Source organism: Gavia stellata, chromosome 1 (genome assembly GCF_030936135.1).
Source record: "Gavia stellata isolate bGavSte3 chromosome 1, bGavSte3.hap2, whole genome shotgun sequence".
Taxonomy (NCBI): Eukaryota; Metazoa; Chordata; class Aves; order Gaviiformes; family Gaviidae; genus Gavia; species Gavia stellata.
This window is the reverse complement of record NC_082594.1, coordinates 114,179,423-114,756,138: the sequence shown is the minus strand read 5'-3', so window position 1 is coordinate 114,756,138 and position 576,716 is coordinate 114,179,423.

Here is a 576,716-nt window from a genome sequence, read left to right as displayed (position 1 = left end):
GGTAATATTATCCAGACTATGCTCGTCTGACAGAAAATTATAAAGTGTTAACAAGTGCTACATTGAGATAAAAATGTACTTGGTCAGCTCTGTTACTGGTAAAATATTATTCCAATCTAATAGATTTTTGTTAACATGGTATGAGGTAGAGCTATATTAGAGTAATATAGCAGGCTATCGTTCAAGTTTTTCGGTTTAACAGCCATTCTTGAGTTAGAAAGGAAAAATAGCTGAGTATATATTCATTTTCAATGAAAGCAAAGTTATCAGATAACAAATGACCCATTAGTTTGCTCATAATTCTGTCAGAGTTATTACAGTCTTTAGGTTCTGAATGACTGTAATTTACTATAATTGGTTTGCAGGACAAGAGATAAATTTGACTTGCTCAATTGCAGATTCACTAAAATAATTTTGAACATTAAAATGATTTTAGAACATAAAGGTCATGACAAAAATCTAACAAAACAAAGAATGTTAATAGAGGAAATGTTACAGTTTGATTTTTAAAAGCAGATTGATTACTGAAAATTACCAGTCTGCCTCAAAGTTTAGTCCCAATGTTGTATAGTTTTTGTCTTGTACTTAAGTCTTCCCAGAACCAATCTTTACACTGATGTTTAAAAGGAAAAGGTGGCTGAGAAAAGATATACTTCAGATAGTTCTACACACACTGCATGGATACGAGGATCTGCTGAATGTTTAACCTTCCTCTCAAATACTTCCTTTTAGACACTAAAATAATAATACAATACAGGAAATTGAGAAAGTTGAAGTTTGCATGGAAACTTTTAAGTTATTTCTGTCTGGTTAGGCTGCAACATTTATCCAAGTTTCTAACAGTTCAGAAGCCTTCCAAACCTTGAAATTGGAATTGATTTGTTTTTATTGTTTGTTGGTCCTAATGCAAACTATGAAATTGAAAGAGATATGACAATGACTGTGGTGCAGAGATTAAGAAGTGCTTTAGAAACCTTTACCTTAAATTTAATCTTAGCACTTTAAAAGAAAACCTAGTAACTACACTGATCTTTTAAAGTGCAAAATGTGATAACATCTTTGCTGCCTTGACCTCCCTTCTGTTTACTTGCTATTCAAAAAGGAAAAGCAGTGTAGTCTCAATGTTTACCTTTCTTTCAGAATCACAAAGCACTTCAGTTCCAATTTTTGTGCTCTCATTGCTCCTAAGATAACACAAATCAAACTGCTATCGTGCATTTAAGTATAGTAGCCTTTTTCTTAGGTGAAATACCAATAGTTCTGGACTTGACTGGTTATTAGATGTTTTCTCCTGCGTAGTGCTCTCAACAACATATCCTGGTCTCAGAAACCTTTGGCAAAGAAAGGCAAATGTACTGAGTGGCAAGCTCAGTCTTTCACAGGTGGCACAACAAAAAGGTTAAAACTAAGTTTCAGGTCAAAAATTACATTCTTTCCATGGATAGTTACAGTCTGTTACTGTGATCAAGTCAAAACCTAAAGATCCAATCTTACCATTGCATTAGGATTTGGTTCACAGGGGATAAGGTTTAGAATAGAATCCACAGTAATATCTTGAATGGGGTATCTGGAAGGAAAAGGAATGGCAAATATATTTTTATAATGGATGATATCAGCTGGAGCCAAAAGGCCTTGGCAAGTCTTAAATTTCTTTTCCCCTACTCACACTCTAAAGCTGAACCAGCCAAAGATGCATCTTCAATGAAAGTTTGTTCTTCCAGTACCTGAGCACTTTCAAAATAAAAAGAACAAGGCACAAATTATTTCTGCGGAAGAAATAACTAAATAGACTATGACCCTTCAGCCTGGAAAAGACATGACAAGTCAAGGGAGAACTTCACATGATTTTGAGTTTAACATAAAGAATGAATAATAAACTTGCTTTCTTCCCATAAAGAGCTAGGGTGTGTAAAAATCAGTACACCTTTAAATGAGGAGTCCTTTGACAGCTATAAAATGCAAAGCATTTTTTCTCTGGGAGAGCTTTGTAGAAAAATTAAAATAAAAATCAGAACCTACAATACATGTGTCACGGAGGAAACTGACATACAGCCCTTTCTATCTCCCCAGGAACTGCACCAGAGACTGTTGCGTTAATGAGGATGCAGATGTTTGAAAACTCCAGATGGAAGTGCTTGTGTGGGCACAGGACTGCTGATGCCCTGTGCCACCAACTTCACAGGCACCACAGGTGATCTGCACGTACATTATGTCATTATTTCGCCCAGAGCTTCTAGTTACCTGAACTTAGCTGGACTAACTGTGCTAAAAAAAGCTAAAATGCAAGAAATCCTTGAGAAGTTCTTCTCATACAGACACAGACAAATTTTTCAGCAAAGGCACAGAACGTCTGAGGACAGCCATATTTGCTGTGCACATATTCAACAGAGCATGTAAACATACTACGGTTTAGGGGGAAAAAAAAAACGAAACAGGGAAATCCTAGGCAAAACCACACCTCCTTCCCTAGAATCCACTCCATTCAGCATAACACCACGGTCCCTCCCTTTACTCCCTTCATTTTCCCCAAACTTTTCATGAAGATCAGGTTAACACTAAGTCTGTTGAAATTCCTTAGTTAGTACACAACAGTATTAGCACTTGGAAATAATGCAAATGATTCAGCAGGCAACTTGAAAAAGACAGAAATCATTAATGATAAAGAAGTAGTCTTTAAAAAAGGTGAAAGGTTAGCTTTGATTTTCACACTCTGACATATCAGGTTATAAGTGCTCTATAGCTAATTGGAAGAAAACTGAACAGGAACTGGTTAACAACTCAGCTAAAGGTCATCCTCAAGAATTCCAAAACCCTTAATAACTGAGCAATTAGAGTTCATGCAAATATTTTAAAATTCACATTCCTTTTTATTTCTCTTGTTATTAATCTGCTATTGTCTACCTGGTAATAAAATCTTTCAAGAAAATTGATTTTTTTCAGAGGCTGAATTTCTAGAAGAACATGAGTGCAGTAAGAGGGAGGAAAGAATGCAAGACAATGATCAAGAACATGGGGCTGATGATTCTCAGAAAGAGATCGTGTTTCAGCTCTGTTAAAAACAGTTGAGAATTTTATATAAAGGAAATAATTTAAACAAAAATTTGCAAGCAACATATCCACAATTTTTTCTCCCACAAGGGGGGAGGGGAGGAAGAATTTTAGTTACTTTTGCTCTTAATTGTCTCAAAAATGAAAAAGAATACAGTAACATAAAAAGAACTTACAACATTCTGCTAGTGTTCCCTTTACAATAACGGCATATAAACAAGCCTAATTACCCGTAGTCAAAATTTTACTTTTTAAGCTCAAATTTACAGAAAAAGCTCTTAAAAAGGCTTACACTTATATTTGTTACACATAACATTAAAAACAGAACACTATCATACTGGAAAATCTTCAAAGTTCATACCATAAAATAGATGCACTAGTATTTTTGAATTCTCCTCATCCTTAAATATGTGTTCTTATGCATTACTTATTGAAAAATAGCTATATCTTTCTCTGAATTGAGCACTGATAAAGATGCATTGATGAAGAAGGTGGAAAAACCATGTATCTCAGCACTCTAGAAACACTGATTTATTTTTATAAAAAAATCCATTAGGTAAAGGTATATGTTGTTATACCTATCTTTAAAGATGGGGAAAATAAAACATCACAGGTACTATTAAAGGACATGTTTTCAGTCGCCCATTAAGATTTCTATAACCTCACAACCACCAACTATCCCCCCACATATACGCTCCAGAGTACTTATTTTCTGCATTCATGGCAAACCTCTTTTTGGAATTTTTTTTTTTTTTAAATTATGAATTCTCAACATGTTTGCTGTTGTGTTTGGGTGCAAATGTGCTAGCATTTCTAAGCACGTTTGGTGATAAGAAATGTTGCTAGACAAAATGCTTTTGTGAAGGTGAGTTCAGAGAGCTCTAACAACAACCTGGTTAGTGGCATGATACTTTTCCACACACCGATTAAAAAAATAATTTAAAAAAATAATCACAATGACTGGTTTAAATAGAATGCCACTTCACAAAATGTAAGGTTTACTGTCTACTCTTATTTTTCATTTCTTTTCACACTGGGCTATCAGTCAAGTCACAGCTAAATTCAATTCAGCTAATATCAGATATGGATTATGAGGAAGGGGATTTCCTCCTCATTTAGCATGGGCATTACTTTATGCCAGGGCAACCTGCGTCCTGTAACTGGAAAACCCCAGTGTGACTGGATTCATGTTAAGGAACCCGGGCTCCGAATTGTCAGTGTTTTAGCTCCAGAAGTAGAGCCAAGGAATGGTGCTAGCTAGCCTTTTGGGTTTCTAAACCCAAGATTTTGCCAGAAAAGCACAACTGCTACAAAATGCCAAAGGTATTTTAAGGCTTCTACTTTCAGTACATAAATACAACTGCTTATATCATGCAACTGCTGAGCAGTTCACACCTAAGCCTGCTAACACTGACAAGACTAGTTGTTCTATCATCCGTCTTGCTTTCATGCCCTTGTCTGGTAAACATGCTTATTTCACATCAAAGACTACACGACCATTAAAAAGCCTCGTTATCAAATAAATTACCCAGTGAATAGGGCCTTAACCAGATAGTGATAAAGGTCTAGGATGTGTTTTCCATTTCCTTCCGCTGCATTTATACAGAAAACAACCTCAAGGAGATTGAGACAGACCAGCCTAGAACAACATAGAATCATAGAATGGTTTGGGTTGGAAGGGACCTTAAAGATGATCTAGTTCCAACCCCCCTACCACTAGACAGGGGAACAACCTTCCACTAGACGAGGTTGCTCAAAGCCCCATCCAACCTGGCCTTGAACACTTCCAGGGTTGGGGCATCCACAACTTCTCTGGGCAACCTGTTCCAGTGCCTCATCACCCTCACAATGAAGAATTTCTTCCTAATAGCTAATCTAAATCTACCCTCTTTCAGCTTAAAGCCATTACCCCTTGTCCTATCGCTACATGCCCTTATAAAAAGTCCCTCTCCAGCTTTCTTGTAGGCCCCCTTCAGGTACTGGAATGCTCCTATAAGGCCTCCCCCAGAGCCTTCTCTTCCCCAGGCTGAACAACCCCAACTCTCTCTCAGCCTGTCTACGTAGGAGAGGTGCTCCAGCCCTCTGATCATCTTTGTGGCCCTCCTCTGCACTTGCTCCAACAGGTCCCTGTCTTTCTTATGTTGGAGGCCCCAGAGCTGAATGCAGTACCCCAGGTGGGGTCTCATGAGAGTAGAGGGGGAGAATCACCTCCCTCAACCTGCTGGTCACACTTCTTTTGATGCAGCCCAGGATATGGTTGGCTTTCTGGCCTGCAAGTGCACACTACCGGCTCATGCTGAGCTTCTCGTCAACCAACACCCCCAAGTCCTTCTCCTCTGGGCTGTTCTCAAACCATTCTCCACCCAGCCTGTATTTGTGCTTGGGATTGCCCTGATGCACATGCAGGACGTTGTACTTGGCCTTGTTGAACTTCATGAGGTTTGCATGGGCCCACCTCTCAAGCCTGTCAAGGTCCCTCTGGATGGCATCCCGTCCCTCCAGAGCATTGACCACACCACACAGCTTGGTGTCATTGGCAAACTTGCTGAGGGTGCACTCAATCCCACTGTCCATGTTGCCAACGAAGATGTTAAACAGCACCGGTCCCAATACCGATCTCTGAGGAACGCTACTCATCACTGGTCTCCACTTGGACATAGAGCCACTGACTGGAACACTTTGATTGTGACCATCTAGCCAATTTCTTATCCATGTTAAAAAGGATGGCACCATCAGCCCATTGAACAGTAACCGGGAAATTGCAGACTTTGGAAACAAAGGAGTCTGCTTGAAAAGGATAACGGCATGAAAATCTGTAACAGCAAGAAGAATGGGGGGGGATAGAGAACAATGCAGGCACAGAGCAGCAGCCAACACGCACTTTGGTGCTGCCAGAAGTCACCCAATGGCATCACCGCCTTGTTCAGACCACCCTGAGCAACCTCCCCTGGGACACTGCAGGGAGTCGCACCCAAACAGTGATGGACAGTGGGGCCAGTGAGCAAGGACCAACAAGTACAGCCTCGGGGGTGGTGACCAGGGACCCCCCAGGTGCCATCTCACAGGAGTTTCTCCCCCATGTGAGCGTCAGTGTTGGCAGGGAGCACCATGGGTTCTCATAGCACTGGAGCACCTGATCTCCCACAGGAGAGGGGGTACCAGTAGGGAGTGCACCCCCCAGAGAGGTGCATGTGGGTACAGTCCTCTCCTGGGAAACAGAGGAGGTTTTCCTCCAAATCCATGGGAGAAAAAAAAAAAAAGTAGTAATACAATTCTGGTTTTGAAATCTCTTAAGCCTTCTTCCTTTTTGAAATAGGATATTGATTCTTCACTGTTGCACAGTTTAAGACTGTGATCCCTGGCACAACACAGCACTGTCTGTAGCTAGGAGTTCTAAGAATTTTCTTTCCTTCAGATTTCCAGCAAGCTAACTTAAGTCACCCTTCCTCCTTATTGTGCTGGTATCTGACAATCTACTCCAAGACACCTACCATGCAGGTGACTAGATATTAGTCATTTTTATGAACAATGCTTTGGGGACATATATGAAAAGCTGGTTTAAACAACTTCAGAGTTAGAAGCCATGAGAACAGTAATCTTCAATACTCTAGAATGGCTTAGATTGGAAGACCATCATTTTTCTTCTTCTTCATTTATCTGTTTCATTCACTACATGACTTTCACAATTTCTGCACCAAGTTACAGCGGAAACCCTAGAGACAACAGCTTCATTAACTGTACACCTCTCATTCATTCTCCAAATACCATCCATCCTATGCATTAAATTGAGTAAGAATCCAGTGAAAGACAGTGTATGAATATGTAATTAAAGACAATTATAATACATACTCACAGGGACAATGGGGGGCAAATTAAAATTGAAGCAGCAGCACAGATTCTGGCATTCCTAACTGATGCAAGATTATAACCTACAACAGCTGTGTGAACCAGCAAGAGAGAGAAATGGAGCACACATTTTCTGTTAGTGGATTTCATGGCTACTTGCCAACATCTAATGAAGTCTGAGACTCAGGAATTCTGGATTCCCTTCCAGAATCTTCAAGCAGTTCAAGATCTCTTTTGCACCTGCCTCTCCTAATAAAGCTTATCACTCCCAATTAATCTACTTCGTTCAATTCTGAGTAGTTTGCTCCCTTCTATATTATGTTCCCTATTTCCCACTTCAGCTGGGAATAACATGCCCATTCTTCACCCATATCCAGACAACTCATTGTGCTAAGCTACCCTACTATCACCTAACTTGATTTCAAAAATTAAAGCATATGTTACACAGCTCCACTTCAGTCCAATTGCTTCCTCTGTTGAACACACGGCTCAAATATGGCTGGATCTCTTTACAGCAAACGAATGTGGCATCTTTCACGATTCTTAATACTGTTTAAACATTCAGATCAAGTAAAATGCCAGACCCAAAAACAAGAGGGTGCAGGAAAATAAAACACCGTCTCCTCCCATTATTACCTTTCACAATTCATATCACAATGTCTTATGCAATCAAGAAAAAAAAAGAAGATAAATTCTTACTTTTTTTTTTTTAAAAACTTTACCTGAAAACTTAATGATACGAGAGAGATAAAATTAGGATCTCAGTCCCCAGACAACAGTAAGCATCCTTATTGACGCACATGATCATAGGAGGACTTCTGCTGCATTTAGCGGCAGCTGCTCCTTTCTGCGTAGGATACTTCATTTACCTGTGTTAGTAAGGTTCATAAAATATAGACCAGGCTCCTACTATGATGCCTACTAACAAGTATCTACCAAAAAAAAAAAAAAGAGAGAGAGGAAAGAGATCATGGCTGAGGAATGAATACAGAGAAAGAAACAGCATGTCAGGCAGAGGTTTCAGTGTAATTTCACAGAAGCTGAATGAAGGTGTAATGACTTGAAACAAGTCAAGACTGTTTTAGAGGAGTCACTGGCAAAGGATAGTAGTTACCTGCAGTTGATAGTAGTACTGTGAAGCAGCTTGCTTGTGTTAATGGAGAGCTGCTCACACATCTGAAGAACAGTGAGGGAGAAAGTTTTGATGTGCTGACAAACAGGCAACAGAAGCTGGCTTAGTTTAAAGGAGCAAGAGAAACTTTGACATTTAACAGCAGAGCGTAGGAAAGGCATCCCTCAGGGATTTTAAAAAACAAAAGCAGGTATGTTTAATCTGATACCATGAGCAGAGACCCATCCTGTAAACAGTTTGCAAATTACTATCGTGACAATTCTAATCCCAGTTTATTTTTCAATTCAACCAAAAGCTGAACAAATTTATAGATAGCAGTAAACCTAAATACACACATATGATCTAGAAAAGGGGGACGAACAATAAATTAACATGGTTTTACTGATGATATTAAGTTACTTTGAACAGGAAGTACAATAAGCAACTGTGAAGAATTGCAGATGATCTTAACGAGACTTTGTGACTTGCAATAAAACGGTATATGAAATTCAGTACAAGTCTTGCGATACACATGTCAAAAATCCTACCTTTATTTTTCCAATTATGGAGGCTAAGTTCATTATCACCATTCAGGAGTGAGGCTTTACTGTAATGCTAGATAATGCTTTGAAAATCAAGCCAATACTCTGGATTTTTGCCCAAAGCTAATGAAATGCTAGCAATTATTGGGAAAACAACAGAACAGAGGTCATCATTAGACCACAGTATAAATTCAGTTTGTCTGCATCTTGAATACTGTTGTTAGGTTCTGATTACCTCATCTAAAAGGATAGAGAAAAAAGGGAGAAATTCAAAGAGCAACAGCAATGACAAAATCATGCATCAGCTTACTCAGGCATTTAAAAGCCACAACTACAAAGCCTACGTAGTCACCAGTGGCACAGAGAGAGTGGTTAGGTATCACTGTATGCTCTAATATGTAAGCTAATAGTTATCAAAATGAATTAGTTGAAGACAGGTTTAAAACAAAGGGAAGTGGTTTGCTTGCAATAGGTGATAAATCTGCTATGGTCCTTGCCAAAAGATAAGTGAAAGCTAAAAATTACACTGGAGACTGGGCAAGTTCACAGAATAACAATCCAATAAGGGTAACTAATTATGTAAAACCCCACACCTGGCTCCAGAAGTTCACAAAAAAATATACACAGGGATATTAGGGGCAGTGTCAAATACTTGTGCTACTCTTCACTGCTGGAGAGAGGAGAATGGTATACAGTCCTCTAGCCTGATGCAGTCCAGTCACATGTTCTTATAAACCTGGCCTACAAAGTCTTCTATAGCTTGGTTATTAGGTATCCAAAGCAGGATGGAAAGTTTAAGTTGTATATCAACATCAGCTCCTGCCTCAAGTGAAATGTTGACTGAATTGCCACTTCAAACCCATGCTCCTCTACACTAGCTAGAAATGAAAAAATAAACAATTTTCAACTTTTGTAGTTAGCCAGTGTTTACAAATCATCAAGCACTAACGTTTTTGTGCACCGAACAGCTGCTTTCTTAAAGTCCTTGTCAACAAACAGAACAACTTGTCCTAATCTGGAAAAAAAGAATTTTCAGGTCAAGAAGTTCTGTCTGACTTATCCAAAAGACAAAATAGAATTCTATTTGAACTGTAAGAAAATGGAGTTTGTCAGTTTGCTTACTTTCTCTTTTAGAAGCTTTCTTTTCAAAATGAGTACAGAACTACTCCAAAACGTGATGTTTGTTGAAAGGAAAGCCCAACAAGCCCTAATTTCATGACTACATGTTCTTCCACTTGATTATACCTATCTGTATGGCCTGTGCCAAGTTATCACAGAGAGAACCAAGGATGTTAATCACAAAGAGCTAGGTGGAACCTTATGTCGTATCACTTAGACAACTGACAATGTGCAAAAATTTAAACATATTTTCTTTACACATTTAAGTATAGGTCTAAAGACTTATGTCACCCTGACTACTTCAGAAATATTGTGTAGGTTGTCTGGAAAAAATGGAAGGTATAAGATTTCTATGACAATATAAGATCTCTTTTAAGTCAAAGCTTTATTTAATAATTCCTACTTTCCCATCTTCCAAATAAAGGTATCTCAGCTTAGAATCAGGAGGAAAAAAAAACCACCAAATTTATTGCTTTGATGAATGTTGCGTTGTACAACCTACTTTGTACACAGTCAAAGAAATGTCTTTGTTATTATACTTGCCTTATGTACAGAAGACATGTGAAATACTTTCCTGTCAAGCAATGACTCCTTAGTGGGAAATTCTTTTTCAACCTGTTGAAGTTATCTTGAAGAACAGAATTCTCAGAAAGATCCCTATTGGTAGACAGAAAGTGTGGCCAATTAAAAAAAAAAAAACACCAACAAAAAAAGCCCAGAAAAATCCTACAGCCACTGTGTTGACTATTCACTTTTCCTATACACTTATCACTATTTCAGTTGATTGAAATTGGCCACAAACAGACATTAGCAATATCATTGGATTTTTCTTCTCTAGGTAGATATATTAGAAGGACCATGTTGGTTTGACAAAGTTCTGGAATGAGTTGCTGAAGGAGGACTGCAGGATGAACTGCATCTCTGCCCTTCAGTTCCAGTTGTATTGCCAGGTTACATAAAAATACAGGAAAAAAAAAATTAGAAAATATCCTCTGTTAAAGGTTCCCACTATTATTAGTTCAGTATAATAGAAGAAGAAACTTATGGGCACCTCAAAAACAAGCAGGAGAGATCTGTCATAATTTTTCAGACAAATCTGTTACAGTATATTTCTAATTTAGTAATCATACTTCAGCTGCTGTTGTGGTCACACAGATTCAGAAAAGAGGGGATGCCCAAGAATTGCACATTCTTTAAAGATAAAAACTACTTTCAGTAATTAATGCTTCACTTTATCCATACCACTATTACTTCTCATAGTGAATCAGAAAAAAAAAAAAATTATGTCATACCTTAAAATTTGAAAACCAGAGAAACCAGAAATAGACTGCAATGGTTCATTTCACTCAGAAAAACCTTACTGCATGCTTCTCACATTTTAACCCTGTTACTTGCCTCGATTGCTCTACCTTCTAGTGGCTTTTCTTTGTTGCATAGTCAGCTGAAACAGTCTCTAATTAAGCTAGTTTCTTTCATAGCAAAACATCTGCAATCTTGATGATTATTCCAGATATTTTCTATAGGTATAATACTACAGTAACTTTTTCAGTAGGTATTTTCTAATAATCTCTAATTAATTCAAGGAAGTTTTCCTTTCTGCTTATAATTTCTTGATCTAATTCAATATCTAACATCAAGCAATATGGTTAATTCATGAAGGGTTCCCCACACAGTAGCTCAGTTGTGATCTTTTGAGTATTACCTAATCACAGATGACTTCTTACTTTAAAGTGAAAAAAAGGAAGAGTGTGACCTTGTCCCCACCTTTTTCAACTGAGACAAATGAGTTCATTGCTCCAAGTTTGGCTTTAAGCCTTACACATGCCACCACTTTTGCTGCACAACAATCATCAGAAAATGTTGCATAGGGTTTCTTACATGTAAAGTATCTTAGAATTTTTGCTAACTAGATTTAGACAACATTTAGATTTCTAGTCAATAAAAGAAATATCCCATAAGGGAGGCATTTGAAGCATTATTCACTAAATTATTCAAAACTCTTGGAACTCCCCATCTCCAAATAATAGTAACAAGCCTGATCAGACAGAACATTGTCAGATTGAGAGTCTTCTGTTTTCTTGTGAGTATCCTCTGCCAATTAAGTCTGTAACTATTATCTAAATAGTATAAATAGTCTAAAGTCTGTATAAAAATTTTAAGAACAAATATTTGCTGTGAAAGCTAACCATGCAATTGGACTGATTAATTTTTTTCATCATTTTTAGTTCAGTAAAATAATGCTGCACATACGATTGTGAAGCTGCTCTCCAGCATGCTGTACCCCATCATTGGAGGCTCTGTTATACAGAACTACATGCTCATCATTTCCCTTAGTGTGACTCACTTACATTTCAGATGAAGCAGCAAGTCACCAGCTGCCTCCAAGAATAAATTCTGTCAGTATTCACTGTACTTGCCTTACGTACCAGTGCCAGCACAACTGATCTAATTTTCACTGCAGCACAGATGTACAGATTACACAGAGGATGTTGTTATCTGTACCACTGAGTAAAAGTTCTCAACTAGGCTGAGTATTTCCAGTCACTTTCTAACTACTACTGCAGTGTAACAGTCAACAACACCAATGTGTCCCTGAGCTTGAAGAAGTACAGCCAATAACTATAGCTGAAATACTGTTTGTTACTTATCCTTCAGAATTTCAGCATCCACACTGACTGCTACTGTTAAGTCTTAAGGTTCAGAGTGGTTATACCACTGGTTGAAGTGCTCTGTCGTGGTAGATACCATTCATTACACATTCTTTCACAAGTCTAGATCTCAGCACAGTCCCACTGCTTCAGGAAAATAATCTCTCATTCAGTATAATACTGTCTTTAACAATATTATCTTTGCAGGAAAGTTCCCACCAAAAATTTTATTTTGAAAACTCTTTATAGCTCTAAACTCCTGCCATTTCCTCTACTGATCCCTGTTATTTCAGTTTGCATCATTTCTCTTTTTGCATTTAAGAACTTATTTCCAACAATTAAAGTAGCAACTTGGGCATCTGAACATTGTTCATCTGAAACAGCCAACTTAATTCACCACATCCTGAACCCTTTATTTTTTTCCCCAGCTCACACTACTGCTCCTATCTTGCTCAACCTTTGTCTTTCACACCACTTTTATTACTGTTTCAAAATATTTCTGATAAATTACAGAAGTTAATTTGCATCTTTCCTATTTTTCCTTGCTCATTCCCCTCCCCCTTCCTAATATTTATACTTAGTCCAGTGCTAGTATTGAAAATATATTTGTTTTTATTTTTAAACCATTGATCAAAAACATGTAACTATTCTATGTAAAGACACATGATTAATAGTATTTGCGAGGAATGGTCATACTATAAAGTGCAGGTATGAAAAGTCAATTTGTCCGGATACTGTTGCCAAAAAACCCCCACCCCAACAAAAAAACAAACTGGAATGAAACAAATGTTCCTCTTCCTTTACTTATATTACTGCAACAACATATTCAAGAACTACCAAGATGTATTATTTTTGAAAAGTTCCTTTATATCTTGATGAGCTAGAGAAATTCAGATCCACCTGGGTCACAACTGACAGCAGCATGTGAATATATGCTTTTGAACTGTCTGCCACAGTATTGGTACATCATTCTCCCAAGTTTGGAAGTACAGGAAGATTCGCAACTTTAATTCTTTCCTGAAATGTTTGTGCAGTATTCAGGAGACTGCAATAAAACGACATACTAATCATGTATCATTCAGTTTTCCCACGCATATATTAATATCATTACCTGTCAGTACAGAGGACTGTTTAAAGTTCTGGAATAGATGTGATAATTGGGAAAACTTGTTTGAAGCTCTAATTTTTCTGCTAAAAACCTGATTTGACTTTACTCTCTTCCCTTACTTTTATTCTATCAAAGTGTATTTTTGTATAATTTACTGTAAGATAAACTACCTGAAAGTATACATATCTTGAAATTATATGGCAAATACAGTTGCATCTCAGTAACCCAGATGTCTCGGAATAATGTTGTACAACAACTGTACACAGCTAAAACAACTCAAGAAGTCAAGGAATGCACAGAGAGGGCATACATCCCTTTGCAAGAAACCAACAACTTTACAACATATTAAGCAAAGTAGTCAGAGCAACTGGATCAGTTGGAATAAAAGTGCAAGGTCTGTATAAAACCCTTCCCTTCATCGCTGTGTCCTTGAAGGCAGATTCCTGCTTCCAGTGTGTCAGTTTGGGCAGTTCCCATCTGAGCTGCAGCACCTGAAGCCCTCTCTTGTGCAGGCTCCTCAAACTCAGAAGCAGCTGCCTCTTCGGAAGCTCTACCTCCCCTCACCTTCTGTGGTAAGTGTAACGCAGTACAATCAGTAACTTCCACAGCCATCAAGGGATTCATTAGATGAAATCTGATTAATTTTACATAACGGTAACAAGCTTAGGGCGCAAAACCCCCGACATTTTAAATCTATCGTACCAAAATTTGTTCAAGAAAGAAACACAAGTACACATCCTTTGTTACAGGTTTCAAATATATATTCTTTGGGTGGTTTAAAGAGAAGACAGAAACACTTTGTACTTTCTTATATCGACGTGCCTGTACAATTTACAGAACAACATTTCTCCATCATACAACAAACCTGGGGAAGTTTAAGAGCTAATCAGAACAAAATCACTTTTACACAAGTGTACACAAATCTGTTTCAGTGAGTGTAAACTCCTTTGTGGTTAAATTTGCTGATGTGTTTCCTGAGTGAGCTAAACTGAAACACTCTGGTTTACATTGACTTAAGAGCATCCAAACATAAAAGATGTGAAGTAACACTCCTGTGAAGTAACATTTACTTAAAAATCACACATTGAAATTCAACAGAATTAGCTTTTGTGAGTGAAGAATGACTGAACCTCACCAGCTAACCAGTTTGTGTCTGAACATTTTATCTCCATCATTCTCTTCTCTTCCATCAAATATGGATGTCTGCTGCGCTGAGCTTCAGCTCTCAAGCTGCTGCTATATGCAATAGCACAAGCTATCTTCTGTTATGTTCATGTATTTGCAATAGATCCTAGAATCACTCAATCCCCTCTGCCTCAGCCCACAAATGGAGCATAGAAATTTCAAGATAAATCTCATTAAAAGAGCTGCAAGCTGAAGATGGCCATTCATCTAGCACATCAAAACCAAAATCAGTGTTGCTTTTCTGATACATGCAGGCTACTGGTTACATGGATATGGGTAAAGACTTTAAAATTATTTTTATTGAGGCTCTTCCTGTATTAATTAGGTAGTTTGGATACTTAGACTGTTAAAAAAATTAACAATTTTTTTACAGGGCTAACAATAAATTCTTGGCCCTGTATACATATGGTGGGTTCCCTTTGCCCCATAACAAGAGGTAGTGCAACAGAAGTAGGAAAATAAATCCCTTTCAATTTCAACATGATGTGGGTACTTCTGAAAGCTTCATTTGGGATTCATGTTTCAGGGGGAAACTGCAGATAAACATGCCAGCTGTACAAATGTGATAGTTAAGGATATCCGCTGTTCGTTGCAAAGCTTGAAATGGAATAGTCATGGAAAGGCTCTCACCCCAGCCTTACTTTGGAAGATTGGAGTTAGAAATGTTGTAGTTACACAGGGAAAGCAAACTTCAACCTACAAAGACAGGTGTACCTTCTGTCATGATGTCAGTTCTTGATATGAAGTTTAGCCAGAGGTAACATTTTATAGGTTTATGAACTATATCAGAATGTCAGTCATGCGTTCTCTAAACTAGAAAGTTGCAATCATATATAATTGCTTGTTTTTCCTTAAAGCTTAAGTTTATTTCAGGATTCAAATAACTATTTAAAAAAAAAATAAATCCATTTAACTAAGTGCTAGGACAGCAACTGAAGAAATCAAATCAGATTCTCGGACAGAATTCAGCATCTAAGTTAATCTGGCATTCTACCAGCACAACTAAATTTTTGAACTAATTCAGACAAAAGCAGTATATCAAAGAGCACAAAAAAAAAAAAAGGAGAAACCACCACCTCAGGCCAATGAAATAAACAATCATCTCATCATTTGTATTCTCTTGTAATGGTGTCTTTTAGACCTTTTCTCAAGAATACCCCAAAACTAGAAGCCCTTTCTGCTTAAAAAGACTGTAGCCACTAGCAGGCATGAAAAATTAGTGTCTCTTATCACTTGAACTTTATCACATTTCAGATTGAACCATAAAAGATATTCACTGCTAAATTTAGCATTCTGCTGCTTCTGAAGTCAAAAGATGATTCAAAAACTGCAAGAAGATAAAGGGGGCTAATCTCTCCATATTAAGCTGAATGTGTTTAACAACCCTTTGTATACATGAGGTAACAACATCTTAACATGTATTTGGTAGAAAAGAACTTAATGTTCCGCACTATCCTAGTGTTCCACTTACTGATTATTCCAACAAAACCTTAGCAAGAACCTCTCTGATAAGGAAAAAAATTTTAGAATGTGCTAAATAGATCTACTCACTATTTATACTTCGGGAATGCTGTAAATACTGTTAGCAAGATGGTGTAGATTAACATCAAACACATGGCTTTTAGCAGAGGGTTACATTTCACAGCTCTAACAAGACTCACCAAAGTCACAAGAGAAAAGAAAATTATGTTATTTAATTTTTCTTTAAAATAAAGTTCCTTAAGGAGCTACCTAGGGACTATAAACAGCATCATGAATTGCAAAAGCCTTTAACCTGAATACATTCTTACAGCAGCTGATGCTCCACACTATTTAACATAAAATATTAGACACATTTGGAGTACTTCCCAAACAGCATGGTTCCTTCTCAAATAGCAGCCTACCTGCTTTCATGAAGTTCAAAATTAACAAAGTTCCCATTAATTCAGTAAGGACTGCAGATAACCCAGCAGAGTCTCAGCCGAAAATTTATTTATCAATCTATCCAATCTCAAATTTAGAAAAACTTGAGAAATTCCAATAAGTACATCTCCTCAGTAATGCAAGCTAGTACAAATACATTCCCTCCACACTTCAGTATAAAGGTCTGTCATACTTAACCATCAAGACAGATGCCTCAGCCGTTATACAGAATCGACCCAAAATACACAAAAAGCCCTCCAAAGCTTCTGTGCAAATGTGGTAATAAACCATGACAAATTTTTGCCACAAAACTACTCTTTTAGGACAAAATTAATCAGAATCAAAGGAATGTTTCCAGGATTCCTCTTTAGGAAGGCAGACAGACTTCCCCTCCAAATAAAATACATTTTAACAACCTTTTCTTCAGGAACTAAAATCCACATCTTACTGTACATTTATGCAAAGAACACCCCAAAACCTGAAAACCCTCTCAAGTCTACATTTCTCTCCAAGAGGAGGGCTGACAGAAGAGTGACAAATATATTCTTACTAACTATAGTTCTTACACTTGACCAAAAGATCAAACATACATTTTAAGTCAATTCAGTAATATTTTGGGGAAAAAAAAAAAATTAGTTATTTGAAGAACTTAAAAGGAAAAAATGTATTTGTCTAAAGAAGTCCTCTAACATGGACAATGTTAGTTCTACATTTACAAGTACAAGGCTAGTTCCATAACCCAGCAAGTCTGCTGCTGGCACAAAGGAAAAAAAGTTTTAACATCAGTGAAACCAATGAATGAAGTACAAGACATAAGAAAAGACATATGCATCTGTTTTTGCTCAAGGCTGGAAATGAGACAGAATACATGGAAACCTTTTAGAAGTGCAGTTTACCAAAAGTCTGACCATTTTTTGTTTGCTTTAGTTTTTTTCCCCCACTAGTAATTACTAATAAGTTAACCTGTATTTTCTGCATCACCTAATTAGTAATTTTTACAAAAGCTAATATAAATTGTATGCATGATTAAAATATCTATCCGCACATTGATTTTTCCGCCAAGGTATTAATTATTCTGAAAACACAGTTCACAATGAATTGTAAAATATTAACTTGCATGACTTCTAGTTAAGTAGCTTTTAGACCCAGCCAAAACTAAATGCTTATTTCTCAACTACCTGTGAAAGTTATACAACTGATAGTTTATATTAACTGTATCAGCATAGTTGTATAAGTTACCTGACAAAAATAGCAATGTGTCAAGTATCTTGAAAGATATTGGCTCCATTATTTCAAATGCTCTAGCAAAATTCATTTTTAAACACCCTGAAAATTACAAAAATGTAATACATTTAACATTCCCTAATGACTTAGTAAGCCTTAGAAAGTCAGTGTGTATGTCAGCTCTCGAGAACTGTTCACAAACAAGAGAGACCTTTCACACTAAGGAGCTTGTTTCAAATCCCAGCACTGACAATCTGCCAGAATTGAAAACAGCAGGACAAATAATAATTGGGTATCTGTTTGCATATTAATGACCAATACTCTATCTGCAAAAATGAAACCATGTTATTTCAATCCCAATGGTAGATAAAGATATACTATGTTTAAAGCCTGACAATTTTAGCAGCTGCAGAACAGCGCAAACACTGCAGACACTACTGAGCGCATGCCAAAACGGTGTTCTGACTGGCACTACCGAAGATTACTTCAGAAGCTCATAAAACATTCCTAGATAACAACATATATTTTCTTTCTGCAAATTCAAACTGCTGGTTCTCACCAATACATAACTTTGCCAGTGCCAAGTTAAAGAACTCCTACACATGATCACAGGAAACATCTGCTTTTACCGTTCTAGTCAGAAGTAGTAAAGGAATAAAAGTGAACACACACACACACACACTTGTGTTTACCTTCCACAAAATAGGCCTTCAAGATTTGCATTTCTTCAGAGACTGTGTCCCACATTTGCATAATGTGTGCCAACATTTCAATAACAAGAGTATTCTATGGAGTATACGATATAGTTTTCTCCTAATAGTCAGAAACTTCATCAATAAGCACTACAAACAAACATTAATTTGAAAAGAATTTAAACTTGATCTGTAAATGGGTACTCTTTCATTAAAAACTAGATGTACTAACAATATTAGATCTAAAAAGATAGCACAGAGTTTATTTTATTATGGATTGGGGGTAGAGGTGCTATGTTTATGGCAAGTTTCACTGATGTTTCCAGAGCTGAGAGAGGGATGCCTACCAAGGAATCTCCCTGTTAAGTTAATTACAGAGTAAAACCTAAAGTATAGTAACCATCAGGAAAGTATCTGCTAACTGCTATCACCTCTCTGACCATGAGTAATCTGACAGGAAAAACAATGAAGTTACAGGCCTTCACATGGTATCTGAAGCAACTAATCTACTTAATTTCCTTTCTCTGGCATTGAGGATATAAAGGCTATTACTTAAAGCAAAGTAAATGGTATTTTGCCTTTCCATAATTTTGGATATTATGAATGGTTTTAGAGGAACCGGTGGATGGATATAACTAACAGCATTTTAGCAGGATTTCTTTTTAACTTCGGCAAATTCCTCTTTCATGGATTTTTTTTTTTTTTAAAAAACACTGACTATGACTAAGAGAGCAAAGAGAAAAGGGCTTCCTTTCAGACTGTAGAAACTATTATTCTCATTAGGTTGCAACAGGTGTTCTTTCCCACTTACTTAGAGGGAGTAATGTTAAGATTGAAATAGGCATTTCACCTTTTCAGTGGGAGACGCTCAATCACTTCTTGCTTCTATACCATAAACATATGTTGTCCTGCAATTATTTCAGTTTCGATGACATAAGGAAGTTCAGCCCCGCCTCTCCCCTCCATTCTTCATAATGCAGAGTGGGTAAACAATGCACAATATTATCTAAAGTGTTATTCAGTGCACCAGAAAAGCCTACATTTCACTGGACATGGTACAAATTAATCTGACAATAAAGGGAAGACATTGAGGGTGCAGAAACAGAAGTCTAGTTACTTCGGAATTCCTTCTATCTATGCATAGCCAATGCATGCATCAAATTATTTAGCCACAACCAATATACTATGCATAATTTACAGAAAAATATTAATGAAAGTGAAAAAGTGTAAATGATGTAGGATCAAACTGTAAAAGAATAAGTTACTCAGGATAAGATTATTGCATTCAGTTGTATTTTTCACACATTAACATAAGTAACAGCTATAAAACAAGTATTTGAAAATATTTTCGGTGAAATAGAAGGATCTGGCTATGATAAACTGGATTCAGATTATCTTCCTGTCCCTTGCAACTTCTCCGTCCCTCACTACATGGTAAGCTATTAGGAAAATGTTGTCACTGAAAGAATAGCAAAAATATAAGGACTGATGCAGATGACTAACAAAAGTTCACTGATTCCTTTCACGTGTTTATTAGCAATTCCAAACAGAGCACAGGAATCCTCAGCATTAGCTGTTCTGTTTTTATAATCCTGTAAAAAAAAAAAGTCACCATTTGAAGTCTTTCCAAACGCTCATTTTATAACCAAATAAGTCAAATATCTTAACAAATCTTTCAGCTCTGTATGAAAATTCTTCTCAACAGTATATACAGTAAGTAGAACAAAGACAACAGCTAAGGGTGCAAAGGTTTTTTGTTTGTTATTTTTCCTCTCAAGACAGTAATTTTTTCCTTTTATGAATATTTTCTTTTCCTCTCTGGAAATTAAGCCTATGATCTTAAAGCTAAAGAATCAAAAGCCTCAGATTTTTAAATCAGGCCTTCTTATGAACATCCGCTTAGAAAAAAAAGTTTTATTTGTTTGACATCATTCAAGTTTTCAAGAGAAAATAGTAACATTTGTTTTGCAAGGTGAATGAGTAGAGTTTGGTAACATCATTCTGAGTTTTGGAAATCCAGAAAGTTAAGTTTAAAATTCAGAAAATTGGCCTTAAAGCCTTTGGGAGGTTCAATTAGTGTGGTGACATAGCACAGCAAAGGTACTGTAGTGGTATGACTGTAGGATCAAAGTCAGATTAAGACTTGGCAATTGAAATAAAATGCCTCTTTCAACATAATAAGCCAGGACCATAAATGCAGTTCCTTAAAACTAGGATATTTTAAATGAATTAACATTTTCAGTCACATTATATCGGTGAAAAACAAAGCAAATTCATGCTATAGCAAAAATGTATTTGTAATCTATAGAAGCTGTGACTATTATTGAAAAGCTATTTCTTTTCCAAAAGACAAACTGATAAAAGACAGAAATGGGTATTAATTGTGATATTTACATGACGATGCAGGTGATGCTCTTCAGTAACTGCATTTAGGTGACTAACTCATTTCATGTAGGCCATTGGACAGATGGTCACAACTTTCAATCATGTCCAGCCTCATGGCAGTTCAAACTCGTGACCAAGAGGTAAAAAGCTTTGTATGCCATTAATAAACTCCATGCCATCTGTTCTCTGTAAATGGAGACACTCTAGGACAATTCCCAACATATTTTTTATGATAACATTTATTTCAAATCTTTCCAGAAGCTTACTATTTACCCCGTCAAGTTCCCCCTCATTTGGCAAACCTTAATTTTCCTCATTTGAACTAGCTAAGAACCACGCGAGTCATTTCTATTTAACAAACTTTAGCTGGCATAGCACCCTAAAACTGAATAGCCTTTTGCATGCCTTAGTTAAGTAGTATGTATTACTCAACAGTTTCTTCAGAATTAAAAAAAGCACATCAAAATATATATCTTACATATGTGCACAGAAGGAGTGTTTTGGCTTCACCTATCACACGAATGGAATTCAAAAGCTAAAAATTTGAAGTTGGAAAATTTTGCTGACGTCACAGGCAGGCTACATTTGAACGCACAAATTCTGAAAATGCTTTAGCAGGAAAAATAACTGGAAACAATTATACTGAATATTAACAGCACACATGGATTTCAACTTCCTAGTCATGATGAGTTGACCTTGGCCAGCTGCCAGACACCCACCCAGCTGCTCTCTCACTCCCCTTTCTCATCAGTGTACGAAAGGGAGGAGACGATAAGATGGAAAAGCTTGTGGGTGAAGACAAAGACAGGGAGATCATTTACCAATTACCATCATAGGCAAAACAGGCTTTACTTGGGGAAAATTGATTTAATTTATTGCCAATTAAAATAGAGTTGGGTAGTGGGAAACAAAGACTAAAACACTTTCCGCCCCACTGCACACCTTCACTCTTTCAGTCCTGGCTCCTCTATCTCCTTCCTCCCCAAGCAGCGTGGACAGCAATTTATGGTCAGTCCTCAGCTCCTCCTTCCTCCTCACACTTTTCCCCTGCTCCAGTGTGGGCCCTTCCCACATGCTGCAGTCCTTTGGGATAAATCTGCTCCAGCATGGGCTCTGCACGGGCTAGTGTGTGGATACGTGTTCTGGTATGGTCCTCTCCCAAGGCTGCCAGGGAACACCCGCCTCACCACGGTCTCTCTAAGAGCTGCAGGGGAACCCCTGCTCAGGTGCCTGGATCACCTCTTCCCCCTCCTCTTGTTCTCACCTCAGGGGTCCCAGGGCTGTTTCTCCCACTTTTCCCCCTCATTCCTCTCTCTGACCGTCCAGTGTTTTGCCCTTTCTTACATAGGCTTTCCCTGAGGCGCTGCCATCGTGGCTGAGGGGCTCAGCCATGATTCTGTGGGGTGGGTCCACTGGAGCCGGCTGTGTGCAGCGCGGGGCAGACCCGGCCTCTCCTCAGAGAGGCCGCCCTGCAGCCCCCCGCCAGTGCTGGGGCACCTGCACCCAATACAGCAGTTAAGATCCAGACATCTGATGCTACCAGCTCAATCTGGACTTCATTTTTTTTCTTTGTCTATAAGATTTAAAACTCATCTCAACAAGAATGCAGTTATATTGAAAATGAGATGCTGCTTGTTTCCCTTTTCCTTCTTTTTATTTCTCCACAAGCTTCTGTAGTAGTTAACAATTAGTAGCTTGTTCCATGATGAGGAAAACATTTTTGTGGTGATGCCACCTCTAAACCTGAAGCGCAATAGAGCAAGTATGAGATGGAAAACATTGTCCTATTTATAGGCAAGCATGGCAGCCGGCCTCCACTCCTCCCGCGGGGCAGGGCCCCCCACGCACCCGGCCTGTCAGCTTCAGCTCTCCAAATGACTCAAGGACATAAGCAGGCAAAGGGATTGCAGGGTGGCTCTAACCTGCACAGGCTCCTTTCAACTAAATACTCTAGTAACTGAGGTTTTAACTCCACATAGCCTTTTCCCTTCTCCTGCTGGCAGTGATCTGAAGTCCTGAAAAGCAGGCTGACAGTTCCAAGTGCCGTACTCCACGGATGCTGGCACAAAAGCCAAGGTAGAGCTTTTGGGAACACGCAGCTAAATACTACTCCTAGGTCTGGACAAGCGTTCAAATGAGGCAGGATTCTCACAGAATCACAGAATCAGTACGGTTGGAAAAGACCTGTAAGATCATCGAGTCCAACCTGGGGGGGGGGGGGGGGGGGGGGGAAAAAAAAAAAAACAAAAAAAAAAAAACACCACAACACAACCACAAAACCCACGCCACACAACAACAATAACAAGCCACAACCCACCCAACACCACACAGCACCATGTCCATCAAGCTACATCCCACAATGCCACATCCACACGCTCATTCTCATTCTCATTCCATGCTTGCCTTTTGTGGTTTTCATTTCCTGTCATTCATTGGAAAGTTATTCTTCAATATACCAAAATTCCTGAGAACTAACAAGCCACTTTAAGAACTGGCAGAAGCAAAAAAAAAAAATCAAACCCCAAAACAACGCATCCAGTTGCATGTTGTGCAACGAAGTAAAAAAAAAAAGGGTGAAAAACTCCCCACTGGGAAGCAGCTGAGGGAAGGGACAAAGAGGTTTTCTTGGATTTATGTGTGATTTTATCAAAGAAAGCAAATTACTTCACTATGACCAAAAGCAACTGTCCAATAGCAATCAACAACTTATGTAAAATGTATCTCTGAGGACTGAAATATGCTTTGCCCCTATGCCGTCCAATAATAGTCGCTGAAAAGGCAATGAAACTATAATGCAAGATCTTAAACTTCAATGAATGCACTTGTTCCTCGCTAACCTTGCCAATTCTAAGTTAAAGCCCCTGACATCCTTTGCCTTACTAACTTCTCGGAGATCACTTTTATTGAGAGCACCTGCACGGAACAACAAAGCCAATGCAATCTTGCTTATATGGGAGAGGCGGGGGAGTCAGAAAAAAGGCATTGCCAAGAAGAGCAGAAGCAGTAGAACAGTATGAAGGAACCCCTCCTGCCCAAAAAAAAAAAAACCAACCCACAAACAAAAACCCACCACACTGAACATATTTAGTTGCCTATAAAGAGAACTAGGTATAACAGTTTTCACTGAGTTTCAGACTGAAGCAATATGAAATATAACTGTCTATCACTCAAGTTCTTACATTTTAGGTTAGTTTTGCTTATCAGAAAAGCTAAGACACCAGACAGATAAACATCAACAATTTGTATGTAAAATCCAGACATATTAATTTGTCACTATTTCTACTCCTTTTTTGGAATGGGCAATACAGCTTCTTATAAAAAGCTGTATTTAAATCACTTTTCATAATGTTTTAGGAACAGCACATGTTTTCCAAAATGCTGACAAATACAGAAAAAGATGTGGCCATGATATAGACCAGGAGCTACAGTGCTGTTACACAGTCAGATGACCTATTGTACAGCTGTCTTACTGGACAGAAGGAATGGAGAAGAGCACCAACACTACATCCTCATCCACTACACCAATACATACATCAAGTAACCTTTGTATTGTCACTTGATCTTCCAAGCAGCAGCTACGGAAACTGTGAGCCTACTTGTGATCTTCCCTTATGTTACAGCTTCAAGTATTCACATCTGGAGTTCCAACATAATGATTCCATTTTCTAGTAAGTAGTGTGCACTGCATACTCTTCACAGTAGACACACCCCTCGTTCAGAGTCTGTGACAACCTTTTAGACAAACAAAAAATTTTTTTTTTGTGCCTGCCTCCCTCCCCCCCCAATTTCATTTTGGTTTTAAAGACTTTGCCCCTTTGTTATAGCCACAGCAGATCTTTCTTGTTCTTACCCTCATGGAACTCTTCTACACAGAATCACAGAAGCTACCAACAAGCTAAGAAGAACAACACACCTTATTTCTTGATGTATGTTCAGACCTAGCAACTCTACCAATACAATTTATTCCAGCAGTTTTATCAAGCTATCACCTTTTGGAAAACATCTGGCCACAACTGAGCAAATGGCCACCACACATTATGTTAGCATCTGTGGTAGGTGTTGAACCTAGAACTTGTGGACACATTTGTGAAACTCTGTTCTCCAACTAGGCAACACAGAATAACTTAACCAAAACTCTTGTCTGCTCCTTAGTGCTTCCAAAACTATCTTTGAAACAAAGCCACAGGTCAAATATACAGCACAAAGGCTATATCTTATATTCTTTTAAGCTTATATTCCTTCAGTATACCCACTGAATTACAAGTCTGTTAGAAAACAATCATCAGCAATCTCACTTCCCATCTTCAAAAGGAATCTTCTGCCTCTAAATGTTTTTCAAACCATAGGTTCTATCTAAACTTTTGATCAAGAGTACAGCTGTATTTACTATTTTGCGTACAAATAAAAATCTTCGAATCAACTGCACATGGGAAGGTTCCAGTTAGTAATACAGATGATCAGAAAGCCAGAAAAAAACATGGCGAACACATGAGTCCAGATCAACATTAAAGACTTTTTCAAGTGTAGCTAGGAGTGCAAGAACACCTCTGTGCAATACAACTGGTTGGCAGAAGTGGCAATGCAGAAAATACTGGAAGCCAGAATGTCAACAGTTTATTACAATCAGTTTTAGTGGCAAAACATATACTCTTCACCTGGCAGAAGCTTATTTCCAAGAAGATTGGTAAGTATGTGCATGGAAAAGTATCTTTGCCAGCAAATCTTCAAGTGCAGACAAGCCGCAAGGCTAAATAGGGAAAGAAGTGAAAAAGGTAGGGAGGCTGATGGTTTCAAGCATAGCCAGCCGGAAAAAAAAAAATGGTAGGGAGACTATCTGATAAACTTCTTAAAGTAGTAACACTCACCAAAAGAGGGAGCAATAGACGCAAGTTCAATACTAAAGATGCCTGAATGGGAACCTCATTTTAAATGCTGCATGTATTAGCTGGTCCTAGACTTCTAAATTATGAATTAATTACAATTTGAAGAAGGTTAACTCTGCTAGCAAGCAGAACTTCAGTTTTCTACCTGGCTTTGAGAACATGGACCAGTAGCTACTGTTGCTCTCTTCAGTCTGATGTGTAAACTCACATTTTCCGAGGACTTCATGATAGAAGCATCATATCACTTCAGAAAAGCCTTTTGGTTAAAAAAAAAAAAAAACCAAACACCAAAAAAACCACAACAAAACACCAAACCCACACACAAAAGAAAACCCACACCGCACACTAACAAAGCAACAAAACCACCCACCCCTAAGTTTACATATGTTATCTCTCCATTAGTATATTGTGAAAATGTCCAGATGTTCCAATTCCTTCCATTACCTGGTAAGATACAACACAAAATCCTAGCTGCTATCCCATTTAAAGCTGCTTTCAAATAACTGAACAATTTTTCCATTTGTATAAAGTCTGCAAATTCCAACTCTTAGTCCAGACCGGGTCTTAGTCCGCAGTCAGGCAATACTGTCATCACTCCTAGAGTGAATAGTAAAAGGCAAAGTTTCTCTCAGGACAGCAATGTAGAAGGGCAGAAGGAACACACAGGTTGACTTGAGGAGAGAACACCCCATTATCAATGCATAGTGCAGCATATGCAGCCCCACTTCAGCAGAGATCATCACATCCTTGCATCTACATTGGCTCATTCTTCAGGCTAGTGCTGCACCTGCTGCAGCAGTGTCTTTGTTGATGTATACTGACAAGTCTGATGCCCAAAAAAGTAAATGCTCTTAACAGATTTATAATCTGAACAAACTGATAGACTTGGACAGAAAATAACACCATGATATTCTAGGGAAAAGATGCAAATCTAAGTAAGATTAGTTTTGGACGGTGCCTACATCATAGTCGTAAGGACTGCAATTATATAGCCTAAACGAAGTCACTGAATTTAAAATATGATTACTAACATGTAATGGGTTGTGACATCAGGGAGATAAAACTAGGTGATTTAGTGTTCCCTTCCAGTCTGAAGCTCTCTGCAGCTACACAACTGGTTACCTAAATAGCATGGATGACTAAGGGAACTTGAAATGGGCCAGTTCCATAGAGCTGCAGACAAAACAGCTTGTAGCACACCAAATACCATGGGAGGGATGCCCACTAGGATAAATGAAACTAAAGTTTTCCAGCAATTAATCTTATCTGATTCAGACTTAGTAGATACTAAAGCACATTATACTGGAACACTAAATAATCGTAACTTTCTTCCTGTTGCATATTTGCCAGATCTTCTTCTAGAAGCATCTACTCCACCTCCTCTACCCACTAATTGTGGGAAGAGACAGAAGTTGTCTTTCATCTTACACAGGCAGGATGGGTGATGTCTACATGCAGAGTCTGACAGAGGCTGTCCTTACATTTAGCAATCCAGGTAATTACAACTACCAAATGACCAAGGTTTTTTGTTACTCAGAGACAAGGCTGCATAAAAACTGTTCAGTCACAGCATGAGGGTGCAGGAAACAGAAGAGATGGTCATAACGTCCATTCAAAATCTGTGACATAAAGCATTAGGAAAAAAACCCCACCTTATAGTTACCACGTATGAAATCAAGTTTTTCAAACAGAATTACCAGTAAAATTTAAGTCCAATAATCATCTTTGGAATTTCACATTAACATGTAACCTCAGGTTTTATTTTCTATACTTCTGTTTCCTAACAACTGAAATGATATTTGTATTTCCATTTAAATTGGTCTATGCTTAATTCTGACCTGTTTGAAAAAAAAAAAAGAATTCCCCAGAATTAGAGAGTAAAAGTGTGAAATATTGTCAGCCAGCCAAAACAAAAGACAAATAAACTATGTTTACAAAAATCTTAAATTTTGTTTCATTTTACATGACACAATGAACTTTCAGGCTTTAAAACATGTTAATAAGAAAATTTTTTTGTAGAATAGCTACCTTAACAACACTTGATCTTGCCCTAAAAAGGGTGCTCTCATTAATACTGAGGAACCACACAGAAAAACCACCCTGTATTAGCAAGAGAAATGGTTTCACAACTCACTGGATGCTATGAACTAATGCATTCTAAACTACACTTCACAATCTCAGTCCTCTTCAGACTGTATAAAACTCATGATACGTACTGGACAGAAACCAGACACATCCTGTTTAACATCTTTATCCATAGCCTGGAGGAGGTTAGGAAGTGCATTCTCATCAGGTTTCATTACAACACCAAACGGAGGTGATACCGTTGGTGCAGTCAAGGACATGGCTGCTATTCAGAGAGACCGATAGATGCTGGAGGAATGGGCCAACAGGAGCCTCAGGAAGTTAAACAAGGGCAATTGTCAAATCCCACCCCTGGGACAGACTAATCCCCTGCATCAGCACAGGCTGGGGAATAGCTCTACTGGAAAGGCCCAGGGGCTGTGGGACAAACTGAGACAGCAGCCCTCCCTGGCAGCAGAGATGGCCAGTAGTATCCTTGTCTGGATCAAGGTGTAGATCAAGGAGAAGGACTATTGCCCTCAGCAGTCATTAAATAGCACAAAAAAACCCTGCATTCTTGTATTGGGGGACCAAAATCTACAAGATGTGGAGCAAGTTCAAAAGAGTGCTTGACCAGTGAGGGGAGGCTGAGGGACTACCACTTGCTCTGCCTTGGGAAGAGACAGCTTGGGGGGTGGGGCAAACCAGCAGCCTCCCAGTGCTTATGGGAAGGTCATCAAGGAGGTGGTCCTCAGTAGCACATGGTGGGAGCACAAGAGACAGTGGATGTAAGCTGAAACAAGGGAGGTTCAGACTGGCTATAAGGAGAAACTTCCTCCTCATGAGGGCAAGGAGGCAATGGTGCAGATTGCCCAGAAAGCCTGTGAAATCTCAGTCCTTGGAGGCTTTCAAGACCCTACTGGATCAAGAGCTGAGCAACCTGGTCTGACCTTGCAGCCACTGGTCTGACCTGCTTTGAGAGCAGTAGGATGGATTAGAAACCTCCCAAGGTCCCTTCCAACTGGAATTATCCTAGCCTATGCTGGAATTTTAGAAATGGCATGCACAAAAGATTTTTTCTCAATTGAGCATCATCTGTCCACCAACTTTCAGTTAAGTTGCTTGCAATACCTGTGAAGCAGAACATTTTCAGTATGAGTAAATACAGTAATTTCTTATGTAGGAATATTAAATAAACTGAAATTACTGACTAACTGAAGGAGGTGATGTTCTCTCCAAGTTAGTCTCATTGAAGTGGTGAAAAGGATAGCATTTCCTCATAATGGATTATGAACAAGAATTATTTACTTGTTTCCTTTTTATATTTTCTAAATTTAATTTTTTTTAAGACATCAAAGTATTTACAAATAAATTAAACCAGGCCAATTTTAACTTCAGATTTCCCAAACCTTAAAATCAATTAAAGTATTTTTTGTAATTAAACAGATTACAGTAGAAACATCTGCTTCAACTGGATGTTTTCCAAAGTATTTACAATTCAAATGGGGCTGCATTGTTTAAAAAAAAAAGTAGAAATAATAAAATAAAAAAAACCCCAAACCAGTAATCAGAGGAAAACATGACCAAGTCTCCACTTATGCCTGAGCAAATGAAAAACTAATTTAACTGCAAGAAGGTATTAGCTGTTGAAATAACATCTTCAGTTGAAGTTTGAAGTTCAAAACTGTCAGCTGCCCTTTCCAGAGAAAAATTAAGTATTTGCTCAAAATCTCCAAAAGCAGAAAAAAATAAAGTTATGAGGTGAAATGTAAGCCATTATCATATTTCAAAAGTATTGAGATGGCATAATCCCCTTTCAGATGGACTCCTGTGTCCCCATTACTTTGTAATTTCATATCAACTTAAACACTGGAAGGAACTGAAGGAAGTAACGTCATCTGTCCCTGTATTCCCATATTGCTTATTTCTGCTGCACCACCTACGCTTACTGCTGGCCTCTGGAAAGGATCCAAACACAAAATAACCTAGCAGAATTATTAGTTTTAATCTACAAGTTCCTAAACCCCGTATCACCAAATATACACTTTTTCTGGCCTCATTGAACAATTTTTTGGTGGCTGCTCGGACAAAAAAAAAAAAACCTGCGCTTTGATTAAAAAATCATTATGTTTTCTGAGTGTAGTAAAAAAAATAAGCAGCTTTATAGATAATGTTTTTCAAGATTTCATGTTACATTTGAACTCAGTATATATTTGGATGGCATTTGGTCTTCCAATGAATATGAGAAAACAAGAAACAGACAAATTTTTATGCATTTAAAACTTAAAGCATATATACAAAGTAGTCAATTTTCTCATCGAACATTTGATGCTCAAATATTTCAGTCATCATGCTTATACAGTCTAACAGACCTAAAACTGACCAAGCAAGCAGCAAGTGCGTGTCACCCAGGCTGTCACCATCACCTGGGAGCACCACAACAAGGGCAGGCTCCTTGGGCACGTGAACAGACTGGGCAAAGAGGGTGCGGCACAGCAGCCAGCGCATGGCAGTTTGCACAGGAGGGCGCCGAAAGTCTACCAGCTTGGCCAGGAAGCCGTGGTATCCACTCGGCAGAAGACCAAAGCATCCCTGAGCAATGTATGCAACAGCTCTGATGCAGCTTCCCAGACAGAGCTCTTGTGGGAGCATGCTGCCATGCAGGTATCAAGCTGCAGGTTGTGCCCTGCATTTACACCACTGTTGGATGGCAGTGGTGAGCCCGCCTGTGGGAGGTGTGCTCAGGTAGAGGAGCTCCTCCGCTTAGTGATGGAGCTCAGGGAGGAGGTAAAGCAGGTTGTGGGCCATCAGGGAATGCAAGAGGGAGACAGACGTTTGGAGTCACACACTGCCTCCCATGGTAGAAACCCAGCAGGCAGACAGAGCCCATGCTACAGAGAACTCCCTGTCCTCTCTCCGCCCAGCAAACGTAGTGACTTGGAGGACAGGAGGCAACAGCAAGATGTTCCTGTCCAATGCAACAGGCACTGCAGGCGCATCTGCCCAGTGACTACCTAACCTTCCCCAGTGCCATTCCAAAACAGGTACATTGCTCTGCAAGGGGAACTGGGCAATGGTGAGGATGATAGTTCTCCCAGCTTGGAGGTGTTGTCAAGGTCTAGTCAGACCACCCCCCCACATCAAAACCACCTCAGTAAAAAATTAAAAGACTGGTCATTGGCATAGGCAACTCGCTTCTGAAGGGAGCAGAAGGCCCGATATGTAGACCGGACCTGCTACATAGGGAAGACTGCTGCCTCCCTGGGGCCCAGGTTAACGATGTAAAGAAGCTTCCTTCCCTAGTACAGCCCTCAGATTATTATCCCCTTTTGATCTTTCAGGTAGGCAGTGATGAAGTAGTGAGAAGAAGTCCAAGGGCAATGAAGAGAGATTTCAGGGCCTTGGGACGACTGGTCAAGGGATCGGGAGCACAAGTCGTGTTCTCCTCTATCCCTCCAGTTGTGGGGAATGATGAGGGCGTAAACACAAAGAGCCAGCAGATCAATGCCTGGCTCTGAGCCTGGGGCTACCGGCAGGACTTTGGGTTCTTTGACCATGGCTTGATTTACCAGACACCAGGCCTGCTGGTAACAGATGGGAAAAGCCTATCTCACAGGGGGAAGAGGGTTCTGGGACAAGAGTTAGCAGGGCTCATTGAGAGAGCTTTAAACTAGATTTGAAGGGGGACGGGGAGCTAACTGGACTTGCTAGAGAGGCACCTGGGTGTAGCAGCTCAGCACTTGTGGGGCAGCGTGCTAGTATTTTTGAGAACCAGAAGGCCTACCACCCCTCAAGGGCGAAAATTACGCACATAACTCCCTCCCCGAAACGCTTACACACCAATGCACGCAGCATGGGGAATAAACAGGAAGAATTAAAGATCTGTGTGCGGTCGCAGGACCAAAATCTCATTGCAATTACTGAGACATGGTGGGATAGCTCACGTGACTGGAACGCTGTCATGGATGACTATGTTCTTTTTAGGAAAGATAGGCCAGCAAGGCGAGGTGGTGGAGTTGCTCTTTATGTGAGAGAGCAACTGGAATGTGTCGAGCTGTCCCTGGGGTCGGATGAAGAGCAAGTTGAGAGCTTGGGGCTAAGGATTAAGGAATGGGCTAATATGGGAGAGACTGTTGTGGGTGTTTATTACAGGCCACCTGATCAGGATGGGGAAGCTGATGAGGCCTTCTACAGACAGCTGAGAGTCGCCTCACAGTCACAGGCCTTGGCTGTCATGGGGGACTCCAGTCACCCTGATATCTGCTGGGAAGGCTATACAGCCAGGCATGTACAGTCCAGGAGGTTCCTCCAGTGTATTGATGGTAACTTTTTGACTCAGGTGGTGGAGGAGCCATCAAGGAGAGTTGTACCACTGGACCTAGTACCCTCAAACAAAGAGGGACTGGTGGAGGACATTAAGGTTGGGGGCAGCCTTGGCTGTAGCGATCATGAGAAGAAAGAGTTTAGGATCACGTGCAGTATGCACAAAACAACAAGTAGGATTACAGCCTTGGACTTCAGGAGGGCTAACTTTGACCTTCTCAAGGAACTGCTTGGAGAAATCCCATGGGTTAGGGCTCTAGAGTGTAGGGGGGCTCAAGAGAGCTGGGTGATATTCAAGTCCCACTTCCTCCAAGCTCAGGATCAGTGCATCCCTAAGAGCAAGAAATCAGGCAAGGGAAGCCTGATCATCCTCACAGGCAAGCTTAGGAAGTGTGGGTTAGATGAACGGACAGTGGGGTGGATTGAAAACTGGCTGATCGATAGAGCTCAGAGGGTTGTGATTAGTGGCACAGAGTCTAGTTGGAGGTCTGCAACAAGTGGTGTTCCCCAGGGGTCAGTACTGGGTCCAGTCCTGTTCAATATATTCATCAATGACCTGGATGAAGGGACAGAGCATGCCCTCAGCAAGTTTGCTGGTGACACAAAACTGGGAGGAGTGGCGGACACACCGGAAGGCTGCGCTGACATTCAGGGTGTCCTGGACAAGCTGGAGAGTTGGGCAGAGAGGAACCTGATGGAATTCAACAAAGGCAAGTGTAGGGTACTGCACCTGAGGAGGAATAACCCCATGCATCAGTACAGGTTAGGGGCTGACCTGCTGGAGAGCAGCTCTGTGGAAAGGGACCTGGGAGTCCTGGGGGACAACAGGATGACCATGAGCCAGCAATGTGCCCTGGTGGCCAAGAAAGCCAATGGCATCCTGGGGTGCATCAAGAAGAGTGTGGCAAGCAGGTCGAGAGAGGTTATCCTCCCCTTCTACTCTGCCCTGCTGAGGCTGCATCTGGAGAACTGTGTCCAGTTCTGGGCTCCCCGGTTCAAGAAGGACAGGGAGCTGCTGGAGAGGCCACAGCAAAGGGCTACGAAGATGATTAGGGGACTGGAACATCCTTCTTAGGAGGAAAGGCTGAGGGACTTGGACTTGGGTCATTTTAGTCTGGAGAAGACAAGACTGAGGGGAGGATCTTATTAAAGCTTCTAAATACTTAAGGGGTGGGTGCCAGCAGGATGGGGCCAGTCTTTTTTCAGTGGTGCCCAGTGGCAGGACAAGAGGTAATGGGCACAAACTTGGTCATAGGAAGTTCCATCTAAACATGAAGAGGAACTTCTTTACTTTGAGGGTGGTAGAGCACTAGAACAAGCTGCCCAGAGAGGTTGTGGAGTCTCCTTCTCTGGAGATATTCAAAACTCGCCTGGATGCATTTCTGTGCAATCTGCTCTAGGTGAACCTGCTCTGGTGGGGATTGGACTAAGTGATCTCCAGAGGTCCCTTCCAACCCCTATCATTCTGTGAAATCAAAGAAACTACTGAAACAAATGGCAATGATAGGTTTAAAGACCTCCAGAGAAATATTCAAGCCAAAGGGAAGAACTGTACAGGTAACCATGTAGTTAAACTCAACACAGACAGAGACTCAATTTTCGAAGAGAATAACTTATACCGCAACACTACAATGACAGCCAAGAAACAAATAAATATGAAATAATTTCATATAAGAATTTTTCTTCAAAGCAGGGCTGCCAGATTCTGAACTTAAGCATTAAAAAAACACCCAGCCCTGAACACTGTTCCAAAGTCAAATATGCATCTAAATGAGGCTCAGGAGCAACAAAAGACATATATGTCATAATTACATAGTTACAGTATTAGTACATTTGAAGGTCTAAGATAAATATGATCATTAGGTCTCACTACAGAAATGAAGCAGTCTGTATTACTGCATGCCTCCATGCATATTCTGAATTGTACAAGATTTTACTACACATGTACTGAAATACCCACCATTAAAGAGGGAAGTTTAATAAACTTACAGAAACAGAAGAAAATCATGTATAAAATTATACATATGTAACTATATAAACAACAAATATAACTTCATTGAGCATTGATTGTACATAGAGTTTACTCATTAGCTGAAATAATGACTACCATTGCTTTAAACCTAAAGAGTTGATACAGCAAAAATATTTGGCAATATAATATATTTTCAGAATAGCTATCTCTGATTATTAAAAAAAAAAAAGATGTAGATTTCCTTGAGACAGGATTTCTCTACAGCTGTAAGGAGGAAGAAAAGAGGGTAGATGATAGTAAAAAGGAGTTGATGATATAATAAATTAAGAGAGTTCTTTGTATCTTAGTGCATAATAAAAGAAGTCATTCTTTCATTTTCTACTGAAGTTTTCCAAATCTTCCATTGGCCTTTTATCAGAATGTCAAAATTTAATTTGGGGAATGACTGGTAGCAACACTAGTTTAACTCCACTTCCTGCTGGCAACAGAATCCTTAATGATTGGTACAGATTAACTTTGAGCAGCAGAGACAGCAATGCAAAGAAAAGCTCTAATGACTACATGTGGAAGAAAAACAAATGAAGAAATGTACACTTGCTATTCTGAGCAATCCTTCTAAGTTGTCCAACTTAAAGTTGGACAAAGGCCTAGTGAGAAAGGGATTTGAATTGCAATAGGTAAACCAAGCACTCAAAAGCAGAACTGTTTTTGTGATAGACTAGTTTTTACAAGTAGAAACAGACCTTCCTTAAAGTTGCAATGAGTTTTAATGCTAGTTCACATTTGCTTTAAAATATTTATTTTCAGAATATTTATGTTTATTCTGAGTTTACGATTTACTCATTTCCCCTATTTCAGGCAAAATACTGTCTATCATAACAGAAGTTTTGAAATAAAGTGAACTTCTTGTTTTTTACTGTTATAGTTAATTCTTATGTCAGTTTTGCGACATTCTTCCAAACATTCTTTTTGAAAAGATCAACAATGAGCTAAACACAAAACTAAATTTCTGAAGGCATCTACCTTAAAAAACGGGACTGCTGTAGGGTTATATTAACCTAGACTGATTTATTACCTTTAAGAACAACATAAGGAGCTTGCTCAGTTTATGAGAAAAGATTAAGTTATTTTTAGCTCGCAATCCCACAAACTTAAACCTGGATATTCAGTTAGTAGCATTCTGCTTTATTCACAGTAAAAAGTTCTTGCAGAGAAACTGCTTTTCTGCTGCTGCCTGTGAAACCTCACTCTGCAGCTAGTTCCTTCAAACATAACTCAACAGGCACACCAGTGATGCTCACATTCAACTGGTAACAGACATAAAACACTGTTTACACAGCCAGAGCTTTTAGTTGGCAGGGAGCACAGTACCACAGAAGCAGCCAGAGAAGAATCTTGGTACCAAGATTAAGTAGCAGATTCTTCCTGAAATTAAGTAGACCTAGTTAGGCCTTAGAGAATTCAGGGAAAAGTTTCATCAAGTTAAACATTAAAAATATAGGAAATGGGTAAAAAAAGAACGTCATCTTTCTGTTTATCTATCTTCCATGGCTTTAATTACCTTTAATTCTACATTAATTCAATTACTGATATGCTTGTGCATCTAAGCTGCTTAAAGCAGCACGCTTGCATGTTCTAAGCAGCAGCAACTTTTCCTTTGCACCTGTATGCGCTCTCTAGCATTTTCTAAGCATGCACTGATCATGATGCAGAACCCAAACTTTTTTTTAGTTACTGCAAAGTACAATAAGTTACTCTCTTTTGCTAACTCTGCATTCACAACTTTCACAACAAATTTAAAATAGTCAAGCCCATATTGGATTTTTGTAGGCAGACGTGAGCAAACTATTTGCTCTGATAGTGTGAGCTCTGCCCACTGAACACATAGACAATGTTGAACCCAAAGCTGTAATTCTTGCTGAAAGACAGGATGCATCAGCCTAAACATGCATTGCTTACAGTTGACTTCAAAAACAGAGAGCATATGTCTCATGGCTGCCCATAGTATATCATGTAACTACATTATACAATACAGTATCACGTATAGAACAGAATAATGCAATTTATGTAGTGTTGCTTAAGAAAAAAAATATTTACTTAACAGATACTATCCATTAAAAATACTAGTGCTGAGTTTTAAGCTACTGAAACCCTTGCCAGCATCTTTATAAAGAGGAAAACAGTCCTTGCACTGCCCTGTCAGAGTGTGGCTAGGTAAGACTGGATGTATTATGTAGGCCATATCAGTGCCTCTGCTCACCTGTTCTCAATAATGGACATTATTGAACCTGTTATTCTTACTACTCAGCTAACAAGACTCCTTGAATCACACATTCCTGCTTCTGCTTTTCCCACATCAAGTGGGCATGCCTCACTGATGCCTAGCAGCTCTTCTGTAACTACTGATCTCTTCAGAGGTGTCATGCAAAGCTTTAAAAAGCTAAACCAGAAAGAAAAAAACATTAAATTTACATCTAGAATATAATTGTCTGTCTTCACCAAATTATCAGAAGAGCCTTTTCATTTACGTAACAACCAGAAGCTGCAATAATAGACAATGAAAGGAAGAAAAATGAGAGACCAAAATCAATGAACTCATTGATAGTGCTCCTTGAAAGTATGGGTATATGATACATTTTCAGTTAAATTTCTGAAAAGAATAAGTTAATTTGTAACAATGCTAAAGCTAATAAAAGATCTGCATGCCAGGCTTCCATAGCGAGAATTAGAAGTGTGCTAAGCTTCAGCATCTGCAGCTTTCAGGTGAGAAACTAAGGAAGAGAGACTAATCAGATCACAGGACACAGAATACTATGCTACTGCTGCTTATTTGCAATATGTACCACATCATTACTTTAAAAAAAAAAATAGAGAGGAAAAAACCCCACACCTGGTAACCAGGGTATCTTCCTTGACAACTAGAAGAAACAATCTTTAATACTGGTTCAGTTACTTTAAGTCTTAACCCTTACAGTATAAAATTCACCAACCTCACTATCAGGGAGCAGCAAGAGCAGGGCTACTCCACAAGCAGGGAGCCATGGATGACCCCAGCACAAGTGGTGCCTCCTCAACAGAGTACAGCCCTGAAGCATCTGAGCAGGTTGAGCAGAGCCACAGGATGACAGTAACAGGTCTCACCAACAGGTCCCAGTGAGCAGTAGGCAAAGGAACAAGCCAAGGTCCATCTGGGAACTCCCGCCGACAATTCAGGACTAGCCAGGAGCAGGGCTGAAGACAGACACAAGACAGAATCGGGTGCCTGGCCTGAGCTTAAATAGAGCTCCAGGGCCCACAGGCAGAGGGGGTGGGCTGGGGTCCCAGGTGATGCTGGTCAGGGCATTTAAGGCCGGGTAGTGGCCTTGGGGCCTTAACACTCAGCACATTTTTTTTTTTTATTCCACTCAACACAAATTCAAAGTCAGTTTTCACAACATTTGTTAAAATGGGTACTTTTCTGTCTCAGAGGGTTTAATTCAGTTTGAAATAAAGTGCCATAAAGTGCTTGTTCAGTATTTAACTTGAACAAGCTTTAAGCAGCTGAACTACAAGGCTTAGCACTCAAAAAATACTTTACATACATCTTTCATAGTCTTATATTAACAACATTCCTGGTTTTTACGGCTGTGGTGCTTATTTTCAAAGAGCACTGCATAAAAATAAGGATACTTGTCCAAAAAAAGCTGAAAGGAAGCTCAAAAGAGTTCATCTTTGCAGACAGTATAGAGACAAAAAAAACCAAACAATATGAAAGGTCCAAAAAAAATTAATATAATTTACCAAAGATGATTTCAGAATGTACAAAAAGGTGCTTGGCAGCAGGGTAAACAATAGCAGAAACAAGTCATTCTCCAAAATAGCACAAATGAGAAGAAGGAAGCATCATAAAATTTGGCAGGTTAAAGATAAGAGCTCAGTGAGATAGACTAAAGAACATTTGTGGAATAAGTTATAAAAATTAATAGTAAATCTTTTCCCAAGCACAATGGGAGCAGGAAACATGCCAGGAAGTATGTAGCACCTTCTGAGGAGTAATGTATAGGAGAATGTGCAGAAGGTAAGTCACTAGCTGTCATTAGGGAAGGGAACCTCCCATGCTGACATTCTACTTCATGAGGGACTTGGAGAGCTGGACTCAAACTTTCACAGAGAAGGCTGTAAAACAAACACATAAAGTGAACATTAACAAATGAGCAGGACCAGATGGTTTCCACCCAAGAGCTCTAAATGAACTCAAGGATAAAACAGCTGAACTACTAACTATAGCATGACTTTAAAGGACAAAATATGGCTACATCCAATTCTAAAAGCTTTTTTGAATATTCTATGAAAACTTACAGCTCTGTAAACTTGATGTATTTATTGAGCAAATTCGTAGAAACTATAACTAAGAACAGGTTAGCAGGCTTGAGGATTAAACTTTGACATTCTGCATAAGAATCAATGTGGCTTTTGTAAAGGGGACTGATACCTAACAAAGCTATTGGAGTCTTGTCAAGGTGTCAAAAAGCCATGGACAGGGGTCTACTTTGAAATGCAAAAGGATTTCAACAATACACCTTCCAAAGGTGCTTAAGGAAACAAAGCTGCCACAAGGTACAAGATCCAGCATGAGGAAATACCTGGCTAAGGCATGGGGTAGTAGCACGTGGTCATAGTTTACAGCAGAGAGAAGTCACTGGTGGAACTCTGCCAGGATTGGTACTGAAATCAGAGGTGTTCAGTTAAGTGCTCTAGACAGCAACTAGATAGTCCATTATTAAATTATCTCAAAGAAGAGATGAATAGGAAAGTAACTGAGTTTGCTGATAATACTTAGCCATTGAAGATGATAAAGATAAGATGACTGAACAAGACCAAACACCTAATTAAAGATGGAACATCACCTGTAACACAGGAATTATCTCAATCATAATTTATTGGAAACTGGGATAATATTCCAGGTAAGTTTCACCAAAGATCTTCACTCTGCTCTTAATTTCTTTTGGCATCTTTTTTTGACTACTCTTGTGGGAACAACCAGTCTTACATTCTGTGGAAAAAGCACCTACAGATGATGACTAGGAATTCACATCAGCTGGAGCAGCAAGAATTCCCAAGTGACTAACCATTAAGCTCAGCTGGAAACATACATGCTGTTTTAGCAAACAATGTATTTAAAAAGGGAAAAAGAAAAAGTCTCACATTGGGTGAGGAGGCACCTAATTGCACTGAGACTCTGCTTTTGCAACACATACAAAACTTCAAGTTACTCACATCATTTGGCTATTTACCCAATTCCTTTAGACTCGCTTTAAACCGTATATACTAGCAGAGAGGTCACATTAGAATAATGGACACAACTGTTATAGATAGTATACTTACAAAACTGTTTCTGCTGTACTATTTTGTGACAAGTTCTACACTGTAAAGATGACTGCTTCTGTGTTGCTTGAACTGTCTGTGATAACGTTTTTCTGACCTCTGCATAGTAAGCACATGATGAACTTTCCTTTTTAAAGCCGATTTTTCTTCCTCCATTCGTCACTAAGATTAGGTAATTGCAGCACGCATTTCACTGTGTTATACCTTAAGCCTGTTGGAACAGCCTAAAGCTACTAAATTAGGTAGTGGACTACTTTTTAGGAATCATATTTAGCCAAGAACGTATGAACATTCTGATCAGCACCAGCAATTGGTAACAGACCCTCAAGGCAGCCTTGACCATATTTTTCAGTTTAAAAAAACCCAAAACATAAACCTTTAAGTTGGTTGGGATCTGTCCCTCCAACTCAATATATTCCTTGCAGTGCAATCCTTCGCAGCTGGCATGTTAAACTTGCATTTAAACTTACCTTCCTATCTATGAAGTGGAAACAGCAGTTGTTAAAAAAAAAAAGTTTCCATTGTTTGTTAAGGGAACTGCAGGTGCATATGCCTGATCCCTACATTGGGCAAAATAGCAGGGACCGTAACAGAGACTAGAGTTAGTAGAATGTGTGGATAAATATGATTTATATTGGAGGAGTCAACATGGCTTTTTTGAAGAGAAGCCTGGAAACTTATTGCAGTTCTGTGAGGAACAACAAACACGTGGTTAATGATGTTCCATCTAAGGAATTTACAAAGATTTCCAAAAGGCTTTCAAACAAAGGCAAAATCATTCACTATGGGTTTTGGTTTTATTTTGTTTTAAAAGAAAATCAGGCAATCACCTGAGATAACAAGAAAGGCATAAGCCATAGATTGTAAATCCTTGCAATTCATTTCAAAACATGTAGAAAAGGTCAATCAGGAGCAGTCAACATGGATTTACAAAAAGCAAATCACGCTCGACCAACCTAATTTCCCCCTGTGACAAAATGACTGTCTATGCAGATAAGGGAAGCATAGTGAATGCAATATCCATTGACTTTTGGAAAGCTTTTGACCATCTCACACAGCATTCAGATTTGAAAGCTGAGGAAGCCTTCCAGTTGACGAGTAAGGACACTGAATTACGTGACTCACAAGAGATTCCGCTGGCATTATGAATAAAGCACAGAAGCATGGAAAGTATTCTGTACTGTTTGAACAATGCATTTATTACGTACAACATAAAAACATTCTGAACATTAAATATATACTATAAAGCAGCACAGTGGCTCGATGGCAAAAAGCATACACATGACAGAATGAAAAGCAAATAACTAGATACTAACTTGAGCATTAAAAGGCAGCTCCAGAACAGCAATCTAATTCAGGAACTAGATTAACAGTCATTACTATCTCTCTCTCCGGCCTAAAATCTTTCTTTTCACTTATTAGCATGATCTGCTTAGGGAAGCTACATGAAATGGAGGTAGTTCACTGAACCCCAGTTTGGTGGGGTTTTTTGTTTGTTTGTTTGAAGTGTTTCCTAATTCTCTGGAGTTAAGTAAGAACATGGTTGGTTGGTTCCATCTTGACAACTTTAATGAACCAAGGAAGCATCAGTAAGAATCGCAGATAGCAAGCCAACTACATCAAATAGTAAGCAACCTAATTACCAATCTTTAATAAAGGTTAAAAACAATATATCAGGAGGGCATATTTATCAAAACAAAGTGTTTTGACAGACCTGAAATATGTTTTCTTTTCAGACTTTGTCTCTCGGGCATTTTCCATTTTCATCTGGAATGGAAAAAAATAAAAACACCACCTTCCCCTAGGGCAAAAAAAAAAAGTAAGCTTTGGCTAGGTCTCTAATCAGATTAGTCAGCAATGAAGAAAAAATGCTATATCTGTTGTCTTCCACCCCCTACTTCACCCCTGTCAAAAGGAAGTTAGACAGGAATATACTAGTATTCCCAGAAGAGGAGTTATCTGTACCACTTGCCCAGCAGTCCCTCTGAAGCTCCATTTCAAGCACCTTCATTGATCCCAATTGTCTAGACAAACTGGTGTGCTGGTGTCTGATAGCCAATTCCCCCATGTCAACCTTCTCATCATTGTTTTACTTTGTTTTCATGTAAGTTAATTGTTTACACACAATATTGGCCTTTTCTGGTATTAAGCACAGTTCCTACTTTCATAGCTAAATAGAGTTATTCCAGGCTGTGCCAAGAAGCTACAGTATGCTATTCAGTAAAATTAGAACAAACAGGAAAATTTGTCATCACATAAAATGCAGCACTAATTCATTTTTCATGACTGGAAAAAATGTAATTATAGAGCAATTCTAATATAAAAGACTTTGCTGCATAAACTTAACATGCATTTTGCAAGTTCCAACTAATTAAAAAAATATTTTAAAAGTGAATGGTTTTAGAATGTTGCATGAATTAAGGATGTGACAAGAGTGACAGAATATTCATTCATACTTATTTTTAATCAACCAGCTGGGATACAAAGATATTGTTTATGAGGTTTCTGAATATATCAAGATCAAATGGAATTACATAAAATAAATTACAAAATAAATATAATTCTAAAGCCATTTCAGTAAATTACTAGAAGTCACCAGTATGAACACCTAACAAGACTAGAGTTAAGATTCAGTTAAATTATCTGAACTGAAACATAAATACTGGCAATTAAATACCCTTTGCTGAAAACATAAGAAACAGAACAATAATGAAAATAACCTTCAATCAGCCCTCTGGGTTTAGTTCAGAAGCCCATTGACTGCTTCTTTTACCTAAATGCCTTGGCTAGAGAGGGGATTTTTGTAATCAGCAGTCTAGAAGACTCAATACGGTAAGAAGAGGAAGAATAATTCCCAAATATGGGAATTTCTTCCTCTCAAAGGAATTTCATATGAACTCTTCTTTCTCCCTCATTTAAGCAATTTCAGCTCAACATCTTTCCACTGTGTCCAACCCAGGGTGGAGAGCTATCCTGTACAGAATGCAGGTATGGAACCATGAAGAATTTCACAGAAAATAAATCTCACTTAAAACTGTTCTGTTATTTTTAGGCTGCTAGTACCTATTAAAAAATACGTCTAGAAGCAAATTTATTGAAACTATTATAATCAAATGAGTTAATCATGCAGCAACATAAGCCTGGAACATTCACTTTCGCAGTCAGAAGAAAAGGATTGTACTTAGGGCAGGCTATATGCAGAATTAATTCGTTTTTCACAACACATCCCAGATGTGGACTGAATTTTCAAATGCCATTCAGAACTGCCAATATCATCATTCCTAATTTCTCTTGTCGTTTCTCTCATTGTACTAATTTTACATGGAGTTTGCATTGAACTGAGCCAATTCTTTATTCTATCAGTGATGAGTAATCATACCACTTTCCTTGGCAGGTATTAGCTTTTTCATTAAAAAAAAAAAAAAAAAAATCTGGAGACTGTATAATTTTGAGAAAACTATGAAGACAGGCCAAAAACCTTCAGAAATTATGAAGAACTTCTTAATTTCAAACAAAAGAAAACTGTTAAAACTTGCAAAAGCCATCTTTGATAGAGTCTTTAATAGATATCTTTAATAGATAAACTATGGTAATTCAGAGCAATGATACTCAGCATTTACACTGCAATTATTTAACACTGTGGAGTCCAAGTCAACAGTAAGGGTACAGTTTGCATAGAGCATTCACAAAAAAGAGCAATTTAAGAGCAGAGGATGCAATTTAAACATACTGAGAAGGAAAACAGGCAAGTTGGATGACAGTGAACACTTCCATTTCATTCCACACCTCTCAGAGGTTTAAGCATCTAATTTAAGAATCTAACATTATCAGATAAACAGGTCTGAAAATTTGCTATCACTAGAAATGGAATTGTAAAATGAGGAACCTTCTTGTCTTTCAGAAGACCGTCACGGAAAAAGCAGAAGGGAATAGGGTATTGCTGATCCACTACCATTTAAGTAGGATGCATAGAATCCCAAAAGCACAGTGGTTTGAATAATCACTCAAAAAATGATACAGACTCACTACCCAGCCAGAAGAGTTTTAATCCATCCTGTCTCACTAAGGGAATATTAAGCTTTTTTAGCAAGTGAAATAAGTTATTTTACTTCAGACTCTCCCTATCAGAATTGTAATATCACACAGCAAACACTTTATAACCAGATGGACTACAAAGGGAATTCATGAAGCAGTATTCTCTAAGCCCTCTGGTTAGAGCACTTAGATCTGAGACAGGTGACATCTATCTATCAATCACCCACTGAAGACTTAGGTGGGAGTCAGTTCTCTGATTTAGCATGAAAGAGATGCTGAGATATTCAAGTGGTGGTCCTTTTTCATGTATGATGAGATATTTCTTGGAAGTTTACTTAGTACACACTGATTTTCATTCATATCTAGACTCCTAGACAAGTAACTAAAGATCATCTTTTAGATATCTCACTTTCTACAACAGTATTGTTCTAGGAATCTGGCCTTTAGTTTCTTGCCCAGAAAGAGAAGACAGCAGGCTAAACCAAAAGCATACTCATAATTTCCTGATGGCTTTCATCTGCCAAGAAAGATATTTACCCAACCCAGACAGTCAAGATTTTCTAGAATATCATGTAGTGGGACATCAAAAGATGTTGGCTATAATCTTCCCCTCTACATTAACTTTTTAGAAAAGTAGCCGTAAACAGTGACTTAGCATTCATACACTTTACAAAGAGAAAAGACTGATTATGACAGCAAGCTACTGGTCTCCAAAGCCAAAATACAAGTGTAATGCAGAAAATAATAGAGAAAAAAATGCAGATGCCTTTTTTGCATTATGAAGATATCCAGTGTTACACTTTTAGAACACAGTTGCCCTCTATCAAACTAGATATTCTGTCATTGCACTCCAGTTCTTTTCCCCCTCATGTCAATTCAGCAATAAACTCAAAAAATTGGAGGAGGAAAAATAAACAAAAAAACCCCCACAAACACCAAAACACAGATACTTAAAAGCCACTTTATGTTCTAATCTAACTATCAAGCTGAACTACAAGGTAGCTGTCCAGCTGGGTTCCCCCCCCCTCCTCCTCTCTTCTCTTGGAAAGTGCTTAGTTCTTTCAGCTTCTAAAGTACAGGTCATTAGAAAAGGTGAATGGCCATTAAAGTTACTAAATAAGAAAATTTAGCACTCAATGAAACAAAGCTTTGAACTTATCTTTTTTTGATGGAGATTAGGAATACAGACCATATGGATACTAATACACAAATCTTCAGTTCTTACTTCTCTGTAAGAACAAGAAATATCTTTGTGATCCATTACAGAACATTTGCTTTTTGTAGCTACAGCATATGTTAGTTTCTTTCAGATGATAATGTAAAAAATGTATTATATTCCACTTTGGAGAGACAGATTAGTATCTCATTTTACACAGCTGTAATATGCTGCATTTTCAATACTGACTCTTAAACAGAGCTAGTTATTTTCTAATTGAATTCTGGAAAATGCTAAATACTATCAAAATGTCTCAAAGGTGATTAACCTTTTTTGAAATCAGAAATTTCAGGGCACCCTAACTGGGGACATTAGCTTCCACTGTCTGCAACTTCAGCACAGCCTGCCATCATGTCAGCAATTACGTAACAACTTGGGTGAACGGGCAGGGAACAGCCTTTCTGCGCCCAAGTTTCCATGCCTCCTTTTGCTGGAATAGGGAGCCTGAATGCACCTTGGAGCACAGGCTCCAAGGAGAAATCAGAGAATGCCTCTGCCCAAGAGCACATGAAAGCTCTGAGCTAGAGCCTGATCTATGAAGGCTTCCAGCACTGGCTACGGAACTGGGAGCTTTCTAAGACTGTAGATAACTATGAGCAAACTGCCTTAAAAATCTACAAACTCTTCAGCATATCACCCTTGTCTCATCTGCTGCACAACTGTTATTCATTAAAATACTGATTGCTATTAGCAATGTGAAACAGGCAACAGCATGAAGTTCCATCGGTACTTTCTGATCTCCTACAGGTTTGGCTTTCTGTGTGGTTTTTGTTTGTTTGAGGTTTTTTTAAGTATTGACGTATTTTCTGTAATATTTTTTCAATTATTGTTGGGGATTTTTATCCTAAAAGTAAATGTGGGAAAAATAGTTTTACACCAAATTGGAAAACCAAAACAAAAAACCTTCTAAAATCAACTATTTACAGTTTTTCACATATTTCCTGTGAATTAGAAATAAAGATGCTCACCTGAAACTAGCACCCAATGCCTCTGATGGGACACAGTTACATAGTTTAATATCAATAATTCTTTTCATAGAAGAAAAATCCTGAGATCTTTGCCTTTTCCCCTCACCTCCCAAGCTGAAGACAGGAAACTTTGTTCACTCCTTCTCTGACTGCATGCTCTGCACTAATAGCTTGGCACCTTTTTGGACCAGGACATGGAAGTCTTTCTGTCCTGGGCAGAAACATGGACAGCATGTTATCCATAAAACCTGTCTGCTTTCTAAATAACTCTCCACCATGCTCTATCCAAAAGAGATTAATGAGACAGATTTCCTCTCTGTCTGCTGCTCTGCGTGTTTGTGTTCCATGCTGAAATTATGAAGAGCTTCAGGGCAGGATTAAGAAAAATTGATTAAAACAAACTAGATCTCTATTTTTCTTCATTTCTGCCTCAAAAATATGTTGATACAGTACATTACATTTCATTAGTAAAAGGAACAATCTAGGATGTATTAAATATCCTGATTACTATTATTTTTTCTTTTAATATTTTGTACTCTTAATCTAAGATGAAGAGCAAATATTTTTTTTTCCTAGGAATTCTAATAATAACTACACATTTTCTTAATACGCTTAGTATTGAAAGCATAACGATAAGGGACTGGTAAGGAGTTTTACGTTGGGAAGGCTCAAAAAATTTTACTTTGCTCATTAAATGGTATAAGCATTCAATCTATCAACTGAAAAGATTAAGTAATGAATAAATACTACACACAAAGATAAAAATCCAGAATTTTGAGAAAGCGGGGCGAGAGGGAGGGAAAACTATAGTCATATTTCTAAGTTCGCAGAGCACAGAATTGCAGAGTTCAAGCTGAAGCAATGGCTTATCCTTTCCACAGCAGATTTGTGAGATCAGATATAAATCTGCTTTACTGCTTTCCCCAAGGACTCCCAACACCCAGCAGCAGCCAGAAGGTGCAGTTGGGATTCTTTGCACGTCTCCTTCTGACCACAGGGATTCTCAAGAACTCCAGGCTTCTCAGGTCTTCTGACTTCACCTGCCTCTAAGACAGGTACAATGTGGGAATAGGTATTTACAGCCATTCTTTTCCTAACAAGGTACTTTTTCCCCAAAGATATTTTGGTTTTTATTTAGCAAAGATTACCAAATGGCATTCTCTCTATTCCAGAAATAGCTTTGTCAAGTTTGTCATTTCCAAACAGGTTCCTTACAGCCCAAGAGTGACATTCAGTAAGTCAAGCTGTAGTCTTGAAGCTGATCCACATACTAGTGAGCACTTCAGTAACCAAGTATTATGCATGGGTTTGACTAATTTTATTTACTTCGATGATTGAGTTTGTAATGTCAGAAAAGATTTTAAGTTCTTCTCTGTATAAAAATACACATATACTGTACTTCTTATTTTTATAAACATGTCAGCACTACTCTCATATTTAACATATCCATACTAGTTTATATGGAAGAACATCTGTCCTTTAATTCCCCACCCCCAGCACACTTTCAAATAATTCCAGCTGCACAGCACTCCAATCCTATTTTCTCCAAGCTTGATGTTAATCTTAAGTCCAGGATGATGTTTGTTTTCTATTTCAGGGCTCCAAAATGTAAACAAATTTCTTCCAAAAATGTACTCTTTGATAAAAGAACTAGCCAGAAGAAAAAGTGATGCTAAAAAAAATTTCTATTTCACTTTAACAGTAGACATGTCCAACCATTACAAGCATTCAAAATGTAAAAAAAAAAAAAAAAAAATCCCCAACAAAATTTAGTCCAACAACAGACCTATTTAGATATCCAATATACAAAAGCTATTTGCTACAACATCAGACATATGCAGAAATAATAGCGTTCTTTCCATTTAGTTTCTAAAATGAACAGCCTTGGAGATTAAAACACACACTTGTCAGGATGATCTACCCAATGTGAATGCCAATTTTGCGGAACATAACACTGTATGCACTAAAGATTCTAAAACAGTTTTTCAGGGTCAAGAGAGATTTCAGGACAAAAAGCTACATTTACCTCATCTGAATAAACGATAAAGAATAGAAATCCATTAACACAGCAAGAAGATCCACACTACAACTGTCTTCAGTAGACTTGACTAATCTAGACTCCATTTCTGTAACTGGTTATTCTCCATTTTATTGAAGAAATAAATGGCAGATTAGACAGAACCATGTTTAGATTTGCATTGCAACAGAAAAGAAAAAAAAAAGGTTGGTCAAACTGCAAATGTAATAACAAGGAAGTAAGAAAAACTACCAAGGAATTAAGTTGCTAGGATACAGAGCGCTAATGTGAAATCAGATACAGCAATTAAAGTAAAACTATATTTTCAGGATGTAAAAACAAAACCATTTATTAGTCTGAGTAAGTAATTAAATGGAATATTGAAAACAGAAGTAAATGAAAGCAAGCAGTTCAAAATACTACATAGCTAATTTGGTATTGAAAGCTTGAAAGGTCAATTGATACACCATTACAAAGACAGATATCAATTTGATGGTAGCAAGTACAGCTTAGAGCCTACATTGTCACTTACACCATCAACACGATCTTCTATTTCGGAAAGTTGGCGTTTAAAATTTTCTCCATGTTACTGAGAAGCTAGTGGTAGCACAGAATAGTAAAAGCCAAGTGCTCAAACAAACAATCAAAAAACCCAAATAACAAAACCTGCTTGGCATCTACCTGCAAAATTACTGTAGGACTCTTCCAATAGAGCTGCATGGATAATAACAAAATAGTCCACCAGAAAAGTTCTGTAATAGGAAGAAGTAAATTTAGTCCCTGCTTCTTCAGAGTTTTAATCCCCTTTTCTTTTCTAAACTAAACTCAGCTTAGATCTCTAAATCAGTACTCGGATCTCCCTCCATCTTATTAGGGTATATAAGAGCACCCAAATTCTCCTTCTTTAACATTACCAAACTAATGTTCATTCAGCAATGAAATTGGACACAGCTATATAAGGTATATAATGACTATCAGAACTCTCAGCAAATTGCCAAAGTATCAATACACTCACTACTATTTTACATAATACTTTCTATTTCCAACCTTTTTCACAATCTCAATCTATCATTCTCAGGAAACACCTTAAGACATGATTTCTGTTTTGTCTGGAAAAAAATGAGTATTTTCAAAATGAGGAAGTCCTTAAAAGCAAGTCTTCTTTGTTTCACTTTAGTTTTCCACTTTTATTTTTCTCCACTTGTATCTTGGCCTACACACTGGAAGTGGGCGATCTAACTATTTGGGAAGTGGATCAAAGAAACTGGTTTGTATATAAAACCTCAAGTAAGCCTCTGCAAAGTGTCCCTTTTAGTTAGCTTTTATCTGCTTAAATACCATAGCTGTGTGGAAGAAATTCCTCAAAAGAGTGAAATTAATTAAGTAACAAAAAAAAAAAAAAGAATAAAAGGGAAATGGAAATACTGAATTTGCTTCAACTTGGAGATGAAACTAGCACATCGGCAATGATTTTCCTAGACTCTAGTAGCATCAAGCTTGCCTTTGTATGAATATGCAAATTATTCTTGCCACATTTTCATTGAATCAAGTTTTACAAATTCAGCCACGAATATGAGAAATCAGTGTATCTGCTAGTACGCAACAATAAATCCTTGATATATTTCTTTAGGCACTTGTGATTTCTTCAGGTTGTGGAAATGTTGATTTCTGCATCCCAGGCATCCTAGGTATACAAGTTCCACATTTTCACTAGCTTAACTTAATTTACTTATCTGTATTTTATTTGACCAACTGATAGCAAGTTGAAGCACGTTTTAAGGGTGGTGAGACCTGGAAAATCTTTAAAGTTTCAACTGAAAACCCTCAATATGAAAGCTACGTGTCCAAAAAGATCATCTACAACCACAGTGGCCCAATAACAAAGCTAATAGTATTCATTGTCCATATACCGAATATATAGGTAATATATTGAAGAACTATTACAAGTTTTAACTTCAGACTAGAACTTCCTGTCTTGACTCTTTTAAGTAATTTTTTTGGAAGACTTACTGACATACAGACACACCTTCTCACTCCAGTTTCACTACAATTTTGTCTTTAACGTACAAATGAAGATCCAACTAACAAATTGGTTTTATGCCTTCCCTTACTTCACAAACACTGCAGTTCAAAATGGCTGCATTTAAAAATCAATTCAAAGTATATTCTTATACTCAAAATCTTCTACAGAATAAGTTCAATATGAGAAATTATCCTTCCCTCTATGAAAATGATCTTTTACGAAATCTATGGTCCATTGAAACAATAAACTATCCACACATAATAAAAGCTTGTGAACTTGAGAAAAAAAAATAAAGGGCTTCCTTTACAGTAGGATGTGATGATAGAAATCACTACCTTTCTATCAAAAGCCATGATACGGCAAAGCACTTGAAGCACCTACATTATCACATCCCTCTTCAACAAAGTACATAAAATTGTTACCCCTTCCAGGTAAACCACAACTGTCTAGGAGCTCAGCCACTGCATGTAAAACTCAATTATTAGAATCACAGAATCATTTAGGTTGGAAAAGACCTTTAATATGATGTCCAACTGTAAATACGGTCCAAACCGTATTGGTCTACATTTTCTACAGTTGTTTCACCCAGGCATCAAAACAATACACATTCCTCAATTTATGCAAACATACAACACACACAAATCATTAAACCATTTGCTCTACAGACTAGAAAATTAAAATATTCTACTTGGAAAACTCAGACATTTTCGTAATGAGAACCACAGATGAAAGGGAAGACAATGAAGATATCTGTGGCAGTCATAGTAAGGGGTAGCATACAGGCTACAGAGTGGGCAAATACTGACTACTGTTTGACTACAAACATATAGAGATACACTTTATGTTAGCCTACAACGGCTGGAAAAAGATATTCACACAACTCAAACTCTGGTAGTAGTTTATTCAAAACTACTATGGTACACATTGTGATCTAAGCTTTTTCAGATACGTATGGTTTGTCTTTTTACTTAGCTAGGTATTTCATGACACATACACAATACTTCCATAAAATAGACACAATCAGAAGACCGAGCTCAAGCCTTTTTGGAAAAGGAATAGAGGTACAATTTTTTTATTTTACAAATCCCATTTTAAGGAGTTTTTTTTTTTAAAGAGAAGGCTGGTCTGAAAGTATAGAAAAATTGTTATATTATTATTTTAAATGTATGCCAAGAAGCTACATCACCATCAGCAAATTCTGTAAACTTGGTACTATATTTACTTTTAATGTAACTATTCACATGCTTACAACCTTCCTTTCATCCACCCTTCCCATGTTCTAAATATAGATTGAGAACTGACAGAAATTATTAGGACCTTAAAGCTCCAAATTTTGTGCTACTAGATTTTTGGGAATTAAACAATTTCATTATATACATCTGTCCAAACTTGAGTAGTGGAAGCATGTGATGGCCACCATCCACATGCTTCACCTGCCCCTCTGTTGCAACCTCCCTTGAGGGCCCGATGAAATTCAGGGGTCCTGGGTAGTCAGGGGCAAGTGCGATGCAGCCACCTCAGCTCCCTGGGGAACTGCCCGTAGCCAGAGTGGATAAGACTGAGGATCCTGAAGAGATCTGACACATGCAACCAGTTGCAATCTGGAAAAACCCCAAGTGCCCCAGGGAAGCCCTCAAAAGCAAAGCTTTTTGGCGTTGTTTTTTTTTGTGTTTGAGAACCTTTTGTGAAATATGGTTTCAGATAAACATGAGTGTCGAAAACCAGTTTTATAAGGGCATGTCTATAGAAGGATTAGACAACAGCCAGATGTTTTAAGTGTTCACTGGAAACATCCCACTGTTCTAAGCAAATACTAAGGCAACTCAGAAAATACTTCTTATGTGCACACATCTAGAAAGAGAACAAAGAGAAACATACAGATAAGGGTGTGTCAGAATATTTTTCAATTTAACACTGTCCTGGAAAATGTATGCTAACTGCACCTTTGCAGTAAAACTATAAACATGATTCCAATGGGTGGAAAATCATGACAAGAAAAGAATAAAGAAAAACTTTACGACCAACATTTTTTTAAGTCATCTGGATGCCCCAAATCAGTAGCTGCATTAAAAAATAAAATAAAATCCTGATTTCAAATGTTAATGTGTTTTACCACACCAGTGAACTGACACCTATGAATACAATCTACAAGTATAGAAAATGAAGTGGTCTACTTAGAGGTGCCAAAGCAGACCGAGCATTTAAATTAATTAGCTGTGCAGCTCCTAAAAGCCACAGGCATGCTTGCTGTCCCCCACCACATTACACAGGAAACAGATGCTCTATACAGTTAGGAAAAAACATATTCATTTTTCTACTCCCAAACAGAGAGAGCTGACAAAGAACATACCAGATACAGGTACAGACATGGGCAAACAAGTGATAAAACCAGCTCACTCTTATCTTGCAATTTTAATCACTACAACAGAGTGGGGATAACCACACCTTGAATATTGAATTCCTATTCTCTTTTCTTATAACATGTTCCCCATGCATGATAATTTTGTTAGCAGCGATCAGTAACAGCTCTGTGTTTCTATCATTTCTAGCTCTACCTATTAATATGTAACCACAATATTCTCCCTGTATAATCACATTTACTTTTACAAATATGGAGTATCTTCGTACATAAAACTACCCTGATGTAGCAATTTTACTGTGCAAAAAAATATTGTTCTCAAAAAACAAACAATTTGAGAGTTTTCAAACCAAGTAAACACTCTTCATCAACTTCAACACCAACATTAAAATCGGACTGTTTCATAAATAAAACTCTACAGGCCTTGCACCACAGTCCAATAATATGCTGCCACGTGGAATTCATACCAAATGCAGCAGAAGGAACATTGACACTCGCAATGTCAAAACACCTGTATGCAAGACGCAGCATGGGGAAGAACAGGCATACTGGGGTTTAGAGTTCCAGTGAGCTGCAGCTAAATTTCGGCAAGATAATCTATGCAATTCATTACATCAGTGAGTGATAGCAAAGTTTTCAACTTTATAAAAGTTATGGACCTGCTGAATCCTGATGCCCTGAAACTGAATAAAATACTTTCATTTATTTCTATACAGGATCTTTAAGGCAGTAATGTCTCCAAGTATGCACGTAAATGGCTGATTTAGAGATTTTGACAACAGAACTTGGGAAGTTACTTTTCACTGTTTAAGGTCCAGTACTCTGAAAGAACCAGCTATCAGTGAAATCTGTTACCCCTTCTTTTTCTCAGTAACAAGTCACTCAAATTCCCTACTCCCCAATATCCATTTTATTACAAAAGCATCTACAATGCTGTACACGTCTACTCCTTGCACACAACATCCTCGCTATCCAATAACTGGCTCTGCTTTGAACTGCCATTGAATTGGATAGGCAGCTCTTATAACCCAAACTTGCTAGCTTGTTTATGTCCAACAGCTGGGCCATGAACTTCGAGGCAGCTAAAAGAAGATATAAAACTGGCAAAATAGTTCTGATAAGCCAGGAGGAAGCTGCATTCACAAAAGGATCCAGTAAGCCCTCTTTCCCCTCCCAGATACCCCACTGGTGGATGAGGGAGAAACCAGCCATTTTGGATGGTTTGGCCAAAAGGGGAAAAAAAAAAAAAAAAGAAAAAAGCAGTTTGCTCTGACTTACTTTGACATGTAGAAAAAAATGCCCATGTCTTCTACTGTTATATTTTTCACTTTCACCTGAAAGATCTAAGACATCCAAAAAGCAGGAGGGAGAGGGAAGTGTTAGGTTTGGGTTTTGGGGTGAGTCTTTTTTAAAACTTCTAAATTTGACAAATAATTTCAGACAAACTCTAAGGATGGATAACAAAAGAGTATTCTTAGCTCATGAAAAAGCCAGACATGAAGCTGAGAAAAGAGCTAGACAGAAGTAGAGAACTATTTCCACTCTAAAAATGGAAATTATCCAACTTTCTCATTTTTACTTGCATGCACTCAAGTTATAAATTATTCCTTTTTCTGAACTTAAAAATTGTTTTAAAAGACAGGATAATATGAAAAACACAGTGTTTTCTTACCGACCTGATTTCCAGAGGAAGGAGAAGAAGTCAGCCCCTCCTATGCAAGTTAGACAGCTATGCAGCAAATGCAGCTCTTTATAACGGATGCCCTCTTACCAAGCTGATCACATCCAGCCACTCTTCAGTTCTCTAAACTCACTAAAGAACTGATGGAAAATGGCCATTTTCTCCATTTTCAGCCTGACTACATTCTCTCTTCATTTATTCGTTCTTCTCCCATAGTCAGAAAATGAAAACTCATCTCTGGGCAGTTTGTGGTTGTGAAGAACAACCTTTTCAAAAACACTTTTGAAATATGCAAATTTATCAATGTGGACATGAGGTTATGTAAGAACCGAGCTTAATGAACTTGTGGCCAAGGTAAGGAGAAACAATGACATGGCTTCTTGATTGCACAGATACCTCTGTTGTAAAAACAAGTAAATTAACAGCTTTTTTCTTATGCACTTGAAATCTAGAAATTGAGTTAGAAGCCTCTTTTCCCACTGAGTACAGAGAAAGCCTAGGCAGCCAAGCTAAACTAATGTAAATTACAGCTCAATGTACACAGTTAACATAAGCTAACATAAATCTTACATATCATAGCCAGCATTGAGCCAATTAAAAAAACCAAATAAGTAAACCTCCCCTAAACCCCAACACGTACGAAGATTTAGTTAAGGGCTGATGAAACAAAATTGAACTGAAATATTTTTAGAAAGTGCAGAAATGCTTAAATGGGTAAATATGCTATTTATATTCAACTTTTCTTCTGTTAAGCTGGAGGCATACACTCAGTCCAAGAAGTTCCAAAGCTTGTTAAGGTCAAAAACACTCATTAAGGTCACCTATCACCATGAACAGAATCAAATACCATAAGCAATAACTACACAAATTAAAATAAAAGGTAGTGTCATGAAGGCTACTATCCATGTCAGACTATCAGTCCAATAAAAGAAAAGCCAACATGCCAGCATGCCAAATGGAGCATCTGCCTTTTAAGAAAGTCGTAATAATGTTGGAGTGAAGATCAGGGGTTTTATTTTACTGACTGAATTTGTTAGAGTATCCTGGATTACAGAATTTGAAAGTGAGCTGAGAATTGCTGATGTTTGTTATTGGAATATGTCCTTTAGATTATTACCTTGAAAGCTTGCTGTGACAGGAGTCTTTTGAATGCTTATGGGTGGATACATATTGAATAAACATGAAGACCTCACAAGATTGAAAGAGATAGGAGTAGGAAAGTCAGAGCTTGTTTCCCTTCCTTTTACCATGGTGGACAATCAGGGAAAAAGCAAGAAAAATGCATTTTGATTTTATATTCAAAACAAACAAACAAAATCAGTAATATACCATGATTAAATCAAGACTAAAATGTTAAAAATAATTATTTTATGTTTTTTAGCAAAAGACAGGAGAAAAATACTCATCAATAGCTAGGTGGACTGTATGACTGACTATAACCTAGGAAGAAGGCTATGACTTCAATCAGTTCTTCCTGATCTTTGCTGGATGAAAAAAATCAGGGTTTACTGCACAGTTTAGAACAACATAAGGTCTCCAAATCTTATATAAATATATGTTTATACAATTATTTTACTATATTTTATATACATATATTTATAAAAATAGTAATATTGTTTTCTTTAATATATTAAAGTCTTTCAAATTAATATAATATCTATATTTGAAACATGTTTGGTTCTTTTTTTACTCACGCATATTTGGCACATTGCCTTGATCAGTTAAGGTATTTGTAATGGTTACCAAAGTTAATCACCATATTATCAAAGCAGAGTGATAATATACCAAAAATGTCTAAATTTAACTATGCTTCTAATTTGCATTTATTTTTTGTAGTATGTGTGGTACAGTCAAAACAACACAATTTGAAATAATGAAGTATATACAGACATATTAAACTGTTTTAGCATTTGTAGTTATGCATTAACTTTTAAAATATTTCATATGTAAAAAAAATTCTATGGCATTATCAAGCCTGCAGCTGTTGGCAGCTGTAAAATGGTTCTAGGCAGCACAAGAGACAACTTAAGATGTCTTAAAATTGGAGCAAAATAATCTTAGTGTCCCAAAACACTATCCAAATGCAAAGACATACACAGGTCAATAGCACTCCAGCTGTGTCCTGAACTCCAAGCTCATGGATTAAACTTCCAGCAGTGCCAGGGTCATCTGGTTATGTTGCTACATCACTAATAGAGACAAACAACACATCATTTTATTTCTGTGTGCTCTTGCTTGAACCATTTTAATGTTGATGATTATAACAGTATAAAAATACAAAAACCAAATAGGGGTAAGTAGTTCTAAGTTTGATTGCCTTCTTTCATCATCTCTAAAGAGGCCCATGGCCATTGCTCCCTCCTCCTCCCTGTCCATATTCCACAGACCCTCGTCTCCTCTCCACACACTTCTGCAGCCTCTCTTCCTTCTTGCTCTGACCCAGTCTCGCTGCCACATCCTCTTCCTCATGGCTTCTGCATTCCTCTCCTGCAGGCACCATAGTGTTTCCTCATCAGTCCCTCTTCCCTATGGCTCCTCTGCTAACCTTCACCACTCCCCAAAGGTGGTTGTGCCACCTCCTCCCTACCTCTGCCCTATCTGTATGGGTGAGTGCAGAACCAAAGGTACTCAGCGACGGACCTACCCAGCTGCCTCCGGAGCCACTCCATGTTTCTCGGAGCTGCCAGGCACACAAAGGATGCTACAATGAAAACCTTCATTGAGGCGCACGGCCAAACGCGAATGCTGAGCAATACTGTACGCTCTACCTATCACCCTTAAAAAGCCTCCTGGAAGACACAGCAGCTGAAGATGCTGACTAACACTGCCATCCAACTGATCTGTAATTTTCAGAGTATTTAGAGCATATCTAACAGCTTTAAGTTGCAGAACAAATGCATCCTGGCAAAGTCAGAAATGATGAAAAATTTGGTCATTTTCCCAAGCAAAAATGTTTAGAAACAACGTGGGAGGATAGTGATCTTTCTGGCAACTGACACTGTTAAAATAAAAGACTGAATCATTGTTTAATTTGTCAGCCCCAGTCTAATAATTTAAATAAGTTAAATAACTTTTTAAATGTGCACCTGGATTTAATAAGATTTTAACAGATGTCCTTTGTGGTAAACCCAGCAAGTAACCACAATTTTGAACATTTTTTAATTATTACTTTCTAGTCTGCTCCATCACTAAAGTGAATCTTTGAAAACAGTCTGGTACAAATGGATCAGTTACCTGATCCTATTGTTTTTTCTTCCTTCAGTAACTATGATGGGAAGAAATCTTCTCTAACAATTGTCTTGGTGCTTACAAAAAGAACATCATTTTAAATTGACTTGTAGATAAATATGAATCTGTCTGAATACCATATAACGAGTAGTTTTCATAAGGCAGCCATTCTGGTGTCTAACTTGCCTTAAGAACGCTGTAGTTTCTGATGAAACTCTTCAAAAGATTTGCTCCAATATGCTCTGCAAAGAGAGCATTTTAGAAGTTTGACTAAGCAAAGGAGAAACTGAAGATTGTTCCTGATTAAATGTTCAGTAACATGCTCATAAAATATTCTAGGAGAGTTTACATATATATGCACACAGAGTATTAGCATACTTAATGCCCATATACTTAGTTATACGATATATCTATATGCTATAGAACAAACATGAGTAGAGTTATTTAAGTCTACTACCTGCTTTCTAAAAGTTACTCTTAATGAACATTAAAATTTACAGTTGTAAACTTTTTAGGGGAAAAAGTGTAAGTCAAAAAAAACTTCAGCCTCAGTCACAGTACATGAAACTGCCACGAATAAAAAGATTGAAGGAAGGGTTATATCACTGACGGTCCCTGGCTGAGACCCTACTGTGATACATAAAAGCTTTACTTGCATAGTTTTAGTTATTTGCTGAGCAGAGTTGATAATAGGACGTTTCAAGACGTGTAACTCCCTTCCTGACAAGATCAAATGGGCCTTGAGGTAGCTCGTTATGCCTCCTGAGTATATCATTGATAACAGGGACTCGAGACATTTGTGTCAAGATAAGTGCCAAAGAACTAGTTCAAACTGACCCTTTTGTAACATTCCGAGGCCAAAGGATGGATGAGCCAATTCCATGACCATGTATGGACAAAGGAAGCCCAAAGTTCAACTAGCGGACAGTGTGAGGAAGACTATGAACGAACACCACCAGAGGGTGAAAAGACCCTAACCCTAATTTTACTGCAAATGAATTCCGGGCACTCATCCACATAAGACCGCCCTTTTTAGAATTCTGATGAATATGTATGATTTTTCTGTATATGAACCGAGGTGCTTTGCTAACCCGTTCGAGCACTCGTGGTGGACAAATCCCCAGTGCTGCCCAGCGCTGTATTAAAGAATGCCTGCTTAATAACAAACTAGTTGTTATTGAGTTATTCATCTCGGAAAACAGTCCTGATCACGGGCTCGGTACCGACTTTGTTGTTTCAAGATGATGAGACATATTTTCCTTCTTACTAAAAAAAAATAAAATATAAAAATCAAGCATAATTCAATACACCAGACATTCCTAACCTATTTTTTTAAAATTATACATACACACACACATGCATACACACACACACTAATGTAATTTCTGTCATGAGAAGCTTTTATAAATTTAGAACTTACACTTGTTTAGATAAACAACTCTAGATGGTCAAGAATCCATTTCAAAACTATATGCATTAATAATCAGTGAAGTTTTGTTAAATGAATGTAATGCCAATATACTGTTCCCAGGTGAAAAACAGCTTTAGTTTGGTAGAAATATTAACATTATATTAAGCAATAATTTCTTTATACTACTGTCAAGTAACTGCACATGCTATTCCAAAGTCATAAAAAATTCCTCCAAATCTGCAAAAGCCATGTTTAAAAATGTTAGTCAAATGCAGAAGTAAATGTTTATAAGCAGTTGAATAGTAAAAATAAAATGCCATCTGTTTTCTCTCTTTTATGATTTTAACCCACAAAAGAGTTTTAGAAGTCCTGTAGGAGATTTTCCTTTTTTAAGTTCAGTCTCTACTGACAACTTGGTGGTTTTGGTCTGTAGGCAGACACTAGTAGAAGTTAATTCATTTCTAGAGTTTTCTACTTTCCAGATATATGTTCAAGAACACACAGTACTAGTACTGGGAATAAAGAAATCTGATTGAGATGGGATTTGTGACTTTTTGCCACAAAGTATCAACTAGATGTTATATTATCTTACACATTGTTTTGTTAAGTAGTTGAATCAGAGTGCAGAACATAACCTTGGACTGAACAACTAGAAAGCATTTCAGATTAAACTAGAGGATGAAGAAAACCAAGCCTGAAATAAAGCATTTTCATTTCAGAAGGACAAAATGAAGAATTAAAGCATCTGCACCAAGCCCACTGAAATGTGGAAGATACTTAGATTCAGCACTTTCACAGGAGTCTGTCTGGAAAGAGCATCTTAATCAAAGTGAAGAAATCCAAAAACCTATCGGAGAAGCTTCTGGCTTTACTGAACAGATAGCTACATCAAGAGACTACTCTGATCAATTTTCACCTAATCCTGTTGAAAACAAGGATACTTACAAAAAAATGTAATCATAAAAACAAAACAAGGCAAGAGTAAATTCATTATTACAAGGAGGATAAACAGAGCTATCAACAAGTAAATTCTTGCAAAGAATATATAAAGAAGACTGAAGAAGGAAAAATATTACCATCTGTATAATTTTTTTAATACAATGCGAATGGAATTTTGATTAAAAAGTAAAGCAAATTTCAAATTCTGCATCAGAAGCTGTAGAATATTTTAAGTGTGATAATTGCCATATTGGAGACATTTTAAAAAAAAAAAAACCACTATCTTTTTTTACCACAAATACAAGGTAGGAGTCAAATATCCTCAGATTGTCCCAAGACAGCAAATATTGCATATATCATATGGAAAATAAATTCTACTAGCTTCTGCTTATTTCTGGAGAGCTCAGGTTGATCTCTGAACAAACTGCATTTACCATTCTCATAAGCAACACTTGCACATAGGTAAGAACGTGTTAATTAAATTTACTGATGATAAACTTAGGAAGAACTATCAGCATAGGGAGAAAGCACAATTTAACATCTAGAAAAAACTTCATGACTTAAAGCACTGGAGCGATAAACCAGTCTGAAATTAGAAACTGTAGCTATTCATTCCTTTTGCATGCTATAGAGAGTTTCCTGTTTTAAGTTGACAGCTTAAGACTTGGAAGCAAGGCAAAAAAAAAATTAAAAATCACAAGTGTGAGCTCCAAATATGACACTGCCTGTAAATTACAAATGTAGTAATCCAGCAGCAGTGGACATTAAAAATAAGGAAGGATTAGTAACAAAAAATTCCTAATCTTATTTATAAATGAATTCTTAGTTCATAAAAGGGACTATATTATGTGGCAGCTTAGAATAGCAGATTAGTGCTGATGTATATTCTGAAAACTATTAGTATAGACTGTTCATAGAGGGATATTCACCCTCTGGATTGAGGCTAGTCAAGCACACAGCATTTGGAATAGAAGTATGAGATACTTGTCACTATGTAAGAACTGAATTGAGGAAGTCACTCAAGTTATTCTTCTGAAATCAGACGCAGAAAGAACCATCCACAGAAACAAGTAAATCATTATTATTAAAGAGGTCCCATATAGAAAAAAAAGTGAGGAAATGAGATAACATAAACTTGCACAGTTTTTTAAAAAATAATCAATTGATAACCATACATTGATACTTAATATTTCACCCTAAAGAGTATTTTGTTCTTTTATTACAGAAAGTATATGGAGCAGAAGCTTGTGCAAAACATGTAATTTCTTAATTCTAATGAAGAACTTCAAAAATATTTTTAAGTTCCAATTTGGTTATGACTAAACTGTGTATTGAGGCCAAACTAGCTACACATAGCAGGGATCTTTGCATTTCTTTTCCATCTGAAACTGCTTATGTTATTTTCCTATACCTTACAACAGGCAGTCCCCCCCCTTCATGCCTCAAATCACATGTTCTGCCATATTATTGTACATCTTTCCCTCTCCTATCCACCCACATTTCAGAACTCTTTGCATTTTCTTATTTCTTAACTCACCATAATATCTTACGTTACCGTGTGAATGCAGCTACCAAGGAAGCAAGCGGAGCATCAGGCAATGCTCATCTGTTTTAGACCTTTGTCTATGATTTGGTCAAGAAACAACAGCAAGTACCAAAAAGATATTTACATTTGCAGTACCAAATGCATATGGTATGGGTCCAATACTCTTCTTTTACAGTACTTCACCTGGGCTTTTTCCATGCTTAAACTTTATTTCCAGAGTCAATAAAGTTGTGCCTACCTCTACCTAGATAATTTCCTGAAGATTTGGAATTTTAGGACGTTAATTGTGTTGGCATAAACAAAAACGCCACTCAGCCAAACTGAAGCTATGAAACACTGACCAGCTCTACTACTGCTTTCCCCCCACCCCGCCTCCTTTTTTTGGCTAACTGTACTCCTCAAATTTTCCATTATTTGCCACTGTTTGCACTGATCAGCAGACACAGATCTGCTTATTCAGTTTAGTCATATCTTCTTGTTTGTCTGGCTGCTACCTCAGTACTTCTCCCAAATCTCTCCTCAGCTGACAGAGAAGTACCCATCAGAAACACCAATATGTTTTGTTTAGTTGAGCGTTGCTAGGGAAGTGCAAGAGTTGGCAATGAATAAATCTTCCACCATATTCTAAAGTTCCTAAAGTTCTAAGCTGTGCAAACACAGCCAGCAGCTTAATTTCACATTAAGTACTACCTCTCCAAATTTACCATTCCCTGACTAAGAAGGCAATGTAGTAAAGACTTTGGTAAGGGGATCAACAGATTAAAAAACAATCCAAACACCTCTGAAAGAACCCACACACAACCCACAACCATTCCTTATACCTAACACTATCCAGGAAGGTGGGGATATTTTTGCAGCTATGTTAAGATCAATGCCATCATAGGAGGTGCTTGGGCTAGGTGGTCTCTGAGAAACTGCAAAACACATACAAAGCCATTCTTCCAAAGAGCAAAAGCCATCAGGCATTTTGCCATAAAGCAAAAGAAGGTCTTATTAGACAAGGCGCTGTCCAAAAGAGATGAAGCAACATTATAAGATGCAGGAAGTATTCATGTTCAACCTCAAAATTAGAGTAGTTGAACCAAAGTTACAAGAGTACGACTTTACTATTAATAGTTTTGTGACAGGGCATTGCTGACCCTCAGATGAAAGCCACACTTATAACTAAGACTGCATATGGAAATCCATTGCCAAATTTCCACCTTACATGAAAAAAACAAAATATGAACAAAAAGATTTTTTTCTCCCCTAAGAAAATAAGATCTTCCAAATGCTTCTAGGATGTCATTATGAATTTAAGCCAACTCCCATTTCAGTTGCTCTTCCACACACACGTGGATTTCCGGTAACTGATCCGGCATATGTTGCTGCTTATTTTTCAAGTGAAGAAGCTGCAGTTACGAAAACTTCCTGCTTTGTTTATATTTTTAGCAAAACACCAGGGAAGACAGTCCAAACTTGAAGCATCTTCGTTACAGACTTGTATTGTTCATGGTGGAGAGTGGTTAAAGAGGGACAGGAGAATAATGTGAGGGGTTTTGTTTATAAGAAACTAAGCAAAACTGATTTTATTATCCTTTTTCTCATTGCATCAAATTCTTAAAAACTTTTTTTCATACAGAAGTTAGGAAAATTTGAGAACAATTACATAGATATTACAGATAACATGATACCATCTGAGGAAACTTGGTCCTAAATTCAAACTTCTGAAAAAAAGAAACAAGTTCAGGAAAAGTTTGTTAGAGAATGAATAGCAGCATTACTCTCATGAATCCTGCCTCCAGGAATTTTGTCATTCTGTATCAAACTTTTTCTACTCCTTTTTTGTATTACTACAGTTTGCTTACTTCTAGATTTTTCCAGTTAGCTATCAGCAGTGAAGCACATTTCTGAACAGGTGCTCAGAAGGAATATTTGTCATTTCTCAGAAAGTCCTAGGGCTTCCCTAATTCTTTGAATACTGTTTAAGAAGAATCTGATCTAGTAGTTTTGAGGGTCAAATCATGGTGAGTCAACATTAGAAGAGGGCATTCTTACCTTCATTTTAAAGTGGAAAAATGCCCTTATCTCACACAAATCAGAGAAGCAGTGTTCAAATGGGATACTCACGTCAAGCTCAACTAACCACAATTTGTTGCTCGTTGCTAGGACCAGCACTGTCTAGCAGAATAAAAAGATTGAAGCTTGGATTTAATCTGAAGCCTCTTCCACATGACTACACTGGTGTCTTCTAGCCTTGCAAATCTTACCCTTCTCCTCAGATGCTTACTCCATGCATATGTGCACACTCAGGTCTGTAGATCAGGAAAAAGTCTTTAGACTTCAGTATTAGTAAGGTACATGCAGAAGATCTGGTATGGCAGCTCTCCTCATTTGAGTCTAAGGAAGCCAATAATAAAAATTATACATCTGCCACTGAAAATGTAGTGGATGTACTTCAAAGACATAATAAAATTAATGCTATCATATTTTATTAGATGTATTACCTTTTAACCTTGCTAGTAAATAGCCTAATCTTTTACAGGAGAATTACTGCTTAACAAAGAAATCTCAAAGAAAGAAAGAAAACAATTATTAAACCAAATTCAGTGCAAAACTAAAGGCATGCCAAGTGACCTCCTGGTGCTGTAAATTTTAGGTTGTTTGTGTGAAAAGAGAAGGTCACATTAACAGTTACATTTGTTACCATTTCAAAAAATCCTTTTTAGGGTTAATAATCTCAAATGCTTGCAAAACAAATGAAAAAACTTAAAAGTACTGAAAATATTTATATTAAACACTTTTGTTTCCATTTATTCAGCTTATCTTGGAGTCTAAGAAATTCACGACTTTAACATAACTTTAACACATGAACTCCTGCAGCTACAAACAATAAAGAATTTAACAGTAATTAACTAAAATGGTTACGTTTAAAGAATGGCAAGCAGACATCCACCCATTTCATAGAAATTAATTATGCCTCTTCAGTGAAGAAGATCTGTTTCATGAAAGTAGGACAAAGACTGGAATGTAGTACAGCCTTTCACACCGAGCATTAACCAGATGACCCACAATGACCTGGAACAACATAACTCTGACTCTATTCAACTAGCTGGTAACAGGTCTTCCATAATTCAGTTGTATTGACATCAACATTTAAAAAAAAAAGTACATATTTTTGAAGTTACTTTTATTTACAGAGAGCAAAAATAAACTTTTTCAGGAGAAGTTTTCACTTCCAGACCATTTCAGTTGTTGCACTTAAGTTCTCTTTAGTTTTGCCCACTCTTTCTCATCAGAAGATAACTCATGCACAGACATCTAATTTATTAACTTCAAATGCAGTGCAAATCAAATGATGAAAAATATAAACGTTTGTTGAAACCTTCATATTCAATATATAAACGTTTGTTGAAACATGCATATTCAATAAATGCAGACTATACACCATATATTTTTGGTTAGGTAACAGAAAAACAACCTGACTCTCTTCAAACTTCTGCACATGAATTTCTACTGACCACAATGGGTACTGCACTTTTGTAAGCTGGTCTACATCTCGCTCAAAACTCTGAATTTCAACATGCATTTTTAGCATTCTGCTACATGACTTTATATTATGACAAATATTATAAATAGAAATCAAGACTAATGTCTAGATGTGGTTTAGTACAGTGATAGCATGATTTGATACTAAAAAAATTCACTGAGAAGAAAGGGGCATGTACTAACAAAAAGTTAAATGGTTGTGTTTGCAACCACAAGAGTAAGAAAAAAAGAATGTATTGAAGATGAACTAGACAAGTCTAATTAGCTCAGCCATAGTCCCACGATGTTTCTAGTTCCCAGACTTGTTTGGAGATCTCTACTTTCAGTCTCATAACCTAGATATGCTATAAGCTGATGAACTTTAACTACTCAGAAGATATACTTAATGTAAAATAAGACAGACTCAACAGAAGACTTAGTGCAGAATAAAGAACTTTGCTTTATTTCATACTTTTTCTAATGGTATTTTGCAATGAGAAGGATCCAAAAATGAAAACGTTAAAAGATGTTTGCCAGCAGTCCCAGCAATAAGGCAAAACCTTTAAAGGACCAATGGTCACTATTTAGCCAACATTTTAGGTGGCTAAAAGCTTTACATAATATATCACTTTACTGAACATATTTTAGTACTCACACAATCTCAACAGATTTTTTTTGGGGGGTGGAGGAAGAGGTTTTGATTCGCTGGGGTCATCAGAAAATTTAAAAGTATGCACAAGTGCAAACCGCAAATAGTAGTACTTATTTAACATATCCATTCTGGGATGCAGGTACTGACAAATTAGCATAGATAAAATGGTCCTGTTATATGTATGAGGCTTCTATACAGCAATTACTTAAGATATACAGTTTATGCACTTGGCAAGCTGAAAAAAATGCCAACACTCTTGTGTGACTGAATGACTTTTCACATACTGTGACTGCATCTTTGAATTTTCAGAAACAGGTATACAACACGTACATGAACTATACCTACAATTCAAACTGCAATTGCAAAAAATTATAGACAACACACAAGTAATTCCGTTGCAGTAACAAAATCTTGATTTTATCTGAGCATTGATATCAATGCTTACATGTTCCACAATGAAAATAAACACAATTGCAAATAATATAGTCCCCCACAGATGAAAAAAAGAGACAATCATTTTTGATTCAGTTTAAATAACTGGTTTCATGGCAGAAGAGTTGACTTCAAAATTTTATTTATTTTTTAAGTGTTGCCAGCAAAGTTTTATATACACTTAAAATTCTTCAGGGGTAAGGGGAGGGTGGCTGGCAAAAAAACCCAAAAAACTTGTTTCCTGGATATTGGGAATATTTACATACAGTCAGCTAAATAACTGAATTAGGTTCATCAAATAACATGCAATAATTGCACTATCTTCTTGATCATTTATTTTCTGTTTTGATACAGACAGATGTACACAAACACAGTTCTGTGTCTATCTTATAATTTTCATTTAATTCCCCTATGTTTGCAATGTTATGCACAGACAGAGGTTTTCAAGAGGAATTAATCATGACAAACACTATGAAACAACTCTCAAAAAAAATTTGTATCGTTATCATAAGCCTGTATAGCCTTAGAGCTCAATTTCATTAGAATTGATGAACCACAGTTAAAAAAAGTTAACCCCAAAGGTTCTGAGATCCCATTATCAGGGAAAAGAAAGGGGAAGTATTCAGTTTACTCTAAATATGAAATATTTCCTTTAAATTACATATTTGAAAGAAAGATTTCAGGTTTTTTTCCCCTTGAGTTTAACAGCAAGTTTAAGTTCTCTATACAAATCTGTTTAGTTTTAATCTGAACTCTGAAATATAAGTTGTCTAAATTTGTGCTGAAGAATTAAACCGAAGTCATACTCTATACTGAAGTTATACTAAAGTTTTGCTTTAACAATATTTGAGAGTAAACAGTTACTCTAACTGTGGCAACTGAAAAACTATGAAAACAACGTGAAAGTCTTTGCAAATATCAAAAGAAAGTATCTAAGAACTTAGAGTTCTTAGAAAGTATCTAAGAACTTAGTGGTGCAGCCACAGCAAAAGCATAGATACTGTTATGAAAAACAAAGTAATACTCCATTGTACCCTTCTCACAAGCTGTATCCTTTCTATAGATAAAATGGAAGTTAAGGTGTTCTTGGTTGTCTTTTTTACTAAATTAGACATTAATGTTTAGTGTTATCTCCATTATCCTTACCCGAATCCAAACAAGCCAAAAAAAAAAAAAAAAAATCCCACAAAACTTTACTACTTCTTATGTCTGAGATAAGAAAACCCTGGGTTGAAGTTTCAGATGAGAGTGGGTTCCTCATCTTTTAGCCTGAGACAGAGGATAATTTCATGTTTATTCAGACTTCCTCTTCTTCAACTCATTTAATACATTGAAAATATAAAGTCTTATGTCAGCACACTGACATAAGAAAAACAAAAACCTCTACAAACCTAGACAATACAGGAAGAAGAGATGAAAGAGCAGATTAAAAGGGAATAAAAGCTGAAAATGCAACACAAAGCATAAGGGACCTTGGAAATCAAAGAAGGTTGAAGAAAGAATATGATTTTCTCACAAATAAAAATGCAAACTATTTTATGGTTTCTTTACAGTTTGGTATCTTCTTGGATTAGAAATGTAACCTTATATATGGTGTTATCTTGCACTTCATGTATAAATTATTCATTGTAATGTAATGTAAGCTAAGGGGAAAAACCTACAGTGCTAATGTCAATAATTTCAAATAGGAGTGTTACCTAAAACTCAGCACTTATTTCAGATGTCTCCCCATAATGGTAATACTGGGGCAGAAAAAAAAAAACAAAGAAAACCTAGCATTATTTTAATGTACTCAAAAAGCAAATCTGAGCTTTACTGATGCTTGTGGAATCATTGTGTTTCCCAGAATCTACACAGAACAGATGATAAAAATTCAGCTTTATTTCCTCTTTGCTCTGTTTTGAAATAATAATAACCCTATCTCTTGCTCAGATCTGAAGATCAACTAATATCCATTTTCTAAAAAATATTTTGGAAAGTTTTAGAAATCACAAGACATTTTCAGTGCAACCAGCTTAAATAGGATCTGTAACTTAGAAAAATCTCTCAGTAAAACACCAGTAGCTCTGACTCTACACCTCACTCATTCACATGTTCATACTTAGCTGTTTAGAAAGGAATAGGCTGTACAGAAAGACTCAGAAGTGGTCCTTCATTTATTTATTGACAGCCCAGACCCATCTAGAATACAGTATGTAAATTCTCGATTTTATTTGTTTTGAATCAGAGGAACTGAAAAGAAATAACTACTTGAAATAAATTCTCCCTCTCTCTCTTTCCAGCTAAATCCTTCTTTAGAAGGACACTTGCATATAGTAAGACTTGATTCAGGGGTCGAGCACTTTCCTGAAAAAGAGGAAAATACTGCAAAAATGCAGTACTTCAAATGCTCATGAGTATGTGCTAATCCACAAGCCAAACTGCAGGTTGTGGGAGAAAGCAGAAACTTAAGGTAGCTGGTTTAATAATTTTTGATTTATAATATGCATTCAGAAATCTTCTGCACACTTGTACCCAATTACAGTTAGCAATGCGTAATCTATTAACACACCCCTTTTAAAAATAAATAGTCTGCTAACCCATGCAAATTGAACCACGAACTCTGATATACAATTCTGGAATAAGCAAATGCTAAGCACTAAATTAAATATGGCAGTGAGTTTTTATTTATAGTTTTTAATGGTACACACCAAAAACTTTGTACAAAGTCTATTAACACATGTTAATGTGTTAATGGCACTGATTCAGTGCCAAGAATATTTGACTGTCAGGAATTAAAAGGGATTTTAAAAACTATTTCTTTGTGAATTAAGAGTCATTTTGGGCTTCTTTCCAGTTTCCAAAAACAAATCAAAACACCTCTTGGTACTTTTCAAACACTGGAACAATAACAACTACAGTTGTGACACCAAAATCTTACAAAAATCAACATAAAAGAAATTATTATCTACCAGGGTTAAAAACAATAATTTGCAATATTATGGGTATTATTTGTATATTTTGCAAAATCTCTAATCTGAGTCAAGGAAAAGCATTTTATCCTTACTCATGAACAATCAAAAACTACAAACCAAACTTTCTGCTTCAGATTCCTCTCTATATTGCAGTGCTTTAGAAGGAATAGGGGAGAGAAACTGCAAGAAAAAGTGTTTTCGCACCCCCCCCACTTGTGACTATTAGCAGCTACAGCTTACTTTTTGAATAAGTAATTACCTACTTAGAGCAACCACATTCATAAGTTTGACCTAGCTAGAGCAGATTTTCATCACTTTTTCAGTACAGAGGTACATTTTCCCCTTATCTCTTTATCTTCCATCTGTTCTTTCAACATTCCTGTTTAAGCAGTGGTCAGTGAGGGGCATTCTCTACCAAAGTGCTACATACTGAAACCAGATTCTAATTAGACATCTATTATTCTGCTGCAACACTGAACACTGATAGAACAAATCTACCTCTAGATCCCAGGCACTTCATTATAGTCTAGCTTCACTATTTCCTATTACAGCATTAATGGCACTGAGACAAGACAGTGATGAAAACTGTATTTTTTGTAAATGGAAGAAAATTTAATAAATTGGTTTTCTTGCTTAATTAACTGTGGTTTATATACTGCTACTACACAGCTACAATAAATTTCTTCCAGCTATTATTGATGATCTCATTCTGCTGGTAGCAAATTAGTTCCAAAATGTTTAAGAAACCAACAATGGAAAAGGATTCAAAGGTTCACGCATCTAATCATGCTAAACTGATCTGGCCAAATAATCCTGAATATACAGCCAAGTAAAGAGTCAAAAAAATTATTAGAATTCACTCTTAAGTCATACAAACTGAGGATAAAAGTAAGTATATCACCATGCTGAGTAAAACTAAACCATTTGTTGCATGCAAAAGTTCTACATAAAATAGAAAGTGTTGTATTGTGCAGTTATTAGTTCTCAAAGCAGCATTCTCAATGAAATCAGAAACAATAACTTCTTCAAACATTTAATAGAACTAAATTCGTTCTTGAAAAGTAGTAGCCTGGTGTTCTCAGTCCATACTTAAGAATTCAGCTAAGCTACAAAGATGAAAGAACAGCACCACCTAGTTCTCTATTTAAAAGTTTTCAAATATTATCAATGATTGATTTACTTTTGTAATCTATATTCACATATGCGTGTATATTCTGCAATGAAATCTGTCACATTTCCATAGGAAACAATACTAATAAATTTGTCAGGAGTTATTAAAGCATCCTATGTAGATACTTTACAAGTGTATTCTGTGGGGGAAAAAAAAAACACATATGCAAGAATGCTAGAGACTTGTAATAATACAAATATCATTCTGAAGCACCATAAACACCCAATGGATTACTCATCCATCCTTAATATTACTTGTGGAACCATTTCTCTAATTTAACCAAAACATCGTATTTGTATTGATTCCCCTGTACAGTAGTCTGACACTTTATAGTATGTATATGTGTTCCACATGCAAAAAATATATTCATGATACAGACATCACAAGAGCCTAAGTAACATGTTTAAAAAAACTAATTATAGCTCATGCAAGTTGTTTCACATTTACTTTTCTACTCTGCAAGTAGCAGAAACCTTTCAGAAACAAGGTAGATATTTCAGTTGTTAGTTGGACTGGAAGTTTTCATGTCAAGAATTTCCCTGCTAGAGAGTAAGATGTGTATTCGAACAATCCAGAAGTTTACCATGACACAACAACAGCACCTAAGAAGTTACCTACTCCTACTATGCAGACATCTTAACAAAGTTTTACTAGCATAGCTTCCTGTGTTTCAATTTGATAAGCACATAGCCACACATGCAGAATACTTACTCTATTTTTCTAGACATGCTGGATTTTCTAAGATCTCACTCACATCAGCAGGACATAATAGCACTGGAACTTTACTTCTGAAGACATCTTCTGTTTTGACACTGATATTCATCAGTCAACTCTGATTTCTTATGCTAATATACATGTCACTAGATATTTTCTGTCTCTTAAATGAAAGCACAAGTGACATTGATACTGTGACTATTCTGGATAGTACTGCATTTTACATTGTGATGGCATGTCTTGTAACATTATAGAGAAAATGGGAGTTAACTGCACCTACAAAGTGTTTTAGCTGCATTTGAATGAAAAGTTCAAATCAAATAATTGATTTATCTAACTTAGAACAAGGAAAATGAAATTAAGCTACATTGAAATGATCTCATGTAGCATATTTGCATCAATACCATAGAATCACTAAGGTTGGAAAAGACCTGTAAGATCATCAAGTCCAACCATCAACTAACACCACCATGCCCATTAAACCATGTCCCACAATGCCACAGCCACACGTTTTTTGAACACATCCAGTGAGGGTGACTCCACCATCTCCCTGGGCAGCCTGTTCCAGTGCTTCACCACTCTCTCAGTAAAGAAATTTTTCCCAATATCCAGCCTGAACCTCCCTATGCTGAAGTTCATCTAAATTCCTGGTTTTCATACCGTAGCTTTTGAAGTATTTTCAGCTCTCAAATTTGACTCTTCGTACCAATGCCTGTAAGAAGTCTTCCATGCTGTACTGATGCAAAAAATCAGGCTCTTAACAAACAAAAGAAACTAGAGCCTTGTGAATACCTCACTAAAAAGCTTCTGTAACTGGTGCCCCTGGCAGGAGTCAGGCCCCAGTGCCAGGGACTGACTCCCACTGGCTCCCCTCCTCACTTCTGTTAGTGCACATTTGAGGAAAGTAGAGACATGCAGGGGGAAGAAAAGAAAACAATTAAAAAAAAAATAAATCTAAGCTTCCTATCACATCCCCCCCAGGTATCTTCTCCTCCAAGGTAGAGAGGAGGATCTACCTATCTACCTATCTATCATCCATGAAGTCCACTTAGGTGTTGGCGTGGCACCGCTCACTTGTTGCACAGATGACACAAATGTAAACAGATTATATAGGATCCAAATTGGAGGCCTTGATCCTCACAATCTTAAAAAGATAAATCCCTTCATGCATACAGAGTAGGGATACTGCTGCTTCCCCACTTCAAGTCTCGCAGCAGCAAACAGAAGAAACAAAGTTTGGTTTTCTGGACAGGTATCCTAGGCAGACAGGGCCTGCAGGGAGATTACTCCGCATTTATATGCGACCAGTTAGTCACCTATTTTGAGAGTTCTTTCTGAAGATGTTTCCTTCCTAGAATAAGTTCAAATGATAAGAGTTTTTAATGACCAATTAAAAGAAAAAAGCCTATGATAGTAACAATTCATTAAACAGCAAATTTTCATTTGTTCACTTTAAATGGTATAGACTACTGGATTCTGTTTTCCTGTTGGAATTTACAGTGTATTTCAGTTTGCAATAGGCATAATCTAATGAACATTAAATGCATTTGCACTTCCAAATCCTGCAATACAGATGTCACAGTAAATGAACACCCCTTACAGAACATGTTCAACTGCCTTTATCCAGATTTCCCGTTACTCCATTTTGCATCAGACTAGGAAAAAAATTGTAGAACAGAAGCATCACTTGCTTCTCTAACAGACAAAAGCAAATCTGTACAAAAACTGATATAATTCTTTTTATCAAAATCCAAAGATAGTTTGGGAAATTCTGCTATCACGTTATTTTAAATGACACCACCATCACTTACACAAAATATGTAAAAGCCTATTCACTTAAAACAATCTTATATTCCAAGGTGTTTTGAAATTACTTTGATCTTGTGTTAAACATATGTGAACATCCCATAAATAAGTCTGTAAGCCACTGAGGTTTTTATCTACCATAAATGAAAAACAAATGGCCCATATATTTCTATTGATTACATGCTTCCCCACCACCTCCAAAATTCACCATTCAGAACACAGCAAAGAAATTATGATTTATAATTTGCAAAACAAAGATGACTTAGGAAGCATAAAACATTTTGGTCTGATCCAGTTCTAAAAACCCAAACTTATTTTGTGGGGAAAATACTGAAATTATGTGAGCTCTGGACCATTCTTTAAGGAGTGAATGCGACTTACTCACGCTAAGAACAGCACACATTCTGGATTTTACATAACAAAAAGAAGCATTAACCAGCAGTTTGTAACCCACAAACTTCACATTTAGTGAGGACAGATGTGCCAAATACTTGACAAAAAAATTCCAAGTCATTCCCAGCTCTGAAGAAGCTGGGCAAATAGTCAAGGTGCTAGCCCATACTTATCTTACTTATACTCTACTTGTGTTCAAATACACATCATCGTGTTTCTATAAGCAGCAGCCAAGATACATCCTAAGACTGTAACATGTTAGATTCAGGACTCCAGCCTTTAGAGAAAGCACAGCCTATAAAGCTAATTCAGCACTACTTGTTTTTATAGCAAAAGATGAGACACACTCTCTTTTAATATGTAATGTCCTATTAATTGTCAGACTTGATATTTAAGTTCTGAAAAGCTCCTCCATCTTAGGTGTGGCTAACTTTGCTACAACTGGTTTTAATTTAAAATTGAAGGAATTCCCTTTAGACAGATATCATTTTTCATTAACCAAAATGATCATTAAACAAGATGGTACTTATAGCTTCCTCCAAATTAGTCCAAATCTCACCTATTTTTCATGGTGTGGCCTTGTAATACTATACAAGCCTGCAGGCATCAGTAACATTATTAGATATATACCAAGTGTCCAAGTTAAAAAATGGTAAAGTTAAGAGGAAACTGCAATGCCATGCTTACTCTAATGAACAAGGTATTTCACATGTCACTTATACTCATGGAAAATAGCAATGTTAGTTTAAGGTTTCCTCCAAACATACAGAAAAGAAGTTCTCTCATTTTCACTCCTATTTAGATGTTAACAAAAGAGTTCATGTAAAGGAAATACTATAGTCTATTCCTGTATATTATACCATTTTATGACCTGTCACAGATTTGAGATACTCTGTTAATTCTTAGTTAGTAATCAGTTTAGTAAGCAATATCGCTAGTCACTGCATTTATTTTCCAATTTGCAAACAGCTGCAGTTTGACATTTTTGTATATTTGAGGATATAAAAAAATTTCTTTTAGTTGATGACTTGGAGTGTGAGCAAGCATTTTGAGATATCAAATGAAGTTTTACTTTTCCTGTATAAACTGTGCAAACCAATGGAGACCTCTTCATTGTTCTTCAATTTACATCCATCAATGTATCACAATGAAGCACCAACTAGTATATCAAGATTTAAGCTTCACATATAAAAAAACCCCATATTAACACTCAGGGAAGAAGGAAAAAAGCCTTTGAAAGGGATAAATATGAAATAAGCTTGACACTGGAACTTATTTTGTACAATCTTTTAATTAAAAAATTACAATTTTTTAATATTAAACTCCAGCTTGATTTTGTCTGTACCATGTCATTGCTTTTGCTTGATATTTTGTTACAGAAAAAAAATTCAGTACATAACAAATTTGTGTTGCAAAGTCACAGATTTTTTCAGTAGCAAACTCAATGACCTTAAATCCTATATAATTCTAAAAATTGATTGCTTCTGCTTCAACTAGCATGGCTTTTCCCCTGATTAGGGACTAACCAGAACAGCCTTCCTACGTTATAGCATAGCAGGAGTAAAAGCAGGTCAAGTTACACTGTTAATCCAGCAGATGTAGGTCAGTTTGGGATAAATATCGGAACAAATGGAAAACACCAAAGCGCCTACTATAACTGCTGCTGTGAAGTAATTTAGCCTTATTCTCTTCAGAGCTGTCAGTCAGTTGCAGTTGTGGAGTTTCCAGTGTTGAGTGTTGAAAAGTCAGAGTTTTTAAGACTTAGATGAGTCAGTACAGCTGTGCTGGGCTATTCAGCTTATGCCAGAAGACATGGCAATAATGCAATTCATTATATATTGATGATATCCAGAAAGGCATAATGCTACTTTCATTTGTGGACACAAATTACTTTTGCATGTAATAGTATACTCAGGTTACTTTAGCTAAGATTTGGCAATTGAATTACCATGATCAGAATCATTGTTTGATTAATATTGTGGTATATAAGAAGTTTAAAATATAACTAGAATATTCTCACCTCTAACATAAGAAAACAGTCTCTCTCGCACTACCCTTCCCATCCAACAAAGAAAGAGACAGGTAGTCAACGAACTGTTTACAGAAAGATGACTATAGAGGGTATATCAAAGCTATGCAGACAACCACTATACTGCGTATATGACAATATGCACTGTTTTACAAATAACCTAAACCTTGCCAACTCCATTCACAGAACAAAGAATAAGCTGGAGAGGAGTTCAGTTATATATATGTGAACAAAACTTTATGTATATGTATATACACACACAGAGAAACCTTCAGCTCTGAAAGAGCTTTAGGGATTCAAATTGAGAAACACAGACTATACACTAATTATTTTTCTAAAATGGAAGAGCAGCTGCCTGTGGACAGCTAATATTCTTTAACAGCTATGTAAGAAAAAAGGAGAATCCTAAATTGAGTATTACAAAATAGAAAAAAAGTTAAATTTATGAATGTATAGTAATGTAAAACTATATTAACAGTGATTCACTGCTACTTAAAATGTGAAAGCTATAAAAGCATTCACACTCTCCAAGAGCCATTTGATTAAACTAGGAAGCAGTAAATACAACTCAACTCATGGTTAGGAAGAAATGGTCTTTCTTTCCCTCAAAAATCCCAAACTTGTCAGACAGCAAAACCACTCCTGAATAAGGCTTACATAGATCCCAAGATCTCTGTTTTGCAAATAAAAAGATGGCAAAGGATGCAAGTACCATTTTATTTTTCACATTTATAGATGTTAGGGAAAGGAGATAGGACAATAGTTAGGCAGACATTGTTAAAGGAAGAAACAGGGACTCTTCCAGGCCATATACAATAAAAATAGCTACCTACATTCTTCACTAAATCCTTTTTTCCTGTTCCAAGTTCTCCAAGTTAGAAAGTCCTACATGCAAAACATTAGTACTATAAGAGAGCACTGGAAGATGCAATACACAGCCTGCAGTGTTAGCACTCTGTTTTGTCATTGAAATAAACATTCTCTGCTTCTTCCTCTCCCCCCTTAAAATGCTATTACGATAGTGTTCATGTATTGACATTTAAAGCACCCATCCTGGGCTTATTGTGCATTAACATAAGAGAAACTGTAAACATTTGGACCTTGTCTTTAATTTTCATTTATAAAATGGAACAGGTTCATAGAAAAAACAAAACAAACAAAAAAGCCCCCACAACATTAAGAACCCTTGCAAAGACACCCACACTCATTTTTCAAAATACTCAATTCTTTTCAAAATGTTTTCATTATGTAGAAAGATAAGTTGTTCAAGGGCAGATTCCTGAGAGAAATCGTGATTTTACAAGTTACTCCTTGCCACTGGAATTTGATATTTGCCTTTCTTCCTTTCAAACACACCTCAAAAACTCCTTGAGAAGAAGGGATATGCTCCTAAGATCATGCTTAATATTGATGCAATTCCAGAGCATTCACCTACTAAACTATATCTAATAGTTCTACCATTCTACATTTGTTTTGGAATGTGTATGTTAACAAGCATGTCAGTAGCATTCTCTCTAGAGAAGACCTTCCATTGTTTTGAGAGTGTTTAACAGAATTAGCCTGTCGTTAGATTCATGTTTTAAAACAGAATTGAACTATTCCTTCTTTCTCTTGGAGAAGGCATTAAGACGACAATGACAGCATCTTCTATTTCTACTTTTTAATTATTAGATAAAAAGGGAATCATCATTCTAACACAGTTAACTACACTCTGGTTATACTGCTATTCTCTTGGCAACTACCTGATACCCCTGTCTTTACCATACATACAGTCAGTATCAGTTACTTAATCACCATTAATGATGTATAAGTTTAAAAAAAAAAAAAATCAAAATCCAATCTTGACTTTACATAGCAATATTAAAAGATTAATTCTTTGGTGGGAAGAGTAAGCGTAATCACATTCAACAAATTTTGTCAATAGTAGGATCAGGCCAGATCTGATGGGAAAGCTAATTATGAGATCTAAGGCTTCTATAATAAAAAAATTATGGCTTAAAGACATTTATAGTACATTATAATGGAACTGCAACCAACAATTAAGTAAATTTAGAGGCAGAGGGAGATTCACTGTTTTACATTTCTGAAATAAAATAAAAAAAATAAAAAGAAAACTAACAAGAAAGTAGACAAGAAAAATGTATTTGTTTCAACAGAGGTGCTTCTCTTCATCAACATTTCCGTGGAGTTACTTCTTCAGTGAGAAACTTCAAAAGTGTTTACTGTTGAATTGATGATAGAAACTTGATAAATATTTTGAGTGTAAGAGTGATAAATATTATGAGAGTGAGTGATCCCTACTCGTGTATTCCTCAGGGAAGTTGTGTGAGGTCATCAATGGGAATCTGGATTCTTTAGTTACTTCATGTTCTAAAACTGAACGTGAACTGCTATATGATGACTATCAATAAAAACACATGAAGAAATCAAGCAAAAGAATTCATAATATGAACTAACCTGAGAACTAAGCAAATAATAAGCCTACCAAGCCTTGGTTAGATTGACGGAAGTCATATAAAGACAGGTACCATAGGTAGAGTGACACATTTTATGTTGTTTATGTGTTGTTTCACACACAACTTGGTGTGAAATATTCCCAATAAAGATTGTATCAAAACTACTGTTCTTCTATTCTGTAATTGTCTATATCCTCACAGAACTTACAGAATTACAAGAACGTGCTTTTGACTCACTGTACACCGTATTAGCATAACAACATTTAGCTGTCAAGACAATCCCTATGCATACAGTATTGGGTTGCCAAGATTTTGCTAACAGAAATCCTACTGAAAATTCAAAACAGAATCTAGATACACAAGATATTGAGTAATGTATGACAACTTTGTCTTAAATCAGCTTAGATGATCTGAGAAGTAGCTATTTGCATATTTGCTCGTTGGTTTTTTTTTTTTTTTTAATTCTGCTTGTAATAGATCCGGGCTTATGAAAAAAAGTCTCACCCGTAAGCAATTATCTGTCTTCACTGATTTGTTGCATCAGCGATCACAGTTTCAGACGAATTAAAGTGTCCCTACATTATTTTCATTAGTAGACAGGTTGCAAGCATTTGAAGTGTCTGAAGGAACCATATTGAGAAGATTTGCCTGGTGTTGGCAGAGAACTGAAAGTAGATCATTTGCTACCACATACAGCACTATCCAGTGTCTTCTCAGAAGCAGAGCACATTAAAGCATCAGATGCCATTTGCATTATCACACAGCAGGGGGCTACAGCAGCTACAATTCCAGGATAATCTTAACCCCTATCTGTATACTAGGAATCCAACAAAATTATTTTTAATATTACAGTTTCTCACGTGATAACTCTTTACAATAAAGAACTTTTTAGGTTGCATAAAAACAACTCAGATGATGTACTTGAGTTATTCTAAATATATGCTGTCCTCCAACTGCTAAATTTTGTCTAAGGAAGGCTAAATTCATGAAATGGAAAAAACAATCAGAATGAAACAAAAATGGAAGGGTGACTGTAAGCATACGTAACAGTTTAACCACTTGGGACATCGTTTGAGTACTCCAGAATCATTACAGTACACAAGCTAACAACAAGAGCAGCCAGAGATCCTACTATTTTCACAGCAAACGCTGGAGAGGGCAGAGCAGACTAATATCATACCCGAACTCAGCTGACAAACCGCTTCTCAGCTCAACATGTTATTACTCCCTCTTCCACCTCCATCGCTCCCCTTTCACAGCAAGCAGTTGACACTGGGCTCTTTTACTTCTTGTTTGCTTCCTTTCTGAAGGGACTGCTTGCTGTTAATGCTATTCCACGCACAAGCTGAGAAGCATTATTCTATGTCCTCTTCCCCCAGCTGATGCTTCATCAATACTCCGGACAGATTCCTTAAGCAAGTCTCTCCACAGATCATGCCAGAAAGGCACACTTCCATACAGGACACATGTCAGCTTGACTTTTTGTCAGCTTGTCTTTAAACTTAATTAGCTTCAGTTTCACTAACAGGAACTATCCTTAGTTACAATCCAGAAGAGCTTCGAATCCTCAGAACAAAGACCTTATTCACGTACAGAGCTGACGAAAAACCTGTGTATCCCGTGGCCCACAAACAGAAAATTGGAGGAATCTAACAAATCCATTGAGCCACTTCATAACACAGTTTGGGGAAGCAGAGCAAGCCAACAAGAAATACTACTTTTAAACGCAGGTATAAAACTGCCAACAAGAAATGTGTCTAATGTAGTAACTGTGTCTGCTAGTTGTGCCAAAATAAATGGTAGAAACTGAGAAAACAACATTTATGAAGTAGCACTATAAGGTGGACTAAAAGAATTTGGTACTCTGTTAGATACAATCACTATTCAGGACAGTCTTCTCCTAGAAAAATATTTACTCATCTTCTTCTCCGTTCTCCTTTACCTTAGGAGAAAAGGATAGCAGAAATTATTTTCTCTCAGTCCTGTCTGAGGGTTACAGATTCTTTGTAACACCCCCCCCCCTTTTTTTTTTTTTTAAATAGTGCCCAGCAAAATTGCCTCCTGAAACAGCTCTCTGCCTAATTGCGGTATACAGAGTGCCTAAGTATTTTTGATTGCAGTTTTAATCAGGAGTTGACAAAATAATTGTGTGAGAAACTGAAAAGAGGGAGATGTTTTATAGACACGGAGGGCAAGCTGGGTAACATGTTAAGCATCGCTTTTCTCCATCGTCAAGGACAGGCCCAATCTGGTTATTTTCACACAGCCACAGTCAGATTTGTATTACACCCCCTTTCTTGCAACATGTTTTTTACCTGATGCAGTTCAGAGAGTTACATTTTGCCTGGCACGCTCCTTAAACTGCTGTGAAAGACATCACTGTTTTTAATCACTGGTTTACTCTCAAAACTGCGAAGCACTGAATGCAGCTGATTGCATCTTAGGAAAGATCAAATCCTCCTCCTCCAGCAGCAGCCCCGATTTTATTGGCGACAGAAAGTCAGTCCAGACGCCCCCCCTCTCCTTTGCAGGGGAATGAATTGACAATTCACGGGGAAATGTACAAGGCTGAGAGGAGCCAACCCCCAGGTGCAGCCCGCCACACATGCCCCAATAAATAATCTTGTATAGCACCAACACAGCAGCTCCTTGTGCAGTGACGTACAGGGCAACTCATAAACATTGCTAAAGAATACAAATAGTCTGCCCGATGAAACTGTCCTTCGCAGTTGCCAAGCGCGCTCCCCCTTCCCTTCGTTCTCGCCTCCGCCACCGGTAACTTCCTCGGGAGGTGGAGCGGGGGCACTGGCAGGTTTCTGGCCGATGGGGGGGGGGGGGCTGAGGCTCGCGTGTTTCGGGCACCTGGGCGGCTGCCGCTGCTCCCGCTACGGGCTGCCGGCCGCTACTCCCTCCGGAGATCGCCCGACACATGACGCAGCCGAGGGAAACGCGAAATATATTAAACTTGACGCGAAATGGCACGGCGGAGGCGAGAGGACAAAAAGAAAAGAAAAAAAAATAATCTTACAAGGTCACTTAGTTTAACCATCTCTCGGCTTCTCCCTCCCGAACTGGAACAGTCCGCAGGCCGAGAGAGGGAAGGGGAGAGCGACGCCCCGCCGGCCCCCCGCAGCCGCCCTGAGGACTGGGCGCCCGCCAGCGAGTTGCTGCGCGCTGCCTCCCTGACCCCGTTTACACCGGCCGGGGCCGCCGCTGCCGCCGCCTTCCCCGACCCTCGCGCCCGACCGTTACCTCCCCCCGCCCCGCCCCGCCCCGCCCCACCCCGCGCGGGCCCCGCAGGGCGGCGGGGGGAGGGGGGGCTGCGCCGCCATCCCGCCGCCGCTGAGGGGGCAAACTCTCAGCGGCAGCGCAGCGCCGCGAGCTTGGCTGCCGGCTCGGCTCCGCGCAAAGCGGGAGAGGTCTGGGGGAAGGTCTCCCGCAGGCAGGCGCGGCGCTCACCGGCACGGTAGCGGCGTGCCGCGGGTTTCCCTCCGCGGCGGCCGCTACGTTTGACTTGGACGGATAACGTTAATTAGGGAGAGCGGCGGCGGCGGTGCGGCGGGCGAGAAGGTGGCGGTGGGGAGGGGGAGAGAGGAATACATCCAGTCTGGAAACTAGCTGCAGGATGAGCCGCCTGGAGCAGGAAGGTGAAGGGATCCGCTTCTGAACCCCCGGCTCACCCGATTACCCTGCGTATATATTTTATACCTCACATACAGACACGCATTCTCGGCGGCGGGAGCGAGGCACGGACACCCCCCCTCCCGCCACCCCCCCGGTCCCCGTCTCCCCGCCGGGGAGGCACGGCTGGAGCCCGCACGTTTCCCCGGGATGTTGTTGCAGCGCGCACGCTGCTGCTGCGGCTGCACTCGCACTTTCGGGGGCACGTTTGCGGCGGGCGAGCGGGGAGGTGACGGGGAGTTGAAGGGGCGGCTGCAGGGGCTGGCGAGCGACCGGCGGCGGCGGGGAGGGGGGGAGAAGCGCGGAGGGCGAACGAGGGCGGGAAGAGGCTGACGGGGGAAGGGCAGAAAGGGTTAACGACCGCGCGGCGCTTTAGCGCTGGATAGCGCTACCCGAGCGGGAGGCTGGGGGCACGCGGGGAGAGGGCGGCGGAGGGGGGGGAGCGGGTCAGGAGCGGGGCCGCGGGGAGGCCGAGCGGCGGGGAGGCGGCGGGGGGGAGGGGCGGGGGTGGGCAGCGGGGCCGGGAATGCCCCGGGCCGCGGCGGTGCCCCCCCGGGGTCCCTCCCCGCGCGCGGGGCAGGGGTGGGGAGGAGGCGGTACCTTGTACGAGGATCCCGCAGAGGCTGTAGAAGCGCAGGAGCGCGCCGGGCTTCAGCCGCATCCTGGGGGCTCCCCTCGGGCTGGGTGGGCGCCAGGCACGCAGATCCGCAGCCTCCCGCCGCTCCGCTCTCCGGGCGCTTCCTTCCCCCCGCAGGAGCCGCCGCCGCCGCCGCCTCCGCCGCAGTGTCTCCCTCGCTGTATCCAGTGGGGTGAGGAGGAGGAGGAGGAGGACCAGGGTCGCGGGGGTGGATTGGGGAGGGAGGAGGAGGACGAGGAGGGGGGAGCGGCTCTCTCCGCTGGTTCCGGCGCTACTGGGCAGGTTCAGGATCCCCCCGCGGAGCGGTGCCGGGTGCCACCGCTGGCTCCCCTCGCCCCCGCCGGCGTGTCCGTCCGTCCGTCCGCTCGCCTCTCCTGTCCTGTCCTGTCCTGTCCCGTCTCGCTGGCGGGCGGAGGCGGCGGGGGGGGGGGGCAGCGCTGGCGCCGCGGCGCGCGGGGAGGCTGCTCCGCTCCCAGCCGCTTCCCGGCTCGAGACACAAGGGCAATCTCCGCTTGCGAGGCTCCCCTGGCCGCGTCCCGCCCCCGCCGCTCGCCCCGCCCGTTTCTGCCGGCAACCACGCCCCTTTCCCCGCCCCCGGGGCCACACCCCGGCCCTCCCTGTGCCGTGGGCACGCCCCTGCCACCGCCTTGGCCACACCTCCACCGGCACGGCACGCCCCTTGGCCCCCGGACCGCCCCCTCAGGTGGGTGTGTGACTGGCATCGGCGGCTCTCCAATGGAAAGTCCCCGGGTTCGGCCGGACTGCCAATGAGGCCGTGACAGAGGAGACGCGAGACGCCAGGTTACAAAACAAACGGGCGTTTCTCAGAGCCTTCAGCCGCGAGCGAGGTGCCAGACCCTTCCTCCTGCGCCGCTGAGTGGCAGCCGGCGCGGGCCAATCGCGGGGAGACCCGGCTCCGCGGCGGCTCTCCAGTCAATGGGCGGTGAGCGACGAGGGGGCGGGGGCGGGCGGCGGGGCGCTGTCCAGACCTGGTTCTGAAGTGGCGGCCGGCGGCGCACGCGGCGAGGCGCGGGGCTGGCCGGCAGCGGCAGCGGGCGCCTGAGGAGAGGCGGCGCCGCCTCGGGGCAGAGCGCGCCAGGCGGTGGCGGCGCTCCCGGCTGCCACACCGGCGGCGCGGGGCGGCGGGGAGCCCAACCGCCGGGAGGCCGCTCGCGCCCGGCCCGGGGGAGGAGCGGCAGGTGTCACCTCGCCGCGCGCCCCGGCCCTCAGCGCCCCGGGCGCCGGCTGCGGCGCGACTGTTAACGCCCGATAGCGCTGCGCGGGCGGGGCGGGAGAGGCCCGCGGGCGGCGTGGCGCTGGGCGGCCTCCCTGCGCGGCGGAGCGAGGTGGGGCGCCCCGCGGACGGCCGCCACCCGCGCCCGCATCGGCGGCGGGGCGGGAGGGAGGGGGGCGCGGGCGGGCGGGACCCGCGTTAGCCGCCGCCTGGCGCCCCCCGTCCTGCCGCGGCTCGGGAAGGAGCGGGGCCCGGGGCCCGGGGCCCGCAGGCAGGCGGGGCCGGGCGGTGGGGGCGAAGAGCACCGACGGCGGGGCTGTGGGACTGGGGCGCCCGCGCGAATCCAGCATCGCCGCCGGCTGCCGCGGAGGCGCGAGTAATTCGCAGGGGACGGAGAGGGCCCCGCCCGCCCTCTGAGTGCAGGCCGCCACCGGCCAGCTTCTCGGCACCGCCGGCAGGGAAAACCGGGGGGAAGTACCGGCGGGCTGCGGCCAGGGCCAGAGGCTGCGGAAAGGAGCCGGCCGGTTTGCTTCCCGTCCTCACAAGGGAGGCGTAAAGCACCTTCTCCTCCCTCTGCTTTTCCTCCCGCCTCCCTGAAAGCAGCAGATGAAAGAAAGACTGGCTGAGTCGCCTGTATCCTCAGCATTAAACACGTATAGATAGATACCTTCACCACAGCAGCAGTAAGACCAGCTCCTCTTGTGAGGTACCCAGACAATGGCAATAAGGAACTTTCTGGACTTTCCGCAGTGATGCCTGGACTCTGAATGGCTTGGAGAAAGTTTTTTATTTGAAGGCTTTCTTTGGGAGGGTTTGTACCATTTAGTAGTCCTAAATTGCTTATGGTCTAAAAGATAAGACACTGAATGGAAGAAGTCCAAGATGACAGGCTACTTCTTGTTTGCGTATTTGGTATTTAGCACTTTATCATTCACCCTTTGCCAAAACATCTTAGTGAAATCAGAATACCTTATATTTAAGCTGCTGGACCTGTCTGTGAATGTGTATAGAGGGAATTGTGTTGCCTTATCTCAGAGAAAGCAGGATTCCCCTGCACCCAAATGCTTATAATGATCAGGTGTTTCTACACTTCTGGCTCCATTCTTTTTCTGTTGAGAATTGTTCTCCAGCACAATGCAGTATGTTTGCTGCAGTACCTCTCTGGATTTCCACCTTGATGTCCCATTCTTTAACACCAAAGAGCTTTACTGAGATAAACAAGTGATAAAATAGTCTTACAAACCTATGGGAGAGGGAAGCTCTGTAAAAGCTCATTTCTCTGAAGAGTGCATGGTCTCAGATCATTAAGGAGGTGCTAAGAGTTGTCAACTTTACCTTAAAGAACTCGCACTAGAGTGGGATCTGGGAAGTTACGTATTCTGTCGTCATATCTTCCACGTTGTTCATTAGCAAATAATAATTATGCCTAGCAACAGCTGAGACTGCATCAGAATTTACATTGAGTTCCCCCCATCTCCAAAAGATGTCCAAGCACAGTACAGAATCAAATTACAGAATCACATTTTAAAGTTCTATCATTTGTATGATTTTGTATCAAATGAACATCATGTACATCTCCATGCCTTTAGTAGGTTACTTGAACACTCTCAAAGATGTTGCACTGGGATGTCCCCTAGGACAGGGAAGCATTTGAAATCTACCTCTGGTGGATGAGTAGATGCTTGCTTTACTTGTTTTTTATTGCTACTGAAAAAATACACAACAGGCAAAGGTTTTACCACTGTTCTTAGGGTTCAGTACATGTGAAGCAGTAACGAACGGGGAACGACTCTCAAAATATTTTATAAGTCTTGCAAAAAGGAACAAGTCATCATTTTTAAGGCAGCAGTAAAAATACCAGCAAATGCTCAAAACTTGCTTTTTCTTTGGTTGGGGAAGGAAATTAAAAAAGCAATTCTGACAAAAAAGGTAATTTAAAGCCTTCACTAAAGCAGGACTGTAATCCAACCTGAAGTGCTTTTGCATTAATTTTGATAACTGACAGCTCTGTACTTTTGACAAAACATACTTTTGATTGTAGTCTTGTTGTAGGAAGCGTTATAGGAAAGATACAAGTGTCTTCCCAGCTTAGTGATTAGAAACTGTGGAAAGAAGTATCCCGGCTGGTGTAGGAAGAGAGCGCCTGTCTATGTCACAGGGGTTCCACGTCTTTGCCACATTAGTACATTCGGAAAAGCTGATCTGCATGTTTAGAAACACCAGCTGACATTTTCCTCCCAGAACCCAGTAACATGGGCTTTACATCACATCCCATGTCAGAAGCATAACCAGAAATGCCGGTTCTCACCATTCTCTTGCGGCTCCAGTCGTTCTGAAATGAGCAAGCAGCATGTTGATAGGAAGCTGGTTCACAGGGAGGGGTAGCATTACTCCCCTTCATCACACAGCAGAAATATTTACAAAACATTAGAAAATTAAACCTGGGGTTCAAACCCCACCAATAAACCACTGCAGTGAAGTATCAAGAGGTCTTTATGCTGCCTATGCTGAAGCAAGTTTTCTGTCCATTTTTCAAAAAGAGAAAAAAATCCCAACCAGAAGCCCCTGGTTTATTTGACCAACTATGTATCTGAAAAATTTATGATTAAAATCATTAGAACTGCCAGATATGATGTCATACTTCTTCTGATTAATGCAGCTGTGTTAATTTAAGAGCTATGTAAGTGTAGTATCACATCTTACAACAATCAGTGGCAGCTCACATCTAAACCTAGCATAAATGGGACAGAACTTTGTAATTGGTCTGTGGAGCTGGAGCTCATGCACAGAATGGCCAGTAGCCTCATTACTTCCAGACCTAAAGGGCAACAGGGACTCTTCAGGAAATACACTTCAGAACAGAATAAAAAGTAATACCCTAAAATATCAACAGGAGATCAATGCTGAAAACCAGATGCAGAAGGTAAACATTTTATCAGAACCAGAAAAAAGTTCTTCTGCGCTATCCTGATATCTATCAAGGTGATACTTACAAGTACTCCTAATACTAAAAAAAAAGCAAAATAATTTAATCTCCAAGCAGGATTCAGAAAGAGTCAGCAAGCTTTTCCTCTTGCTGAATTGGTAAATAGCAAGTTGTCCAGCTTCCCCTACACTTACACCATAGAACTTACATTGCGTTCTTCTACCTCACCATTTTTTTATTGGTTGTGTTCACTCAAAAGCTAACAGACAAACCCTTCCTCTGGCAGAGCAGCCAGCTTTCTTAGTTGTTTCCTCTCAATTATTTCCTGTTCATCCTTTTCTAGGTGGCATAGATTTCACAGGTATCGGTGAATAGCTGATGAAACTGCGTGCAGCCCCGATAGACAGCTCAGATCACTAACCGCTTCATGTTCTGGTCAACTACACACTCTGTTAATTTGCTTGCACACTTTCTTTCTCCTGACCAACAAGACTTTGGGCTTCTCTCTGAAAAGCTAAACTCCACCTCCTCTAGAAGAAACCGTCTGCCTTGTAATGGGTCAGTCTACCTCTAGAGTTTGCCTTGAAAGATAAGCAAAATCTGAAGGGATAATCACGATTTTAATGATGCTCCTTGATAGCATCAGTGGCCAGTGATTAGGGAGAGGAAATGATACCTGAGGAAGGCTTATTTAGTTGACAAAATGTGGTTCTGTTGAATTCAACAAACAGTGGAAGATGTAGAGAGAATTTAAGGCAAGAGAAACTTCCAGTATTACAAGCTGTGAAACATTGCTGTAGAAACACTTGCTCTGTGTTATGTTGCATAATATTTATTTTTGAGTAAATTTTGTATAATCTAGAGGGTAGTGAAGAAGTAGTCAAAATATGATTGCAGAGATCCAGCAACAACAAAAAACGCCCAAGGAAAAGAAGGTATGGAGATTGCAAACTGGTAGTGACAGAAGTTAGAGACAGATTCTATCCTGACTTGCAATACTGCTAAACATTCACGATCACATTTAAAATAGTAATTTGGAAAGCAAGACTTATTTACATGGCTTAATACAAAAATGTTGTGACAAAACCCCCATGCAGCTGCTGCCTAGCCTTGAAGAAATATCTGGTTGGATAACAGCCATCTCTGGCAGTAGCAAGTCTTTAATGCTTATATTTGCCCCCTCCTACCTGAAAGTGGCAGCATGGCTTCCCTAGGGTGTGGAGTTCCTCTCCACAAGGCAACATGTAGAATCATAGAATCATTTAGTTTGGAAAGGACCTTTAAGATCATCCAGTCCAACCATTAACCTAACACTGCCAAGTCCACCACTAAACCATGTCCCTAAGCACCACATCTACACGGCTTTTAAATACCTCCAGGGATGGTGACTCAACCACTTTCCTGTGCAGCCAGGTATCATCACAGAAAGTGCATTTCCCTGTCCAGTGCACCGTTATGGGCCTATGTGGAAATCAGAGGATCAGCTGTACCTTGATTGAAGGCTGTGTATTTACATTTTAGGTTACCCCTTTACCATACTTCAGCAGCTAGAACAGAAGAGTTGGGGTTTTGTTTGTTTTTGATGAGAAGTTTTGTGTGCTGGAGGTGAGTTGCTGTTGTTTTAAAGGATGTGGGCTTGGTTGAAGCTGATTCCTAAAAAAAATAATCGAATAACATTTACCTACCAGGTGCCAGCAAAAATGCATTGGTTTGAACAAATACTGTAACTACTAATTTAGTTTAATCTATCCAACTGTGAAAATATATTGTCATGAATAAAAATATATAGACATGAAACGCATTGCATTTTTTTGTTTGAAAAAAATTGGCTTCAGTAAAGAGCAATTGAAGTTTGAAAATATGCTCCCAAGAAGAAATGTGTTCATTTCCATAAAACATATTGGTGTGTAAATATACAGTATGTATCTGCTCCAGAGCAATATTATGAATTCAGTGAAATTTTGCTCTGTGTTAGTTAGTAAGATGAACTAAGAATTGAATGCTGCTATTACTACATATAAAATATGTGTGGGATGAAGTCCCATTTATAAAGCAATTATAAATGTGAGATATTTCTCTGGCGTTTGGAGGAGAAAAAAGTCTATAAAACAACACTGTCAATGCAATGCCAATGCAAAGTGAACCAAGGTCAAACCAACCTGGTATCATTCTTATTGAAAAGTACCTAATGTACACTTTGAGTTGGTGGAAATAATTGCAGAAGAGAATTACCAATGGTGAGCGGAAGCAGAATATCTTATTCATAACCTGACTTCTCATCCATATAATTTGTGGAATGAAGATACAGAAAAAATGGTGCTGGTAATAGGTTTCTCCATACATTTCAGTGAGGTCCTCCTCCTCTTAAGTGTTTGGTAATTAGCAAAAGTGTGTGCTTTCCTAAGTCTTTTAACCATCAACTAAGAAGCAACTACTTTAAGAAATTTTAAAGCTGCTTACCCCAAACCACAAAATTATAGAGCTATATAACTTCAACGCCTCTTTAGCTTTATTTACTTATGACTTAAGTACATACAATGTACATTACAGTTTGCCATAAAAACATATTACTGCATGGAATTAATTAGAGACTAATTGTGTTTTAAATATGCGTGGACCAACAGGTGTACATCCTAGCTAACATCTTTGTAATATATATTTATCCAATTATTTATTGTTTTGTTATTTCTGATGCTTTGTAATTTTTAATTGCTTTGTGTTTTATTACTTATGCACAGATTATGTGGTGTGTTGAAAAAAACCTCTCTTACACCCAGCTGAGGTGACAAAGATAAACTAAATAAAAAGGAAGTTGTTAGTTCTGTAAAACATAATGTCATCCATTTTACTTTCTTAAGAGCATCTTTGATTACTGACATGTACATTTACAATTATTTTCTCACATGTTCTGGTAATTTAAAAAGAGGTTCTAAACATTTAGATTCAACATTTTTTTTTTTTCAGACATTAGTGCATCCTTAATTGAAAATGTTTTCAAATACAAGTCAAAGTATTTTAGTTGATCCAGAGTAAGACACAAAGAATTGAACAAATACATTGTTTTGTCCGTATTAAAGACTCCTAAGATATTTGTTCTAGCGCATCCATGCTTTAAGAAAAGGTTTTAAGACTTGATAGGGCCTTTCCGTCAAGAGTATTTCTTTTGCTGTCTCTGTGAAAATCAGCCCAAGGCATAAGCCCAAGGGAAATAAAAAAATGCACACGACTGACTTAATAGATCATAGCCTTTAAAATGTCTACACATTCTGTCTCTACTCAACATTCTCCTAAGAGTTAGATGATCTAGCAGGGAAATACAGCCAGCCAGCTAGACTGGATTACTATTGTTCTTTCTAGCAATGAGAATGACATTGCATGGCATAATGTTAGATACCACAATTAGGAGCAGAAAGAGTAGACTCTGCTTAGCTTGTGTCTAAACAGTTCTGATGCCAGGATTGTCCTTACTGAAGACCCACTTGATCGTGTCATGGCATGCACGCCAAAATTCTCTTTAACAAGAAACCAGGGAATATGAGAAATCATGTACTCCAGTTTTCGTCCTGACATTCAGTCAGGATACTGAAGGTGTTAATAAGCCTTAATGACCAGCCTCACCTGAGGTCCCCACCCACATCCATGGGCCCAGAAGCTCTGTTTAAGCTGAGCTGTGTTAGAAGAGTGGAGGTGTCTAGCTCAGTCCTACTTCTATCTGGCCAGAGAATACTTTGATCCAGATTTCAAGCAATAGCTTGATCTTAGCCTGCCTCATCGTATGGACCTGCCTAGTGATCACTGGATCTGATCCTAACCTTGACCTGCAGATTGACTGCACAGTGTGATCTCTGACCTGCTTCATTACCATGATATTGCCTTATGATCTGGACTTGTGGTTGGACTTTGCTATAACCTCTGGGTCTGTCCTTGCTTGAGTACTATGGGACTGGACTGTGGCTGGTGAGGTCTCTGTCTTGATGGGCCAGGCATCCCTATGTTCCTGGTCAGCTTTTCTTCGGGAGCAGCCCCAGTCTTGTTGTTCCCGAACAGATGTGGTCTGAGAGAACACAGTACCCAAGAAGTGGGAAATAGATCCAGGCCCTTGATTTCAGAGATTTTTGTTGTCTTTTAATCCGCTGACACTAGGCAGAATCAAAAGGATGTCACCTGGCCCAAAATAAAAAGAGGAAAAATAGATAAGGGAGGAAGGAAAAATATGTTCACACAAATGTTTTTGGGACACTAGCTCTAGAAAAAGCACAGATGTGATGGAAGGTCAGGGTAAAAATAGGACTAGATGTTGAATGGATGAAAAAGGCTGGGATAACACTGAGGCTGAAATCTGGGGCAAGAAAAATTGTTGGTAAGGAAAAGCAAAGCAATGCAAATGTGTTGTTGAGACTCCAGGAGGAAAGGAGCGTGTGATCATCCAGGCAAGAAGTTTAGGACCAGCAGCAGATGATTTGGGAAATAAGAAGCGTAATATAAATCTGAAAACAGAGTAGAGCTTCAAAGAGGAACTGAGAATCCTTGAGCACAGAAACTGGACCAAGGAGCCACAGGATGGGGAGCATGAGACAAGACTAGAAAAGAGGTAAAAAAGGGAAACTGTGTGGTGATGAAGAACCAGAAAAGAAAGTCTGGCAATAAAAAATGATGAGAGCAGGAAAAAAAAGGCCATAAAGCATGTAAAAAGAAAATCAAGACTTAAGTAGTACAGCTGATGCAGCATGAGCTGAGAAGCCACAGGTCTGAAAAGGGGAATGATAAAAGTAGCTGCTGGTGGAGGAGATAGGACTAGGAGAGTAACAAAACTTCAGGTTTTAAGACAAAAAGAAGAAATGTCTGTACCCAAATTGCTTTATAGGGCCTGAAACTCAATGTATCTCACTTTCATAATGCATCTGCTTTTAGTAAATATCTGAGAATCATGATAAGGTATATATGAGGTTACTGTCTCCTCTAGGGAATAATAATTTACTATACTGCTCCCTAACTGATGAGCTCAAATGAAAAGGTGTAAGGTGGATTTAAAGACTCTAAGCCTTCTGGTGATCCGTGTGGATATCAGTGTGATAACATTTTTTTCCCCTCATTCACTTTCGTCAGTTTTAGGGAAATACATGCATGTACTGTAGGTAAGAGTCTTACAGTTACGAGATGTTCATCATGAAAGAAATGAACTTGTTGGTTATACAATCTTTATATTGCTTTTGTATTTTTATATGGTGAACTGTAACTACGTGATAGCCCTTCTTTCTGTCGACTTATGTGCCTCGTCCATCTGTTGTACTGTTCCACCCCTCCTCCGTATAACATAAAACCTTGGTCTCATTCGGCCAAAGGAGTAGCTCTAGGGACGATTCGTGATTTTGGGGAGAAGGAAGGCATTGATAGGCAGAATCTCTAATTCATTAGCTGAAAAAAATTGGACAATATGTAATCAATATGGCTGAGGACTGAAAGAAGAGGAAAAGATAGTCTTAGAGTAATTGAATGATGCCTTTGAGAATTGGATTATGTTTCACTATGACACAGAGTTCCTCTGTGATGTTAGGTAAGTCACTTAAACCAAATGTTTTTACAGTGGTAATAAATTGATATTAATGCTCATTTTCTGAGTTTCCAACTTCACACCAAAGTCATATCTGCAGAAATGTGAAGTACTGCAGACATCCTAAAGCCAGTGTGAACTGGACTAGGAACACGCAGAGCTGTGTAATGAAAATTGCCCACTTGGAATTAGTGGTTACCTTTGACATTAATCTTAATTAAATTCTTCATTATAATGTATCTGCAGAACGAGGACAAATTAAGGTTGCATAGGCAATTCTGAATCCTGGCATTTCTTAAGTCTTTGATTTTTCAATTTTAGTGATGTTAATATGGCTTTGTATATCTATGTGGTCATTTATTAGAATTCAGTTATTTGCTTTTCTTTTTGTATTAGCTTATTAGCTTTGATTTAGTTACTCTTTTGAAATATTTGCCTAACGTTTTAAAATCAGTTATATCTCAGGAGCGTAATGATCACAAATGAAGTCAGTGAAAGTTTCAGGATTTTTTTCCCCTGAAGAGTGTGAATCTCTTGTGTTAAGCCAATAAATCACAAATGAACACTGACATTATGATGACTAAGATAAATAACGACTTACATTGCTACTTGTTACTGGCCCAAAATATGGAACTGACCTCACCCATCTTTGGGAGACAAATAATGGAAGTATATTTGGAAAGAAACAAAACTGAAGAATTATGCAAAATACAGCAACTTATCAGTATCTGTTGAACTGTATTTCTTGTTTCAGAGAAGATGAGACATGTTTGTGACTGTAATTTTGCAAGTAAAACTTCTAATTCTTTTTGGAGAATATTGTTATTTGTGATCCTATTGAAATGTATGTGAATCACAGAAATCTATGAAATACAAACATTTATAAGTTTGCTATATTTATTTATTTTTATGAAGTCTACCAGAGGTGAAATTCCGGTTCTAGACCTGCAGTACAACAAGCCCTGTTAACATGTTGCTTAATGAACAAGCAAAGAAGTGAACATGTCATATTTTTTAATGCTCTTCTTCTACATAATGATTCAGTAAAGTGTTTTGTTATAACACTTGCCATTGTGATATAGGACAATCAAGTCAGACTGTTTGCTGCTAGGTGGAAAATAGAATTAAGAATAAAAGAAAATATATGTTGCAGTATCTGCAGCCATTAGGAGGTGCATTATTTTTTTTCCCATAGAAAAATTATAATGCAGATTTAATGGGTTAGCATCCATAATTCAAGTTTCTAGTGTAGTGACATACAAGAGTTATAAAGGAAAATACTTGTGACAGAGGAGTACAAGAAACTATAAAAAGGTTTTCAAGGTGCTTGTACTTGTTAAAGCAAATCTAAGTTCTCTGATAATCACAAAAGTGGTTTGTGGCAAGTGCATTTGGTTGCCATTCATACTTCACTTGTTAGATGATGGTACTAACAGCACTTTAAAATAGTAATACAAAAAGCAAGATTTTTGCTTCTTATGAGTCTAAGTTATTTCCTGAGTTTTTTATTAAGATCAAGACTATGTTGTAGCCTATTTTCAGTAATTTTTTAAGTGACAGATGATAAGAGTAAAATGAGTTAGACTGGAAATCAGCCCTTACTAGAGGCTGTGTATGGAAATAGTGTTAAGTAGGGACACATACAAAATGTCATTTTAAAAATTGTTTTTCTGGCTTTCAGTTTTCTGAAATGTTTCATATAGAACAGAGATTCTTCTCCTCTTCCTGATTTAATTGGATTATGCTATGTCTCATTTTTTAAGATCAGAATGATTTTTATAGTACCAAACTAACTAAAATTGCTAAATACAACTATACTCTGTGTGTACCCTTAGTTTTTCCTGTGAAAGTATAAAGACTGAAATTAACAAATGATATCTGAGCAGCAGGCTATCCACTGGAGGCAGATTTCTTGCCTACAGCAGAACTCAATTTGATTTGCTTCTGTATTTATAGCTTTTGCATTTTACAGAGGGCAGAACAGGTTAATTAAATAATTACAATATTTCATTTTAACAGTATACAATAACTATTTATTATATAAAAGGTAAGTTGAAGAGAAAAAGTAAGAAACATTATTTATGTTCAGTTCATGCATTCTGTTCAGGCACCTGCTATATGAGGAATATGGAAGATAAGAATGAATACTTTTCCAATATTCATACTCCAAAATATGTCTTGATATACGAAAATGCTTCAGTGTATCAAAACTAATTACCGTTATAGCATTCTGAAATACGTGCCTATCTATCTTAAAGAAAAAGTCTTGATTTTCAGTTCAGATATTTAAACAAGATTAAACTTATGGAGTAGGGATTCTCTTTGTTTATCATAACTGTTTCACATATGACATTTCCAAGAGTGATGATGGATTGTAAATGGGCACCAAGTTTACTAAATGATTCAACAGAATCTGGGAAGATGCCATTCATTCAAGTCATTCCTTTTGTGCCTCCTATATAAAAGCATACTCTGAAGTTGTTAACAGTGCCTGTATGTGTGACAATTTGAAGTTTGCAGTAGTTGGCATTATTGTCTCTTCATGTATATAAAAGATTATGTATCACAGAAACACAGAATCACTAAGGTAGGAAAAGACCTGTAAGATCATCAAGTCCAACCATCAACCAACACCACCATGCCCATTAAACCATGTCCCACAATGCCTCGTCCACACGTTCCTTGAACACCTCCAGGGATGGTGACTCCACCACTTCCCTGGGCAGCTTGTTCCAGTGTTCACCACTCTCTCAGTAAAGAAATTTTTTCTAATATCAAGTCTAAACCTCCCCTGGCGCAACTTGAGGCCATTTCCTCTTGTCCTGTCACTCATCACTTGGGAGAAGAGGCCAACACCCACCTCTCTGCAACTTCCAGACCCCTCACCAGCTTCATCGCCCTTCTCTGGAAACACTCCAGCACCTCAATGTCCTTCTTGCAGTGAGGGGCCCAAAACTGAACACAGGATTCGAGGTGCGGCCTCACCAGCGCCGAGTACAGGGGCACGATCACCTCCCTACTCCTGCTGGCCACACTGTTTCTGATACAGGCCAGGATGCTATTGGCCTTCTTGGCCACCTGGGCACACTGCTGGCTCATATTCAGCCGGCTGTCAGTCAACACCCCCAGGTCCTTTTCTGCAGGGCAGCTTTCCAGCCACTCGTCCCCAAGCCTGTAGCGTTGCATGGGGTTGTTGTGACCAAAGTGCAGGACCCGGCACTTGGCCTTGTTGAACCTCATACAATTGGCCTGGGCCCATCGATCCAGCCTGTCCAGATCCCTCTGCAGAGCCTTCCTACCCTCCAGCAGATCCACACTCCCGCCCAACTTGGTGTAGTCTGCAAACTTGCTGAGGGTGCACTCGATCCCCTCGTCCAGATCATCGATAAAGATATTAAACAAGACCAGTCCCAAAACTGAGCCCTGGGGGACTCCGCTTGTGACTGGCCACCAACTGGATTTGACTCCATTCACCATGACTCTCTGGGCTCGGCCGTCCAGCCAGTTTTTTACCCAGCGAAGAGTGCACCTGTCTGAGCCACGATTCGCCAGCTTCTCCAGGAGAATACTGTGGGAGACGGTGTCGAAGGCTTTACTAAAGTCCAGGTAGACAACATCCACAGCCTTTCCCTCATCCACTAGGCAGGTCACCTGGTCATAGGAGATCAGGTTGGTCAAGCAGAACCTGCCTCTCATGAACCTGTGCTGGCTGGGCCTGATCCTTTGGTTGTCCTGCATGTGCCCTGTGAGCACCCTCAAGATGAACCTCTCCATAACCTTCCCCGGCACCGAGGTCAGGCCAACAGGCCTGTAGTTCCCCGGATCCTCCTTCCGGCCCTTCTTGTAGATGGGCATCACGTTGGCAAGCCTCCAGTTATCTGTTGCTAAATGATGGAGAGTGGCTTGGCAAGCTCCTCGGCCAGCTCCCTCAGCACCCTTGGGTGGATGCCATCAGGCCCCATAGACTTGTGGGTGTCCAGGTGGCATAGTAGGTCGTTAACTGCTTCCTCCTGGATCACAGGGAGTTTGTTCTGCTCTCCATCCTTGTCTTTCAGCTCAGGGAGCTGAATACCCTGAGGATAGCTGGTGTGGCTGTTAAAGACTGAGGTAAAGAAGGCATTAAGTACTTCAGCCTTTCTTATGTACCTTTCTTATGTCTTGTTCAGGTGTCGTTGAGTGTACCCCAGTACTGTTGAAGAAATTTTACAGCTTCTTGATTGTTCAAGTACTTGGTTTCAGACTCTGCACCTTGAAGTAGATTTCTAATGTTGTGGAATCAACTTCAAGAGTGATCTTCCCTTAGGAATGAGCCTGATCTGTAATTGTGATGTGATTTATGCGTGTACATTTGCAGAAGGGAAGCGGACGGGGTATTACTCATGACAAGTATTGGTACAAACACAGAATTTGGATAGATTTCATTACCAAAAATTCTTATGCAACTAGTTCAGAAGACAAGGTGATCATGCAGCTGACTATTGCTGAGCATTTCAGACTTTTCAATGTACAATAGTTATAGTAGTTGGCAATTTGAACAATGGACTTTTCCTCCATACCCATCAAGAGGTAAATGCATATAGCCATCGTCTTTAATGGCCTTTATAGCTGACCAACATAATACAGTAGTAGATTAAGACCAAAATCTCAGTTGTTCCATGATGACCCTGAAGCCTCTGCAAGTGAAAGCACTAGAACAATCTGGAACAACTGCTAAGTAAATATATTTTCCTTCAGCTGCTAGGTCCAGCTTTCTTTCCAAGCTTAAGCATGTTCATGAATTTTCTGGCCTTCACTGCCGTATATTTACCAAAGTATAACTTTTGGTCTCAAGTTTTTATGGAGGTTATCACATCCAGCAGTTTTATATAGTTTAATATAAGTACACCATTCATTAATCTTTTACACTGAGAACAGTTCCAAAATTAGAAAGGCAAAGGAGTTTCCAGGGTTTTTAACCTGACGTTGTGAGAACTGTGCTCTCTAGTATGTTTTGGCCTGGTTTTCTCCAGGGATTTTAGGGAAATGTTTGCTGTGTGTGGTTTTGCAGTTCATACTGTTTCTAAGGAATCGCTGTAGCTTCTCTAACCTATGGCTGTTGGACACCACCACTCCTTTGAGAGGTTAGGCAGTCTAATTTGATAAAAATATGTGAGATCTTCATGATGATCATTTTGACAGTACTCTGATAAGATACGCAGTCCAAGTTGACATGGACTGCAGTCCAAGGCATGCAAGTTCCAGTGAGCGTTAGATCTTTGACTAATACTGTGCAACAATTGATTTACATTTAGCTAACACATTTATCTGTACTACACAAACTAACATATAAAGTCAGCTTCATTGAAATTCTGGTTGTTATCATTAGTCATTCACTGTTGGTTACAGCCATGAGTAAGGCTGAAGATTTACAATTTTCGTGATATCATATGATGCAGAAATCAAGTGTCTGATGCTTTGAATTGTGTCAATATAAGTGTTTCATTTCTCATCACAGACCATAAGTTGCACTTCCAAATATGACCACGAAATAGCTCTTTCTCAGTCTTCATTTTGTACTGTTTTCATAGTCTCACAGTCTGGCTATATGGATAGGTAGTACGGTGTAGCAAAGTTGGAGACGTGTATTCTGTGCTTACAAGATGTTCACCACAAGGATGTTACCATTTTAAAACTAATTCTATAGGATGAATTACCTGATTATGATCCCTGAGGTCCATATTAGTCCATACTAATTTATGGACGATGAAAAAAATGGGAAGTAAAAAATCCTTATCTCATTCCCTGAGTTTCTGGAAATTCAAATGTATTAATGTTTTGTGTCTTTAACAGTTTTTGGCATGTCATACAAGAGTGAGATAATCCTTCCATAGGTTTTGTAGAAACAGAAAATATTGGCTTGGTTGGCTGACCCTCAGAACACTATTAATGTTGTTTTTCCATTCTAACATTTGATTACCAGGCTGATGTTATTAACTGCATATTCATACTTTTGAGAGAAGATGAGGAGGATGTTGCCATATTCCTTTTCATTAAGACATCTGTCACTGAAAGTACTTCTGTACTCTAAGGGAAACAAATAGCTAGATAAATGAACTATCTACATAAATACTAAGAAAGTGCAGGATGTTTCTGAGTTTCAGAATATATTATTTAGGTTAAAAATCTACATGGATTTGCAATGTAAAAAACATTTTCATAGACTGATGCTGGGCTCTATTTTAACAAGCATACAGATAATGAGATATATAAACTTAGCCACGTTGATGAACTTAAGAGCCTTTCTACCAAAACCATTGAGACCATTCCTGTGCTTAAATGTATGCAGGCACTTAGCTACTTTTCGAAATTCTGACTGTATGAAAACTTTAAGGTGTGCTTACATTGGTGTGTTTTATTTTTGATCCCGTGTGCTGTTACAGTGAATTGCCAGATCACCCACACTTACTGTGCTTTGCGTAGCATCATGGAGTGCTGTTGGAAGTGTACAAGCTGGATTTCTTCTCTATGAAACTAAATCATAATGCAAGCTTGAGAATATAGTTTAAGCACTTCACCAGCTCATGGGCATTTAATATATAACACTGGACAACAGTTAGTCTAAAGAACCCCTCCCCAGACATATGCTTATAATATTTTCTGAATTATCAGTTTTGTTGTGTGGAGCCATTCTTACTGTGTCTTGTTACTCGGTAACATATACGTATCCTTTCCTACAGGATTTCTTCAAATTAATTGAATTGTATCAGTTTCATGATTGAAAGCATAATGGGGTTTTGGTGCTTTTTAGAAATACAGGAGGGGAAAAAAAGCATTAGATTTGCAAAGATTTTTGTGGACCTAGAATGAAATTTTCCTCCTTCATTGACAACTGAACTTTTCCTTCAGAAGGTTACTTGTACTAAATGAAATTGCTTTCAAAAACCTGTGTTTTCTATAGTTTTGAATTTTTCACAGACTATGGGACTTTGTAAATGAGTTCAATCCCCCCTTATTTTCAACACAGGAAAATCAAGAACTATCAAATCCTGGATTTTCCAAGTAGCAGTTCAAACTCATTTCAGTCTCAGTAGGAAATTTAGCATTTTGCTACTTCTCCCAGTAAAAGTAACTTAAGCTTTTCCCCTTTTCTCACTGTGCTGCTTGTGTCATCACTACCTGGAAAGACCTCTCCTGTTACCACAACCAAGTTGTGACTAAGTTCTACCTGAGACCCTGTTTAGAGAAAACTACCGCTTGACTAGAAGCAGAGCATATTGGAAAGTTATTAAAATTCTGCAAAATGGCAAGGAGTATTAAGACCAGTATTCAGGAACACTAGGAACAACATAAAATAACTGTAATAAGTATAGTTTAGAGCAAACAAATAATAGACATATGGATGTAATAAATTAATAGGGGCAAATTTAAGGCTAACGGGTAAGTATTAAATGTTTGTAAGAAAAACACACCTTCCTTGATGCTTTCTCCTTAGCATCTTCCTGAAGAGAATGGTATGACCCTGGTTGAACATTGTGGGATGGAAGTTTTGATATTGTGACACTGAGCAGTTTAAATAAAACACTTTTTCTTTAGCTCACCTTTGAATGGAGGAAAGCCCTATTTCAGTTACAGTGAGAATTTTGTGTTCCTTTGGTTTGGAATCTCATTTATTTCCTGAAAGCAGTATCAGACTGCATCTGTAGCTCAGGTGGTGTTTCTCTCTCCTTCTCACTTGGTGTGTGTCTTGTCTCTCTTTTCTCCCATTGCTGCAGAAATTGTGGCAATCCTCACAGCAGAGTTTAAGACTGCCACTCCACTGACCTAGGAATTTGGCAAGAACTTGTTAGGGTACATATTCTCTTCCTGCTTCCAAATTCAGTCCTCTTTCTCATATTCTCAAGCTTTCCCACCCACTTAACTTGTAGTGGACCGGCTAACAAGCCTGTAAGTTATTTGTGCTGTTGTCATTTACATTTCATGAAGAAACCTCTATGATAACCGCAAAAAGGAAAGATAAATTTATATTTATAAGAAGCAAAATTATTAGAAGATAATAAGGATATGGATAATGAGACAGTTCCAGTTATAGGTTGGTTTTATTCAAAATACAGTCCTTACCTGCCTAAAACTTCTTTCACAAAACTAGACAGACTCAGAAGTAGTCAGACTTACATAAGGATATGTATGATATAGCCTTTTTTCCCAAATCCAGTGTGTCTTTTCTATCAAATCCAAACAAGCTTCATTAAATTAACAATACAACAAAATCTACTTGGATTGTAATTTTTAGAATAATTTTAATAAGTCAAGACAGGTAATGCTTTTTTCCTTTTACTGCAGAAAGTACAGATTTTTCTTTAAGAAAATCTAGCCTTTAAATGTACATATAGCTATCTCTGTTTCTTTATACTTTTCAAGTTTTCAAAAGCATGAATTTTGACATAAAAATCCTCACAGTAGTATGAAGTAAATTCATTGTCTTGAAATATATTGACCTGAGTCTACTATGTAATATCTATTGATATCAGTTAAGGTTGATAAACTTCCCTTACGTTTAAGTAATACCATTACACTTGAGATATTTTAATTTGTAAAGTCAGTATCAAATCATATTAATGAACATTTAGTGAATAGGAAACAATAAGTAGTCCATAACTGAGCAATTGAGTTTTCCTGTACTTCACTGGTGTTACTCCCAGTTTATATAAGTTTATGCACAAGAAGAATCAGTCTAAATAGATGATATTTTTTTGTGAAGGAAATAATTGATATGGAAAATGTATTTCTGTTTTTAATTGTTTAGCATTTGCATCCTTAGGTGCATAAGGCATCTATTACTGTTCATTATTTCAACATTGGACTGTGCAATTCAGTCTTTTGACTATTGTATTGACAGACTATCTATTTCTCTACATTGTTTTAAGAAGAACTTACCTTTCTAAGTGATGTCTGTGTGACCTTTTGTTATGGAAAAGTGTTGTTAAAACATGTCCTGAATATGTCAGTTGTATAATACAACTGATATTTAGTATCTGTCCTGCCTGAAAAAGGCTTAGCAATACAGAGTCGGCGATGCACAGATGCATCACCCACCTTCCACATGACTTCACTGAAGTTCATGCTTAAACAATCAGAAATTTCTCTGAAATTGCTGAGCTCTTCTTTTGGTATGAATTTGACCATGATCAAGCTGTCATTTGGATCTACCAACTTTTCTCCCATCTGGTGATAGTTTTGAGTACTTCTTTACTTTTTCCTATGATATTACTCTTTTGTATTTGTTAAGAAATTCTCTGCTTTCCATTTGCAGAGCTCTGTATGTGGACAGAATGTGTTGTGTTTGAATTCTAATACTGCAAATGCTGCGTAAGCAGACCTCTGGTAGTCTAAAAATTCCATGTCAGGAAACTAATCTTTATAGCGTTCAATGATAAAAGTTGCTGTTGATTTTGGTATAGAAACTATTTTCCAAAAACTAGAATAATAAACTGTGGCAAATTATGCATTTCTAAAACAGGTATGAAGTGTTTCCAACTTCAGGAGTCCTAAGAGTATGAAGTGGGCTCCTCAAATAGTAAGCGTTGCCTAAAAATCAGAGCCAGTGTCATGCTGTGGCACGTGTCAGAGAGAGGAATATTAAAAGAAAAACCATTTGTTTTGCTACTATGCTAGTTGATACTTGAAATTCAAGAAAGTTTTCAGGAATGCACCTTAGCAACCTAAAATGTAAACAAGCAGAAAAGGAACAGTTTATATTTCCTGATGATTTAGACTGACCAAAAAGCAGGACATGAAATGACAACCTAGAGCTGTGTATGTTTCATGCTTTGGGAGAAAAATGTTTTTGCTGATCTGAAATTAGTGGGAATACTTCTAGTCTGGCAGTAGTGATGGACACAGCAGGAAGAACAGTCATTAACAGTCACAGAACTAATCGCTATTAGGAATGATGCATGAAACTTCAAGTTATAATTGCTTAGATAAATCCATACGAAGAAAAAAAAGAGAGAAGGTAGAATGGTACTTAAAAATTTCAATTAACATACCAGACCTCTGCATGAAGGTTATGTTGTCAAGAATATTGTTGTGTAGCTGTGTGAATGGCTTGGTATCTGTAGGGAAATCTTATGGAAGATCAGAAAATTCATGGAAATCCAGTATCCCCAGGTCACTTAGGTCCCTCAAGATAACCAGGTCAAAGAATTTCAGTGTTTCTTTTCTTGCTTTTTACTTTTTTTCCCTAAGTAGACCTAAATTCTCTCACCTATTTGAATGGAAAATACTTTTGATTCTCTGCGTCCCGGTGGTTTCCTTCACAAGTTCTTAGTTCTAGTGAAAGGGACAAGTGGTATACAAAACATCCAAATACATTTTTGCTATAATAATGCTGCAGAAGAATTTCTTCTCTCTTGTATGTGATGCATACATTTATACAGTCCATAATTCAGTATGTCTTTTCACTCACATTAAGTAGTATTCTGAAAGGTTTAAAACTTTATACGCTGCTTTCTGAGAACTTTTGCTTGTTCAGTGTTGTGGAACGTATTACCGTAGAGAGTGTAAAATAGCTTGTCCCTTTTTTCCTTTCTTTTTTTTTCCCCTGGGCTTGTTGTCTTACACTTCTCTACACTGAATTGCATAAGTTATTACTGCTAGTTTTTCCAGCACTTTCTGAATTATATTGTCTTTTTTTCATGTTGACTGACCTTTCTTCATTCTGTGTTTTGTTATCAACAAGTTTTAGCAACTTACCTCTCATTCTTATATCAGTTGAACAAAATAGGCTGTAATGCTCTTGTGGCACTCCTTTAGTAACCTTTCCAACTCAAACGGTTTTCCCAATATCTATTAATTTATCTGCTGTATATCATTAACTATGTGATCTCTTGAAGCTAACGAAATAAAAAACTGTAGTTTATATTGGGGAAAAATGTACTCAAACTGGAACTTTGCTGAAATATTTTACTTTTTCTTTCCATACCCATATGTACTACAGCCAGTACCTCTCATCTGCAGATAAGCTTCTTTTTCAATATAGCTGCTGGTTTGTATTACACGCTTATTAATCTTACAACTAAATTTAATATAATAATAGTAAAACTAGCATCATAATCGTTCTCTTCCTAATGATTCAAAGCCTTGGAGAAATGCCAAGGATGTTTTACTTATGTCTTTGTGAAAGTGTATTGTCCTGGTGTCCTTTTCATATCTCCTCAGCATGATGCAAGAACTCCTGGATAGTACAGCTTTCAAAGGCACTAAATGAGTAAAAGATGTAGCATATGTTTAAATGTGTTTTAATGGTCCCATTAACTCCTGTGGCCTTTTCATGAATTGTTCCACTGAGTTGGAGTTACACCCCTTCGCTGTTCCATGCAAGTGGATGTTCTGGTCTATGTGGGATAATATGATGGATTAGGAGCTATGCAAGTTATTCTTTAGCTGGAACTTGCTGAAATATCTGCTTTATTATTCAGACCCTGAATAACAGAAAACAAAGTAAGAGAGAATAGTATTTGCTCTTCACTGTGCAGAAACAATAGGTTTATATTTTTCATCTATTTGTATTGAATCTTGCTATCTATTCACAGAAAAGGAAAATGCTACGGGTGTGTGCTGGCTGCAGACTGTTTTAAATATTGATGTGTTAAGCTCTTTACAGCCAGCAACACAGTATGTAGACTGTCTTAGTTTGAATGGAGGCTGTAGCTAGCTGCTGTATGCCATCAGTGTTTGGACTGGTTGTGCAGAGAATCTGACATACATATTTACAGTGCCTCTCAGTCAACCAACACTTCTCATTTAGAAAAATAAATTACTGTGACAGTAAGACCATACTTTTAACTCCTTCAAACAAAGTTCTGTCAAGTGGTAGCAGATCGGAAAATTAGACAAAATTATAAATTCTGATTTACCTACTTCCCCAACTAGTAATATGAATAGCCAAGAGAAATGGGGAAAAAAGTTTACATTTAAAGCCATATCAAATCACAAAAATAAGATTACCTCATTCAATCATCTTGCTTAGATTTGGGGATATAAATTGAAATGGGAAGATTAGATGCTTCAACTTTTTGCACACATGTTACAGCTGCTGATTAATTTCATAGTGCTTCCGTATGGGTTGTCTCAAACAGTAGTTTTCATTCTGTAGGAAAAAAATGCAGAAAAAGCTGATGAAAAGTGGTTATGTAGGTTTACCCAATATAAGCAATTCGAATTTATTTTGTTTTCTGCAGAAGTAAAGAGGATTTGCAGTGCTGAGTTCCAAATTAGAGCAATTTATGATCAATCTTTCTCTTTTTCATTATGTGACAGGAGATCACTTAAAGTGGGAAAGCCAATAATTCCAGTGTCCAAATGTCCAGAGAGCAACAAAACAAAGCCAGTCTAGGACTTGTTTGGGTTTATCAAGACTGCATAGTCTATACAATAACACATCTGAAGATCATCCAGGTACTTGGCTTATAACAGAATATGGTTACTGACTTGTTACATTTTAGAATAGATCAATGCATTTTATACTCTGTACTGCTTTCTACTTGATTTTGTTATACAAAGCCCTAATAAGAAGTATAAATTACTTTCCTTTTTGCTTTTCGTCCCTGTTTTTGGTAACACATCCAGTTTTAGCCTGTTCATATGTGAGATGAAAACTGCATGGGAGGGGTCTAAGGTGGCACTAAGGTTCCTTAGTAGCATCTAACAGAATCACCCATAGTAACTTTAACAATCACCCTCTGGGCAGTGATACTAAAAAGGTCCTGAAATAGCTTGGGAATCAGGTAGGCAATAGGTTTGCAAGAGGTAGTAGGTCTAGATGTTCTCTAATACAGAGATATAGTATTAGTTACAGCATAATATGCTATCCATATTTAGCAAATAATGGTGAAATCTGTTCAGAAATGTCTCAGGTATTTACAGATAGGAACTGTCAATGGGATTTATTAGAATTTTTATTTAATTGTTGATTTTTATGCATGCACTTAATTTATGACTAAATTTAGACAACTTCTCTTGGTTTCAGCAACTGCTTAACTGTAGAGTGACGGAAGACGTAAGTTGTTAATAAATAGAAACTAAAGAAATTCAATGTCCAGGCTTGAATAAGAGCAGCCAATGGAAGAACACTAAGTCTAACTTTTCATGTAGAAATGTAGAAATACGGGAATTAGCCAATTACGTCATTCCAGAGTCCCATCCATCTCAGTCTCCTGGTTTCAACAATAGCCAGTGGCAAATGTCCAGTGAAAGAGGGCAAGGCTGACAATATGATGATCTTTCTCATGATACGTTCCTTCATTTCCTAGGAATTAGCAATTTAGGAATTTCCTGATATGGAAGTTTTATCAAAGCCATCTAGTCAACATCCTCTCAATGGAGTTTTTTTCTGCAAATGTCTCTATTCTGTGGCAAAATCATCCACAGTTTTGAATGTGTGGCATGTCATACTCTTTTTTTTTTATTATTAAGCCTATTTCTTGTTCTTGTTTTAAGTATACTACCTGATAATTTCATTGGGTGAGTAGCACTTTACTCAGTCCATCACCCCTTCATGATTTCATTACACCTTGGATAAATGTTCCTTCCCTTTTCTCCTCCAAGCTAAAAGGTCTCATTCTGTTCAACCTCTCTTTGGTGAGAAAGCGTACTGTGCCTACAATCTTCCTTTGACTTGCTCTGTATCTCTTCCAGTTCTTCTGTATGCTTTTTGAGAAGCAGTGGCCAGACAGATAGTATGCAAAATGAGGGTAACCGTAGATTCATACTGTGGCATGTTGTGGGTTTTTTTGTCCTCATTTCCTTTCTTGATATTTTCTAACACTGCTTTGTGGCTACTTAACACTGACTATCAGTGTTTCAATAGAAAACCAGCTGTGACTAGGTGACGTCTGAATGGAAATTGCTTATCTCTGTGTATTTGTGTACATATGTTTGGGGAAAGGGGAGGAAGGGGCTGTGTGTGTATATAATATGTAGGGGGTGGGTTTGTTTCTGCCACACATACATTCTTCTGCATTTACTGATACCGAATTTCATCTCCCATTTTACTGAGTTATTTTGTGTAAGATTCTTCTGTAACTGTTAGGAATCTGTTCTAGCTTTGACTCTTCTGATTAATTTTGCATCACCAAGGGCTTTGCCACATCATTATTCATCCACCCAGTCCTCTGTAAGCAAATCATAACTGTTTTATTTCCAGTTAGTCCTGGAGTATCCCACTTTCCAAGGCTGCTTTGTTTCTACTACAATACTATTTTTCCTGGGAATTTTTTCTGCCCTCCACTGTTGTTTATCTGATTTTTCATGGTATACTTGTGTGCATTTTACATTGTAAACAATATTTTATTCATTTTAAAAAACATTTTTCCCAGACTCTATCTTTGATGCTATGCTTAATATTGTGATAGGTCTTCTGAGATATTGCAGTTTATATCAGTTAAATAACGTATTCTTTTACCTCATGACACTTAACTCACACTTATTTCATTTTACTACAGGTTCCCCAGGGAAGGGGTCATGGCACCAAGCCTGTCAGAGTTCAAGGAGTGTCTAGATGATGCTTTTAGTCATATGATTTAGTTTTAGGTAGTCCTGGGAGGAGCAGGGAGTTGGACTCGATAATCCTTATGGGTCCCTTCCAACTTGAGATATTCTATGTTTCTATGTTTTATTTGATGGAAAAGTTTCATATGTAAGGCAGTGAAAATGTTTAGTTTGGACTTCAGCAACACTATTCAGAAACTAAACATTTAAATTACTTACCAGTATTTTGAAGGGAGACCTGCTTGATCAACAGTCAACATTTTTAAAATGGGGAATTCCTTCATATCAAGGTTTAATAAACTACTGTGGTTCTATACCTTGCTTTCTCTGGAAATGCTTTCTCAATGTGTTTCAGTAACATAGGAAAAAGACAATCTGTGATTTTTTTTTCTTTGCTTCTCTAATAGTAGTTTTAAGTACATAATATGCATCATATAACCTTATATAGTTACTACTGGAGAAACAAAGAAAATATACTCTGTGTTTTGAAAGTATAAGAAGATATAACCTTGAAGAATGCTTTTCTTTACATTAAGATATTGCAAATCACCTTATTGTGTCAAGAATAAATTGTTGCTAGAACCTTTTTCCACTTTTGCTTATTTTTTTCTTCAGCTGTTTTGCATATTTATTAGCTTCTTATCAGATATACTTTGAATATAATTTTAAAATAGGTAAATAAATATTTTCCTACTTTTTCTAACATGATAGATGTAAAAGAGCACATTTTCTGCATGGAGTACAGGGAGTTAGGCATGCAATTTCCATTAATAATGAACCATGCAGAAAATTTAGCCTTGAGAGGTACATGTATAGGCATCACAAACATTAATCATTAAAGTTGTCCAGCTTTCCTGAACTACTTATCCAAAAATTGTAAGATATATAAGAATTTAATTTCACATTGAAATGGTTGGAATTAATCTGATTCATCTTACGTAAACAAATGTCATTGTACAAAGTCGGGAAGGCTATCTCCTCTGCTGCATCTGCCATGGAGTTTAGTGGACAGACAGACCCTACCACTCCGCTTACATGTGCAACTTGTTCAATACTAGTGTTTACTTTAAGATTTCATACACATGCTTTTCAAGCAAGTATTAAGCCTATTATTTTTGCTGCCAGAATACAGGTCTGGTGGTTTATTAGGGAGCCTATAAAACCTGGATCTGTCACTTCATATATAAACTACTTCTCTCAGGAATTTGCTAGAATATGTCACCTCTATACCTAGGTACGAGTACAAAGGTGTTTGTTTCCTTCTCTCTTTACCTAACAAGCTCTGCATAGTTAGGCAACAATCCTGTAAACATTCATGTATATATGTTCCCCTGTAAGAAGCGTTACTGACTTCAATAGGATGCACAGCAGTAAAGTTGAGACTACATGTTACAATTTGAAGGATTAGGGCCTTTGTTTTTCAGTAGACTGGCAAGGTTTGTGAGAAAATGCCATGACTTTGCTGGAGAATGCTGTTTTTTTTTAGGGACTCACATTTATGAGTAAAGGTGTCCCTTTACTGGGCTCAAATAGAAAATATAACCAGCTTTTTTTAAGTGAAAGCATCTCAAACCAGTTTGAAGACCTAATTCCAAAAAGTAGTACATATTATTTTTCAAAATGTTTGCAGACTATGTTTGAAGCAAAGCTAATATCTGCAGTGTCTGAAGAGGTAGCTAGAACAATCTGGAATTAGTTTATGAAGCCATGTTCTTATTCCATATTAGTCTTATTCTCTTTCCATAGGTAAAAGGAAGATGAATACAAATAACCTTTTTTTTGAACCTGTATTAAAAAGTGGGCTTACATTGCATTTTGGGTGGACTTGCATTAAACTTCAGTTCTGGCAGTCATGAAAACTGGGACTTTTGAAAAAGCTTGCCATTAGTGTTAATATAGTTTACTTTAATTATAACATATGAAGTGTGGGGTTTTATACTTTAGAACCTGCCTTGGTGACATAACATTTGATATCTTACTTACAAACTATGAATTCTGTATTAGACCTCATAGTTTTATTGGTTGATACCTTGAAAGAGAAGGAGGTTTCAGCTTTTTTGGAATGTTTCACACAACTGGTAGAAGAATTCAAGCAGAAACATGGGTATTTAAGAGTGGATTTTTTTTTTGCAACTGTAATTTATTTGGTGAAAAAAAAAACCTTTAAACTTTCTTAGGTGAGAAGAGTTCAACAATTTCCATAAGTGTCCTTGATTTTTAGGGATATGACTCAGTTTAGTCTTAAAGCTACCGCTTTTCCACACTATCTTTTATTCTCTAGCTTTTAGACTTTTCCTTGAGAATAGAAAGAAGAAAAAGTTACAAAAAATATGCTGTTTTGGAGTGCACCCGCTTCCTCTTGTTGCTTTCCCTCCAACTTGGGTTGGTTTTGTTGAGCTAGCTTGAAAGAGGCACAGCGACAGGCAGTTGCTTAAAGAAGAAGACATCAGTCTTTCTGGAGAAGAACTCCCTTAGGAAAAAAATCTTGATGAGATGAGTGGAATTGATATCAAACAATTCAGATTTGACCTTAACCAGTACTTCTCTTCTGGATAGCCACTTTCTTCATACCACAAGAGCAAGCATATGTTTGGAATAAGTAATGCCATGTCAGTTCCTAAATTCTGAGCTGGCCATCACTGGAGAGTCAAGCAATAACAGTGACCTCCAGGTAGCATCATTCTCAATTTCTCTGAGACTTATTTGGGAAAAATGACAAAATAATACTGTTTCTCTGATAGCAGACTAGGCTGAACACTGTACCTCCTATTTCAGTGAGTTACAGAATACTACACATGCTCCAGTGAGTATCAGCAAACAGAAGGGAGAACTAAAAAAGACAGGCGAATATCATTTAGCAGTTTAACTGCCTACAATCTTACCACAATTTTAACAGATGGCTTTCACAGTGTTACTGTGCGTTGCTAAAAAGCTGGCATATAACCTCAGTGCAGTTAAATTCCAATATTGCATTAAAGACACGGTGTATTCACTATTGGGAGTGTATATAAACATATTACCTGCCTGGAAGACACATCATATGAAAAGTCAGCATTGGAAATTCTTGTGATACCATCATAACTCTCTTGGTATTAAATACTAGTATATCAGGTTAAGACGCTAGCAAGATTCCCGCCATCCATTCATACAACTGCTTTTGGTTTCTTATCCGTGCACCAGCCTTCATGCCCCTGGCCATTATCTCCCAAGACAGACTTGTTTCAGAGAAAGAACGGGAAAAAATATTCTTGAAGACACCCATCTTTCTACTAGCCATAATACTGTGTGTGCCTCCTATAAGATATGTAGTTTAATATAGAAATGCTTAAATACGGGCCTATTGTCAGCAGCATGTGTTTTGTGGTCACTCAGTGGAGGAGAGGTGATAGTCCTGTAAAACAGCTAAGAAATAGCAGGGGCAGTTATGTACATGTTAGTGCAATCACACTGCTTGACCTGCTGTTTACAAACAGAGAGGGTCTGGTGGGAGAAGTGAAGGTCGGAGGCTGTCTTGGGCTTAGCGACCATGGAGAGAGTTCTCAATTCTTGGCCAAGTAAGGAGGGGGGTCAGCAAAACCACTACGATGGACTTCTGGAGGGCAGACTTTGGCCTGCTCAGGACACTGGTTGAGAGGGTTCCTTGGGAGATGGTCCTGAAGGGCAAAGGGGTCCAGAAAGGCTGGACCTTCTTCAAGAAGGAAATCTTAAAGGCAGTTCCCACGTGCTGTAAGAAGACCCGGCAGGGAAGATGACTGGCCTGGCTGAAAAAGGAGCTCTTGCTGGGACTCAGGAAAAAAAGGAAAGTTTATCACCTTTGGAAGAAGGGGCAGGCAACTGAAGAAGAATACAAGGATCTCATTAGGTCATGCAGAGAGGGAATTAGAAAGGCAGAAGCCCAGCTAGAGCTCAATCTGGCCACGGTCGTAAGGGATAACAAAAAATGCTTCTATAAATACATTAAGAACAAAAAGAGAGCCAAGGAGAATCTCCATCCTTTACTGGATGTGGGAGGGAACATTGTCACAAAGGATGAGGAAAAGGCTGATGTACTTAATGCCTTCTTTGCCTTAGTCTTTAATAGCCAGATGAGGTATCCTCAGGGTATTCAGCTCCGTGAGCTGGAAGACAAGGATGGAGAGCAAAATAAAGTCCCCATGATCCAGGAGGAAGCAGTTAACGACCTGCTATGCCACCTGGACACTCACAAGTCTATGGGGCCTGATGGCATCCACCCAAGGGTGCTGAGGGAGCTGGCAGAGGAGCTTGCCAAGCCACTCTCCATCATTTATCAACAGTCCTGATTAACAGGGAGGTCCCAGATGAGTGGAGGCTTGCCAACGTGACGCCCATCTACAAGAAGGGCCGGAGGGAGGATCCAGGTAACTACGGGCCTGTCAGCCTGACCTCGGTGCCGGGGAAGATTATGGAGAGGTTCATCTTGAGGACGCTCACAGGGCACGTGCAGGACAACCAAGGGATCAGGCCCAGCCAGCACGGGTTCATGAAAGGCAGGTTCTGCTTGACCAACCTGATCTCCTTCTATGACCAGGTGACCTGACTAGTGGATGAGGGAAAGGCTGTGGATGTTGTCTACCTGGACTTTAGTAAAGCCGTTGACACTGTCTCCCACAGTATTCTCCTGGAGAAGCTGGCGAATCGTGGCTCAGACAGGTGCACTCTTCACTGGGTTAAAAACTTGCTGGACGGCCGAGCCCAGAGAGTCGTGGTGAATGGAGTCAAATCCAGTTGGTAGCCAGTCACAAGCAGAGTCCCCCAGGGCTCAGTTTTGGGGCTGGTCTTGTTTAATATCTTTATCGATGATCTGGACGAGGGGATCGAGTGCTCCCTCAGCAAGTTTGCAGATGACACCAAGTTGGGTGGGAGTGTGGATCTGCTGGAGGGTAGGAAGGCTCTGCAGAGGGATCTGGACAGGCTGGATTGATGGGCCAAGGCCATTTGTATGAGGTTCAACAAGGCCAAGTGCCGGGTCCTGCACTTTGGTCACAACAACCCCGTGCAACGCTACAGGCTTGGGGACAAGTGGCTGGAAAGCTCCCCTGCAGAAAAGGACCTGGGGGTGTTGATTGACAGCCGGCTGAAGATGATCCAGCAGTGTGCCCAGGTGGCCAAGAAGGCCAACGGCATCCTGGCCTGTATCAGAAATAGTGTGGCCAGCAGGAGCAGGGAGGTGATCGTGCCCCTGTACTCGGCACTGGTGAGGCCGCACCTCCAATACTGTGTTCAGTTTTGGGCCCCTCACTACAAGGAAGACATTGAGGTTCTGGAGTATGTCCAGAGAAGGGCGACGAAGCTGGTGAGGGGTCTGGAACACAAGTCTTATGAGGAGGGGCTGAGGGAGCTGGTGTTGTTCAGCCTGGAGAAGAGGAGGCTGAGGGGAGACCTTATCTCTCTCTACAATTACCTGAAAGGAAGTTGCAGAGAGGTGGGTGTTGGTCTCTTTTCCCAAGTGACGAGTGACGGGACAAGAGGAAATGGCCTCAAGTTGCGCCAGGGGAGGTTTAGGCTGGATATTAGGAAAAATTTCTTTATTGAGAGAGTGGTGAGACAATGGAACAAGCTGCCCAGGGAAGTGGTGGAGCCACCATTACTGGAGGTGTTCAAGGAGCGTGTGGACATGGCATTGTGGGACATGGTTTAATGGGCATGGTGGTGTTGGTTGATGGTTGGACTTGATGATCTTACAGGTCTTTTCCAACCGTAGTGATTCTGTGATTCTGTGATTCTGTGGTTACAGGTGTTTAAAGTTTCCCATAGGTGGAAGCTTTTACTTCTGTTATGGTTTCAAAAAAAGGGAACTAGAGGCAGTACGTAAAAGTAGACCAAAAGGCAATATCTATCTACCTGTCCTATAAGCAGAAAGGAAGAGTATCTCATGCTGTAATAGTGTATGTGGGACTCCGCAAATGTGAATAAGAAACATCGTGGGAGACGTAGACAATAGAAAAACAAATGTGGTGGATACGGAGTTTAGAAAGACACACTGCACTCTTGCTACATATGTTTTTAGTTAGCAATAAATATGCATTTTTCTACTTTTTAATTATACGTATATGTGTTTGACTCGGACAACATAATTAGCTACACAGAGTTATCAGTGTATTTGTGTATGGGGAAGCTTAGGAAATGCATAGAGGACTTCCAGCCTCTCTCTGGTGGATTTAAGTGGGGGCGGGGTTCAAACTTCTAAAAATATAGCAGAAGAATCAAGGATAAGCCTGAAGGATTCCCTTTCAAGAAATTGTAGTGGAAATGTTCCCTAGACTTTTGAAGTCTTGGTGCTTCTTTCCTCCAGCTTTACAGCAAACCAGTCCTGGTAACCCTTTCTATGAAGCTGGCAGCTGTGTTGAGAGGCACTCTCACAGAAAGTTACCTCTTCTGTAAACAGTTTTCAATGGAACCAAAGCCACCTTTACATTATGCAGAGAAATCACAACTCTGCTTTCTCTTAAAGGTGTAACTGAGGTTGTCTTGGGAAGACAGTAATCATTTTCCATTGCTTCCTTTAAAACTGAAACTAGATTTCCAGTATTATACTCTGTTTCAAAAATTGGAAACTGAACTCAAGAGATAAAAACCATCATGATCAGGGAAAGATGGCAGAAAAAATAAAGTCAAAGAGGGATTATGTGGGAGTTCAAACACAGTGTAGAAACATGAAGAGAAAAACTAAAGGAGATCATGAGTACTGTTGCTGCTCACATTGCCTTCCATTAATCTGTTTTCCTTTCATATTTCCTCTTCAGAATTTCCCGCTTAGTTTCTGAAGCACAGAAAACCATAACCACTTCCTTAAATGCCATCTTAATTTCAACCCAGTGAATTTAATTGGAAGTAGCACCCAATGAGTTGAAAAACAAGTACAGCCCCTAACCCAGTGCTAATACCACTGGGGCTTGATATACACAGAGAATTCATTGCATGAAGCTCAGCAAAGGATCAAGACTAAAATCATTAGCTAAGCTGACTTGAAGAATTTGGAAACTGATTCTGCAGTGACTCAATTTGTATGAAGCCTGCCCTGTGAAATTACACATAGGCAGGGAGTAAAGTTATTTGTAAGACTACACAATTTTCAGATTACTGGGCCACTTGAATCAAAATACCATCTTTGTGAGAGAATTTGTAAGTCCAGTGAAATCACCAACAAAAGAAAGACCAGAAGATCCAACATCACACTTTTTTTTATGAGTTAAAGTTCTTAAAACATAAAACTCACAATAGGTGAAAAACCTAACTCTAAAATAGTTAGGAATTCCTATTTTTATTAATTTTAAATGTTTCTGTAACTAGAAATGCCACTAAATAAAAAAGACTCTAACACATTGTATTGTATTTTGTTCATGCAAAGAAGTTTCTGTCACTGTGTGAGAAGAGTGGGCAAGGATTCATAGGAGGAAAGAAGGTAGGAATAAAGAGGAATAATATACTAATGTATAGTTGAAAATCATGTTTGATTTTTTTTTTGATAATTCAATTGTCCCAAATATGAATTCTCACCTTTTGCCAACTCAATATGAGAGAGAAAATGAGAAGCACAGCTCCAAATAGAGAATAATGAAAAGAAAGCATTCATCATTCCAAACTGACTAGAAAACAGGAAGAATAAATCAGACAAATCAAGCATTGTGTTAACTGTTTTACAGTGTTATGCTTCTTTACACCTATTATTAATTGAATGACAATTCCTATTTATGGTGGGATACCCATGTAATTTGGATTCAAAATGAAAGATGCTTGCAGTAAAGGAGTTCAGGATATACTGCTCAGCAGTGGTTACTAATTTAAGGAATAATTTATTGCTGGACTCAGAAAGCTAGTTGCTGGCTCTTTCTGTCTTTCTTTCTGTCTTGTTTTTTCCTTTCATTTAGAGTTATTAAAACTAGTAAATGAATCTTAACTTCTGCCTGGGATTTTAGCTGCCATGGTAGCTGAAATCCCAAAACACACTGACATCCTGATCGCAGCAGAAGTGTCACAACGGGGAACCTTTGTTCAAAGGTTTGAAATTACTAACACACATTCTGGTGAACAAATATACCTGTGGTGACATTTATGAGTAGAATCTATTCAACATGAAAAATATCCAACTAAGTTAATAGTATGGCTGACAGAACTTGAATGTAGTTTTAAGCCTATGTATCTTTGATTTCATTAGGCTTAATCTTGAAGGATTTGCCATTCTGTAACATATTGTTTGAAGTTATTGTAATTTTAGGTATTACGTGAAATGTTTCTTTTTATGTTGCATGTGTACCAGTTGTACTTGCTCTAGGCATGCTATGCAGTCTATTGGTAAGAATTGTATGCATTCATAGAACATTAACTTTGACTTTCAACATAATATACAGATAAGATAATCCTTCACTCAGCTGCATGATCATCATATTTCAGAGAACCTGCTATATAGGCAAGAACAAAACATTAAGTATGATTTGTAGAAAACCTACTATGAATCCATTTCTTTTCTTTCACAGTCTTGAAAAATAGCCATGCTTCTGCAAACACTTTTGTTTCTTTTAACGTTTTGTTTCTTTTGGATTTAGACTATGTGTTGACTCTGCTGTTCACTCTGGATAACAGCTGTTCTCACTGAATTGGTTGTTTTGGTGTCATCCTTCTCTGCACAAGGATTTGTTTGTTATCTGTTTTCCTCTGGAGGCAGGGTTTTACTCATGATACTCCAAGAAGTTTTCATTTTGTGGATGCATCCTTCTATCTAGAATTTTCATACAAGTGAGATTGCTCTGTCTCTACTAGTTTTACATATGGAAAGAAAATAAAGGAGAAGACAAAATCGCCTTGGTAAGTTTCTCTTCCATTGCAATTCGCTGCAAAGTACTATGGCATGCCAACAACAAAGATCAGCAATATCAAGACTTCATGACCAGGTATAGATTTGTATCATTAAAATAAATTAAAACTTTGTGCGAATGACTGGAACACTGAAATTGAGAAGGACTCAAAGATGAATAGATATAATCTATGCAGAGACTATTACACAGTTTAACAAAAGTGCAGTAGTAGATTAAGATTTGACAATGAAATCAGCTTTACTCTCTGTTCCAGCAGGCAAGTGATAACATAGACTGCCAAAAACTGAAACAAAAACTGGAGGTGTGAGTTACTGATTTATGAAAAATATATTTAAGAAGTCACAAATACTGTGTTAGGAGGCACAATGTCATAAGAAGTGGATCAATTTACAAACTTTGTTGAGAAATACAAGGGCTATTCAGAAAGAAATATCACAAACCTAAAAGGAACTTTACTCACTCATTAGTTATTTGATCATAAAAAAACCTGAAAAGACACAAAATATGTATTTTTAACTCAACTATAATCTCCATTTCAATATATAGCTAAAAAAGTGAGAAAGTCATCAATAGCAGAGACAAATACCTAAATATATTAAAAGAAATGCCTTATGAAAATATTAATTATTAAATGAAAAGAAAATATAACAACCCCTGAATGGCTTCTGGGAGTTATCATAGTAATATAGGACTGAAAATTACTTCAAGAGATAATCTTAGTCTATTCAGTGACAAAAAATTAAGTGTATCTAACCTTTCCCTGTGGGTTTTTTTGCCAAGTTACGAACTTGTTCTGGTATTTCAACATTTATTGTTAGAAAATATTCCTTTTGATATCCATGGTACGTCTTTGCTGTAAATGAAAATTATTTCTTGTTGATCTTCCTCAGTTTCCTAGAAGATGATTGATTATGAACCCAGGTATAGTGCCATTCCTTTATTTGAAAGCAAGTCGTCCTCGAAATCTTCTCTTTTCTGGACTGAACAGCCACTGTTTTTTCAGTCTTTATTCACAACCATATATTTTTAAGCCTACCCTCAATGATGGATTTGCTCAGTAGTGAAAGCATATGCTAATCTCTATAACCTCTGAAATTATTTTAAATCTATTGCATAACAAATAATATTTCTTTTTGTGGTTACTAATACTGTGATATACATTGGAAATTATTGTTTAATTTAATGGGATTTTACAAGCTAGAAAATCTTGTTTAAGGCTGATGTATTCATCTATTTTTCTTAAATCTAGGAAGAATAGGGGTTAAATTTAAAATACTGTAGAGATTAAAACTCTGAAAATTAATTATATAACATCTGAAATCCAATTCTGCAAATTTCCTGACTTTTACAATATTTTAAGCTTCTAGAAATTTGGAAAACAGGATTGTAATACTCTTTTATGCAGGAGGATCCTAACAAAACTAACTCATTCTGGGATTTCCTTTATTTACCCCAAAATACACTAGGTATTTTGAAATCAATGATATGGCAGTGCATAAATGAAAGTATTAATTCTGCATTCAGTGCTTACTTTTTATACAACATGCAGGATAACAGTAACAAAAAGTAAGGAGGACATGCATGGAGAGAGAATGAGGTTTACCAAAGCACAGGATACACAAACTACTTAAGTTCTAGGCATTTTCATTAATTGAATATTGATGCTGTGGCAAATGTCAAGCCTTACAGTACAAATTCATGTCACTAGACATTTTTACTCTCTTCCAAATTATTTGACAAATTGTGGATATACTGGAAAATCTATTGATTATTTTTCCTTTGATCTTGCTTCGTGTCTGCTACCTCTTTCCTTAAATGTTTTTGAAGTGTGTGATTCCCACTTCTGTTTTTATGAGTGCAGATTCAGCTGTATATTGCAAATACCATGTTTTTGAGGCAGTGCTATGAATTTTTTGTTATTTTGCTGACTTGTGAATTTATACTTTGGAATTTTGTCAGTTAGGATATCCACTCTGTGCAGTCCTTCCAGCACCTCATGTGCTTTCTTCTGGAAAAGTAAAACAAAAAATCTCCTTCTTCTGCAGATGAGATGCAAAGGGCATTTACAAGAATCAGCAACAGACAAATGACATGCTGCAGGTTGGCAGACTGCTTCTCTAATCCGGCTTCGTTTGCCAGTGCATCACTTGATCGCCTTACACAGTGAATATAGTAACCTGAATGTCATATCACCCAGCCTTTAGTGGTGGCTGTAGTATTCTTACACTAGTACATTATTAAGACATTTGGACATACAAAAATTCAGTTTCTTTCCTGTATTTTTCTTTGCTATAGCTATCACTGAGATGATCGATTTGGACCCATTCAGCTTTCTGCTCTTCTCCTGACGTACTTTGCATAGGAAACATTTCTTTCATCCTTTTGGTCAGAAGGAGGCGGTGCAATGTAAGCTGGCTGCTGTTTATTCCACAGTGATCCCTAAGGTGCTCCATGCCTTCATCACATCTGCAAATTTGTATAGTATGGCACCCGAATGATTGTGTGCTTTCCCCAGAGTAATTAAAATTTCGGTCAGCTTCTGTACCTTTTTGATAGTGTTTTCCTTGCAGTGATGGTGTCTGCATTACGCATTTCTCCCCCACATCCTGTGGCTGCTGTGTGTGCCCAGCCAGCCTTGCCTGACCCCTGGCCCACCATGTCAGAGTTCTTGCCCAGCTCCATCTGTATCGCCTCAAAGGAAAGCTGTTGAATTGTGCACCTATGCCTGTTTTGAATATCTGAAGCCATTTTGCTGCTCCGGCGAGTATTATGCATAAATAGAACCCTTTTTTTTTTTCTTTCTGTTTTTTTTTATAATAGAAATAATTCTGGAAAATTGCCACTTTGTGTCTTTTTCTAGAAATAAGTCATACTCACAGTACTGTACTGTGTCATTGAGTATACTGTTGACAGCTGTTTGGGTGATGTAGTTTTTCAGGTTTTACCGGCACTAAGCTTTGGCTGATGTAAGCGTCACCCCTCTCCTGCTCTTACCTGCCCATTGGTATAATTCTGTGCAATCTCAGCCCTGCCTGGCTTTTTGGCAGCACCTCTGCCATGTCCTCTTGACTCTACAGGTCTCCAGAAGGATGTCAGTCTTCATAGTTGTCTGTGTATTGGGACTGAATTATATTTATTGCCAAATAGTCTCCCTATACTCAGTTGTTTCTGGAATGTTTGCTTATGTACCTTCTTATTTTCAGGTAGGAACTTGTTTTCTTTCAATTCTATAGAGATCCATTGATTAATCACTTGTTAATTATCATTGATTAATCAATGATAGTTAATCAGGTCATAACATGCCTTTAAATATTAATCATTTGCATACATGAATATTTAGTCTTTTATTAATATCTAGAGTAGATTAATTATCTGTGGTCTTTACTGTTAACTCATATAACTTGTACACAGTTTTTCTCTAAAACATATTCATAATTTGAAATAATTTACCTGTATCATTCTCTGTCAATTTCTTTTTGAGCTGCAGCATTGATACTTTCAAAGTGAAACTTTTTTTCTTTTTTTTTCTCCCCTGTGCTGCTTCGCAGCTTGTGTCTGGCTTGGCTACCCACAGCTCAACTCTAGCTGTCCAGTTTTCTGAGGCACTCCTCTTTTCCCCTTTTCAACTTCTAGGGAAAGCATGCTGAGAAGTAGATGTTTGACTTTTGACACAATACAGTGCTGACATTTAGGCTGTGAACTTCCTTCATAACAAATACACCTTCCTTCCATTTGCTGTCTTAGAGAGTACTTTTGCCATTGAGAATTTGTCAGTTTTAACTTGCTGTTTCTCTACTGATTCATATTCATACTTAAAATTAATAACTGTCAATATAATGCTATTTCTTTCTCTCTTCACTCCTACTGTTTTCTTTTCAGACCTCTCTTACCTGCAGCGGTGTATGTTGTTCTTTTCTTTTGAATCTTTTGACCTTCATATTATAATATTGGGCCTCAGTGATTCAAAATCACTTCTTATATTTAAAATGATAGACTGGATACTGTTGTACACCTTCTTGGAACTGTTGAAGCTCTTGGCACACAGATAGGTCTAGTGAGGATACGATGACATTTCTGCTTTAGGGAAAACATTTATTCTTCCAACACTTTGTCAAACTCTCTAGCTATCATGCTATAGATAGAACAATTTAATTTCTTCCTGTGGCTTTTTTGTCTCTTGCTACTCCCTGAAGCTTGTTCCGCCATTGATGGAACTTCTGCAGCACCTTGTTTCCCATCCTGTAACTTTCTCTTTTGCCCTTTCTGCTGATATCAGAACTGGTTCCAACATCCTAGCTTTGATCCTTTCCTTACTGAGACTCTAGGAGAAGTCGGTGCACAGGATTTGCAACAAATCCCTCTGTATTTTTTTTTATCATCTGCTAGGCTTGTATGATTTATGTACAATGCTGTTCTCTTCCTACTCCTGCTGTCATCATCTGCCTTAATAGCATGGTTATGACAATGGATGCTATTATTAGTCTCATATGCTTGCATAGTATGGAACCATTATCATCTCTGTGGAAGAAAGGGAACTGAATGAGTCAAACATATGGGTTTCATAGGAAGCGGTCTATGCGTCACAGTACTTTATTCTTCCATCTTTAACTTCTTAACACACACACACACACACACACACACACTCCCCCCCAGTGTAAACTATCTTATGAAATTTCTGTGCTGCTTTTCCTATTGATTTCTGTGATATGAAACTATCCCTTGAATAGTTCAAACAGTTGCAGCCAAGATTCTTTTTGTTAAAAATCAAACTCTAAATCTTAATCCATGTTAGTTACCATTATCTAAAGATAATAGCCCTAAATAATTTATCAGTTCTGCTGTGACTGGCTTCTTATGTGGCTTCTGATTTTGACTGCTAAATTCCTTTTAGAGTGAATTTCCTCAGATGGATGACACATTATAATTCTGAAACTATATCAATATAATATATATTTTATCTAAATATATATTTTATATATATAATATATATTGGGGGAAAAAAGCAAAGTGCTCTTCCTGGGACTTAAAAATAGGAATATGGCATTGTATTACTAATAGTGTAATTCATATAAGTAGTTTTTCTCTTATGCCTGTTTAATTCTGCGTTAGTAAGATCCTATAGCAAAATAATGTAAGTGACAATGACCATTAAAGAATATATTACCAGGAGTTTCTCTACCAGTTTTGGAGTTTTCTCAGATCTGGTGCTAATGAAAATTTGTCTCAGTTGTTGATGTTAAGCCAGATACCTAAAAAGTCAATGAAACAAAAACCAAAAAAACCCCAACATTTTGGAAGGCATTTGAAAAAAGACAATGTGTCTAGCATATGATATAGAGAATCAGAGATTTGCTTTGAGGTGTTTCCAAGATTCAGCATATTTAGATTGGAAAGAACACACAGTTTATTTTAGTTAGTTTGAAGGTGCAGTTGTTTGGTGCAGGTTCTTTGGAAGACAGTGATAGGTGTGAGACTGGTTCCTAAATGAGGAAACGCACCTCATATGTGAAGAACACTAGCATAACTGTGTGGGATGACAGCCAATAAACTGGGATGCTGGGGCTACAAGGTCAGACCAGGTTGCTCAGGGCATTGTCCAGTCATGTCTCAAACCTTCAAGGATGGAGACTGCACAACCTCTGTGGGCAACCTGCTCCACTGCCTGACTGGCCTCATGGGGTAAAAGTTTTTCCTTATATGCAGCCTGAACCTCTCTTATTTCAACTTATGCCTACTGTCTTTTGTGCTTCCACCGTGGACTGTTGAAGGGCTTGGCTCCATCTTCTTGGTAACTGCTCCTAAGTACTAGCAGGCTGCTGCTAGGCCAGCCTGAGTCTGTCTCCAGACAAGGTGAGGTAGGAAACCAGGTCTAGGGTCCATCTAGCAGCAGGAGATAGATAGGACAAGAGACAGGAGTCAGAGGGGGTTATCCATGGGACAAACTATATACAACATAGAAGTTCAGCCAGAAAACAGGACCAGAGACAAGGGTGGAGACATGGATATATATGATGCAGCTCAGGCAAGGACTAAAGGTCTAGACCTGAGCTGAAATGCAGCTCCTGGATCAGTGGGCAAAGGAGTGTGGTGGATAGAGACCCCAGGTGAAGCTGGTCAAGGCCATTAAGGTTTATTAGTGCAATGAAGGCCCACAAATGTTCCCGCATTTTCCTTATTCACCATTTTACTATGAGTGTAGCAGTAGAAGATCTTGTTGCCCTTAATGTCCCTTGGCAACTCTCAACTCTGACCACGGTTTGGATTTCCTAACACAGTTGTCTGTAGTCTGTCCCTGTTTCCACCTCCTATGTAATGCCTTTTTTCATTGGAGCTCTGCCTTGAGTTTCATGCTTAGCTAAGATGGGTCTTCTGTTACCTCTGCTTGTTTTCTTAAGTATTGGGATAGCCTATTCTTGTGCTTGGAGGATGACATCTTTAAAGACCTGCCGGTTTTTATAAGCTCCTCTGCCCTTCAGAGCTGTCTTCCATAGGATCTCACCTACTAGTTTTCTGAATAAGGTGGTAGCAGCTACAACTAACTGCGTGGTTTCTTTGTTCTGCACTTGGCTTTGTATGTGCTTTCTTACTTGTTTGTTGTTTATCAATTTTTTGTGTCTTTTAATTCTGAGTAAAAATGCATGACTTTTACCACAAAACAACAAATTACTCTGACTTGGTGGGTGGGAAGCACCATTAGTTAAGTCAAGTACTTTCACCAGCAAAGCACAGTTGTCTAGGGTGCCTACATTTTACTAGCTTAGTTTTAAGCCTCCTGAATTTGTTAATGTGAAGTTCCATGGTGTTATATATTTGTCTTATTTCCCTCTCAATGCTTTCATTCTGCAGTGGAAGCAAGACCCTACTTTTCTCAAGGAACAACATACACTCCTCCATCCCACTTGTCTGTGTATACTTTCTGGCATCACAAATCTGAAGCTTAGAACTTACTTTTGTAATAATAAAGTGATGTAACAGAACTAGAGTAAACATAATTTTCAGTCCAACGTCATTGCCTTTTCCTGAAATCAACTTTGCCAATGTAACTAATGACTTGGCAAAATATGGGGATTCCATGAGCCTGCATTTCATTATTATTTATTAAACAGATGCAAAAAGTTCACGGTGACTTAGTTTGCCATGGTTTATTTCTAAGTAGGTAATTTTTTTAAAACTGTGTAGCTGAACCCGAGAAACAACAGATTGTTCCTGGCCCTGATGAACACCCACAGGAATGAAGAAGGCGAAAAGGGATCTATTGCCACCTGTGTGCATGACACTACTTCAGGCTGTTCTTTATTCTTCTTCCTCTTTGATGTTATCGTTGATTTGACATATAGGGAAGAGCTTGCTAATATACCAGGGTGTGATAGTATAAGCACACCATCTAAAGAGCACTGGGAACTCCTACAAAAATCAGGAAGGCTCAGTGTGTTTTCCCACAAGCAAATATTATTCCATATCACCTCCAGTGTAGGCCAATGTCACAATCTGGCCCTTCTACTTTTAATTCTGAAGAAGTTACTTTCTGTCCCTCCTGAGATTTATGTCTTGCATACGTGTATTCTGTGCACTGCTGGACTCAGATTTAGACTCTGTGGGTGATCTTCTGCCACCACAGGTCATTGTACATTTTGCAAAACACAGTGGAACTGATAAAAGGGAAAAAGGGCATCCAGGTGAATTGCCAGAAGCAGCCCTCAGGGTTCATGAGCCTCCTGAAAACAAGATAGGGATGGATAAGACCATACTTTCCCCCCTTGATGCCAGTGTATCATAATGTGACTACCTGAAACTCCTAAGGTTCTATATTTTCAACATTATTATCTTTTGATTAAAGCTAGCTCTTAATTAGGTGAATATAGTGGGAAGTCTTTTAAGTAAGAAACAGCATCCTTGCCAAAATCCATAGTTAAATTCCTCCTTACCTAAACAGTGAACTGTTTGAACACAAATGGCTTTCATGTAGTATAAGAGACTCTGTAGTAGGTGAACATCTAAATGCCTGGATAGACTTATAAATGTATATAAATGTTTATTCCAACTATGCTCCTAAATAGATTTTTCAAGGCAAGAAAACTAGGTAGAATTCTATCCTAGATAGAATGCACGATGGAGAAAATTTTGTTTCAAACTCAGCTCTGTAATTAAATTGGCAAAACAAGCAAACTCCAACTCAAAACCCAGACATTACAATAAATACAGCAGGGAGAAAGTGCTCTGTCATCTGGAGAATATTTCAAATGTTGATTCCTCAGGAGGATTTCTATGTGATACTTTTAATATACTGTCAGATGTAAAATTTTGTAAAAATTTTGCTTATCTCATTGAAAGATTATATATCTGTTGTCCATTTACTCTTAAGTAATACTTCACCAGCACGACTTCAATTCCATTTTTGCAACTTGTTATGTAGATGCGAAATACTTGCTCAGGTAAGCAATGGTTTTTGATTTAAATGGAAATAGCTTGCTTGGGTAAATGGTTAGACCAATTGTTCCTCCATTTTCTTAGTCTTTTATTCTGTCTGCAAATCATCAAATGTGCATCTGTTCACTCTTAGATGACTATAGGAAGAAAAAAGTTTCATTCTTTAAACCTGCTGACACAGATTTTATCTGAGAGGCCGTTCCCTAGTTCAGTGGGATTTCTAAATTTATGAAAATTCAGTATCAAGTCAAGTGCTGAGGGTTGAGGTCTTTACTGAAAGGAAAAGAAAAACTTGTAACTCTCTAATAAAGGCTTAATAGGTGTGTGAATGGCTTTCTTTTACTTAATCTATGCACCCTGAATTTAAAATATTTTCTGGTTTCCCTCCTGTGCCCTTTCTCATACTTTTGGGATTGTCTTAGGTGATGTATAAGGAGTGCTGATGGCAGAAAATGCTTCAAAGATAACCCTTAAGCCCTTAAGAATATGTTGTTGTTGTGAGCAGCAGTAAAGGTGGCTTGGTTAGAAGGGGAAAATTACTGGGAAAAAGAAAATGTCTGCTGAAAAACACTGGCAGAGGAAGGGCTGCCAGCCTGGAAGTTGGAGCCTAGGAACTAGCCTTGTGAACCAGAAACATCCTTGAAAAGTGGAGCTGGCATCTTTGAAGTACAACTGGAGGACCTAGAAGCCAGAGGCACCCTGAGATACCACCAAAAGGTGCAAAACCAAAGAAGTGAAACAGCAACTTACCATCTAAGAAGGTGGAAAACATCTGGAAAAATAAAATTGCTCTGAAAGAACAGAAAACATCATCACCTGTTGGCTGTCACAGGGGAAAAATCAAAAATAACAGCATCTATTGGCTGCCCGAAGTAGTATGTCCTATGCCCTCTTATGTTATAAAAAGGACTTAAATTTTATTGCAAATGGAGCTTTTCTCTCTGAGAACTTCTGATGCTGCATGTATTTTCCCTTTTTCCTAAACAGGCTGAATTCTCCACAGGGGTTTTCTACGAGAGCTTGGCCTCTCCCCGAGGATGAGTCCAGACTCTGTGACATGGATCACCTCTGAAGGGAGGCTCTGTCTGTTATCTTACCGGCCCACCTTTGGGCCCCCTTCTGGGGTCAGTTTGGTTTATTGTCCCACCTCTGGGACATTTGGATTCCCCTCTGGGATCGGTTTGTCCTCCCCTTTGGGATGGTTTGTTCCCTTCTGAAATTCACTTGATATCAATTTATCTTATATTGGTAATATTTATCTTGTATCTTTTATAGATATTTCTATATATCTATATATCTATCTCCTTATAAGTAATCTATTATATTTGCTGTTATGTTGTTGATAAGTTGCTTCACTAATGATAAGTTTACAGCAAACTGTAATGGTATATACCTATTTGGCTATTTCTATTATTGATTGTTGCTACACAATTGATTACTGCTATTATTGATTGTTCCTTTACCTTTGATTGATGTTATATTATTGCTGATAGTAATTTGTAATAGCTTGAGATAGAGAGAGAGAGAGAGATATTACATTTGCTTTGCTAGTGGTGATTTTGTGGTATACTTGCTAGTGGTGATTTGTGTGGTATTTGTGGTATTTTGTAATAAAGCAGAGAAATTTAGAGGATAAAGCTTCCGTGTCCTTGTGTATTCTGGAATCTTAGGAGCTCACAGTGGTGATCTCTATACACCCACAGACTGGGTAACTTTTTAGGTCGTGACAGTTGTGCATGATTGCTTGCTTGTTTATATGAATTTTGTATTCAGATTCAAACTCATGATGTTTTAAAACCAGACATATTGATCTATTTTAATGAATAACTTTGGTGAAAAATATTTTGCCTGTGCTGTCATGCCCTGATGACATATGACATTGAAACAGCCATTATCTTGCTGGAACTGGTCTGAAAGAAACAGAGCTCTTACCTTGCACTAGGGCATCTTTTGGGTGTTCACCGCCATGACATTTCTCTTTTGGGATGCCAAGTTAAGCTGCTGCTAAATCCATTCTGACAATCCATATATAGTTTTAGGGAGCCATCCAGCAATACAATCAGTTACTTTTTGATAGATACCAATTTTTAAAAACCTAATGACTTTATTTTCTCCATTAACAAGGTATTTCCTTTTGGTGTTTTTTTAAGTACCTAAAAGAAAGTACAGTGAGGTTATTAATAGTATTATGTAACTTAACAATATGAAGGGCGTTTCTAGATACAATTTTGTAATACTGGGAATGAAAGCCAGCGGTGAAGCATCTAAGCAGTGTTAAGAATTTTCAGAACTTGTGTTGCAAGGCTCTTGGGAGACTACATTTCCTTTTCCATTATACTTGAACTCTGTCACTTTTCACCATAATATTTTCACATCTAATGATTTCTTTGACCTATGAGAGGAAACCAGCAGTAACTGTAAACTGTATTTTGTGACTGTATCTTTCCTTTCTTTGAATTGTTCTAATGTCCACTTTGCTGTGCAGAGCAATGAAATTGCCTGCAAGTTTCCATCAATATCCATGTTAATATTAAAACTTATTTTTCAGCCTGGAACTCTAAGACTCACTGTGACTGTGACTTGCTGACTCCACTTAACTTCGATCTGCTTCACTTTCTCTCTTTTTTATTTTTTTCTGGTTGCTGTGGACACATTTTCAGCTATGACCTTCCTGTAATCATTTTCAAATTTTTATTTTAGACAAATAACTGGGGAGTTCCTACAAGTAATGATAACTATGGCTTTCTGATCTGATGTAGAGAGGGTATATTACTAGAAACTTCTGAACTTTGTTTTCAAATAAGCACGAAGGTATGTCTTTCCAGCCTAGGTATGTTACGTGGTAAGCTAAAACCTCTTATAAAGCAGGTTTTCTAGAAGAGTAATGTAAGACTTCTGCAAGGCCAAACAGATAGCTTGGTGTATAGTCCTCAATTCTCTTATGTGTCATAGAAAATGCTCCTCTTTGTTAAGGCCTTTGTGGGGAAAAAACACTAGAAATTAATTCAGAAAAGTTCTCAATATGTATGTTTTTAGAAGCTTCTTTAAAAAAAAATTCCTGCTGGATTGGAGAAAAATAGTTAAAGTTCCAAGACCTCTTATTCTGCTGTCATTTAGTGCCTTGGGACTCTTACTGTACTTTCACGTGTTCTTTATCCATATATCTTCTCTGATCTGGATTTACAAGGTTGAAATGGAAAGCATTTACAAACATGATCTCACGTCAGCTGAAAAGTCTGAAGAGAAGATTTGATCATATCACATTGAGATATTCTAGCGAATAAGAAGAATGACTAAGCAAAAAGCATTTTCCTGTGTCAATCATTCTTTTATTTAGAATATTATTTAACTATTAACATTAATGAGTTAAGTGAAAAGCAAAACTTTAAATGCCACCTCATACCTAAGAAATCAGATTTTAACTTAAAAGACATAAAAATTGGAAATTTTATCTGATTCCTGTTAATTCTTTTGAAAAATCAAAGTCAAAGTCAAGCTTCTGCAGATAATCTTGGTTTATTTCCATTGAAGGGCTATGGTAATGATAATACAAATGGACAGTAAAATTTCTCTATATATTTGAATGATTTTTTTCTGAAAATAGATGCTATATTTTGTGAAGGTAGCTATGTCTCTCTACAAGACCTGAGCTGACTGTTCTGTTGAAAGGCACTGGACTAACAGCTGTGGAAAACATAATTCTTTATTTAATTAGTACACAAAACTCAAGTGATGACATTTTTGGGGTTTTCTGTACACTGTTCTACTAGTATGTCTCAGCTCTGCTCTGGGGTAATGATCTATATCTCAAGAATTATGGTTTATCTATGTATAACCATCAAGTTTTAAGCAACTTGCACTCCACTAGTGAAGCCGGAGTACTGAACGCCTCTAAAGATAAACTGCCCTAGAGTCTTTGGCTTCATCAATGGAAGACTCAAGCTGGTCACAGGTTTTGTCTTTGTATAAATTCTTTTAGAGAGACAAAGATTTAACATGGGCCACAAAACAGGTGTTAGAAGACTGTCCTGGTTAAAGTTGCCATTTAATTTTGAGTTTAATTTATTTGAAATGCCCCTAGAGCGATACTCAACAGGTTCTATTATGAAAAAATATCTTCCCACAAAAAAGGACAGGTTGACCACCAAAGACTATTCCATATGATTCAGATGTTTTGGATGCATGTGGTATACTGTGTAGTTATTGATGTAGATTTCTTTCTTACAGGTATAAGCGTTGATGTTTGTTCTCACCATTTCATTAACCAAATTCTTTCTCATTTTAACCGTAATATGCAGAGTAGTCTTTCCACTTCCGTGGATATGGATTCTATATTTAATCCACATAGCTTTTACAAATAAATCTTAACTTCTAAATTACAAAAGGGGTGGTTTAACATTGCTTGTTTATGTGCAGGCAGAAATATCTTATCTATGACTTTTTTTATAATGTGGTTTGTAAGCTCTGGAGATACTAATGCTAATTTCATGTTTGTTATACTCCTGGATAATCTGTTCTGTGGCTTTATGCATTGCTGACATACAATGTTCAGAGGGTTTTTTACTTAGTGAAGTCTGTTGTTTAGTCTTGCTATCACTAAAGCTTGTTATCATTTATCCTGCTCATTCAGCTGCAAGGTTCAATGCCTGTCATGTTTCCTTAATGCCCCATGTCTTTACTTGCCTGAAACTGTTATAACATGACTTCCTATTTTTATTTAGTAGTATAAACGGTTTTTAGCTTAGAAAAATAGTAGCTGATCATGTGTGTATGAACATTTATAGCTTACTTTGTGTTATGGTGTAGTGTTTAGTATTTAGGAGACTGAAAAATAAAGGGAGTGCAAGGGTAAAGCAAAAAGGGAAAACTGTGGAACAGAATATAACAGGAAAAAAGATATTTCAAGCCAAGATTTCTAATAAATTTCCCCTTCTAGGGAGTGAAATAAAATGGACTTAGCTCCTGATTTGGCTTGATCATCTACATGAAGGGATATGGGAGAATAAGAAACTTCTTTACCTGACTGTGCATGGACTAACTCAAAATCTGGACCCATCATGCAGGAATAAATACATGTCACGTAGTCCTTCTTTCTCCCACCTGTAAGAGAATGCACAAGCCAACTCCCTTTACCACCTGAAACATATTGATCAGAACAGCTGAGTTGACAAGGAAGAGAGAGGTCAAGAAGCACTGGGATATGCAATGGTGTGGATTGGAAGGAATCTTCTTACACTGCTATAAAATGATAGCTTGCAGGTAGTCTTTTCAGAGCCTCCCTTGAGTCCTCTGGGCCATGTGTTGCTGACAGCTGATTCCAGAAGTAATATTCCATTCCACATTTTCTCTGAATAAGGGGTTAGTTCATGGTACCAGTTATTCAAGTGGGCAAAATGGACTTGCATCCATGAAACAATCTCTATTGCTAAGAAAGAAGTGTAACTGAGCAAAGAGGCAGTTATGGCACCACTACTCCTGCTCAATATACACTGGTCTATAAAAACTACTTCTGGAATGAAGTACTTCATAACAGAAATAGGAAAAGTTCAATCAGGTGCTCAACTTAAAATGCCAAATTTTTGAAAATGGAAGGCTGATGTCAGCTTGCAGACATACACACAACTGCATCTGTGCATACAAATCTGATATTTGTATATGAAATCATTCCATATGTACATACCATTTTTGGGAGGCACAAGTCAGTCTCCAAGTTCTTGAATGTAATCCTTACAAACATTCCCCAATATATGGCTTCTTCAGAACGAATGACAATTTCTAATATTTTTTCAAGCTAAGCATTTGCCTAACATCCTTTTCTAAAATGGATTTTAAAAAATTGTGTGGTGAGATTGTCACTGTGACTAGATTCTGACTTAACTCTGAAACAAGACTGGAAAATAGCGGGTTAAGAAAAAGAGCTTTGTAAACTGGTAAAACAGAAAAGAAAAATAATTTATACTGGCATTTCTAAAATGGAAATCATAGTTTTTTCACTGTGTTTATCCCAAATATATATTTAATGGTATGCCTTGATTCATAACAATCTTTCAGATATCTTTGCTGCCAGGATGTTTCATAATGGCCGGATTATCTTTTGCCATATTTCACCCTTAATTTCAACGGCAGTCACTGCTGACTCTATGTCCTTTCTTTACAAAAAAGTATGTCTGTACAGTACGGAGAGTTTTATACTTGAATAAACAGGCAGGAGCTTTGCTGTGCTATCATTGTGATTAGCCAGATGACCAGAAATGGCTACCACTAGGGACTGAAATGTTGTCCCAGTTTATTCCTTGGAGTTCTTAGGCTGAATTTAATTTAAGATCTAAAATAGCTTTTAGGTAGGAACTCTTAATTGTTAGCATCTTAACATTTCATTAAGAGATTGGGCTATGGCTCTTGAGCTCACCATTGGCTTATGTATACATTTTTGGGCCCCTTTGCCTCTGTCATGCTTCCTATCTGAAAAACCCAGTGCTGACAACCAGAGGAAGGTGGTATTGCTATTTGAATCTTTTATCTTATGGTAAAGCTTTTCTGTCGGTTGTCAGTTCATGTTATTTTTATGTAATACTGTATTGATGAAAAATAAATAAATTATAGCATTTTTGAAAAATAACTATACAAATTCCAATTATTGTACCATCTACCTATTCAAAAATTCTGTTCTAGTTATATCCAAGCTGATGTAGTTAAATAAAGAATCATTAAGATGTAATACTCTGAACTTTTTTGTTGCCTATTACATGCTAACAGCAGAAATTACTGCATTTTTTATCATAATGCTCTTGTTACTGGTCAGTTCATAAAGGACATGTATGAGAATTGCCATGTAAGTGTGACTTGTCATTTAACTGTTGAACTAAAATGTCATCAACTAGTATAGAAGTTGCACCATATAAAAGAAGCAAAATAGAATACCAGGCAGGACATGGTACATGGCATGTGTCCTTTACATGACAAGAGAGATTTAATTTCAGTAAGCTTTTTGAGAAAACACGTTGCTGGTAAAACTCACTGTTTTGTGCTATTGACAACATTCCTCTTTCCCCAAATATAATAAATGTTTGGGGTTTTTTCACACAACACTCTACTGGCTATGTTCCTGTCAATGCAGCTTAGGATGCTGTAGCCCTTTCTTGCTGCCAGGGCATGCTGCTGGCTCATGTTGACCTTGCTGCCTACCAAGACCCTAAAGTCTTTTTTTAAATCCTTTATTATCTTTGTAGGTGCCATGATTTGGAGTAAATTCTATCCAGAAGAGTTAAAGGAGCACAAGGCTGCACTATGAAAAGGAATCACTTTTGTAACATTGATCTCAGTATTCCTGTACATCCCATGAGCTTCCTTCCTGATACTGACTTTCTGGAGTCATTTCATTATCTGACAGAGAAGGCAAAAGACAGCTTTTATTATCCTAGAGAATGATGATTTTCCTATCTGTTAGACTGATAGGGTCACATTCACATAATTCTGTGAGTTTTGCATTTATTAGGAAATTCTGTTTGTGCTGTCTCCTGGGATAAGGCAGGGAGATGTCATTTAAGAGCAAAATGCCTAAAATAATCTGTATTGGCAGAAAGAAGGGGAGTTATAAGCAGAAGAGAAAGTCTGACTGCCCTATGCTTATGGCTGTTTGTAGCTCCAAAGTTTAAAGTATCTAATAAATGAACAGTGCTCTGAGAAGTCGTCCTTAAAAAAACCCAAAACAACCCCCCTCCCCAATAAGGAAAACAGTACCTGCCCCAAATGACAATTAAATAAAACAAATAAGCAATTCTTAATGCTAACACAATTAATTTCCTTCAAAAAACCTGTGTGCTTTCCAGTAAGAGTGCTGAATTTTCAGAATTTTTGAAGGACAGTATTCAAAATATGGGACATCTTGTAATTTCCCTTTTTTTCTTTCTTTATTTTTCCTATGACTTTCACATTGATATGTAATAAATGCCCAGGTCTGGTTTGGAAATCAGTTACTTTCTTTCCTCAAATCTCTCAGAAGCATGACAGCACATATCTATTCCACATCACAGTACTGAAAAAAAATGACAACCAACATCTTTCCCACAAGAGACAAATCGTAAATAGAATTGGAGCTTACTCTGAAACTGCTTGGAAGAGCAAAACTGGCAGTGAAGTGAGTATGAATTTGCACTACTTTGACCTTGAGGCAGCACCCCTGAGAGGCATAAACAGTGAAATGTAGATGGCCATAAAAAAGTCTGTATAAGAGCTGGTGTGGTGTTGAAGGAAGTATGACATTATATTTTTCTATGAGACGTTTTAAATACTTTCTTTAATAACACATGAAGAAACATAGTCTAGAAATATCATTGTAGGCTTTCAATTGAATAATGCCAGTTTTTAAAAAAATATTTCATTTTATATTGAATTTTTGGTTTATTTTGCTGTTTCTCTATTCTTAATATAATGATACACACTATATGATGCCCTCATTAAGTATTTAATGGTTCTCTTAAAAAGCACTTTATGGTTTCCATGTAAAGAACCAAAATCTGTAATAATTGGCTTGTCATTGTCTAGGTAGGTAATTCAACATGAAAGAAGCAACGCTACATATGTGTTCTCATGTATCACAGTTTCAGAATATTAAGATGCACAGAGCAACTCAAGATACATGCTCATGTAAAATAACTTATCTTAAAATGACCACTATCCTCAGTGAATCAAAATTCATAATTCTCCTCTGTGGCTGCTCATTTTTTTGTTTACTCTCCCTTAAAGTGAAAGTTGGTGATTAACTCTCTACTGGATAGAAAGACTGAAGACTGAAATACCATTTGTTTTGGAAGTATGTACTTGACATAGAAGGATATACATGAAGGACCAAAATGAAAGATGTATATCTGTCAGTCTGTCCATCCATCCATCCATCCATCCATCCATCCATCCATCCATATGCTACTCCCCCTTCTACCGTTTTCCTGATATGCTCAAAGATTTCAGTCTTGGTGTTTAAATTCTATACTTCTGTCTGAAGGACATAATGAAATTTTTTTTTAACACACTCTGCAAATGAGATGGCAGTTTCTCAGTTGTAGTCCGTGAAAACTATTATTGCAGATTGATTGTTAACTTGTTCCTAGCAGACAGTTTTATCACACAGTAGGATCTTCTCCCCCTTCACAGACTTGAAGTTAAACTGTAGTTTGCACAGTTGTTATATTTTCTCTTAGCATGTGACTGATATTTGAGAAAAAAATGCATTTCACCCCCCTTTTCATTTTTTTCCAAAATTTCATTTTGGCTACTGAATGTTTCTGAAGAGTACACATTAATCATACGTTTCTTTTTCTTCTAAAGTATTTCTGTCTTTCAATATATTTTTATCAACTTTTTTGGAGATGTTAGGAAAACAATGTTGCATACCGGCCCAATGATCTTTATTTTGCTATACTCATTTATTTGAAAATAAAAGTTAACCTACTTGTGCTGACAGGTTTTGCTGGTCATTTGTTTAACGGAGCCTTGGGCTGTTCAGCCATTTAATATTCTAGCTGAAGGCAGCTTGTGGCATTTTCATCTGCCAGGCAATAATCACCATTACCTTATTCTGTGCTACATGTTATCCAGGCCCAATGTGTTGAATTTTGTTAATATGGAAAAACTCAAATGTTATTAGGCCTTTCAAATTATAAGAAAGGTAAATACAAATAAAACAGTAGTCCAACTATCACACTCAAAAACTTTTTGAAATATTTTGAAATAGCATTCACATTTCTGGTAAATAGGTATGAACTAGAAAGATATTCCTGGAATGTGTTTAAAGTAAAAACTCCAGACCCATGCTGTCTGGAAAGGATTCTGTCAGCTAGAAGCACAAAAACTGCAATGATTAGGCTTTAGTCCCAAACCAATAATGAAGGCAACTGGATTTCAGAAGCTGGCAAGAATGTACGAAATACAGCTAAGAAAGAAATATGTATTAAAGCTTATGTACCTATAAACAAGTTTTTATTCTGTCCTTTTTACATTATGTGGATCTTTGTGTGAAGAGATGATGCTTTGTTTGAAGAAAATGTCTCTGAGACACTTTAATTTGCTACGGGTTTCCAGAGGAAAGGTCTAATGACAAAATAAGGATTACTTTACTTGCAGTGATCTACTGAACACTGCAGCTAGGCTGCTTACAGTATTGGAATGGCACATTTATATCTATGAGTAGCTGTTTACTCCACTATAATCTATTGTGTAGACATACGCCATTTTCAGATGTTTGGGACCATATGTTCCTTATTTTAGAAGAATGTAGGCAGTCAAGGGTGATACAGGCGATTGCAACACTCATTGTGCAACCAGGGCACATCCAATGTGTATTGTTCTCTTTACACGCATCAGGTCTGTGAAACAGTATGAAACATACCATGTGTTCAGCTCTTCTGGAAATACTCACTCTTAGTTTGGAATAAATTACCAACATGGAAAGTCCTTTCTGGACGGTTAATATTTATGCCATTAATGGGTAAACTATTTCCTTGGATATTTTATTGTTATTTTCATAGTTCACAAATCCAACACTATGGAGAGATACATTCAAGGAGGTATCAATAAAAGCTCGATCCAGCAATCAGCATAGTCAACCAAACACTGTTAAGAAGCAGTGAATTTTGCTCTGAAACAATACCCTTCTCTTAATACATTGCTATAATTGTGTGCTATTGCAAACATTTATTTCACTGGTATTAAGAACAGTATGTATAATTGAAATTGGAATCTTAGTACTGAAACCGAAACAAAGAAACTTATAGATAAAACTGACAGGAAGACCATCTTGTACCCATGTTAGGATCTGGTTGGGTATGTAAGATGTATTTATTTAACTGAGTGGACAATGTTGTGCATCCCACAGTGAGAGCATGAAACTAAAGCAATTTTACTGAAGATCCTGCAAGGCTGCATTTGGCTTACATCCTGTGGATACATAATATCAGCATAGTAACAAACCTTCATGTAGCCTAAGCCTGAAAAACAAAAGCTTTTATAATGTTCTTACTCTGTATGCTAATGTTATTTGTTTAGTAACAGAGCTATAGCAACACATTTTGGAGTTCCTCCACAGTCTTTTGTTTATCCCCCTTAGACATTGTTTTCATCCCATATTTGGTACGATTCTGGTCAGTAATGTACAGAATATCAAAAGTTGTTCTGGTGAGGAGACTGACACATTGCAGATGTACAAAAGGTAGTGAACGGTGAAAACAGCCAAGAGAGCCTAATTGCCACTATCACTGATTTACCAACAGTGTTTCTGGTGATATTATGTCCCTAAATTAATCTATCTCAAGTTAGCCTTCCTTGATACAGCTCTATGAAATTAGTTTGAAGTATTTGCTCTTCTCCAGAGATGCTCCTCCATTTGAATTAATACCATTTAAGAAAGGAGCTTCATGTTTCCTCATTGCCTTTTGGACCCAGGCTCTTTGGAAGGTGCCAGCCCCAGAGGTTCCAAATCCTAACTTCATTTGGAGCTACTTGCAGAGCTCCTTCGCTGGAAATCTTTGACTTAATGAATACTTTCCATGTAGCTGCCTTTCACTTGGTCCCTTCAAGATGCAAATTTAAAATCTAAAAAAATCACTTTTTTTCCACAAGAAGCAAAATTATATACTTTAAAAGTCCAATGATATTTTTTTATTTCATTGTGCTGTACCAAGGGGGCAATATTTTTGAACTCTTTGGAAAAGAGGAAAAAAAAGAGATCTAAATTTGCTTTCTCCTATAGAAAATTTGAGTTTTGATAAAAATATATTTTTCTGTGAGAATTTAATTTTGAAAAAATGACAACAGTTCCCCTAATAGCATAACCGTGACCCAGCTAGTAACATAAATTAATAAACTCATAATTGTCTTACCTTTAAAATTGTTATTTCTTTCTCTGAATTCTAAGCACATGCCATACAGAGAAAAAATACAACTATGCATCATGAAAATGCTCACATTTGGGTAGAGGCAAAACATAAGCCATCAAACAGGCAAAAAAGTTGCATTTTTAATCTTGAGCATAGAAACCATGCTCTTATCTAGTGTCTGGAAATTGCAGTAGTGGTCAGGGTTGTTGGAGCCAAACGTTGGGTTTGTGTAACTAACTTAATAATGCTGCCTGTTCTGGTCGTATAATGTTGAAACTAATTATGGGAGTAATACCATTTGTATGTAATCTGATCTTTCATTATTATCAAAGTAAATGTCCAGTTATTGCTAATTCTAAGAGCCATCTATCTAGAGCTTTTTCTTTTTTTTTTTTTTTCCCAGGAGTCTGTTTTCTACTACATGGGTCCAGATGCTTTAGGTGTTTTCAACACAGTCAGACTTTCAGGATGACCAGAAACAGTGTAGTAAAACATGGCTCTCATCTACAAATATTTACTGAGCATTCCAGTTCCTTTTGCCAGGCGTGAATGGCTAGAGCAACACCCATAACAAAATATAGTGGCTTGCTGTACCTTCAGGTTTGTTTCTAATTGTATGTGCTGCCTGCAGATTCTTATCTGTGTCCTTAGGCTCCGTTATGATGACAAAACTTAGATCTTAGATATCCCTTCTGCCAGAAACATCCTCTGTGGAATTTTCAAAGTGTGTTTCTTCTTGTAGAGTTATGTTTTGAGATATAATTGAAGATCTGCAGGAATCATCTTCTTCCTGTTGGGAAGGATGCACGGTGCTCTTTCATTGTTTCCTACATCTTTCTTATATTCTATTACACTGTCTTCTGTTAGTTTTATTTTTAGGAGATTTCTCTTTGTGATCCTATGTGACTTGTACATGGGGCATAAGATGTCAGTTTTCTTAATTACTATGGTCAGTTTACTTTACATCAGGAAGAAACTGTCTTCACATTTTATTTTCTAATTAAAATTAATATACCAAATTCAGACCTGCTGTGAGTAGGTATTGTATGTTAATTTCACTGGACACATTAGGACTGATGATGTAACAGAGTTGTTTTGACTTAACAGAAGGTCAACACAAAAAAAAAATCAAAACTGTTTGTATTGCTGCTGTTGGTAAAAATGCTCAAAGATAGAAAAGCTTTTACCTATTCAGTGAGAAATTAAGGGTTAAAGAAGCCTGAATTATTATTATATGTATTGTTTTTATTACAGAACATATGCATCTCAAATCTAACAGCTAGCTTCTTAGTTGGATACTTTTTGTAAAAGCAGCTCAAAATAATTCTTAGTGTAACTGATAAATCTGTTTCTGATCAGGCGACTTAAGCACTGCATTCTTCCTCTCTAGTGGCCAAACTCCACCCCAAGTAGTAATCCCTTCTTTATAAGAAGAGCTATCAAATCCCCTCCAACTGTTCACTGTTGAGAAAAAGCTGCAGGCAGCCTCCTGCATCCCATAGATGGTACAAGATCTCAAATTCTAATTTCTGAAGGCTTTTGGAGGCAAGGTATTACTTGGATTACTCTGTACCTAGTTTGGATTGTTCTTTCCTCTGCCTTATTCCTTTTCTGGGACAAATTCTCTCCCAAAGATTTGTGTATATTTTCTGTCATGTCATTAGAACAGATCTCCTCAAACATTTTCTCTCTTCCTTCTGTAAAATGTCAACACCACCCATGGAACACAGGTTCAGCATAGGACTCTAGATTCTTCAATGGCATATATAAGCTGCCCAGGGAAGTGGTGGAGTCACCATCACTGGACGTGTTCAAGGAACGCATGGACGAGGCATTGTGGGACATGGTTTAATGGGCATGGTGGTGTTGGGTTGATGGTTGGACTTGATGATCTTACAGGTCTTTTCCAGCCTGTGTGATTCTGTGATTTCTGTTGCTCAAAGTCTTTCACACATAGCATGCCCTGAAAATACTTTAGAAGCGATTTAGAACAACAAAGCTTTTTATGTCCTTCTGATCTCATTATTTTTTAACAAAAGTAGAGGAAAACAACTGCTGTTCAATGTCAGGCAGGCAAATAGCACTGACACTATGCAGCCTGGGAAGAATCAACATTGTTTTTCAAGAGCCCTGTATTTCGACTAGTAACTCCAGTGCTCAGAAAACAGAGCACAGATTCTTGGCACAAATATTTAATACTAAGGTTACGTTTATGGCCAGGTCCTTTATTCACCTGTGACAAGGAGGAGAAAGATGACACATCACAAAGATGCATAGATGTGATGCATACAAAGCAGATGTCAGTGAAACTTTGGAGAAAAACATCTTCTGTACTTGCCATGATGCTAGAAAATAAAAGCCAACTAACCAACATTCCCAAGAATTAAGGTATGATTATTTTACTTTGTGTTAAAATTTAGCACTTTTTGAATCACTGCATCAGTTCCTAAGATTATGTGGAAGTTAAGATTTTCTAGTCTCAAAAGAAAGTACATTTATTTAGATAAAAGTAAAATCAATAAACCCACAAGTCAGAATAAAGAAAAAGTTCTTGTCTGTTTTTTTTCCCACAGTTCCTTCTGTTACCTGCCTTAGAAGTCCAATAACATTAAAAAAATAATTTGAAGCTGTGTTATTTTTTTTTTAAGTAGTTACCAAATATAAAAATCATGTCTTTTTTTTTCTACCAAAGAATCATTACAGCTGCAGCAACTACAATAGCTCAGGGAATTTAAGATTTCCTTACTTCTGCCACGCATAGAGGAAATTTGATTCTTACACTGACTTTCTTGTAATTATTCTAATAATGTAACAGCTCACTGAGTTACCTTCATGCATTTCAAGACTCTTTTCATTTTTCAGAGAAAGGTAAAGAAAGCTAGGTTTGATAATTCAGCCTTGTGATGGATACCTGCTAGGTGCTGAATGCTTTCTGGAAAACTAGGGAAATGAACAGGGAGATTGTGCTGAAACTGGACAAGAACCTACAGCTGTGGGGGAGTCAGTCCTAATTTATGAAAAAGAAAAAAAAGAATAAAATAACATTTTAAATGAGATTAACTATTATACTAGGGCACTTACAGAATCAGAAAGCTCCTAATAAACTGTGTTGTTCTGGTCATCAGTGATCTCTGGCAGGGATCTCAATCTTCAGTTCTTTTTCTGCTGATGATGGGCAAAGAACACACTTTTGTAGCTGATTTCATCTGTCTGTTCAATCTTCTTCTCCTTTGAAGTCAGAATTATCTAATTTCTCAGTTAAATCAAATGTCAGTTTCTGGTTTTATATTAAAAGAATTGTATAAGACACACTGAACATTCAGTGCTTCAGTAAAATGTTTTTTTGTCTCATTGATTTTGTAGACAGTTTTCTCTTCCCTTCAATGTCCCTTTTTGCTTTGAGATGCCTACTGTGTTGTGGTGGTTTTTTTCACAATGCCAAAATAGTATCTCAGCAAGCTTTAAGATGTGCACTTTATTATAACAGGGAAATGTCTCTCTGTCATGCATGTGATTTTGGATTTTGTCTTAGAGGGATAATGCCGCATAGGGAATGGAGGTCAGATCAAATATATCACATCAAACTTGCAGGTTCCAGAGAGAATGCCTTAACTTTGTCTGGCTTTCAGATGAAATGGCCTGTTAATTGAATGCAAAACTGGAATGCCAAATAAAAAATCTTTCTTCAAGCAGCCATAGATTATGAAGCTGAATTTCTGCACTGAAGATGCAGTACCAACAGAAATCTCATTACATAAACCCCCAAACTGCACTTTACTGTGCTGTATATTACACAATGAATACTTTCTCATTCTTTGGAACTGTCATTACTTAGGTGCTTATCTAGGTTATTCTGTGATTCAGAAATCACTGGATGAATCACTAACTTCACAAAGGCCTCTTTTATGTCACCCAAAATACAAGACTACTTAATCCATAAACAAAACTATAATCCTTGGTTTCACAATTTCCTGAACTAACAACCAAACCTACCCCAATGAGTCAGGGTGCTAATGAGAAGATTGAACAGAAGCTTCAGTGTTACTGAATCAGGTTGAAAATGCTATTTCAGTCATTCAGAGAAAACTGTACTTCTCCCTCATTTCACATATAAACTGGTACAGTATGCCAAGAATAACTTTGCTCAGGCTTGTGATTCAGAGTAGGGTGGGCTTGGGGGTATGTTGGGGACCTAGATGAGTTTGGACAGATTGCCCCAAAAACCCTTCCAACTTAAAAGCAGAAATTTTAACGGAGAAAATCTGAAGATGTTTACATATTTCAAAGGATTTAACATAAAGACAGGAAATGAAAAAAAAACATAAAGCAATGCAAACATGGCACGGGAATGTATTAATATAGCACAATACAGTCTTATATTGAAATTGATCAGAAAAAAAAGTAACTCCAATACCGAAGTGTTTTAGTTTTTAAATCAAAAGAAACAATAGCAGATCATCAACCTGGTATTGGATAAAAATAACTTTCAGAGGCTAAAGCTTCAGAGACTGGGGTTACTTTTTGGTTCAGTCCAACTATAAATGTCATTGCACGAGCGTCATGAAGGATCTATCAGTCTCTTGACATTTATCTTACATCTTCATTTTAATTTAGTGATTTTACTAAAGACTTTAGTGTTCAAATCCGACAAGCTAGTAATACTCAGCTAATAATGTGAGAGCGGGTCTACAGTTGGATATTAGCATGCTATCAAGGTGGATGGAAAAAAACCCCAGGTATCTCAGAGCCTTTAAATAAATCTGACAACACAGAAGCAGCTGATGTAAGCAGGTATCAGGTGAGCAATGCATTGTTACTTATGAAGTGATATACCTAGTGATCACAAAATGTGCTGATAATCTTCTAACTAACTACATTTATTTCAAATAATCCAAATGAGGTAGAGAAAAATAAATTTAGAAAATGTTTATCTTAATTTCTTGTGTTAATTATACTTCAGCAGATCAACCAGTAAACTGAACAGTTTTACTTTAAAGTACAGTTTAAATTTTACTTATGTTGATTTTTTGGGCGTTTGTATCTACACTTAAGATCACATAGCAGGCCAAAGAGACAGCAAAACTTTCTCTTGTGAGGAATTTTGTATGCTATGGTGTGGAGGGACAGCAACGTAAATTTTAAGTTACATTTTAACAAGACTAGGAAAAAGCACAAGTAAATGGTCAGAGAGCTGGAACACCTCTCCTGTGAAGAAAGGCTGAGAGAGTTGGGGTTGTTCAGCCTGGAGAAGAGGAGGGTCCAGGGAGACCTTACAGCGGCCTTTCAATACTGAAAGAGGTCTTGTAAGAAAGACTGAGGGAGACTTTTTACCAGGGCCTGTAGTGACAGGACAAGGGGCAACAAGTTTTAAACTGAAAGAGAGTAGGTTTAGATTGGACATAAGGCAGAATTTTTTTTATGATGAGGATGGTGGCAGTGGCACAGGTTGCCCAGAGAAGCTGTGAATGCCCCATCATTGGAAGTGTTCAAGGTCAGGTTGGACTGGACTCTGAGCAACCTGGTCTAGTAGAAGGTGTCCCTGCCCATGGTATGGCGGTTGGACTAGGTGATCTTTAAAGGTCCCTTCCAATCCAAACGGTTCTATGATTCTATGATAAATGCTGCCTATATGATCTCACACGCTAGATATTATGTTGAGAGATGATGGATACATAGAGATAACTTCTTTCTCTTTCTTAATGTCTAAGAATATGTTTTATGAAAGATGCAAGTGATGAAAGTGATGTTGGTATCTTTTTAACAGATGTAACCACACCCCAATTTATAGCTTCAACTAGGAGTCTTTCAGAGAAAACATCTTGATCTAAAATTAATAATGATTTATCACAAAATCACACAAAATCACACAGGTTGGAAAAGACCTGTAAGATCATCAAGTCCAACCACCAGCTAACACCACCATGCCCATTAAACCATGTCCCACAATGCCTCGTCCACATGTTCCTTGAACACCTCCAGCAATGGTGACTCCACCACTTCCCGGGGCAGCTTGTTCCAGTATCTCACCACTCTCTCAGTAAAGAAATTTTTCCTGATATCCAGTCTAAACCTCCCCTGGCACAACTTGAGGCCATTTGCTCTCATTCTATTGCTAGTCACTTGGGAGAAGAAACCAACACCCACCTCTCTGCAACCCCCTTTCAGGTAATGGTAGAGAGAGATAAGGTCTCCCCTCAGCCTCCTCTTCTCCAGGCTGAACAACCCCAGTTCCCTCAGCCGCTCCTCATAAGACTTGTGCTCCAGACCCCTCACCAGCTTCATCGCCCTTCTCTGGACATAGTCCAGAACCTCAGTGTCCTTCTTGTAGTGAGAGGCCCAAAACTGAACACAGGATTCGAGGTGCGGCCTCACCAGCACCGAGTACAGGGGAACAACCACCTCCCTACTCCTGCTGGCCACACTATTTCTGATACAGGCCAGGATGCCGTTGGCCTTCTTGGCCACCTGGGCACACTGCTGGCTCATCTTCAGCCGGCTGTCAATCAACACCCTCAGGTTCTTTTCTGCAGGGCAGCTTTCCAGCCACTCATCCCCAAGCCTGTAGCATTGCAATGGGGTTGTTGTGACCAAAGTACAGGACCCGGCACTTTGGCCTTGTTGAACCTCATACAAATGGCCTTGGCCCATCAATCCAGCCTGTCCAGATCCCTCTGCAGAGCCTTCCTATCCTTGAGCAGATCAACGTTCCCACCCAACTTGGTGTTGTCTGCAAACTTGCTGAGGGTGAACTCAATCCCCTCATCTAGATCATTGATAAATACATTGAACAAGACCAGTCCCAAAACTGAGCCCTGGGGGACTCCGCTTGTGACCGGCCGCCAGCTGGATTTGACTCCATTCACCACGACTCTCTGGGCTCGGCTGTCCAGCCAGTTTTTAACCCAGTGAAGAGTGCACTTGTCTAAGCCATGAGCAGTCAGCTTCTCCAGGAGAATGCTGTGGGAGACAGTGTCGAAGGCTTTACTAAAGTCCAGGTAGACAACATCCACAGCCTTTCCCTCATCCACTAGTCAGGTCACCTGGTCATAGAAGGAGATCAGGTTGGTCAAGCAGAACCTGCCTTTCATGAACCCGTGCTGGCTGGGCCTGATCCCTTGGTTGTCCTGCATGTGCCCTGTGAGCACCCTCAAGATGAACCTCTCCATAATCTTCCCCGCCACCAAGGTCAGGCTGACAGGCCTGTAGTTTCCCCGGAACCTCCTTCCAGCCCTTCTTGTAGATGGGCATCATGTTGGCAAGCCTCCAGTCATCTGGGACCTCCCCTGTTAACCAGGACTGTTGATAAATGATGGAGAGTGGCTTGGCAAGCTCCTTCGCCAGCTCCCTCAGCACCCTTGGGTGGATGCCATCAGGCCCCATAGACCTGTGAGTGTCCAGGTGGCATAGCAGGTCATTAACTGCTTCCTCCTGCATCATGGGGGCTTTATTTTGCTCTCCATCCTTGTCTTCCAGCTCAGGGAGCTGAATACCCCGAGGATACCTCATCTGGCTATTAAAGACTGAGGCAAAGAAGGCATTAAGTACATCAGCCTTTTCCTCATTCTTGGTGACAATGTTCCCTCCCACATCCAGTAAAGGATGGAGATTCTCCTTGGCTCTCTTTTTGTTCTTAATGTATTTATAGAAGCATTTTTTGTTATCCCTTACGACCGTGGCCAGATTGAGCTCTAGCTGGGCTTCTGCCTTTCTAATTCCCTCTCTGCATGACCTAATGAGGTCCTTGTATTCTTCTTCAGTTGCCTGCCCCTTCTTCCAAAGGTGATAAACTCTCCTTTTTTTTCCTGAGTCCCAGCAAGAGCTCCTTTTTCAGCCAGGCCAGTCGTCTTCCCTGCCGGGTCTTCTTACAGCACGTGGGAACTGCCTGCTCCTGCGCCTTTAAGATTTCCTTCTTGAAGCCTTCCTGGACCCCTTTGCCCTTCAGGACCATCTCCCAAGGGACCCTCTCGACCAGTGCCCTGAACAGGCCAAAGTTAGCCCTCCAGAAGTCCATCGTAGTGGTTTTGCTGACCCCCCTCCTTACTTGGCCAAGAATTGAGAACTCCCTCCATGGTCGCTAAGCCCAAGACAGCCTCCGACCTTCACTTCTCCCACCAGACCCTCTCTGTTTGTAAACAGCAGGTCAAGCAGGGCACCTCCCCTGGTATACTCCTTTACCAGCTGCGTCAGGAAGTTATCTTCCACACACTCCAGGAACCTCCTGGACTGTTTCCTCTCTGCTGTGTTATATTTCCAGCAGATGTCCGGTAAGTTGAAGTCCCCCACAAGAACAAGGGCTTGTGATTGTGAGACTTCTGCCAGTCGCTTGTAGGATGCTTCATCGGCTTCTTCATCCTGGTTGGGTGGTCTATAACAGACCCCCAGCAGGATGTCCTCCTTGTTTGCCTTCCCCCTCATCCTTACCTATAAGCATTCAACCTTGTCATCACAATCATTGAGCTCTATACAATCAAAACACTCCTTAACATGCAGAGCCACCCCACCGCCTCTCCTTCCTTGCCTATCCCTCCTGAAGAGCTTATAGCCATCCATTGCAGCACTCCAGTCATGCAAGTCCACCATGTTTCTGTGACGGTGACTACGTCATAGCTGTCCTGCTGCACAAGGGCTTCCAGCTCCTCCTGTTTGCTGTCCATGCTGCGTGCATTGGAGTAGATGCACTTGAGCTGGGCTATCGATTTTGCCCCCAACATTGGCACGCCACTCCTAAGCTCATCTCTAGGCAGCCTGGTTTCATCCCCTTCCCCTTTCAAATCTAGTTTAAAGCCCTCTCGATGAGGCTCGCCAACTCATGAGCGAGAATCCTTTTCCCCCTTGACGATAGTTGAACTCCATCTGTAGCCAGCAGGCCCGTTGCCATGTAGAGTGCCCCATGGTCAAAAAACCCAAATTCCTCCGACGGCATCAGCCTCTGAGCCTTGTGCTAACCAGGTTCACTTTCCTGGTCCTTTCAGTGTTCTTCCCTGCCACTGAAGGGATTGAGTAAATCACTACCTGCACACCCGATCCCTCAACCAGTCTCCCCAGTGCTCTGAAGTCCCTCTTGATCACTTTTAGGCTACTTTGTGCTGCCAACCTGCAAAACCAACAGCGGATAGTAATCAGTGGGCCGTACTGACTGAGTTTCCTAGTGACCTCTCTCACCCGGGCTCAAGGGAGGCAACAGACTTTCCTGTGGGTTGGGTCTGGTTGGCATATTGGGCCCTCTGTTACCCTCAGAAGGGAATCGCCGACGAAATTACCCTCCTTTTTGTCTTAGTAGAGGTGGTTGTAATGCATGGGGCAGACTGTCCTGCCCTAGGCAGCCCCCTGGAAGGGCTATCATCCATATCCTCGTTATCCTGGCCCTCAAGTTCCAGAGCCCCATATCTGTTGCGTAGGGGCAGCTGGGAAGGTGAGGGAGGCCGCGAGGGGATTCGCCTGCTGCCCCGAGCGGGGACCTGTTTCCATTCCCCTTTGCTTCTTAGGTCCCCTCCTTCTGCCCAGCGGCAAGAGAGTAAGGGATCCTCATTTCTCGTGGAGCCTTTGCCTCAGGGATGGTAGGGCATGGCTCCACCAGTCTATCTCCCTCTCACACTCCCTGATACTCCTTAGCCTTTCCACTTCCTCTTTCAGCTCTGCCACCAGGCTGAGCAGATCATTCACCTGGTCGCACCTCACACAGGTGTTGTCTCTCCCGGCCTCCGGCACAAGCGACAGGCTCAGGGACTCCTGGCAGCCAGAGGCCTGGACAGCCGCGTGCCTGAGCAGGAGCTCCATCTGGGTCGCCACATTCCTTCTGGTGATGGCTTTTGGCCAAGTGGAGACCATAGCTGGGCCTCTTCTGAGAGGGCGATGACCACTCGTCAAGAGACCCTCTAGAGCCAGGAGGGAGGGCTGGGCCCTGTCGGCACTCCTCCCCTGCGTGAACTGACGCGCCGCGCTCCGAGTCGCTCGCGCTGCCTGGGGGCTGCTCTTGTACCCGCAGGGCTTAGGCCGCCGCTGCTCTAGTCTCCGCTGACGCTGAGTCAGAGCTGCTGCTCGTCAGGAGCTCGCTCTGCCGGCTGGGGCACCCTCTCTCTCCCTGCGCTTTCGCCTTCGCGGTTTGCCGCCCTAGGAAGGGTCCCCCATCGCAATGCCCCACTCCGGAGCCCTTCGCCTCGGTGGCTTCGCCGAAATGGCGGGCACACTGGGCTTTAAACTACCGCCGCCGCTCTAGTCCCCGCACATGCTGAGTCAGAGCTGCCGCTCGTCAGGAGCGTGTATTCTTCAGTGAGAAGCAAAACGGTACTTTGCCATAAAAACACCCTACAACCTATTCATGATACTTCTAGGACAATGACTCCTGCTGCTAGATTTTCCATGTTTGGAGAAGTTTTGTATATTTTCATACCAAAAGAGTCGCAAGAAAATGGCCTTGCAAAAAGCAGAGAATACATCTCAGGAGGATGGTGCTACTTTGGGTGCAAGCCCTTGGAACAGTGACCTGTAGTGCAATACGCAAATATCAATTGCATCATTACTTTAACAGGAGATAATCATGTAGAGCTCTTTTTATATGGAAAGTCTCTCTGTTTTTAGTCGGCGTGGGGAAAGACACTTTTCCCAGAAAAGCTTATCTAACACCTGTTGAACTAAATTGAAAAATTACTATTGATCTGAATGAGAATGAGATGAGCCTCATACTGGGAAAAATGACACATATATTTATATATAATAGTTAATGCAGGAAAGCAATGAGTTCCTTGCTCGATGATTTAGTATAAATTTAGCAATTAATCACTAACAAGTAGTGGGGTAACTTTTTCCCTAGATTTCTATTCTTCTTACATCTTAAAGAGATTTCTTAGTTTGTCTATAAGTATCACACATTATCATTCTTTTTTTTCACGAAAGGAAATAATTCTGCAAAGTGTTACTTCTCCTTTACGTACTTTAAGGATTTAATGAATCCCATTAAGAGTTAAAAAATAAGGAATTACAAGCCTTATTAAAAAAACAATAGTATTATACTATGCTTGGAGTAAAGGCATAATGCACTATGTACATAAGGACATTGTTTTAACCAAATGTAAGATGTTGCAAAGGTGACCAGAGGAAGTTACTGTTATCACTTGGAATGCCTGAGTAGTAATGAATACTCCAAAGCCAGCTGTGTCTCCATATATCCCTGGTAAACAGTGAGTTTCAAATGCAGTAAACATTACTGTACTGATTGAAAATTAACTTGCTGAAGAAGCATGTATTTTGTTGCAGAGGTAATCGCTTTTAAAGAACATAGTCTTCCTGTGTCTAGCTTTGCAATAAGGAATAAAATTAATTACTGGAAGCAATGCTAAACCATAAAAAATATGGTAAGATATAAAACATCATTGAATGCATATGATCTTTTGTTCTGCAAGATGCTTCCTAAATTTGAGCATAATTTATGCACTATGTTAGGCCTGGAAAAGAAAACAGAAAGTCTGTATAACAGGAGCTGGATGTCTTCATATCTGAGAGGTTTCTTATTCTGGTAGACTTCAGTGGACATATGGGGAATAGGGCCTCCTGTCTTCTGTATGTGCTGAACAGATAGAGAACAGATTGTGCTCATAGTAGCAATATCTGCCTAATAATCTCACATACGAGCTGTGACCAGTCAATCACCAGCACCATGTTCCAACAACCAAACAAGAAAAAGGTGGATTGGGAAGGCCCATATTAACTGCATTATTATCACCTACTCAAATGACTTTTAAATCATTGCCATGATTCCAGCTGACTGCTACACAGATCACTCAATTTTTGCTCAAAACTCATCACCACAGTTATATAACAGCTGCAATTTGGCAGTATGACAGTAAGTAAAGAAAAATATAAAGCAAGGAAAATTATAAGGAAATGTGTGCTCAAAACCATTCCATGTTTTGTCTAAAGCTGAAACTGTCTTTCATGACACCAGTAATGAGGAAAATGGCAAGTTTCATGTGACTATTTATGCAAATTATTGACTTTTATCTAGGGAACAACAAAACTGATTTGCTGTCAATGATGATGCCACACAACTGAAAGCTGAAAAAACAGCAGAGTGCTTTGCAAGAATGAAGTCTTCCTTGGCTGAACTCTATTACCAGCAAACTGACTTAAAGGAAGCTTCGACATACAGTCTAATCAGATTAACCAAGAAGAAAGATTAGTCATGAAATGCTAACTCTGACAAATTGCAGATATGTGCTGATGAAAGCCACGCACACTTGTTCTCTGCTGATTTTCTTGCTCGATATGGTACATGACAATGAAGATCAAGATCAGAGACCAAAACACACAAATCACAGATTGTGGAAGTATAAAAAGGTATTGTAACTTTCAGCACCTCCTCATTGTCAACACAACCATCTCCTGAGGTGTGTGAGATCTTGAGATACCTATTTTCACCTCAGGTAAGCTGCCAAGTGTGTGCAAAATGAACAGTGCAGTCATGTCCATCTGGATGGAAAGGGACCCAGTTTAGAAGGCATCTCTTTTTAAAAAACAAACAAACAAACAAACAACGAAGTGCAAGAACTCCATCAAGTGATTGCCCCATCTTTTTTTGAAGGTTTTCTCCTGGTTGTGTGCTAGAATTAAATCCACTCAATGGATTAGGTATGTGCTCTGTATACTGATGGAAGCGAACCTGTAGCAAATACCTAGAAAGATCTTAATTGGTAGGTTGCATTGCTTGTGGTATAGACAAAGCATGAGCTCTGCTGTACATGTCTTTCAGCGAACCACTACTGGAGGCTATGTCTGTACCAGTAGGTAACATGACCGGTTGCTGCCCCTGAGGCAAGTGACATGACACAGCTTGCATCCCTATAGCTCTTTTCCCTCCTAAAATAGGGTTGTCTTTTCTATGCTGCCTATCAAGACCCTGAATACACCCATAGGGCTTAGCTGGCTATGCTCAATGTCAGTGCTGGTATGCAGCTGTACAACCTCAGTTCAGAGTATTGTGAGAGAGAGCTGTGCCCCGCCTTCCCTTGGGGGCTGCACTGAACTTCAGGCCCTCAACCTTGGTCTCTGCCTGAGCTACACTGCAACCCTACTTGTGCCTGGCCGTGCACCTAGCAGAGCCAGCCGGGACCTCCGCCCCTGCCCCACTGGCTCGACTTCCCATCCTGACCTGGGACCTTCCTCATCAACGTGGTCTTGCCTGACTGAGCACTGAGCTGTTGGCTGACCCTGGGTACTGGCACCAGACTTGCTCTGCTCCTCTTGCTCTGGTGTTACTGGATTGCACCCTTGCTGGTCAGATCCCTGTCCTGTGCCTGCCTTGCTATCATGCAAGCCTCCTGGCTCACCTTCCTCTATGGAGCAGCTGGTACAGCACGTACAATGAAATTATAGCCCTTACTTACACTTTCAAAAACCATGGTTTTCTTAGTTTTACATTGCAATTTACTCAGAATATCTAACTAGAATTTATTTTCCATAATATCTCATAAAAATAATGCCAGCAGGTAATTTTCTTAGCAACATGCTATTAAAATAAAGATCAGATTTCAGTATAGATTTTATGTTTTTCCTGTTTGAAAGTAATCTGAAAAATGTCCTCCTTTTATTCTGCATATGGAAATCAGGTTGAATACAAGCTTGAACTTTCTCCTTCCGAACTATGTAAAATTCTTCACAGAATGCCTTCTAGCTGATATCAATGCTGTTGTTTCAAGATGTAGAAATTGAAGATAAAGAGGCTTTACATATAATTTAAAAACTTTTCCATCTTCGATGAATAGATTCTGTCACAGTTCTTTCCAAAGTCTATATGGTATCTAGAAGAGCTCAGTTACACCCCAGGTTTTCTAATTTTTTTTTTAATTTATCAGGCATGTTTCTACTGAAGACCTAGAAGAGTTTGTTCATTGCCTTACACTATTTAATATTTTAGCAACTAATTAGAAGAAAATGTCATTATTGATAACATCTGTGGATGGTATAAGGATTAGAGAACTAGCATGCAGTAACTGTTTTATTGTTAGTAAAATGGCTGCAAATAAACAATATGCTTTTTAGTATGACTGAGTGTAAAACTGTATCTTTAAGAATAAAAAATGCAGCTATACTTGAAGGATGGAAACTCTGCAAAGCATTTGGATAAATAATCAGTTGAACTCAAGTTCCCAGTGCAATGCTGTTGTTTAGATGTGTTCTGAAAAAGAGACCAAGTTGCATTAAAGCCATCTTGACTTTTTTTTTTTTTTTGGCACTGACGTAATTTCTTCAGGAATACTATGTTAGTTTCTCATTGATTCCAGTTTAAAAAAAAAGTCAGCAGCCTGGAGAAATTTCAAAGAAGAGCTAAGACAATTAATAAAAAAATAGAAAATATGTCTTACAATGAAAGAACCAAGAAACGTGATTTATATATTTTATGAAACAGAAGTTAAATGGCAATTTTAATAAACAGTTTATTAATTGAAAATAGGACATAGGGTGGAATGTGTCACATTGGAACTGAGATGTCTGCTTTATTTATTCAGACATGGTCATATATAATGTGCCTTCTTTGTTCTTTTCTAGGCTTTAGGAAAAGCTTTTGCCATAAGTATATATGATTATACAAGCAAATTAAAAAATGCCAGAGAACCTTCTCGACCACTGGAATCTCAGCTGAGTATGCTATTAGTAACACGCCCCTAGCATTGTTTTGGTCCAGTTCATCTAGCACCCTCCTGAGCAATCCCCAGGCACAGCTCAGGCGTCAGCCTGGGCCAGGGAACATTCTCAAATGACCCTTTGGATGTAGCCAGACTGTTGTGGAGAGTAAGAGTCTTTAAAAAGTGCAGCTGGGTCTACTCCATTCCAGTTGGCCTTAATGCCAAAGAACAGTTTCAAAGATACTTAAATTACTAATAAATGAGTTTGCATTGTTGAGGCCTCAGGACTGAAATGTCTTCAGATCAGCTGTCCATGTTTGACACTCTTCCGTTTTTACCATATCATTATACAGGTAGACTTACCTAGTGATTAATTAAAAAACTGATATCAGCTAGTGAATTGTTTAGGTACTGGAGTTAGTAATCAGAATTAGTCTTCATTTTACATCATAAATATTTTACATAGTATCTTAAAACTGAAGGTGAGACATTTCATACCTAAGGCATTTTAGAGACACAGACAATTTAGAATCTCAGAATGTGTTTGATTTATATTTTATCAAACCTGGGACTGAAAAAAAAAAAAAAAGAAATCTTTTAGGTATAGCTCTTACGGTGATCCAAAGATGCACCACGTTTATGTCTGGATCCGAGTAGAAGAGCCAACAGTCACAGGATACAGATGGGGCCTCTCTTTTCAGATCTTTGAAAAATATATAAAACCAAACGTATTTTACAAGTTGTTGAGACATTGAATACAATATGGGATATGCATATTCTGAATTCTTGGTCCAACAAAGTAAGTCTGATCTAAATCTGCTACCATTTTTGTCTGCGCAAAGCAAATACTCCTGTTCCCCTAACATGAATCTGATACTGTTAGGATACTGCTGATACTATTGCTAGATGCAGTCATACTTGCATTTTGCCTAAACAGAGAAATAAGATGAACACTGCATTCCTAGCTTGCCTATGAGTCACACTGCTCAGCATCACAACCAACAACATTGTATCTCAGGTCTGGATTAATTAAAACCGCACCTACAATTAGTAAGGATGACTCTATTTAAATCCAGCATACCTCGCATGATAGAACAACAGAGGTGCAGCCACCAGAAAAAGCCATAAGAAAAACATATATTGACATTCAGTATTGTCTACTAAAAGTACTATATACTTTTTATACAATATGACTTTTGACTTATAAAAGAAATGGTTTAAAGGTATTGAACTGAGAGCAACACTGTTTACATAGGAGCTCTTATTTTCCCAAACATAATGAAATGTGCTGGGATACTTATTCCTTGATTTGTGACCGCTTAAGATAAGAGTGGTAAGGTAACAATTATTTAATTGTATAAAAATAAATTTTTCAGCTATAATGCTTAAACAGGCCATATTTAAACTGCAATATTGAAATTGTTGTGTAAAAGCTGTGGAATTCGGTGAAAGCACAGAAGCGCACTGACGCTAACTGCTCTTGAGCTGCTCTCTGTGTGCCAGGCAGACCAAGCTGACACCATGCTGCATTACTAGGAAAAAAAAAGAGTCTTGAAGAACGACTGTAACAGACTATTTCAGTAGTAGCAATATTTCTCTAGAATTAGACTGACTAGATATCATTATTCATTCTATTTGAAGAGAAAAAGTGATGGTATCTGTTCATTACTTTGCCAGAATTGATTTATCTGGGCTTTTATCTCTTATGGGATTATTATGATGGCTAATATTAATATATAATAAATTATGTATACGTACACCACACAAGTGGATTTGATAATCAAACTACATGTTGATACTTCACCAACACTTAAAAGTATCATGTTTTTGAAATTTGTGAGATTTGAAATAAAATGTTTCACTACTTGTTGAAATGTCAAAATTTGCTGTTTTCCCAGGAATTCCTGCTAGGCTTTAACAAACATGTAACAGCAACTTGTATTTCTAATAGAAAGCTTTACATGAAAAAAATGCTTAATTACTTATTTAAAATACTTGGATTTTTTTTCCCATTTATAGCTCAGTAGTCAATTCAGGCACACTTTGACATTGTTATCGTGCACTTTTGACCAAAGATATTATGTCCAATCTGTTTAAAATATTTAGGTAAGAAACAAACAAAGAGCAAATATTGCTAAAATGCATATTATAACATACACGTTCACAGTATCATTGTTAACAGTGAGGAAAAATCATTTTTTTTCTCTGAATGAAGGCAATAGAATAGGTTAAAAAAGGACAACAGTGACTCTCCCTTAGGGGATAAATCATGGCTGTGATGATGCAGACCCTACTCATTTGTCTCCAAGAAACTCCTCTTGTTTCGTTGCGCTGCAGGGGAGCAAGCGGATTTTGTAAGGCTGCTCTCCTGCCCGGTGAAGCGGTGTGTGTATTGGGAGGAGATGCCCTGTTGTTAGGGCAGTAAAATGCTGAGATGAGTTAAAGACGGATGCCCTGGAGCTCTCCTTGCGAGGTGGCCCAGGAAGGATGGTCCAGGAGGAGGTGGCCCCCATTAGGAAAGCAGAGAGGGGGCAGAGGCCCTGCCCTCCCTCCCCGACCAGCCCCGTCCCACAGCCCCCAGCGAGGAGAGCTGGGCCAGGCTGGGCCGGGGATGGTGACCAGGGCTGGCCACAGCCCGGCCATCCCCAGGCGCCGCCGGCTGAAGTGTCAGCACATGCCAAATTAAAAGGTAATTTCTGTCTCATTTGAGCAGAACTTCTTAGTGTTTTGGCAAATAAATGATGGCTGATACTGCGATAGTTACTGCTATGGTGTCTGTTATTGTGTTGCGTTTAGGGAGATACCTCCCCCCAGACATTTATTTGCCTGGCATTTAACATCTGCCTCCGTGATAAAATGGCAGAGGGAAGGCCTGTGCTCCGCCACCCCACCACCTCCGCACCTGCTGCCCAAGCTTACGCTGGAGGAGATTGGCCCGGGCTGGGACTCACAATCTACCAGCAGAAGAAAATGCGCTTTCTCATTTTCCAGCTTTGCTCCCGGGGTAATGGACTCTGGCAGGGGAGGAGGTGCATGGTCTTTAATCACTGACATTTTTAAGCAGTGAAGCTGAGTGAAGGCCTTAGGCCCAGACAGCCGCACCCCTCACCCTCTTCGGAAACTGATGTGTGCAAAAGCATAAGGGAGTCTAAGATACTGCAAGTGACTTGCCAAGGAACCAAAGGAAAGTATAAGAAGGTGCTCATTAGACAAGCTCTGAAATAAACTCATAGATTTATATTTTGCTTGCTTTGTTCCTATCATTTCGTCCATCAGCATGTGAATTACATCAATTCAGGCTCCTGAGGCCTCATTCTCATTTATAAGAAGGGCACTTCACATCACTCTGGTAATATAAAGAGGCATTAAAATGGGAGTAATTTATATTTACATTATTTTTATGGCTCTGTTGCTATTAGAATGGTGTAAAGTGGCATTAAGAGAAACCACTGTCAGGCTCTTTAGGGTCTTTACTTCCAGACTCCCAGGGATTACAACTCAGAGCCTAAATGACTGAGGGAGCATAAGTGAGCACATCTAAGAAAAGCATCTGTGGCATAAGGTACATATTAGAAAGGCCGGGAAAAAGTATTGGTTTTTATTTACCAAACTCACTCATAAACACCTGGGACGTAAGACCTGCTGGAGTAATGCCATTGAATTATCTGGAAGCTGTTAACCTCTTTCACAAGTTCAATACTGAAAAAAATGTTGCTAACATCAGAAGGCTGTTCACCATCCTATATGAAGTAAATAATTTTGGGATAAATATATCTCCTACTGGAAGTACATTTATTTTATCGTAATGCCACAGAAATCTCAGAAAAGTTGTCAAGGATTTATAATAGACACAAAATTAATGAACTTGGGCCTGCACACTCTTCCTGCTGACCTGGGATGTACAGATGTAATAATGTTGGAAATGCCTATCCTCCTTTTTATGTGTATATTCTGAATGTTTGTATAAATCTAGTATCTTCATGAATGCTGTATTTATTTTAATAAATAACACATAGATAAAAGTGGCCTAACTGTGCAGTTTTGTTTTCTTACAAGCAATATCTCAGCATTAAGAACTGGTTTCCAGATCTCAGCCACTACTAAAATCTGTAAACTCTTCAGTTATTTCCATATTGTTGGCAACTTCTTAGAGAAAATAAAGAACAAAAATTCTTATGAACACCAACCACTTTTACCTCTGTCTTGTAGTGTTTGGTGACATGAAAAAGCATTGCTAAAACAGAACTAAGAAAATAAAGCCAAAGAAAATCCACTTGGTCCTGCAGCTTGTTCATATCCTCTCATTCAGTATCTCTGCTAATTTTTTTTCTCTCAGTATGTTTTACACTGATTAGGGCCAAATTTTTCATTGCTTGCAGATGTTCTTTCTCCCATTTGGTAAGGTCACTTTGCAATTTACTGTGTCTTCATGTGTGTCTTCTGTCCCTCCAGCTTCAATGTCACCCATGTGATTAAAAAAGAAAGAAATGGGGGGAAAAAATAAAAAGGTAAAACAAGCAGGATGCACAGAAGAGCTCAGTGTTCAGAGTTTGGTTGAATAAAAACCCCCAAACCAACACACACCACACAACCACCCCTTCTGAAATTCTAAAAATAACCAGACTTTGATATAGCTACATGAACAGTCACTGAGCACTAATAAATCTCCTCTTTCATCAAAAGGCATCCTCATCTTCTGACTATATTGGTCCATGGATCATACCTATAATTCACAAACTATAATTAAACCATGTGAAAAAAACCCCAGCAGTCTGTATGCAATAATTAAAACTTATCGCAGTCTGAGACAGGCAGAATTTCTATAGGGGAAAATGTGGAAACCAAATCATATAATTATCAGTTGCTCACCCATATTTCATAGACGTCAGAAACACACCGACGTACCTATGAAACAGCAACTGAACGTTTCAGCATTTTTTTGAATGTTTCTAATGACATATGAACAGTTTTCAGTCATATGGAGGTTAATAAATTTCTGCACTCAAAGTACTTTCACTAACCATTCCTATAATAAACGAAGACTGCTGGGAGAATATAAAACAGAAAAGCCACCCTCTGCTGGTGCTAGAACTGTGAAAACCTTGACCCCTCATGGCTACCTTCCAGAAGGGATAGCCTGAGTGGCTTTGCAACATGGATTATGTTCTGCAACCTGATGAGTACTGTCTGTGGAACTATTGTTAGTGGCTCACCTGTGGGAGCCTAAGAGAACTATTCTTTCCTCAGAAAGAAGATAAGGATGCTGTGGTCCTAAATGCAATTAGGATTTGACTTTCTTAGGTTCTCTAATGCTGCTGAAAGGAACAAACTCCCTTGAGACTTGGGCAGCGGGCTAATCCTCCGGCCCTTGAACCTCTAGCTGCCAGGATTATGAGCAATAAGTAGGCACATAGAGCATGCTGCTATACTTCAAGGGGGGAACAGCTTCATGATGAATTCTTTCATTTTAAACCATTGCAAGAAGTGTTGTCCAGCTCCTGTAAACATTTGTCACTTTTCTACTCATTGGAAACTCTTGATGTAAGAAAACAGTTACAGCAAAAACTACCCCAGCTCAGCTGAACAATTAATAGACTTGCTCTGCTTTTTCTGTTTTCAACCACTATTCGCCAAGGGATTCTTGGACTATTCCACTATTCTCAGATTAAAAATTTAGGACAATAAAGAACTGCAAGTAAAGTTTATGTGCCTCTTGGGAGCAAGTAGCCAGAGATTGTTGTGTCCATCAAATCTCTTCTCACATGAATAGACAGCTGAATGATCTTAAAGTAGCAGAAACTGCATTAGTTTTGTTCATACCAGTGTTTCTTGCAGCTTCACAGTCCAAGGCCAACAGCAAGTAATCATTTAAGCGTCCATCATCCATAGTGATTCTTATAGCATGTAATGTCAACTTCAGCACAAAGATCTTTCATTTGAGGCTGCAGAGGCTGGTAAATTCATAACACAATGCCTGCTATTATTGGTTCAGGCTGATAAACATATGATTGTTTGGATCCAGTTTCAGGCCTGATATTCATGTCAAATTCAAATTCTTCAGATTCACCACTACAAAAAAAGCTTCTGAAATTAAGTCCTACTGAAGTAAAAGGGCCTGTCACACATCAGTTTGTGAAAATTCAGTAACAGAGATGTGAGAAATATAAACATTATTCTAGGAGCTATAATTTAGAATAATGTGTAGCTTGTATGTTTAAGTAGATATGAAAGAACTTTCTGGCAAAGTATGGAAATAAGTACTTGCTTCATGTTTTCCTAAATACTTTTAGGACACTATTTTTTTAGCAAAACATAAGTCTATTTTTACCTGGAATTTCATAATTTATCATATAAATTTACCTATCTACAAGTGAATGTATCTAATTGAATTCACTCAGAAAATATGGTAAGAAAGTAAATGTGCATGCTCAGCAGTTGTGATGGTGTATTTCACATACGTTGTTCTGCTGCTTGTCATAGCAGCTATCTGTATCAAGCAACTAGGAGCTGGATTGGTCCAGTGTGTTTTTTCCAAAGTAGCATTTTGCTGTACTATTTTTATTATAAGAACACAATTTCACATACATTTGTACCAGAATAATAGTTGACTGTTACCGAAAGGAGAAGCTGACATTCTCCTTTTTCCTTCCTTGTGTTGGCTCCAGCATGCTTGGCCCTTTTCCTCAGCTGATTTGACTTACTACATGAGTAGAAAACCACTTTTCCCCCCCTCTGTGTTTGTTTTATGCCATTTTAGTGAGTTGAATAGACTAGTGGAGCAATCTGGCAAACTCCAGAGCCAACATAAGGTAAACAATGAGAACGTGTGTGTCTAGAAACAGGGAAAGGATGTCAACTTTACAGCAGTTTTGAGACATGGTATTTTACTGCATCTGATGAAATTATGTACCAAGGCGCTCACCCTAGGCATTAGTACAGGTGTCATAAAAGTGGATTGTGATCTTGGTTGCTAATCTGAATAATTAAGAAAAAAACAGTAGAGGTTGAATTGAAGCTTTTTTCCTTTTAAATTATAAATTTGGGTTTTGTTTGAACTGATTTTTAATTTAACTAAGACTGAAATGCTTTGTTATATTTTGGTATTATTTAATATTCTTCAACTTATTTTTCAAGTTTGAGGTCAAATATAAATAAAATTTAAAAAATTTTCAAAATGAAAATGGAAAGCTACTACTTAAAAGGGAAAAGGAAATTTTCCAAAATTACTGAAATTTCATTTTTACCTCTCCCTTTTCTTTTTCTGCAAATCTGAACACAAAATTGCAAATAGTTTGGCTCCTTAACACTTTCCATTTTCAGTGAATTCATTAATGTAAAAATATGTGCCCACCTTGTGTCATTATATTTTACAATTGTACTACGCACGAGGCAGCTGCGTCTATTTCTTGATAACTTTTATGTATGTGTTTTGTTTGCCTTAAAGCTGTTTGCTTGTTTCCTCATTTGCAGAACAGAACACATCAGGTATGTATTAAAAAAAAAAAGGAGCGTAAGCCATCCAGACCATTTTGCCAGTATCAGATTTTTGTAAAATAATTTCTTTGAAGTGTGGTTCTTTGGTTTTGCAGTAGGAACCCAAAATTTGGCAGAATAGTCAATGCGTCAGAGAGACTTTTGCTGTGTCTAAGAAAATTCCTCTCAATTTGGCTGGGGCATAAACCTCTGAAAACCATCATTTACATACACACAGTAAAGCATAGCCAGGGGCCTGATAAGATCTTTTTGAGCGTTGTATCGTCACTGAAGCTGCTCCAGTACCAAAGGCTTTGGTACATGCCAGATTCCGAGAAAACACTGCCAATCTCCACTAGGCTTCCTATGTAGTCTGTGCACAGCTAAATGTTCAGAAAGAGCATACTGTCCCTCCAGCCATTATCCAAATATCCTCTTGGTTAAGAAAATGGACTGTGCTAGTCTCATACTTGCAATTCAGAAATTAGGTAGATACAGCATTCTGCTGTCCTATTTTACCAATAATCGAAGTGAAAACTTGATGAAGCCAGGAAAAGAAGCAGGATTCTGATATGACAGGACTCCTCCAAATAACTCCACTGCCTTTCAGCATAAAAATGCTAAATCTCTGTCCATGTGTGTGTTGACTATAACTCCTGAATGTGACTCATTTACCTATAGTGTTATGTATTCACAAAGTAGGGCAAATGAAGGCTGCATCACTATAATTAATTCTAATATTTTTTAGACCATCTGCCTTAGACTCTTATGTTTGTTATTTAAATAATTTGTAAAATAGGGGGGTTTATCTGCAATTTTTGCTAAGGTGGTGAGGTAACATAAATCCACTTCTAATGGTAATGCAAATTTCAGCCCAGTAGTGCTAATCATCTAGAATATGTTCAATTCAGAGAGGAATATAAATTTTATATGCTTCTCTGTTAAGGGTAACAGAATTGAGTAGCTCTATATTTCATTTGCTTTTCCCTGAAAATAGAACAATGGTATTAAAACAAACAAACAAAAACAGACCAAAAAACACATTAAAGCTAGACTTTCTAGCACTCTGATTTCCTATAAACAGCATATTTTTTTCCAACTAAATGGTTCTGTTTAAAATGACATCTAATTCTCCAGATACATTTCAGTTCTTCTGAAGAGTTTCTCAATCAGAGACTTTCCAAGTTTATGAGTGCTGGCATTTAAGACAAGCTTCTTGTTCTGGATAATAGGCCTCCTTTGCAGGAATTCAAACACCTGGCTCACTTCTCTCTCCAGACTATGATTTACCCTTCTGTCCTGTGCAAATTTATTCTTCTTGTAGCATTTAAGTCAGCTTCAATGTCTTATTTGTGGAGATGGATCTTCATGTGATGAAAAGAAGCCTTGTTTGAAGGATTGCTGGGAGCTACTTCAGTTTTCACCAGAATGAATCTGGTTGAAAATGTTCTTTTTCCATTCTGTCACTTAACTCACATTTGTAGAGAAACTGAGAGTGTGTTTTGTATGCTGGCTGCTCATCTGAAGCCAAATCAATGTCTTGAAATTTTCAGTAACTCATTTACAGTGTGATCCTCATTTAAAGCCTACTAATGTATTAGAACATTGATGATGGCAGTGTTGTTGTAGATAGATACTGTGGGTCTAAGCAAGTCATCTTGTCATTGCCTGGGACTGGATTTAAAAGGGGGTACCAAATATCTGTTTGTGAGGAGGAAAAGCTCAGTCAGAAGGTGAAAAGACAGGGGCACTTTGCAAGACAGGAGGAGGTTCTGCTGGCAATGCTTGAGATGAATAGTATAATGTAATGTACTCTAAGGACTGAATAACAAAAAACAAAGTTATCCTTAATTTGTGCTCAATTTAAAATATTCCTATTAAATAATTGTTTTAACCAAAGATAGGTCAAGAACTGTGTTCTTTCTCTGACAGTGACTGCGAAAGAAAGCCTCCAAGAAGGCGGCCAAGAATAGGTGAATGCTTGTTCTTCATTGTAGGTTATTTGGACACTTACTCCAGGGATTTGTGGATTAGGTACTGTATCTGGAATGCAGCAATATTCCCTACATTTCCTACTCTGGTAAATTGATAGTACATCTAGGACTTCAGCATTATTTCCAAGATGTGCCTTTTCAACATTTATTTGTTTATTTTAAAATTTATTTTGTAAGTAATCACAGAATCACTAAGGTTGGAAAAGACCTGTAAGACCATCAGCTAACACCACCATACCCATTAAACCATGTCCCACAATGCCTTGTCCACATGTTCCTTGAACACCTCCAGTGATGGTGACTTCACCACTTCCCGGGGCAGCTTGTTCCAGTGTCTCACCACGATCACTTCCCTACTCCTGCTGGCCACACTGTTTCTGATACAGGCCAGGATGCTGTTGGCCTTCTTGGCCACCTGGGCACACTGCTGGCTCATGTTCAGCCACCTGTCAATCAACACCCCCAGGTCCTTTTCTGCAGGGCAGCTTTCCAGCCACTCCTCTCCAAGCCTGTAGCATTGCATGGGGTTGTTGTGACGAAAGTACAGGACCCGGCACTTGGCCTTGTTGAACCTCATACAATTGGCCTGGGCCCATTGATCCAGCCTGTCCAGATCCCTCTGCAGAGCCTTCCTACCCTCGAGCAGATCAACACTCTCACCCAACTTGGTGTTGTCTGCAAGAAAATGCTCCTGAACTGCACTTGAGAATTCTGCACTTTAAAACTTTATCTGTTAGAGTTAGAAACTACATTTAGCTTAGGATATGGGCTTGTTTTTACTCTTACTTCCACTACACCACCCCCCGCCTCCCCCCCAGCAACAGTCAGGATGTCAATAGATTTCTTCTAATTTTTATTCAAATAATAAACTGATTCATAGCTTTTATATGACTATGAACTAGTTACAAATTAGTATGACAACACCACTATGTTAGTGAAAACAATCAAATTCTGTTATCTCTTGCTCAAGTCTTACATGTCCTTCTTGAAGATATTTAGAATTGCTGGTAAGAAAAGAGGTAAATACCTTGAAAAAAGAAAAAAGTTCCTGCTCTCTGTACAGGTATTCTTATACCTGCTATAGTAAACAAAAAACCTACAAGGTTTACAATGAGCATATAGTAAATGACTGGTTCTTTTTTCTCTTTTCTTTATTTGAGCCTGTTGTTTGAATCAAAGTCCACTTAAGGCAGAAAATACCATTATCACACTGTGCAACAATACGCCTTAGTACTATAATTGAGATTAGCTTTCAATCACTATAATTTGTGAAACAGTAATTCTAAAAGGCTTCACCAGTATTTCCATATGGAAGCAATCTACCCCCCGCTCACAAAACGATGCTTTTCTTTGGGGACATGGAAGACAGCGTAGTGGTTCTTTGAAAAGTTTCAACCATTGAGACAGAACACATCAGGCCAAATACATTTATGAATGAATTTACACCTGAGATGGATTTGGTCCTTATTCTTGAGGCTTCATAAGTAACGTCTTTCTTTGGACTTCAGAATACAAGAAAAAATATGTATCTAAATGGATTTTACACTTAGATAAAAGAACATTTTAATAATGTGGGACTTCTTGAAAATACAGGATCAGGAAGTCAGGTGTAAATTGCTATGTCTCCTATTGGCCTAGTCCAATTTAAACAAGTTAATACTACAGCCTATATATTTCAGGACTGACTTCAAAGCAAGTAAAGTGACAGCCAAATTTGAAAACAGATTAAAAATGAGGAGGTAAAAGAGCCAGATGTATAATCAATTTATTTACCTAAAATGGGATTTAGGCAGAGTTTAATTTCAGCCCTAGAACTGATTCAGTCTTTTCAGTGATGAGCTAGATATTAGTTAAATCTGTTCCTGAAAAGAGATGTTAACCTCCCTGTGTCCTGCAAGAGGTCTCACCTAACGGATATACTCAGAATAAACATCACATGTGTGTAAGAGATTAGTCTCGCTGGAAGATGTAGTGTCCAAAAATGTGTCCAAACTCTCATTTTTCCCTTCCAGGCAGTGGTCTAATTACCAGTTTATATATTGTTCTGTGTGTGCATGGGAGAGAGGAAGAAGGTGCTTTCTATTCTCACCTGCTAAGTTAGTTTGGTTAGCAGAAAAACAGGAAAGTTTTACTAGATCAGAAGACATGGAATAAAAAGTTATAATGACCTTTTGTGGTGGTGAAGTGGTGAAGGATGAAGACCTGGACTAAAATTTATTCTGTTATTTTACAGTGTCTTCCATATCTTCAATGTATTCTAAATATTTGTCAGTATAAAATGGGAAGGCAATGCTGCCAATTCCTCCTCCAATGTAAAGCTGTAAGAATGAGTAAATCCTTAATTTTTATAGAAATTTCTTATAAACGATATTGCAGCAACTGTGTTATAGACCTAAAATGGAACCTGGCTTCTCCTTGCAGCCTGGAATTAGATGCTTGAATCTCAGGTGGGGTTGGTGATGAGAGGAGGTGGTAGCATAATACTTCATTTTCCCTTTTGTTTATTCTAGGACATACTCTGTTAGTATTCCAGTTATTGCTGCTCTCATTCTGAATCATCTAACACTCTCCGTCTACTGTGTAAAAGGTTTTGATGCCTGACCAGGAACGATGCCTTCATTCTGCTTTCAGGCCCACGCAAACACAGTCTGACCCTGGAGTGCTCAGGGTGTAGCCCTTGGGTATGTGTACAGAGCACAGTGCAATGCTGCTCAGACATGCTGGCAGGGCTCCTGAAAGCTGAATGGCCATATTGCTGGTCCAGATTTAATTTGCCAGAGGTTTGGTAGCCCTAGAAACCCTGCAAGCCACTGATGGAGGCACCACTCCCTGCGCTGGAAGAGAGTTTTCAAAACTAATGTTGCGCCATCTCCAAAACCTTGAGGGTATTTTTAGCTGTCCCCAGAAATGAAGCTTTCTGCTTCTATTTCAGTTTAGGAAAACAGAACAAAAATAATTTGCAGGGAAACTTTTTTTTTTTAAACTTTATCTCTTAAATCAATTAAAAACTTTTCCTAATAACTGTTTAGAACAAAGACTTAAAAATTCCAAATAAATGGGCTCACATAATTTTCACTTAAAGAACCACCTGTGGAATAATCTGAATGAATAGCTTCTTAAACTACTTTTGAAAAAACAGGGAAATTCTTAAGTACTGTTAGAGTACTTAAAGAGAATATAGACAGCCAAGAAAGATTAGCCTGACACATAAAATAATGGAAAGTTAATTTATGCAGTCTGTAAACAAAATAAATAGTGGCTACATTGTAATTAATGTTAGCCAGAATGGTTTGATACATTTTCCACCAAGATTAAAGGTCTGGCTGATAAAAGCAAATGTGTTGATCTAGTATATTATATTTTCTCCAGACATTTGACTTGATACTACATGACATTAAGGTTCAGAAGTTTGCATATATATATAAGAAATTGATTAGATGAATAAAAGACTTGACAGATCTTATGATGTAGCTATTGAGAAGGATGTATAAGACCATATCTAGCAGGGTTCATTGAGCTTAGAGCTTGTTTGCTGTGTGATATTTGTATCAGTGATCCAGATGATGCTATACAACCCTGAAGCTTAGAGATAATAAAGATCTGTGGGATAAGATATAGTACAAAGCCAGGGAAATCTGAATCACTTGGATAGAGGATCAAATCCAAGAAAAACCTCTTTAATTTAGCCAAATGCAAGGTAGTCCATCTGGGAAAGTTATTCTAAGAGGATGGAAGAGTCTGTCTTGGGAACTCCAATAATTCACTAATGGATATATGGGTAATTCTGGATAATCGCCTCAATATGAGCTCCCAACAAGTCTTAATAGTACACAGCTGAACACTTAAATGGCATTGCTGTGGAAGACAATGACTCACAATTGCTTGATACCTAGAGAGCTATTATCTGATTCACCTTTTGGAAGAAACTGTTTCCCATATGTCTATAGTTGTTGAGCCTTACTCCCATATTTGGGGTGGGGGGATGGTGTTCTTAAAAAGTTTTACCTGAACTGAGGATTTGCATGAAGCCCAGTCACAAATTTGAACTTTTAATATATGTGTTTAACTGGACAAGACTCATCAAAGCACCAGTCAAATTAATGTCATTACAACAAAACAAAAAAATCATGTTGCACTCATTCTGATCAAAATAAAGTGTGGATCACATCATTATCCAAGACTAAGTGCTAACATTTTAAGCAGGATGGATACTACCTTATACTGTAATTATTGTGTTTGAGGAGAGAAAATCTGGGATGGTGCAAGGAGATGAGGAAGTAACAGAGAATGAGGGTCACAATAAGGATTTTATTTTGTTTATGTTTTTTATTTTTCTAATAAATCTGGATTTTGGTTTTTTGGGAGGATCTCAGACTCCAGTCTGATTCACTCTTTTAGAATTATTATAACATGTTGTCTAAAAAAATAAGAAGAAAAATAATGAATCAAAGGCCATATATTAGAAGCTTCAGCAATGTTCAAAGATACTGCCAGGACTTTGTTTTTACATGTACTCTTTCTTGTGCAGACGCTTATACAACTGCAATTTTTAAGTTTCAGAATTTGACAAAATTTGGGCTGATCTTCAAGAAAATGGCAAAATTCATCCTTCTGACTCACACTGTCAGATCTTTGTTCTAGTGCATGACATTTGAGGATTTCCTGAATTTGAGGGGCTTTGGGAGGGGTCAGGGAGGAGAAGGATGAGGAAGGTTTTTATTTTGTGAATGTCTGAACATGTGACCAGTCATACAGATTTCAGCAGGTTTAAAGTTCTGAAACCTTCTACCTTGGGAAATGTGAGGTAGTTTTAGCATGAAGTTTGACTATAATTAGCTTCTCAGAATGTGTAAATAAAGGACAGTCAGTGAAAGTTGATTTCCTGCAGTTCTCCAAATGGTTACAGTTATATCAATGTGGTTTTATTAAACAGTCATAATAGACACAATAAAGGCATAGATTCTATGATATTTTACCAAGGACTTTATGACAGAAAGGAATCTTTTTCATTATCAAGTCCAAGTCCCTGGATAGTACAGGCAGCCATAATATGCAAATTGTTTCAGACACCTTACTTAAAAAACCACAATTAAATTCCTGTATTTGCAAGAAAGACCACACACCACAAATAAACAAATACTCCTTCATAGTAAGATTTGTACAGTGGTGATCCATGTTTTATCTGCATAGCTACAAAATGTTTACACTGGGGTTTCCAGTTCGTAAATCCTTAGTTTTATGCAAGCTTAATGACAGCCAGTCTTGCCAAAGCTTGCATTTATTATCCATTTTGAAAAATTGGTCATGACAAATGCTAGTTTGTTCTGAGACACCAAGTTTCCCTTCCTTCATTGTCTATTCACCTGACTGTAGAAATGGAAGGCTTCAATACAGAATAAAGCTTTAATAATTCAAAGTTGATTAATTAAAGGCTATTTTTTGACACCCACAGTCTTACTGAGAGAGAGCTTGTGCCTGAGAGGTCCTATGATTTCAAGGTGTTACTCCCAGAATAAAGTGCTAATCAATAAGATAAAGGGTATCAGACCTAAATAATTAACTGTGCTAAATAGGGAAAATAACTGTATGATGCCCTTGGTACTTTTCTGTCTTTAAACAATGGAGAAGAAACAGGAGAACATGCAAGACATGCAAATCTTGAGTGACTTTAAAATTCCCTTCTCTAGTTTTTCTGGTCATCATGTCCTGAAGGTTAGTGTACTTAACTTATTTAAGATACTGGTTTCTTCTTATTTGTACCCTTCTTTCTCCTCATTCTTCTTGTTATGGCTAATGTTTTCTGCAGAATTTCTTTCATATGCTTAAACAGGCCCTCCTGTGCGTGTAGGAGCTTTCAGCATTAGGACTTTACACCTCTGTTTGGCAAAGCAGAAACACCTCTACTTGTAGAGACTCAGCTGGTGCCAACAAGCTCCATGGTTAGTTGGAAATTAGGGATTAATTTGACCACTGTTTAAAAGAGTGTCATTACATAAAAGTAATTTCTGTATTGGTGATCCTCCAATTTTTGTGCCCATATAATTACAGTCCTTGGGTTATTTTATTAACTTTCTTCTTTCCCTGGCTTTACTCTTTGTTGTGGATGGCTTTTTTTATCATAGTGCTCTTTAAACATCCCTCTGTAATGAGTCTATACATCTACCTACAATCAATCTTCCATTAGTCATTCACCAGACTGAGGTTTCCTGATGCCATAGGCCGACAAATAAAACCCCTTTTCCTCTGAACATACAACACTTGAAGGAAACAAAACAGTAATGGTAAGAACACTAATTCCTACCGATTTCTAAGACCTCTAATTCCCATTAATTTGTTTGGGACAAATGATTAATTCATGATATATATTAAAAGGACTATTCTATCAGGTTTATTGACTGGAGCAGTTGGGCACCTAACTAGACAGTTTACAGAAAGTGGTCTTTAACATGATCGTTGATAAGAAGCAAATTTGGATAAGGATTTGTGTATGTGTGATCAATGTCTTATGTATCTGTTTTGGAAGCTTAGCATGGTCTACAAGGTTTACCAGACAGATCAACTTGCTAAGATATCCCTCTTGACTGGAAGAAAAGATGTCTTCTTATTACTTTCAGTATGGAGCAGGTTTAGTATAATTTACCCACTTTTAGCAATGATAATTTGTAGGTGCTGTACCTCAGAAACATCCCTAGATGTAGACTGAATCCTGTCCCATGATCTGTCATACTGCTCATATTTAGAGTGGGAAGAGGAGGGAGGAGAAACACAATTTTTCTATCATTAAATAAATGTAGTTGGAAAAAGGTCCCATTGAATTAAAGAAAATGAGGAAAGAAAAGCAGCTGTTCCAACACTGGTGAGTGTTTACATCCTGGGAAAAAAAAAAAAAAAAAGCCTTAACAGACAAATCAGAGTAAGATATTAACTGATTGCATTTAATATGTATCCTTGATGTGGGTCATGAGTTCATGACGTGATTCTATGATTTAATGCGTAAATACTCTGCAATGAATGAAGAGAAGATGGAAAACATGGAAAAGCACTAATGTAGGACTTTTTCAAAAACAGACCTGTGCTTGTTTAAACAGTATTTCAGCTTCTGCATTGTTCAGAACACAGCAGTTAGATATCACAGGAACATCTACAAGTACTTAAGATTGATAGGGATAGTATTCAAGTTGTAATATATATCAAATTATTGAGGAGCTATTTTAATGAAGGATAAGCAATCTGAAAAAGACAGTGCTAACTACGTTCACATATAATGCTATAATAAGTTACTGCAGAAATTCTCGTATGCTGTCCCTCACTTCTATTACAATGCTCATTAGAGCTGTTGTACTGTGTTTTTCACTTTTTAATAGGTCTTTTGCTTGTGAGAAAAACAATTCTATGACTCCAAACCGGGATCTTCCTTGCCATCTCACCCTCCTCTCTGCTGTAATTACATCCCCTTCCTAGCCCTAGGTGGCAGATTGTCTAGGTGGGAACTAGCTTGGCAGAGGTGGCAGCTTGGTCTTCTCATAGAGTGTTCATCAAAAAGGGAATAAGAGACATTGATCTCTTCATATCAGATTCCTTAGATCACTTCTTTTTTAGCAAAGTTGGTAAATTCATGCCCGCTTGTGTGGACTATGCCAAAACAGGCTTACACTGTTATAAAGTTGGCAAACTCTCCCTTCCTTAAACATGCTTGACATTCTTCAAACTGTTATACCACAAACTGGTGGTAAGAGAAAATGCAGTTCTGCTGAGATATCAAATATGCACATACAAAAACATATAAGGAATTTGAATTTAAAACAGAGAAAGTAGAATTTCCAATACTGGAAGGAAATACAATTGTCTTGTTAATTCATTTAGTATCAGTTGTGTCCTGATACTGTTCTAATAATTTGATCCTCTCTTCTATCCTATAACTCAGTTAACAATTTTGTAGAGACATTATTTGAGCAATTGGTATCTATAACTTTATGAAAATATTCTGCCAAAACAAGCATGCTCACATGTATTTCCTTGATTTCATTCCAAAACATTGGCCCATCCTAAGTTCAGAGGGTAGTGCAGAACAATTTTTGGATAGAAAACATATATTCAAAATACAAATTTTCTGTAGGGAATTTAAATCAGAATTTTGGTTTAAAAATCTTTGCTTTGATTTCTTGCATTTCCTTGTAGAAATTTTAGTGCTCAGAACTCTATGGTATTCAGAAAACTATATTCCAGAGTATAAGCCAGACTAGATTTCCCTCACCTACCCTTAAAATAAAGATGAGATTAATCTCAATGTGGTGCTCAGGTCTTTCTTCTACTCTTTTCAAAAGCAGATTTATGTCAGATAAGCTAGATTTTACTATATACGCCTGTCTCATGTTGTACGTGGCAAATCACTTGTTGGTTTCTCAAAAATCAAGATGTTTTGGAACTTGCAGTTCCTGAGTAATCAGTAGGCTCAAAGCAAGACTACTTGGAAGAGGAAGCACGTTGTTCTTGACATAGTTGTGCAATGATTTCTTTAGTAAAAATCTGCCCCAGGCTTTCTGAGAGGTAACTTGGGAAGGAGCCTAGAAAGAACAGAGTTGAAAACACTAAGAGAATTTAAGGGAAGAAAAGAGAAGATTGAGAATATGACCATACTATAAAATAGTGATAAGATCTTTGTGAACCTGAACGAAGGCTATAGAATTTATTTGAGAAGACAGGCTTATCGTCCGGTGATTAGCCTTCCCAGACCTCCACATCATAGCTCCACTGCTACGAGAACACAGGCTAAAAAAACCCCCCATAGTTTAGACATAATGTAGTATGAAGTAAAGCTAGGGAGAATGCTGAATAATTCAGAAGGAAAAATAAGACAATGGCTACGCTGAAGTAAATTCCCACTTTCTGAGAAGGGAAGGCAAAAAAATTTGGGTCTTTAACTGTCTTCCCAGCTCAGCAAGGGTACCAGGAAAGAACAGTGGGATATCTCTAGAAACTGAGGGTCAAGGATTTCCTTTCACCAAAGTGTGAGGCTGGGATTCATAAACAAACAAAAAACATCTCAGAAAGGGATAACTTCTTGTTTTGGTTCGTGGGCTAAGCTAAGCAATAACAAAAGGGGATTACAACATATGAGGTACTGACAGCGGAAGGAAAAGCGCTGATCGGCAAGAAACTAAAGTAACCATTTTATTTCATTTTGAATGGCCAAAACCCCTCACAGTCTCTTAAGGCACCTGATTATGATGATAATGCACAAGCTTATATTTTTAAACTGTATTGCATCTGCTCTTATTGGACACACAAGAATAAGGCTATTTTTGAAGTCATTTCTGAAGTGCTGTGGTTTCATTCCTTTTATGGTTCAAATCTTGTATCATTACAGGAACATCATGCTAATAATCCAATGGGTTTTTTCACTTTCTCTCCTTCCTTGTGATCAAGGACCCATATACACATGCCTACGTTAAGTCGCTAAAGAATAGTTTTTGATAGTTATCATATCCTTATTTCACTGACTGAGACAAGTGAGTACATTTTTTGTCTTGTCAGTTTGATACTGTAAGTCAGAGCTATAGTGACAACGGGATGTTAAAAAATCATTTGACTTTCACATTCTGCAATTTAAAGCAATAGATGAATAGAGTAAATCATGTATATAGCCTTTAAAATACTCATAGTAATCTGTTCTTAAAATCAAAACCAAACTCTTACCTTAACAGAGAGGTGCATGGACACCTAATATTTTGCCTGCATTAGCAAATTTAGACATGCATTTTGTAACTTTTGTCCTCTAAAAGTATCCTTTCTCACTTTGCAGCGTGCATTTATCTGTCTGTCTAAAATAGGGAAAAAAGGAGAAAAAAATGCATGTCATAATTTAAGTTCAGTAATCAGTTGACCTTGTATCTTTAACTTGTGTTACTGCATCTTTTTCCTCCTTTTTATAACAGTGTCGAGACTGCAACAAGCTTAATTTTTCATTGCTCGCTTTTGCCCAGTTATGGCAGAACTTTCATTTTCTCACTATAAGTACTTTATTATCATTGTTTACTTCTTTACAAATAGCCTCTTCTGTTGTTTGGGCATACTGCATTGTTTTTCCATTATTTTCAGAAGTCTCTGTGGCCTATAAACTTGAAGGAACCTATTCAATGGCTTTGAAAAAGCATCTGTTATGTATTATTTGTTTACTGAATACACCAGGTGGGGTAGCTACCAGATTCTAGAATATAATCCAGCAGAGTAGCATTTCTGTATTTGGCGATTTTGGTCCATTAGTATTGCTGTTCTTTCCAAGATGTGGTAGAAAATTGTCAAAAATTGAGGTGTGCATAGTGTATCAACTGCATGGTAACCATGACACTAATTTCTTCACAATAGAAATCACAAATAATTAAATAAGCTAAGCAGTTCTTAAATTAACAATTAAATAGCTAATGAGTGAGTGTAAATGAGTCAGGTATTCAGTCTTTGTTTCTGGGCTCTATTCATCTTTCCGTGGGTTGCATTTGCACACTGCATGAATCTGAGGCTTCTGGAAAGAGGGGAGTGGGACTGTAGGAAGGAAGAAGTTGGAAGAGGAGCAAAAGAGGGAGATCTTTGTCTTGTGAGCCATCTCCCCTAACAATGAAAAGCATCAGAGTCAAGAATGATACAATACTACAATTTGGTGCTTATGCGAAATAAGTGACAACTGCTGGACAGGGTAATTGATAACACTATTCCATGTGAACTCTGTTAATAATTTAATGGATGGATTTTCTGCAAAATTTTTATAATGCCTACTCCATTCCACTGAGAGATCATTAAAATAGGCATTTTGCATTGATGAAGGCTAAAATAGAGTTCTAAAGAACTTGTCCTCTGGCAGAGTAGAAATGGACAGGATCTAACCCAATCAGATTAACAAGGACTGAAAGTCAAGTCTATTTATGACCAGGAGGTGTCAGACTAGCAGATAAAAGTGTCCACTTCCTAAATGCTGCTGAATTATTTCTATTTAGTGTCACAAAGATATCAGATTTTAGCTTGGATCCCAGAGAAAAAAGCATCCTGTGCTGTTCTTGTGTCCTTTGACAACACATTGCGAGGAGCTGAGCTGATGAAGTTCACTGTGCAGTTGCACGTAACATAACTCCTCTGTAGCTTAGAGGGGGTTTTACATTTTAAGTTTGTTGAGCTTCACTAACACCAAAGTTCAGTTTAAAATATGCTATAACTTGGCAGAAATCCAGTGAGCTGGAATTTAAAAGGGCCTTTAGTAACACATGACAAGGTGGTAATGAAAGACGGTTGTTAAATCAGAGTCATCAGGGCACCTAATTTTCTTAGAAGTTTAGCTTCCTCTGCATCCCCCCTCCAATTTTATGAGGTCTTCTTTTAGTCATCTGCAGTTCCTCAGAGAAGTTTGAAGTCACTGTAGTGTCATTTTTTTGTGATTATATAAAACTGCTCATACCAGAGTCCTTATTCTGTTCATTCGCCAGGACACTAGAATGTAAACAGTTTCCCGACAGGCGACCCAATCTTCTCCATTTCTTCAAATCGTAATCTTTCCTTCCTGCCTTCCTTATTTATCCTCACACTCCTTCTGTTCCATAGTGCTTCTGTCTTTCCCATGTTTCATCTTTTTTTTTAAAGTCTTGTTATAAAGCATATGCAGTCCGTGGTTTATGGTCTAATGTGAAGAAGTGTCTTATTGAACCCTTCCATCCTAGCCTTCAACCCCCACTCCTTGATCAGTCCTCACCCAGTCTTCTCTTCCTTGCAAGAAATGACAGTTTTGTTGAATGTTTGAGAACAAATAGTTCCTCTTTATGTGGCTTGCATTTCAATTAATAAGATTGTTACACAGTTACTTTAGGTTATGACCAATGAATTGCAAACAAAAACCCCCAAGTAGTCTGTACAATATAAAATCACGAATCAGCCAGATTTTCTAAAGGTGAAAATGCAATTCTACAAAATGCTGGTGTTGATGAATGTGAAGCTTTGGGAATATAATACATATAGACAAACTTTACACATTTTATCCTGTTTGTGAAGCCTACCACCACTGCATATGCAGGAAAATGCACCCTCAAGTAAGGATATTCAGTACGTATTTTATTTCTGTTTTTTTAAAATACTCCTGTTTTATATTTTTTATTCATGTGGGCCTACATGCTGCTCCTCAGTTACAGTATGAATGCTTATGACATGTATATTTCACTTACAAGACTTAAAGGGAAAAAAGTGTAAACCTTTATGAATATTTTGAGATATACCGTACAGAAAAACTGTTGCATGTTATATGACAAGGTAACTAGTGTGAAAGGATAAACATTGATTTTATTATACTGTCCTAGAAATATAACAAAAATTGAAGAGGGCTTTTTGTTTTATTTTTTTAAAAGAGGTTGCCATTGAACTCTTGAAATATGTGGTATTTGAAGATCAAATGTATCTACTCATCTACTGTTAGATGCAGGATTAATTGAGAAATCTACAAAGCACATTCTGGTGTTCGTTAGGTTTTTCCTCGACTTTTGCACAGTTGAGATCTTAAAAAGAAATTAATTCCTGTATTGTAGTCTTCCAAGACACATATTTTCAATAAATATCAATACAGCAATCTGTATATTGTCTGCTAAGTGGATTTAGATTCATTCTTTCCTTTCACTGATTCGTGAAAAGCCTAGGCACTGTGAAAGTAGATACTGAATTTCTGGAAATAAGGAGCAGGACTTCAGTGTCTGTATCAGTCCTTCGCCAGGTGGTAGAGCAGCTTGTTGCAGCAGTTAAAAGTCAGAGCCATATGGCTCTGATCCGCTGCAACTGCTACAATGGAAAGAAAAGTTTAGAAAACAGAAAAAAAGATGAATGAATGAGTGAAGAAGTAGTCAGTTACTTTGATGGATGTGACAAGGGCTGCTCTGAAAAATGAAATAGTCTCAATCTGTAGAGTTTGATAAGCATCTACTTTGAAAAGAATAAACAAACAGTATCTTCCAGCTCCAGAAAGACATTTAGGCAGATGGACCCTTATGCCTGTGTGACTTCTCAGCAAAATTGATGGATACATAAGCATAGAGGTTCACATGGCCTGATACTCCAGTCTATCACAGGGAATGCATGGAGGCTATGGTCAGATTCTGTCCTTGGCAGAAGTAATGATGAATGGGAGAACTGAACCAGCTAATCGACTTGTACATGCTAGCTGGATTTGAGGGAAGTCAAAAGCATTATGCTGATTACACCAAATAAATGCCTAGCCCAAATTCAGCATTTGTGTTTGAATTTCATAGATACAGTTTAATATTAGCACCTTCCCTCTTCCCACCCCTCCCAAAGCTTTTACAGTTCATAATTTAACAGGAGAATATCTCTGTGCCACCTTGCACCATTATAACAGTTTTCTGAAAGTCTTGGCAAATAGCTTAAGAGTATTTTGCTCCTTGGATTTATATTATGAAGGATATAGTCTCCTTGACAAAGATGGAAAGTAAGGCTAAAACATTATATAAAGAAAACAACAAAAATTGTCAAAAATACTGCCTGACAAGATGGTAAATTTGCCCCTGTTTTGAGATGAACGTAACTAGACCCCCTAGATCCCCAAGGAAGACTGAAAAGCTTTTAAAATCAGTAAGCCAGCTGTTCTTAGAATAAAGGAGTAGGATGCCTGTACTTTAAATCTTAAACTGGCCAGATCAGGGTAAAAGGACCTCACACACACCTCTCCGCATACCCACTGTGTCTGCTTGTGGGTCCTGGCCCTGGTTTTAGTCCTTCAGTGTTGCTGCTTTCTGCATTGTAGCAAACTCTGCCCAGCCTTCCTGAGTCTTGTTGAAGGTCAGTCCTTCCTGGGTCCTGGCTGCTGGCATTTGGCTCCTCACTACAGTCTCCACACGAGATGCCATCTTTCTCCTCTGACTCTCTTGAGTCCTGCACATCATAACCTCCTAAAATTTCTCTCAGAGCAGGCTCAATTGCTCACCAAGGATCATCGAAAGGGTTTCACCCCATCAATTACTTCTTCAAAAGACATAACAGATAAATAAGAACACACTGAGAAGATGAATATAGTCCATATCCACAGTAGCTGCCCTTGTACAGGGCAGAATTTATAACTTCATTTTTTTTACAGAGTTCAAATCTGCTAAACCTCTGATGTATTTCTTCTCAGAAAAGTTTATTTCTGATTTTGTGTAAGAATTTCACCCTAGAAAGACCTGTGTTCTTAATTTTAGACATTGAACGCTGAGTTATTGTCTTCAAACCCTAGTTTTAAAAAACCTCAATCTCACCAAAACTTGCTTGCTCAAATAGAGTTGAGTACAGATTTTCAGGTTAAATGCTGATAAGGTTTAAAAAAACCCAGACAAACACAGATTACTCCATTATTTTTTAAGTCATGTTGAAGTTTCTATGTTTTCAAAATTATGAGTTACTGAACGTAATATCACATTATATATATTGGGTTACATTTTATGAGAGCAGCTTTAAATTGGTACCTTCATATGTTCAGAGTTGAGATACAGTACTTACAAAGAATTTTAGAAACCTTTAGTGAGTGAGTTAATTTTTTCAGCTTTTGTGACTTATGCCCCTCCTCACCCAATTAGTGATATAAATACAACGAAGCATGAGTCTCAGAAAGACTTTCAATTTCTTAAAAAAAATCCAATGTACCACTAAACTTTTCTTGTGCTAATTATATTAATCAGATTTTTAGATCAACTACTTAATGAACAATATTATATTATTTATGCTAAATGCTTGTACTGATCTTCAGAACAAATAGTTGATAAGTATCCACTTGGTTCTAAGTCTGTTGCACCTGTCTGTTATTCCTACATTACCAATCCACAAAGAGAAGAGAGAGGGATGGAAAGAAGGTTTGAGAAAATTTACTTTTTAGGACAGTTGATACTTTTGTTAGAAATGTCCAATATGATTACATGCAACTTCTAGCAATGATTGTACTTGCAATTATCTTAACAGTCCCTTGTAGAAGTCCAGTGAGGATGTATCTATCTAGGTCTGATTCAGTTTTGCTTTGCCTAACCTGTTTTTTTTCTGCAATTTTACTAACTGAACCTCACTTTCAGATTAGGAAAGTATTAGCATATGCTTTCTCTGATAGATGATACTTTAAATCAGTGATGTGGAGGCTGAATCCAGCTGAAACTGGGTTTACTTTAACATCACCCTAGAGAACTTTGTGAACGAAAACTGTATTTTGTTGTTACAGTGTCCATCCTACCCTCATTTACTTTCTTACCTCTTTTTGAGAACAAAACCAAAAAATGCATAAACTTTAAAAAAACAAGAAGGTAGCATGTTTCTGAAGACCTAGGAGTGGGATTTGAGTCATACATACATTATTTTCTTTTAGAGACTGAATGCGTAAGTTATTTACACCAACCTAGGATGCCATGAAAGAGCTTAGAGAGGATTTGCTGTCCCCCTCAGGTTTCCCTAGTCTATCAGGGAAGGACTTGGATATTTGAATACTGAAACTTAATTAGTGTCTGAAGTCTAGATCATAACTGTTTTCTATTTATTTTTTGTCTTTCCTTTTCCCTCCTGCCATCTCTTCTGTTACAAGATCATAGACTAAAGAAAGGTGGTGGTTTCTGTCTGACTGATTAATTATGTTACATGAGTGCAGAATGCTTTAAAATATTTGTATGAGAACGCGTTCAGGCTGTTTGCCTTTCCACGCTGACTTTCACTCATGCAGTGAAATATGCTTATATGTCTTAAACTGAATAAATGAAAAGACTTGAATATCTCTCAAATAATGAGAAGAAGTGGCACAAGAGAGAAAATGCACTTATTTAAGATATCAAAAGGACCCTTATTTGTTTGCATCTGTAGCTGCAACTAAGGAGCTGGACAATTGATGCACAATACTTCAGGCTTACGAGTGTTTTTACCACCAGCAGAACAGTCATAGGCAATACAGCATGTTCGCTGGTATTCTGACTTCCTTCTCTGGAAATGATCAGACATGAGGCTATGGAATATCAGTCTTTCTTTAAATGATTTGCTAACCTTGAAGATAAAAATCATACTACATGTGCTTCCTTTTTATGACTTTCTCCATGGCTCATTTAACTCTGCAGTACCCTTTCCAATGCTTTTGGGGAAATCCAGAATAAGATGGTCTTGGATACAGATATTGTTGCCTGGTGAACGTGATTTGGTCATCTTTAGGTTATCATAAGTTTTTCTTCTAAACTGACATACCTGGAAATACATTCGAGGACTATGTAGCACTGACTGTGGAAGTTTGTGGTATTGCAAAAGTATTAAAAACAAAGAGCTTATGGCTATGTTTGAAGCAACTGACAAATCTTTTAAGTGAAAGTATTCAGCACTGTTGTCTTACAAATTTACGGGAAGAGGGATTTTATATTTTACAGAAATATATTTTGCGAAGACCTAGCAACATCATCAGGCATTCAAAGTTCCTAGCTAACAAAAGTATTGGACTGTATTGGATTTTATTATAGTCCCACAGTCATACCAAATTGGTAATTTTGCATCCAAGAAGTCCAGCAACTCTTGAAGAATTCTTCCTCTTCATAGGAAAAAAAAAACCACAAACAAGATGAAGTCATGTATAAAATGAAATGGTTAGCATGTAGAAAATATCAGCATTCCCACATGTGCTATTTCTCCTCCGCTATGATCCACAAGTGGCAGATTTTTAAAGTTTTAATCCAGGATTTTCAATATGGGTAATGGGAAAAAAAAAAATCCAGAGTTACACAAATTGTGATTTTTACAAGGTTGTCATCTTGTTAATATTGCCTCATTAAAGTTGTGTTCATTTGACTATTGCAGCTTTTAAATTTGTGTTTTATGCTTTGGTTCAAAGCTTGTACTGCACTAAGTGGGCTAAGATCCCAGTAATTTTAATTAGAGAAAATCTGAATCAAATGTCTTCTACCCAAGTGTAAAAATGCTGATTCAACAGGTTCCTAACTGTTGGTTTTGTATTTGCATAATGTGATTGCAAGAAAAAGTGCTTTTTTCTCTATCCCAAAACCACCTCAATCAAATTTTTCAGCAATGCATCATGTAGCTATTGGGCCAACATGAGAAAAAGTTGATTTTCAAGTACAAAGGTGTTGGAATGGAAATGTGACAATATGCTGATGATATAATCACTATATTGGCGCTGTTGAAAATCTCAGACACAGGAGTAGTTATGTTCAGATAAGAACTTAATTAAAATACAAAGGCCAGTTCTTTTGAGAAAAGATAGCCACTGGAAAGTGTTTGGTGAAACAGGTTGTTTAGTGTCTAAAAGTTGGGGAATATCCAGGCCTCTTATCTTGCTAATGCTTATCTAGGCACTGATCATGGATCAAAAAATTTGCATTGAATACTCCAGGTACTATCAGATGTTCAAATTGAACAAGGTGCCAAAACAGATAAAATAATTGCTTTTTTAATATTTCTTTTTTCAAATGTTACTTGCTATCAAGTTTAGGCTGCTTGCATGTCCAACATTAATGTATAATAATACTAATGGTACACTTACATTTTCTATTAAGTTTCTATTATTTTGCCTGTGTTCTTATAGGAACTGAACATCTGATTCTCCATACAAAGATTAAATAAGAAAGTATGCCTCGAAACAGCATTAATGTACTTTATCTCAGTAATATTTATCTTGATATTACCATTATTATGCAATGCTTGATCCTTTCAGTGCAGTGCAACCATTCAATAGTCAAATAAAGGGAAGTGGGATGTGTTATCCTGTTGCTATTGTTAGAGAAATAACATTCTCTTCAACTGATATACCAATGAGGATTGTTGAGATAAATGACCTATGCCTAATGTTTTAATATTCAACATAGGATAAACTGATGTAATGTGAAGTGCACCACAATGACATTAGTGTGTTATCCAAAATATAATTTGAGAGTAAGTTCATCCATTTAATGTTTCATTAAATAAGTTTTATGGAATATAAGAGAAGGAATATTTGCTTCTTTCTAAGATTTATATAAGCCTTTTCTCTTTCTCCTGAGGTCAGCTGCCTGACTAAATAAATGTACTTTTATAAAGCAAGGTGGCAGCAAGAATCTTCTGACAGAAAAAAATGGTCTCCTATGCTCATTTTTCATGAGTGCAGCAAAAAGATGAGTTGCTAGCCATGACTACATTCTACCTCGGTTCCTTCTTTCTACGTATTGTACCCACCCTCACCTAGTAGTACTTATTGTCTGAGTTCGTATTAAAATTATCAAATTTTGTGAAATCCATCAGTGTTTTGTACTGAAGCATTTTAGCTCAGGTGCTGAAGAAAACCTCATAGTTAATATAGCTTTCAATAACTCTTTCATTATGTGTAAGATTTAAATCATATGTGCCTGGGGATGTATTTGTAGAAGGTAGATTGGATCATCTTTTATGTCCATCTAATGTTGTTCAGTGCATATTCTCTTTTTAAATAAAGTATTTTTTATCTCTGCTGGTGTTGTCAGAAACAGAGGTCTCTGATGGAGTCATTTACTTTAGCAATAATGTAGATTTTCTTTTAACTGTGGATACCAGCCTATAGAAATTACTTTCCTTGATATATTTGCCTTTTTTAAAATTAGTGTAGAAGCAAAAAGCATCTAGGAAACATCCTGAGAATAAGACCTCTCTACCTGTGACTGCTAGAGGGGAACTAAGCAATCTTTAAGGTTTTAAAAATAAAAATCAATAGAAAAGCTGTCAGGCACTGGCAACTTATTTACAGGAAAAAAATTATCTCTTTCAAAATTCCTTTAGTCTTAACTTGCTTTATACAGGTGACTTTTTGCTTTAATCTCTTTTAGGAAACTAAATCTCCTTTAAGAGTTTTTGGTTCTTGTTAATTAATGTCTTCAATGAAGGTACAAGTTTTTATACATATCAAAGATTTTCTGAAAATACGATTTTCTAATGACATTTTAAATTCTTCAATTTTTTTTCTGCTTTTTTGAATTTTTCACATGAAGCTAATAGTGTATTATCCACTTTGTCTGTTCTGTAACTGACCTTTTTAAACTGTTTCACTGTGTTTCACTCTTACCTAAAACTAATGTATCTGGGAACCCAACTTGAGACCTAGAGGACTAATAGTTCTCAGATGATTCTGAAAATCTCCTTTTAAATTATAAGACCTTGTCTAGACTAGGATTACTGTTATAAGTGTGTTTGTTGGCTAATTCTGATGACTCCTTTCATATCAGTTTAGATAAGGGGTGTGTGTGTTTGGTAGTATTTTCCTGCATTTTTTGTAAGAGTTGTGGGTTTGATCCTCTTTTTATTTGTGTGCAACTATTTGTGTGAAAGGCAATATATGCCATTTCTATTCATTCATATGTATCAACTATTTTGCACAAATAAGTAAGCTAGCTGCAACAGGATGGGTAATTAAATCCCGTGTGTGTGTGTGTGTTTTTATGGCATACATGTAGAACATAACTAATTTATCTCTGAAAACAAGACCAATAGAATAGCTATTTTGAGGGAAATTTGGCACTTCAATCCTGTTTTAATAGAAAAGAAACCATGATTAGAAAAGTTTTTAGAATGTTTGGAAATAGTATATAAGTAGAAATGATAATATTACCAGAATCATTTTGATGCAGCACAATATGGAATTAACTAGGAAACCTACTTTTAGTAATACTGAAAATGTGTATTTCAAGGATACAAAAATAATTTTAATGTCATGATAGGAATATGCCATATGTTCAAAATTCTGACTGGGGACTTGGATTCCTAAAGAATTATGCAACTCCAGTTCAACTTGAGAAAGGAAGAAAGGAAGACAGACAGAAAGAAAGGAAGACAGAAAGAATAAAGAATTGATGAATTTCAGGACAGAAGTCTGTGTGCCTTAACAAATACAAACAAAATTAGATACCACTGTAAAAGCATTTCATGCTACACTTCTAAAAATAAACCTAAGAATATTTTAACTATCTTTTTATTTGGAATACATTTATTTACCCTTATACCAGAAAATATGAACACTGAAATATGTGACACTAGCAATTGAGACATGTCTGTGAGGAGGGAAGCTGGATGGGAGGGGAAGAAATGAGGAGGAGTTACTGAAAAGTAACATGACTTCTCTTTGTATCTCCTATACATGGAAGAGAAGACTGGGAACTGTGTTATGAGGCAGCTTCTTGTCTGGGAAGGGCCAGTGGGTATGCAGGGAGCTGGCTGTAACACCTTCATATCTATCACATTTTCACATAGGTTATAGCTACTATTATTGACGCTCCTAGGCCACTCTTATCCTTAGTGGATAGTGCTAGTAATCTAACAATGATGCCTTGATGGAACAGAGCTATATACTGTCCTGGTTATACAGCTCCAAAATGCACAGTCGAAGGCAGTGAGCCATCCAGTGCATGCCAGTCCTGCCAGCTTTGTGCCACTAGAGGAAATATCAAACTGGTAGTACAAAAGGTCTGGCATGAGGCAGGGAATTTCTCTCTAGGGGACTGCAGAGTCCATTCATTATTACCTGTAACTTTAACAAAACAACTTTTCTACCGACCTTGTAAAAATTACTGAATACCCTATTTTGTTTATCCTGTCTAAGGAGTACAGCTACTGATGACGTGCAAAGGCGGGAAGCAGACTTAAACCACAAAAAAAATTACTTTGAAAGTGAATTTTGAAAGTAGAAAGGCTTTCACTGCACTTTCTTTTCTTTATTTATTTTGTAGTCGAAGAGAAGTTGCCAGGGAACACACTCTGCCAGGACCCTACATGAATCCACTCTGACTCCTTTTGGAAGCAAACGCAAAACTTTCTTCGAAAAGGCCTTGCTACTGCAAGCACTGTCACTCACTTCAACCTGCAAATTTCAAGCCATCTTCCTCCCCTTTCTCCACCAAATAAGTTGATTAAATTAAAAAAAATCTCAAACAAAAGCCTGCTTGAAGTAGAGCTCTTATGTTCAAACTGGGAAATGCCAGACTGTGAAATCCAGTATGTGTTTCAGCTGTTCCTTTTACATGAAAGGTGGTTGGCTGCTGCTGGAATAGGGATACTGGAAATTTTTGATTGACGTTTGTGTTCTTTTTGTGCCATTGTTTTCTACTGACTAAATTTGTTTATGCAGAAACTATTAGAATATGACTTCTGAAATTACCCACTGCAGCTACATGCAAAAAGCAAGTTTTCAAAAGTCTGATGTAGGAGTCAGATATCTGTGCTTTCTTCTGATATAATCATAATTAATTTGTGTAAGTGCTGGATGATAACATAATTAAGACATTGACATTGGTGACAATACTCCAGTGGCCAAATTACTTTCAGAATTTTGTCTTGTATAAACTGCTTGAATTTTGGTCCTTGGAGGTAGGATGTTCTTACAAAGAGAAAGCACATATTTTTGCATGTGTCTAGCAATACTAACTACACCTCAGTGTCAGAACTGCTTTTCAGTGCTCTATAAACTGGCAGAGTTGACAGAGGAAGAAGTAAAGTTAGGTCATCCAGGAAATGGGCTAATTCAGTATTGCTTTTTATCAGTTTATTTTAACAGAGATCCTTTAAAAAGTAAAACTCCTCTCTGTTGGGTATCTGTCAGAAAAGAAAGGAAGTTACTGTAAAACAAATCCCTCAAGCTGAGATGAAGTCTTCCTGCTTTTTGATACAGCTGTAGTCCTATAATTCTGCACAAACTGGTATTATGATAGTAATAATGCAAAATACTCACAATATATAACATTTGATTTCTTGGAATTTGATAAAGAATGATGGTTTCAGATGAATGTTTCTATCGTAAGGAACATCTAGGTGTGTGGCAAGATTAACCCAGGAAGCAGTGACAAGTACTACACAACTGACATTGGCTTCCTCATCACAGAATGTGCTCATCAATTTTTGCATGTACCCAAGGCAAAAGACAATGAGTAGAGAGAGCTCCATGCAGTGACCACTGATGGTCTTCAGTGGGTATTGAGTCAAATGAGTTCCGTAGGTATAGGGTCATTCCTGTTGTGCAGGTCATAGTACGTGAGACTTGTGTGCTCCAAGATTCAATCTAAGAACTGCTTCACTGAGATTTATTTAGTAATAATGTTCTCTTCTTTGAATGAGTGTACTGTCTCTTCCAGAAGAGCTTGGAGCTGCAACCTAACCCAAATTATTTTAATCAAAAAATCTCCCTACCCTGCCTATGGCTGAACTCTTTAATAAGGAAGAGAAAGCTGAAAATTGGAGATAAGACTGCATGCAGGATGAGATTAATCTGATGGGACCCAGAAGGATTTCATTAGCAGACTCTTAAAGCATGTCTTTGCTGCAGTAATAGCTGCTTATAGAATAAAAAGCAATAAAGCAATTTTGAGTGTTGCCAACATGGAGCTTTATACCACCACAGCTAATTCTCTAAGTAGCTGGGGTTATCTGAGAAGTTTTGGAGCAGACCAGGAACAGCTATTGCTCTGCGGGTACACCTGAAATTGGAAGCAGTGACTGGCCACCTGTGTGACAAGAGTTAGGTGGGCACCATTTCATCTACCCTCTTTCCACGCTCTCTTCCCACCTTCTCACAGCCAGGTATCTATTGGAAAGAAACCCTGGGGTGCAAGCACAGATCATCCAGACCAAGGTGGCAAGATGGTAATACTCAGTCCACACCTCACCAATTAGGAGCAGTTGATAGACTGTCTGGATGATACTATGAACTTTAATCATGCCGCTGTTTTGATGGAACACTAATAAAGGGCATCTTCTGGTTAGGTTTGGCTTTTCCTGCGTGAATATTTCATGTACCTAAAAATGGTACAAAGAAGCAAAAATCCTGATGAAAAAGGGCAAGTATTGTAGCAATGACCATAAACAGATGTTTGCTTTCCTGCTTCGTTTGTTTTTTTAAATATGCTATATTCTCTCACGGATATCACAATCAATTTTCATTTGTTTATTTAAATACTCACTGCCTTTTCATATAGATTTATTTTTCATTTAATATTCAAACTTTCTTAGCACCTGCACAGGCTGAAATGCCTGTCTTTGTCCAAGTGTGTAGCTGAAAATTGGAGCATTGCTGCATTTTTATATCTAATTGAAAATAAATACAAAAAGCTGCCAGTTGTGCTGTGTCTTTTGCCTGATGAAAGGTCATTCGTAATCTTTTTTTATAGTTAATGGAATGCACCATTGTGATTACACCGAAATCTGAACGCCTTCAGAAAGTTTGAAAACTAAACAATTGTATGCGAGATAACAGAGAAAAATAATTTCCTTTGGAGAATGACCTTTCAAAAGTGACTAGTCCACATCTTTTTAGTGATTCCAACATGTCAGCTTCACATTGTGTACAAACCTCCCTGTCTTTGCCATATGCAAATATCCTCACTAAAACGGTAAGTAAAATAACGCTACACATTGTAATATTTATTTTTTCACAAATGTTCATCAGATAATAGCTTTATGGGTCTTTGAATACAGAACACTGTATGTGCTGTCAGCTTAGCCAGCTGATTTTGTTTACAAAATGTCAGCATTTCCTTTTTTCTGCAAAGGACAGATGATAGTGTCTTCTGAAGAAGGGAACCTCAGGCCAACTCTCAACTTACACCATCAACAGTGACCTCTATTGTCTTATTCACCATAGCATCAATAACAAAAGGTAATTGTTACCTACATGGGAAAAGAAAAAAGGTACAAGAATGTCAAGATAAATGAGATAATCATATACTAGCTCTATTATCATTTTCTAATAAAAGATTGCGCTATATTTATCAGTGCAATTTCTTCAGAAATCCTCAAATTCAATTATGATCAAATTATAAGTCAGAATAAAGCAGGGGATATGCAACCTTAAGGCCTTTCCTTTAGAGGAATGATTTATGGTTGCTAAAGCTTACAGTTAGCAAGCATAAAATATGAAAGAAAAATACTTAAGAATGTATTCATAAATCCTCTTAAAAACTAATCAGTGCAGACTCTTCCTTCCCATTTTATAAATAATTTTTATAACATACTAAATAAATGTTATTTTCAGAACCAGCCTGCTTCTCAGAAGTCTTTGCGTATAACAAAAAGATAGTAAGAAAAAGTTGCATGGATTCCTATTCAGAAAAGTATTTATGTGCCTATTGAGCAAACCAGTTAAAAACACATGCTGCTACTGAACCTTTTATATGGGATATATGTCATCAGAATGTATGACCAAATCGATGATAGAGGGATTACATGGCTACGTCCAATAAACTTATGCCGTATTCTGTCTATCTTTACATCTTTCTAGCTTTCATTTTCTATTTCAGTCTAGAGAGACTATTTTTTGTCCATCATAGACTCATGGGTAGAAATCTCTGCTTTTTGGACTTCCATGCCCATAAAATCTCATCTAGATAGAGGTAATGCAGCCACAAAGGAAGAAAAATGCATATTAAGTCATTGAAACACAAGCATTGACAAGCTCTATGTACTAAAATTACTTCATGAATTAAAAACGACATAAATGCACACATTTCATGAAAATAACACTGTCCTGTAAATAATGCTTTGCATATTGCCTGTTGCAGTATACCAGGCATTAGGTGATCATGGTGTTGCATAGCATTGACCTAGACTGAACATGCCTTCTGGAACCATGTAGTTTTGTCGTTCCACAAACTTAAGATTTTTATGCAGAGAAACCAGTTTATATTAGCCAAATTTTAATCAATTGCTAAGTGCCAGGTGATCTGTAGGACTGTTTTATTTTTAATTTTGACATCTAATCATCTAGAACTTTTTTAACTGATGCATTATGATAATCTAGAACACAGTCGTCTTTCTTCTCAGCAACATCTCTTCAGTATTTGAAATCCTTTCTAAGATTTTGAAATAGATGCCAAAGTATTCTGTATCACACTTCACATCCTTATTAGGTTGCTTTATAGTCATAGTCTAATATAAGAATCCAGCTGCATGCGTTCTTGTTTAAGAATATCATCTATTTATTTGGGTTCCTTTTGTATACCAACTCTTTTTGTCAACTGTTCCTTCTAGCAGCAGCAGTTCTTCTTTTCCTTTGTTGGTAACATGGAATTATGAGTCACGTTTTAGGAACTCCTGCATTATTTTAATGCATTTAATTATATTATATGTGTGTCTACCCATTCATATTTTATTTCAATAACTTTCAAGCTCCTTATCCAAGTCCAAAAGAATAGTTGTCATAATATTTGACTTCCTGTGATTCTAGGCTCAACATCTACAGGGATAAAAGTACATCCTAATAATATATTATAATTGGTCCCTTTGCACAATTAATAAGTCAAATCTTATCAATCAGTGACTTCCTGTTTGTGTGACAAGTGCTGCAGATACTATGCAGAGAAAAACCTTCACTGCAAGAGAAACTCTAAAGCCAAGTAAAGAAGAATGGCTTATGATTTGAGATTTTTCCTTATGACTTGTGAGGGAAAATCCCATTCACAGAACTGTATTTGACTACCGGGATTTGATCAGGTGAGCCATCAGCTGCTGTACAAAAAGCAAACAACTATTAACACTGATAAGAAGCAAAAAAGTAGTTTTGGAAGCCTATGCTACCCAACTGCTTTGCACGGCAACTAGTCAGTGAAAGTAGTCATGAATATCTCGGAAAACCTCTCACTACTGCAGATCCAGGATGCCTGCTTCCAAGCTAAGAGTGCAGCTGTGGCTCCAGCGTTTCTTGATAAAACACATTCTGAGGAAGGCCACTGCAATGGGATGTAATACACAGCCATGTTGAGGTACTTGAGATCGTCCAGGTTTAAGTTAAATAGCAGGCATATGAAGGAGAGGTGGGCAGCTTTATTATTTCCCTTGCCACCTGCAATGCAGCACTAGAAGAGCTGAGGTGCTCCTCAGCTGGGCAAAGAGAGTGTGGGTACTGTTGGTGCTGCCCTGCAGAGGGGACAGTTGGGGCCCATTCAAGGGAAGTTTCTCTCCTTCCCTTTCCACTTCTTAGGATGGATGGGGAGAAGTGGTTTATCCACACCAAATATAGACATGATTCTTCCCTTCTAGCATGCTTCCATGTTAATGCATTCAAGAGCCAGGTAAGACCATCTCATTTGTTCTCTGTTGTGAACAGCTGATTGTCGGATGCAGAAACTGACCTTTCTTAGGCACCCCCCGAGAAAAACCCCATAAAGGTAATAACTGAATAAGTCAAGTGGGATTTGGAATGACTGTATAAATTAGGTGAGCAGAATCTGCCACGGTGATTGGAAAAATGGTAGCAATGCAACTGCCTCTTTTACTTCTGCCCTTGAGGTTTCATCTGAAGATGATGTATTTCTGAAAGTTGTCACTGCTGAAGGTTTTCCAGTTCTGAACTGATGTTGTGTTATGTCATTCAGCAGGGGGGCTGGAACTGAATTATAGCATTTCTAAGGGTTAAGTAGTTGAGGATAGCTTTTGAGGAGGAGGGGGAACATAAGTGAAACCAAAAGCATTATTCCAAAACCAACAAATCACATATCCAAATTCTCTGTTTTGTTTTCTGTCCTTCGTATTGCCAAGGACATTAAGCAGGACAGAAACTTAAGAGTTCTTATCCTGCTGTTTTGTTCTGGAATTCATGATCTTTCTTTGGAGCATCCTAGTAATTATCACAGCAACTATTTGTTCATATGTCAGATCAGTAAATGAATGAAACATCACTTCCAGTAGACTGAACTTAGTGACAGAAAGAAGCAACTCTTCTAAATGGTGGTACATAAAATTAAATTAAAAAAAGGCTAATGAACACTTTGCTTAGAAGAACATACTGATTTGTGTATCTTTTAAATTACTGATTTCCTGTCGGGTTATAGAAGAAAGATAAGCATGACAGTGTCAAATAAAATGTCATTTCCGAACAAATATCACACTTTGATTTAGATTTGCAATATCTTTATTTGGAAAGTTTTGGGGGTTTTTTCATATCTGAGAGGCTTGTGTAACACCTGAGTATGGAATGCGTCTTGGAATCAACATTAATAAATAGCATAATGTTTTCTTCCTGATGAGATAGCATGAGCCTTATCATATAAGTATAGAGGACAAGTTAGACAAAAAACATGCAAAAACATAAATGCATCCTAAGTGACATAGTAACAGGCAGAACTTGGACCTCTCGACTCCCAGTCTAATACATTAGAAATTTATCAACTAAATATTTAATACTGACTTCTCAAGTTTTACAGAACCACAGAATCACAGAATCACTAAGGTTGGAAAAGACCTGTAAGATCATCAAATCCAACCATCACCCTAACACCACCATGCCCATTAAACCATGTCCCACAATGCCTCGTCCACACATTCCTTGAACACCTCCAGGGATGGTGACTCCACCACCTCCCTGGGCAGCTTATTCCAGTGTTTCATCACTCTCTCAGTAAAGAAATCTTTCCTAATATCCAGCCTAAACCTCCCCTGGCGCAACTTGAGGCCATTTCCTCTTGTTCTGTCGCTAGTCACTTGGGAGAAGAGACCAACACCCACCTCTCTGCAACCCCCTTTCAGGTAATTGTAGAGAGCGATAAGGTCTCCCCTCAGCCTCCTCTTCTCCAGACTAAACAACCCCAGTTCCCTCAGCCGCTCCTCATAAGACTTGTGCTCCAGACCCCTCACCAGCTTCATCGCCCTTCTCTGGAAAAGCTCCAGCACCTCAATGTCCTTCTTGTAGTGAGGGGCCCAAAACTGAACACAGTATTTGAGGTGCGGCCTCACCAGCGCCAAGTACAGGGGCACGATCGCTTCCTGGCTATACTGGAAATGGTGCTGGCCACACTGTTTCTGATACAGGCCAGGATGCTGTTGGCCTTCTTGGCCACCTGGGCACACTGCTGGCTCGTATTCAGCTGGCTGTCAATCAACATCCCCAGGTCCTTTTCTGCCGGGTAGCTTTCCAGCCACTCATCCCCAAGCCTCTGGTGTTGCATGGGGCTTGTGGGGCTAAACATCGGGAACAATTTATGTTTCAAACTTAGGTTACTGACATAGCAAAGCAACTGCATATCAGCAATACATTCTTACCTTGTTTTTAAGGGACAAACGAAGGTGATTTTAATTCCATAATATACACTATATCATTAAGCAGGACTGATCATTCAATTAAGAAGGATACAGATTTTTCCAGTGCATTAGAGAGTTAATTTGATCACACAAATAGATAAGCTACATACTTAAAGGAGCTAATAACGCGTTTGATAAAATATTTATGGAGTCAAATTATTACATAAATTGTCCTGTAGTTCACTGAGATTGTTTCATTTTAATATTAATATGGACAAACTATGCCAGAGATGCTAAAAGTGTTGATCTTCAAATACATTGAATCATGATCATTCTGATTTATATAAGTGCTTTTTGGTTTAAGGCATGCTCAGTGAAAGATAAAAGGAAAAACTTCTTGATATATCTTAAGGTGATAGGTGAACAAAGTGAAGACCTATATAAAATAATAAATATTTTAACTTAGGTTGCTGTAAAATGCTGTTTGCAGTAACTTTGCAGAGAAGTAGTTCGGTGTAAAATAGCTTTAGAACAGGAAAACTAAAATTATATATTTTCTGGCACAGTTTTCTTTGAAAGAAGTGTTTATCACTTTAAATCAAAATGAATTCATTTCTTAAAAATCATATAGTGGATGTAAAACCATTCCTCTAACATGTGATCATCCCACATATACTTTAGTTTGTCATTCTTCTCTTTCTTTTTGTGTTTTTAAAAAAATGCAAAAGCCTCCACTTGCCAAGATGCATGTGCACTTAGCTATTTACAGCTTTAAACGAGAAAATAAGCCTTCTTAGGATTCTGAAAATGTTGAATTTGTTTTTCCCAGCTGGAGAGTGGGGTTTGCTTCATTTTTACAAATATGTCTCTGTCAGAATGTTCTTCAGCTTTATGCCAGGAAACTGTGCTGCATGTTATGGAATTCAGTGGAAGGAAAGGGGCTGACTCTGCCTTTGGCAACTGCTACATCCACCTGATGATTGAAATAGATGTGGTGATTTTTGAATATGATTATTCCTGTGGATCAAAAAGGGTGATTAAGCAGTGTATGCTGAGACTTGTCCATGTCTTTTTTTTTGTATCCCCAACAGTTGCACATGAAAGGTGACCTTCCCTCTGAAATATTTTTGCACTATATTCCTGGGGTTGCTGTTTGGTTTCATATGAGTTCAAGACCATCATGCATAGAGAAAATAAGAATTTGGTCTGTAATTTGAGTATGTGGGCTGTTGTTTTTCTTTTTAGAATGTCGTGTGTGTCTGTGTGTCCCCTCCAATAAAAATGAGATTCAGAAAACCAGGACATATTAAAGCAGCTGACTATCTGTCCAAGTGTCCACCTTTATTCCTATTGCTTTCCCTTAAGTATGCAAAAATTTTAATAGGGAATCATGACGAAAACCAAAACATGCATAGTTACAGTTACTTTTCCCATAATCAGTTACTGGCCTTCTTTATCCCACTCTATGCCCACACATATTTGCATTACTTTATTTTGCATTTTTGAAAAGATTACTTTGCATCAGTCCTCTGGTCTATGAGATAGGCTTTACTCTTGAGATATGCATGATCTGACATAATCTAAAGAGGTATACCCTTATCCTTTACCTTTGCTGATACGAGATAAATAAATTAATATAAGAAGCTGTGATTTAATCTCTTCAGTTAAAGCCATTTTGGTATAATCTTTTATCTTTGCTTGTTGCAGCTTTTCTGTACTATTAGAACATTTTAAAAATCTGAAGCTAAACTCCTGTGAAATACATCATGTATCTTTTAAGAGCTTTTAAATAATGATATATGAACTTAGTGGGCTCACCTTTACTGTACCAGTAGAATTTTAATAACACTATGACTTCACTAATAATAAACACAATAATTCAATAACATTTTATAAAATAATTCTCCTTTTCACTTACAAAAAATCTTAAAAAATAATGTTGGCAATTTAACAATTAAAAACATAACTAGACATAATTACATACACAAATAGCAACATCTTTCATCAATTTTTTTTTCCTTCTACTAGCATGTTTTTTTCTTTAATTACTCCTGTGATTCTGTCTCCACTGAATCTCTGTATGTAACTGTATGAACTGAGACAACAGAAGTTGTACCTTGTGGTATTGCAAGAATGCCGTTCAACTTACTATTTGTGCACCTAAGACAAAGTCTAATGTCTACAAAATGGAGGAGGGTCTTGCCATTGGAGACCTGCAGACGGGACAGGCAGCACACTTTCTTCCATGTTCATAACAGTTAACTTTTCGTACTTCTGAGATCATAGACAAGCCACGCTTTATCAGCAGTGCCATATTACTTCTAACCAACAGCATTCTTGAGGTGTTCCTGAAATTTTTACAGTCAAACCTGACATCAGATGGTCTTTCTCTACACTATGATCAACTAGTAAAATGATATAACTTACATGTATTTAGTCATCAGAATGAACATTAATCTCTTTACATCTCTCTCAAGCTTTTTAAAACCTAAGCACTAAAGTTGTCAAATTTATTATCATCTGATCTCTCTCCAGGTGGAATCACATGAGACCCTGAGTCATTCCCACTACTGAGTGCTGACAAATGGGGAGGTTTCCTCTTATGTGACTGCAGAGGCAGCTCCTCCTCCTCTTCCCTCTTTCACGTGGTGTCATTCTGCCCCTTTTTAGGCTCTACTCAGGATCATCACTGAAAAGATTGATTGCACTAACCCGGCAGAAAAACATCTGAAATTGTCTCATGGAGAGACCTGATGTATGTTACAGCTAATGCAAGGTAAACAGAGACAGCATGCAGTAGGGAGCACTGACAAGGTGTTAGATTGGCTCAAGCTGTCTTGTGTAATTTTGTTTTTGAAAGTGAAGTGACACAGCTTTTGTAGCTTGGGTATGAAACACAGTGTTAGTTCTGGTTGGTGTAGTTTTTTGTTTGTTTGGGTTTTGGTTCTGGTTTTTTAAACTACGTGTTAGTTCTACTACCTCTCATCCATTCTACTAAAATGTTAATGAGGTTTTTTTAATGTGATTTTACAACTCCCGTTATCACTCAACCTAAGTTGGCCAAAGCTTTGAGAAAGATACATCTGGTTCTGTCTCCATTACACTACAAAATTAATCACCGAAGATCAAAGGGTTGCTAAATATTTTTTAAATTTTTTAATAGAAAATTAAGTAGCCTATTTAACCTTTTTGAACAGAGAACACTGATCTATTAGGGAAGAGAAAAACGGAGTAATGATGGATTATGTACAGATTTCCCCTGCCCAATGTATCCTTACTTTCAGGAAATTGATGATTTTCAAGCTCCAGCAAACTGTTCCTGGTTCCCTTTGATTCCTAAGGTCTTCATATCCCATTCAAGGCCTTGTTGGTACAAGCATCCTGATGTGAACCTGCTCTAATATTTGGTCTCTGAAATCTTCTCCCCCTGAGCATCTCTCTCCAGGTTGTCTTGAAGTCAATTTAGAAATATATAGAAATAGATGAGGAGTAGCTGTGAACTGAATTAAGCTCCCAAACACAATAACCATCACATGCACATTGAAATAGCTTGAGTTGTACGCTTGATTGTCATTTTTTACTGATGGTCGTCACTATGTGCACTTAAAAGCTGTATGTATAAAAACTAATTTCTATTATTTTTAAGTTGCTGCTGAACTGAAAACATGGCAAATTTATTTTGGGTCCAAAAAAGAAAAAATTAACTTCAAATTAAAAGGGAAAAAAACCCTTCCATAGGTAGAAATTTCCTTCTTTTTTTCTTCATTCCTTCCTTCTTTTACCATAAAATAGCTATTTAATATTTTAAATAGCTTTGAACCTTACTGTGAATGATTCTTTATGCCCTTTTTGATGAAACAAATTAAAATTTCACTGGAAAAATCATGCCATGTTTTTGTAATGAATATGGCAAACACTTTCATTAAAAGGAACATACAGATCTAGACTTAGACTAAATATTGACCTAGTTAAACTTGTAATATAAGCCCATGTACATTCATAAAGCAGTTAAGTCCAGACACACACATGGGTATTACAGCAAGCACCTGTTTATGTCAGAATCAAAAGCTGCTGTACAACAATTAAAAAAAAATAAAGAAAAATATCTAACTCAAAACTATAACAAAAAATGGCAATTAAAAAAATACAGCAAAATAAAATAGTAAATATGAAGTATTGAAAGAAAAGGTGAGTGCATACTTTTTAAAAAATAACTGTCAAAAGGAGATTTTTTTTTTTATTATCCTAGAAAAACCCACAATAAAACCAGCAAAAAGAAACAGTCTACCTTCCTCCTCATTTTATCTGTGATGACAGCAGTTACTCAGTCTTTTAAAAGAAAAGACCTCTACAAGAATTATCGCTAAGAAGTTAGGGTTTAGTTGTCTTAAATTTATCTGAGATCATTGATCAACTTAGTTTCAGGAAAGAGTGCATAATTTCTCTGCTTCTGCTGGTCTGCTGAAACTTTATCATCTTTTTTTTTTACGTTAAAGATCAGCTGGAATCCCTTTCTATGGTCATACTTGATGCTGGGAAGGATTTTGAGAAAACAGGATAATGTTATTCACATAGAATCTTTGAAATATTTTTTGTAGGGAACAGACTATTGATTGTGTCAGCATCCCTCACACTACACACAAAGATTCAGCATGGAACAACAACTCATTCTACAGTGAAACACAAGACATGATTGCCCTAAATTGATCTTATTAGCCCAAAAAGCACTACAGTACTTTCCTCAACTGACTTGACATAGAATTCACCCTAATTGATTTCTAACAATATAAATATATGTTGCTGCCATTTTATTTTATCCTGTTCCAGACACAAACTTCTTTTAACGTATTGAGCTTTGCAACCAAATACCTACATGAAAGGTTAATTGGGAGAAAAACAAAATGCCTATGCTCTGTTTCAAACCCCCACCTTACTGTAGTTTATAAAGCATGTTTTTTAAATAGTATATTAACACTGAAAGACCTTCTGTATGGAGTTACCTTAAACTAGCAGACCAAACCTGACCATGATTTCTTCCTATGTATTAAATTGAAAACCTATTTAAAGCTAAATGTTTAAGCTTTAAAATATGGTGGATACTACTTTTTTTTTTTACTTGATCTGCTATAATAAATTATTACATTAAATTGATGGAAACAAATGTTGCAATATAATGCCTATTGGTGTTGCTTGTCATATAAGGCTTATTATCTATTGAAGTTACAGATCAAATTCTTCTTTCAGCTAAATTGTTGTAAGACCAGCATAGCTCATTAGTTTCTCAGGAGTTATAAGCAATGTCTTTCAGCAAATGCATGTCTTCCTTTGAATAAGTTCTTAAATCTGATAGTCAAATTCAACTCTAATGCAAGCTGAATGTCCTCTAGTTTACACCACAATGAATTCAACCATTTCAGCCCATTTTTGAAGACTATCCTTGGGAACTCTTTCATAATATACTGGCTACGATAACTACATTTATTGACATTTCTATTAAATCCTATTGGCTAGATATGCCTTACTCCACTGTGGTTCTGGAGAAAATGTATTGAAGTCAATGGAGATACATGAGTTTAAATGGTTGTACAAGGAGAAATGCATCCTGTGAGTTAGAGTAGACAAGGATGAATCCATTGTCCTCTTTTAAATTGCAGCTTAAACCTGTGCCATTCCCTGCTGTTTGCGGAGGTGGAAGAATGGTGCACTAACTCACTATCATCCTGTCAAGTACATCTGTGTGGCTTTTATTAGGTCTGCAATTTAGGTTCAGTATAAAAAGGGCCAGTATCCTGATTTATCACAGTTTTATGACAGTGGTGTTCTCTCTGTGCTGAAGAAAGTAGAATGGTTTCCTGGGAGTCCAGCTGCTGTATGAGGCAGATTATGTATCAATTGGGATTTCAGGGACAATTCTTCTAGGACATTAGATCTTACCTCATCCTAAGGAATAAATCTGCAATCTTTGCAAGATTCTTATTTTCAATTTTCACAATGCCATTTAGGTGCAGTTTCAGACTAGTGACATGATAGAAGATGAGTGTAATGTCCCATTCCATCATTGCATTAGGCTTGAAAAAGCACAGAGAGAAGGGAATACATAACAATATTTGTACTCAGTGACTCCATGAGGGCACCCTTCTTGAAGAGGGCCAGTCCTGCTGAGGAGGGTACTAGCGTGCCAATGAGAAGGATGGAGGAGGGCAGGGAAAATGTATAGCATGTTGGACGGTGGAACACATGACTTGTTTGCCTTGACAGAAAGTAACTTCAGTAACTATCTCTTGCTTTGGAGACTCCAACAATTATCAGAGTATGATCCTCTCTGCCAGGGTGCATAGTAGTTGGCTGCTGTGCAAAGACTGGGGAACCAGGGCTGTCAGGGCAATGGGGCCCTCTTCCTCCCCAACCCACCCTGTCCTGCAGCCCCCAGTGAGGTGAGCTGGGCTGGGCCAGGAATGGTGATGGGGTTGGCCACAGCCCGGCCATCTCCAAGTGCTGCTGCAGCCCCTGAGCCCAGCCAGGAAGGCAGCCCCCGGGCTGGGACAGCGTCAGGTCAGTAAACAGAGTCAGACACAGTGCAGCACTTGGTTGGCAAGACTGCAATGATAAGGCAGATCAAAGGGCAAGCTAGCCTGTGGGTCAGGAGCAGCGTCTGAATCAATGGGGAAATGGTGGGGCCTGGCAAGTCTGCAACACAGCTGCAGTGTATCACAGCTGGAGCCAATCTTGACAGCCTCCGCTTAAAAGCAGTCCCCAGGGAAGAGATGTGGAGCTTGTTGAGGTTCCATAATTTTTCTTCACTGGATACAGCTGTCCTCTTTCCCAATTAGTCCTGAGCCCAGGTAGTCAAAACTTTAGGAAAGGGGAGGATGCAGTAAAGGCTTTTACACTTTTTATCTATATATTATATTTGCATACAATAAGATGGAAAAGATAACAAGCAAATGGCTTGAGTGGATTGCCCTACTGTTTTGAGCAACTGCAGCTAGAGTTGTAGAGTCTCTTGCGGTTAAAGGTTTGCAAGAATAACTTGGACTGCTCCTAGAGATTCTCTCCAGATGAAAACTGCTGTGGACTCGTCATCACCTTCCCAGGTGCAGTTGCAAAACAGGTACATTGCTCTGCAAGGGGAACTGGACAATGGTGAGGATGATAGTTCTCCCAGCTTGGAGGTGTTGTCAAGGTCTAGTCAGACCACCCCCCCACATCAAAACCACCTCAGTAAAAAATTAAAAGACGGGTCATTGGCATAGGCAACTCGCTTCTGAAGGGAGCAGAAGGCCCGATATGTAGACCGGACCTGCTACATAGGGAAGACTGCTGCCTCCCTGGGGCCCAGGTTAATGATGTAAAGAAGCTTCCTTCCCTAGTACGGCCCTCAGATTATTATCCCCTTTTGATCTTTCAGGTAGGCAGTGATGAAGTAGTGAGAAGAAGTCCAAGGGCAATGAAGAGAGATTTCAGGGCCTTGGGACGACTGGTCAAGGGATCGGGAGCACAAGTCGTGTTCTCCTCTATCCCTCCAGTTGTGGGGAATGATGAGGGCGTAAACACAAAGAGCCAGCAGATCAATGCCTGGCTCTGAGCCTGGGGCTACCGGCAGGACTTTGGGTTCTTTGACCATGGCTTGATTTACCAGACACCAGGCCTGCTGGTAACAGATGGGAAAAGCCTATCTCACAGGGGGAAGAGGGTTCTGGGACAAGAGTTAGCAGGGCTCACTGAGAGAGCTTTAAACTAGATTTGAAGGGGGACGGGGAGCTAACTGGGCTTGCTAGAGAGGCACCTGGGTGTAGCAGCTCAGCACTTGTGGGGCAGCGTGCTAGTATTTTTGAGAACCAGAAGGCCTACCACCCCTCAAGGGCGAAAATTACGCACATAACTCCCTCCCCGAAACGCTTACACACCAATGCACACAGCATGGGGAATAAACAGGAAGAATTAGAGATCTGTGTGCGGTCGCAGGACCAAAATCTCATTGCAATTACTGAGACATGGTGGGATAGCTCACGTGACTGGAACGCTGTCATGGATGACTATGTTCTTTTTAGGAAAGATAGGCCAGCAAGGCGAGGTGGTGGAGTTACTCTTTATGTGAGAGAGCAACTGGAATGTGTCGAGCTGTCCCTGGGGTCGGATGAAGAGCAAGTTGAGAGCTTGGGGCTAAGGATTAAGGAATGGGCTAATATGGGAGAGACTGTTGTGGGTGTTTATTACAGGCCACCTGATCAGGATGGGGAAGCTGATGAGGCCTTCTACAGACAGCTGAGAGTCGCCTCACAATCACAGGCCTTGGCTGTCATGGGGGACTCCAGTCACCCTGATATCTGCTGGGAAGGCTATACAGCCAGGCATGTACAGTCCAGGAGGTTCCTCCAGTGTATTGATGGTAACTTTTTGACTCAGGTGGTGGAGGAGCCATCAAGGAGAGTTGTACCACTGGACCTAGTACCCTCAAACAAAGAGGGACTGGTGGAGGACATTAAGGTTGGGGGCAGCCTTGGCTGTAGTGATCATGAGAAGAAAGAGTTTAGGATCACGTGCAGTATGCACAAAACAACAAGTAGGATTGCAGCGTTGGACTTCAGGAGGGCTAACTTTGACCTTCTCAAGGAACTGCTTGGAGAAATCCCATGGGTTAGGGCTCTAGAGTGTAGGGGGGCTCAAGAGAGCTGGGTGATATTCAAGTCCCACTTCCTCCAAGCTCAGGATCAGTGCATCCCTAAGAGCAAGAAATCAGGCAAGGGAAGCGGGAGACCTGTGTGGTTGAACAAGGAGCTTCTGAAAAGCTCAAGTGGAAGAAGGAAGTTTACAGTACGTGGAAGAAGGGCCTGACCGCTTGGGAAGATTACAAGGATAGGGAAGATTACAAGGATACTGTCAGAGTATGCAGGGATGAAACGAGGAAAGCCAAGGCCTCCTTGGAATTAAACCTGTCAAGGGATGTCAAGGTCAACAGGAAGAGTTTCTTCAAGTAAATCCGAGGCAAAAGGAAAACTAGAGAAAATGTGGGCCCGCTGTTGAATGAGACAGGTGCCATGGTGACAGATGATGCAGAGAAGGCGGAGTTACTGAATGCCTTCTTTGCTTCAGTCTTTACTGTTCTGGCCGGCCCTCAGGAGTCTCAGACTTTGGAGGTAACAGAGAAAGTCTGGAAGAAGGAAGACTTTCCCTTGGTTGAGGAGTATCAAGTTAGAGACCAGTTAAGTCTGTGGGTCCTGATGGGATGCACCCATGAGTGCTGAGGGAGCTGGTAGAGGTAGAGGTCATTGCTGGGCCACTCTCCATCATCTTTGAAAGGTCCTGGAGAACAGGCGAAGTGCCTGAGGACTGGAGGAAAGCCAATGCCACTCCAGTCTTCAAAAAGGGCAAGAAGGAAGACCCAGGAAACTACAGGACAGCCAGCCTCACCTCCATCCCTGGAAAGATGATGGTACAGCTTGTTCTGGGCATCATCTCAGAGCATCTGGAGGAAAAGGTTATCAGAAGTAGTCAGCATGGATTCACCAAGGGGAAGTCATGTCTGACCAATCTGATAGCCTTCTACGACAGCATAACTGGATGGATAGATGAGGGGAGGGCAGCGGATGTTGTCTACCTTGACTTCAGCAAGGCTTTCAACACCGTCTCCCACATCATCCTCACAGGCAAACTTAGGAAGTGTGGGTTAGATGAACAGACAGTGGGGTGGATTGAAAACTGGCTGATAGATAGAGCTCAGAGGGTTGTGATTAGTGGCACAGAGTCTAGTTGGAGGTCTGCAACGAGTGGTGTTCCCCAGGGGTCAGTACTGGATCCAGTCCTGTTCAATATATTCATCAATGACCTGGATGAAGGGATAGAGCGTGCCCTCAGCAAGTTTGCTGGTGACACAAAACTGGGAGGAGTGGTGGACACACCGGAAGGCTGCGCTGACATTCAGCGTAACCTGGACAGGCTGGAGAGTTGGGCAGGGAGGAACCTGATGAAATTCAACAAGGGCAAGTGTAGGGTACTGCACCTGGGGAGGAATAACCCCATGCATCAGTACAGGTTAGGGGCTGACCTGCTGGAGAGCAGCTCTGTGGAAAGGGACCTGGGAGTCCTGGTGGATAACAGGATGACCATGAGCCAGCAATGTGCCCTCATGGCCAAGAAGGCCAATGGCATCCTGGGGTGCATCAAGAAGAGTGTGGCAAGCAGGTCGAGAGAGGTTATCCTCCCCCTCTACTCTGCCCTGCTGAGGCTGCATCTGGAGAACTGTGTCCAGTTCTGGGCTCCCCGGTTCAAGAAGGACAGGGAGCTGATGGAGAGGCCACAGCAAAGGGCTACGAAGATGATTAGGGGACTGGAACATCCTTCTTAGGAGGAAAGGCTGAGGGACTTGGGTCACTTTAGCCTGGAGAAGACAAGACTGAGGGGAGGATCTTATTAAAGCTTCTAAATACTTAAGGGGTGGGTGCCAGCAGGATGGGGCCAGTCTTTTTTCAGTGGTGCCCAGTGGCAGCACAAGAGGTAATGGGCACAAACTTGGTCATAGGAAGTTCCATCTAAACATGAAGAGGAACTTCCTTGCTTTGAGGGTGGTAGAGCACTGGAACAAGCTGCCAGAGAGGCTGTGGAGTCTCCTTCTCTGGAGATACTCAAAACTCGCCTGGACGCATTCCTGTGCAATCTGCTCTAGGTGAACCTGCTCTGGCGGGTGGTTGGACTAGATCATCTCCAGAGGTCCCTTCCAACCCCTATCATTCTGTGGTTTTATTATTCTGTGATCTGGGAGTAAGACAAATCTGTGACAACAGAATTAAAAAACTCTTGTAAAGCATGTATTCCTAGTTGCAGAAATGTTTTTAAATGCTTGCTTGTGGCTTTTTGTGTCTTTTTTTTTGATTCTTAAAATTTTTGAATTCTGAGGAGTATAGGCTTAGGATTATTGTTTTAGTATTTTTCCCCTATTAAAAGTAATGCATTTGTTTAGAAGGAGTCAGCTTCTGCATTGTACTCACTATAATTTTCAAGGTATGATGTCTTATTTTTAATCCTTTCTTCTTCCTATTTATCCATGTACTGCATGATACTTGAAATGAGGATAGTATTTCTACCAGTAGTTCCTTCAGAACTGGCTGTGAGTTTCACATCTCAGCTTTTCAAAATGCCCATAGTAGCTCTGGATTTCCTCCTTGCAAATGAGACTGATTTCACAGCATTAATCTATGAATATCTATCTGGGGAGACCTTACTTTCTTTGGTACTAGCTAAGGGGTATAAAATACTCTTCCCCCTGCAGCATTTCAGAGTGTTTGATGAGCTCCAACTGACACTATCACCTTAGAATTTGAATTTCTTCCAAATTTGAAATTGACAATATGAGTTGTTAATTTACAGTACTTCAGCTGTGCCTAGTGATAGTGACTTTTGCCTAAATTACTCTCCCTTACTAGTTCAACGTTATTTTATGAAAACCAGCCAGAGTTTAGTGCCATATTCTGATGACCTTGGGTTATTTGGTGTCTTAAATATTTACCAAGCAACTACCTTAAACCTTATTCTTCCTTCTTACATTTAATGAGAAAAACAAATGTCCTCCAGGTGTTGACTTGATACTGCAGAAAGGTTTTGGGATTGGATCCCAGTGGAGCCTTCAGGATAAGTATTACAAAATCTAATATTGCATTTTACTTCAATTGTTTTGTGTGTGTTTTTTCTCCTTTTTCTAACACCATGTTTAGCCTCCTCTGTTCCAATGCATCTACCAACCCACATGGCAAAAAAGCTCAGCTTGTTACTCAAAACCTCCTTTTAAATGCTGAGTACACAGACTTTAGCATAATATGTTTGTAAGTATTTGCATATGAAGATTATACCAGTAGAAGTGGAACTGTGCTGTCCTTGTCTGCTCAAGGCACTTACAAAGCTCATTCTGGGAACTCATATTAAACCTGAGTGCTGTACTTTGTAAAGCACTAGTTTTGCATGTCAGCATCTACTCTTACTTGTAGCAGCCTGGAAAAGTGTTTGTGATCCACAGCTCCTCTGTTCCTGATCCTGTGAAAGAGCATAATAGGTATGTAAAGTCTATCTATCCACTTGCTGCACAGGTATTCATAACACAGAACATTCTTATTTGTGAACACAGCTTACTGGTTTTTTCTATCGAATGAAAACTTCAGTTTCTCTTTAAAAAAAACACAAAACAAGTTGAAGGTGAATAGTCATCTCTGGGACTGTTACTGTTTGACAAATGATACAGGCAGCCAGGTAACTTATTAAGACTTCTTTATGAGTTATCAAATCCTAAAGACCAGATTTTAATCTGTGGTGAAGTACAAGGAAGGTAGGTGCTTGAAGACCCCACCTTTGATACATTGATATCAAAGTAAAATAAGAACCAGCAGGTGAGCATGTCTCCCTGTTCTGCAGAGAAAGAACTGCTCCCCTTTGTCACATGGGCCAAAAACCCCAAAATAATGTAGCAAGAAAAAAATCCATGTTACACATTGGTGTAGTCAGGCTGTCTGTGGTATTTCTAGCTTTGTGTGCTTACCTGTCATGATGATCAAATGAGCTGTCATAGTGGAGCAAGTCTGAGTGAGGACATTTCTAGTAAAAGAAAAGTCCTTGGTTAGTCATGTCTATGTTCTGCTCACTACTGTTGAAGATTTGTGCTTTAATCCAGCAGCAAAGCTCACAGCTTATTTTCTGCTTGATCCCTTGGTTAAGTCTTAATCCTGTGTGTGGCATTGCAGTCATGAAAATTATGCCACAAATCCAGCATAATGTTTTTGCTGTAGGATGAAGCAGTAAAAGGAAAGGAGCTGTGAGAGGCCAAACATAGCTGATTATAGAAAACTTTGATAAATAGGAAGATATTTCTTCATTTCTTTGAATTTATGAAATCTTCAGTATGCAGTGTACAGACCCCAGGACTGCTACAGCAAAAAAGGCTTTAGTCTGCTACAGTCTATATTTTCCTCTTCCCCCCTTTTTTTTTTTTCCTCAGAATCAATCACACTTCCTTTTGTTTGGGAAGAGGGCGTATTTGAGAGTAACAACTTCATAATTACAATAGTCTGGAAAAAAAAAAAATTATAGTATTTTGGCTGGAGGACTGAAGTGGGACTTGGGAACTTTGGATCGGTGGATAACAACTTTTTGACCTTGTTTGTTTATATATGAGATTATTTTGGAGTGGGTACTGTCTCTCCACAAGTGTACTTACAGCAGACATAGTACAATGGGTCTCCTTTGTCAGAAATCGGCAGTAAGTGCTACTATAATATAATACTACTGTGTAGTAACTATGACACTGCTAATAAGAAGCAGGGCTGAACACTTCTGTGTGCTCAGATGTGCATAGTTCATGAGAATAGTAATACTGTTCTATGTTTAAATGTTCCTTTCATTTGCTGCTTTCTTTACAGACACTTGTAAGGTGTTTATCAGCAGGTTGTCTTTTTAATATTTAAATATTACATACTTTATATGTGTCAACACAGCCTCAGAGAAGGATAAGAATTAATTTAAAAGGCCCAATTCTGCAATTTTTTAGCACAAAGATTGTACATGTTAAACTAATTACATGGAAGTACTTCAAAATTGCATTCTCTTTAAATCAGGGTCTGGCCCACACTGGTTCTGCACTGAGTTGCCTGTTAACAATACGACACATTATGTCAGCTGACAGCAGTAGAATGACCACTAGCAGGTCTTGTAGGTATTCAGCTTTCAATTAAAAAAAAAAAAAAAAAAGGCAACCCAACTTTAATTTATAGCTTAAACTTCCAAGGAATGGTTCTTATTATCTGATGATTTAGATACAGTATGGAACTGAGAGGATGAAATTTTTCCATAAAGAATGTCCTCTCTTCTCCTTTAGCAATTTGGATTATCACTAGCTGTAATAAATAAAGTGATTTTGAAATGCAGTGTGTCTATGTACTGTGTTTTGATGTAGTGTAGGCATTATCTTTTATGATATTCAGTTTTGACTTCAACTGCATATTATCATAATTTGAGACAGGCACATGTAGCTCTGTTGTGACTAAATGAAAATCCAAAGTATCCTACTAAGCAAATTTTGCTTCTAACATTTAAATATTTTTCCTTCAAAATGCTGCCCTCAAGACCTTGTATGTTTAGGGATTTATGCAGTGGCAGAAGCAATTTATTTTTTATTTTTAATAAATGGCCCTTAAGGCACTTTGGACAGTTATAGTAGAATTAGCAGTTTGGTCACATTTAAAGTGTTCCCTTTGAGCAGCAATAACACAACCTTGTTATTTCATTATGAAATAGTATCTAAGCTTCATGTATGTCTTGTTAGGCTGCAGTGCAAAAACCATAATAATCTCATGGGGCTGATCTTTGTTAATGTACTGTGACCCCTGCTATTTTCAAATTGGCTCTGAAGTACTCCCTTAATGCAGCCATAGTAACATAGTCCAAAGAGCTTCCTTTTGTAATGAAAACAAAATTCTGTGATACCTACAGATATTTTTGTGTAAAAAATTCTACAGTGTAAGTGTGTAGGTACTTGTGTACATATTTTTTTGTTGGATGATCTCAGAAGTCCATCAGGATTTAATATTATGTGTGTGAAACTGTGGTCATTCTTGTCAAGGTCTAAATATAAGGTAGCCTACAATGCTCTTCACATACTAATAAGAAATCTCGTTTGACCATATTACGTAATTGGTCAAAACAGTAAATTTTTCCTCTTTCTGGGCCTGAGGTGATTGTAAACAAAGGTAGGCTTTCATCACTTTAGCCAATACGCAAGGGGTGTAAACAAAACTAGGTGTTTCAAGTTTTGCTTTTTCCACTGTAATCTGAAACATGCATGACTTAAACTCTTGGGTCTAGAGCACTGTGTGTCAAATTTGCTCTCAAATATTTCTCTTGGGGTACTGTGTATCATGTAGTTTCCAATGTTTTGAAAGCATTCAGAGCACAGAGGATCCTGTCTGGGTGTCTGCTTGCTCCATGCTGCTTGCACTGAATGCTGAATTTTGTTCTAGGAAATCTGGTAAGGAAGCTGACCAAAGACAGTTTTCCTTTTCATGTAAAGCGTGAGAATGGTTCGCCTCCTAGAATAATCTTATCTGTCATTTCCAGAGGCCCAGATAATATAGGATCTTGCTTTCTTGATCATAGAATCATAAAATGGTTTGGGTTGGAAGGGACCTTTGAAGATCATCTAGTCCAATCTCCCTGCTATGGGCAGGGACATCTTTCACTAGATCAGCTTTCTCAAAGCTCTATCTAACCTGACCTTGAACACATCCAATGATGGGGCATACACAGCTTCTCTAGGTAACCTGTTCAGTGTCTCACCACCCTCATAGTAAAAAAATGTCTTCCTTGTAGTAAAACTGTTGCCCCTTAATCCCATGGTACAATTTATAGTGGAAAAAGTAAGAGGAGGAGCAGGATAATAAACTTTAAACCTGTATAGAAATCCTGTACTGGAGATCACTTGAGCTACTGGATTTGCAGGCTGATATGGAAAGGGATCTTCCAAAAGCATTAAAAAAATGCCACGCTTCTAATGTCACTTCATTGTTGTTCATAGGAAGCTCAGATTAAAGGAAAGTTGTCCACTGTTTTCTTATCAAGTGATATAGGAAGAAAACAACCACCTAAGTTACACAATATTGTAAAGAAATACTCATGAAAGTTCCAACACAACTAGCCTGTAGCAGTTGAGGCTGCCACAGTATAATTAAGTTTAGCATCCTGGGGGATAAACTGTGCGTGTATAAAAACAACCTAGCAATATGACACTGGATGTTCAAGAAGAAAAATGAGTAAATATATCTAACCTTAAGAGGTTATATCTAACCTAATATATCTAACCTCCTGCAGACCCTTAATAAATAGGCTTCAAAGTGAAAAGTGTAAAACTAGAAATCCTTAGATTTGGGAAGGTTAAGCTTATCATATCTGTCAGACAGAGAAGGTATACAGATTTGATCAAAACTGGAGAAAGAATAAAAAAATTTATAATGTGGTTAATCTCCTTCTATGACCAGGTGACCCGCCTAGTGGATGAGGGGAAGGCTGTTGATGTTGTCTACCTGGACTTCAGCAAAGCCTTTGACACTGTTCCCCACAGTATTCTCCTAGAGAAGCTGGCGGCCCGTGGTTTAGACAGGTACACTCTTCGCTGGGTAAAAAACTGGCTGGATGGCCGAGCCCAGAGAGTTGTGGTGAATGGGGTGAAATCCAGCTGGCGGCCGGTCACAAGCGGAGTCCCCCAGGGCTCAGTTTTGGGACCGGTCTTGTTTAATGTCTTCATTGATGATCTGGATGAGGGGATAGAGTGCTCCCTCAGCAAGTTTGCAGACGACACCAAGTTGGGAGGGAGTGTTGATCTGCTTGAGGGTAGGAAGGCTCTGCAGAGGGATCTGGACAGGCTGGATCGATGGGCTGAGGCCAACCGGATGAAGTTCAATAAGGCCAAGTGCCGGGTTCTACACTTTGGCCACAACAACCCCAGGCAACGCTACAGGCTTGGGGATGAGTGGCTGGAAAGTTCCCCCGCGGAAAAGGCCCTGGGGGTGTTGATCGACAGCCGGCTGAATATGAGCCAGCAGTGTGCCCAGGTGGCCAAGAAGGCCAACGGCATCCTGGCTTGTATCAGAAATGGTGTGGCCAGCAGGAGCAGGGAGGTGATCATGCCTCTGTACTCGGCTCTGGTGAGGCCGCACCTCGAATACTGTGTTCAGTTTTGGGCCCCTCACTACAAGAAGGACATAGAGGTGCTGGAGCGTGTCCAGAGAAGGGCGATGAAGCTGGTGAGGGGTCTGGAACACAAGTCTTATGAGGAGCGGCTGAGGGAGCTGGGGTTGTTTAGCCTGGAGAAGAGGAGGCTGAGGGGAGACCTTATCGCTCTCTACAACTACCTGAAAGGGGGTTGCAGAGAGGTGGGTGTTGGTCTCTTCTCCCAAGTGACTAGTGACAGGACTAGAGGAAATGGCCTCAAGTTGCGCCAGGGGAGGTTCAGGCTAGATATTAGGAAAAAGTTCTTTACTGAGAGAGTAGTGAAACATTGGAATAGGCTGCCCAGGGAGGTGGTAGAGTCACCCTCCCTGGAGGTATTCAAGGAGCGTGTGGATGTGGCATTGTGGGATGTAGCTTGATGGACATGGTGCTGTGTGGTGTTGGGTGGGTTGTGGCTTGTTGTTGTTGTTGTGTGGCGTGGGTTTTGTGGTTTTTCTTTTTGTGGGTTTTTTTTTTTTGGTGTTTGTTTTTTGTTGTTTTTTTTTTTTTTTTCAGGTTGGACTCGATGATCTTACAGGTCTTTTCCAACCGTACTGATTCTGTGATTCTGTGAAATGGCAAGTTTCAAAAGATAACTTCCTTCAGTAACGTTGTATAAATAATGTCTAGCAATGTGTTGGGCAAAAACTGTATTTCCATTATGAGAATACTTGAGTAGGAAATACTGAGACATATAAAATAAACTTTGGCATGCTATGGCACACTGGATAAAGAAAAAGTCAAGAAAACTGAGACTGGGTAGAGGAAAGTAAATGAAACTGTTAAGAAGGGTAAAAATGTTACAGAAGACTTAGCCAATGTGTTGAAATCAGTATACCCAACCGAATAAGATAAGGAAGAGATGCTCTTTAGGTGGTAAGATGAGAGAGCGTCATGAGAAATGGGAAATTACATATATAACAAAAGGGGGCAGTAGCTTGACAGAATTGCTAACTAATATATAGACTAATGAGGTAACCACCTTGCAAATACCAAATAAGTGAGTAAAATCAGCCAAGGGGAAGAGTGCTGGGGTGTGAATGTGGTATGCAGGAAGGACTTGGGAGGGGAAAAAGGGAATATAAGGGTAGTAAATCATGTAGTAAAGAGTGAGTTGAGAGGTGCTTGCAAAGCAGCCCACTCACTACAGCGCAACAGGACAGTGATCTTGCTGTTTTGACCATGTACATGTCTGTTTGACTAACTCCTGCAGCCAGGAGGACTTGGGGTGCTTTCCCAGTATTGGCCATGGAACACCTGGAGGAAACGGACTGAACACCGTGTCTCCCTAACACATCTATCTTATCCTGAAAGATGTTTACTTCAAGTGAACTTTCTCATTCAAGTTTTTGAACAAGAAATATTTTGATTTTGAACTGGCTCAGGATCTTCTGATATAAGGCCCTTTCATTTGGTTCCTCATGACAGCAAGAGTCTTCACATAAATCTTTACATTAGTCATAATTCATCTAAAGGAAGAGTTCGATTGCCTTCCTTACCTAAGAAGGTGGTTGAATGGTATGGTGGTCACTGAAATTTTGAGGGTGGTTACTAAATGTCTGGGTCTACGGGTGAATATTCAGATATCACACCTGACTCAGATGGAATATTTAATGTTCACTTGAAATTTTGTCACTTGTCTAAAAGTATCTTGCAGGACAAATCACAGTTGCTACTGAAGTTCATTAATCAGCCTGAGTTGTATCTTTTTCCTTGGGTGAAGGTAACACCAGTCATTTTGCGACATATATTTATGATACCTTGTAGAAGAGATCATATGTGGCAGGTGCAGATGTTGCTTCAGACTCATTAACTAATGTCCATGCTGTTATTTTACATCTGCAAGCCAGTCACAAATTCATGATTTGAGAATAGCCATTTGTGATTGGAACATCAAGGACTAGGCATGCTCTAGTGCTGATCACTCTTTGAATACCAACAGCAATTTCTGCTCCAGATCTGGAACTCCTTCTAGTCCAATGCATTGTATTACAATTAGGAAAACAGATGCAAACTTCCTCCTGACTCCGCTACTATTAGGAATTATCTGCAAAGAAGGGCAACAGTTGGTTTGTGAATATAGTCTGGTAAATATGGCTTTTGCTGTCAGTAGTACCTGTAGGCTTTGTACTGACCTGACAGCGCAGGATCTCAGGCCTTGTCCAGACTTGCTATGGCCTCCACTGGTTTTATAATTGTTTAACAATTGTTAGGGGCTGAGTGACTGTTGCCCAGCCTGTGTGAGTCTGGGTGTGTGAGTGCCACGATGAGCCTGACAACCCCAGGCAGATCCTGCATGACAAACATCTGCCTTTGAACCCAGGAGGGGCGCAGAACAGCTTTCAGCTGTGACTGGGAGCAGTGAGGAGGGAGCAGCCTGGGGTGAGAAAGAACAGAGAAATAGACTTGAGCATATGAAAGGCTGACAAGGAAGAATCAGCCACTGTGCACACTTTTCTCCTCCTGGCAAAGTGCTCTGGTAGCTGCTGCCTTGCCCTAACAACCCCCAGTCATCTTGAGAAAGACTGAAGCTATCAAAGCTGTTGATCTTTGGAGCTAGAGGCGCATGAGAAGGGCAAGCCTAACACCAGAGGAAAGGGGTGGTTACTAGGAACTTTTCATACAGCAGTTTTTTTGCCTGGCATATTGATGAGAATCTTCTGTATTACATAGACTGTTAAGACTAGTAAACTTTTAAAGCATTAACTGGACTATCAGTAAATTCGTAACTCCATGTATACACTGTGTTCCCTTTTGCCCAGAAGCCAATTTTGAAAGAACCAGGAGAGGCCTCTTACTCTTTCCTGGTCAATGTAATTCTGAGCTCTTGATGAAGATATGGGCATTATCATCCATACTTTGTGTCTCAGTCTACTGTATGGATCTAATACTTAAAGCTATCTTGTTTATTGCTGGTCAGGAATATTTTAATCCATATCAATACGGATAAGTAGAACATTACTTTAGCTTGGGGACAGCCAAGGGTTCCCATTGAGTAGTGCCCATGATTTTGGTTCATCTTGGGGGAAAAAAAAAAAGTTGGGGAGAGGATGGGGCTAGCATGCTTCCTCTCACAAGTACAAAAATACTATGTGATCTTGAGATCTGAAGTATATAGAGCTGGATTTTTCTGTGTGTGTATACAGATGTACTTGCACACATACATGAATGAATATGCAGCAGCGTCTGAAGAAGACGACATAAAGGTACCTCTCATAACAAATGTGGCTTGTATTTGTGCTTTAGATATAGATATACTCTTTAAAAATCTATTTATATAATCATGTGTTTGTCTTAAAATAATTTGATTTTTCTAACCATTTCAGAGTTAATTCTTTACATGAGACTATTCGGAGCAGATTGTCAAAGAGTGAATAGTAAATTAATGGTAATGATTAAAAATTAGGAATGAAAAGCAGAAGCCAGACAATGTGAGTGTAAATCAAATCTTTCGTTTGTCCAAAGGCTAACAGTTGTTATGATATTTTCCGTGTCAAATTTTCTACAGATAATTATATGGCATGTAAAAAGGGAAGAAAGGACTTCAGAGAAGCAAAATTTATAGTTGACACTAAATTATTGAGGCTAGTCAAGTATAATGAAGCCTGAAAACATTCTGAAGTAAATAATAAGGTTAGATGAATAGGGAGTAGGATGGGTAGTGTGATTCATTTCTAACAGAAGTAAGGAAATGCTAACTGGAACGAGTGATTGGACTTGTTCATACCTGTGGCATTAAAAAGTAATTGTAACCACTGAGGAAATAAATCCTACTGGCATTTAAGTTGAAACAACTGAATGAAAACAAAAATACACAAACAAATCCTTTTCTTATCAAGTATCTGTAGTCTGAAATGTCTGGTATCAGCCACAGAGTGAGCTACGGCAGTAAACAGGATGTGCCGGGGTGCAGCAGGGCCAGGGGCAGCCCAGGAAGGCCTGAGGCCCTGCCCTCTACCCCCGACCAGTCTTGTCCCACAGTCACCAGTGAGCCAGGCCAGGGACAGTGACCGGTGTTGGCCACAGCCCGAACATCAGCAGGTGCCACTGCAGGCCCCGGGACCCGCTGTGAAGGCAGCCTCTGGGACAGGCTGGCGTTGGGGTTAGGCCTGGCTCGTCAGGGCCCAGGGCTGGGCAGGGGGCAATGTCTGGGACTGAAAGGCAGTTCCCAGGACGGGGGGATGAGTCCCAGCTTCTCACAGCCCTTTCCCCAAGACACTCCCCCCACCCCTTGACGTGCAGTTTCCCCGCTCTGCCCGCTGAGCACTGAGCCAAGGCTGAGCCAGCCCTGCCCCAGCTGCCAAACCCCAGCCAGGGGCAGCAGGGAGGGCCTGGCCCAAAGGTCTGCCCTGATACAGGCATTTCCAGGTGCCTTCACATGCAACTGGGAGTTTGATTAACAAAGAGAGGGAAAAGCTTTCTCGTTGGTTTTTATTAGTCACCTTAGCTTGATGAAGGTACTTCTCTCTGCTATAGAAACCCCATCCTTCATTCTGCATTTGGTTATAAGCAGGTTTAGAGCTAAAATGAAATTATTTGAGTAGGACTCAAATATTTTCAAATGCTGTGTAGACACCCTTCTGAAATGTCAAGAGGAGTTTTTGTCCAGAGAAGCTCAGGACCACCTATCACCATCATACTCAAATCCCAATTCCTCAATTGCCTAATTTAAACAAAACTTTTGCCATTAATTTTTAAGGACCAAAAATTCATTTTTAACAGAAGATGAAAAGTTGACAGTCTCTGCTTTAAATGAGAGAGACTTTTCTACAACCCAATTATGTAAATCTCTACTATGATCCTATTGCAATGATAACTTCCATTAACTTATAAAATCTTGGGACAAAGCTTCAACTATTTTGAATTAGCTTATAAAAATTGAAACCATCGCATTGGTGCTGATTTACTGGGAATCTAACTAGAATTTGGCTCCTTAATAATTGAGTTCATAGCTGTTTTTCAAGCTAAATTAACTTAGTTAAACTTCACATTTTCAATTTTTAAGAGTTAGTGTAGTTATCCTGCAATGGATTTACCCTACAGCTTTGACAGAAAACATTCATTCTTATATCTGTGCATGGGAAACATGCAAATTCATGAGATCAAAAACGTAAGGAAATTCAATAAGAAAATAAAACTTTGAGTTCTTCACTTCAGTTGGAATTTGTGGTCCAAAATAGACAAAGATGATAGAAAATCAGATAACTGACAGTCTAATGGTGATGTGCATTTACTTGGGATGCATCAAATTGGTTTCAGTTTCTGGACAGATAATTCATGCCAGTGACTTGAAACAGTGTCCTCCATTCTCATGCATATGCACAGGTTGCTCTTTTCCTCGGTCCTTGCTTCTAGACCTGTTTTTCTTTCATATAAATACAGCCATATCAATTTGTTCATGGACAAGAATATGCTCCATTTTTAAATGGCCAGGGTTTCAGCTGTGTTGCTGCATGTTCAATATTCAACCTGGAAACACAGAAAACTGTGAAAACTGTGTTGCATGTTTTAAAGATGGAAAAAATAAAGTATGTCAAATAGTATTGGATAATAAATGGGCCAGACAACTAATTCCATATTCAGCAGAGTTAATCTTTATTTACCTGAACAGTATTTTGCTAATAGGAATAAGATTTGGACAAGTTAATATTTTAGGGGAAACCACTGTACCCACAAAGATATTTTATTTTGAAGAATGAGAGACTGTTTACAGAGCCATTTTTTAGCTCCTCGAACTCATGCTAGCAAGTAGTTTAAATCAGTGGGATTTTTTTTTAAGAACTATTAATCTCCCCCAAAAATGCTTTAAAACTTGTTTCAAGGGAGTAGATGCTTGTTTTGTTGATGTCAAGTTACAAGTATTTTGAGTACAGATTTTTGATCAATCCAAGGTACAAATTATACAAATACAAAAGTGACTAAGAACTTAAAAATTCAACATTGTGTTGTTTTTTTTTTTTCTTGTTCTACTCTGTTTCCCCAGGTATTTCATAGCATGCATAGGAACAGAGTGGAGTGACTACTTTCCCAAGAAGGATTTTTTTCCAGACAGATTTGGATAGTCCATCTTACATTTAGTAGCAGAAATAAAATCACTGTAGCTGTATCACAGATGATAGTATTTCTCAAAGTAAGTACTACATAATTTCAGAATATAATTAAAAAAATACATAACGTAATGTTAAATTTTAATTGTAAAATTAAAAATTTTGGTAGTCTGAAAGTAATTTTCTATAACATGCAACAAGTTTTGTCTTATTAAATAACGTAAATATGACAGAATATATATTTACATATTCACATAATATACATATAATTGTATTACATAGTAGAATTATACATATTTTTACTCTAGACATTGTGTATGCCACTCTTCACCTGGAAACCTGCAGTATCATTGTCTCATTTAATTTTATTGATCCAGCTGTATTTTAGAACTTGACTAAAATGGACTAGTCCAATGGTTACTTTTATTATTTCTAAACTTTTTCACCCATATGTATATTCTTTATTTTGTCAGATCAAGATAAAAATGTTAAATCAAGACATTAAGATTTTTCCAAAAGTTTGTGAAATTTTCCAGGAATTTAGAACAGATACCATATCTTCATTCTATACAGCTCAATGAATTTCAGACATTTAGTGGGAATGTCTTTTTCTGTACAGATCTAATCACCTTACATTACTTTCATAGTTGACGAGGAGAAATACGTACTTTCAGTGTCTGATCTGTCTTAAACATCTAATTTTAGATGTGGTGAGCTGTGCCTTAGACACCACTGGCTAAAGTGATCAGATTCCAATGACTGTAAAGGAAACCCAGGAAAACTAACTCAAATTCAGGCACCCATGTTAAATCAAATGATTCCACCTTTACTGACAAAATTTGTATCTTGCTTGACTGCCTCACTTGGCAGAAACATATATTCCATGTTAGCTGCATTTTCTATTGATAGTAATAGAAATACAGTAATGTAAATAGGGACGAAAATGGCTCTTATGATTTATATTGCAGAAAAATACCCTGAAATAATGTGTTAACTCAAACTCCTTCTGTCTCAGGTGAGCTGTCAGCTATTTTCTAATCTCAGTTTTGCTAGGATTCCCCTATAAATTATGAAAAATAGGAAAATTACAACTTTTCATAACAGTAATCTATAGCAAATTTCCTAAAAACGTGGCCAAACTACTGAAGGTGAACATCATCTATTCTAAATCCAAAATCTACAGAAGTTACAACTTTAAATGGCATGTGTTTTTAATCTGACTTGTTAAAGCAATGAATTGTTTGTGAGCTGCTTACATCATGGGTGTGATGCTAGTGTGAATCCCAAGATGAGGGTGCCCATGTCATAGATGCACCAGGTTTCGTTAGTTCTGTTAATTGTGAAACAATTCATTGTGTTCAAAGCTACTTACTTATTGTAATCGAACTACAAGTTTGATTTATTGCACTTTCTTGCAGTAAAATTTGAGACATCAGAATTCATTGCATAATAGAGTGAAAAAAGGTGGCAGGAGGGGTGGAAAAAAAAAATCCAACTCTTGCAACTCATCTTGCACCAAATCTGGAGATAATTGGATGTTAATTTACATTTTTCCTTACCTGGTAGCCCATTGCGTTGGAGAAACTGTCTGCTCAGTCACAAAGGATTTAATAAAACATTTAAGCTGAAATGTGCTGATATTCATTTGGTTCCAATGAGATTAATGGTGTGCTTAAAATTAAGTGCTTAGGTAAGGTGCTGCTATTAAAGTTGTATCACTCAGCAAAGAACAAAACAACCAAAAATAAACATTCATGCACATGCATGAAGGAAAAAAGAAAAATCAAATCAGTATAGTTTGTGCACCATGTACAGAAAATCAAGAATGAATATATATCCATTTGTTCTTTGTCTTGAGATCCCAAACTTTGCTTGGTGTTTTATTAAGCTTTTTTTTTTAGATCAAAATTTGCATTTAGAGACCACGTGGATAGTCATGTCAATATATACTCTCTGGTCAAGCATATGGAACAAACATTGAGGTCAACCTCTGTTAGGACCAGACTCTGAACATTTTCCTGTTCATACCACTGAACACATATTGGAAGTCTTTCTCTTGATTCTGTTGGCACCATTTCTATGTTTTCCACTAGTGTCTAAGAGTTTGTAATTTGGTCTCGAGCGAGTAATAGATCTGTCCATGTAAAATAACTTGGTATATGCCCCATCTATCAATATTTGGTTTTGATATGATTTATCAGTTTTTCCTTAATAGGAATTTTTTCCTTAATAGATTCTTCTTGCCCACAGAAAACATTCAATAGTGAGTGTAAATGCAGGCTTAATTTATGTGTTTCTATTTCTTTCATGTTTTTTTGTAATCAAGTAAATACAATTAGCTTAGCCCACTTACCATTTTAACAGTTTGTCATGCAGTTGAAGATAATTATTAAGCCAAAGATAAACACTTAAGGTTGTTATCTTTATGCTAAACTTTGCTTGCTCTATTTCTAGCTGACAACTGAAGCCTGATAAATGAGAGTAAATACAATCCCAATGACTTTGAGAAATTTGTAGTCATTAATTTATTGAGTTTTGTTGTCAAAGTTTTCCAGTCACAAGTGAGAATATCTTTTAAGTAGGGTTAAAATGTTTTGCTATAACAGTGTTATAGTGGCTGAGAAAAGCAATTTGCAAAGAACAATAAATGTCAAAGATAGAAATCAAGTGCTCTGTCTATCAACAAAACACTAACCTAACAAAAAGTTCATTTAACACCATTCCAGACGTGCTGTTGTGGAAAATTCTAGCCATCTTTTGCGATCAGTATTGCGAACATATGTATCTTTTCTCTAATAATGTCTCAAATTATTCTTATAAAATTTGCAAATCTAAGCCTTGATCCTAACTATTTCTAGCATCAAAAATAGTATTTCTTCTTGTATGTAGCTAGGCAGAAATCAAAATGTGATATAAAAGGAATTGTGATATATCATGATTTATCATCAAATTGATAATGAATTGTTGAATGGAACTTGATCCTTTAGTGTTTTGTGCAATCATTCTGGAAATGGGCTAATTTGTTAATATGCTAATTTTCTAATTTTCTATCTTTGTGTTGGATACTCTGCATGAAAGTGAAACACAGATTTTTGTACAATAGGGATTCTGTTTCAATGCTTCTAAAATAAAATAAAATTATTGAAGTGATCACAACATTTTATGAAGCACGATGTAACTCAATTATGGTAGCAAATGAATTTGAACTTTTTTGTGTGGGAAAGCACAGGTATATTAAAATTTTTAGGGACTGGGTTTCAGAGATATTTAAGGGCTTTATTAATTATTATTTCGATAGATACTAAAAAAAAAAAAAATCTAAAAGTTAGAGAAAACAACCCAAGGAAAGTCAGTATTTAGTAAGAACTGTATACTTTCTTTTTATTTCTAATGAATGTTTTCCATTTTAATGTATCTTTTTAATAAATAAATTGAAGTCTGATGTTTAGTTAAACTCTATTGAAATGTTCATTAAACTCTTTGTTTTGACAGTTTCCCCTCAGCAGTTGTGATCATTATTCCATGACATGTGACACTGTGTTGTATGTTGTCTGTAATTTAATCATTTGCCTTTTTTTTTTTTGTCCTTGTATTCAGTATTCAATGGCAAAAATGGCCCCCGGGAACTTTCTGATTAACATGCAAGAACAAAGTGTCAAGGAAAGCATGTGCTAAGAACATTGCATTCTGTGATTTGCAGTTTAAAAATGTGTACCAACTTGAATATATCTGTGCATCACATAGGGAACTGCCATAACTCTGTAGGGAAGAAATGGAAGCTTAATGTCAAATGAAAAAGTATGTTAAAGCTTTCAATAGGAAAATTAAAAAAAAAAAAAAAAGAAAGAAGTAATATGTTCAGAATAAATTAGTCAAAATAAATTAATTTGTAATGGTACTGCTTGCTTTATATCAGCTGGGCATATAAGGTGCAACAGGCTGGCAGAAAGAGTCTTTTATACTTTCAGATGGACCAATTTAATGGAAAGAAATCTGGTTTTAGATCTGTTCTACTTTTAGACGTTTTCCTTTTTGTGACAATCTCCTTCATTCTGGTCATCCAAATTCAGGCATCTGTCCCTCAGCATGTCTAGCCAGGGAATTGCTCTGAACTGCATTGTCTGTTCATATTGAGTTGAGCCATATTTTTATATTTCTCCTGGTTTCATAGTATCATTCTCCCTACTTCTTTCTCGTTTGATACCAAAGCCAGTTTAAGGCAACTTCTGTCAATGAGATCAAATTACACAAAACCAGAAAAATTCAGTTATTTTCTAGTCTAGACAATGAAGCTAGAGTTCTGCTGTCTTTGTGTCCTTATGACATTACCCTTTGCCATGAAGATTCTTACTAATCTATAACAGTGAAATTATGGACAGTGCAAGGGAGTCAGAAAACCATTTGTTCCCTGAATTTTGATGATAGATAGGAGTGAAATTTTGATCCCCCCAAAGTAATTTGGCCATGCAAAGGTTCACGCAGATTTTAGGATAGCAGAAATGTTTTTAATAGATTTTTGTGTAAATGGGATAATGAAGAGACAGACATTGAAAATATTACAGAAAAAAACCCCATGGATTATCATGAGGAGGAGAAGAAACTTGAGAGTTTTTAGGCCCCCACAAACTAGGAACATGTTGCAGTCACTTACTCTAGTATTAAAGATGTTTCTAGTAGTGAAGTTAGAACATTTAAACATCTATTTATTTTTTTTTCACCTAGGGAAAATAAGTACTTTTGTGATACAGCATTATTCCCCCTGAGCTGACACCAAACACCTGTGTATATTAACAAACAGCTTTGGCGACACTTTTGATAGGAATGAGCCAGTTGCGAATGCTGAATCAAAGTAGCCAACAGAGACTGCAACTTGTTAAAGAGATTTCAAAAGGCACTAGAGAGGGATTATAAATTGTTTCTGATGTCACTTTGATTTAATCATCTTGAGGACTGAATTTCATTATGAAAAGTGGCAAGTGCCATTGGCCTTTAGTGTCTAAACCATCCTAACCTTCAAAATCAAAAGCTTAGTCATGGTATATAGTTTCTTTGATCCAGATATTCTTAAAGAAAAAGAAGATACAATTTTATTACTAGTATTTCTTTTTTCAGCAAATATTTTCTGTGTAAACGTGTGCATTTACTCCCAGAATTTATTATTTATTATTTATAAGTGAACTCATAAATCAGTGACATATATAAGTGTGCTGGTTTTGGCTGGGATAGAGTTAATTTTTTCATAGTATCTAGTATGAGGCTAGGTTTTGGATTTGTGCTGAAAGCAGTGTTGATCACACAGAGATGTTTTCCTTACTGCTGAGTAGTGCTTACACAGAGTCAAGGCCTTTTCTTCTTCTCACACAACCCCACCAGCGAGTAGGCTGGGGGTGCACAAGAGTTGGGAGGGGACACAGCCGGGACAGCTGACCCCAACTGACCAAAGGGATATTCCATACCGTATGGTGTCATGATCAGCATATAAAGCTGAGAGAAGAAGAAGGAAGGGGAGGGTGTTTGGAGTTATGGCATTTGTCTTCCCAAGTAACTGTTACGGATGATGGAGCCCTGCTTTCCTGGAGATGGCTGAACACCTGCCTGCCAATAGGAAGTAGTGAATGAATTCCATGTTTTGCTTTGCTTGTGTGCGCGCGGCACTTACTTTACTTATTAAACTGTCTTTATCTCAACCAACGAGTTTTCTCACTTTCAGTCTTCTGATTTTCTCCCCCGTCCCACTGGCGATGTAATCTGCAAGTAAGAAAATATCTAATACTTTTCAAGTTTTAGTAAAAGAATTGTGGTTTAGTGTTTTATGTGGACTTCTGCATTGCTGTAAGCTGTATGTATTTTTTTCGCAAAAGAAATCAGGGAGAGAGAAAAGCTCTTAAAAACAGCCTTCATACTCTAGTTTACATGGAATAACTTCCTGCTTCAAGTAGGGATTGCTGACAAAGTGCTAAGTAATGAGAGAAAAGGTAGCCGAATGCAGTCTCTTTATAATTAGCATTACTTGTCAAAAAGACTTTCTTTACGAGTGGAAATTGTTTGAAATGAACAGTTTTAACTTCATTTTTGAGACTGTTAAGTGGAATTTGTTAGTGAAATATTGCAATGAGGAACAGGAAGGGTATGGTTTTTTTAGTACTTTTCAAGTGATAGAGGTAGAAGTCAGGGATCTGAGTATGTCCTTCTAGAGTGTATTGAAGCTTTTTGCATTGTGTTGTGACATGCCCCTGAGAAGGGTATATAATCAGGGAATCATATATAAGAATCAGGGAGTGCTTTCGTTAAAAATGTCATGAAATCATGTCTTTGCTTAAATCTGGAATCTGATATTGCTCCATATTTGTGTGTCCACTTGAGTTGTATTGGACTTGGAGTCGTCTAAGGGGAGAATTTGACTAGGTTAATGTATTTAATGAAGATTTTGGGTCAGAATCTGTGTGGGCCTTGCACATCTGCATCACAGTGTAAATCACAGATAACCTACACAAAATTCTGTTCTTACAATTTAAGAAGATATAGCACTCCTATTCTTTCAGACAGAGGCTGAAAGATATTGTAGTGAAGAAGAAAGGATGAATGCAGAGAAAACCACTACTCTTGTCTACATATTGACTGGCCAGCGATGCTATTTTGTTCTAAGCAGGTTAAGGAATATGCCTGCTGTATTAGTGTATTTTAAGCATGTATTAAAGCACTACACTTTTCTAAGGAAAAATGTCTCCCCATACTCCTGGGAAAGCAGCGTAAATTTACAGTCACTCATACTGGACTGCACGTTTGGCGCAACAAAGCCTGAAAATTTTGTGTAACTTTGTAGATTATCACAAGGTATTCAAAACCATGGCTCGAAGCAGGCAGGTAAGATTGGAATAAACTCTTACAAATGTGTTGGTTAAACTGAATTTAAAAATCATAGGCCCCCCCATGTCATATTTTCCTCACTTTCAAAGCCATTTTTTTCCTTAACACATTTTTAACATTTCCCTGATTGTGGATCCTAAATGACTTTTCAAAAATTACTGGATTATCTAATTGGCCTAATTCTGAAAAATCTTTGCTGTTGTCTACATTGTGTTCTTTCTTAAAAGTTTTTCTGTGAAAAATCTGGACAATTTAACCTTTATAATGCTCCTTTTCTTCCCTCCTAAGTATTTTTACAGCAGATAGCTATCTGCTAGTCTGCTGTTGTGTTGCTCTGAATTCAGAACTTTATTTTCATTTAAAAGTCCTAGAAAGCAGGCTGTCATTTTGTTCACTGTCCCGTCACCTATTTACATGCCCAGCCAGGCAAGTAATGTATTTTATGCCACTTCTGCAATGACTGACCCCTCTTTGGATGAGTAGATTCATAGAGATAATCTGTTTGATGAGCCTGAAAATATAGTGGGCAAAATCAGAATATGTTTTCAGAACCCAGGGAATACAGAACAGTCTTCTGGACCTCACGCATAAAGATCATGTAAGGTAAGATGTGTATAATATTTTACAGAAATACAGATTATGACCCACCTACTCTTCAAGTAAAACTCTTGAAACCATTGAGATACTGTGCCAAAAATAGAAGTGTTTGTAGCAGCTGCTGAATTGAATGAGTTGGAGTGCCTGTTGGGAAAAGCATGCAACAGTTAGAGAGACAAAAATCAGAATAGCTGAGATGAACAACTAGAACAGTCTAAGAGTCCTGGGGTGTATGAAGAGGCAAAATTGCTGGATACATTACAAAAGACAGATTATGAGACACCAGTGAATAGAAATCTATCCTGTTAAAATTATTAGGACCAATTGCAGAGTAAAGTGCTGTTTAACATACACCAGCTGCTACTGCTTCCCCTATCGCATGGCATGACACATTTTGGGACCATCTAATTTCCTCTCAGTCATGTATTCTTGTCAACATCTCCATGCTGCTGAACTGCTTTGGGATTTATATTTTCGTAACATTTCTGAGAACCCTTCCTTTGATTTCTCTGCTTATGTCTTTTGCTCTAGCTCCTTCTTTTCTTCCATTCTTCGCAGGAATCAACTTTACAGTCATTATTTACCTTATCAGCTACACTGAGTGATTTAGACTGTATAATTAGTGTTAAGCAGTGAGCCTGGTCTTCAAAAAAGCCTAAGGATATTTATTTTATAATATATTTTAATCAATCAGTTACAATTTAGAGGCCTTACATGTAGAAAAATTTGTGAGGTGGATTCAGCAAAGAAGAAATTGGAAATACAAGAGATGGACAATGAATGATATGCAAATTAAATAAGGTTGGAAGGATCTTGGGGTCTAATTGTAACTTTAAAGAGGGGATACCTATTAAGTTAATTTTGTACTTTTCATACCATATTATCTCATTTTATTTATTTATTTTTATTTATTTCAACTTTCCTCTGCTCTTTCAAATAAGATTTTCTTGTCTTGTAGTTTGGAATCTTTTAAAAAAAATTATTTTTAACTGAAACTGCATCACAAAATATAGATCTCTTGTTATTATACAGTTTCACGAAGGACAGGCTAGAAGTTTAGATTCTTCTTGTGCATAAGGACTTACTGTTGTTCTGTTTAAGTAACAATATCAGACATTACTCTGTTTTGACATTTATCAATGAATACAAGGCGTTAGGAAGAAATTCCTCTCTTAGAAATTTATTTTAACCTCTGTACCTGTAATTTCTGTGGAGAAAAATAACTACTCCCCAACTTTTCCTACATAGCTTACACTTACAGTGCACTGACCTGAATAATGCAATACAGCAGATGATAGATTTGTCATGGAACCTTGTTAACATTATATTTGAAGCTATTTAACTGAAAAATCAGTTTAAGAAAGAGTGAAGTTGATTTCTTTACATGATTTAGTTGGCTTTTCTTAATGTAACAACGAGGTTCATATCACAACAAATACATTAACTTCTGTTTCTGGAGAGAGAAATGGATTAGCCACCAAATGAAAATGGACAGCTTCGAATTCTTAAAAAAAAAACAACAAAAAACCAATAAAAAACCAGCAAAAACCCAAACACAAAACCCAAAACCAAACCCCTCCTTGAATCTAAACTTCGAGACTGTTCTCCAACAAACTGAATCATAGAAAGAGAAATATATTTTTGAATGCATTTCAATTAAAAAAATAATAGTAATAATAAAACCCCACTATGTCTATGCACACACCGGTGCTCATTTTCAAACTGTCCAAAAGTGGTGGCAATAAAGTTTCTCCCCTAAACCAGTATCTCTATGGCCTGTTCTTTTAAGTGTCAAAACTTGATTTTTTGAGGAGTTTTTTAGAACTCTGTTAATTTCAGACTTTCTCCTGCCTGTCCAGTCTTTGTGGCACCTCAGTAAAAAAGTTTCTTAAAGGAATAATCATACTTAAACAAGAGTCAGAGAAGCACTGCAAAATGATTAATCAGTACCTTGAAGGAGCATGCACCAAAGCATGATTTTATCATGACTTTAAGGCACAAGCACATTACTATTAGGACTTGGGGAAAGCTAAAAAAGAACAAGACATGGTTACTATGGCTAAGGATATCAATAATGAATAAACAGGAAATGAACTATAAATAATAAACTTATTCAAGCAGAAAAGCTGATATTAAAAAAAAATCCCTTCATAGTGTACTTTCGCTGTGAAGTGGATGAGAAAGCTGCCTCCAAGGACATCAGCTGTTATGTTATGGTCACAATATCCAGCATCCTCCAAGGTAGCAAGTTGTGCATGTAGATATAACCTTAGTTGGTAGTTATGGTCCACTGCAGCAAATAAACATAGGGAAAAAGCCAAGAGTTCCAATGATTCTTATAACGGAGATTTCTAAATTCTTTACGAAAAACAATTTTTTTTAACTTTCAAACATAACTAAGTCACATAACCATAAAAGTGTCAAGCTTTGAAAAAATCTTAGTTTATTAAAAGTATGGTGAGATTAAATCACCAAAGCTTTGAATCAGAAAGTTGTTCATAGACATGATGACATTAGTATCTCTGAACAGGAACTGCTATTACTTCATCATGAACATCAACTCTGATGAGTAGCTAGCTAGCTAGCTTTGATTATTTTTCATTTTAAAAAAAATATTTGGTTCAGTGTTTAGAGTATAGATTGGTTTTACTGTCTTGCTGGATTACAGACTGCCTTTTCTAGATTAGTGTAGGCAGCTGGAATAATTCATTTGAAGCACTGGCAGTTTAATTTCATATAAAAAGATCCCCCTTCTCTCAAGATTCCAGAGCAATAAGTGCATAAAGTATTTTTTTCATTATCCATACTTTCTATGGCTTATTTTTTTAGAGTTCCAGTTTGTGAGATCAGTACCTAAAAAGGCAAAATAAATATTTCTAGAAGAGTCAAAATGAGAAAAGAAATTAGAGTACACAGTCATGCAAAAGTAAAACATGGGCTTAATGGAATATGTTTAAGTAGACAGATCTGCTTACTAACACCAGGTTTTCCTGCCTTTACCTCAAGAATTTTATTACAAGTAGTCTTGCTTGCCTCTGTGAAGGCACATAAAGGTAGGTGGGTAAAAATCAAACTCTAATAAAGTAGTGATACTTCAGGATTAGTTAAACTGTATAATAAGGAAAGGTATTGATAAATCCATTAAATACTGCATGTGTATTATCAAGCTCAAAGATAAATGTCAAGCATTGATATCAATGGTTAAAGTAAAGATGAAAGTGACTTGCTTCTCTTTATGGTCTTCTCCAGATGTGGGGTGGTGCAGTTCCTCAGAGATGCTGTTTCAATCTTCTCTTTTCTTTTGGGTGAAAGGAGGCCTGACAAAGCAGGAACATCTGCAGCAGGAACAGTAAGAGGTTTTTTGTTTTCACAAATTTCCATCCAGGAGGAAAAGCAGCTGCAGAACTCAGTAAGAAAAATCTTTGGGACGGGGGTTGCTGCTTGCTCTGGCTAGCAAGTAGCTGATATGGGGGCTATAGGATGAACGGTTCAGAGCATGAGGATGCACACTGACTTTTCCCTACCTTCTTTCACCAACATCTGTGAAATGTTATCCCATCAAAACCTCATTTCAAGATGAAAAGCCTTGCAGTTTCACTTTACAGAACTTGTCTGGGAGGACGTGAAATATTGCTACAACTGATTTATGACAGTCTTGTAATTTTTTTAAAAGTATGCCAATATTCTACACAAAATAGCATCTATACTGACTTTGTCTTGTCAGCAAGTACTTCAGATAATGAAGACAGTTGCAGATGTGGGGTTTTTGGAAACACCTTTCTGAAAAACTCCTAATTGTCAACCTGTTAATAATATTTTAATCTATTATCAACCTTCAGCCTGTTTATAATCTGTCATTACGCTATTATCCTTCCCACTAACGTCTTTTTATATATATATATCAGTTGCTAAATTAATATGTAGCTATTGCAGTCTTAGAGTTAAAACAATTGTTTGCAAAATCAGATAGATTTTTTTTTACATAGGTATATAAAAAGAAAATCTTAATTGTTGTAAGGCCAAAAAAACAACTTTACATTTCAAAAACTTCTATCACAGTAATAAATATGCATAAGTATAGACAGGGTTAATTTTGCTGGAAAGATGATAACAGAATCACAATCCAAAGAGAAACCAGAAGTAGTATTTTTGTATGTATTTGTAACTTGAATAGTCTGGACAAGTTCTGGTGCATGATTTTGAACTATTCCATTATATACTTTACTGTGGGCATAGACATTCTTACCTGAATCCAAGTCTTGAGAAAAGACAATTCCTTACAATTCGTCTCATTTTATTAAAACAGAATGGAAATACATTTTTGCATAATGTAAGATTAAATTACAGAACTCTTTGCCCCAGAATGTTGTGTATGTCAAAGTGCACTTTAAAAATTATGAGATTAAGTAATGGAATAAAATACTTTTTAAAAATTCAAACACCTGGTGAAGATGCTCTGTTAGCTCAGAGAAATCCCTATGCGTAAGGTAGTTGTGAGAGGCTGCCGAACTAGGATATATCTCTCTATCCTGTTTTTATTCTCTATTCAAATCATCTTTATTAGTGAAATCATCATTATTAGTAATTTCCAGAGACAGTGTCCTAGACTAAATGGACCTTTAATCTGACCAAGTTCAGCCACAGATGTCCTTTCTTGGTAGCTCTGTCTAGATGTCTCAACTTAGAATATGGAAAAGATTCACTTATCATTACCACATTAGAACAAGATACTTCACACTCCCTGGATATTTTATTGAAAAAGGTGTATCTCCCTATTTCAACTTTACAGATGCTAAATGACATTTTCTATTTTCAGGTTTAAAATAGTGGTTAGTTTGGCTCTGAGTGGCAAAAGGAATTTCTACTGCTTTTCATCTCCTGAGTTGTCCAACTGAAAGCTCATATTTGAAAAACATCCCCAGTATGCTTTGTGTAGTTATTATGAATGACTTTGTATAATGATAGTAATGTACTTGTATGTACTTTCCCAGCTTATTCCAACAGTGAATTTTGAATCTGCGTATTTCACTCCTAAATATTATGCCATTGTTTAACTTCTAAGTAAATTTTCATAATTTTATATCAGTCTTTAGAAAGGAGCAAAAAATCAAGACCTTATCAAGTAGGAGGAAATCCTACTGTAAGACCCTGGAACATTGACATCTTGATGACCATAGTGGCTAGGGAGAATGAGATTGTGTGTGCAAAGCCTGCTAGTAAGGATTAGTTTTAGCTAGTAAGGATTAGCCATAGCTAGTAAGGACTAGCCTGCTAATAAGCCTGCTAGTCAGGCAAGTAAGCTTACTTGTTTAAAAAAATAACCAAAAAATCTTGAAATTCTTTTTTAAGTTCATTTTAAATAACAGTTGAACTGTAATGGCTCATATGATCTGAGATTTGGGAATACTTCATATATAATGAAAGCCAGTAAAACACATTTAAAAAAATAGTAGTTTGGAGAACTTCCCAGATACATCTGCTATTCTTATTCATTCAAGTTGGGGGAGAAAATGACAGGTAGGCTTTAACAATCACTCTATTTAGGTACAGTGGGTACATAACATTTCCTGTCATGTATCTGTGGTAGATCCTCCCACAATGTGTGTGTATGTATGTGTGTGTGTGTATATATATATATAGTGTATATATATTGCTGTTCATTAACTAGCCCAGTAGCAAACACAGAGAAGAGGTATTTTTGTGGCATTTTAAGAAAATGAATGGAATCTTTTTTGAAATACTGTCATTTATGATTTCCAGGAAATGATATGCAGGAATTATGATCTGTTAACCAACTGGAAGAGTTTGATTATTTGATGACATTATCAAACACTATTAAAATCTTAGAGAAGACAGACATTAGAGGAGGAGAAAAACAGTGATATTTAAGGGGATTCAGGAGGTAGGGATTTATACAAGAGATATTTCCCTTGCTGTAGTGATAGATATGAAACAGCTTGTATTCACACAGCTCAAGACAAACAAATCCTGTGACAGGTTGGCCTCACCTCCCCTGCTTAATCTTAGTTGGCTCAGCACCTACTCCACAACCCTTTGCGGCTGAATAGAGGCACTCCTGTGTAGGATAACATGCACACCGTGTTGGACATTCTCTTCTTCCTCCCACTCTGTATTATCAGGATCTATAACACAAGCCTGTACCCTTCCCAAACCTGTTTTGTTTATAGTGCTGTGTTTGCATGTTATTCTCTGCTGCCTCTTTACTTGTTTTTTCCTGGTCAAATGGACAGGGTATCATCTTGAGCATATCACTGGGTGTGCTGCTTCCTCCTCTGCTCTGGAGACCTTACAAAATGAGAGGAAATCCTGCTTGTAAGACCCTGGAACATAGAAGTTTTGATGATGATAGACCCTAGGGGGGAAGAGCTTATGTGTGCACCTTTTAAATGCAAAGAATCACATATAAGGCACTCTGCCAGGATCAGCATCAGAAGCAAGATCAAGTGTATCCTTCCCTGGGCCCCAATATCAGCTGAAAAAGGGTCACTGCTGAACCTGTGAGACTTGTCAGGCACAGCTTTTACTGGCTACTGTGAAATCATTCCTCCACAGGTCTGATCACAATTGAGGTCTGAAAGGCTTCACCAGATTGTTGGCCCATGAGAAGTCTTCATCAATAATTTCTCCAGACGCCTTTCAGGGCTTTTAAGAGATGTGATCATCAATGAGATTCACACTCCCATGTGGCATCCCCTATAAACAGATCAAATAACCCAGCCACAAGGTCTCCCATTATATCAAGCAAGACGTCAAGAGACTGCTATAGAAGAGTCATGGATGGAACAATCGGCTGCCCTGGCTCCATGTTTGATCCCTCGCTCCTTCAAAATCCTATTTTTTAACATGCTGGCAAATCAGAGATTCTTCTCTTGTGACTGTGTATCAATCATTCCCAAACTCTGAGGGGAAAAAACACAGCATGAGATAGCCACAGGGTTTAGCCATACCTCAATTAGTTGTTTCCTAGGCTGGTGGGACAGAGAAGAAGTGCCAGAAAGTGATACCTTGATAAGCCTATAGTGGATGTGTCATCAGGGGGAAAAGTAGGGAGAGAATGAAGGACATGTGAGGCAGGTGACAGGGTTGTGATTGCTTCTTTAGCAGAATGGTGCTCTGGAAATCTAGTAAGCACTGTCTCTGACACTGCAGTTCTTGTTTCAAAATTCAGTGAAAGTGAACGCTTGTTTTTTCCACCTGAGGACCAGGGTGACAATGTGAAAGTAGTACTTGTTCTCTGACCCATGCAGAGGGGATGCCTGGCAGCTTATGTTTGTGCACTGTTTGTAGATGTTTGTCTGGTCTTGATGGCCATAAAAGTGTATGGCTGTGGTTTATCAGTCTCACTTTGTGTTCTTGGCCAGCAAAAACCTGAGCCGTGATGTAGCTTTTTGTCATGCAGACCTGTTCTCTGGATGTACAGTCAGGTGAGCTGGTGATGGGAGGCTGCCAGGTGCAGAAGCTGTTGTTCCCCTGTGTAGCCTGTGCCCTGATTGTTTTAGCCTGCTCCCTGCCATACTTTGTCTGCCCCCAAACACAATCAGTATCCCCTGCCCCCTTTCCTTTGTGCTCTCTGTTCTCAGTCAGACGTAAGGAAAGCTGAGCATTTGCCACAACTGCTTTCTTGTGATGGTCCCAAAGGTCCTGCTCTGGTCATGTATGCCAGGCTGCACTAGACCTCTAGCTGGCAATCATCATTAACAAGCTAGTCTTCAGGGAGATTTGATGTTTGAGTTGACATGGCTGGCAACGTGTTCCTACCCTGCAGCATCAGCCAGTCGGACCACTTCCTGTGAAGCAGAGGTTTGATCCTATCAAAGGTAAGGCTCCTGGGGCCTCCACTTTCCCCACACAAATGGACTCATGTCCAGGTCTTTTCTGGCTTCAGGGATCCTCTCTGTGATGGTAAAACACTTTTTGCTTCTTTTTAGTGAACCAGATGACCTGAAATAATGACTGCTGGTTGCAGTAGGATCGTGGTTTTGTAGCACAGTACAAAGGATGTCGCCTAGGGAGTGGTATGGGTGTCTGTGATCGAACTGAATTGTAGTGCTGCTTTTGAAGGACTGTCCCAAAGTATATGATTCATTTCCTGTAATGGTCATATACACATGTCAGCATGGAACAAAACAAGAGGTAACTTTCGTCTTGGTAAGGTTTCTTTTTAGGAGTTAAAGGCTCTCTCCAAATGACAGACCAGGAGCAAACTAGCATTCATGCAGTGTGGAACATCAGAGAAATGGGACCAAAGACTAAAACGAGACATTAGCCAAATTGACAGTGTAGACATGGTTATAATTTAGAGAATTTAAAAAATAAATTAGTATTTTTATCTTCTAGCAACAGCACTCATTGTTGCAATCTTGTGCCTTCTCACACAGTGCATCTCACATAACAATAATAGAGATAATTATGATAATTATAAGAAAAATGAATAATACTTGCCCTTTTTTTCAGTGGATTTTAAAGTGCTTTTCAACATTGACTAATTAAGTCTAACAATATGCTGCGAGGTGGGTAGCAGGTGTTTGATCATCTCTCTGGATCATGTCACCCACCATAGTAATACAGCTGCTTCTACTTAAGTCTCATTGATTTCGAAATTATCATCATGGTTTTCAGTAGATACTTTTCCTGCATTCTCTGCATAGTGTGTTGAAAAGTGGAAGCCCTTTCTCACTTGACTTCTGTTTTGAGAAGACTGGAAATTTACATGGAGAGGATTTACATGGTGGCTAGACCTGTCATGGCTATATCCAGCATGATAGAAATGGGAGGCTGTGCAGCCATGTGAACCCAGTCATGCTTTCCACATAAAAAAGTGCAGAGTATTTTGGAAGGGAGGCATGAAGAGGCCCTAGACTATTCAAGAAAGTCACCTCTTAGATGACTCATCTGGATAAAGTTTAGTCATATGATCAAGTATTTCCAGACTGGCTCCCTAGAAAAAAAAAATTAATCCAGGTTCTGATGATGCTCATGCATACACATGGAAAAAAAAGTAAGAAAAATTTTTTCTTTTTTTATCTCTTTCCCTTCTCTCCTTCTTTTCACTTACCCCCTTAAACATATGCATGCATACATGGTGCATTTATTTTACTTTCAGGTGTTAACTGAGAGCTATTCATTCTGAGGCAAACTAATCTGGGATGCAACCTGTTCCTCCTAATAATCATGGCATAATCTTGACTCTTTGCAGCGAAATAAAAGGTTTTGAGAAGGATATGAAATGACAGATGCTTGATTAAATTTTTAAAGGGTAAAGTGGAGAATGTAGGGTAAATTTTCTGAACAGTGTACAGAAGACATAACACACATCCCATTATTAGTTTACAAGATGTGTGGATGTTAAGTAATAACAGGATTCCTGCACAGACATTTCTAATATACTGCTGTACAAATTTACAGCCATACATTCAATGAGTTTAGACACTGAAAACTTGAATCAGTCTTTCAGTTCTTCTACACTATCAAAATTAATGTTATTCTTCATTTTCTTAAGTAGCACAGCATGATTTTTAAGAATAGCACCACATAAAAGGCCTGGTTCTGACTCTGGCCCTCAGGAAATTAATGATGACAGATAATACATCACAGCCTTTTAATATGGACAGCATATTGGGCCCATATTACACCAGATCAGTCACGTATCTTTGCCCAGGAGAGCATCTACCAAGTCAGAAAGCGTTGAAATCAGATAATATGTAAATGAACACTGTCCTGAACAGGGTGAATTTGAACATGTGTGTCAGATTTCTTCTGAATTGACTGTTTATACAGTCATATGAGAGATTTTTCTTCCTCATAAGTACTGCAAGTTGTAGGAAGAGCAAAGCACAAATCCCCCCATGCAGCCAACCAAAATAACAAAGGTGCTACTAGAACATCTGGGTAGTTTTGAATCACCTTGTTTCCAGAGATTATAGAAAACCAGACAGATAGCTGGCAGCTAAAATGGAGAAAAAGTATTGTATGATAACTAACATAAAGATGTAAGGGAATATCAATTAATTAAGAAGTGAAAAACAAGTGTCTCTGGCTAGTATTAACAAAACTGTAAGGATTGGGGATTAATAAATGTGATGTAGATGAACTCCACCACTTTACAACAAATTTTTGAAATCTTTCCAGGTTGTGACTAGTGACAGGACTAGAGGAAATGGCCTCAAGTTGTGCCAGGGGAGGTTCAGGCTAGATATTAGGAAAAAGTTCTTTACTGAGAGAGTAGTGAAACATTGGAATAGGCTGCCCAGGGAGGTGGTAGAGTCACCCTCCCTGGAGGTATTCAAGGAGCGTGTGGATGTGGCATTGTGGGATGTGGCTTGATGGGCATGGTGCTGTGTGGTGTTGGGTGGGTTGGTTTTTGGTGTGTTGTGGTTTGTTTTTTGTGTGGTGGTTTTTTTTTTTTTTTTTTCAAGTTGGACTTGATGATCTTACAGGTCTTTTCCAACCTTAGTGATTCTGTGATTCTGTGTGTATATCTTTCCCCAAAACTCTGAAAAGGTTCAGAGTACCAGTTAATCTAGATCTTGATAATTAGTTTAAAAATACAGTTTGCAAGTACCTTTACTGGATTGTAAACACATTATAAATTATACCTACTTAAAGCAATATTAAAGCCTACTTAAAGCAATATTAAGTTTAAAATAAGATATATTTCTAAAACTGTATATATCTTCTTGCTATATGTACTATGCTGTTAAAGAACAGTGCCTAATAGAATGACATGGTAAAGTTAAAATTCACCCTGTTTTAGTAATCTTCTAATATTTATTGGAAGAAAAAATGACAAGTGCTTTCCTGCTGATTGCAAAATAAAATACTAGTTCAGTTTCATAACTGTAATACTGTCTATTACTTTGTAAGATGTCCACAGTAAATAGCTTTTGAAAAACGACTCCTTTCCTTCAATGTGGTCCTAGTGGGGTGTCCTGATAGTCCACTCCCAGGAACTGTAAACACAGAGAACTAGTATTTTAATTAGAAAACAGGTAGTATAAGCAGAGTTGTAACTTGTGTCCTGGGCATTAGGAGAGTTTCTGACTTTAGCCTTAATTAGTGTTGTTGAAATTCACTTTGACTTTTGGCAGAACAGAAAGGTTAAGAGAGAAGGGCCATGATGATGGATTTTGCTAGTCTTTGAACTAGAAGAGTTCAATTATAACTCAAGGTATATAATTCACCTAAAAAACCCCTATTTATCTGTTTATACACATTCAGATATTTATGTGTAGCCTAGGATCTTTCTGACAGCAATAGTAAAAATATCTGATATGGGATTCTTTACTCTTTAGAAGTTCTTCATCTTCTGTAGGTTGTTGGTTGCAGAGCATCGGGAGGCTTCTTTCCAGACATACCGTATTTTTGAGTCAATATGACATGTCTAAGATTTTCCCTTCTGTATAACACCCTTTCCTGTACAATAAATGGCCTAAGCACTGATACATGAAAGCATGCCCATTCTGAACAACTCTTAAAGCATTTGCTTAATGTTCTGCATAGGAGTGGATTCAAGCATATGCTTATGAGCTTTCAGAATTCAGGCTTGGTACCTAGCCTAATACCTGAAAGAATAAAACTCCATGTGTCATTAACCTTCCTATCCTGCTTCCATAAAAAAGAAGATCTATCTGATCAATTTAAATTGTGGTGACTGGCAAAAGATATAGTATTAGAAATGAAGCCAATGGCAAGTTTAATGTTAGAAACTCAATCATACAGGGTTTTAGGAGAGTTATGATACATGCTGTCAGAGGAGATCGTAACAGTCATACTTTTAATAGAGGACTGAAGTATACTTTTTGGTTAGCTGTTATACCCCTTTATTAAAAGAAGTAATATAAGCAATCTCTGATTCTTTAAAAAAGTGTTAGAATGCAGAAAGAGAATTATTGATTTAGAAGGCAGAAGTTTTCACAAGAACATCAGTTATTTTAGCCTGTGAAAAATATATAGCCTGCCTGAAATAACCACATAGAGCTGGATTAGACCTGTTTGAGCAAGTTACTAAAGCATATGATTTCAGATGTAATACAGAGCTAGTGAGATAGTAGTTCTCATTTTAATCTCTTTTTCTTGCATTAGTTTGTACTACCATCTTGCCCAAATCAAATGAAGAGAAATTTAAACTAAGAAATGTAACTCAACAGTTGCACCTTTTGTTTTACGCTGAACAGTACAGGACATAATATAAAAAAAGTCCAAAATGTGACATGATTTTACCAGAATTCGTAAAGTGGGGTATTGTCTTTTGCTAACTATATTGAAAGCAATTAAGTAAATGCCTTTATAGACTAATTACAACATCTATCCGTGAGGGTTTTTTTCCTCTTGCTTTTCTTTTTGAACTAATTTCAGAAGGAACTTAATCCTTTTTTTTTATTTCCTAATTTCCTATTAGAAATAATATATACAATGTATACAGTGTACTACCTTATATGGCATTTAAAATGTTTATTTACTTTATTTCTTATTCTGTTTCTTTTCTTTGTTCTGATATCTATGTATTTATGAAATCATACTTTTCTCTGTCTTTGCCTAAAGTAAAAGCCCTCTCCATCTCAGTCACATTTTCTACTTTTCCTCAAATCTTTTTCCTTGTTCCAGTGTATCTCGGTGTTGTTATTAGTTGCCACTGATGATAACTATGGCTATCATATGTGGAGCCGTTAACTATTTTGCAGTGTTCACAATTGAAGTAGGCTTATCAAAGGAGAGTACATGCCCAGTGTTACTTCAGCAAAGAATAAATGTGAGGGCAATAGGTGCTGAACCGTTTATAAGGTAGCACATAAGTGTGTAATGTAACCATGTAAAAATGCATATATCTAATTCTTTCCTGTCCATCCATGAAAAACCAGGAAGCTCAGATTATCTTAAACTATTGTTTTCGCCACCTTTTACACCCCTTGAGTATACAAGACTTGCCCATAGCTGCTTTCTAGCTTCAGCCTGGGCCTATCCTGACCTTCTTGTAAGTTGTCTCATTTCCTTCAGTAACTTGGTGTATTCGTTTTCATTTTAGAAATCTATATTCCTTTAGGAAATCTGACTACAAAAGAAAAAAGAAAAAAACAAATCAAAAAACCACATGAGAAATTCAAGTACCACCTCCATGTTCTTTGTCTTCAAGGCTGCTTTTTCTTTGCAACTGGACTTTTGCTTATTTTACTCTGATAGGGAAAGCAATTAGCCAAAGAAAGAATTTTAATAATAATGTAACCAGATAGCACTGCTTTCTCAGTGTCAATGACAGTATTCCCTGATACAGCATTGTTTGGTCCTTTTGTTCCTTTTGTTTTGAATTCATAAAAATGAAGGCTATATAGATTTATTAGATGATTTAATGTGACAGTCTGCATGATAAAGCCATCTGGTTTTATGTAATTGCTCCAATATTAGGTTCAATAACTTGTACACAGCAAAAACAGGTTTTCCAGAAGGGCTTTTAGACTTGATTGGAAATCATCATGACAGGGAAAATCCATAATTTTGCACAGTAACTTGTTCTGATGCATACCTATTTCACCATCAATTATATGTGCCTAAATCCTTATTTAAATGCGCCTAACTCTAGTATCCAACCACAGCTCCTTGGCTTGACTCTTCACTTGAGTAAAAAGCTCATTGTTACATATAATTTTCCCTCAGGAAATATTTATTACCAATCACCAGTGTTTTAATATTGTCATCACATAAATGTATGAGACAGCTTTCTATTATATGTAAGGCATTTTTTTCACTTGTCATTTGTGTGACATACATCCCTTGTTTTCAATGTCCATTTTGAAATCTGGGCAGGTACAACCGGACGTGATCTTTCATTGTCACCTTCAACACCATTATTTATGAAGATAAAATTGCTGGATTAATTCTAATTCTGAATTCTGAACATTCAGCTGTTTATGCATTAAAAGATTGTATTAACTTTTTTTTTTTACCCACCATTTTTACTGTAATTTTTTAAGTTGTAAAATTGTATTGAACTAGTTATCCCTTTCAAAATCTGACCCATTTTCAAAGTACCTGGTTTGCAGAATATAACATCCCACACTGTAAATATGGTCTACTTTTTTTTTTTTTAAGATCTATAAAAATAATACACTTTCTTGACTGTGTTCATCATACAAACTAATTCACAGTCCAAAATCCAAAATAATTGCTGCTAGGTACAATGTATCTGCCATAGAATGCTATAATCTGTAAGATTTTAGAAATTTATAATGTTCTTTCACACATTTCTCATATGGATGTTCTGGAAAATAATTTCCCCTAACAGTTATTACAAGAAGATAACTGAGGATTAATTCCATCTCTTCTCCAGTTCTTTTCTGGAGTTTAATTCTATTCTCAGATGTGTCTGTGTCTTTAGACAATGTTATGGAAGTGGAAATGTATTTTGCATTTCAGTGGTTATACTAAAATTTGATCTAGTCACTACTTCTCTTTCCATTCATTTCATGCAATGAAATTCTGAGCAATTGCATGTGGGAAAAACTATAGCAATATACCCAAGAAGAATCAGGGCATCTGGTCTGGAATCAACCACAGATGGGTATGTATGAACCTTGAGTGTTTTTTGTGTAACGCTGGAGGAGAAAAGTGTGTCATATCCATCTTTCCCAGACTTGTATTTCAGCCTTGTTATGACAGATAACAGCTCAACTACTAGAGAGGCAAGTCTCTTTTGAGAAACATCCTTTATAATATGCTACATGGAACATGAAAATCAACAAACTTTGTACCAGTGTTTGAAAATATACTGAAAATAGCATCATGTTGCTTGGGGACTTTCCGAAAACAAGGGCTATATGTGTCCTTAAAGTAAATTTGTCAGATGCTAGAGCTCTGTCTTGCAGATCTAAATGTCATCTGTTTGGTTTAAATGGGATTGGACTGAATGCATAGAATTGGTGGTTATGCCTGTGCAAATGAGCACATCACAGCAAGAGCGGATCCTCTTTTGTAAAGTGGTGGCAGAAGGCTATTACAGAATTTGATAGTAGTTCTCACATATCAGTACCAAACATCTCTTATAGCTTGAACTTTATGTTTGTATGCAGCAGTTTTCTGTCTTTCTGTGTGTCTAATTAGAGATACCAATTCATGTGTGTAATTCCTGGCATTTCCATGCTTTTTGTTTCTGAATGCATAGGTTTCTCTCCGTCACTGTATCTGTCTTCTTTATGATGGTAGCTACATTCTATAGCACAGCGTATTTGTATGGAACTGACAAACAAGACTTACATTGCAGATGAAGAGACCCTGAAGTGAACACAGTGTAGGATTATGACTTTTTATTACAGACCAATCCATTTTTAGTCTATTTTTGATGCCAAATTACAATCAGAGCTGAGATAACAATGTATACATGTTTTCTATTTCACAACTTCCATATTTTATTTAATTTGCAAATTACAGGTAATCAAAATCATGGCGCTTTTTTGCAAATACATTTGCAATTCACAGTGTAGCACTGAATAATATCTGTAGGTGCTTTTTTCTTTCTTTTAAAATATTCTCTTTTTTTAGCAGTGCCATTCAGTGTACAATTTTTTTTTTGGAATGGAATATAACACCTAGATGTGGACTTCTGATATAAATTCTTTACTATATTTACACTATTTCCTTTTAATTTTCTATTGTAGTGCATATTTGTGCTATCCTAGTTTACAATGATATCCAAATAAAGCAAAGAAAATAAAATAAGCAAGAACATAACAGAACATATTCAAAGAAATTATTTGGAAAAATATACTAGAGAGCCATAAGCTCAACACTGTGTCCTAACTGAATTCTGATATCATCAAAGAACGATGAACCTAAAGTTCTTTGGATGTAAATGTGGGACTCGATCAGCTATGTAAGCTGCACAAGTGGGAGCTGCAGCAGTCCATTGTCAGCTCAGTAAATGAAGAATAATTCCCTTTCAGAGGAAACCAAATAATAATTTAATCAGAAAATGTCAACAGAAAATATAACTTAACATAATTTTTCTAAGCCTTTAGTAGTTTAACATTTAACAAACATTCTTTGCTGTCATTTAAGTCCTCAACTCTTTTTTTGGCTCATTTTTATTTCATTTCTCTAATATGGAATATAACTGTTGGAGGAAATATGAGGCAAAGGAGTCTGCAACCAAATACAACAAATGAGGTCACAATGTTAATGAAATATTTAGTGCAATAGTTCATAATTTCAGTAAGAAAGCAATGTATGTCTCTTTTTCTTCCAAGGTAACATACCAAAACAATGGACATGTTTTGATGTCCAGTGCCTTCAGTTAAAACAATCCTCACACAGCTGTCATCCATAATAATTGCAGCGAGGCAGTACTGAAGCAATAGTCAATATCAAGGGTCAGATAACAGCAGAAAAAGTTGTGACTCCTGAATATGACAGTATGTTGCAGTAAATATTTAAGAACTGCTTGCATTTTTTAAAAAGAGCTTTATTTTAAAAGAACTTTTCATATGAGTGAAAAAATAATTTAACTTTGGCACATTTGAAAGAGTTTGATGTTTTGAAAAGATGAGCTGCAGACATGAATGCAAGATATGTTCTGTTCACATACATTTATGACTGAATTTAAATCTCTATTTCCTTGCATCCTGTGTAGGTGCTTATTCCATTTCATAGTGAGTGTAACAGTATGAATATGATTAAATTTGGTAGCATTTAACACCTGTTTTGCATAAAATAAAAGGTTTTCCAGATGGAAGCGATAGAAAATCAATCTGAAAGGCAAAATGATTCATTATTGGAATTAATTTATGGTGCTGTTTGATGTCACAGCTAAGCTAGTGGCTAACAGCTGCCAGAAAGAGTGATCCTGCTCTTCGCTCCTCACCTCTGGCCATGCAATTGTACCCCTCCCTGTCCTATAAAATCAAGCTTCAGAGCATGCTGTCAAGACAGTAAATCAGGAGAAAATAATTTATGGGAATTTTTTCAAAATATCTTTCCGTAGATTTTTGGATGACACATTTTCTTTCAGTGGCAGCTGGCTGCTAAACAGGCTAGCAAATTTTGTCCTTGGTCTGGATCAGTAATTGTCTATCTGACCGTATTAAAGTGAACAAGGTGTGTTTGGAACAGGTGAAACACTTAAACAAAACCATAAAAGCAAGCAAAATGCTTGCTTTTATGTAAACGTAAATGCAGCCTGTAAAGTTCTTATTCAATGCTATGAAAACTCCTTTGCACTCCTTTGTTACCACTACCACACGCCGCAGAGCTCACACAGCTAAGTCTTGTCCATGCAAAAAGGCCACCCTTCTAACCAGACTTTTCAAAACTTTGTATCAGAATAGAAGACTTCACTCAGATCTAAAGAAAATGTCTATATAATGAATATTTCCAATTAATTGCCATGCTTGGCGCTTGGGTAACTTCATGCTATTTATCCCTAAACGAGGCATAGAATTACTTACTGGTAAAAGAAAATCAGTTGAAATTGATCTAGAACAATTTTATAGGAATTAATCAATATTCCTATCTAAAAGTGAAAAAGTACCCCAACATACTACAATATTGTGATTATATCAACAGAAAAGTTAATTGGTATATTCAAAGGTATTAATAGTAATTCATATAGATAAAAAACTCTCTGGCAAAATTCTTCACAAAAGGCTATTATGGAAACTTAGCTTCTTATCTTTCAAAAGCTGTTTTAAATGTTCTGTATTGTGAATATGTCACTTTTTGACACCAGTAGGCATTAAATTATGTAGGTGTGAGATCGGGCCTGTATTTTTTAAGTAAGAGGCAATGTATGTTTAAGAGCTAAGAAACTACTGTAATACACAAAGTGAAGTAATAAAAAAAGTGATTTTTTTTTTTTTAATATGGCACAAGGATGATGGAAGATGACCCAGTATTTAAAATTTGATGACATTCAATATATTTCACAAGATCTGGAATATAATGAATAGAAAATGTGATTAAAATTTTAGATAAGTGAAACTGGAAGAAATTTTGAGTAGCATTAGAAGAATCACTGACAAACGTAACTGAAAAATTAACTGAAAAAATAGTCAATTTTTTTTTGGTAAATGCATGAAAATACCCAACAGCAGGAATAATTTGGTCTACTCTTACAAGTTTTTCTATTACAAAAATAGTTTAGGGCCACTGAGGGAAAAAAGCCCCCAACAACCAGATCAGGTAATCATTGCATTCAGTTCAGTAAAAAGCTCTCCTCGATGTATGGACATGATATAACATAAATAAAAATAAATATATGAGAACATCAGAATGCTTTAAAAGTTAGCATAGAAAATAACAGTTAATGTTCTATTTCTATCATGCACTCATGGCATGTAGACACGATGTTGTATTGATTTCCAGTTTCTCTACTTCAAAAAGAAAGATGGTTTAGGGATAGAGTATTAGAAATCTGGTAACGCTTCTTTGTAAGTAAAGGGTGAAAAGATTACTTCAAAGGGATGATTAAGAGAAGAATTGACATAAAAAATAAGTGACTGCAAAAAGATGGTTTTTTTCTAGATTGTGTTATCATTTCAACATGAAATTAAAAGCAGGCAGTTCAACATTCGTTACTTTAAAAGTATTGCTGATTTTGTCCATCATTTACTATATTTTCTAGTAGCTCTTTTGCTCCAACATGTTTCCTAAAGATGATTTATTTCCCTTTGTACCTTTTTCCGATATAGGTTGTTCTATTTGTTGCTGGTTTTATTTTTTAATCTTTACCATAAAACCAATCTGATTTTATGTATTTACCTTAGGTTTTATTTTTTATTTACCTTAGGTGTATTTACTCTTGGCCATTTTCAGAACAATTTTGTTTTGCTTTTGAACCTTCAATTCTTTAAGCAGTGCTTTGTGAAAATGTTTTGCCATCTCCTGCTCACTTGCAATTTTTATTTGCTTGTTTTTAAATAATTGCTGTCAGTTGCAGCTTTAAGATCACACAAATACTTCAAGCAATGATGAACTTAATTTTAATGTTAAAAAAATCAAATATGGTTTTGAAATAATTTTAGTTTTCGCTCATAGTGAATTTCTTATGTTTGTGCTGAGTTAAAATACAGTGGGATCAATTTTTAAGGTATTGATTGTCACCACCAGTTGTCACACGTTTTTAACTTCTCACACTGTAGTTATAATATATGGCTGTGCTGTGTTCTCTTTTATTTTATTCACTTTTATTCATTTTATTTATTTTATTCAGGAAAAATTTTTGGAATACAGCATTTAAAGAATGGAGACAGTTTAAAAAATATGAAAAACTAATTTTGATACATACTTTTTAAGAGGTCACCTACCACACCAGATATGTGTAAGTATTAAGGGAACAACCATGAGGAAAATTCTTGATCTGGAAATTGTCTGTATTTTAATTTTTTTCTTTTGCTTGTCAGTGATCTGTAAAGACTACAATTATGCACAATTAGTTCCAGTAGACACAAGCATCAATTAATACCAGGGGATTTGAATTTTGGAGTTTGTTTGGTTTTTGCACAGGAGTTTGTATGTAATAAACACTAATTTTAGTGACCTTTTAAAGACAGGAAATTAAACTTGGTTTTCAATAGATTTATAGTATCAGTATCAATATTTCCTGGTATTTTTCTACTGAGTGGCAAAACAGACATACAAGGCATTGGGAACTTGGTTGTCCATATGTGAAGACAGAACAGAAATGGAAAGCAGGGAGCTCTCTCCAGTTGAGCGGTGAGCATGAGCCCCCTTCTTGGAACACTCACACCATGAATTATTGAGCACTTTGGGTAGCTGCTCTGTGAATTCCACTTCCTTTGAAGGAAGGACTAATTATGATCTTGCATCAACTAACAGCGAAATGACCACTTCTTGTCTTTTTAAATCCATGGGTATTTTGTCATTAATTTTTATTAATTTCAAACAAAGAAAAGTCAAGGTTCAGTAATAATCATGTTGAGCTGGTATATAGTGCCCTGAAGCAATTCTGATAACAAACCAGTGATACTCCTGTGACAAGTAAATATGGGTAGCAGTAGTTAGCAAAGCATTGTGTCTGGGTTAGGTCTCGGCTTTGTTGTTTTGGAGCATCTCTCCCAATATTTGGCTCAGATAAGATTTTTTTTTTTTAACTTTACGTAAGAGCATCTTTTCTTATTTTTACCTATTTTTTGGCCGGACATTTTTTGCAGTTTATTTCTATAGGTAACAGTACAAAGATCCCATTTGATTGGTCAGGGTAAATATGTAAGTTCATGACTTTAAGCTATTGTCCTCTCATTTTTGAGGTTAATGTCATGTTTATTGCTTTTCCTTCTAAGATGAGATGTAGATATAACTTTTGAAGATGGGATTCTCAAGTGGAAAATATTAATGTGAGTTGAACACTAATTTTCTGACATCCCTTACATATTTTGCAGGGGAGTTCTTTAGGTGATTATGTGGCACAAGAAATACCAGTACATTTTGCTGGGAAAATTCTGATATTTCCTAGCTCAGTTGTGTTTTTTTTTTTTAATATATACTTTGCAGTATAGCGAGTACAGTCTGACCTCTGTAGAAATTTAAGATGAAGAAAACTTGGAACTTGGAACAGATAGGAGAAAAAGGTAAACACAAATATTTCGGACAAGATCGACGTGATGGGGTGACCCAAACCCAGTGAAATCCACATTTACAAAGTTAATTTTACCATATTTGAATCAGCAAATGTTGTTGGTTTACACTAATTAAGGAGCCAAGGACCTCATTCTTTTCAGGGGACCAAGTCCTGGACCTTTGTTCAACATTAGCTATATTGGGTCATAATTAATAAAATAAGTAAAAATAATATTCCAGCTATGCACTTTACTGAGGTATTGAAAGTAAACTGTACTCAGAAATACTAATTCAATTAACCACCACAATATGCAATTTGTTCAGCACAGGAGATTTTACATATCCTTATCAGCAAAAGGTTAACAAAGTTACAGTGATAAGCTTTTATTGCAAAAAATCAGCATCCCTGTGAAAAACTGCCTCCTATAGGATCCCCCTGTGTGAGCTGTGGCAATAGAGAACAATATAATCCAGTTTCTCAGGATGTAGATTTGACTCTTCTGTTATCTAGAAAGAGCTCATAAAACTCTTCTTTATACGCTGTCTACAGCAGCTGCTAATGCATTGGTCTTTTTCCAATAGCGATACTACCCCCTGCAAGTTATACGAAATTCACTGAACCTGTTTGAAGAATTCCTCTTTGAAATCTGAACAAACTATTGGAGTATTCATGTTTTGTGCTGCTGCAGAAAAAAATAAGAACATTGAACAGTAAGTTGCAAGAAGGTAACAGAGATATTGTCAAATTCATTACAGGCAAGTTTTTTTTAAAGGATTTGCTCTGACATTACTAACATGCACAGTCCTAAAGAATCAGGAAATAGGCAGGGCAAATCTTAACAACGGTGTCTTTAGTCACACAAAGGATGACTCAGTATTTTATTCACATTACATTCATGTTCGCTGTCTTAGGGAACAATCTAATTGAATAGCTGTAAAAGCAAAATAGCTGTAATGACTTCCAATAAAAGAAGAAAAATGGGAGCAATAGGGTATACAAGGAATAGGTGTTGGTTTCTTCGCCTAACTGCGTGTTTCTTTATCAACATGGATGTATCACCTTTAAAGGCAGTAATACATTGAGTCAAGTATCTCCTTTGTAAGTAAATTAAATTTAAAGAACATTATTCTCCAAAATCAATGTATCTTGTCTTCTTATGCCTTAGACAATTTAGTGCAAATTATTCATGGGCAAAAGGGCTTTGTTTAATGGTTGAAAAATTCTCTTCATTTTATAATGAATAACCTATAAAATGCATAGGTGGACTACTGAGCAATCTTATCAAGTCTGCTGTAACCAAATAAAGCATTCAGGCCAGTTAATTAAAAGAAGTCATTAAAGGTGTATTCTTTCAACAAGTAATTATTGAATAGAAAATAGCCTTAAAATGTAATTAAATTCAACTATTTATCTCTGTTTACCAAGATTAATTTATGTCTTCTTGCCAGCATAACATAACTTAAAGATTTGTAATTTGACACTGTATTTTAAGACACAATTATCGTCTTAAATTTCTAATCATAACAGGATTTCAATTTTCCATTACATTTATTATAAGAGTAAATTAAATCCCATTTCTTTAGCTATGCTTTAATAATTTTTGTTTCACCAGTGGATGCTGTAGGCCACGTGATTTTGTTACTGTTGGAAAGTGAAATATGGAACTTAGTTTTTCAGTATGAAGAAAGCTAATGCTGAATCTATAAGATACTAATGCTGAACATCAAAGGCATTCTAATTTTGAAAATATTGACCTCATGTAATGAACTATGCAAGTTATGTCCTTTTCTGCAATATTTGTAATTTGCTGTTGTATAATTTTGGCATGATTCTTAATAAAATTCTTAGAAAGGTTTGGAACAGATTTGGAGGTTACTGCCATTGAGCCCTTGAGATTTTGTTATTGTGTACGGTGTTAGGGTTATTAGGTGGGAGGGATATTGGTTTTGCATAAAATGGCACTGGTTTAGTCCAGAAACCCACCAATGCTCCTCTCTCCTCACCAAACTCAACAAAGCAGACCAACAAAAAATAAATAAAAGAGAACATAAACACTTGTTTAATACATACTTCCTGAGGGCCACTAAGAAATTGCCTCAGACTAGTTTTGAAATTAGCAAACAATAAAAAAAGATATAGGAAATGGAAAATGCAATAAAGAAAGTGAAAGAGTGAGGTATGTTCTAGAGAATTTGTTCTCTGGGATGAAAGTACCTAAACACCCTTTTTGCACTTCCTCAGCAGCACTGATAATGTTGTAAACTGTTCTACTATCCGAAACATCTTTGCTTGTTTGTAATATGTTGCAAAAAATCAGTGCTCCTGAATAAAAAATACCTGAGATTACCCCAGCCCTCTTCCTCATTCGCACCTTTGAAGAGAAGAGTCGTGCAGAGCAACGCTGAGTGAAACATTGCTGGTGTCTTGCTGCCACTTAGATGTGAGCCTGCAGTGGCCTAGCTGAAAGGAATGGTGCGGACGTGGTATGAGCTGGTGCTGTAGAGTCTTCTCTTGATTTGTCAATTTTGAAGAAGATTTTTTGGGGTTTTTTCCGTTCTATAATCTTAGGCTCAAGTATGAGCAGCTGTAATGCTTTCGTTGGCTCAGCACTTCTGTGATATGGTATTACAAGCAAACTTAGCTGGTGAACAGGCAAACCATTAGTATTCCTTTTCCTTTCAGGGATGGAGCTGTAGAAACGTCTTTAACATTTACAGTTTGATTTATTACCCTGTTAAGCACATTTACGGAGGCAATTCTTTAATTTTTGTCAGAATTCAAGAAAAGTTTTAGAAAAATTTAAAAAGTTTACCTGGTCTGATAATAGTCTCTTTGAACTTAATTTATAAAACAAATTATAAATTGTACATAGACATTCAGGAAGCCCTTTTATTCTGAACAGTTTTTAGATTGTTTTCTTTTGTTCTTTTTGCTTTGACACTGAACTACTTACACATTTCTAAATACATAATTAACTCCATAATTAAAATAAATACTTTATACTCAAACGGCTTCTTTAAACTCATAACCAGTTGTAATGCAGCCACTGCCCTGCATACTGGAATATAAAATATTTTATTGTTTGCATAGTACTGATATTAAGATGTTATTACAAGTTATCTAAATTTACGTACAAAATGTTTCTAAGTGTACCACTTGAGAGGTTTATGCTATCTTTGAATATTTAAGTATTTGTAATTTTTTCATCATTAAGAGAAAACATGAATTTGCAATAACCAAAATATCTTCCAAAGAGAAAATAATCCCCTAGTGTTAAAGAAATGGATGCTCTACAGTGCCTTTAAAATAAGATAGTCTCTGTAATATAATGATTCATATGGTTGCTTTAGAAGAAAATCTTTTTTACTTGAAATATAGGGGCAAACCCCCTTGCTTTTACAATAGATATTATGGCTTTTGGTAACATATTCCCCAAATACTATTTTTCTCTGAATTATCCATAGTAAAACCTGCTTGAATTTTCACAGGTGCTCATACTTGAAATAGAACTACTGAATAAATGTAATAATAGAAACAATGTGGCCTTTTTTATAGTTTTGCGAAAAAAAATCTCAGTGGTCTCCCTCCCTTTTGATAAAAGGCTTTTAGGATTACATGCTATTATTTATACCATTTACCATTTTCATTTAAAGATTGCTTGTCAAATATTCATAAAAAGTAACGTGATCAGTACTTATATGTGTATTTCAAAACATGGCACGCAAAATGTTGTATGATGTTATAGCACAGTATAGGCTAGCGAGTATCTTTTATTTCCTTTGTAAACACTTTACATCAAAGCAAATACAGTTTAATGCTCAAAGGGAGTTTATTTCTCTTTAAAATGATGGAAACCTCCCAGGTTGAATGAAAGTATGTCCCAAAAGTTACTGTAATTTAATTAGCTCGATGATTCCTGTTAATGAAATAATCTCCCCAAAAGATAAGACTGTATTTTTTCCTCAGTAGTCATCTCAGATACAAAACTGATTGCAATCACTTCTTAACACTTGATAAAAATACAAACACACACGTTTGTAATAACTTGATGTTAAAATGCTGATTAAAGCTTATTCATGATAGTTAGTAGAATAATGTCTGGATAAACTTTGGAGTGCGTAGTAAGAGAAAATAATATTTTAGATAGTGATAATTGATATGCTGATCATAAAACTATGGATGTTAAGTTTACATTTAATTTTAAAAGTTTTACCTGTTCGGTCATGTGTACGTAATTTGAATTGGTAATGCATCTGCTGTACTAGATCATGCTACTGAAGAGGTTATAATCCTTATATTATTTGTCCTATCCAGTAAATTTACAAAATTTTCTCACCCCAGGAATTGAATTTCTGTTTAATTAGGTAAAAGTTATACATGTGCTATGTAGTTTCTGCAATTAAGACTGAAATGTACCATTCTAGCTAGTATATCAGCACTGCTTACATTAAAATGGTGGCTGCTTCTTATGTAGCATACGATGCATAAAATGTTTGAAGCCAAGCTAAAGGGGGATATGACAGTACACGACTCATCTTTCTCCATTTGGAGACATACCAATTCACTGGACACCAGAGCAACCGCCATGTAAGAGAGAGCACCTTACAGCATGAGCACTGCCTCGGCTGAGGTGCGCATTTCCATTTTATCCAAACGTAATAAGGGCATAACATATGGCCATTTTTTTTACTAAAAATCAACTGCTTATGTCCCAGGACACTTAAAATAAAATAAATAAAAAAACCAGTAGGCATATAACAAAGCAATTTTGAAAATAATGCACAAAATTTCCATTTTAGATCACAGAAAGAGTAAATGTTAATGCCTCTGAATTGAAACAATGCTTATGAACGGCAAGGTCACTTCCAGGATCTCGAAAGGAAAAGTGGTGGAGTTCACAATGTCCCAACCTAAAGCCAATTCCATTTTCTGAATTTGTTGGTCTATACAAATCTATTTTATATGAGATCTGACAGTGGCAGGAAATTATATCCCAATGAAAATGCATTTCAGTTAAGATTTTTGTAAGAGGTACACTAAACTGAAGCTGCTAAGCTATTTTCTTTTAGCACTGTAAGATGAAATTTAATGCACAAAATGTGGAAAAGAAGTACTGTTCCCTGCTAATGTATGTATTTTGTAGCCATCTCTTCCTACAGTCATTAAAGCAGTTTTAATTACCATATTAAAATACCTTGTTAACTAGCATTTTTATAATGGTTCATTTAAGTGGTATACATTTTTCTTAATGAATAAGGCCTATCTGCTGAGCAGACAGACAAAACTTAGATCATCAAGAGAGTAATTTCTTGAATCTCGAAAATATATCTAGAAGACAAAAACTGTTTCTGTCTTTATATATAAAAGAAAGACAGAAGCATATATCTATTATATATAATGTATAATTAATGTGTAGTATATAATATAAAGTATGTAATTAATGTATAATATATACACCTATAATAATAATGTATAATAATACACCTATATAATCGTTGGATATTTCAGAGAAATTCCTCAAAGTGGGTAAATATACTAAAAAATTGTTTTGAACACACAGATGGTGATGCATGATTTTATTGTTGCATTTATTGATTTTATTGTGGTACAGTACATATCTGCCAGCAATAAAATAGAATATGATGATACCAAAATGTATGAAGAGATATTTCACTTCATGCATAATGAGGAAAGTTGTTGAACTGATATGTTAGAAATGCATGACTTACAGAAAAATAATGACTTGTTGTTTCTTACTTATTTGGCCTGTGTGGCTTAAGTTTAAGAAAAAAACCCAAGCATCTCAAGTATCATCATTCAGGTCAGCTTTAGCAGTAGTCATTCCTATTGTGTGAAATACCATTTGCGGATAGTGAACAGAGAACCTCAGGATTTTATTTCCTGCATTTTAAATATTCCAACTCAAATGATAAACCAAAAATGTACAGTCACTGAAACACTTAAAACTGTGATTACATTGCATGTTTGTAATACCTGTTCCTCAAAGAACTCATCTAGCCAGTACACAATTACCACCCCAACAATTTTCCCTTTTCTCTTGCATCACATCTTTTACATTAGCTTATGCAGTAACATTTCATACAAATGCTTCTGACATTTTGTGCCGAGACATAAGAAAATTGATTAAGCTTCTCTAGGAATGCTGCCTTGTTTAGCAGCAGTTCTGCTTTGTTTTGGCAAGTGAGAAATGCGAAATCCCCATACTTTATAAGAGCAAAAAGGGGGAAAGATTCATGCTGATGATCTGGGAGCTGCTAAAACACCAGCCTGCTTCTCCAGCTGACCAACGAGGAAGTAGAATGTGATAGAGCTAGGGAATGATTTCTGTTCATCTTCTTCCATGAGAGATGCAATATATGGATATTTATGACAATGACCAAGCCAGGAGAAGATGTCTTGATTTTACTGCTTAGAAAACTCTGCTATAAATTGGCCATTGTAAAGGGGATAGTTTTTTATTTTTTTTTGGTTTAATGTTTGACACTAGAATGAGATTTCTAAAATTTCATAGTGTGTCCTATTGATGGATTATTGGTGTAGCTAGCCCTCACAATAAAAATCAAGTTTTGCCTATGAAATGTTCTCTCCTCCAGCATCTACAGTTTTTTTAGTCTAATAGTCAAACCTCAGTTCCTACCTTTTTATGTGGATTGTTAAGCTCTGAGAAATGGCTGAGTATCTGATACAAAAGTCAATTTTTGCTGGAATATTTATATTTTAAAAGAGAAGGTGGAAAAAAAAAGTTATGAGTCCAGAGGAAGAACTTTTTGTTCCAGTTTCCCAAAACACACAGGCAGTCTGTGGTTTCAATTTACAGGGCAGGTATATGTTGGATGAAGAAGAGACTGCAAATAATTTTCTGTGTGTTGTATCATTTAAACACATACTACTGAAATCCCTGGAGTTCCAAAAAGAACCTGGAGATACATTTCTCCTTCAGGAAATGTTATTGCACGATGACAGCCATAATACAAAAGTGGCACTGCACAGCTACATTACCATGAAACAGGAAAAATGGGAATAAATGGAGACAAGAAAAACATGTCTCCTTTATAACCTTCCCCATTCCTCCCTCACCTCCCAGAGGGTACAGCCATACCTTCCTGTGCACTCCTGGAGAAGATTATAGTCCCCTGACTTACTTTGGCCATCCACAACTTTTTCCATGTTTTCCTGGAGGAGTCAGCACAGAACAGTGCTTTAAACAAATATCCCCACACAGTTCCAGAGTTCTTTTTGTCTTCCAAGCAAGCTGTCATTTACCTTCTGTCACACAGTCATTAGTTGTATTAAATCCTTATTCTTAGTTTCTGCATTTAACTTATCAAGGCTCTTTTGTGTATCTGGAATGATATACTCAGAAGTGGAAGTTAAGTGTTTTGGGCTTTAACCTGTAAGCCGGGGCAAGCTCCTACTCTTTTCTTTTTGCACGAGATGTAAAGATAGTATCTCAGAAATATCTGAGCCTAGGGAATCAAATGCCCAGCTGAGCCAGACTGCTGTCTCACACTCAAGCATCACGAGAATCAACAATATTGCATTTCCTGCATGAGATTCCCTCGAGGGATCGAATCCTGTAGGTGTACTCAGAGCATGTAAAACATAACACTACAAGGGCACAGCTCTCACAAAACAGCATGGCAGCTGTCATGTTTGTTGAAAAACATGGCTAGAAGAGTATGTGATACTTGTTTCTGACCCTTTCCCTTCATCCTTAATACCAGTGGGATGCCTGGATGCTTTTCCATTCTTTTCCTGCATGTTTGCCCACTTAAATCTCTTACTCTAGACTGTGCTAATCACCAGGTTACTGACAAGCCTTGCATGTGGGAATATGCTTTCACAGCCTTTCCTTGAAACTGCTTCACTTTCCAGAAAATAATTTAAAGATTCAGAGATAAAACAACAGAGAAAAGGAAGGAAAGAATGGGTAAGGAGCACTGGGATGGGGGTGGGGAGATAAGGGTTGTTCTTGGAGCAGGGACTGATTTTTGGGGCAGGCTCTGAGAACAACTGCTGGCTTAAGCACTGTGGGTGAGGAGAGCAGGAAAGCATCATCCTGCTGGAGCTCTGCTCAACACTCTAGAGCACTACAGAGCGAAATGCACATTTTTTTTAGTTCTTGGGCAATTATAAAATTGAAACCATAAGGATCATTGGACATAATGTCTCTTTGGATACAAGCAGGAGTTAGTCAGTGATCTTGATAACTGGTATGGAGATAGCAGCTGCAAATTGCAATTATATGTATTAATCCTCCTAAGTCTTGTTACAAAACTAATCCCTAAATCTAAGCCCTAAATGTTTTCCATGTGGATAAACATGCAAGACTTGATTCACTAAAATACTTTTACCAAAGATTTTGGTATAAAGTGGGTTTTTTTGTACGGTATAGAAAGGTGCCAATAAAAGACATTGTAGTATGACACAATAGTTATATTTCTTTTCATAGTGCACACATTACCTAAAATTTCTAGTGACTCTCCTGATATATGAAACACGTCATTTGCTGGTATGCATCAAAAGTACTGAAGAATGTGAATTTTATGTAAGCAAAATGCACACAAATAACCATTGTTTCAAAAGTCGTATCTGCCTTACAACCACACTTTATATTTTCTCAGTCCCCTTAGAGGTATTCTACATAGAGACTTGTTGATTTATTTTCACAATGTTTTTTTTCTTTTTATAGGAAGATGCCATTTAATGAATGCAAAGCTTCTTTTGTGGAAAAATATTGGTACTGATGAAATGGGAGTTCTGAGGGTTTCTCACATTCAAGATGGAATTTCTACTTAGAACAGGAGAGTAGCAGAGACAGACATATTGCAGAACTGAGCAAGTGTTTGGAATAGTGACTTGAAAGTTTGGGTGGACATTATACTGCCCAGGTTAAGAGGTTTTTTAGAACAGAACTACCTGAATTCTTTTTCTATGGCCTGTACAACTTTGTAAACAAATATTGATTGATCTGGACTAATTCCGAAGCATAACTAGCATGCACTGTTATAAGATTTAGCCAAAAAAAAGACAAATTCTTCATTCATTCTGATTAAAAACTGGAACTGAACCTCAATTTCATACAGTTCAGGTGGATGCAATTCTCCTAATTCACCATTTTGGGTTGGAATCTTTAAGCCAAATTTTTTTTTTTTTTTTTTTTTTTTTTTTTTGTAGCTCCAGTGCTGGTATTTTTATGAAGGTTAAGCATTGACTTTGCTCCCAGTGAGTCAGGAAATTGACTGAAGGTCTTCCACCTCACTATAAACATTTTATACTTCTTGGTGATTGTAGAATGGGCAATAGACCTCTCCATCACCTCAAAATTTAAGAAAAAGTGTTAGAAGTTTCAAACATTTGTGTTACAGGAAAAAAAACAGAAGTCTTGAGTAAGTTAATAGAATGGGAGAGCTATTGCCCTCCTGCCTCTCTGCCTCTATTTTTTTTTTCTCTCTTTATATACACATACTTATTTAATATATTTTCTGTTTTCTGATGTTATGATTCTAGTGATGCTTGCTATACTTCAATTAGGAAATGACAACTAGCAAGTTAACTTTTTTAGCTCAGCATATGTGGGTATGTACAAACTCATGCATAAACATAAACCAAACCACCCTTGTGGAAAAAAAGACTACTACCTTTTTTAGAACATAAGTGAAAAATAGCAACCAATGAAAACTGAAGACTGCATGATCCTAATTGCTGAGAGAATGACTTATTTGTCCATGCCACCCAAGAAGGCAGAAAGCTGAGGAGTGGGTAGATATATGAGTAACAAAAGATAACTTTACAGTACATCAGCTCCGAGAGTTTAATGCACTTGTATTAAAGCATGAGTGTGTGGAGGCGTATGCAGTGACAGGCGGAGAGCTGTGTCTGTTATGAAAGTGGAATGAAGCCAAGCACAGAAGCTAGGGATATTTTTTTTTCACCATTGACTTCAAACTCTCAGTTTATATGCATTCTTATAAAAGTGAATTTTCAATTCAGCTAACAGCTACTGCTTACACAGTAACAGAAGTATACACTAAACCAATGTAAATGATCTTAGGATTTAGTAATTGTATTGGTTTTGACCTTGTAAAGGGCTCTTGCCTCGCTCACCTTCATCCTGACTTCTGCAGCAAGGATCGCTTTCCTGCCTTGTCATTTTGATTGGATTAGTTGTGAGAACCTTCACATCTCTCCCTTCTGTGTTTTGGTTCTACTTTCAAGAATCTTTAAGACTTTCTTCTCTTCCTATAAACTTGTTTTCAGTTCTGAGAAATCACTTTTGGCCCCCAACTGGTAAATGATACTAGTTGCCATTGCTTCCCTGCTAAGCCTCCAAAAAAAATTACTTTCCTAGCATTTCTCATGATGCTCAAATGCTGCAGATTATCTTCATAAACATCAGCAAACTCCTCAAAAGTCTCCTTTGCCATGCTGTCTACAAAAACTCAATACATGCTAAGATCATTTTGAGTAGCCATTTAAATGTGTGATCCACTCAACTTCATTTTACTGATGAAAGGAGCTACTGGAGACCGGTGGTGTGGCTGGCTTTGGCTTTGATTAGCCATCACCTGCCTTTTCTGGTCTTTTTCACTGTAGCTTTGACACATTGTTGCTTTCCTTTGACTGTTTAGGTTGTGTGAGAAGACTGTCTTCCCATTCTTGTGGCTTATTAGAAAAAAGGATTAAACCAAACAATCAAACATCAGCTTGTTATATTCATCTTTGCAACATGCAGAAGTCTGTTTTTTTCAGTATAAATGAAAAGTATTCACTACTTCAAGGTCAAATGTTACAAGAGAAATGTCAAAGACATTTGAAAAGGTTTGGAAGAGCCACAATTTATTAAGTTTCTCAAAGAAAAGATTATAAAGCAGAAAATAAGCCTGCCTGACTACTAAATGGAAGAAGTAGGCCAACTGGAATCAGGTGCAATAAGAACATAGTAAAAATGACAAAAATCTTAGACAATATATTGTTAAATAGATCAAAACAGAGGATAAAAACAGCAGCTGTTCTGAGAATGATGATTTGGAATATAAGCTACAAATGATGTATGGAGGAGAAAGTAGTACTGCCTACAACTGTAACGGCTACAGCAGCAGCTCTTTCTCATTTCCTTTCCTCTGCACCCCATTAATGTTGGCACCAGGAACTTACCATCATCCAGTTATTATGAAGAAGTTATTTCACTTATAGTCTTCTGTGTTTGGGATTCCATTGGTAACTGACAAATCATCTCAAAGAGTGAATAATATTGATAGTTTCTTCCTGTGTGGTTAAAATCAGTCATCTTAGGTTATGTGAAAATCTTTGAATCATAAGACTAGTTGAGGTCATAGCGCTGGTTCTACACATACAGTACAGGCAGACTAAGAAATCAAAAGTAAAAGGAAAATGAACTCTATAGAGCAGGTGTATTAGGAGCATTATTAAAAGTGAGAAATAGAGGTAGAAGAAAGGAAGTAGTAAGTTTTTACATGAACTTTATTGTTTTCAAGTTTCTTGCAGTGTGCATAACTAGAGACCCGTTTCAGCCCTGGAAAAATAAAACACCAAACAAAAATTATTTAGGGAATTTTATTTTTTACCTGGTCTCACAATGAAATACAAAGGGACATTGAGTAGCTTGGTTCCTATGGAGACTGCATGAAGAGTTAGACACTGAACTGTGACTCTCAGATTATGTTTACAGTAGAGAAAACCAGTCAATGAGCTAGTCGATGGCAAGCACTAAAAAGGCCCTCTTCAAGGCTCCTTCCTCTAAAGACACATGTCCCAAATGCCCTTCTGGAAGGCAAGACTGAAATCCTTTCATTTACAAATAGAGTTGGATTTGTTTCTTTAAGAGGATGGTTCATTCTCTACTGAAGAGAAAGCATCAGCCAAGTGATAAAGTATTTGGGAGCTCAATAGAGGACATAGTTTCCATCCTTCCTATCTTTTAAATCTTTCACCTAAAACCAAACACCACAGGATTCAAGGGGTTGAACAGAGAGCAACAAAAGAAGAAAGGCTCTTCGTGTTGGTCATAAAGACAGTTGTTTGAGTAGAAAAGATCAGCTCCAGTGGCTTTATCAAGACCTGATTATTCATTTTACCCTGTACCTCTGAAATACATCCCAAATAGAAGAAGGTCTAATAAGAGACCTATAACAAGCTATGAATTGACCTGATTGTTTAGTTTGGTCAAGACTCTACGAAACTTTAGGTCTCTGAGGAACTAAAAAATCAAGTTGAGGTGCCTAGTTAAATCTGCTTGTTTCAAAGCATAGATAACAACTATATAGATATTTTCTTGACTACCGTTTTTAACTGGGATATCTAAATTCTGCCAGAAATTCTTACTTTCCATGTGTGGGTAGTGAATTTTGGGTTCTGAGAGACGGAGTTTCATTGTGTTCATAATGTTTTAATCAACCAAAGTAGATTATAAAAACTTCTAATCTCTTTTAAAACCACAGCTTTTTTATTATCATATGGCTTTGGTTGGTAGTGTTTATTTACTCTTCAAGAATGATATTAAAAAGGTAACTAAATCCCACTTCATGTGAAACCACTCTATTTTAGGTTCCTCCTCCTTCAACTTGTTTTGGTAAATAACACACTGAAAACCTCTTCTGTGCTAAGACATCTCATTCTATCGAATATTAAAAATCATGATCTCCTTATTAAATTCATAGCATATTTTAGCAGTTCCAGCTCTGACTAACTGTTTAGGGATCCTAAAGATGACAATTTTCTGTCTGTTTTTCCAACAGGAGATAAAAATCATGTTTAAATAACATAACAAAAGTAAATTTAGAGTAACTGCTTCAAATTTGTTCATATTTTAAAGATTCTTCCTTATATGTTGCACCTGGAAAAAGAGCAAAAAAATATTGCAACTATAAGCTTGGTTTTTTTTTTTTTTACTAAATATATTAATTGATCTTTTAAGCAAAAAAACCCATGACCCTATAAACCTTGACACATGTAATGCTAGACCAAAAGAGCTACAAAAACTCTACTATGAGAAAACCTCCTGAATGTCTTAAGACATCACAGGAGCGTATCCACCTGTTTTTTCCACAAACCAACAGATTTTATATATTATATACTTGATATATATGTATAATATATGTATTTCTGTGTATAATATAAAAATATTTAACTATATATCATACATTATACACTTAATATATAATGCATACAAAATAGATTAATGTATACAAATATGTACTTTAACTTCATATTATCAACTCACGTCTCAGATGTATAAACTGTAAAAAAAATAGTTCATGATAGTCTTTGGCAAAAATAAGAAGAGAGGAAAAAAAGCAGTGGGATAGGGAGGAAGCTGAGACATGACATTCTTTATCTTAGGAGTATGAGGTTCCCTTTGTCCTGAGGTTAATTTTTCACACCTCTGTGCAATTCATTCAGGTTAATCCAGAGCATGTGATGCTTCAATTTGTATCAAACTTAGAGATGATAACTTGCAGCTGTTCTTTTAGATATGCAATAACATAAAAAGTAGAGGCCTTTGAAATGTGAAGAACTTGAATGTTTCTTGATTTTAAACTGGTAGGTGTTCAGAAGTGTTATCTAATAATTAATTTGGATGACTATGCCTTACCAGTACCTGAATATGATGAAAAAGAAGATAATCTTTTCCTTCTAATCAGAGGTAGAGCTGTTTTATCTGTAATATTTAAATAGGTTTGTTTCTGTGATTGTTTCAAGGTTTATAGAGAAAATTAAAAGTTAGATTCTGCTTTTTTTCCCCCTCCTTTTTCCAATGCAGGTAATAAATGACATTTCCATTTTTTCTAAATTTTAAATTTTATGTAAAATTTCCTCAAAATGATCTGGTTATTTTTGTTGCTAAATAATCTTCTCACTTCTTAAATTTTTATCACTTCATAGTTTTCAAAGCCTTACTGTCAGAAAACAGCTTATAGGGTTTTTTTTTTCCCCTCCTTTTCTTATTTTGGGTGGTAAAAATGGCTTTCTATTCATAATGAACAAATGTGTTAAAAATCCTGTCAACTTTTCTGACAGATGTGAGAATATGATTGATTCCTCGCATGGATGTATTTTTCCCCACTGAGGGGTTTTAATTTACTCATTTATTCTCCCTTCCTTAGGGAGCAAGCTGATATGAGAGAGAGGAGGAGAAGAAAACCTACCATAAATTAAGAAATGTGTAAATATATACTATCTTTCACTTCTGTGTTAAAAGAAAAAAGCAAACAGACTAATTGCTGACATTGCCAATGTATGCTAAGCATTTATAAACTCACTGATTTTGGTATGGTGCAAAAGTAGAGAAAAAGACATTTTAGTAAGGTTAATTGTTCTTGGTACAGGCTCTGTACTGATAAATGTTGAATATTGTAAAGAGCTTTACAACTGTGCAGATTAAAAAGCAGTACTATGACATTTCTGACTCTTTTAAACCCACTTTAAAAGAAGACGTAACAGAGGGTCTAAAACCTCTAAGTATTTGAGAAAAGGATTGTTTTACAGTTCTTCAAGCTAAGGAAAAAAGCAATCGTCCAGAAAGACTTTTGAGAAGCCAGAAAGGGGTTTTCCATGGACAGGCCGGATCTGTTTAAAGAAGTGTCTACTTGAAATTCTTATAAAATATTACAAGCCAGAATTAAGTTTTCCTACACAGTCAAAATTTGCTTTTCTGATTCCTATCAACTTTGGATACAGTTTTTCAGTGGTAACCTCCTTCTTCCAGGATCCCCTTCACTCCGCAAAATCCTCGGTTCAGTTAGTGAGCTGCTTGGACAGCCTTGACTAGATTCTACCTTTTGTTTGTTCTCATGGTTTAGCCTGTGGTGCCTATGTAGCAGACGTTATGCAAATACTGTTTTGGTTAAAATGGTCTGTGTTTAAATAAAAACAAAGCGAAGAAGCAAAGCTTTACAATTTGGGCAATAATAACTGTTTTGTTACAGTGTGTTTAGTTGCATTTTGCCATATTCAGAAAGAAGCAGCTTCTTTGAAGAGCCATAAAATTTCCTGCAGGATTTCAAAGCAGCGAACGGTTTCTGCTTTGTTGCTGTGGTGGGCCTGACTAAAGTTAGGATGTTTCTTTCCTGACTCCTGAGCATCATTGGCACATCATGGAGAAGAGGAAAGAGGGTACCTCCCTCCTCTTTTTGTGAAGTTACGTATTTTGGTTTGACAGAGCTGTAAGGGGAAAAAATTCCACGATGTTATTTGTTGCTACTTATCCCTTTTCTTCTCTACAGCCTTTTACTGGCTCCGTCTGTCTTCAGAGTCTGTTCTCAGCCAGTTTATATTGATAACCTAGAAAAAAGTCTGTGAATACTAAAAGCAAACACTTGATTTCAAGTAGTACAGAGCAATGATGGCAGATTTGTTCAGGAGTTGCACCTAATGACTAGACTATATATATGTCAGAAATTTTACTTCAAATGAGCTTTAGTCAGGATTGTGGAGGGAGCGCCCATTAGCATTTAGAGCATATTTGATGTATTCCTGGAGCACATCTTCAGATTTGGTTTTGTCTGAAAGAAATCCAGTTTGTTCACTCTTAGACCTCTCCACAGAGTGACACAAGGCACAAGATGTGGGCAACTGGGAAATATGCTTCAGAAATACTCTCTTGTTCTGGCAAAATGTTTAAGTGGATGGACTCAGTGCAAACCACAGTCTTCCCTTCTATTACTTCAAACTATAGGGTCTATCTCTCCAGTATGGAAACACTTTAACTTCCCACCGAATTTATGGGGAAAATGAGCAGACAGTGAATTATTTAACACAAGCCAAAGGACTTGGTTTCTTTTCTGAGAAACTGCCAAACTGTTTTTAATTACATTTTCTAAAAAATCCACAGTCTGTAGCTGACACTAGCATAAGAAATTTCAGTCCATATGGTTGAGTTTGGTGAAATTAATGACAGATGAACTGGTGTAATACTGGAATGCTTATCTGTCTTACAGACACTTGTCGGTATCTCTGCTGGCTAAAATACCAGGGGAAGGTGATATTAAAACTGCTAATCCTAAAGAGAAGCTTGAAAAAATATTGTGTTAATGAACTAAACTTGGAGTCTTGAGTTTAAGTATCAGCTGTCCCAGCACTTGCTGTGTAATTTCATTTTGTGACCTTTGACATATTTACCTGATGCATGTAGACATACCTTGGATGGTGCTTGTACTAGTCACAGCTAGAAATGTCAGTATTCATAAGAAGCTAAATGCCATGGCATGAATGTTTTGGCCTCTGCTAGCTCAGTGATATATTCAGTGAACTTGATTTCAGGTTCATCTTCATGGCATAAATGTCCACATGTCGCTTGTCTACTTTGGAAAATGTCAGTTTTTGCTGATGGGCGGTCTTTCACTGGTGTGCATATGCAGAGTCCATACAGTGATGTGGTCCGTACTGAGGTGACTTCAGGTATGATTAAGCCCGAAATAGTAAGTAACAAAACCTATCAGAAATCATAAGCTTTATTGTTCATACTTCAAAATAAAGTAGCTTTAGGTGTAGGCAATGTCAGTGTACACATTTTTCAACAGCACAAAGAACATTGTACAGCACCAGAGATGGCAATATCAGGAAAAACTACTGAACAGATTTTGGAGATAAAACTAATTCCTCAGGCCACCTGGACTGAGGTACAATAACGGGTTAGGGGGGAGAGTACTGCCACAATTGAGACTTTATGGTTCTGTAAATAAAATGGATCTTATCGAGCAGACCAACATCCTTCAGAAATACTACATGCATAAAACATTCATGAAAAAGGTTCTAAAAAAAGAAAAAATGAAGTGACTTACAATGATGTGCCTCTTGGCAGTGTGAATTTCTTTATACTACAGTACAATAGAAAATGGACTGGTTGGCTATCAAGCATGTGAGGCATTTAGCACTTCCACTGAAATACCCAGAGGTTGTATCTGTATGGGAACAAGAACTTAAAAGTAAAGGTATTTGCTAATTAAGACTGCATCCATTTTGAAATGCTGATTAGTACAATTAATCTGCCTCTGTGCTTGGAGGCTATAGGGAATTGTTGTTTTGATGGCAAAAGGTCTAAGGATAGAAAAATAAAAGTACCAAAGGCCTTGTAGAATACATTTTGGTGGGAAGTGAAAATGTTTTAATAAACAGCAAAGTGTATTGTCTTTGAAATATATACATCTATTCATTATTTATATGAATATATAAATGCAGATACATTTACTCATTTGCATTTCTGGAGTATCTTCCATGTGCGGATTTCAGTGCTTCACTATAGTTTAACAATAAAACATGAATGTGAACAACAGCATATTATTTATGTGTATATTTAAGCATTGCCTAGAGATATCTCACTATAAATCAACACACCCCCATTCCTTCAAAGGAAGCAAACCAGTTCAGCTCAGTGTCAGCCATAACACCATTAGTGCCTAAGTAATGCCACATACTTGATCTAACTCAGCACACGTGCAGCAGCAGTTGAGGTACTTTACACATAAGCTATCAGGGAAGAAAGCAGGAGAATTCTTGTGTTTAGAAAAAGAATGCTTTCTTTCTCTTCCTCTCCTACAACATGATTGACCACAAACCATTTCCTCTAATAAATAAAATGGACCTTGATGTAAGGAACCTAACCCAAAGATTGCTCATGTCTATGTTGTTTAACATTATTCAAAATAGTTTGAGGAAATCTTACTCATCATTGATATTACAGTACAGCTTTTTTCTTCTAGGTATCATTTTCAGTAAGTCCTGTCAATATCACTCCAGAAAGACTAAAGTTAGGGTGTTCTGAATCCAGCTTTAGAACGCAAAGGCAGACCACTCTTTAATCAAAGTGTTGTAATCTCTTCAGCTTGATTTCTTTCAGCAGTGTTTCCAATGGATTTTTTTCTGCATTTAAGTTTTGCCTAAATGTACATTTATTCTTCAGAAGCATGGCAAGACAAAAAGATATGTAAATGTATTATGTTTTTATTTGTATTGTCAGGAAAGGATAACAGACACATGAAGGCCATCTCTGACACTCAAGTTTTGTGTTCAAGATTATGGTTTCTTTAGTGTCACTCTGAAACTAAACAAGGGAACAGACTGTGCATTCTGAACATGATTAATTTACATTTTACACTCCATTTATTCAAAATGTTTTTGCTTGTACAAAATTCACCTTTTGTACCAACTATTTAGTAAATCTAGTCTACTGTATCTCTTAGATAATATATGATTATTTACTATAGAAGATATTTGTCTTACAATTAGAGTTTTTAGAAGCTATTGCCATTGCTCCCTTGTGCAAAAAGAAAAACATAAATTTGTTTTAATGTTACTGCACATTGTGGGTATGTCCATGACATTATAGAACAGTAAGGGCAATTTGCTACATAGACGCACTTTCCAATTTCAAACACTTGTATATGTTAGTCATGTAAAAATGTCTGATTCCTTTAATCTAATCAGAGACTCAATGCCATGACACTCATACCTTAGTAGCTGTAGGCCTTCCTTGGTAGTCTGACCGTCCTGCTTAATGTACTGTAGCAAAATTTTGACTTGTAATTGTTAGTCTCTGTTTTACACTCGTGACTCTGTGAAGAACTTGGAAAATGTCAGCTTTGAAAAGCTAGGGATTGGCACAGACTCCTTATAATTTCTTGTTTGACTTCTAATGAAACTGAAACTGAGAGGGTGGATGTCTTCCCTGAGGACCAGTAGTGCCAGTCTCTTCATCCCTCACATATGCCTACAGCCAGCAGTAAGCTAGTGCAATGGAAGAGGTGAGACATTTTGAGTAAAGAGTGAATTCTGGAAGTAATTAGATCTTTAAAAAATGGTTTAAAAATAAAAAACGCATATTGCAAGACTTGCAACCTATCAGACTTCACTTCTTAGCTCTTATCTTCATTGGCTTAAGACTCAAACTGAGGAAGTGCTAGTGCTCGAAATAGATGTGGCCTACGCTCATATAATTTAAAAGGGGTTTTTTTGATTAGTTAGTGCAAGTTTGTTCAATGTATTAATAACTGTGGACAAACTCAAAGGAGTTAGTGACCTATGGTCCATTTTCCTTTACAATTGGAGTGACGTCAGTCCTCTATGGCACCTATTGCAACTGTTTTATGGGAGACTAATAGATGGGTTTACAGCGGGTTTTAAACATGACAAATCTAATGACTTCAAGGAAGCTAAAAATTTTTACAACCTAAGAATCTGTGCTGGTAGGAGGAAATATTGAGCTGTTGGCTATCTTAAATCAGTCCAGTGGATGTGGAGAGGCATGTGATGGGTTCTGTATAGAATCAATGGATTTCTGGAACTGATTTATGGCCTTTAAACATTAGGGCTTCATTGGATTTTACTTTCCTTCTTTCTTTTCCTCTCTCTTTTCTTCTCCCTTCCTTTTATTTTGTCAAGTATTTCACATATTGGCATCATTCACAAATCCAGTGTGAAGAATGAGGGAGGACATATTTTTTTTTTCTTCCTGAATTTTTTAATTTTTTTCATGTGAAAGTTAGGCTTTTGATTTTCTATTTTTTCTTCTAAGTTTATCTACAAAAGTGTTTGGAAAATGGGTGAACTTCTGTAAAAGTCTGAAAGAATTCCACTTTAGAGAATAGCATACATTCAGCACAGAAGAGGCTATACTGCTAAAAATGGCCTATATGCTCTTTATCCTTATCTGTGATGTTTCGTTTTTAAACACATCTACAGATTCAGTCTGAAATAATTGATGTTTCCAAAGAGTGAAATAATTTGAAGTCTTAAGTTTCCGCTAATTTTTCTCAAAAAAAAAAAAAGGGGGGGGGGGGGGAGAAAGATATTTAGTTTCTTTTATCTTTCTTTTATACCCCCAAACCATGTTTTGTTGACTTACAGGGACAAAATGTTCAGAAACCAGACTTTAAAAAATCAGTTTAAGATAATAGTTTCAAGACCATTATTCTGGTAGTGATATCAAATTAATTTATAAATGTGGTGATTTCAGTTTCCTATATTTATTGAAAACCTGGAACACATATCACAGATTAAATGTCAAAAGCAGATTTTGAAATGTTATATACCCTGGGGAGGCTTAATAAATCTAACATAATATTTTCATTAATCCTTTCATAGTCTATATTACACTGACTTCAACCTTTAAGAACTAGTTTGAGAGGATACTAGTCAGATGCATAGCAAAGCTTGCATGGAATAGGTGAGAAGTAATTGGGAGATAGAACAACATTTTCTCTGCCTAAAAATGCAAGGCACTAGGCATGGCTGATATGTGGTACAGTAATAAAGAAGGTGAAATAAAGATAGTTATAGGAATAACTTACAGCCTAGTGGTTACTATGCTTACTTTGATTGCTTACTTTAAGTACTTGTGAATCAAGGCAAACCTACTTTAATTTGGGTTCATACTTAAAGCGCTACCAAGGTGTGAAATAATTCTCTCAGATGAGAAGTTTTTCCCATTGTTATTTAACAGCTGAGAAACTCATTTTTTGATGTTGTCTATGAGCAAATTACATGTTGAATTTGTTAAACTTATGGAAGACCGTGGCTAAATTGTTTCTAGTTCACTTATCCTTTTTCCTCTGATTTGTAGAATTTAAGTAAGAAATTAAATGTGAACTTTGGGTAAGGAAATCTCTGGTTTAGAGCTAGAATACTTGCTAGTGCCTGACACCATTAAACATGAAGAACAGTTATAATTGGTAATGAAAACATCAGGTATATGACAGAAATCATTATACGTATTTCACAAAACCAAGTTACAAACATTAATCATTATAATTTTTTTTTCTTCATTCAGGGAAAGATTTAGACTACTCTGTCTTAAAAATCTGTTTCTGATCATAGTGATTACTGTTTTTTTTCCCTTTTCAATAAGGACTAGAGTCTGAAATCTGTGGAAAAGTTAAGACAAATGAACAAATGCTCGCATCATGAACTAAATTATTTTCTAATTAAAGCTTCCACCCAGGGATTTAACATACTGAAGTTACGCATTTTAGCTTAGCACATTTAATGGATTTATCCCAACCTTTATGAATACAAAGAAAGTCCCTGATTACAGAGGTCCCAGAATAGCAAATTAATACTCATTAAAATGTTATAGGGGTTTGTTTGAACCAATTCTGGACAAGGTTCAGCTGTAGATATGGTCCTAAAACAGTTATGAAGGCTTTTCACAAGTCTGTGTCAAAATCATTCAAGGTTGTCTGGGACAGATAACTTGCCAAATAATATTGAGCTTGGGTTTGTTTCTGAGCTCATGATTTAGCTGCCTGTTTTAGATTTGATATACAGCATAGGTATCTCCTTAATTTTTTTCTTCTATTCTGTTAGTCCACCTAATCCTTTTTATTCAGTTTCTTTTGAGGCAGAAGTATTTACATATTTATAAATCGGAAGGGGAAAAAAAATCACCACTATTTATGCATGATATTCATGCCCCCAGTTCCCAGATTTGGAGATGATATGCGTTGGTAAGAATATGACATATGTTCTGTACATGAAATTCAATCTGTCTGCCATGTCCCAATCCTAATTTTCATAAGCCTTCATATGTTACTGAGCTCTGTAAGTCCTTTACTTATTGAAAACTAAGTTAATAGTGAATGCCCTTTTTTCTGATTAGTACTCTTTTACCAGGTCTAAACTTTGACCTGGCATATTTAATAGAGACTGGTTGAGGATTGCTGATTTCCTAACAGTAGCTGATACTTGTTCTCCTGATTACTACTTTTGACGTGCATTTGAGTAGCCATTCCCCCGGTAGATGAGTTATATCAGTTTATAGACTGTCCCTTTTCTACCTGGCTATTTAAAAGAGCATTGTCATCAGCTCAACCTCTATGAGAAATGTATTTTATTATTGCAGATAAGACTCATTCAAAGTGAAACAAAATGGTAAGAATCAATACTGGCACTATGAAAAAGTAATCAAGTTATCATTCCCTAACAGTTATCAGACAGCTTGTGCAAGACAGCATATTATATGCATTATTTAGAATAGAGAATGCTATTGACAATTTAGAATTGATATCAGTCTTCTACACCATTTGTTGGATACTGTTGCCGTTTTTAAGAGCGCTTGCTATATAATACTCTAGACCTGGTTGCAAATTCAGATTTTTGGAATCCAATGTGCAGGTGTGGATTTTCTTCTAAAGTGATTTATTCCAAGTACTTAATATGGTCATTTTTGTCAAATGACTGAGCTTGCAGTGTACATTTTCTTTTCCTTCCCTTATTCTGTTATCCTGCACATACATTTTTTTTCAGATATCAGATAAAGGTCAAATTGTGTAACATTGCTCTAGCAGATGTTCAAGGTTCGAAACGCTCAAGTGCAATCACGGATAGGAAACATGATATAATGTCATTATTTAAATATTGGTTAGTTATACATTATAAACAGAGGCAATGTTGGCACTTCTGTTCATGTTGTACAGGCCAAATGAAACTCCCTTCATTTCCTCATAGCTGTGCTTCTAAGATTTCTCTCATTTCTCTAATTTTCATACATTTCATTATAAACCTAGAAATGTCAAATACATCAGAGATTTTCTTCAGTGTCTACATCATTTAAGAACTTAAACTCCATTCTGAACTTTCTGGAGCATGTGCTAACACACACAAATTCTACAGCAATTATAAATAAATATGGAAGAGTTTTCTTGGATTCAGAAAAAAATTAATAAATTTGTGGCTACCAGCTTTGCCGAATCAGGGCTGATTATTTTATGTTCTTTTTATTACCTCTCAACCAAAATATAGCCCAAGCCTATTGTACTACCCTCTCTTCACCTCGATTATGAATAATTTTACTGTTGAAATATTATTCTTCTTTAATTCAGGGCTCTGTATTTGAAGGAAAAAATATGCAACAGAAGATGTCAACTGATAGTATAAAAATATTCTCAAGAAATGAGAGGAGAAAAGACCACACCATTTCTTTCTTTTCACAACTTTTGTTTTTCTTCCTCATCCAGGACTTCCATATTCTCTTTATCCCCTCTACCTGCATCTTGTCTACTCATTGTGGATAAAACCTCTTCAGCTTCATTTCAACAAAATAAGTATGGTATATTCACTTCTGTCTTTTATATAGCCCAGTTCTGTATTATTCCACTTTGTTCTTATCCATTTCCATTTCTTTTTCTCCTCTCAATGTAGCATCCATCAACCCCTATAATCCAAAACTCACTCTGGATTTTTCCTGTGTTAGTTTAGGTTCTATTCTGTTACCATTTTTTCTTGCTGACCAGTGGGATACCTCACATTTTCCTAAGAGGACTCAGCCATCACAAAATTACACTCAGAGTTTTCTGAAAGTGTTGAAAGAAATTATGTAGACAGCAGTAGAAGCTCTTATTTCATGTGAGGAAGGTATAAATACTTCCCAGACACACCTGAACAGCTGAACACCGGATCCCTGTTTTTCTAAGAGAGTTTCTGAATTAATGGTTTCTGTGGTAAACATTCTCACTTAGGTAAATACTATATGTTTTGCAGGTAGATGACAGCCTTGAGGCAACAACGGAAGTGATCGATTTCTGTTAAATCACTATTCAGAAAACTTTTGTCTTCAGGCCTTTACTCCCCACTTTTATTTCCTACCCACACAAACCCTTTTGTCTCTCATAGCACAAGTCCAGCTGACAGTTTTTCATTATTACAGAAATCTTCAACCTTGTGAAAACAGTGGTTTTGCTTCATTCTCTGTTCATGACTATGACCTTCTCTAAGACTTTCATCTATTTCATGCCCTTACCACAGATATGGATGAAAATCTAGTCTGTTTCTATTAGCAGGATGAATGGAATTGTTCTTCAGTTGTACCCGAGCACTTCTATATTAGATCAAATTGCTTTATGTTTAGCCAGAATGTCTTTCAATTTTTTTCCTCCCTCTATCACAAGGATTACTGATAGCTCAAATACTGACAGAAGTTCTACTGAAGCTGCTATTTTTTTTTATAAAGTTATTGCTTGTTGATACCTAGGTTAATGAATAATACATTAATTGTTTTTAGGTGAAATTGTGGCATTCTATTTAAAAAATGTCAGCATGGATTTAGATGGGAATTCATTACAGGAGCAATCTTTCAGCAGTTTGATAGCAATTTGACTTCAAAAAAAGTTCTTAATGTTTTGTGCTTTTTGTATGCTAGTTTTTCTAAAAAGGGATATCGTTTGAAGACTGTTTCTAATGGAAATGCAATGCCAACATTAAGTCTACATTACAAATATTCTTTCATTCATAATATTAAGTTTTTATAATTGTTTACAAGAGGTGAAACATTAACAGGACTGGGAATCTGAAGTCAGGCAACTTTGTCAGCTCTGATATTATAGCAAGATTACTGTAAAAGCGAATGTTACACATAGAAAGCTCATTTTTTTAATGAGTGTTTTATTAATATAATTTCCAAGGTCAGAGTATGGCTATAATAGCAGCTTTTAAGAAGGGAACTTTGCTCATTTGGGGAGAATGGTAAGAGATAACAAAGGACTTCACTACTCTAGTATTTCATGCAGACAGCCCAACAAAAAATAATCTAGCAGTGTGGCTATTGTAATTTGCCTTTCCACTCAATGGAGAGAAGAGGGAGAAGAGTAGCATGAAACTGCTTCCAGATTTGAGGTATGGAATTAATGGAGAGTTTATACCTAGTCTGTTCCTATGTAGTCAATTCTTTACAGCAGCTAAAATGAGTACATAAGAACAGGCTAGCAGTTGCTGTGAATGGATCATGATCCTTGTTGAGCCTGAAAGTTCTTGTAAGCATGTTTTAAGAGTAGTGCATGTAAGCCCAAGACTTCTGCATTCATATTAACTCAAAAAATAAATGTTCTTATTTTTATGAAGTGCTTTTTTCACTGTGTTAATTTAATTCTGTCTCTGGGGTTTTTTTTTCCCTCTATAGAGATTCCCTCAGGTTTCACTTTCCTAGAACTTGTTATAATTTATATATTTATATGTACGATTATACAGCCCAGGAGCTTGTGTCATTTCCTACAGGCTTGTACTTCTAGAGTATTGGCAGCACTTTCTTCTCCATGGCAAGTATTCAAAAAAGAAATATTCCGAAGTTTTTCTGAAGTTTAATACTGATAGAATAATAGTCTTTTAATAATCTTTAAATATCATGAGGGTTTTCTTATTTTGGTGAAACATGTCGGGTAGTTTTGGAGAGAAAGAGCATCTCTTGAGCCTCATTATAATTTTTTAATTCTATAATGAATATTATATTTTCAGCTATGAGGAATTCTGAAGATATCAAGTGGTTGCAAGGACTCTCATCCATATTATTTTTACTAGTTGACTGATGCACTCCAACTTTCTGTTCCCAATAATTGAACAAGCTTCCTCCAACCTTAATACAAATGCTAAAATGAGTCATAGATAATTTGAAACACATGATTTACTCCTGCAAAGTTTTCATTTCTTTGCAAACTTTACGTATCTTGAGCATTTACTTCCTGCTTTAGCCACTCATTTACGTGATTCTCACTGAAGGCTTCCACATCTGCTTGAGGTAGGGAAATAAGTTGTTGCATGAAAAGAAACATAAAAATAAGCCAGTTTGCTAGCAATTAACCTGGACGAATCTGCTACTATTATCCCAGATATGAGAGTTTTTGTGTTATGGCATTGTGCTTTCTACAGTGAATAATATGTTCCCCCAGGGCCTGCAACAGTGACTTCCTTCTTCATGCTGCCCTGTAACTGTAAAGCCATAATGTATTGGATAATGAACAGGAAGCTTAGTTTTAGCAACATGTACTTCTCTATATCAAATTTATCAAAGTTGCATAATATATGATTAGTCATAATATCACGCTTTCTTCTCTTTATTTAATGGATTGATTTCCTTATTTCCAAGAAGGTAAGCATTCAGAATTCCAGGTGTGTCTTGAACTGCCAATTCTCCTTTTGCTGGAGTAGTGTGAGAGTATTTCAGTAGGCACCTCATTGAAAACAGGTTCAGTCATGAAAAACTTACGTGGTCATGCTGCTATAGGATTTTTGGGCTGAAGTACAGGAAAAACAAGGGTATTTCTATACCTGGTGCCTATTCCTTCATTTCAAGTGATCCTGAATTCAGAGAAGTAGAGCCTGTTTTCTACACCAGCCATGTCTCTTTTGAAAATGAGCTCAAATCTTCATACAAATGAGAAGTTATGCTTAACGTTAAAAAAAAAAAAAAAACCAAAATCTACTTGAAAGCAGAATGTCTTCTGGTGATTTTGACAGCAAAAAATGGGCACTTTTTGAGATTTACATAGTTTTACAATAGTTTTACAAATTTTTGTCAACTTGATAGTTGTGGCAGGTATGTCTATTGCTATTTAGCTTTCTTCTAAGTGTTTCCTTGCTTCTACCACAAAATACAAATCTGTAAACAAATTATAAATCCAGCTAGAGAAGGAAGAAATGACATGACTATGGATTCTTTCATAAATAAATAACTAGATAGGCAGACAAACACTCAGATTAACAGAAATAGTATGGTTTTTTTTAAAAACAGTAACTCAGTAGAGGAAATAAATATTTATCTTTTTCATTTTTAAGTGAGAAAAACTGAGAAGTAGTGTTACATATGTGAAAACACATTTGCTGTAGCATGGGGTAATAAAATATGCATCCATTATATTTTATAGAAAAAAAAAAGCAGGTTTAGTATGTAGACAGCCTAAGACTTCTGATACCCTTTTGTTTTCTTTCTACTACTTGTAAGCAGTTGGGTGAGGCAAATGATATGACAAAGAACTGCACTGCTATCACATAGCATAACAGCATTACTGGATTTTTTAAACAAATTTTGTGGGGCTTTGCAGAATAGCGTAAGGATCCACGTGAATTCAAATCATGGATACGTGACTGGTATTTGGGTAAGATATTTGCCTTTCAAGATGAAGGAAATGGAATCCTTAAAATCAACAGTATTTTTGTTATTGTCCTTGTAGGATTTGCCTTTCATGGCATGTGTGAAAACACCCCTTAGGCTAATCACATAGAAAAAAGGAATACTGGGAATAAAATTACAGTGTCATGATCTTTTTCATAGTATGCCTTTTGGGGAAGGACAGAGAGGGGAAGAAAGGGCAATTGGCCCACAGAGGAAAAAAGATCCCTATTACAAAAAAGGCTGTTGTGTTTCTTGTTTTTGTTTGCCTGTTTTTATCTTAATGTACTACAGTCCAGTAATAATGTTATTGAATGATACCAAGGGCACATTATCATCCACCTTCTACTTTAAATTTAACTGAAAACATGTTCAAAGGCAAATAACAAGATCTGGTTTTGAATTAGCTAAAAGATTTGTTCACAGAAGTCCCTTCACATTCATTCCAGGTCAAGTAAATTTGCCCTACAATTTTATTAAAGGCCAGCTTTAAAAACAAACAAAAAAACAAAGAAAAAACCCCACAAAAAACCACATCACCCAAAACCCCTGATATTCAATCAACCACACACAGAAAAATCACAATTTCGGTGTCATATGCTATACAGTATATCGTGTATCAGAAGTCTTAGGTAGGATTAGAAGAAATTCATTAGCTAAAGATACTAGGTTTGTCACACACTGGGTTTCTCTAGTTTGGACAAAAGGAGGCTGAGGGGTGACCTCGTTGCTTTCTACAGCTTCCTGAGGAAGGGAAGTGGAGAGAGAGGTGCTGAGCTCTTCTCCCTGGGATCCAGTCACAGGATGCGTGGGAATGGTTCAAAGCTGGGCCAGGGGAGGTTTAGATGTGACATTAGGAAGCATTCCTTTACCAAGAGGACAGTCTAACACTGGAGCAGGCTTCCTAGAGAGGTGGTCGATGCCCCAAGCCTGTCAGTGTTTAAGAGGTATTTGGACAATGCCCTTAAAAACGTGCGTTAGCTTGTGGTCAGCCCTGAAGTGGTCAGGCAGTTGGACTAGATGATCATTGTAGGTCCCTTCCAACTGAATTGCTCTGTTCTAGATTACTCTGTGCCATCAGTATTTTCCCCCCTTTTTATCTGATTATTTTGCATTCACATACTTTAGTTCTGCATGTTGTTAAACTCACTTAAACCACGTTTCGTTTGCATTGACGTCTTCCCCTCCCCACTTTATGGTATAGTTGAAGTATGTTTTAATCTTCCCTATGTTATGTTTGTATACGCTGACCATAAACAGGTGGTTAAATGAATTTTTTCACTCCAGTTACTACCTGTACAAGTTGTCTTCGATGAATTTTCAGTGTAAAAATTCTCCTTACTTTCTGTGTGGAAAATTTCATAATGCCTGTGACAAATGAAGACTGAAGCGAATCAGTTTCCCAAAAGTACTGTTGTGTGATTCCTTTAACCTATCACAATGAGTTGCTGACAAATCAAAAACTTGCAGCTACAGCTTTGACCTATAATCCAATGACTTTACCAGATAATATTTTTTTTTTCTGATGTGACAATTATACCAGTGAATCTGTTCCACTGAAAAGCTGAGTACTTTGAAATGAAACAAAACTGCATCTAAAGCTTATCTTATTCAATATTTGTTGTTTATGAGATATTTTCTGATCACACTAAAATGTTGTCTCCACTAACATGGATGAAGAAATGGTCAACTCAGAAAAAATAATAAGCCTTAGTTAAAAGGGTTATAGTTATAATAATAGAACTATAGAGGCTCTGCCAGTTTAATGCTAATGCTTACTTGGAAGAGAAGTGGTTTATTTATTGGAAATTTGTTGTAGGATTACTATTGTAGGTTCACTTTTACTGCTTTTTTGAAACACAGTTTTGCAAACTCCCGTTCATTTCATCCCATAGCACTCTCTTCAAGTAATTTAGGAAAAAGAAAAAGAAAATTTTTGAAACACTGTTAAGGAATAAACGGAAGGTGTTTTATTTCTATACTGGTTCTGGCATCCAGAAAATGTTATAAATACTATATAAGCAGTAATACCTGGAAACTAAAACTGGGATGCAGGGATGGTCTCAAGAAATGGGCAGATGTAACTCTCCAAATATCTATATTACAGCAGTCTATGATTGTACTTCCAAATATTTCAAAACAGTGCATGCAAAGTAACTTAGTATTCTGGCTAACATGCTGACTCTTGGGTCATTAATGAAAACATGGAAAATGTGAATTGAAGATATGTATAAAACTGAGGATCCAGTAGTACAGTCCATACTTACAGTAAAAATCATTGATGTCTCTGGCTTATCTGAAAGGTTCAGAAGCAATTTTTCCAGAGACAGTATTTTTAATGACCTACAAAATCAAGCTTACCATAATTAAAATTTGAGGAATGTCCCTGAAATTCATGATGAGGAAAAATGTAAATAAGAAACCTGAAGAAGTAAAGGCTATTTACTAAGGAGTAAAATGGCTAAATTTGATTTCCTTTATTAATCAAGGGAGAGAGGTAGTTCTCCAAATGTGAAGGGTGGGAACAATTGTGCAAACACACTGTCTTTCTGCTGAAAACCAGAAGACTGGCCAAGTAGCTTAGATTACATGTCTTATTTTGATGGTTAAAGTTAGGGGACATGAACGTCATTGTTTATTATCTGTATTTTTGGTGCATATCCTAAATTTTAAGCTAATCTCAGATGGGATTCTCTGCAAATTTTCTTTGTGAAAATATCTTGATATTATCTTAGTGAGGAATAAGATTTTTTTAAACTGTGAAAATATTTGAAGAATAAGTAAAATATTTTTATCCCAATTTATATTAAATTTTAACACTATAACTGTTTTGTGTATATAACATGTATATATAGAGACTATATGCCATTTATCTGTAGAATTATATATATTTTATCAGTCTTTTTTGATTTTGCCATAGCAGATTGCAAGTCACATTAATTTTCTGCTTATTCTCTTCATTTAGTCTAATTTCATTGTTCCCCATTTAGACTAATTCATTAGACTAATTGCTTTTTGAGTTGGACAGTTAAATACACTCACTATTTGTTCACGGCAGTGTAGCTAGTTGTCCTTATTGTAAGTGGCCCTTCTGGAAACCATAGTGTTTGAACAATTGCTGGTAGTACTGCAAAAATAAATCATGTAAAATGAAACTCACTGTGTTCTTATTGATTTTGTTACAGACGCCACTTATTCACATGATAGTCAAACTCCACTTTGTTATGATGATGATCTGTTGAAAGTAATTCACACATCAGTACTTTAAAAGCGCAATTGTAATATAGTAGTACCTGAGGCCTCACAGCTACACACCTGGCAGTAAAACTGCTCCTGATTCTGCAAACTCCAGTTCATGTCCTTATTAGAAAGAGTCCAGCTTTGTTTCGCTTCAACACTCAGAAGCTGAACCTTACTTCAGTAATACAATAATCATTATGCTTTGTCTCTGTGCATATCATTGAAAGGTTTCATTGAAAAATAACCCAACTATTCAGGAATGTATGACTACATTATAGTAGATAGTAAGTAATCCTTTATATCATAAAATAAATACAATTTTATAGAAGAGGAATGTGTGTATACAAATAAACATACACTTACACATGAAAGTGCATATGAGAATATGATAGTCTGCCTCTAGTTGCATTTTTTTGTTTGGACTATTGCATATATAAATGAAGCATTGATACATTTTTTTTTTTTTTTTTTTAATGCTATTTAAGGGACTTCAGACAGTCCCGTTCTCAATGGAAGGGAATGTGACTGAATCTCCTCAGCAGCTTTGAAAATCTTAATCATGACTGATAAATCGTGTAATAGCTGATTCCCGGATCAGCAGAAATATTAAAGAAACTAAAATGGAGAGGGCCAATATATTTCAGTGGAAGTAAATACTACTAATGTATGAATAAAATTGCCTGACAAAAAAACCCTCATGTATTTTACTTCTATGAAATTACATAGCTCTAGCAGGTTTAAATTGTAAGGGCTAAACAAACAAACAGTTTGAAAATGCAATCCGACATTACAGCATTTCTTAGAGGATCTTTGACACACCTGAGGGTTTACATCCTGTGATTCCTTACGAGCTTCAGCAAGAGAATTTCAGAAGTGTTGACTATAAATACAGATTTAGTTGGCAGTATGAATGGTTTAAGTCTTCATAGGTTAAACTGCATCTAGATTCCTTCTGTGTTAACTTCCTACTATTGAATGATTGTAACTCTTTGCAAATAAACTAAAAATGTGCTTTGAAATAAAACATGCCTATTTGTGCTTACTTAATAGACAATGAACTGTTGTTTAATGAATTTAAATTCTCTTCCTTTCTTTTTACCTTAGCATTGTCTCATCCCATCTGACTCCTGTAGTAAATTGAACAAGTGAAAATGTTGAAATAGAAAGCAAAGTAATAGGACTATGCAGACACAACTGAAATTCAGGTTCCAAGTTTTATTTCAACTATTTCTAAAGCCATAACCAACAAAAGAAAAAAAATTTATATATGCTTTCAATAAAGTGCCTTTACTGCATAGATGAAATACCATATACTGCCAAAATACATTTAGATATTGTAACTCAAGATATAGGGAATAAACATTGCACTAACAAAACAATATAAAACAACCAGTATTTTTCTGTAGTGATACATAGAAATGGTAAATAATATTAACGTGTTAATGAAGGAAGATAATGTCTGTTTACTGTGCTTACAGCTAAGTCTAGTTGCTTTATATAGTTCAGTATTTAACAATTTTTCACCTTCTTGATCATACAAATAGAGCACACTGAAATGTGCTATGCATGTGTCATTTAGTAAAGAATTTTAAACATAAATTTATTTTGACTATGATACATAAATACAAGGATATGAGCCACATGAATAACTTTTCTCATGAAGTTTTACTTATTACTAGAAGGCTGTCTCCAAGATCTACTCCTTAGTAATTGCTAAAGGTACCGTTCACTTGTAAGAAATTTAAATGTCATTGCTTAGAAGGCTATTCATCATAATTTCCAGTTTGCATAGCTTTCCATTTGCCATATCTGCAGGCAGATATACCTTAGTCACTTAAGCATGTATTTGTTTCTAATGAATTTTTAGACCTGTAAACAAACAAACACAAACCCAAACAATAACAAAAAAAATGAACCCCAAAACTGAAAATTGCATTTTAAAATCCTTTCAGTACAATATAATCTCTTTTAAATAATGTTTAACTTGAACCGTGGTCACAGTTCAGTAAGGCATAATGCAGTTTCCAAATAACAAATATGTAAAAGAAAATAGTACTTTACTGGAAGAGGCAATATACTATAAAATACAAAATTCTGAACCAGTACTTATGGTGATATTCGGTTGTTTCTCCTCTCAAACTGTTGGTGATGTTCAGCAAATCCTTCCTACACTATCACACATTTTCCTCACTTCTAGAAAGGGAATTATATTTTCCTCAGTGTTTTGAAATCAATGAATGAAAAATGGTGCAGCTTAGTTAGGTGTCTCCAAATAATTCTAAAAAAATCCGAAAGCTAAACTTTTTTAAAAATTTGAAGTTAAGAAATGCAAGCATACACTATCTGCTATTTGATATTTTTTCACAATCATCTCATCAAAAATCAAATGAAAGCTGCTAAGTATAAAGGGTCCACCTCAGCATTAGGAATCCTTTGTGGTGTTGGAGGTTGTAAGAGTACCCTAGGAAAGTATCACTCGGATTTTGGCCTTTTATTCTGGAGGAATCCACCTGTGTCCACTGCTGGAGAAAGAATTCAGGGCAGGATGGTCTGACTGCTTTGACCATTCCTATGATTTCTCTTATAATTATACATATTCTCACACAAATTTTAACATGATTGAATGTAGAAATATAACTTTTGTTCTGGTTTATAACATTTGTAAGTAAGTGGAATTTCTCTAATTCCACCCCACGTTCAGGTCAGTAACTATATGTCAATACACTAGATTTTAGTTGCTTTGATGTGGTAAGAATTTTGAAGGTTCTCACTTCCAGTACTAACACCCAATTTAGAACTTGTAATTTGCTCCTCTGCTTCCCTGCAAGGAGTTATTCCATTGTGATACAGTCTAGCAAAAGTGTGGAAAACAAACAAAACACATTTGCATAAATATTTGATACTTTAATTACTAATTATAATTATTAAAATAGTTGATTATTAAATGTTAATAATATAAGAGCAATTAATAATTAATAAAGTAATAATTATTTTAATAATTTTAATCTACAGTTTAGAAATACACAAGCTTTTAATGTCTGGTTTTATAGATTGAATTTTTCCCATGTTCTTTTCTCAGTTACTTTATATCTTTCTATAACAGTTAATAAGAACAGTATAAAGTAACTGTTTCATAAATGCAAAAGTCCTCTAAAATTATTGTTCTGCTTCCTGGTTATATACGTCAATCAAAGGTCACTGAAAAGGCAGCCTTTATTTATCAGTTTTTTAATTGTACTGTTTAATTCTACTGGCTTTGAATACAAGGACTCTCTGCAGAAAGTCTGACTTATGCTGAAGTGGTAAACTTAGTTTGTTAGCTAAAATTTTGCTTAGAAGAAACAATTTCCTTGTTTGTCCTAGACAGTCATGCATGCGGTCTGTTCCAGTTCTTCAATCTCCTCAAATGCATCTTATGAGAGGATGACTTCTCTTAGTTTTTATCCTACTTACCTAAACATTGCTTACAAAAATGGAGTATGTCAGAGTATCGTGACCTGAAATGGTACAGTGGAGAGCGTGTGTTAAAGTCAGAATGTGTTTGAACCCTTGAATGAGAGTTAGTAATGTTTTAACGATGATTCAGCAAGGATATTTGTATCAAATTTGAAGTTGCTAAACTTCTAGTTTCAGAGCAGACTACATAACAAGGATTCTATTATCTTTTGAAATATGAAGTGGCTATATATTTTTAGTGTGGCATAATGCTTTTAATAAGATCAAATTATTTAATTTTGTGTATATGTCTTCATGAGAAACGAATCTAAGTTTGCATTCAATATATCTGATTTACACACATGTCTGCCAAATTATGCGAGACTCTAAATTAAACATGCTATTTGTTTCCTGCAGTACTTTAATTTTTGCTAGTCAAGCCCTGTTGGTATGAAATTTGAGATGTTAAACCATGATTAAAGTTTGCAAAAATTGATACTAAATATAAGCCTGTGTTTGGGATTCAGAAGATCATGATGGTCAAAGTATATTTTTATGGTGACAAAACTTGTGATACCTTTTTTTTTTCACGAACTTCTCCAGTTTTCTATCCCTGTACTTGAATTTGTATTAATTTTTACCTTTGTGCTGTTTTCAAGGAGGCCAGAAATTTTTGATAAAATTTATAAATACAAATCACCTGAGAGTAATTAGCTGGTGTCTTTGGGATATTCTCGCTACAGAAGAGTTAAGTCATCTAGATGTCCTCCTTATCTTTGTATGTTTGACCTGTGTCTGCTTCCCCCACACCCCAGCATATTTCTTACTAGGCAACCTCTTTTTCTTGGAGATCTGGCACATTGCAACAAAAGGGCTGAAGAGCTTTTAGATGTAGAAGAGACCTATTTGCCCCCATTGCTGTGAAACAAGCTGCGTTGCAAGCATGCAGTACAAGCTGTACTACCTCTACATACTGCTGCCTGTCTTCTCCCATCTGCTGCTAATAGCTTCATCATCTTCCTTCAATCAGGTTAGAAAGGCCTACTATATAAAATCAAAAAAGAACAATGTCCACCAGCACTTTTATGTTTATAATATTCTTCATTTTTTATAGCTCCTTCCATCTGAAAATTTCAGAGTGTCGTAAACAGTAGCTAAGTCTGACAATATCATTAATAAGTAACTGTATTTTTTTCCCACAGGTAAGCAACACAAAGTGACTGTCCCTAGAAACCTAGGCAGCTATCAGGGACAAAGTGAAGGATTCTTACTCAGAAAAACCTGATGTGAGCACAGGAAGAACTTGCATCTTTTATAGTCTAATTACAGGTTACACATGAATTAGTTTGTGGGCAATCTCTCAATGACAGAAGTCGTCTGTCTCAATAATTGCCTTCCAGTCAAGCCCAAGCTGATGAACTGAAGTTTCAAAATCTAACAGATCTTTTTCATTTCAGCTTATTAATTATGTCATTGTTTAAAAACAAACAAATAAACAAATAATACCCTCCCAACGCCCAAAAACCAAAACAGTTTTACTATCATAAGGAAATGTCACCTCTTCAGTGTGCTATGTGAGCCTATACTGCTGGTACTGACATAAGATCAATTCACAGTGTAGGTCAAATAAACAAAGACAATGACTTAATGGTATTGAAAATATCTCACTTCAAGAGTTATACAATTGAAGCGTATTTCCATTCCTGAATGCTACAGATGATTCTGGATTAATCACTTTTCATTGTCTTTTACACCATGTACAGATTCTTCAAACTTTATCACTTACCTGGTTTGAGAGTCACATAGTAGCAACCTGAGAGGCAGAACAAATCTGCAAGGAGAAATATGTTCAAATAGGTTTGGATTTTATAGGAAAGAAGATATACTAATGCAAGTGGCAGTTCCCAGGTGTAGATATCTTAACTACAGAGTAATGTGAAAATGGAAATGGAGTATCTGAATTAGAATTCTACCAGAAGGAGGATATATTTTCCATACGATGGAAACTCAAAAATTGAACACAAATTAAATGAGGAATCAAATTATGTCCATTCATTTAAATGATTCTTGAAAACTTTCTTTAGGATATTAGTGTCCAAGAAGAATAACAGATGTTAAGTTATATACATAGTAGAGAAGTGACAGTGTAAAATTCCTATTGATTTCTGCCAAGTGTAATCATCTTATGATTTTATTCAAACTTTTTAGAATACTTGCTGGCATAAGATAACCAAGGCAGGCTATATGCTATGACTGAGAGATGGCCAACTTGGCTTTGTGATGGACTGCTCAGAGATTTGAGGGTACTGGAAATGGACATGTTGCGAAGTAAACTTTACAAGTATTTCCAGAGCCAATTAAGTCTTTCAGGAAGAGGATAAGAGTAGCAAAAACAAAACCAAAATCATCAAGCTGACTATATATATATATTTATATATAGGTATGTATAGAAAGCTGACTATGAGGTTGTATATAACCCCAACCCTTATAAAAACATAATAGCTACATCCATAAATTTATTAAAATATGAAATAAATGAGGATTCTAACAAGTCTAAGCAATTGAATTAGTTTTTAAAGTTGCTTTTGAAGAATAAAGACATGGACTATTAAGAAATAAGGGAGAACTTCTCACTAGAACTGTTGGTGAAACGTTAGTAAAGGTATAGTTGCAAAACCTGATTATATCTCAAATGAATCAACAGTTCCAAGTACACATGTGAACATGTATGTGTGCATTTATGAATGTAAAGGGTATTGTCTAAGAGTGTTTTAAAATTTATACTCACAGGGTGCTCTGAGAATGCACAACTGAGAGGAAGCTTCACAATTTTTATCTAGAAAATCTTATTTTGCCTTGGAGATAACAAGTAAACACTGCTAAGTAACTAATATGAGATTAAAACAGGGAAACAAAACACATTTTAAAAAAAATAAATGTCAGAAAAATTTAATAACTGCTATATTAATTTTTAAACAATATAATTCGTAAGCCATAAAATTTCTAGTGCATAGTAATTTTGTGCTTTGCAAATCTATATTTGAAAACATAACCCCTTTTGGTTGCATACTTGCATATTCAAAAAATGTAAACCAAATTCCAATATTGAGTATTGCTTAGTCTCTTGTTGGATACCAATGTGATTGATGTTATCTACCTCAGACTTCACGTCTGAATAGGTGTGTGTATACACACACAGAGGAAGAAATGGGAAATGCACTATGCGTGCAAACAAATTAAAGCTGAAAAAAAAGGGAAATATGTGGTGACTGAGGATAAATGCTATACCTTAGTAACATTTTATCAATGTTTTTACTCAAAAAATGTCAACAGCTATCTTAAAATTTTAAGTTTGCAGAACATGTTTTTGAGAATTACGCAAGATATTATGGGGGGGTTGTGTCTATATAGGAATCTAAAACGGAATGCTTCAATGAAGAGTAAAGTACACAGAGAACAGTAAAACTGAATGCATGAGAGGATACTAAAACTAAAAGGAATTGTGAAAACACATAGGATAAAGAGGACAGAAGTACCTTCTCCATTTCCTCCACATGTATGAACAAAACCTGTCTTTATTAGGTACAGTGAGCATGTGAAGGAAATATTTTGTTTATATTCTTCGGACTTCAATTGAAAGGTTGACCTTCTGTGAGATCTGAAGCTCTAGAAGAAAACATTATGAAACTTTTTAAAGAAAGAAACCTCTTTTGCTTTAGCTTAGTATCACCCTTCCCTGACTGCTGTTTGTTCTGCGCAAGTCACATCCTGGGGCAAAGTAGATCATGGCCAAGCTGCAACCACTCCATCATTCTTTAATTCCCAACTGTTAAAGTCCTCTGCAACCCTTAGGCAATTTTTTATGGAATTAATCCCTTGTCAGGCTCATGGTTTAAAAGCTTGGGGTTTTGTAACAATATTCTCTATCCCCATGCTTAGTAGTAGGCAGATTGTTTACTAAACAGATTAAAAACCAAGACAGAGAAAATTAAGCCAAACCTCTAGTCTTTGTAATTACACATACTTTTCTAAAAATGAATGCTAAATGTTTACATGGATTCAAAAAGAAACTGGACAAATCTCGGGGAGAAAAATCAAGTGAAAGCTGCTAGGTACAAAGGAATCCTTTGTGGTGTTGGAGGTTGTAAGAGTACCCTGGGAAAGTATCACTCGGGTTTTGGCCTTTTATTCTGGAGGAATCCACTTGTGGCCACTGCTGGAGAAAGAATTCAGGGCAGGATGGTCTGACTGCTTTGACCATTCCTATGATTTCTCTTATAATTATACATATTCTCACACAAATTTTAACATGATTGAATGTAGAAATATAACTTTTGTTCTGGTTTATAACATTTGTAAGTAAGTGGAATCTCTCTAATTCCACCCCAAGTTCAGGTCAGTAACTATATGTCAATACACTAGATTTTAGTTGCTTTAATGTTGTAAGAATTTTGAGGGTTCTGACTTCCAGTACTAACATTGCTCTGAAAAAAAATGGTGTTGATGCTAAATTGAAGAATCTAGTTCTTTAACCCCGATGTATGAACTCATTAGTAGACTTAGATTTTCTGGCAGTTTGAACCACACTAAAAACAAAAAGATGCTGAAAAGGGGTGAAGAGAAAGAGATCTCCCAAATTAATATCTTTGAGTTGTCTGTGCTGATGATACCAGATAATATTGAGGTGAGAAAACTTGAGAATATACCAATTTGTTAAGCTGTTGAAATTCCTAGCAAGTTTTAGAAAGAAGTTCAAAGGTGATGAAAGTTACTGCTCATCTAAAAATCCACTCTATTTGGTGGCTGAAGACAGAATGAATCACTCAAGACATTCTGAAAAACCACCGTGATGAACTTTCAAATCCAGTGTTGGATACTTATGTTTTCAAAGATGACTTCGCAAAAGAGCGTGCTACTAGGAACACGTTTAGTAAAGAATAGCTTTGAGATTTGGAGACTCTAAAGTTTGTATTACTCCAAGCAAGATTTTATGGGTTCCAAAAGCCAGCTGAGCAATCTAGAAAAGGAAATAAAATCTCTAAAAAGGCACTTTGTACGCAGTACTGTGCAAGGTGGCATTTATATATTGAGTCAAACAAATAATCCATAAAGTTTTTTATATAATCTGTTCTGAAGTGAACTACCCTCTGCATAGTTCTTGTTTTGCCCTTACAGTGAAGAGAAGCAATTCTATGTTGCAAAGTGTGTTGTACAACTATATCAAAATCAATAATGTGCTACAAGTGTATCTAGGCACTTTTCTTTAAAAGTCTTTGATCTAGAATTCCCATCTGTACTTCATTGTACCCTATGCTCAGCCATTAGACTGTCAAATTACCGCTAAGGAGTGTTGAGCATTGTTGAACCCCTGAAAAAATTTTGAGTAGCTCAGTAGAAGGTTGCTCAGCACAAGTGTTTGTGTAATTATGATATATTAGGAAAACTCTTCATTCAATGGCCTTCAAGCTGCCTAGAGAGTAGGCAAGACTCCAGAACAAGACATTCCAGAACAAGCAGAACGTTTAGCAGAGATTAATACATGTGAGCAAGATTGCAGTAATCACTTTTTACAGGGAATATGGACAACTTACTTTCACAGGTCAAGGCACCACTCACGTGAAAGTGGTTCTTGCATGCAAAGTAATAGACACTATGGCATCTTTCTCCACCTCCCTCATTAGCAGGCAAGTCAGAAAAGAGCACTCAAGACAGACTTAGCATTTGAGCAATTGCTGCAAAAAGAGGCAGCTGAAAATACTACAGTTGCTCCAGCAGCAAAGAGTGTCTTTGTGATCAGGATCCATTACATCTCTGCTAAGGACAGGGAAACAGGAGTCTGAAAAACAGTTGAGTTAAATTATCCTGGGAATAGCAGAATGCTAGCCATTTATTTATATTAAAAGGCAGTTGAACTGTGATTTTATAGATTTCTGCATATGTACGCAGAGGCTGGCCCAAAGAGAACATTAACAGCCCACCCCTCAATAAATACAAATGATGAAGTGTAGAATGAACATGCCAATACACTTTTCACCCAATGTCATTCCTCCTTAGAAGTCACTATAACTAGATGAAACTGTCTCCACATTATTTAGAAGACATTTAAAATCATTTAATCATAAGCAAATGTCACAGTATTTTTGCAATCAAAACTAGAGCCTGCAACCTGTGTACCTTAAGCATCTTTAAGGACATAACTGAAAATCTGAAATCATAACATGCTTCCAAAGTAAGGGCAATGTGTATTTTTAGCCCCATTTCACAGATGAGAAGCAGAATTGCAATAACAAGAAATAAACTGTCCGAGATCATAAAAAACTTTGACTGAAATGTTCATCTGGCCATTCTTTCTGCTTCTGGCACATGAGAAAGGACAGAGTGGCACCTCTCTGGGTTTCTCTTCTGCCTTTCCTCACCCTGCATCTGAGCTAGAGGCTGTAATTTAGCATTGTAAGAGTAGCCTGTCAGGGCCTCTGAAATTTCAGATCCAAAGCATTGTATGGCAATGAATTCCGTAACATGAACTCCACAAGATATTCATTGTGCTGAAAAAGTATGTACATTTGTTTTAATGCTTCTGTCTACTAACTTCATGTTTCTTAATTCTGTCATGAAAAACCATAAATAACAGTTCTTTGCTCCCTGTTCATGATTTCAAATACCTAAGAGTTCACTTTTCCAAGCCAACGTGTCAGGGCCTGTTTAGTATCGAAAGCAATCCATACCTTTGTTTTTCTTTACCTTTGCCTTTTTGGCAGTCTTGGTTTTCAGTTGAGGAGGCTGGAATGAATTGGTAATTCAGGATGTGACTATGCCATGATTGTATGCGATGCCATGATGATGGTCTCTTTTACCCTCTGTTCTTTTTCTTAGCTGTTTTTTTCTTAGCATTCTACTTAGCCTTTGACTGTCACTGAGTGTTGGGCTAGTAATGTTTTCCCGGGGTTATGGACAATGACAATAAAGTATCTCTTCTGAATGATAACAGCTTGTTTAGTGACCATCACTGTGTATTTCTAATGATGAGCTTTTTCCCCTGTGTACATTACCTTACATTCATTAACAGTAATGTTCATTTGCTCCTTGTCCCATAGTTGATCGGTACCTGCAATCTGCTGCAACTGTTAGTAGTCAGTTCTCATCTTTATTATTTTGTAGGATTTTATATCATCAGAACACCTAGTCACCACATTATTCACTTCCTTTTCTAGATCGTTTATATTGAGCAGTAGATATCCCAGCAGAGCTCCCTGAGGGACTCCACTATTAAACCTCTACTTTGTTGAAGCTGATCATTTAATCCTACTATTTAAGTTATTTATTAATTCATGAGAAGACCTCCCCTAGTGTCCCAAGACAGCTGAATTTCCCATAAGTCAAGATTTTATCCTAGGCCATTTTGGTTTTTAATTTTTTACCGCTACTGTAGCAAAGCAATTCACTGTTTAATAACAAAATTCCAGGTCTATATATTATAATATTCATGCAAAAACAAAATGCAAAAAAAAACCCCAAACCCAAAACCACAGCTGCCAACACCAGAAACATATTTATAACGCAAGCCTTGTTAAGATTTAACATTTTAAATTATGTGGCAAAAAGCTCAAAATGGAGTTAACTAAGTTATCTACACCGTGAAGAGTTGTCTTGGTTCTACTCCTTGGCTATTTTTGGTTTACAAATAGGACATTTTTCTACAAATTAGTGATACAATAAAGTAAAACAGGAAGTTACCAGGCTGCACTGTCAGTGATAGCTTGTTTCTATTGAACTGAGTTCATTTTTGAAAACACAATTTACTCTTCTTAAAAGCTAGGTTGTAATAAAGTAATTGATGCAATGCTGCAATACCGTTTAGTCCCACTTGAAAGAGAAAACTTAATATTAAAATATTTTTGACTGACAACATTGCCATTTATCTTCCTAGCAGGAGTCAGGTGAGAACAATAAAGTGAGAAAAGCTGTCTGTCCTCCATCCATATCAGCTGCCATCATACTTAAAACAAATGATATGAATAACCACAATAAGATTGTTTGTGTTCTCTCAGATTTTTGGATTTGAATACCCATAGTGGAGCTTCAATACACTGATAGGATCTGAAAAGTTCTCTGGGTCTGACTCTTTGTGGACTAGAGAGATAAAAACCTAAAAGCTTAGACATCCCAGGTGTCATCAATTCAATCACCAAAATTAGATGGCTGTTATGTAAATTATGCAAATATGTGACTCAACCTCTTCGTTCGCATTTGAGAAATGAAATATTTAATGATGTTGACATTTTTAATTATCATCAGGCCTCTGAGTTAACTCCTAAGTGGGATCAATGTTATTACAAGATCTCTGCAGACTTTGGTGGACATCTCTGCATCACATCAGACTTTATTGCAGCCAAATGTGTTAGCTGTATTTGAAAAGCTGAGAAGATGGATAATAAGGAAAAAGCTTTTAAAAACCACCCAACAGATAAATTAATAGATGCTGTGAAATTGGTCACAGTGGTCAGAATCTGCCCATATTATGATGAATGCTTTTCCCTATCTTTTCCCATATCCCAAAATTACTTATGGCATAGGCTTCAAACAAGTATCACCAAACTACACTACCGTGATGGAAATGTTATGAGAACAGAAATATCATGACTGTGAACTTTTTAATTTAAATATATTTGTCTATCTCACATCACTAAACCATATTGTTCATTAGATTTATTTAGCAGACAGAAAACACGAGTCAAGATAGGCCATTCCTAAAATTTAATTTCACCCGCTATTGACATGCCTCACAGAAATTTCCTGATTGTTAAACCTCAGCTTTTCCATCAGCAGAAGGATAATGGTGCTTAACTAATTCACAAAGCCAGTCATATTATTGCTGTTGTTTGTTCTATTTTGTAAGTAGATGTAATCACCTGTGTTACACAGAACTTTCTAAGAGAAATCTACCTATCTAAATAGAGATCTTAAAATACTGAGGATTAATTAATTTATGTTTGCATAGTTCTTTGAAGCTGTGGAGTGCTATATAAATGCTAAATATTATCTACTCTTAACCATTACCTATGACTTTCAGTAGGTACTGTATATCACAGTGCATACTATCATTACAGCCCAAATCTTTCTGTAAAACTCATAAAACTATTAATTTCCCTGTTAATATTCTTTCTGTCCTCTTCTCTAACCTTTATATTTTTTGCATAGCCTACTACAAAGCAAAGCTGCCAGATACCTACTCATATAAAACCATTTTAGCCATTTCAGTCTAAGGTTACTTTTACTGCGTAGAAACTCTCCTTTTTACTACAAAGTGACAAAACAATACTGAATGACATAAGAAAGCTGTCTGTCTATTAAAAAAATCCTCACTTTCTTTCCTTGAAACAAAGCTCCTCTGATCCCTTTCCTTTAGTACAATGGCTCCCAGTGATGATCAGTGACTTCAGGCTCTTGCTGTCTGAGTGTGGCAGAGACACAGTCTTCAGGGCTATGGCAGGTCGTCCATGAAGCAAGTTCAAGGGTTGGGAGCTACCAATGAGGATGTTCTCCCTTTGGATTTTTCTTACATATGCAGCTAGGATCTGTTAGTGAAAGCGCTCCATGTTGACTTGAGTTTCAGGTAGACAACACAGACCTCATCAGAGAACTACCAAAACTCGATTCACATAGCTGGCCTCTCTAAGCTTTATGATTCCTTCATGCTGACTGGCGGTGGAGGGGCACAGCATCTGGCAGTGAGCTCCTGTGGAGAACACCAAATTGTAATTCGTCTGGGACAGTGCCATGCTCTTGCATATTTTAGGGAGAATCAGCAGCATGGCATTGGAATCTTAGAACTGGGAATGCTAATATTTTGATTTTTATACGTACACTTTGGCTAGTTACTGCCTCTCTCTCTTCTTCAATTCCTCATCAACAAAAAAAGAAATAACAACCTTTGATATGTATAATGTGTATATATACATATGTATATAAGTTTTCAGCTTCTTTTATTCAAACTGTATATTTTTGCGGGAAAACATACAGTAAAATAAAGCAATTGGAATCTTTAGATTCTACTATATTAGTAGTGATAATAAGTTTCACAAATTCTCCATTAAATTAAAAAATTGGGAACTATTTTTAATTCCCAGTTGTACTGAGCATGCAGAATTGACAGAAAGGGCATTTATACTCCGTTAATATAGTAGACAATGAAAACATCCCATTTTTGTCCTGTTTTTAAGAATCAAGTAATTTACAATGCTCAGGTCACTATGCTTCAGACTGTGGGACTATATCTAAACTGGCCATCTCTATGTTTCTGAGCCTTCAAGTCCAGCTCCATAACGTAACTACACTCTGACTCCTTCTTTAAGTGAGAACTGGGAATGTGCCAGCCCTTTCCTCTCCTGCTCAGTGTTCCCTCCCTAGAAGGAAGTTTGGGCGCAAAGTCTGTACGGGACTTGAGGGCATAGTTCCAGTACTACCAATCTGGGTGACTAGGAATGAGGGGCATGCAGTGACACACATCTATCACTAAGGATAGATTTGGTCTTCAGTGATGTTGTTTGCTTAAAAACAAGAAATAAGAATGATTGTCAACTGCATGTCAGTGACACAAGAGGCCAAGTCACCCCTTAGTAGCCTTGAAACAAGGGATATCTGGAAATGATCTTGTCACACAACCCAGAAAAGTCTGGGTTGAAAAACTGTTTGCAACATTTCCAAGGAAAGTAGAATAAAAAAAAAACAACCTTTTTTTTTTTCCAAAGGAAGGATGGTGTAGTTCCCTTTGCTGCAACTCAAGCAATTGCACTTTATCAGTGGTTACAAAGCCATTCACAGAATCTCTGCTGCTAATTGTAACATGAATTTTCCACTCAGTTTTCTTCACAAGGGCGTGAAATTGTCCTCTAGCAATGCTACCTGTATATATCTAAGAAACTAAGGCAAATAGTCTTTTTTACTAATACTTCTCTCCCTTGGGATCTTCTGACATATTGCAAACCCAGATTTCTTGGTTCATCATTTCCTTCCTCTGATTGAGAAAAAATGTCAGGTTAAAGATTTACTTTATATAAGCCTAAAATACCATTCCCTAACATCCTGGCTATATTGTGTCTTTCTATCACAACTTTTTGGAAGTATACTAAAGCATAGTTTAATCTGGTGAGAACAGGCAATTTGACCATGGATGATACAGTGTGAAGGGTATCCTGAAAATTTTGATTGCTCCCCATTTTATTTATCCTGGTGGGGCAGATTAGAGTCTTTATAGATGGCAATCATTCTTCACATTATCTGTGTAGCAAGGAAGGAATGAAATCTGGTCTAGAAACTTGAAGGTCTCCTTATCTGCTACTGTAACTCAACTTTCTTCTCTCACTACAAAGTTAAGGGGACATCACTGAAATTCTACCAAGCCAGGCAGAAGAGGAAGGACCTTCGTGGGTCCTGTAATAATTCTCAGGGTAATTGTTATCACGTATGTTATATGACTGCACTAATGTTTTTGCATTAGGATTTAGTTTAACAGCAGAAAACTCTTGAATAACACCTATTTAAGTAACTACTTTGTGATAATGGTGGTCATCAATGGTGCATGATAAGCACTGATTCAGGCTGAAAAATTTCTAAAATATATCGCCCTTAATTAAATGCAGGAAATATTTCTTTTTGTGTTAGAGTTTGCATTATTTACTAAATTTAATTGATAAATACATAAAAGAATATTAAAAAAAAACAACTAGAAAAAATATATTAACGTCCTTTTCTCTTCTACTTTCTAGTAAACTTGAGGGAGAGAAAGTGATAAATCAATAATCAGCAAGTAGATGTCTCTTTCTTCACTGGTACTTGTCTTCATACAGTGATAACTAGATAAATTATCCAGTTGTTCTTTCTTGAAATTAATGAGAGCTTTTTACACAGTTGGGATTTTCATCCTAGTGTTATATGTTTTTGTTTCCCTACATATCCTTATTTTTATATCTTATTCAAAATAATCTACACCCACATTTACCAAATCTGCTGCCACTTTATACAAATCTAGATAGTGATTCTAGTGAAGCTTAATGGTAATGTCAATGATATCAATGTCATAAAAAATCTGATCCATAGATTTCTTCTCTATTTAAATCCCTATAACTTTTTTGTTATCTGTGATTGCAAACTAACACCTTATCTACCTGTCTTGTTTTCCTAGTATCAATGACTGTGAATGCTTATACTTGCAGGTTCCAGTTTTGAACTGCAATTTTAACACAGCTTTTATGTTGCCTTTTCGATTTATTTTTCTTTCATTTCTGTTTTGAAGCTGAATTGCACTGTTAAAAAAATCATTCTGTTCAGAAAGAACAGTACTGAGTTGATATATCTGCATTTTTATAACATTCATAGCTTATAAAATACTGGCCCTGTGATTACTAGCTCCTTGAATAACCACATTCAAGTCCAAGGCATTGGAAGGAAACATGAATCATATATTTGACTACAGCATTTCAGAGAGTCAGTGAAAGGCTGACTGGTTTATGCCCCAAAGCCCATGGATTCAATAGATGTCTTTCATTCAAATGAGTTTTAGGTCAGATCTACTGTAGTTGCACGAACACTGAAAAATCAACAACATTCTTTAACTAGACTGAGTAGCCTGCTTAGGATGATGAAGTATTATATATTCTGTAACTAAACCTGTAAGAAATGCCTGGGTTTTGTTGCCTGTTTAGACAAAATCAAAGGTAACTTGAAAGAAGTCAAATGGGCAGAAAGCTGTTTGAAACCACCTGAATATGTCAACAGCAAAACTGAAGACATCAGTGTCACTTTTATCACTGAAACAGAAGTTATGGGTTTTAAGAAGAGGTCTTTAATACTCTATCTATACCTCAAGGATATAAACCTTATTGAAAGTCTTTTCTGCTTAGTCACAGATATTTCTATGAAAGATTCACGTGTATTTTATTTATACATTCCATTTAGCTGTATTAAACAAAAGCGTTGAGTGGGGGGTGCAGGGAAGAAATCTTTCCAAATATATCCCTTCCCTAACTCAACACCCTGATTTATCTGCAGGCCTTAACTGTTTTGGACATCCTTTTTTCCAACAATTCCTTTCTCTTTATTCCTTAGTAATGCCTCTTTCCCTGATTGCATTTCTGTCTTGGGATCTGTACTTTTTTCTGTGGTCTAAATGCCTGCTTTGTTCATCTTACTTGCTCTTCTAGAATTTTTCTGGGTCAGCAAACCTAGAAGAAATGATAAAACTTTGCCTTTGGGGAAAGCTCTGAGTTCTTAGAGCTGACCCTACAATGCGAATATCAAAGTCAGAGACAGACCAAAGGAGTAAAGAAGATATTGTGTAACTGACTTGCTTTGATGGTGTAATATAAAAAAGAAAATAAAAGTTGAACCAAGCACAAAACACCTGCCAATAAGCTTTGAAAAATCCAAAACTTGGTTCCTTGGAACATTACTTAGGTCATCTTTCATATTTCTTTATAGCTTTCTAAAACTTTCCAGTGATTCTAGTTTTGCTGCTAATCTTGAAGAATGAGGTAGTCTGGCATATTCCTTTGTGCTGCATACCATTGTCTCATAGGAAATCAGGTGAATTTTAAGACTGTTGATGCTCTTTCTTATATTTTAAGTTTTTAAGTCTATAAACAATACTGAAGAAAATCTGGGGATAAAGGGACTTTAAAATCAAGGTTTTGAGTTTTCTAGAAAGATGTTGCCAAAGACAGCTGATTAGCAAAAAGAGCAATGCCTCATCATTCTTTTGCAACAATTCCCATGAAAAGCATAGCTCTGCAAGGCAGGAAAGGTGGGATAAATGCGCTCAGGATAAAAGCGAGGACTAAAGAATAATCTTTCAGGAAGAGAAACCTGTTTTCCTAACAGAGTTGCCATCCTCACCGAATTCCATTGAGAAGCAGCAGGCGCATCTTTCTCTCCTCAGACAGTCAGCAGTGAGGCTCCAGTTCAGTTTGCAAAGGCAGAAATGAAAGCGAACAATGGTCAGATCATTAAAGAAATGAACTCCGCAGCACAGAAGTGAGACAATGAGGCTGTTATTTTCACGGGAGTGGATTCCAGCATAAGAAGACTGAATAACAACCTCAGATCTCAACACGACTACCGGAAACCGGGGCTAGAACAAGCTCACTGCAAAAGCAAAGAACTTAGTAGCAAAAGTGAAGGATCAAGAGAAAACATGTTCAGATCAAATGTGCGCTGGAGCAAAGGCAGCCAGAGCTGACATGATTTCCCTATCAATGAGAAAAGAAGCGTCTTCAAGCCCTGCCGAGAGAGAGAAGGAGCTCATAAAGTCCCGCAGCCAGAACTGCCAGCCAGATCAGGTGTATTACTGACTAAATTGTTGAGTTAGAGTAGGGAATAACAGAATGAGGAATTATATAAACGTTGTAATTGCTAATGGGAAAAAAGCGCAACTCAGTGTTTAAACTCATGGTGCGAGAAGTGGGAAAACTTCTCAAGTTTGACTCCATCCTCTTTCACAAATTTCTTGTGTACCTTACTTTAATCCTCCTTGTTATTTAGGAAATGGGGACAGATAATAACTTGCTGCATGTGAGTAAATATGTCCTTTAAGTATTATAAACTGCTCAGAAAATAGGACAGTGATAAAAGTGACAAACTGCATTGCATGAGTTTTTTGGTACTACGGCTTAAGGGACATTCATATCCAAATTCTAAACAGTGCACATCATGTTTTTTCCTAAAAAAGGAGTGTGTTTCTTGACCTCGGAATTTACAATTCTCCCTCCAGTACCTCTAGGATCATGCACAGAAATCTTTAGGGAATGAGCATCCAATAATGGGTATAAAAAAAGCCTAAAACATTATCCTGACTCATCTGCCTATATTTTTTTCTCTTAAAGCTGTGAAAGGGAGATATACTTAGGGCTGTGTGCTTACCCAGTGAATATTTTTCTAATTCAAGGAGAGCAAATCTGCTTTTTAAGCTACCATAGGGAGAATAATTTCCCTCCACAAGATGGCTCCTACAGTGAGAAACACCAGGCTCTGAAGATTTTATTTTTGGGTTCTGCAGAAAGTAATCCCAATTCATATGGTTTAATCTGTGTACTTTTAGCTCCTGAGGAGTGATGTTTATTAAAAAAAAAAAAGTTGTTTTTTCATGCTGCAATTATTCTGTGGTGCAGGATAGATAACTTTGTTATTGTGATTGCTCACAATATGAAGCAAAGTTCTTGATGCTTATTTTGATCATTTTTACCGACCGTGGGTTTTTTTTCTAAAAAATCTAATACAAGTGGCCGTTTCATGCCAGGGATGCTTAATGAGAACTCCCCACTGAAATCAATGAAGAACTATGACTAAAAATCGATGGTAACATATGATCCAAGTTGTTTTATGCTAGAATATTCTATGACAGTCTTTTGGGCTACAGTAGAATAAACCAATTCTGGATATTAGCTTCACAGAAACACCATATTTGTGGTTTATCAGTGACAGAGTTTCATGGACCTTACCAGATTAAAGGGAGAAGAAAAATCTAAGAAAATATATAAAACCAGTTCTGTAGAATTAAATATTCTTCTGAATGTAGAAGTATACCCCTTGTTCCTGATGCTTCAAAATAGTTGTGTGCATCTTCACGTTAAAACATTACCTACAAGCATGAAACTGTGAAAGAAGATTGAGCCATGCTATATTGTCTTGTTTTGTTATCGGTTAAGATCATACATAAAGGAGACAGCAATGTAACTTGACCATATAGGTGAGCCCTTACATTTTGGTTTTGAGTCTTGAGCAGCACAAACACATATGCCAAAGTTTTGTATACTTGCGGCTAAAAAGGTTTTTGCTTACCAGCAGTACCTGGGGGTTTCTGTCGTTGATAGAACTGTATATAAAAGATGCACTTGCAATTGTGTGAACATCTGTCCCAAAAGAAAGCGAGAGGCTGATGATGAAATGCTTTCTTTGTTTACTTGCATCTCACTTAGGCAAAGCAGATTGAGGTGCCCAATACTGGTGCTTTGCACATGTCAGTCCATGAACTACATGATAAGCAGTTATTCTTTCTTTATCTCATTAGGATATTTTCTTTTACCTTTTCATTATTTATGAATGATAACTGTAAAAAAACCTTCTTTTGAGCTTATTTACAATCATAATACAGAATTTTGGAAAATGAAGGCCCACTTAAAAAAAACCAACAGATTTTTATTACTTATTTTCTTTGTTTTTGCAAAAAAAATGAAGATGCAGATATTTGCACCTTCCAAGACACAGTTATTGAAGTGATTGAAGGACATTCATAAGTTCAGGAGGATTTATTAAAAAAATGGATGCTGAAGTTTCCTCTGACTCAAGGTACCTTCTATTTAGCTGGCATATAAATGTGCTCTAATTAACCTGTTTGAAAATGATAGAGAAATAGAGAAAGACCCAGTGCCAATTTAATAACTAATGTCCCTATTATTCGTGCCTGCAGGAAAGCCTGTGGGAGAAAGAAAAAGCACTGGGCATTTTGTAATGTTCACCTTGCAAAACCTTGTTTTCCTAAGTCTTATGTCTTAAAAAATCTGTCATGCACAAATGATGCAAACCTCTAGTTTGCATAGGATGTATTACCACAGTGTTTGCTAGAGTTTGGGAAACTTCCAGCAAAAACCAGTTTAATTGAAAATGCCATTTTATTGAACCTACAATATTTTACTCCAGATTTCTACAGCTGAGCAAATATCCAGTGCTCTTAACAATGAATCTGTCAAGGACATCAGTTTTACTGAAAACTGTAGGGGTTGGGAAGGTTTGTAAAAAATAAACAACTTTCTAAATTTTTTTAAAATTTTTCTATGAATGGGAAATGGTGCATTTCGTCTCAGTCTGGACATTCACAGAGGGATCATCTATCACCTGACTTTCCCTTTTACTTTCTTTCCTGGCTAGCATGGGTCCACATTTGTAACTATTGTGTTCCCCACACAGTAGGGGAAAGCTAGAAGCTAGAAATTAGTTGACTGAAAAAAACATCAACAACAAATAAACTGGAGTGATATATAATTAACGGGGGGCTGGATGGAGTGGAGGAAAGGATATATTCGGTTGTTTCCCTTTCTTTCATACGTGTCACATACCTATCAGCTTTTTTTGGTATCCTGAAAGATGAAGCTGTATAGTACAACAAAGAAATGGGCTCAATGCATGTCCTGAATCAGATTCCAATTATCAGAAATGTTGCTTCTACGGAGCAAGTAAAGAAATTTTATTCAAGGAGTGTCACTGAAAACCTTACATAATGTTTGTTTCCTAATACCTAATGATACTGTCAATAAGAAACCTTTATAAAGCTTGATATGAAAGGTGTGCAAATTTGCTTTCTTTACAGATAGAGCTGTCCAGAATTTGAATTGAATTTGATTTGAATTCAAATCTAGAGTGAAATTATATGAGGGTTATATTCTGAGTTGAATGTACTAGGGAATAATGACAGGCATGAAATGAAAGGTAAGGCAAGGAAAAAAAAAAGACAATGGAAAGAGTTCAAACACACACTTATTATGCCATAAGGCACTAGCATATACTAAACAGTTTTAGAGGGTGGAAATATTTTTTTCCTGAATCTATGATACATGCATTCTTTCAAACACTAAAAACATTATTAGAAAATTAATTCCTGGAAAGATAAAAATGTATTTTTTAAAAAATTTTAGAAAACAGTTTAATTAAAAAGAAATAAAAATAAATTGTAATTCATTCAACATCCAACCCCACCTTTTAAAATATTTCTTAAGTTTGTAGACTTAAAAAGGTCAGCAACCTAAAGAAATGAAATTAATATCTTGAAATCTGCACCCATAAAGTAAGAGTCTTTAAATCTTACAGGATTTACACAATAAAACACAACAATTTATCACGAGCAGAGACTCAGGTGTAAAAATTATTCCGAACAAGAGCACCCCTGCATATGAGTAAAACAAAGCCTGCATGACTCCTTACCTTACAATTTAAAAAAAAAAAAAAAAAAGCAGCTGCTTTTGTAGCACCACAAATAAAGACAAAGGAACTTGACAGCACAGAGAGCTACATCCGAATTATTAGTTGTACTTTGTATATTCTTTACTGACACCTCCTTGGACACCTCAGGCTTCATTACACTTGGACTCCACAGAAAAGAAGTTCCTGGGTAATCTAGAAAGCACTTGAGAAAAAATACAGAGCTGTTCCAACTGTAAAGGCTGTTTTTTAAAAAAAATTCAAGATAGATCAGTTTCTCAATAATTTGTAGATTTTGCTAGGGAATACATATCTGAGGCTTTCAGACTCCTTTTGAATAATTGTCATCTCAAATCCCTAGTCCTGATAAAAAAGATGATATCTACTAATACGTTGTAGGAACAGTTTACTGAATTGTAGTTTCATATATTTCTAAATGAAACAGTACATTTTAAGCCTTTCAGGCAACTCCATCTTTGCAAATGTTAATGACAGTTTTGTTCACTCAGTTGGGCTTATAGCTGTCCTACTAATATTTTTAAAGATGGATTAAACACCTGTATGCAACGCGTACCCTTTAATAGGAAATATACAGAGTTATGTTGAGTTAGTGAGCTACACAAAGTACAGGATATGCCAGCAGTATCCATTGGAGATTGAATTCATTAATTAATTGAGACAAATCTATGTTCATACAAACAGGTTCTGATGATGCCCTGAGAACAGTGAACTGTTGGAGAGATTTAAAGGTCCTTTATCTGTGGTGGTGGCCCTTTGAGACAAATAACAGACTGTGAGAGAGGAAAAGTATTTTCTCTCAATTTATGCTTAATTAGATTAAGTTGAAATATATGGGAAGTATAAAATGATTTACTGTGTATTCTCCAGAGATCAATTAACTAGAAATCGTGAAAACTTTTATTATAAAAAGTTATAACTAAGATGTCCTGCCACACCACTATTTGCTTTTCTTGTGAATCCTCTGCACCAAAGATTTAACATGTATCTCCATAAAACCTGTATGAATTTAATGATCTTTCTCATCACACAGGTTGCCACTGCATCCTACTGTGTTGTAACTAAGGTTATTGGCAAAGCTTCAGGCTACAAAACGAACTTAGAGAAGACTCAGGAATGCTCCTCCCACTTACTGTGTGTAGCTATATTTATATAGCCATACATATATATTTATGTGTATTCACATTTATATATTTATATATACAAGCATACACACAAATGACCCCTTTCCCCAGCTCATGTGTACCTCCCATAGCACACATTTCATAGCTGGATTTCTGTGGAGGGAGTAAGAATCACCATTGATGTAAAATACCTTTGGTTTTGCCTAGAAATCTCAGCTAGTTCTACACAGAGAAAAGCAAGACTCCTGTTTACCTGGAAATATTCTTCTCATTATAAGGAGAGTCCTTCTGTACAAAATGAACTTGCGAGCCAATTTTACACTTTTCCTACAATTTGACCATGTTGGTAATAAAAAATATCCTTCTTTAAAAAATAAAGTAGCCCCCTTTCAGTTCATGTGTTCTTTTTTTTTTTTTTTTTAAGGTAGAAAAGAATGGGAAAAAAGCGCCTCCATTCTACAGAAAAAGAATCCAAAGCGGACCCATTTGAAAATATTGTTTTATTCTTATTGATTCTCAGGCCTGAAGGGCAACATCAAAACATTCACATTTCACATTAAAGTAAAGGAGGTAAAAAACTTTTACCTATGCTGTCATGAGGATATTGGCTGTTAAAACACAATAAATGATACTTAAAAATATCAACTTACCATAGATGAACCAGAAATATGTATTTAACCTTCTCAATGTTCTTATAGGATGCATGCAAGTATTTGAAAGGTATTATAAGTAAAAATTTTCAAAACTCTTTGTATATTTGGGTTGCTTTCATTCCGAGAATTATTCAACATATATCAAGCTTTGCAGACAAAAATTGCAACACTCAAAATTAGAAAATAAGCTAGGAGATTCGTCAATGAACATGTACAACAACGTCCTATTATTTTTCTGTTTCTTTTAAGCTGGCAGCACCTTTTCTGTCCAATGTAATAAATATTCATAGTTAACAGCTCCTGAAAATAATATTAACAAATGTACTATTCCAATTTACCAATTGTTCCCTTTCTTTCTCTTTTATTGCATATTTTTATTAGGAATAAAGTTTCAAAACCAGAAAACATTTTACAAATAATTCCAGGAAAAAAAATGCAATTTCTTCTAAGCAAACTTCTTTATTTCCAGTTTTGATGTAAGCAGAGAAGCTAATAGAAACCAATTGTTGTCAAAGGCAATGTCTAGGTAAATGGAGTTCAATGCTGCAATAATTTGCCAAAGCCACTCCCTGTTTTGCTCTCAACAAAGAAAAAAATTGCATCTGGTGACAATTGGGTAATAGACTTTTGAAATTGCATTTTTTCTTTTCTTTATTTATTTACAGCAACCTAAGACATACAAACATGCTATCATAGGATAAAGGGACCTCAGGAAGTCTCTTGTCCAACCTTGTGCTTATGCCAGATCAGCTTCAAGGTCAGTCTAGATTGCTCAGGGCTCGATCCAGTCAGATCTTGAAAGCCTTCAGAGAAGGTGCCTGCACAATGTCTCAGGGCAATGTGCTCTAATGCTTTATTGTCCTCCTGGGGAAAAAAAAATTTCTCCTTATATCCAGCTGGTTATAAATATTTTAAAATTTTATATACATTTCAGAATTCCAGAACTCATTACTATTTTTTACCCATTGACCACAAAAGCATTGCACATGCAAACTACTTATATATCAGAACACTTATTTTGGGTAGATTTTTTTTTTATTGATTGTTTGAAATTGTACCAGTGTATCCAGAATTTTATGCTTCATGTCTTCACTTTGGATAAAGAACATCTAGAAATGGCTATAAAACCCCATTTTTGTCATTCAAGAGCAATAGGAACTGAAGTACAGAATGAAGTAGATGATAACTTCTGAGGACACCTTTTCTTGGAGTACGGCTTAAGACTACATCGTATCAAGAGTATAAAGAGATTACTATTTTTAAGTGTCCTGAGTAGTGGATTGGAGCAATTAAAAGCTCCTCCAGTGTTGAAACTCCTAAACAAGGAAGGCAACCTGGGCAAGTTCAAGCACTGTTTCTCTAAAAGCATTGGCTGTTAATAAGAAGAAAAACATTTAGCGGGAAGCTTTATTTTTCACATGGGCTGTTTTTGATGCATTTGAATTTTTCATGAATTTGATGAATTTTTCAGAGAAGCCAGGCAGAGATGATTACTTATGAAATAGTAGTAAAGGAGTACCGGGCATGTTAAAAGTTGTAGTAGACTCCACAGAAGGATGAAACATATGAGCAATTTGGTGTTACTTGCAAATGTTACATGTGGAAACTAAAAAACTTGCAATCCATCTCAGGAAGCAAAGCCGGGATTTAGAGTTTGTTGGAGGCCAACAGCAGCTCTGCTGGATTGTTTCAGACGAACAGTGCATATGAGTTTGTCCAAGACCAAATTCCTAGGGAAGACTGTGACAGCAAGACACCCATATGGTATTAAACCTGAGAATTTTTTCTCAGCCTCTGAAAATTGTTGACTTTCTCAGCCGGAGTTGTTTTATTTTAAGTATCCTGACTGGATTTTTCTTCCTTTCATTTGTTCCAGCACCCTGTGAAGGCTTGTAAGCCATCACATTCAAAACATCATATGCCAAGGGATATTATTGTCATGTATCATGTGAAAAACTGCCACCTAGTTTGACTAGTCCATGCATGGATATTACAGTTGTTATACAGTGGTTCTTCAAAGGTAGCCATTTGAATTGGGTCCTGGGTTTGAGAACACCTCTTTCCAAAAGCCAAATGGGATTGCTATGCTTGAAGCAGACAACACTGCATTTCTTTTTCATTACATTTTGTTGCTGCTTTTTCAGTTTTGGGTGTAGAATATATATTTATCTTGCTCAAAAGTGCCATATAAGCGAGTACTATCTTGTCATGTTTTTGGCTTTGGACACCAATTTGCACTACTATCATCTTAGAAATTGGCCAAAAGACTTTCAACAGCAGTTGTATGTGATTTATTTTTATCTGTATCTGATCTTAACAAATTAAAAATATAAATCCTCTACTTGGAATATATTGTCATAAAGAGGAGCTGAGATTACACTGACAATGTATTTTCTGTTCAAAAGTACAAATCAAATCAGCTACTCAGCACTAGGAATTTCAGAAATTGACACAATGGCATCTCCAAGGAAATACATTTTATGGCAGGTTCTCTGACACATGTAAACCTTTTGGCTCAATGCCATTATCTAAATACAGGCATCTCCTACTATATTAGATCCCCTATGATATCTAAGAAATCCACAAGAGGCTAGCAAATATCCACACTGGACCTATGGGGAGAGGAAGCCTGAGGCTAGATGGTATATCATAAAGCATCCCAATGATGCTAAATCCCTACGTTTAGGCAAGTAGGGATATTTAGAAACCACAAGATCACACTAAAAGACATTTTTCAATAGCAGGCTTTTAAGCAATGACACTGGGAGTTTCTATCCTAGGAGGCTGTGCAGGCAGACAGTGTCATCAAGTCCAAAAAATGATTAGAAAATTAAAAGATAATATGCCCATAAATATATATATATATGAAATATGGAGGAATGTACCCTCTAATTTCCACAGAAATTGGTCAGGCTCCCTGACACTCCCTAACACTCAATCGCTTTCTCCTTTGTTAGGGAGTATTAGGTTAGATGGACTGCTGGTCTGACCAAGTAAGGAATTTCTTATGTTCTTATATCCATAACTGAATCCTATTCTATAGTGTAGCAAAGGAAGAGAGAACTCTTTCAGTAACCAGAAGAGTATTTGAATATTATTTTACCTTTGATCCACAACTTATTTAAGAACTAGATTTCCCCCTTTTTTTCCCATTCCAAAACCCTTTTGTCTGTGGGCTCTCTGGGCTATTCTATATAATCTTCCTTTTAAAACAGATTACCTGCAGTCTTTCACCAAAAAGAATTCCCTTCTGTTAATAAAGCTTCTCCCTGTACAGTTAACTCACATATGATGTGGACAAATTATTGGCATTTAACTGAAAAATCCCTTTAATAAAACCATATTCATTCAGTGATGTTCAGTGATTAAGTTAACCAAATGCTTCCAATTAATTTTCCCCTTAATTTGCAATGAACTTCTATAAATAAAGAGCTATGCACTTAGAGAGAAGAAAGATTTCCCATTTTCACTCAATATGAAGGAGAAAAATGATAAAAATATATGACCGAATTGTTGTTAACTTTACTGTAGTTATACAAGTTTCTGCTGGTCGAGCCATAGCTCTTAAAAAAATTTCTGAGCATCGCTAGTCAGTGGCATAATTGACTTTTGGTGGTTTCAAAAGGCCATGAACACAGCTAATAGTTTTTGGCAGTTCCAAAGGCATTAATCACGATCAATGTGCAATATTAAATAAGGCTCCTTCAAAATGAATATAAATTAAGACTGTAATTCCATCTCAGCCTTCTGGTGACATGAGGAAACCACTCAAGTTTCACTCTCATGGTTTATGATGTCCCCGGAAGCCTTTGATGGAATTATAACCTTATTAAGTACAGTTGGGGTACATTATTCCTTAAATTATTGCAACTACAAGTCATTATTCCCTCTAGAAATTAGAACTTGCTGTACTTTCATCAACCATGTAATCTTCAAGTAAGTTGGGGGGAATTTCATCGTGGGAGGGTATCTGCTTTTTAATTTCTGTCACTACTTTACATGCACAGCTTGGTAGGGTTGTTAACATCTAGTATTAACAGCCCTCACACTTTTTGTTTTGTTTTAAGGCACACTATTCACAACAATGTAATTGAGTCATCACTGATGTTTATATAGCATTTTATAGGAGATTTCAAATCAATTTTTTAACCTTTTTAATACAAGATCGTTCAACCACCAATGAAATAAAATAGAATTCAAAAAGGCAGATGAAGATGGGGATATACAGATAGGCTTTTAGGGAGGCATGATGTAAGTATTAGTAGTATTTCAGTAAAGACACATGCAGTCATACCCTGAGTGAGAAAAATGTGATACATAACCTTCAATTCCTCAGAACAGTTCAAGCCTTCACCTGAAGTTCCAGAGAGCAAGTTGAGGACTTTTTGGTTTCCAGTCTAGCATGGGTAAGAGCAAGATACATACTGTATCAGCCAGGCTGACTATTTTGGAGGTTTCTCACAGTATTAGCTGCAGACCATGACCCACAAGAGCAGTGCTCCTATGGGAGCTGGGAATGTTGGAGAGGGTCCAGCTGGTCTGGGACCCTTGCTGGCTCAGGAAGATGGACTGATATCTCAGCCAGTACTGTCGATACCAAATCCTATTTAGTTTATAATATTAACATCAATTTTGATATTTCTATCAGTAGCAGGAGTAGTGTATGTAGTGCAAGTTAAATATTTTTATTATGGGTAGGTCTGACTTGGCATAAGACGCATACAAGTTCTGTAGCATTTCTTAGTTAAAAGGAATGAAGTCCAGAGAAGGACAATGAAGCTGGTGAGGGGTCTGGAGCACAAGTCTTATGAGGAGCGGCTGAGGGAACTGGGATTGTTCAGCCTGGAGAAGAGGAGGATGAGGGGAGACCTTACCGCTCTCTACAATTACCTGAAAAGGGATTGCAGAAAGGTGGGTGTTGGTCTCTTTTCCTATGTGACTAGCGACAGGACAAGAGGAAACGGCCTCAAGTTGCACCAGGGGAGGTTCAGGTTGGATATTAGGAAAAATTTCTTTACAGAGAGAGTGGTGAAGCATTAGGACAGGCTGGCCAGGGAGGTGGTGGAGTCACCATCACTGGAGGTGTTCAAGGAACATGTGGACCTGGCACTTTGGGACATGGTTTAGTGGGCACGGTGGTGTTGCGTTGATGGTTGGACTTGGTGACCTTACAGGTCTTTTCCAACCGTAATGATTCTGTCATTCTGTGAATGTACGGTATTTATAAAGCATGCTTCTAAAATAGGAATTTTTCTTCTCTAATGATAGTTTAAATCATCACAGCCTTACCAGTTTAGTTAGCTTTGTGTATTAACTTCTTTCAACAGTTTTCACACTGCCTAGGCTTTTAAATAGTGGTATTATTCAATGCCACATACTGAAAAGAAAACATGTTAAAGAAAAGCCCTAAGTGTAGCACATATAACATTAAGCCTGAAGGAGTTCAGGGATTTTATTATCTTTTTTTTTTCTTTTATATGCTATTTTGAGGACTGTGTCAGGTAGAAAGATTTCTGCACCCTGTTCTCCCACAACTTTTCATATTGTAAAAAATATCTAGTTATAACTAAGAAACAATAAAACTTGTCATCACATTGCTTAGTTCATATAAAATTTTGTGGGCTTTTTGGCAAAGATGGAGTCTCCCTTTTGAGTGAGTCTTAGAGAAGAAGAATCCCTGGGTAGTCAGAGAAGTTATATAAGGCATTTATTTGTATCTCCAATGATGGGTTAGAAAATGTGGCCTTGTACTAAAGACATTTAAATTTTAAGATGCTGTATTATTAATATTTTTGGAGGGGTTGTGTTCTTAGGAGTGTAGCAATCCTGTTACATACCTCTGAATACTTTTGTCTTGAAAAGATATATGCAGATCTTTTAGTAATCAGTGTTTCTATTTCCAATGATTTTGGTAATATATTTCATTTTTACAAAATTAAGAGATGGGTAAAAGTCTCTGAAGGATTACAGTGAAAATTATAATATTTATCAAAGATGAGATCTGAAAAATACAGCTTGTTTTTTTACCTTAGCTAAATTATTATTTAAGATTCAAGTGCTTACAAATAATGCACCCTTTGTGTAAGTTTGGATTCTTAGGGTTTGCATTTTTTTATCGAAATAAGGTTTACTTCTTGCAATGAGAGAAAAATTCTACCCTGAAATGACACAAAAAAGAAAAGAAATATTTGAAGAGTCACAAAAGCCATGAACCCTTCCTATACTGAAACATAATTTATTTTGTAAATATTTTAAAGAGTTGTCATTTGGGGTTGTGAATTTCTGAGGACCAATAATTTTTTTATTTACATTGAGGGCTAGCTTTGAAGTAAATGGTGGTATGAAATGTTATAAAACAATACATACAAATGGCCTGCTTTTTAAAATCCATGAATAGTTTGCAGATGTTTACAGACTAGGGATGGTTGGCTCAATAAAAAAGATGTGTCATGGCTAGTATTAGAATCATACTGAAAGCCAGAGAAGTACAACACAGAAATTAACACATCGCTATGGTGATGTAAGACTTTGTCTTCTTCTACTAAGATAAGACAAATGTGATGAACAGAATTTTTCTAATATGTACAACTCAAAAATATTCTACATCTGAACAATCAAGAAGTACGGGGGGTAATGCCATAACTATAGCTAATGTGTGAAATCCTGAGAAAGTAATGATCCATATTAAATTCCATGTGCCAGTTATAAATATCAGCAATGACAGAGAAAGTAGACGTGTTTTATTGGTTGCATTTTTTTAAATCTAATTATGCACTGGTTAGTATTATGAACGCACATAAATTTGCCTTTTGAGACTTATACATTTTAGATATAAAGTCCACTACAAAAACATGCAGAGTCACAGGGAAAGATGATGGATAACAGGAAGTATTTAAAAGGAACTTTAGGAACTTTTTACAGTAGTCTTTTTTTTAAAATGCAATTAATGCATTAAAGAATTAAACATACAAATAACATCAGATGTTCAAAATGCATCTTAAATAACAATACATAAGTTGATTATAATTGGACAGGCAGAATACATCCTGAAAGCGATACTTACAGGAGTGACATGTTGATAGCTGCCATGGATAACATTTTCTGGACAGATTATTAGGATTGTATGTTTTTCACAGCTCTACTTGTCTGTTTAAGTTTAGCCTCTGGGAAATTCCATTAAACTAACTGGTAGAGATGGGTGAAAATTTATTTATGTCTTTAAAAAAAAAAATTAATTATGACTTCACCTTTCCAAGCTAAGGAAAACCAGTGAAGTCTCAAAAAAATAAAAAAAATGTGATAAGCCAGCAAAAGAGAGACTTGTTCTGGAACAGCTAAGGTCGCCTTGACATGAATATCACCAGTGATGTCAAGGACCTAAGTCCAAGATCTATTTCCTGTGATTCAGCACAAGAACTGAAACTTTGTTCCTGTCTCAAATATGTGACCAAGATATGATGCTATTTGCTTTTCAAACTCGTTCTCTTACTCCTCCCTGGTACTTTGAGAACATTTCATTAAAGAAGTCTTTATTAAAGAAGACTTCTGCATATGCCTGACTCTGAGCATAGAAGTTTTTTTGTAAGATCCAGTCTCAGAGAGGTATTTACATTGATTGTTGGGGAGCTGTAGTAAGGCACCAATTTACTTTTATTGTAGTATGGAAGAATTTATGAGATTATTGCTAAGTAACTTCTTTAGGGAGGGGATTTAAAGGATGGATGGATGAGTTCCAGTAACAGCAATCCCACAGGGCTGCCTTGCCAACTTTCCCCATTATCTAAATGTTCAGCTTTTACTAAAACTTAACTCACCTTTTAATTCTGAAAGGAAAGTAACCTCTATCACACAGCAGTCTGCTTCTTCCAGGCACTGACCTGAAAGCAGTGCTGACGATATTCTTCCTGCCCATGTTCTTGGAGGATCTTTAGTTCCTTTTGTGCCATTAACAATAAACACATTTGTTTGTGAGAATTGCACATTTTGGCAATGCAGAAGACGTCACTTGGTTTTACATTCCTGGAGTGTTACAGGGTTCCTAAAGACCTGCAGATTTCCAGGAGTACTTATTGTAGGTTTTATACTTTTACAGGGAGAAATTATGGCTGTTCAATTTCCAAGTGCCCCTTTCATCATCAAAATTTCATCACAACCCTGTATTCTTTGACGATACTCATTTTGTAAAGTAAACACACAGAAAAAAACCCACCTCTGATTCAACACCCTGGTTTGCTTGCTTGTGTGGGTAAAGCATTGCAAAATTTATCTCATTGCTTTGTGCTAAGGTGTAAATATGAAAATATGGTATTTAAACATTGAAGTACTGACATGCATGATATAAGTTTAACATCTTGCATATTACAAAAGTGAATTTGAAACATTTGGTGAATCTCAGGCACAGTGATAGAATTATGCATTTTATTTCTTTTCTAATTTAGCATATGGTTCCATTATGACCACTGTTAGTATTTTTCACTGAATTAAAATAAACTAAAAAAATCAGGAATTGCAATCTTAGAGTTGAAATTGCTTCTTGACCAATGAAAGAACATATTTCATAATAGTGAGATTTTAAAAGCTTCTCAGGCTGTGTCCTGTTTCTGTCCCTGGCTGTGCAGTGGGTCCCCAGCTGAAGAGGAGCTCTACAGAAACTTGCCTCATGTCCAGTGTGATCACAAGGTACACAGCTGGACATTAGTCATCCTCTTTGAAACAAGTACTGAAAGAGGCTGATTTATATGAAAATTCAGTTCAAGTATTTTCACTCTGAGTACCTACGAATATTCTTAAAATAGTGTCCTTATGGTTAGTTTAGACTACTATATCCTCAATATACATAGATTCAGTGGGCCCTACCGTATAATTTTATATATGTAATATGCATGCATATGAATAAATACAGAAGAATCACTTCACTAGTTAGAATTTTGTCTTCAATTGCCAAAGTTGAGTGACCTCTGTAGCCCAAGAAGGTATCCATTCAATAGGTTGTGACAATACTAAAGAAAACTGTAGTGTAGAAATGAAGACTATTTGAAGAGACTTGACAATTTTTTTACAGTTTTAAGGATTCTTCAAGGTGATAAATTAATGTGAATATTGATATGATATGACGTTAGAATTTTCACCTTATTATTTAATATACTCATTTCTGCTTATTCTGCAGTTCTCTTTCTTTATGAGAGACATCATTGAAATAAGGTGCCCAAAAAGTCATCTCAATATTGGTGCATCACCGTCTACTTGAAGATACATATAGGCTGTATGTACATTTAAGCAGCTCATAGAAACTTCTGGATTTGCAAGCCAAAGTGTAATTATGAGCCTATAGTGCATGCAGATTCATTTTATTTGGGTGTTTTAGCTTGTGAATATACACCTCTTCATCAACTTCACAGCAAAAGTGGAGTTAAAATCAGGCATAGAAGTTTAGCAGTTTGAAGAGAAGCAAGAAGAAATAGTTAAACAGTGGCTATCTACAAAACTTCTGACAATTTGTACTTTCAAATTACCAGTCTCATTTGTAAAAACTTATGATTCTGAAAAGCAAGAATAAATTTAATAAGTCTAAGTTAGCAGGGAAAATGTAAAAATTGCTATTGCTACCATTTCTTAAGAGGTAAGAAAATCTGTGTAAAAAAATATCCATATTAATGAATTAATGTGAAGGACTGAACAGGAGAAATCTTAACATGGTTGGACATCGCAATAGATGTGATTCTTTCCAGATCTACAGATCTTGGAAAATTTTCATGGAAGTGAAATTATTGTGGATAGACTGGTCCCTCTATTAATAATCTCTCTATAGTGTCATTTTGGCTTAAAAAATGCTAAAAGGGCTGTTGTACATCTGACATCAGTTTGATTGCTGAAAAAATTAAATTAGGTTTGCAGAGTCAGGGTTTTGTTTGTTTGTTGATTTGTTTCATATAAGTTCTAATACTGACCTACTTCCCTGTCTGGACATACAGGTGTTTAGGATCTGCCATCAAATCTTCTGCTGAGTTAGCTTTGTTAACTTCAGGGAAATCACTTTGGTGAAAATGTAGCCCCTAAAATATATACTCCAGAAATCACATCTCTGCAGTACTTTGAAAGGGCATTAAAAGCCTCCACTTAGATGAGCAACACAAATACTAGACCTGGAAGGATGATTGTTGTTCAAATGCCATGATAATACTTGCACTTTATTTATTTATTTATGTGTGATCATGGGGTAAAATAGTAGGGAACTTTTTTAAAAAAAAATTTGGAATAAACAGTAATAAAAAGACTACTCTTTCCAGTGGTCTGTTTATCCCCAAAATTGCAATTTTCATGTGCTAAATTAATGCTGAGCTCTTTCTTCCCTTATTAAGCTGAAACTTCTGAATTAGGAAGGGAAAAAATCAACCTAGGCATTCCATTCATTAGATTTTAGAAAAGGTTTGAGCTATGGTGTGTTTTTATGAGATTAAAATATGAAAGAGTGAATTTTACCTAATGAGAATAACAGCGCCAAAAAAGCACAGCTATTGCATGATATAACATCGTGTTACGTATCTCAAGTTTTGAACATTTAAAGTTCTATTTTATGGATTCTATCAGCAGGGGATCTAATGTTAAGCAATATGTTTTAATGGAGTTGGTGTTGTGCTGCTCTAATGGGGAGATTATAAAATTATAATTAGTGTAATCCTGCCTCTATTACATAAAATGACAAAACTGCCATTTACTTCAATGGGAACAATATTGAGTATGCTGTCATAATTAACCTTCTCCATCCCTCTTTCAAACTTGCTTGTCTCAAATAACTACAGAACACTTTACAGTTGGTAGCAGAGATTAGGGACCGATTAACAAAATAAAAGAAGCAGACCTAGTTGATATCAGTTAACGGAGCAACTCTAACATATGATCATCAGGAAGGAAGGTTAGAAAATAGGCTCAAATGAACTGAACATGTAGGGGGAATATCCTGTTTTTCACAGGCTTTGCAGCGTCTCTTAGGAATTGTACTGATAAATTGTGCACAAAGATTCTTTATATGTCTTGCTAGAGTCAGCCAACCGTTTTTGTGAAAAATGTAATGGATGAGGAGTGACGCTGGTGAATTAAAAAAAAAGAATAAAAAGAATTGCTGATCCATTACTGATCATTACAACAATGTTACTGACCGTGCTGCTAAAGTTAACATGCTATATAGAATACCCTATTCTGAAGAAGGTAAAAGCAAAGTTGAAACTTGCTTTCTCTGTACATGTTTAGGGAAAAATAGTTCGTAAACATAACAAAAAGTTAGGAATTTTAACTTCAGTTTTACCTCCAGTTGTTAATCCAGGAGATCACTTTTCTTGTAATTCACAAAACGAACTGCCTCCTCTGGAAAACAGATTGAATACAAGATGTACTTCATGACTGTGAACACTCTGATTTGGTCTTCATCTCACTCACTGGAATACATTTTCTCTGACGTGCCTTCTTTTTCTTTATTTGGATCTCTCTTATAATTTGATCCCAAAGTACCCAAAGTACTGTAGGATCAACAGGATTTTGGAAGTACAATATCCTTCTGGGATGGAATAGTTAAAGACATATTAAGGAAAAGTGTCATGTAAATCTGTGTCCGCATTTTCTCTTTTGACAAAGCCCAATTAAAATGAGTGGTAAACTGAAGAGTGGCCAAAGCAGTGACCTCTTAAACTTAGTCACTAGAGAAACTATGAGGTCAAATCACACATTGACAAGAAAATCAAGCATGGCTTTCACCTGGGGATGAGAATGCTCATCTACAAAGGGAGAGAGTCTCAGTGCCAATGAATATTTATGCGTTTTGTACAATTATTGTTGAATATAGAACATGAACATTCATTAATGCAGGAACTGGAACCCCACTTTCCCTCATCCTAGGTAATTGTTCAAATCATTGGACTCCAAGGACATATCCAATCCTCAGTACAGGCAATGAATATTTCACTATACAATGAAAAGTGTAACAACTTCAGCAATAGGGAAAAAGGGGTCTGCACTACTTTAAAAGTAAAATCCTTTAAATTTCTACTTTTTTTTTCATTTTTTTCCAAAACATTTGGCCTTATATGTTTATGCTTATAATATGAATATTGTAAAATGTATGTGTTTAAATTACATGTAGCTTTTATATTTTGTTGAGATATTATTTAAATATAAAAATATATCATCCATATATATCAACCATTTTTATATATACAAAGTTTGACTATATTTTATATTTATGTACAGTATACAGTCTTGGCAACATGGCTACATTATGAATATGAATTAATTAAAAAATAAATTAGTTCCCTCAGCATCTGCATTGTTTCTGAACAAACACTGCACATACAAATACACCTGATTATGGCACCAGTGTAATTGCGCATTGATTGAATCAACATTCTTCTTGCCTTTATTCAGAATCTTATATTTACAAAAGTTAACTATAACTTTCTGCAGATCACCACTATTTTGCAACTCAACCAACTTTGGTTGAGTTATTCCTCTGAAATATTTTATTTCTCTATTTCAAGATGCGAACTTCAGGTTACTTCATGTACTATATTCCAGATTTTGGGGGTTTTGATGAGTATTTCAGTTTTAGTATATTTACAAGAAACATTAATCATATAATATATTCCTTCTATTTTAGTAACCATGGATTATATTATGGAAATATAGACTAGATTTCTCTTATAACTTTGTCTCTTCCTTTTACAAACAGTTTAGGAATTCCTATTTGTTATTTCTTCTTTTGACAACCAAACATCCAAATAGCTTTGAAACATTTTAAAGATACTTATGAAAAAGTTACCACTGAAAGTACATTTATGAAAATATACACGCACGACTCCATTCATGTATCTTTGAATCAATGTCTATATTTAGAGATTAATTTAAAGTAGAATAAAATTAGTGAATAGTGTTTTCAGTTTCCCATCTGCACTTATAAAACTTCATATTAATGCTGCTTCTGAGTCACAGCTTGATAAAAGTTACATAGAGATGAAACATTTTGGATACAGTAATAATTTGAGAAACCGCTAACCATGGTTCCTTTTCTAGTTCAAAAACAGTCTAGGTAACTTAAAATGCAAAATACGCATGCACCTCCTCTTTTGCTTCTATCTGAAATACAGTGAAAAGTTTTTGTTTCGTTATTTCTAACCTAGCGAATACCAAGGAGTACTGGAAATTTTGTGAGTGTCTTTCATTAAATTAATCTGCCTTCTGTTTTACAACCAAAAGCTTTGCTTTTCAGATCTGGCACCTAATATCATTTATTCCAAAACTGATGGGTGTTGTCCAGTTACCTATTCTTCCACTTGAATAGTAATTGAGTTCTGCTTAAGGACTCATATGCATTGTTTGAATAAGCCTGATGGAGCTCTGCAACATTTCTCAAGGACAGTAACAAGGTACTGTTCTTGTGAGATTGCTCCAAAGGTACAAAGAAAATTATGAACCATATTTTATCCAAATGCCATGGACAGCTCGAGGGTAAGGATCTGATTCTCCTTACATCTATTTTACATTGGTGCAGCTGCTTGTCATGTAGCTTATTGTACATCAAAATAGAATCAGGACCTTTGTGCTTGAGAGAGCAAACTCTTGAGATTTACAGATGAAATCAAATCCCTCCACCCAAATCCCGTAGAAAGATGAGGTAAAGAAGAACAAGGTATGGTTCTTCAACCCTATATGTTACTCACATTTATTGTTTTCTCTTCCAGTTGTCCTATGTATACTACTTTAAGAGCCCCAGATTTTCTTCTTGCCTCTCAACAGTTAAACTGAAAGCCGCAGGATTAAACTGTGTACCAGAAACCAACACTGTCCATTGTCTCAGAAAAGGTTATTAACACACTTAATTAGCAAGGGTTATTAAGGGTAATGTAAGGGTTATTAATATGTAATGTAATGTTTCAGATGCCATTTCTCATGAAAGCTGGACATGACTTTGCTTTTGGCTCTAAAATCATAGTGCTAAAGCTGTTTGGTTTTCCACTGGTCTTTTGATACCAGACATGATGTCCCACAGCATATGTGCTGTCAGTCAGTCTGATATAGAAATTGTCAGCTTTCTTCCACAGTGGGATCGGTGACCTTACACTGCATGAAGGGGGCTGACATGACAACACACCTTCTATAATTTCTCACAATATATACCTTTTTGCTGCTATAGACATATTGACCTTCGCATCACACAGACATGACACTGCTGTCAGCCTAACCTGCTCACTATTTTTGTTTCCCATTGACCTTTTAAAAAAATAAATCCTTTTTAAATTTCACATATATATACATAATTATCCAATTGTTTGATAGCTGGCTGTACATTTATTTCTTACAACAACCATGATCAGGATATATACATGATATATACATGATAATTACAATGATCAGGATATATATTAATGTTAATTATTAATTAATAATACTAATTTAACTTATTTGGAGAATAATCTTTGCTCATGTATTGCACAATTCTTACTAGCCCTAGTTTACAACAGATTTTTTAGATGTAGATATACTGCTCCTATCTGGATACATAAACTATCATGATTTGAAAAGAGTTAGGCAGTTACACTGGATTTTTTTAATCTGCAAAAAGTGGATGCAATGCATGTATGGATTTCAAGGGGCCCCATGCAGGTGTTGTTTCTTTCTGAAGACTGGCTTCAGACTTCTCAGTAGCTTAGGCTAAACTGCCTTTGTTGCCCCAATGACAAAGATGAAATACTTGGAGAAGGATGGAGAAATCATTTTGCTATGTAGACAAGATAGCTTCCCCTCGCACCATTTTTCAAGGTAGTGTCCAAAAATACCTGCTATGCACCTGGTCCCATTGTCCTTGCCCCTGCCAGACTGACCTAGAGCCAGGTGTTAATGAGCCCAAGGGTTTATTCCCTCTGTCATCCCCGACCTGCTGGAAAGGAGAGTGCTGGGGATCTACTCTCTGACCACTGCTGAGCTGGGTACTTGGCATTAGTCAGCATCAGACCCAGAGTGTCTTAAAATTGTGATTTTTGCCACCCTTCGCAGTCTGGGGGGGTCTCAGCAGCTGCCCATATGGCTTCTGCTGAAAACTGGTGCTGGTGTTGATATGATCAGTTTTCAGGAGTGGTTCTTCAGCCAAGCAAAAGGGCAACTTTCAAGGCTAGGTGCAGGGAATCAAGTGCAGTGCTCTTTGCACAAAGCTCTCTGCTGTAATTTTTTAATCTATCAGTGTTCCACAGAGTTTAACAGAGGAAATATGTGTCCTCTGTAACATATAATAGGATGATTAAAAAGGAAAACTTCAGAAAGGCTCTTTCACTTTGAAATTTTTCTGGTTTTCAGAGTTTCTATTTTGCTCCTCGTTAAAATCTGTGGACTCTTGCCAGAAGTAGTCTTTCTGAGGAGGGGAATGAGGGAAGACCGGTCTTCTGGGGAGAGCTCTTTGGCAAAGACATATTATTAATTTATTCTGCTGTAGCCATTTGCATTATCTCTTCTCGTGTTTGTTGGTTTCTTTTAACCACACACCCCAAATTCAGCTAAGAATAGCCTGCAAAATATGAACTAGTTTTATTGATGTGGTAAAAAAAATGACTAGTCATCTTGTTCTGTTATATATTTCTGTATTTTATGCTATATGACTTTTAATCATCATCCATTCGTGTGGCTCTTTGCATAGTCATCATGTATTTGTTATTCCTATTAGTAGGAGTAGATTAGACCTATTATATTAGACCTATTTCAGATGGTCATTTCTGTAGTTGAATGTTTAGCCCACCTGCCCAACTTAGGTGTGCAGGTTTGTGCATCACTGGTTCTGATTCTTAACCGGGAGAGAGTGTTTTTAACAGGAATGCCCCCAAAAAAGTATTTTAAACAGCATATTTCTATAACTCTGGAAATAGCATTTAGATTCTCCTGACTGACCAGTGATTTGTCATTTATACCCTGCTATTTATCAAATATTTCAGATTTTTTTTTAATCAAGATGTCTTATGACACAACAGACAATCTAAAGAAATGGAATTTGAAGCAACACTTCAATTTGCAATGTGCCATCATACGGGTTTTGGCTGGGATAGAGCTAAGTTTCTTCATAGTAGCTGGTATGGTTCTATGTTCTGTATTTGTGATAAAAACAATGTTGATAGCACAGGAGTGTTTCAGTTATTGCTGAGCAGTGCTTACACAGAGTCGAGGCCTTTTCTGCTTCTCACACCGCCCCACCAGCGAGTAGGCTGGGGGTGCACAAGAAGTTGGGAGGTGACACAGCCGGGACAGCTGACCCCAACTGACCAAAGGGATGTCCCACACCATGTGGCATCATTCTCAGCAATTAAAGCTGGGGGAAGAAGGAGGAAGGAGGGACATTTGGAGTGATGGTGTTTGTCTTCTCAAGTCGCCATTATGTGTGATGGAGCCCTGCTCTCCTGGGGATGGCTGAACCCCTGCCTGCCAGTGGGAAGCAGTGAATGAATTCCTTATTTTGCTTTGCTTGTACGCACATCTTTTGCTTTACTTATTAAACTCAACCCATGAGTCTTCTCATTTTACCCTTCCGATTGTCTCCTTCATCCCACTGGAGGGAAGTGAGCAAGTGGCTGGGTGGGGCTGAGCTGCCTACTGGGGTTAAACCATGACAACCATAAAGATGTCCCAAAACTTTGACTGGATAATCCTCGTGCCTATTTTTCACTTGCTTGAGGAATTTATTTGTCATCTGCTGTCTTTGAAGCCACTCATATTTTTGCCAAGTTTTTCTAGAGCCAGCAAAATTTCTGGGTGCTATTGTTTCCAACCAAGCTGACGCATTTAGAGGATGAACAGGAAATGCACAAATGTGTGCTGGAGAATCTGTCATATGTGAGATACGAGCTGTGTTCTCTTTTCTGGTGTGTAAACATCCTTTATTAAATATTACACTTTATCAGGATTTATTTTGTTTGCTTGGGTTTTAGGGGGAGTGAGGGAGGGAAACAGCTTTCCTGCATTTTCTCAGCCATCAGTTTTTCTTAAAAAGCTTTACCCTTATTAGAACTAAAGCTTCTTTATTCCCCCACAGCTCTGTAGAGGTTTCTTAACATAAGAGACAGTCCTATTTTCAATTTATTGTTGTTCCTGTACAATCTGCTATTGATTTTTCTCCTATTTTAAACTTTTTTTTTTTCTTAAATGCAAAGTAATTTTTCAGCTTCAGAGGAGCAATTCAGCCAAACATTTTGTTGGTGGATAATTCCAAGCACAGCATAAGGATTTTCTGCTGAACTTGTCCCTAGCATATTTTTTAAATTCTCCATTATTTCTTCTACAATCTTCTTACTGTCTTATTTCAGTACTTGCTTTGCTTCCTTTCAGGAATACCTATTTGGCTAATCACAGTTTCTTTCTATGCATGTGTACTATCCTTAGAGAGGCCCTGATTCAGGAGTTTTCATAAATGAGTACCAAACTTAAACTAAACTAAACTGTTAAACTATATGATTGCAAAAACTAGCTATTTATGAGTCAGGGCTGCACTTTTATAATTTCTGGTTCAGAAGCTGCCTTTGATCATTCCATTTTTTAAAATCTTCTATCCAGCTGTGACTATGGATATCAAATTTTGTTGCTTTTACTTTCCTTGGTGCTTGTTTATACTCCCTTTTTTAAAGAAAAAAACATTTCTAAAGGATTTGCTTTGATGCATTTTAAAATATTTTTATTTTATTTCATTATCACAGTACCTAGCATTATGGTGATTCTGGAGTCCAAGATGGAACAATGGTGAATACTTGTGTTTGTTCAATTACTTTCAGCTGTGAATATTTGCACAATAATATTATTTTGTATTTAACATACTCTGATCTTACTATATCCTGAATTTTTTTTTTTTCCCCTGTTTTAAAAGATGGAGGCTTTGAGGCATATATGATCTACCCATTTCTGGTTTTCTTCAATAGCATAATTATAGACCTATGATTCATCTAGTTCTGGCATGTTAATGGAGTGAACTATCACATTAAAAAAAGTATATATTGTTGGGCTATGTTCAGTGTAGGTATCCTCCTACTAGAAATAATCTCCATGAGTTTTGATAAATAATTGTAAGATGGTTCACTTTGTAAGTATTCAGAATTTTTTGTAACTGTAGAAAAAATATGGTATTGCTTCTAATAAATATACAGAATATTCATAAATATACATAGCATCTCTTATAATCCATAATATATACGTGCGTGTGTATGTATGCAACTCCTGAAATAAATCAAGTAACACTGATGGTAAGCTTTGAACTGCTTGGTTGTCTAGTTTCAACAGATTTCTTTATAGATGCAATATAAAATTTTCTAGATTTAAAAGTTAGCCTTAAAAAACTCCTCCTTCAGTTAAAAGTAGATTATCATTTGGGGCAAAACTGGTGAAATGCTTTTTGCAGCGGTGGGTTTTCGGCACTACTTTCATTACAGACTTCAGAGAGGCAATCCTACACAACTGTCCAAGAAGAGACTCAGCAGAAGCAATTAATCCACTGATAACATCAGTATTCAGCGTCTTTTAAAAAGGATCCCAGACCTCCAGAGGAATAAATGTCAATATTTAATACCCATTCATCCCACACTAATAAATTTCCTGTAACAGAAAGTGCAGGATGATGGAATTAGTCTGTGCGTCAAATTCAGAGCAGCAAACAAATGCAAATCTCTCATTAAGCATACGCCTACCAGCTTTCAGGATTGGGACATTATAATAATTTCATTTTGGTAGGTAGGTTTGAATAACTATGTTCATTTACAAGCTTTTTGTCCTCCAAGTCTGAGAATGATTTTCAAAAATATTTACTTTCTGCAGTAATAAGGGTTCGGGGATTTTCTAGTTAAAAGGGCATAAGGATCCAAAAGTAAAAAATATTTGTTTTCTGAATTCTTCTTGTAAGCACCACAGTGAAAGTGACACTATTTACAAGTTTAAATTATTATCCAGTGACATAAAACCCAGAGTTTTATTATAACCTGCTCATACCCTGGAAAGAATAAACCCTTTCAGATAGAGTTGTGCTTCATTGTACAAATCCCTGTTACTACAGAGATTATACATTAGTTGCACACAGGTTTACAATAGAAATTAATGCACAGATCAGAACATTTTCTACAAGAGAAAGGAACAAAGAAATCTCTCTTTATAGGCCTTAAATGCTAAATACATTATTTTAATGGCATCTTCAGAATCCTTCCATTTGGTTTAAGATTCTGGCAATTTATAGGCCAACAGCCATTTCTAAATAACTGAGTTTAAAAAAAATAAAAAAAGGTCATAAAGTGCAAAATGGCTTTGGGGCCACAAAACACTAATGACAAGGCAATTGAGATTCAAGGAGACCATTTAAGTGCTTATATTTTATTTCTTCCATTTCTGGCAGATGTTTTAAAAGACTTCTCCATCCAGTATTGCTACTGCCACTTGCTAAATAGGTCACAGCTATTTCAAATTTTAACATAAGAATAAATATTTAAATTGTTTCAGTTCAATTTCTTGAATTAGAATGGGAAGACACCCATCACTAACAATATCGGTCTCTCTTTCATCTTCTCCCTTTTTTATTGGTCAGGGAATGTGACCATGTCAGAAATATGACATCAGGCATTGAGGTATGGGGATAAGGAGTTAGAACAGGAGACCTCTTGCTGCCCTTCATCTAATTTAAGTAGTGTTCACTGGCTTTTTTCTTTAGCGGTTCTTTTCCTGCAGGTCTGTTGTATGATTGTTATGGGCTCTTTATTATTCTTTTCTGCTGATGTTATGACTTCCATGCTCTGGCATCAGAAAGCATTTTTTTTTCCAAACTGGAAGAAGATCTTTTGGTAGTTCAATTAGGGAATTGAACTTTATTTAAAGGGTAGAGAACTGAGAAAAACCTTGGAGAAATCCTTGCTTTGTCACAAATTATTGCTGATGTGCTGTAAGATAAAGACCAAAGAGATACAGGAAACCATGGGGTTTTATTGGTAAATATTATTATCTGAAGGAGAAAGGGAGAGTCAATGATTCTGCAGGTAAAGAAGATTTCAAAATGAGCAAAGCCCTCTGGATGGGATAATAAGGAACTATATGATGGATTATGTATTATCTGGGGAGACAACTAACCACTGTATTATCCATAAATGCATATATGAGGGTTTGAGACATAAAGGATAAAAGGGCATAATCCCCTTCCTCAATCTTCAGCTGACATTATGGGCTGCCATAACATCCGTTTACCTGTGTTTCACTTTAATGAGTGCACAAAGATGAATAAGATAAATAACTGAACTGACGCTACAGTTTTGCAGGTAAAGAACAAGATACTTGACACTTTGCATTAAAAATATCCGAAGAAAGGATTTACGTTCTTACTTGTGGTGGATCAGATCTCACTTATTAACAATGGGTGGCAAAGTGCTACAACCAAAAAAAGTTATATCTGACCTGGTTAATAGGATTATTATTATGGTCCTTCATAAATTACCTTTTGTCCATTCTTGCATCTTTCACTCTTTTCTGTTTGCAATATCTGCAGTACTACTGGATACATTTCTTACTCCTCTGTCACAGCATTCTACTTTTTTCTTAAAATTCCTTATTGCTTATTTAGAGTGCACTTGAAATTTGATGTTCACACCAAGGTTGGAAACATTTAGAATATACTAGTGTACTGGAATTGGTCAATATTTGTTTCTATGTCTAAATAAACATACAGTAGTGATTCTGTTTTTTCCTTTTTCAACTCAATCAAGATTTCCTGTGTAACACAGATGAAGAAACTCTATTTAACAGGTGGGAAACTGGCCCAATTTTGACACTGGTAAGTAAATGACTGAGCCAGTGCTATATACTGTCAGGTATGCTGTAGCAAGAGACAACCTGAAAGACAACATGTCAGAGGATTGTTTTGTTTGGTTTAGATGCTAAAAGGAATTTAAAAACTAGTAGAAAAAAGCAGCCTAGCAGCAGTCTACTACTGTGTCTCCTGCTGCTTCTTTTCCAGATTGCCTCTATGAAGAGGTACTAGCAGAGTGTCTCCTCTTCACCATTTTCAGTCGCCATTTTCAGTCTTGCTTTCCAGCTCCCAGAGCTGCATGTGAAGCAGCTGGGCAGACAGGAAAAAGGATCAGTTCTACCACCAGTAACTCCCCTCTCAGCTGGTGGCTTGCTTAAGGAAGTATTTTGTGCATCTCTGGAGCGGGACTATGAAAAGGTAAGAGTGAGTGATCTAGAGTCACACACTTTTGCAAAATATTGGCTATGAACATTTGTAAAGACCCAATTTTACATTTTATCTGAAATTATTGGATTTTTAGTGTGTCCTTCTATTGCTCCAGACCCAGAGCAGATTTATTATTAGAGGTTAAAAGAGCTTGCAAGCAGGTAAGATTTGCAATATGTCATTTGAATAGACTCCTCAGCCATTTGGTATTGAGAGGCTGAAGCTGATACTTTTTTTCTGACCTATAACTTATTCTTTCTACCCTATGTCTCTTAGAGCTTTTGTACCACCTCCTGCAGTAGATTTGAACACAGTAGCTTCAGCTGAAACAAAATTACTATGAAAATGAAAAAGGAAGCACCAGAGTTGAAACAAAATGGGACAGAAAATTTTTATTCCATTATAGGTTATATGTATTTGAACTTGTGTAATGTACTTAAAGAGGGGTTCATAGAAGCTCATTACTGCCCTTGATACTATAAAGTACACATCTTAGACTTAAACGTACTCAGATACTGCACGATGAGAACCACCAACTACCTTGAATGGACTGCAAATAACTATCTAAATGATTCTTCAAATCCAGCTGATATAAATATATTTTCATTTGTTAGCAAGAGAAGACTGAGTCACCTGCTTATATAACATCTACATGTGTTTGAGAATTTAATTTGTATTTCTTGGTCTCTCAGACTGCCAGTTAAAAACAAGCCAAACAGTCAAGAACAACACAGCAAAATAGGAGCATTCAGGCTGTGTGGTGCAGAATAATGAAAGTAATTTAAATACATCTGAGATAATGCCACATTAACTGCATTAGTGAAGCAATTTCTCCCATAACATAATTTGTCAATGGTCTTCTGTGATTGACAGAATAAAACTTCTTGTCAATTTTATTTTTGCATACCCATATTTTCTCTAACAATGTATTTTCTTCTTTGTGAATTTATATATTACATCACAACCTGCACTCTTACTGCTTCATTTTGAAAATTTAGACCATTCAGATGCGTTTCATCTGTGCTCTTTCACCATGGATATTCAGAGAGCTCTTCTATACATGCCTCTACAACCTGCTTTGAGACATAGACAGAATTACTGTTCCTCTGGTGGGAGAAAACATGGGCTTTGCAGATGTAAATATATAAGGATTTCTGACTATTGGAAGGAGAAAGAACAGATACCAGGTTATAGCTTTGCCTTTCTTGTTCACAGGTAGGCTGGAAAGCCAGGGACAACATATGTTATGTTCCTTGTGTTAAACCTCCAGCTGTACTCTAAGCAATGGCTGGGAACAGCTAACATAAATCTGCTCAGAAGTGGGGAGTCAAGATCTCTGTGCAATCCAGACATGAGGCAAAGAACAGTCTCTGCAGCAAAGAGGAGCAAAGGAGGACTGAGAGAAGAGTCAAGCTGGGAACATGCTGACTAGTGCTACCTCTTCACAAGCTCTGAAGATCTGCCCTCAAGGTCCTTAAATACTTTGAATTCTTTGGCAGAAATCAGTCAAGGCCAGCTCCTGACATTCCCCCATATACTTCATGTAGTGGCTTTGGAGAATCCTTGCAGACGACTGTAAAAATAGCAGGCTGGTAAATTCTTAAAAGCTGAGGCTCTTCTGCCCCTTTCAATGATGCTTCACTGTAAAGGCAGGACTGGAAATTCCAGTTCATCAGACAGGTATTGCTTACAGATCATTCTTGTCTTTCTCATACCTCTTCTTGACCTTTATGACATATATCCTTATTTCTATAAATAAAAATAAAAAGTAATGCAACTGGCAAAAATCTGCAGAAATATTAGCCAAAATCGGGATGTCATGCCAGTTAGTTCTTCCAATAACATGTTTACAACACAACCCGTGTGAGGCATGCCCTGAAAAAGAGCATAAAATGCTATGCATCAAGAAAATGCCATTGGGAAAGATCTGCAGCTGTGAGCAGTAATTGGTAAAGTGCTATCATCAAACCCCACATAGTCACATATGCAGAGGGAGGCTCATAGCACATCAACTGTAAAATGAAAGCTGTCATACAGGCAGACATGAAGCCAAAGGAATATTGGTCAACACGCTGAATTTGCTGGTTGAGGATAGATCTGTTCAGCAGTCTCCAAAATGTTTGCAACTTTGAAAAAAAAAAAGGAGAAAACTGGAAAAAAGAAAATCAGTTGTTCTAGTTAGTGGGAAAAGCTGATGTAGAGAAATATTCCACAGAAATGAGGTGCAGATGCTGGAAAGATGGATCATTATCAATGAGTAATACCACAGTGTCAGTGCTTTCACAAGCATGAAAATGATATACATCATCACTAATCCCTATGGATTTATCATGTCACATGGTCAGTCTACATTCCTCCATCTCCATCAGGCAAAGGCTGTGGACACTAACCAGTAAAACTGATGTACTTCAGTCACAGTGAATGGATGAATGAGGAACGCAGATCAGTAACATCACGGAGTATAATGGTTGTTTAGTAGGCTAAGACACATGAAATATGCACTGGTATAAAATATTAAACTAATTATGAAGAGTGGTTCTGCACAGCCAACACCAGATGCTTTGATTCTGGCTACTAATCTGTTTGAAACACAAGGCTACGTCACATGTAAGTGTAGTCCTGCACATTGGCAGAGTGCCCAGAGATAGCAAACCTGTAGTAGAATGGTGAGAGTGAGAATTTCTCATTCTCTTTTCTAGCTTTAAATAGTAGTCACAGATATTTCCCTCCCTCTTAACTCATTCTTCTACATGTTGAACAAAACTAAGGCTGTATCCCTAAAAGAAAAGAGTTACTCAGATTTGGGGAAGAAGGAAAAAGATTATCGATACCAACTGGTCCTCTGGCATTTCAGGCATCATTCTGCTTCCCAGCAGAGAGAGGGAGGTAAGATTTGGAAGATATATGGAGGCCCATTTTTCCTTTGTAATTCCTTTGCTGAGTCAAGGAATGAAGATTAACTGAGTGTCTTGAAAATCTCTGGTTCAGTGATATTGGGTATAGTTTTCTAGTCTGCATATTCTCTTGGACAGGGACAAACTACTTGGGAATTTTTGTATTTAGGCATAAATCAGCATGATGTGTCTTTTGGAAACATCTTACTACACAAAAAGAACAAGAGAATCCATTTACTTGAAAGTGAGAATACTTTGGTTCATCATGGTTACTCCTTGATGATGTATCACGCTGCTTATTCAAGGCTGCCTGAAGTCAAAACCAGTGAGATTTGCATGGTTTTGTAGGCAAAAGCCAGAATGTTATTTCTAATATCACCTAAATGAATTAGATGCTCAACTGTAGTGGTAAGTGGTGAAGACTCCTTAAGTGATTTATTTTTTTTCACCTCTTGTTCCGAGATTACACTCTGAGGAAAAGATTCACCACTGCTAATAAATAAAGCAATAGTTTTAACTTTGTAGACTCAGGTGAAAGCAACAGTGAGTGCAATACTGGATCATATTCCACAAAGACTCGTGCTTTCCTTAGATCTAGCTTCTAAGGTGATTAAAAAATATTACCCTGGTATTTGAATACATCATCCTTCTTTCTTCCCTGTCCACTTTCCTCTTGGATCCTTTTCCCATTTTCAAATCTCAGTTTTCTTGCCTTCTGCAGTATATACAGAGAGAATTAAGACAGAAAGCCTGCATTTTTGTCTATGGTATTATATCAGATGAACTGGTGCATTTTAGTGCATTTAGTGTTATGAAACGCCTTGGGTTCACCCTTTTGCAGGTGACCAGAATGGGGGTTAGACATCCTGTTTTGATGATTTACTTGTAAAGCAGCTGGGCTTTGTATTTGGGTGAATGTCAACCTTTCTGTCTTACCTTGATACTTCTTTATGCTTGCATGGCAGGCAACCAAAGGAACAAAAAGAGTTGGAGAGATTTGACCTATACGTCTGAAAAGCAACTGAACCTAAAAACAAGAAACTTCTGACTCTGGCTTAGAGCATTTCTTCCACTAGCTCCCTGCAATCCAATTAAAAAACCTGTAAAACTGAGGACTCTATAGTTTGTTTAAATTAAGCTCATTGTCTGATTAAAAGCTCTTACTAAGCAATTGTAGGAATACAGGGTGTATTTAAGTAAGAAAGCTGTTTCTCTTGTTGATTAATCAAGGGAAGGTTTCATGGTTTAAACACTCTGCACTTGTTTTCCTGTGATTTGCAAAAAGAGAAGATCATAGAAGGATTTTTTCTTTCGTATAAAGAACATGCATACTAACTTACATTTGAAATTTTATTTTATTTAACCACTATTCATCACAATTTACTCTGCAGCATGCACCATGTCAAGAGTTTTAATTCAGACCCTACGTTTCCTTTATATTTACTATGACATATTGATAAGGTCTGTCTTACTGACTTTTTGAGAAGTGCAACTGTATGGTACCTTTTCTACATAATTTTTCAGCATTTTGGTTTGATTGTAAGTTTCTAGGGACATTACAGTTTTCAGAGTGAAATCTCTGATATAGACTACTAGTCTGTATCTTCCCTTCCCTAATTTTATTCTCTTTACCTTCACGTTTTTGATGATTCTGGCCATTTTGGGGGGCAGCTATTTGCTTTCTTAAGTCCTGTTAATGTAACTGTGTGATAACTTGAACCATTTCTCTTGATACTCCCCAAAGTACTGGTAAAGCTTCCCTACATTTGTTTCTCTTCCACACACTTTCTTTTTCTCAGAATGCTGTTTCTTAGTGCCGGCCATAACATATACAACGTGTAATCTCTTTAAAACCACTTTATTTTACACAACTTCTCCGGTGATCTGAATTGCCTAATACTTGCTAGTCTTTTCAGGTCTAGGTTGCATCTTCTACTGGTAACGCTGGAGAAGGAGAGGGACTGAAGGGTCTGTGTATGTCTGAGGTGGCAAGGGCAAAGCTGAAAAACAGCTGAGTTGTTTTGGAGCGCCAGATTCTTGACTTACTTCTTGTACCTAGGTATGATGATCCAGACAAAAGTCAGTGATCACATCCAACTTTTTTCTCAGGATCCCATCCTAGTCAGTGCTCAGGGTGAAACAGTTCTGTGGGTTAATCAGGGCATGCTGAAAAATCAGTTTCTGGCCGCTTCTCAAACTTGACATGCAAAATCAATTGGTGCTTTTGACTTTAAACTCGCTGTGATCCAGTAACCCCTCTTTAAAATGTATCAAATACATCCCCATCATTTTAGAGGGGTGAAAGGTTGGGAAAATAAATTGGTATTTGGGAAGCCATCACATAGTAGAAATGTGTGAATTACGTTTCTGTTTTTAGAACAGTGTTTGAAGAGTGTGTCACTAATAATACCTGGAACTACACATAGAAAATAAAGAGAAATAAAAAATTGAAAAGCTTTTCATAAATTATTTCTATCCAATCTGTGCACTGAATAAGGAGGTAGGGGACTCATTAGCTTTTAATGCTTGTGATCATACTGTTAAAGAGAGTATCATAAGCATGAGGACTAAATTCAGTTTGCAGAAATGTGATTTTCAAATAATTAACATTGTAAGCTGATAATGCTTTTATTATTATTTTATAGGTATGTACATATGCATTCATGCCTGTGCATGTATGTTGACAGGCTCAGTTACAAATCGTACTCAGTTATTAACAAATACCTGTTTAGGACTCTGAGACACTGTTACATGGTTCAGGGTTACCTTGAGAGTATTAAGCTTTGTCTTTAAATGTATTTGGGGAGGTTTTCTTTCTATCCATTTTTAGCTTTAATCACATAGTTGGAAGTAGAGTTTCATCTGCCATCGACATGTAATTTACATCAATTGTGTAAAATTGTTGTCAAATGACCTTGTTAATATGGCAAATCACATAAAAAAGAGGGTATTTAAATGAGATCTAAATGTTTAAATAGCTTAAAATCTTAGAATTAATAACATTCAAAATGTTGACTGTGCTACTTGAGTCTTATAACCTTTCTCAAATGGATCCTTAGTTATTATCTCTAAAACCGGCCTTTTAAAACGTTATGCTGTGTCTAGAGATTGATATTTAACTTTTTTTTTATTAATCATATTTAGTTTTAAGATTTGAAAAGGTAGTCCTCTAAGGTTCAGCTGACATTTAAACAATTATGTTGAGACTTAGCATTGATATGTTTTGGTTGCTTAACCCTTCTTGTCAGCAGTTTTGTATTTTATGCAGACCTTGCTGGTGTGACACTGGCATTTATAGTAGAGTGCATTTATTTTCATAGAACAATTCTTGTCCTTGTAGTTATAGCAGTTGTGATTATTATCCTAAAACAAAGCAGTCTGAAGCTGTAAACGATCTATAGGACACAGTTTCACATGCAGACATATGCATACCCATTGTGAAAACTAATGCTGTTGTGTATTAAACTGCAGCATTTATTATGAAACCATTATATGTGCTTCCCAATTTTAAAAAGGAAAGAAAAAAAAAAGCAACAAAACCCCTGTAACTCGAAAACTTGTTTTTCAGTGGATAAAGCTTGACAGCATAGGCTTCAGGCTGACTACAAAAACTGGTTAAGTTACTCCATGATTCTGGCTGTTGAAGGCTACAGGAAGAAATCTCCATGATATGGGTTAAGGAAGCTTGGGGTATTTAAGCTAAAGCAATGCTTCTGTCATGCTGTTGCTTATTGCTTCTTCCAGGACTGAAGAGTTTGCATTCTGGCTCCATCCTAACTCACTGCTTCTTAAAGCAATATTTCTCTGGGGGGCAGGAAGATGATGTCAATTAAGCTCACTGAAGATATGGTACCTGAACATTGGTCTCTTTAATCAAGCTAGTATCTGATTGTAAGGCTGGAGTGCCATGTACCGTCAATGTGTCACTGCCATTTAAACAGCAATACATGTCCCTTCTCCACTTCTGTGCAGTAGTACAAATATTTGATGGCTGTGTCATGCACTGGAACTAATTTAGCATAAAATAAAATAGAAAAAGTAAAATGAAAGTTGTCAATAATTGGCGATGGACAGAAGGAGAAGGAACTGCTTGTTCAGTGGAAGTGCTGGTTTCAATTCATCAACTTCTACTCATACTTTTTTTTAAAAGATCAGAAGAAATGGACTGAAAAATACTCATTTACATACAAAACCATTCTAAGATTAATTAACATTTTAATGCCTCTGAAGTTTGGAAAATAATAATCAGTAGATAACATATAAAACAGATTAATTATCTTTTTAAGATTACTCACTTTTTCAAGCACTGTCCTCTGAATTTTTTAATGATGACATCTGAAGGTCATTTATGAACCTTCATGTGACCATTCAAAGCTAATAAACAACCTCATGCGGTATGAATTACCCACCTACTCCCCTTTTGCAAGAAAGCAAGAAAGTATCTTTTAATATCCTTGTCACAATACCGTTTATCACATTTGAGATCGATATCTACTTTATACAGGAGAACCTAAACAATGGGGTATGAGAATTACTATCTAGTTTGCGTTCTGCTCTCAGAAGCTTTTTCTTGAATGCTGCTCATGTCTAATCTGTGTCTCTCATAAACGTTTCTGGAGGTACTAGCTTCAGGTACTGTCCTTGCCTAGGGAGGAGGGAAGAGCAGCCTTTTCAGCAGGCCACATGTCTTTTTCAGTGGTAGGAAGGGCCAAATGCAATAGCGTCCTCCTTCTAGAGGACTTGACTTTCTGCTAATGCATAGCTTGATGTAACGTTCAGTAGGCCCAGAGGGAAAACCTACGATGTATCAAACAGAAGGCGTAATATAGCTTTGTGATATCTGTATAAAAAGTGCCTGGCTGCACAGGCACAGGTCGGGCTTCTTGCTGCTTCTGCTGCCACTGCCAGTGGGAAGCCCGGGCTGGGCTGAGCGGTGCGTGCTCACCTCAGTGGTAGCCTTTGTCCCCAGCCTCTCCTACTTCCTAGCAGTCTAGTCTCTTCCATCCCAAACAGAAGAGCATCCTTTATATTGCCATTTCTTTTCCCTCCCTATGGCCAGCACAGCTGCCGTACCGAACTGTGCCTGTCTTCCCCCCCAGGTCTGGTGGGCTCCCCTTTGCCAGGATGGCAGCGCTGGGGAGGGAAGATGAAGGGGGAGGGTAGGTTGTTGTATGAAGGGAGGCTGCTCCATGGTTGGGAGCTGCTGCCCACATAGAGGGTACATGACCATGTGTGTGTGCACAGGCTGCAGCCTCCCACAGGCACAGGAGGAGGGATCCTGAAATCTCTATCCAGTTCCTGCAGGCACCACTCTCAGGCTGCTCTTTTTTTGGGAAATATTTAGAATAACAAAATAATCTTGTTGTAAATTAATTTCATAAATGACTGATGCTTCTGTGACTTGAAATCTGACGTTGGGTGGGATTCAGATTTCTGAGAGCGTGTCAGATTGCATTCAGGGGCACCAGAGAAGAAACTGGCCTTTTGTTTATGTTGCTTACACAATTCAATAGTTGGTATATACTGTGCTGTATATATACTGTTGGTATATACCTTTGAAAACAGTAAATTCCTAGATTTATGCAACAACTAGGCAAACAAGAAAGGATGTAGGAAGCTGAAATGTAGAAGAGTTGCCAGGATTACTCATCCTCCTCCCACTCTCTGTTGGTTATACTTTCCTTTAACAGTAGAAGCCAACACTAAATTTTAATTATTTTTTCCTTCCAAATTTCTATTTTTAGATTTATAGGTAGAAGACACTAGCAAATATTTTTAAGTTTTAGTGCTCACAGAAAGTTCCAAATTAACAGCCTTTAAGAATAAAATCTCTAGCTCAGGCAGGGCACAGCAAAGGCAAGATCTGTATAAGCTTCAGGCCTCTGATGTGCTTCAGATGTGGTCGTATTCCCATTGCACGACCTTTCTGCTGAGAGTGCCAGTAAAAGTATAAATTAATGCTAACAGTTTTATGGTGTGGGCTCTTGCACCTTGAGAACTATGCTTATCTGATGTTCAGAATAGTCAAATGTACTGGGTTTGGTTGCTTTTTGTGGTGATCCTCTCAATCATTCAGTCCTTCAGCATCCAAAATGACCTTTTTCCTATGGACTGAGAACCAGTTCTGGTGAAACATTAGTGCATTTATTATTCACAATATTTAAGCAAAATGTACGCTATTGATAGATGATCGTGTTTGTGAGATTCTGTATTTCCAAGTTACCAAACCATATTAAGTGTTTGTTTTTCTCTTTCTGTATCATTCTCAAATGCACGAGGTACGTACCCTGTTCATGCATGTTAAAATGCAAGGAGAGTTGGCTGCAGCTACTTAAACAATTCCATCTGTGCTTGTTTTCAGTCATTAATTGCTATTTTAATGGACATTTGGGGAAAAAATTCTTCTGTTTTCACCTGAATTGAGGGACTATTTAGTGAGGAAAAAATTGTTCTATCAAAACCTGAATTTTTAAAACAAAAATTGTACTTGGAATTCTTTTATTAGCTTTCACATGACCTTTACTGAGGATGTTAGCTACTTTTATTCTCATTTTCTACATCCTGTTGTGCTATACAAACCAAATTTACAGGTGGTGAGCCACCTGCCCAGTCAGCATTAGAAATTCCTGGTGGGAGATGTTGTACAATCACATGGGGAAAAACCATTACTGCTAGCAAGGACTTGTATTCAAAGATAAAACAAGCCTGCAAGTGTGACAAGCTGTATGAGGGAAAGCATGGATAGCAATAGTAAAAACAAAGCATTACAAGCTCAGTTTGATACCTTTGAATCATTTAAATGTATAGGGTTTTCTTGCGTGTCTGACCTTGTTCTGATTAATGCTCAGGTCTAGAACTACAAATAATATTCCCCTCTGCTCCACAGGGGGCTTCTTCAGCTTCAGTTTTGGAGGGCATGTGCTAACCAATGCGTAATTTCTAAGGGGGTGTTGCTTGATCTAATGACTTAGACATACTTCTGGCATTGAGGTCCATCTGCTATTCAGAAAGCATAGGAAAAGAGGCAGGAAGCCAGATGTCATGTATTAAAGACCTTGTCTCACTTTGGATGACAACTCTGGAATGCAGCGTTTGGCACATTTCTTGCATCAGTAAAAGGATTATAGGAGAACAATGTTATCTTCTGATAGCTCATATTGCATCCTGACTTTAGGGAGGACAAACAATTGCTGAACAGGTCAAGGTGTTAACAGCCTTGTATTTTTTTTGTCAAGTGGTTTGTTTCAAAATGCTAAGGGAAACAGTGGAAACTACCAATTATGCTTATTGTTTAACAAGTACCTGAATCAGTTTCTGAGTCCTTGGAGATGATGTATATCTGTATAAGTGCATAATTTGAATATAGATTAAATTTTTCTAGAAGTAAAACTAACTTGTTTGAATTTATACTTTCCTCTATAATTTAGGTTCTGGATGCCATATAATTTGTAATAATGAGTCCTTATAACTATGATACATGGAGTAAGCAAGCATATGTTCATAAAGTATACTACTGAGTTTACCTTTCTTCAGAGTTTCCTAGTTCTTTGCACAATGTGCAATCTATGCTAAACATATGACATCCCAGCTAAACATATGACAAAGCCCACCACCCCCAAAGAAAAACAATCCTCTCTTACCCCAGACCAACAGCCCACAATAACAAATGTCTCTCTAGTAAAATTTTACTTACTGACTGTTTCACCATAACCAGAAACAGTGGCTCTATTTTGTTTAGAGGTGGGTTTTTCCTGAAGGCAAACTGAGTTACTTCATTAGAAAGTAAAGTGCAAATCTGTTTTCTATATCCTGTGAACCCAAATACATGCAGTATACCTTTTATGCTTTATGTTTTATCCATAAGAATTTTCTAAAGGCAATTGAAATGGTGGGAAAAATTAGAGAACAGAATGGAATGCAGTTTTCTTACCTAAGTCACAGTCTGTTGGATATTTCACAGCTAGAAGCTTGGCACTACTGCGATCTATTGCAAACAGATGGATATTTTTATTGAAAACTACCTCAGTACTTCCTTTTCATTCCTAAACACATTTTGTTTAATCATTAAGGGGCAGGTTCATTATTCATTTATCCAGACTGCTAACATAGGGCAACTATCCAAAGCTTTAGGTAGTAATATAGTATTTTTGAAATACTGTAAATCTAAGGAAATACTGTTTAGTTATGGTAGACAAAACTGTTAAGGTCTTAAAGATAACTCCTCCACTTTTATCTCAAGTTATTCTTGCTATTCCAAATACTGCCCAAAAGATATCTTAAGCTACAATTTCTCTATGAATGGTCAAATTAAAAAAATTCCAACAGTTCTATGTGATTCATTTTTATAGTGCTTTTTCAAATAACGCATTGTAGCTGTCCAAGCATTTTAGTGTAGGAGCTGAGGCTTCATTAAAAGAATGTACTTTATCTGACTTTCACTTTTATGCTTAAACTTCCGTGAAAGCTTACACATTTCTACAACTAAATTCTACTTAAAAATAAAAATTATAAATGCTGTCCATAAACATTTACTAATTATTAACTTTTATATTCCAAATAGAGTATTTTTAATCAGTAATTTCATGTTGCTCTCTTCCTTTTTTTCATTTCTTCATAATTTAACCACATTATGGTAGGTTGACCTTGGTTGGCTGCCAGATGCCCACCCAGCTACTCTTTCACTGCCCCTCCTCAACAGGACAGGGGGAGAAAATGAGATGGAAAAGCTTGTAGCTTGACTTAAAGACAGGGAGATCACTTACCAATTGTTGTCATGGGCAAAACAGAGCTCACTTGGGGAAAATAAATGTCATTTATTTTCAATTAATATAGATCTGGATGTTGAGAAACAAAGAAAAAACCATAAAACCCTTTCCCCGCACATCTTTTTCCCCAGGTTGAACTTCACTACTGCCTTCTCAACTCCTCTGTCTCCTTCCCTGTAGTGGAATGAATAGGGAATGGGGGCTGTGGTCAGTTCACAATAGCTCCTCTCTGCAGCTCCTTCCTCCTCACACTTTTCTCCTGCTCCAGCGTGGGTCCTTCCCATGGGCTGTAGTCCTTCAGGATAAACCTGCTCCAGTGTGGGCTATCCATGGGCCACAGTTTCTTCAGGGAACATCCACCTGCTCTGGTCTGGGATCCTCCACAGGCTGCAGTGTGGATATCTGCTCCAGTGTCTGGAGCACCTCCTTCTCCTCCTTCTCTCACCTTGGTAGTGGAAGGTCGTTTCTCATACGTTTTTTTCCTCACTCCTCACAAACCAGGCAGTTTTGCCCTTTCTTAAGTATGCTGTGCCAGAGGTGCCACCAGCTTGGCTGGTGTGCTCAGCTGTGGCTGGAGGTGGGTCTGTTGTGGAACAGGCTGTGTTCAGCATGGGGCAGCCCCTGGCCTCTTCTCACGGAGGCCACCCCGTGCAGCCTTCCTGGCAACAAAACCTTGACACTGACACCCAATACACATATACTTGATCCAAAGAAAATATCTTTACAGTGGTGTTTTTTGCAAACATTGTACGGAATGAGCTTGATCTTCTTCTTTCCTACCCATAGCTTGCCAATTTTCAAAGTCTGAGAACTGTATGCCAAAGTCTGACTCACTGTGCCTGTCTTTTGGTAACTGCCCATATAATGTCTGTCCCAACACAGATATAAGGTTATTTAAAAAAATGACCTCCCTTCTCCAACAGTTGTTGTTTATTTCAGGAATGAGGGAAGGAGTGGAGAACAGAGTTTCAAGCAGCTGTCACCCCTGTAGCCACTCGCAACCACTGACACCTTTCTCTGCCACTCTTGAGTCAAAAATGGCACTGGCAGTCCTCATCTCAGCTGGACATAGGCAAAAGTGTAGTTAAATGAATTTGGCAGCTATTCTTTGCACAAATGCAGAGGGGATGTTAGCTTTCCATGGGGTGGTAGCTCCTGTAGCAGGTAAATTTGTGATGACAATAATGTGCATGGGAAAATGGTAAGAGCACTCGGTGAAGAAAAAATAGGAAAAGGCATGCTTGTGTTAAACGAGGTGAGTGGAAAGTGGTAGGCTGACTTTCTGCACAACTAAGGGACCCTAAATGTGGAGCCAGCTCCTGTTGCTCCAGAGATTGGAGCACTCTGGAAACAGCCCACAATTAAAATCTTTGCTTTTCATCCCCCAGAATAGCAACAGCTCTGAGATATCATGTGACATCCATTTTTAACTAATATTTAACATAATTTTATCTCTTTTTTTTTGTGAAGTACTGCTGACATTTACTCAGTTTTTCATTGTTCTATACCAGTAGAGATTTCCATCCCCCACACTCACTTTCTTAAACTGACAGCAGGTTGATAAGAGACTGACCATTTTTACCTACTTATAAATAGCGTTTTTCACCTTTTCCCCTTCTTTTAGAATTGCAAAGACTTTATTTGGATTTCATGCTTTTGGGAAAGTATCAAATTAGAAATAAATGGCACAAAATCTCTCTGTATAGTTGCCCAACCTTATTATAATTGCAAAATATACAATAAGTGCAAGTTATTTAAAACCCTTGCTAGCTAGAAGACTATAAAATGTGAAGTTAGTATCTGAAATTAAATAGAAAAATATGTAAGATCTAGTAAAATGCTGTTCTGTGTATTTTATGTGATGTGGATTTCCATCAGGAAAACCAGACTGCCCTTTACCCCTCCAGTGCTTGTAGTACATATGATTTCGCACTATGGTTGTGTTATCTCTCAGTCTGCTTTGCTTGCTACTTTCCACAGTAATAATATCATACAGCATTGGCATGAAAATAAAATTCCTTATTAAAAAGAAATATACTGAAGTTCGTCATGCCTGTACTGTGTTGAAATCAGTGAAAATACCAAGGGATAAATTTAGCTTGGGTGATATGTAGAAGAAACATTAATTATCAGGAAACCAAGAGAAAACATGTCTTTATCACTGATTTTTTTCTAAGTGTTTTACAAATGAACACAGAGTCCCTTTTGAAATCAGTATTCAAAAATAACAGATTTATATCTATTATTGATGAGTCAACAATGGAAATGAATTGGCAATGAATTATGCGTCAATGCTGTTTTTCCATAGTCTTTTAGCAGAACTCGAAAATACTTGCACTCAGAATAGCTGTTCTTCATTTTAACGTGGTTTAATCAAAAAAGTAAATTGTGGTGAAATGCTTAGAGTGAGATACTCATATTTGGGTGATCACATGTAACTCATTTGCATTCCATAGTGACATGGTTATGCTACTTCAGTGCTAATCTTAGGTTTTATTTTGTGTGTGATTACAGAAGAAAAAACCACTGCCATTTATTCTTTTAATATTTCCATTACTTTTAACAGTAATTAATCATTTAATGCCTTTAGATGTCCTAAGAATGTGTATTTGACACGTCTTTTGTTTAACTACAACCATGGTGTAAAACCTACAATCCATCTACCACATCAGCTACTTTCTAGTTAAAGCGCTGAAAATAGTTACTTTTATATTTCTCTTTCTCTAAAATTCTGCTGGTCAACTTATTGGTCAACACACAGGCTTACCCTTCAAAATATACAAGTCTGCATAGCTTTATACAGTTTTCCAAACTGTTATATAACATTTCTTGAATCCATCCTCTAATAGGGAACACTTTCACCTTCAAACAAAGCTAGGAGATCATATTTCTTACTATCACACTAGATGTGCTTCAAATAATTTTGTTCATTTAAATTTTCCCAAAATATATTTTTTATGCAAAATGATGATTTGTTGAAAATAAAACGTTTCTAGAAAAGATAAAAATTTTGGCAGATTTTATTTTCATAATTTTTTTAACATCATTAAGGACAAAAGATTTCTTTTAAACTTTTTCAGAATGGAATATCTTGATTTTTTTTTTTTCTTCAAGAACAACTTGTTAATTATTTTGATTCTACAATAGTTTTAAAATACTCTAGTAACCTTTGAGAAGTCTGAATCACAATGAAAATTTATTGTTTATTTGTTTTCTGAAACTATAATGTCAGAATTAAGCACTATATTTATCTCAATCTTGTTTTTTAATAACACGGTTTTCATTTTCTTTTTGTTCTGAGCAGGGAGTAAACATCCCAAAGCCCAACATTTGTCAAACAGATAATTGGATTCCTAGGTAGTATGTGTCTCTTGGTGAAATTCACTTTTATGAAGATAACTGACTTACAAGAACTCCTAATTGGAGGATTCCACCTGCAAGGCTGTAGATAGATAGTATCTATGAAGGGCAAGAATTTTGATCTTTATGGAAAGCACTTGTGCATGCTGCTTCGTGGTTCAACAGGCCAAAGTAAAAGTACGAGCCAGTGGGAGTAAGCGGATATTGAAGACCAAGAAAAACACTGTCCCAAGCATATTGAGTAATCTTCTAACAAGAAGTCCCCCACACAGAAACATCTCAGTGAGAGATGTCCCTTGTCCTTCTCTTTGTTTTATGTGGAGCTGAGCACTTGCTTGCTAAATGCTGTGAAGAAATTAGTAGCATGCTTGAGAGATTAAAATAATTAAGATGCCCATTCCTGCCATCATGGAGGTCTTAAAGTGAGAATTCCAAGTCATTATAATCATACCACACCTTTTCTGCATAATCTTCATACTCGTTGACATTGTCTTTTTTTCCAATGATGTGCTACACGAGCATCTACACTTTCAGTTCATTCTTTTGAAGGGTCCAGCTTCTCCTTTTTCATCTCTAATTTCAACATAAGTTAAGAGAACTTAGCATCTGGCAGGATTAAGACATGCTAAATTTGCAGCTTTTTATGCAGATGACAAATACTGATATCCAGTGGGGTGAACCTGTGTGGTCCTTTCACTGGATGCTGGGATTGAGCCCTGTGGGATTTGCTTAATTCTGAGGTGAGATACTGAATAACGGAGATTAAATCTTCTGGAAGATTTTGGTTGCTAAGTTATTTTAAGCATAAATTTCCTTTTCCTTTTTCAGTAGGAAAAGTGCATAATAGCTAATTAGGCCCTTAGGGATCAATTTTCAAGACAGTGTGCAGGAAGTGTGAGCACAAACCTTATTTGTTAATGGGTTTTGTGAACATACCTCCTGTGTTTTTTCAAAATTTAGAGCAACAAAGCAGCAACCTTATTGGAGAAGCTCATTTAAATGTATAGAATATGGTATCTTTTTCTTCAGGGCATTAGAGAGATGACATACCTTAAGACCACAGAGTGTTTCTGGGGCCATTATGTTTTACTTCCTTAAACCTGTAAACATAATGAAATAATAAAATATTCTCTTCTGCCCTGTAGAAGAAGCCAATCCCACAATCCTTACCCACCGCCTCTTTGCTTAAAGGAGGGAAAGCAATGAAAGACTAATCCCTAATTTTGGTGATGAAAAAATAAAATAAAAATTATTAAACATTTCATTGTAAAGATTGTGCAAGGTATTTAGAATGAAATAACAGTGAGCATATAGAAAAATTCCACAGCAATATTTGATCTAATTCTCTATTTAAACTGTTGGGGAAAGGTTCCTTATCATTGCACAGGAAAATGTAATAAATGCATGTTATTTTTCAATAATGTTAAACTAAAAAAAAGTGATCCCTGAAATATGGGAATATTAAAGTATGCTAACGGAAGTGATTATTATGATTTATAGTAATGCTGAAGGTCATGACTACACGAAAGGATTTAGAGGTAGGTGGATGCAACTGGAGACAGGGCAAAGCTGATTCAGGCGACATATAGCTGTAAATTAAATGCATGGCATATTTGTCTGCGTGTGCTGTGGCCCTATTCAGCTCTCTGTTCTGAGAAGTGGAGGTGCCTCATTTCTGGCCAGGTCAGAACATAGGCAGACAAGCTCAGGTTTGTTTGCACCTTCATATTTCAGTATACCTTAAAAGTTGAAATGAGGATCTGGAGCCATGTGACCAGACACTGCTAACACGTATGTACCTCCAGGAGTATACATATCAAATCCTGTGTGTGGAAAATGAATGTTGTATATGCTGTATATATCTGTATTAACTATACACTATATGTATCTATATACTTCATCCTTGATCTGAAAAGTGCGCAAATAGAGAAGGTAAAAAGAAGAAGGAAAGTAAAAAATTACATTTAAAATACTTAAGTAGGTATTGTGTCTGAAAGACAGTCCATGTGCTAAAGTTCTTACAATTTAAATAGGAAAGAGAAAGGATGTGAGATTCTGTTCCTATTTTACTCACAAAATGCAAAGAGCAAATCTAAATTGAGCTTGGACTTCAGTAGGTCAATGAAGGTTTGCCATTGATTTCAGTGGAATTGGGATTTTGGCCTAAATTACTTTCCCATGGATGCAAAAGAAAATTGTAACTAAGAAAATAAATGTAAGTCTGCTGAACACCAAGCTGGTGTCTTACTGGTATAAAAGTTCTTTAGTCAGTTTTAGAGAGCTATTTGCTGATTATAAGACAATCTAAAGAAATCAGCTGCTTCTGTGTTTTCCGAACTCCAAACACATCATTGTCAAGTTCACAAATAATGAACAATCACACAATTCCAACCCACAGTTATTAATAAAAGCTTTTGAGATCAAATACTTGCAGCTTCTGTAAATGACAACAATTTCTGTCCTGGGCAGAAAAAGATTTGTTGTCTTAAATATTTCATTGTTCAAGTGGCATCTATTATCTAGAAAACATTAGATTTCCCAGAGAATAAAAAAGATATTTAAAAATATGTGAGCATAGATAATCACTATAAATTGGTGATTTTATTTCTTAATGTTACTGGACAGTAGGCTAAAGTGGCAAGTTTCATTACACTAGAATATAGATTTGACTGTGCAATTCTTGCCTTCAGAGCGCTTTTAATGGAATAGTACAATAGCCTCAGAATATTTATATTGTGGTACATGATTGTAAAGTTGAGAACGTTTATTTGTTGCAGTTATACTGTTTTATTACTGAATATTGAAATTCTGGCTTTCAGAATGCCAATTTTAAATGGTTTGTTATATATATTTACATTTGGTATAACAGATTAAGAAAGTGCTAACATAAAGGATCATTGACACTAACTAAAAATTATGTGATTAAGTGCTTCATTTAAAATATTCTGCTTTCAAATACAAATTGGTATCTCACAAATCCCCTACATTTCCAACAAAGATTAGCTAGGATGTCAATTACGGTTTTGACACCATAAAATCATGAAGTAGGGCTGTACTCCACTTTAAGGGAGATTCTATTATAGGGAATGATTACATGAGCTCTAAAATTGCCTGGAATCTGAATAAATAAATTTATTTTTTGCTGTATGTTTTCGTACTTTGATAACTTCCATATATAATCTTATAATTAATCTTTTGTTAGTTTTCTACTTTGACTCCTTGACTGCAAGCACTGAAAGACAATCCCCTCTCTTAGGTACCACATGCACAGATTATAATTGTTGAATTATCTAGGATTATGAAAGCAGTCTGTGTGGAACAGCTTTTCAATAATATGTCTTCCATGCAGACATTGCTATTTCAAGATGGGAGTAATATTTTTCTACTATAACTACCAAATTTGTAACTGTATTAAGTTTAGCTACTAGCAACTACTCTCCTTGAAAAATAAGAGTTTTACAGGTCATTGTTGCAGAAAAGCTATTGCAGTTTTATTTTTTTCCGTATCTTTGTTTGGAAGAGTTACACCATAAAGACAAGCACTGAAAGAAGAAGGATAGTCCTTCCCTCCCTATCTGTGCTTCTGTTTGACAAGGATGCACACCAAAGTTTCTATTCTTTTCAAACAATTCAGCATAGCTTACAAATGCATACTTAAATTCAATAGAAACAAAAATATTTCAATGTTTGAAGCGATTTGCCAATAGATGACTGATATGGGTTTAGTTTCCCTGTCTGAAAAACTGAGATGATTATTCCTCCTGTGTGTCACTCATTCTCTATACAGATTCTATGTTCTCTCTCTTACCAACTTTTTACAGTGCCCAACAGCATGACCCCCAGCCTTTCACATTGCTGATTACTAAAAATAAACCTATTGCATAGACTATTGATTTTTTTCATTTAATTTAACCAAAACTTAAATGAAAAAAGTGTCTCAACTTTTGCATGCCTTTCTCCTTTCTGACTTCTTCATAAGCCATTTTCAGCATCCTTTGGTCTTACTCTGAATGTAACGTGAGACAATTTCTGTATTTTCCTGTCCATATCTGCCCACCGCACAGAAAATCTTTCTGGGATCGTTACTATTTTCCTTCCTGACTATTACAAATACCATTCTTCCCCTCTCCCTTGAGTCATTATTACTTTACTTCTAACCTTCTGAAAATTAGCTGCCAAATCAACTACTTTACTAACTCATTAAGTCCTTCCACCAATGAGCTTTTTTTCCCTGCTAGTGTTCCCTAGTGTCCGTACTAGTTCTCTAACACTCATCTCTGATCAGTTTGTCTGCTTTCTATCTCGCCTAAAGTGCCCACATCACCTCTTCTCCCTTTCCCACAATTTTTTGAGGTTTTTCTACCTGACCCTGCATGTCAGAAGGGCCCTTCAGCAAAACTCATTCTTCCCTATCACCTTTGCCACCTGCCAGAGTTGAGCTGGGTTTTGTACTGTACTTGTTAAGAACTAATTTATTAGCGTTACGTAGTACAACCAGGCTTTTTTGCCAGTCTCGAAGAATTTCTCACGACTTGTGTATTCTAAAAGGTTCATAACTTCCTTAAGTGACAATCAAGCTTCCTCTACCTCTTTGAAGCACCCTTTACGATGATTCTTGAAGTTCCTACTTTGTCTTACAAACATAAGTGCATTAGGAAATGCTGATAAGTGCACTCAGATACTTGCCTAAAGGTACCAGTGTGTAAATGTGTATGACAAGAACAGCTGCAGTGACAAGCTTACTGGGCTGTTGTTACCACTGAAATCTCAGTATATTTCAAAGGAGTAAGGATAATAAAATGAGCATTAGAACGTAACAAATGCCAGTTGGGATCATGAATTTTGACAGGCTGAACAGCTGGAAGTCAGGTTCAAATTTATCCTCCTAAATCAGGTTGGCTTATTATAGGGACACTGTAAGTTTGGCCTAATATTTATTTATTACTAATGTTTGGGACAAATGGGACCCAGAAGCATTAATTTATGATGTATTGTAGTGACTGTAACACCTTGGTGCTGAAGTGTATTGATTATTTTGCCCTTCTAGGAAGACATCTTTGATCAATTAATCACCTAGCTAAGATTTCATTCCATAAATTACAATCATATTTGAATGAAACCCCGTAATTATCATAGATGAAAACTGCTTTTTTGTCTAGTGACCTCAGATAGCCAATTTACAGAAACAGTATTAATGCTTTTTTTCCCATTACAGAGTTCCATGATACATACAAACAGCAATAAAGTCAAGAAGATATGAATAAAAAGAAGTGAAAATTAGATGAAAAATTTTCCTGTGTCAACTCCTCAGATTTATCGGATGACTGATTGTGGATCCTGAATCTCAATCTTCATTCTGCAATTAGACTTACCAGCAATAAAATTATTATCTAGTTGATAAACTGGAGAGTGTGTTCAGAAATAAAACTTGATGTTTTATATCATTTAAAGTAGAGATAATTTGGGGACTTGAATGCAAAAGTAGCTGGATCCTTCAGAATTGTTTTAATTGTCCTTATGCAACTAGTGTTTTTTTCTCTCAGCATGTCTGTTATAGAATGTACCTTTTAAAGATATAGATAAGCTATGCATCTGGTGAAGTATGGTGAAAATGGTTATGTTTGACACTGAAATACTGTGTGGATCTGGAATTATGTTTCACTATTGGAGAATGGTATATACAAAGAAAAGGAAGAGTGGAGATGAAGGAAATTACTATCTGATTTTTCAGGGAAATAAACGTCTAAAAATAACCCCCTCTTAAATTTTCTTTTAAAGCAGCCACAAAGAAGAATATGCACCTGTTAAGTTGGTCACATCTCAAGCTGTCTAAAGGTATCATTTATACAGAAGCTATGTAAAATGTGAGGTGGATCACCTGAGCCACTGCCCTCACAAAGTTTGCACTCTGTCTCTTAAGAAATCATGAGGATGTTTTAAATTACAAAAGGTGATGCCTGCACCACTTTGTTAATATTTTTCTTTTTCTAAAAGATCTCTGTGTAAAATCCTGTGTATGTGTCATTATGTACGTGATAAGTTAGATTTTACTTGTTTTTTTTTTAATGCAGGGGTTAAAAACTTGCGCTCCTGAAGAATTTTTATGACTAACTAATGAGCACAAGCTGAAATTTGGGCCATTGGAGTTCATTTTGGTACTGATTCTACTCTTTCATATGTCAGCTTCTCTTGGCATATCCCAAAGCAGAGAGCTCTGGTAGAATCAACATCACCGGAAAAGACTTGAAGAAAGTTGTCCTCACAAAAGATGCCCTCTTATTCTCCAGTTATTTGATTTAGAGCTGGAAAAGTCTACTCCTCAGATTATTTTTGCCTCCTGGAGGCAGCCTCAAGGGACTTACAGCCAAAGCACAAAGATGCTTTTCAGAGGAAGAAGTTCCCTCTTCAGAAATATAGTCTTTAAGTAAAAGTGAAACTGATGTGGGATTACATGACTTGGGCCAAATGTGCATGAATCAAAACTTTGGCCGTTCTGGTTCATGTTTAAAGCAAATTTTGGTGTATGAGGGTTGTTTCATTTTCCCAAAGTTAATCTCCAGGAAGGCGAATTGTTCTTGATCCAGTAAAGCAGCTGCCATATTTGTTGCCAGAGGGATGGGAAGTTTAACACACATTTTAAATTTTAGATTGCTCTGACTTCATGTAAAAGTTTGAGCTGTAAAATAGTGAAATGACAAAAATGGCATGAAGTCCTGACGTCTTCACCTGGAAGAATGCAGATAATTGAGTTGGACTGAGTTGCTGGAAGCTTATAATCTCAGTGCATTTTACAGCAAAATTAATATGCAGCCAGAAATCGATGCATCCTGACAAAACTGTGCACTTTTATAGTACCATGAATCTAAGCATTTCCAAGGAAGCTTTCAAGTAGGATATAACTTGTATGTAAGAAGGATGTTCTAAGGGCTAGCATGTCATACAACATTTTACAGGCATACATTTAGGTATGCATATATGTACATGTATTCAAAGATAAAAAATGTGCAACTTAATATAAGTTGTAAGCTAGTGGAAAGGATTTTAGGAAGGAAATTGTGTCTGAATTTAAGCTCTTGGGATAGGAGTAAGTGTATGCAACGTATGACTAGGGAGGGTCTCGCCCCTCAGGCAGATACCCAAGCACCACGGCAGTACAGGTGCAGAGTGGATACTTCATGACGTGGTTCACAACTGGCCACTGGTTCCAAACGACAAGAGACGGAGACAACATAAAGTTACAGAGCTTTAATCTCGTTTAACCTAATATGATTTCTATTTGCAAGAATTAATTTATAACATAGGAAAGACAAAGAGAAACTAATTAGCTGGTCTTGGATTTAATTTTGGAAAAGTCATTTAAAACAAACATTTGAACTACTACAGGATAAAATGAGTATGAGATCAGACTCAGATCTTGTAACCACCTGCCTTTGTAGAAATTACTCCTTGGATTAATATGAGTAGCTGAAAATTTCTTTGCTTTTTTGTAGGGAAAAGTAAAGTATAATTATTAGAATATTGTAGTTGCTGCTGTACTGGGGTGATTAATCTGTAGCTAAAGGCTTGGAGAATACAGTTAGGTAAGTCTCTCTTTTCTCATTTGAATCAGGAAGGCATTGTCAAACGCCTTCAGACTGCGTAGGGGATGAAAGGCAATGATGGTTTGAAGCTATGTCATGTTAAGTAAACACCCACATGATGGTATGTATGAGAAATATCCTACACAGAGTTCTGGAAATCTTGAGAAGATTTTAGCAGCTCCTGCAGCTCTGTATATGACAAGACCAAAACCAGGAAACCTGTCACAGGTTGTACCTACACAGCAGTGACTGAAATACAGTGAAGAGCTACCCGAGCTACCTTTAAACTGTGTACACTGGGTAGAAGTAGCAGTTTAGGCCAGAGCAGCATGAAGTTTATCATGAAGTACTTTACCACGATTTTTAAGGCAGAGGTACATATTGCTGCTCCGTGAACAACAGCAGTATTTCAAATAATTATATCAAAGCTAGTTCAGATGTCTCTCATTACACCAGACATAATCGAGCGATACATATTTTTAAACAACAAAAAACTGCCAGAAATGAGGACATTTCCATAAACCCTTAAGGGAGAGTCTGAAAGAAACAGATTGACTTCCAGACATATGATGAAAAACTCCATTGGTTTTAGTGGGGTTGCTCTAGAAACTTCTAGCTTAAACAGGACCAGAATCCAGTCTTTTTTTCAGACATATATTCAACAGAAAAACAGACACAAAAAAATTCACAGCACTGATTGAAGGTGAAATGTTTGTTACTGAGGAAAAAGCATATCTGGGAAAGCTACAAACCAGGAAACTCTTTTTATAATGCTTATACTTGAAAAATCATTCCTGAAAACTTAATATCTTGCAAAATTTTTACTAAGGCTCACTATGTAGGAAAAATCCTCTATAGAGGAATTCCATATGACTTTGCAATCCACATCAGCATATAATTTCCTTTTCAGTCTGTTTAGTGATGCATTCATCAAGGATTTAGGTGCTGAGATTTTTGTGGAACCTAGATAACTCTGTGAAAAACTGTTGTCAGATATACACAACATAATGCATGTGGAGGAAAGGGTATGGGAAAAAACATGAGCCACCAGGTTTCAGCAACAAAATTCCACTTAAGTAGTTACGAAAATTTTGTGGTTTGAAAAAAGATAGTAAAAAAAACCAACAATGTCACGTACTGGATTTGCATTTGATATGCAACTTACAATGCCAGATCATCCTTTGGTTTTCTCATAACAGAAAAATGTAGACATGATTAAGTATATGCATGGTATCAGCATTAATATAGGAGTAAGTTAACTGGTTCTGGATCAGGAAATGAGATTATAATGAACTCAATGTGATTTCATTGAGGTAAAAGAAATTTGAACTTGATAACTATTCATAAGAAGAATAGGTACTATGTTAGCATTCTGTTTCCCTGGAGGTGAAAGAGCCTTAACAGGGCTGTTTCTCTCATTAAAATCTGACATGCCTTTGTCCTATAGGATTTTCTGGCTTCACTAGAAAATTTGCAGTCACCTGACACACATGTTCTTTGCTTCCTAATGGATGAACAAGTCTAATTTAGTATATAAATATCCAATTAAATCTCTTCATTGCTCTGTTGGAGTGGAAGTTTGCTAAACTGTTTTTAAAACAGATTTAAGTCAGAACTGTTGGGCATAGGACATTATAATTCAAGTTACTTATTATTAAAGGGAAATGTCAAAATACTCCATCAGTTTGGAAAAGGGAGCAGCTACAGGATAATCAGACACATTGGGCCAGATCTGAATACACTACAATTGTACCAAGTCCCTTTATTTTTGAACAGGTTGTAAATTATTTGATGAAGCTGTTGCGAATTGGATTTTATCTACACTTGGCAGTTAAAAATATTTCTAATTATTTAATTCAAGTTTACTCCTCTTTCCAATGAAAGAAGACCTATATTGACCTTAAAAACTGAAGTACTAAAATACTGAGTGGATTTGCACATAGACTTGTGGACAGCTATTACTGTATCCAGAATTAATTAATTTGGAGTGGTGATCAGTGAGATGTATGTTACAGTTTAAAAATAATTATCAGAACATTTGATTTTAATTCATATCTATGCACAAAATCCTTTCAACCTTAGAATATGTGTTAAAAGTGAATATTAGTATAAATAAAAAATCCAGTTATTTTCTCACCAATTTATATTTCTGTGCTCCCATAGATGACCTTTCCATGGCTCAAAGCAATTTCTTGGGAGGATGCTGTTTGGAATACACAACATGAAAAATGCTTTCTAGATGATCATCTATTTTAAACAGATGAACAGACAAACAAGGAAAAAAAAAATTCCAAGCATTTTGACAGAAAATTTGAGAAACATTTGAAGACAAGATATATTTTGAAGGGTCTGACCTTCTGCAAATTGTGAATATATTCCAAGTGTGCAACTTTTATGAAGTCTTATATAGTCAACTTTAGTTAGAATTTTCTGGTATTATTAATCATCTATCAAAAACCCAAGGGCATGATAGAGGAGGTAGTTTTGGCAGCTGAGTTATGGGCTTGTAGGCTTTTCCAGTGGCTGTTCTTTGCGCTCTTTCCTCTGTGTCCCTGGACTGCCTGCCCTTGCTATCTCCCAAGTATGGAATTCCCAAGGAAATGCACAATGCTGGCAACAGGGGAAATGGATACTGGCATTTGTTAGATGATACTGTCAAATCTGACTCTGTTTCCACTAGCTATCTTCAAATATAGATGCAACACAGGGGGAATTTTGTCTCTAGAGCTTTGGACTGAAAGCTTGAACTGAACATAGACTGAAATTTTAATTCCACAAATACACAGTACAAGGAACATTGCATAGGAACACTGCATATTTGCAGTTTATATAATTATATAACCAAGTCTTTAGAGAGAGATATAATCTTCCTAAACATTAATGCTTATAGCTGGGGTTTAAGGTACCACATAATTTGGAGGTGGCAAACAATTCCAGAAGCGGTAGGGAAGCAAAATGCATATTTTATTAAGGTTGTTTAAGGACTGTTATTTTGTTTTTGTTTTTTCCTCTCCACTTACCTGCCTGTTCTCTTCTGTGTTAACATTATCTAGCACTTCTGTGGAAAACTGACTTCCAAGCACTAACTCCTGACCTTCTCGCCTCCTCCTCGTCCTCATTTGTCTTCTGTTTTCATTGTTTTTTCCCCATTTCTCCTTTAATTAGAAAGAGATTTTACTAGCTGGTTCTACTACTAGTAATGCTTATGACAATATGTTCTTCTGAGCATCATTTGTGAATAGCTCAAGTGTTTTTCTCTAGTGAATGGCTAAAGGTTCAATCCAGTTCTTGGAAATAATTGGTTATTTTTCTCATTGGTATCAGTGTTTACTGGGTGAGGCTTGAGTCCAGTTAAGTCACTGGACTTTCAGCAGACATCAAAATGATGTAGTAAGCTTCAGGGACAAAAGGACATGGGAAGGAAATGAGTTTTCTTCTTTACATTTTTGCATTCCTTTCAGTACTTCCCTAAATTCAGCAGGAAGCTGAATCAGATCTTGTGTTCCCTTCAAGTGATTACTATACAAGATTACACTGCCTTTTATAATATGAAACTTCCCCTGTTAGGAGAGATGTGCCCCGTCCTTTAGGGAAGCTAGAGAATAAATATATTATCCACAACTGTAAATTTCAGGTCACACTTAGACCTAGTCCATAACAAAATTATTCATTTTACTGTTTCTGCACTATTAATGATTTTCGTATCTTGCTTAGAATTAATTGCTTGGGAGGGTTTTGTTGGTTGGTTGGTTGGTTGGTTGATTTTTTCTTTTGTTTGTTTGTTTGTGTGTTTTTCAAACCAAGAGGTCCTGGTATATGAATTTCCTAACAAATCTTATTCAGAAATTTCTAAGTCATTTACCAATCAATACCTAGATATTGTGTGAACATCCTCCTAAACTTATGTTAGTCATGAAGTCTATTTTATTGCAGCATTCCTGCTTAAGATTAAATATTTTCAGAAATATTTTTCCTTCCAGGACGTTCCTGTTTCAGTGGTACAATTCCATTTTCCAGCATCTGTGTTTTCTCACTTTATTCTAGTGTGGAGGCAGGGATTTTAAAGTAGATACTGGGATGTCCATTTATTAGCACAGACTTTCATAATCGTAAGTAACCCCATTTTAAATCATCACAACTCCTCCTAGGTGAACTAATCAAACTTCTATTCCATGGGAAGCACCAACATCTTAAAAATGTTTGTTCTGGTCCATCATAAAAAAAGAGAATTCATGATATCTCTGTCAGAAAGAAAATTCTGAAGAGCTTAAGAAAATTTCAGTCTTCCTATCTTATGTACTGACATGAAATAGGATATCCAAGTTCTCCAAATTGCTCTGGGACACCCAGGATTTTACGGTTTCCCAAAACCAGAAGACTCCCCCATCACTGACTGGGAAAACTAGAAATGTTGAAGCCTAGGATTCAAGGAATCATCTGTACCGAGCTGTTTCACCATTTTGGATGTGTTCCAAACTGTGTTGCCAAAAATGAAAAAAAATTCTAACAAAGGACAGTTTTAAGTTTTTAATTACTACTGAATATAATATTTGCAGGGCCACTGTACTTTGAAAGTTAATTTGTAATCCTTTGACATTGCTGAGCATGTTGGCTCCTAAGAACAGCAATAAAGCCAACTATGTGGACCACATTTATCCAGGCACATCTTCTCAAAGGAAACATTAGTCTATATACATTCATACACTTCAAATTATAATTTGAATTTTTTTCATTAATGAATTCAATATTTTCATGGCACCAGCTAGATTTTTATTTTTTTTTACTTTATTATCAGAATTTTAGGACTTATATATGTATTTCAAGACAAGCTAAGATTTTGTGCAGTAGCACATAGGCCAAACTGGTATTTAAATCCATGGCTGTGTTTCCACGGGGGCTCTGATATCAAACTTCAAACAAGTCTGAATAAGAGACTCAATTAAAGCAAGTTAGAACACAACAATTGAGAAGATAATCTCACAGTTTTTGTATTTTTTTAAAATAAAACTTACCCTTTTGATGTCTTTCCAAACTAGACCTCAGAGGCCTCTAATAGAAGAAGAATCATCTTCTCCTCATTAACATTCATTAACCATCAGGTATTAAAAGACCTAGCTTGCTAATAATACCTGGCAATTGACTGTACTGGTATAAAAATCCTGCATTTATGAAGTTTCAGTGTAGCAGACTCAGATTCTGTGGTCAGTGCATTCCCTCCATACCCTTACAGACATTTCAAGAGGAATAGTATTAATTATTTTCTTACAGTAGCCTTATATCTCATTTTCCTCAGTAAGAAATGACAGAGCTAGATCCTGAAAGATGTTTAAATCCCTGCTGGTTTCATTAGATACTGAGAGAGCTCCACTGCTTGCAAGATAGAATATATGTACCCCATCTTCAAACTATGGGGTTCATATCTTCCAGTATTCTGTATGTAATCCATAAATTAAAAAACTACTGGATGACAAAGTGAATTTGCGGGACATTCCTAGGCATCAACAAGGAACAAAATGAATTATCATGGAGTTTCTACTAGATCTGTGAACTCGTAGATGGTGAAGAAGGACAAGTAACATGATGAACACTATCTTTCTCAAGCAATTGGTGCTTTTGCAATGTTACTCTACTATATTGGCACATCACAAGGTCTGCAGAATTCCTATTTTTCTTTTTCTTGTAGTATAACTGTCATGGAGAGAACAGTCAAACCATTTTCACACTGTCCCTGATGGACTTGATGCTGCTGCAACTTTTTTGTGCCTGTTCTGACCTCCAAGCTTCTACCTCATAATGTTTCATGATAAGCCTGAGCCCTTGCATAAGGAAAGATATTTTCTAGAGAACTGCCTGTGTTTAAAGCTGTCCCTCCATATAAAACTGCACAGCCCACGTCTTTACTGGCTGAAGGGCACTATAGACCTGATTCAGCTCCCAAAGTCAGTGAAGTCCTTCTTGTGACTTTAGCAGGAGTTGAGAAAAGTATCTACAGATGATGATATACGTATTGTATAATAACAATGTCAGCTAATCTAAGTTGTCTTCCTTTGTATAGAAACTAGTTGCGTATAGGCTTGTATCATTTGCAGCAGTGAAATGGGCAATGTGATGCACCCAGGAGCTTGGCTTTGGGAGGATAGCAAAAAAGGTATCCGGAACAATTTGTTAGAGTACTTGCCATAAATAGGGTTCTTTGGCTGTGAAGTGGCAATTTCAATCATTTTGAAATTTGCACATAAATATACTTGTCTGTTAGATGTAACATTTGAAATGTGGAAAAGGAGTATCATTTCTAAAAATGCAGAAATGTAGGAAGAAAAAAAAGGATCTATTTCCAGAAATGTTTTCAGCATAATGAGTCTGTTGCAGTCTTTCCACTATAAGATGTTATCCATTTAATAATCATATCTGCTTATAACAACTTATTGTATAATAGTGACTATGATTTTTCAAACTATTAAAATGATGCATTTTATAGGTTTTGTAGCTGACTGATTTTAAATTAAGTATATTCATGTTAAGGAGTTTTTGAATATCTGTCACTATGGAAGTCTTCAAAATAGATTGTCAGGTAAATGAAAGCAGCAGTAAAGCATCTCACCAAGCAGAAATTTCTTTTTCAGTGAGTGGCCACTTCAGAAGTATGTTGAGAAGGGACTAGTTCTGAATGTGACTTTTCTTATATGTTCTTTAAGTTAGATTAAACTGGAGTCAACTGTCCAAGTACTGTGTAATGCAGAGATGATGACCGTGTAAAAAGACTTCTAGGCAGTCTGTGACTGAGATAGATACAGTACTTTGTCTCATTCACTTTGTTCAGTGAATGAAACAAAATGCATATCTATCTACACATCTGTTTACATGTATATACATGTTCTCATATATAATTTAACACATAAGTTATATATACTTGTAATATCACAGAATCACTAAGGTTGGAAAAGACCTGTAAGATCATCAAGTCCAACCATCAGCTAACACCACCATGCCCATTAAACCATGTCCCACAATGCCACATCCACACATACCTTGAACACCTCCAGTGAGGGTGACTCCACCACTTCCCTGGGCAGCTTATTCCAGTGTCTCACCATTCTCTCAGTAAAGAAATTCTTCGTAATATCCAGTCTAAACCTCCCCTGGTGCAACTTGAGGCCATTTCCTCTTGTCCTATCACTTGTCACTTGGGAGAAGAGACCAACACTCACCTCTCTGCAACCCCCTTTCAGGCAGCTGTAGAGAGCGATAAGGTCTCCCCTCAGCCTCCTCTTCTCCAGACTGAACAACCCCCGTTCCCTCAGCTGCTCCTCATAAGACTTGTGCTCCAGACCCCTCACCAGCTTCATCGCCCTTCTCTGGACACGTTCCAGCACCTCAATGTGCTTCTTGTAGGGAGGGGCCCAAAACTGAACACAGGATTTGAGGTGCGACCTCACCAGCACCGAGTACAGGGGCACGATCACTTCCCTAGTCCTGCTGGCCACACTATTTCTGATACAGGCCAGGATGCTGTTGGCCTTCTTGGCCACCTGGGCACACTGCTGGCTCATATTCAGCCAGCTGTCAGTCAACAGCCCCAGGTCCTTTTCTGCCAGGCAGCTTTCCAGCCACTCGTCCCCAAGCCTGTAGCATTGTGTGGGGTTGTTGTGACCAAAATGCAGGACCCGGCACTTGGCCTTGTTGAACCTCATCCAATTGGCCTTGGCCCATCGATCCAGCCTGTCCAGATCCCGCTGCAAAACCTTCCTACCCTCCAGTAGATCCAAACTCCTGCCCAACTTGGTGTCATCTGCAAACTTGCTGAGGGTGCACTCAATCCCTTCATCCAGATCATCGATAAAGATATTAAACAAGACCAGCCCCAAAACTGAGCCCGGACTCCGCTTGTGACCGGCCACCAATTGGATTTTGCTCCATTCACCACGACTCTCTGGGTCTGGCCATCCAGCCAGTTTTTTACCCAGCAAAGAGTACACCTGTCTAAGCCATGAGCAGTCAGCTTCTCCAGGAGAATACTGTGGGAGACAATGTCAAAGGCTTTACTAAAGTCCAGGTAGACAACATCCACAGCCTTTCCCTCATCCACTAGGCGGGTCACCTGGTCATAGAAGGAGATCAGGTTGGTCAAGCAGAACCTGCCTTTTATGAACTCGTGCTGGCTGGGCCTGATCCCATGGTTGTCCTGCATGTCCCCTGTGAGCACCCTCAAGATGAACCTCTCCATAATCTTCCCCGGCACCGAAGTCAGGCTGACAGGCCTGTAGTTACCCTGATCCTCCCTCCGGCCCTTCTGGTAGATGGGCGTCACGCTGGCAAGCCTCCAGTCGTCTGGGTCCTTCACTGTTAACCAGGGCTGTTGATAAATGATGGAGAGTGGCTTGGCAAGCTCCTCTGCCAGCTCCCTCAGCACCCTTGGGTGGATGCCATCAGGCCCCATAGACTTGTGAGTGTCCAGGTGGCATAGCAGGTCGTTAACTGCTTCCTCCTGGATCATGGGGACTTTATTTTGCTCTCCATCCTTGTCTCCCAGCTCACGGAGCTGAATACCCTGAGGATACCTCATCTGGCTATTAAAGACTGAGGCAAAAAAGGCATTAAGTACATCAGCCTTTTCCTTTTCCTTCGTGACAATGTTTCCCCCCACATCCAGTAAAGGATGGAGATTCTCCTTGGCTCTCTTTTTGTTGTTAATGTATTTATAGAAGCATTTTTTGTTATCCCTTACGACCGTGGCCAGATTGAGCTCTAGCTGGGCTTCTGCCTTTCTAATTCCCTCTCTGCATGACCTAACGAGGTCCTTGTATTCTTCTTCAGTTGCCTGCCCCTTCTTCCAAAGGTGATAAACTTTCCTTTTTTTCCTGAGTCCCAGCAAGAGCTCCTTGTTCAGCCAGGCCGGTTGTCTTCCCTGCCGGCTCTTCTTACAGCACATGGGGACTGCCTTTAAGATTTCCTTCTTGAAGAAGGCCCAACCTTCCTGGACCCCTTTGCCCTTCAGGACCATCTCCCAAGGGACCCTCTCAACCAGTGTCCTGAACAGGCCAAAGTCTGCCCTCTGGAAGTCCATCATAGTGGTTTTGCTGACCCCCCTCCTTACTTGGCCAAGAATTGAGAATTCTATCATTTCATGGTCGCTATATATATATACACACACACACATGTGAATTTTTATATAAACAAAGTGCGGGTGTGGGTGGGCGCATAGAGAGGGAGAGACCCTTTATATGAAAATGTATAGTTTCCTACACATTTTAAGTACTATTTCTTTAAAATGAAACTTACCAGATTATGCATGTATAGTTAAATATATATAACATGTCTGAACATAATAAACACCCTTCATATATTGTTCACAGTTTTTAATATGAAAAAATATTATATTTCTGTATAACATATTGCTGAGAGACAAACATTTTTGACATTAAAAACTAGAAATTGAAATACAAAAGTAATTTTAAGTTTAAATTCTGCATACGTGCATGTTTTTTTTTATGTGATGAGGGAGCAAGCTATGCAGAAATATTTTTTATGGAACTTAGGAGTGTTTTTTCTAAAGAATGGAAATCCTTTAAATTAGAAACAGTCTTTCAGTAATGGTGATGTTTGATTGTTATGCTGTGCTTCTTAATGTAGAACTTTTTCTGCAGTAAAAGGTTAATTAGTTGGGAAATGAAATACATAAAACTATCATGAATGAGTTGGTATTAAGTCTTCCTTTTTCTGCCTGTCTCCCTGTCTTTTTCTAGAATATAGACTCAGAAAGGGCAAAGGTGCCTGTGTAATTGGACTTTCCTCAGCGAACTGCACTGTCTTGATTCATACACCCAGTGGGAAGTAAATGGATTTCATTTCCCTATAGAATATTACAAACTTCAGTAGGTCTTTAGTTTATTTATTTATTTTTTTTTAAATGAGAACAGTGAAATTGCTCTCTAGTTAAACTTTTCTAAAGTTGTTTGGTAGGAGTGCGTGGGTGTAAATCATAGACTTTTTTGGCTGCTCCGCAGTAGGTTTTACTGAGAGGGTACTTTCTCATTCCACAAACTCTATCACAGGAACTGATCAGAGGGAAGCAGGTAATCCGTGTTAGCACATCGAGCTTGATACTATATTTTCTAGGACTGCATTGGCATTGATACAGTATCTAGCCCTTTTCTTTGTGTTTTCTGTATAAAGTAAAGTTTCATGACCTCAGCCCATTGCCATATGCCACTAACCTGGGACAAATCTCTATTAAATGTAAGGAAAATGATGAAATTATGAAAGCACTTATAGCCACAAAGCGCTTATGTAACAGCAACAAAAACTAGGTTAAAGTTGACAGAGCTAATACCTGGACAAATTTATATCAACAACTATGTCTTTGTACGTACAGACAGACAGAAACAGAAATATATAAAACAGAAAAACTTGCACACACACAAGCACACAGACACACGCACCAGGTATTTAGTGTTCAGTCTTAAAATCTCTTGCCTTCACCTTCACTTCTTATCCAACTCTTTCAGTTCTTTCCAAATTTCTATAGTTTTGCCCTCTGTCATCAGTATTCCCTAGCTGTAAGAGGGAAGTAAACATGAAGAAACTGTGAATTTTAGGTAAATATTAGGCAATTTGACAGTTTTTAACTCATATGCATGTGTATTCTTAATAGTCTGAAATCCTTCATTCCAAGTGTTATTTTCATCCGGCAGAGGAGCAGAAATAGGACTATATTTAATTACAATTCAGTTTGAATTTTGAATATTGAATGTTCATAATTAAAGCTTCTAAACAATTTACAGAGCTAGTAATAATTACAGGAATTAATTTGTGAATTTCTTTGATTAAAAATACTATTGGCAAATTATAACTTGCTCCTGAAAAGTTTAAGAATAGAATTTGAAACGAGGTTTTATAAAACTTTTTTCAATGATGTCTCAAACCCTTCTGTTTCTTCAGAGTATATATGGCAGCTAAATTTTGATTGTAGCAAGATAATTTTTAGTTCAACACATTTATATTCTGTACTTTCATATATTTTCAAAGTTAGGGGGAATGGGCAGAAGTAGTAAGACATGCCTTATCATCATCTCTTTCTGATGTATTTGGAACAAAGCAAAATTTCAGTTTAATAGCAGTCTTGAAAAAGGAATTTTTTACTTTGCCTACTTGCTTTTCATATATCTAAGCAGAAATGTATACTGCAATGAAAGGTTCAAGCCACTGGTATGCATATATTTTGTGAGGTACACCTTGGACTTGTCAAGGCACATGACACTCCTGTTAATTTAGGATACATCCTTAAGAAACACTAACCAGTAATTCTAAAAATACTGTGTTAAAAACCCACACCATGAAGAAAATATAACACCTAATTTGACATTATTTCTTTTTATTTTTCAAGAAAAGACCTTTCAATTTGGAATATAATGAACTTGCAAAATTAGCCCAAACTCATTCAAACTCTCTACTGTGTAATTTTGATGTGTATGTGTACAGGAAAGCAGGAAATGTTCTTGAGCTCGTTATCAAGTGAGACAAGGTTAATTAGTGACTAGAATAGCTTCAGCATTTATTTCACTCCATTATATTTCACCAGCTATTCTTTTTACTTCCAGTATAAGATTTTCCAGTTTTAAGATAAGAAAGGAGAAACTGTTGCTTTTCACATTTTAAGCCACTAATGAATGTATATTTACGGGGTGGGCTTTTTTAGGTTTATTGCTTATCTAGACCTCTATTTTCAGAATTCAACGATGATTGATTTTTCCAAGGTTCAGCACCCAAAATTACAGCTGGGTTTTCAAGAGCTCTGTGCTGAGCAGCTTTCAGTATAGCAAGGATTTTCAAAGGTCTCAAAACATAATGCCTCAGTACTTTGAAAATAAAACCATTATTTGATATTTAAATGAGAAATGTACAGTACTGGGTGTTCACTTGTTTGAAGATGGAGTGTATGGAAATACTGGTTTCCATACAAAGGCAAAACCAGAATTGTTAATCAAGATCCAGCTGAGAGTTAAATTTTGGACATATTTATACCTCTTCAGGTCAACACAAGACTATCTGTGTGTCATGATTTTCATATTGTTTTGTAGTCTAGAACAATGTAATGCCATTTTTATTTTTTTTTTTTTTACCTACTTGTGTTTGTAGGGAATGGAGTTCCACTTGCCACAGAGATTCCCGTACAAACTAAAATTCTGTCTTTAGCTTCTGTCACTATTGTGTATTCAGGAAATACTCTATTTATAGATTGTAAGGACTATTTATTGTCTAGTCTTAAGGACTAAACTGTAGTACAAATTCAAGCTAAATTCCAGATTTCAGTTAAAAGGAGGAATGCAAAAAGCTAATAAAGTGAGTTAATATTTCAATATTCCTTTCTATGTTTTCTACTTTATCTGCAATACTGTGTTAATTCACGTTCTTCAAAAAATATAAGTGAACCCTAATTTTTTTTTCCAAAAATAAAATATGGTACAGATCAGATTCCTTAATGATGAGCAATATTTGAAAACATTAGGATAAATATACACAGACCAAGATGCTACCTTATCGCAAAAAAATCCTATAAGAGAGAGACGAGCTTGTGAAAAATAGCGTGTGTATGTTTTCTTTTTGCTTTTTTCCCCCCTCTCTGTTCTGAATAGTAGGGATTTCACACTGCCTTTGGAAGAAAGTTGCTTTCTTTCGCTGCAGGCACTGAACCTCATGCATAGGTCTATGCTGTAAGCTCGACTCTGTGTTTGGCAGCAGACTTTCCTCCTGTCCAACCATAAGAGAAGCCCGGAGTTACATAGAGAGGGTAGGTGAGCTCAGCAGCAAAGCAGATAAGAAATTTGGTAGACAAAGCATGGATTCGGCCTAAAACATGCCTGCTGTCACCCCTATGCATTCTAGCTGCTGCTGTGATGGTGCAGGAATGTCAAAACTGGGCAGGCGGTCACCTGCCGACTTGCAGCCAACCTCTGAAGTTACATACAGCAGGTGCTTGGCGGGGTGTGTGTGTGTGCACACAGCTTGAAATCCAGTTTTTCTTTACATTGTACAGTAGTGCTCCATGGGGTGATAGGTTCCCAGTAACTCCTGAGACGTGCCCCAAACCAGCAAAGTCCTCATCAGCTGCAAAAGGAGCTTTAGCCCTTGCTGGCTTTTGGTCTGCCAGGCACCGCAAATGCGGGTGGCTAGGAAAAAACCGCAGCCAGCTGGGGATTTGGGGTTCAGCAGCGATGGTGGGTGCTGCAGGTGCCCACAGCTGCATGTGGCCTCTGCTACTCCCTGGCAGTCCAGTTAACATTAGTGGCTGTACATGCAATTATTATATCAATATATAGAAACAACCACCTTTGCTGTCTCGTGAACTGCATTATATCTTTATTAATGTTTTGTTGTCTAAAGGAAGATCTGCTGGTCCAAACTTTTGCAGTCAACTGCTGTTAATTAATAAAATCCAACCTTTAAGGAAAGTTTACATTTTATTTTTTTGTGACTCATAGTGTTGGATGAGCACTGACATCCTTCCTAACAGAGTGGGGCTAAGCTGCTGTTCCCAGCAGGGCTGTTACACGTACACTTTGCTCCTCCAAGGCGCTTGGCTAATGAACACATTTAAACAAGGGAACTCTATTGTTCGATTAAGTGACTTGTAACAATTCAACTGTCTTGTAACTATCATCTCCTTTCCTACAGTCTTAAAAATCAATGAGATTTTGAGACTTTCACTCCCGTTCTACTTTGATTTGGTTTAAAGGAAGAAATAAGGCCCTGAATCTCATGTAAGGAATGTACGGGCTAAGTAAATGTAAACACCATCACTGTTGCTTTGAAGGTCTTTTTCTTTGCCACAGAGGTGTAATATAACCTTAGAGACCTTTCTGTGTTTATATAGGAAAAGAAAATAAAATCCCTTCTATATAAAATTTGAGTACATCTGGTTTTCTATATATGCAAATTTGGGGTCCTAAATGCAGAATTTATTTAAAAATATAAATCGCCCTCTGTGTTGTAATTTGAATTGTCAGTATTTGAAAATGTAAAGCAGGTAACTGTATAATATTCAGTGTCTATATCTATGAGTACACTTGCCTAGTCTAGCTAGTGCTAAATGCTGCACTATGTTCTTTTTTATAGAATCATACAATAATTTAGGTTGGAAGGGATCTCAAGGTCATGTAGTCCAACCTGCTGCATTACAGAAGTCCAGCTTCTCATTTTTTCTCAGAAGAACTCTCAGATTAAGGCTTGAGTTTATTGTTCTTAGTTGCAGCAATTCAACAGGTGTCTTCCATCCATAGTGGAACAGACTTTCTACCCAAAATGTGAAAAAGGAGTGCTTTATCTCAATTTGAAACCTGTCCTATTCTACAATCTGTTAAAAAGAATAAACCTAAACCAAGATGTATATGTGGAAGCCTCATTTAGATATTTTCAAATAAAAGGGATTTACTCGAGACTGCTGAGGTAGTTAATCTACTTACATTGGGTTTTGCAGCTAAGCTTTTCTGTTCTTACCAGTCTGATTTCCTTTTTCTGGTACGCTCTTAATAAATATTACATGTACTATTCAAGAATTCAGATAAGTAGCTTTCCTTGTAAAGAAAAGAAATAAATAAAAATTAAACAGCAGTATTCAATATTTCATAGAATGTCCTTTGTAAGCTGGGAGCAACAATGGTTCTGTCTACATTTCCCTCACAGCCAGATCCACTAAGGGCCATTACCAGAACAGACCCCAAAATTTAATCCAAAGCAGAAAAACTCACTCAAGCTCCATTCTAAGAATTTCCACACATTGAATTACTACAGAAACTCCTACTATGCAACAGTTATTTCACTCATTTCCTCTCTGAAGACAATCACGAAGTGTAACCGGTATGGAGATGCCTACCTGAAACTGCAAAGTCGAGGATACTAAGATAGTGTTAATGCATTGTTCAGCGATCATAATGCCTGACATTTAAGCAGCGCTGTTACTCCTCATCAATGAGAGGAGAGATCAGTTGCAGCCCTGGCGTGTCAGCTCATCTGGTTGCTATGGATGACAACCGCAAATTACTAATATTTTTTTCCATTTTAGCTCCTATACAATTCTGTCTTCCAACTAGTCTGTTTTTCAGTCAAGCAAAAAATAAACTCAAAGATCTCTTTGCAGCTTGGGGTCTCATATGAGGCTTCACAAGGAGAAGAAATGCTCCAAGAACATTCTCATTCATGTTTTGGATGCTGCAGCGCGTGTGACAATAAGTAGCAGCCCTCTGAAGTAATTCATAAAGCCAAAACTTCATGTAATAACATTAGCTATTCCAATAGCTGTTTTAAACAACCAGCCCAGGCTTCAGCACCTGGCCAGGAATATATATGACAAATGGTGGACTCATTGAATTAAAAAGCACTGTCAATAATAAGAAAATGCTCAAAAGAACTTTAGGTAAGGTTTGGAAAATTTACCTCATACTGAAAAACTTCAGTAGTTCTTGCTTAGCGGAGAGAAGGTTAAGGGAAGAGTTGATCATGGATTATAAATATCCACCATGAAATAAGATATCGACCACTGGAGGCTAAATAAGCTGACAGGCAGAGTAAAAAAACAAGACCCATAGCTGAAAACTGAAGTCTGAGAACAAATTTGGGATAATATTCAGCTGTACAAAATTAAGGTTATATTCTACTGAAGCAGATTACCAGGGGAGTAATTAATCTGTTCTTTTTCAATTAAGATCATTTATGTGTTGTAAAGATATACTCCAGTTCACCTGCAAGTTATTGAACTTTGTATCTCCCAGTTACATGGAGAGAAGAACAATTCTTTCTCTGCAGGAACTGTTGAAAAAGAATTTGTGGCCTGCTTTATACAGAATGGTCACTCTTGGTTTTAAAATCTTTGTGGTGCCAAACACTTAAAAGTAATAGAATAACTATTAAAAGTTTTTAGAAAATGCATAGATCACATCCATTTTGCCTGGACAACCTTTTCATTTCTCATATGACAATGTCAGAATAATGTCTGTTCAAAAGGCTTATAACCCACAGGCTTAGAGTGGGAGAACAGACAAACAATACAATGAGAATAAAATGCATCCATCAGCTCACTACATCTTTGTTATTAGGTAATTTCTTTATACATGGCATTATTTAGTTCGCTTTCCTAAACAAATGTATATATAGTATAATGAAATATTTGAATGTTACCCACAACTTTTAGATGAGGTTCCAATTTTTACATTTTGTATTTATTCTGTATTTCATTATTATAGGGTACTCATTTCATTATATTGAATTATCTAGGTGCTGTAAGGAAAACCATTAATTTTTTAAAATCAGCATGAATATAAACAAAAAGGAAAAAAAAAAAAACCATGTCATGCCGCTCAAACTTGATTGCTTTTTTGATAGACTTACAAAATTAGTGGATGACAGATATGCAGTGGATATATTTGCATTTTAGTGAAGTATGATCATGCCTTTGAAAAACTTACAAAAAGGATCCACATTCACTTGAATATGATTGCTATTACATGGAGGAAAAACTAGATGAAAGACAATGAATAAAGTGAACTTTAATGTGGGGTGAAGTGTAGCTGGATACTGAAAACCTATGCATTAAAATTAATTTTATTCAATGCATTCTGCCCTGATTTGGAAGAAGGAGTAAATAGCACAGATGAATTTGCAAATCATAGTCAGCTGGAAAGCAACTTTTAATCAAGATGGGCTGGATCAATAGGAAAGTCTGCCTTTTACCCCAGTTTTATGAACGGGTCATCATGTTACTGTGACATCCAAAACAGAATCCAATAAATGTACTGCGGCTGAACTGTGGTCTCTGAAGCAAAAAGAGGGAAACTAAACCGAACAAGGATTAGAAAATTTGCTTACTCAATGATTTTCTATTGAGTGCCTAAATGATTCCATGTTTTCTAGCTTGAAATAAGTAAATCTAATATGTATTTTCCTCCTCTTTTTAGGAGTCCTTAATGATTTATTAACAGAAGAAACCCTGTACAAAAAAGAGTATACGACTGCTAAGTCTTGCCTGAGTTGGGCTGGAACACGATTATGTGTTGAGTCTTTTGATAAGGGAATTAAAATAACTCTCAGGCTTTTTAGGAGGACAAGTTTGCACTCTGTGAATTCCTTAAGGATAAAATCTGCTTTACCTATTTTGATTACTGAGGGAGGAGATGGTCTCCAGTTCTATTTTCCAAGTTTGAGTAAGAAATGAAGAAGTTGTAGCTCTAGTGATGAGACAGAGGGAAAGAAAGAGATTTGTATTTCTTCACCTCTTTCCTCTTCCTGCCTGTCCTTCCGGCAGACAAAGCTGGAAAATGGCAGTGATGGAAGATGGCTGTACCCACAGCTGCTTGCTGTGGAGCACAGATGAGGATGTCTTCTGCCCTAATGGGGCGACTCCAGGGACAACTTAATCCCCATGGGGAGTAGTGGGAGAAGCTATGGGAGGTCTTGGATTATAAAGCATCTTTTTTCCTTCAATATCTGCTGAAGTTGGCACTTATGTTAAACTATCTTTTATTTTGGATTCATTCAATCTTCTTTGGAATATCGTAACTATAGTGCCTGTGTGGCCCAATAAATACAATTTTGCTGTTAGTAGTAAAAAGCTGTAGGCTTTGTGCTGAAGGGCTAAGAAAACACTTTGAAACAACTCCAAGCGGACCAAAGACTGAAGAAAGTGCCACTATGGACATTGTATTCCTCCCAGTAAGGACCTCAGGATGTTGCTGATAAACTGTTCTAAGTTACTCCCTTTCCCAGTCTCACTGAGGAAGGCTGAAGCTTAGGACCCAGAGGCACGTGGGAAAAGTGCCCAAAACTCCATAAAAAAGGAGTAAATATGAGGAAGTTCTACATGGCAATTTTACTTGTCTTACCAATGAGTTTTTTTCTGTATTAATTAATCATTTGGACAGTTAGACAGTTAAAATGTTAATTGGAATATCAGTAAAATGTTATTTCCATGTATTTGGTGTCTTCCTTTTTGCCCAGAAAAAGATTCTGAGTGGAACTCTTGTTGCAGTATATGGCAGTTATGAAAGGGAGTTGATCCATTAATAAAAAAGAAAAAAGCATGTAATATGTTTTATTTAACATCAGACATGTATGATATGACTGATGAAAGAATGCTTAAAGCATTTTATGATTGTAAGTTACGTAAATTTATATATTGAGAAACCCAAAAACTTAATAGAGAGATATAACTTTTTTTTTTTTTTTTTCTATTTCTAAACCCCTTCAGAAAGATTTTTCTTTGTCAGCTTTAGCCTGGGTGCTACCATCATTTTGAAAGCATTACCTCCATTCCTTGGAAAGCTCTCATCACAAAAACCTCAAACAATCTTACAATAAGAAATTGTTCTTTTTTTTCAATTTGCAGGGGATTTATGTTTTGAATCCTTGGAACTGTGAAGTATTACATGTGATAATCTCTTAAGAAATACAAAGATAATGAAAACAGATAATACAGATATGTATGTGCAGTTTGATAGTGGGATCTTACACCGTCCCTTTAATATAGCAGTAAAAAATAATTCATACAGACCATATTATATTATATTATCTTACTCATAATGAGTAACCCATTGAAGATTATAGGGCTTCTCACAAAGTAAGATACTTCCCTGTCTGATTAAAAAAGATTGGTAAACATATCTGATACTTTGATTTTCCTTCTGATAAGGTCAAGAGATATATTCAGTTTCAAGATTATCTTTAGGTCAGGTTCACTGTTCAGATTCCCACTGAGTGTCTTATTCCATGAGTTATTCACTGAGTACAGTATTTCTCAGTATGATTACGGGATACAGGATCTAACTAACCTTCTTTACTCTTTCTTTTAACAGAATTTCTTGAGGAAAGGCTGTGCTGGGGTTTCTACAAAGCTGAAGCATGTATAGAAATGAATCACTCAGTCTAAATCATTTAGTTTGAAATGCTGTTTCCCAAACTATAGTTTTGCCTCTTACTTGCTATTGCCTATATGCTCCAAGTGCTTCAAGGCATTCAGTTTTGCTTCTATGGTGCTTACCAGATGGCTTTCTCAAACTAGGAATTATCAGCCTAGACTCACTAATGGCTATCAGGCAGCAGGCTCACTCAGCTATCTCAAGTTAAGTGGAACCCATTAGTTTTGCCATCTTGTAGTGACTTGCATTTTTCATCCAAAGATGTTTAAAAATTTACTTCCCACCTTTTTTTTTCTTCTGCTACACTCTAATGCTTATTACTGCTTGTATTGAAACATGCAGCTAGTAATATAAGGAAGCATTTCCCTAGTGATTTACCACAGGAAAAGTCACAAGATACTGAACTGTATAGAACAATAAAAAAGATCACCTACCAATGTGTATTCCTTAGATTTCTGCCTTATTTTTTAAATGTAAGGCTAATGAAACAACAAGGTTTCTCATAGTTTTCTGCCTGCAAGCTTCAGTTTTGTCTGAATAGGAAAAAGAAATACATGCAATCTTCCTGTCCTCCAACACACCTTTATGTGAGCTATAGAATCAATCTGACTGCGGTGTCCAAGTGGGGCAGCATCTACTATTCCTCCACTAATGAAACCTACTGATTCTGGACATCTCAGAGTCACCAGATGTATAATGCATGGTGAATGCAAGCATACTTCTGTCTGTGAAATACAAGACAGAAGTTCACCAGCCCTATTAGGTGTTATCTTGACAGAGCTTTCACTCAGTTAATACCATTGCAAAATTAAAAGCGGGGGGGCAGGAAGACCTGCCATAAAGAGAGAGAAAATAATTGCAGCACTGCTCTCTAAGGAATAATAGATTATCTTTTCACACTACTAATTTGCCTTGCTGCCTCTACTAACAGCCTCTGAATCCTACCTAATTGTACCCCTTCATTCCTTTGCCAGAGCACACTGTCAGGTCTGCTTCTCTGGCTGTCTATTGCTCTCTTCTCAGTGTATTCACTGACAAATGATAAGATGTTAAAGTATGAAGAAATGCAAACTGCATTATATGAAGTCTTCAGATCACTCAAGTTATCTGGTTGGCTGTGGAAACCTTTCCTTCTACATGTTGTTCCATTACTGAGGAACAAAAGGGTTTGTACAGATCTGGTCAAACATAGTATTTATGCACAATGGCTAAGATTTTGTCTCCATTAGCTTTTTACAAAAGGAAACATTGACTTTTCCTCTTTTCTCATTCTGTTATTTCCAAACCTTTTTCTAAGGTAAGAAAAATGGATTATAGTCATCACATTTTTCCCTTTTTTTGGTACATAATTTCCACTTCAGATTTAAATTTACCAAACAGAATAGCAGAATCACAGAACAATAGGGGTTGAAAGGGACCTCTGGAGATCATCTAGTCCAACCCCCCTGCCAGAGCAGGTTCACCTAAAGCAGATCGCACAGGAATGCATCCAGGCGAGTTTTGAGTATCTCCAGAGAAGGAGACTCCACAGCCTCTCTGGGCAGCTTGTTCCAATGCTCTACCACCCTCAAAGTAAAGAATTTCCTCCTCATGTTAAGATGGAACTTCCTATGACCAAGTTTGTGCCCATTACCTCTTGTCCTGTCACTGGGCACCACTGAAAAAGGACTGGCCCCATCCTCCTGGCACCCACCCCTTAAGTATTTAGAAGCTTTAGTAAGATCCCCCCCTCAGTCTTTTCTTCTCCAGACTAAAAAGACCCAAGTCCCTCAGCCTTTCCTCCTAAGAAGGATGTTCCAGTCCCCTAATCATCTTCATAGACCTTTGCTGTGCCCTCTCCAGCAGCTCCCTGTCCTTCTTGAAACAGGGAGCCCAGAACTGGACACAGTTCTCCAGACGTAGTCTCACCAGGGCAGAGTAGAGGGGGAGGATAACCTCCCTCGACCTGCTTGCCACACTCTTCTTGATGCACCCCAGGATGCCATTGGCTTTCTTGGCCACCAGGGCACATTGCTGGCTCATGGTCATCCTGTTGTCCCCCAGGACTCCCAGGTCCCTTTCCACAGAGCTGCTCTCCAGCAGGTCAGCCCCTAACCTGTACTGATGCATGGGGTTATTGCTCCCCAGGTGCAGTACCCTACACTTGCCTTTGTTGAATTTCATAAGGTTGAAACACTCAGTACTTTTATTGCTTGGACCCTCAGATATGAACTTTGGGGACAGCTACAGTTCCATCTTTACATAAAGCTCTCAGTTCTTAAGGTCCAGCCGTTTATATTCTTTCAAACATTAACTTCTCATCTGCAGCTTAGATATCTGGGAATGAGCAAAACCTGGGGGTTAGCATTTAGTTAGGTATTTTCAGCAGATCAGGGATGGAAATATTTCCAATAGTCTTTCTGATACTATGAAAATAATGAAAATATTCATAGAATAGAAAATGATAAAATGGACACAACAGGAAAACTATTTTCCTTCCACCTCTACTTTTTGGGAACTATGTGCATATCCTATGTATAATGTTTTTCAGTATTAATATCTGATCTGTTCATCATACTATCAGCGTGTTCAATGACTGACTCTTTTGTTTGCTTGTTGTCTTCCAACACAGTCTGTGGGGCTATCTGTCAACAGATTATCAGATCCAAATTATAGGAGATAACAAATATTCATGCATGATTTTCTCAGGTCTATATTTTGTGATATCTTTCTGCTGTAGAAAAGAGCTAGGTATCTGATTCAAGGTTATCGCATGTATTTATACAGTTTGATCCACATACTAGGAAAACCATAAGTATTCTCTGCACAAATTATTCTGGTCTCTGAAATAAGAATTTGCATATGATTCAGGAAGCCTATAATATAGCTCACTTTCCATTGGTATGTACCTGAACACTTACGTTGATTATCTGTCCAAAATTTTTTCAGGTTGTTCTGTTGTGACTTGCCTATCATTTATTTGTCATCAATATAATGTTTTAGGAATTGATTTCCAATTTCTTAGCTGAAGCTGCATTGTAATTTGGAGTCAGGCTGTAGCACAAAGGAAGTACTTTTATACCAAAATGAACCTGGACAAAACCCAATGCGATAAAAATACAGTTGCAAAATTATTTTGTAATTTTTCACACTACCAGAAAAATATCTGATTTGACAACATTCAACTGTTTTATTAAGAGCCTGAAAGTTGAACCTCAGAATTTTGTGTATGCAAGGACTGTAGAATGGAAATTGTCTAAAATATCTTCTGGTTTTACATACTTTCTGTACCCCAGACACAGACAGTTCCAGCCAGCTCCAATGGATCCACTTGCGGGGCACAGCTAAGCCCCACAGCCATGACGGTGGTGCCTCAGGAAAAGCCTGGGTAAGAAAGGGCAAAATGCTGCCCATCAGTAAGGAGTGAGGGGAAAAGTGTGAGAAACAGCCCTGCGAACCCTGAGGTGAGAGAAGGAGGAGGAGATGCTGCAGGCTTTGGTGGAGGGATTCTCCTCCAGCCCTGGAGGACCCCATGCCAGAGCAGTTATTTCCTGCAGCCACTGGAGAGGACCGTGGTAGAGCAGATATCCAGACCTTGGAGGACCCCCCACCAGAGAAGGTGGATATGCCCTGAAGGAAGCTGCAGCCTGTGGAGGACCCCATGCAGGAGCAGGCTCCTGGCAGGAGAGAAGCCTACACAGGGAGCAGGTTTTCTGGCAGGAACTGTGGCCTGTGGAAGAACCATGCTGGAGCAGTCTGTTCCTGATGGACTGTACCCTGTGGAGAGGACCCATGATGGAGCAGTTCTTGAAGGACTGCAGCCTGCAGGAAGTACACGCATTGGATCAGTTCATGAAGGAATGTATCCTGTGGGAGGGACCCCATGCTGGAGCATGGGAACAGCATGAGGAGGAAGGAGCAGCAGAGTTGAAGCGTTATGAACTGACCACAAACCCCATTCCCCATCCCCTTGTGCCACTCAGGGAGGGGAGGAGGAGGCAGAAGAGTCAGGACCGAAGAAGTGAAGTTAAGCCTGGGAAGAAGGTGGGGATAGGAGTGAGGTGTTGTAGTTTTGTCTTTGTTACTCACCATCCTAGTCCATTTTTAATAAGCAATAAATTAATTTTCCCCAAATTGAGTCTGTTTTGCCTATGGCGATAACTGGTAAGCAAGCTCCCTGGTTTTATCTTGACTCATGATCTTTTCCGTATATTCTCCTCCTGTCCTGTTGAGGAGTGGGAGTTAGAGAGTGGATGGGTGGGCATCTGCCAGCCAGTCAAGGTCAGCCCTCCACATTTTCAAAAACAATTAAAAATTACTCTCACCCAGAACCTGCTCTCTCCTTCTGAGGCCATAAACTCAACATTATTGTAATGAAATTAATATATAGTACACTTTCACTTTCCTAAAATGTGGCACTATTTTTTAAGGTGGATGCAAGACTTCTCTATGCACACTCCAGCTAAATGCCTACATGTATGAGAGCCCAACATTTCCATTGGATTTTGAGGAGTGTTCACAATATTTGGGTATCAGGAAATTTAGGCCTGATTTATGTACAAGTTTTTTTTCAAGTGTAAGAGTAGGGATTGAGGAGCATGATCCTTTTACCAAATATTTCTAAGAACACAACCAGAAGAGTAAATGAAATTACATTGCTAATAAGGTGATTTTTAATTCTTTTCTTCCTTTACCTTAATAAGGGGAGCTGTTCAAGACCTAGCTTTCACACTTTAATTCAGCGGTCTTTAAATATATTTGTGTGGTTACAGGAACAAACTTTCTAATGTACAAGTTCTTAAGTTTGCAAATATATTCTGAAGTTGGGGAGGTGGAAATAATTTACACAGAAATCATAGATTTTATAAAAGACACTAGTTAATAAATTTCAAAAGTAACCGTGTTATGCTCAGAATAAAAGTTCTATAAACTTCAAGGTTTTTCACATTATTGAAAGAACTGTCAACAATGACTTGGTATTTTTATATCTCATTCATTACACACTACAACACTGTGTGATTAAACTTAAAATGAAGAAAATGTTTTTTGATTGATTTACAGTAAATTTAATCTTTGATTAACATTCCAGAAGGAGGAAAAACAAATGAACATTCTATAAAACATGCTAATGATGATCATAATGATAATTGAGAATGTTCTTAGAATAGATAATATCATAATGAAGGCATCAAGACTTTATGTAGATTTCCCCCCTGTAGGTTTTATAACAGGCAAAAGAATCTTTACTTATTTTTGAAAAATTGTATTGGATTTTAAGACCTTTGTGACATAAAACAAAAGAAAAAAGGAAAATATTTCCTTGCAAATTTTTAACTTACATTAATTATGACGCTGCTTTGTTCCTTGCCTCTTTATGTACATATGCTTTCATTTTCCTGACCACTAGGCTTTGCATTTACTAATAATAAATCTCCCCATTTGCTAAAAATCTCACAGCCCAAACCTCTCTTTTTCATTTAACTTTAGCTTACGTTATTTTATTTGCTACTGTCTGTAAATTGCAGACACAGATGAATAATCACTCTAAAGTTACTAGCAACAGATGTGAAGCTGGTATTCCAAGCACAGGAAAAGAGAAACTGTATGGGGATTTCAGTTTAATTGGTCATGAAATCACCTAAAAACTTCTAAAAGTCATTACTGAGGAATGACTCCTAAAAAAACCTCACTATATACAGACCAATGATTTCCTTAAAAAAACAAAGAAACGCTCTCTGTGCCTCCAGTGATCTGCAAATGAAAGCTTGAGAACTACATCCTAAATGAAATGGACATGATGTAGATAAACCTTTCTTTTCTAGACCATTGATAGGAATATGAGAATATAAAAGGGTGAGTAATGGTTCATTATGAGGTGGATGTCCTACATAATAAAGTAATTCCAATTCAGATTGTGCATCTGGGCCCAATCACAATTTGGTCAGAAGATCTGTTCCGAAGTAGGAAAGAAAAAAAAAGACGTAAGAGAGTTAGGCACTTAACAGGAGGATATTAAGATTATTTAGCTTCTGTCTGTCATGACAATTAGTAAGAGTGAGCCATCTAGCAGCCCATGAAAAAAACTCAGCTTCCCAACTTCGACCGAATTTCACAGAGCCACCACTCCTGTCTCTAAAAGCTGAAACCTAATCTCACCTGTTGTCTTGGGTCATCTTCTACATACCCAAGCCTCTTAGCGATCAGCTATTCTTCATCAGCACCCACCCTTTCTGCTCTGAAAGTTCAAATGTAACAAAAAACCCCCAACATTGTTCTTGGGCACCTACTATTTTATTAAATAGTCAGGTCTATGTATCCTAGAGGCCCTACTAAGTTTTCACATACAAGGACTTATTTTCTAGCTTAGTTAAGTCCTCTCTTCTCATAACATTCCTGCATGAGCCTTCCTGCCTGCAGATGTAGTTTCTTCTGCTCATTTAACTGAATGTTTCTCAGCTCTTTAAAGGGCAGATGCTCCCCACTAGGCCATGCAGTCTTAATGGAGAAGCAAGTCATCAACTTCTGGCACAGTTGTATTAGTCAGGCAGGGTGTGTATTACAACTCAAGGGAAGGGTGAAGCACTTTCACAGGCAGCCTTCCCCAGAAAAGCCTGACTCCAGCTCTCTGGAATTGGTTAATGGGGAAGTGCTACAAAGCAAAGGCTGTAGGTTGAGTTTCATCTCTCTCTGCTTAGTATTCTTGCTGGAGTCAAAGCAAAGTGAATTCTGCTAATAGAGTCTTGCAGCACTAATTTTTCTTGATGTAAGTGTTTATAAGCTTCCTAACAGAATATAATGCAAAAGTAATGCTCTTGGTGCTTTCAAAACACAGTTTTGAAAGGATTGTTGCTGTGGGTTCTTTTTATCTGCAGGCTTCTTATTTGAATTGCTTCATCCAGGAGAGGGGATGACTGGACTAAAATTTGGAGTGTGAATTCAGGCCTATGGCTCCCATCATGTAGGTGCCTGCGTTAAGCATGAGACCATAAGCTCACTTGAGGGAAAAGAGGACAATTATTTCTTTTATGTGCTTACTATCTTTCTCTTATCCTCTTCAAATGCCTTAAGAAGAGCTGTAAGGTTTGGATCTGCAGGCAGGCAAGTGTGGGATGCATGTCCTTTGAAAACAGGAGAGTAATAAGTTATAACCTCTCATTTTGGGAGTACTTCTGCTTTTGATCACTGAGGACTGGCTTTTAAGGGTGATTCAGGTGTTTACAACCATTTCTAAGATGAGGTGGTGACTTCAGTCCTGTTAAGTGTTTAATACTTACCAGCTCCCTCTCCTAGCTGAATAGCACCTTCTGTCCTTGTGTTTTCTGTCCATCTCTGTGTGCACCTGTACCTTTTAGACATGATATAAAGTGACAACTGATACCAGATGATATTGACAGGCCTTTATTGAACTTAATTACTCTTCAGAGACTGGCATGAATCAATCCTCATAAAATTCATCTGTCACTTTGTGATGTGCCAGCTTTAGTATGGGGGACATGGAGGGAAACTTCTCTGGGGAAGGAGGAATTCCTCCATTTTACCAGTAACCCTGTATTTCTTCTTAAATTATTGATGGACTTTGTTCAAGTGAAAATTGTCATAAACATTTCTAAGTTAACATAGTGAAAATAAAGGTGGGAAAACTCAGTGGTGACATTTAGTTTGGCTCTCTTCTGCAATGTACTAAGTACCCTGAACTCCCATTAAAACTAGTGCATTCCCTGAAAATGCACTCGCCACCATGGCAGATTAAGTTCTTTGCTGGTATAAAGTTCAATGTGTAGTGATGTATTAAATGTCTTATACTGTTTTGGGTGGGTTTTCTCCTGGTTTGTTTGGGTTTTTTTTGTACCAGTTACACAAAACTATGAAATTATACTTTGTTTATAGTAACTGTAAGTATCATGTGAACTTGGAAAATGTCAAGTTATGAACTTTACAGAAAAAAAAGAGTAAGTTAACATACACTATGCTAATGACAAAGGAAGTGTTTTTCAGAGGTGTCTGATTTGCAGTGTTTCTCATGTACTCAACCAAAAATCTTCCAGTAGGTTAATAGTATAAATATCAGCCATTGGTAACATCATGCTTTTTAGTTAGAATCCTTTCACATTCCTTGCTGTAAGCCAGTGTTTCTCAAGCTGAGGATGTTTATTGAAGACAGATTCTTATTTTTCCTTTGAGTTCAATGTGGCATGTGTTTTCTCCATGTGGAATGGTGACATTGGTCAGAGCCTTCTCTCCTCACCTTTATCACCCCAGCCCCTTTCTGTGGTGGAGGAATTAAACCACTGGTTCTCAAAAGCAATGGGAGGCAGGAGCAAAAACAAAATTAAAGGTAATTGGCTTAAGTCAATTTGCTTTATTTTTCTTACACTGGAGTAGTGGAAAAATTACACAGTCTTATAATTTATGGAGTAGTCACTTCCTATCACTTCTGAAATTTCAGTTGCCTTGCAAGGCTTACAATCTATGTTGCATATAAAGAGGGTAGAGGGGGCTCAAAACTGCTTCTAAGGTTTCAAAGAGTCGTCAGGGAATATAAGCAGTCTAAACGGTCTGTGAGTGAAGGCTCAAGCTCAGCCGTGAGTATAGGCCTAACGATTTCCTTCTCATCAGCTAAATAAATAAACAGCCAGTAGTAGCATATCTGACTGTCTGTCCCATGTCAGTACTCAGTCATCTTCAGAATAAAAGTGTTTCCTGATATTCAGATGGCTTCTTCTGTATTTCAGTTTGTGTCCATTGCCTTTTGTCCTGTCACTAGGCACCACCGGAAAGAGCCTGGCTCCATCTTCTTTACACCCTTCCTTCAGGTATTTATATACATTGATAAGACTTCACACACCACCACCCTCCCCGCCCCGAGGTTTCTCTGCTATGTCCATATCTCTTTTGTGCTGAAGGGCCCAAAAGTAAAGACAGTACTCCAGGTGTGGTCTCACCAGTGCTCAGTATAAGAGAAGGATCACCTCCCTTGACTTGCTGGCAACACTCCTCCTAATGCAGCCCAAGATACCACTGGCTGCCTTTGTGGCAATGATGCATTGTTGGCTCATGTTCAACTTGTTGTCCGTCAGGACCCCCAGGTCTTTTTCTACCCAGGTGCTTTCCAGCTGGGCAGCCCCCAGCATATCCTAGTGCATGGGGTTGTTCCTCCCCAGGTGCAGGACTTTGCATTTTCCCTTGCTGAACTTCATGAGCTTTCTGTCAGCCCACTTCTGCAGCCTGTCAAGGTCCCTTTGGATGACAGCACAAGTCTGGTGTATCAGCCACTCCTCTTAGTTTTCTGTCATCAGCAAACTTGCTGAGGGTGCATACTCTGTACCATCATTCAGATCATTAACAAAGATGTTGAACAGGACTGGTTCCAATATTGAACTCTGGGGTACAATTTAGTGGCCGCCAACTAGGCTTTGTTCCACTGATCACCACACTCTGGTCATGGTCAGTCAGACAGTTTTCAGCTCTTTCAGAAACTTGTCATTGATGTCAACATAAGCAAAACAATGTTCCAAACTTGTGACATAGTCTCTCAGGAAAGATAATGACATCATGAAATGACAGAGGACTGCAAGAGACAATGAGCTACACAGGGGGCTGAGAAAGGAAAATGTGTAATGGACAACAGAACTTGGTAGTGGATGTTTTTTAAGCTCTGGTTACTGTTTATAACACCCTGACCTTGCTATCAATATGCCTCCTCACTTACTTTATTTTAATAAAATGCTTAGCAAAAGATTTTAATCTGTCAAATCCCATGGGTAATAAAACTAGATAGAATGTTTAGCTCTTCTTAAGACTGAATATTAAAAACAACTTATATAAATGAAGACGGTGTTTTATGAGGCCTCTCTTTTTTCTTCTTTTTTCCTTGAAGAAGAGAAGTTGGCTTAGTTTGATGACTCAGTTCAGCAAAGATGCCAATCCCAAGATGTAACCTAAAATAAGATACCTTAATGTGGTGACTTTGATGAATATGATAGATATTGATCTAATCCTAAACAACCAGCACCACTTCACAGTAGGACTTAATAAATTCCCAGTTCAAATGCATTTTAAGTTCTCTACCTATCCCTAATGTTACCTATCTCAGCAATATTTAAAAAAACTAACCAAACCATTTTTGGATTTACCATATTATGCCCAAAAGTTGAGTATGTGTGTGGGGAGAAAAGGTATTGTGTGCCAGGAAAACAAAGTCCTATAAAAAAAAAAAAAAGGCTGGTAATGTGAAGGACACCATTTCTATTCAAAAGATATATACCTCCTCTCACATTAGTTGCTAAATTTATTCAGCGAAATGTGATTTTGGGTCATCTTTGAAGCAATTTATGGGTAATGTGTTTCAGTTCCTTCCTATCTCTGTATGTTATCTCATTCAAAAAGAACTGCTTTTGCATTTATTCTTTATCCATTCTTATGACGTGGCCAGCCCGTCACTCTTTGGCCTCTGTAAGTAAGGCTTTGGCTGATGTGCCGAAACTTCCATTTCTATTCAGACTGTTAAACCAATTCATTTGGAGTTGTCTTCTAAAATTACTAACACTTTTGTCTGCTCCCCTCCATTCTTAGTGAAAGGCTGTTCAACTTCTGATGGTTAAGACCTATCATCTAAATACCAGTTAAACCTGTGGGAATTTTTCATAGGTAATAAGCTCCCAGTTTTTTTTCTTTAGTCTATCCTGTCCTTTTGTCTTCTGTGGGTTGGTCATGTTGCGTGTTGATTTTTTTTTTTTTTTTAATTAATCTTCCTACAAGTTCTGCTCTAAAGAACAATATCCTCTCTTGTGTTTCCTGTTGCTAGGCTACCTGAGTCACACTCATTTAAGACACATTTATATGGCATAAAATAGTACTATGTAGAAATGCCCAAGCTAGATTGCTGTGAAGTTGTTTGGGGTACTGGAAGCACTGATGCCTCAACAGTGTAATGTTCTATCCAAGCTAAATTACCCCACAGAGAAGTGATTTCTTTTAGCTAATGTAACTACATTTATAAGGCATCACAGTTCATGTATGATCTTAAGATATCCTTGGTGGTATGTATCTATAGATACTCTGCACATCTTTTGAGTAGACCTTCTTTTAACTTGTTCCAGTCTGCTAACTTTTGTCTTGAACTCTTAACTTATAATTAACAACATCCAATAAAGCTGGAAGCTGCTTCTTTCTCCATTTCCCTGCTAGAGCTCCAGACAGATATTCTTTCCACCAAAGGTTAAATAATCTAAGCCTTTCATGTGTTCAGCTTCCTTGATGTGTGCATACACCTTGTTGTGAGGTTCCTTTTCAGAGTTAGCTCTTTTTATGAAAATATTAGTAAAATTTCCTCAAAGTGTTTTTTAGGAGTGTGGAGTATTTGGTAACTGATTAATCACTTTTGAGTCTTTTCAACAATGCACCAAACAGAATTCAAAATTATGGCCAGGATTTAAAAAAATTACTAACATTCTCCAACCTGATTAGCTACTATGTAAGCTTTTTCCAGCAATGTATTAAGCAGCACAAGTAAACATCTGGCATTTGTGTAATTCTGCCATTCTCTTCACAGCTAAAAAGCATGCAAAGAGTTTCTTCAGAAGTATTTTAGATTATTTCTTTTTAAAATATATTTATCCCTATTTACATACTTAATTACCAATTGAGGAGATGAAGTTTGCTCTTGAAGGACAGTAGGATTTGCGATGTTCTGGTTTCTTCAGGAAGATTTATCTTGCTTTTTCATATTTGCTCCTGCGAAAATTGTCCGATAGCCCAGGTATCCTGGTTCCAAGCAATGAAGGGCTGTAAAGATGAAGACAGATTTTGAAATAGTTATAGATATTCTGTGTAGAATACATATGAGAAGATAATACAAGGAGTAAATACATCTTTAAAAGAGACATTATGCGAGTCTTAGTTGCATTCTGTTTGTGATCCAGTGTGGCACAATGTTACCTTTGTATGTGACAAAATGACTTGTATCTATATGTCTATAAACAAACTCAACAATACTAACACAAGCCTGTCCAGTTGAACACATGGAACACACGTTACTAATAAAGTTCATCATAAAGATGGTTTGAATTGATTTGTCTCATAAATGAGGATTAGTGGTCTGAAATGGGCATTAGGTGATTTGAGGAAAAACACTTTGAATGATATCCACACAGAAAGTCCACATTCACAATTGGACAATTCTGTCCATAAACACAAGCTTTTAAATTTTGCTCTACTGCAGAACTCTCAAAGCATTTTCCACTAATAGTGCTGACTTGCCAGCAAACTTCTTGCATCTCAGCATGGCATGGTCTGAGTCAATTGCTAGTTTCTCATCTGGATAACAGCGAAAAACCTGTCTTGCATCTAGGCAGGATGCTTTCTGGGGTCTGAGAAGGCCAGATAGCAAAGAATCCTTACAGAAATCCTGTAAAACAAACTTGGAAGAAATCTTAAAGAGGTCACGTTTCACTTTCAGCCCCAAGGCAGAATCAGGTTGCATATTGATAAATGCATATTTATCTAGCTTGTTCTAAATATAACAATGGAAATTCTGCTGCCTCCCCAGGCAATCTCTTCCAGTACTTAGCCATCTTTAGCGCTATGTGCTTCACCTGAAAGTCCCTTGTTGCTATTAAACCCACTACTGCTTCCCTTATCTTCACCACATATGAAGAAGCATTTATTCTCTCCTACTTAATAGTTTAATGTGTAAAAGATAGAAAAGCTGTTATCACATCTTCCTTGAGTCTTTGTTAGACCAAATAATATAATTTCCTTTCAACCTTGATCATGCGTGTTACTCTTCTTAACATTCCCACCCCCCCAGTCCCAACTGGTCTATATTTTTCTTAAATCACGTTGCCCAAAAATGGAACAGTACTTGCTTTGAAGCTTTACCAGCACCTAATGCCACTAAGGAATTTCCTCATGCATCTTGCAGACTACTATTGTACTTTATGTTTTCTAGTATAGCAATTGAAAAGAGGAGAGAGGCTCGATCACCTTGGATTTAAATTTCCTATTTATTTTCTCGGACATCATTCAGACAATGTAAAAGGGAAGATTTTATTTCCGATTAACTTGTCACAACACTTTCTGAAAAATAGATTATTTCGGATTGTTGTTAAATTGTACGTAGACTAAATTATTTTTGGAAAATTGTGATCAACAGAAATTACCTGTTTCATTTATGATGCTCCCAAAATATTGTTTGATCCATCTTGAGCAAAAATACAACATTTTAAGAGATCCCACAGCACAGTCCTAGAAATGTGTTTATTTAAGGTGTTCTTAGTTTAGGCTGAAATACCGTATCTCTGCAAGACATGGATGATGTTGGGAAAAGGGGTTCCCATATAACAACATAGGTAGCATAGATGCCGTATTAAAATTCTTAGTAATTCAGTGTGGCTTGGCTAGCTTCACCATATGAAAAGTTATACTGTGCATTATCACCACCAAGTAGCTAATCACATTCCATAGAGCCTGCAGTATCACAGGCTCAAAAACTGGGGCACTTCACAAATTGACCTCTTGACTGTGCCCCTCCTGTGCCCTCTTCTTGCATGTTGTATTGGTTTTTTGAGTTGGTCATGCAAAAGTTGAAGTGAGAAAAAGAAATAGGGTGTGGGGGAGTAAAAATTCTCCATAGTAATTCAGTTGTATAAGATACAAACTGCTTTGTGTTGGAAATAGATATTCTACATCTCAAATTAAAAAGCTTACATTTCTCTCCTCTCCCCTTTTCCCCTCCTTTTCCCCTCCTCATCCCTTCTAGTGGAATGACAGAAATAATGACTTGATGTTTGGCTTTTGTGAGTCATAGCCTTGGTAGCAGAAGTGCCATAATTATCTCATTGCTACTTTCACAGCATTGTAAATATTAAATACAAAACCCAATGTTTCAATAGCTTTGAGGTTTTGACACTTACTGAGAAAAGTCAGGGAGTTCATAGTTAATGTTTCCTCTCTTTAAGAAATTTTTTTCAGTATTTTTAGTACACTTCGACTTTATAAGCCACAGATTGTCATTATTAGCAGAATAAGCTTCTGGAAGTCCATCTCTGTACTGCTGATTTCAGTCTATTGTCAACCATACTACAGGATTCTCCTAGCAGAAAGGATACTCTGATTAGCTTTCACTGCATGCCGCCTATGTAATCAGACTTCTAAGAACTAGAATAACCCTTCACATCTGCTCACGTAATAAGGTAAGGTGCGTACATACCCTAGCTTCTGCAGCAATGGAAGGAAAACTGAGATTATTGTTGAGGCCCTATTGTTTACTTCTTGCAAAAAGTTGTATGTCCATAGTTGTATTAAAATAAGTGTATTAGAAAATAAAATGAGAAGTGTAGAAAAGAGAACTTTGTAGGTTTATCTGAATTTATTGTATGGGCATTTGGAAAACAGGTGATATTTTTAATCATCTTAGCAGTATTACCAAGTTCTTCTATTTGGGGATTGACTGTTCTGCACTTAATTAAGGGACCTTGCTTCTGGCCTGCTCTGAAAAAAACACATACTCTATGCCACTTAATCACTTTTTTCCCCCCCAGTTTTGGTGGACTCTTTGTGGTTGTTACACAGTACATGTTTGCTTTAAATATGATGAGTTCCATTCAGAAGTATTTAATGTGATGCCTACAGCCAGGTGTGGAAACACCTGTGGAGACATCTGTGGTAGCTCAAGAAGGAGTATATTATGAATCACTTTTGACACCGAAGGCTATCAGGGTATAATTCTCTGCTTGCTCTACTGTTTTTACGCTGAAGCGCAGGGGATACTCCTTGGTATGCTTTTATACAGAAGAGCTTGAAATTTGATGCATCTTGGAGTTTAAACGACTAAATTAAATAAAAAAACTGCGAAGTAATATCCTTAAGCAAGGAAAATGAGCTGAGGAAGAGCTACTCCTTTTCTACTGTGAGTACTTGTATTTAGTCAAAGGTTAATTCTGAAGGATTATGTCATCTTTGTGTGTTTATTTAGAATAAGATTAGGACAAATGTTTAGTTTATTAAAATGTTCTGTACTGAATTTTTGAAAGTGTATTTCATACTTGACTTACTAAATATTTGTAAACAAATGGTTTCTTCTGACTGAGGCAGAATTGTTAAAATTTACTACAGTATAAGGTCCCAAAATGTGTTTATTGGTCTACCACAATGTTTTCATCTGTGGTATTTTGATATTTGCAGTTAGTATTAGTCCTAAACTACATTTTCTATTCAAGACTAACTAGATGATGATTCATATTTTTGCAGTTCAGCATAGTGGAAATAAGTTTGCTCTGGATGTTCCATCTTCCCCTCTAATTGCACATATTTATTTATTTTTTTGCTATTACTTCTGGTCTTTAAAATCTAGCAGACACCTACTCAGCCATGTTCTTTAACACAAGTCTTCACAGCATGCAACAGAATAGGAATTGGATTGTAGATTGAAGAATCTAGCTGACAAAATGACAGTGACAAATTGTCATGTAACCTACCTATTTTTGCAGGACATCTTTCAAAACATTAGATCCATTAAAAAGGAGACATATACTTGCCAGTTATTTTTACAAACAAAACCCCCAAAATATTTACTAATGATTTTATATAATCTTAAAGCATTCAAAGATTTTGGGAGAAAAACATTTTTATTCCTTTTTTGGGGGTGGTTCTGTTTTCTGTACCAGAGATTTTATTCTTTGTTCTTTCCTTGTATTTTCTTAGTTGCAGCTTGTTAGAATTGCTTTTACTATGTGGCCTTAGTTGCCTAAGAAAATGACAAATGTCATTACTATGTAGGCGGGGGAGTGGAGGGAAACACCAAACCAAACACATCAAACACTTAATTATGATTTAATGACAGAGTTGTAGTTTAGGAAAAAAAAGGTGACTTGGTCTATTAACTGGCTCAAAGCAGAGGACAGGTAAGAACACCAAAGGAAGCTATAACAACTTCTCTATTCCAAATATATGAAATTTCTATTTAGAGCTAAACTAGGGAGGGTTGTTCATGAAAAACATGAGACTAAACCTGTTAAGTTTGTTGTAGAATCATGAGGTAGTATATTTTGAAGATTAATCTTCAAAAACTTAGAATGATTAATTAAAGAATCTCTTTTAGTTTTTTCAGGATAATTCTGCAGAATAACAGAGGAGTAAACAATTAAATATAAAGCAGAGGAGAAGTATATAAACCATTTCAGATTACTGAGTTTGGGAATAGTTAATCTGAAGTGGGTTTTCCATATATCTGGAAGGAGGAGTAACTTACTATTCCTGTTTAATTTGAATTTGCATGGCTGTACTATTTCTTGAAAAGAAATCAAAGTGACATTTAGAAATACTACCTGATATTTATTTAATTGAAAAAAAATAAAAATCTAACCAACTCTGCTAAAGCATATCAGAGTTAATTAATTCCACATTTGCCTTCCATCATGTTTAGTGTGGCAGTAGCAGCTAGTAGAGGATAACTCCTTGTGGGTCTGAGATGATAACCACACAGATGAGGTAGAAGCATGGGGCTCTAGCAGCTGCCTGGGTTGGATGTCCTTGCTGATGGTCTCAGAAGAACTTCATGTTTTGGACTTGCGGATGTGTTACTCTTCTGCACTTAATAGGTCATACAAATTGGAGCTGTTAGTATGATGAGGTTTTTGAGAGTGGGCCTGTAAGAATCTGTAAGTAACACCTCAATGGCCAAAAGCACCTGGCTAAATTTCCCCTGCGTACTGCTCCCTCCTCCTCCATTCACTACCAGGTTCTTCTTCAAAGTAGTTGGCTATAATTGCCATTGTGGGAACTTAATTTTTGTTGCTGTTGGATATAACTTTTTCTTGTAATAACTGAGGACTTGCCCCAAGTTTGTGAGTTATATCATGAAGTTTGGATGGGAAATGGCAGAATAATCATGGGAGGTGAAAGAGGAGGAAGGGGTCTTGCTCCTCTTTACTCTCCACAGGTTGTTAGTGCAAGAAAAATCTTCATTTAACCTGCATTTTCAGTTTAGCTTCTCTCAAAATGGAATCTTGTTTCTGTTTTTACTATATTTAGTTTGATTTTTTTTTTTTTCTTTGGGAAACCAATATGTCTAATTCCATTTGCAGCTTACTCCCACTCTCTTCCCTTGCATACAGACCACAAACATAGTATGTGGAAATCATCCTTCCTGAAGGCTTCTGTTGCTTTATTAACCCGTGAAGATTATAATCATTCTACTTCAGAACGCCCTCCGTTGCCAGAACTGCCATATTGCTGACTTATAAAGTCTTGTAAGAGCTTCCCCTGTACATGCATTTTGTAAAACTTGTATCTAGTTTGATGTTCACTTTCTACTAACACTAGATATGACACTACAAAGGTACATGATTGATGTAATGGGATTTTGTAAGGAAGAAAGATAATTTGGATAAAGCACTCATAGCTCTTCTTAGTCTTAGACAGTTGTAATTCCTAGTTACCTGTATTTAAATTTATAAAAATTATCCTTTGCGGCATAGGATGCTGTGGTGTCTAGGAATTTTACTAGAATAAATATTCTACCTCTAAAATAAAATTCTGTAGGATTAGATTTATGTGAGTGCTTACTCAATAGAAAGATTCCAAGAAGAACAGATCATATGAAAATTTTACTAACCTAAAGTTCTCCAGAAGTGAATGATGATTTCTTGCAATACCGTCATAGTTACTTTGCAGAGTTCCTAGCTTAATTTTAGTCTTCTGAAATAAGTATTAATAACCCATCTGATCAAAAATAATTCATATTTATTCTTCCTTATTTTTATCTGCTCTGATGAATCTTTGTACTTTACTTCCTTTCCAAGAGAAAAATTGGAGCATTTTAGGACTGGGGTTTTTTTAGCTCTATTGCCGTAAAGCAGATACTTTTTTACAAGATGACAACGTTCTATCCTGCATTCTCTTACCTCTCATTCAGACTTACTGCAGGTAGTAAAGGGGAAACTAAGAGATATTTAAGTCATTCACAAAGAGTCTAGACAGGCGTGAACTCAACAACTTATACTTAGAAAGTCAGAAATCTATTATATTGGATGCTTAAAACAGCTTCCAAAATTAGGGCAAATACGTATAACTAATGTCACAGTGCATTGCCAATTTTCACAATGATATCCTTTGAGTAATTCTACAAACAAACTTGCTATTCAGAACTAGTTTTATTTTTCCATTTGCAAGCTGGATTTTTTTTTCTATGCAGTCTCTTTAAACAGTTAATCCATGTAACTGAACTGTAAAACTATGAGACACTTGACTGAAAATCTGTGGGCCTTTGAGTGCCACCCAGAAAAAATGCTGAATCTGTGTTCAACTTCAGCAACCTGTTCGCTTCAGGTCACTGGATGCTGCTTTAGCATCTCCCTCCTGTTGATGCTACCTTTCCATCTAGCCTGTAAAACTGAAATGGGACATCCATGTTGTCCTCCTACAGTATTCCCCATGTGACATGCTCCATCTACTAGACAGCCACCCAATTTGGTCGACCTTTTATAATCAGTTACATGTAGATTAAGTCTGTCTGGCCTGTGGAGGATAGATTTCTCTCTAAGAGTTGTTTCTCCTCTTCCTCCTTACCCTGGAGCTGGGCCAGTCATGCTTAATTTTTTGTAACGTGTGTGAATCCCCTTCTTGCAACATACAACTGTTGTCTTTTTAGACCTAATGATGCCTCCTGCATGTAAATATTATTTATACTGCTTGCATCCCATAAGGAGAGAGGCTTTTTCCCTTGTCTTCTGACAAGTCAGTGGCATGATTCAGTGTAAAATATCTCACACTGGGCTTAGAGGTATCCACCTTTACAGGGAGCAGCCTCTATGCCTTACATGTACCTGGCTTAAGTACAGACAGTTCGTTACTGGCTCTCTGGTGAAACCAGATGCAACAACAGTTAAGCACTTTTGGGGATGACTAACCCCTAGTGGCTTTTTCGTAAGCATACGGTAACAAAAATCTTTGAACTAAAAATTATTTTTCAGCTTTAGAATAAAAGCAAGATTTCTGTATCCCAGATGCCTCTTTTTCTCCTCCCTGATCTGCAGTTATATAAAAATGTTTGGTTTTTTTAATGGAAAAAAAGCTTAGTTATTTATATAGGGAGTAAAGGTGTTTCACTAAAGGTGACTTATTTCTTCTGTCTTTTCTGTAAAATTGGGATAGAGAGACAAGCATGCATGGCAGTACTGCTGATAATTCCCCTTCTGATGGGAACAATAAGTGGTTTATGACTTATTATGTGGGTGTCGGGGCCCCAAGCATGCTGCCCCCTCCTAGGCAGAGCCCAAGATCAGCTCCTTCAATCGTGAGAGCTGTCATGAGGAGAGCTGGCAGCTGAGGCCTCTCTCCTTGCCTGGGGCTGCTCTTCAGCCCCTGACTGGCTCCAGGCCCTGCTGAGCCAGGCTTGAGCCCATCCCAGCCCAGGGGCTGCCTTCCCAGCTGGGCTGGGGCCTGCAGTGGCACCTGGGGGTGCCTAGGCTGTGGCCAAGCCCAGTCACTAACCCTGGCCCGGCTGGCCTTGCTGGGGCTGCGGGGTGGGGTGGCTCATGGAGGAAGGGCATCGTGCTCCCTGCCACCCTGCCCCTCTCTGGAGCAGCCCTGCATGTGCCTTGCCCTGGCAGGTGGCTTTCTGATCCCAGTTTGAAAAGATCCTGAATGGCAAGACTCAGAAAGGCAAGAACATAAGTGTTTTTACATGCTGTTTTTCTTTAAATTACTGCAACAGAATGGGAAATCACACCCCCAAGTAAAAAGAGTTGTGAAAGTTTTGGCACAGGCCTGGTACTGAGCTCTTGGTCACTGTTTTGAAAGAGGAAGAAAGTGACCCGCTTCCCAACCGTTGGTATTCCCGGTGGTAACAGTGCTCCCTTGACGTGTGATAACAGTGTGGGCTTCATGTCCCTGCTCTGAACTGGGTGTACCGTGGGGTCCCTGGCAGCACTGGGCTGGGGAGCTGGGGGGAGGAGGGTTCCTTCCCTCTGCTCAGCGGTTGTGTTATCTGTCCCTAAGATGGTGGCACATTTCTGTCATGCAGCAGGTAGGGCGCTCGAGGGAGGAGCTGGCGTGCCCAGGCTCACACCTCTTCAAGTTCACTTTCACAAAATGGAGCCACTGAAAAGCCTGGAGAGTGAGCTGGGTGATACAATAGGCTGTAGGCCGATAAGTGAGGCACTTACCAACTCAGCCAGAGTTAATCAAACCATCAGTTTCTGCAGTAAAAGGTCAATTTTAGGTGAATTGGATGCCTCTGTATGTGCTTGCAGGAAAATGTGGGATGTCTGCAGTAAATTGAAGCTTGTGGTTAAATGTGCATAACTTTTGGCCTTGGTGTTTGACTCCGTAGCTACTTTTTTGCTGCGTTTATTGGTTTGGGGAAACTTGTCACTGAGTCATATTTTCTACCTTTTACTCAGCACTGGCTTATTTATGCCCATTAAGCCCTTTGTTGTAGAACACTTCTTGCAAGCTGTAAACTAATGGGGCAGGGGGAAAAAAAGCCTATGGACAGATTTAACATATTGGTGTACATTCTTTCTACTTTCTTTGCAGTGGTGCACAGTAAAACTCGCAGCTGAAGTGTGTCTTTGTAAGGCTAATCACCTTCAGCTTCATCTTTAAAAAAAAAAAAAGCTCCTTGGTAGGAGATCAAGAAAATGAGCAGAGAAACAAGAATTATCTGATCAAAGAACATCATGGGTCAATTCTGATTCCTTTCAAGCAAAGGGAGATGACAAAGATGTAGGCAGAACCTACAGAACTAAGATAGAGCTCTGATCACTCACCCTTTTAATATTACAAAATTTTAGGTACTCATCTGAAGAGTTTAGATTGGACCTAAAACACTAAAAATACTCCGCTCATTGACTAACAAGCACAGAGCCTTGACATTTAGATTAATTTGAAAATTACACCTCAGGATTTATCTTGTGTATGCTTAAAACATTAGCAAACCAAATTTATCCAGACCTGATAAAGAAATTGGGAAACTGGGGAAAGCGTTTTTATATTTTATTAACTGTGCATCTGACAGTAAAGTGAAACCACCCTTTAAGAACAAAATTAAATATAAACCAGCAGTCACTTTCTGACACTTAGAAAATCAAATTTAGTGTCATCACTGCTAATATTAGCAAAATATCCTTTAATATGTTAATATTCAGAGAATGTTTCACTTTTTACACTAGATACAGTATAAAATCATCCCCTTGTCCATTGCTCCTTTAATCTTTTTTTCTCTATCTCACCTACAAAAGCGTCTTTATTAATAGTGTTATAGAAGTTTAGCCAGCAGGATTTCTTAGATCTTTTAATAACCCTCTGAATTTAAGCTTTCCTACTTTCTTTTTATGACCTACGAAGTCTAAAAACTTTAAGGATGGTCTAACTTTACTAAAAGCCTTCCTTTTTTGCTTTGACCATCATATAAGAAAGAATATTTCATAAGGGAAAAAGGTGCTTCTTTCCTTTGAGATTAAGCTGTACCCAAAATCTGTATTTGACACTATTGCTAGTGTCAAAGTGAGATACTGTTGCTGACTAGTGGACTTGTTCCTCCCTTGTTCTCAGAAGTTTGCTGGAAAACAAAATGGGAATCCTTCTTTTAATTGTCAAAATCTAACGCTTGCTCCAACGTGGTATTTCTCTAGAAGTTAACCTAACAGTCAAAAAAGGAAAAAATCAACAAATATTGGAAGGAAAGAAGTATATTTTCAAATAAGAAGTGCGTCTTCATTTCAGAAACTATAAATAAACATGATATTAAAATATAAAAGTCATCTTGAATTTGGAAACAAACTGTACACCTTGAATATTAATCATAGAATGATTTGGGATGAAATGGGACCTTAAAGCTCATCTAGTTCCAACCTCCCTGCCATGAGCGGGGACACTTTCCAGTAGACCAAGTTGCTCAAAGCCCCATCCAACCTGGCCTTGAACATTTCCAGGGTTGGGGCATCCACAGCTTCTCTGGGAAACCTGTTCCAGTGCCTCATCACCCTCACAATGAAGAATTTCTTCCTAATAGCTAATCTAAATCTACCCTCTTTCAGCTTAAAGCCATTACCCCTTGTCCTATCGCTACATGCCCCTGTAAAAAGTCCCTCTCCAGCTTTCTTGTAGGCCCCCTTCAGGTACTGGAAGGCTGCTATAAGGCCTCCCCAGAGCCTTCTCTTCTCCAGGCTGAACAACCCCAACTCTCTCTCAGCCTGTCTTCATAGGAGAGGTGCTCCAGTCCTCTGATCATCTTTGTGGCCCTCCTCTGCACTTGGTCCAACAGGTCCATGTCCTTCTTATGTTGGGGGCCCCAGAGCTGAATGCAGTACTCCAGGTGGGGTCTCACAAGAGCGGAGAAGAGGGGGAGAATCACCTCCCTTGACCTGCTGGTTGCGCTTCTTTTGACGCAGTCCAGGATACGGTTGGCTTTCTGGGCTGTGAGCACACATGGCTGGGTCACATTGAGCTTCTCATCAACCAACACCCCCAAGTCCTTCTCATGGATGGTCTCAATCCATTCTCTGCCCAGCCTGTATTTGTGCTTGGGATTGCCCTGACCCATGTGCAGGACCTTGTACTTGGCCTTGTTGAACTTCATGAGGTTTGCATGGGCCCACATCTCAAGCCTGTAAAAGTCCTTCTGGATGGCATTCCTTCCCTCCAGCATGTCAACCACACCACACAGCTTGGTGTTGTTGGCAAACTTGCTGAGGGTGCACTCACTCCCTTGTGAAGACTCTTCTAATCGTATGGATGCATGGGCAGTAATAGCCTTGGAGGAGAAAAAATCATCTTTGAATGGGATTTGTTGTTGTTATTTTATTAATAAAGATATTGGTCTACTGCACTACAGGTTACCTGCCTCACTCCTTTCTCCATAGAATAACCCATGCTGCCTTGCCCCTGGCCTCAGTGTATCTGAGGCATTTTGGGCTGTTTTATTCTGACCCTGTGCTTTTCAGATGGAAAGAGGCTAGTAGGTCTGGAAAGGCTAGGCAGTGATCTTATTACTAACCTTCCCTCCCATGTAAGCAGGTAAAGGACTCAAATCCTTCTTTTGTTTCTGGTGATGGCAGCATCTGCAGCAGTACCCCTGGATGTGTTGCAAGGTGGAGGGCTCTACCTTGTTGGTACAGCTCCCCTCTTTTTTTCAGACCCCTGCCACCCAGCAACTCTGCTTCTCTTCTGGCAGCACCCTGTATTTGCTTTCTCCCTGCTTCTCGCCTGTGCTAGGCTCAGGACATAGTGCTAGGACAGCGCTTCCTCTGTCATGTTCACAGTCAGCTCCACAAATCCACGAGCTTGCTGAGTCTTTTGCTATAAAAGCTTCAGAGAGACTCTGGAAGAGAAAGAAACATACGTACTGTTATACTGTAATGTCACAGTTCGGGTCCTAGGGTTATGTCTGACCTTTTCCTTGTTCTAAAGGTAGCATGTTTTCACATGGAGCTGCGATTGCCCTTGCTGGTCTTTTCCTTGTTGTTTACAGTTGGCCTTTTGCATATGTTAAGGGACCCCTGTGGCAAGCGTGCGTTTAGGGTACCAGTAATGTCACATGGTGAGGTCAAAATTATTTGTCTACGGTCATATTAAAAAAGCTGGAGATCTAAGAGATGAGACTGCAGCTGAACTGAGTATAGTATTTATCAAGTTATTCTCTTATCTTGACTGAATCTGGGAGTCTGGAAGGAAGTGGCCATTAAGAATCTATGGCAGGAACAGTGGGATAATCTTCTTTACAGATTGTATTTTAATTTAAGTCATAGTGTGCCAAATAGTACTGTAGATCTTAATAACAGTAGATCAGAAACTGTTTTTCAGACTCCATGCTGAGTATACTACGGTGTTCATTCTTTACTTGTTATTGAGAAGCAGGATTTGGGCTCCTCTTTGAGTGCTTGGAATTCTCCAAAGAGATGAACTGGTTTCTTGAAATTGTTACATTTAAAACCTTGACTATTTCTGATAATATTAGCTCATTTCTTTTAGGTTATTGCTCTTGAGCAAGTGCAACAGTGATTTTTATTTTAACTTTTATCTACCTGCATAGCGAAATTTTCACCAAACTGCTGTAAATCCATAGGAATATATGCATATTTGTTATACATTCTATTATCTCACTAAAAATATATTTTTTTCTCTGAATACTGGAATCACTAGAAGTGTTTCAAGTATGACAGAAAAAGAGATGATTTTACTGGCATATCTGTGGTGAAACAGGTATGGATAATGGCTTCTAAAAATTGTCCATACTCCACTATGTGCAGTATTGCAGAGATGTTGGATAGGTTTTCTGATGTCTTTTTAAAAAAATAAATTGCTGTATATCCTATATGCTGTATTTGTTGTATATGATACAACAAGAATAAGAAAATAACTTAGATTTAGGTCCAAACTAGCAGGACGTGAAGTATTGAAACTGTTAGCAACTGTAGGGTAAACTGGCAAAACAAGTCTTTTCCTTTCAGTTGTAAAACATTTATACTGTGGCTGCACCCAAAAAAGCTGCTGTGCGCACATGCCTCCCCCCAAACCTTGATTCAACTCACTTTATTAGCACAAGAAAATGCTAAATACAGATATAAAGGAGGCTGAAAGAAGAGACATTCTGTTGTTATATTTGAATGACTACAGTCAAAGCTACTTTTCTTTGTTAAAAAATGAAAGATACTTAGAAGCCTGAAAAAAAGAAAAAAAAAAAAAAGGAAGGGAAATGACCAAGCTTACTTGGGGTTTACTATGCTTCTGAACAAGTGTTGTGCTAGGCAGCCTCAGCCTGAGGTGGGTGGAGGGGCTGCAGGGAGACAGGGTGTGCAGAGGGGTTTGGTGGCGCAAGGTGACCCTGGGCAAGGGGAGAAAATATGTTTGCTTCAGTATTTAATTGCTTATGCTCTCCTTTTTTCCTCAGTATCAGGGTCTGTGATAAAAGCATGTGTCAATTAGTAACAAAAACTGGTCTTACTTTAGTACTAAGACCAGTTGTTCTCTGGGTACCCAGCCCCCTGAGCTGGAAGATAGGGACGGGGAGGAGAATGAAGCCCCCACAATCCAAGGGGAAATGGTTAGCGATCTGCTACACCACTTCCACACACACACAGGGCTATGGGACTGGGTGGGATCCACCCAAGGGTACTGAGGGAGCTGGCAGAAGTGCTCACCAAGCCACTTTCCATCATCTACCAGCAGTCCTGGCTAACCAGGGAGATCCCAGTGGTCTGGAGGTTAACAAAGGTGATACCCATCTTCAAGAAGGGCTGGAGGGAGGATCCGGGGAACTACAAGTCTGTCAGCCTGGCCTTGGTGCCAGGGAAGACTATGGAGCAGATCATCTTGAGTGCCAACACGCAGCACATAGAGGACAACCAGGTGATCAGGCCCAGGCAGCATGGGTTTATGAAAGTCAGGTCCTGCCTGACTAACCTGGTCACCTTCTATGACAAGGGGACCCACTTATTGGATGAGGTATAGGCTGTGGATGTAGTCTACCTTGACTTCAGTAAAGCCTTTGACACTGTTTCTCACAGCATTGTCCTGGAGAAACTGACTGCTCATGGCTTGGATAGCTTGGTGGCTGGTCACAAGTGGTGTTCCCCAGGGCTCAGTTTTGGGGCCAGTCTTGTTTAATATTTTATCAATGATCTAGATGAGGGGATCGAGTGCACCTTCAGGAATTTTGCAGACGTCACCAAGTTAGGCAGGAGTGTGGATCTGCTGGAGGGTAGGAAGGTTCTGCAGAGGGATCTGGACAGGCTGGATCAATGGGTCGAGGCCAATTGTATGAGGTTCAACAAGGCCAAGTGCCGGGTCCTACACTTGGGTCACAACTCCACACAATGCTACAGGCTTGGGGAAGAGTGGCTGGAAAGCTGCCTGGCGGAAAAGGTCCCAGGGGTGTTGATTGACAGCCAGCTGAACATGAGCCAGCAGTGTGCCCAGGTGGCCAAGAAGGCCAATAGCATCCTGGCCTGTATCAGAAATAGTGTGGCCAGCAGGAGTAGGGAGGTGATCATGCCCCTGTACTTGGTACTGGTGAGGCTGCACCTCAAATACTGTGTTCAGTTTTAGGCCCCTCCCTACAAGAAGCACATTGAGGTGCTGGAGCGTGTCCAGAGAAGGGCGACGAAGCTGGTGAGGGGTCTGGAGCACAAGCCTTATGAGGAGCGGCTGAGTGAACTGGGGTTGTTCAGCCTGGGGAAGAGGAGGCTGAGGGGAGACCTTATCGCTCTCTACAATTACCTGAAAGGAGGTTGCAGAGAGGTGGGTGTTGGTCTCTTCTCCTGAGTGACAAGTGATAGGACAAGAGGAAATGGCCTCAAGTTGTGCCAGGGGAGGTTTAGGCTGGAGATTAGGAAAAAATTTTTCACTGAAGGGGTTGTCAGACATTGGAACAGGCTGCCCAGGGAGGTGCCTGAGTCACAATCCCTGGTAGTTTTAAAAGATGTGTGGATGAGGTGCTTAGGGACATGGTTTAGTATTGAACTTAACAGGGTTAGGTTCATGGTTGGACTTGATGATCTTAAAGATCTTTTCCAACCTAATTGATTCTATGAAATTAAGTAACGTAAAAGTTCCCCAAGTTGATATAGTTTTGCTCGCAATACTTGTTAACGGTTAAACCTTTTGAATATTTTGTACTTTCTCTTTGATTCTTTTATGTATGTACTTAACAGCATTAGAAACTTGGTCAGAAGATGAAATTTTTTGTCTTGCAGTTTGACTCTTTTTCAACTCGTGCAATTTAAGAAACAAAAATGCCTTATAGTTATAGGAGCTGGCAGAAGAGTGGATGTTAAATAGATCCACTGTAACTGATAGATTTTTGTTTTCTTTTGAAAAAAGAATGGGTTACTTTTACCTATTATTTATTGTAACTGAAAATTCATGTGAGTAAGTATTGATGGAGGAACTCTTTCATGAGTTATGCTCACACACACACACCCCCCAGGGGGGGACTGGGGAGGGGGGGGAATTATGCTACTATAAATCATGAACTGTGCTTAGGTTAGCTCTTTGAGCTTAAAAGCAGACTTCTTGTAGCTTTAAGCTAATAACATGAGCCTGACCTTTCTCATCAGACAATTAGGCATAGTTTAGTCTACCACCACCATTGGTGTTTGCTTTCTTACCTCTCCTTGGATGTTCAGATGTTCTCAAAATGCCTCTCTCCTCACCCACCCCCCCAGCCCCCCAAAAAAACCAACCAACCAAACAAAAAAAACCACCCTCAACAGGTCTTCTTTAAGCTTGGGACTAAATGGTGAAAGGACTGTGATAGGTTGTCATTGGGCAATGCTGAGCTGCTTTCAGTTCACAGCATTAACGATGTGAAGTGAACCTGACCTGTAATGGACTGGAGAATCCAGCCTGAAGTCCTAGAATTTGGCCTCAAAAGTGATTTTAAGAAAGTTGTTTGTAGGGAATAGATAGTTGGATTGGAAAACATTATGTGACCTGAACTGCAGTCTTCTTTCTGCTATGGTTTCAAGGCTTTGTTATTGTTAAAATGTTTGCTATGTACCAATGCGATTTACTCTGAAATGCCATTTTTCCTGAAGTAATATTTATTACTTAGATGTCATGGCCCAGTTGTTAGACCCTACACAACAAAACTCCCCAAACAAACAAAAACTCTTCTCAAGTTTATCAGTCTTTCCGTGTTTTATTGCAACTGTGTTGCACTTCACTACCATCATAAATAGTAACAGACGACAGAAATATTGTTTCCTCATGTGTATTGCTAAGAAAAAAAGTGGAGTAAATGAGACAGTAACCTTGGGTTGCATTACCTAAGAGGCAAATCTGGTTCAATTTCTATCCCAATTTATTTGACAGGGACTTAGTTTACCTGCATATATGAATTGATTCCAGCTGTACAAAGTGCTTTTACCTAAAACTACATTTTTATCAGGAAATAGGGGTCTTGGAAAGCTTAGCCTTGCTGCTGAAGTGAATTTTAGTTTAATCATGAAACAAACCACAAAATCACTTTTCTATCTCTTGGACGCCTGCCCTCCTGTTTTTGTCTTTTAAAATGAGTGAACAGGGACTATACTAAAAGTGGGAAATGTTTGTGTGATACATTTACAGTCAAAGGTAAATAACTTCACTTTCTGAAATATTGAGGTCAGGTGAGATACTTTTTAGTTTCTCATCTTTCTCCTGCCTTCAGGTGAGTACACTTCTTTATTAATAGCACAAATATGAAAAAGATCCATTTTCCTTATGTAAACTTATGGATATTTTGGGTAGACTTTCTACATCTTTCGTTTGTTTTGGAACTTGGGGAGAAATAAGTTGATCAAGCTACATGCTGGGATAATTGGGGATGTCTTTTGCTATATGAGAGTAGTGACTAAGCAGTCTACATTATTTAACTTACAGAATACTTATAGAGATAATTCAGAGGAGCAAATAAGTAGACTGAAGAAACTATTATGATGAGATATAAAGCTCTCTACTGAAAATTTTTTGACCCAGAACCGGCTTCTTGTTGTTGTCTTCAAAGCTCTTAAGCCGGTACAAAGTTTCTGCTGGCAAGTCCGTACTGGAGAAAAATCACTTTTAAAACAAGTCTTAGAAACTAAGATATCTGGCTTTAGAAAGGCAAGACAATTCAAAATGCTTTGCCTGATAGTAGAATGCTCAAAGGCTATCATAATATTAAAACATTAGTGATGGTTTCTGAGAAGTAATTCTTTAGTATGTTGGGTGATCCTAAAAATTTACAGTGAAAAGCAGCAGCATTATGTCCTCTAGAAAATCTATTACATGTTTCTAAGTGGAATTGTAAAACATCTGAGATTACTGCAAGGGTTTTTTCTTCCCTTTCTCACCTGACAGTGCTCTTGTAATTAGCATATTTTAAAGAGTGTTGCCAAAATACATTTCATATACTATATTCTAATGAAATATTTATATGAGCTCATGGGCCAAGTAATCCATCGGAGAGAACTTAACTTAAATGTTCACTTGGGAGAAGAAAGATATAAGACAATCTTTACCATAGCCTGAGTACAACCTGCAACACCAACAAAGTAAATATGTATAACGCAGTCATCATGATGTGCTGTCATCAATTATCTGTATCTTTTTTTTTTTTTATGGTAGGTATTTAATTTAGATATTGCAGATAAGTTACAGTATGGAAGACTAGCCTTGACATGAATTCACTTTGCAGTATCACAAGATCTTATGGAAAAGCTCATTAGACTTTCTGGTCATCTACACTATCAGGAAAAAGTTGCCAGCAAATACAGCTCCCTAAAAGTTAAATAACATAATTATGCCCTGACATAAGTTGTGCTCTTAAACACCCCTACCCCAATTTTGTTCATAATAAGGTATTAACAGGGACTTTAAAAGAAGGTGAGATGATAATTTTTGGAAGTACGATGGTGTATTGGTTTTTTGAGTATATGGGCTAGACTATCTGGATCTTTCTTTCGCTGACCACAACTGGAGCTCTAACCCTGGTCAACAATAAGACTCCAGTATGTGATACTTGTCTTTCTATAACAAGATGCATACTGCTGCTTTAAGCAAATCTTTAGGATCAGTGGGGTCCTGGCTTCATTTTTATCTGAGGAACAAGGATGCTCCACATAGTTTAGCAGTTAAATAAAATGGTTCTCTTGGGAAATGAACTGCTGAAAGTAAAAGCATCCTTTATACTAGTAATACTAACTAAGGGACTCAGTAAGACTGAACGGAGCAAGAGCAGAAGGAAAGGAGTTTTTTTTTGCCACCACCTTCAAGGAATTGGGAGAAATTTTTGAAGTGGGAGATGTTTGATATGACTGTTAGTATCTGTGTTTAAGGACTGTGATGGTACAGGGGGTAGTAGGGAATGAAGACACAATAAGCAGAGAAGTGAAATTAAAAGTAGAGGGTAGTAATTTGTGTGGGTTTTTTGATTTAAGGCCAAACCAAGTAATTAAAGGCTTAAGCAACTAAAAGATGTGGTAGCAGTATGAAGGAAGTGACCTGTGATAGCTGGTGACAATTCCTGTATTCCCAGTTTAATATCCCTATTTAGGATAAGGCTTATGATGCTGCACTGTGGTTTGATTTTTTTGCTCTTATGTGAGAGTGTGATTCCAAAATAAACTTTTTTCTTTTGTTTGTTTTCCTTTGAATTTGTAGTACTTCAGAGGTGTAAGCTTCTCAGAGAGCATCCTTAAAAGTCTTGCCTGATCAGTTACCCCCAGTTGAGAATTTAGATACAACTCTTTCAGCTCCAAAAAAAGTGATAGTATAACCTTCTGTCAAAACAGATATTTATTTAACAGAACTTCTAAAAGATATGGGCAACCAGTGCCACAATTACTGCAATTTCCCTGTTTGTTTTCTGCCCTGGTCCCTATATGAATGGGAATTGCAGGTCCTACAGGCTTCTTTTGACAGCTGTTAAAAGAACACAAAGATCTTAGTTTGCCTTTACTCATAATCCTTATCACATAACTAGACACATGTGATAATCTTCTTTGACTATCTAATTGCTGATCTTTTGGTTTTTTTTAATTTTGTTGAGTATAGTATTAAGCACAAGCTGTAGAAACCTAACCTCTGAACTCAGCAACACAGACACATACCATTGTTATTCTATTGCTTATTTCATATAGCAGTAGAAACAAACAACATTTATACTGCTTTCCTGCTTTATAAATATTGTAATTATTCTGAAAAGTGTTTCAGTGCTAGTTTTAACTGCTGAGACAAATGATCATGACTTTGTGATGCAAGTTTGAGCTACACTGTGAATGGCAATATACTGACAAACAGGTCGATCACAGGTGTCAACACACTTGACATAGTTGCTTCCAGTTTCATATCCCTTCAAAACAAGAAAACAGAAGAATGCCCTTGCTGCTCTGACTTCATCCAGCAGCTCAGTGGTGTTACTGAGGCTACCCACCTGACTCCCCAAACAAGTTAATTGTCTAAACAATTTTGTATTCATAATAATGAAATAGGAATATTTAAATTTTCTTAACATTAGTATAGTTATAGGAAAGGACCATTTTAGTCTGGCATATGACGTTAAAGCTTTTTTTATTAATGGGACTGAGGGCTGCTGGCAATACAACTGACATGGTCTAAGATTAAGTGCGTGTTTCTTTCCTGAAATTTTGAGGAAGTTATAGCGCACACATGCCACTACCCACACAGACAAAGTGAAAATGCTTTGCCAGCAATTGCAGCATATTTTTGAATTTGAGGAGGCACTTGCACAAGGTGGGTTTGAGAGCTCTCCTCTTGCCAAACAAACTGGTTATTTTTGTGCAAGTCTTTCACAGCTCTTTTGATTGAGAGAATTTTTTATGTCTGAAGTAGCAAGGAAATTAATTGCTCCAAACCCATTGGATTAACTGCTTTTACCCCCCTGCCCCCCAACATTTATTGATTTATTGGTATTTGTTTCCTTTTGAAATTCTGATATGGCAAAAGGTAGACCTATTTCCTCCCTCTCTGTTTGAGTTCTTTGTACTGAATTCTTCCTTTGTACTGATAAAACCCATCCACAGTACAATTTCTGCATTTTTATCCTTTTTAACACCAGCAGGTGAAGTAGAACTCTGTTTGCTTCCAAGACAGCAGGTAGAGGTGATGAGTTTGTTTTTTTTCTGACTGATGAAATGAAGGCATGATGCTTTGTTATATATTGATGGGTCTATTATGATAGAATGCAATTCTGTGTGGGGAGGTGGAGTTGGCAGAGCAGGCAAAGGATTCTGTTATTTGAGAGGAGGATAATCTGGTTAGCTTTTATTAATAGTTTTTAATACCTTACAGGAAAAAAGAATGATCCATATTTTAGTGCTTACCTTTTGCATCTGTTATAAAAAGATGAAAAGCACTTTGTAGCAGGAACTTTATTGTTGTGTGTTGTCCAGTGCATTGTATAGTAATGTCCTGGTGCACAGATAAAGCTTTCAATGGTTACTGCAATATAAATAATATGGGTGATACGAAAATAACCTTGTCTTGGACAAGGCTGGCTTGTTAGGTAGGATGGGTTCTGTATGTCATTGCAGCTTTTTCCCTGCTTCCCATTAACTGTTTGAGATACTAGTCTCCCCTCATTTACTTTAATAACTCTGAGATAGTAAGAAACGAAAAGGAAGTTCCTCAAAATTTGAAATGTGTTTGAATTAAATTAAGTCCCCATAAAAGGCAGGGCTAGCTTCTATGACTAAAATATTTCTTTATGCATTAGGCAAGAAGTGTTTTGAGAGTTCTTTGTTCTGTCCTGATTAAAAGAACTGGTCTGGGTGCCTTCCCTCCCACCCCTTTTTCTTTAAACAACATATACTTGTTTGCCTGAAGTACAATTAGATGCTCAAATGAGCTCTTAAACCACAAAAGAAGGTCTTGTATTTGTCCCTGTATTCTGTCTGGACTTCAGTAATCTGCCATTTAGAATCTTAAAGCATTTCTGATGCTAGAGGAAACTACTAATTTTTCCAGTCCTGCTAGATTAATATTCCCACTTATCCAATGCTCATCTTTGGGTTACAGCTTTCTTGTTATCTTGTTAATCCCTCCCTCTTCCCTTTTCAGGATAGTAGCTAATATTCATTAATAGGAAAAAAAGAGCCTGCATTTTCAATGTAATATTCAGTTCTCTGAAGTAAGACCAAAGAATAAGGCTATTTACAACAGCCAAATATAAAATGGAGAGCAACAAATTACAGTCTGTGTATTGTATCCATAGAAAGCTTCTCTAAAATGTAGTAATATAGCATGTGAATTTAATAGTATTTAAATTGCTGTCAATAAGCAATGAAGAAAAAAAAAATCTACCTTATCCTATCATCTAGTAAAGTTTAGTCCATGTTATCCTATTGTTATTTATTGGGTGGCCTTGCAGTTTTAAAGCATTTTTAGTTGGGAAATATACTTGGTTTTAAACCCTGAAAGCTGCTAGACAGAAAGAGCCAAAAGAGTATTACTTTCTATACTTGTTTGCACACAATCAGTAAGACATCTGTAGAGTATTTTAGATGTATTGAAATCATTGTGACATTTGGACCTTGTAAAGACATGTCTTTACAAAGTATTAGTGACTTCCAACATAATTTCTTTTGCCATTTTTATTAAGTGGTTAATGAACTTTGCTGTGAGATTTTTGTTGATATAGACATGAGGAAGAGGAGGGAAGGTTTTCTTGGATCAGTCAATGAATGCAGTTCAACAAGGGAGGAGAAGGATACATTTTGACTATGGTGACTGATAAAGTAACAAGTAGGGTATGGAGAGGCTACATTTATTTGGTTCTGGAGCTCTTCCCATCAGAATTGTATTCCAATGTGCATGTAATTGAATTTTACATTCCCTTAAGACCTATATTATCCTATTCAAGTGAAAAACGTTATCAAAATTCCCAGACCTTTATTCTAATATGCAACCTTCAGAAAAATCGTTTTTTCATGTCTACTGCTGCTCAACTAAATGTGATGGGATTTTATTATGCAGACCGCTGTCTAGTTGGGGTAGTACTCACTCCCATGGAAGTACAGTATGAATGCTAGTCCTTAACCGTATTTGCAGGGGTGCATCTTTCTTTAACAACAGCAATAACCACAAAAGCGAATTCTTTTTAGGTTGTGTGAATTTTCACAGATTATGAAAGTCGCATCAAAAAAACCCCAAAAAACCACCTAGGACAAAGCTTAATAGCAAAATGGTTAACTTGCACAGATATTTTCTTTTTTTTTTTTTTTTTGACTGTGGAAATGCCACCATTTGTGTAGCATATGTTGCACTTCAAACTTCTGAAGCATTATGAATGTATTTTTTTCACTTACTACCTGCTGAATACCACAGCATTACTATTTGGATCAATTGCAAGGAATAGTCATGCACTGGTTTCAGGTACATATTCGAATGCCTGTGATGAGCACAGTGGGATGCCAAGGTGGTGCCTTTTCAGAATTAGCTGGACTTAGAAGGTCTAGTTTTCATGTTGGGATCCAGTTGTGCTGCTGGCCACTTTCACATGAGCATACCCAACTGAACTCTTCAATATGAGTTCCTAGATATAGCAGTGTGGCTAAGCCTTAGGTAAAAATAATAATGAGAGAGGTGGAAATAACTTCCTCAATTATTTGGTCCTTGCTTCAGTTTGGGTATAAATATATGGGAAACACATCTGTGCATGTAAAACTGATTCTGGGCATAATAACATCATTCAGGTGTCTTTAATGGGGGATGTTCATGTGGAAAAATTATTATTGACTTTAAGAATAACCTACTTTGGAGATAAATTCATGATACGGCACAGCAGTACTTAGCTGAAAGAATTTTTTTTTAATCCATCTTTGTTGTGGTATTTTTCGTGGTTCTCTGGCTTCAGAATGTATGCTTGTAACATAATTTATAATAATAAGTTATATTTATATAATTTATAATTATAAGTTGAAATGGGAGGGGGAAAAAAAAGGCAGCAAAACAGATGGATGGTGAAAGCTGGAAAGGTCTGACTATAACCTTTTTTTCACCTTATCTAGCAGAGAAATTGAAGGGATTGATGTAACAAACTTGTAATTTTCATGTCTGATCTTTCACTGCTAGGACTTCAAGCTCTTAGATGCTTTGTTTTGAACTGAAGAATGGCTGATCCTCCCTGAACAGTTTTTCTGCTATTCAGTCAACAGACAAATGAAAACCAAACTATGTTAGGTGAGAAGTTCTAGGTACATCAGGCAAGCATCCTTGAAATATTTTAGAGCTTCTTTCTTCTTGGGCCTGCTCTTAGGAAGTTTCATTTAGCTAAACTCTGGAGCATCTGACAGATGCTACACATTCTCATCACACACACATTCTGGAAGGTTGACTACTATCATGGGCACACACGTGGGAGTAGAGATGCAGAGACATATGCATCATATTTAGATCTCTACATGTGCAAATCTAATTATAATCAGAGAGGCATAGTACATTTTAAACTATTTTTTCCCTTTGCAATTGCATTCCCCTCAGATACATCTGTTGGAAGGAAATATCTGTGGGCAGTGAAATATTTTAGAATAGAGAGCAAGAAAATAAGGCATTGAGCAAAGCTTCTAACTCTGTAATGCTATGGCAATTTCCTAAATGTAGGTCTACTACATGGTGTCTTTGCAAACTGTTTCTCAAGAGATGATTAAACAGAACAGAGTATGGGCAATAGATTTTGCATTTGAAACCTGAGACCAGTGTAAGAGGGACAAAATTTTACTATCTCAAAAATAAAAATTGTTCAGGTGTAACTTAGCACTACAAAAGTTGGAAAGAATGAAGTGGAGGAGGGTAGTAGACCATATTTATTCTAAAAATAATAATGATGAGCAAGAGATGCTTATTGTATTGACAGTAACAACATGCTATCTGCCATGTTGTTATCATCATGATCCCTTTATCGTGTGTTTTGTTGATTGTTTTTTTCTTGATGTTTGCTCTGTGCAGCCTACTATTTTGTTCATACTAATTTCTGTGTAGTTATTGCCAATCTTAGAATCTTTTTGTTTGTTTGTTTTCTTGCTTCTTCCTCTCCTGCCCTTAGCATGCCTGAATTGTCTCAATTTACTGTTTCTACTTCGAATCTTTTTCCTTATTTCTTGATATGATGGCTTGCTCTGGAGTTCAGGATGGTATTCATCTTTGTTATGACATTATATCATGAAATTGCTAATTTGACTCCTTAATCTATTAAATATTTATTTTTTTAAAAAACCCAACTGTTTAGTCTCCTACTTGATATTAAGTAAACATATACAGTTCAAAGTTTGGTGGTTTTGTGTTTGCATTTCTGATATTCATTTGAATTCTCCTGTTTTACCCAAGTTTCTTATACAGAGTCTATTCTGTAAATAGCTATATCTTTTAATCAGTCTCTCTTGGAATCTTTTAAAGCTCTTCAGCTTAGAGGTTCACATGACTATATCCCCTGTAGGACTAACCTCATCACTTTGTCACAGTTTAAATGCAGCAATGCCTTTTCAGCGTTGCTATGTTTGCATTTCTAGAGCACCTGAAGTCATGAAAATGTCTGTCTTTTTTCTCAATTCATCTTTTTTCTTTTCTTTTTTTTTTTTCCATTTTAAAAGGAAAGGACAGAGTAGAAATGACCTTGTAATGTAACAAGTGGCTAGTCCTGAACTAGCACTCTGTACTTTGCCTGGTTTTGCTGTATGCTTTGCAGTATTTGCTCTGAATCTCACATACAAAAAAGTAACAGCTGTCTTCTGCTCTGCTTTGCTCACAGTGAATGGGCTCCCTTGATAGCCTTCAGTACATCATGTACTATTGAACTTGTTCAGGCCTACTGTCCTTCAGAAGACTACATACAAAATCTGTAGTGTCTCTGCGCGGCTCAGATGATAGCATCTGGGTATAGGAAAATCTTTCAGCAAAGCTGAGTGTATTCCTGCCCCTGTACGAAAGTTCCAGAATCATGAAAGCATAGTAAATTCAGATTTATGTTGCAGAACAGTGTAAAACAGAATTGGAATTTGATCAGATACGTTCTGAATGTAGTAACATAGCATTTTGCTTAAAACTCATCCACTGAAGCTGTTAACGTCATTAATCAAGTAATTGAACAGTTAAAGATGAAGGAAACACATTTGTTTTGTGCTGCCTATTATCACCACAGTGGAAAAAGTGTTGCTTTTCACAAGCTACAATGAGAGGATTCTCTCATTTTGTTCTGTGGTCGGTAGACTGAATTTGTTTTCATGAAAACAAAGGGATAAAAGGTTGCAAGTCTGGTTAAACAGAGAAAAAAGCCTTCCATCAATATTTATTTCTTTCTGTTTGTTCAGTACTAGTAGTAACACTTTCAGATGTAGTATGAAAGGGAAGTGTGGCATCTCTTATTGCCAACTGTTTGCTAAAGGACACAATAAGAGAAGTGGATTTCAAAGAGGGTGTTCAGCATACTTTATTCAGTACAAGAAAATGCAGAAGTAATTCAAAGGGCTCTTCAGAAACATATCACAGGTGTTGTGCCCTCCCCAGAAGCTAAACTTCGATCTGAATAACCCAGCTGGAACAAATAACAAGTGTATTCATCTGTAAAATGAAAAAACATTACCCATTGCTTACCAAGTTTCCTTTGATATATCATTCAATATCTAGTGGCCAACTGTTAGTAAAAGCTGAGTTGGCATGCTGGACTGTTACCTGTGTCACCTGCAAATTACTAAAACTTTGAACCTAGCTGGTTAATAATGTCTGACCCTTATCATAGCATGGATGGGGAATGCATGCCTTCCCTAAGGAAGCTGTAATCCTTTGCCTGTAAACTTGTTTAGCTGTTATATTTCTTTAGATAAATTGAATATTAATGCATGCTGTGACAAAACAGCTGGACTTCCATATTTTCTGTGTTTTTGAGGTGTTTGGTTTGTTTTAACTTTTGGGTCATGCAGTGTTGAGCCTTTTAATCTCATTATTCAGAACAGAACAAGACTTTTGGCCTGTATCTCTGCTAGTGTCTAATAGTGCAGTCCAGTAGTGTTGCATAGAGAAGGATGACTACAAAATGAGGAGGGAAACTTTCCTAACCACAGCTTTAAAGATGACTGTACCTGCAGAGATGGGCAAGCCCTGTCAGTTTTGTCATGAGATGAAATGTAAGGCTGATATGTTTGGTTTTGATGTGTTAGAATAATGCAACATTAGGATAAAGTAACACTACATTTCTGAGGTTCCACTTGCAATCCTCCATAATAGCTTTAGCAGTCTGGCTAGCATCTGTTGCTATTTTGAACTTAATGCCTTTTATTACTTAAACAAGATATCTCTGTGGGAGAATGCACCAGACACCTTGGGCTTCCTTTTCACAGCACGGTGCTGGCTTGTGGAAAGAGCAGAACACACAGAGGGTGTCATCCCAAGCTGGACTGCCTCTTTATGCCCTTACGTTACTGGAAAACTTTACTCCTTTTTCACTGATAATGTATCTTACTAACTACCGTGACTGTCCTCTGACTTCCTTGGTTAATGTTTTCTGTAGTTTTGGGTGCACATTCCTGGCTTTAGGCTGTTTTTTTTTTTTTTTTCCCTTTTCTTCATCCCCGCCTGCCCCCCCCCCTGCCCCCCGCAGTAGCTCTCTGAAAGCTGATGATGCTTGCCTACATTACGTAATTATTAAAACAGAATAATGATGAGTCTAGCAAAGACAATGTTTTATTTTTCCCTGCTGTGGGTGCCATCTGAAGATCAGCTGTGATACTGTATGCAATGAAATTTGGGAATCGGATTCTTAAACACTTTCTTCCCACTCTTCCATACATGATTTCATAGGGTGTCTGTCTGGAGTCTCTGTCAAAATAATATAAACTAATTTTGAGCTCAAGTTGAAACACATTCCCTGTACCGAGTCAGGATCTAGATGTATGTACTTTTAGTAGATGCTTTATAATTCACATTTGAATCTTCCATTTTTAATTTCATGATATAGCACTGTGTTTGAACAGTCATAAGTATAATGTTTGTTCCTCAAAGAACTTTTAAGTCATCCTTAGTGTGCTCTAAAATCATATTTCATTTCAAAGTCCTGTTTTTGAAATGTTAAATTATTAGCTAGAACACAATATAAGTATTCCCTGAATGAAGGTGGTAGTCTTTTGAAAAGAGACTGTTCCTCTGTGTGATTGATAGCTATTAATTCTAATGCTAAAGCTTTGAATCTTGAGACTACTACTGAATTTAATATTAGCCTAGATTTCTAAAGACCTCCATTGCTTTTACCTCTGTGTGTGTGGAGGAGGAAGGGGAGGAAGAGAGGGAACTGAATTAATATAAACAGGAATTGCAAGTCAGTTTAAAATGCTAATCTTAATCTGCTGGTTTTGGAGTTATTGATTGCTTTTGCTTTCCTGCTACAGCAGACGCAGCACTTTCTTTTCTTTTTGCATACCTTCTGCTACATATTCTCTTCCTTCTGTGTGATGGTGTAAGTGGCCATACTATATACCATAAGCTAATAACCTTCAGGCTGCAAGGTTGCTGTTGCCTGAGAATCTGAAACGGTGCCATTGCCTGACTGGATAATAAGTCCCAAGTTGCAAAACACATGTTTATCCCAGTGAGAAGCTGGCAGCACAATTGTCTAAAAGGCAGAGAATGTTATAAGCAAATGTATTAAAGTACATCTCTGTATATTAACACATAGCAAGAATCCTTATCTTTTTTTTAAATAAAAGTTAGTTTGGAACAGGGAAAGTTATGAACAGCTGAAATGGGTTAATTATATTTCACATTTGTTATGCATAAATTGAAAAGCTCAGCATTATTCAAAAGCCTTACTCAATTAAATCTTCATGAACCTAAAATTCTTATTGGTCCCTAATTAAATTAGGGAAATTACTGGCAAACTGAATTGGAGCTGATCTGTATTTAGGGACCTCTTGAATAAGGTCCCTCATCAATATAGTTTCTTACATATTGCTGCCTTAAATCTACCCCTGTGATGCTTCCATCTCAGTTGATCTGTTTCACAGTTTTAATTTTGTTTCCTTCTCATGAATCCTGCATCCATCAGTCCCAAAGAAGGAATGATTAATTGTTAGTTGCAGAAGCAAAAGTAAATCTCTCCTTTTTGTGGCACTGTTATGGTCTTAATGTGTGCCTGCCTGGGGTTCTTGGCTGTTGAGTAAAAATGTAATGTTTTCTAAGGTAGGCAAACCCCTAGAAGACATAAATAAGCAAGTCAAGAGAAAATCTGACAAGACAAAGGTGTTTAAATAGGAATTTGGCTATTATATCTAATAGTGGAATGGCAGGGTTTTTTTAAAGTCTTTTTCTCCTAAGTTCTGGATATGGATATACTTTCACCAACAAGACATTAAACACTTAGTGCTGCCTTTAGGCCAATCTGTAGAATAAAAATTTGGAGATTTGCTAAACAAGGTAATTCATACTTCTGCTGTGTACTGGATTTAATAGCAGTTCTTGAGGACTTTCTATATGGATTCCTTCCTTCTTTCATAAGAAAGAAATTAACATGGAGTAATATTCCAGGATCAGAAATTATATAACTTAATGTTAAACAGTTATAACTTAAACTATGAGAGAATTTAGTTTAAATGCTAATGAGATCCGTAAGCAGTCTTGATTGTTGCTACTGAGTGCACGTTAGAAACAGGAAAACAAAGACTCCAGAAGGATCACTTCATTCCTAAACCCAAGTTGCTCTTTTTACATACCTGCTGCTATAGTATCATAGATGTATGCTTGTATTTGAAAAGCTGACAAATGGCTCTCTTCCAAAGCTTCCTGCCAATATAAATTAATACTTACCATAAGACATACTCGGATGGTACGAAAGCATTGTCCTGTGAGAGATCCTTGAAGAACAATTGAGTAGTTCTGGCTCTTACACATCAAATCTAGTGGTATATATTAATTAATTATAAAGCAGTCCATTATTATTTCTTGCCAGACATATTTTGTATGTCCACGTTGATAGCATCATATTTGTTAAGGAGGGAATATCTGTCTCACAGGCAATGGTATCTAGAGGAAGATTAATCACTTTGCTAGTCAATTAAAATGATGACACTTAATACCCATTTAGCTATACAAATAAAATATACTATAAAGCATTATTTCTCCTATTTTATCCCCTAGAGTTTTCAAACCTCATAGAAGACAAAATAGCATTGATTATTTTTTTAAATTATTTTTTATTTTCTTTGACTAGCAAAAGATTAAGCATCATCAGTTAAAAAGTATGGGTTTAATCCTAGCTGGATTTCACTCTATCTTTTAAGTGCCTGGATCTTAAATTTTAGTTACTTGATGCCAAACACAGAAATTAAACCCAGAGTTGATGCCAAAACTTAATTCTTCACCAAGATTATCTATAGATGAAATGAACACTCTAAACAGAGGACTGTCTATGAGTAGAAAGTAGGTGTCAGAATCTGATACCTAGTAATTGCTGCTCTCCTGTTTATGACATAGTTTGTTTGGGAAAATATTTACTGTAAAAGTAGGAAGCAAGGCCTCATGGTGTTGTCAGCTGAGGGAATTAAAAACCATGCCTTTCCTAAGAGGAGGTGCAGAAACTGCTACTGAAACAATGAAGCAGAGAAGGTTCTGTAGGTTGGTGAGGTGAAAAATGGGGACGCATAACTGCAGTCTGTAGTCAGGTACTCATGGAAATTAAAAGGGTCTAGGTTTTACTTTGACTAAAATCCAGAAACTCATGACTTATTCTAAGTAAATGTGTCAGACTACATATGACAGTGAACCTCTTGCACATGTAAGACTATACTGTCTCCCTAAAATCAGTAGTATGTTGGTATAAAATTGGTTCAAGAAAACTTTGGGCTCCCCTTTGGACTCTGATGTAGCCTCAACTTTTTTTTTTTAGTAGGAGTTTCTAAATAACACTTGAAACCAGGGATGATGGGGAAGGGAGAGAGTTACCAGCAGCCCTGTGGCAGTGTGATGGACAGTGTTGACAAGCAAAGTGCCTGGAGTGATATGACAGAAAGGGATCACAAATTAAAGAAAATGGGCCTTAAGCAGGGTCATCTCTGGCATTTGCATGTAAGCAAGCAAGAACCTACCAACCATCCCTATGGAGAAATACCTCAAACCCTTTCTGGGAAATCAGTGTGCTGGGGTGCCCCTCTGAAGTGTGTGCACACTATTGCATATAGCATGGGGAATAACCATGATGAGTTAAAAATCTGTGTGCCATTCATTGTAGGGCCACAATCTTGTTGCGATCATGGAGACATGGTGGCATAGTTTGCATGGGGTATAGGGCCTTTAAGAAAGGCAGGCTGGGAAGATGAGGAGGGGGAGTTTCCCTTTTAAAAGACAACAGCTGGAATGCATGGAGCTCTGCCTGGGGATGGACGAGGAACCAACTGAGAGTTTATGGGTAAGAATAAAAGAGAAGACAGGTAAAGGTGACATTGTAGTGAGTATCTCCTATAAGCCGTCTGACCAGGAAGAATAGATGAGGCCTTCAGACAGCTAGAAGCAGCCTCATGTTCACAGGCCCTGGTACTCACACAGCTATTGATCAGAGATGGTGAATGGTTAGCTGTTTCTGGGAAAGGAATGACTAGATTCATATTAGAGTGTATTTTTAAGGCCCAGGCAATTGAGTTTTGAGATATTACAGTGAATATATAAAGGAGAATGCACATGTTAATTTCTGACCATGCAAAATACGCTGTCCTAAAGGAAATCGTGGTTACAAGTAAAATTTTAAGACAAAATGTTATAGTTGAAATTATAGTATAAAATAGTTGCAATTTTAAGTTCTTCACCTTAATTTGTTCAATGCAAAACTGCTGTTTGAAAATGTAGTTTTAAGAACACTCTGCAAGTATTAATTTAATTTGGAACAATTCCAGTGTTAAACTTTCTTAGACCACAGAATTCTTGACCTAGCTAAGTATTAGTTATATTTGGTAAAAGACCTTTTAAATGGACATAGCATTGGCTTAATTCTCAATAACAATAAACAGTTCAGAAAGGAGAACAGTAAAAGTTTATTTTATTTACCTGCTGTTCTTTGTGGAGATCTCAGTCTGAAACAGAGGTCTCTCTGCTGCAGAGAAAAAAAAAAAATCCACGCTGCAGGTTTCTTTAGTTCTCATGCCTACAAATTTCTTTTGCTGATGCTCTACTACACTGATAATTTACTTGGGGTTGCTGTTTCTCAAGAACACTAGGTAACATAAGATATTCCAAGCTGGCAATTTTTCAGTCAGTCTTTGTATTTCTTTGTGATTCACTTCCAGTAGTTATGAAGTAGCTAGATCTGCTGGTCTCTGCTAACATAATGATGAACATGGTAATAATGAAGAATTTAAAGCTTTTATTTTAAGATAACATAAAATTATACAGTGAACCTCATCGTCTGGTGAATGGGGTGGTGTTGGTAATAGTAGGCTGCAGGCTTCATGGTGAGCTAAGAACATGGGTCTTGGGTCTTGTCTTGGTCTGTCTGCAGTTCTTTTTAGTCTGTTTAGGTGTGGCAGCACTTACCTAATGACCAGGTGACTGTTATCTTCTTTCTTTTAACTTTTGCTTAGCTATGTACAATTGTGTGGTGTAATATCTCTTGTGGGATACAAATTGTGTTCCTAGAAAATACTACCAAGCAGTTATACAGTGTAGAATGAGCTATCTGTGATGCTAGAATAAAAATGCAACATGTGGGAGTAGAGGTATGGGATGATACTAAAAGTGCCTGGGCTACAAGAAGTTCTCTAATAGTTACTATTCATCATCAAAAGAATGCTATCCGGGGATCGGAATTAAAACTGATTTCAGGGATAATAAAAAGAACAAAGAGCATGTTAAGAATATCTGTGAAACGGACCATGTATAGGAAATTCAGATGCAGCTCAAAAAAGGAGCAAGATGTCAAGCATGTTAGAAAATGTGTAAACCCAAAGTGGATCTTCAGATGAAGGTGAAAGTGTAGGGCTACAGCAAGCTCATGGCAACCCAAATCTTTCCCTGGGATTACTTCCTCACTCCTTGAGGGTATGGTTTCGTTTTTTTATGTTTGGTAACACACTCTACACCTTTCTCACCTGTGCAAGTTTATATTCACAATGGAAACGTGATCAGTATCAGTAATTTTCAGAAAGTATGACTTCGTGTTCTTCCCAGCAGTCAGAGACACCCAGTTATGGAACAGAACTGATAGTGGATCAGTCGGATGTGTGAGCCAAAACACTTAAAGGAAATTGGAGAGTTGAAATCCATCCATGTTCAGAAGGCCAATGTGTAATTTTTCTTCCATTTCAAGTTCAACTTGTGTAATTTTAAGCATTCTCTGTGATAATAATGCTTTATTCTTTGGAAAGAAGGGAACGAAGTGTGAGATAGTTTCATATTATTTTTTTTTTTTGGTAGCATTCTACTTCTAGACTTGAATCAGTATCACAATGTGTCAATAAAAAAACCCACCCAAAACAAAAAAAAAATTAATTATATCTGAAGATGAGTGGGAAGGAATTATATTCATCCAATGATCTTTCTGAATCAACAAGAAGTTAAAACCTGAGCCTTTGAGTCTTTCTCCCCATGTTCACAAAATCTTGGGCCCCTGTCAGAAATGTGTGTTGGTACAAAACTTTGATTTGTGCATCTGGCTCTCTGTTGGCATGATTTCTCTCTGTTGTGTGTGTAGCTTGTCTGCTGTATTAGTACTGAAAATGAATGTCAGGAAGTAGAATATTTAACATGAGCTGGACTTGTCCATTTGGAAAAGATTGTTAGTCTTTGTCAGTTCCTGCTGTCTGAATCAGTGCATGTTTTCTGGATGCTGGCACACAAAACGGGCAAGTATGTATCAAGAACAGAAGGATTTGGGCCTTTTGGTTTTAAGCATGCTTTCTAAAATCATATATATGTAAACAAACAAATTATTATAGTGATACTAGATAATTAATATAGAAATGCTAGAGGAACAGGAAACCAATAATGGGGCAGATCTTACATAAATGCACTATCAAACAAGTTTTGTTAATACAAATCAATCACAAAAAGGAGGATTCTTTTCCCAGTGGTGTACTAGTCACTGCAGAAGTAGCAAGAAATAAGGCCTGCAATAATGTTATTTTGTATATACAGAAAGTTTTCCCCTTTTTCCTGTGTATGATGGAAAGGTTTGAATAAATATTGGTGATTCTCCAACAATATCCTGAATAACAATTATCTGCTTTTAATCTGGCAATAAGGACACTGGTAGCATTTTAAAACAGATAATTTCTCCCTCAGTGTACCTTCCCAGAGGGATTGGACATGATGGACTACCTACACAATTCTTCACGTGGCTGACAGCCTTGGGACTTACTGGGCATATCAGAGTTGAGTAAAGGAGATGATGACAGTGGCTCTCCAGAGGTCACCATCACTCAATCAAAAGATGGAATGAAACTGATCCCTGGGTGACTCTGTCATCAGTCTTGCCTGACCTTTCTGGCTGGCTTGCTCAGACCACTGCACTGGTGAATTGCCAGTACGAGCATGGCTCTGCTGTTGGTTATGTGACGGGAGGCTGGCATGGGAAACTATTCAAATCATTAAATTGCATGTGTCTCTTGAGCAATATGTTGGCAGATGCAGACCACCTCATTAGAACTGTGAAATGCTTTTAACAAATAGTTTTCCATATTAAAAAATTTCCCTATCTTGTGCATTCATTTACGTGAATAAAAGGTATCTGTTTAGTCAATGACCTCCCTTTTACAAACAAATTTTATATAAAAGCATTAATAAGGAGGGGTTGATTTTTAGGTGTCAGCAACAAGACTGTGTGCTATGTGTTGGCATGTAGTAAATGACAGGTAATGGATGAAAATATTTCCACTATGAAGGGCTCCAGAAAGGATTGATCTGTATATAAGCACTTGTTTTTGTCTTGTAATCGAGACTTACTAGTGAAAACTGGTGCGAAAAAGGCACTGTGTACAGCAGCCTTTTTCCTGTTGCATGTTACTAGGTCTGCTGCCTCACTGAGCAGTGGGGCAACGGTTTCCTTCGTCTTCCTTTTGCTAGCGGTGTACACACAGAAACTCTTCTTCCTGCCCTTCATCTTCCTTGCTAGTTTGAACTCCCGCTAAGCATTGCTGACTTTATTCCCACCTATGCAGGCAGTGTCTTTGTATTCCTTCCAAGTAGCTGTCCCTGCTTTCAGCTCCTCTGTCCTTCCCTTTTGTGCCTGAACTCAGTCAGGAGCTCTCCTTGTTTATCTGTGCTGGCCTTCTGCTGTGCTTGCTTGACTTTCTGCAAAGTGGGATGAACTGTTCTTGTGCTCTGACAAGGCTGACCTTGAATATTAGCCAGCTCTTCTGGGTCTCTTTGCCCTCCCAGGCAGTTTCCCATGGGATCCTGCCAAGCAGGTCCCTGCAGAGGCTAAAATCTGCTCTTTGAATTCCAGGATTATAATACTGTTGTTGATCCTGCTCATTCTCTCAGTATCTTTAACTCCCCAGTCTCATGGTCACTCTGGTCAAGGCTGCCCTTGCCATTGTACAGCTGTTTCTCTTTGAGCAGCAGGTATGACAGAGAATCTCCCCTAGTTGTTTCATTGATCACATGCATCAAGAAATTGCCTCCTATTTGTTCCAGAAATCTGGACTGCTTCTGCCCAGTTGTACTGACTGTCCAGCAGATACCAGGGTGGTGTTAGTTACCCATGAGAGACAGCTCCTGTGATTGTGAGGCTTTCTCCAGCTGCCTAGAGAAGGCTTCATCTGTCTCCTCTTCTTGATTAGGAGATCTGTATCAGGCACATATACTACAGCATCACCTGTATAGGCCTGTCCTCTAATTCTTACCCATAAGCTTTTCATCACCCATGCTGCAGCAAAACTTCATGCACTCAATCGTCTCATCTATGTGGAGCACAACTCCTCCTCTATACCTGCCTACTCTTTGCTATAAAGCACCTCCTTGCAGCTCTCCAATCCCGCTGTGTCTCTGTAATCCCGTTGAGGCTATAGAAATTTGTGTATAGCTGCAGATTTAACTCTTGCTGCTTGTTCCCCATGCTATGTGCACTGGTATACACGCATTTAATATGGGCCTGAAGTCGTGTTGTTTTTACAGGTCCTGTCCTGCTGTTCTCCACACATCTGCTCCACCAGTTCCTCCCTTGTTCACATCTCTTCAGGTTATGGTAATTCTGTTCCAGCATATCTTCTCACTAGAGTTTTAATAAAAATTTTCATGTACCACTTCATCACATGATCCCATTGTTACTTAGTAGCCCTTGCTCCAGAGGATCACAGGAGTGATCATAGAAGCCAAATCCCTGCCTACAACACCAGCAGCCAGGAGTTAATGCACTGGATGGCTGCTCTTTTGCTCAAGCCTCCCCCCTCATCAACAGGGTTGAGAAGTGCACCACCTGGGCCCCATCTTTCACCCTTGCCACCGGGGTGTCCTCCTTCTGACTCCTGCGCAGATCGACATGCCTTGCCTACTTGATTTATTTCTGGGGTGAGGAATGAAGATGGGAATGACTTTATAATTTCATAGTGTATTTCTGTGGAACAAGCTTGACATTGGTACTCATAGACATGGTGGCGCTTTTTTTTCTTTCTTTTTTCCCTGCCTTAAGATTGATTGATTCTCTTTTGTGCATTGTATGGCAGGAGTCCGTGTACATGTATGTTTAAAAGTATTCTTAGATAAGTACTTGGGGGCGAGGGGGAGAAGTAGCGGGTAATCTTGGAGTCTTTCATCACAGAAGCCCTAGAGGATCCTTATAACTTAAAACTACTTGTACCTAACATAAAACATACAGTAAATGAAATGCACCTTCAGGTAAAAGTGTGACCGTTTGGGAAACTTGCCTCACTCTATCACTTAGCCAGTCACTCTACTGAAGAGGAAGGAATTGGAGGGGGAGTTGGTGTGATAGCACATTAGCTTAAAATCTTGAACAGTAAAATCCTCGTTTTCTTGGTCTTGTCTTTTCTTGTCTAACTTGACAAGTCTATATGAGATTGTCTTTACAACTTTTTAAATAGTAGTAATCTTCCTTAGTTCTGAATATTTGCTTCAGCTGCAGAATGTACAAATAGACTCTGCCTTAATGGGCTTCAATAGAGTTTTTTAGCTTAATGTTCCCTTCAGGGATTCAGATCCACAACTTTCAGTCTTTTCTTCTTCCTACTTCTGTCTCTGAAAACATCAGCATCTCTTTAAGTATCTCCACTTCCTCCTCAGGTAATTTGTCATGAGGTATTTCTCCTGGTCTGTGAATTCCCTCTAAGCTGACTTTCTCTTTCTTTGCCTCTCTTTAAGTTCTTTTTTTCATTTTATTTTATGCTCGGTTCCGCATCAGCTCCCTTGGTACAGCTTTGACACTTCTGTGATGCCGCTGTTTGAAAAAACAAAATGAACTTTTTTCACTGTTCCTAACAATTGTCTTCTCTTCTAGCGATTGGGAAACTGAGTTTGTATAAGGGAAGAAACTTTTTAGAGGCTGAAACTCTGATATTGCAGATATCTTTTTCCCCTCTGTAATTTAAAGCATGACAGTAGTCTCACTGGTTTGGATAGTATCACTGGCATTCTAATGTTGGGTATATGTACAGTGCTTGCAGAATCAGGACCTTAAAATTTTTCCTGAAAGAGCTTGCCAGGCTTTTTCTAATTATTGAAATACAATCAGAAAAAAACAGATACAGAAGAAATTGCATAAATTGAAGGCTTTTTCCTAGGAAATTATTAGGTTCAGTTAAGTTGTGCTGGTTTCAGTATCATTTTACAAGTCCTTCGGGTTTTAGAGACATATTTTCTGGTTGGAAAAGATTTCTCTGCCTATACATTAGTAACCTGAAATAAAAACACCTTGTCCACTATTCTATGTGCTTTTTTGTTTCAGTAAAAAAGTGTATAAAACTACCTTCTTGATCTGACAGTTACTGGTATAAAAGACTAGACAAGGTAAAAAGTGATAATGAATAAATATATATATATTTTTTTAGGACACCTGCTTTTCTTCATTCTTCCAGATCACTATTTTCTATCACTCTCTAGAATCTTTGTTCCACTTCCTGTGTCTTACACTAGCACTAGAAAATATTGCCAACAGTTTGAACTTTTTTCTTTTTTCTAGTTTCAGAATGGCTTCTTTTCAGGACTATTTCAGTTCCTCAGTGCTGTTCCTCTCCATCACTAAACATGACAAAATGCTGTAGTAATACTGAAATTAGTAGTTTATATTTGAGTTAAGTCTTATTTACGCTTGTTTGTCATGCAGGTTACGCTCCTCCACCTGGAAATGAAGTCAAGAAATGTTGTTGTCCAAAACAGTTGGTGAGTAATATTTTGGACCAATTTTTAAGCGTTGAATACCAAACTGATGAATTTCAGGGAATGTTGAGGAGTGGAAAACTGTTGGTGCTCTTTACTTAGAGATAAAAGCAAACAATCATCTCTTAAGACACCTGCTTGCTGAATTTTCTATCCAGTGTTATAAAATACTGAGTTCATTATTATCAGATCAAAGTGATTTTGATTGTCACAAGTAACATCTTGGAAGGAGCTGTTTCTCTTTCAGTGGTGGTAGTAAGAGTGTTATGCTTCTGATTTTGCTCATCAGCTTTTTCATGATGCATGATAGGTACTGTTTACCACCTGTTTTCTGCTTGGTCAAGGATACTCTATCTGCTTAGTTTGCTAAACCCTTAGGTCTTTTTCTTGTATTTCAGTGTCTAGTTTCTCACAGTAGTGTTTTTGCCTATGCAGAATATTCTCTTTGTAAAACACAGACTGAATCACTGGTTTTGAAGTAAACACGCAGTATCTGTAAATTCATCTTTGGGCTAAGACATATACATGGAAATGTAAAAACATGAGAGGAATGGACACACCCTTCCCCTCTTTCTTCACTGAAAGGGTTATCAAGCATTGGAACAGGCTGCCTAGGGAAGTGGCTGAGTCACCATCCCTGGAGGTATTTAAAAGACATGTGGATGAGGCTCTTAGGGGTATGGTTTAGTGGTGGACTTGGCAGTGTTAGGTTAACAGTTAGACTTGATGATCTTAAAGGTCTTTTCCAACTTAAATTATTCTAAGATGGTATGAAATGGGAATAAAATGTTAAATGAAACTGGTACATGGCGTGCTTAGCTGAATGAGAGGAGGAGGAGAAGGCTTTTCATGTAAAGGGTTGGAAGCAAAGAGTATGGAGAATGCTGTGCTACAGGATGCTCTGAGTGCTGAAGTTATAAACGTGCAAAATATGAGAAACAAATGGGAAAATTCTGTTATGAGAAAATCCATCAAAGGCCCTAAATACAGAGATGTCACCTTCAGTTGAGGAATTCTCTCTGTTGTAAGCTTAGGGAATACTTGAGGAAGTGATTTCCTCATAATTGTTTTGTTTACTTCCCCAGCTAATCTCTATAGTTTGCCACAAGAAGCAGCATACCAGCCTAGATGGGTTTTTGATCTGATGCTTATGGCTATTCCTGTGTATGTTTATTTTCTTATTTACATAGGTAAAAATTGTGGCCCCTAGACCCCCTTTCCCACCATTTTAGTAAACCTCAGTCTGAGATAGCTAGTCTCCACAGGCTTCTCCTATTGCCAGTGGAAGGAAAGGCTTCAGCTCTAGTGAAGTTTGGTGCTAGTTCTGGAGTGGGAAGGCATTTGAAACCATTTCTGTCTTTTTCGCTGGCAACAGGGGAAGCATAGAGGGTTTAGTTTCCTTATGCTAATGCACTCTGTGAATATCCACCGTAGTACTTCCCGAAAGTGCTTACAATTTAATTTGAAGCAATGCGTAACAATTGACTGTAACAAACAAATAGGAGGAATGATGAGAAATAGAAGAACAAAGGCAACTGTAATAAAATCACTACATGGTTCCAAGTGACTTCCATCACTGGATTTGTGTGCAGAATCAAGCATTAAGAACAAAGCAGTATGAAATGCAACATTCCAGCATATTTGAAAGCGCTGTGGGAATACTGACTTTTTTATTCAGATGTTGACTTTATGAAGGATGGTTATTTCTGTGCTGAACCTCATAAAACAAAACATTTTAAAACATTTGTCTGTTTTAGTCTTGTTATATTGCAAGGCCAATGTATTGTTGTTGGGGTCTAAAATGTTAACAAAACACCCATTTGGCTCTGAACGCTCCTTTTTACTACAACAATGCTCAACTCTATTGTGTGGTGCTGCATTCTGTTCTGCAGTCCTCAAAGAACAAAAAAAATCCCAAGCAAACAGAAACCCCTTGAATAAACTAATTCTCTCACGCATTGTCAGACTGAATTAATCAGAGAACATTGAAAAGATAAACCACTAGATTTATAGAGCAGAGTTTCCTTCCTATGTATCACTTCTCTGTGCCTTTGCATGTATACATACCTAAAGATCCCCAAAATGGTAGTGGTGGGACCACAAGTTTGGGCTACCCTGTCTTTTTAATACGGAAATGAGAACATTCTTTCCTTATTACATCAGTGTGAAAGTGATTACTTCCAAATCTTCAAATTGCACTTAATTACAGGCTCTTGCTCACCATTTCACTCAGAACTACACCAAACTGTCTTTTTACCTTCTTTTTAGTTGTTTGAATGCCGTGTAACCTGGGAGTGGTTCTTCACTGCCCATTTGGGTTGAAGTTATATAGAGGAACTTCAGGAAATGGAAGCTCAAAGTGTGTTCCTTGTCCCTCGTTATGGACAAAAAAAAAGAAACAAAGAAAAAAACTAAGTGAAAGTAAGTCTTAATACACACTGTATATAGTTACATATATAGATGAATATACAAGAAATCTGGAGTGGATTTCATAGATCTTAGGAGAAAGGGGAAAAAGCTGAGGCTTTATTGCTGTGGTTCAGCTTTGCTGAGCATTGCAAATATGGGATGTTGAAAGAAGAGCTAAGAGAGGATAGCTGTTGACTTAGGAGGCTCACATTTATCATCAGTTTCAATTAGAACTAGGTACTGCACTAACAAAAGCTATAGCAAATATGAGGATCAAAGAAGCGACTTGATTTACAATTACCTCTGTGCCACTGATGTGTTTATCAAACAATTCAGATACAGTAATGAGTAAAAATACTAATGCAAAAGGAGCAGTCAGATCAAATCTACCTCCTAAGTGAAGCATACAAATATTAAATGAGAAAGGAAAGGATTAATAAGGGGGAAGAATGGAAAACTTGTGGAAGATGAAACCAAATGCCATAATTTAGAGGCAGTGTTAAGATTCACAATGCAGCAGATGATGGAAAGAATGTTATTGTTAGGTGACATTAGGTCTTCACTTCTAGAAGCTAACCATAAATAGGTCTCTGTTCTTAAGCAGCAATCTAAGTGGAGAAAAAAACTGATGGTACTAGCCAGAGATATTGGAACAGCAGGCAATGCAATTCCAAAACCTAATTCTACGAATATCAGAGAAAGTTCTACAAGGGATAACTTACAGTGCTTGTGGCCATTTTGTTCAGAATATGAAAGACCATTAGGTCATCTCTATGGAAAATGTCCTTAGAGTGTAAGGCATGCAGCAGAGAAATCTGAATGTCAGTGAAATAAAGCATGAGAAAGATTTTCCTGGTGAGGCATGAAGGTTGCCATCTGTAAGTCCTGTTTCTTCTTGCTTCTTTATTTATCTTTGGAAGAGGGGGAGGGAAAAAAAAAATCCAATAGAACAGAAGATACTGGGTTATTTCAAAAGATGATATGTGAACATTATATTATTGATATTTGTTGGGAAAAAAATATTCACTTCTGTGGATCTTTCTGTGCCATCTGTGTGAGTCTTATTTGTAGGAGACAAGGAGGTTTGTCAGTTAGGAGAGACTGGTCTGCAACTCTGGTGTTACAGTAGGTTTTTTGGCAACTTCCCTTTGCTATAGAATGTGTGTTGTTATCTACGTTTATTACCTTGTTTGGATGACACTTTCAACTGGCTTCCCTTCAGCATGTCTTTATTGCCAAAACCTTCCAAAAGAGACTTTCAGGTTGTGACAGGCTTGCCTGGCTTTCTTGGCCATGCACATGATATGATGGTTTCCAACACAGATAAAAATGAATGTAGTAACTACATGCTGTTTGGAGATGCTTACAGCAAGTTGGACTGGCTGCTAGAGAGGAAATGTGAATTTGGAGTGAAGCAGATAAACCTTCTAGGATGCATAATTAGCAAATGGGATTCAGCTGAACTTGAACAAGTCCTAAGGCATGCCTTCTGGTTTGGGGAAAAAAAAAATAAAATTTCAGCATTAACAAATTATGTGGGGTAAGCCTTATAAAATTTAGTAAACTAAAACTTTTTGAGACCAAAAGCTATTCAAATAGCTAAACTTCAGCATGTAGTACCAGTCTAGATACTCTAGAGTAACTGGCTTGGCCTCAAAAGGGAGCAGGTGTGCTGTAGCTCCTCTGTCATCTGCAACAGCCCTGTGTGGGTGTCCTGGATACAGAACATACCTAAAATGGCATAAGTCACAACTACTAACAACAGAACTTAATAGTGAAGACAGACCCAGTAATACAACAGAATTTAATAATAACCCCCCGAATTCCTAGCATATCTATGGCTTTTTTTTTTTGCGTGACATTTAATAAGTAAATTGACAGTATTTTTTGACATAGCTTTTTGTATGCTTTTCATGTAAGCTGCTAGAAATCAGGAGGACAGAACTGTAGATCTGTTGTCTCCATGTCAAGAAGTTTCATAGAAGCTGAGCAACCATAGTTTTAAATGGAGGGGCTCCTTATTCACAGTGCAGTGGTGATAGTTTCACTGTGAAGAACTTGCAACAAAGTTTTTGATTTTAGCATATAAGCACAGAGTGAAGTTCAGGTTTCAAAGCTTTCAGATGATCTTCAAGCTAGGATTCAAAGATTTTGTCCTTGTCTGGTGTGATTTCTTCTTTAAACAAGCACATTTTCTAAATAGAGACCTCTTTTAAGCAGTCAGCAAAATGAAAAATTTTTATGGGGTATGTTGAACTTTGTTTACCTTGTCCTGGCAACATTTCAGCACCTGCCAGTTGAGTTCAGCAAATTGGAGTTGAGACATAAATGAGACTTGCCAGAAAAGTCTTCAAGACTGCTGCAGAAGGTAGGGTTACATGTATTGGCTTCCAACAGAGCAGTCACTGTACCAATGGGACTGAAATTATCTTCACATGGGTTAGAGGCATGATACTGAAAATATGGCTGCTTTATTCTTAGGATATGAAGATACAAGTATCCTTAGATACAAGCGTGCTTGTAAACCTGTGTGCACACAAGTAGGTAAATACAGGGCACAAAGACCATTAGGAACTGCAGACAATGTGGGAAGGAGAGATGGAAGGAAAGTAGCTGCTGCTATCATCAAAGCTACTTGGCATGTGCTGGTAGTCTGTAAGAACAGACCTGTTTTGAACAGAGCCTCCCTTTTTGAAGGGGCAAACACATTGCTGCTACTGACTGCTACGTTGACTTGTTTGAATTTGTGCAGGTCAGTGTAAGTCATCTGGGCACTGAGGGAAGAGTTTCAAGATGGGGATTTTCTGATGCTGTTATGGCAGAACCCTCAGTTTACTTCTGGAGCGTTTCTGGTTTTCACCTAAGACTTTGGTTTTCAGAGGCATACCTAATCCCCAGGGAGCTGTGGCTCAGAAAAAGCGTTGCTAAAATCAGTGTCTGTGGCCCCCTTGATGTAGTAGAGTCATGAATGATTTTCAGTGGAATGCCTGAGTGAGTGGGTCAAAACAGAGGGAAGGATAGTGTTTCCTCATATGGTAAGAAAAAAATTGAGACTGCAGTGGTACTTTGTTAGAACCTTGTTAGTACATTTTTTGTTCAAGGATGCTTCCATGTGGAAGCTATACAGAAATGAGAAAAAGTCTGGAAGAGTAATCAGGCCTTCCTTTTCTCTGTGAAAATACAGACTGTATTTCATTGTTTAGGAGTGTAAAATTGTCAATCACTGTAAATGTTGTTTTAGACTATTCCGTGTGTGTATGATCAGGTTTATAGTTAATCAAGTATTAGGTGAAGGAAATATGTGGTAGTAAAAGCAGTCTTGGTACTTGCCAGCCTTCTTTGGTAACATAACATAAACTGCAGGTAGAAGCTGGAGTTGTTTAGCAGCATTACAAAGTCTGGCTCCTCATTTGCCATTCACATCAGATACTCTATTGTATCATGCTAACCTTCCTTCTAACCTTCTCACTTATTAGCAAGACTGGTCTCTTTGATGTGTGCTGCTGTTCATCTTACCTGGACTAGTATGTCTGCTCAGAATGGCTAGTATTTGCTTTTAAAAAGTATACAAGTAGTGTAATCACTTTGCTCATATATTTTTGATGCTCTACTTCAGCCTATGAAGTTGTCTGTGTTTCCATATATGATTCTGCAGGGGGTCTGCCATCAACTCAAGATCGGGAAAATGACATTAAAATGGCTACATACCTCTTTATATAATCCCAGAGCACTTTCTGCATGTTTATTCAAGCCAGAATACTTGTATTAGAATCTCTCATTTTAAAATGTAATTTTTATTCTTACAGTTTTGTAGAAAAGCATGAAAATCTAGGGTGGCTGGACCTCAAATTTCTGTAAGGCAAAGAAAATAACTCAAGGTTTATTTTATCATCACCATTTTGAAACCTGTGTTTTCTCTAGATCTTCATTAGTGAATTTTAAATACATGAAATCAACTACATGATGAAGTTCTTAATGTGATTGCCTAGGATCAGACCTACATAGGGAGGGATGCAAAAACTTGTATGCTTCCCCATGATTTTTTTTTTTAATCCCAAATTCTTATGAGAGTCTGCTACTTGAGGCTTTATTTATGGAAAATAAAAAATAGAAAAGGAGCCCATATTGTAATGAAAAGAGACTATGTGAACAGATTAAAAGCTCTGGTTCTGGGAGGGGAAAAAACCCCCACCTAAAAACACATTCCCAACCCCCTCCCAAAAACTCCACAATACTGCTTAAGAAAGGCATTGCTATTATTTTTCCAATGTGTGGAGTAATTTTGTTTGTTTTCCTTCTTTTTTTCCCCCCATACCAACATTTTAAAATATCAACTTAGGATATCTTTTTTTTTTTTTTTTAAGAGAACGACATTCATAAATCCATTTTAGAAAGTTAATATATAATCTTGGAAACTGCTTTGTAAGTATTACTTCCATCAGAATTTTATCAACTGTCATAAGAAAATTGTAAGGAAAAATAACAAACTTGCCTTTTGTTTTCATGTGAGAACATTTTCAGTTTTCTTTTTAAATTGAAAAAGAAATGGATGTTCTCAAAATTCCTTTCAACTAGGTCCCTATTTAAGGCAACTTTAATATTTTGGGATGCCATGGGTTCTTTGCTGCTTTTGATTCATCAGTACGTGACTAAACTCTCTCCTCCCCTTTCTTTTTCTCCCTTCAAGAATTTATTTGAAACAGGTTATTTATTTGTTTATTTTCAGATTTCTCAGCAGTGAATGGAAAAAAAAAAATGATAGGATTCATGTTGGCTGCAGTGTTAGATGCCATTTGTTGTTTCCTGTCTGAGGGACTCGCTGCAAGAATAAGGATTTCGCAGGAATATTTGGGAACTCTGTAGAAGTGAGATTTATAACAATACTTCTGATGAAGATTAATGTTTATCTTAGTTCCTGAAATGCAAGGAAATATGGTGAGGTACATTATCTTCTCAGCTTTGGTACATTACATAAGATTCCATAGGGAAGGAGGAAGAGAGACTAAGGAAGTGATCAGTAAAATCAATCTGAGACTGAAAGGGAAAGGGAGATCTTTGAGAGTGGTAAAGGTCAAAATATAAGGATAGAAAAGCAGGTAGACAAGCTGCAGATGTTCTTTAAATTTCTTCTGTTAATTTTTCTCTCTACCTCATCTTTTCTGTGCTGCTTTTTGCAACTTCATACTCCCTTTAGTTTAAGATATTTTCTAGCGATTTTTTTCCAAATCCTTTTATTTTGCTGTTTGATAATCTGAAAGTCACAGACTTCATTGCATTTGCCATCCTGGAGGCTATGCTTTCTATTTCTATTAATTATAGATGCAATGTTCTGCTTCTCATCATGGTTCTGGTTGAATAAAACAGTGTGCTACATCGTAAGTAGCAAACCATCAGAAGAGATAAGTTTACAAGTACAAGAATGGAGTTCCAGAGTCAGCTTTCCCCGGAGCACATCTGGAAAAAAGACCAAGGATTGACCTCTCTCCTACCCCCATCAAATTCCTACTATTTATTCTTAACAAAGAAATTCAGCATCAGTTCCTTTTCTCTTCACTGAGATCTAAAAAACCCAACCCTTCCAAAGATGTGCATGTGATACAGGCCTAGAAAATTGTAGAAGAGATGTAAGTATTAATTACAATATCGTATAAGGAATAACCTCACAGCAATAGTTGAACAAATACAGATCAGTCAACACCAGGGGTATGTTGTAAGCAGCATAGTTAGAGGCGTACTGTGTAATAGCATCTTTATGTAAAAACTCTGAGTAATCAAAATACTCCTGTAAAAAAAAAAAAAAAAAACCACTATAATTTCCTTTTGTTGGCCTGGAACATCTGTCTATTTTGTTCCACTCTCTGAAATATACTACCATACACCTGTTGTGTTTATTTTCCTCTGAAATATTCTTTTCAGAAATGAAGTACTAACACATACTTGCTTTTTTTTAAGTTCTTTGAACTCTAAAAGTGATCTGTAGTATTTTGATCTTTCAAAATTCTGCTGTTTACCTGATTTAATTTTTTTCCCTGTTTAATTATTAGAATGTTATTCTAATTTCAGAATAACAGTCAATATAATCAGTTTTGACATGGCTAAAAGTTAAAAAGCTATTGATATTTGGCCTCAAATTATCTACAGGAATTAAGTCCTGGTATTCTTGCAATACAGGTTATAAAAGAATTGGGAAATAACGCAGTGCTCCTTTTTTTGAGTTTGAAGAGCCAGCTGCAAAAAGAAGTGTGGGGAGTGGTTTGAAGAATAAGAGCAGGATCTCTTATGGCAGCTTTCTTGCATAGTACTATTTGTTGTTGCAGAAATGAGGTAAGAAGACAGCTGTTTATGCAAATAAAATGTCTCACAAATCCACATGAGAAGGTGTGCACAGCACTTATAAGAAAGAAATGTTCCCTCATGCCCATACTGCGTCTGTTTCCTGAATAAATCCCACACTAGCCTAAATTCCTGTCTGCCAACTTGTGTTAATGAATATGGAATTTGCCAAAGAGCCAATGAATAATGAAAAAAAACCCCATAAACATTGCATTTAGTTTGGAATGAATGCATGACTAATCCAAATTAGATATACAGCACTGCCCATTTCAAAGGGCAGGCTCTCTGGCTGGCTTTGCTTGTTTGCTTGCTCTAAAGACAAAAACAGAAATACAATGAAAACTTGGTTGAATGCAATGGAAAGAGGAAGAGAAAAGGGTAGAGTTTGATTATCAAAATTGGGAAAAAATATACTATGCAAGTGCAGTAATGTATGTTGGTTTTAAGTCCAATTGAAATATTCCATTTTCTTAGAAAGCAAAGTATTTCTGACAGAGGAACAAGTGTGGTATATAGCATCAGGAATTTGATGGGGTTTGTTTTTTGAAGAACTGATCATACTGTCTAATCATTTTATTCATGAGGAATACAATGTAACTATTTCTTGTCTACTTAATTTCAAGCACATCTAAGTAAAAATAATTAAAAAACAAGTAGAGTTTCTTCTAACTGGCTTCCATATAGACAGAAAGAAGAACAGAAATATACATTTCTGTGAGAGACAGGGCCAAAACGATTGGAGACCTTATGATGGTAGAGTATACAAACATTTCTAAGTAGCTATTGCTATAGTTGCACTGGTTGTTATGCCTATGAAGTTCCCTGGTTTATGTAAGTCAAAGAAAGGTCAATTTGTTGGACTTGGGTAGATCTTCTGGATCTTTATAAGTTGTTTTTTTTTTAAAACTACATTTCAAAATGCTGACTTCCAGACATGAAAGAAATAGAAGTGAAGAGGAACTGTCATTCCTCTGACTTTGGTTGACTGAATCCTAATTTTTATTTGCCTGTGGAAAGCACAGGGCTGAATATTAGCTCTTCGTTGCTGAATATCTGTCAGTAGCATTGAAGATTACTTTATGGTGTTTGGCAGTGTCTGTTGTCCTCCATCTTAGAAAACAGCTGAGGAATCTGATGATATTTTAGCATTTCTTACTAACTTGATGGTAAGCTGAACATTATGGCAAATGAGACTGCAATCTAGGAAAAAAAAGCTTATACTTTAAATTTCATTGTTACTTGGTATTGAATACATGGAGTTGGCTGGTAGTAACTTTTGCGAACTTTTGTAGCCGAATTTCTTATAGGCAGGAATCTAGGAAAGGATATGTCTAATCTTACATACCATTGCCACTTTCTATAAATGGTCTCTAGATCTTCCCTATTTCTTCATGGTGGCTTAAAAAAAAATAAAGCAACAAAAATCCAGCTTGACAGACAAGTACATATGTAGGGAAAAAATAGCGTGGAGCTCTAGGTACAAGACTGTCTTTGCATACTCAAATGTGTGTTCTTTCATTGCTTAGGAAAGAAAACTAATCCCTCCTAGAAATTCTATTACGTGGAACTGTATTGCTACTGATACAAGTCAACAGCAATTTTGTAACTGTGGAAACCCATCATATTTATTTCTGTCACCTAGAGTATGTTCCAACTGACTGATGATAGTCATAGTCAGTCCTTTGTGTGGACTAGCTGCTATAATAAGGGTGAAAGATAAACCTGTGAAACCTTTTGACAAAATACTTGCAACAGAAGAAGATAAAACTAAGGAATTTGGGTTTCATTCCAAGTTGCTCTGGGAATGTGCTCTAGTGACCTAAGCTCTGCCTCTTTCTTCCATAGAAATGATGACTGTTTCTAAAAGTCATAGTCATGATTCTTTCTCACCACAGTAGAAAGAGGGGGAAAGCACATGTAAAGAATAATAGAGATGGTTTTCTTGTTTTAAGTTCCAGTGCTGGTGTTACAGAAGCTGACAGCATCAGTCTCCTTTAATTTGAGGGATAGTCCTACTGAGATCCTACAGATCTGGGACAGAGAAGATATAAATCTGACAGGATTTACAGGGACTTGTTTTTTCTGCTGAGCTCAGAAAAAGAAATCCACTTAGCATGTGAGAACTGAAATTTTTCCCAAGTCTTCATTTCATCAGCTGTATGCTGCACTTTGAAGATTATCCAATGTTAATATAACAGAAAATTACAGTAAATCTTTCACAGGCTTATTACAACTAGAAAACTGATTAAAATCTAGAATTTTAATGTTACTATGATTTTTAGAAGGCAGTCCAGACTTTTATCCTTGAAGATAATGGCTAAATAAACAAATCCAAAACATAAGAGGAAGAAAACCAACAACAACAGAAATTAGAAACTACAGCCTTAATTTCTATTGCAAACTTATTGGTAAAAGGATACAATCATGAAATAAAATATGATCAATCCCCTCTGAGAGCTGGTAAACTTCTGCCCGCATTTTGCTGTTAAAGATAGCACTTTTAGCAGTCTCTCTGACCACCTGCTCCTAGAGGTTCTGTTAAAGATAGATTTATGCAGACTTTCTTTGTACAGAATACATAAGAGAGTGACTAAGAAGGATGTGTGTGGTAGGACTTGCTACCTGGATGAGAGGAAGATTTATTAGATTACAGTTGTGGCTAATTTCTGCTTCAGAGGAATACCCAATGGAAACAATGTTCCTTACTGTATCTATAAGATTGTAAAAAGGCTATACCAGTTACCAGCTAAGGATGGCCAAATATTGGTATTGCCAAGGTTTTGGGTTTCTTCCTTTCCCCCACTTTGGGATCAAGACCTGCTATTCCTTTACTCAGTTATTTGGGACAATGACTATTGGCTATTGCTTCTCTTTAAGGAAAACAAAGCTTATCAGCACTGTAGGGAAAATTACAAAGTGCTTGTGAACTAGTGAAAAGGCCCCTAATGAGACTTCATGGACATCTAAGCATTAGCAAAATACTCATTCAGGAATCAACATAATTGGGGAGCAGCGGTTTACCCTGGTATATGAACTCCAACAAGAAATCTTGAAGAACTAGAGTTTATGAACGCCTCACAGTGCACCTCATTAGATGGTGACTTGTACAGCTTGACAGTGGTCTTGCTTTGCATAACCAGCAGCCTCACCTGACTGAGTATGATAAGGAAACAGGCAGAGCAAGTTGCAAGTCTCTTTCTTATGCTTCTGGCAGCCTGACAGCTGGATCACATTGATCTCCTGGGCATCAGAAGTAGGAGAGGAAAGAAGATGACTCTCTTCCCTCCGTGATCCTGATTTTGCTGACTAAAGGTGGATTACCCGATAGGAAATTACAGTGCTTCATACCCAGCAGAGCCCTTCCTTCACAACATCTGGAGGAGTTTCCACAACCCTGCTTGTGCCCCTGAGTGTGCTGGGGCTGCCCCGTGGGGTGGCATTGAAATCAAAGGCCATGAGGAGGGCACCAGGTCCAGGTGTCCGTTTTTGTCACATGTAACTGAGAGGCTGGCTTCCTTCAGTTATTGAAAGCTCCAGGGTTATCAATCTATAGACTTGATTAGAAGGTTGGGGGAGGGGGAAGGGGTCTTTTGTTGGGTTATTTCTTCTTCAGTTAGGAATAGCTTTCTGGTAATATTAACTAACAGAAAGGCTTCTCTTTTCCTTTTTTCTTTAATCCCAACTGGTAGCAGAGCATATCTTTCAGTTCTATCAGTAAAGCTTTTAAGGACTTGTGTACACCATTCTCAGATTGATGGATTAGTAGTAAGATTCAAGCAAGTCTTCATATTAATGATTCCCTGCACTGGAACAGCTGCTGCCACCCATGCGAGCCCTGTGGAATTTTCCCTTTTTTCTTTTGTATGAAGTCTCCTGCTTTCTTTCGGAGAAGGAACAAGACTTAAAAGGTATGGTGACCCCTGATATTTTAAGGCCTGTCCTGTGCTTGTGACTGACTAAACTCTTAGGGGTGGACTGTAAGTCACTGAAAAAACCCCTAAAATGGATGAAAGCTCAGTGGAGAGGGGCAGGGGTGATGTGCCCATGAAGCTCAAGGAATAAGGCAAAGCAGCTGACTATCTCAGCAGAAAAGGGACCAGAGGGTGGCCTTTGTTGTAGATAAGCAGCTATCAACAGTTGAATTGGATCATCTGGTGATGTAAATGTCTCCCTGAGTCAGCCAGACCAGCATGGGGTGCGTAAATACGTGGCTCAGTCCAACACAGAGTATGAAAACTGGTCAACTAGTAAAATAACATGGAATAGAGCAGCAAGTTTGAGCTGGCTTCACCCATGTATGCCTTCCCAGTACCTGGGGATATCAAATGTTACACCTTTCACGCATGGAATATCTGAAAGAAGCTGGTGAGGGAGTATTGGACTCTGGCAGTACTAGAGGTGGACAATTGCTGAAGGAGGCTGAAGTCTCTCAGTAGACCAGAACCTTGATTTGACAGAGGGATTATCAACTGATTCCTCTATCTGTAGAATTATAGATTGTACAGATGGCCTCCTTATGCTGTACGCTGAGTTGTCTGGGATTGTAAAGTGCCTCAGCAACTTCTCAGAGTTATGGAGGGAGTTTTCATGGCTTGTAAGAGACTGTGAATACCTGGATTGCCACCTGGGTATATGATTCTGTGTAGTGGCAGTTCTACAGTATGTTGTGGTAAAGGAAGGCAGCATTCTGGTCACCCACTGAGATCTTGTTTTAACTTAAGCATTGCAAAGTGTGTATAAGAATATATAGAGGTTATTTATCTGGGCTACAGAAAGGGTAAACTTGGTTGGAAGGACCCAGTTTGTGCTGCTGCCTGGCAAAGTATGTGCCCTCTCCCCGAAGAGTCACTGTAAGACATTTCTTGGCCTGGCTGGCCTTCTATGTATAATCATTACTATGATATCTCTATTGAAAAAACCTACTGAAAAGAGGAAAATAAGCAGAAGATCCAGGGGACTGAGGATGGCAATTTTTCTTTTTCCTTTTGAAAGCAGGATTTTTTCAAAGATATGATTCTTTTTAACTTCAACCTATCAAATCTCTCTCTTCAGACAGGGATGCCAATGATACAGAGTTAAATATGTTGTTCTCTGAGGTGTATAGGAGATGGGGGCAGTAAGCTTGTTCTTTTATATAGTATTCCTGCGGAACAGAATATATTCAACCACTAATGAAGAAAATTTAGCAGTTAAATGCCTAGGTATCAGTTACTAGATGATTCCCTGCTAATGGAGCACTTGTGGTCACCCAGATGTCACATGTAAATGTATTCAGTAGTGAATCCATCTCCAAATAAGGTTGTTAAACATATATTGGATACTGTATTCTCAGATTATTTTGTTAACTAGTCGGAGCTAATTCCTAACACACCAGAGATGATCTATTGATTTCTATTCCGATGTTTGTCTTGTTTTCTTGATTAGCTTGCAACACTGTTGAGGAGTGGTACATATTCTTATACATAGTGATTTAGTCATTGTATTGTAACTTCTTTTGCATACTTCTATAAGGACATTCATGTAATAGACTGAATTAGACAGTTGTTGCTTTGACCATTTAGAACATACGACTTTCTACAACAGTCGTGGCAGATATTTCATTCACCTCTCTTCCCCCTTATTACATTTGTTTGATAGTAATGGAAGGATCTTTACTTGGAATATTGGATAGTGATATATCTTGTACATCAGAAGAACTATTTTAATGAGAATAAGCTTTTCAGCACAAAATCATTACTCAAACCATTTTAGATCCTTTTGTTATCTGATGGAACTAAAATCAATATGCCAGGCCATAGATACTGAAATTAAGTGCAAACTTGATTTGAGTATCATATTGGTTTCCAGAATAACACTCCAGAGCTATTTAGCTAATAAATTACTTTTAATTAAAAGTTTTCCATTGATATTGTCATAATGTGCTTTCCATGTATTTTCATTACATTTATGTATTACCTTCATTCAGTTAGAGAAAATGCATATTTTGCAAATACGTACCAAAATTAGACTTGGAATGCTGCCTACATAAAATAAAGACCTCAAATAAGGTCTCTTCCTTAGCTCTACTAAGGGCAACAATTAAATCAGCATAAAATTAGTACATCATAAGAACTTAATGTGTCATATGAGCAAGTGCAATGACTCGTATATCTAGTTCACTTGCATATCATAACTGCTAGGCAGGCGTTGTACTAAGAACTCAGTTCTAAGCTTTTATGTGAAGTATTCTTAAAGTTGACCTAATCCTTTTATTTGTCACATCTTTGCACAATACAATTGCGAAGAAAGATTTGTCAGTTCTCTCTTAGGTATGTGCAAACTTATTTGTTCTGTGTCTTTAGCAATAGCACTCTTGCGTTATTAAAAAGCAACAAAATTATTTTAACTGTAATCATAAAACATGATGAACAAATTATCATGACATTCCAAGATTTGATCCTGCTCAGTGAAATCATATAATATTTTTTTCTTTATCATCATTTAAAGCAACTGTTAATGGGTACAATGTGAAAGAACTCCAATAAAGCAATTCTGTTCAAAAGTAAGGAAGATGAAGTTGAGGCAGACAAAGAATCGTGTGCACAGAGAGCTATCAGAACAAAGCTAATGGATGAAGATACCTAGCAAGATGAGACTCAGGAGGGATAATAACTTAGTGTATGGATGGACAAAGAAGAATGCAAAAGTCACATTCATCTTGTATCTGTAACTGCTCTCCACAAATCATGGAGTGTACCCTCATGGTAATGCTAAAATGAATAGGCTAAACAGGTAACAAGTTGCTGCTTGCCAGGACTGAGGGTAGCAACTTCTCAGCCTATGAATCCAGTCATTTTAATCTTAAGTGAAAAGAGTTCATTCTTAACTTCGTTTGGTAAAAGATTGGAAATGAAATATTCATCAGCTTCTGAAAAATTCTTATTTCATAGTTTAGGAATAATTTCCCTCCTCTTCTGTGCTAGGTGTGAGCACCAAGCGCTTCAATTAAAGAGTGAGAGATGTAATTTTTTTGTGTAGCAATTCACAACAAGGTATATGACTAGTGACAAATATTCTACCAAAGTTTTAACACTGAACTGCCAAGTTGATTTTATAAAATGAAATTTTGAAACCAAAGAGGAGGTATGGAGCTTCATTTCACCCCCGCTGCCCCCTCCCCCCCATTTTCCAATTAAACTAAAATTCAGACAATGTAGTTGGTAGAGCAAGAATTACACAAAATAGCAGCTCACTGTGAAGACCTAAAGCCACAGTAGTTTTGAAATGTGAGCAAATTGTACATCACAGAAACTGTCCTGAGCTAGCAGTCAGCTTATCGTGGAAAGCCGTATGCCCTCTTCTACAAATCACTCCAGCTGTATACCTGCTAAAGTAAGATTCCTGACTGTATTACTGTTTATATTGAGTAAAGGATTACTTAGAGGTTGTAATCAGGATTACAAGATAGTTTACAAACTTGTAAAACTATGATGGGCAAGGAATTGCCAACTACCTAAATTTTGGTACGTCTCAGGTGTCTCTGTTTTGGAGGTTAGTCTTCCTATCTAACTGACACAGACAGCTGCTCATGCAGAGCTCCTGCTCCTGCTTCATCCTAAATGTCCTACAAATTTATTGAATGACTGAAGTATCATGTATTTTTCTCTGCAGCCTACTTGTAAAACAGGGAAAATATTTCTTTTTATCATGTATAAGAAAAGTTGAATAAGTATTTTGCCTGAGAATGCTTTCAGTCATTATATTGTCTAACATAGGAATTGGTGATACTGTCTGAAGCTGCTGAACAGTACTATAAAAACAATAATAAAATAGCATACTGTTTCTGAAAAGGTTCTTCTGTAAGTCAACTCCTTGCTTTTTCTTCTGTCTTATAAACAAGAAATACTTTAATAGTATGCATGTTCTTTCTCTGGGAAGATCAAAACAATTTTTTTTGTCATCTAAATGAGAATTCAAACTCAAAAGAAAATGTTTCAATTCACAGTCTTTCAGCATTTGACGTTTTGACTCTCTTATTAGATATGCTGATTTGGAGTGGAAACTTTGTGTTAAAGTTCTCATAGACTAAGCACATTGTTCACTGCCTAACTTAAGTTCGAATAAACTAGTTGGAGTTTTAATTTTAAGAAACAAACTTCAGCTACATATTGTGTCTAGATTAAAAGTCAGCCAGGCATCAAAATTTGAGTATAGTAGTCTTTCAATTTTGTTTTGCTTTTTCCAGAAAAAGATAAAACAGTCTTAAACTTTGTGGTATTATCTTAGCAACACCATTACTATATATTGAAAGAGATTATTTACTTTTTTTTTTCCAGATTTTATTAATACTACATCTATGATTTAAGCAAATTGCAAAAGAGATTACTTGTTTTTACTAGGTTGTTTTTGGCACCAGCTTTAGTAAATCAGCAATAGATTAGGTGAAAGTTACATTTTTAGAGTATGAATACTTTTTTTTTCTTTGACAACAGAGCAAAAACTAGTTCTGAACTTCCTAAAAAAAAAATGGGAAGTTTGACCAATAATGTTTGTTACCAATATTTTTCATGGGCGGAGCCAAATGAGGTAAAACTTTTTTTTTGGCTGTTATTCATAAAATAGATTTTATGTTTAAGGAAAAAAAAATTTACATAGATCCAGAAAATCGCATTCAAACAATTGTACAGCTTTGCAAATTTCTAGAATGGTAGACTCTATATCTGCCGAACTGCTGTTTTTCTTTTTCAGACGTACCAAAAAACCTCCCAGAAGAAAGAGTTAGGTTCTGTACATAGAATTATTAGTGCTAGGAGCCAAAAACTTGAAAATAATGAAAAGCCATCTTTTATTTTTAAATAATAAAGACAAATTACTAAACAATGAGTTAGTATAGCCTTCTTCCACTTGTGTTAGCATTTTCTGTGTTTGGACATTTTTAATTTATTATTCTTATTTGAATTTTGTTTAAACTAGCTGGTACATAAATGTTAGCCTATGTATTTCATATGGCTTGGCCTTGTGCTAGTATTTCATAAATGCTTGTTCCGGGACACAGTTTAGTGCCTTGGCTGTTATTTTTATTGTAAATAACTTCAGTCAATTATCCATAGATTAACTCAAGTTAATTTAGGAACAAGCATTTAAGCTCATGAATAACCTTGTTCTTCAACTATGTACATGTTTAATATTTCAGAATGGATAGAACATTTATTATGAGCACTCCAAGCCAGGCTTTGAAATCAATTTGTGCTAAGTACTGTATGTTAGGGAACTGATTTTTAGAGGGTATCCTCTCTTGCAGCATGCTGTGTGCATTTTTCCCAGTGTTTACTTTGCACCCAACTAGTAATGGCAACATTTCAGTGTATGCTCAAGCTGCACTTTCTCTGCTCTGTTGCAACTGAGAATGGACTAGACTGACTTCTAAATTCTGAGATATAACGATGTTACGTCGGCACTACAGTTATGCCTGTAAGGACAACTTAGACCTCCTTGCACTTACCCATCTAACTTGCCTGGATACTGATAAAAGTATAACTGTGGCACTGCAGAGAGTGGTGTGCCTTCCCAAGCCTGCCTGGGAAGCTGCTTAAGCGGCAGTGGTATTAGCCTCTCCTGAGGTCACTGCTGCATGGTTTCTCTCATCTTTCCAGCCATTTCACAGAATCACAGAATGATAGGGGTTGGAAGGGACCTCTGGAGATTGTCTAGTCCAACCCCCCTGCCAGAGCAGGTTCACCTAGAGCAGATTGCACAGGAATGTGTCCAGGTGAGTTTTGAATACCTCCAGAGAAGGGGACTCCACAACCTCTCTGGGCAGCTTGTTCCAGTGCTCTGCTACCCTCAAAGTAAAGAATTTCCTCCTCATGTTAAGATGGAACTTCCTATGACCAAGTTTGTGCCCATTACCTCTTGTCCTGTCACTGGGCACCACTGAAAAAGGACTGGGCCCCATCCTCCTGGCACCCACCCCTCAAGTATTTAGAAGCATTAATAATATCCCCCCGCAGTCTTTTCTTCTCCAGACTAAAAAGACCCAAGTCCCTCAGCCTTTCCTCATAAGAAAGATGTTCCAGTCCCCTAATCATCTTCGTAGCCCTTTGCTGTACCCATCTAACTTGCCTGGATACTGATAAAAGTATAACTGTGGCACTGCAGAGAGTGGTGTGCCTTCCCAAGCCTGCCTGGGAAGCTGCTTAAGCGGCAGTGGTATTAGCCTCTCCTGAGGTCACTGCTGCATGGTTTCTCTCATCTTTCCAGCCATTTCACAGAATCACAGAATGATAGGGGTTGGAAGGGACCTCTGGAGATTGTCTAGTCCAACCCCCCTGCCAGAGCAGGTTCACCTAGAGCAGATTGCACAGGAATGTGTCCAGGTGAGTTTTGAATACCTCCAGAGAAGGGGACTCCACAACCTCTCTGGGCAGCTTGTTCCAGTGCTCTGCTACCCTCAAAGTAAAGAATTTCCTCCTCATGTTAAGATGGAACTTCCTATGACCAAGTTTGTGCCCATTACCTCTTGTCCTGTCACTGGGCACCACTGAAAAAGGACTGGCCCCATCCTCCTGGCACCCACCCCTCAAGTATTTAGAAGCATTAATAATATCCCCCCGCAGTCTTTTCTTCTCCAGACTAAAAAGACCCAAGTCCCTCAGCCTTTCCTCATAAGAAAGATGTTCCAGTCCCCTAATCATCTTCGTAGCCCTTTGCTGTACCCTCTCCAGCAGCTCCTTGTCCTTCTTGAACCAGGGAGCCCAGAACTGGACACAGTTCTCCAGATGCAGCCTCAGCAGGGCAGAGTAGAAGGGGAGGATAACCTCTCTCGACCTGCTTGCCACACTCTTCTTGATGCACCCCAGGATGCCATTGGCTTTCTTGGCCACCAGGGCACATTGCTGGCTCATGGTCATCCTGTTGTCCACCAGGACTCCCAGGTCCCTTTCCACAGAGCTGCTCTCCAGCAGGTCAGCCCCTAACCTGTACTGATGCATGGGGTTATTCCTCTTCTGGTGCAGTACCCTACACTTGCCTTTGTTGGATTTCATCAGGTTCCTCCCTGCCCAACTCTCCAGCTTGTCCAGGTCACCCTGAATGTCAATGCAGCCTTCCAGTGTGTCCACCACTCCTCCCAGTTTTGTGTCACCAGCAAACTTGCTGAGGGCATGCTCTATCCCTTCATCCAGGTCATTGATGAATATATTGAACAGGACTGGACCCAGTACTGACCCCTGGGGAACACCACTTGTTGCAGACCTCCAACTAGACTGTGCCACTAATCACAACCCTCTGAGCTCTGTCAGCCAGTTTTCAATCCACCCCACTGTGCGTTCATCTAACCCTCTTTCCTGTGAGGATGATGTGGGAGACGGTGTCGAAAGCCTTGCTGAAGTCAAGGTAGACAACATCCACTGCCCTCCCCTCATCTATCCATTCAATCATGCCATTGTAGAAGGCTATCAGATTGGTCAGACATGACTTCCCCTTGGTGAATCCATGCTGACTACTTCTGATAACCTTCTTTTCCTCCAGATGCTTTGAGATGATGCCCAGAACAGGCTGTTCCATCATCTTTTCAAGGATGGAGGTGAGGCTGGCTGTCCTGTAGTTTCCTGGGTCTTCCTTCTTGCCCTTTTTGAAGACTGGAGTGACATTGGCTTTCCTCCAGTCCTCAGGCACTTCGCCTGTTCTCCAGGACCTTTCAAAGATGATGGAGAGTGGCCCAGCAATGACCTCTGCCAGCTCCCTCAGCACTCACAGGTGCATCCCGTCAGAACCCATGGGCTAGTGGATGTCCAGTTTACTTAACTGGTCTCTAACTCGATCCTCCTCAACCAAGGGAAATTCTTCCTTCTTCCAAACTTTCTCTGTTACCTTCATATGAAGGGAATGTCATTGGTGCTGGCAGAAGCGGGAACTTTCACCTCTAATGTTTATTTTCTAGGTGTTGATTACATTTCTATCACTCTTACAGAGTTGAAAAGCTTTTTTTCCACTTCTGCTTGCTAGCAGAATACCACATGCGATGTTTTTCAGCATAAGACTGATGCTGCTGATTCTTCAGTTTTATTTCTGTTAAATTATAGAGTTCATTTGCTGAGTTCAGTTGAGCTGTCATGGCTTCCACCTGCCTCCCTGCCTCAGAGCGCATGCCTGTGCATCATAGCTGAATATATTTATAATGTCCACCTGAAAATACTGGTAAACCTTGTGTAACTCTGTATTTATGTGCACAGACATACATGGCTGTCATTTAAGTCCCAGGGGCAAAAGAAAGGGAGATGCAGAACTCTAAAATGTAGTTGGTTTATCTTATAGTTGATAAATTGTAACTTAATTACAATAGTCTGCACCTTGGAGAAAAGAATATTTTGGGAGCTGAAGTTTTTTAGTTGAGTGGGTGATGTTCAGGAAACTTAATCACCTCAGACAAATCACTTCATGTAGAAGAAGATTAGTTAGTCCCAGTACATGCAAAGCAAAATTTAGCTAGGTATCAGAACCCTAGTTGACTGAAAGTGAATTGTTAGATCGTTCATGCTCTTTGTGCATGGTAATTTTGGCAAATGAGAGTAGGCTTACTAAATAAACTCTGCCAACAGAAGCAAATCGGAATAGCATCAGTAGCACTTTAGAAACTATGGTAGCGTGTGCAATACAGTCGTTAGAGTATGAGTGTAGGACAGAATATACTAATGATCTTTGTTTGGATGCCATTGTAAAAATGTATAGGAAAGATGGGCATAGAAAAGTTACTGAACGGGAAGTTTGATTAAAAAGAGACCAGTAGGCTTGAATCTCCTGAAGGTTCAAAAAGGAGAGAAGAAATCCTGACAATGTTGAAATGAGCAGGGAGGATTTTTATGGAAGTTCTTCCAGATCTACATCTAGCTTATAATGTTCATTTTAAGAGAAGTTTTCTAAATTTAACAAAGCAGGAATGTTTAGTAAGAATTAATCAGATGTGAACAAACCTGAGTTTGGTTAATAGCAGCAAGACAGTAATCAAGGTGGACGGAAAATTATTAAGAAGGGTAAATTTGTGGTATATTTATGAAGTTTGATTTATGTTTTAGTCTTCTATATGCTTGTATGGATTTGATGTGTCTTGGGCTCAAGATGGCACATTTGAGTTATGAGTTGATGGGATTTCTTAAGTGTTTGGAAACTTAGCTCATTTAATTACAGGGCTTCTCCAGTTTTCTTTAGCTCTATCACATCGTATACAAGCCATTATAACAGCCCTTCACTTCCTTTAGGTAGAGTTGGCTGCAGTTAGCGTGATGTTTCTTAAGGTATGCTCATGTACAAAATCTTTGATTATTTGTAAATCTTATTTGGCACAAGCACAACAGGTTTTTTTCTAGTTATATATTTGCAATAATTATCTTTCACTGAATTATTAGAATTATAATTTATTCTATTACAAAATAATACAGAGACAAAGAAGTTGAGTAAGCACCTGCATTTTCTCTTCAAGACAGTTACACTTAATGGTGAAAGGTTAGATTTTCACTAGCCTAGATCTAGATCTACTGTATACAGATTGAAGCTATCATTGATCTGAATGCCTTTTTATCTCAATAGCCTAAAGTAAATTCTGATCTAGTTACTAAAGTGTATTTCCCAAGAAGGATACTCTGTTTGAGTAATAACTTCTCATTTTCTCCTGGACATGCTGTATACTAAATGCATGATTTATAAATAGCCTATAAAATGAGCTACATTTATTAATGTCTAAGTAATCACAGAAAGAATTGCTATATTGCATCAAATTCAAAATATCAATGATACCACTGAGCTGTTGATTTTCTTTTTCTTCCAGGAAAGAATAAACCTTTTCTTCAAATATAACTCTTCTGCCAGTTGTTAATGCTAGCAACAACGGTTCTTTTTCAAAGATAAAACTGTGACCTGAGTCTCTTCCAGAGCTGTGCTCCCTTTTATAAATCTGTAGAATTTTTTTTTTCCTTTTTTCTTTTTTCTTTTTTTCCTTTTTTTTTTTTTTAACAAAATTAAACAAAAGCCTTTTTTGTCACTGTAGTAGGTGCCTTTTCTCCTTCCAGAAATACTCTGTACCCTTTCCACTAGGGCATCAGAATTATGTTGTTGTTGTTGTTGTTGTTATTATTATTATTGCTACTACTATTTATTATAGGCAAAGCATAAAGTGTTCAGAATTACCATGCAAGTACCATGTATGCAAGTACATTGGGAGGGGGGGTGCACAGACATGGAAGTGCACAATTTGCAGACAAACTCATGGGTCAAATGACACTCAATAGTCACAGAATCACAGAATCACTACGGTTGGAAAAGACCTGTAAGATCATCAAGTCCAACCTGGAAAAAAAAAAAAAAAAAAAAAGAAAAAAAAAAAAGAAAAAAAAAAAGCCAACCACCACACAACAACAACAAGCCACAACACACCAAAAACCAACCCACCCAACACCACAGAGCACCATGTCCATCAAGCTACATGCCACAATGCCACATCCACACGCTCCTTGAATATCTCCAGGGAGGGTGACTCTACCACCTCCCTGGGCAGCCTATTCCAATGTTTCACTAGTCATGGAATAGCTCTGTCTTAATGCAGACAAGTGCCTCTGCTGTTATGCTGCTCTGTCAGGTGTTTGTGGCTTTTGGTCCTGTGCTGATTTTGGCTGGGGTAGAGTTAATTTTCTTCATAGTAGCTAGTGTGGGGCTGTGTTTTGGATTTGTGTTGAAAACAGTGTTGATCACACAGAGATGTCTTCCTTACTGCTGTGCAGTGCTTACACAGAGTGAAGGCCTTTTCTGCTTCTCACACTGCCCCACCAGCGAGTAGGCTGGGGGTGCACAAGAAGTTGGGCGGGGATACAGCCGGGACAGCTGACCCCACCTGACCAAAGGGATATTCCATACCATCCATATATATTCCATATGACATCATGATCAGCATATAAAGCTGGGGGAAGAAGAAGGAAGGAGGGGGACATTTGGAGTGATGGCGTTACTCTTCCCAAGTAACCATTACACGTGATGGAGCCCTGCTTTCCTGGAGATGGCTGAACACCTGCCTGCCGATGGGAACTGGTGAATGAATTCCTTGTTTTGCTTTGCTTGCCTGCGTGGCTTTTGCTTTACCTATTAAACTGTCTAACTCAACCTATGAGTTTTCTCATTTTCTCTCCCCCATCCCACCTTGGGGGGGGAGTGAGTGAGCGGCTGTGTGGTGCTTAGTTGCCAGCTGGGATTAAACCATGACAGGTCCATTGCACTGTAGGTCTCAGTTTGGATGTTGATGACTTGTGATCCATAAGGGCAGGTGAAGCTGGTTTTCTAGAGATCTTTTGGGACTAAAGTCAGAGCTAATCAAGCATTTTCTGATAAAACATTATTTTTGACAGAAAATGTTGAATTCATTGAAATTAAAAGATTGGAGAAAAAACATTCTCTTGATCTTCCTTTTTCGATTAACATCTTTACTTTACCAAAAAGGAACTTTCTGATTTTCATTTCAAAAGTTTGTATTCAAAAGGTATATTAAAATAACATAAAAATGTGAATTGAAATGAAACATTTTCCCATATTAAATCATTATATTGATCAAAACCATATTTTTGTTTCTGAGAATATTGATTCAGTATTATGCTGAAATTCAGTGTTTGACCAGAATTGAGAATCTCTCTATATTTTTGGTAGAATTAATCATGAAAAAGAAACAGTAAGTTCCCAGCCAGCTCTCATTAAAGCATAAACCAACTCCAATCAGTCTGAACAGGCTGACTTAAAACCCTTCCTCCATTTTGTATATGTACTTTGCTAAGACTTCCATCTGTAAAACCTCTTTATTCTGTGTGTACCTGTTCCTTTCCCTAGAAAATTAGGACTGCGCTCATCAAGAAAGGGTGAAGAGCTTGTCTATAAGGGGCCAAGGGTGTTAGTGTACAGTATGTCTGTGAATTTACAACATACTGGTAGTTCCACAGTAATTGTCCACGTGAACGCTCTTGTTACTTTATATAGTTTTGGCTGACTATAGCTTTCCGTTGCCTACTGCTATGCTGTAAATTCAAATCATACCCTGTCCTTCAGTATCCTTCCCAGGCAGAAAAGCCCTCAAAATCCTTTACCATAGGAGAGAAGTCACCAGAAGGTAAGAGGTTGTTGCCCTGTAGTTCCCACGAGGTCAAAAAAATAAACACCTCAGTGGATATAAGCCATCAAATCTAACTTACTGAAGCTATGTTATGGACATTACTCAAGCAATATAGATGTGTAGGAAATCACCGCTTTGCTGACTGTATTTAGCTCCAGGAATCTTTAGTGAGATTATTTACTCAATGGCTAAAGGTCCTTTTCCTGTATCTAACCAAAGATCAGTATGACCGTTTGATGATATGCAAACAACCATGCAGTTGCCCAAACATTTGGGAACAAATCATTTGAGGGCTCTGTGTGTATACATATGTGTGTCTGAGTGTACATACACTGTGGGATATTGTCCTTGTTAAAAGAAACAGTATTTTTAAGTAGTTTCTATATATTGTTGCAATATTTGTGGTCACCAAAGCAAGGACTGCAGTCAAGTCAGATAGAGGCTCATATTCTTTAAGGAAACATATACGGGCACCTGTCAATAGAAATTGTCATTGAGAAGAGAGCTTTGGGGCTGGCCAATTACACTTATCCCCATCGCTAAAAGAGATGGCCAGAGTGTAAGTCTTCATTTGTTTTTTGGGAAACAGCTATAGTTCTTAGAATGCAGCTTTTAATCATTGGATGTGGGAGCTGGTTTTGTACAACATTAATTTTTGTGTGCGTATATCTGAAAATAGTTAACTGATGTACAACTAACAAACAGATTTTGAATTCTATACACTGGAAAAATGGAGAATTTTTTGTTACTATCATGCTATCAAATTGTTTTCATGCAGCACCAGGAATGCTTCTGGTTTAAGCATTATTGTTTCCCTTTGAGGATGCTTGGGTAAACAGAAGTTTTTCAGTTTTGCTTTCTGAATTTCTCATTGTAAGGATATGCTAAGGCACACACTCGTGATAATCAGTAAAAGTATCTGTTGGCTTTGCCTATCGTACACCTCTCTCTGACTTGGTTCTCAAACAACCACTTAAGAGGCCTCCTATGCAAGCATATGTACATAACATAAATAAGATGAACGTTTCAAACAAATAGCTTACCTTTATTTTTGATTCAACCATCCATTATAAACGTGCATTATGCTGCAACTCCTGTTGAGATGAGCGCTGCAGGAGTCATGAGCAGAGCAAGCCTGACTGCCATCCTGATTAGATCACCAACTGAGAAGCAGTGATTTAAACAAAATTGGCTGGGCAATGGCTGCTGATGTGCTATTGTTTTTTTAAAGCCATGGAAGCATAGTGAAGTGGTTGGAGTATGAGTCTGGAAACCAAGTATTTTGGGTTCTGTTCCTGCTGTAGACACGTCTCATTTGTGACCTGCATAAAGTAACTATTCCTTATCTGAAAAATGGAGATAAAATGCTTATTTCTCACAACTGTAAGGTTCTTTCTGCATTCCAGCAATCCAAGGAACATTCCATGGACAGATAATGGAATGCCAGAATCTGCAATTAATGATTTTTATTTTTTTTTTAATTGGGTTGTTCATATCGCATAAATGGAAAGTGTAAAATGGTTTTGTTTGGAAAAAGATGATCGTATGATGTTTCAAAAAGAAGACACGCTTCCTGCTCAGGAAGGCTGACCAATGATATTTTTATTACTTCACTGCTAATTGTAGGATGTGAGGATGGGAGGAACATTAGTTTCTGTGAACATCTCTTTGGGGTAACAAGCTCCTTGTGGTTGCATGTCAGAGAACTATGAAATGTAGGAATGTAAAAATAGGAACTAGGAATGTAAAAATAGGGGAGAACAGGGATTTCCTGGGGAAGCGGAGCAGTAAGTTTAGCTTACAGATATTGTAAAGTGTGTGGGATACCTAGCTGTTTGTTAGCTAATTACAGGGATTGCTTTTAATGGAGACTACCAAAATGACAAAATGCCACTTGATATTATCCCTGCAGGACACCACTACTATTTGCGTGCTTTTTTTACTGTGCATAACCAGTTAAAGGCTGATTTCTGCCATTATTTACCTATGCAGAAAGGAACACTTATGGTGTGTGTTAATTTTAACTTGCAGATGAGCAAACTTCCCATACTGTTGCTCTATACCTCTGCCTCAATGCAGGTTACATCCCTGTCACTGAAACAGGAGCAGAATCTGAGGGAGGATCCGATTTAATGGTTAGGCAAGAGGTGAGTAATGGCTATAACTCAAGCCCCTGATGGAAAGGAGTATTATTAGCGCCAGTGGGAAACGAAATTCCTTTCTGTGAAACAACTGGGTGTTGTGGCATCTGTATAAAAAAAAAAAAAGAAATCCTTTCTCCTGGCACGTTGTAAATTAAAAGCTGAAACGCTTATTCAGAGCTGTGCTTTGTGCGCACATCTCCTCAATTGTCCATAATTCTTGCCAGAGTTTGGAGGAGTTTTCTGGGAAAGAGGCCTACTAACTTGAGTGGATCCATATAATAAAATCTGTAGCTATCATGTGTGGAATGGTTTGAAGGAAAGCCATGCAGGAAAGGATAGTCTGCTACCTCTATGCAGAACATGCTCTCTCCTCACAGTAGATGTGCAGTAAACATAATTTCTTGCTAAATTACGCAGTAGATTTTCAGAGGTATTGTACAGGATATTGTCCTCTGCAGAGACCTTTACACATGCTTCTCCTCTTTCTTTTGCAAATAATTCTGTAGACAAAACTTTATAGGTCTGAAATTTCTGTCAGTAGTTTTTGTTTTGTCCTAGGCAGTGGAAGTGAAAACAAAATCTGACAGTATGTGAGTGGTTTACCTTCTGCTATCTCTTAAATGGCCATCTTGACTCGATTTGGTTTTAATTTATTTGGCGTTATTTATTTTGGTATTTTTGTTTTCTCCACTTCCTAGCAAGACAAGGTGCTATTTGGAGCACAATTTTGGTTAAATTTTTTATTTCCTAAAGTGAATAATCTTTCTGGCATCTTCCAAGTGATTGGGGGTGCATTTTCTATGGGTATTTTTTACTATTACCTCTGTTTGAAAAAAACTGATCTCGCCCTTCAGGGGAAAAGTGGGGAAAAAAGCATGGAAATATATGTAGTTACATATTACAACCAATAAGAAAATATCCTGTCATTTTTGCATGTAAATGTGCACTAGTTAACAGTGAAACTGGAGATTACTTGACCTGTTTTAACTTACACATTTTATCAGTTTAATTTCTTCATCTGGAAATCATTCAGCAATGGAGATTATTCATTCTCTTAAAGAAGCAGTGGCTAGATGGTAGGGTTAATCTTTAAGAAGACGGTTGTAAAATTATTTGCAGTGTGCTTATGAAATACTGTTATTTAAGGATTTTTTTTAATCAGATGCTTATTTAAAAGCATTCATCTCTAACAGCAACCAGGGTCTGAGAATAGGCTTTTGTATTGACTTTATATTGTATTAGTTCTTCAAAATATGGAATTTCCCTCTGAATTTTATGAATGTTAATTCATACAAATGTAGCATTTTGTACATTTAAAACTATGTTGGAAGGCAAGAATAGGGTTGATGTTATCTACTTTCTTTCCTGAGGTGTACAATATACTTTTTCTGAAATGCAGTATAAGCAGAAATACTTTTCAGAAAGGTACATTTGCTTTCAGCATTTAGAAAACAAGATTTGGGCAAGATTTGTCCTGAAGGGCTACATTCTTTATGTATACACCCTATTTGATCTCCTCGATTTGTTCTTGCAATCTGAGCCACTTCTTAATTATATCAGAAAGAGCTGCATAAAAAAAATTAAATGTCTTAATTCAGACTCTAAGCCTGAAAATTTAAGTTTCTACCAACAGCTTCTAACAACAGTTAAATCAGTTAAATTCCAAGTTGGTTCAGAACTCTATTTACACATATGGTCATTTTTATATAAAACATGTCATTTTAATAATTACTTTTTGTTGAACCACTAAGCACTGACTATTTCTTAATCCATTTTTTTGTTATCTTGAGGCAATAGAAAATATACCTAAAGTACAAAAATCTCTTAGGAACTCCAGATGAATATTTTCTAGCTTAAGGGAATGATGAGTATTTCCACCTTAAAGCTGAAACAGCCCCTGTTTCCAGTCTCGAAGCTGAAACATTAGGTGCTACCTCTTTTGTTCCTTCTATAAGGATTTTCTGTACTATTGCTAACAAAGATTAGATGCAACTGCTTTTCCCTAAAGGTTTATCACATATTTAATAGGCCTTAGACTTTGTACTTATCCTTTGCATACATGACTTCTGCATCAGTATACTTCCAGCTCATGAGTTTAAAAATTTAAGGGGGTCCTAAGAGACATTAGGGTCTCATCCTAACTGAGTAAGACATTTTACAATTAGAGAATAAACCAGTTGCTGATGTTAATTAGGGTCTCAGGTGCCATGCAACACATTATTTTTGTTGCAAGACTTAAAAGAATCCTGCCAAAAAGTGGAGGGGAAAAATATCTCTTTTCAGTAGCTGTTGGTTTAAATCTTCTGACTCTTGTGTAGTAATGTGTTGTAGCATCTTCTTGCTTTAATAACTATCTGTCAAGATCTGAAATAGAGTATGTGTTTTGGGGCTGGGATGACATTAAAATAGGCATAGTAAGGGGAGAGGGTTGGACAGATATTTTTGCAAACCTGCTAGGCATTATAATCCTATTACTGGGGGGGGGGGGGGTGGAGAAGAAAAAGAAAAAAGACATTTTTCCAAAGAGCAGGTGCACAAAATAAACTAGCCAGGAGCAGGAATATTATTTGCAGTCATACATTATTTTTAACCAGTGCTTCACCTCTCTAAATCTCCAAACATAAACCTTTTCAAGTAAGTACGTGTGTATACAAACATTCGCACATGCACACAGACAAAATACATAAATTGTCTTTAAAATTACTGCAAAATTTTGTTATTGTGACTCTCATGGTATAACAAACATTTTCTGAAGTCCAGCCTCCTTCCAAAGTAGAGTATTTCATTAAAGCAAAAATCCTCTAAAAGCAAATAAATTCTGTCATTTTGTGAACAATCTCTGGGCAGTGTAGGTTATTTTAATGGGTGCATCATTTTAAACTTAGCCTTCACCATCTGTTCTATCCTCTTCACAAATGGAAGAACAACATAATTCACAACTGTATCATAAAATGTAAGATGAAAGTGATTTAAATGGGTTTACGTTCCTTACTCAATAAAGTTTGCATCTGTCATGTTTTTTCTTATAAATTGTGGGAGGACTGGAGGATTGCTGTACCCAGAATGCTTTTTGAAGTTGTCTTAAGGAAAATAAAAATTCTGAGTCAGATTTGTTGGATAAGTTCAGGTCTGTTGACAAAACAGAGTTGTTACAAATGGAGAAGAAAAAAAAAAAAATTAGCAAAACAAAACAACCCTGCCACAGAATTGGCTAGAGAATTCAAGTTCTATGAACACAACAGGAGAGATTAGGAAGATAACCATGTCCTGTGAGAAACATATTTTGCTGCTAGGATGCAGGACAGATGCAGGTGTTTGCCTGCTGGTGATAAGGATCAATGTGGTCGCTTCAGTCCCCTGGATTACCTGGAATTTGTTGAAGATGCTGCCTTCATCCTTTTACTGGAGATTATGCTACCAGGCCTTAAGAGATCATGAATAGAGACGTAAATTAGGCATTCCTCATTCAGGGAAAACTCTAAGGACTGTGCCCAGAGTTGCATCAACATGATCAGTAATGAATTTTGACAGTTCATGTCTAAGCTTTCAGGGTAAATGTGTGCTGGGAATGTAAATACGAAAAGGTAAAGAAATTTGCTTTTGAAGGAAAAAAATAAATGCATTGATTAGGAAACTAGACTCTGTAAACATCCACATAGTCACCGTGTGTGTGTGTGAGCTCAGTGAATCAAAAAATATTTCTCAAATGAGCTGAGTTTCTCACTTGTGAAAGCACTGCAGAATTGAGCCCTAAGAACATAAGACTGTTGTTTTGACAAAGCTTCAAAAATATGAAAAGATTAAGTTGAAGTCCAGCACAGTTTGATTGTTTGTTTAGTCTGAAAAGAAAAAAGAGGTGTGAAAAGAGGAGATACAAGCTGTATAATTCCAACTACTTACCTATATTTTAATATATACTTGAATTTTGGACAGAAGCATGAATACCAGATATATACATTTAAAAAGTATTCTACTTGCTTCCAAAGCAACTACACCAGTATGTTCGTTTATAGTGGGTTTTTTTATATCTTCCTTTTAAGAAATAATTTTTTTTGCATTTAGCTTGCAGAATAGGCATTCTTTCCTTTCACATACTGTGCATTAGTCAATGTATCTGACATATTAAAAAATCCCACAGCTTTTAAAAAATATGTATTTGTATGAGATGAGTACCTTTTCTTAAAAGTTGCTTCATTCTCGCAGATAAGTCTTTTAAATAATTTTCTAAGTCTGTATTTGCTCAGGAGTCTGGCTGTTCTGTACATAAAAATTCTGGAAATGTGTGTGAAGTGTTGCATATAAAGAGAAATTTGTTAAGCTTTGTCCCTGGACAAAAGGTTAAAAAAAAAAAAAAAAAGCGAAGTGTTCTCTTGCAAAAGTGGATTCCTCCTCTTCTTTGAGATGTGGGAAGTTGCACATGGGAAGGAAAACAGCCTGAAGATGAGGCTGGCAGTAGTATGCTGATTACTTCTCTATAGAGGACAACCTCAAAAGACATGTTTCCAGTACATAGAAATAATGTTGCTTTTGGCAGTCTGAATTTGGCCTATAGCTTGACTTAAGTTTGGCCCTGTCTAATTTAAGTGCCTTAATAGAGCCTCCATGCACAGGCAATTTCCAAAAACTTAATTACAATTAATACTGACTAGAGAGTTTTGTGTGGAAGGGAGTTAAAAGTGCCACAAAACCACAGCGGTGGTTTTTAAAGGAACACATTGAATAGGGAAGGAAAGAAAGTGTCCACTGATAAAGGCGAGGGATAGTCATAGATTTATACTAGAGAATTGTATATTAAGTGTTTCATTGCTGAGGCTTACAATTCTTATTTATTCATGACTCTTGACTTATTGAACACATTGATGTAGGTCCTCACATGTGTTTTTAGACAGTTTTATGAAATGTGCTCTTAGTGAAATCACCGGATTATTTCATCTGGTTTGATAAGGCCATGTATAAGACAAGGATAGCACATGTATTTACTTCATGGAAGTGGTGTATCTATTTTAATTAAGTTGTCTGTTTCATTATTTTTAGATTTTTTTTGTATTCTGATTTATTTTTTTCCCCCTGATCTAAAGGTACACAAATTAGCAATCCAAAACTGAACAACAATAGAATCTCCTGTGACCTGCATTAACAAAAACTTGTCACAAATCTGACTCCACAGTCAAAGTGGTGGAAATAGCACAGATGGATTTACGGGATACCAATAAAAGCCTTTTATATAAGAACATCCCCAGAGAGAAGTCTTTTGTATACTCTGAGGTGCATAAATCACCGACAAACCTGCCTGGCAAGCTTGTTTAGGAATTTGATTTATTAACCAAGTCAATTTAACAGTTTATAGAGTTGTTCATTCTAACTTGCTAGATATGTTCTCTGCACATGTTTAAAACACCACTAAATATGTACACGTGCCACTAAATGATAACTAAGGATATTACCAGTTTACACATTCCTCCCATTCCCCCACGCTTTATGTAGTCTGCTAGAAATCGTAGTGGTGTGCTACAGCATCTCCCCTGAGCATTTTGTTTTGAATATAATTCTTACGGAACATCTCAAGGACTATGACAGTCTCAGAAACATATCTTTATTTCCAAACAAGAAGAGCTTATTCTGTAATGGCTAAATCATTTATGTTTCTTTCTTACTCTGAAATGTCTCTCTATGCTTTCTGATTATATGGAACAAATAGATTAGCATTACTGTTTGCATATGGACACATATCATCCTCTCTATCACATAGCCTTTTTCCATCTTAATAATTCAGCCCAATTCAGTGAAAATTGCCTCTCTGCAGCCAGGCTGGCACAGGAAAAGGTTGTTCCCCCTATTCTGAAAAGACGCACCCTGCCTGTTTAAATGTGGCATTAGCAGTCCTGTCCACCAACAGAGCATGTCTGTCTATATGAGATTTTATTAACCAGAAGGGAGGGAAAAGTACTCTCAGTTATGATAGACTGAAACTCCAGCAGTTGGATGTTACTGAATGAGGGAAAAGGTCAGTAAAACTCTAAGCTCCAGAAGTAGTCTGTCTGAACAGAGGCTGAACCTCAGCAGGCTCCGTCAGGTGCGCTTTCTTGTAGGATACGTGATTGTAGGCATTATAACAGAAGGAATGCACATCTCCAATGTATTAACATTCCTGTTATTCATGTATGCAGTTACTATAATTAGGAGGGCAGGTGGAGGGGGCACATGTCTACTAGCACATATTTACATTTACAGGCTTGAAGCTTGTGTAGGTAAACTAAGCATACAAATATGAATTCTTGCTCTCAAAATATCAGAGCCTCTAAACATAGTCTGGTATGGTCTTTATTCAGAGTGCTCTTTCAAAAAATGGGATAATGTGCTGGGCTCTTTTCTTATGCTATTAAAATGCATAGATCTTAATCACAGTTTGCCTTTGAAATTATATCCAATACATTAGTACTCTAGTTAGATAGTTATTAGCATCTCTGTTACTGGAGAATTGTTAGCCTGTTACGCTGAGGTCTTACCTAGTCAAATATATCTTGATGACACACGGAATTCAATAAAGTTCTTTATAAGGACAAAAACTGAAACAAAAAAAACAGAAGGTTAAAAAATACTGCAGCATGTTTTATGGGTTGGGGGAAGAGATTTGCACAATCACTTAGATGGTTTAAAATTGTGGTCCTTGTGTTACTGTTTTCAGTGATGCAACTGAAGTTTGCCTTCATGATCACATTAGAATGCTGACCTTAGTGGACTTTCTGTTTCACAGTCTGCTATTTATTCTTTCTCATTTACTCTTTAAGTGTAGGAGTTGCTAGTGCAGAACTCGGATAAAAACTTGTAGCATTTTGTGGCTTCGTAAGAACTGAGTGACAATCTGTAAGAATTAGGGTAAATTAACACCAGATTTGCATCTAATAAATGTTCTTTAAATTAACCACACACATTAATTAATAGATAGCAAAGTATATATTTTTCTTTAATGAATGAGCAAAATGTCTTATACTATCACACACTGAGGAAAACAAGGAAGAAAGTGATGTTAACAGAAGGTTTCTTCCTCTGCCATGAATTTGGGAAATCCTCTCCCTACTTTGTCACCTACTCTCAAAAAGTGCTGTGGCTGTGGCTGGCAGAAAGAAGAGCAAACATTGCCGAGCCAGCTATTCGCAGCTGTAGATGTGTCTCAGCTGTGCCGATCCATCTGCAGTAGTTGCCATCTGCCAATTGTTGTAGTTGGGGAGCATCTGGAAGGTGAGCCATTTTAAAGCGAATCTGCTGCACAACAAAGAAACAATTTCCTCCTTTTCTCCTTTTTCTTTTTAATCTTGCTTCCTTCTTCTCTTTCCTTTCCCATGACTTGTGTATGCAGTGGGAATGGTGGCACTTAGTAAGTGCCCTCTGCCACTCATATAATTTATAGCTTTAGTCAATACCTGCACACAAAATAATGTACACAAACATAGCATTCCCTCCAGTATCCAATGGAAAAAGGAGACTAATCAGAGTATGTGATGAGGACAGGACAATGAGACACACCTGTCTTCCACCATTTTAATCCACAAGTAGAATACTTGTAGGAATGTTGTGTTACATGAGTTTTACAGGATGGGATAGGTCCATTTGTTTCCGTTTCCTTATATTACTGAAGAATTATTAGATAATGAATCATCTTTATAGATTGTGGATGTTGTCTACCTGGACTTTAGTAAAGCCTTCGACACTGTCTTCCACATCATTCTCCTGGAGAAGATGGCGGCTCATGGCTTAGATATGTGCACTCTTCGCTGGGTAAAAAACTGGCTGGATGGCAGAGCCCAGAGAGTCGTGGTGAATGGAGTCAAATCCAGTTGGCGGTCGGTCACAAGCGGAGTCCCCCAGGGCTCAGTTTTGGGGCCAGTCTTGTTTAATATCTTTATCAATGATCTGCACGAGGGGGTCGAGTGCTCCCTCAGCAAGTTTGCAGATGACACCAAGTTGGGCAGGAGTGTTGATCTGCTCGAGGGTAGGAAGGCTCTGCAGAGGGATCTGGACAGGCTAGATGGATGGGCCGAGGCCAATTGTATGAGGTTCAACAAGGCCAAGTGCTGGGTCCTGCACTTTGGTCCCAACAACCCCATGCAACCCTACAGGCTTGGGGAAGACTGGCTGGAAAGCTGCCCAGCAGAAAAGGACCTGGGGGTGTTGATTGACAGCCGGCTGAATATGAGCCAGCAGTGTGCCCAGGTGGCCAAGAAGGCCAACAGCATCCTGGCCTGTATCAGAAATAGTGTGGCCAGCAGGAGTAGGGAGGTGATCGTGCCCCTGTACTCGGTACTGGTGAGGCCGCACCTCGAATACTGTGTTCAGTTTTGGGCCCCTCACTACGTGAAAGACATTGAGGTGCTGGAGCGTGTCCAGAGAAGGGCGATGAAGCTGGTGAGGGGTCTGGAGCACAAGTCTTATGAGGAGCGGCTGAGGGAACTGAGGTTGTTTAGTCTGGAGAAGAAGAGGCTGAAGGGAGACCTTATCGCTCTCTACAATTACCTGGAAGGAGGTTGCAGAGAGGTGGGTGTTGGTCTCTTCTCCCAAGTGACGAGTGACAGGACAAGAGGAAATGGCCTCAGGTTGCGCCAGGGGAGGTTTAGGCTGGATATTAGGAAAAATTTCTTTACAGAGAGAGTGGTGAAGCATTGGAACAGGCTGCTCAGGGAAGTGGTGGAGTCACCATCTCTGGAGGTGTTCAAGGAACGTGTGAATGTGGCATTGTGGGACATGGTTTAATGGGCATGGTGGTGTTGGGCTGATGTTTGGACTTGATGATCTTACAGGTCTTTTCCAACCTTAGTGATTCTGTGATTCTGTGATTTGGCTTCCAGGGATTTAGTTTTAATGATCTGGCTGTTCTGTTTTATTTTCAGTTACAAAATACAGATATAGACAAATATCTTAAGCTCTAGGCACCTCTTTCAGTTGTGTTTGTAATAATGTATAAGGACTTACTATGAATGAACAAGAATACTTACTGCTTCATAAGTTTGTGTTAAGAAAAAAAAGTATGTCATGCATAAAAGATAAACTAAAGAATCAGAGCTAGAAATCTGAGAACTCTTTGCAAAGAATGATACTCCAGCCACCTTTCCTTGCTTATGTTTGTATTGTTTGTATTCATGTTTTATGAAGAAAGGTTGAAGTTCCATTTTTCTCTGTTTTTTTTTTCTTAATTGTTTGATGAATTGAGAAGAAATTGAAATTAGGATTCCTGTTTTGGAGTGGATTTTACCTTGTGCAAGACTGGCTGGCGTTTTATTTAGTACCAAGAATGTCAGATAACAAAATTATCTTTGCTCACTGAGATTCTGGTGTGGTTTTTGTTTTGTTTTTTTGGTTTGTTTGTTTCTCAAAATACCCACCTTCTTGGAATCAAAGTTAGGATTTAACGGTGACACAGCCAAGAGAGATGTTCAGATTTGTGTAAGCAACAGGAAACAAATACACTAAATGGCTGTTCACTTCTTTGCATGCAGATCTTACCCATGCTATGTTTGAGGCAATGCCAGAGTGTTGCTTTCACAAGACATCTACATCAGCAGCTATAAGCGGAAGAAAGGATTTTGTCAGAATAAAAGAAAAATATTGGGAACTTCTATCAACTTTTTTTTCTGTCTCTGTGGGCTTCCCTTAGTTGGATTCCACACAACTACTTTCTTTTAAAAAAAATGCTGCTGTAAAATTCTTCCTGCTTGTGCATTAGCTTTTTATTTACTGTTGCTTCTGAGCAGGAGGTTGTCATTCCTACTTTTTTCTTTTTCTTTTTCTTTTTTTCTTTTTTTTTTTCAGTCCCCAAGTCATGCACTTTGAAAGCGAACTTCTTTTTTCTGTTCCCTTTGTGTTGGTACAGTAAGCGTTTATTTCTGGCAACTGGTTTTGTAGGACTCTGGTGCTTGGCTGTGAGTCTTGGATTCTTACCAGTTGTTCCTTTTCCGGGCCTGGTAGCTTTAGCTCATTAATCTAATGTTCTATAACTTCCTGCTGCTAAGCCTGGTTGTTAGGCCCCATGTTCATTAAGCTTGCTCCTGACTCCTATGTATGACATGGAGTGGGACATAATCCGTAACGATGAGATACATATGAGCACAGCCTTGGTCCCCAGGCAGCCCTTGTGGCTTCAGTAGGATCACTCATACTCGAAGTGCTAATCAGTAAGGGTAAATCTGTCGTGTGCAAATGCTAAGACTTGTTAGCGTGCACAGAATAAGCTCTCCAAACTTTATTTTTTTATTCTTGCTTTTGCTGAGTAAAAGCAGTGAGCCAGTGACTATCTGCGTGTCAGTATCTGATGGACTGCCAGCATGAGCGTGACTCTTAGCCCATGGTTAGGTGGAAAAGAGCAGGTCAAGTTGCAGACAGCCTTCTTTCCTCTACCTAAGATCAAGGCATTTTTGTTGTGCTTGTGATTTGAATGCAAAGTGGCTCATGGCTCGCAACTCTGAAGCTAACAGCTTAAAAAGGGCAAGAAGTCCAAGTATTTTTCCATCCTTTAAAAGATAAAATAGCAGTCATCCTTCTGCAACACTACAAATACTCCAGGATGCAATTAAGGGTATCATATTTACTATTTAAAGCCCTAAGGGTGTCTAAATCCTGTCTATCTGAGCTCATAAGCTTAACCCATCATTGTCATTTCAAACTGAAATTGAGCTAAGGAGCTCTAAAGTAGTCTTTCATTTTAGCCATAGCCCCTAGTGTTTATATGAGTCTTCCATGGGTGTCTGCAATGCTGGCTTTGTGAAAAGGAGAACAGAAACCCTAACCTTTCTGATGTGGGGACAGCCAGAGTTCTTGGCTGGGTAATACCCATTTTCCTGGAGCGTCTAGACCTCCAACAGCTACGCAAAGCTAGGAAGCAGCAGGAAGCAGCAAGTTTTCTGCACACTCCTTTCATATTTCGCCCCAAATTTGTCTGTTTGTCATGTTTTTTATAAACTGTCATTTCCTGATGAAAGTCAGTAAGTATTTTTAGTTGCTGGAATAGTCCCCTTTTAAATTTTGAGATTGATAATTATATTGAACTTATTGTTGGTTCCTGTTTGTATAACCTCAATTGTGTGGTAGTCCACTACTCAGTAAAGAGGGAAAGCTACTGACAGGTGATTCTGCAAAGGTTGAAGGTTATAACAACTCACTGCATCGTCTTTGTTACAGAGATCATTTGCTGACATAATTGATAGCAATGATTAAGGAGCTAGGCAGCAGCTTATCTAGGTGTGATAGGACCTCTGGTCATTCTCAGTGATAATTTCTGACCTATATCAGTCTGTATTTTTACTGTATAATGAGATCCAAAACTGGTCAGAGTACTCCAGCTGAGTCTTTACCTGTGCCAAGATGAGTGGCAAGATTACTTCATAAGTCTTGCTGCAAGAAGGAAATTTTTTCTATGTACGTGTTAGTGGGCCCAAGAAGTATGGGTTTAAGTTAGAGTAAAGATTGAGCTTGGATACTATAGAAAAAAGAAATATGCCGTGGAAAGGAGACTGGAACTCTGCAACAGGTTTCCTGGTAAATTGTAGCGTCTCTGCCATGGCATGCTTTCAGGAGAGGTTTACATAAAAACAAGCCAGGAAGGACAAAGGTGTAGCTGAAACTGCCTTACTATAGGAGAAGGGGCTGAATGATCTCTCTAGGTCCCTTCTAGTCCTATGACTTATTTCAAGAAAACATTTATTAAATGAAATCACCCAGAATCTCTCTTACCTCTCTTCTGGGTTCATGCCTTTTTGCCTCTTCTTTAAAGGTGGGCTGCATCTTAAGGTTTGAGACATAGAAAGAATCATCTCAAATACATCTTTGCACAGTGCTATTAAAGAAGACCTTGCAGGAAGAGGGTTGAATTGTGTAGTTAGACCCATCTATTTGTAGAAAAAACCCTCTACCCATCAGTGAAATTCTAGTGGTCCTGTGTTAAAAGATGTTGTGAATAATAAATACAGTGAGTTTTGTCCAGTTTTACCCAGACTGGCTACAAAATGCTTGAGGCAAGTTTGTGCTGCAAGCAAGCTCAAATCATTAAGGACAGTGAATTTGCTGGAATAAAAATAATGATAATAATAAAGCAATATCCCGGCATAGGGAATCACTCACATTTTGAGAAGTGTATTAGAAAATACGGTGTTCTTAACTCCAATTCATAGTGAGTTGTGTCTTTTCATATGTCATTCTTGACATGAATCGTTGGAATGATTATAGAGGATAATATGATGTGCACATTGATATGAAAAGGTATAACACTTCATCTCAGTGACACCTCATGCCTACAAAATTCAGAAACATTACTGTACTAGAAGCAGCTGAAAGCAGTCTTTAGAACAGCAAATACAATGCTTTAGTTTGCAGAATTCCTCAAGTCTTGTAAGCATGAGTGAAATATTGGTGTTTTTGAGGAGAAGTGAGCTGTGGATATTTAAACATCTTCAGCTCTATGACTTACTGTGCAGGACATCTCCCTCCTGAAGCTAGAAATTAAAATGCATTAAAAATTCAGCAAATGCTAAACTGAATATTTCTTACGATACAGAAACTCAATAGTTTTCATTGAAAAGCAATCTATAAATTACTGCCAGATTTGCATTCATTTTGATCCATGGTTACATAGTCCAGGTAGAACAGGGTAGTAAATTAATATATAGGTCTATACTGTAGCATCAAGAAGGTTTAATCATTTGCTATTGCGTTTTTTATGGACAATACATTTCCTAGCTCTGTTAATCTATCAGAGACTGAATGAATGAGCATATCTTTTAAAATGAAAGCATCCTTAGGTGGCATTCAACTAAAAAAGCAAATCTAGCTTGCTTTAACAAGGCAAGTTACTCTGTTGCTCCAAATAGGACCAAGTTTTGAGCTCAGATTTGTGCAAATTTGTGGAAAGTTCTGCTTGGAAATTATAAAGTAATCTCGCTAGGTAAATAGTGAACTGAGAAAGCACATCTTATTAAAACAAACCAAAAAAGGTTATTTCTGAGTTCCCTGCTCATTTACACAGAACAGACCTGACATACACATCTTACAGGAGCCTGAGGGGACCGTTTCCCACCTCCCCAGCTACCTTTTCAACATTGTTATTAGAATATCACATATTTCCTAATAAACTATGCATATTTTTCTTCCCTGCTGCTGATTTGGCACTTTCATATGTGCTTTGAGAACAGAACTGATTCAATATAAAAACATATTTATTTACCTGGCCTTTTATCTTTCCCTAAGTGTCTTTGCAAGGCCAGAGGCAAGAATGGTCAAGTGTCCTGTTCTCCACAGATGTGCCTCGTCTGCCCGACCACTCCAGCCTACTCATCTGCTCCATGTCTGTTCAGTGTGGCCCTGAGCTCACAGACCATCTTCTGTGAGACCTGTAACAAAGATGGTCAGAATTTAAAAAAAACCCCATAAAATAATGGACCTCTCCCCTCTTTTCTTCTTTTTCTCAGGTAAGATTTGCTCAGGAGCAGAGTTGCTCAGAAGCAGAGGAGTCATTCCAGTTGAGGCAGTTTTTAAACTGAGAAATTAGTGGTTCATGATTCTGTTTTTGGTTTTGCTCAGGGAAAAAAAGGGAAAATTAGTAAGGCTCTTAGCTGACCAGGCTAAACAAAGAGGTGAAAAGTGAAAATCCTGTGCTCTACAGTACAGGGAGGGTGGTGTATTGCGCTGATTGCCTGTTCGGCTGACAATTGAAATTCACTGTGACTGGTATAAAACCTCTATGACGTTCTACCAGGCATCTTGTCTGATTAAAATATGATCCTACTTTTCTTGCATTTCTAAATAACAAACTAACAAAGAAACAAATTCTGCTTCAATATCTCTATGTGCCCTCCCATCTGAGCCTGCAGAATCATGATGTGGGGTGGGGTGGTATGGGATGGGGAGGAGAAGCAGAAGTAGTAACATCATTGGTACAGAAGAGATATATGTGGAGGATCAGTGGAGGGGACATAGAGTTCATAACAAAGAATGACAGAGGTAAATCCTCTTAAACGTTTTTACTCATAGCATTAGGGTTATTTTCTCTTTAGTCTATATGAACCAAATGTAAGCACTAGGTATAGAGTCATACAGTCTGAGCTCAGATAATTTTTTATATATTAAAAAAAAAAAGGTTTGCCATTGATTGATTTTGAAGAATAAGACAGAATACAAGAAAAAAAGCCAAACCCCAACCGTCACTGGTAAAACCTTGACTGGGAATTTGGCTTTTATCTGGGATCAATGGTTTTATACTCATTGTTTTCATTTGGATTTCTGCCATAGGATGTGTTTTAGAAACTGGGCCCAGAAAGATGCATACACATAGGTATATTGAAAGGTTTATATAAGCAATCACTGAAACATTGTTCTTAATCATCAGGTTATCTTTTATTTGATTATGGTTTTCTGATACTAAAATTCAAACTCTGGACTGTAGTTCTTTTAGAAATATTTTTGCACAGTCAGTTCTGTATTAAAACTCTTCTAAATTTCCAGAGTATGATTCATGAAAGGTAAGCTAATAACAGTAAAGAAAATAGTGTACTGGAAATAGTTGTAGTGTTTTATGCAGGCATTAGTATAGGTAGGGTGTTGTCAACACTTATTTTTTTTTAAATTGACAAAAGTATTAGGCTCTGAGTGTCTTTTAATTCCCATTTTATAACTTTTAAACTACATTAGCTGGGCTTTTAGGATAAAGAGTTGCAATTTTCTTTGCATCATTCTTATTGCTTTCATTTTTTTACTCAGAAACTGTGTTAAAATGAATTAATTCCTACAGTGCACTGACTTTCTTAATATACAGCATTTTCGGAAACCACAAGCGTTTCTGTATTTGCACTTATACAGTGGGATATCTTAAGGAGAGCCATCAAATTCAATAAGAATTCAAGTTGCTCCAGGTTTGGATATTGTTTGGACCATGACACAGTAACTCCAGGTAAAGCTACTGTGTGTAATTCTACAAAACGTACTGACAAAGTCACCTTTGAGTCCAATGGGGTCAGAGTAGTTTTGTTCTAAAATTTTTGACATGTGGCTGTGTATAATACCCACCATTCAAACCTTTTTCTTTTTAAAATGGTTCCTGTTGCTTGCATGGTGTTAAAAGTTGTTACACAATTGCTACTATCCACATGCTTTATGGTACATTACAAGAATGCATTTTTATTAATTTTCATTAATTTTAGATTCTGATCACATAGTCTTCCAGTAAAGATGCATAATAAAAAGCTAAAGAAATCCACTAAAGAGTATATGGTTGAGAAACAGACATCACATGAAATTCGGTGCTAGGAGAACAGCTATGCAGAGAAGAAACCAGAACCATATGTTGCTGAAACCTGTTTCAGAATGTAACATGGATGATGAAAAATGAGGAAACTATTCACAGTTGAATATATATATTATTGTGTTGATATACTATAGTGCCATTATTATTTTGAAAAGCACGATGATTTCATGCATTATATTTGAGGAAGAGCTATGCATTTTCTTCATGAAAAAATGGAGTGATAATAGCTTTTTGTCAAAGCACTGGAACTAACTAAAAAATGTAAACTTATGGACAGGAAAAAGAAAATTAAACATTTCCTATTCTGGGGACTAATTTATAACTATGCAATTACAAACATCAGCATAATCAGTTCCTGGAAAACATGCAGGTCTAAAACAAGTCAATATCTGACTGGGAGACCTCATCCAAGCAGAGCTCTAAAACATGACATTGCTGAAAGACCAAGCTATGTGCTCGTAGCAGAGGTTAGTATCTATGTCCAATTGTATTTATTAAAGATAACTTAGTAATTTCTGCAGAAGTATGGATGCCAGGCTAATTTTTTGTTTTCTTTCTGCTTGGAGCACTGGCAATCTGTCTAAATAAATTGGCTTCACCTTTTTTTTGTTGTGGTCGTACCTGCTTCTCATCAGTTCTTAAGCTATTTTGCCATGTGGCTGTGCAGTGTAAATATCATTGCCGTATTTAATCACAGATGTGCCTCTCACAGTACATGAGTCATTCTTTCGTTCTGAAGTAGAGCAGAGCACTCAGAGATGCCACATATTAATGCAAAGTATTCGGCTGAAATTACATTTGAAGGCTTCAGTACAATACAGCTCAATGGTCTCTTTTTGCCTTAAAGGCAACAGTAGGAAAATGTAGTACACAATAAGAATTTTAACTACAGTTCTGCTTTGTATTATCTAATGCCTCGTGGCATGATGCTGAGAAAGACATACCTCTGGGAATCATACATTAGGACTGACTAGTTGATAAGATATAGGTGATGATAAATATAAGTTCTTCCAATCAAAGCCAATACTCTTCTCATCGTTCATATATTCTCCCTTTTTTTCTCCAAGATTCTTTTTTCTGTTTCTCTCTTGCACTATATTCTCTGATACTTGCTTTTAAATATTGTACAAAGTATCCTCGGGAAAGTTGCAAGTCTAAAGCTGTAAATGAATTATTATCAACTGCCTTATGAAAAGAAAAACAGGTATTTTTATTCAAATTAATGACTGGCACAACTGTTGGCTTCAACAGTTTTACAGATGAATTAAATTTGCCTTGAATCTTCTGAATTAAGTAGCTTTTCAAAGTAGAATAACATTGGCAAAAATATACAGTTCAATACCAAATATATTATATAGGGGATTAGAGAGGTAAACATTTTTTTTTTTTTAAGTTGTACTGAAATACTAGAAAAACTTTTTTTTTTTTTTTTAGTATTATCTCTGACCTGTATGCCTTCAGCCAAGAATTGCGTGATATACATGATGGGAGTTTGTATCTTTTCTTCTCATACTTGAAACCTTCAGTGTAAAAAAAATAAGAGTAAAATGGAGGCACTGTTTGAAAAACCTAAAATATTTCAGTATTTTTGCCACTAATTTTATTTTTATTGCACTGATGGGAAAATTGTGCATTTCTTAACTTGCAGAAGGGAAGATGTGTTGATGTGTTTGAAAGTACTTATTGATGTATACAAAGCATTGATTTTATTTCACTTAATGCAGCACAAGCAGTGCACTGGAAGCAAAGCCAAATACTGTTTAAAAAAAAAAAAAAAAAACAAACACAAGAAAACAACAACAAAACCTCTGAGGAGGAAATGTTTTGAGATGGAAGAAGTTTGTAGGTTTGGATACAAGTGGTGTGGCCATTTTAAACTCACTTTGTACGTTCAATATAACTTCAATTCTTTTGTGAGAAAGGTGAAAAGTGAGTAATGAAAGTATCAAGTAGTCTTAGTTTTTCCTTTTGAGTTTCACTTCACAGATTCTGTGGTTTCTTTTGAGTTATCACTTGAACCTAAGAAAAGAAAACTTCAAAACAATTCTTCTGGAGTTATGAATTTTAGGCCTCTGGTACTAATTTTTTTCCATAAGGACACCTACATACTGTAGTATAATCTCATGATAATTTGGCAGCTCCTAGTAGCAAATAAATGTGTAGAGATTTTTATGCATCAGTACTGCAAGGGAAAAGAACATAGAATGGCAAAGGAACACGGTGAGAAGTCTTCTAGGCTTTCAAAGAAAAGTGAAACATGGATTTTTTAATTTATTTTTTTTTTTTCTGTACAAGAAATACCATTCCAAAAATACTTGGAAATCTAGTGTATGTTTGTGTGTTGTTGTTCTCCCCATGCACACACACGCCTCTTTCAAGAAAGATAAAGCAACACCTTTTTCACCATGTTTGCAAGAACACAGTGAGCTGTGTTTCTGAGCGAGATGCCCATCTTCAAGTATCTAAGAGCAGATGCTGTTCATAGGCAGTACCTCCATGTTAGTGAGCTACCAATTCACATGATTGCCAATTTGAAAATAATGTCAATAAAGAGGGTAAAATAAGAGTGTGTTGATTTGTGCCCATTTAATTTGCACACTGTACCTCTCAGCTTGCACCCCTTAGCCAAGATGAAGTTTTGAAATGCAAAGCAGAGAGAGGAACGAGAAAGGTGTGGTGGACAGAAAGGGAAAAAAAGAATTCCCTCTCTTCTAGCACTGTGTTTGTGAGTACATGTGTGTGTGCACACATGCACACACACACACACAGAAGTATAATGACCTGTGCTCATCAGAAGTACAGCCCAACAAGTTACATCCTGAATTATTCTGATGCTCAATGATATTAACTCCAACTTGGAGGAGTCAGGTTCTGGCTCAAACATTAAGCCTATTATGGATGGGGATTATTTTGACTACTGTCAATGGCTGTGGACAATACTATCTCAGTAAAACAACCGTGAGGAAATCCACAAAAGATCTGGCAGAGCTGGCTCCTGGAGAAAGACAAAATAAAGCTTGCTTTTTTTTTTTTTTTTTTTTTTTATTTGCATCTGATTTGTGTATGCCCATCTGCCAAAAAGTACATATTGAGTTTCGGTTCATGAATGAATGACAGTCTGTTTGGTTTCTTTGAAAGGGCAGATGAATCTAGTAAAAATTATTTACAAAGAGCCTAAACATAATTTACTAGAGTCTTAAAGGAGGCCACTCTTGTATGTGCTATGTTCTCTTTACATAAATCAAGAAATATGTGAAGAACAGCTCATGAAATGAATTTTGGTGACTGTTAAAGTGGTGGTTCTGAAGTACTAATGTAGAAAGGCATCACCAATAAAGCTGAGATATCTGAGTTTTAGAGTGGGATTAGTTCTTTATTATGTTTTTGTTATGTGTAAGAAAGTCAAATAACTAGCTAGACACTTGCAGAGCAACAAACAACACTCAAGAGAAGTGGTATTTTTATGGGATTTTGTGTGTGTGTGTTGGTTTCTTTTTCTTTTTTTTTTTTAAATCTAAATAGTTATTTGACTTTCTTGATAAGAGACAAACAGCAGCTGTTTTTTTTCCTCAAAACCAAAATGCAGTGGTAACCAGTATTTTCCACTTCAGTGGTAGAGGAAAATGCGTTCAGTAAGTAAGTGTACATGTGGAACTTGGAGCTTTTGTAAATTAATTGCTAGGGTTAGTAACTAAGTCAGAGGTATGTCCAAAAGAAGTTGTTTAGTAAAACAAGGATATAAGTATATATTTAGGATAAAAGAAGAAATGGATCACCCTGAAGGTTTTGTGTTTAGCTGTTCAGGAACTTGCCCTGATGGGAAATAATGCTTGACCCCACTACAGGATGGCCATAGAGTCAAAAGTAGAGGGCAAGGAAGCATAGCTATGTTGCCTTTATGTATGTCAAGGGGATGAAGGCAGAACAAATATTTTAAACCTTAGCATTTAAGTGTGAAGATGATGGAAATTATTATGAAATAGTAATGGAGAAGTTTGATGAATATTTTATCCCCAAACGAAGCACAATTTATGAAAGCACTTTTCTACTAAAAGAGCTTAAAGCTTGGGGAAAAAAGGAAGGCTTATTTGGCAGGAACTACTATGAATCTGAGAATGATAAACAGGCACACATCAAGGACAACTGAGTCACAGGTTTCTTACATGCAAAAGCTTCCTAACATAATAATATAGGTAGCTAATATAGCTAGCTAATAATAGTTTTCAAGTTAATCAAGGGAAAATAAATCATTAAATAGACTTGATAAGAATGTAGAAGACAAGGAATTAATAATCACAAATAAATACGGTATTTTTAAAACCTTGTCTTTAATGGAGCAATGCAGCATAATCAACAGCAAGGTTATCAAGTGTGGTGAGGAAAATATACCTGAGGAGAGCCAAATAAAACATTTGTTTTACAGTAGCGTATTTTACAGTCATTAACCATCTGAGAGTGAATGAAATTGGGAAAAATGACAGTGTAGTTCAAAAGACTTCTGTGGATCAGTTGTTACTGTCCATATTACTTCAGCTAGTCAGTGGAGCTGAATCAGATATTACATGCTAATAAGAATAATGAAGCTTAATTTTTAATTGATACAGGAAATGAGAGTAGGGTTTTTTCTGTGTGTGTGACTTCATTCTTGGTCCAAATCTACAAGTTTCCACTTTCATGCATTCTACCATCTGTGTACCCTAACAGGTTGGCTTGTCCCTTTTCAGGTTACAGGGCATAAATGTAGTCATCCTTAATCTATAGCATGGCCTCATTATAGAGAGAGGTGTCCAAAGGATTAGTTTACAAATTGGCTGAAGGGGCTAAATGTTAATCAGAATATGATGAAACTGACCTGGTGAGGGTGTAGTTGGCTTAATGAGGAGCAACGTTGGGATGAAAGAGTAAGGATAGACTCCTGGGACAGGATATAAGGACCTGGAATAAGCATCTTTCAAAAATGAACAGTGGTGCTGGAACACCTCAGTCAAGGAGAGGAAACTGTATATAACCAGGGGCAGAGCAAAGTGATGGGAGACACCCTCTGCAATGCTGGCAGCTGGGCTGAGGTTGGTGAAATTGTCAGGTTTGCAGGCTGGGTTGGCATTGTGAGCTGATCCAAAGTGAGCAGAAACAAGTTGACAACAGTTAGCTGAAAGATAAATATACAGCAAAAGCAAATTTTAATATGCTTGACAGAGACAAAAATAAAAAGTGTGAATGTTGTTTGAAATTAGATGAATGGGGTGATGCTATATTTTCTGTGTTGAGGATAGGTACAGAATGTGTGCAGTATGCCATGTGGGAAATACAGATCCATAAACTGCTATTTATTTTACTATATTCTTAGTTATCTCCCTGTCCTAGCCTTCACCTTTCCCCAGGGTCACTGAGAAGTAAACTGGGTGAATGTTGTCAGTCCTGGCACTGTCTTCTAAACTGGAACTGTGAAAGCAAACTCTGGTGAACACCAGCAAGCTCTGTGATGGAATTTGCATCCCTAAACCAGTCCAGAGACAGGGCACAGCAGAAGAGGCCTCGCCTGACAGATTTACCTTAGTTTTTCTCAACTGGTTTTCCAATGGTAGCAATTTTTCTGATGGATTCTAATCTCAGTCAGAAATTGCTGCCTTTCACCTTTACCCCTCCTGTTTTCCTAGTTAGCTCAGTTTATTAAATTTTACTTAACTCTGCCCTCTGAGCTGGCACTGTCTGCTTGGAATGGTTCATTGCTAGCCTTGCCATAATAAATAGACAGGAGGAAGAATCAAGACTGTGCCATTGTATTGCATTATCATCTAGAGATTTGAATTCCAGCATTTTTATGCATGCTTTGCAGCTGCTGTTATTTGTGTTTGGTGTCAACCTATTGAATGGTGGGAAGATTAGTTGAGCAAGTTGGCAGAGACATAAGCAGCATTGGTGAGACTGATAACAGAGACGCTCATCTGCTTGCCTGTTCTTTCGTCTTCACTTGTGTTAAACTTCAACTCACTGCACAAATTTTGCCCATTTTCCCCCTTTTGATCTGGCCCTCTTTTCTCTCCATTTGGCACTATATTTTCCACAGGAAGCAGATTATTGTAGCACATGAAAAGAGAGAGGCAGTAGCAGCTTCAGCAGATGTTGCCCAGCATGCTCGAATTGCAAAAGTATTCCCTGTAACAGGAAAATAACAAAGTTGATACCTAGTACTTTGTCAGTACCAGGGGGTCAGGCATGCTCTGGGGCTGCCTGACTACACCAACAAATATATAACTTGGCACTTCCCTCAAATAGGACTTGGAAAAAGTTGGTCTTGGTGATCTCAGGGAAATAGTGCTTCTGTCATTCCTTGGTTTAATCTTCAATTAAGATTAAATGAAAATTTTATGACACAGGCCTTCCAGTTCCAGAAGATTTAGAAAAGGGGAGGGGTGTTGTAGAGGAAATCAGTTTTCATTGAGTGTTGCTTTGTGTATCAGATGAAATGTAGATTAGTTCTTAAATGAGTGGTTGGGAGCACCCAAACAAAATAGTTGGGAGATTAATGAGTCTTGTGCTGCAAGGCATTCTTCCAAGGGAAGAATGTACTTTGCTATTTTATCTCTTAGCCACAGGTGTATATTTGGTGTTAATAGTGCTCTTGAGATCATCAAGAGGAAAATGCCAGAGGCATGGCAGGATTTGGAATGGCTAGTCATTTATTATCCTCTTGTACAGTGGCTGTGAGAGAAACGTGTTAAATTGTCTGGCATATAGTGAGGGTGGGGAATAGGATCTAAAGCTTGCTGAGAACTGCCTGCTGTGACAGAAACAACTCGATTTCTTTACAAAGGAACAGGCATAAGTCCAACTTCAGAAGAAGTGCAGTTAATAAAGAATTGGTGAAAAGACTGCTGCTCTAGGAATGATTCAGTTCCTATCATATTAAACTTCTTAAAAATACTATAGCTTTTGAACAAAGTCCCAGAAAGTGAAAAGGCCTGTTCCTGGAATGAGTACAAGAACAAGCTTCCAACAGAGTGAAACAACTTGTCTCTGAAAGCATCAGACATTACCTCATGACTTTCTGAAATGATAGCTTCTTATAGGTGTTGGTGCCAGAAGGTGAGGATTATGGGATGCCCTACTGAAACATCATAGATGGCAGCTGAAGCCATCTGTAGACTGACAGGATCAGTTTACTCTGTCAGGGGAGTGCCTTTTTGCAGTACTGGCATATAGGGTCAAAATCAGGTACATGAATTACCATAAAGTCTTCTATTCACTACAAAACCTGGATCAACACTAAAGGCTTTGAGACATGCAGGCATTAAGGCAAGGGAGGAATTAATCAGTATTTCTTCATGGCACGGTAATCAGGCATGTGCTTTCCAGACTTCTTGTTGTTCAGAGAGTGTCTGAACGCCCTGGGAGTGTGAATTGATACGAATTTCAGTGACACAGATCAAATCCTGATCTTACCTCTGTGATTTTTATGTAGGAAACGAGATCAATGCAGGCAGTATCGCTCGCAGTTGATGAAGTGGAGTCTAATAAAAGAACTCTGCATGACTTGAAACTAATATCATGGCAGATCCAAAGGGAGTGACAGACAGATGGTTTTAGCATACTCACCCAGAAGGAGAAGGATTGAGATCTTGTTCTTCTCCACTGTTGTTATTTTGATTTATTTAATAGAGATCATAGAAGAAATCGGAACTGCCTCTCTTCCCAAGCAAGCGTCTTTAGCAGTAGGCTGCGTGACCTCTTTTTTTTTGCTTAACGAGCTTCCATTTATTCCATTTAAAAAGGAATAGCTAAACTTGACTAGGAGTGTCTTTTTCCTGCCTATTGCCATAAAACAAGGAACAAAGAAAAAAACCCCATGTAAGTTAATGATTAGGACACGCTAATGAGAAGTGAGAGAGGCGAGTATGCATGCCGTAAGGGAAGAATGGTTTCATCACTGGGTCTTTTGGGGAAAGACATGGGCATCACTGTCACCATCATCTCCAGGTGTGTTTTGCAGGTAGCGCACCACACCGGCTGCCCTTCCGGCGGGCCCTGCAGAGTCGGTCAGAGGCTCATCAGGGAGAATCAAAGCCGTGTCTCGGGAGCCCGGTTCAGCATCGATTGGCTCAGCACCATCAAAACATAGCTGCTTCTAGTTCTGCCAGCAAGCAGAGCTTGTGATATCTTAGTAAGAAATCTACCTGGTAAAACCTTCACTGTTATGTGTGGCTAGTGAATGAAGATTAGAGGATAGGTATTTCAGACTTAGGCATGTAAATGATCCTGTGGAGCTCTCTGTAGCCTGTCAGAGTTTTCAGTGTTTAATCAGTTATCATACAGAATCTGGTAAAGCCTGAGGACACAACATATGTGAAATAAAAGGGACGAAATATTTAGGTACAGTTGACAACAATTTCAGGTACTTAAAATACAGCTTTGCCACATTTCAGCAGTCTGAAAGCCCAATATCATAAAAAAAACCTGGTGTACAGGAAAGAACTTAGGACAAACTTATAAAACAGTAACTTGCTCATCTACATTTTGTCACAATGCAATATGATTTTTCTACGGCTAAAATAATTTTTGTGTATTACTTCTGATTTGTTCTATGCACAAGTCTGTACTCAAATAAGAGGATCCAGTTCTAATTGTATTAAACTATTCAGTCATAAATATACTCTAGAATAACTGTTAGACAGTTGGCAAATAGTATAGATTCCAGAAACTGAAAAAAATTCCATCTATTTTCAAAAGTATTTCTTTATTTATAAATGTATATATAAATACATCAGACAAAACTGAATGAATACACAAACATATGTAAAGTTTTTAAAATTTTATTTGATAAAATACAAGCATCTCGTTTAAGAAAAAAGAAGCAACCAGATAGAAAATGTGCTTCAAAAATTCTTGCAGCATTTTTAAAAACCAGAAAGCTTTTGAAGATTACTAAGCTTCATATAATAGAGCGTACTGTGTATACCAGGTTCTGTCTCTTAGTTCTGTTAACACCATTCAGACATACGTAAGAAATCACAAATGCTGCTGGAAGGACAGTAAATAAGACCAATATCTAATCTCTCATTTAAAAGCACTAAAAGCTATTACGTATGACTTGATAAATATTAGAAGCTACTTTATATAAAACTGTTATATAATCTGCAGAACTGAACAATAATATCTTTTGGATTTTAGCTATCCAAACAAAATAAAATAAAACCCAGAAAAGGTTGCTTTTAAAATAAGCTGCCAGCCCTCTGCTTCTCTCAGAGATGACACAAAGTGGATTACAGAAGTTGTCCCTGTAGCAGAAACAGAAGTACTGGAGGCATTGGTCTTTGCTTTCATGTAAAGCTACAGGTGAAAGTAGTTTCCCCCATCATGTTTTACAAAATTGTTAAGGCTCGACTGAATCCAATTCTTAAAAAAATTAGAGTTTGAAATCATTAACTTTTTTTTTTTTTTAAGTTTCCTCAGACTTTGTATTGAAAAGTGCTTTTAAAGAAAAAGGTCTTTCAGAGTTATCAGCTAGAGTCAGAATGTAAATGAACTGAATTTCTTCATAGATTACAAACTGCAAATACTAACCAAATTGCTTTCTACAGCAGGACTGCTGTCATGAAGGATATTTTCAAAGACTATATTTACAGTAGAAAATGTCCTGTAGGGTAGGTTCAATTGGCAGGTATTTTGTTGGGCAGGACTCTGTGCCCACACTAATAGAGTTTTTTATTTTTGTGAGTAGTACCATAAATATATTTTTAGCGAGGAGGGCCAAAGTGTGTGCATCGGAAAGAAGACAGTAGATAGTGTAGAGTCGACATGTTTAGTTAAAGTCATAAAAGCTTTCATTTATAAGTTATGAACAAAATCCAAACAATTCATGTGTTTATAGTAACTCGGTAGCCCCATAAATATTCCTTTCGTTTATGAAACATATCCACTCTGGGTACTCTTCTTCCACTCACTCCATAATGAGCAGTCTTACTTGAGAAGTAAGGATGGAGACACATGCAGAATTGTGTGGCACAGAGCATTAAATGAACCGTTTTTGGTATTAGATAGTTCTAAAGAAACTAACAGATGTCTAAGACGGGTTTGCATTAAATGCTGTAGGCTTCTATTTACGTGGTCAAAATCCTTTTTCTTCTTATGGATTGTATGGGAAACTTGGGTTCACAATTTTTGTCTTCTGAGCTGCAACTGTATCCTTATTCTAAAATAGCCTATATTAGGTGGCTACACAGGGCTCGTCAAATCCCTACATCCTGGCAAAATAAACATCAGGGATCAAACAATGCTTTATTATCTGTCAGAGTTTTACATGTAGCAGCAAACAGCATTTCTATTGAATCTGGAAGTATGACATATGTAGGCACTCTGATTAGTTTAAAATGCAGTTTGAGATGCTAGTTACTTGTATTATTGTAAATCCAGCAACAAGGTGTAAGTTTCATTGGCCTTTGTCAAAGAAGCTAAGAAAATAATATTGTACACTTTATTAATCTTGTTGGGGGGGATTTGTAACACTGAGGAAAAAAAGGCATTCAAAAAAGTATTTTTGGCTGATACTAAAAATATATTTCTCTCCATCGTCTAGATGATGCCACATTCAGCACTGATGACATGTAAAGTCCAATGCCCTTGTCTCAAAATAAGATGGGAGAGAAGGAACTATGTCATACATTGATGATGTGAGATGAGAAGACATAGCAGATGTTGTACATCTATTCCTCTTACACTCATGCAGTACCCATTCCACTACTGTAAACCCTTTTTTTCCCCCTTTTTTTTTTTCACTTCCTCTCCTCACAGAACTGCATAAGCTTTCAAAAACAGTAAAATTAGAGTGATTCCCTCTTGAAATGTAAGGCAATATGTGTCCAAGATAAAAGTTTGAACAAATGTAATAGGTGAATGCATATGTCTCACAGTCAGAATACAGGGAAGGAATAATTTCAAGTAGTTTTTGAAATGTTATATTGCCTGTAAAATTTCTTTTAACAGTGATGTTCTCTGTAAGTACCTTATAAAAAAGCTATATCCACTACAGTGATCCAAACTGCAGGCTTATTTTGTAGTAATCTATATAGATTGCACATAACAGACACAGTTTTGAAAAGGAAGTTCTCAGCCTTCCTATGGAAGTTCACTGAAGACTTTAAATTGCATTGATTTACCATGAAACTTTGATTTCTGGTTGTTCAGTTACTTACAACAGAAATCTATTTGTTCCCCATACACACGCTATTTGTGTTGTATGTCATCTTGATCTAAATTAGAATACTCTCAGTAAACTGGATGAACACAAATGTCTTTACTTCCATTAAGTAAACACCTGAAATGATAATGATATGACATATGTTGTTCAGATGTCTTGCTGTGGTTTGGCTGTGCTTGCCTGCTCAACTACCTCTTCCAAACTGCAGTGCAATCTCACTTATATAGTGAGTGTCTAAAATTAAGGACAAGAGTCAGGGAATTCTGTGCATAGTGGCAATTTTTTTTTGCTTGGAAATATTACTGAAAATATTTCAAAATATTCTAGTTCTGATCTTTCCCTTTCTTTTTTCATGTTGGCTTCTGCTGAAAGTGTATTTTGAAATACCTGATATTCCTGGATAGAGAATTCCTATCATTTGTAAGGTGTTATTAGTCTTAATTTGAAATTTTTTTGTAAATAAATTTGGTATGCTCTGTCTGTGCTATAGTACTAGGGCTGACCACTGCATGGATTCTGATTTTTCTGGGTTGTGCAACACATATCTCAATATATTATTTTCTGTGATTCTGTGAGTTGCTCATAGTCGTACAGTTTTTGGACAGGATATGAAAAGATGATGTCTCAGGTGCAATATGGAGTGAAATATTCTGGAACAGTCAATCTTTTTTTTCCTGTTCTGGTATATTTGTTTGGAACTGATCATGTTGGTTCTTTGTTCTCAAATTCTTATTCAGGACGCCTTGATTAAGGTTTTTGTTCCTATTCAATGAAAAAAAAAGATTTTTACAAAGGTCTTAAACACTGAACAAAAATAAATTGCAGTGCAGTGTTGTGACAATGAAAGATACACTACCGTTTTTTGAAAAATGTGAGTTCAAATATGTTAAAAAAACCCACCCCAAAACCTAATATAGAAAAAGGAGAACAAAGTAGGATATGTGTCTGACTTAGGAGTTTCAGCAATGAAAGATATTCATGTGGTGTTCATTTTAAGCGAAAAATGTGCCTGGTGTGCCTCTAGAATATGATGGGACAGCAGTGGAAACAGTAATATTTTTGTGACTGTTGGCTAATTATATGGAAGTTCTACCAAAAAGGTTATACATAGCCTAAAGTACTAAAGACTTAATGAAAATGTCATCACTATAGTGATAAATATCTCCATTCCAGAATGTCTTCTCAGACAGTACTGTAAGCATATCAGAATAAATATTTGACCGTAATTCTGTAATGCTACCATATTTTTTTTTAAATTATAGGCCTTCAAGTAGGCTATATATACAAATCAGGGATTTGTAGTAGAAGTTGGAACTAGCTTGAATTAGTAATAATGACATCATTGAATTCTGCAGTTCAAAGCAGTGGTAATTTCGTCCAGTTACCCCGTGGAATAGGTTGTAATTCCCTTGAAAGCCTCCAAGTCAAATTCAGCCATTACGTAAATGATGGCTTAAGATGATCATAAAAATGGGCGCATTTAGAAATACAGCTTACATTCGTTTAGCATTCAGTAGGTCTGCAAAATGGATACAGCAGCAGGGGCAGACAACAGGAAAGAGTACCATAAATCAGGCGCTTCCCTGCTTAATGTATACTTCTGCCATTCCTAACAGCCTGTCAGAATATCAAATCAGCGGAAGTTGCCATATACTCAATTTAAAGTGTCGACTGTATGCCAAATCAGTGTAATTTAGTGTACACTTGTTACACTACTTTGGTTTTCCCTTAAATATGTTACATATTTAGCATGCAAAGAATAAGAACTAATTTCAGTAATGTATGTTGATTAGGCTCTTGTTAGGGATAAATAAGGGTTATCTTGTGCTATACAGTACATTATGTTGTAAATTTAATAGGCACGTAGCTTTCTCTGTCTTCTTTCATTTCCACCCACAGACATTTAGACAAAGAGCAGAAAATGAAACGTAATATAAATGTGTTAGCTATGAGCAAAGCCTGATACAAGAAACAGCAATGCACTTAATGATTCCTTGCATTGTTTTGACACTGTAAAAACATAGAAGAAAACAAGAGTACAGAGATTTAGAAACTAGAGTTAACACTGCCTTTTCAGTGCAAATATATGAGTTTTTCACTAAAATAAACATAATCTATGTGAAGATATATAGTTGATAGCTGAGGATGAAAGAAGGTAACTAATCTTGATTTATCAAAGTTTTGTTCCTGGGAAGAAGGAAAGAGCATTTTGATCTAGTGTATTAGGCTTATTGCTATTAGTACAACCAGAAAGTACGGGCAAAAATAAAAGCAGTAGTAGCAGGCAGATGAGCAATGAAATAGTATTTGTGAGTAGGACTTTTCTGACATTGATACAGTTTTCAAAGTGAATGAGATCATATGTTAAAAAGAAAGGATGAGAACACTTAAGAGGGTAGAAGGAAAAGAAATTTAATCGTCTAAAAAAACACCCAGGAAGGTGTTCAAGGAAGATAAAAAGTTGGAGAAGGAAATTTCCACTCTGTCAAATGGACTAGATAAAATGAGAGGGTAAGAACAGAGGAGTAAAATTGGGAGTTCAGGAATTAATGTGTGTATAGGTACTCGTGCAAATAAAAAAGCTGCTCAAGTACAGAGGAAAGAGAAATTGGAAGGCACTTGGAGAAAGAGCAGTGGCTAGAAAAATCTTTCTTTCTGGGATCAGTGAAAAATGGATATTTCAAAGAAATAGACTGAAGGCAGTCATACTTTAAATTCAAGAAGATCAAATCAGAGACTTTCAATCTAAGGAATAATTTTTAATAGCTTACCACTGTTGCTACTGAAGAGTTAAAATATGGCTGGTTTGCTCAATAAACGTATCTATCGATGCTGTTTAAGATTATCTTCATGTTTTGAAGACACTGTAAACATGTCTGGAAATGACACACTCCCACAGTTTCTATACAGCAGAACATGATGAAACCAGCCACCAAAAAATATTACATTTTCCACTTGCATTCATATCAGCTAACAGAATAATATCCATGTGATTTAGAACTAGGCATTTCAAAAGTCTTTAAAGGACTTAAAAATCAAGTTAGAAACTATGGTTCTTCCTAAAGTTCTCTAATAAATACATCATTTCTATGTGATGTGCAAGGGAGAGGAAAAATTGTGGTGATATAGATTATGTTCCTTTATTTTTCACTGTTCATGCATATTTTGTACATGTCAGTTAAGAAATAGTAATTCTTGTCTAAAATATGAATACTCACAGTCAGCTAAGAGACCACTGAGGTGTGATTATTTTTTGCTTCAGCAAACCGTAGATTTTTAACCCAGTTCTGTCACTTGAGTGTTAGGCTTTTGAGGCAATGTCTATGGTATCAGTATTATTTCGTTTCATGTTTAGGTTATTCTTATTTTAGTAGCACTTCCAAGAAATTTTAAATTTGCCCATTCACAAATCTCTCAACAGCGATGACTGCCATGCAGTTATTGATACAGTCATTTTTTGGTGAGACGGAGTTAAGGTAAGGTAGTATTGATCCTTTCAATGCTCTTGACTTCCACTAAAAGCAAATAACTGAATGGAAATTAGATGATCTAATACTGATTTTTAAGATGATTGATTTTTTTTCCCAAAAATACACTACAAACTGATGAATGATCATTTGAGTATGTTCTACTGATAGCTCTGACAGGTGGAAAAGTTTTGATTCCAGCAGACCCACACCATTGTGATTTTATACTTCTTGCATTACTTGCAAAAGCATTAGATGTACATACATGATTATTTCTGACACTTAATGCAAATTATCAAATTAAAAGCATTTATATCAATGCTTTTACAGTGCAAACAATTTATGTTGTGCTGGAGGTACCTGGCAGATCTGACAATAGTAATAAAGCTGACATCTCTAAACCTCTCTGAAGTCAGGAAAAAATCCAAGTTTAGTAAACAAAAAGCACCTTGCTCATGACTGAAAGACAATTGTAAGGCTAAAATTTAAACAATCTTGATAAAGAAAACAAATATTTAAAAAGAATGAAATGAAACTTAAGCATACCACTGAACACATTACCCGTGAAACAAGCAGGGGCATCCTGAGGAAGGATACTCAAAGTCTTATAGACCTATGTATTATATATTTAGTATTTTACATGCAGTGTCAGCGTAAAGCAAGAAAGAGTGAACTGCTTTGAATAAATGCCTTGTAATGACTGCACCAAACCCCCCCAAAAGCTTCCTGCATCTTGGCTTCAGTTAGAATTGAGAGAAATATTCTTAGCAAACCTCCAAACCACTCAAACCCTAGTTCAATACACTCAGTTCACTGCAAGAGAACTGAACTGAAAATCATTAATTTGAAATAGCAATGAACACCTCTCTCTCTGCTTAAAATGAACACAAATTTCTGAAAGAAATGCTGGCATAGGTGATTATGAAACCTCTAAGGATGTATTAATGAGAAACATCTAATATGGATTTCAACTGAGGACTGTATGCAGTATCGTTGAGAAGGAAATAAGGAGTTGTGAATTCTTGTACTCTGGATTACTTTGTAAATATAGATATAAATCATTATTTAAGTAGATATAACACTAGGGGAGATTTTTCCAAGAAATTGAGGTGTGCTGAGAATGCAGATTCTATTGATTTTTCTCTCTAACATTCTCTTGGGCATTTGAAATCTCTTCCATCATTATTAACAAAAAGCAGCTCTTCTCAAGTGCAAAATAGGTCCGAATGATCTTTTTATCAGTTAAAGAATGCCTGATAAGTCAATGTAGTAACCATTGGTTGTGTTTGCACACCAGGATTCTGGGCTGAGGAAGGGCCATTAAATGGCATGCATAATTGAGGGGTATAACTGAGCCATAAAATCAGATACATAGAGGTGCTTGTTAGGCAGACAATGAAGTGAATTAATTTGGTTCCAATTACTTGGGTTAATTTTGCATTATAGATGCAGCTTAAACAATGTCTTTGCAAGGAAAAAACAGAAAGATGACTGTGACAATGCTTGACAATCTAGGAAGGCAAAGTGATATTTTTTGGTAGTTTACTAAAAACCATGTATTAAACCATGCAGCTTTAGTAGTGGTTTGTAATACATGATGAGTAACAAACTGGTAAATGGTTCTTCTGCACAGGGAGTTTGTTTAGCTGACAGCTGAGACTGTATTTTCCTAAAGTGAATGATTTCTGTTTCCAGTATTACCCTTTTCATAAAGCTTCACACGAGTATTACTAACACCAAGCACTGGAGAATCATGACTTTTCAAACTCTTATGCTTTGCAAGAGTTTTGCTCTGATGGTTTTGTCTTTTGCACATTAGGCAAACATGGAAGTTCACGTGAGTCCCTGACCCTAGCCTCTAAGGAGAATATCAAATACCCTGCAGCTTTTGATAAAATCATGAAAGTTGGCAGCAGTGTGCATATAGTTATGCTTTCTCGCTAGTTAGACAGCCTGGAGACAGAGTTTGGTTTATTTTTTGTCTCAGACAAAACTTCAATTGATAGTAATAACACTACTAAGTAGAAAATGCATTTCCTTGAGCAGGTAAGAGTTCTGCAAGCCATCTAAGCCTTAAGCTCACACAAACAACAATGCAAACTTGATGTATATCTGTGCTTTAATATGTGCAATTAATACCAAGTCCAAATGTAATTCTCATTTTTCTTTAGGTAAGAATTCTTTTACTTATAAAGCTGCATTCAGACCTGAGGCAGCTGGGAGGGACAACTCAATACTTTATTTAAAAAATAAAAAAATAAAAAAAAAGTCAGCTTAGTTTTTTGACCAAACTGCACTTTCTCAACAGGGATTTGTACGAAGTTCTCCCTTATAGGCTAAGCATTTTTTACCATTTTAACTGGTATTTCTACTTCTGTACTTAAATTAGATGTTTAAAAGAGTTTGGTTTTTTTTTAAAGTTGTTTTCCCAGCAGAAGGAATGCGTTTTATCAGAAGTTATTAAGACTTAGCTTCCTAAATATCAAAGTTTGTGGTAGCTGAGAGATACAGACACGAAGCTAGATCTTGCCTGGCCATTTCAGCATATGATGATGTTTTTTTCCAAAATCACACAGATAGTACTCAGTGGCCTTTTATATCTGATGACAACTTTGTTATCTTTTGCTTATCTAGAGAGAAAACATGCCCTGTACAGAAAAAACAATAAGTCAACAATTAGTTAAAGGAAAATTTTCTTGTACATGCAAGGTGTTGCCCTTTCTAATCCAATTTCAGCACACGCAGACACTTTGCTGGTAAAGACAGTGGTTCATTCCCAATGCATTTGAGGTAGGGAAATAAGTTCAGCTCTTATATATAGGAGAAACTAATGTGAGCTCAAAATGAGAACTGTGGCTACTGTGAAATCACTGCCTTGTTTTTTTAACTTTACTGGAGCAGGATTTCCCTCTAAAGCTGAAGAGTCCTAGTAACAGAAAGTAGCACATAGTCAGAATTTATGCTATTCATTTTGTAATAAGGAAGGAATCTATTTTATTTGCAATTTGCAGGCACTAGCATTCAATAGGTTACATTTCAGCTGAATTAATTTTTAATAGCTTGCCAAAACCAGATTTTTGAAAGGTTCTTATGTACTTATTTACTTATTCAATGTATCTGATACTGGTATTTGATCAGTTCTTTGCCGGGTGTTTTAGAGCAACTTTTATTTTTATGCCTAATGACAGTTTAGCGTTACTTTGAACTGAACCACATAGATGTGAAAATCTGACAGATCTTAATTCTGTCTTTCAGTCACTTTACATTTTAGTTTCACAATTATCATTAACACTTGATGTCCCTTGACAGGAAATAGAACAGTATCAACTTCGTTATTAATTAAGTTTTCTTGAAGTTTTTTTTTAATTGGAGTAAAGGCCATATTAATGTGATCCTTTAATTTTTATCCCTGGAAAAAAAAGTTGAAATATATGTTACCAGTTTGTTTTAATAATGCCTGTATATATGTCCCTTGAGTGTTTTAAGGTTTTCATCAGAAAATTGCATTTTGGGTAGGAACAATATTAACGTACTCTGAGGCACGGAATTTAGTCTACAAACTACTTTGAAATTATCTTGTTGCGTGTTACTCCTTTCAATGTATGTGCTCTCCTTTACTAGTTGTATTAAACTAGTGGTGTGTCTGAAGTTGTCTGGAAAAGTTTTTTTTTTTTTATTTACTTGCTTTTGATGTATGGAAACTTGCTGGCAGATTGGAATACAAATCTAGGGAGGAGATTTTTGTCTATTTAATAGTTTTAATAAACTGTCTTCTAGATCCTGTCATATACTGAAGTATACTTTCTGCTACTGAAAGTTCAATTATACTGCATTGATACTTACCATCACAACGTATTAAAGATTGTCAGTTCTTTGACTTGTTTTAAAAGTTAACCATAGCATGAAATCTTTTTTTGTCCTACAGTCTCTACAGTTAAGAGAAACCTTGAACATAGTCCATAAAAATGTGTTGTAGGACTACACTGAACTATAGTGTGATGTTTGGTTTGTCTTAGTAGGGCAATTAGTGCCTGTGGAACAATTTGCCTTGGCCTCCAACTTGTGCTACCTTGACATAGGAAGTTATCTAAAATAACTTCAAATTTCAGATGGTGAAGATAATGTGAAAACCTTGTATGCTTGTCAGTGACAATATAGCTTTAAATTTTATTTCAGAAAAGCTGAACATTTATGTCAGTTGTGAAATGAAAACTTGATTTACTACCAACTGGCAGTAGGCATTTAGGAGTGTACAGTTTGTATTAATGTTGATAAACCAATTTAAGTATATAAAGGAGAATTTTTCTTTGCGAGCCTTGAAGAATGATTACAGATTTCTCCTCAAGGACATGAATTAGAGTTTATTTAGAAAGCCCATAATTTAATTTTTCTTCCTAGAAAAAAAGAGCCTTATTGTGGTAGAGAAAAGATTGGAAATACAACATTGTCTACTCAAACAAGTGATGGATAAACAAATGCCTAACATGGATTTTTCTGTGACTAACCAATGCATCAAATAATCCTTACTCTTTTAGAAGTATCAGTACTGGAAAGTAAATCCTAAGAAAATTTTCATCTTCAGATGAAAATAAAAGGCAAGGTAGTGAGAAGAGGGTGGAGGAAGTATGATACTTATAAGGAACAGGATAGGGATCATAAGAAATGCGAGGTTGCAAAGGAAGAGTCACGTCTAAGATAAACATCCCTTCATGTTAGCTGCAAACATATAACCTATGCTTCCAAATCGGATGGGATGGTGTCCTTGCTAACCTATATATTAAGTGCTCAAAAAGGTGATCATAATTGTTGTAGAGGTTTGGGGTTTTTTAAAAAATCTATGTATTTGGAGGCCTGACTCACAAGATGTATTCAGTTGTCAAGGCAAATAATAATGAAAGTGGCTGACAGACCTCAAAAGTGATCAATTCACTCGGCTGATGTTCTACATGTCTTGTACCAGCCAACTACAACATGCATGGGTAGCCTACCTAGAAGAGGAAGTAAGTGTGCAATGCAGGGTCATGACTAATTTGTTTATTCATCCCAGTTAAGGTGATCTGTGTCAAATTTAAATCATATATATATATAATCCAGAAACTTTGATTCCACCCAAAACTTCTTGTGAAAATCAAATAGGTGAGTATTTGTAATAGCAAGAACTGCCAGAACCTTTAACTGACAAAAGCATGCCTCTTAGTCATTTTCTATAGACAGTTGCTATTTTCTAAACCGCAGTTACCAACTGGTCAATTTGTTTCTGACTAGTCAGGAACTCTGTTCTCATTGGGCTTTTTGTAGGTTTGTCACATCTGTCGCTGAAGCTACTGCTCATGCAAACTATCACGTATGGGTGTAGCAGGTATGAACGTGTAGGTACATCCAAGCTGTGGATACCCAGCTGGTCTAATACAGGACTCTGCTGATCTGTCTCAAACAAACCTTGCAGCTATTATAGATGTACATGGTGACTCTGATGCATTTGGGCTGCGTGTATTAATTTGGCATACAATAGCTCAGATAGGACCAGAGCTTGTCAGAGTTACTGGATATAAGCAACAAGAAGTTTCCTTAGTGATGGATCTGACCAAGAGAGGGACTTCCCAGTAAAATCAATATTACCATTAATATTAATGTAATAAATGCACCTGCAACTGAGTGAAGCATATAATAAATGGCTTTAGGTATAAGTTGAATTTAGTGCTTTAATTTAGGGAATGTGCTGTTAAGAGAAATGTCTGTAGCTTTTGTAATGCCTTATATTAGCATGTACAATATTTTTCTGCTTCTGAATACTTGAACTCTTTGTTTTACGAGCCACTGAAGTTTTCAATGCTTTCCCAACTGAGGAATTGGAAATGCATTTTTAATGGCAGCCAAAGCTTAATGTAGTGATAATTCTGGTAGCAATGTTAAACCAAGATCTTCTGACAGGGGAAGACTGAGAAAAAGGATTTTAGGAGAAGAGGCCTTAGGGAATATATGTATAACCTCTTTACAGCAGCAACCCAAATGAGATCAATGTGTTCTGCTGTATTTATACTACTTCCAGTACAACGTTGCTATTCTGGTAAAAGATTGCAGGGAAAAGCAGAGCAAAGAGCTTTTTAGCTATTATTCTGTATCCTGAGTATGCAGGGTCATATGTTGTATACAAATGCAATTTGTGTGCATTAGAAACATACAATTTTTTTCCTCCCTGAAATCAAGTAGTACCAATAGCAGGATTACATTTATTAAGCTGCAGTTAATGAGATTTGGAAGTGCTTAATGTAAAAATGTGGCATCATATGTATTTTACTTCATTTGAAAAATATGTAAGAAAAAAGGGCGAGACTGCTTACTGATTAAAACCAAAACCATCCCTTTTACTTCCAGAATCAGGACACCGACCCAGAAAGAAAAGCAATAATTCAGTCACCTGTCATGCAAAACACCACTGTAAACCATTACGAACATGAGGAAACCTAAACCACAGAAATCTTGAGACTTCTTCAAACCCAGAGTTTCACAAGAGCAAGTACTAAAGATCACCCTGCAAAAACTATTGGGCTTATATGAGAGAATAAGATTTATGCATGTGCGCTTCCCTTCAAGTCATGCAGCATGAATAGCATTTTGTTTCTTCAGTTGTCTTCAGTTATAACTATGTCTACATAGTAGACATATCTGGGCTTGTCTAGTTTAGAGAAAAGGAGGCTGAGGGGCGACCTCATTGCTTTCTACAGTCTCCTGAGGAGGGGAAGTGGAGAGGGAGGTGCTGAGCTCTTCTCCCTGGTATCCAGTGATAGGACACGTGGGAATGGTTCAAAGCTGCATCAGGGGAGGTTTAGACAGGACATTAGGAAGCATTTCTTTACTGAGAAGACAGTCAAACACTGGAACAGGCTTCCTAGAGAGGTGGTCGATGCCCCAAGCCTGTCAGTGTTTAAGAGGCATTTGGACAATGCCCTTAATAACTTTTGGTCAACCCTGAAGTGGTCAGGCAGTTGGACTAAGTAATCATTGTAGGTCCCTTCCAACTGAAAATATTCTATTCTATTCTATTCTATTCTATTCTATTCTATTCTATTCTATTCTATTCTATTCTATTCTGCTTTGCTCTGCTCTGCTCTGCTCTGCTCTATTGTGCTCTATTGTGCTCTGAATACATTGCCAAGTAGTATACATTAATAGGACAGGATCTTTAGATACAGTTGGTCAGTCATGCCGGGGACCCAACATCCACACCAACCCTTTTATTTGTATTTATTTGGTTGCTTGTTTGTTTGGTTTTAGTTTTTTATGAGCCCTAGTAAGGTTTCATGGACCGAATGAAGTATACTAGGGATGCTTCTAGAGTGCATCTTCCAGCTCTTTTTTGTCTGGAAGGTTTCTAAATCATGTGCTTTGAAACCATTCCACAGAGAAAACCAAAGTACAGAAAATGGAGATGATCATGCCACTTACTTCAAAAGCACCCTTGAACCAAGCTAGAAAAACTATATGTACACCCTATATGATCTGGTCTCTTTTTAGAACAAACACAGTGGTTTTGTTTCTACTGTCTTACTTTTTCCCCCCTTATGAATAGATTTGAGAGCTTTGATAAAAAGAAAATTAATACAGAAATTAACATCCCACTCTTCCCCAAAATTGTGACAAAACACTTGTTTGTTTCTTTGAGACAGGGAAAGAGAATATATGGTTTTTATATATGCTCATTTTCTATTCCCCTCACCTTGATATTCATAAAGATAATGTGGTCAAGGTGAAGCAAAAATGAGTGCACTTTTCAGTAGGTATGCAACTTTCCGTAGTTTTACCTGTTCTTGAATTTTTCTCCTCTTTTACTCTTTTCTTTCAGGTGCCCTTATAGGAAACTAGTACAATTTTACCATAATATGCTTTTCCTAATAAGAGATATGCAATTTTGTACACATACAAGCCCCTAAATCTTCTTTTTAAATCCCTCTCTTTTGTTGCAAATCTACCTTATTTAGTTGAAGTCAATAACGTTTTTTAGGGAGGTGTGCATGCTGCAATATTACCTTTACACACTAATTAATTGAGTATGATAATGAGGGCATCATGACAAAGTCAAAGCAGAAGCTGAAAACAAGTAATCAGACTCTTTTTTAACAAGGAAACTCTAACTTAACAGAGGCTAGGGGGGTGTCTATGCAAATGTATTTTGTTTCATGTGAGTTGAGTTTTAGTATGTAAGTTCCATGGGCCAAATCCTAGGAGATAACTCTGTCTCTACTTCTAGTTTTCTGTAATAAAACTGGTACACCTGGCTATAGAAAGATTACTTCTGATGGAGGGGTATCCAGGATCTCACAGTTCTAGGGCAGACTCTGTTGTGGAGTGTAGGCCCTGATTCTGTGAGGTATAAACTGAGATCCTTCCTACCTTGCCAGGAGTTAGAGAGTGTGTACCACCTAACCTGGAGTACTGAGAAGCAAGTCTGCTAGACCTCATACTCCTGCTGGACCTTATACTTACAAACAAAAAGAACTGGTTGGGAATGTGAAGGTTGGGTGTAGCTTTTGTTGCAGTGATCATGAGACAGTGGAGTTCAGGATCTTTAGAGGAGGGAACAGATGAAAAAGCAGTATCACAACTCCTGACATCAAGAGGGCAGACTGGCCTGTTCAGTACTGTTTAACCTCTTAATGACCTGGATGATGGGGACAAAATGCACCCGCACATATGAGGAGAGGCTGAGAGAGCTTGGGACTGTCCAGCCCAGAGCAGAGAAGGCTCAAGGGGATTTTATCAATGATGTATATAAATACCTGATAGGAGGGAGCAAAGAAGACAGCCTGAAGAGTCAGGTGGTACCCAGTGAACGGGCACGCAGGCAATGGGCACAAACTGAAATATAGGAAATTCCATTTAAATATAAGAGAAAACTTTTTTAGTGTGAGGATAATAAAATACTGGAACAAGTTGTCCAGGTACCTCATGGACTCTCCATCCTTGGAGACATTCAAAACCTGACTGGACACAATCCTAAGCAAACTCCTCTAGCCGACTCTGCTCTGAGCAGGGTGTTGGTCTAGGTGATCTCCAGATATGCCTTCCAATATCGACTGTCCTGACTATTCTTGACCACTGTGTGGTGTGGAGCTGAACATGCAGAAGGATCCCAGCACTGCCAGTGATATCTGCCTCAATCACCTCTGTTTTCTTCCTCCTAAACCTAGGAATTTGGATTATTGTTGAACATCTACCCAAGGACAGTCTATTTAGCAGTCATATAACCTACCCCAGGGAAGGAAGCACTGTTGAAACACTCATGAGATATGCAACATTTGCAAGAGCTGTAGTTTGAAAATTCCTCATATAGTGGTGTAACTGATGCCTTTTTATTAAAGTAGATCCCTATGTATTTTGTACCACTGAGACAGTACCACTATTTGAACTAATTTATGTCTTGGGACCTTTGGAACTAGAAATTTTTCCCAGTCAGAGAAGTTCTACAAACAGAAGAGCACAAAGATAAATTTTACTTCTCCTTCTAACTTCCTCACTCCCTTTACGTCTTACGCTGTGTTAGCCCTATTCTCCTAGCTGCTTGTCAGTATGTTTAGGATGATAAAGTACATGTCCCGCTTCCTGACTCAATTTTCTCCTCCACTCACTGTTGTGCACTACTTTTCTTTTATTCTGTTTTACTTCTAACACCAGCCCAGAATTATTTGCTTTACACTGCTATCTCATAGTTATTGAATCACTTTGGGATGAAATGTGCTACCATCACATATTTAAGAAGAACATTCCTATGTCTGTAGACTGCACATACTGCCTGGAATAGGCACACAGAACTGCCATTGCCTTGCTCTCATTTCTTTTTGCACTTCAATATTTCAGTAGAAATATAAACTGTACATTTCTGGGTTTTAGACAGTCTCAGCTGTACAGTTTCATAAACAAAAGACTTGGTGTCGAAGCTTTAAACCTAATGAAGTCCTTAATCAGGCTACATATCTGTCATTTTATTCCCTCTTCATATAGGCTATGTAAAAAAAGTTCTTATTTTAGTCTACACCTCACACTGTTCTTTTGTAAATGTGAGTTTATAGAGGCCTCCTTCTGCATATATTTACAAATACTATTTATACCTCAAGCTACATACTGTGACAGTAATGGATGTCTATCTCACCCCTATGGAATTTGTATGGGGTGAAAGGAGTAACATTATTAGGAAGTCAGCTTTTCCTTAGCAAACAACCCCAACAGGATTTTGTGGCTACCACTGACCCTTAAAAAGTGATATTTTTGAAATGAGAAAACATAGCAACAGTGGGACATGACTCAGGCAGGCTGATGTTGTGTGTCAAAATCTACCATCAGCAGAAAGATTTGAAAGAACTGGAGATCATAGAATTAAAAAAAGCACTTGCCTTATTTTTTTCCCCCTAGTAATTCTATGTGGGTAAGCAACTAAAACATGAAAGGACTTACTATACTGACTTACTTTTAAAATTCAAGCGTTTTTTTAAACTCTCATGTGAACACTTCTAATTTCATTGAAGACAGCCAAATTACAGTCATGTAAATTGAGAATACTCTTGCCTTGTGTTATAAACTTTACTTTGGTCAATAAAGCATGAGGCTATGTGTAGTCAGAAATAGAGCATGTAAAAATTTTTACAGTTAGGAATTAGTTTTCAGCAAAAAAAATTTGCCAGAAGTTCTCTCTTAAACCATTTTTAATGAAGAGTTCTTGATGCTATTCCTGATTTTTACACAGTTTCTCTAAAATATCTGCAAGCTGTTCCATCTCTGTCTTTTTTTTGTGTGATCAGTAGAGTCAAATTAACAGTATACACTCATTACTCATGAATACTGAGTTATATTCCATAATATTTCATCTGAAAACCAATCTGTCTAGCATGCATTAAACCTAAGCTTAAGATGTGAAATCTTTGGACTCCTAGAATGAACAATGAAGGTTCCTTGCAGAAAGGGCTAAAACAGAAAGAAGAGAGTATGTGTATGTGTGTATGACTGATGGATGGATTAGATTAACATCTTGAGAGATGAATATAGAAAGCAGATCAGAAAGCGAGGGAGAAAGAATGAGAGCAACAGCTGAGGGGTGTGGTGCTGAAGAATAGAGTGGATAATAAGAAAGCAGAAGGCAGATACAATGAGCGTTGCTGTATGGAAATCACTATTTTTGTCTGGAGTTTGATGCTTCACTTTGAATCTGGTGTAGAATACTTTTGATCCCAATAACTGTAAATATCATTACAATTAATGTTGTAATTAAAATAATACAGTTTCTGCTTGTAACACTTCACTGATACTGCTAGCTCTGAGAAGTGGTCTGTCTTTGGATTTATGGTATTAAGCATTTCAAACACCTATCTGGTAAGCAAGCTTAAATAAATAAATATATAAACACACCCCCAAGCTTAGGAAGAATTTAATTAAAATTTCTTCAGAGGTTTCTTTACGGTTGAAAAAGACTCTGAAGTGTTCTCTCAGGGCTAGATCTATTCCCTTTCTTCATGTTTGAGGAGCACTGGTATCTTTAAAAACAAAAAAAAAAGAAAAGAAACAAACCCCAACAACAATGAAAAAAACCCAGTCACCACAAACCAAAAAATCTACAACCACCCCACAAAGCCAATCCTATTTGTAACTCTTATGGTCAGAGGGAGCATGCTTCACTGGGAGCTGAATCTCACTTTAAATGTAAGTTTCTTCCAACTCTTTCTTCCTCTCTGACTTCTCTGCACAACTACAAATCTTCCTTTTACCCCATGTACTCACCAGAAGGAATTGAATTCTCCCTGCTCTTTTTCTTTTTGCCATCTTTTTGCCAAATAGCTGGCAATCATTTTGTGGGACACATGCTCAGTCTGGGCTCCTCTCAGTTCACTCTAGGAGATAACTGCAAACCGATATTTAGCTCAAAACAGTTTTCTCTATTGTCTGTCCATTTTAAAAAGAAATTGAGCTGAGTTGGCCATGCCTACCTGGCTGCTATCACTCCCCCTCCTCAATGGGATGGGGAGAGAAAATAAGATGAAAAAGCTCAGGGGTCAAGATAGAGATGGGGAGATCACTTACCAGTTGTCATCATGGGCAAAACAGACTCTACTTGGAGAAAATTAATTTAATTTATTGCCAGTTAAAATATAGTTGGATGGTGAGAAACAAAGACAAAAACTAAAGCACCTTCTCACCACCCCACCCCTTCTTCCCAGGCTCTTCACTCCTTCATTCCCAGCTTCTCTGTCTTCCTCCTCCCCAAGCAGTGCAGGGGATTGGGGAATGAGGACTGTGGTCAGTCTGTAACAGCTTCTCTCTGCTGCTTCTTCCTAATCCCACTTTTCCCCTGCTCCAGTGTGGGTCTTTCCCATGGGCTGCAGTCCTTCAGGATAAACCTGCTCCAGCATGGCCTCTCCACGGGCTGCAGCTCCCTTCAGGGCACATCCACCTGCTCCAGTGTGGTCCTCCATGGGCTGCAGGAGGACAACCTGCAACACTGTGGTCATCTCCACAGGCTGCAGGGCAACCCCTGCTCAGTCACCTGGAGCACACCTCCCCCTCCTCCTCCTCTCTCCGCAGGGCTCCCAGGGCTGTTTCTCACACTTCTCCCCTCACCCCTCGTTGCCGGGCAGTGTTTTGCCCTTTCTTACCCAGGCTTTCCCTGAGGCACCACCATCGTGGCTGAGGGGCTCAGGAAGGCCCTGTGGTGGGTCTGTTGGAGCCGGCTGGAACTGGCTGCTTCCTGCACGGGGCAGCCCCGGCCTCGCCTCGCAGGGGCAGCCCCGGCCTCGCCTCGCAGAGGCTGCCCTGCAGCCCCCCTGCCAGCCCCTGGGCACCTGCACCTGCTACAGCAATATAAAAGACTTTAAAGTGAGTTGTGTTTGTGGGCCAAAGCAAAAATGAAGGTCTGGATGAGGTTCAGATAGTAACACAAACTTTGTGGCTTCAAGAAAACCATTTCAGTAAGACTATTATAATTCTTAAATATGCTTTATTTTATGGAGTAGCAGCAATGTATGAATTGCTTTAAAAAGGGTACCAGAACTTTGTAGAGGTAAGAGTATAAACCATTATTTCCCCTACAAGAATCAGGGAATGAATTGTCTACTTTGCAAACATGAAGCATGTTCCGAATAAATAGACATGGAAATAAACATGAACTTCTAACTTCAAGAAAACAAAAAGCAGCTGCTACATCGCTGAATGGTTTTGAATGAGTACTGCAGCCTTGTGTCTTTCAGTAAAGGATCTATTAACCTGCCTAAAAATATACATGATGTCATTTCTGCTGTAACTACCTGCACAAGGCACTAAAGTCCATTGATTCAAGAAGTAGTGTATTTTCTGGGGGCAAAATAAAGCAAATCTAGGTGAACAAGAATGATAGCTATACTTCTTTGAAGAAAACTTTTTAATATCCCCCAATCTCTTTAGCCTATCAGGAGGCAGGGTTGCTGTACACCTGCTCACCTATAAAGTACTTTATATATATATATATATATATATATATATATATGGGGAGGGGGGTTGTCTGTGTTATGACTCCCTGAATTCTGACTGCCTGAAAGAGGAGTAGTGAAAGACGTTATGAGTAGTATTGAGACTTGGTGCCCACTTCTTGTATGTCACACTGCAGAAATCTCAGTGTATTAATTAATAATGTGATTTCATCAGCGTGTAGGGATTTGTCAATAACTACATATCAAATATGCATCTCTTTTCCTTTTTTCCCTCTGAGTGGCAGCTGCCTCCAAGACAGGTATGGCCAGATACTTAGGATAAGGGGATAGACAAAGGTAGGTGCTTCACAGGAGTGATCACAAATGAGATGATGCATTTTATGAATGTAGGTGGATAGGCGTTTCTGAGGTCAACAACAACAATAAGTAAAATTCACTGTTGCACAGATAACCCACGTTTGTCTGTTCTCTACTTCCATGTTCAAAGTCAAGCTGTAAGTGGGGCACAGTCATGAGTCTCTAAAAAGCTGACTATCATTTGAAATGCTTTGAACTTTGAATTTCAAAATGCTTGAGACTCTGAGACTGTAAGTGTATGACAGAAACTCTGGCACCATATTTTATCATGTTTTGTATTTCACAGACGTTATTTTATTTTCCTGTGTTCTTATAAGCAGTCTTCTTAAAATAAGAGGATTTTTTTTATTTGATTGAAAGAATGTATTTATAAATAAAAAGGAAGCAAATAATTTGTAAGGCATTTGTCAAAAGATATAGATACATGTTTTATTTAGCTTTTTCTCCTTTTTTTTCAAAGTAAGCTAAACTTCAACAACAGTTATGTGGGACATGTATTTTAAGAACAAAATTAACTGTAAGGTAAAATTGAATAAACTTGAAACCCTAGTCTGGTTGCCAACTCAAGCTTGATTGTCAAATGTTGCTGTCCAATGAATTTCTTTCAAAACGAGCATAATAAAATAGATTACTTTGGGTTGACAGTCATACTACTGAGCTTTATAGCCAAATAGCTGGATAAGTCTGTCTGTTTTGGCATGTAATGTTATCCCTGGATTGTGGTAGCTTCCTTCTTTATCGTTCAAGGTGTGTTCTTGCTTTCCTGGACAAAATCTTGGAGTCTCTGTTTTGTTTCACATCTGAATTCCATCTTTCCTTACTGAGCTCTACTAAGTTAATTAATTTTAACTGTTTTCATGATGATCAGTTTTGCTTTTTTCTAGGCTTTGTTAGCTGCATGTTACTTTTCAACATCCTATAATTTTGTTCTTGAGTTGTGTGGTTTAAGAATAATAAAAACCTGTGCTAATATATAGGAAAGGATGAGGGAAGCACTGCAATTACAGAATAACATTTCTTTCACTGACAAAAGTAAGGGGATAACAGTGAAGGAGCAAGACTTGCTTACCTATGTAATCAGTAAGAAACTACACAGATCAGCACTGGCTCCTGGGGGATCTTCCTGAAATTTTAGATGTTATAGCATGTACAATAGATACTGATCTGGTTGCCTACATGCAGTAGAATAGATATGATGTGTGTAGCTGTTGGGAAGCAATAGAAATGCTGTGAAAACCAACATGTGCCAGAAATAGCCTGGGAGGAGAGATGACTTTACGTGCAACAGCTTCTCTCCCGCTCCTCAGTTCCAGGTGCCAATCACAGCTGACATCCAGAGTAGAAGAGCTGCATTTGACAGGTGCCAGGGAATGTGTACCCCTCTCTCGTCAGAACCTTGCACTGTTGCGTCACCTGTGTTATCTGACCTGTTGCAGGTGTGTTGCCCATCATATAGCTTGCTGGAGGGAATGATTCCATAGCAGTGAGTGGCTCAGCAATTGGACAACACTGTCGCTTTCTATTGTTTCTATCCCTTCTGCGACGTATATTGTAGACTTTTGGGGGGGTGGTGGGGGAAGCAGTTGATGCCAAGTAATTCAAGTAAATGATGAAAGTAATATTTTTCAGACTATAGGAGGTATATTTTCTGGCAGCCACTTAATCAATTTATTCATAGAAAGCTTGGAATTCTCAGCATTGTTAGTGGAGCTAGTTAAAGATATTATATTTATTTGTATGGGTGATCTAACTCCTCTTCTTCATTTAAAAATGTTATTTCTACAGCCTTACTGTATTGGTGGATGCAGGATGTGAAAATGCAAATAAAACTGTACTTCCCTGAAGTGACACAAGCTAAAATAAGACAAAAGCTTGACCAAAGCTATCTTTTCAGCGTAGATCTGAATGCAGACAATACGTTAATGAGAATGATCCTGCTACCACTAATACAGGGCAGTAACTTTTTATAGGCAAGTCACTTCAGAAATGATAATGGTGCCTAAAATTACAAATCTAGTGGCTGTTTAAATGCGCAAGGATATCCCACACCTCTACCTGCTGCTGTAGAAGAGCAGGAATCCAGGCTGTGTGTTGCAACTGTCTTATATACACTTGGGCATTTAAAATGGCACCTGACGCTTGTGTGTAAGTACATGAATCACTCCCTTGGTATAAGATTCAGTGTTGTGTTTCTAGTTCCAAATCAATAACACAGGAGTTTATTTACAATGTATTGCCCTCAGGTCTCTTTTCAGCTGGGGAATCTTTTATATTTTATTATTATCTTTACAAACTGTTATATAATCATTGTAAAAAGAAGAAGGAGGATGTGTATTTCCCCCTTTCTGTTTTTACTTTTATTGAAAAAAAAGGTAAATTAAATGATATCTGATGGAAAGAACAAACAGTTGGACAATGCTATACCTTAAACAGACCTGACTTTCTGTTAAATTTCTGTGTCAGATGTTTAGTGGCTCTCTTTCATTGGGTTTATGCATTTGATGCTGAACATCTACATATAAATGAATCTCCAACAGAATTAAACTGAAAGTTATTGTTGGTAGCAGCATGGCATAGTACATTTTGATAGATGATCAAAATTAAGAAAGTTAAGTTAAACAGCAAACCTCATAACAAAATGAATTTTTATAAGCTCTTTCCCAGTGACTCCTGCCTTTTCTAACATTTTTGTGTCTTTTTTAATGAACCTATTATTCACCCCTCCTGTATTTTTCCCTTTGCTTCCTCCATACATACGCACTTTCTCTGGTACTTCTATCCTGAAACATTTCTGACCATTTGTCTCTGTTGTGGATACTCTAATGATGATGATGAACTCTATTTCCTATGGCTGATATTGCCTAATAGTGTTTCTTACAAATACTACATTATTAAGTGTAACCTAACTATATCTTTCAGAGAGTCTTTTATAGTATTTCTGGCTGAGATTTGATAGTGGAATAATTAATTGCCAAAGAAAATGAGCTAGATTGTTTGAAGAAAAATGATATTACTTTTGCCTACAAACAGCACACCAGGCTTTAGAACTGGGTGACTGCTTCTAACACGAGGTCTATGACAAATCTTTTCATCTCACGTATTTCTCTCTCTCCCAAATGGATGTAGCATTTCTTTAAACACATCCTGAAGAAAGTTTATCAAAGGATTTGAAAATCCTGATAAATTTATATTTTGAACATAATATTTAGATTTCTTTTAGTTTTATAATGATTAAGTGCACTAAGCCCCTACAGGCTGAATTCTGGATGCAGGATCTGTAAGGAATGAGGGTTGAGTTCCTCACAGGTCCTGTATCCAGAATCCTTAGTGTGTTAAAATGCCTTAAACATATTTCATTGTTATTAAAAAAAGAAAACCTCAAATCTGCATATGGCAGGATTTCTCTCTTCAGAAAAGAAAAGATGGTGACAGTGAGAACATCTTGTGATCCAACAACTAAACACTCACTTTACTGGAGATTGTAGAAGCACAGATGCAAAAAAGGGTACTTTCACAGCATACATGGACTAACATTCAGGAAAAATAAAATCTTAGTAACCATACTACAACTGTCACCACCATATTCAGTATGTTCTTGAACATTCTTTAATATCTTTATATATACATTATACTTATGTGTTTGTCGAATTTTTGTCAGTCATGGAGAAAGTATATTGTTAATTGGACTTCTATGGAATATGTAATATTTTTGTTAATCCAGAATCTTCCTTATTGTAATTTCTTATTAGTTTAATCTTTATACTGCATGTTTCTCTGGCTTACTTACAAGCATCTTGGACCAAAGTGCAGTGAGTTCAATGTGGGCTTTCAGCTGGGCTCCAGAGTCTTTACTTTTGGAAGAAACCTCCTTAACTCATCCTGGCAAATATTTGCTAATAATGTAACAGTGACCATACAGTTTACAATTTGTTTTTGTCATCTGGCAAGGGAACTGTTTGAGGAAAAGAAATTAAAATATCACTGCCCACAAACTCCTCATAAATGTAAACAGTAGCACTGTGGAATATCTCTACCTCTATTAAGTGCCAACTTTAAATTATTACTAACATGGACAGACCATCACTAGATATTCACTGACCCATACAGAGCTGGGCTGCAGCTTCGTTGTCTTGTACAAGACCAGACTAGACTTATAATGACCTACAGAGACCTAAATTAGACTTTTTCAGACTGAAAGAGAAAACAAAATAGCTATGGATTGAGTTACTGATTTTCAGGAAGTGTTACTGGGATGTGTAATCAGTGAAGTTTTATTGATCCCCTTGCCTTTCTCCCTCCCCGATTCACCCCATTTTATAGTCCTGTAGCTCTGTGATAATTCATACACAGGCAAAGGGGATAATTTTCAGTTAAAAATCCTTTCTTGAACACCAAGGAAAAAGTGGTTTAAGATGTTTGTGCAGAAGAGATTCATGAGAGATGAAGGAAAGGGAGGAGTAGAAATTGGCTCAGAATTTCTAGGTTTGGCAGTCTTTTTGCAGAATCCAGTTAGTGATTGTTAGTAGTGGTAGTATTTATTATTGATACAAGGGCCTTTGCTTTGGGATATGTATTCTATAAATACATAAAGCAGAAAATACGTTATAGGATAAATAGAGAAGACAGAAAAAGAGTGGGAGGGAAAACAGAGTTAGACAGAGGTAAGGTCACCCAACAGAAAATCAGCATTTAAAATGTAAAGCCAGAGTTAAAGTCAGGTCTTCCAACTCCTAGTCCCCTCTATCATAGCTGCTGAAATCCTGTTGAGTTTATCAGTATTCAGAACAAAAATAATTTTTAGAGGGAAGGTAGCCCATTAATAACAGAAGAGGAGATGAGATCAGCTATTTTTTACAAAATTGCTGAATTACTAAATCTGTTTTAAACTTGATCATATAAGTAGATATGTGAAAAAAAAGTTTTGAGCAAAGTATAAATAATGAACTTGAGAATATCTCTATGGGCAACATGCAATAAACCAACAGTCCGAAAAAAATTTTACTTTCAATATATAGATCTATGACTGCACACAAATAGGCAGCAGCTATATGGGTAATGTACTTAATGAAATAATAGGAACTAATTGTTAAAAGTAAGAGAAATTAATATCAGACTGTCAGAAGACTTCCCCTCCCCAAGAGAGGCATACTGACAAATTAAAGAAATTCTCTTTAATCTCTGTGGAAATGGAGAGACAATAATCTTACAATGAAAAAAAAAAAGGATAAAAAATATCTTAAGTAATATAGTATGTTAGCAGTTATGGAGAAAAAAGGTAAAATATAGTCTAAATCAATACAGAAAATCTTAATTAAAAAACCCCTTAAAACTGTTTACAGGAAAACTTACTAATACCTACCGCTTCCTTTCTCTTAGGCTGGAGTGTTGCCCCTCTGGCTTGCTGCACTGGGGGCTCTTTCTTCTGGCTTTCTCACCCCATCAATCTCCCTCCTCCCCGCTCCCAGCTGCCCCACCAGCCCCTGCCCAGGGCCATCATCCCTTGCTGGCAGTGCTCATGGCCAGGGCTCCCAATCCCTGCTTTCTGTTGGATGATGAAATCCAGAGGGGGTCTTACAAGCCAATGTGGAAGTGGGTCTCTGTTCCTGGAAAGCAGGTTACTGATGGCTGACAGAGGTGTTTTCTCTGTAATGCTTTGTCACTGAGGTTTAGAAGTGTGGAAGATGCAGTTTATTGTCCCCTTACAAAATTGAGGCAAAAGTAGTAAGAGGTTTTCGTCATTGTATTTGATGAAATAGGTTTTGGCATAGCATGCTACTTCAGCATTTATTATTTATGTGATTTTTATCTTGTCAGGCTTCATCTGCAATACTGCCTGAGAGGTGTTGGGAATGCTATGTAAAAGGAAGAAAACTATGTTGCCGTTGTTATTTCCCGTAACAGTGACGTACCGATAGGACAGCATTTAACTATTCTAACGAAGGGTTTACAGCTCAGGGAGGATGTTAAAATCAGGTGTAAGAGTGACTGCTCCTAATGTTACCCTGCTGCTCCAGACATGTGGTCAGACCAGATTCTGGATAAAACAAAATCTCCGAGCCTCACTTGTTTGCTTCCTCCGTCAGACCAAACTATACCCAATCTTACAGAGAAAAGGCACAGATGTAGTCCTTTGCAGTTTGCATGCAGGGATTTCTCCACACTGTTGCTCTGTAAATGATCTCAGAGGAGGAAGAAAGAGACAGGCCTATCTGTACCTTTTCCACCTGTCTGCTGACAGCTTTGGGAAGAGGAGGCTGCACTGGAAATGCTTCGTCTATCTGCATGTGGTAGGACGGTTCTGACAGCATGGACCCAAAATTTTAAGCATGCACCACAATAAAAAACACATATGGCTGTTGCTTTTAAAAAGCTGACCTTAATTCTGCACCTGGTGATTATATAGGTAGAATTTACTCAGATTAAATAGTGGTGTCCTCTGTGATTGGCCGCAAAGAAATCAGCTCTTTTCTTCTTTTATTTGTATTATTTGAAGCATAACATGTTTTGCATTTAGCCAAAAAGCTGACATGAAGACATGGATGAGATTGTTATCTCTACTGTGTGCTCCTTGCAGTTTTTTCTACAACTAGGCAAGAGAGGGGCTGGGTGTGTTCTCTAAAACCCTTAATTTGCGTCTGGTTTGTAATATATTCTGGTGCTAAATGTTTTACTTGCAGCCAAGAGTTAAAACTAGCTATTGAAAGTTCATTACATAAGTGTATTTAGAAGAAAGGAAGGAAAGTGTTTTATTTCTCTACTTGGAAAGTATCAATTGTTGTGTAAAGTAACAATTGCTAACCTAACTTCTGTAGATAGCTGTGTAGGATTTACTTTTTATAAATCCCATTTTTATATGGCCATTAACTGGTATGACTGTAATGGAGGTTTTGTCAAAAGCGGTTGATTTCACTAAGGCCAGACTTCAACGTATTTGCCTGAGCTGCATAATTTTAACCATCAAACTAACAATGCCAGCCTTCACTAAGCCTCTACTCAAATAACCAGAAAGTTTGCTTGAATAATTCTGTTTGCTTTTTTTTCTAGCGACTGAATACCTAATGCTGAAACCCAGACTACTGAGTGTCCTGAGGCTGTGCAGACCAGTCTCTGTCTAGAATTGGGATCATAGTCTCACAATTCAGGTTGATTTTTTTTTAATGTTATGTTTGACATTATACTTTAAGTTCCAGGAAGAATGATTGATTGTAACTTGTTCTCAATACTTGCATTTCCATTGTGAGACTGAAGTGTGTGAGAAAAAAAAAAAAACAAAAAAAAACCAGAAAAAATATTTTTCATACATGAAATTGTTATTTTTAAATAAGAAATAATAAAAATCTCTGAATTCTAATCAAGTCATAAACAGGTTTTCTTTATTTAAGAAGTAATAGAGGATATATAAAGAGGGAGGAAGTCAGCTACCTGCCTGATGTTTCTGCTTCCTTGAGGGCTGAGTGATACAGATTTTAATGTCCATAGGAGCTCAAGTATAACTTACATACTTTGTGTACCAGCTTTGTTCAGCATTTGTCATAAAGATTAATACCTGTATATGCTATACTTAAAGCAAGGGAGAAGGAAAGAGGAATGATTAAAGATGATTATGAAAAGGAAACTATAATTTAGAGAGTCATATTTAAAGCTTAGCCCTCAAGTGCCTTGCTGAAAAGCGCAACCTATCTAAAAATTGTCTGAATGACTTGGTTATTCCTGTGACCCATTCTAAGAGCACCAAGTAAATATTCATATATCTGTAATATTTCCTTTTTTTTTTTTAATCTGTTGCTTGTTAGATGGACTGTTGTACTGCTAATAAGAAAAAGCTTTGTTAGCTGAAAAAAACATTCCTTGCCAAAACCACTTCCCTGAGATATTAAAACAGGATATTTCCATAAAAATATCACACTTGACTATAGGAACTGACTACCCAAGAAATCTTATACTGGATCGGTCTAAAAGACCACCTAACCCTGTCTTCAAGAATATTCCTAAGCAAATGCCAAGGCAAAAGTAAGAACTAGACAGTCAGCTATGGGACTTCGTCCTGTATTTTTTCCATATTTATTTATTTTTAATGTCAAAAAAGTGTTTCTAAGCTAGATATGCTTCTATATATTTAACAAATCTCAGTGGCTTTTTCTTCCAAGAGTTTTTTCAGCCCTTGAAGCAATATAAATTTTAGTAGCCACAATACCTTATGGGGGGGGGGGGGGGGAAAGGTTTTGCAGCTCTTGAACACTTTACTCAGGGGAAAAAAAACCTTAACCCAGCATTTCCTTAATGATTTTTGGAATTTAATCTGGCTTCTACTAGCTTCTTTTGGTTCTTAGCTTTTCCTCTTTTGACCCTTAGCTTCTCATTGAGGGTACAGTGAACAGTTAATCCTTAGCCAGTCTATGTTGTAGACCAGCTCTTACAAGTCTTTTGCAGTAGACTAATTTGGTACCTCCATCATTCACTTCTGGATGGTGAACTGGCATATTGCGCAAAAATCAACTTGTGCTTGAAGTTACCCAGTACTTTTGCTTAAGTGATTGGTGGTTTATATCTAGAAATGCAAACCTCAGAAATTTTGGAGCTGAAATCAGTGGGGAAATATTCACCTCATTAGAGCCAGGATTCCTTAGAGGATTATGTCTGATTCATGTGTAGAGGTCAGAGTGAAAGTGAAAGCAATCTTCCTTCAACACTTTATCAGAGCAAGTGCGAGAATAATCTGAACACAATTTTTTCTAACTATCTTTGCAGTTAGAAGGTAGCAAATACTACCTTTGCCTTATTCTTTCATGGCTATATTAACATAATGTAGGTGAATTAGCTAAACTGATTGATCTAATGAAGTGCTATACAATGCATCCAGGAACTCTAGTCTGTTTGCCTAATGAAGTGTCAGTATGTCTCAAACAGTCCCTCAAATGATTTAAAGAAATTGTCAGATTTAGTCAAAGAAGCCTCCAATGATTAACACTATTGCATAAAACTCTTAATCATTTAACCATAGGAGTGCTTCAAATCTCTCATCACTTTTTCAGCTACTTATCCTGATGCATATACTAATGTCTAATTTGCTAATTAAAGGAAGAAGATTGCAGTGCTTTGACAGGTAAGGCCAAAAATAGATTCTGTCCATAAAAAAAGTCACAAAGGTAACAAAGACAGTTCACAAAGGAGGGAGTAAGACATAAATAAGGCAATCTGTTGCAAGACTGGGAATTTACTCTTAGTCATCATTCACTAGAAAAGATTAAGATGAATGCAGAATCATGGCAAATACATGTACATTTGGTGGAAAATCTGAATAAGTTTCGGAAAACTTCATAGAAATTCCTTTCCACAGCAGTTTTAATAGATTCCCATGTTAAACAATCTTCTTCACAAAATTGTCCTCATTATATAATCTGCCTTAAGAGGAAATAGTAGGAATTCCTTACTCATTACTTCAGAGTGATGTTAAACTGAAGGACAAGACATCATGAAAGACTACCATAAGGATTTTTAATAAAGCGGGAATGTAAAGAAAGAGAGGCAAGTGATGAAACGTCTTAAAAGCCTCACAGAGTTTTGTAAGGGATCTGAAAAATCAGAGAAACAACTCATTAAATGGAGATCATGTGACTACGTTAATTTTACAAAAGCCCACAAACTCTGACAAAATTTTATAATTGCAGAAGCAACCATACCTTCGCCTGTCTAATTTTCTTTTGTCACATGTCATATGACCAAAAATAAACTTCATGGTGTTAACAGCCCAGATAGAGACCACAGCTAAATTGCAGTTGAATTGTGTGAAAATCAGAAAGTAAAATTTGGGATAATAACGCTAGTATTTATTCTGTGAGATTAGTTTCAAAATAAGTTCAAACATCACAGTGTAATAAAACTTAAATTACAATGAATTACAATATAGATAGTATATCACATTAATTTTAATACGTTAAAATTGTAGTCAGAAATAATTGCACTTTCAATACAGAAGTAAATGAAGTTGCTGAACCAAAAGGAAATTAACATTGATTGCAAGCTGAATAAACTGTGCAGATTTGGAAGGTCCTGATTTATTGAGGTGGGAACTGCTTCTAAGCCCATTAACATAAATATTTAATTAATGTGTCATGATTTTTGCCAGTTAGTGCAAAGAGTTAGAAGCCATAAAACTTTTTTTATTTTCATAATGGAAATTAATATGAAAATTGCAAAAGAAGCAATCCCAAATTGCAAGACTGGATAGTAATAAACCTAGCTCACGGTAACAAGCAAGAAACAACAAAAGCTGCTAACAAGCATCACAACTGTTGTTATGTCAAACGTGAAAACATGTTGTCTTTCACATGTGGCCTCACCAGTGCAGAGTAGACGTGGTTGTAATGCGTGGGGCAGGCTGACTTGCCCTAGGCAGCCCCCTGGAAGGACTATCATCCATATCCTCATAATCCTGGCCCTCAAGTTCCAGAGCCCCATATCTGTTTTGTAGGGGCAGCTGGGAAGGTGAGGGAGGATGTACTCGGCGCTGGTGAGGCTGCATCTCGAATCCTGTGTTCAGTTTTGGGCCCCTCACTACAAGAAGGACATTGAGGTGCTGGAGCATGTCCAGAGAAGGGCGATGAAGCTGGTGAGGGGTCTGGACCACAAGTCTTATGAGGAGCGGCTGAGGGAACTGGGGTTGTTCAGTCTGGAGAAAAGGAGGCTGAGGGGAGACCTCATCGCTCTCTACAATTACCTGAAAGGGGGTTGCAGAGAGGTGGGTGTTGGTCTCTTCTCCCAAGTGACTAGCAACAGGACAAGAGGAAATGGCCTCAGGTTGCGCCAGGGGAGGTTCAGGCTGGATATTAGGAAATATTTCTTTACGGAGAGAGTGGTGAAGCATTGGAACAGGCTGCCCAGGGAAGTGGTGGAGTCACCCTCACTGGAGGTGTTCAAGGAACGTGTGAATGTGGCATTGTGGGACATGGTTTAATGGGCGTGGTGGTGTTGAGTTGATGGTTGGACTCGATGATCTTACAGGTCTTTTCCAACCTTAGTGATTCTGTGATTCTGTGATTCTGAGTACAGGGGCACAATCACCTCCCTAGTCCTGCTGGCCATACTGTTCCTGATACAGGCCAGGATGCCGTTGGCCTTCTTGGCCACCTGGGCACACTGCTGGCTCATGTTCAGCCGGCTGTCAGTCAACATCCCCAGGTCCTTTTCTGTGGGGCAGCTTTCCAGCCACTCGTCCCCAAGCCTGTAGCGTTGCATGGGATTGTTGTGACCCAAGTGCAGGATCCAGCACTTGGCCTTGTTGAACCGCATACAATTGGCCTCGGCCCATCGATCCAGCCTGTCCAGATCCCTCTGCAGAGCCTTCCTACCCTCCAGTAGATCCAAACTCCCGCCCAACTTGGTGTCGTCTGCAAAGAGCACTCAATCCCCTCATCCAGATCATTGTTAAATATATTAAACAGAACTGGCCCTAAAACGGAGCCCTGGGGGAACACCACTTGTGATCGGCCGCCAGCTGGATTTAACTCCATTCACCACAACCCTTTGGGCCCGGACATCCAGCCAGTTTTTTACCCAGGGAAGAGTGCACCCATCCAAGCCATGAGCAGTCAGTTTCTCCCGGAGAATGCTGTGGGAAACTGTGTTAAAGGCTTTAGTAAGGTCCAGGTAGACTACGTCCACAGCCTTTCCCTCATCCACTCGGCGGGTCACCTTGTCATAGAAGAAGACCAGGCTAGTCAGGCAGGACCTGCCTTTCATAAACCCATGCTGACTCGGCCTGATCACCTGGTTGTCCTCTATGTGCCGCATGATGGCATTCAAGATGATCTGCTCCATAATCTTCCCCGGCACCGAGGTCAGGCTGACAGACCTGCAGTTCCCCAGCTCCTCCTTCCAGCCCTTCTTGCAGATGGGTGTCACATTTGCTAACCTCCAGTCCACTGGGACCTCCTGGGTTAGCCAGGACTGCTGGTAGATGATGGAAAGTGGCCTGATGAGCACTTCTGCCAGCTCCCTCAGTACCCTTGGGTGGATCCCATCCTGTCCAATAGATTTGTGTGTGTCTAAGTGGTAGCAAGTCGCTAACCATTTCCCCTTGGATTGTGGGGGCTTCATTCTGCTCCCCACTGCTATCTACCATCATGGGGGGCTGGGTACCCAGACAACAGCTGGTCTTACTATTAAAGACTGAGGCAAAGAAGGCATGAAGTACCTCAGCCTTTTCTTCATCCTTTGTCACTATGTTTTCCCCTGCATCCAGGAAGGGATGATGATTCTCCTTAGCCATCCTTTTGCTGTTAATGTATTTATAGAGACATTTTTATTGCCTTTTATGCCAGAGGCCAGTTTAAGTTCTAGTTGGGCTTTGGCCCTTCTAATTTTCTTCCTGCAAAAACTCACGACAACCTTGTAGTCTTCCTGAGTGGCCTGCTCCTTCTTCCAAAGGTTGTAAACTCTCCTTTTTTTTCCTGAGTTCCATCCAAACCTCTCTGTTCAGCCAGGCTGGTCTTGTTCCCTGCCTGCTTGTCTTCCGGCACATGGGGACGGCCTGCTCCTGTGCCTTTAAGATTTCCTTCTTGAAGAGTGTCCAGCCTTCCTGGACTCCTTTGCCTATCAGGACTGCCTCCCAAGGGACTCTGTCCACCAGGCTCCTAAACAGGCCGAAGTCAGCCCTCCAAAAGGCCAAGGTAGCAGTTGTGCTGACCACCCTCCTTACTTCTCTGACAATCAAAAACTCTATCATTTCATGATCACTGTGCCCAAGACGGCCTCCCACCGTCGCATCCCCCACAAGTCCTTCTCTGTTCACAAACAACAGGTCCAGCAGGGTGCCTTCCCTCGTTGGCTCACTCACCAGCTGTGTCAGGAAGTTATCTTCCACACACTCCAGGAACCTCCTAGACTGTTTCCTCTCTGCCGTATTGTATTTCCAGCAGACATCTGGTAGGCGGAAGTCCCCCATGAGAACAAGGTTTAGCGATCATGAGATTTCTCCCAGCTGCTTATAGAATATTTTGTCTATCTCCTCATCCTGATTGGGTGGTCTGTAACAGACTCCTGCCATGATGTCTGCCTTGTTGGCCTTCCCCCTGATTCTTACCCATAGACACTTAACCCTATCATCACTGTTGTTAACCTCTAGACAGTCAAAACATTTCTAGACATACAGGACTATCCCACCCCCTCTCCTTCCTTGCCTGTCCCTTCTGAAGAGTTTGTAGCCATCCAGTGGAGCACTCCAGTTGTGTGAGTCGTCCCTCCATGTTTCCGTGATGGCCACTATATGATAGTTTCCCTGCTGCACAATGGCTTCCAGCTCCTCCTTTTTGTTGCCCATGCTGTGTGCATTGGTATAGATGCACTTTAGTTGGACTATTGGTCCTGCTGCCTTTTTTGAGAGGAGAAGCCCTAATTCCTATGTGACTGATCTCAGGCACTTCCCTCGTTTCTAGCACGTCAACAACCCTTATGTCTTTGCTGCCACATGGGTCCCCATCCCCTACCTCTGCTGAGATGGCAGTCCAAAGTTCCTTGCCAGCACACCTCCCCTCAAACACTGGCATGCCACCCCCAGGCTTATCATCAGTGAGCCTGATTTTACTTCCATTACTTCCATGTTTAATCCTCTTTCTGTACTCTGCCCAGTTTATACTATCAGAGAGCATTTAATAAACTTAATACATCTGTGTATAATGTGATACTGTCTTAAAAGGAGCCCAGTGCTTTTGTGAGATTGACCATAGGTGGATGACACATTGAGATGACTTTGTGTTGCATTACTAAACCAGTACAGATTAATATTCTGTGAACTAGGCATGGATGGGAAAAGTGACTTATCAGAAAAGAGCTCTCAAATGTAGGTTAATTCCTGATTTATAAAATCATTCTGTTTATGACTCGGTAAAAGTTGAATACTTCCTGTGCAGGCTGAAGAGTGCAAGGGTAAAATCCATTCAGGATTTTGTAGCTTTCAAACTGTTTGTGAGGACTTTGTGAGCATCTAGATAAATAGGAAGAGATAGATTGATTTTTATCTATTTACATTCCATAGACACAAGCAAAAAAATTCTTACCCTCTCTGCCTTCCCATTAACTTAAAAATACCAGAGATTTGGTACACTGCACTCTTGCTTGCTTTGAGTGGAGAACTTTGAGTTACAACGCTCACACCCCCTGGTGAATTTTGGATGTTCCTTTTATCATCTGTGAATCCTATAAAGGATAAGTAAATCATTTAAGTTCTGTAATCTAACCCTTTTTACAGTAAGTAACATCTTTTAATTCACTCAGTATCAAAAGAGAATGTGCAAGAAATGATGCTGAAAACTTTTGAGTCTCAGTTTGTAAATGAGATGTGAGGGGCTTCCTCCTTACTCAGGATGCCTTTGTCCTGAGCACATTGGCAGTATAGAAGTGCAGTCTCTTTTTCTTCACCACTAGAAAGGGAGAGTAGACCTTTCCTGGGGGACTTCCTGTGTAATGCTTCAGAAATCAGAGCAGGCTGTCATGTTGTTCACTGGATTCCCCAGATATCTAAAAGAGACAATTTGAAAACTAATTTCCTTGTCAGATAAAAAAAATCTTGTACTGAAGTGGGGCTGCTCTTCATGGGAACTCTAAACTTTGAGGTGTTGTCATTTTGCAGTGTTCATTGCCAGCATCATTGCTATTCAACAGACAATCTGAGACAGCAAAGCAGAAAGCTAAGGCTCCATAAGAGTAGGCAAATCACTCTATTGTGCATAGATCTGCTTTTTATGTATAACATTATCAGTACCACAGGAAAAAGCTGCAAAGTATAGTCAGCTCATTGCAAATGGTGAGGTCTTTCAAGTGTATTTTATCAGATGCTCTCTATCTCAGGGTGCAAAGAGCATATGTTAGGATTACTGAAGATACTTCCTTTCACCCAAACAGTGGACAAAAAAACCCCCAAATAAAATGACCAAGTGAATAAAAGATATCCCTAACATCCCAACCAGACAAAAGCCTTTAAGTATTCTTTCTCCTCCATTCAATTTTTCTGCATGTATGTGGTTGCCACAAACACAACACTTAAGCTACCTAAGCCTAGATATCTCCTACTCTCCCTCTCTTTATTATTTTAGCTAAAAGAAATTTATATGGAAATAAGTAGTTCAAATGTAAACTACAACTTAGAACTCACCTAAATAGTATCAAAAAATCTTCTGAGATGCGGTTTATATTTATTTCCAAGTTTCATCCTTTCTTTACTTTCTGCATGCTAAGGGTGGATTGCACTCCTTTAGTATCGTAAAATCAGTGGTGGAACAGAGGGGTGGTGGATTATGACATAATAAACAATTTGAAACTGTTAGAATATAATTTCTTAATTAAATTAATGAATTTATCCTTAGTCAGAAGATTCTTAAACTATCCTATTGAGTCTCAAGGAAAAAAGCACATTATATTGTTAGGTTGCAATATGAAGGTTCAAGATGTTAACAATTCACTATTGAGTCTCTTCTTTAAGAGTGATATTAATGTATATAACTTACAAGTTGTAATTAACTTCTGCCTCACAGTCAGTCAGAGACAAGAAGAAGATGTACGAAGGATTCTGAGATGGCCATAAAAATGGTAGAATAGCTTGACCTGACTTTTGTAAAAGTGGAGGTCTGACTCCTAGGATGTGTCCTGTATTATAGAATTGCAACTGCATGTGGTCTCACCTTAACGACTGCTTTTACAGTGGACCTGAGTGGGTTACATGGGATATTTCAGGCCAAAATCATGCCTTTTCCCTAGAGTACAGCTGAGGTGGAGGCACCAATGTCTGAAGGTAATTGCTCAGCTACAGCAGCCAAATGCCACTGACATACAAAAATGTTGATTTATGTCACACAAAGGCAGCATGAAAAGCAAGCACCTGGGTCAACCATGCTTTTTCATTTTTTTCCTTTACTTTCTTTCTGGGTTCAGTCACAAAAAATGATACAGACCCAGCCTGAAGAGTGGAACTGAATGTTTGTGGGAAGACTGTCAATTTTAAAACAGACTCAGGTGTAGACGTAATAGCCATATCAGAAAAGACTTTCACTCCCCTCACAGCTGAAGCAGCTGTTTCTACTCCAAATAATCCTAGAGGCAGCATAAACACAAACAGCAAAAGCTGTAGCTTTAATACTTGTGCTTAGGAGACTTTAGACCGATACTTTCCTTCATTAGGACACTTAGCACTTTCTTGATGAAAGGAATGAATGAAAAATTAGAAGAGAGTACATTGGACTCTTTTATATGTTCTGTATACACTGTCACTGTTTATAACATTGAAACTATAAACTTCACAAAATTTCCTTTCTCACACTTGTCAAATAGTTTCCAGTGTAACACAGGGTTGGACCAGCTACATTCAGCATCTTGTATGATCAGACCCTGACATGTCAGGAAACTTGAAAAGTGTAACAGAGATGTTTTGTGTTAGAAGTATGGCATCATCTGCTGTCACATTGGGAAGAAGAATGTGAAACTCACACATGTGAGAATCTCAAAAAATTTGAACTGAGGGAGAGGAAAAAACATTATACCTTTCTAACTGTGGAAAGCTTTTCTTGGTCTTGTTTCATAATGAAGTTACAGATATATGTATTTTCCTACACGTTCCTCCTCAGTTAATTTTAACCTAATGGCTAAATTCAGCCACATATAGGACAGGAGCAAAGGTCTCCCCCTATTTAGGTTCAGAATAGGTCTAAGTGCTAAAATGACATCTTGATTCTGGAAGGCTGAAGATTTACACATATTGGCAGCTGTCCTGAGCATCAGTATCCTCTAGAAAGCTGCAATATGTGCTGTTGGTGGTAGGGCACGGTTTCAAGAAAGGGTGATTTTTCATTCCCCTCATCTGATAGGAAAAAGACTGGTTTCCTCTAAAGTTTGCCTGCTCTTTTTCTCTGATTTCCCTTAGTCAATTCTGTACCTTTATTGCAGTTCATATTGTCCAACTATATACCCAGCTTTCTAGCTGCAGCCTTGAGAAAGCTGAAACACTAGTAAATTGTGTCAAGGCAGGGTTCTACTCTCTGAGGGATTGCTATTGGATGCTGAAAAGCTGAGAGCCATTAAAGAAATGCCCAGACCATGAGAAATGACTGCACCACCAAATACTATATAGAAAATAAGTAGGATTAGTGTTTATTTTAATATCTATGACCTTAGCTGTGTATTATTTTAGTTGCATGTAGTCATATCATAATGCTTTTATAGTTTCATTGAGACAGGAAATAATATGCACAGTTAGAAAAGTAATGACCAGTCACCATCTGGATATATGGGAAATCATGTAGGTAAATCTGTAGATTTGAATTAGAAATTATTAAGAGATCTTGAACTTGTGAAACCTATCACCAAGCTTCTTTTCATCAGATCCCTTTGAAATGTCGCTGTTGTTAGACTAGCCTGGTTGAATCCATTTTCAGAATATATCTTACAGTCTGTAGCAAGTATGTAATTATACTACCAAAAACTTAAAGACACTGTAGAAAAACATTTAGTCTTAAATTCTTCACAGGTAATTTTTTTCCCCCATTGATATATAAACAAAACAAGGGAAAAAGAAGGTGACATTCAAAAGCATCCTCTTGTTGGCAAGTATAAGTGGGATTCCTCTCACCCATGTTGAAAGCCTCCACAGAGGAAATTAATTTTATCCTTAGAATAAGATCAAAGGTAAATGGGGCAAAATCACTGCTTGGAGGTACCCCTCTCTCTTTACTATTACCACAGGAGCCTATAGAATGCTTTTAGAGTAAGTGTCTTTTTAACAGCAAAAGTTAAATGAGATGAATCTGACACTAAATAAACCCTTAATAGCCAAAACCTGAGAGAGAACATTCTTGACAAATAGCTCATAAACAATGTAAAGACTTAACATAGTGCTGGAATGTCCAAAGGAGTTATTAGTGCTATCTGGAATCTACTGAGAGTAGAAAAATAGGTGTAAAGAATGGATAATCACAAAACCACATGTTAACAATCTGTGCTGTCTCCACGTATAACAGACGAAGCCTATGGTCTGAGTGCTTATATCCACAGTACATTTCAGAATTTGTTGTTACTTCCTTGTAGCAGATGCACTAAAATACTTACTGAATACACCAAATGTATTGACAAATAGTGTGCATATACCTATACCGTGGCTGATATGCCTGGAAAAATACTAATTAAGGGTTATTTGAACTGCAGTTTGCTACATCCTAATTTCCATTTTCCAAGATTATACAGAAGTTTTATAATACTGACAGTATCAATACTGAGATGTCAAGCAGGGAGGGAAGAAACCAAAGGTAAAGAATGGTGGGTTAGATAATGGAAGTCTGTCTTAAAAAAGGGTTTCCACCTCATTATATGGCTGGCATTATTGTATTTCATATTGGTTTAATGATGTTATAAGACTGGTATTAGAAAAGAAATGCATACTTTTATCTATGCAGTGCTTCGTAACACTGGTAGATCATGAATGATAAGATTTAAGATATGAAATGGGGAGAGCCCTTTATAAGTGAAATGTGTTTGGTTTCTGTAACAGAAAAGAAGAGACTTTTCTTTAATTCAGTGAAATACTGAAGTACAATATACTCCAGACCTTTCTAAGTCCTCAAAAAGTCTTTGTAAGAGGTATTGGATATAGTCCAGGACAGGTACTGTGAGCTTGCAGTAATAGTTCTGGTGGAAAGCTAACAAGTTAGAACTAAGAGGCAGAAGTAGTTTATGTATATTTATACTTAAAGATACAAAAAAGAAATCCTTACCACTTGAAGCAGAGGTAAGTATATTCTAGCTACCTTACAAAGAAATCAGCACCCTTGTCATCCTCTAGTAGGGCTGAGACATGGCCATTGAGACATTGGCTTCCTCAGCTTGTCCCAGGGAATGAATTGATTACTAAAGAGATACTACAGTGACTTGGTGTTAGGCTGTTCTGCTCATCAAACCTGCCAGGGAAAGTTTTGAAAATTAAGGTAGGTAAAATTCTCAGTTGTTACCTGTTATGACTGATGCATTCATTTATCAAAACCAGTGTTTTAAAGTTGACCCAAGTTTCTTTCATTTTTGTAAAATGTAACTGTCTACATGTAAAAGAACTAAAAACTATGAAGCTGCAGTAGGTGCTTTGTATTTAGCTTATGTGTAAATGTAGTTTTTTGCTACATGAAGGACATGAAGGTATAGTTTTAACTTTACTGTCAAGCATTTTCTTACCATTCCCAGAGGACAGAAGAATAATCTGATTAATGGCTGTAACATTGCATGACATGAATGTATGTTCCAAGCCCTCAGACAGTGTTGATTATTTCTTCCTTTTCATATACGAAATATTAATCACTCTACTTCTTCCTAGTATTCCTTCAAGTATGAACAACGGGGTGCACAGTCTGAATAAGGTATATGCTACTTTTAATTAAAACAACATATCTTGGATAAAACTGAGGGTATGGAGATCAGACATGACTTCCTTTCTCAAGTTATCTTCCAGGTATTATTAAGACTTTGGGATGGAGAATAAAGTAGAAAGTAGGGTTATTATAGATGTGAATCACATCACTAGGAGATAATACTATATTATTTTTCTGGAATGACAATGAGCATGATCACCTTAAGAGGCTCCCTTTGATGCAGTATTTAAAATGATAAGTGAAGTATGTGTTAAGAATAAAATAGAACCACAGGTGGTGTTTTGGTTTCTCTGTCCCACATTTCAAATACTGGGAATAAATTAACAGATAAATGAAAAAATCCATTTGAACTTTGGAAAAGACTGTACAAATTGTTAAAATATTTAGTTTCCTGGTTTGACTCTGAATTAAAAACTTCGAATAGTAAATCAAACATCCAAAACCAGCAAGGTTTTAAGTTAAATGTTAACAAATGTTTAATATGTGTCATCATGAATTTGCTTCTAAATAGTGGTAATACCAAGACAGGTTGAAAAGTGTTTAAAATTCTAGCATAAATTAATAGATTTAATGAACTCTTTCCACTGGTTTATTGAGGACATTTGTTCATTCTCGGGTTCAGCATTCCCTTTATTGTTAATATTTACATGATTGTATCACTTAGCGTATGTGGGTAGGTTCCCCTATGATTGCCAAGGCAGGTGTAACTTGTGCAGCTGGAGCCTTGCAGCTGTGGGGAAGGTTTCAACACCAGCGGGGTTCTTCTTGTTTGACAGAGCTGCTCTGTGTGCTTCTCCATGAAAGACTGAAACTAATTTTACAAGTCGGACAAATGACAAGTAGGAGAGTGTACCATCCTCCCCACTGTGCCAGTGTGGCACTGATTCGGAAGGAGAACAGATTATTTCACTGAGACTGGAAAGAATATATGTGGCAAAGTTGATTACTGGCATAAGTGCAGTGCAATACATCAACTGCAAAGCATCAGTGCTGTATGTTCTGTAGCCTTCGCCTTTACCTGGAAACTATCTGCCTCTTTTGTTAAGGCTGAAAGATTGGGATTCTTGACTTCTGCAGAAATTAGTGTCAGCTGGACGCAGAGCAGTGGCTGGTAATGTCTTCTGCCCAGACTGTCAGCGCATTCGCTGGAGATCTAACTGATCGCCTCCTTGAAAAAACATGGTGATCAAAAACCTGTATAACTGAAGTCCTGATTCAGAGTTTCTTGTTTGGTAACTAAAGAGCTGACACTATGTCACTAGCTTGGCTAGGCGAGGACTCATTAAAGTGATTATTGTCATGTAATGATTAGGGTCAATTATGTTTGCAGACACTGCAAGATGTCTAGCTGCAAGATGTCTAGCTGCAGCTTGGATGTAGAAAAAGTGTATTAAAGGAAGCCTTGGTTAATGAAAAAGTAGAGTTCAAAGTAGAGTATAGAGATGTAAAAAGGACATTTATGCAAAAGGCAATAAATTAAAAGTGTGTAGAGTTGAAAAAGATACGAAGATGGATGAAAATAAATATTTGAATTGCTTCTGAGAAAACGTTAAGGTACGGTAGCAACTATATCAATTGCAACAACACAATTTCTCTTTTAAGTGTTCCATTTGTATTTATTTACATCTTTTTCACATCCTTTTCTAGTATGACATATAGCATGTTTTTTCTCAACTGTTGCCTGTAACAAAGCATTTGCCATGGTATTACAAGATAATAATAACTTTCTCTGACAATGCGTATCTTTCACTCCTCTCCATGTTTTCTGGGTGTTTTGTTTCCCCTTTAATATATTTGACAGGGGAGGTGAGATCAGAATAGCAAATTTGCATAATTCAAATGAGAAGGTCATGTAGAAAGGGATTCTCTTATTTGAACTGCATACAGACTTGAGAGATGTTTTTGTAACTCTTGAAACCATTTCACTCTCTTAAAGATGAATCCTGATTTAGCTCTTCAAAGACAAGGATGGAGAGCAAAATAAAGTCCCCATGATGCAGGAGGAAGCAGTTAATGACCTGCTTTGCCACCTGGACACTCACAAGTCTATGGGGCCTGATGGCATCCACCCAAGGGTGCTGAGGGAGCTGGCAGAGGAGCTTGCCAAGCCACTCTCCTTCATTTAGCAACAGTCCTAGTTAACAGGGGAGGTCCCGGATGACTGGAGGCTTGCCAACGTGACACCCATCTACCAGAAGGGCCGGAGGGAGGATCCGGGTAACTACAGGCCTGTCAGCCTGACCTCGGTGCCAGGGAAGATTATGGAAAGGTTCATCTTGAGGGTGCTCACAGGGGACGTGCAGGACAACCATGGGATCAGGCCCAGCCAGCACGGGTTCATGAGAGGCAGGTCCTGCTTGACCAACCTCATCTCCTTCAGGTGACCCGCTTAGTGGATGTTGTCTACCTGGACTTTAGTAAAGCCTTCGACACTGTCTCCCACAGTATTCTCCTGGAGAAACTGACTGCTCATGGCTTGGATGGGTGCACTCTTTGCTGGGTAAAAAACTGGCTGGATGGCCAAGCCCAGTCATGGTGAATAGAGCGAAATCCACTTGGCAGCCGGTCACAAGCAGAGTTCCCCAGGGCTCAGTTTTGAGGCCAGTCTTGTTTAACATATTTATTGATGATCTCAATGAGGGGATTGAGTGCACCCTCAGCAAGTTTGCAGACTACACCAAGTTGGGTGGGAGTTTGGATCTACTGAAGTAGTAATTTGAGCTCACTCCAAGGTATTTCAAATCAGTGTTTGAAAGCACTGGTTAGTGTGCTGATTGCCTGTTCCACTATTTTGATAGGTAGATTTATTTGCTACTTTGTTACTCGGAGCAGAGGATGTGAGAGTTGTGTTGTGCCAGTGATGGTAAAATATTGGTTACTTCTGACTTGAGGCAAAAATGTTTTTATATGCTCGCTTTCTTTAAAAGTCTATTCTTCACTTTATTTAGGGCAATGCATGCTTTTTCATTTCCTTTAGAGCTTTTGGAATACGAGTATCATTGATTAATAAATTAGCAGGAGTTGACAAAAAAGTAAGTGTAAATGATGGATTTTTATGTAACCCACAGGGTAAAATCCTGGATCTACTGAAATCAATGACAGAAGTCTAATAATGTCTAATGGAAACAGTTTCATAAAAATATGTCATTATCTTAACTAAACATTAAACTAACATTGAATTGAATTAGAATTAATGTGAGTGGTAACAGGAACAAACTACTATTGAGAAAAAAGATTCCTTCAATGGGAAATTATTGATGTGGTCTCATGCATTTTATGGGCTATGCTTACATAACAGGTTATTACCAGTAGAAATAGGGGTGGTGGAATGGCCACCAAAGTTATTAGGGTCTTGCTTGTTTTATAACTGTAAGTAGTTTGGTTGATTCCAGAATAACCAAAATTAATGGGCTGCTAGTGTAAGTAGAGTGAGCATGATTTAGTTTTTTATGCATACATATTTATGTATTGTTTTTAGTGGAGCACTAGTTCAAGCCATGATTATTCTATTAAGCCCTTGCATTCATTCAAATTTTTCACATGCTGCTTCTATTTACAAAATGTTATCCAGGCCTTGCAAGACCTAATGAATTTTTAATTGTGAGCCAATGATACAGCATTCTAAGAACACTCTGAAGTCATCCATCATTAAATACGTTTTACAAAACAATTCCCTTTTGCTTACCTGAATCTTACCTCCCTCTTTGTCATTTTATCACTTGACTTCATTGAAATATAAGACATAAGTTACTCAGCTTTTGAATGCCCTCTGTATTATCAAAGTTTTGAGAGTGAATGCTCATTTACATACAGTAAAAGCTTAATTTGATTGTTATCTCATTATTTCTAAGGGAAAACCTTAGTACATATTAATTTTACTACTTTGGGCTCATTTGTTTTGATACTATTTACTTGGAAAATACACATAGGTGTTCTGTGAATAAGAAATGGACTTGTTTCTTTGCCTTGCCTAATTTATGATGGTAATCCAACCATTGATACTGGCTTCACCATCCTAGTAAAAAAAATCGGGATTTTTTGTCTATCTGAAATATCTTTGTGTGAAAAAATACTTTTTGTCGATATAGGGGTGTTAGAGAAATTACACTTGCAGTTTTCCCTAGTCATGTCTTCTTTTGCTATCACTCAAGTAGGGTAAATTTGTATTATGTTTTATACCTTAGATACTGGGCAGTCAATGTAAACACCAGAAGATCCTTTTTGTGCTTTGAAAGAAAAATTGAACCAGCCAAATTTGGACTGCAAGACCAATATGTGCATTTGTGGTTGGGATTATAAAAACAGTTTATGAGAAATGAGATATTACTTCTGAAATTTTGGCAAAATGTAACCACAATCTCTTGGACAGATTTTTGATCTGAATAACTAAGTAAACCTGGCATTTTCAAGGGACTTAAGAATTTTCCAGATAGAGCAAAAAATCAATAATACATCTCCATATACAGTGCTATTATCCCTAGAGTAATCAAGAAATGATTATTTTATAACTCTGAAGAAGCGCTGTATATTTAAAGTTGATAAAACCAGTAAAAATTATGATAACTATGCTTCACAACACTGAATTTAGTAGACTACTAGATATATTCAATGCAAAATCATATTTATGTTATGTAAATATAAACAAGTGTTAGCAATTTGCATCAAAAGATACAATTTTTCCAGAAGAAAAAGTGGGGATGATGTTACTCTTTGTTCCCAGAACCCTTTTGTTGAAATTTATATTGTGGGGTTCATATGTAGCTACTTGTAAGTGGCACTTTTACTTTACAGAGAAAAACACTGGGTGAATTAAATAAAAGAAAAAGAAGCTAAACGTTTTTCACCATGATACACAGTGTGGTGAAAATTGATACTGTTACCATGTAAGATTTAAGGTGGCTTTAACAGGGGAAAATTATAGCCTTTCCATAAATTCAGTTGTTTTTGAAGTTTATCTATAGAACCCCTGCTCAAATGCCTATTACATTCCTTAAGCCTTTTTCAAATAGGCAAGTTTGAGAACATGATTTAACTATGTTAATCAGCTTTTCCAAATGAAAATGTAAGCCTGTGAGTTCTTGGCATTGACAGAAAACAAAACATAGTAATTTTGTTCTTTCAAGATTATCAGAAACTTTCATAACTAAAGAAGCGATAGAATTAGAAACAGTATTTTTTAGAAAAACTGCTTAATGTTGAAGTGGTAAATTGTTATATACCAACCATTATTTAATGAAGCCTATAATTCATAGTTTCTCAGAATGATAAAGTAAGGGTAAAGGAATGAAGTCAGTTATTTCAGCTACATTTTTATGTGAGTCATGATGTTAATGTTTCTAATCCATTGGAATGATGGTACCAAATCCACTTTAGAAGCTGAAGTGCATGACCTAATGCTCATAATATTGACTAACATTTCATAGTTGAAGGGTCCTATAAAACACATCAGCAGTTTTGCTTTCCTTAATTTTTATAAACATGTGTGAAATAAACAATCCATTGATATTTTGGGAGCTAGGTTCTAGGATAACATGATGTGGTACAGAAACTTTTGGGCAAATGCTTTTTTTGTAGCCCATAGGTTCCTTTCAGGTATGTCTGTTACACCTGAGTGCAGCAAGCAGGTGCAATCTTATGGCAAAATAGTGGGGATATAAAATAAAAAAATCCTGCTTTGGGATACATTTGAGAAAACAGTGAGTTCAGCAGAGGACCACAATGCCTGCAGGGACCTCTCCTCTGGGTATCCAGCCAGAAGGATGACTGTACTCCAAGGCTTTGCCTTTGTCTTTTTTGTCAATCTTTCAAGGGAGAAACCTCAGAGATGTTCTCAGCTAGATAGTGCCGTTGACAGAAAAGGAGGGGATAATATCAACTTAGACAAAAAAATGCTTGTTTATGAGATACAATGGAATAAATTGAGATATGAATTATAACTGCTGATTTAGATTTCTTCCTTCTTTACTTAGAATAACTGGAATGTCTTCCTTAATTCGATCTGAAAACAAAATTCTGTTGGTTTTGTTTTGAAAGCTCCAAAGGTTTGGAGAGTTTTATATCCTCTTTGCTGGCAGCTGTTATATTCTTTGCACTCTGAAGATCTTGCCGTATATCATGAGACAGATTCAGCTAAGTTAAATAGCTTCCTTTCTTCTGTGTTCATGGGGCCACACCTCTGAAACAGACTTTTTCATGTGCTATTCAAAACAGTTGAAATGGAAGATCTGTCCAATTTTGCAATGTTGGCTGAATCAATGTTTTGTCTTCCTACTGCCTTTTAAACTTGAGTATTGAAGTACAGAAGATGAGGGGCAGGGATTTAAAAATGGAAATTTCTAGCCCTTTCTGGCACTGTGTGAAGTACAAGGGTTGTACTGGTGTTTCTGTTTAAGACAGTAAGCACACGTCTAGACATGCAGAGGGAAACTGCATTCTGTTGAGAAACCTTTGCTGGTTTAACTGTTAACTTCAGTAAAATTAAACTGTTATTAAAAGAAATGTTGTGGAAGAGATTGTGGAAACCCACAGAATTTGGCAAGAAAAAATAAATGTGGTGGTGTTGTTCTTGTTCTTCTTTCACTCACCTGTCCTTCCATCTCCTGCACCACTCCCCAGAGATTTTAGGAACTGTATTTGTTGAGGATGCCTTTTAAGGCACCAACCCTTAAATAGGAAGATAATTCTTTGTTTTCACAAAATTGGTAACCCACAAAAACCAACCAACCAACCAACCAAAATCCTAAATACATTAAACTTTTGTGAGAAAAGGGAATTGCCAATGAAACAGTAGTAATGGTTTCATCCCCTTTGTTTCTCACTAGAGAGTACTTTTTTCAACATGTGCCAATAGATGGCAAACCACAGAAGCAAGTGGTTTTTTGACATCCGAATCACTGTTGGAAATATCTGTTGTGCACCTAGAAATTTCACTACAGAAATGGCCAGTGGGCTCCTGTTTCATCTAGCTAACTCAACAAGATGCATAGAGGCAGCAACAGGGTTAATTTATAAAACCTATTAACTACCATTTTCCTCTTGAGCAAATACATTGGATTGGACAGTGCCCTGGCAAGTGTAAGATAGGGATTAATACAGTATTACATTGAGAAGACCCTCTATTATATTCTGTAACCTGTAAAGCCAGTTTTAATAGATATAAAAGCATAGCTGGGATTCAGTTAAGGTTGAAATCTCCTGTCCTTTGAAATGTCTCTTCAACATTTTTGACTAGCTGCAGCGTTTTAGATTTTTTTTTTAAGAATATAAATGGATGGTATTTTTCAAACGTCTGAAGTGTAGGCAAACAAATTAAAAAGGTTGCATTTTCAGAAAACTTTCTTCAACTTTTTCTTTCAAATAGCCTTTTAGAAAGGTCAGGGTTATGCAAATTCAAGATACAAATACTAAAGAAAAATGGGAATGATCTTCCAGAAAATAAGAAGGGAGAGATAGATACTCAATTCCAAACTCTTTTATTATTAATATTTATTTAATGAGGAGATTATTTGTGTTTCATTAAACAGGAAAATCTATTTTTGGAGAAACACTAGTTTTTAATATATTAGATAGAAATTTGTCTGACACTGTGTAAAATGTGAGAAACAATGACTAAAAACTATAAATGACACCTTTTTGCCCTGGACAGGTTTTACTACTAGATTACTACTAAATTCAGTGTTTAAATTGGAGCTTTTAAAATATTTATATAAATGATTGGGGTGAAGGTTCTGAAATGGAAAAAAAAAGTGCTGAACAAAGCAGTTGATTGCATAATGACTTCCACCAGTAAGTATCTAACTAATATTATGCAAATAGAGTTTGCTGTAGATGACTATAGAATAATGATTCCAGTGCTAAAATTGATGAAGACAACTGTATTTGCTCAGGAATCTAACTTCAAACCTTGGCCCTTAGAGTTGACCCTGTATCTAACTAGTGAGAAGAATTTTACCAGCAGGTAAATGTTCTGGCATGAAGGGACTCTGTCAAGGGCTAAAGCCTGCCAACACGTATCCGTGTCAGTGATACTGTCAATTAATAGGACTACTTCAGTAATTTAACAACATGGAGAAGTGTTCATCTGTGGAAAGTTCATGAAAATGGTAACAACATGAGTAAAATGTAATGAACAAGAAGTGTAGCATGAGTAACATGACAGGATCCAATGTGAAACTCAAAAGAAGCAGAACTATTTTATTGCAGAAAAGTCTGTGTTGCAAATTCTAATAACAAGAGAAATTAAGCTATAGTGGACACATGGACATTTAGCAGGTGCAAACTATAATATGCCAAGTGATATTTTTTTGTTTTAAGAACTCTCTCACTCGTGGTAACTGATATTACAGAATCACAGAATCACAGAATCACTAAGGTTGGAAAAGACCTGTAAGATCATCAAGTCCAACCATCAACCCAACACCACCATGCCCATTAAACCAATACCACATCCACATGTTCCTTGAACACCTCCAGTGATGGTGACTCCACCACTTCCCTGGGCAGCCTGTTCAATGCTTCACCACTCTCTCTGTAAAGAAATTTTTCCTAATATCCAGCCTGAACCTCCCCTGGCACAACCTGAGGCCATTTCCTCTTGTCCTGTTGCTAGTCACTTGGGAGAAGAGGCCAACACCCACCTCTCTGAAACTTCCTTTCAGGTAATTGTAGAGAGCGATAAGGTCTCCCCTCAGCCGCCTCTTCTCCAGACTGAACAACCCCAGTTCCCTCAGCCGCTCCTCATAAGACTTGTGCTCCAGACCCCTCACCAGCTTCATCACCCTTCTCTGGACACGCTCCAGCACCTCAATGTCCTTCTTGTAGTGAGGGGCCCAAAACTGAACACAGGATTCGAGGTGCGACCTCACCCGCACTGAGTAGAGGGGCACGATCACCTCCCTGCTCCTGCTGGCCACACTATTCCTGATACAGGCCAGGATGCTGTTGGCCTTCTTGGCCACCTGGGCACACTGCTGGCTCATGTTCAGCCGGCTGTCATTCAACACCCCCAGGTCCTTTTCTGTGGGGCAGCTTTCCAGCCACTCATCCCCAAGCCTGTAGCGTTGCATGGGATTGTTGTGACCCAAGTGTAGGACCCGGCACTTTGGCCTTGTTGAACCTCATAAAATTGGCCTCGGCCCATCGATCCAGCCTGTCCAGATCCCGCTGCAAAACCTTCCTACCCTCCAGTAGATCCAAACTCCTGCCCAACTTGGTGTCGACTGCAAACTTGCTGAGGGTGTACTCAATCCCCTCATCCAGATCATCGATAAAGATATTAAACAAGACCGGCCCCAAAACTGAGCCCTGGGGGACTCCGCTTGTGACCGGCCGCCAACTGGATTTGACTCCATTCACCACGACTCTCTGGGCTCTGCCGTCCAGCCAGTTTTTTACCCAGGGAAGAGTGCACCTGTCTAAGCCATGAGCTGCCAGCTTCTCCAGGAGAATACTGTGGGAGACAGTGTCGAAGGCTTTACTGAAGTCCACGTGGACAACATCCACAGCCTTCCCCTCGTCCACTAGTAAGGTCACCTGGTCATAGAAGGAGATCAGGTTGGTCAAGCAGAACCTGCCTTTCATGAACCCGTGCTGGCTGGGTCTGATCCTATGGTTGTCCTGCATGTCCCCTGTTAGCGCCCTCAAGGTGAACCTCTCCATAATCTTCCCCGGCACAGAGGTCAGGCTGACAGGCCTGTAGTTACCCGGATCCTCCCTCCGGCCCTTCTGGTAGATGGGCGTCACGTTGGCAAGCCTCCAGTCGTCCGGGACCTCCCCCGTTGACCAGGACTGTTGATAAATGATGGAGAGTGGCTTGGTAAGCTCCTCTGCCAGCTCCCTCAGTACCCTTGAGTGGATGCCATCAGGCCCCATAGATTTGTGGGTGTCCAGGTGGTAAAGCAGGTCATTAACTGCTTCCTCCTGCATCATGGGGGCTTTATTTTGCTCTCCATCCTTGTCTTCCAGCTCAGGGAGCTGAGTACCCTGAGGATACCTCATCTGGCTGTTAAAGACTGAGGCAAAGAAGGCATTAAGTACCTCAGCCTTTTCCTCATCCTTCGTGATAATGTTCCCTCCCACATCCAGTAAAGGATGGAGATTCTCCTTGGCAAATAATAACCATAATTAATAACCATATTAATGTTACAGTCCTGCATGCAGAAAAAAATTATCCTCAGAAGGAATTGTCTAAAAATTTATGTAGCATTTCTGTCTTTTCTGGTAATCCTTACATGTTACCTTTTTAAAATATATAGTCTTTGTGACAGAATCTGAATTTTTCAATGTACTGGTAATATGTAGCAATGTCACAGTAAAAGTAATGGTTTGATGCTTCCATGTTATTAAACTTCAATTTAGTTCTTCAAAATTGTAAAATACTAAAATTCTCCAGATATTTAAAAGCTTCAACAATTCAAAAACTACCTTATTGCTGAACAGAATTGGTGCATTAGATCCTTTAGTCTAATTCAATGAAATGTGGAGAATGTGGAGTAATTAATTTCCTTGCATTTTAAATTACTCATATAATTTTTTTAAAAATATTTTGTGGATTCAGCAATTAATTTTTATAACACAGCAGTACTGGTATTTTCTTAACATAGCCTAAATGAATATTTTTGCTTGATAGTTTGTACTATTTAGCAGAACTCTGTAAAACGTCAGTACTTTTCTCTGTTGATAATCTTATATATTTGTGTAATTTAATCTAGCTTGGTTTTCTATAGATTAGTGAATGCCCACTTTTCTCAACAACTTTGCCGCCTTTTATGATTGCATTCCTGCCATGCAGTTTCCCTTGAGCTTCATTTTGTGACATGTAGAGAGAACTGCGGAGATACTGTTTGGGGATAGGTTTCCAAATGCATCTTTTCCTTTGCTGTTGCTCTAAATACATAAAGCTAGTCCTATGAAATGCTACCTGGGCCTTAATTTCAGTAAGAATTCACAGTGTGTTGCAGGGTGCTAGCGAACTCAAAAGTGCCTCCTAAGAAGACTATGGATGGGAGAAGAAAACATCAGACTAGTCCAGAGCTCCGTGACTTGTGTGCATGAGTCAAGTATATAAAAAGTAAATAAGAAAAATACACATCTTTATAGATAACACTAGCTTTTCCCCAGTTGCCTAAGTTGTCAAAGCTCCTTTTATCCAATTATATTGTTTCCACTTACCTCAGTATGTCAGTAGAGATAAACTATACTTTTCCATGCTTATAGCAGTGATTACATTTTCTCAGTATTCCCTTAGAATGTTTAAAGTGGGCTACACCTTTCCAATATTCAAAGACAAGCATTGTGGATGCTGTATTGAATTAAAACAAACTAAATACCTGAAAAATTCCAGCAATAACTTAAAAGATTAAAAGATTCATTTTAGTGACCACTGGAAAGCCACAAGGACCTTCATGAATCTGCTTATCTTTCTGAGGGAAAATTACCTTGTCGTTTTTCTATACGTGTTTCATCTGAAAGGTGCGTGCTGTGTGCCAGGAGTGGAGAATAACTATTTCTTACAGTTAATTTTAAAACCCTGAGATTTTTTTTTTTGTTTTTGTTGTTTTTTATTTTCCAAATGCCTGAAACAACTTTCTGTAGTCAGCTGGGTACAAGGCTGTGTACAATCACGGGACTAAAAGTGAGATTTGATTATATACTCGAAGTATTGTCATGTTACAGGGATGGTGATTGTTTATTATTTGTTATAGTATAAGAAAGGATCAATCTCAGCAGTGAACTGATGAACAGGATAATTCAAGGAAGAATTGACATTGCTGGAGGCCAAAATTCTTAAATACTCTTCAAAAGAATTATAGGAACAAGAGAGAATTTTGGAGAATGATTAAAGGTCATTTGGTCCATCAAGACTTACTCTTTTTAGTAGTCTGTTTCCCCAAAGATGGTATCTAATTGTTTCTTGAATGACACTGGCGTTTTTTGCCTCGACAACTTTGCCTGAAGGATATTCTAAGTATTTATTATTCTCTGCATGAAAAGGTGCTTTCTGATATATGAGCTGAATTTATTTTAATTTCCAGTTACGTTCTTTTGCCCTATAATCTGTGTTGGAATGGAAATAATAATTTGAGTTGACATTATCTGTGGCAGTTAAGACTTTATATGCTTCAAAAAAGACAGTTCTACCCTGTGCTTAAAATTAGATGCCCAGATTTATAATGTAAGTAACCATGACTGTATATCAAATGGTGGCAGGGATCCCCCTTAGATGAATCATATCAAAATCAGTCTTACTTCCCTAAATGTGTTTTGCTGATGTTGCTGATGCTTTGTCTACCATTGACCAAAAACCTGTCCAATATAGAACATCTGATGACAGTTTTTGCCCAGGACTGGCTGGGCAGCCCAAGTAGTTGATTAGGCAAGTCAGTCACAACCCTATTCCTGTTTTGTCTGTGTCAGGCTCTAGAAAACCAGCTAAGAAAGTGTTTAGTTGTGTGTACCAGAAACTACTGCTCAAGCAGCAGCAGAGTTTCCATGACACATTTCCTGTTTGGCGGGAAACACAGAAATGAAAGGCTCTTCCTCTCTAACTGTTCCTCATCCAACTGCCCTGCCCTAGTTCCATCCATACCTGTCCTTTAGCAGCAGAAGCCTTTCCTGGCCTCAGATAGCCCAAGCCTCCCATCTCTTGACAAAAAAAATAAAATAAAAATAAAAAAAAAAAAAATGGCTTTTTCTCACACTTCTGAGAAGCTTCTTGAAAGTTTACAGCAAAATCTTCATATGGAAAATAGGCACAGGATACATATCATCTGAGGCTGACCTTTAGCACACCCTGCTAGCACTCTTCTTCCAGTAGCCAGGTTTTCAGATTACTTGACAGTCTATGTTACCAAGTCCACGAGAATCTTGCTTTAATAGCTTATGAGCTGCATGTGGTTTATGAAAGAAAAATTGACCACCATCATTTAAGCACTTAGATGTTACTGTGTACAGGTTAGTGCAAAGCTTTATAGAAATGCATAAGGTGCTTCCACCCCAGCTCTGTGCCAGGATTTCCCTCCATAGACATTGACCTTCCATGGAACATCTATAAATCAATTCCTACTACATGTGGCAATGTGTCCCCTACATGTGCTAAGATTAATAGGGTGAAATTTAACAAGTCCAAATGCCGGATTCTGCACCTAGAATGGAGTAACGCTGGGCACAAGTATAAACTGGAAGAGAAGTGGCTGGAGAGCAGCCCTGGAGGAAGGCACCTGGAGGTGCTGGTTGACAGCAGGCTCAATAGGAGTCAGCAGTGTGCCCTGGAAGCCAAGAGGGCAAACTGCATCTTGCGTGCATCAAACACAGTATAACCAGCTGGTTAAAAGAGCTGTTTATCCCGCTGTATTCAGTGTTGGTGAGGCCTCACTTTGAGCACTGTGTGCAGTTCTGGGCCCCACAATTTAAGAAGGATGTTAAGGTCCTTGAATGCATCCAGAGGAGGGCAACAAAGCTGGTGAAAGGGCTGGAAGGAATGTCCTATAAGGAGTGGCTAAGGACTTTGGTCTTGTGTAGTTTGGAGAAAAGGAGGCTGAGGGGCAACCTCGTTGCTCTCTACAGCTTTCTGAGGAGGGGAAGTGGAGAGGGAGGTGCTGAGCTCTTCTCCCTGGGATCCGGTGATAGGACACGTGGGAATGGTTCAAAGCTGCATCAGGGAAGGTTTAGATGGGACATTATGAAGCATTTCTTTACTGAGAAGACAGTCAAACACTGGAACAGGCTTCCTAGAGAGGTGGTCGATGCCCCAAGCCTGTCAGTGTTTAAGAGGCATTTGGACAATGCCCTTAATAACAGGCTTTAGATTTGGTCAACCCTGAAGTGGTCAGGCAGTTGGACTAGGTGATCATTGTAAGTCCCTTCCAACTGAAACATTATATTCTATTGTGTTCTATGGACAGAGTTGTGTAAAAGGGGCAAGTAGGTGTCAAAATAGCAATAAAACATGTATTTATTTAGAGACTTATAAAATACCAGGCTTTAGGCAGGATTTTGACATTTTCACAAATTATTTTTTAGAACAGAATGAACATTATATCCTCTTGTTTTCTGCTAGAAAAACAGCACTTGAATCAAGGGCTCCAATTAAAAAAAAAACCAAGATCACCACCAATTTCCAGTCCTGAAAGAGATTTCCTTTCCTGACTATGTGTGCTTGTATTAACTAGTTTTCCAATGTGCTTTCTAGATAAAAGAATTTCAATCTGTCTCTGAAGAACCATGGAAGTGGTTTCAGACATAAGCAGGGTCTACTGAGACTCTCTTATCCCTCATTTAGCAATAAGAATTTAATCATGATAATAGTTCCAAATCATTGTTACATGGGGAGAATAGAGATCCATGAACTAGGCAGATTTTGTGCTATCTTCAGTACCTAAATGATGGATTTAATCTAGAATCCTCTGCAATATTGCAAAGCATCCTTGTAATATACCAGGCACAAAATACTTGCCTTAGCAGTTGGAGTTTTGCATACAAGTGCCTATTTCTGATCATGGAAATCTGGTCTTACTTAACTTCCCAATAATGAATATGAACCTGGGTCATAGTTCGTGAGTAGATATACTGTCTCACAGGAACAGTTAAGTTACATTGCCTGATGTACGATTACCATTTAACAATATCAACTCTGCTTTATATAGATTGAATTGTGGACAGATCTCTTTATGCATGTTCTGGTCTTAGGTGGACACAATTATTGGTTGCACTATTGGAGTTGAAAGAGAGAAAAGCATTAAGTTTAGTCTCTTGTTCGGGGTTGGTTTTCAATCACCACCTTCTGGGAGCTCTCAAATTTGTCTCCACTGATTCAGCTCTGTTAGGGAGAGCAGCTTCAGGCGCACTAGTGAAGAAAGGTCTAGGTCGCTGCTGGTCAGAACTGGTCTGTACAATAAACTAATTATACATTATAATGGCATTGACTATTTAGTTTACACTGGCATCATAGTAGGCCTATGCTTGATGGGAAGATACATTCTAGTGTAAAATTAAGGGGGATAGTGGGGAACCCCAACCACTGTCTTGAGGTTAACAGAGACATTGAATTGCCCCATAGAATCTTCTTGCTACATCTGTGCTAAGACCTAGATAGGCACAGAGACAAGGTAGCCTACACATATCTCACCAGCTGTCTCGCCAGAGCTTTCTCAGTGAAACAACTATCATTAGATGTAACACAACTGTTCAAAAAAAAGAAAAAAAAAGGGGGGAGAAGAGAAAAAATTACTATATAGGATATTGAATTTCCATTTTTTTCAATTGGAAAATAATGTGAAGTAAAAAGATCCCTGATTTATCTCCAGTTTCCTTCTACCAACTAGTGAAAGTCAGTGAAACTGACTTTACAGAAATTTCATTTCTGTTGCAAGAAAGGAAAAAAAATTTTTTAATACAAAATATGAAAAATATAGAATGGGTAAAAATACCCAATGTGACTTTTAACCTCTTTATTTTCTTTTAATAGACTTCAGGTTAGCAAGTACTGTATTATCAAAATCTAGGTAGTTGGTTTTGTTTAAGCTCTAAATTAGTGTCATAGCATGAGAGTCTCGGTTCTAGCTCACATCTGTATTTTCAAAGGAACTGTATATCTTACGTATGAAAGAATAACTGAATTTGAGTAAATCAATTGTTCACATATATCTAGAGGCCACATTTTAACTGAATATTCATTCAGTTTAGCTGTATTAACAAGGCTTGCTTTCACAGGTGTAAAACAAGGTCAGTCATGCTAATCAGACCAGAAATTACTCTCTCTGTGAAGACCAAAATGTTGCTAAAAGCAAAGAAATTGATAAGATGTAGCCAGGAACTGAATATGGCATGTTTGTTGCATCCTGAAATGATGTGTTTACCTTATCTGTTCTTCATGAACTCTAAATATTTAGAGTGCCTTAATTCACTTAAATGCAATTCTTTATTTTCTTAAATTTAGCTTTTTCAACCTAAAGTTGAAAAAAAAAAAGTACACGCTATTTCAAAATAAGATTATTTGTAATTTATTCAAGAGTGTTAATTGTGATGTTACTGTTTTTAATTGCTGTTTTGTTTTATGAAATACATTTACGCTTAATGCATCACAAGGGTTTGAAACAAGTTACCTAACTTAACTTTATTGTTTAATTTTGTATCCTTTTACCTTCAGGTAAATTGGAACAACTAGTGCAGATTTCAGTTTGCCTAAAATAATTTTCTCTGCTGGATGGAGCAGATTGTTACAAGGTAATTTAAAATATATATAGAAAGTGGGGAAAAGTTGTTTACAGCAAATGTATTTGTTAACCCTGTGATAATTGCCTACAGTGTTTTGAAGATATAAACATAAATATGCCATATGAATTTATGCATTAATTTAATCTAAGAATATCTCAGACTTGTCCTAAGAACTAGCAATACATTTTCTAAAGCAAATTGTTATCTGGGAGTATATTGCATGTTGGCTTCGTACTTCTTACCGCAGTCACTGGTATATGTCTAGCTGCTCTTCTTTCTGCTTTTTCCTTTTTGAGCAAACACATTTAACAGCTGTGGAAACAAACAGCACATACTTGGCAAAAGTAGGGACCAGATGCCAAACTCCACAATGCTTGTTCTAGCAGCAGCATGCAGGTCTGTTGCTAGCTCCTTGGTGTCACCTCTGCTGGCTCCTTTTTCAGTTTCGGTACTGGCAGGCAACAGAGGTGCATCTGGAGATGTTGTCAGGGTCATGCAGTTGTGGGCCTCTCTTGGCTTCTGTGTCCATATTTCTCTTTTATATTTAAATGTTATTTCTGCATGCAATAACATTAATTACTTGACGGTAACTAATATTTCTTTCAATTTGCATGGAGATGGGGTAGAAAATAACTTTGTTTTCTGTATTAGTAAGCAGATGTTTCATATGATGAATTACTGTCTTCAGTTTGGGGGAGATTTGGTTCCTCTTTAATGGGGCACAAAAATATCAGTTGACACATGGCTGGTATTGCTGACGTGCTCTGAGAATCTGAGGCATTTTGGTTAGACTGTGCCTGGCTGTGATATGGGATCACAACAGTGTGTGGGGAAAGGAGATGGGTGGGGTAAGACATTTCTGCTGTGGCCTCATTCACCGTTGGTTTTGCTTGAAATTACAAGTCACCCTAGAGAGGTATGGAGAGCAACTAAGTCCAAATGCTATTAAGAGCCTGTAAAATAAATCTAGCATCCCAGAGAGAGCGAGAGAAGAAAAGAGGAAGCTGAAGGGAGGAGAATACATTATCCCAGCTGAAGTGTGCTGGGGAACGTATCCTTGGCAAAGGCTGGACTCTAAACTCGGATCATGCTGCTGTATGCTTCCTCATTTATAATCACATATAAATGGAAATTTAGACCTTTATGGCTTCAGTATACTGCTATAATTTGCTACTATTATGTGAGTAATACTAGGTCTTATTTGGATGTTAATAATCTTTCTCTGGCCGGTGTTTATTTTCTGACTGGAAGTTTCTTCTTGTTCCAGAAGTTTCTTTTTGTTTTTCTTTGGGTTCAAAGTTCATGGATTATCATTCTTCTATTTGCAAATTAGCTTTTTACAGTTGATCCATGCTGTCCTATAGGTATTTAACTTCCTGTCCACACCATCAAGCATCAGTGGCAGTGTAGACTTCACCAAGACTTCAGGCTCCCAAACTGTCGTATCCACTACTGACACGTGAACACATACAAAATTATGTGCCTCTCCTGAATTGGGGTGGTGGTGGTAGGTTCTGCCTGCCGCCAGGTAGGTCCTGGTGAAGTCTGAAAACATACCTTCCCTTCTGGTTTAGGATAAATTGGGAAAAAAGCATGGGAAGAGACTGAACATACAGGGTGTGTGCTTCATGTGGGTGAGGAGATGAGTTTATGTGCTGGGCTTCAAGAAGGGCAGTTGTGGAGCAATGGCTTAGTAACAAGGGACACGATCTGATTCCCATGAGCAACCCAGTCTCTGATGAGAGGGAATGCTCGGAGGAAACCGTTAACTGTCCTTGAAAGCCTGTTGTGATAAGAGACAGTGGAATGGTAAACAAGAAGAAGGAGCTACATCCACGAAGAGGAGAAGTGCTCCTGTGCGTGCACAAGAGCACTGTACCAATCACACTCGCCGCCCTGGCGCGTGAACAGAGGCTGTAAGCCAATTATACAACTGTTGCGGACGCGTGTTCTTGGCATCTGTCTATATATACTCTGTAAGCTTGAATAAAGGGGAGAATGACTATACTCATATTGAGATTTCATCATTACTCCGGGTGGTTCTCCCTCTCCAACAGGCAGTGAAAGGATCCAGCAGAAAAAAAAAGCATGTAGTGCTGAGTTTGAGAAGGTTGACTATGCATTGGGAAGATGGGTAGCTGGCAACATGGAGGCTGCCATTGCAGAGGAAACTATGGACCACTAGCCTTCACTTACCCTTCACAGAGCAATCAATAACCAGAAATTGGTGTGAGTGCTGGTCCATATCTATCAGAAAGATTTATCAGCAGCCAAAAGGTTTTGCGTATTTGTTTTCACCATGTCAATTTTCAGTGTTGTAACATTGCTTTTGTTTTTTAGTGAGAATGTGATTATTTTTTCCCGATGAAATTATTTGAATTGTCAATTTTATTAAAAAGCAGCACCCCTTAAAATCAGAACTGAAAATACTGCTGCTTCACAGTTAACTTTGATGTATGTTAGTGTTCTAACTTTCCCTTATAAAGCAGCCAGAGTTAACATTGTTCTTTTCAGTAGATATTTGTAGTCATTTCAATGACTTATTATACCTAACATTTTTTCTTATAGCCAGATAGCATGATACGAATTTACTTAGGCAGCACAATTTTGTAATGCATTGTTGAAGGTTTTAGGCCATTCTGCATATTTTTCCTATACAGGGATGGCACCTGATTCTCATATAGTGTTTATGACATGCATCAGCAAGCTACTAAAAAGCAAAGAAGTGAGATGCTGTATGACTGAATATGTCCATTTGCTATCATTTTAGTAGTATTAAAGTAAGTGTTGATTTACACTTCATTTGGAACCAGGTTAGATACATAATTTTTTTTCCTACACTGGGGTAATGAATAGAGGGACTGAGTCATCCGGGAGATACAAACTTATTCAAGACTGGGTGATGAAAACCAAAACAAACAAAATAACACCTTACTATTTTTCTAAACCCCAAAGCTGTGATGGATAATCAAAACAATGTTCAAAATATATTAATTTTTAACCTTTCCTTAATATTATTTCAGTCATAAAGACTTATCCTTTCTAAGACCTTGCTTCAGAACAGAAAAGGAGATTGACTATAATTAAATGAGAAAAGCCCCTGCCTAAAATAATAGAGAATATAGCTGTTAGACATCTCAAGAGATCCTGTCATCCATTCTCTGCCTCCCAACCCGTGATCAGCTACACCCAGATAATTTAGGATAACAAAAACTGGTGCATTCAGCATCTGTCTTCCTCATGGCCTTGCCTCATTCAAACGAATAAGTCTTGATTTTACTCATGCATCAAATATGATAAAAATTTTGTGAGAGGAGGCAAAGAGGTTGAAAAATCTATCTGTGCCTGCTGCTTACTTACCAGCTGAAGAGACATTATGGTCAATAGGCCACATTTTAGCATGGTTTTGGGGAAATTTTTTATCATGTTTAGTTATATTTAGGCATGGTGACTGATCAAGAAGAGGAATGTTCTCGCACATATAAACACATAGATAGTGTCAGCGCAATAAAGTTTCTGGCTTTTGGAATCAAGATTCATACCTAGGTGGAATGGACAGCAGTTGGACAAAGCCTTTAATTTTACGTGATTGCCATGTGTTTGGTATCTTCTTTACAAAAATTGTCAGCAGATTAAGATATAAGATTATTACTTAAATAACTGGGATTATTTGCTTTAAGAGGAACTACATCTGGAGAAAGAAGATTGTTGTGGAATGGCTATAGTCAGTCTCGTGTACTCTTTAAAGAGGTTGCTATAGCACCCTATGTCCCAGTCACAGACCTCCTATGGTCTGTCATAGGAGCTTTGCCTTATGTTACTCCAAGTTAACAATTTGGGACTGGTGCATCACACTCCAGTGACAGTTCTTCCTGCTAGTCATGTCCTCTTGTCATGTATTTTGTCCCTTTGAGTAAGAATGTGGCAGGTTATGCTTGCTCTCTAACCTGTCTACCAGCCTTTCTTCCATATGATTGCCATAGGAGCAAAAAACAATGCAATCAAATATGTATATGCATACAAATACTGTTTTCAAATTTCAGAGCAGAATTTGATGCTTATATGAAGGTAAACTCTGTAAAAAGAGAGTGGTAAAAATATTTTTTCATTTACGTCACTTATCCTTTTGGCAATAACTTTTTTTTTACAGAAACCCTACAGTACTGTTTGCAGGCAACATATAAAACAAATAGCACTAATGATGTCTGATTTCTGGTGTATTTTGTCTCATGGGTGGATTCTTTTCTGCCTGGAAAAGCAAGAATTCCAACTAGGGTTTTTTTTGTGTGGGCAAACACATTATTAATGTTTCACTTGGATATTGGTTCTTTATACCAAGTCAGAAACAAGTATATTCTGCAGTCTTTTGCTTATCAGGAGGCACTAATTAAGTCTTCTTCCTTCACTGTTTTATTGAAAACAGCAGATTTGGGAGATCTGTCTTGCTGTCTCAAATTTGTTTAAAATTAGCCACCAAGCTCAAAGTGTTAAAAGTGAGGGATCAAAGGACAAACAGACCCTTGCATATCCTAGAGGTGAGAAAAACAAATACAAACATCTTCATCAAACAAATCAAATCTTGTTTTCTTAGGAAATCAGGCTAAAAAAATTGTTCATTCAATGGTGCAAGTTGCTGTTCATATCTCTAGAGATTTTTAGAATGTCATTTTGCTCAATGTGAAGTAAATCACACCTCACAGTCCTTCAGTTTTACCAAGTGAGGGCAATTAACTATTGAAGAAATTGGTGTGACTTCCAGTTACCATCACTAGTGAGCTACTGTTGGTAGATATCTGGGACTGGGGGAGAGGGAAGGGATGAGTAAACAATACAGTTAATTCAAAGAGACACTTCTTCCAGAAAATCATGCAACTTCTGTTATCCAAGAAACAGCTTCATGATCACAGTAGTATGTACTGGCCATTACAGTGAACAGCTGGCTGTAACCCATGTTGCTTATCATTTGGGGCCATTCTTTCTCTTTTAAGGGTATGATCTGACACAGGTAATGTGCTAAATGCCATTTCTCTTTCAGAAGCCTTCAGTAAAGGTATATTCTGCCACAAGTGAGAGTGATACAGTAGAAAATGGCAAGGAAAATTTTGATCACTGCAATAGTGTCTGCTGTTAGAATATTAAATTGATGCATCCAGAAAATATTTAATGAGAGAATTTTTCATTTTCTGTTTTCCATATTCATTTTGTATTCACCACAGTGAGGCAAGTGGGTGGAAAGATATATGGTCCACCATGCATGACCTTGGAGTAATGTGGTCCATAATCCCATGTCTGTCTTCTGCCTTACGTTTATTAAAATTGTTCATATTAATCACCAACTGGAATTTCAGGTAGATGTAACAACTGCTGCTCCTAGAAAACTACACAACGAAAACAGAAGCTCTGATGTAATAAACTGGCATTTTGATAACTTTGGGACAGTGTTAACAGCTACTGAAAGTGCTTGATAGAAATGCAGAGATTTCTGAGAGACTCCATAAAGTAAGAGAGTTAGAGAAATTGTTAGGACAGTATCACCTTGTGCTCAGACGGGGTGGGAGGAAAGAACAGTCAGTGAATAGTAGTACCATTAGAGGCCAAGACTATGTGATTTATATGACTTTAATATTAGTTTTAAAGGTGATCAGTGCAAATGTTTCAAACTAATGTCTAAAAGTAGATCTATGCAGTAAGCAGTAATGAACCAGTTAGTACTGTACTGTACTGGGTTAAGTAGACAGCAATTGAAACATTTAGGAAGGGTTTGTTGATTTCCAGCAAATAGAATAAAGCAGCTGACAAGTCTTATTTAAAATTCTGATCACAACAGTGGACATGTTACTTTTGGATACATTTAAAATATTGGCCAAAATTCTGTCATGGAGTTGATGGGAAAAGTGGAAAATTTAGTCATTTGCAAATTAAAGTCATATAAAACATCTCTGTACACAGTATTGTCTGGGCCATTGGTTTCTAGTATTTGTCAGAGGGTGCACGTCTATAAATTTTTGGACACATTTTGTTACAGTCATGCTTCTCCAAAGATATAGTAAAGCTGAAAAAAAGCAAAAATAAATAATTAAATAACTAAAAATTATCTGTTCTGGAGTATGCAAAATCAGACATTGATACAGACATTTACAGAAATGGTCTTTCTTCAGTCATATTTCTAAGCCACTTACTGAAGACAGCTAGTGCACTGACAACATTTTCAATTAGTAATTTGGGCTAGAACTAGTAAGATGTTTTTAGTTTTGGTGGGTTTTTTATAAATGGGGTGTTTGATGGTTTGCAAAAAGCATTAAACTAGAGCTGATCTTTTTTTTTAGCATATAACTTCTACAACATCTTGAAGTTTCTGACTGTATACACCTCTTTTCCTATGCAGTATGAAAGGCAAATGAGAATAAGGGAAATAAGATGTGAGCTGAACTTCAGGTAGCAAGTTTGTTTAAAAACAAAAACATCCCCCCACACCCCCCCAAAAAAACCCCCAACCAACAAACTACCTTCATGTCTTTTCGAATTTTCCAAGCGCCTTTGCCCTTTTTCTGTTTCAGCAGACATAGAAACACCAAAAGCTTGGAAATACAATTTATACTGTTGAAAAAGGTGCACTGGTTTCGGTTTTTGCATCTTCTGATATCTTTCAAAGTGTTTCAGAGTATCTGTTTGCTCTTCAGACTTTCACACTGCAAAACCCAGTGAACTGGAGATGTCATTGCTGGAGCTAGTGAGGATGTGGATAATGGTCCCTGACTCTTTTGCACTCCCTTTTGGAGGAATAATTCCGTAACCAGAGCTTGCAGGTGGATCTGCCTACCCTTTTTCCTTACAGTGAGAATCAGTAGAACACCATGAGGGGTTTGACTGTGTAACGCTTTTAGTAGAAAATAAACTGTGACATGGTAATATTTTACACAGAGAAAATTCAGACTGAGACAGACCTGTTTGGAAGCCATTTTATTTTTATCTGTGCCTGCCCACTGTGTCCCTGCAGGTCTGAGGCATTTTACTCTAAGACGGGCAGTAATTTTTAGTAGCTTGGAGCTATGGTATCCCTCTCCAGGCCCTTAAGAGAAGGTTTTTTCCTTCCCTCAGCTCTGAGTCCTCTCTGTAGACTCCTACTCTCTATCTCTGCCACTAACTCCCTGCTTTGCAAGCTTTCTTGGGCCCTCCAGAAGGTTTTCCTCAGAGCAAGCCCTGCATGATCAGTTGCTCCCAGGTAAGGGGAGAAAATTCTTCTTCCTCCAAGGGTTTTCAGTTTCTTGCAACAATTTACCTCCTTGCTTTTGGCCTCTCATTTTTATCTCAACAACAAAGTAGCAGAGTATGGCTGGGAGCAAAGAAAACCTAGGGCTTTTTTGTTATGGAATAGAGAGCGAGCAGCCCCTCAGCTTGGGGGAATGATGGTGGTGCCTGGCCTCGCTGCTGGTGAGCAAAGGTAAAGGACTGTTTCTTCCTGTGTGAAGCCACATAACATTCAGACACTAGCCAGCTCTGAGCTAAAAGGTTTTCCTTTAAATGTCGAGCTGCAAAATAAGGAAAATAGGGAAGCCTTGTAGTGCTAGAAATAATGAAAAATACTGACAGGTGATTGCTGTAAGAAATCACTTTTGCTTTATGTCTTAAACAATAACATTCAAGTTTTGTTTTATGTATGTAAGAAAAAAAAAAAGAAAAGTCAAGTTCCTGACAACTGATTGGTGTAAAATCACTTGTTCTTTCCTTTCTCAAACTTTATTAAAATGTCTTTAACTTGCAAAAGAATAGGAGACAATCAAGATATTGGCAACTGATTGCTGCAAACTGTTGCCACCTCAAAACCAAAAAAAAATCACACAACTTTGTATCTTGTTTGCAGGTTTTTTAGATCATGCAAATGAATTAGAACAATCTCCTTTTAAAAATACAGCATTGCTGTGTCTTGGGAATTGTGGACTGGAAATTAATTGCACCGATCAAGAAGCTATGATCCAAACTGCACTCCTTGTCTAGCAAGTTAATGGCAGCCTAAATTAGTTTAGAAGATTGGAACTGTACTAGTATGAAATACCTTCCCTCTGATTTTTTTTTTTTTTTTTAGATATGTGTACCAAGTATCACTTGAAGGTAATACCAGAGAAGGAGGGAGAGACTGAGAACATTTATGACAGAAATGTCGAGTTTGGTTAGGTTCAATTTTCAAAAACAACTGACAAGAAATATTCATGAAACTTTATACATTTTAATTATAGATATTGAGAAAAGCAGTTAAAATTTTTCCATCTTGGTGATCATCTCTAATTCATCTCTGTTCTCCTTCCAGTTTCTTCTTACAATTTCTTGTTACAGTTGTCAGTTTTTGGAATGGATTGATGAAAGTGAACTCCTTTTGTTTTTATGGATTACTCAGTATCTCAGTTCTGTCTGCTTCACATACTGACATAAAAATGGTTTACAACTTCAGAAATGTCACTAAATCACAGTAAGTAAACAATGTTGTATAATGAATTGGAAAAATGTTAGGAATTTTAAATACTGTTTTGACAGAAAAAAAATAGGGAAAAAAGAGTTGTGACATCATTTTCTACTTCAATGGTAAAGAATTGACATTAGGCATACAAATATTGTATTATGAATGCTTTCTTTTTAAGATTCTAGTCTGGAAGACTTGGTATTAAATGTTTAGTAAAACTGGAGTTAACAGATGCCAAGGAATCAGGAAACATGTCTACATCTAGATCACAAACATTTCTAGATCAAAATATGGACTATATCTTCAGAATCCTTGGAAATGAAATGTTGCCATCTATTAAGAGTTCTTTGCAACTCTTTAAAAGGCTGTAGTCCTTCCAAGGACTGGTATCCTTGGATACTTTCCTTTTCATTTGTTATATGCTGTTCTTCTGAACACCTCAAAGTACCTTATAAATAATGAATTAAGCTTTACAAAAAATTCTATCTTGTATAGACAATATTGCAACCAATTTGCCAGGAAGTAAAGTGAAACATAAAGCGAGTGAACACTGTAGCTACTTTTTGAAGAGGCAGAAAAAAGAAAAAGGAAAAATTAGGAATAGAACCATGACCACATGACAACAACTAACATTCTTCAGCTATCTTTTAGCAATTAAATAAGTAGCATTAACTCCACCTCCCCCCAAAAAACCCTTAACAATAACATTTGCTATGTACACATTCACATCCCATATTTTGATCTGTAAATTTACCTGGAAAAATAAATTAATATGTGAACATTCGTTTAAATTCTTAAATGCTGTGCTTGTCTGTTATGTCTGTGTTGCTTATTAGTTGCTAAAACCTATGTGTGAATGGATTGATCAGTGTGCATCAGGTATGTGTTTGGGAGTGAACAAATATTTTCTTTACTATTTGTATGTTTCTAATCTTACTTTTCTGAAGAGAGTGCTGAAATTGCAGCATGTGATCTGGGTGCAAACAGTTGCTCTGATAGATTTTGAAAAAATTAAATCCCAGAATTTTCTTTCAACTGTTTTATGGACTGGAAGATAACTTATGTTTGCATGTTAAGGAGTTTTAAAATAACTTGACAATTTCTGTCCAGTTGTTTTCTTAATACTATGGGGCATCACTGACTGCTGTTTAATTATGAAAATATTTGAAATGCTTATGGATAGTTCTGTGATTTTATTAAGCGTAGAATAATTATTCATAGGTGATAACAAATTTCGGTTGTTCTCATTTTCGAGAACAACACTCCTTTTGAGAATAACAGTCCTTAGTGAGTTTTTTGCATTTATATTGGAGGGCCTTATCTAAAACAGTTGGATTTTTTTCACTGAAGCTATTTCAAGATTCCTTGAAAAAGCACTCTTGAAAACAAACCAGTAGGATGAACTCCGTCTGTTCGATGATTAATACATTAGGTCCTGGATTTTTCTGAAATTGAAGATTGTGATAATTCAGGAACCATCTTTGCTACTTTGCTCTGAGAATTTTGTATTGCAAAAGTAGTGCTAAGCAGCACTCTTTTTATTTGTGTTTCAATCAAAACCACTGTTCTTGATCCTGGATGTTAACTTCTACTTCTAATGTAAAAGCGGGAACAAAATAACTCTTCATACATAGTACTGCATGGCTCCTGGTCAAAGGGACAAGGTGTGAAGCTAGATGCAGACACTGGTCTACTCCATGGATTACCTAACATTCAGTGTTTTTAAGCTCTGCTTTTGCTCCTTTGCGTGCATGCTTATAACATATGATTTTATGTACTGTGTCCCACTTGGGATTTAACTTTGTGTTTGTCAACTTAGACACTAAGCAAAGTCCTCAGAGTGCTCAGCTAGAAGTGAGTTTTGTGTGTTATTACAAGCAAGATCCAACACACCCTTTTCTAGATCTTACTGTGTCACATTTATGAAAGGCAAATAAATTAAATCAGTCCCCAGTTAGTGTAAAAGCACTGTAGGCTCTGATTTGGCACAGTGAGTGGAGTTTATGCCATTAAGTTTAAAAAGTGCAGGCCTGGGCCCTAAGAATTTTTAACGATGTTCTAGGTTTTATTTTTTTAATCCCTCTGTTGTTCGTAAGCATGTTGTCAATCATGATCTGCAAGCCATGGAGAAATAAAGTTTATTAATGGCACCCCAAAAAAACCTTTAAAATTGTAAAATCCTGTTTTCATACTGAGTATTATAGTACCATTAAAAGCTACTATTTTGAACAGTTAAAATTGGGCCTGTTTCTATTAGAAAGCTCTTGATCTTCCTTTTCTATCCTCTGTTTCTATCCTGACAGGTCAAAAGATATCAGTCTTAGACTTGTCACAGGTGCTAGATTGCATATTGCCCTTTCTGGGCTTCAGGCCAGTGTAAATTTCAAAGTAGAGGGAAAAGTGAATGTTTTTCAGGCAGCCTGGACATTATGGTTCTTTTGTTTATTCTGCAATTTTATTAATTATTGGCTGTTTGAGTTATTCACATGCTTGTTATCAGTGGAGGAAATTCTGGAAGACTTAAGGTAAAGCAGGAAAGTGTATGTAATAAAATTCATTTTATCCCTTGGCAGTGATTTATAAAGCATTGATACCAGGAACACATAATTCATTAATTAATATCTCTATGCACTGAACTGATTTAAAAAAAATTTGGTTTTGTTGTTCAGTTTCATTTACTTCCTGCATTGTCTGAACTATGCCAATAGTCCTTAATAATCTTGGGTTTATTTCCTCTCTGATTACCTAAAGGAAGAGAGAGGATACTAATGTTTTCTCTTCTTCTACCACTTGTATTACTGAAATGCACTCTGTCTCCCATTTGTATTTAGCTTTTTTACTAGGTGATGATATTTTTTGCCAAATTTGACTTCATTAAATAATTTGAATGATTAAATCAAAATTTTCAAAGAAATAATTTTTCTTTTTGTGTGCGGGCATATGTATGTGTGCTTTTGTTACATTTTGTTAGATAGATGGGGGACATCCAGGACAGTTCACTTTATCACTCTTTTCCTCCAGTTGTGCATAATTTTTGAAACATAGCAAGGTGAAATTTTCTTTCATTTCTGTCTAGATTATTTTTACCAAAATATCTGACTTTCAACCCTAATATCTTATAATTGGAAAAAAAAAATCACAGTTCGCACACATATTTACAGAGATTTCAGGACAGGAGGGGAGGAGGGTTGTGCCAACTAGAAGAACAGTAGATATTTGAAAACTGGAATTCCACATCAGTGTAGCCCCCATCACTCTTGTTTTGGAGGAAGCTAGTATTGACTACATGATTAGCGCTGTTTAAAAATCTCATCTATACCATGAATTGAGTACACTTTTCTGTAAAATATTTACTGTTCTCTCTGAATATTTTATCTCTAGATTCTATTTGTGTTTAGATAACTACAATTTCTAACAGATTTTCTGTCTCTTTAGTGTAAGAGATTAATGAGTTACTGGACCAAGTGCAATGTAATAAAAGCTGTTGTCTTCTTTGCACTTTGGGTCAAGCCCATAGCAAACTGTCTACAACTAAATTTTTGCAAATGTTCCTAGACAATTTTTGTCATGTTTTGCTAAATAGATCCCCATTTTCAGTGCCTTACGTTGCATTTTCCCCCTCTAAGATATAAAATAATGGTTCCATGAGGCAGATTCCCTTTGTTATACTTGTGTGTATATTTAAATTATTTTTATGACTGTGCTTCTAAAACACATTTTAGAATTGTTTTGCTGTAATTTTTTCTCTTGATGAAAGCATAGTATTTTATGATCACGTGTATTTTTATCATCAGTTTTTGATCGGTACAGGAACAAGGTACTTATTCCCATTCCATATGGGATCAAAGGATATTAAGCACAAAAAGGTACCTAAAATTAAGCAAATTTGAACTGGTTTTGACCTAGAAGAAAATGCATACTAAGCAAGTTCTGATTTTTGATATTGTCATTATCTGAAATCCAAAATTAATTTTTCTGCTTTCCATAAGTCAAACATTCATAAGTTTCTCTTAACTTCAATTGTCAATTTAATCTTCCTAACAAAAGTTATAGGGAAGCTATAATGTGAAATGATTAAAAAGAATTGGTTGCTACCATCTGTTCATTATATAGTTTCCTTTTCAAAACCTTCGGATTGTTTGTCTCAGACACATTTCTGCTATGCTTTTGGTAGGTATTTCAACATGAGGAAAATATTTCTTGTTCACTTATTTAACACACATACCAAATACTAAATAGGTTGCATCATGGCAAAGAAGAGTGGCGTGAGGATCCTCCCCCGTAGTTGCCTTTAAATGTGAGTTATTCTCATTTCACACATCACTGTAAAGAAACTAATAGCCCTTTTTCTCTGCTGAAACCAGCACCTCTGATGTTGGATTGCAGACGGCCTGGGCTGGTGCAAAATGTTCATAGACAAGTATCACTCTCCCCTCCTCTTCCCTTGCAAAATGGAAGTAATTCATGTCTAAATAACACAGCAGTAGAAGGGCAATTTGCCTGAGGAGTATAAAATTTTTTTTTTAAATATTACTTAAAACATACAGTTGCATTTGCATTGTCTACCTATATTTCTATTATTCAGCCATGTAGCCTGAATTTAGCTCGCTTAATAGTTTTATTACAGTTTACATTTAATTCGGTATACATGTTGCCGAACTACAAAACGGATATCTCTCTGATTCCCCTGTGAGTTCACAATTTAGTCAAGCCTTTGATGTGGCTATCTTCCGGTTACATTAGAGAATTCCACTTTCTCCCTTGGGGTCATCTAAAGGAAAAATTCAGTTAGTGCAGAAGATGATCAGCATTCGACTTGCATTTCTAACTTACATTTCCAATAATATCCTGAGGCTTTAGCCACTCCTTAATGTTCTGGCTCCTCCCCTTAAAATATTTTATTTTAGAGACTGGACTGGTATTCTTCTGAACACCTTAGATACTGGGGCATGCTTAAGGTTTTTGCTGCTTCAAGGGCAGCTGAAATACTCACCCTAGCTCTCCAGCTGAGAATGTCCGCTGGTGCGAGGGAAACCCCTGAGTGACATGTAAACCAGTGAAGCTTTTCTCAGCTTATTTACGATAGGTGAAAAAGTGCATGGCAGCAGCACCGTGGCTTGCTGGTGACTCCTAATTAGCATGCTTGTGCTAAGACTGCAGTGCATCAACTAGACAGGGTTGGTGAGTGGCCAAAAGCTCACTGTAGCTTAATTTTTACCTCCTTAGCCTCCCAGAACTACACATTCACTCTGAGTCCCCCCCTTTTCACTTGGATTTATTAATGAGAGACCTATTTAAAGTTTTAAAGTCCTATAACCCTGAGCCATAATTTCTTTTGATGTCACTGGCAGTTAGAGCCTGTCATCAGGTGTTTTAGCCTGACTACACACCAGGTTTTGCTGTCTGGGAAAGAGCACTTCTCAAACAGTAGGATCAATGCTTAATTTGTCTCTTAGCCATTTGAAAGCCTTAAAGACAGAAATAACACAGAAGAAATCAGACAGCAATAGTGTGATTTATGTGTAATTTTGAGTTTATATAATTCCACGTGCTATTTTTTATGTGTGTGTTTGCACACACGTGTGCACAGCTGTGCACAAGTGTGCATCAGTATTTCTGTCTCCTCATGCAAGAAGACCTACCAGCTTGGGCTCACAAACCCATTAAGCCAATATCCTCAGTTTTACTGGGAGAACCTGATGATCCATTGCACCTTTGAGCACGTGCGTGTGTGTATGTCTCTGTCTCTGTAGTGCTAGCTAGGGTTAGGCAAGGAGAAGGTGTGCTGCCTGCAGCAGCTCTCTGTGCACATTGAGGGGCAACCTCCTGTCTGGACAGGTATTCCCACCTCCTAGTAGGTATCATTCAGTGGTGTATTTCACTTTCTTGTTGTGAAGAGTGCATTGTCTTACTGTTCATACTTCTTTGGCTAAGACAGTAATCTTGCACAGAATCCATCTCTCAGAGACTGGTCATTCCATGCCGAGTCATTCTTTACCTCATTTAATAAACTATGTTTTGCCATTAATATTTTTTCTTTTTCTTGAGAGAACACCTAATCTAGAGCCTCCAGGAGCGACTGCTTATCAAGCACAAGCCTCCTGGCTGTATAAAGGATTCACCTCTGCATCCTTGTCTCAGAAGGAACCTCAAGTTTTTTATTACTTAAATTACCATAACTGTGTGTCTTGCACTTGCAGTATTTTCATGCTAATGCTGTAATTTTCTCCCTTCTTTTTTGGTTGGTTTGCTGAGTTGGTTTCAAGGCCCTTTGAAGTGTTTCTTGTTAAGTAAGCTGGGAGGGTATATTTGTTGGGTTTTTTTTCCTCCAGGTGCTAATATCTGGTGACAGCTGAACCAGTTTTGGTGATAAATCTTTGTTCCGGTGTTGCATCCAATGGGATGTTAGTGGAAGCCCGGTGTTTAAATGACCATTACTGATAAGAATCTAAAGGAAAGTCTTTCCAGTTTATAAAATTTAAGATAAACCTGTTTCTCCTTAACATCCACGATTAACACAAGTGTACTTTTCAATTTTATTAACTTTTTTGAGACCTGAGTGAATTTATTTAGCAGGTTTTATTAAAATTGTATAAGATTTAGCCTCTTGCCTAGTAAAAATTAGGTAAAATAATGATGTTGAATTAATCTGTTTAAAAAAAAAGTAGAAAAATACTGGGATGTTTTCAGACTTGGCCCAGGTATAGCAGGAATATTTTCATTTAGTATTCAACTGCTTAAAGGGATTATTTAACTCAAATTCAGCAGTGCTAAAATCTCTCATCATAATTCATTACATAATAGGATTACCTTAAAAGAGAGCTAGATGGCACAGTTGGTCAATACAGTAGGATACATTTTTGGAGGTCTAGGCTTAAATCTGACCCAGGGACACAAATGCATCATGTTTGCTGGTCTAAATATAAGTCCAAGTAGATGTTTGTTTATATTCCACAAAATTTGGCATTACTTCGTGCAGCTGGCAGCCTGTTCAGTAAAGACCCAAGACTCAACTAGCAGTTTTGGACAGAGGAGCACTGGCACAGCTGTTTGGAGAACCTGATTTAGCATGTCTGAACTGTTCTTGGCTTTAGCCAATAGGGGTAGTTTTTCACTTCCCCGACCGCTAAAATTTATCAAATTCACACAATAAATTAGTAGAAAACAAAGAACAGTGCCACTGGAATTCATCTGAGCTACTGTGTCTAGTTGTTATTCCTAATTATAATTGGGATAGAAAAACTGGCTTAAATAAAATTTAGTAATAAAACCTCGTGTTGCAATATTCAAGTAGCTTAGTTATCTCTCAAAATTAGGAAATATGAAAGAATAAAGTTCCAATAACATCATTAACCTTGCAGTGTTGGGTATTATAGGCCTGTTCTTTAACTTCTTTTTATCTTGTTTCTACATGTCTGCAAAGTAATGGGAAATGCTCTGAATGAAGATGGCAGCATTTTATGCAGGTGCGAAGAAATGCATAAGATGTAAGGAAATCAGACTTTTGGTACTTTGTATTCTGTGAGAACTGCAATATATTAACTTATGCATTCAATGAAGAAGAGAAGAAGGGAAAGGCTTCTCTTTGTCTGGATGGCACAGTAAAGGACAAATTTTTGTTAGGTAGCACATTTCTCAGGGTGGCAGAAAGCCTGTTGTCACCTGGCAGTGTCCATACCATTGTGCCTTCCTGCTTCATGCTGTCTGAGGTGGCCTCTCTTTCTGGAGTGTAATTGATGTATAGCTGTGAGGACCTGCCTATCTATGTAACTTTGTGCTAGATATAGTCTAATTATATTTTACTTATCCGCTACTTCATTTAATTGTTATTTCTGAATTATGTTATGTGTATACTAAAATAAGGTACATCATCTAGAATAAAACAATCATATAACTAAAGAGAATAGTTGTGAAAAATAATAATAATATCAACTTTTTTTTCTGCTGAAATGCAAAATGTTTTCATTTTTCCCTGTTGCCATACAAATGAAAATTTTTCTGTGGTAATAGAATTTGTACAACCAAATTTCAGTGCTTTATTCTGACACTGTGCTGCATCTTCTATAGGCTAATGTGGGAGTACTGTTTTTAGCAGATGCAGATTTAATGTCAAACTGATTAAAAAATTTTCTTTGTGTTATATAAGTTCAAATTTCTTACCCTTCATTTCTAAAACAAAGATTGCGTTATCATTTCCTAGAAGAAGAAATTCTAGTTTGTATGTCCTTCCCAAAAGCAAAGCCAGCATATTGAAACAAACGAAGCTCAAGCTAGAGAAAACTCAAATTCTTAATATTTCAGGAAATAAATTATTAGAACAGTTTACCTAGTAACACATCAGATCTGTCATCAATTCGCAGTTTTTAAACAAATTGGGTAAAGAGAATGGAGAATAGAAAAGAACTAAAAAAGCATATCTGGTTTCTGAGTATCTAAAAGCAAAAACCAGAAACTTAGAGCCTCTCTTAGCATAGAATAAGAAATATTTATTGTGCTAGAGGAAGAGCAACAGACCTAGTGTTACCTTATGGTAAGAGCACTTATCCGGGAGTGTGAGAAACAGTCCTCCACACTCTGAAATCAAAACACAGAGCTCTCCTTTGGCCTGGCCAGCCTTCAGCTCTGCTCAGACTTTGAAAAGGATTCACTCTCTCTATGACCTAGGTAAGGAGCCATGAATCCTGGCTGGTACTTCCCAGACACCTAGAAAGAAAAAGCACCAAAATACTTTTGACCTATTTGCAGTACTTTCTGCTGTCTAGTTAAGGAGGTTTTCTTTTCATCTGCTGGCTTATGTGACTCCTTTTCTGAAATTCTCTCTTCATGCATTTTTAAAGGTCTGTTGATGTGTAACTTATATACTGTGAATAAGTCATTAAACCATAGAAACAAACATTAAATACTTTCAACATTTTTACCGTGGACATCTTTCTAAAATATTTGCGTGAGATCAGGCAGGGGGTTTGTGTTTTCATAAAGTTTTCTGAGTAAGACTCTCTGGCCTGTAATATGTTGGTGAGGTGACAGAGCCCTCTATCTTAAAAAAAAAATAAACTACAAATGTTGAAATATATGATGCATAATGATGGATATGTCACATGTATGGCATATGCATTGGAAAAATCTAAGATTGCTGCTTTATAAAAATTTGAAAATGCAAGTAATAAGCTCTAGAATATCATCAAATTCCACATATTCCACAGCTTCAGCTACTGTTAAATAGAAAACTTGGTGCATTGCACAAATCAAATACTATTAGATATAAAAAGTGTGTCTGAGTCTCTGTTGTTGAAGAAGCCTCAGGTATTAATATTTCAAATTGTTTTAAGTACAAAATTTGAGCTACACCTGACAGTTCTTGTAATCTTACTTCTGATGGTTACTATAAGGCAAGTGAAAACATAGGAGTGTGTGTGTATATATGTATGTATGTGTGTGTGTGTATATAAATAAAGATCCAGAATGTCATACATTGTATCTGATCTTACTTTTACTCTGTAACCTAATGCAGTGTATCCTATAATGACCTTAGCTGCTATGAATACAAAACTCATTACCCATGCCTAGGTGTCATTCAAACTTATTGATGCCCCTGGACATCTTGAAATTCTCTAATATCAGTGAGAGTAAATTTATAAAGCAGCATGTTGTATAAGAAGGACAAAATCCAAGTAATTTGAAATTTGTCAACATTAAGAAAGGAAACAATACAAAATTGAGCAGATTGATTTGCTTTTTATTACAGTGCAGTTAAAATTTAGGGTTGAATTTTCTAATGATTTCCAAACTTGATTTGAACAGAATCAGACATATTCTTGCCATTAGGTTTTTAGAACTAGACCAAAGAAAAGCTTTTAGAACTAGACCAAATATGTCAGGAAAAAATGTTTTACCTAACAATGCTGCCCTCTTTACAACCTTATAAGGGAAAAAATCCCTATGTATAAATGGGACACTCACTATCATGATTGCAAAAGTGTGCACTTTACAAAATCGCTGTGTAAAGTTGAATTCCCATTACCAGCTGAAGATTTACTGGTTAATTTATCAGAAGATAAAGTATTCTTTGAAAATGCACTTCAATCTAGATGATATGAAATACAAATTAAAAATTAAAATAATCCTAAACGCCATAAATAAAAGGTATTATACTACTGGTTTTAGTTCAGGTAATAGAATAACACTATTCCTGGATAATATTCCCCGTAATGTGTTAGACATCTTTCTTATTAGGGCTTGATTGTACCATTTAAGAGAAATATGAGTGGACATAATCACTCATTCAGAGCTAATCTTAGTCAAAACCAGGCTGCAAACGTGCACCTGTATCGTTTTTCTGTTAACATTATCTGTACATTCAGTACGGACATGCATGTTTCTGATTTCATTTTTTACCAACTCTTTGAGAGTCTTTGAGAGGAGGTTAAAAAACCTTTTTCTTTATCCCGTTACAGAACCACGCGCATGTGAATTCCTGGCCTGATGGTTGCTCCTGACCACTGTTGAATTGAAAATATAAAAGAAAAATCTTTAGGGTGGACATCTTGCAAAATGCTACATACAAGGTGCAAATCTTCAAATCATAAAAGGACTACTGATGTTCTAAATTTAAATCATCAGAAATCTCAAAATATGAAATGGTTTGCAAAATTTGTTTCTTACCCTGGATTGTACCACAATGCAATGAAACATAACTAGATTTGTATTCTGTTTTCTTTACCTTAATGCCTCATGTTATAGGCAATGGCACAGCTTTTGGTAGCCACAGAAATCTTATTATTTTCTGTAGCGTGGAAATTCTCCCAGGGTGACTGGAAAAGTACAAACACATGCAAAAAAGGTCATCCTCAAAACTTCATGCATTTGATTTCAGATGAAAGCTACAGAAATAGAAAAAAATGCAACTCATCCCTCCCCCTCACTTCGTATTACTGTATGAAAACCCATGAACATTTGGGCTTTGACTTATAACAACCATACTTGTATGTACTGCTATCTTTGAGCTGTTGCTGGAATATTCCCCAAGTGTTTGTGTTTCATGTGTACCAATGAAGCTCCTACCACTGTATATGCAACATGGGAACATAGGAAAAGTGACTATGAATTATATGTTAGAAAGTCAGAAGATTTAGTAAGCAATTGGGGCTGGTTTGGTTTGAAATAATATTTAATGTTTTAGCTGGCATATGGTATCATCTAGGAGATCCAGCCATGAATCAGGTTATTACTATGTTCCATTGACCCTATACAATTTCTAATGTATAGGCAGTATAAAATAGCAATGATTAAAAACGGTTCAAATACCAGGCAGCTTACAGTAACAGCAGTTGTGCAGATTTTTAGAAAATGCAGTCCTTAATTATTGTAAATTTAGTTTTACTAATTCTGAATTTTGAACCCTTGATTTTTGCAAAAAAATAACCCATAAATATTATCTGATCGGTGGCTTACGTAGAAAGCAGTTCTTTTGGGAACATGGGAAAATAAGGATATGGCGTTGATCAGTCTGTATGTCTGTGAGTCCTCTTTGTGTGGCAGAGAGCATGTATTGCATTAGAAAATGCTAATAGACAGACTATGACATTCCCTCATCCCATTAAGCCTGAAGGAGCGTCAGGATTTGCCATCTGGCTCTCCATGTGCACCACTTCTGTCAAATTCACTCTTTTCCCTCAGTTTTTCGTCCTCCTTTTTTTCTTGATTTTGTTGCTACCAGTACCAGTCCTTTCATCCTTCCTCCCTTTGGAACAGAAATCTTCATTTTAGCTAGAGATGGTTTTCTCCCTTCTGCTTCTGCCTGCCCACAGATGCTAATAACAGCTCCTTCTTAGGCTGATGACTAGTCTGTACAGCAATCAGGCAGCAGAAGCACTCAGCTCTAACAAACAAGCAGATCTTGGTAGCAGCCTCCAATTTTTTCTCTTACCTTTCTCCGCAGCAGTTACCACCTGCCTTCACCTCTGCAGAATTCTGTAAATGTGCTGATACTGATCCGATGGAACGGACTGAGTAGAGGGAAACAGCAGCATACGGATTAGTTTCCTAAAGTACTAAACTGAATTAAAAGTTGATTTTACTACATTTTATTAAACTAACAAAGCATCTGAAATGTAGGTAAATATTCTGCTGCTCTTCAGTGTATGCCTTCAGTAAAATGCCTGCTGAAAGTGATACATGTAAGAAGACTGACTCCTGTCCTGTTAAACATAGAATATTGGAATAATGAATAAAATGCTATCCTATGTATTTTGGGTGAAAATTCAATAAATATTCTAATTCATAAAGGAACATATTCTCAGACTGAGTGAAGATGAAAATATTTAATTTTCTATGCATGAATGTCTATGTAATATTACAGAGAAAAGGTGAATAAGTAGAGTTTGTTTTTACTGCAAAGGCAAGATTTGGATACTGTATGCTGTGCAGGAAAATCAAATAAGATGTTCTGTCAGGAAGATAAAAAATAAATATCATTAGTTCTCTAGGCTGATTCTAAACTATCAAAAATATGTCCAGTCTAACATAGATGGCATTTAGTTATAGCACAGATGAATATTTAGTAATATTCTACAGAGACTGAAAGGATGCCTTTTGTTTTATTAGACACTTGAAGACATGATATTCAAAATGTTTCCTTTGTTTGGCATCAAAAAGTATTATGATCATTTTGCCAAATAGCATACAAACAAAACTATCAGGGGATGTACCGTACTGACAGGCTTTGAGTTAGATTAGTTTTGAATTAACAAAACTTCAAGTAATTTGCGAGGTCTTTCAGTCAAATGTAGGACAGATGTTTTATAAATAGTGTTATACATAACATAATAAGTGGCTTTAAAGATTTTCAATAAGGTCAGAGCAAACCCCATTTTGGGGGCAATTGGCAGGTGGCAACAAGTAAAGTATAAATTAAATCCCAAAGCCATTTGTTAAGACAAAAACAAGTGTGATTTAGATTTGGTAATGAATGGACAGTCTCAATGAGGCAGTTGAATTAAAAAGTAGCAGCAAGTGTGCATTTTTTATAAGCAAGAGAGAGTGCAACTTTGATTGTTCCTTCACAGTGTCTTTTTTGGATTGTCAAGGGGTGCCAGAGTAGGAGATATTGTCCTTTATGAATCAATACTCATTATACCTGCATGACCCACTTGTGGGAACATGGGGGAACCTCTGTATAAAGGTACTAAAATAATTTATTCCTCATCTTTTATAGGAAGAACTTTATCTATATAAAGATGGTTCTGTTTGCATCTGCACTGGGAGAGTCATTTGCCGTGCAGAAGCTCATGTTCATCACAGCGGTCTTCAGGTACAACAGAGATAGTGAGTGAAGCAGACTTCTATCAGACTCCTAGGTATGAGAGATTAACAAACAATGCAGGCTATGCTATATTGACTGCAGTAACCTAGTGCAAGTGAGACAACTTTCCAGAACAGACAAGACCTCAGAGTACGCTGACTGCGCAGTTGATGGTGCAGTGATATCTCCCTTCTAACTACTTTATCCCACTGTGTGTTCTGAGTACTGACTCCCAGTCAGCAAAGGGTCTGAGCACATGATAAACAGACTATCTGTATTCTTCAGTTTAAAAGCATATGGTCGTAGTATCTGTTGAATCAGGACTTACATGATAGAACTGAGACCACTATGGAAAATCACCTGGCTTTGCAAACAAATGCAGAAGAGTAGTGTTATATAAGCAATATGAAAAGGAATATTGACAAAACAATGGAAAAAAGGGTTCTTGAAAAATGCCAGCAGGGCATGAAGAGGAGGGAATATGCAGTAGGAAGACAAATTGTGCACCAGAATCTCAGCATTCATTTAATGGGAAAGTAACTTTCTGGTTGATAAGAATGCAAAGAATATCTTGAAAGCATGAACCGGGTGGTGAGTGATGTACTTTGTCAGGCTTCAGCCATAAAGCCTGAAAAAAACAACCTTTGTATATTTTAATAACCCATTCATTTCCATGCTGCATTCATCTAGATGCCAAATGATGACACCTAAAAATGTACACCAGTGTTTGGTTCTAACTCAGCAACAGCTAGAAGCAAGAAGATGTCTGATTACAATACAAAGAGAGTACATCTGCAGGGAGTAACTTCTTTGTTGTCACACAGGAGATGACAGAAGATTTGGCAATTAGAAAAGAAAGACCACTGATTTTCTCCTATATTTAGGGAGAAACAAGGCCCAAGATTCTCAGTAGGATGAAGCTGGGCATTCTGTTCCGATAAATGCAGGGACACACACAAACAAAAAAGGTATTCCTTTATATTCCAGTATATTAAGTCAAGTCTGTCAGAACATACCAATGATACTACTTTTAACATCCATATATGTAACTTCTACTGATTAGAGCTACAGTTTGGCATTCAAAGTCAGCAGAGCTGGAAGAGCATCCTTAGTATTTTTTCATTCTGTGCCTCATGATTAATATTCAGTAATATTTCTTATGGAAACTACTTTCTTTTTGTCACCCTTTGTAATACCTGCAAGCTATTAAAAGACCTATTGAGAGCTACTTTTGTGTGTCCATGATCCAAAGCTACAGTTATCTGTGTGTACAGATTGTTTGTCTAGCTGTGTACTTGCAGAACCAATACAAAATATGGAGTAAGATAGGCAGGTGGTTGAATGATTAATGTCTTAACTTATTGAAAAGTCATATTAGTTCATACCTTGATCTGTTTGGTTTAATAATCTGTCTCTGGATATAACCATCTTTAGAAGCTTCAGAGAAGAACCAGAAAGTTTATAATATGCAGTACGTAGTTTCCCACCATAATCTTTATCTAACTTCATTTATGATTAAATTTAATTATGCTTGGTTTAGGCTGTGGCTTCCAAGCTTGGTTGTTGTGGTCCTTTCTTATCTTGTATTTCTACTTGGAACTAGAAATATAAATCAGTGAACAAGTAGCAGAATATAAGCTCTAATGTTTTAAGCTCTCAATTTGAAATTGTAAGACTTCTAGAATGATTTGTTGTCATTAATTGTTGCTGTTCAATATACAGAATTTCTGAATGTGTAAAATTCTCTTTTTTAATAATATCCTTCAGCAATACATTCTATCTGGAAAAAAAAAAAAAGGAAGCTCAGATTACAAGTTTTAAACTGGTATTCATTTTATCAGTAAGCATTACTGAATTGTAAATGAGGGAGAACAGAAATTTGCAGTCTTCTCACTTTGTTCTAGTCAATATTAATGTTTGTTTTTATTATACATTCACGTCTTTTTCTTTTCTTTAAAGGGATGCAGTGCATCTCCGTATATTTTAGGGAGAAGTTTTCATGCCTTTTCATATTCCTCTCACCTCTCTTTCACCTCCTTATGCTTCAAGTTTTCTTCGCACCTCCTTGTTAGTACTCTTAAAGCTTTTTGACTGTTGAGTTGGGAAACTTGATACTTCTATATTTGGGACTAACACATAGGTTTACATTAGGGGTATAATAACTGATCTTTTCTCAGTTCAGAAGCCCATATGAAGACAAATTGATTTGGGTCAGTCTGAAGCCAATATTTGTCAGGATTTTTGAAGAAATCTACAAATTTCTTCTGGGCATTTTAATACAAATGTAAAATTAAATTAATGAGGGGAGGTAGATGACTCTCACAAAGTCCACCAAGTGCTAGGGCTGATTTTTGTGATCCACCATCTAATTACATGATTGCATACCTGTTCCTTCCAGTTTTTGCTCTAGTAGGTTTTTAAGCGTTTCTTACAAAATGGAAGGTCTTCAAGGGAAGGCCTGCTACCTTCGAACATTTAGGACAGTCTTTGGACAAGTAAAAGATTACCTTCTACACCATAATTATGAAGAAGGCCAAAGAAAATCAAGAACTCACTTGAGTATCCTAGCCACAGGACTCACATAAAGTGAGGGGCACAAAAGGGAATTGGAAGGACATGCAAGTTAGAGAAGTCTGTCACCTGAATATTGCCTCAGTACTGGCTATGATATTTGAATTTTTAGTTGAAATAAAATTAAATCAACTATTCTAACCCTTCCCAATGTTTGTCTTCAGTTGTAAATAATTGGATTTGGCATAATTGCCAACTCATTTTTCAGCAAAAGGTATTAAAAAAGTATGTTTTATCAGTCTATTATAGATTAATGTAAAGTGCCTAATTTTTATATATGTGTCTATTCCTATATAAATGTGCTTAAAAACAAGCTAGGAACTTGTCAGAAGTTTAACACAATTTGCACATTTTATCATTATTTCATGACAAAATAAATCAAATGTCCATATAGATATATAGGGGAGAAGATAAGTGCATATCTTCTTGCTATGTCACATTCGTATGGCAAATATTGTATGCCATAAATATTTTTCAGATATATCTGCAATATTTTCTTCATAACAAGAAAACAAATGAATGGTTTAGAGTACAGTCAAAAGAACAAGAGTGGTGTTCTGCTGCTTTATGATCTGTGCTCTGTGTAATACACTCTTGACCTTTCAAGGAACGGCTTTCTTCTTTCAAATGTAGTTTCTTTTTTTATGAGCCTAGATATCTATGGGTCAAGGAGGAGAGCAATGGAGTATTGTAGTAAATTGACCAGCATACAACAATGCCACTGTCCCTGCAATTGAATCAGAGTTGTGCAGCATATGCCTTGTACTAAAATAGATGAAGACTGTGTTTTGCGTCAGGTGGTAGGAAGCTGGATTTCCATAGGCAGAAACATAAGTTCTAACTGTTCTTTTTCCAACTGTACGTCATGATAACAGTGACTATTAAAGCACACAAATGGCCAACAGAACTTTTTCTGATGTTTGTAAAGCAGACTCCCATGAAAAGCAGTTTCTCTATGAATGCCAAAAGATCAAAATACAAGACCATTATGGTGAAGTTTGTCAGTGTTTTCTTCACTTTTTTTTTTTCTAGAAAAGTGAAACAGTTTTGCATATAGAAATGTAAGATGATGGGGACGATGATAATGACTGTTAATGAAATAACTGGCAGTCTTCAGAGTGAAAGAGGAGAGTGTCACTACTTTGGTATCTGTCTACTACTGTTGCTTTGTCATCTGTTGGCTCATTGGCATGAGGGGATTAATGTTCGGATACTGCTTAAGCATTTTACTTGTCAGTCTGTGGAGTTCACTAAATGGTCATCTGGAAAAAAACCTCAAATTAGTTTTTCCTTAGACATACAAGTTAAGAATTTGAGGAAGCTTTCAAATAAAAATTGAAGGAAACAGTTATTCTGGTTAGGAAAATACAGCTCTTTAAGTTGCAGCCTTCCTTTTCCTTTTTCTTATTCTGCAGGACTAGAAGATAGGTTTTGTTTCTGATGTTGAATTACTCTAACTGATGGAAGCTAGTTTCCTTTAAGCAAACATTAAAAAAGTTGGTCAGATAAGCATTTATTATTTGCCTTCAGTGCTAAGCATGATTTATCTATGGAAGTTATTTTTTTAAAAAGATGTGATGCCTTGTTCCCCTTAAGTACCCATAAAGTTGCAAATGAGAATATTGATTGTGATATTGATCAGCTCAGTGAAGGTGCTGAGACATCACTATATTAATTAGAAGGTCCTAAACTTAGTTAATAACCTTTCATTCCTCTCTCTCCTTTTATTACTTTCTCATAGCTATGTGATATACATGGCTAAAAGTGTACTGTATTTAGTGGCGTTCTTGTCCAGCTGTAGGTATAGCACTAAGGACCAGCGAAAGAATGTGAATCCTCATCCTGTAGCCATTTCAGTGAGGAGTTGTTTTGGTTTTCTCTCCCCCCACCCCCTATCAATTTCAAATGTAATTTGCTTCATAGCCAATGAAAGGCAAGTGAACCACGAAAGAAGCAAAATTCATGCTACCCTGATTCTCTGTAATTTTTTCAAATAATTGTTTTTTATTTTTGTATGTATTGCATTAAAGTAATTAGTCTTTATGTGTTTGTAATACCTAGGTTGTATTAGGAAAAGCGGCCACTATTTACCTGATAAAGCTAACACAAAGAGAAAAAAAAAAAAAGTGTTACATCAATATTACTTATGCCAATCCAGCAGACAACTTTCTCTTGTTAATATAGTTGTTACTAGTATAGCATCAGGTACATTGTAGCCATTATCAGGGTAGAAACATCACCCTCTAACAGACAGCTATAGCATCCAAAATGGTTTTTGTGGCCCTAGCCTGAGGCTTTCTCCACCCACAAACATTACCACTTTATCCCTAACTGGTATAGTTTAAGTCTGCACGTCTGTACCCTGCCCAGTTGGGATAGACGTAACAGTCATTTACAAATTTACACAGCTGTATCCCATACAGGAAGATGTATAAGCCATATTGTTAAAGGATACCTTTGTAAAGCTTAACTAAATCCACATTAGCAGTTGTGCTAGCACAGTTATTTTAGAGAATAGTTGTATTCTGTGTAGAATGTTAAGTGGCAAAAAATTACACACTCATCGGAATATAGCAATATTTTCCTACTTGTATAAGCTGAATTCCAGATCTTCCTGAGAATTTTTGCCACACTGAGGGTGCTTATGCCAACCCACATCCCCCCACATGCCATGGAATAGTTTAATAGCCTGGCATACAGAAGAAAGGGGAACAAAGCTTCTATCTTATGAAAATGAAGTAAGTGACTGAATTAAAAATAGGAGCTGTCAGAAGGGAAGGAAGATATCTTCTGAAATATTTTAAAATCACATGTAGAAATACACTATGCTGCGGTTCGGAATGTCACTTCCATTTTGGCTGGTTTGATGGCTTTTATACTTGAAAAAATTCAGAATTCTTATCATGTCGGAGAACTGATATCTGTTGTTTTCTTTTAGGTTCACTTGTCCCGGTGTGTCCAGCTGAATCATTTAAATTTGTGTTGAAGCCTACCAGACAGGCGACAGGAAGTTTATGAGCCTAGGGGAGACTTCCTATCAATTCATAGGCAGTGTGAGCAGCTCACTGTACCTTCAGGTCACATTATTTATTGATTTTATTTAAAAAGTTGTTCCACAGAAATAACCTTACAAGGTGCACAACAGATTTTCTTAGGGCTTGAATAGACATCAGTATGATACAAATAAAAATGATACAACAGCAGTGTGTCAACACACTGCAAAGTTATCAATGTCAACAAACCTTTTTAAAGAAACCTAAGCATTGCAGTCTTTGAAAACCAAACAGTGGATGAATTACTGCTTTTATTCCTACTTAGGAGGAAGACAGAGTACCACTGAATAGACTGAAAAGCAGCTGTGGAGATGGAAAGCTAAAGTGAGTTTACCTTTAGCTAAAGTTAGAACAAGTACTGCGCCTTTTACAAACATTTTTCCCTTTTATAGTTGTAAGTGCTCTGTAAAAAATATGGAGATACTGAACATAGATGTTAGCTTCCAGAGGCACTGAGATCTCTGACGGATACTTGCTGGTGAATCTTGCTGCAGTCTCTTAGAAGATGCCATTTCCAACCTTTCATCCTCATCCTTTGTGGAAGTTACCTTCTGTGTAGTAAAGCTGTAGTAAAGCTGACAGAAGTGGATGTTTGCCTCTACTTTTGCTGCTTTTTCATGTGACTTGGTAAGGACACTAAGCTTTGAACTGGAATGGCTGAGGCACAGAAGTGGTCCTTTCTACTAACTCTGCCATGGGAAGTAGCTTCAAGCAAAGGGGTGAGAATTAAGAAGCTGGAGAAATACTAGTTTTTGAATCCTCATGGTTGTGGGCTTCAGGGATAAAAGCCAATGCCAGAGTGTCATGAACTATAAAATTAATAAATTCTCTGATTTAGAGTTGGCAGCTTCACTGGGTCCTCTCCTGACATGATGTGAGGTAGGCTAGAGGGTGTGGGCATCTCACCCAGTCATGGCTTTAGGTTGATGGGAAAAAAATAGCAGCTGGCAGAAAGCCAGTAACTAAACGTAAGCTTCTTGAGCTGCATTCTTGATATTCAGCTCAAGGAATACATATAGTGTTGTACTATCATAGATTTGGGGTGGTGATGGATTAATATAGAGATTAAATTTCTCCTCATGTCAGTCCAGAGAAAAATAATCTGAATCAGGACTCTTGTCTTTCACACACAGATTTTCTGCACCAACCCAGCACTTGTTGGTAAATGAGTACCATAACAGTAGGCTTAAGTGTTGATGTAACACTGGTATAAGTCTTACGATAAATTATTTGTTCTAGTGTGGCTATCCAGTTTTCTCTCATTATGAATTTTTAAATACTTTGGTTTGGGCCTGGTGGGCAATGGGATTTACTTGGGTTTTTTTTCTTTTTTTGGTAATTTTCTTGTATTGGAAAAGGAAAAAAAGAATACCAAATAAATATTTTCTGCTTACCAGCTCAAAAAAGCATAGAGCATAGATACAGCATATTGCTGTCCAAACTGTGAGCAGGCATTGATAATTGTAGTAGTAGTCTTAGAACTGAGGAAAAGGCTCATTTGAATCTGTTCTTAGTAAGCTGCATACATTATACATTTAAATATATGTATATACATGAACATATACTTGAGATGCATGTACAGGTGGTATACTCCAAGAAAGAGTCAGAAAAAGAGATTAAGGTTAAATGTGTATTTAAAAGTGGGATTTTAGAAATGCTTGCTTTTCTTACATTCAAATTCAGATGTTTTGAGAAGTTAAATAGGATTCAGTTATTTGAGGATTACTTTGTGTACAACTTGGATTTAAATCACAAGGCATTTCAGATCAGCTACTGTGTTCAAAGCGACTGCTGTTAAAGGATTTATACATGATATTGCTTCCATGGTTTTGGTATAGCAGGTCTTCTTCTAGCTGAATTTGAAGTCGAATGGAGATTTTATATTGTCATGTCTAATGTGTATTTTTTTTGAGCAATTTTGATCTGCTTTTTAAAGGTATTAACTGGTTCAAAATTATTGTCATTGTTTAGAGGGTTTGAAATAGAGGAACATAGAGTTAAACTATGTGAAACCATGCTCTCCTTTTAATTGTAAAAGAGGAAAAATAAAGTCTCTAAAGTGAAAGAAGTACTTAGAATGAGCCATTCAGTGCCTCAGATCCTAAAGAAACCTGCAGATGATACTTCACTGAGGGTAATGTTAGTGTCTCGGATTATCGTTATGTAGCATTTTTCCAACAGGATGAAAAGAACATAGAGTATTTATAAGGGAAAAAAGAGAAGATTTTGGTAAGCTTTTTAAGCAAAGTCAAAAGAAAATGAAATATGCCTACAGTATTTCACCCACAAACAGATGGCCAAACATAACAAATCAATAGTATGTAAATAACAGTGTTAAGAAGATCTGTTGCAATGCATGAAAAATGACTGGTTTCTTGGCTGCTACCTTCATACAGACTAAACCTTCACAGAGAAGAGTAGGATATATGTTGTTTTTTTCCCAGAGACAGATGTAGTGGCTCAGAGTTGCCATCTTCATTTACAAGACCTTTTTTTTTTTAAAGAAGTCCAATGCAGAATCAACAGATGCTGTTTAGAACTTGTAAAGGTGGTACCTAAGAAATAGACAGTGCTGGAAGGTCTGACAGACAAAGGCAGCAGGAGGAAATGCTGTTCCCTTTTCATGAGGGCTGTGAGTTCCCTGCACCTATGTAAGTCTATGACAGAGAACTTGCACTGGGCACTCTTAAAACTTTGAGCAGAATTGTTACAGGAGGCAGATTGTGGAATAGTGAACTGCTTGTTTTGTGGCAGGCGATCATTAGAGCACTGGTACAAATGTGTGTCTTCCTATTTAAATCCACAAGAAAAGAACTGGTCCAGATTGTATCTTAGTGTGACGCTCCTGGAAGTACAACTTATTCAGTACTTTCAAGACCTACAGCCATTTTTCAGGTGTGTTGCAAATAACATCTCTGGTATTTTAAGACATATTTTCCCCCTAAAGTATGCTAAGCGTGTTTGCTCATTCAAATGACAATAGTGGGGGATTTGGTCACAATTTTAAAAAAGGGTTGTACAAATGACTTGTGACCTCAGGCTATTGATTTTAAACCTCTCTCTGACAATGGCTTCCCTTCTGTGGAGTGTGGATGATGATATTTTACTTCCCTAATTTAGTAAAGCATTTTGAGATCCTTGGACTAGGAATTTTTGTCTGGCCTTGGTTCTGTACAGCATTGTACAAAGTAGAAGTCAAACATTACAAAATATGAAAAGGGCATAGAGTTTTAAATTGAGATTCTGCTGCTTATTATGTTAGAGGAATCAGTCTTCTGAAAATAATAAGATATGTTAGAGTGAGTGTTGATAATTTAGAAGCTTACTAATTAGTCAGGAATTAAAAGCACTTAAACAAGTTATTCTTTGAGGAATCTACTAGTTTAAAAAGACTACTTTTTGTGCAATTGATCTGAGAAAGTTTTTGAGTATTTTCTAAAATCAAACTTACTAAGATAATGTACATTTCTGATGTAAAGAATGTTTTGATTTTTTCCCTGTTTTTCTTTGTTACTAATATAATGAGATTTTCTTAAGATCTTGATTTTTATTTATGATCTCTGGTTTGAGATTTCCATAAAGAACTACTTGTAATATGTCCTTTCCCAGAGTAGAGTAAAATAGCCCAATATCCATGCATCTCACTGTTTTTTTATGATATACATCTTCAAATCATCAGAAATAATGTGTGGTAATATGCTTTCAGGAATTTTTTGCTAACTATTGCCATGTCTTTTTAAAAGGCAATTTTCTAGCTTTGTTTGTAGTTACGTGGTTATGTCAATGATGTGAATTATTTCAGGAATATTGTAACCAACACAAACCCAAACATTCCTGAACTTGAACATTCAGAAAACAGATCTGAAAGTGATCTGTTAAGATGTTTAAATATTCTTTATCTTGCTCTGTAGTTATGTGATGGGAGTTAGGAATGATGGAAAAGATTTAAAAAAATTTTAAATCAAACCAAGAGAAAAAAATAATTTTCATGCATTTCCACACCTGTTATCATACAGACTTTTTATTGTATAGATGTTGTCTAAGGGAAAGTTGAGGTTGTTTAGGTGTTATGAATTTATTAAGCAGGAACAGTATTTAAAGAAGTCACTGAGAAAGAGAAATGGTACTTCTGGACAGATCACAGAAAGAAGAATTATCTCTGACCATGCCAAAGTGGCTGTTTTCCAAGGAGAATGCTGGTTCCTGAAATTGCAACAAAATGTTCTTCGTGTTTCCCTCCTCCTCCTCTCCCTTAGGAATCACATTGTCTTTTAGAGGATGTAATGCCTCCTGAAATTGCTATTCTGTCAGTGTTCCCTCTCTTAATCCTAAAACACTTCATCTACTATGCAAGTACTGTGGAACTACGCAGGTCAGTAGCCATTAAAAGGTGTAACTGAGTTTCCAATGTAAACAGAAGAATAATACAATGAATAAATATATTGTTTTGAAATAGTCACTGAAGTACTCTTTCAAATTTGTCAGCATTAGTATTTCAGAGTAAAGCGTGAAACCATAACAAATACATTTATACTCTTGTCTCAGTTTTGATACCACATAGCTTCATTGCTAAATTTGATCAAATTTCTTTCTTTAGTTCCTTCAGCAGTGTTTTGGCTTTGGGTGAGACTTTCCCTTGTCTCCATTCTCTTTTCATACTTTGCCAGCCTTCCTTGTAGAGAGTTGAAAATGTGTTACAGATCATTAATATGACTAATCTCAAAGTACTTGTACAATAAACACTGCTAGCTCTAGCAAGAGAGGCCATTTCCCCCGTACGTTCTGAAATTGTAGTAGTAAATTCTGAATTCTGTTGCTATCAAATGCTCTCCTATTGCCTCTCCATTTGACTTTTCTGTGTGAAACTTACATTAACTCTAACATGACCACAGCCTGGTAGCAGAAATTGTTTTGCCTGGCAGAGTGTAATCATCTGGATTCATGAAGAGGGTGTTGGATGTTTGCTGAAAAAGAGCAAAGCTGGTGGTAGGAAAATTGAATTAACAACATAAACATCAGTACAACAGTTTCTTAATGAAAATAACTGATAATATTTACATTTAAATTGCAAAGTGTGGAAAATGCAATGCCAGTCTGGATACGTTAATTTTATATGAAGAGAAACAGAGAAACATTATTATAATAATAATTTATTACTTGGACAATTTAATAAGGAACATTTTCTGGTGACAAGCTGGTTAATAAGAGCAGGCAGTCAGAACTGAATATGCTTAGAGAGCAAATGGTAGTTTTTATTCATGTGGGTTCAGTTTCAAATTCTTCTGTTTTTCTACAAATGTGAAAATAGGAAAGCATCCAGTCGCAATTCTGAAACATTTCCCTCTCCTGCCTTTTTTAACCACTTGATCACTTTCCTAGTGCAGGATCAATTTACAGCTTGCTCAGTTTTGAATTAGATGAGCAATTATTTAGTTTTTCTCAACAGATTTGGGCTTCTGGATTGTCTTCTTGCAGTGCTGACTTTTCGTATTCATATTTTTTCTTTTTTTTCCCCCTTTTTTAACTTTGTGAAAGTCAAAAATCTATCCTTGTTGCATTATATGTACTGTTAATAAAGTTCCCATTGTTGTACTCCTGCTCCACCTCCCCCCTTTTTGGTGGTCCAATACATGATTCCTCATGAGTATCTTCTGACATATGGAAATACTACACTAACAGATAGCCGACCTCAGAAAACATGGCTTAACAACAAAATGTACATGTTAATGAAAAGGGATTTATGATGTTCTGTTACCAATGAACACTATTATGGAGTGAAAAAATGTCATAGGAAAGTCTCAGTGCCAAACTTGCTAGAAATTGGTGTTGTAATAGTCTATAAGATGTTTAAATTTTCCAATGAGTTACTATTTGGATTCTTCTTTACTTAGAAGCTGGTTTCATCTTTTCCTGGAAAGACTCAGTTTTCAGCTATTAGCAGTTTTTATCCAGCTGAACTACAACACCCACAATGTGAGTGGCACATTCCAAGCATAAAATGATACATGTTTTGCTCAGAGGGTTTATGATCCGTATTACTGAATCAATGGAGTTATGCCAGGTTATGCCATCTGAAGATTTGGCCCTCAGTAGTACACAATATTCTGTTTTCAAGGACCATTACTCAAATAGAATAACCTAATCATGCTAAAGGCCAAATGTCTGCTGCGCCAAACTTTGGTACAGGAGTATCTTTTCTCTAATTGTTGAGATAGAAAACAAAAGTGCAGGTGGATGAGTAGTATAAAATTTATATGATATTTCTTTTTCTGTCTTCTAGAAGGTATTCCCTAAAGTTCTGTGGAAGTAAGATGTGACTTTCAAAATGGAGAATGATTTTGTTTGTTTGGCATGCCCATGTTAAAATGTCTAATTTTACTGATGGTTGTTTGGGTGCTGTTTTTAAATACACTGATAGCTAAATTTTGATTGGCTAGAACTTAAACACTGATGTGTAAGCAGCCAGGAACCTCTGGCTGCCTATGGCTCACTATTGCCTGCGCTGTGATAGCTGCATAGGTCAGATTGTGTGGCAGGCTTACCGTTAAGATTGCATAATTTCTGTTACTAATATTACCAGAAAATAATACACAAGTGGGGGAATGGAGAAGTACTTACAGCAAAGTTAAAACAGAGGCTTTATGAATTACACTTGGCATTGCTAAGCCAAAACAAAGAAAAAAGATTTCTTCAGTTTCCATTTATATTCCATTAACACACACAACAGCAATAAAAGTGATAACAAAGTACATTTTTGATGACTTAGCACTCACACAGATGCCATTGAGCAAAGATTTTATGGATAAAAAGATTTTCTGGGGCTTTACAATGAATGAAACATGTTACACTTGATAATGGTGTAGGTTAGCTGAAAGTATAATGTGAGTAAATTCTACTCCATTGCATCTATGGGTAAAAATATATTGGAATATAAAGGGTTATTACTTACATAAAAATTATTGTTACCAATATACATTCAGAAGGTTTGAGATGACCTAAAATCCCAGTTTTAGGGATGACCTAAAAACCCTACTCTTTCTGAAACAGAGGGTTAGTGATCGCAATCGTTTTAAGTCACAGGGAGAGCTCAGGTGGCCAGTTGTGCTCAAAGCCTTCCTTTTCCATCTACTCTGAAAATATTAATGCCTTGCTCAAAAACTCCTTCTTGCAGGTGTTCAGCCTGTTGCCCAAGTCATTTCATTGCCTCATGACAGGCCACATTGCTGCAACTTTGAAAGTTAATTAAAGCTAATCCACAGAGTAACAACCTGCCTTGTTTTGTGCACTAACGAAACACTAGTGCCAGCATTTCCATAAAGGCAGCCAAATATGTTGAGCCCAGGAGAATGGACCTTTCAGACTGTGCATGTGAGAGAGCACATTTTTTCCATGAAGTATTGTATTGGGAGAGAGATGTTCTTTGAGATCATTAGAGTAATAGTAAATTGATCACATGTTGGCAAATATTTTTGCTTTGTGCACTTAAGATGAATTAATAGATGGTATCGACAGTTAATTTTATTTTAATGTAGCCTTCATTTTACTCAATAAAGTGTGCACTGGATGTTTGCTAGCTGTGTTACCTAAATGAGTGGTTAAGAATGTACTGAATACTGTAATCTCATTTTAAATCCATCTGACACTCTGATAACTTAGTTTAGCATGGCTTAGGATTGTAAGAGGTGAGAAATAAAATGGGCATTTTTAGGGTAATTTAACCAAACTGGCAATATACTGGGATGGAGTAAGTTGTCCATCTGTATCTCCTTACTCTGTTGCTGAGCTGTCAGCTGGTTAAAGCACAAAACAAGAATATAGTTCCCTGATACAATGACAGTTTAAGTAGTTTCTTTCCCTGACCATATCTTCTATTGCCAAGTCCCTGAAAATTTCTTGTGAGGGTGTGAAGTACATCAAATCAGATCAGGGAACTGATTTAGACTAAAAATAAAGCCGCCTCCTCCTCCTCACCTTTATTTCTTGATCCCGTTTCATTCCCTGGCCTGGGCTGACAGCTGTGCTGATGGCTGTGTTAGCACAGCCCGGTGCAGAGCAGGGGCAGAAAGAGCCAGCAGTGATGAGGGGCAGGAGGTGGGCGCTCCTGGCCAGAATTGGTATTGAACACCTCTTCTTGTTGAACTGGCATACTGAGTATCTAAGGTCAGGATTGCCATCAGAAGAGGGAGGAAATTTTCAAGAGACTTTACTAGGTCTGCATGTGCAGTTAGAAAGACCAGTAAGGAATAGGAACCTGTCATATGAAGTACCTTGGCAAAGTATCTGAAACCTATTGTATGAAACTTGTTTTAAAGTAATCCTCCTAGGAAATTTAAAACTTGTTTGAATTAGATGCAGGAAGTAGCACTGAATTAGGACTGAATTTTCCAATCTTGTGTTTCCCAACTAATTAGGAGTTTTAAAGTACTTTCCCTTGTTGCAAGAGCCCCTCAAGTATACGTAAAGTAGATCACCAGGGAGCTAAAGCTTCCGCTGTTTTTCAAGTGACTCTTTTCCTGCAGCAGGGTGCAACTTTCTTTGATTTGATAGAGTTGACCCAATTGTTTACAATTTTTTGTCACTAGTATTACATTTGTACAGGACCTTGTATTATTGTATAATTTATTTATAATAAACATATCTGGACTTCTTAATTTGTGAATCATTCATAAACCTATTATTGACTACTTCAAAAGTACTAAAAACTATCCGACAGTTCAGGTAAGGTATTGCAAGATCAATGCAGATAGTGTGCTATTCATGTTTTTTTAGGAATGCTACTTCTTGTAAGTTCTCATAAATGACTGTTGGAAATCTGAATGAATACGGATTTTTCTTTCCCTAGTATTTCACCACTGTTGCAATCTGTGGTCCAAATTGTATGAAATGATTTATCTGTAAATTGGGATACTTGTGTGTGTACATGTGTTTACATGTATATACACATATGCATGTTATATATGCATCCTTATATATGGATCATGGAGCAGATATTCCTGGAAACTATGCTAGGGCACATAGAAAACAAGGAGGTGATTGGTGACAGCCAACATGGATTCACTAAGAGCAAATCATGCCTGACAGATTTGGTGGCCTTCTATGACGGGGTTACAGCATTGGTGGATATGGGAAGAGCAACTGACATGGTCTACCTGGTCTTGTGCAAAGCATTTGACGTTATCCTGCACACCATCCTTGTCTCTAAATTGGAGAGACATGGATTTGATGGCTGGACCACTCGGTGGATAAGGAATTGGCTGTATGGTCGCACTCAAAGAGTTGCGGTCAGCGGCTCGATGTCCAAGTGGTGACCAGTGACAAGTGGTGTTCCTCAGGGATCGGTATTGGGACTGGTGCTGTTTAACATCTTTGCTAGCAACATGGACAGTGGGATTGAGTGCACCCTCAGCAAGTTTGCCGGTGACACCAAGCTGTGTGGTGCGGTCAACATGCTGGAGGGAAGGAATGCCATCCAGAAGGACTTTTACAGGCTCGAGAAGTGGGCTCGTGTGAACCTCATGAAGTTCAACAAGGCCAAGTACAAGGTCCTGCATGGGGGTCAGGGCAATCCCAAGCACGAATACAGGCTGGACAGAGAATGGATTGAGAGTAGCCCTGAGGTTGACGAGAAGCTCAACATGACCCAGCAATGTGTGCTCACAGCCCAGAAAGCCAGCTGTATCCTGGGCTGCATCAAAAGAAGCGTGACCAGCAGGTCAAGGGAGGTGATTCTCGCCCTCTTCTTCGCTCTTGTGAGACCCCACGTGGAGTACTGCATTCAGCTCTGGGGCCCCCAACATAAAAGGACATGGACCTGTTGGAGCAAGTGCAGAGGAGGGCCACAAAGGTGATCAGAGGGCTGGAGCACCTCTCCTATGAAGACAGGCTGAGAGAGTTGGGGTTGTTCAGCCTGGAGAAGAGAAGGCTCTGGGGAGGCCTTATAGCAGCCTTCCAGTACCTGAAAGGGGCCTACAAGAAAGCTGGAGAGGGACTTTTTACAGGGGCATGTAGCGATAGGACAAGGGGTAATGGCTTTAAGCTGAAAGAGGGTAGATTTAGATTAGCTATTAGGAAGAAATTCTTCATTGTGAGGGTGATGAGGCACTGGAACAGGTTGCCCAGAGAAGTTGTGGATGCCCCAACCCTGGAAGTGTTCAAGGCCAGGTTGGACGGGGCTTTGAGCAACCTGGACTACTGAAAGGTGTCCCTGCCCATGGCAGGGGGTGTTGGTACTATGTGATCTTCAAGGTCCCTTCCAACCTAAACCATTCTATGATTCTATGATATACATATATATATATATCTGTGCCATTATTATACTATTATCTATGAGTGCAAAGAGACTTTTGGAATATATATTTCAGATTAATGTTCAAACTGAAAAAGTTTGAACCAAATTAACTGTACCATATTTGTTAGCCTGTATCCATTGCTGTTTGTTGCTAGTATTCAATTAAACACCTAACTTGCTTACTCGTTGATCCCATGTATTTATACAGAGCTGTGCTTACTTTTAAATTCAATTTCCTTGGGGAGAATACAAATATTTTTAATTTTGTTTTGTGAACCATATGTTCAAGAACTGCTACTACTTTGCTGTTTCAACTTTCTTTGCCTTTTTCTGCCTTTACAGTATTCCAGAAATTCACTAGTACAGTCTAAATAGAGCACTGTAAATATGCCACTAAAAAAAGTTTCTCATGCAATGCAATTTTATCATGAACTCATATTTATTTAGTTTTATCCTAATATCCCCTGTTGCTCAATTCTTCTCTGAAAATGCATCCCTCTCTACGTATGTTTTATGAGACAGCTTTTATAAATATATTACTCTTCATTCCTTTTGTCTTAGCTCCAACATTGTGGGTTTGCTATAGGACTACTTTATGGTGGTTTTTTGTTTGTTTTTTTAAAGTGTTTCTGTCCACCAGAACATAGTAAATCTGTCTGCATTGAATGCTGGCTATTTTTTTCTTTATGTAATATTCAATTTGGGTCTGTCTTGTTTGTGGTCATGTACGCACTTCCATGACTGATCCCCGTTCTTCTGTTTGGTCATGATGAGGAAAAGTAGAACTAAACCTATGGGAGAAGAAAGGACAAGAGACAGAATCTGTCCTTGTCTTGGCTTTACCTTGAGTATATTTGTCCTGAGAACTGTGTGTGTTAAATCTCCTTAAAGTTAGCCTGGGAAATAACCAAAATTGCATAGTTGCAACTTCAACTTTTGTCATCTGCAGATTTTAATTGATACTTAAGTATCAGAGTGAGATGTCCAGTGAACATTTTGAATAGTGAGAAATATAAATCCAGTTTCGTCAGGAACTCACAAGATGTCTGTCCTAGCTGGCATTAAGGCTGTAGTTCAGCAAAACACTTAAGCACTTTTTAGACTTGCACAGTTGTAATTCCAGTGATGTGGATCCTTTGCAGGATCAAGTTCCAATATATTTGGATACCTGTCTGTAAAACCAATATTTCGGTATTCCCTCTCCTTTGCTGTCTAAATTATGTTCCTCTAATGTCTGAATTTTCTATATGAGATATTGATGATTCCAGTCTGAAATACTTGTGCAGATCACATTTCCTTTCCGTTGAAGTGTTTTCCTGGCTTATAAACTTGAGATATGGGATGGATGGTCTTCATTTCTTATTCCACTGGAAGACTGTGCCCTTAAATCTAAAGATCTGTGGCAACACATTTTTAGTTCCAAACAATACTCTACTCTGCCTTATCATCATTTTTGGCATCTTGTACACAGTAATCTCTCTGTCCCCCCACTCACCCCCCATTACTTGGTATTTTAAATCTTGTAAATGTTTTACATATGTTATTACTCTCAGGGTTGTTCTCAAACTTCCATGATATATTGCTTATCAGTAAATGACGATACTGACTTGACATATTTTGGCAAGAATTTGTTGCAGCATGAGGTAGGGGAAAGCAATATCAGAATTCTCAGTCTTGGCATTACAGAGTCCCTGTGGAACAGCTGTATCAAATTCTTCATATTATTTATGACTGAAGCAAAAGTAACTTTCTGCTTGTTCTCATTTTTGTGGTTTGTCCCCTATTCAATGTCATGCCAGCTTCCCTCTAGACAAACCATTTTGGAATCATTAATCAGATGAAAGCTCACACACCCTTTTGTAATTAATTGAGATGGTTAGATACCTTTTGATGAAACTACATTTCGCTGAATATATGGTCTTCTTGAAGTGAAAATGTTTCACAATTCTTCTAGATACATAATCTTGGAATTACTGGATTGTGTTTTGATTCAAAGTGAATTTTATCTTCAAAATTCTAAAATTATTAAAAAAAGCAATGTCTTTTACTTGGAAAAGCAGTTGCATGATTCACAGTTAGTATAATTTTTTTTCTGATTTTTCTTCACTAGTACCTCTCTGTTCTTTAGATAGGATATTTATTCTTCATCTTTACAACTAGGTGAAAGTCCATGATTTTGATTCTTGAATTCAGCAACACTAAGAGAGCTAGGAAAAAAAAAAAATTCCTCCAGAAAACACATACATTTTGAAGAGAGGGAGAAAACTGTAAAGATCCAAGTGTGTTTTTGTTATATTGTGTTATTATATTACTATTTTTTTTTTGTTTCTGAATCGCAGCTTAACATTTCCTTGGCTTCTTCATGAGCAATTCAGTTGTATACTTTGAGCTAATTAAATATAAAGTGCCCTAAAAATCACCACCCACTGCTGCACCAAAAAATCACCACCTACATTTTAGCTGCTGCTATTGTGAACTGCTGGAATAATTTTGTGTTAAATTTAACTTTGAAATTGCTAACTTCTTTATACTCTTTCTACTGTAGAGTCTTTTCTTAATTGGTTGTGACTGTTTCTCATCCCAAAAGTAGGTTGTAGCAAGGTGGGTGTCAGTCTCTTTTCCCAAGTAACAAGTGATAGGAAGAGAGGAAAGAGCCTCAAGTTGCACCAGGGGAGGTTTAGATTGGATAACTAGATATTAAGAAATATTTCTTCACTGAAAGGGTTATCAAGCATTCAAACAGGCTGCCCAGGGAAGTGGTTGAGTCACAATCCCTGGAAGTATTTAAAAGATGCACTTAGGGACATTGTTTAGTGGTAGACTTGGCAGTGTTGGGTTTGTGGTCGGACTTGATGATCTTAAGGGTCTTTTCCAACCTCAATGATTCTATGATTTTATAAACAATTTTCATTGCAGTCTAGGAGAACATCAGACTTTGTGGCTGCTGGTCAATGGGTAGTAAATTCTATGCCTGTATAATATTGAAGCAGCCAGGGAATATGCCCCTTTCCCTAGAACAAACATTTAATTCCAGAGCTTAGTCTGAAGAAAGAAAATATGGTCCATGAAGAGTTAAAAATCTATTCCTGTGAATGCTAAAGGAAAAAAAAAACCAGCAGTGTGCAAGCCCTATAATGAACAGTCTTTTCTGTTCTACTTAATATTGGAGAAAAGAATGCTTAACACTCCCTCCCCTAAAGCGAACAAAGAAAAAACCCACAACAACCACCCCTAACAAAGAAAACAAACAAACAAAAAAATACCTCTCTCCCACTTTTTGTTTTTCCCCATTACTTATACATTCTGTGGGATCTTTGATTCTTCTCTCTTGGAGGCCATGCACAGACACAAGACATTGGGAATGCCTGCATCTTCTGTCACCCTTGCATGCAGGGATACAATCAAGGAAGTAAATTATCAAGTATCCATGACAAAGAATTATTGTTGATGTGTTTTATTTTTCCCTTGAGTTGATCCTCTGTTTCCTGGTATGCATGGTTTACTTGCGTACTTTTTTGCATCAGGTCAGTGTTTTGATTTTTTTTTTTCTTCCTACAGTCATAGTTACTTTAAGCATCCTTCTACTTCTGTGACTTGGAAGAAAATGAACCTTTGTTAAATTCTGCCTTTTAAGGGGAACCATTATTACTTTCCCAAGTTGTGTTTTATTATTAAGTTTTCTAAGCACTTACCAAGTCTGTACACTTTGGAGACTTAGTAAAAACAGAAATAATAATTATATTAAATCTGGAATTACAACTGGAGCCATGAACAGGAAATCCATGCCCAATTGCATTCTCATCCTTGTTTAAAGAAAATGAGTTTTGTGGAATTGGTTATTAACATAATATTTTAGCATGAAAATATGTTATTTGGTGAAATATTTTCAGGTAATGGTTATGCCCACTTAAACGACACTGAAAATACAGCATCAATGGTATATTAAACAAATAGGGCTTTGGGATGAAAGCCATCTGAAACTGTTGAAGAATTCTGGAAGCTGAGTAGCAAAATTCTTCTAAAACAAGACAAAAGTGAGAGTAAGACTAGCTGCAACATAGAAAACTATTTGTTTTAAATCATATAGTTAAATAAATATATCATTGAAGTGAATAAGGGAAGATTCATTAAAATAATTAGAAGTATAAGTGACATTAAAAGATATTAAATGCAGTCCAAAAATGGATAATACAACCCAGAGACTTATCAGTGTTGTCACCACTCAAACGAAATAGCACTCTGTGTTGGCCTACTGCAGTGTAACACTCTTGTACCTCCTGCTTTTCTGCAGGTGAATGATGTGGGCTGATACTTTCTTGTGCTCGTTTTGACTATTTCCATGCATGTTTATTGATTTTTGGATTTTTTTTTCACTTTTTTGATGGCCTCACATTCACCTGATTGTTTCACATTCATATATACAAACTGCATGGCTGTAGGACTGGTTATGCATGAGATGATAAAGTTTTAGAACCTGATTTTAATTTTTCAAAGATGCAGAGGAGGTCACAGAGTCATTTGAAGGCAACAGGCTGTGTAGACTCTCAGTCTTTCAGCAAAACAAAATCTTAATGATCTTTTGTGAACTTAACTGTGTTTAAAAATGGAGTTAGAGTGCTAATACCAACAGAAAAAAATGCAGGCTGTATAAACACAAAGTGTCAATTTTAAGAATGGACAGTTCCTAATTTTTAATATACATTTCTATAGTGGTTTTTTGTTTTAAAATCAGAATATATCTTTATTTTTTATTAATTTATTTCTTTAAACTTTTTTTGCTTTTTTTCGCTTTTTTTCATTCAAGTGGTAACTATTGATAACTACATTACAATGCTTTGATAACAGTTTACAAAATAAAATTCTAAACATTAAAAAGAGAACTTTCCTCCATAAACAGTAGGAAAGAGAGCACCAAAGTTTCCATAATTTTATTCCTGAAAATAGGTATTCTTTAAGAAGCTATAGTATATATGATTTGTGTTCCAACATTATTATTGTTTTAAAATCCAATATTTATTTTAATTTATGAATACATTATTATATACTGCTTTAGACACTCACCTTCTCAGCTACTGTGTTCCTGAAGTATCAGGGGTGTGTTTAGTTTGCTGAATATGTAGAGTGTACAACGTAATGACTTGAAATGTCTCTCCTGTGTGCAAAGGTAATGCCAGATAATTGCATTTATGCTCATGAACCTAATTTTCTTGAAAGAAAATTCTTTATGTTAATTCAATAAACACTAATGGGCCTGTTAAAATTAGTTGCTTTCAAAACAGTGTATTTATTGCCATAAACATCCCTGCTTTCTCCAGAAGCGGAGGAAAGCTCAGGGTCTTAGTTTTCTCCATAGAAAAAGTCTTGGTTGCAAAATGGTTCACGTTACACACACAACTCCCTAGACACGTTTTGTAGAACTATATAAAATCATTCACATTATTTCAATTTATGGTGTAACTGGGTGCCAAAGCCTTTGAGCTTTGGCTCAATGTGAGCACAATACACATTATGAAAGGGTAGTATAAATGAAAAATACCTGACCATTACACAATGGATACAGACAGTGTTGTTCTGTATCCAGTTGTTTACTGTGTGGTAGTATGGAAGGTCTATTGTACTAGTTTTATAGTTACAGATGCTGTTTCAGGACATTCATCACATGGTCTTGAACAAACATGGGGAAATAACCAGTTGTTTATTATACACTAGATTCACAAGACAACAGCCCTTTTCCTATCTGGGGGAATGCATTTTCAAAGCAATATTGATTTTTCAATCATTCTTCTCTCCTTTATTCTCTCCTTAAGAACCCAGTTTTAGAATTATCTTTGGTCCTTAAAATTGCTTGTCTTTTAACACATTAATGTGTTTAGTCTCTCCTTTTTTTTTTTAAACAGACTTGTATTCATTGAAGTTATGTGTAAGTGATATGCTGACCTACGAATACAGAAAGACAGTAATTTTGCGGATCAAACCCCTTCAGGACCAGTGCCATTTTCGGCTTCTGCTGTCAGACAACTGGAGGAATCTGTAAAAAGAGGTGATTTGTTTCAAATGTTACTCAAAAGCTGTTAATCAGGCAAAAGCCTTCTGAATCAAAAGTTCTCTCCAATCAGTCCTTGGTTTGATTTGTTGTCACTGATGTGCCTCAGACAGATCTCAGTAAAAAATAAACTAAAACGGTTGCCAGAATGAAATTGCAAGGCTAATTTGCAAAGTTATTTACAACTTTAAGACAAGGAACAAGAAATCTGGATATTTAAAGCTTATTGTCTGTGCTTTGATGAAAACTGACATACATGGATTCCCCATGCACAATATAACAACAAACCTAAAAATTCAAGAGGAGCCTACAACCTCCTTCAGCTGCCTTCTGTGCAAAGAGAACTGTGACCAAAGTATTGAAGCTCAGTCCTCTTGAAAATATTTTAATATAACTATGGCCTTTGCCAGGTAAACGTTTTTTGAACAGTATTGCTGCAAATGTGCTTTGTGATGAGAGCAAACACAGGTTTTTGAGTGACCTGTTTGGCACGTTGATTCTTTGGCAGGTTGATTCTGTCTGTTTCGTTTGAGTCTTGCTATATATGTATTTGCAACTTCTTCCTTTATCCCACCCTCTTTCAAATTTTTCTTGCTTTAAATTCAGAAGAGGTTATACCTAAATATTCCCATGGGAAAGATTGTTTTTTTCCTCAAAGAATATTCACATAAATTTCACTTTTCCATGAGAACAATCTGTGTAGATGAAGGCAAGTGTACATCAAAATAGGGTGGAGAAAATGTTACACATAGGTCTTTGTTTCTTCAGGTTTTGTTGTTCTTTTAGTGTTTGTCATTAATCTTATATCTTTGTTATGAGTTAAAGTTTTACCTTTCAAATGTGTTTACGAAATAGATATATAGGAACTTAATAGGATTATTTAGCATGTTCCAGCAGCAGGTTTAATTTCCCCCCAAAATATCCTATATGAATTTTCCTTTGGTTGTAGACATGGCTTTTCTTATTTTTAGATGCTAGTTTCACCGTAACGTGTTTTGAAAAAATGTTCTGACCCCTACATCAAAAGCATAAGCAAAAAGCACTGTTCGAGGAACTTCATATGGGTATTCATAGGACAACCTATTATTTATGACTTATGTTTGATCACAGCCTTTTTAATTAGAAACATATTGCATCTGTTTAACATTGCTACTGTTTTGTTGCAAAAGATTTTCTGTATCAATTAATCTAGTAATATCCCTAAGCAAGCTGAAATCGTTGAAGAAGATGGAAATTGGCTGATGAATGTATTGGTCACTTCAGAGGCATGTTCAAATCTATCTTCTTGCTGTCCTAATGAATATGGAAGCCTGCCCAGTGTGTGATTGGATTTTAATGACTACAAGGTCAGGGACTTTGCAAGGTATGAATCTGCTTGCAAGGTCACTAGTGGCAAACAGTGCATGGATCTGAAAATAAACAAGAAGCTGTCAGGGATATTAGCTTTTTGTAGAAAAACCCTTGGGATGAAAAGGTTAACAGGTGATTGCATTGTAACTTGTTTTGAAACTCAGAATGAGCTCTAAAGCTACATGCATTATCCTTCATTATACATTGCATAAGAAATAGTAGTAATTTAAAATGCAGGCAATGTTTGATTATAATAGTACCCTAGCTTATCAAAAGCTTGTGTTTACCACTATATAAACTGGTCCGCAAAATCAGCATATGCTCCAAATGCAGTTCTTTTGCAGAAATAAGTGAAATTACCTGTTCTAAACTGACTATGGATGTGTAAGTATATTTGCCTCCCATAGATAACCCAGACTAGTAATTACCCATAGAAATTCAGGTCACATATATGGCAGTTATACCCTATATTAATTGGCATTCTGTAGAAATTGTTCAAGCTGTAGAAAAAATAATAGGGAATGAGTTCGAAAGTATTAAGAAAGTTTACAAATGACTTGTCATAAGGTACTTGATTTGTGATAGAACGGCACATGAGGAAAATACAAAGAAAACCTGCAGTGGGGGAGAAGTTCAGAGAGGTGATGACACTTTTTTGCTAGTATAAAAAGTTAATTTACTAAGAACAAAAATCAGAGCTGTTGAACAATTTTCTCTGACTGTTTGGGGCATTGAGTACTGGTACCATGGTTGCAGTTTCTCTCAAGCTGTTTATACTGATGGGAATCTTCATCTGATGGGCATGTTCAAATGACAATTCAACATAATAGTGTAGAATGTAGTTAAGTATCAGCTGTTCCCTGTCACTGGGAAGTCTACAGACTTAGTGATTTAAGAGCCAGGAAAAAATACCACAAGTACCCCACATCTTTGGGGCAAAAATCAGCTTTACTGCAGTCCAGAGGGATTCTGTCATTTCCCTTTTTTTTCACAGAAAGTATATGTATGTATACATGTGTATATATATATCTTGATACAGTTCTTCGTATGTCTTCTATTCCCCATCTGTGGATGTGATGCCTATGCGGTAACCGCTAACAGTGCTTTAGCTTGTACGAATCAGTCATGATTTCATGATTAAACTGTATATCAGTTATACCAGTTCTTACTATTATTCAGGACAAGATCCTTGAAAACAGGTATTGTACTTGAGCCAATGCTCTACCAGTACTAAATAACCTGAATTTAGCTGCATATTCAATTGCCACCTAAGTTCTGCATTTAAAACAAGCACTTAGATTCTTTGTTGTAAATGAAAAATATGTTATATCCTCCCCAGAATAATACATAGTCTTTGCACGCTTCATGACGTAATATATCCAATCCTACAGTGTCACAGAAAAAATATAACAGAAGAATTTTGCCAAGATGGAAGATTTACTTGGTTCTGAATTCACCCTAGATGTGTTGACTGTAGTCTTTCATGGTATGTCACTGTTTCATTGATTTCAGTCTCCTGAATGCATCAGTTCATGTTTGTATTTCTGTCTGTTTCTGGAGTATAAAGGACAAGGAGAAAGGTGGTGTGTTTTCACTTAGTTAAGCACAGTGTACCAAGAATCCTTTTTTCTTCCTGCATCCTACCTGTCTGTAAGAAAGAGAGGGCATCAACTGGTTTTTTTAATCTCTTTTTGGGCTGATCAAGGTTGAAAAGCAAAAAGAATTTCAGTTTCAATTTTCTTTCTTTAAGATAAATTGAAAATGTTAACACGGAATATTCTATTAAAATGTCTAGTTTACAGGATTTTGAAGAAGGCTAAACTTGAAAGTAAAGGTCTGATGCAGTTTTATTAAAAAAACAGGAAAACCTGTTAATAGGATGAGATTTACCATTGGAAGTTGCTTTGTTTAATGCATGATTCTAATGATTAGAGTAGCTGAATATTTATTCTTAGACTTAGTGTTGACAAGCATTTTTTGTCTGTATAGTCGGTAATACTTTTGTCGGAATATGAACTGAACCTACATTTTTGCAAACACTTGATGCTGAGCTTCTGCAGGAATATCTGTACGGTTCTGAAAGGCATTTCTTAAGGAAAAATCTCCATATACTAATGTCTGTTTGTTAGTCGTTCTATAATTTTTATTTTCCAAACCATATGTCACATGTTAATGCCATTGTATATATGAACTCATTAGCATTCTGTTCTTTTTATTTTGCTGCTGTTTTCAATTTTTAAGGTTCCAAACAGTAGGCAAGTTTGACAGCCTCTTCCATTCTAGCAGATTCGGCTTTTGGCCTCTGTATTGCCTCTTACACAAATACATTGACAGCAAATTTGGTGTCCAAGTCCCCTTCTGTTCTTCTACCCTTCTTGCATTCTTACTAAATTTTCTCATATTCTAGATATATTTCATTGTAGCTCTAAATTTCACTTATTTTAACAAAATCTAGTCTCTTTCCACTGGTTGTCTATGCACTTTGACTGCGATAAAGTAAAATATCTGAAATTCCAGATGTTTAATCAGGTTTGTTAAAGCAAAATCTTGAGATCTGAAAAAATCCAACTGTTATCCTTTTGGATAATTGTCTGTTTCAACTTGTCTGGTATTAAATTATACAGTCATTCTTACTTCAGTTTCTGTGTTTTAGGGACACACATCAACACTCAGTGAATGTTGTAATTGTAATGTTGTGTTATATTTCAGAGTTCTATACCACCAAATCTGCAGTATGTATAATGGTAATCCTAGATACAAATTACTTTTCTCATAAAAAATATCTGCAAATTTTCTGCAAGTTGCAGCTAATTACTCATTCAACAGTAGTAATACACGCAGCTTTGGATATGAGGAAGATCTCATCTTCAGTGGAGTTCTGCTCTCCGTACAAACTCTGGTTACACACTGCAGAGCTAGAAACAGTGCCGATGAATCAAAGAAACCACTGGCCTCTTTTGTTCTATTTTTAGTATCCTCCCCATTGCTAGTAGAGCCTTTGCTGTGAAAACACACTGTTTGATTTTTCTGAAAATATGATGAGTAATTATTTTTTAAAACATAGCCAATAAGGAGAATAATCTAAGGGCATCAGATCCAGAGTCTGTTACAGTGGATAATTAGCAAGCCATCATGAGACAGTTCTGCTTGCATGACTATTAAATATTTATGCAAGTAACAGGAGATTGAGCTGTCTCCACCTTAGTGTGAGAACAAGAGGCCACCAGCTTCCTCCATCAAGAGAAGGCCCATGATGTTATTGTACCCCTGAGGAAACAGAGTGAGAAGGAAAGATGAAGGGCAGCTCAGTTGTACAAAGAACTCCTGCTCCTTTTTTAATTTTCCCTTGAAAAATAGCTGAGCCTCCTTAAAAGCAATGATTGGTGAAGATGTGAGAAATGGGGGGCGGAGAAGGGACATTATTCACATAAATTAAATTAGGATGTAGATGCAGGTAAGAATGACACATTAAGCACTGTGGAAAGCAGAATGCACTGCTGCAAAACTGTATGACAGGAAAGGCTATAAAATGTAAAATCAGCTGTGAAAAGAATAAAGGAATGGAATCAGTTCTGCCTGAGTATGCGGCTGAAACATTCAGAGCCCTCCCAAAAATCCTTTGGTCTCTGCAGCTGTTGAGCCCTTCTCACCTCACACTTGTGATGTGGCCTTGCATGGTGCTATACTGTAAGGGATGAGGGCTTCTGTCGATTACCGCTATCTTGAAGGAAAAAAAGAGCTTTATTTTTCATTATGGCTGTACTGAGAGTGGTACTTAGCACAGTCATTGGCTTTATAATTGTCTAAAAATCAAAGAATCAAAGAGCTGCCTCTTGTATAAACAAGTGGCAAAACACCAATAATGCAAAGTACTGAAGATACCTACCTAAAAGTCTGTTCATGTTGGATTTTCCGCTGTTGTATGTTTGACTTTCTTGTTTAGGTTTTTCAGCTCTGCAGGAAAAATACTGTGTTATCTATGTGTATGGATCCCTATGTCATAGAGGTTCAAACTTTTTTTTTTTGGTGTTTAAGAATGTTTGGAACACAAACTCAAAATAAAAATCATGGGACAGCCAATCCTACAAGCAGAATACCTTGGGTGAAAAGACAGGCTTTCTCTGGTAGTGCTTCTGGGGGGTAGAGGACCTCTCCCTGTACCACTGGTCATTTGGTGGCTGAATTAGCACTGCCATATGGGAGGTCTGGGCTTCATTTGCAGCCAATGCAACAATCAACTACTTGGCTTGTAAAATTCCCGGTAGCAGGTGGATGTTGCTGGAGATTTTTATGGAACACTGCTCTTCTACTTTATAACCAGAAAATGCTTTTATTTTCCTTTACTTCCCCTGCATGCCCACAAGGTTTTCACTGGAAATATACCGCGGTGCAGAGGGGTGTTCTGTCTGTCTTCTAACAGATTTGGCAGCCAGTGTTTGCAGGATTTTGTCTTCAGCAAGGCAAAAAAGGGAGAACAAGATGTTTCAGAGCTTTTAGGAGATGGGAGAAACATTTTCTCTCATTGAACTGGCTGTCCTATCAGTTGCACCATGAAGATAAGAGGGCTTGGCATCTCACTGGGCAAATTTATGCTTTTGGAGAAGTGTTTAATTTTTCTTCCATATCCCACTGAACAAAAGAAGTGTAAGTTGCTGAATGACAAGGGGCATTAGTATAATTTTTTAATTTACCTGTCCTTTGCTGGTGCCACTGAGGTTGTCTAAGCTAAGACAGAGAACAAAGATTTATGAGAACAACTCCCTCTGTCAGATGTACTTCACTATTTAATAAAAATTCTCGGATGCTTAATGTTAAGGGTCATAAACCTGAAGAATTCTGGGCTGGGTTCTTTTCACCTAATTCTGGCTGTTTACAAGTGTGTTTGAGATTTTGACTCCCTTTGTTGTTGATGGAGAGATCCAGGTACTTTTCAGAAGTGAGTTATGCCTATCTTGGTTCTTCACCTTTGGATGAGACATTTGCCCTCTAAATGCCTATTCCCTCTATGTATTCCTCTCTAGCTCAGATGTATTTAAGTGGAATGAAACCCATCCTGAATCCTAATTCTTAGAAATGCTGACAACTTAGAATTTCATTCAAATATGTGAGCTTCTCTGATATGAAAGAGATATATCTTGGCATCAAGCTAACACCCAAAATTAGATTTCCTAAATGTTATATTTTTATATGACTCAGTTTCCCATCTGTGAAATATTCACAAAGAGCTTACTCACTTCAAAGACATGCTGAAGTTTTTTAGAAAATAGTAAGAGAAGCCCTTTAAGGTGATAAAAAATTCTACATAGAGATCTAAAATGCTGTTGGAACCATACTTCAGCAAAATGGGGTATATAAGGAATTAAGCCACCCCATGCCTAACAGAGAAATGAAAAAAAAAAAAAAAGAAAAAAAAAAAGAAGGTGTTAAAGAACTAGAAGAAAATAAACTGAACAAAAATACCATTCTCTGAATATTACTCATTCTCTGGTTTAAATGTGACAGAAGTTCTGTAGATGTTAGAATATGCTATCACATTGCCAAACTTTAGTATGGACAAGGGGTTAGAAATGAGATTGCATAGGTTAGAAATGAGATTGCATAAGCAACCTAAGTGTGGTGATTTTGTCATATTTTAGTTCTTGAATTTGCTGTCTTAATGTTCTTTTTAATGAAGCACTGTATTTAGTTTGCAGCTTGTTCGAATAATTGGCAAATACTTGTGAACACAATTTCAAAATTTAATTACTCATTAGAATTATGCATAATTATGCTTTTCAATTTTTTTCTATGAGCATATGAACAATCTTCTGAATTTGAAGGAATACTGGTGCTCATACAAATATTCATTTTCTTGGGCAAACAACAGTATTGATCTGCCAAAAAAGTATGCTCATTGTTTGCTATTCAATTGATTAATATTTGCTATACATTTGACTCATTTTTTCTTACTAACGATAGTATGTCCCCCTAGCATACAAAAATAGCTGCTGTGGTAACAGTCTTATGTTTATAAACTTTAAATGATAAATTACTTTCACATTCACTCTGTCTAGATATTACAATTCCTAATCCTCTTAAAACTATGAGTTAGGAAAATTTTGTCATCCCTGTTTTACAGACTGGGGATTGAGGGTTACACAGATAAAGCTGAGTGTGGCCAGAGGGAAGGAGGTCAAAAGACAGCCGTGTCAGCAGCTGAAACTTGATTCGCTGAGCCTCCTACCAGGACTTTTATCGGCAAGCACGTCTTCCATCAATTTCAATGCGTCACAAAAATAATGTCATTTGTAGTATATCGGCATCCCCAAATATACCATCACAGCACATTGTTCAACATTTCTCAAAGCTAGGACTTGCTTTTGGATGTCTATCCCCACATTTATTCATTTAAGAACGTAGGCAGATGTTTTCTGTGCACTTTCCGTTTAGGTCTAAATTGTGTACAATGAAGGCCTTTTCCCCCTCCTTAGGCTTTTGTAGTTGTCATCCATCTCTTAGGAGGCTATTAACCTCCTGTCAGAGTTGGAAGACTAGTGAGTTATGTGCCACAGTGATATATCAACTCAGTGCAAAGGCAGCTTTAAACAGCCTTGAGCCAGGTAAACTGAGGTGGTTGAGTTTAAGAAGAAGCAGTGGATGCTGCAGCTGAAATGTATGAATAGTGTTCCCATAGTCTGTTCTGCCAGCAGCACTATGGATCTGGCAGGGAACAGTTTGATAATTTCCTCCATTTAGTTGCACTGCATCAGTCTATTCATCCTTTAGCCAACTGGTGCACACATACACACATGCACAGGCATACACATAACTGTTGTGGACTCAGTTTGCAATGATCTAAAACTCTGGTTTGTGCAAACAAACATTTTCATTAACACCGAAATAAAAATAAACAGCAGAAATTTCTACTGAGTTGCAGATAAGGTTTTCCTATGGGGTAAACAGCTGGAGTACCATGAACCAAGCATTACTCAGACTTAAAGGGGATATTTGTAATTTTCTGCCCAAGGCAAAACTGGTTCCAGTTGGAAAGTAGGAGTGATTAATTTTATTTTTTTTCTCATAGGACTACAGGATATAAGACAGCTAAAGACCTCTTGGGCTGTCAGTCCCAGATCTGTCATGTCATATTTTAATCATAAGTTTGCCAAATCTTGAAAATGATAATTTTTTCCTTTTTTTCTACTGTTTCTAACAGAAAGTAGTCTTAGAGTCTTACTTCCCCAATGGTTTGAAACCTTCTTTCACTATCCAGCCTGAATTTATTCTTGGCCAGTTCACACACATTTGTTCCAATGCCAGTCTTGCTAATACTGTTGCTGGGACGAAATAGCTCATTTTCCTCCTTCGTATTTAGGGAGAACAACTGTATGCCTTCTGGCTCTTCATTTTGTTTAGGTAAATACTTCAAGCTCTTTTACTCTCTTTTTGTAAAACAAGTTTTTCACTTTTCAGCTTGTGCAAGACTAGCGCAAAAAGGACTTGCTTCATAACTTGAGGCAAAACTACTTTGTCAATAATGTACATTTCTGCTTGCAGAAACTGTAGCTATTACATCAGGTTGGAGAGCATGCCGTGAGGTGGATGTATTTGGGGTCAAAGGGAATATGGCTACTTAAGTCTCTGAAATACTGCATCTTCATCTCTGAGTCTGGGAAAGATAGCTGCAAGCAGCTTCTACAGAGTAGAGTTGATAGTCTTCTCACTGAGTCAATACAAGTTCACCGGTTTAGAGAAGTTGAAGATCAATTTGATACATTTATTTTCCTAAGTTTATCTGTGTTTACTCTTGCACCTCTTGTATACCGTATAAACATCCTGAGTACTGCTCATTAGAAAAGAAAATAGAAGAAAAGCTATGGGAAAAGTACATAAATAGACTTAGGTATACTGTATTGTTGAATACAGTCACAGTATATTTTAAACCCAAAATCTGACATCTTCACTGAAAAAAAAAGAAAAATGTTCTGTCACTTCCTATATTTTATTATCAGCAATTAAATATGAAAGTCTTTTAATATGCAGGAGTTTTATGTATTCTGACTAAAACTTAACACTGTACCTGTGTTACTTCTGGCTGAACTGCTTTCTTTCTCCTGTCTTGTGCTACTGAATTTTGGAATCTGATTTCCACAAAAGTATTTCAGTTTCCAGGATGAAGTGGGTTTAGGTTTTTTTGGCTTTTTTTTTTTCCTGTTAGGGTTGTTTTTTAAAAATACAGTCATCTAATTCTTGTTAATTGAAATATTATTTGAACTTTTTTCTGTAATGCACAGCAGCTCCAGTCTTCACAGAGGTTACAACAATATAAAATATTTGTATAAACCAAGTTTTCAAAGTGGCTTTTGTCTAAACTTTGATTTTTGTGTGTGTCTGACATCACAATTATAGAAACCCAAGAATGTATTTCTGAGCACTTAGATGTCTCTGGTCTCCCTACTGGGACTTTTGCTTGTCCAAGCAACTTCTGCACAGGCAAAGGTCATATAAGAGGGCAATCCAAACTGTGGATCCTTCATGTTACACCCATGAGCTTATAAACTCAAATTTGGAGACTGTGTTTCTTTACCTTTCTTGAGAAGATTAATGTTTGATTTTGTAATGCATAATATGTGAATTATTCATTTTAATTAAAATTGATTATGAGAACTAATTAAAAGACATGCAACTGGTTACTAGTAACAGAGTAGGACTACTGCACAAAAATACCATTTGGTGTTCATCTTTAGAGTCATGTTGCTTTTAGAAATTATATTCTATAAATAATAAGGGAGGGTATAATTAATTCTGTATAAGAATTTGGAAATCTACTACTTCTTACAAAAAAATTGAACAGTGTTTTCTGTTTTTGGAAAAGTATGGATTTTTTTTTATGTAAAGCTCACTCCAGTAGTAGAAAATGTAATCTAAAAACAGTTTATAATCACCTCTTATTAATTTCTTTTCCAAAAGTTGTAAAATGGGATTCATCTCCCTTCTTTCCCACCTCATCATCCTTTCCAGGATATTTTGGGAAGATATGTAGAATCATAATAAATAAATCAGCTTTTAGAAGATAAGCATTGGAACGATCACCTGGATCACCGAATCCAGGTAGAGAATTCTTGCTATTAGAGCCAACCTGATTACAAAAGTCGTCAAGGTTCACCTCAGCAATAGGTAGATTGTTGCCTTTGTTATTATTACTCAGGAGATTGCTTCGGATTCTTGCTATTCTTATAATTGGAAACCCTCAAATTTCCAGTCTAATCGTATTAATTGCCAGTTCATGCTCATTTTCTTTGAAAAGCTCTTTGTTTGATCTCAGGTTGTGATTTGATGACTAATTTTGAGAGCTATGATGGGAATCCATTATGAATTGTTCAGAGAAATGCTCTCAATGCATTGCCTAATTTCCACTATGTGAAATACAGTGTCACTATTTCTATTCTGTGTCTGGTTGAGGTTGTTGAAAGGAAAAGAGCAAAAAGAAATATTTAAAGAATGAGTTTTTAGATGTTTTAGCTTAAGACTTGAGTGGTGATTTCAACAGGATGGATAGATGCTAGGGACTGTAAGAGATGAATTTAATAGCTGAAAGTGACCTAAGATGCACTTACTTCTATTTACGGTTAAGATATCACACTGAAGGGAAACAGATTGTGCAGAGAAGAATAATTGAGACATTCTCTAGAAAACTGGTCTTTGTCTTAATTTGGTTGAAAATTTTCCATTAGGTTTATTTTTCAGAGGAAATCTGGATTTTTGACTACGTAAGTTTTTTTCTGAAGTGTGGTGTGCTTTGTGGAACTTTTAAATGGTTGTCTTTCCTTTGAATTTAAATTCTGCTGGTGTCAGATGGAAGTTGAATTATATTCTACATTCATAGTGAGAATCAATTTCTCAAAATAAAAGCCTTTCCAAACACAGGAAGGCTTTAAGGCAGTGTTGGACATATGTGTGTTACACACCCAGGCTGAAAATGGTTGAAGAACGCTGACAAGGAAGGGTCCTGTCTATTGTTACTGGGGGAGTATTAATTGGGATCTTGGGATCTTTACACAAAGATGAATTTAAGAGCCTCTGACATCAATCATCATGTTCACCTCTATTAGTTTTTTCAAAGACCAGATCTGCTCCCAGTAGAATAGCTTACAGAATCTGTAGAATTTTCTTGTCACCCATATCTCTCATACGCATTTTTTCCCTCTATATTGAATGAACTATGTTGGAAATATTTCCTAAGCAGTGAAGAACTCTGACCCACTTTTTCATGGCATCAAAAAATGCATTCTCAGACAGCATGGCAAGGTGCTGCCCTCCAAAAGATTAGCGATGTAGTAAAGACTTGCCCCAGAACACTTTCTGTTAGGGTCCAGGGAGAGCTGGGCTGGCAGTGTCAAAAAGTCAAGCATATTTGGAGAGGGAAGAAACCAGAGGTTAATATCAGCCGCATACTCCCTAGAGAGGAAAAAAAAGGGCAGAAGGAAAGAAATAGTTTTTTAGCTTTAGGCAATTCTGAGTAGAAGAGCTAAGAGATGAATAGGTGTGGCTCATCATTTTATTAACACAGGAAAGACTCCATAAGCAACTGTAGTAGTGCCAAATAACATTGTGTTGAACTGTGAAGATCAAAAAACTCCAAACAGAAAGACCCCAAAACACTTGTCTTCTTTTTGTATTGTTGAGTAAAAGTTACAATGATCCACAAATCACAAAATCAATACACTTCTCTCACTCTGGAGAGGCTGGGGGATGTTTTGCTTCTATGTTTCTGCTGTATGGTAACAAGAATAGTGGAGGGTTTTATGTTTCCTTCAGCAGTAGTAAATAGATTTGAAGCAGCAACATTCCCTCTAAAAGGACTGTAACAAATGAAGAAGCCCAGAAGTCTTTATATTAAAAAAGAAGGGTAAATTTTCATGTACCTAAAAGTCTTTAAACTGTCTTTGTGACTTAAGTTTCTTACATCCAGAGATTCTCTCTATTAGTAACTGTTGCATTGCCACTGATTAAAATTGTAAGTGTAAGCAACTGAAATCTCCAATAAGGTACACTTTTATAACAAATGTTTTCATTGACTTGGAGACAGTTTTAGTATGGGATCTTAATTTCTAACATACCTACAGTAATTATCCATGTTCTGCTGATGGTTATTTATTGTTTAATTAAAACGTATGCAGAGGATAAAAAGCCCATTAGGCTAAAGCATTGTGTCAAAACCAAAAAGTTGTAATAAAGTTTGAGCATGGAAATGCCTACTGCCGGCTTCTGTATATTTATTGCCAAGCTCTGGTAGCAAGCTTTAGAGAAACAGAATATTATGTTACTCTAAAGTAATCACCTGCTTCTATAAAATTAGAAAAGAACTTGAATTATTTATCCAGCAAGCCTAACCAGAACAAAGTACATTCATGGACTAGTATGCTGTGACATTAGGTATCACACCCTCATTAAGGAGCAGTTTTCTTTCCAACCTTGATTCAGTATGAGTGGGGAAGAACTGATTAAAAAGGAAACATTCTGCCAGTTAGAAATGATAATAAATTTTTCAGGAAGGGTATCAGTTCATACATATGCCTTATAAATTAACCCATCTTTGTAGACAAAACTGCAAATGCATTTTATTTAAAGGTTCACTGCTAATTTTGAAGCTTAAATTCATTTATGTCTGTGAATTTTTACACTTGTCTGATATGGTTTGAAATGCTTGCACTGATGCATCAGCTAAGGATAATCACTTATTTGAATTTATGGGGAACACTATCACTGTGAGATGTGGGAATTTGCATGTGTAACTTCAGAATACTAAGAACAGTTAAACATGCAATTTCCCATGTAATGGGATGTGCGAGTGAAAACATTCTTCTTTAATAAATAATTGTAGTTCTAATTAAAGGTGGATCGATTAAATTCCTGTATGTGACTCATCTCATGGTTTCTGCTCATGTTTTTTTTGAACCTTTCCAGCATAACCAATCCATTCTCATTGTGTGTCCTCAGATGGTCCAGAAATTTCTTAAAAGTAAAATCCTTTTACTTACCCATTCCTGGACCTGGCTGTGTTTCAAATCAGTGGTTTTTACATTCCCCCTGCATTATCCCTTTTCCAGCAAGAGGTACATATGGGAAGGGTGACTTTAGGACAGTTTTTATGTCTGTGATAATCCCTGTATGAAGGTTCCTGGATAAGTTAGAACAGCTCAATCATGTCTCTAAATTGTTCTTAACTGCAGTGGAACCGGGGGGATGCTCTGCAGCCAAGAATTATTGGAGAGCGGCATGCTCTGATTAGGCCCTGTTTGTCCCTTGGCAAAAGTTGTATGTTGGTAAGTGTTATGTATGTGTATGGCCTTTCTGTCAGCTGGTGCTCGGCTTTCCATGCCAGAAATATTTCTGTTGGGTATCCAGGTCTTCCTGCTGTTGGAGTGGCATAGAGGGAGTAGATAGTGACAGGGTAATTTTCTGGTATCTTTCGATAACTATTAGAAAATTTTATGAGACTGTATTCTGGTTGCTGCTTCATTCCGAAAAGCATTTTACTGTACTGCAATAATTTTTTTAAAGACTGGTCTATCTGCAAATGTTATGACACATCTAGAACACAGGTCAAATTCACGTTGCCTGAACAGAGTTCCCTAATTCCTGGGTTTTCCTCTTGGGTCAGGTTGGTGGGGACTAAGGCAAATCAAGGCTGTCCTTTTCAGTAGCATGGGTGCTTATGGTCTTCTGGAAGTTTTATGTAAAAAATCCCCAATTAGTGAAAGGAGCATGTTCTGTGGCAGTGTGGCTGACTTTTGCTGCCCTTCTGTGTCAAATTATAGTTGTGGACTTGTGACCTTTATTCAAATTTTAAAGTGCTTGTCAAGGTATTATAAGCTCTTAAGTTATTCATACTGAATTGGGTATGGTGGTGCAGATGCTATATAGAGTCTTTAAAATGGATATTCCATTGCATAGCTGTCCCCAGTCATGAGAGGCTGAGCTCAGTGAGCTTGTCTGATCCTTTGTACTTACCTACTGTTACTTCTACATTGAGTGGAGAAGAGAAACAGGCACATTCAAACACTCAAGTACTGAATTACTTTCTGGGGTTTTCTCCACTGACTGTACAGGGAGGGAGGAACTCAAATGTGCATGTTAGAGCCTAAAAACCAGGTGGGCCTCGGTGCCCAAATCTAATTTTCTTTCCTAAGCATTGGCCATTTGGCTAAAATGAAGCTACTGAAATATTGGCTTATTGGTTTCAAACATCTGAAGTCTGAACAGCAATCTGAGGCCTCACACACTTAACATGAGCCTCTTAAGCCCATCTCTTGCTGATCCCTGAGACCATGAGGTCTGCCTTAAGTATCTAGTTATGCATGTAACTAAAATTGTTACTGAAAAGAATCATATACCTCTCTCTCTCTGAAGTACCATAATAATATCTTTTGATAACTCCACTTTGTTCCTTTGGATAAAATTCATTTACTGTGGGATTTTGTCAGATTTAATTGAAAATCCTAAGGGATTCAAAGAAACTGCTGCATGCTACTAGTGTATTGTTCATAATGCAGCATCTTAAAGCAGGTATCACAAGTGAAAAGTATACAGTGACCATTCTCTCAAGTAAACCCACTTTCTTCTAATTCAGAAAGCTGGATTGTCATGGTCTTCTTACAGAATTATAGAAATGGCTGTTTGAAAAAGAACCTATGGTAGAATGAAGGCATCTGTTCAATTTCCATTTTACTTCCCCACACTAGATAATATTGAAAACAAAGATGTTATTTTTCCCCCTTGTTTGTCATCAGACAGGAAAAAAAACCACATTACTCTTTAATTTCATCATTGTTTCTCTGTAATCAATAGAGAAACAATGTTTAAATTAACAGCTTCAACATACTCATCCTGATTCACAAAGCTCTACAAAGCTGTTATTTTGCTGAGTAGTTATTTTAAAACAAAGAATCATTAGATGTGTCCCCACACACACACACACTGCTTAGGAAACAAGGTCTCCTAGTACGTAACTACTAGTGAAAGTAATGATTGTCTTGAAGGGTTTTTTTCATTTCAGTGACATTTTTGTACGGGTGCCCAGGCAATAGGAAACAAGGTCTCCTAGTACGTAACTACTAGTGAAAGTAATGATTGTCTTGAAGGGTTTTTTTCATTTCAGTGACATTTTTGTACGGGTGCCCAGGCAACTGTGAATTACTGAATATTTGTGTGTGCTGGTATTAGTTTAGAATCATAGAACCATAGAATGGTTTGGGTTGGAAGGGGCTTTTAAAGATCATCTAGTCCAATCTTCTACCATGGGCAGGGACATCTTTCACTAGATCAGATTGCTCAAAGCCCCATCCAACCTAACCTTGAATACATCCAATGATGGGACAACCCCCGCTTCTCTGGGCAACCTGTCTTACCACCCTTATCGTAAAAAATTTCCCCCTTATGTCCAATCTATACCTACCCTCTTTCAGTTTAAAATTGCTGCCCTTTGTCCTGTGACTACAGACCTTGGTAAAAAATCTCCCTCTGACTTTCTAATTAGCCCCCTTTGTATATTGAAAGGCTGAAATAAGGTCTCCCTGGAGACTTCTCCAGGCTGAACAACCCCAACTCTCTCAACCTTTCCTCACAGGAGAGGTGTTCCAGTTTAATACCTTTATTTTTGTGATTTTAAGCAAGAGAAATATTCTGGACCATCACATGCTTCATAATGCTATGCCAGATACCACCTGCCCAACTACCTTTCCACCATGACTCCACTGCTCATATACCCAACCATTAAACTTCTTTCGATTGAATCCCCCAGCAATATAGACCACTCGGAAGATAAAATTTCTGCAAGAACTGTGAAACAAAATATTACAGAGTAATTTTTTTCTGTAATTTATTTTTTGTGCTAAAACAGACCAAAAGCACATTTCTCCAGGAGTTTCTCTACTTCATTGATCCAAGGTCTCCTCAGTCCTGGGCTTCAGACTGATTGAAAAGTGTTATATATTTTTTCAAGATTGGATAGGGAAGGTTGGAGTTTGTCGTGGATTAACCTCAGCTGGCAACTAAGAACCACACAGCCCCTTGCTCACTCCCACCCTGCCCCAGTGGGATGGGGGAGAGAATAGGAAAAATAAAAGTGAGAAAGCTCATGGGTTGAGATAAGAACAGTTTAATAAATGAAATGAAATAAAATAAAATAATAATAATAATGATAATAATAATAAAAATAAAAATTGTAATTAAAAGGAAAATAACAACAACAACAACAACAAACAAGACAGACAAGTGATGCAAATGAAAACAATTGCTCACCACCCTCCAACTGATGCCCAGCCTGTCCCCAAGCAGCAGTGTCCCAGCCAGCTTTCCCTCAGCTTTATATGCTGAGCATGACGTCATATGGTATGGAATATCCCTTTGGTCAGTTGGGGTCAGCTGTCCCGGCTGTGTCCCCTCCCAACTTCTTGTGCACCCCCAGCCTACTCGCTGGTGGGGTGGTTGTGAGAAGCAGAAAAGGCCTTGGTGCTGTGTAAGCACTGCTCAGCAATAACAAAAGCATCCCTGTATTTTCAACACTGTTTCCAGCACAAATTCAAAACTCAGCACCATACTAGCTGCTATGAAGAAAATTAACTCTATCCCAGCCAAAACCAGCACAACAGGAAGTTTTTCAACAGGAAATCTCAGCTTACTTTTGTTTCACAAAGTTGCTGTATAAAGGGATCAAACATACTAGGAAAAAAAATCCACAACCATATCAGCATTGCCATATTTAATTAACAAGAATGATGTGCACAACCTGCTGTGAAATTTCTAACTGCCTTATAAGTTACTTTGAAGAAAAACAGAACTACATCTTTTTTTTTTCTTCCCCCCCGCCTTTTTTTACATAAAGCCATGCCATTTATACCTAAAGCCCACCTAACATTATATCTTATTCCTGACAGTGACCAATCCTGGATGTTTAGGAATGAAGATAAGTTATACATGAATATAAGAAACAATAGAAGAATAGAGTGATCATTCTTTGGCCTACACATTGTCTCTGACTATTTTAACTCTGCTGTATTTCCATCTGTTGTCTCCTTTAAGAGCTAAAGTCCACTTATATTTATAGTCATTATTAAGAAACCATTAAGCACCTCTGAAGCATTTTCAATTTATACCTACGTAATTATTTAGTTATTTTATTCTACCATATCCTTTTGGAGATGGGCTGACTAGGATAAGGTACTCAAAATGGTGAGTGCACACTGTGTTTACAAAACATTATAGTTACATCTACTGTTTTTGTCTGTTCCTAGTAATTCCTAACATCCTGCCTGACCACAGCTGAATGTCGAGGTGGTGTTGTCAGAGAAGTATCCACACTGACTCCTGGGTACCTCTCCGAAATGTTAGTAAGAAGTAAGACTACTGGTCTCCCTCTCTGTCTTTGCTAGAACTATTCTTAACTGTAGTTTTTGATAATTTGGTTGGTACAGCAATTTGACCAACTGTTCTTTAAGTATCGGACTCATGGATCATTGGTGGCTGAAGAAATATTCTGAGGAAATACTGTTATGTGTTTGTCCACGTGTCCACATGTTACTGTGTTTTTCCCTTATATTCTCTCATATTCTTCCCAGGGTATCCATTGTTAGACACCTGTGGGTAGTGTGGGGGCCTAGGTGTACTGGGTTTTGTTAAAGGTCCAGCACTTCAGACTCGTTTGCTTGAAATGCCACACAAGCAAGTATTGTTTTGGGAAATCTACTTACTACTGCGGAGAATCCTTTTACGAATGATTACAAGGATTTCCAATATTCAATTTCTGAAGCACTGGTACTTCTGTGTATGAACAGAATTCTTCACTCTACGTCATTTTGGATCCAGTTTCATTATTCTCTGCTCATGTAGAGGGACCTGCATTCACCTCACCAACTCAATTACAGGGTGATATTTTCTTTTCTACTTAGCTAAATCATTATTCAAGGTGGATGGCTTCTAAATGTATTCTAATTTATGTGTTGGGAAAGAAATTATTTACACCCAGATTAACGAGAAACTTGGGCATTGTTAGACTAAGCATAGCAATGCAAGGACCAAAGACCTATAAATTTACCAAGCCAGACTAGGCAGCTCATATGCATATGCAGTGAATAAGGAAAGTTGGATGCCTTTGGCTGAAAGCCACAATAGCCATCACACTGATGCTCATACCTGTCAAGAAGCAATGCTGAAGTAAGGAGAGTGTTTGAAATCCTACCTGTTTCCTGGCCTAGAACAGCCAGGTTAATCTATGTGCTGAAATCAGAATGTTTATATGTGTACTGTATATAGTTTATATCTGTGACTAGGCTACCACACAGTGTTGTGTTATATAAAATTAATTTGGAAAAAAAATGTCAGAATTTCCTTACATCACGAGAAAGATAACTTTACATGACAAGGAAGAAACATTAAAAATATACCTACCAGTGACCTGATAATAGTTTGGGTAGACAGATCTGACGTAATATTCATCAGATAGCTTTCAAGTTCGGATACCACAAGATTATTTCTGGACTTCGTACTCCTGTATGGCATGAAGGACTGGACAGCCATGCTTTAGAAGAATTCTTTCACAAGGGCATAATATAAACATCCTTTGTGAGCAATAAAGGCAAATACTGGTCATAGGTCAAAGCCTTAGAAATCAAGGTGATAACTGGCAAAAGAAGCTGCTTCTGCAACAAGTGAACCTGGCCTTGCTCCATCTTATTAATCGGAAGCTTGCAATATTCTTTCCAGTCCAAACACTGGAAATTCCCAAGTGGATCCCGTCCAGGAACAATCTCATTAATGGAAGATCCCATGACTCTTTGTACCTCATGGTAGATGCTACAATGTCCTCAGCAGAGGTAGAGTATTTTAGTAGCAGTATTATTACACTTTTTTTTATTAGTATCCTTTGCCCTTGGCAAAGGATACTAATGGCAAAATCCCCATTTGACTATTATCTGTAAGATGGGAGCAGACTCAACTCCATTAGGTTTATAGAAAAAGAAAGCTGTGAAACATTGGAATAGGCTGCCCAGGGAGGTGGTAGAGTCACCCTCCCTGGAGGTATTCAAGGAGCGTGTGGATGTGGCATTGTGGGATGTAGCTTGATGGACATGGTGCTCTGTGGTGTTGAGTGGGTTGGTTTTTGGTGTGTTGTGGCTTGTTGTTGTTGTGTGGTGGTTGGCTTTTTTTTTCTTTTTTTTTTTTTTTTCTTTTTTTTTTTTTTCCAGGTTGGACTTGATGATCTTACAGGTCTTTTCCAACCGTAGTGATTCTGTGATTCTGTGACCATTCCAAGGTCCATAGGCGTTTTGAGACACAACAGTTGTATCTACTGTTTCACATGCACAAGGTAATCTCACTTAATACTTGTTATAGTTTCTTAACTTTGCTGTAATATTTCTGATGCATATTAAGCACAGGAGAAGGACAATATGAAACTCACTGCTGTATGGGTTCTAAGACTCATAAAAGTGCAAAGCTGCGAAATACAGCTCCAAAATACTGTATTTTCTCAAGTCAGATTAATTTTAATCCTTGTTTTGCATCTCTTGATAATGTTAATGTTTTCTAAATATTGCTCTTGCTGAAGCAGTTTAGTATTACAAAAAAAAATTTATTCATGGACACAATTCCTTTGGGTTGAACTTGGTCTAACCCTTGCCAATACATATACACATGTGTGTATGTTAAGAGAATTTGTCTGGTTTTTAATTATTTAGTTCTTTGTCAACATCATCTTCACTGACTATATAAGTTCAGGAAGTGGTGTAATTATAGTTTACTCTTGCATTATATCTTTCCTCATTATATTTAATAAGAAATGGTCCCCCTTCCCCACCAAGAGTATCAGTTGGCAACTGTTTCAAAACATAGTGAGACAAATTCACCTTGCAATGGTGTCCCTTTCAAACACCACAGGGTTTAAATTCTTCTGTTCCCTTGTTTATCTTCTCCCTCACACTGTTACTGTTCCCCTCCTGTTCCCCTCCCGTTCTTGTTTTCAGTCTCTTTCTTTGCTTCCTCTGTGGGGTTGCAAAAGTGACGATGCTTTCTTTGGGGATTTTTTTTTTCTTCACAGAATATTCTAAAACATACTAATTCAGAATGCTGGCCTAAGCCCATTATTTCTTCTTCTCAGCCAGCTGGATGCAAAGTCCATTATAATCAATGGAAACAACACAGTATGATCCAGTAGGACTAACTCCAATATTAGTAGAAGCAGGGAAAGCAATTAGAAAGCATATTTCTTATAAAGAGTGGTGACAACATTCAAAGTCAGTCCCCCTCTTTACTGGGTAGTGGTCGTGGTAAGTTGCAAAAGTAGTCCTGCTTGGTTTCTCTTCTCTGAAGGGTGACAATTCAGATTGCTTAAATGGTAAAGAGAAGCCCAAGGGAGGCTTTTTATGTATTAAATCAAGGTTTGAGGAGCAAATGTCTATGGAGCTTCAAGTAATTAAAAGAACAGATACTGAAGAAGTTATTTTTATCGTTTTCTCTCTGTTTTTAGCTTAAAAGGCAGCATGAATACCCTTGCTTACCTGAAAATCTCTAGCAAACAAAAGGAAAAGCAAATATAACCAGAAAAATTTTGGTGGAGTCCTACTGGGAGACTTTAGCCCAAGATTCTGTATGACTTAAGAACAAAGGATAATGAAGGAACTACTGGGCATCATTAGCTGTTACAGACATTGCTGTTTTATTCTCTGATAGAGGGCTATAATTAATTCCTGGGCCTGAGTTTTTAAACAGAATAAATGTAAAAAATTATTAGCTATGAAAATAACTCATATATAGAGGTACCTATATATTATTCCTTGAAATCCAGGGTAAGCAGGCAAAATTGTTTGAAATTAATGTCTAAAGTATTCGATTTTATGAACCAGAAGTACTACTGCTAACTAAGGCTGAAATGTAAACTAAGAGGTTAGGAAAACTTAAAATATTACTTTGCCTATTCACCTGTTTATCTCTCTCTTCATCATCCTCCCTCTTCAACCTGAATAAAACAAGAAACCTGTGCAATGTTTTATGGATGGATGTAAGCAATGACTTACGCTGCCAGTGTTGAATCTGTCACTGGTAATTTGCTTGCTACTTCTAAAGAACAAGGCCTTTTGCTTTCTTTCATGGTTTTCTTTTTTTGTGTGTGTTCTACATTATATAATTTACCTAGTCTGGGAAAAAATGGAGAGAGAAATGGGAAGGTAGATGGCTGGTGCAAGTGCTTTAGAGAAATCATTCTTCAAACAAGTGGATCAAGAAAAGCTAACAGCATGTAATTATCCCATTCATAAGTTCTACTGATTTGGGGGTTTGAGAGGTATTTAGCTTGTTCAGTTGCCTTTAGATTTACTGTAACAGCAACAGCATTGCCTTTTATTTTGACACTAGCCGATTTTAGTCAAATGAGATAACTTTATATGCATGCTTTCCCCAAAATCCTGCTCCTTTAGTTTGGACCATTAGCCGGTTAAGGTCATTGTTGTTATTATATTGTCTTGTTACTAGAGTTGGAGATTTTCTTTTTCTTATAAATGTTATTTCAATGCTGTCATCCCCAGGTATTCACCATGCTTTTGTTAGATAACACATATACAGTAGATGGTGGGAAAGACTAAGCATGCATTTGCTCCAGTAGTGTAAGTGAGGAAGAGACAAAACCCAAGTGCCACTGTCACTGAGTATTAAAAATCTGGGGATGGAAAGCAAAGCATAGAGTGGTAAGTACTTAGCTGTATCCCAAATGTTGGCTCTTTCTACTATGGATGCCTTGGCAAAATGTCCTCTGAGAGAAATTCTCAGCAGGATCTTCTCTTTAACAGTAGCTTCCCGTTAACTGGGCTCTTACTTCCATGTTGTCTTGTTGATACTGTCCTGAGATTCTTGTTTCTTCTTTAGCTGTATGGATTAATACTTAATCTTTAATTTATCTAAATTTAATCTAAAATTTAATCTAAAATTTAATATTTAAAATTTGGATGAATTTGGAAGAATAACTTCTGCCAAAAGCATAAGATGTCAATATCTGCCAGGTTTCATTTTTTTAACAGCATCATCCCAACAACAGGCCATGGTCTTTTACCAATGTATTCTTTGATGGTGAGCAGTATATAAGAGAAAACAATTCCTGGTTGCTCTTTAATTAGTGACTGATGTTTTCACTGAGGCTTGCAGACAGCACTGACACTTCAGTGTTCTTTTCTGAGGCAGTAGCTCAGTGACAATTGACAGAGAAAACATCTGCAACACTGAGGAGTAATATATTTCTCTATTTCTGATATTTCTGGGAGCCTCACATCTCGATCTCAAGGTCACAAAGTCCAAGCTCTGTTGCAGCAAATACAGAACTGACTTCCAGAGCTTAGAGCCCTGCATAAAACTTAAGCTTCTGTCCCATTTCAACAAGGCTTTCCAAACTTAGTTGGCATGGCTGCTGCTGTTGATAGCAGCCTCACGGTCTACCTCAGGCCTGTCACATAGACGAGGTGATATGCTTCAATCCCTTCCTCTCCCTTTCTGAAGCACAATCCCTTGCTCCTGAAAGCTAGGACTGCTGCACACCTCCTCCCTGCAGGCTACAGCTGCTTACCTCAGTTGGGGTCTGCTACCTTCCCAATGCTGCTACAGTATCTCCACAAATACAGTCTTCTGCGACTTACCTTCTAGCTTTTCCTCTCTTCTACCGCACGATCATGAGTTGGGATCATAAAGCACTTATTTTCACTGCTTTCCTTCCATACATACCACTCCTGGAAATCTGGGCTGCAACACTGTGCCTGCCAACAGACTTCACTTCCGTGTGGCCACACTTTTTATTTCACAGCACATGGGGCTTGTTCCTGCACTAGAGGAGGAGATCAGGGACTGGACTGGCATGTTCAGGGACCAGCTGGTTTATGGGGGAAATTGTGAAGCCTGCAGGTCTAGGTTCCTGTAGTGCCAGAACAGGAGCCTCCATCTGAGCTGTTTTACCTTGGCTTTGTGGCTGGATTGTGGTTTAGGATAAACTGTGTCTGAACAAACTCCTGCAGCTACACCTCCTCTTTTTGATACTCCTCACTAACTTAACTGGAGTGACTAGCAGTGTCTGTAATGCTTATGGCTAAAATTAAGCAGGGTTTGGGGATAAATAATTGCTAAAGAAAGGTTAAGGAAAATCATTTGTCCTGAATCTGTTCAATAGTTCAAGCTGAAAAAAGTGATTTATTTTTTTCCCTAGGAAGTGGAGCATTTTGTTTCATCATTCTCAGATGAAATGTTTTGATGTTTAGTTTTGAAATGACAAAGACATGTATCTTCTGATTCATGTTTTTAATTGGCTTTAATGATTTCTTTCTGAAAGAACACTGAGATCTTGACTATTTTATTTTCTCTGAGGATAAGCCTTCATTCATTGCTAAGTCTGTTAGGAATCTCCGTAAGTTGCATGGGTCTACTGTGATACCGTGCTGAAGCCTCTGTTATGCTGAACTACCATATACTTATTTATTCTGCAAGAAATCTGTTATTAACTTAATACTCAGAGCCATCCTTTGTCTCTATGCTAATTCACTTCTTGGCTATTTAACTGTGACAGTGAGGGTCAGTTGTAATGGATTTTACGTAGACTGGAAACCAGACTGAGAGCCACATTTAATTTTGCATAAACCACTATAACGGAGGTGGAGGTCTACTGGTGAATACATATTTGGAGGGGTGAATGTTTTTCTCACTTAGAAGTATTTTAATACAAGACAAATGATTTTTTTTTTGGCCCCAGAACAGTAGCTGCACATAAAAGCATGAAGAAATCAATTAGAAATACTTTTTATATCCTGCTATCAGTAGTTACTACTTCCATTCTTTTGTCAGGCACACACATCACTCTCTATCTCATGGTGATCTCACATTGCTCTCAAGGAGGCTTTCTATTAGGTATTTTTCCTATCAATTCTGT